The sequence below is a fragment of the Martes martes genome (assembly GCF_963455335.1).
Source record: "Martes martes genome assembly, chromosome: 3".
Lineage (NCBI taxonomy): Eukaryota > Metazoa > Chordata > Mammalia > Carnivora > Mustelidae > Martes > Martes martes.
Genome location: NC_137890.1, coordinates 12,050,023 through 12,626,738, shown reverse-complemented (window position 1 = coordinate 12,626,738; position 576,716 = coordinate 12,050,023). Strand labels below are relative to the sequence as shown.

The window sequence follows — 576,716 nt, the reverse complement described above, 5'->3', positions numbered from 1 at the left end:
TATTTCCTGGGTCCCTGATTTCAGTTCTCTTTTTCACATAACCACTTACACGTTATGTAGCTCTCCTTGGTCTTCCGTTGCTCTCAATTTCTTTCTAAGCCTTCTTAAGTTTGCTCACTTATATTACATTTTGTTTGCTTTTCTCAGTGTTACCCATATGCTACTTGGAGCTACTTTAATGATGCTTTTATTTCTATAATAGTAAAAATTTATTTTCCTCTTCTTCTCTGAAGTCTGTTAGTTTATGTTTCATCTCCTTCTGTTGCCCTGCTATATTTTTCCCGAATTTTGTATATTTCTTCTCTGAGCTCTTGTTTAATAGACACTATCGAATGAAGCATTGCTTCTCTGTGATTTTTAGTTGTATAATGGTGCCCATGTTTGGCCACAATTTTCATCTGCTCTGAGGTAATCCTTTCCCGATGGGTATTTTTTTTTGTCTGCCATTTATCTTCCCTCTTTCCTCATTCTTCTTTCAGGATCCTTGTATAATTACGATTATAATTTGTTACCGTTTGTTATAGATTGCCAACTACAAATTACTGATGCTTGGTATTAGTCACTGTTGGATAATCAGTTGTTTTTACACCATCGAATTGCAGAAATTTCATAAAAGAGGGATGAGTTCCTCTGACATAGGATTTTTGTGCCAGCGAGGTGTTTTGCTTGTTTGTTGTTTTGTTGTCATTCATTTTGCTTTGGATTTGGGTTTTTTGGTGCCTACTTATCCACAGGCAATCCAGACCGCCAACTCCTGTGCTACCCATGATAGAGTCGCTCTACACCTCCTTATGGGCAAACAGCTCCTGGCAAATGTGGCAGGTCTGTGTGTTTCCCTTTGTTAGCTGTCCTTTGCTTCATCTCTGTAGACTAGTAACTCTATTAGAGTGTGTACTGCCGATTGAGTCGTGGTTGGTTTTGCCCTGAGAACATTCTGGGAGCTTTGCCCTCCAGGTGCTCTATCTCTTGACACCTAAGCCCTTGTTTTATCTGCCCTGAATCCAGCCACCCTACCTTACCTACCTGTCTTCTGCTTCGGCATTACAGCTGTCTCCTCGTCTATGCAAATATGGAGTTTTCTTCTCTGTTTATTTTTGTTTTCAGATATTTTTAGAGAAGAGACTGGAGAAAAACTCTCCTCCTGTCCCATTTTAAACACATATCTCATTTTCTTTATAAAACACAGAATGCTTGTTGATTTTTTTTAATTATTGCATAAAAATAAAGTATAAAACCTTGCATATCCCCAGTGTTTCATAATCGGGCCCCAGCCTGCTTCTAGACCTCATCTTTGCTGTTTCCTCACAGTACTTCTGTACTGGCCACAAGACAATTTTATACATCCTCCATGGAAAATATGCTTTTTTCTCTTGAAATTTGTAACATATATAAATTTTATAAATAGAGGACATAGAACAATCAGAGGCCAGCCTGATTTTTTCCCCCTTATAGGTGGCTCAAGTTGTCCCTTCCCTCACCCTCCCCCAAAATGCCAAAGATTCTTGCTTCCTCTTTATAGACCAGTAACCATACAAGATGTGTACCGCTGTGGATTACTCTAGGCCAAATTTTATATAAAGGATGGTAGTCGGATTTGATATACAGTATCAAGATAAAAACAGGATTTAGATCTAGAGAGAAAACACTTATTTTTTTTTTAAGATTTTATTTACTTATTTGACAGACAGAGATCACAAGTAGGCAGAGAGGCAGGCAGAAAGGGGGTGGAAAGCAGGCTCCCCGCTGAGCAGAGAGCCCAACACGGGGCTGGATCCCAGGACCCTGAGACCATGACCTGAGACCATGACCTGAGCCGAAGGCAGAGGCTTAACCCACTGAGCCACACAGGAGCCCCAAGAGAAAACACTTATTAAAAGGTGACCAGAACTGTCACAGAGAGAATATTTGACAAAACAAAACCAGGTTCTCCCCCTGAAGACATTGGAATGCATGAATCAAGAAGTCCTAGATTTTGCATTAAAAAAAAAATGGTTTCTCCCTTTCTCCAATTCCTTTATCAATCTGAGATCCTTGGTTGTTTTTTTTTTTTTTAAGATTTTATTTATTTGACAGAGAGAAATCAGAAGTAGGCAGAGAGGCAGGCAGAGAGAGAGGGGGAGTAAGCAGGCTCCCTGCTGAGCAGAGAGCCCGACACGGGGCTCGATCCCAGGACCCTGAGATCATGACCCGAGCCGAAGGCAGAGGCTTAAACCACTGAGCCACCCAGGCGCCCCTGAGATCCTTGTTTTTATAAAAGAAGCTGTTTTTATTGAATTATACACACAGGTATGTGAGTAAATCATAAGTTTGCAGCTTGATGAGTTATCACAAAATGAATGCACATTTGTAACCCCCACCCATACCAAGAAACATAGCATGACTGGCCCCCCAGAACCCTTACATGGGCCCCTTTCCAGCCAGTGCTGTCTCTTCCACCATAGAGGTCTCCAATATCCTAAACCACTAATCATACAATGTGCTTTGGGTTGGGCTTTTTTTTTTACTTTTACTTAGCATTATGTTTGACATTTATCCATGTATTTGTTTAAAGAAGTGGTTTTTTCATTTTCTGTCTGTATAGCATTCTGTTTGTGACTATATCACGACTGACTGATCCGTTCTACCATTGGCATGAACTTGGATGTTACCAGTTCGGGAGTACAAAGATGCTGCCGATATACATTATTTTACGTGTCTTTGGGTGAACATATACGCACATTTCTGTTGTGCATACCTGAGAGCAGAGCTGCTGAGTAATGGGCTCTACATGCCCAGCGTTTAGTGGATACAACCCCAGTTTTCCAAGTCGTACCAAGTACAAGGCTCTTCTGGAAGGAATTTTATGTTCAGGGTGAATTTGCGTCAGGAGCTTATATATTAATTATTTTGGGGCCATGACAAGCCACACCAGAATGCAATGGCTTACAACAACTCTTTTGCTGTGATTCATGGTTCTGTAGGCTTGTCATTTCAAAGGCTAAGCCAATCAGGTTTTCTGCGAAGGTCATTCATGTGGTTACGGTTATACAGTGGTGTTATTTGGGTCAGATGGGATGAAATGTCCTCACTTATGTCTTGGCTGAGCCATAAATCTTTAGGAGGCAAACTTGGACTTTTCACATTGGGCAACATTCCAAAAACCCCCCGGCCCTAGGACTGGGAAACCATACGACATTACTTCCGTGGCATCCCATAGGACAAAGCCCAGGATAAGGCCAATCCACATTCAAGAGCAGAATAATAAACTCCACTTCTTGATGGGAAAGCCAGTAAAATATTATGCCCATTGTTTTCCCCTGAGTTCCTATCATCTTTCACCTGAATGCATTATTTACTTCCCTCTCTCACGCAAAACGTACTCACCCAACCCCAGGAACCACATGTCTCGTCCAACTGGGGCATCAGCCTCAAAGTGTAAGATCTCACCATCTGCTTCGGGTCCAAACGAGGCTCCCTGGGTACCTAACCTCAGGTGCAGCTTCTCTAAGTCTGGATAACTACATCAGTTAAAAAAGCAACTTTTCTGCCCCTCCCCCAAACCCGAAATATTAGCAAAGCAGGATAACCAGAGTAGATATTCCTAATCAAGAGGGGAGATTGGGAGAGGCATAGAAGTCACTGTTCCATGGCAATTTTGAGATGCAGGCACCAGAAGGAGGGAATGTTTCTTGACTGGGGTCCATTGCTGCTCCATGTGTATTGAAACATCCAGCCCATTTCTCTTGGAGACTCTTAGCTCTACATCCTGGGGTCTTGGCTTGGTCTTCTGGAACAACTTCTCTTTTCCATCAGAAATGGCCCATTTTGCAGCAGAGTAGCTTTCTCAGTCTGTCTCTGTCCCCTTTAGACTAAACTGGCAATGCCTCTGCTGGCAACATTCTCTTTAAAATTTTTTGGATTTCCTGTGACTCTGATACAAGTCTACTCAATGGGGGCAAAAGTCACATTTACAATTCTTTTTGAGAAAGTCTCTTTCTCTTTAGGGTCCTAAGTCAGGCAATGATGAGACAACCCTCTTTGGTGTATTGAGGGACTCTAGCTGGCTGGCACTTCAGCTGGCCTTCAATCTTCCAATGATCTTGAGTAGGACAGTCACACACTTAATTTGGACCTTGACCCCAGGCCTCATTGCATCTTGAGACTCTTTTGTTGTCTGTTTTCTTCTATTGTCTATTTTATTGTCTAAGTTTATTTTCCAGCCCAGCAACTCTTGGACCCTTTATATTGTCTCTGAATTTTGCTGGAAAATTACATCGTTTGCATTTTGACCTCATCTGTGTCTTCCTCTACCTTATTATACACATTTAGGTCCAACAAACTGATATTTTCAACATTATGCCTCATGAGTTCTTAAGCCAAACCCAGAAATTTATTAGCAGCAGGTCCCATCTTCCAAGATATTACAGACAACAGTTGGGCAAATTGTGACACACTGCATAATGCCCCCTGCCATTCACCCAGATTTCGCCAGAGGAGTTTCCTCCCAGCTTTTCCAGGCTCCATGATGCTTTGCACACATCCAGCCTTTACCGACAGTTTTTTCACCACTCTTAGATCTTCCTCTGGGACAGGGTTATCTATTCAGCTGGTAACCCTGACAGATGAGGTCATATCTCCCTGGACACAAGGAGCAGTCTTGGTTGCTGCTCGCTCTGAAAGTGGCAGGTTCATAAATAAAATATTCAAAAGGGGGAGGACGCCTGAGTGGCTCCTGCGGTTAAGCAACCAACTCTTGATTTTTGGCTCAGGTCATGATCTCAGGGTCGTAGGATCAAGCACTGGGTCCCGCTTGAGATTTTCTCCCTCCCTCTCACTATGCCCTCCCCACCCCCACTCGCACACCCTCTCTCACTCCCCTCTCAAATAAATAAATAAAATCTTTAAAAAAAAAAAAAAAAAGTGGTGGGTTCTCCAAGCTCTGTGTTTCTCAGCTGCATCTGAAACCCACTATGTGGAAAGCACTTATCTGGGCCATACCACACTGACCCCAGGACGTACAGGTGAGGAGAACCAAAGTGAATGTGCTGATGCTTGAGCGGCTTGCTTGGCCATGAGTAGAAAGGGTTCATCTCAGTCCCAGCAATCTGTGAGTATTGACATGAAACAGCGACAGGTCACTGCTTGGCTTGTCAATAGGGAAGGACCGAGTCCTAGACTGTACAGGCTCCGTCTCCAAAAGGCGTTCTCAGTTTAACTTTCAATATATCTTCTCTCAACACTACTGAAGTCTGGCCATGACCTGCAAAAGATTTCAATTTCCAAAGATAAAATTGGAGGCAGCATTTTTTTTTCCCCAAATTTAGGATTATGTCAGAATTCAGTGATTGAAGCAAAATCATACTGACGACTCTGTGCTCGCGTCACTGTGTGTCTCCAGAGCTGGCCTGGCCTCGATCAAGTGAAATATTGCAGCACTGTTGAAAACTGTGTATTCTTGGGGCGTCCGGGTGGCTCAGTTAGTGAAACCTCCAACTCTTGATCTCAGTTCACATCTCGATCTCACGGTTTTGAGTTCAAGCCCCGAGTTGGGTTCCAAGCTGGGTGTGCAGCCTATTTAAAAAAGAATTCTTCTTTTTTTTTTTTTAATTTAAAGACAATTTTAAAAAGAGGGGCACCTGGGTGGCTCAGTCAGTTAAGCATCTACCTTCAGCTCAGGTCATGATCTCAGAGTTCTGGGATTGAGTCCCACATCAGGCTCCCTGCTTAGCGGGGAGTCGGCTTCTCCCCCTCTCTCTGCCTCTGCCCCCGATTTGTGCTTGCTCTTGTGCTCTCTCTCTCTCAACAAATAAATAAAATCTTTTTAAAAATTTTTTAAGAAAATTGTGTATCTAGTCAAGAAAATTTTATCTTTTGGGCCACGTGTCAATCTAGCGACAGAAAAAATGCAAACAACTGGCCAACTTCACTAGTTTACACAATTTCTAGACAAACATTGTGATTTTTTAACTCTGTGGTTCCCAAATATGTTTGTCTCGCAGACTAATAAGTCAAAGGAAGAATAGGGATATTAGAAGGGGAAGAAAGGATAAATAACACTCATACAAGAAAGACAATACTGACAATACTGTACGATCTCACTTACATGTGGAATTATCAACAACCGAACTCACAGAAAGGTCACTGGTGGTGCCAGGGGCAGGGGGATGGAGGGAATGGGGAGACGTTGGTCAAAGGACATGAACTTCCAGTTACAAGATGAGTAAGTTCTAGCTGCATAACGTACAGCATGGTGACTACAGTCAACGATGCCATACGGCATACTTGAAGGTTGCCAAGAACAGACCTTAAATGTTTTTATCACAAGAAATCAAATGTGAACTATGTGAGCTGACAGATGTGTTAACTAACCTTCCTGAGGTAATCACCTCACAATATAGGTGTATATCAAATCGCACCGCACACCTTAAGCTTACACAACATTATATGCCAATTATACCTCAAGAACCCTGGAAAAAAGACTCCTACCATATGCCAAAGAACTGCAAAAAGTACTTTGCTGAACTTTCGGTGAAATCTTGTTGTAACTGTTGTGGTATTAATTTTCTAAGAAGTACTACAGCTGAGTGCCCAGGAACACAGGCTCTGAAAAAAAGACCGCCTGTGTCACAGCTTAGCTTGCAGGTAATTACCTCTGAAACGAGGACCAAGTCACTTTCTCTATGCCTTTGTCTCCTCATCTGTAAAATGGGAATATTGGCTCCTATTTCATTGGGTTTTGTGTTATTTGAATTCGAAGAGTTAGCACATGTAAAGTGCTTGTAACAGGGTGTTTCGTTTCAATAAATAGTATCTACATCAAAGCCAGTAGGCAGGTGAAGAAGTTGAGAGAAAGACGTTATAATGTGCACGAGCAAGAACGGCCATTTGCAGTACACTCTGCAAATGCCAAGAAACCAGGATGAAGAACTAACATACCTGAATGCCTGAATTTCCTGATCACTAAGAAACTAATTCCAGAAACTTTTCTTTTCTTTTCTTTTCTTTCGCTCCATCAGCTTTCCAACAAGTAGGAATTTTACTTTTTTGATCTTGGATTTCTAGCTTCTGGAACTATGAGACAATATGTTTCTGTCATCCGAGCTGCCCAGTCTGTATGGCCAGTGGTACTCTGTGATGGCAGCTCTAGAAAATAGGTACGAGATACTAGGGCAAAAGTTTTCTTTCTTTTCTGTCTTTTTCTTTTCTAATCAAAATAAGACATTGTACCAAAGCGCTTATAATGACAAGAAACACCTTCCTGCCCCATCCCTCCCCTCTGTTGCACCTGGAAGAGTTATTTATTTATTTGTTTGTTTGTTTGTTTTAAGATTTTATTTATTTATTTGAGATAGAGCTAGAGCACGAGTGGGGGGAGGGGCAGAGGGAGAGGGAGAATCAGACTCCCCGCTGAGCACGGAGCCCGATGCGGGGGGCTCAATCCCAAGACCCTGGGATCATGACCTGAGCCAAGGACAGACGCCCAACCGACTGAGCCACCCACGTGACCCTGGGAGAGCCTTTTAAAAGACTCTTAAATTGCCACTTCTTCAAAGCCCTTCCCAACTTCCTGGAAATGAGTCGCTGGGTTTCTCATTTTTACTCAAGTTATTCTGATATGAACACCCCCCTTTGCAGCGCATGAAACTCCTATGCCATGCCTCTGTGTCACAGATGTTTTTTTCCTGCGTTTGAACTACTCCAAGTCAGTCTCCTTTGGAAAGAGGTTTGTTTTTTTGGGACCCTGTTTCATGCAGAACGTGGTATAGCCAAGTGAAAATATCACGGGCTTCGCACGCACACACTCCCCACTCCCTACCCTGGGTGCTACTAGCCAGGCTGCTTCCATGCCTTATTCATGGTGGCGCTATTTTAAAAAATGGATGCAGGGGACTGAAAACTCAAAATATTAAACTCCGTGCTCTTCCTTTCTTCTTTTCTTAATCACTGCATTGTGAAATATGAAGCCATGACAGAGCTGTGTGTCCAGGATAGATGCCATTCTAAAGTAACCACGACCCAAGTCAGAAGAAAGAACATTGCCCTGCCCCGGTGATATTCAACATCACTAGCCACTAAGAGAATGCAAACTAGGACTGTGATCTATCACCACACGCCCTACCAAAACAGCTTGAATTCAAAATATCGGCAATACCAAATGCTGGCAAGGATGCAGAGAAACTGGATTCCCACACATTGCTGTGGGAATGCAAAATGGCACAGCCACTCTGGAAAACACTTTGGTAGTTCCTTATAAAACTAAACATACAATCACCACGATAAAACTAAACATACAATCACCACGCAAGCCAACAACTGCACCCCTGAGCATTATCTCAGAGAAGGGGGATACATGTCCCCACAAAAACCTGTACACAAATGTTTATAGCAGGTTTCTCTGTAATAGCGAAAAAATTGGAAACAACCAAAATGTCCTAGAACAGGTGACTGGCTGACCAAACAGGGATAGAGCCATAAAGTGAAATACTACTGATCAACAAAAAGGAGCAAACTACTAATAAATAAGAACACCAGTGGGGGTGCATCCCAAGAGCATTATGTTGATTGAAAAAAAAAATCTCAAAAAATCATATATGGTACAATTCCATCTATGTAACACTTTCAGAATGATGAAATTGTAGAGAAGGAAAATAGGCTCATGGTTGCTGGGGATGGATGGAGGGGACAGGATGTGGGTGGTGACTAGGGAGAGATAGAACAAGGGAGATCTTTGTGGGGACAGATCAGTTCTGGATGGTGTTGGCGGAGGTGGTAACTGGAAACTACACATGTGATAAAATGCTGCAGAACTATATACATAATTGTGCCAACATCAATTTGTGCTATAATTAAGTCGTAACTATTAGAAGAGACTTGGTAAAAAAAAAAAAAAGAAGAAGAAGAGACTTGTTAAAGGGTCTTCAGGACCTTCTCTACACTCTGCATCTTCCTGTAAATTTGTAATAATTTGGAAATGAACTACTACATATATATATATATATATATATATATATATATATATATATAGTGAAGTAGCCACCACTGAAGTCAAAAGATAGGATAGTCCCTTCACTCCAGAAGTCTCCTGCCCCACACACTCCTGCCCACCCAGAACCCTCCACATTGATCCTGTGGCAGTCAGTTCTTGCTTTGTGTGATATATTTACCATCTCTACATGCTTCCCTAAAAATATACTGTATTTTTTGCCTAATTTAAACTTGATACATTGGAAGCCATCCTATAAAATCTTTTGAACTTGGCTTTTTTCACTAAACATCGTGTTTGTGGGTTTCATCCCTAACATGGGTGGCTGTAGCCCAATATTCCATCTGACGAATATGCCACAATTTATCTGCCCTTTTCATTGCAGTTGGCTTTTGGGGGATGTTTCTAGTTTGGGGGTGTTATGAGCAATGCTGTCGTGAACACAGTTATACCCTGGTGCACGTGCAGAGGCGTTTTTCTAAAGAATATACCCAGGAAAGAAAATGCTGGGTCCTGGGGTATGTTTATTTTTGCCTTTACAAAGGAATGGTCAACTATTTTCCAAAGGGTTGTACCACTTTTCACCCCCATCTGCTGTGGGATGAGTTATTGTTGCTTTTTTTGCATATTAAAAGACAGACCTTAGCCATTCTGGTGGGTGCCATAATTGTGTCTCTTTGTAGCTGAAACTTGCATCAGAGACATTCTTCCCTCGAGCATCGGTTCATTTATTGGCCATTTGGATTTTCTCTGTTGTGAAGTATCTGCTCAAGCTTTTGCCTATTTTCTACGGTGCAACTTTTCCTTACAGATTTGTAGGAATTTTTATAAATTCTGAATACTAACATTTTGTCTGTGGCTTGTCTTTTCTCTTTTTCCTGCTTTCCTTCTCCAGACTCAGCGGGGATGACACTCCTATTTTCCAGTCAAAGCCATCCATCACCTCAGGTTAAAAGATGATCAGTAATAGAATTATAGAGGAAAATAAACAGTTTTGGTCTCCTAAATTGATTATGTAAAACCATAGTAGTGGGGCCACCTGGGTGGCTCAGTAGGTTAGGCGTCCACTCTTGATTTCTGTTCAGGTCATGATCTCATGGGTCATGAGATTGGAACCCACAGCAGGGAGTCTGCTTGAAACATTCTCTCCCTCTGTCCCTTCCCCCCTACACTCTCTCTGTAAAGTAAATAAATCTTTAAAAAATAAATAAATAAAACCATATTAGTTACACCTGTGTTCATAGCAGCCTTGTTCACAACAGCCAAAATGGTGGAAGAAACCCAAGGGTCTATTGATGGATGAGTGGATAAATAGAGCATGGTGTGAACATACAGCGGAATATAATTCAGCTATAAAAAGAAAGAGAATTCTGATACATGCTACAATAAGGAGAAACCTTGAAGACGTTGTGCCCAGTGAGATAAGCTAGTCACAAAAGGACAAATACTCTATGATTCCATTTATATGAGGTACCTAGAGACAGGAAAGAGAATTGTGGTTGTCGGGGGCTGGGGACAGGGGCTGAAAAGGAGTTAGTGTTTAATGGGTATGGAGTTTCAGTTTGGAAAGATGAAAAGAGTTCTGGAGATGAATGGTGGTGATGGTTATACAAGCATGTAAATGTGTTTCATGTCACAGAAGTATACACTTAAAAATGATGAAAACTGTAAATTTTATGTGTATTTTATCACAATAAAAATGACATTACTGGAATCATTTTTAATTTAGTGTTGTATTCATATAGAAAGAATATCTGTGCATTGAAAAAATAGACATGTAAAAATAACTAAAATTTTTACATTTCCACCAGAGACCCTCAGTATCGTCTTCTAGGTCTAAAAATGGCCGTAACAGTGTCTTATAATCCATTTAAATGGGTACATGATCTCTACCTTTCTACATCAAGCTTTTTCCAAATGACCTAAACACATACAATTGCTTGTTTGTTTTTAGAGAGGGGTGGGCAGAGGGGCAGGGGCAGAGGCAGAGAGATAGAGGGAATCTTAAGCTGGCTCCAAGCCCAGCACGGGGCCTAACTTGGGACTCAATCTCACAACCCTGAGATCATGATCTGAGCTGAAATCAAGAGTCCAACCCTTAACCAACTGAGCCACCCAGGTACCCCTGTACAATTCTTTTAAAACAATTTTTAAAACAGCCCAAACCTGTTTTTTTCCTTTTCCTTTTTTTTGTCACCCCCGCCACGTGTTAAGTCCAAAAGGAAAGCTCTGAAAAGCCACGCCCAAAGTTTATCCTTAAACAAGAGATCGGGAGGACCTGAGACCGCGTAGGAGAGCATGAGAAAACCAGCAATGGTCGAGAAGGCAAGGGAGTGGGTCCCCAGCTCTAAGAGGAGCAGAGCAGCCTCAGGACAGCCTGGCCCTATCCAGGCAAACGCGTTTAGTCCCGGTACTAAAACTGGGCTGGGGACATCAGCCGAAGCTGGCAACCACCGCCGCCATTCACGAGCATGGCTTGTTGCTCTGGTGAGAAGCTGCTGCAGTGGTGTTGCTGTGTCCCCAGAGGGCCTCCCAGGCAACACTGAGCCAAGTGCCAGGTGACCCCCAGCGGCTTCCAACTTTGCACAGCCTGTCCGGGCTCGTCCAGGACTGAGGACGTGTGCGTATATTCCTGAATGCACCCTGATTCTTGAGCAAAGTGCCACCTATCTCCATGGTTGTTTTAAGGATGCAGTAACACCCCTGAAAGCACCTAGAATGACATCAGTCTCAGTGCTGTGGTTGTCCATCTTCCTCCCTCTCAGTCAGACCCAATTATACACCAACTGGCAGAGTGCCAATGTCCCCTGGACAAAGCATCTTATTCTCTGATACCTCAGAAGCTTACAAGAAAGGAAAAAGACACACAATTAGCCACATTGTGTGAGTGTAGGTAATGAGGTGGATTCTCCTAAACATGGCAGTCTGATGGAACACAATTCCCAACATGGAAATTTCCATACTGTTTTGAGAAGGGTGCGATCACTGGAAAAAGCACAGTCTCCCTACTTTGAAGATCAGCCCTCATTTAGCTGTGTAAACCCTCACGTCTGTCATTCTGTTTTCTAAGTCTTGTTATTATGTAATTGGCCTCGTGAATATCCTATTTGCCATTGCCCAAGGTGTTTTAATTAGCCTTTAAGGTCCTCAGGAGTCATTAGGCCCACTCACACACACACACAAATCTATTTGGACTGCAAATTTTTCATTTTTATGTTTACATTCACCAGTTGAATCTCTTCCATTACCAGGCAACACCTAACAACAGGACTTACTGAGTAAATACCAGATACACGCATTGTTATAGGCACTGAGGTGTTACAAAGGAGACATCAGACACGGTCCCTTGACCTCTGGTGTCTGCGATCTGACCAAAAACATAAGACAGTTTAACAGTGAAATCAATAGAGCTGTGGAGGAAGGGCCAACTAGAGATGTCCTTGACAATTTTTACAATTCACATAGACTTTTACAAGGCCAAATTCAAAAGGAAAATATTTTATTAAATTTTTTAGGTTCTTAGCTTTATTCACATTTATCATTTCATTAAGCTTTCACTTTCGTGTTTGCTTTAAGTTTCACTATGCCATATTCATTAAGTTTAAGAGATGAGAAGACCAAAGTGAAATGGGTCCAGAAGAAAAATTAGATGATGTAAGTTTTTGTGAAGGAAAGAAGCCTGCCAATGACGGTGTTTTTTGGAACTGGGGATAAACCACTGTTAAAATCTTTGCATTGCAATATTTGCTCATTTAATCATTCAATGGGAACATGTCTTAGAGCAAGTAGCAGATGTTATGATGCCCACTTTACATAAAAGAAAGTATACCTAAAAGGCCATTTCTCCAAAATCTCCCCCATGAGTCATAAAAGCAGAAATCAAGTGTCCTACCTCTTAGACTTTTGCAGTTCACCCTATGTTCACTTATTACAAAATGTAGCTACTTCAATGCATTTCCAGGTTCTTTTCATAGCTGATTAGTTATGCCTACAATGGCTCAGGAAAATAACTTTATCTCAGGGCTGTGAGTTCAAGCCCTATGTTGGGCTCCATGCGGGGTGTGGAGCCTACTTAAAAGACGATAGGGGTGCCTGGGTGGCTCAGTGGGTTGGAGCCTCTGCCTTTGGCTCGGGTCATGGTCCCGGGGTCCTGGGATCAGGCCCTGCGTTGGGCTTTCTGCTTGGCAGGGAGCCTGCTTCCCTTCCTCTCTCTCTGCCTGCCTCTGTGCCTCCTTGTGATCTCTGTCTGTCAAATAAATAAATAAAAAATAAAATCTTAAAAAAAAAAGATGATAGATACATAGATAGAGAGATAAATAAACAATTCAATGGTTTTTAGTATGTTCATAGTTGTACAACAATAAACAGAACCCATTTTAGAACATTTTAATCAAGTCAAAAAAACCCATATGCTTTAGCTATCATTCCTTGCACCCCTATCTCCCCCAGCCCTAGGCAACTGCTAATCTACTTTGTCTTTATGGATTGGCCAATCCATAAAGACATATACTTTGAAAGAATTGAAATTGAAAGACAATTCTGAATATTAAGTATAAATACAATCATATAATCTGTAGTCTTCTGTGACTGTCTTCTTTCCTTAGCATAATGTTTTCAAAGTTGCTTCACACCTAATCCTCCATTATATAAACTATATGAGTCCTAATCAAATGAATTTGATTTATTCTAGTTCTTTCTAAATCTATGAATCTCTGGTCTAAAAGAATTTTCATATATCATGTCAGATTTTCATAGAATGGAAGCTGAAGATAAAATGTTTCAAAAGGTCTCCACATCCTGCAGAGATGAACTTTTACGTAGAGATACATTTTGGGAAGGCCCTTTGAGTGGTGAGTCCTGCAAAACACGCTGTTTATATTAGGCCAAAAACTGACACAGAAGGGGCCAGTGGGCAAATAATTGCCCTTCGTTTTCTATGACACTTTGAAATTACTGCCTGAGAAGACAAACCCAGTTTTTGTCTGAAGTACATTATAAGGTGATCCATCTTCAACCCCAGCTGAGAGTATAGTTGAGCTGCTTCCCTAAATGAATGATGTAACATGAAATCATGCATCTCAAGATATGCAATTCAGCAGGGGCTCAGGGCAAACATGTTTGTGAAAGTTACAGCCATGGATGGGCAAAGCCAGCCTTCTGCATCCAGGCCTTCCCCTTCATCTCTATAATAATTTATCATGTTGCTTCATTTAAATGTGAACATTTCAAAAATATTTTTAAGTTTGTTTTTTTTTTAAGTCTGTAGGCTCAACAGTCCCAAAAATAAGGCTCATGATGATAGGAAGGAAATAAGGATGTACCCACTTGTGAGTGGGTAGAGGTAAGATTTGAAAGTTAAGAGTAAAAAATTATGACCAGTTCTGGGGCAACTGAAGGCACCACAGTTGATCACTTGAAAACAATATGAGTTCATTGAAGATAGAATTGAAGATAGGATAGAATTGAAGACAGAATTGAGGATAGGAGTTTTTCTTTTCTTTTTTCTTTTTTTTTTAAGACAGAAGGCCATTTATATAATCCATCACTGACACAGTCCGCTCACCAGCATCCCAAATAGCAGGATTAAAGGAAATGTTATGAAGGCTACATGAACAGCTTGAAGGATCTGAACTATTATTAACTGAAGAACGGCAAAATATCTAAATGATCATTAGAAAGTTTACATTTTAAAAAGGAGAAGAAAAACAAGTCACAGAGCTTTTTGATTACCCAAGACTCTTCTGGCTCATCTGTGGCTAGATATTGAGTGGCCTAAATGGCAAATGGGGCCATAATGCAAAACACCCACCATAGTTCTCCCCATACCTGATTCTCTACCTACCTTTATCTACTGTGATACTTCCAACTCAACTGTTATTGCCCCTGTGCCTGCTGATGAACAAAACAATAGATATTCCCCTGAATCCAATCTTTGGTGTAGGTCTGTCATGCCCAAAGTTCAGCCACGGCAGCCAAGGTCAGCCAGCACCTTCCAAAAAATGAAACAATTGTCAATATCATAGGGGTTGGAGGAAGGGCTAGAATTTTTTCTTTTAATATGTTCTTCATACATCTTATAATCACCTTATAATTCAATCAGTGATTCTTTTTTTTTTTTAAGATTATTTATTTATTTATTTATTTGACAGACAGAGATCACAAGTAGGCAGAGAGGCAGGCAGAGAGAGAAGGGAAGGGAAGCAGGCTCCCCGCTGAGCAGAGAGCCCAATGCGGGGCTCGATCCCAGGATCCCGGGACCATTACCTGAGTTGAAAGCAGAGGCTTCAACCCACTGAGCCACCCAGGTGCCCCTCAATCAGTGATTCTTAAGCTGTGAAAGTTCTGGTTTTGGATTCTTGGTAGGATCTCTGAGCAAAAAGCCACAAGGACACCTCACTGCCATCACCCCTGCCTATGAGCCAAAACATCAGAACATGTGATGGAAATGAGGACAAAGAAGCAAGGAGTGGAGCCAAAGAGATTTCAGGATTTGCAGAGACCTTGAAAGTGCTTAGATGTCACATGTCGCCAATAAAAAGTATGACCCATCCAGAAGGGTTTGAACGTGTCCTATGAAACAATTTTAAAAACCAAAAAATTGAGTTTTAATTAAAGTTTAGCTTTAATTAATTGTCTATGAAAATTAATAAACAGAATGATGGAATGCTAGATGTAGCAAAACTAGGTCACAGAGGACCAGGACAATCTAGGCCAAACTTGGTAAGTGAATATATCATATAAGAATTTGAACTATAAACCAAACTGCCAAAAATGCATTTAATAGGGAATTTCTTTTGTTTCCATAGAAATTTATCTTTATCTATTTTAGAAATCAGTTGCTCTTTTAGGTGTTGATTACTAGAATAGAATTGAAATCCATAGATAAGGAAATCACTCCAGTAGTTTCAAAGTGAAGTTGATGACAATATGTGTACCAATCAACAGCATGAGTTTTATGTTCTTAAAGGTTAGAGCTCCCTTTGCCTTCTGTGGCTTTGGGAACAAATTGGTTAACCTATAATATGTGAATGCCTGGATAGATTCTAAAGCTTGGATGGTGGGCAAATTGAAACAGGCCAACAGCATGACACTGCTTGCCTGCAGCGGGTCATAATTGCAGTCAGATGTCTCCATGGTGACCTCTCTGAGCCATGAGGCCAGAACTGTGGGATTAATGACATCCCACGACTGGAGCAACCACAGTGCCGAGAACAGCTTTGACTACTGTAAGTAATTCTCAAACCTCAAATTTAGATGAAAAAATTTAAGAACTTAATCCATACCAAGGGACCGATTTGGGTGGTTCTGGGTGGGGAGGTCTCTCTGTGTGAGATCCAGGAGGCCCTTTTAGCTCTCTTACCTTCCGGAGTCCCCGTGGTAGTATCAACAAGGAAGGGAAAGGACAGAGAACTTAGTAGACAGAAACCAAGAATGAAAGAATGAGAACAACATGACTGCTCACTGTTCCCTGATACTGTGTCTTCTTAGATCAGCTGCCAACTGCTTTCGTTTACTTAAGAAAGCATCACTTGATTAGGGTTGCCCAAAAGAATGTAGACCGTAGTTTTAACTGTGTGTGTAACCACCCCAAAATAGTAAGAAATGAGGTTTTATTTCATTTAGGTGGTTCCGGGAGAAACCTTTCCAGGACCCATGCATGGGCACAGCTGTTCTCCCTGATCAGGACCCTTGCAGTACCCAGGTAAGACTATCACTGTCAGACCTTGTTCTGTCTCTGGCCATTGCTAATTGCGTTATTTCCTTTATGACAAAAAGGTCCTACTTTCTCCTACAATTGTTATTTTCATGATCATTTCACCACTTATTCACCAACTAACCAAAATCCAATCCACGAGGATTTTCTATCTTACTTTTCTATAGAAGGAAAACCCTTAAAAGTTTGACTTTTAAGGGCTGACTTAATTTCTCAAGTGCCTCAAATAAATTCTGTTTAAGATCTTTAGAGGTCCTGGGGTGCCTGGGTGGCTCAGTCGTTGAGCGTCTGCCTTCGGCTCAGGTCATGATCCCAGGGTCCTGGCATCGAGCCCCGCATCAGGCTCTCTGCTCAGCGGGAGGTCTGCTTCTCCCTCTCCCACTCCCCCTGCTTGTGTTCCCTCTCTCACTGTCTCTCTCTGTCGAATAAATAAAATCTTAAAAAAAAAAAAAAAAAAGATCTTTAGAGGTCCTACCTTAGGCCTCCAAAAATATTAAAAATATTTAAATACCTTATGGTTGTACAGGCTGAGTACATTTTATCTTAATTTTCAGAGATCACTAGTCAAGTAAATGAGGGAAAACATAATTCATTTCCATTGTGGGAAAATTAAATCAACGACTAAGTAGCAAAATGACAACTAACCTAATGGCTTATCTTACTTAACTGCTTCTCTTAGAGTTTAATCCCCTATCTAGGTATAAAAAAATTGGGGGCATCTGTGTGGCTCAGTCAGTTATGTGTCTGACTCTTGGTTTCAGTCCAGGTCATGACCTTGGGGTCATGATCTCAGGGTCATGAAATCAAGCCCTGCTTTGGGCTCTGGGATTCCCCTTCCTTCTCCCTCTGTCCCTGTCCCACTCACGCACACCTTCTCTCTAAAATAAAAAAATAAGTAAAATCTTTCTTTTAAAAAAAAAAGCCAAAATTGCAAAGAAAACTATTAGATGCAGGGGACTGGTTACGGCAATGCCTTTATTACACAGAAATTAATTTGGACCTTTCTAATCAGTTTTGCTCCATTGTTCTGTCACTTGTTTATATGCGTGAGAACATCTACAACTCTAGTAGTGGGACACAGCTTTGTGTTAGCGTCTTAGGACAGTTACACAACTGGAACATACTTATGAACTCTCAAATTAAAAATACCTGGGCGACCAAATAATAATCGTCATAAAGCTCATGTGGGCTACTCTATATGCTCTGCCCTGTCCTCTGCATCTGTTTCATAGCCTTTTCATGCACGGTTCCAAAGCATGCAGCAAACCAGATGATGAGAGCAGCTGACAAGTAGAGGCAACCGTCATTTTATGTTGGCAGTTACATTAAGTGGCAGATGACTGACAGGGAAAAACAAACAAACAAAAAAAAAAACTTCGAGAAAAGTAGTCAGTGATATGACACCAAATCTCAGAGACCCAGAGTAAATTCGTTTCAGGAGGAGCAACCCTAAGTGGCTTCTGTATTCATCACCCTATTTCGACACAGCATGATAATGGCCTTAATGACCCTCAAATGCTGGGGCTGGGAAGATACCCCTAGGAATCACGTCCAGTGCTCCCGTTTTACAGTGAACAAGTGGAGGCCTAGAGAAGACTTCAGGGCCAAGTTCAAGATCAAAGCTGGTTAGGGATGGAATTCCCACTGGAACCAGGATCCCCCGACCCCAGTACTTTTTTTTTTTTCATGGAAAAGTAGTCGAAGCTTCATTGGTTAAGCAGGACGATCGAATGAGATAATGTGCAGAAGGTTAGCACTCAGACACAGAAGAGAGCCAAGTCTCCTTGGCTCGGATATCATGAATAACAAATCTGATACGCAGAATGGTGGAGCATTTTTAATATTCATCTTGGAAATAACTTTGCTTTTTCAGAAAAACTAATTTCCGTGAAGCAGCCCCTTTTCGGATATTAAAATATCCCCTCTTCAAAAAGGTCTCCCCTGACTTCCCTGTTAAAAATAGGACCAATTTCACTTTCTATCTCCTTACCTTGACTTAATATGCTCTAGATGCCTTTCCTCTAAAGCTTCTTTGCAAGTTAACAGCTTAAGTCTTGTCATTTTCCTCTAGTTTTTAAATAGAATAGTTTTCTTCCCTTGGAAGGGACTTAGCCCTGATCTGAAGCTCAAAACCACTAAACAGTCGGTGTGTAATGGCTGAGTCCCCGGAAGAACAGAAGTCCTTGCAACTGATTCTGCCTGAATCCAACCGGAATAAGAAACGATGGAATCCCTTTATAACGATGGTGTTTAGACACAAGAACCAATCAATATTTCAGTTTTAAGCTGTGCTATATCAAGATTCTCTATATGCAGTTCTGTTTTAAAAAAAAATACTCGGGGCGCCTGGGTGGCTCAGTGTATTAAAGCCTCTGCCTTCGGCTCAGGTCATGATCCCAGGGTCCTGGGATCGAGCCCCACATCGGGCTCTCTGCTCAGCAGGGAGCCTGCTTCCCTTTCTCTCTCTCTCTCTCTGCCCACCTCTCTGCCTACTTGTGATCTCTGCCTGTCAAATAAATAAATAAAATCTTCTAAAAAAAAATAAAAATAAATAAATAAAAGAAAATACTGGACTTACATCTGAATTGAAGTAGCACAGGCCTTTTTACAACAGGGTTTCAGTATCATGCTTATTTTAGGTGGCACCCAGAACTTAAAACACATTCCTGCTTTTCCCCACTCCCTTTCCACATTTTTTAAAAGGGCGGAACTATTATCTCTCTGATAATCAAGCAAAAACAACAGCATAAAGAAAGCTAATTAGAGACACACTTCTATTGAGATGGGAGGAAGACAGCATCTGACATCTCAGTATTAGTTTGAAGTAATGTCTTTAAATAATTATTTTAATTCCATATTGTTACAGCATTGTTTCTAAGTGAGAGGTAGAGAGGTGGATTTGATGGTAAGAGAGCTGAGCAGCTAAAGAAAATTTAGAGAAAATAGTATTTCTTTAGCACCAAATAAATACCATTACTCCTGAAGTACAAAAGAAAAAAATACAAATTAAAAATAATCCTTTCAAATAAAATGTTACAGGATTGACTTTTTCTTTAACATCTGTGCCTACTTGTTCTTCCAACTACCTTGACATTCATTAGTGGACTCCTAGGTATTAATCCCTTGCCAACCAGAGATCAAAAGGGAATTAGAATTTAAGATGACTAATCATGCTCAATGTACTACCATCAGTTCCCTCTCAGGATTATATTTATATTATGTGTGAATTACAAACCTCCACTGCCTGGCCTCTGAAGTGTTGGGATGTCTCAGGGCTGAGTCCTTGACCCTCTTGTCTCCTCCCCAGGAGACGCCATCCACTTCCACAACCTTAAGTGCCATGAATGTGATGCCTCAGTGGGTATTTCCAGCGCCGCCCTCTTTCTGAGCTCCAGACATCCCCGTCCACCTGCTGCTGGACATTCCCCCACTTGGATGTCTCCTATGCATCTCAAACTTGCCATGAATGAAACTCGCCTATCGATTTCTTCTCACCAGAACTTACCCCAACACATCCTCACGGTTAGAGGCATTGCCGTTGTTCAGACCAAAATCCTAGGCAGCCTCGACTTCTCTATCTTACGTCCTCTAGAGGATTCACCATGGAGCTCGGAGAGCTTAAGCTTCCAGATCATTCGCTCACACGGAGCCCCTCCATGTTCAGTGTTTCGGTTTCCTTACAGAGGGCCCTCGAATTGTGTTAAGTGTCAGGTCCCCCAAAACTCGGACCTGCCTCGGCACCCTACACCCTGCTCTATTTTGGAGAGCGAACCAGCTCAACCCACCACTCTGGACATTGGCGATTGCTGTAGTCCGACATCTTATTCTCTGGCCTGGAGTGCCACAGTGATCCGAGGCTCCCCCAGCCTCCTCACTCCCTCCTACTGATTTCAATATTGCACCCAAATTACCTTTTATAACTGTTTACATGTGAAATGATCTGTTAAAACCAGTCCTATCCCTTACTTAAACCGTTCGACTTAGAGTAAGTCATACTACTGAAGGATCACAATGCCCCCTCGGTCTGGCCTCTGTTTGCCTCTCAGCCCTCCCCTCATGGCTTTCTCCTCTCTGGCTGCACCCTTCTTTCCTCCCTGGAACACACCAGATTCCGTTTTGTCTGGGGGCTTTTGCACTTGCTGTGTCCTCTGCTGGAAACGGGAATTTCTCCCATTTCTTCAACTTGTCTCATCTTTCAAGTCTCTGCTCAAAGAGCTCCCCCAACAGAGCACCCAACTCCACCCAGTCATTCCTGACCCATTATCTTCTTTCTACTCGTTATCTTAGGAGTTATATAATCTACTCAGTTGACTTTTTTCTTGTCTGGCTTCTTCTAAAAGATCAGCTCCATGAAGTCGGGAACCCAGTCCCGCTCACCACTGAATCCCCACCAGGAGTGCCCACTGCAGAGTAAGGGCCCAATAAATATTTGCTAAATAAGTGAATAAGTAAAATGTTAAAAAAAAAATGCAGACACAGTTAAGTGTGTCATAAAACAATACAACACAAAATGTGGACGGAATTAAAGAGTACAAACTATATTATGAGGCTCCTTTTGTTTCTACCTCATTAACTACAGACACCTAAATATCTCTCCTGCCAGTACAAGAAAATCTGAGCTGTACACTGATGTCACAATTGATATTCCACTGTGAATGCCATCATAATGCATGAGGTAAAATGTGCACATCATAGTATCCAAACTGTGAGATGCTTGCTATAAATAACAAATGCATGGAGAGGGAAATATATAGACATCAGTATCTCCCTAGTCCCTTTCCTCCAAAATAATGGCTTAGGAATGCTCAGGTTTGAAGGTTAAGAATGCTGTCCTCCATGTATTCTGAATTGAATTAAAAATTGTGAAAATAGAAAACAAAATAGTAATTGAGGTCTGGATCAATCTCCTTCAGATCACTCAGGAAAAACATTTTTTAAAATTACACCTTTACTGGGGGGCATCTGGGTGGCTCAGTGGGTTAGGCCTTTGCCTTTGGCTCAGGTCATGATCTCAGGGTTCTGGGATCGAGACCCGCATCTGGTTCTCGGCTCAGCAGGGAGCCTGCTTCCCCCTCCCTCTGCCTGCCTCTCTGCCTCCTTGTGATCTCTCTTTCTCTCTGTGTTGAATAAATAAATAAAATCTTAAAATTACACCTTTATTGAGATATAATTCACATCCCAGAAAGTTCACACTTTTTAAATGTACAATTGTTTAGTAGTTTCACAGAGTTTTGCATCTGTCGCCACTACCACATTCCAGAACAGTTTCATCACCCCAAAAAGAAACTCCATACCCACGAACAGTCACCCCACCTTCCCTCCTCTCCCCTCCAGGTCACTGGCAACCACAAATCAACTTTCTACGTCTATGGACTGGCTGCTTGTGCACATTTCACAGAAATGGAACCAGAAACTATGTGACTTCTTGTGTCTAGCTTCTTTCACTTAGCATAATATTTTTAAGTTTCATCCATATCACAATATGTAACCGTACTTTGTTTCTTTTTATTGCCAAATATACCACATTTTGTCTATCTATTCATCATTTTATGGATACTTTGGATTGTTTCCACATCTTGGCTATTATGAATAATGTTGCTATGAACATTCATGTACATGTTTTTGTGTAGACATGTGTTTCCATTTCTCTTGCACACGTATTTAGTAGACTTGCTGGGTCGTATGGTAACTTTATGTGTAACTTTTTTGGTTTTTTAAGATTTATTTATTTATTTGACAGACAGAGATCACAAGTAGGCAGAGAGGCAGGTAGAGAGAGAGGAGGAAGCAGGCTCCCTGGCTGAGCAGAGAGCCCGATGCGGAGCTCGATCCCAGGACCCCGGGATCATGACCTGAGCCGAAGGCAGAGGCTTTAACCCACTAAGCTAACCAGGCGCCCCATGTGTAACTTTTATGGAATTGCCGAACTGTTTGTCAACTTGACTGCACCAGTTTACAATCCCAACAGCAATGTACCAGGGTCCCAGTATGAGGGGTCCAATTTCTCCACATTCTCATCAATACTTGCTATTGTTCTATTATAGTTATCCTAGTGTTATACCCTTTTCTTGGTTCTGATTTGTATTTCCCTAATGACTAATGATGCTGGACATCTTTTAACATACTCACTAGCCATTTGCATTCATGTATCTTCAGTGCGGAAAGGTCTATTCAAATATCTATTTTGCCTACTTTTTAATCGGGTGTCTTTTTGTTATTGAGTGTAACAGTTCTTTATATATTCTGGATGCAAGTCAGATACAGGTTGAGCAAATATTGTCTCCCATTCTGTGGGTTTTCTTTTCACTCTCTTGACGGTTTCCTTTGATGCACAGAGGTTTTTAATTTTGATAAAGTCCAACTTATCTTTTCTCTTTTTTTTTGTCTTTTATAATTTTGGTGCCATATCTAAGAAACCATTGCCTAATCAAAGGCCTTATGCTTTCTTCTAAGAATTTTACAGTTTTATCTGCTATATTTAGGTCTATGCCCCATTTTGAGATTTGCATATGGTACAAGGTACCAGTTCAGCTTCATTCTTTTGCACGTGGATATCCAAATGCACCAGAAACATTTGTCGAAAAAACTGTTCCTTCACATGAATGGCCTTGGGACCTGCATTTGTCGGGGTTTTCCAGAGAAAAAGAACTGATGGGATATATATATAAAGAGATCTATTTTAAGGAACTAGCTCATGTGATTATGGGGGTTGGCATGTCTGAAATCCTTAGGGCAGGGCAGCAAGTAGAAATTTGGCAAGAGTTGATTTTGCAGTATGGAGTCTGAAATTTACAGAGCAAGCCAAAAGGTGTTTCTAGGTCCTGAGGCAAAATTGTTTCTTCCTCTGGAAACCTGCCTTTGCTATGAAGGCCTTCCACTGGTTAGATGAGACCCACCTATTGTGGAGGGCAATCTACTTTACTTAGAGTCAGCTGACTTGTAAATGTTAAAATCACCTACAAACACTTGCACAGAAACATCTATTGTTTGACCAAACAATTGGGCACCATAGCCTACCCAAGCTGAAACCTAAAGTCAACCATCATAGCACCCTTCTCAAAAATCAATTGACCACAAATATAAGGTTTATTTCTGAAGTTCTCATTCAAGTTCATTGATCTTTACATCTATCATTATGCCAGTATCACAGAGTAGCTTTATAATAAGCTTTAAAATCAAGGCATGAGTCTTTCAATTTTGTCTGGTTTGAGATTATTTTGGCTATGTGTAGTCTTTTGCAATTCATATGAATTTTAGGATCAACTTTTTCCGAAGAAAAAAAGCAGTTGAAATTTTGATAGGTATTGCTTAAATCTGTAGAATAATGTGGGAAGTATTGCCATCTTAATATTAAGTCTTCCAAATCATGCACATAGACTGTCTTTCCATTTATTCAGATCTTTCTAAATTTCTTTAGCCATGTTTTATAATTTTTGGTGTATAAGTCTTATTTTGTTAAACTTGAGTATTTTATTATTTTTGATGCTATCATAGAGATTTTTTATTTTTTATTATTCATTGCTAGTACATGATACATGATTTCTGTGTATTCATCTTGTGTCCTGCAACCTTGCTGAATTCATTTGTTTTAAAAACATTTTTGTGGATTCATCAGGATTTTCTCTATACAAGATCACACCATCTCTGTGACTCTCCAGTATAATGTTGAATTGAAACACTGAGAATGGACATTCTTGTCTTGTTCTTGGTCTCAGGAAGAAAGCATTCATTTTTTACCCCAGTAAGTATGGTATTAGCTGTGGGTTTTGCATAGATGGCAATTTGAGGAAGTTTCCTTCTATTCCTAGCTTGTTGAGTATCTTTATCATGAAAGGGTGTTGGACTTTGTCAAAGGCTTTTTCTGCATCAATTCCAATGATCATGTGGTCTTTTTTTCCCCCATTAATATGGTGTATTACATTGATTGATTTTCTTTTGCTATACCAACTTTGCATTCCTAGGATAAATCCCACCTAGTCATGATATATGGTTCTTTTTATATTTTGCTGAATTCAGTTTGCTAGGATTTTGTTGCAAATTTTTGCATCAATGTTTATGTTAGTATGCAGTTTCCTTGTGATGTCTTTGATTTTGGTATCAATTTAAAACTGGCCTCATAGAATAAATATTCACTCTGCTTCTAGTTTTTGGAAGAGCTTAGAAAGGATTGGTGTTAATACTTCTTTAAATATTTGGTAGAATTCCCCAATAAGGCCATCTAGCCCTGGAATTTTATGGGAAATTTTATTACTAATTCAATCTCTCTACTTGTTATGAGTCTATTCAGATTTTCCTTATTCTTTTTTAAGAAGCAAGCAGAGGGAGGAGAGGAAGGAGAGGGCCAATAGACTCCATGCTGAATGGAGAGCTTGATGGGAGACTCCATCTCAGGACCCTAAGATCATGACCTGAGCTGAAATCGAGGGCTGGACACTAGCCATCTGAGCCACCCAGGCACACCACTATACAGATCTTCTGTTTCTTCTCAAATTCATTTTGGTAGTTGTGACTTTTTAGGGATTTCTATTTCATCCATGTTGTCTAATTTGTTAGCATACAATTGTTCATAGCATTTCATTGTAATTTTTTTTTATTCCTGAAAGTTTGGTATTAATAGCCCCTTTTATTTTTAATTTTAGTAATTTGAGTCTTTTTTTCTTGGTCTAGTTAGAGGTTTGTCAATTTGGTTGATCTTTTCAAAGGAACAACTTTTTTCCTCTTGGTTTTTTAATTCTCATTTCACTTTTCTCCTTTCTTGGTTTTATTATCTCTTCTGCTTGCTTGGGTTTAGTTTGCCCTTCCTCCAGTTTCATAGAGACTAGGCGACATTATTGATTTGAGCTCTCTTTTCTTTTTTACTGAAGATGTTTGCAACTATGAGTTTTCTCAAAAACACTGCTTCCACTGCATCCCATAAGTTTTGGTCTCCTGGGGTTTTGTTTTCATTCATCTTAAAGTATTTCCTAATTTCTCTTGTTATTTCTTCTTCAGCCAATTTGTTATTTAGAAGGATGCTGGTTAATTCCCACTTATTTGTGAAGTCCTCAGATTTCCTTTTGTGCTTGGTTTCTAATTTCATTTTATTGAGAATTGAGAACATTTGTATGATTTGGGTTGTATTAAAGCTACCAAGACTTGTTTTATGGCCCAGTATGTGATCTCTTCTGGAGAATATTCCATATGCAATTGAGAAGAATACGTATCCCACTGCTTTTGGATAGAGTGTCCTACAGATGTCTGTTAGGTCTAGATGGTGTACAGTGTTCTTCATGTCTTCTGTTTGTTCATCTTCTGCCTAGAGGTCCTATCCATTATTAAGAGTGGATTGTAGTCTCCCAACTATTTTGTTGAACAACTTCCTTCAATTCTGTCAAGTTTTGCTTCATGTATTTTAGGGCTTTGTTGGTAGGTACATGTGTTTATAACTGTTGTGTCTTCCCTTCCTGACTGATTGACTCTTTGTTCATAATAATATACCCTACTTTGTCTTGGCTAATTTTATCTTAAAATCTATTTTGTCTGGTATAGGATAGCCACTTTGGCTCTCTTTTGAATTCTGTTTGCCTGGCATGTCTTTTTCCACCCTTTTACTTTCAACCTATGTGCATTCTACAGAAAACAGCTTACAACTAAACTCTTCTGCTATGTATATTTTTATTTCAGGTGTTAAAATACGGTGAAATGATGGTTTTTAAACCATTTGCCACATTTAAGTGAAAATAATCAACATAAAAAAAATAAATAAAAGGTGTTCTTCTCCCCCCTAGCTCTTAACTAGTTCTTGACTTGACTTATACAAGGGTTTATTCTAGAAGATCAAATCTGGAGTCTTACTTTCTAGAGGTTCACAAAGTTCTTTAATGTCCAAAAGCAGGGAAAGGAAATTCCTAAGCAAGGAACACTGCTCAGGAAGTACTGTGCCATGTCTCCAAGTCCCTGAGAATCAAGTCAGAAAACTGGAAGCAACAGAAAGCCCTATAAGGTAACTGATTTTCACTTTGTTGACAAGTCACTTCCTAAATCGATATTAACAAAGTATGTAGGACACTTGTGCAGAGCTAGTTGGTAATTTTACTCTCTAGCAAAGTACTGTTGAATAGAAATATCATGTGAACCACAAATGCAAATCACATATGTAATTTTAAAGTTTCTGAGAGTCCTATTTTAACAAGTAAAAACAGGAAAAATTGTTAATGTAGTTAATAATAATCACTTATTAATAAGTATAATTAACATGTTATTTAACCCAATATGTTATCATTTCTGCATGTGATCAACATAAAGTTGTTATTCTTTTTTTCAAGATTTATTTATTTAGGGCACCTGGGTAGCTCTGTCGATGAAGCATCTGCCTTTGGCTCAGGTCATGATCTCAGGGTCCTGGGATTGAGCCCCAATTTGGGTTCCCTGCTCAGAGGGGAGTCTGCTTCTCCCTCTCCCTTTCTGCCCCTCTGCCCATCCATGTGCAGGTGGGTTCTCTCTCTCTGAAAGCAGAAGCAGGAATGGCAGTGGGTGAGGGAGAGAGAGAATCTTAAACAGACTCCCCTCTGAGTATGGAGCCAGACTTCAGGCTCAACCTCACAACACTGAGATCATGACCTGAGCTGAAATCAAGAGTCAGATGCTAAACCGACTGACCCAGCCAGAAGCCCCAAAATTGTTACTCTTAATGTTCTACTAAGTCTCTTAAATTTAGTCTATACCTTACATTTAAAGCACACCTAAATTCAAACTAGCTACATCTCAAGTGATCAATAAACACAATGGCTATTGGCTATCACTTTGGACAAAGAACTATAGAATTTTAAACTGAAAATGGCCTTAAAATGCTCTATGATGATCACATCAAACTTAAAATTTTTTTCTTAACCACAGTTTATTATGCATTGCTATAACATGACTGCTTATATGAGTATAAAAACATAATAACCTAACAAGTAGATGTGCAATCAGAATTAAATTTACAAATCTTGGAGGTTTCAATCTGCATCAGTAATGACAGCTAACATTTATTAAGCATCTACTCTGTACAAGGCACTATGCCAAGTATTTTAACACATGGTGGAAGGTACTCCCGTTATCTCCATTTCATGGAAGAAGGAACTGGGGTTGAGAAACTTTAATTAACTTGGGCAAGATCACAGCATGCACGTTGTAAAGTCATTATTTGAAGTCTCATTTTGGCTGGCTCTTAGAACCTGTGATCCTAGCCCCCAAACTCTACACCTCCCAAAATGTATCCAAACACCTGCAGACATTCAGTGAATTTCATATATAAAGCTATGAGAGAGAGAAACAGAGAGAGAGCAAAAGAAACTAAAAGAATCCAAATTTCCCCTGCCTGTGTTCAATTCAACAATTTGCTGACTATTGTGTGCGGTGCCCTTCAGGAATATGAAGGTTTCACTTGCCCCTGATTGGCACGCTCTGACTGCAGTAGACTGGGGGCTTGAACGTCTTGATAAAAAGAAGCTGAAGAAATGTAAACAGTTCAGCATTTTATTTTCAGCAAACAACTTCTCTCAACAGTTCTCATCTCTTTTGCTGGTTCTTATCTAAGCAACAAAGGGCATTAATATTAGAAAGAGTTAGAAATCTTATTTATCAGCCCAATGCCTATTAACTATCCTTAATCCATCAATGTACAATTTTATTCTGCATAATTGGAAGGGAGACTAATAGAAAATATACAAATACACTTTCTATACACACAAGTGTGATGCATACATCTCTATCACATGCAGCTTTAACAGTAATTACTTGTCTAAGGTCTATTTTGTATTTAACCCTAAAATCCATCTAATTAAGAATAGCTGATAATTACTGAGTACTATGCAAACACCATGCCATGAGCATTTACAAATATTATCCTAACTTCTACAATACCCCTATGAAGAAGTGTTATTCCCCTTTTACAAATGAGAAAAAAAGCCAACTTTTTTTCATTGTATCATGTTAACTACTAATACAAACACCTGTAAAGAATACCATCACCTCACACCTGTATACAGTTATAGATTATAATATTCTCGATTATATGATTTAAAATGACTTTCATAATAAGTTGTGATAGGGAGAGCACACGTGCTTACAACTACCAGGATAAGTAGGTGAGGTTCTTTTGGGGTCCTGGGGCAACTTTTAAAAATTTACAGATTGCTCATTTGGGAGAATCTTATTTTATTTACACTCAGCATCCAATAAACCAGAAATGACAGACAAGACCAGATTCTACTCCAGCTAAGAGAAGCTTTCACAGGGTTTTTAAAAGCCTAACTTCTCCAGCCATTCCCATCAATACGAAAACCCATAAAACCAAGAACAGTACCTGACGAAGATACTGATGCTGTCTCGTTAAGGAGTCTTGCCTCCTGCATTATGATAACTAGGTCATGACCAGATTGTGCAGTACCTTCGGAGGAACATCAGAAATGCCTAATTACCAGAGCAGTGGGTGGCTCAATCAGTTAAGCACAGACTCTTGATTTTGGCTCAGGTCATGACCTCAGGGTTTCTGAGATTGAGCCCCAAGCCCCATGTGGGGCTCTGTGCTTAGCAGGGAGTCTGCTTGAAGATTCTCTCCCTCTGCCCTACTTCCCCTCCCCAATCTCTAAAATAAATAAACCTTAAAAAACACTAAACTAAATTACCTGGATTTCATGTCACAGTTGAGAGAAACTTCAAGTGTTCCATTTTCCCAACCTTACCCTTTTTCACAAGCGGTTATAAATGCGCTGAGCAAATATGCCTCCAGAATTTAATAGAGGTAGGTCAGGTCTAATAAGCCGAAGGGAAAGTCGTCAGGGGCTGGCTGTTCAGAACTAACTGGCCCAAAGCAATGACAGCTAATCAGAGTGAGGAAAACTTAAGGTTTTCCATCTCTCCATTTCATTTCCAAATATAATTTAATGTCAGAACTGTTGTGATTAATATCATATCTTAACAGCCGTTATTATTCCATTTTATAGATGAGAAATCGAGACCTAGAGACATTAAGTGCTCACTCAAGTTCCCATAAGTAGTAAGAGACCAAATATCCAAATTCACTCTACTCAAGTTCAAGGTTCTTTACCTTCCACCATCTAATCTCCTTGGGAAATAAACCTATATTCCTGCAGGCTGCGATTATACAGTATCTGAGCTACTCTCTTATGGGGAGATAATGCTCATAAAACAAACAGGACTCTCTCCATGGGAAATGGGTTTCTAAGTGCAATAAATTCCCAGAAAGCTGGGCATTAGGAACTCTCCAAACTGGCAGGCCTGATGTTGAAAATGCATTTCCTATTTTGGAGGCTTCCTGGACACCAGAACTAGTCTCAGTTATCAGGATGGCTGATTTCCACCTCAAGTTTACAGGAACTTCTCCCATTTGGGGATCTCTTTATTCACTACCCTTAAAAATCTCCTTCCCTTTTGATTGGATACTTACAATATTAAAATAAGGCTACGCTGACATTTCATATTGTAGCAGTTGTTAATTTGTTTTATTTGTAAACTGAAATAAGATTATGCTTTGCCTTACCAATAAACAAGCTTCCTATCTTGACATATCTGGAGACTTACGTTGGAATTTCTATTATTTAATAATTATTAAACAAATATATGTAATCTACAGGGTCATTGCCAATAAAAACACATACCACAGATGTTAAAAAGTAACGAGGTCAGGCCATACCCTAAGCAAGCCTCTAGATAATTCATCTTCCTTCACTGGTAACGTAGTCATAAAATGGTTTTGGCAAGTAATTTCCAAAATCTTAATAATCTTGGGGGAGGAAAAAACCTCCCCACAATCCAGATATGACCACCGCTGACCTAAATAAATAAATATCAAGCAAAAAACAACAACAAAACTACCCCCAAATTAATTTACATAATGGTCTATCTTTAAAGAAATAATGTGTCATAAGAACAAATGGTCACATCTAAGAAACATCAATTCTACAAAGATAGGTCTGCAGACCTTTTGTAGAGAACTCATCACTGACACAGCTAAAACTTTCTGAGGGAGTTTTCTCCACCAATGGGTTAGAATCCTTTAAGAGATCTTGGCTGGCAATCACAATTGAATAGTGATCCTGGGTCTCCGCCCAGAGATTCTGGACCCACTGGCCTGGATTCTAATATACAGCTAAGGCTTAAAATCATTCACCTAAAAGCAAATTTTTAAAGTAGACTTCCAGAGAGCAGAACTTCAGGACAGTCTATAGGAAATTAAATTCCCTACGGTCTGCCAGAAGTGTAGTACTCTCCATCTCACCCAGTGTGGAACCTCGCCCCTAACAGTGTCCTTTTGAGGCAAAGATAAATTATTATTTTCTCCACTACCACCCTTAGCTCAAAACATTGGACTCGGTAGGGGCTCAAGAGAAGTACCCTTTGATTTGAACACTGCTTTCTCCGATTTGGGCAGCTCCAGCTGTAAAGGAAGATAGGGTGTTTTGTCTATGCCATTGAAATCAGGTCTCGGGGCCCCTCGGCACCGGTAGGAACCAATAAACATTTAGATCAACCCTGCAAGCCAGTATTGCTTTAGGAAGGGGTTCTCTCTCTCCACTTCTCCCAATCATTGAAAGAACGGAACCCCGAAACAAGGAATTAGAGGGAACAGTCTCGGATCCTGGGTGGGGAGGGGGTGGAGGCACGTGTGCTACGTGGACAACTCAGGGCGACCCTGGGCTGGGGAGAGGAGGGGAGGCCCGGCGGGAGAGCCTAAGGGCTGAGTAACTCCTCTCCCGGACAAGCCGAAGGCGTGAGTCACTGGTGAGCGCGGCGGGAGAGAGGGGCGGCCTGAGTCACAGTCCTTGGGGGAGGTCGGAGGGTCTGACAGATGGAGGAGTCTGGGATCCCGAGGGTGGAATATAAGTGGGAAGTGGGTTTCTAAGGGGCCCACACCCTGGGGAGTGGGGGTTTCGGGCCCAAGGGACCTAGGGGGCTGGGGCTGGGAGACACTCCTCGGGCCGCCGGGAGGGGCTAGCGGGCAGCAAAGGAGGAGGCCGAGGAGGCCCAGCGGCCCGCGGCGCCGAAATCTCCCGCGCTCTGGAGCTAGCCCCACCTCCCCAACCGGACCTCACGCCCCTCGGCGCGGCGCTGCCAGCCAGCCAGCCAGCCCCTCCCGCCACCCTCCCGACGTCACCCTAGGCCCCAGCTGGCCGGCAAAGTCCCCGCCCCACCTCGTCCGCGACAAGCCCGGCTGCCCGCCGCGAGTCGCCAGTGACGGCACTGCAGGGTGCGTGGCCAATCGGCGCGGCCCCGGAGGGGGCGGCCTCGGCCCCGCCTCCCGCGCCCAGAGCCAATGAGAGGCCGGCGCTGGGGGCCGCGGCGGGGTGAGGGGTCGCGAGGCCCCGCCCCATCCTCCCCTTTCCCCTTTGCCCGGCCCTTTCCCGCCCGGCCCCCCCAGCCCCGCGCCGCCGCTGGTGCAGGTCCCCGCGCTGGGCCCGCCCCCACCCCTCCCGCCGGCCCGCCAGCGCGCCTCACGGCTCCTGTCTCCCCTCCCTCCTTCTCTCTCACACGCCTAGCGCAATGGCGGCGGCCGCGGCGGAGCAGCAACAGTTCTACCTGCTCTTGGGAAACCTGCTCAGCCCCGACAATGTGGTCCGGAAACAGGCAGAGGTAACCGAGCTCGCCGCCCCCGACTCCGCGCCCGGGCCGGCGCGCCGCCCTTTCCCCGCCGCCGCCCCGCCGGGCCTCGACCGCTCAGCCGTGGCGGCGCAGGCCGGGCCGGGCGGCGGCCGCGCAGCCCACGTGTGAGGCAGCCCGCGGCTCCCGGCCGTGCCCCCGGGCCCTTCCGGCCCTTGTCGCCGCGGCGCCGGGCCCCAGTTAGCGCCCCGCCACCCCTCGCACACACGTGCGGCTACTCCTGACACGCTGCCCCCGCCCAGATGGGGAAGCCGGGCGGCGGGGAGGGACGTGGGGTGTGGGGCGGGCCCCCCGGCTTCCCCTTGCCCCTTTCCCGCTTTCTCCCGGTGGGAGGCTCCGCCGCCCTTCGGTCCTCGGTCTCCGCCTAACCTAGCCCTCCCGGTGCCCCAAACCCCGGCTGCTCCCTGATCCATCACCCCTATTTCTCTCCCGTCCTCTTATTCTTCGGTACCGTCTTTCCCTCCCCCATCCCCTCCTTTTGAAATGTGTGTCTTCTCTTGCCTTTCCACTTACTTCCATGTAGTCCTCTTTCTCTTGTCTAGTTCTCAACATCGGAAGCTGGATTTCCCTCCTCCCCCCCCCCCAATTTTGTGAAGTTTCCTTTAGGGTTTCTTTCTAAGCACCTTCCACCTTTATTCTTCCTTTAGACAAATTTTCTTTGATCTCTAGAGATTTGTGGTCTCATAACATAACTGCGATGTCCTGGGACTTCCGTTGTTTAAGTGGGCCAGTGCCACCATATGTTTAAGTCTTTAATTTCATTAAATCTAACCTGAATCTCTCTCTCTCTCTCTCTCTCTCTCTCTCTTTTTCTTTAAAACTACCTCTGGCTCCTGGCCTCCAAATTGGGGAGCTGTGGATACAAGACACAGTATTTCAAGAGACAGTATTTTCAGATGTATCTGCAAGTTCCTTTACCAAGTAGCAGCAAGACACGCTTAGTTCAGTGTAAGACTGAACTGAGGCTGTCAATGTCCAGAACTTGATGTATACGTGAGACACTAAAAGGGAAGGGCAGAAACTTTCTAGATTCTTTAAAGTGCATCATAAGAACCTGTCTTCAAATTTGATTCTATGTAGAGTTCTCTACCTCCAGGAGATTAAAGATTTTTATAAGATTTAGTGAAGGATGTTCAGCTAGATATTTTTACAGAGCAGAAATTAATTTTACATGTAGCTAATGAAATTGGGGGACAAGTCCTCTTGTCCTCATGAATTTTATGGATGTCTTTAGAATCACAGTGTTGTTAATATTTACTTTGATTAGGATATGCTGGCTAAGCTTAGTGGTTTTATAATATGTGAAGTAAATACACAGGAAGGTCAGTTCTGTATGAAAAAGCACTTTAAACAGTTATTAACATTAGTCTAATTTTTGATTCATGTATTATACATGTGATATGTGTTCAGGGTAAAAATTTAAACAGCGCAAATCGTTTTTTATCCCATTCCCCAGAGATAACTACTTTCAAGTGTCTTGTGGGTAGTCCTTGAAAATATCCTTACTAGTGCAAATGTATGCATTCATTTTTACATGAATGGGCTTATCATACACATACTGTTGTGCAGCTTGGATTTTTCACTCAACATATTTCACATTGCCATGTATAAGATTCTGTTAAAGCAGCTATGTAGTTTTCCGTCATATGGGTGAATTATTCAGCCAACCCTCCTATGAATGGACATTAGATTTCCAGTGTCTTCTTAAAAATAGGAATACATGCATACCTATCTTCTCAGGCTTTGCTGGTTTACTTGTGGAATACTTAAAAGTAGCGTTTGTCCTTGGAAGTAATGTGCATTGATTAGTTGCATCAATTTGCACTCCTATCAGAGGGATGTGATGATCCTATAAAACCATTTTAATGCATTCTGCTAACTCTGGAGGTAATTTTTCACCAAAATAAGTTCTTAATCCTAACCCATAATGGAAATTGCCATGTGTTACAAAGCAGAACAGCATTGTAATTAGTAAGCGAGTTTAATTCTCCCTCTTCCCTCCAGTTGCTTAAGTCTCTATTGTCAAGCCTAGTGGGGAATCTCTCTTCTATTGAACTTAATACCAGTGTCTGGTTCAGCTTGAATTCCAGTTGGTGCCTGTTGTAAATCTTTTATCACTTCCATCACTTTGGGGATAGTTAGCAGCATTCAGCACATTTTCTCATAAAGAACAGTTGAAAAGTACAGTTGACCCTTGAACAACTCAGAGCTTAGGGACACTGGCTCACATACCCCCGACTCCCCAGAAACTTAACCAATAGCCTCCTGTTGACTAGAAGCCTTACCAGTAACATAAACAGCCAGTTAACACATATTTTGAATGTTATACATACTATGTACTAAATTTTTACAAGAAGCTAAGCTAGAGAAAAGACAATGTTCTGAAGAAAATCATAAGAGAAGATACATTTCAGTACTATACTGTATTCATTTCTAAAAAGTCCATGTATAAGTGGACCCTGCAGTTCAAACCCATGTTGTTCAGGGGTCAGCTATACTGTTAGTCTCTATTTTTACTTTCTTTAGATTATTTTACTTTGTGTATACTGGAAACATATCAATATGTAAATTAGGTATTATAAAATAAAATATTATTTATTTGACACCCAAAAAAGGGTAAATGTTAAAGGGGTAGTTTCCTGGTCTCACATAACCCAAAGCTGGACTGTAAGTAGAGCTTCTTAAGAAAGGAAAACATTTGAAAAATAAATTAGCTGCATATAATATTTTCATACCCATTTTTTTGCCTTATGAAGTGAGTTGTTTATAAGTAATCAAACTAAATTGAGTATTACAGTCTGATATAGCAAATACAGGAAATTTTTTTAACTAAAGAATTGGCAAACAGTAGATATCTTTGTAATTTACTCAGTCAAAATAAAAATACTTAGTTGACACAAATACCAAACTGTTGAGTAAAGTGACTTGTTTTATATTCAAATGTGAAATCAAGTACAGTAGAAGACTTTTTTGTAATATATTAAAAACATTAAAGGTCTTCAAAAAAAATTTTTTTTAATTTTATTTTTTTATTTATTTGACAGACAGAGATCACAAGTAGGCAGAGAGGCAGGCAGAGAGAGAGGAAGGGGGAGCAGGCTCTCTGCCGAGCGGAGAGCCCAATGCAGGGCTTGATCCCAGGACCCTGAGATCACGACCTGAGCCGAAGGCAGAGGCTTTAACCCACTGAGCCACCCAGGTGCCCCTCTCTTCAAAGCTTTTAAAAGTTTTTAAAACTTCCATTGTATAAACCATTTGGTGGGCTTTATATTTTCTGTTAAATCTTTAAGGATTTTTTTTTTCTTTAACTTTACAAAAAATGTTTCTGTTGCTTGAAGAAAATGATTTCAATGCCCCTAAGTCTCAAAACACAATAACATGAATTAGCAATTAAATAAGTAGTTGACAGATAATACAAAGTTGAATGTCCATGGCATTCATGACGAGACATTTTTATGTGACATAAGCTTAAGTATTTTTTATTAATCATATGCACGGATTTTACATTCTTATTTTTTCCATTGACTTTGTTTTTCATTGATTCTAATAATAGAACTTCATTATTGAGATTTTTTTTTTTTTTTAAAGATTTTATTTATTTATTTGTCAGAGAGAGAGAGGGAGAGTGAGCGAGCACAGGCAGAGGCAGAGGGAGAAGCAGGCTCCCTGACAAGCAAGGAGCCCGATGTGGGACTCGATCCCAGGACGCTGGGACCACGACCTGAGCCGAAGGCAGCTGCTTAACCAACTGAGCCACCCAGGCGTCCCCATTATTGAGATTTTAATTGAAGGAAGGCAACATATTGAAAAATGTACTTGATTTTTGAGGAACCAGGGTGTTTACTAGGTAAAAGTTGTCGTACTAGGTGAAACTTGTCCCCTCTTCATATGCAGGCTCACGTAAATATTTATGGAATGAGTGAGATAAGTACTTACTAACATTTCTTCTTTGTGGGCAGGAAAGGGGGAGGTGAAATTTGCTTTACGTTGTCTGCGCATGGTGAAGTCAGATGGAATTGAAATTTTGTTTGCCATGACACTGGCAACATTAACTGAACCTGCCTGGCCTGGGAATATTCTTAGAAAGAATAGTTGTATTTTTATATAGTCTTTATATATATGTTCTTTGTATTTGCTGCACTCCAATGTGATAGGTGCTGGGAATTCAAGGAGAAAGAGATACCATCCTTGTTTTGGTGGAACTCAGCCTGTTTTGGCTAATAACTTGATTTAAGGCTGTGTTCTTTTTGCCAAGCTATTATCCTTGACCATTGTTATGGTGTAAATGTAATACTATATCTGGATTGCCACAGTGGAACAGAACAAATGGGGAGAACCCTCTCTCGGGAGTCAGATGTCACTCATACTAAACTCTCCTTTGACTTCTTCTAATTCTTTATGGAATAGAGTTTAGTATTTGACTTATTGTTTATAAGTGTCTATTAGAATTAGCATAGTACAACTGTCAAATCAATAGTCCCAGCTGGGCAAGGTTTTCTGAGAGTGATATCCTAGTAAAGCATTTTTTTCCTGAAACTTGATTTAGACCACCGGAAATTAAAGTGTTAAACATTTATAGCATCTGTAGTGCATGGGGGCTAGGCTAGGTACAAAGACTAAAAAGGCATTTTTATTGTACTGTGAGAGACTGTGTTTAAATGGAAAGGCTATAACCAGTCTTTCAGTTGCATTCGTAAAGATTAGGTGAGAAACCTCAAGGTACATAGCCATTTTTGCAATCATCTTATGAATATCTCTACATAAATTACCTCATTTGTGTATACATAAATTCAGATCTTCTCCTTAGCTGTAAATGGTTGTCACAGTTCTTAGTGTTGTTGCGTTCCTATGTGCCTGTGTACTTGAAAAGAACTTGAGGTTATCAGAAGATACTGAAATCTTTCCCCTGCATGTATTCTTCGGATTGAGATATGTTTGAGAAGTTTGAAAACTGTGTAGCACACTGCATAAATAGAACTGGTTGGTTGATGGAGTCAGACGGACCCCCAAGAGCGAGCATTCAGTACAGCTGGCCTCAGAAAACCAGAGTTCTTTCTACTGATTATTGTATGTGACCTTTTGCAGGTCATTTCACTTCTGAGCCTTTATTTCCTTATCTTTATTTGAGATGCCAAAGAGTACTTAATAAAAGTTATAATAAAGTAGATGTGGATTCAGGGAGACCCTTTGTTCCCTCCCTTGTCCTTGTCTCTTCTGTCCAGAGAAACCAGGTGGGTTATGGGGTGGTGGTTCTCAGAGAGCAGGCAGGTAAGTGTCTTCTTGGGGAAAACGATTCCAAGGAGATCTCAGAGAATGATGTGTTTTCCACAGTAAAAGACTGCTATTGTTAGAATTCTTATACGTGCACGTAAATCTATACTTCTCTTCAACTTTTATAGAAAATGCATATTTAGATCTTATATTTTGATCCAGTCTGACAATCATCTTTTGATTGGTGTCAACTTTTTATTGTTAACCAATGTGCTCTCATTTTACATTATTCATGGAGAAGGAAAGAAGTGCCCTAATTCACAAAACCTAGAATGCTAGATAATTATTAAAATGATATTAAAGAAATTATAATAAAGTCTCCTGGCCATGTTCATTTATTTATGTATATAAGTTTTAGTTATAATCTTTGCTTGAAAGAAAAATTAGCATAAAGAATTTGAATGCTTTCTTTCCCTTTCTTGGACTTCCTTCACCTGAGATATGTCTCTGGTGGTTCTTAAGTAGTGGTAACTTGAACCATTCTATATCATCTGATCTAGAAAATGATGACAAGATAAGTAGTTTTCCATGATGTAAAGGGATATTAGGTGAGCCCTTAATTAACAGCATGGTAGCTCAGGTCACATTTAAGAATTTTTTGGCCCTCTTTTGTCTTAAGTTTTGTTCATCAGAGAAGCAAAAGTTTGGAAGATGTGTACATACGTTAGAAAAATTTAAGAGCTAACGGTGGAAGGGAGCTTGAAAGTCACTCTCTAGACATCCTTTCTTTCCGCTGAATTGTATTTTGTGTATCACGGGGGAATTTTACCACCAGACCTAGATTACATGGTTTCTTGTGCATGGCCCTTGCCCATTCTTCATTGCACTTCTTTTCACTCATGTGCTTATGACATTTTTTAACATATTCTAACCTTAAACTTTTTCTTTTTCCTGTAGGAAACCTATGAGAATATCCCAGGCCAGTCAAAGATCACATTCCTCTTACAAGCCATCAGAAATACAACAGCTGCTGAGGAGGTATACTTTAGTATTTGAGATTATGACATTCTAACAAAACTAGTTGGGTATTAGATGGTGGTCTGTCGGTAATGAGAACTGTTGTTGACTGCATAGATGTTACCAGAACTTTGAACTTAGTATTTGCTAGAAGCTATTTTCCAGTTAAGAGTTTTCTTTGAGTACCCTGTATTAAGAATGAAATTTCTTTTTTCTGTGTCAAATGATGTGTCCAGGATACTTTAAGTTAATAGTTTTCAAATAATTACATAAAAATATATTACATTTAAGTGATTTCTGTAGCTGTAGAAAAAAAAATTTCTTCTGAGAAAAAATTCATTCTAAAGGAGGAAATTAATTCATTTGGTGTTTTAATGTGTTGCCAGATGTTTCTAAGAAAATATGTATTGTCTGTCTTCAAAATTTTTATGCTTATAGTCATCTCTAGGTAGTAAAGAATATGTGCTAAAGATGTTTAGGAACAGAGACACTTTGTTGAATCCTTTATAAATCATAGTTTTTAGCAGATGACCTTGTTACTCTACCAAATTCAGATTTACTGTTTCTTACTGCTTTTCTGTGCATTTAGCAGCGGATTTTTTTTTCTTTCCAGAAGTAATACCCTTATATATATTAAATGTTAAATGAATATTTTATTTATTTTGGAAAAGGTATCAAAATACCCCAAGTCTAGAAAACCAATCCCACCTATGAAATATGGAATTGAGAATTTGTAAAGTGAGGAAAGTCTGGCCGGCTCAGTTCATAGAGCATACAACTCTTGATCTTAGGGATCATGAGTTAGAGCCCCACATTGGGCACAGAGATGATTTTTTTTTTAAAGTGAATTTGTAAAAAAAAAAAAAAAAAAAAAAAAGTGCATAGTGTGGCTTATTTACTAATATTAAAGCATGAGGGAAATGGAAGTCATACTAAACTTCCACATAGTATTAACCTGACTTCTTTTGGTCACTTAGTTTAAATTGGCAGTTTGATGTTCTTTGGTGATGCTTAGAAAACAGTATAAAGTGCTCTCGTTTCTAAAAATAGCTGACAGAAGGCACTTCTTCACCTTTATAATAGATTCTTTAATTCAAATATGAAGAACAAACATAAAGTAACATCTTTAAAAACAGTTGGCTATTTTAATTGTTAAAGATTGAATCAAGTTAGTTGTGAAACAGATTTCTTTTTAGGATTTTATTTGAGAGAGAGCGCGCTCATGAGAGAGAAGGCATGGATAGGGAAGAGGAGGAGGGGGAGAGGGTGAAGCAGACTCCCCACTGAGCCCAGTGTGGGGCTGGGTCCCAGGACCATGAGATCTGACCTGAGCTGAAGGCAGACACTTAACCAACTGAGCCACCCAGGCACCCACTATGAAACAAATTTTAAAGCCAAGAATAAATACTACTAAAAACTATCGAATTTTATTTTTAAAAACATATATTGAACCCTTTTTAAATCTTGATTTGATTTAGGAATTAGATGATTGTGAACTAGCCTCAGGATCTTGATTGTGGCTTCATAGTTGTCAATGTAAGTGTGAGAACTGCATAAACTTGAACTACTTTTACAAGGATTTTAACCACTTTGAATCCTTTCTAGAGCATTAAAGATTTCTTTAAAAGTTTGCTCTTTGCCAAAAGTAATAAGATAAAAAGATTCAGTGAAAAGGGACTTGAGAAAAAAGTTGGCACATTTTATTTGTGTAGCTTAACTCCTTTTTGTTGGTCACTGTCCCAAACTGATTATAGTGATAATGAGTAGCTGCCGTCCAGAAATGAAACAAAACATGAAAAATTGGGTTTTATAGTTTCAGTGGCTTGTTGATTTAATATGATAAAATTTTAGAACAGCGTTTATCTTCGAATAATGTAAAGGAATGTTATACAGAAATTGCCAAACTTAAATATATTTTACAGATTTTTAAATGGGATAAGAATATACACATTGAGATTGATTAACGCTTTTAGGCATTAGAAACTTGAAATGTTTGTTTGCTCGAATGAAGCATAAAGATAAGTGGATTTGATAGCATGTTATCTAAGAGGCTAATGAAAGGGCTGTGATACAGCGAGATAGGCCAGGCTAGGAGTCCGATTAGGTACACTAGAATGAGCAAGATGGAAAAGTAGGAAAGGAGCATCCTAAGGGTATATTAATTTCTTAAAAGAATGTATTAAAAGTAGAGATTAAAGACAGGTGTATCATTGCTAAGAATTTTCCTATTTGTAATCTGTGTTCAGGGATTTTTCCTTAGCTATGAACAAAAAATAGATTGTGGGTAGCATTTTCTATACAGTAGGCTAATGTGACTAGAGTTTTGTGTATTTTACCTGTTTTTTTCTTAAATCTAAGTGCTTTTGAAATGAATTGTAAAAATAGAATAGTAAAATACATCAATGGTAGAGTGAATGTAGTTTGTTGGAAATTTTTTTCTCTCCTAAGACACTCAAGTTATTAACCACATTATCCATTTATAGGCTAGACAAATGGCTGCTGTTCTCCTAAGACGTCTTTTGTCCTCTGCATTTGATGAAGTCTATCCAACTCTTCCTTCTGATGTTCAGACTGCCATCAAGAGTGAACTACTGATGATTATTCAAATGGAAACCCAGTCCAGCATGAGGAAAAAAATTTGTGATATTGCTGCAGAGCTGGCCAGGAATTTAATAGGTGTGTATGCAGATACATTCATTATTATGTTCTAGAAGAAAATGAGTATAGCCTTCTTTTTTTTTTTTTTTAAGTTGAATCTTCTTAAAGGAAGATTCCTAAGTACCCGAGTACCATTTATTCTCTTCAAAACGAGAGTGATTATGGATTCTGCATTTAGAGCCAAAAATTACAGATGTTTGTGAAGTATAGTCATAGTACCTACCTGTTGGTCTTCAGAACATCTGTGTGGAGAAATAATTTTGTAGTTTGCTTAAAAATTGTCAGTTTTATTTCCTCCTTAATCTGTAAAGTTTTGAAAGCACAGTGTAACTTACAACCTACTTTGTAGATTAAACTTGCCAACAGAAGCAAAAATGCGTTGACTCTGGGAGTTTTTGCTATTATATTTGTATATTAGTAAATTATGCACATGGGCTATTCCACTATACTGTGTACTTTATGAAATACCCCCAAAATGTTTTTAAACAGTGAAATAAGAGGAAAATCTCTAAAAATGCATTTTACCAATAATCAAAACCCTTTTTGGTCACACTAAAAATATTAATGTAATTGAATATGCTTTTTTTTTCTGACCGATTCAGAGAGAGAATTTTTTAAAAAGATTTATTTATTTTAGAGACAGTGGAGGGAGGAGGGGCAAAGGGAGAGGGGGGAGAGCATCTTCTGCAGACCCTGCGCTAAGCACCCGAGCCCCAAACAGGGCTTGATTTCATGACCTTGAGATCATGACCTGAGCTGAAACCAAGAGATGCTTAACCGACTGCACCAGCCAGGCACCCCATTCATAGATATGATGTTAAACTCAGTTCATTTAGGCAGTATTTTTAAAGGTTGAAAAGGATGCCTTACAAAGATAAGGGCTAAATGGGAGAATGTTGTTCGTTGTGCTTACTAGTAAATCATGACTAATTTTTTTTAAATTTAATACTTAGCTAACATATAGTGTAGTATTGATTTCAGGAGTAGAACTTAGTGATTCATCACTTAAATACAACACCCAGTGCTCGTCACAACAGGTGCCCTCCTTAATGCCTATCACCCATCTAGCCTATACCCAGCCCACCTCCCCTCCAGCAACCCTTGGTTTATTGTCTATGGTTAAGAGTCTCTATGATTTGCCTCCCTCTATGATTTTATTTTTCTTTTCTTTCTCCAGTGTTCATCTGTTTTGTTTCTTAAATTCGATGACATTTGGGCTCTTCCCATAATTTGGCGATTGTTGACAGTGCTTTTATAAACATTGGGGTGCACATGCCCCTTTGAATCCACTTTTTTGCATCCCTTGGATAAATACCTAGTAGTGCAGTTGCTGGGTATTAGGGTATGACACTAATTTTTTAATCTCCACTACCAATAATGACAAGTCAGTTGTTCAAGTCAGCTGACTGATATCAGCCAATTCTTAAAAATAGGAAATGTGTTAAATTATTTTAAGTAAGTTCAAAACCCCCTGAAACCTTTAAATTTGAATTTTTAAAGTAGCCTAGAAAATATTTTTTTCAAGTTTAAGTGTGCAGATAAGAATTGTGTTAGGTGTCGGGGCGCCTGGGTGGCTCAGTGGGTTAAAGCCTCTGCCTCCGGCTCAGGTCATGATCCCAGGGTCCTGGGATCGAGCCCCGCATCGGGCTCCCTGCTTAGCAGGGAGTCTGCTTCCCCCTCTCTCTCTGCCTGCCTGTCTGCCTACTTGTGATCTCTGTCTGTCAAATAAATAAAATCTTTAAGGAAAAAAAAAAGAATTGTGTTAGGTGTATATATCATTTCTAATTCAAAATCACTTAATAATGGAAAGGTTTCCAGAATGTTTCGAAGTATGCTCTCCATAGATTTTTTTTTTTTTAAATAGCGATTTCATTCCCCCAACCCCCAAGCACGATCTTTATGTTAAAGGGACTGATTAAGGGTATTTTTTTTTTTAATGTCAGCTGAGTAGCACATTAGTCATTTCAAAAAAATTTGGAAAATATGGAAGGGAAATTTTTTAAAAAGGAAAAGTGCATACATAACTCATCTGTAATTTCTACAACTTTTAAAATTCTTTGTGACAGTATAATTTGTGAGTCTTTTAACTAGTACAGATTTTTGTGGTCACTCATTTTTATTATAAAGTGCCACAAAAATTCTTTATTTTAAAATCTGGTTTAAAAATAAGCACCTTCTGAGTACTGCTCTGGGTCCTGAGATTTCCACTCTTGGATCTTCTCCAGTTTGAAGGTAATATTTACAGTGTCTTGGCTTCAAGACCTTGATACCAAATACTAACTTTGCCTTCTTTTTAAACTCTTTAATAACAATAGTATATATAAATAAATAAAAACTTTAAAAAAACCCACAAGGGTGCCTGGGTGACTTAGTTGGTTAAGCATCTGCCTTCGGCTCAGGTCACGATCCCAGGGTTCTGGGATGGAGTCCCGCATTGGGCTCCCTGCTCAGGGAATCTGCTTCTCCCTTCCACCTCTCCCAACCCTGACCCCCACTCACACACTCACCCTCTCTCACTTGTAAAAATAAATTCTTTTAAAAAATAAACTCTTTAATAGCAATAGTGTAAATAAGAGTTAACCAGTCAAATAGTTATGGTGCTGCCTTTTCTCCAAATGCTACTCCTTGGAAATAACCACTGTTGATATCTCTTCTTATGTAACCCAAGAACACGGTCGCTTTTTTTTACAAGATTAGAATGCCATGTTTATGGTTAAAGAACCTAATTGTATTAGGATTTTTTTTTTAAATGTAGAGCATGTGACATTTTCTACTGCTACATACTTTGAGGCTTATAAAATGAAAAGAATAACCCTTCATTTTTTGAAGTTTTGACTTACACACGTTGTGCCTGGATTTCTTTACTTTTAGATGAGGATGGCAACAATCAGTGGCCTGAAGGTTTGAAGTTCCTTTTTGATTCAGTGAGCTCTCAAAATATGGGACTACGGGAAGCTGCCCTTCACATTTTCTGGTACATACATTTATCTTAATGTCCTGAAAAATTGAATGTCATGAATGTGCAAAACACATTTTAATTGATTGTTTAGTCTGACTTTTTAGACTTAAATAATGCCTTTAGGTGAACTTTGTGTTTGTGTTGGAAGTAAAATTGATTTAAAAAAAAAACAACAAAGCCTTTAATTTCATTTTATAATCCTTTTTTGTACACAAGCGTTCTCTGCATTTTTTAAAAAAATCCTTTGTCTTTTATGATTCCATGAAAGATATTTTCTTCTTTATTTGGAGATTGACACAGTATCCTAGGATAAATATATCTTTTAAAAAGCCACTTGAATGATGAAATCTTGAAGAAGAAAGAAAAGGCTGGTGAATCCCCATTGTTTTCTGGATCTTCTATAACCAAACTTTATACAGTATTTTAATAAACTTCTGTATACTTATAAGCAAATGGTCGAAGTTGAGAATTATGATTATCTGCACTAAGAAAAAATATGTCCATGTTATACAGTTCTGTGGTAAAAATATAATTGGATTTATAACTTTCCAAGATTGTATATTTTTAAAAATGAGATCTGCCTTGAACATCAGAAAAGAATAAGGGTAGATACTTTACCATTTTCTACCTCAGTTTTCAGATGTATCTCACCTATATTGGTAATCCAGGGTAGAGAATTAATTGAAAGTATTCAGTGTAATTGCTAACCACAGTTGCAGTAGAACAGAACTTGGACTACCTGGATTACTGACCGAGTCTAGGAGCAGATTGTCAGGCAGCATGGTTACTGCAGCTACCATCTGAAACCTTGTACTTGCTTTTGTCCCATCCTGTACTCCAGGTCACCTTCCTACGGAGGCAGAGTGATAAGGATAAAGCATGGGGCTGGGATTGGCTGCCGAGTAGCATGTGAGCGCCTGGATTGCCCCTGCTGTCAGTCTAATCCTCTCCATTCTGTTTGTTGCCATTCGCCCAACCCCAAAAGAGGATTGCTTGGAGGATGGGCAGATGATGTTCAGCCTTCTAGGTTAATGCACCCTTGGGTCAGGCTGATGTTTAAGGTTAGATTAGAGCATTAGATGCTCTAGCTGATACTTCACTAAAATATAATGTCATTTGGATCTTTTTTAGGAATTTTCCTGGAATTTTTGGGAACCAACAGCAGCACTATTTAGATGTTATCAAACGGATGTTAGTTCAGTGTATGCAAGATCAGGAACATCCATCGGTAAATAATTTCAATTCCATTAATACTAACACCTAATTTAATAGAACATTTAACTTGGGGAGGAAATGTATAATTTGGTGATTATCTTTAGTTTTAATACTTCAAAATGTAAATACTAGTTTTACTGATGAAGAAAAATTTCATCCTGAGTAAGAAATCTTGAACCTGCATCCATCAAAAATTTCATACATTTGACATATTTTACTGTCTTCATTTTAGATCAGGACATTATCTGCTAGAGCGACAGCTGCATTTATACTCGCAAATGAGCATAACGTTGCCCTATTCAAACATTTTGCGGACTTGTTACCTGGATTCTTACAGGTAAGAAAACAGTATAAAACAAGTGATAGTTATATCCTACTGGTTTTCTGTAGTTTAAGGTCCCATCAGAATTCTCTGTTGTATTCATTCATTCAGTATATTTGTTGCCTACTGTGTGCTGGCACTGGACGCTAGGGATTCAGCAGTGAACAAAACATGCAAGCCTCTGTCCCCACTGAACTTTGATCTCTTGCCTTTCATAGACTCATGGTCTTTTAAAATACTTAGGATTTCAAATTTTTCTAGAATGTAAACGATAAAAGCAATTTATGGCTATTGAATATATAACCACATAAGTTATTACCATAGGATCAGCCAAATAACCCATGAAACATAATGCCCATTTGACATAAGGAGAAGCCAAAGAGGAGAGGTTAAGAAACTTGCCCAAAATCACAGTGTTGGTAAGTGATGGAAACGTGATCCAAACCCAAACTGGACAGTAGTCCTTATTCTTAAGCCCAGGACTTGAAATGGTTTGTACTATAAAGTGAACAGATTGTGGTTAATTGTCACTATTGTATCCCAAAGGTGTTATTCCTTTAGGGATACTTTTCTGCCTTAATCAGAAAGTAAAAGAAGATTGTATAAGTTAGAGCAACTTGTTAGACCCGTATTTTGTAATAACTGCATATTCTATTTTGAAATGCATAGATAACATGCTATGCATGTTAGGCAGCAGGCAGAGTGAGAGGGACAAGCAAGCTACCTGCCGAGCAAGGACCTGGATGTGGGATGCGATCCCAGGACTCTGGGATCATGACTTGAACCAAAGGGAGACGCTTAACCAACTGATCCACTCAGGTGTCCCTGGACACTTTAAATGTATCATACATAAGGTCTAGTATTTACTGCATGTCTGAAAAAGATGAGGATATGGATATTGGAGGGACAGAAGTAAAGGATTCCTTCTGGTCATGAAAAGAATTCCTTGACAGCCTTAAGTTTATTGTGCTAGTTACTATAATTCTGACTTAGAATTAAATATTTGTATGTTTCCAGTTAATTTTAGTCAAAAGGAAGGTATACATGTGACTCTGAATTTGCTTCTCTAGATTGCTAAGTTGTTACTTAGTGAAAATGCTCTTCAGTAATATTATTCTGTTGTCTGTGTCTTAATGTTTTGACAGTGAGGCATCACATCTATAAAGTGACTCTTGGACATAGACCTTTTTTCTTTCCATTTTTTCCAGGCGGTGAATGACTCGTGCTACCAGAATGACGATTCAGTCCTCAAATCCCTTGTTGAGATTGCAGATACCGTTCCAAAGTATTTGCGTCCTCATTTAGAAGCTACTTTACAGCTAAGTCTAAAGGTAAATACGGTATTTCTGTAAATGATCTGTTTCTTCTTAGTGAATAATCTAAACTATTAAACACATACAAATACATCTTCTCTGTAGTTGTGTGGAGACACCAGCCTCAATAATATGCAACGCCAGCTTGCCCTTGAGGTAATCGTGACCCTATCTGAGACTGCAGCTGCTATGTTAAGAAAACATACCAACATTGTTGCACAGACCAGTAAGTCAAAGGTCTTTAAATAATTTATGTTAAAAGTAGAAAAATTGTTGGACGAACTTGCTGAGAGTTGTGTAAACTCACAGATTTGCTGAGAATATAATGGATGTTCTTTTACTATCAGATGAATGTGGAGAAATGTCTTTTTGTACGTATTTATGTGGGTGGACCAAGCACAGTGGCTGTGCCGCAGATATTCTGAAATCCCACTGTTGTAGGCATGACTTGTGATACCTGGAAATAAATCAAAAGATATATCTTTTATTTCCCCCATCTTTTATGGGGGAAATTGGGTAACATGTTGAAAGACCAATAGGAGAACTAAATATCAGTTCTCCTCAAACTAATGTATAACCTATTACAGTTTCAGTCAAAATCCAAATAAAGTTGGTTTTAAGGTTGATCCTAAAATTCATGTAAAATGATATAAGTCCTGAAGTAACCAAGACAATTTAGAGGAGCAAAGTAGAGATCTTGCCTTCTCATCTGTGAATATTTAGAAATTGTTGGTGATAAAGGGAGACAAATGGATCATAGGGAGCAGATGGACTTATGAGTGGATCCATTCACCTGGAAATACAGTGGACTTTAAAAGATGGACAGTTGACCAAAGGTCATTCTGTGGCAAAAATCTGTCCCAACCTCAGATACCCTATGAAAACCAATTTGGGGTTGATTAAACACCTCAGTGATAAATACTTTTTAAAAGTAAAGCTTAAGAGTAGAGAAAGTTTTGTTTTTTAAGAGTGACTCACAAACCATAGATGGAAACATTGCTAAATTTGCGAATACTAAAACAGCTTTTAACCAAATACACCATAAGTGAAAATAAAGGATAAGTTGCAGTACACACAATCATCGAATTCAGGTCTGTAGCAAACAGGCAAAGCAACAGGTAGGAACCAGAAATTCGTAAGGGAGGAATTGGAACGAGCTAATGAGGGCTGCTAAGCATCAGTTAACACCAGTGCAGTTGTGGAGTCCCAAGTTGCCACAAAGTTCAATAGTTACCAAGTGTTGATGAAAGGTGTGGAGCAGAGGACTCTTACAGCTCCAGAGCATCTCACACATGGTAATGAAGTAAGACAGGTCTTCTTTCAGACTTCTGGAACAGTGCACGTTTATGCTACCACTATACTGAACAGTTAGTCTTTCTTATTCATATTGAAGATGCCTGTAACAGTTTCATGCCCTGAACTCAAACTTGTCAAGGATGTGTGAATAGTAATCTCATCAAAGCAAATTTTGTAATAGGGAGAAAATTAGAAACAACTAAAATGCCAATCAGTAGAATAGTGTGTTTATGTAATAGAACACTGTGAAGGAATTAAATTGAAATCCATGTGTGTTGAGAAGAAAGCAGATTGCCCAAGGATACATGTAATATGGTATTATTTATTGTGTAAAAATTAACTTGAGCTACTCCTATATTTTGTGTACAGAGAAATCTGTAGTTCAAGTGTAAAAACACTTGGGAATGAGAGGCATAGATTTTAGGCAGTGCTACCCTCTGGTGACTAAAGGAAAGAATATAATAGTATCTGGGAAGTTTGACTTTTATTTTTAATGTTACTTCTTAAACAGAACAAGATCTAAAGCAAATGTGGCAAAAAGGTTAAAATTTAACAAACCAGGTGTTGGGGGACAGGCAAATTTTTCTGTCTTAGAGACAAAGTAAATCCTTTGGTTTTTATTTAAAATTCTTGTTCGTAAGCAGTGATATTAATAAAATAAAAAAGCCACAGTATTTGGGTATGAAGTGATGATTTGCTTTAGTTCCTCAGATGTTAGCGATGATGGTTGACCTCGAAGAGGATGAGGACTGGGCAAATGCAGATGAGCTGGAAGATGATGACTTTGACAGGTAAATTGCGCATGCCAGACACTTTGTTGGAGGCACCCTTGGCGGAATGGAGTGAGTACAGGTTGCAGCAAGAGTTTGGGGTTCTAGGGCCCGTCTCTTTCTGCTGCATTCTGTAATCTAAAGTTAAACTTAAGTTTGGAAACTGGGACACTTGGGTTTGTTTGTTTTTGTTTTTGTTTTTTAATTGAGATTTTATTTGAGAGAAAGCATGAGATGGGGGAGGGTCAGAGGAAGAAGCAGACTCCCCACTGAATGGGGAGCCCAATGTAGGACTCTTCTGGGATTCCAGAGTCACGACCTGAGCCGAAGGATCATGACGCTTAACCGATTGAGCCACCCAGGCACCTGACACTTCGGCTTTGTGTCAGATTCTGTAAATATTTTTAATAAAGTAGATATCTTTTCCACCCCATTTTACTCTAAATTTTCAAGATTTTTTTTAGTGTAAGAGTATCTTAAAGTATGTGTAAAGAAGCTTTATTGTGAAAAATGCTTTTATATGCGTAGACCTCACTTAAAATAGTTGTTTCCACACAGTTCCTGGCAAAATGCCCTGATTTCCCAATTTCGCACAAGTTAACCTTAGGCTAGAGAGGAGACAGCGGTGGCAAGATTTGTACTCCAAGATACAGTGACACCAGAGCTACTTTTTAACTTACTCAGATTTAAGAGGCCGTCATGGATAGAGATTCCTATGGCAGAGACCGCCAGAATCTAAGTCACTGCCCAGTGGTGATGATGGTCTCTTAAATACGAATGAGACGGCAGCACTTCAGAGCTCTGTTACCTTCATGGATTCTTTCAGTGGCCCTAAAGGTACAGTCTCAGGTAGATTCAGAAATGGAGGGCGGGGTTGAGTGATCTGTCTGGGTTTTGTTTAGCCAGTCTGTAGACTGGGGTTTCATACCATTTCTCTTACTCTTTCCAGTACATCATACTACCTCCCTTTCTTAAAAAGAACCGAGGGGCGCCTGTGTGGCTCAGTGGGTTAAGCCTCTGCCTTCGGCTCAGGTCATGATCTCAGGGTCCTGGGATCGAGCCCCGCATTGGGCTCCCTGCTCAGCCAGGAGTCTGCTTCCCCTTCTCACTCTGCCTGCCTCTCTGCCTACTTGTGAGCTCTCTCTCAAATAAATAAATGAAAAATCTTTAAAAAAAAAACAAAAAGAATCGAAAGTATTCCCCTGAAAGGCTGGTAGTTGGTATAAGCTACTGTAACAGGTATTAGGTAAAATTAAAGACATTTGCCTTACAGAATATACAGTGTGTTTTGCAGCTAGTCCCATGATTAGAAGTGCCTACTCTGGTTTAAATGCCGTTTTGAAATATATGAAAGTAATCCTTCACTGAAAATTACTTCATGGGACTGAAGGGAAGACCAGGCTCAGACTGGGTTTCCTTTCTATGGTTCAGTTATTGTAATGTGCTGCTCCCTGGCCTTTCATTTTCCCTGTACAAGGCATTTAATTTATGTGACTTAACAAAGCGATTTTTTTCTGGTCTAGATGAATAAGATTTTCTTATCTGTGAGTAAACAGGTCTTAAATATATTTCCAAGATGAATTTGAGTAATCCTCAAGATATTTACAGCTCCCTCTTTATTGTCTGCTCCTCCTGGCATTTTGAGACGATGCGCATGACAGACTCACTCCTTCAAAGCAGTGTAGAAAGCTCTTACGGCCAGGTTTCTTCAGTTTTCAGTGAAAACACTGGAATTGAGTTTCCCCTGTGCATAATTTGTGGCAGTGCAGTTTGCACCCCTTTGAAAGCAAGTGAGCTCACAGCAAGGAAGACAGTCTCCAGAGTCTCAGCACGGCTTTCAGTTTCCCGGGTTCTGTCCGTTGAGGAGTTTGAAGGGAATATGTCCAGGAGAGGAGATAACAAGGCTCTTCTATACACTCTGCTCATACCTCTGAGTCTCGAAAGCATCAAAGCTTGAGGGTTAGCCTGTGAGGGGTGTGTGCAGAAGAGGAAGAGAGAGAGCAGAGTCTTGAAAGTTAAGATCGAGACACAGGACTTGTTACGCCACGGTGAATGAATCACGAAGATATTATGTGCCCTCCGCCTTTTCTTTAATTCTGGATTTCTAGCTCACAACTTCATACATTTGGAAGACGGCTTGCGTTGGGTCTTTCTCAGCCTTAGTTGACTATGATAACGTGTTCAGATGTACGTGTATACAGTGCACAGTTCTTGTGTCTGTTGAGCGAGGTGAATCCCTTCTCTGGTCTGTGTGCAGCAATGCGGTTGCTGGGGAGAGCGCCCTGGACCGAATGGCATGCGGACTCGGTGGGAAGCTGGTGCTGCCGATGATCAAGGAACACATCATGCAGATGCTCCAGAATCGTAAGCTGGGTCTCCCTCAAATGCTCAAGGGGTGCAGTGTGGCTTTCTAAATCCTAAACTCTGACAAGCACTGAGACTTACTTTCTTTGCCTTTTTTATCCTGCGCTTAGCCCAACTTTTATATGGTCCTGATAAAATCCTACTTTGTCCTCTTTGGAACCACTCAGACTTATGTGGAAGAATGCTTTTTCTCACTACTGCAAATGTTCATTCAGTTCTCTCCCTAGAATTGGCTTCAGTGCATAGGAAGAAATTGTAATTCCAAGGAAAAACTATAGATTTGCTCCCCAGGCAGAAATAATCTAGGTTTTAATTTTTAAATAAGACATCGTTATTTATTGTTTATGAAATATTAGCATACTTGATTCATATCATCTTCCTTTATCCACTCCTTTTTTTTTTTAAAAACGTATAATCGGAAGAGAAGCCACTTCTGTATTTCTGCTGTTGTTTTCATAGCAAATATTTGGTCATTTGTCAGCCTCTGTACCTGTAATTTATAGCAGTATCAAAAATTGTTGTATAGGTGTTCTACTTTTTTTTTTTTTAAGGTGTTATTTTTAGATAATCTCTGCATCCAGTGTGCTCCACCAAGCCAGCCAGGTGCCCCCCCCCCTTTTTTTGTCTTTTTAATTACGGAGTTAAGGTGCTTAACCTTTTAAAAAAATTCAAATACAGAAATGCGGCTTAGATTTAGAGATGGCCACTGTTAAATGGTCTCTGACACTTTGTCTGACCTCCTTTGTGCATACCTGCAGTTTTTAAAAAGTTTGAACATACCTTATGGATACCATACTCAGCTTAAGCTTTTACCCCAGGATATATTGTAGCACCACATAAACAGCTCCCCCTCATTTTTTTAACAGCCACATAGCCTTCTACAATACTCCACTAAATGTTAATAGTTTTTGTTGATTACAAATAACGCTAATGCATACACTCTTCTACAGAAATCCTGGCTTACTTGTATGTGTATTTATATCTATAGGGTACATTATATACAAGATACACACTTGAGGGTCTGACCATTGATTCAGCATCTTAAAGTAGTAAAACGGAGTTGTAACAAAAGACTAGCTTCAAATCAAAGTGAATCATTGAGAACTAGAGGCCTTATGCAGTTTACCTAATTCTTTCTTATCCTATATAAGACTCTTCTCCTGAAAAGGCATGGCCCAAAACCGTTATTCCTTTATAATGATGTGATTTTGTATCTGGGTCTTGGATAATTATCTTCCCCTTTTTTTCCCTCCTAAATTTATTGACAGTTTCTTTGCCCCTTCAAAGGGATGGAGACAGCATCAAAGATTGCTTAAGTTATAAGAGCTGTTAGGAAGTATCTAGCTTTTCCATTTTTAAAATGAAGAAAGTAGCCCAGATGCACAGGGTCACCCCAGCTGCCACTGTCTCACTGTTGGTTCACACTATTCTTCAAATCAGTGTGGATGTGACTGTGACTTGTAGTTCAAGAATTTGGCTTTTAAATTTCTGCTGCAGCTTACTAGCTGGATGCCAGAGGCTTTATATATATGGCAGTGAACTCTTAATAAGATTTGTTACTGTTAACTGTATGGCTTTGAGCAAATCTTCTGCCCCTGAATTTCCTCATCTGTAAACGAGGAAAAATGATGCAGAGATGTATTTCATGTGTGCAAAGAGTGCTTCAGCAACAGCAAACAGTATGTATGTCCTAGTAACTTAACATGCGCCCCACTTATTTTTAAAGATTGTTCTACTGGCTTTGCTTTAAATAATAAAAAGGAAATTTTAAAGGAGAAAAGCCATTTCCAAATCCCTATACCATAGCATCACATACTGCTGAACATAACTTTCAGGGACTCTGCCTGTTGGAGATGTGTAGGCATATCTCTCTCTTCTCTGAACCAAATATTCAGTAATTATTGCCTCTCTTCTTTAAATTAGTAAATTCATTATGCAAAGATTAGCATCCTATTTACCGGTTTCCTAGGATGATTACTCCTCAACTGAAAAATTTTGGCTTACTCATCTGTTGAGTAATTGAAACTCACTAAAAATAAATATTTAATAATGTTATAAATAATGGGTTTTAATGCATAACAGCAAAATTAGGAATTTCTCAGAAATTTTTTCTAGTAGAAAAGTTGACCAACTTTTTTCTTGACCAACTCAAACCATCTTCCAAATGTATAAAGTTGTGAGCTAAAAACCCAGAATTAAAGAAAAGAGGGAGGGTACATAACAGTCACAACAGAGTTCATCTTTATGTGAGTTTTGGGCTTCCCAAAGTGAACAGTTAAGTCTGATAAAATATCAGACTTTACTACATCTTTAGTTTAGGTTTACCCTTAGGCCAGCAGTTCTCAACCCTTCTGTCTTCAGGACCCCTTTACGCTCTTAAAAATTACTGAAGATCCCAGAGTGCTTTTGTTTATGTGGTATATCAATGTTTATATCATTAGAAATGAAAACAAACATTTAAAATGCGCACTTAAAGATAACAGTATTAAACCCATTGCACATTAACAAATAACGTTTTTCATGAAGAATGACTCTTCCAAAACAAAAACATGTTAGTGAGAAGAATGTTTTATGCATTTTTGTAAATATTTTCTAAATATCTTACGATATTTAGAAATATAGTTCCTACTTCTGCTTCTTCCTTCGGTCTCATGGGATCTTACATGTTTTGTAATTCTTGGAGTACTCCACTGGACCCTCAGAATCGAGAGTGAGAGAGTATTATCAGGAGAATAGTTTTGATTCAGAGAATCCCAGGGTTCTTGGGCCCCACTTTGAAAACCATTGCTTTACAGATACTAGCTTTCTGCATTTATGTATCTCTTGCTTTTTGCCACAAGTTGTGTGAAACACTTCAAAGGGAACAATAATATAAATACAAGCATTTAGAATTGAGAGTCAGGGAAATTATATATTACAATATAATAGGAAGGTTTAGTAAAATAAATATCGTCTAGCTAATTTCTATTAGTCTAAAATCACATAGCTATTAGCAATAGAATACAAATGAAGTTCATCTGTGTTCATGTATCATATTGTTAAATAAACATTCTTTAAAAGCAGCATCTTTCCTCCATGGCTTTTTTTCCTTTTTACAGAAATATGACTGAGGCACCTGGCTCGCTCCGTTCAGTAGAGCATGGGACTCTTGATCTTGGGGTCATAAGTTCAAGCCCCATGTTGGGTGTGGAGATTGCTTAAATAAATAAAATGATAAACTTTAAATTAAAAAAAAAAAAAAAGGAAATGTGACCAGGAATGGAGATAAAGTGACTCTTTATTCAGTAAATAGTATACGTGACACACAATCCAGGTACTTGTTGCTTACGGTAAATCTTAGGGGTAAAGCCTCATTTTCAGCAGTTGCTGAAAATACTAACAAGCTCTTTGCTTCCTTACTGCCTTTTAACTACTTCTGAAATAGAAGTGCTCGTGTGACGTAACTGTCACTCCAGTGAAAGAGTCCCAGTCAGGCACTTTTCTCTGTTCATTTTTCTAATTAATGTATAAAAATATTTTGATAGTCTTCTCCAAATAAGGAGAACTTGGTGTTAGACTTCTGACTACCAGAGTGACATGTTTGTACTGGTTAATTGCTCTTCTTTCATGTGTGATTATTTCTTGTAGCTGACTGGAAATACCGGCATGCAGGCTTAATGGCCTTATCTGCCATTGGTGAAGGATGCCACCAGCAAATGGAAGGAATTTTAAATGAGATAGTAAATTTTGTCTTGCTTTTTCTCCAGGATCCTGTAAGTACCAGTAAATATCTGACTCTTAATTATTACTGTAGTTTCTCATGGGAACCCATTGCCTTTACTTAACACAAAGTAACCCATTCCAGCATCCAAGAGTAAGGTATGCAGCCTGTAATGCTGTGGGACAGATGGCTACAGATTTTGCACCTGGTTTCCAGAAGAAGTTTCATGAGAAGGTGAGTAACAATGCCCCCAAACACTCAAATCAAGACTTTAAGAAGAGGGTTGGCATTTTCTGTGTATGCTTTGAAATGTGGCATTTCAAAATGTGTGCTCACCTGCTGGCATTTCACAGGTGATCGCAGCTCTGCTGCAGACCATGGAAGACCAAGGCAACCAGCGAGTACAGGCCCACGCCGCCGCCGCGCTTATTAACTTCACTGAGGACTGTCCCAAGTCACTACTTATCCCATATTTAGACAATCTAGTGAAACATCTGCATTCCATCATGGTACTTAAACTTCAAGAGGTAAGTTTCTAGGTCTTTCAGCTCCTCATCTAGAGATGAACATAGGTGAATTTGATGGGTAAGACCTGGAGAAAGAGAAACTTTTCAGCATGGCCATATAGAATAGAAAGTTAAGTTCAGCCATTTGAAGTAGCATAATTCAGTCTTGACAAGAGAATAGGCCAATATTGGAATTGGAGAAGAAGATAGAGCCTAAAGGTTAGGTAAAATCAGTATTTGAATTGCCTTGAAAACAAGGCAGTTATTTTGAATTCTGATTTATGTAAATTTGGAAGAACCATTTTGTTCTTAACTGCTGTAAGAAATCATGATAATGTGATTGTCGGAAATTAGCACGGTGGCATTGTGAGGCATAAACAAAAAGGGAGAAGATTTACCTCAAGACTGTCAGAAGATTATTGCTCAAAGAGCTTGGGAGGAAATTGGGGGAAGATGACTCTAAAAGTCATTTCTCAGGAAGCAGTAACAGTTTCTGCTGGTTTGAATTTAAAAAGATGAAGAAGTAGTGAAAAATGTTGACCATTCTTCTCACCTAGATGACAGAAGTAGAGAGATGAGAAAAAATTTCCTTTTTGCTTTAAATATGTTGGATTTCAAACAAGGCCCAGCTGTCCAAATAGAAGGTTTATAGTTAAGCTTAAATAAGCGGTGCAACCTAAAAACGATTGAACGATGTTTAATACAGCACTGTGTGAGAAAGAGGATGCCGGAGAGAAAGACAAAGATTTAGGCTCGGTTTGTTGTCAAATACCATGAAAATAAATGGCTGTAAAATTGACAGGACTAAAAGACAAATAAAAGCCTTTTGTTATGTATTATATTTAACAGTCATAAAGTTACTGTCAAGTTTCTGTAAAAGTAGCCTAACATTAGAAACTCGGTTCTTTGGGTTGTGTTTGTTTTTTTTTTTTTAAGATTTATTTATTTATTTGAGATTGGGGAGGGGCAGGAGAGAAAAATCTCAAGCAGACTCCCTGCTGAGCACAGAGCCCAACGCTGGGCTTGATCCCAGGACTCTGAGATCGAGATCTGAGCCGGAATCAGGAGTCAGTTGCTCAATCAACTGAGCCATCCAGATGCCCCTGGAATGTTAATTCTTGTACATTAATTCATTGTGAACCAGTGGCAATTTGCCTAACCCTATTCTCAAGGAGAACAAGGTGGAAGACAAGATACAGTGTCTCAGAAGGCGAAGAAAAGGGGTTCGAGACAGGACGGGTATTCAGAGTCAGAGGACAACAGACTGAGAACATGGTAAAGGAACATGAGTTAATCTGAAGACAAAGAAGCAGACCCAAATTGAAAGCAGATGAGTTGGTTAGTCAGGCGTAGATGGACCAAACGTGACTTTACAAGTAGGTTTGGGTAGAGGGTTGAAGAGTAAAGAGAGTTTCTATTGCATCCCCTTCCCCCAGATGGGCAACATGTCAGATTTTTAAAGACTGAAAGAAGGAATTGCTAAAATGGGATGGGAGGAGGACAAGGTATGTGGGCAAAAGTTGTACGAAGAGAAGGTAGCCAAGAAAGAACGGCATTTCTCTGAGATCAGGGGTAGGGTCAGGACCTGAAATGTGGAGCAGGTGCAGAAGAAGGGAGTAGGTTACCCTCTTATGGGGCAGTGTAAGTGGTACCCGGAGTTGAAGACCTCTGTGGAGAGTGGCTAAAGTTGCTAAGGGGAATGAAAGAATCTGGAGTACTCACTGGGTCAGGTCTTCATATGAATCCACAGGGATTATAAAATAGTATTACTGGTAACAGCATGAGCCCAGCTGCAAGTACCCACTGCTCATTACCGGCCAGGTCAGAGAACACCGCAGGTCTTCGGTGCGGAAGGAGGGTGCTCTCACCAGTCTCACCAGACTGGTGAGAAACTGTTTGTGAGGGAGCCCTGGCACCCGTGGTGCTGTTAAGGGGGACCTTCTAGGGAGAGTCAGATTAGAAGAAAAAGGGAATTCTCCACACCTGGAAGGACAGCACCAAGTACACAGTAAGTAGTGGGAGTAAATGAGGAAAAAGCACAGAGAAAGATAGGCATTAAGCTGGGGATACCAAAATTGGAAGAGGAATCAGATTTGTGGTCGAGCATGAGCTGCTCTGAGATAAAGCAGACCTGAGACGCGAGCGCTTTGTTAAATGTTGCTAGCTGCTACTCTCGGTAGTTCCACGGGGATCCTTCCATTTGCTCTGGAACCTGCAGTCTTCACTCTGGCTGCTGGAGGGTGGTCTCAGCTTGCTGGCAGAGAAGCGTTTGAGAGCTCGCAGCGGGTGTTGCCACGCCACCAGTTTCTCATTTCCATGACTTGTTTTGTGTGTTTTCCTTCTAGTTGATTCAGAAAGGCACCAAGTTAGTGTTGGAACAAGTTGTGACATCTATCGCATCAGTTGCAGATACCGCAGAGGAAAAATTTGTCCCCTACTATGATTTATTCATGCCATCACTAAAGCATATTGTCGAGAACGCAGTTCAGAAGGAACTCAGACTTCTCAGAGGAAAAACTATTGAGTGCATCAGCCTCATTGGTCTGGCCGTCGGGAAGGAAAAAGTAAGTGATTTTTCAAAGGTTGAATTTACTGTATGTAATTCGGCTGTGGAGGCATTGAGGGTTCTAGAGGGTTTTTCTTTCTGATAAACAGTTTTCTGATTGCTTGATTTTTTTCCATCGTCTTACTCTCCTATCACTGCTACTTTGTATATAAATTCATTTTATCAGTGTTAATATTAAGGTTTTTTCTTAATTCAGTTATGCTCTTGAAATCTCCTTTTCTTAGCCCATGTGCAGTCTGTCTCCTAGGAGGCATGTGGAGTTCAAGATCCATATGTGTAGTTTCAGCATGTACTTGGAAACATTCCACTTGCTTTCTTACTAATCCAAAGCATCAGGTATCCTAAGAGAGAAATCCTATATGCATATAGCTCTTCAGAAAATAATTACCAAGGACCATGCCCCAGTGTATTTCTCCACACCCCGCCCCCCCGCCGCCCCGGCATCTCAGAGTTGTCAGAGCTGATCCAAAGGAAGTCTGACTCCTCAGGTTCCAATTCTCAGAACTATCAACATTAGAACCTCTCTGGTGGGTTTTTCAAAACCAGCATCAGCTTTAACTTACCTTATAAACTGTTTTCTGTGGGATACTGAGAACCTAACCAACAATTTATGTTCCATACTCTGTCTGGTTTTCAAAACTGTCTTTGAAACACTGCCTGTTTACACAATGGAGATTGCCAGAACTACACAGAGTTAGATGAAAATCATATGGTTCTAGGGAGCAATCTAAAATTTTCTTTCTGGATTTAGATTATCTTTTTACTGCTGGAAATACATAAACTGTAGACCAAAACTTGATGTCGTTAGAGATACCTCTATACTGCAGTTCACGCTGACCTTCCCTGGAGAATATATTATTCTAGAAAGAGCACTAAGTCTGCAATATGTAGATGAGAATTTTTCTGTGTAACTTTAGTCTGAGGGGTTGTGACCCATGTGGGAAATGTAATAGATTTTCTTTTGGAAAGTTTTGTTGTTACACAAGAAACAAAACTGGGTAGCAATAAGCACCTCTCTGATCTGGGAACCACAAGTAACACTGGTGTTGATTTTCCTATTTTCTTCTAGTTCATGCAAGATGCATCAGATGTGATGCAGCTCTTACTGAAGACCCAGACAGACTTCAGTGACATGGAAGATGATGACCCTCAGGTAACGCAGCTTGCATACATTGGCTTTGATCCATTTAGGAGTTGTGGCTAGTGCAGGGTTAATGTACTCAAAAAATAATGAGTTAAAAAAAGGAGTAATGCGCTCCTTGAGATAACCCCTGGTTTCAGAGACATTCTTCACTGGCTTTCCTTTACTTCTCCTGCCACCTTTTGCTCAGTCTGCTCTAGCTTCCCCCCTCTCTTTTGACTCTCAGTTGATTTTTGGTGCTCTTTGGGTTCTGTCCCAGGCCCCTTGTCTCCTGAGTAGTCTTCTTCACCGTGGCTTCAGTTTTCCTCTATATGCTGTGACTTCCAGGTCTTTCTCTGAATTCAGGATTCATTTATCCAACAACTTACTAGATATCTCCATTTGGTTGTCTCCCAGTCCTCTCAGTGCCACCTGACTTCCTTCCCCAGTCAGAAAAGAAATACAAAAACCTAACAAACTTAGCACATGCTCTGCTTTTTTCTTTCTGCCTGTGAACAAACATTCGTTTCACTTAGGACTCACCCCCACCCCCACTCAGCCTAATCCCTGCTCATATTTCACGTCTGGTATAAGTCATGATAGTGGGTTCTTATGACAACGTGCTGTAAATCACAAGTGTGTGTTGTAATCCTTGTAGTATTCACAGTACCTAACAGGGACTACATAAATAATTGCTGAATTACATTTTGACTCTATACAGCCACACTATAATTGTTTCCCATAAACTTAAAATTTGTCTTAGAGTAGGAGTGGGGAGTATTTGTGTGAACACACATGGGGTAGATATATTGGGGAGTAAAAAAATCACTTCTGGGTTATCAGGATGATGAATTAAAAACTGGAATCTCTGTAGGTAATTTGCGGGTGATTAAGACTATGAAGTACAGTAGCAGAAGAGGTGTCTTCAACGTGCCCAGCCACTTAGAAAATTAAAACAGCTATGAGAAAGGCATGCTTTGTTTCTTGGGTGTAAATAAATGTTTAACAAATGGAATGCTAGGCAGTAGGGATACAGTTAGATAAAATAGGTTCTTGCCTTCAAAAATTCAGTGCCATAATCTGATATAGTTAAGTAGGTTTTATTTATGTAGTCCAGATGCTATTAGAGAAAAACTAAATATTGCTTCTTGAAAGTAACAAACAATAAGACACGGTCCTGGTCTTTCTTGCCTCACATGCTGTCTGTATCTGAGGGTAAAGGTTCACAATGATTTTGTTGTCTCTGAATGTTTTAAGTATATGACCTTAGAAAATGGACTTACCTCTTAAAGAGGTAAACATTGTTTCTATGAAATAGGGAAATGGCTTTCTTTGTGATGTCTTCTTACCCATTGTTTTAAAATCAGTTTTAATTTTTTCCCCCCAGATCTCTTACATGATCTCAGCATGGGCCAGAATGTGCAAAATTCTTGGAAAAGAATTTCAGCAGTACCTTCCAGTGGTTATGGGGCCTTTAATGAAGACCGCTTCAATTAAGCCTGAAGTAGCCCTTTTAGACAGTAGGTGTCTTCACGAAGACATAGGAGTTGTAAAATTCTTCTCTGTGATTATTTTTAACATATATTTGTTTTCTTCCTATTAATAGCACAAGACATGGAGAACATGAGTGATGATGATGGTTGGGAGTTTGTGAACCTTGGGGATCAGCAAAGTTTTGGTATTAAAACTGCAGGATTGGAAGAAAAGTCTACTGCTTGTCAGATGCTGGTGAGTGCATCCACTGTTTACCAAACTTCAGTTGACAATCTCCCATAACACCTGCGTACACATTTCAGAGTTCTTTTCATAGGTGCTAAAGAAATTATTTTAAAGAGCAGGAACATATTCTTTAAAATGTAGAAACCTTGTGACCCATTTACTTTTGGATAAAGAAATCCTGTAGGTGCGGTGCCTGGGGGGCTCAGTCAGCTAAGCCACCTACTCCTGCTTTGGGCTCAGGTCATGATCTCAAGGCGCTGGGGTCAAGCCCCACATAGGGCTCTGTGCTCAGCGGGCAGAGTATTCTCTCCCTCTGCCCCTCCTCTTGCTCATCCTGTCTCTCTTTCTAAAATAAATCTTTAAAAAAAGAAATCATGTAGGTAAACTTCATTATTGGTGTCGTTTCTAACAACAGCAGCAAAACACAAGCAGCTCGAATGCTTGTTACTAGGAAGATAATAATGTACCCTAGAACATTACACAGCTGATACAAAGCTACGTGGGGGCAAGGACTTTGGTCTGTTTTGTGCTTAGTGTATAGTAGATAAGATGGCCAAAGAACATTTTTTTGAATGAATGAACAGAAATGTGCTCGTGCTACTGAAAATTGTATGGTTTCAAAAAAAAAAAAATACATAAACATGCTAGGGACATCAAAAAGTTTGCAGTGATTATTTCTTATGGTATTATGGGGTCTTGTGTGTAAGTTCTCTTTGAGTTGTTTTTTTCCCCTTCATGAGCTTGTGTTATAGACAGGGACAATAAATTTTCTTTTTAAGATTTTATTTATTTATTTGACAGAGATCACAAGTAGGCAGAGAGGCAGGCAGAGAGAGGAGGAAGCAGGCTCCCCGCCGTGCAGAGAGCCCGACACTGGGCTCGATCCCAGGACTCTGGGATCATGACCCGAGTTGAAGGCAGAGGCTTCAACCCACTGAGCCACCCAGGTGCCCAACAATATATTTTTTAAAAGAATTTTAAAATTATGGTTTTGGATAATAAATTAAGCAATTAAATAAGCCTAAATAAAAGTTAATTGCTTACATTTTATCTTGTACTAATAAAGGACTGTTGTTGTGTTTTCTAATTCATTAAACTTGCATTTCCTAAACTTAGCTTATCAGTACTTACTATATTTTATAAACTTTTATGTCCATAATTTATGAACATCTTGGATTTTTGTGGTATCTCTCAAGCAGAGAGCAATTATAAATGTCACATCTCTAAACAAAATTATCAAATCTTTTAATGTAGTGGAAGAAAGTAAAGAAAAAATTATCTTTTTTTTTTTAAGATTTTTTATTTATTTGACAGAGAGAGATCACAAGTAGGCAGAGAGGCAGGCAGAGAGAGGAGGAGGAAGCAGGCTCCCCGCTGAGCAGAGAGCCCGATGCGGGGCTCGATCCCAGGACCCTGAGACTACGACCTGAGCCGAAGGCAGAGGCTCAACCCACTGAGCCACCCAGGCGCCCCAAGAAACAGTTATTTTTAAAACAGCACTGTTTGGGGCACCTGGGTGGCTTGGTCATTTGGGCATCCAGCTCTTGGTTTCAGCTCAGGACAGGGTCTGAGGGTGGTGAGAGGGAGCTGCATCAGACTCTGCACTGGGCGTGGAGCCTGCTTGTGATTCTCTCTCTCCGTCTCCCACCCACCCCACTCCTCTACCCCACAATCCCTGATAACGGGTGCTCTGTCTCTCAGTAAATAAGTAAGCAGACAGCACTGTTTTTCTGTTTCAGTACCGAGATTATTTCTTTTTTAAGATTGACTATTTGAGAGAGAGACTACTCAAGCAGACTCCCCACTGAGCACAGATCCCGAAGTGGGGGTGACCTGAGCTGAAACCAGGAGCTGGAAGCTCAACTGAATGAGCCACCCAGGTGCCCTGAAATAATTATTTTAAAAAATACAAAATAACATAAGCCAGTTGGCAGATTTACAAAGTAAATGATATGCCACAATTATATTTTAGCGTGGAGGAGGGCCAAAGGGAGAGGGAGAGAGAATCTTAAGCGAGCTCAGAACTTAGAGCGAAGTCCGACACGGCGTTCTGTCTCAGGACCCTGAGATCAAGAGTCATACTCAGCTGACTGAGCCACCCAGTCACCCCTATATCTTTTTTTCCCCCCCCAAGATTTTTTAAATTTATTTGAGAGAGAGAGCGCAGTTGCACCCGCACAGACAGGGGGAGGGGCAGCGGAAGAGGGAGAAGCAGACTCCCTACTGAGCAGGGAGCCCAATGTGGGGCTCAGTCCCAGGACCCTGAGATCATGACCGGAGCCGAAGGCAGAGGCTTAACCAGCTGAGTCTCAGGTGCCCCTTATCTTTTTAAATTATTTTTCTTTAATTGATACATTTTGTTTGAAGTTTCTCACAGTGCTGAAACTTCTGCAAAATTCTCCCATGCACAAGAATTAAAACGAGTGTTGTTTGAACCTTTGAAGGACAGTGTATACTGCAGTCACGCCACGGCCCCTTCCCATTTTACAGTTCTTTTTTACATTTATATTTGTGTTTTCCAAATAACCTTCACAGTCCTGCATGCCGCTTTTTTTTTTCTTAATATATTGTTCATTTATTTATTTGAGAGAGAGAGAGAGATAGTGAGCAGGGGAGGGGAAGAGGGCCTCTCGGTGGGACTCCACGCTGAACACAGAGCCTGACATGGGGCCTGATTTCAGGACCCTGAGGTCATGACCTGAGCCAAAATCGGGCGTGGGACACTCAACGAACTGAGCCACCCAGGCACCCGCTGCATGCAGCTTTGACTACATTTCTAGTCAGGATACAGCATTCTGTGGTCCTTATGATTCTGCTATTTAATAAGTATTAACACCTAAAAACTAACATGGATCTTGATTTCTTTTCCGATATTTTGTTTTCAGGTTTGCTATGCTAAAGAGTTGAAGGAAGGCTTTGTGGAATATACTGAACAGGTTGTCAAACTGATGGTCCCTCTACTGAAATTTTATTTCCACGATGATATCCTACAATTTTTGAAAGCAAAACATTTCTAGTATTAGTTCAGTTGTAGCTTGTTCAAGTATTAGATTTTGTGTTAACTGCAGCCTACATCACTGTTACTGTTTGCACTAACTGTAGGTAAATTTCATTTTTTGCATGTGCTTTAGTTTCATGGTTTTTGCTTGGGCCAAAAACATGAAAAAGAAAATGTTATAGATCTAACTTCTAGTTGACAGCTTTTTCTATGAAGCTCTGACAGGTTTTAAGGATTGATATTTTATAAGCAAATGTTTGTGGTTATATATATAATTGCTACTTTTCTCAAATATCTTCGGGTGATGTTAAACTTAAGACCTTTCTTAATAGTTTAGAGACTCACTGAGAATTTTGTGTGGTTGTACTTTGGGGAGAAACATTTGATAAATCTGCATGTTAAATCTTTTCTTTCCAATGTGATAATAATTATTCATACATACAGAAACATTTATATGGCCTTTACACACACACACACACACACACACACAAATTTCATAGATGGATTTTTAAAAAAAAGACAGCCCAACAGTGTTTGAGTCCAGACCAAACTGAGATTTGCCTGACTCTAGGTTCCCTTTGTTGTAGTTCTTCATGCAGCCCCCTGCAGTGGCATCCTTTACAAATGACAGCTTTTGCCCAACAGACACTTAACATGACGCCAGAGGACAAAGAAGTCTTTTTAAGAGGAAGTCTCTGAACCTTATTTTACAAATGATATTAGATAGGGAGGGGCAATTAATCTTCGATGAAAACTGAAAAGGCTCTGGCAGGAGGAGATCCTCATTAGTTTTCCTGGGAGAATCATAGCTTTGGTTGCATTTATTAGAAACCTATATTGCCTAAAGTTTTGGGATAGGAACATCTCGAGATAGGCTCTAAGGATCCCAGATCCTTCCACATTTGAGACTCATTGCTGCTCTATTGTAGATGACGGAAAAGATGGGAGATAAGTCATACCGGTAGGGAGATGTCTGGTTTGTACATATGTTCTGCTTACCACAAGCTCCTGGGTAGCAGTCTGGGATAAACAGGTTACCTGGTGCTCAGTGAGCTCTTTAGTGTTTACATAAGCAAAGTGATAGAACCATTTTTTGAGGATAGTGATTACACTAAGTGTATCTAAGAATAGTGATTATGTTTCCTTAACAATAAAACGTGTTCGAGTGGCAGCAGCAGAATCCATGCCTCTTCTCCTGGAATGTGCGAGAGTTCGTGGTCCTGAGTATCTCACACAGATGTGGCATTTTATGTGTGATGCTCTAATCAAGGCCATTGGCACAGAACCAGATTCAGATGTCCTCTCAGAAATAATGCATTCTTTTGCAAAGGTAAGTATTTTTCTTTTAAAAACACATATAAGGTGTGTGTTCGTTTATTAGTCTAGCTAAATAAATCAAATTGAGTCTTTTTGTGCTATAACAGATTATTTTATTTACTGGAAATGTTTAATCCTTTTTTTTAGCTTAACACTTTTTGTTTTGCATTCTTTTTGTTGTTTTTGGGTTTTTTTTTGTTTGTTTGTTTTTTTCTTTCAGAGTAGCCGCTCTTACAGTCTAGTCTTGGTTAGTTTCCACTCTCATTTACCTAATAATCCATCTGCAGAATCTTGGCTCATTTCCCACCCGCCCACACCTACTTGGTCCTATTCTCTGCTGTATCCATCCCTCTGCTGTTCACGCTGTCTGTGTCTTCTTTGTGCCGAGATAGCCTTACTTGGTCTGTTCCAGAAGTCTCTGTCCTTTCTCTCCCTCTCGGTTCATTCCGCTTTTCTCAAACATGAACTTGCTTGTTACTTGTCACTTCCCTTCCTGTATTTCTTGGTCAGCTCCATGGCCTGCTTCCCACTTCGTTTTGAAAGTTGTTCGTCATCTTTATTTGTCCCCATTTATACTCCTGCAGTTTGAATTTACTTCTGTTTTTCCAAAGAATGCATGTTACTGGGCCTTTGCACATATCCTCTCCCCCAGCTGTAGTGCCTGCCCTCCCAGCACACGCTTGCCCTTTTTCTCGAGCTGGTCTGTGCAGAGTCTGTGAGTGCTGATTGAGCTCCCTAGAGGCTGGGTGCTCTGCTCCGTCTTTGAGACCTCAGCACCTAGCAGTAATGCCTGGCATTTAAGACCTGCTCAGGATCTGCTTCATATAAAAACGTTGTTTAAGTTCTTTTCTTTGAAGTACTGTCATTGTAACACACACACACCCCCACACCCCAAGCATTATCTACTCAGTCAGTCATTAGTCTTCCAGGGTACTGGCTTAGTGAATTTTTCTCATGCTCCCATGTGATTCTTTTTCTTTATTTTTTTTTTTTTAAGATTTTATTTATTTGACAGACAGAGAGGGAACACAAGCAGGAGGAGTGGGAGAGGAAGAAGCAGGCTTCCCGCCGAGCAGGGGGCCAATGTGGGGTTCAGTCCCAGCACCCTGGGATCATGACCTGAGCCGAAGGCAGATGCCTAACAACTGAGCCATCCAGGAGCCCCTTTCCATGTGTGATTTTTAGTGGAATTTAACTAGTGACTCTCAAACCCTTGAATCCCATGGCTTGCTTTCTTTTTTTTTTTTTTTTTTTTTTTTTTTTTTTTTTTTTTTTTTTTTTTAATTTTATTTATTTATTTGAGAGAGAATGAGTGAGAGAGAGCATGAGAGAGAAGATCAGAGGGAGAAGCAGACTCCCCAAAGAGCTGGGAGCCCGATGCGGGACTCGATCCTGGAAGCCGGGATCATAACCTGAGCCAAAGGTAGTCGCTCAACCAACTGAGCCACCCAGGCGCCCCCCATGGCTTGCTTTCTTGACCCAATTCCATTGTAGTGCATTGAAGTCATGGGAGATGGATGCCTTAATAATGAACATTTTGAAGAATTGGGAGGAATATTGAAAGCTAAACTCGAAGAGCATTTTAAAAATCAAGAACTGCGGCAAGGTAAGTTTTCCACGCTTTTATTTCTGAATGTAATCCTTGACCATTTTGGCAACATTTACAAAGACATTTATTTGGGTGTGTTTTAGTTAAAAGACAAGATGAAGACTATGATGAGCAGGTGGAAGAGTCACTACAAGATGAGGTAAATCACTCCCTTCACAACCCAATTTATATGATCATTTGCATCTGGACGATTTTAAATGCTTAAGTTTCTGATTCATCTGACTTGTCATTCTGATAGTAATTATCAGTAATTTTTAGCAGAAGAATCCGACATGTGTTGCACTTATTAATTTAGAGAAGAAGTAATTGAAGCTAGCTGATGGTGGTTGGGACGCTGAGGGAGAGTTCTTGCAGCAGTACCTCACACATAGCAGCGCTCCGAAGTTCCCCGGGTATTTCTTTTACGTTCTCCTGAACAACTTTTTTTTTGGTGCTTTTAGCACTTTAAAGATTAGAGTGAGCTCAGATCAGGTGTTGAATGACTATCTAAAGCCACACCCTGTTGGCAGTCTAGGGCTGAAGGCTCGATCTTTTTGTAATATCAGTTGTTTTTCTCCCAGACCACAGAATAATACAGATTTTATCACAGATAACACACAGAGTGGTTGACGTAAGTTGTCTTTAGCTTGTTGCTCAGTTCTCTCCTCATCGAATCACTTGATGCTGTGAAATCTATTTGCGCTGTGTGTTCAGGGCCCAGAGTGTGGCCTGTAGCCATCCTGGTGGACCAGTCAGCCCCTTGCTGTGCAGGGTGCTCACATGCTGACAGACGCAGCTTGTGAGTAACTGAAGCCACATCTCCGCCAGTCTACTCCCAGGTTAGAAACATTCTTGCAGAAAACAAAAAAAGAGTACTGAAGTAAAAACACTCTGTCTCAGAGCTTCGAAACTTAAGTACATTTCAAGAAAACTCTTTGGAATAAGCACAGTACTTGCCTACACCTTCTCTTTCTGGGCCGGTAGGAGACGCCACCTCCAGTCATCAGTGTTAAGCGCAGGCTCCAGACTCTTGCTGTGCCCTTAAGAAAATGATGACAAATTGAGTTTTCTACACATCTTAAATTTTTAAAAATAAATGTAACTGTCATAGTGGAGATAACTTATTAATGCATATGGATGTTGTGTGTGTTTTTGGTTTTTGTTTTTGTTTTTAGGATGATAATGATGTTTATATTCTGACCAAAGTGTCAGACATTTTACACTCAATATTCAGTAGCTACAAGGAAAAGGTGTTACCGTGGTTTGAACAGCTGCTTCCGTTAATTGTCAACCTAATTGTAAGTGTTGCCTCTCTCTGATAGTTGTTTTAGATAGTTGCCTGTGATGTTTTCTGTGCAGCTTTTAAAAACACACTTTTAGGTTAAAATGGATCTTAGAAATCATAGAGAGCTTCCAGAGTACATCTTTAATTTTGTCAAGTTTATTGCATTGCCCTTGATATTTTCTTATTTAATACATGCCTAAGGTTTGCTAATTGGGTTTTCCATAGTTCAATTAAATTACAGTGCATTCCAGGGACCTACAAATGACTTTTCATTATTTGAGGTTATGTGTGCCCTGCTAAATTAACAAAATTACTACTTTCTTTGGTGGACCCTCGAGGATTCAGTTAAAATCCTTGTTACGTACAGTCAGCAATCATACATTGTGGATGATGGCCTTATGTATTCAGTTTTTAAAATATGCATGAAAAGCAATCAATAGAAGTTTGTCTTGCTTTGGGTTTTACTTTTGCTTTGTATTTAGTAGTGCAGCACATTTTTTAAAAAGTTTAGGCACATGTGACTTAGCCTGTTGAGTGGATACATGAAGTTAAAACCTGTTCACAGCTTTTCTTGTTGTTTTGTTCTTGTTTTAAAGATTTTATTTATTTATTTATTTGTCAAAGAGAGAGCAAGAGTGAGAGAGTGAGTGAGCACAAGCAGGGGGAGCAGCAGGGAGAGGGAGAAGCAGGCTCCCTGCTGAGCAAAGAGCCCAATGTGGGACTCGATCTCAGGACGCTGGGATCATGACTTGAGCCGAAGGCAGATGCTTAACCAACTGAGCCACCCAGGCATCCCTTTCTTGTTGTTTCTTAAAGACAGCATTATCATTATCTTTTTTATGAAGCAAATGTACATAAGTTGCTGCTGCTGCTGCTGGTTCTTCCTGGTATGTGCTAATGTCAGATTGTGAGATTCTATAGAAAAATCTCGCAGTCTTTTAAACTTGTAGTTCATTAAATCTCTTTGGTAAGTTGAGGATTGTTATTCACAAGAAGTGATTATTCCTGTGTTGTATTTCATTGCCTATATCAGGAATATCCATGTAAGCTGATAGTCAGTAGTGTTTTGTTTTGTTTTTGTTTTTGTTTTTGTTTTTTACATTCTTTATGTACTCCGGTATTCAAAGCTTAAAAGATTCTCTCTTTTATAGTGTCCACATAGACCATGGCCAGACAGACAATGGGGATTGTGCATCTTTGATGATGTCATAGAACACTGTAGTCCAGCCTCATTTAAATATGCAGAATATTTCTTAAGGCCGATGCTCCAGTATGTATGTGACAACAGCCCGGAAGTCAGGCAAGCAGCTGCATATGGCTTGGGAGTCATGGCACAGTATGGTGGAGATAACTACCGTCCTTTTTGTACAGGTACTTTCATTTGTTTGGTTTCAGGCACTCTCTTAATCACCTCCTCGTTCTCTTCCATGCCCCCAAACATTATATTGCTATTTTTGCTGTATTCTCCTTCCCTTTCTCAAACTTGTCACCTTTGGTGCATACGAATTGACCTCTTTGTTCTGGAAACGGAAATAAATGAGTGGAATCTGAGCCTCTCCACCATGTCCTCCAGAGCACAGTTATTTCGGGTTTGGGGTTTACACCCCAGCTGTAGGAGAGGACTTTTTTATTTTTAACTTTTTTTAAGATTCTATCCATTTGAAAGAGTGAGAGCACACATGAGCCGGGGTGGGGGCAGGGGGCAGAGGGCAGAGGGAGAAGGAGAAGCAGACTCTGCACTTAGCACAGAGCCCGATGAGGGGGCTTGATCCCAGGACCCTGAGATCATGATCTCCGCCAAAGTCAGACACTTAATTCACTGAGGCACCCAGGCGCCCCGAATATAGGACTTTCCAGACATACTGGGATCCCTGTAGGGGTAGCACAGGAATATAGCTGGAGGCTCTTAAAAGCTGAAGTAAGTGGCCGGGAGTATAAACCTGGAGGCTCCTGACCTCGACCTCGTAGGGTCTCCTTCAGTAGAGTGAGGGCTGGTGCTCCTGGTTGTGGCAGCCTGCCTTTCCTCACTGGGTCTGGTTCTGCGGCCACAATGACACAACATACCTTACACCTTACTAATTCTTCACTGTAATCGATAATGGGGCCGTAGATAAAAAAACATTGGCTTGAAATGTGAGGTTTTAACTGACCTTCTTGCAATTGCCTATTTTAGAAGCACTTCCGCTGCTGGTAAGAGTTATTCAGTCTGCCGATTCTAAGACCAAAGAAAATGTCAATGCTACAGAGAACTGCATCTCAGCAGTAGGGAAAATTATGAAGTTCAAGCCTGACTGTGTGAGTGTTGAAGAAGTCCTGCCACACTGGTTGTCCTGGCTTCCACTACATGAAGATAAAGAAGAAGCTGTTCAGACTTTTAATTATCTGTGTGATTTGATTGAAAGGTAAGAAAAAGGACAAATTAGACCTTATTTTCTTCCTCCCTTTACAAAACAGTGTTTCCTGTGCATAGCCCTCAGATGTATAGGTTTATAATAATGTTGTCTTTATAAATCATGTTAAGCCATATCACAGTTAATGCTGCCTTACAGTTAGATCTAATTTTGACTTACTCTTTATGAAATTAAATTCAGCAGTTGAGGCATTGTAGAATATAATGTTGTAAGAAAGTTCCCTTTTAATATTGTCACCCTCCCCATTTATCTGGGTTTTTTTATTTATTTGGCTTTAGATTTTTATTTTTTAAGATACTTATTTATTTGACAGCGCAAGCAGGGGGAGAAGTGGGCTCCCTGATGAGCAGGGAGCCCAATGCAGAACTCAGTCCCAGGACCCTGGGATTGTGACCTGAGCCGGAGGCAGATGCCACCTGGGCACCCTGCTTTAGATTTTTTTTTAAATTTCAGCTTTACTAAGGTGTAATTGACATATATCACATACTAGTAGAATGAGATTGAAGAATGTTGACAGTGCCATTATTTGGCCCTCTAAAATTCTGGTATTTGGGGAGGGGGGGATTCAAGAATCAGTGGTGTAAGGAAAGTATTCCGAACCAGTAATCAAGATCTGGCCCTAGGCTCTGGCATTATTGATGCTATTTTGTGTTCATGAGTATATCTAAGAATTGCAACAACCTGGAGGCCATGGAAGCTGTCAAATCCAGGGTGTGTTCTTTGGTGTCTGTCCTCCAAATTTTTTTTTTTTTTTAAGATTTTATTTATTTATTCAACAGAGAGAGAGATCACAAGTAGGCAGAGAGGCAGGCAGAGAGAGAGGGGGAAGCAGGCTCCCCGCTGAGCCGAGAACCCGATGTGGGGCTCAATCCCAGGACCCTGGGATCATGACTGAGCCGAAGGCAGAGGCTTTAACCCACTGAGCCACCCAGGCACCCCTGTCTTCCAAATATTAATCAGATATAGGCTCTGTCGCTGTTAATTACTGCTTTTATTCATGAATAACTCTAAGGACTACAACCACTCCTTTCCTAGAAGTTGTAGAAATAGGCCAGTGGGCATATTCCCTCATGCCTTTTTAAGTTCTTGTTCACACAAATGCTGTGTTTGAGTGTTCCCACGGAGAACTGTCATTAGGGGATGTGATAGCCATCCTGGAAACTGTACACTCCTTATCTGCTCCTGCCTCTGAAGCCACCAGTTCTCCATCATGCTCTTGGATCATCTCCCTTGGAAATGACTATTCTGAAAGTCTCTTAATGAAAGGCTAGAATTCTAGTTAAATTCACTATTTTGTTTCTTTCCATTAAATTCGTGTAAAGTTTATTTCCCAACATACTCTTGAAATGCCACTGAATCCTTTTAAACTTCAAATGTATTTGGAAACCATTTTGCCATATATAAATAACAATAGTGTTAAGAAACTGTTATTCTTAGTAATAGCTCTTTTTTTTTCTTTAACTAAGTCACAAATTATTTATAAAGCACTTCGAACATTCTATTCCTTGCCCCTTAAAACAAATCTAAGAAATGAGCCAAGTATTTTTCCTGATTTACATGGGAAGACACTGAAGAGCTAATAAATAAAATCAGCTGGTTTTCCTCCCACTGAATATGACTTTAGTGAATGCATAATCATCTTAGAAGAAAATTGTGTAACAAAATTCTATGTTGGAGGAAGGATGTAGGAAAGTATGAGTGCTTGAGTGATTTCTCCTTATAATTTTCATTTATAATGGCTTTCTTCTCTTTGGTCAGTAATCACCCCATCGTTCTTGGCCCAAACAATACCAATCTGCCCAAAATATTCAGTATAATTGCAGAAGGAGAAATGCATGAGGCAATTAAACATGAAGATCCTTGTGCCAAACGTCTGGCTAATGTAGTTCGTCAAGTACAGGTAAGCTGTTTTGCTGAAATTGTGGAAGGGGCAATAAAATAGTTTTTGAGAGGTGTTTTGGTTTTGTTTTGGGGGCTTATTTTTTTTCCTTTTTTCTATATTAGAAATAGGTACCCAATTTCTTTTTTTTTTCTTTTTTTAATTTTTTTTAAGATTTTATTTATTTATTTGACAGACAGAGATCACAAGTAGACAGAGAGGCAGGCAGAGAGAGGAGAAAGCAGGCTCCCCACTGAGCAGAGAGCCCGATGTGGGGCTCGATCCCAGGACCCCGAGACCATGACCTGAGCCGAAGGCAGAGGCTTTAACCCACCGAGCCACCCAGGCGCCCCCCCAATTTCATTTTTATATTCTCTCATCTCCAAGGCTCAAATTACTTAATATATGGTCTGTGTGCTCTCACTTTTTTTATTAGCACTAAAACATTTGTCCTAAACTTGAGACATTTTGAATCTTCCGGTTGGTGCTTATTAGCACATACTCATGTAGGGTTTTTTTTGCATTGTCTGAAGAAAAAAAAGATGAGATTTGAATAGTAAGTGAGCTGTCATCTACCAAAGTCTTTTAAATGATATGCTCCCCAAATTCTTACCTGTTGTTTACTTGACTGTGTCCTCTACCAAGTATAGGTTTATCAGATCACACTGAATGAAGAAAACTTAGGGTAAATGAACTTTAAAGATATGAACAGATTTCTTGCTTTTATAAGGATACTCATGAAACTACTCTACCTTGAAAGAAAGTATTTGGCATTATTATTACAGTCTACCTAATGATGGTTAGTACAATACTTCTAAATGACCGTTTCACTGAATCTAAATTTCTGAAACTGTTTTTTCCTAGACTTCTGGAGGATTGTGGACCGAGTGCATAGCACAGCTCAGTCCCGAGCAGCAGGCAGCCATACAGGAGCTCCTGAACTCTGCTTGAAGGGCCTTAATATCACCACCAGAAAACTAACTCCAAATAAACGTTTACCCTTTTGTTTAGGTTTCTTTGTTTTGTTTTTGAGCAAAGAGAGCGGTAGAGTTGTGTTGTGTAGGCCATTCTTCGGCAAGGCCACACCAGCGGAAAGAGAAGCACTGGGTTTCAGAGTGGTGTTTGAACGGGTTCTCGTACCACGGAAGAGGTTCCCCGTAAGCCCTACAGTAGCACCGAAGAGTATTTTTCTACTGGTGTAAGCCACCCGTGTGAACGTGGAAGGGAAATGAAATTAAGTTCTCTCATTAGACAAAGGAAATTTAAGACAAAACAGCTTTAAGATCAGTTACTGAGCGTAGATGTCTGTTAAAAACAATTTGCTATACACCTAGTGTTAATTTTATTAATTGGAGTGTGAGTCTCTTTGTAGGGTAGAAAGAAGCCTTCTACCCAACAAACTAGTAGATCTAAAAATTGAAAAAAGAAAAAAAAAGCTGAAGACAAAAACAAGCATGAAGATGTCATATTTGATGTCACTTTCAGTTTTTTCCCAAAAGGCTTATGCAGTGACTCAATTTGGAAAGCTTTTCAGCTTCCAGCCCTTGAATGTGAAGTGTCGTTGGCATGTCTGGCAGTAGTCTCTCATTCACTCCTCAATAAACAACATTGAAATACAAAAGAAGTTTGTGTAAAAATTCAGTACTGTCTGGCTTTGATTCATTTAATGTTTTTAATACAAGAATAAGCTAATTTTTTTTTAGAGTAGTAACTATGGCTTTGAATGTTTTCTTTTTTCCCCTAATATTTTCCTTCTGCAGTTGGAACATTAATTAAAGCATCTAGTTTTTACCGTCTTCTACTTTAATTTAAACTAAGTTATATGCCTATTCCTTCACAATCGGTATCCTTTTAAGGTTTGCAAATTTCAGCCAATAGTTTTTTAAAATTAGGATTGTCCTGATAGATAAAAAAAGATTTGGCTCAATATTTTCACTGCAAATTGTAATTGATAACAGAGCCACACACAACTTTCAAACTTTTAATTTTATGATAAATATTATGCCTAAAATTATTTACTGGTAAATTCAGTTAAATGTGTGAATTTTTTTTCTTTGTGTGTTAACCTCATACCAGTAAATGACTTGCTGTTGTTTCTTTACGTAATTTTTCTAAGGGATCTGAACAGATTTCTGTTGAAACTTCAGTGTTAACATTTTTATAGTTTGTACTAAATTTAACCGTGATAAAAAGAAATGAATTTTATGCATAGATCAGAATTTAAAATTAAAGATTTTTTCTTTAAGCGATTTGCATTACTTTATTAAAACTAAATCTGAAATGGACTAGAAAGAATGAATTATCTTAGATGGTTCACTTGGTAGCAGCTACCCTTCAAATACATTTTCAGTTTTCAGCACAACATCATTAGCCCAGCAGCGTCAGTCTCTGGCAGACAGCACTGAGTGACTTCACCAGCGCAGCCATTGCTTTCAGCGGGCACCTCCGCGACTGCTCAGTGGTGTGTCGGGGGCAGTGTTTGGAGCTCTTCTATACCCTGTGTTCCTGTGGGAGTAGAACGTGTCAAGACATCTCCTTTGTGCTTTCTTACGTAGAATAGTGTGAAAAGCCAGTTCGTGTACTGATGCCAATCGCAGATTCACTTTTGTTTTTAATTTAAATTATTACTACACTTGAAAGAAAACATGTTAAAAATGTGGCACACTTTTAAGTTCAGATGGACGCGTGGTCGCAGGATGGCTGCGCGTTTTCGGAGAATCTCGTGTCTGTGGAGCTCCGTTCTAAGCACATTCAGGTACGACTCTTCGTAGCTTCTGGTTAAGCGTTAATGGGAAAATCAGAAGATGGACGAGTGAAGTCGGTAAGATCCCTGGAGGAAGTAAAGGGGTGCAGATCCACCCTTCTGGAGAGACGTAGAGAAACATGTCATTGAAATTGAATCGAATCCATTGGGGAAGGTTGGTATTCAAGGCTGTTAATGTGATGTGATCTTGCAATCCAGGGCTCATAGCTCATTGTAATATGTTCATGAACTAACAGTGCTTTGGAATTTTCCGGGGAAACATTTTTAATACCTCATTTTGTCTACACAAGATGGAAGTTCATGTTTTTTCCTTTTGTACCAAATTTAGTTGCCTAGTGGCCTTGTATGTCCACCAGTAATGATATATTTATGAATCCAAGCTATTTCTGGGAGGAAATAATGTGTGTGGCTCTTACATTTTCTGGGTATTTTGTAACAAAGGATTAAGTTACGTGCACAAGTGTTAGAAATTTGTAGCAGAACTCATTTGGAGTATTTTTTTAATGCTGTAAATTTAAAGAAAAGTAAATTGTCTTAAAGCTAATTTGACACTTCTGTAATGGGAAGGCAACTTTATCATGACTCTGGAGTTGTAGTTTGACTAACAGAACCATCACTAAATACATAAGCAAATAAACATTCTTGATGCACCTGGTCTCATAATAAATAAGGGGGGTGCATATTCATAGTGGTGGGAGCATTACAGTTTTATGATCTAGTCTCGAATGAGTTCCTGTTAAGCAGTTTAAAAGACTTAAGGGGCTAGCTGAATGTTTAACTTAGTATGGCTTCATTCTCTGAAGTACCAAACAATTTTTTGGCTCTTGTCTTGTTCCATAGAAATCACTTCGCACCTTGTATCCCTCTTTGCCTCAAAGGAGCGATGGCCCAGACCTGCCATCTTCCATTTCCCTTACCTCCAAACGTTCTGAGTGCGGCTGTTGGAGAGTGGGTGACCTGCAAGGAATAGGCTTGGCTTTTTACTTCAACTCTTGAATTTCTGAAGCACAGGGGCAGGGGTAACTCTAAGACCATCCTGCAGTAGACTGCCCCCCCCCTTTTTTACACAGCCCTATAATCCTGACACTCATTTACTAGATGGTATTTGACCTTGTTTTACATACTACTTTTATTTGAATATGACACTTAAATTATAGCTCAATTTTTACTTTATGAAAAAAAGGAATCCAGAAGCAGTGCAATGTGTATGGTTTTTGTGCGAAACACCACAAAAAGTTTATTTTTAAAGATTGGTGCCACTGATAGGGGATAGCAGCAGGCAGAGGAGGAGACTCCCTGCCCTCCTCCTGACCCTCCCCCCTGCTCGTGCTCTCATGGGTGCTCTCTCGAATAAATTTTTTTTAAAAATCTTAATAAAAAATTTTTTCAAGTTTATTATTAAAAGATTTTAAGAAAAATGCAACATACCAATTTTTAGTGTTCTTGAATTGGGTCTCGAGAAAAGGTTACCATTTATAATAAATAAATGATAAATAAGCCATAAGACCAGAAGCTCACATTGTAGCTGGTGATTTCTTGGTTGGTTTGTTGGTGGTTTTTTTTTTAAAGATTTTATTTATTTGACAGAGGGAACACAAGCAGGGGGAGTGGGGAAGGGAGAAACAGGCTTCCTGCCCAGCAGGGAGCCTGATAGATGGGGGATCGAATCCTCCCTGCTCGGCGGGAAGCTTGCTTCTCCCTCGCCCTTTGTTGCTCCCCCTGTTTGTACTCTTATGTCAAATCTTTTAAAAAGTGAGTAGAGAGAATATAAAATAGCAACACTAACGTGGAGACATTACAATGGATTGAAATTACAACGGTCTCTTTGAAGAACCGTGACTCCTGAATGACAGTAGGAAGGATTCTGAGGTTCGATGAAGACTGCATTTGAAGATACTAAGGGGGACTTTCTGGTTTCACAATGGAGATCACCCTTTGCTCCCCTCCCGAGATGGAAGCCTCAGGGTGTGTCACCAGAGACAGTGTGAAGCCCTGCTCCGGCCTTCAGGGACCACGATCACCCCAAAGCTGCTTGCTTTCCTAGTGCAGAGGCCAGTTCCCAGGAGTCCTTCCCAGAGGCCTGCAAGGTCGGGGGCTGGCCACTGGGGCCTGGTTCCACCTTGCCATCTGACTCCAGTCCACGGCCGCCCAGAGCCCTGCCTCCCCACGCTCCCAGCAGCCCCAACTCCCTTCCCTCCTGGAAGGGAGCCCTGGCCCCACAGGCTTCCTGCTGTTTTGAAAACTGCTTAGATGTACCGGTCAGGGGCTGTTTCTCTTCAGCCCCATTCCACGTTGGTGTACTAGACCACTGGTTTCTTGCCTGGGCCTGTTTTCTTTGCAAACCTGGCCTTTACCTGAGCTAGCTAGAATAGATGGCATTATTCCCAAATAGTTTCTCTTGGATGCTCCAAAGGCTTCCTCTGATCTCTGTGTGGTGGGGAGTGCTGGTGGCAATTTGGTGGAATGATGTAACCCAAGTGCCAGGGGGTTCAGGGTAGCGGCCTTACTGGGACAGCCCCATTCAGGCCCTGGGGACCAGACCCCATTCAAACATTCCCAGACCAACCAAGATTGAAAACCTGATAATCTGAGCTTTCCGCTCTGGAACTCACCTGAACACTTTCACTGGAAATATTTTAATTATTTATGAAAAGATCCTTGACATATTTTCTGGAACAGATGGCAACAGATAAGTAAGGAATGCTCTCTTCTTCAGTTCGTACGTGGGTATTTTGAGAAGAGGCTCAAATTCTGCCAAGTTTTGTTTGTTTTCTTTTTTTTTTTATTATGTAACGTTTTACAGAGGGCCACCTGTACCTGGTTCAAAATTCAAGATTTATAAAACATTCAGGGAAAAGTCTCTCTTCACTCTCATGCCTCAGCTAGGCCCTCTCAGCTTTCCCTGTGAAAGAAAAGTTCATAGACTTGGCCCCAACAGAACATTTTTGCTCTGTGTAATTCATAACGTCCTTCTGGAAGGAAATTAGCATTCCTGATGAAAAGCCTCTGTGTCTTTCTGATGGACAGGAGTTGGGTTAAAAACTGTTCTAAGGAGTGACGGGCTGTCTCAGTAGAGTGTGCAACTTTTCATCTCAGGGTTGAGTTTAAGAGAGTTCCACGTTGGCTATACAGAGTACTAAAAAAATATTTTTTTAATGTATTTCTAAAAAAAACAACACTGTTCTGAGAAACTACCCACCTGCCTAGTTAACCTAGCCTGAACTCTAACCAGACATTCAGGTTTGTTTGTTTTTAATAAGCCAACAGTGATTAACCTAACCTAAATTTTTTGTTTCTAAATGCCTCTGCTGTGAAAGAAATCTTTGAAATTGGCCCGCTCAAGGTCTGTGTTCCTGCAATAAATTTTAAGTTCCAACCTACTAAATTGTCTGAAAAATATTTTTTAAACATCTTCCACAGAAGGAAAATGATCTGTTCGTATGTATCCTTCCAGGGTGATAAATATTCAAATGGCTTTTTGGAATAAAATTTACATCTTTTTGGCCAGGAATTATCAATAACCAGCTCTATTAAAGATGGAGGTTGAACATTTTTGCCTTTTAAATAGATACGCTCAGTACTGATTCTCATCAAATTGTTAAAACTAGATCATCATACTGATTTAGAACCTCATTTCATTTTAAACTAAGCGGCATCAGGCTAAATAGCCTTTTATTATTAAATTGGCATAGAAAGTCTCATTCTCATTAGGGAGCATATTTTCAAGTATGCGTTCTCATAAAATTATGATCTTTACTAGCATTTCATTTTATTTTTTAAAAATTTAATATCAGAGTTGTGTGTTTAATGTGTTTATTTTTGTGGTTGCCTGCTATTTATAGCAAATGATACCAATTTTTCGTTTGGGGTAACGATTTAAAATTTTAAAGTGCTTTAAAAAGTGAGTTGATTTTTTTTTAAAGATTTTATTTATTGAGTGCAATTTGAGAGCACAAGCTGGGGAAGAGGCAGAGGGAGAATGAAGCAGGCTCCCTGCTGACAAGGGGCTGGATCCCAGGACCCCGGGATCACGACCTGAGCCAAAAGCAGACGCTTAACTGGCAGATGCTTAACCAACTGAGCCACCCAGGCGCCCCGGTGAGTTGATTTTTAAAATTATAATGTCAATAGAGGTACAGTTGCTGTGAGGGTACAACAAAAATCATGCAGATGGTACTCATGATTGAAGTGTAGTCTATGAGATGCTTTTTCTTGACCAAGGCTCGCAGTGCAGTCCTACAGTTTCGACAGGTTTTGTTCTTAGTGATGAAAAGTGTGACGCACTGAGTACTCTGTCAGGTTAGACAAACAAAACTCCATAAGAGTATGGCTCGGCCAACAGACGCTCAGAGGCATGAACCAGAAACAAGAACTGTACAGGTTTGGGGTTTTTAAATTTTTTGTTTCAAAACAATTTCAAATTCACAGATAAGCGTAAGAAATAGCACAAGGAATCCCTATATACCCTTTGTCCAGACTCACCACCCCGAACAGTTACCTCCAGAATCCCTTGAGAGAGACCGAGATTGCCTCCTTGAGCGAGCTCTGATCAGCCTCCTCCGAGCTCTTCTCGTGGGCCTCGGCTTTTGGACTCCCGTGGTCCTCCCTGCCTTGTCCAACGTGGTGAGAATCGTGCTGTCGGGGGAGCCTCCTCCCCCTCCAGTCGGGTTCCCCGTGCCCCACCCCATCCCCCTGGCGAGGCAGCAAGGGTCCTGCCAGGTTTGTTCAGCCAGAACCCCAGCACCCCAATGTCACCCCTTCCCAGTTTCCCACGCACCGAGCCCCACCCTGCCCCTGAGCTAGAAATCCCCGCTTGTCCTTGTGGGGGTGACAGTTGAGCCTGTCTCTGACCCAGCAGAGCCCCATTGCTCTGGACAATGGACCACACCTGTCGCCGTGGTCTCCCTGAATACAGTCTGCCTTGCCCTCCTTGTGTCACAAACAATCTTTTCTTTAGCAAAAGTTACAGAATCCTAACCCCTCATTCCTTAATTTTGAGCATGCATTTCCTAAGAATAAGGACATGTCCGTAAATACCACAGTATTCTCACTGTCGGGAAGCTTCCCATTACTACCCTATTACCTAACAGAACATCCAGGCTGCAAATCCACCAGTTGTGCTGGTCCCTCAAGTCCAGTCTCTTGGCTCCAAGCTCCACTCGTCCACGCGCTCTGCTCTCCCACACTGGGGCTGGGACTTGGCCCCAGTGACTTTGCAGGACTCCCTGGCCAGCTGGCTTCTGTTTGGATCCTACGGATGGGAGGCCCCAGGAGGATACGGGGCAGGGAGAGAAGAAGGGACATCCTCCCGTTCCCAGCTCCCGGCAGCGCCCCTGAGTAGCAGGAGGCTTCTGAAGAACCTCGGGCTTCCCGTCCCAGCCTCGGGGGGTCGGGTCCCAGCACCCCCTGAGCTCTGGTTCTAGCCGGCCCTGGGCAGCCACCTGCTTCCCGGAGCAGTAACATCTCACCCCCACCCCAGGCACCGTGGCTCATTTCTGAAAGTACCGGCATTTCAGTATCCCCTTTCTTCCTCTTTCAGCCTTCCAACATCTCTACATAACCGATATTTTATTCTGTGTCTCGTTTTTTTCTAATTTTGTTTTTGTAGTTGCAGTAAAAATCACAGAACGTCAAAGTTACCATCTGAGCCATTTTGTAAAGGGTGCAGTCGGGTAGTATGACGTGCATTTACGCTGTCGTGCAGCCTTCCAGACCGGAGGGATTTCAGCTCTTCTCTTGGCAGCCCCCGAAGAGCAGGTGCTCGGTGAACTGCTCGAAAGGAGGCGAAGATGGAAAGTCAGAGCCTAAGTGAAAGAGGGAACGGATGCGTGTTTTCTCGCAGGACTAGCATGCCGTGCGGGAAAGAGTGGGGACTTTGGAGGTATTTGAATCGTGCACACTCACTATTTGTGAAGTGGGGGGATTTGGAAAGTGTACTTGGCTTGTGGATGCCAAGTCTGCTAAGTGGGAAGTGGGAAAATAAAGACCTACTTGACAGGGTCCTAAGTGAGGTCAGGCGCACACAGCGCTGGGAAGCCACAGGTGCACAGTGGGCCCGCCCACGCCCCCACCCGCCTCCCTGCCCAACCCCAGGCCCTTCATGCCTAGTACAATTCTGGAAAATCCTTTTATCTCAGAAAAAAACAGAGTTGATAGGTTGATGGTGGACACAGTGAAAAAATGATCAAGTTGGAATTTGTGACTCATTTGTACTGTGGGTGTCCTAAAAGTTAAGATATTAGATATCCAAAAAAAGGTTTTGCTCTTTAACCTTAAAATGTATGCAAAAATATCTTGTAATTATAGATCTTAAAGGTTCGTCATCCTGAAAGGTGCGAGTAAGAAGTAAATAGCCACCCCACGAAGTAAGTGTGTGAAAGATAATATCACTGGTTTTTAATAATTGAGACTATCAGTTTGCCTCATGAGCAGCTTACGGGTGATTTTTATATTCTATTTTGGGCGGTGGTTTTGGTTATTTAAAAATTTGTCTTTCTAGAGAAAAATCTGAGAACCTTGAGGGGGCAGCAGAGGAACATCATGACTTCAAAAGCTAAAACAGCAAGGACTTTGAGTTGCATCATCTTGGGGGAGAAATACTATCATATTTGAAGCTGTTGCTAAAGAAACTACCAATTCCAGGGGCTTCTGGATGGCTCAGTCGGTGAAATGTCTGCCTTTGCCTCAGGTCATGATCTCAGGGTCCTGGGATCAAGTACCTGGTTGGGATCCTTGCTCAGTGGGAAGCCTGCTTCTCCCTCTCTCTCTACCCCTCCCCCATCCTTGTACTCCCTCATGCTCCCTCCCTCTCTCTCTTTTTCTCTAAAATAAAATAAATGAATAAAATCTTTGAAAAAAGAAAAAAAGAATATACCAATTCTATTAGAAATACCTCAGCGTGAGGCCTTTTCTTCTCTTCAGACATCAGGTATACCAGATGGCTGCCATTTCCTGTTGCATGAGAATTCTACTTTCATCTTTCCATGGCCAACTTTCAGAGCATTAATAGGCAAGAAATACAGGCTAATGAGAATAATAAGAGCTGTAGGGGCCAAAAGGATAGCAGGTAATTCTCTAGTGGAATAGTCCTCTCCTGGGCTCATTATCAGTGCGTTTGGATTGTATCATCTTTTCTGGTCCTTCTTCACTGTTGGGACAAATAATCTGATTAACAACATGGCCTGAGTTTGAGGCCCAAGCTGCTACTTATGCAAAATTATTTTGAAAATTTTCCACATTGGAGGATTTCTTAAAAACCCTTTCCATATAGTCGGTGCATGATAAATGCCAAGTAATTATTTGACCTTCAATAAATATATGGCAAATAATTCATTGCTATTTGAATCACACATGCACTGATTATTAAGTGATAGGATTTGGAAGATGTACAGTATTATTCTTTAAAGGAATGTGGGGGTTTTTGGCTTTTTAAAAAAGATTTATTTATTTGAGAGAGAGAGAGGGAGATAGCATGAGCAGTGGGGGAGGAGCAGGAGAAGAGAAAGAAGCAGACCCCCTGCTGAGCAGGGAGCCCGATGTGGACTTGATCCCAGGACCCTGGGACCAGGACCTGAGCTGAAGGCAGACACTTAACTGACTGAGCCACCCACGTGCCCTTCAAAGTAATGTTTAGATCACGGGTTCTGCCCATTCCCATTAGAACTGTGGCCTGGTACAATATGGTTAAACAAATAAGTCAGAAGTTGGAGAAACCAGGAGAATTTTATGATCAAAATAACAGCATAGTAGGATTAAGGGGATCATTAAGGATAAATATTAGAAGATATGAAAACTAGCATCTGCTACCCTAAAAAACAGGTTAAACTAGCTCTTATGTACTTAACACATTTTTGAAAAGGAATATAAGTACCATATGGTGGATAGTTTTTACATTGTTATAAATTTGGCATATGCCTCTGGAGAAAACAATAGCCTTTCTATGTAGTTAAAAACACACCATTTTGACCTGACGCTGGATTTGTTCGATTCTATCCTTTGTCATCAGTGGCCAACATGAACGCATCTAATTCTCCTACACTAACCCGTCAGCATGAATGCTCAATTTATTAACCTTTGTGAACGATCCAAGCTTGTGTGACTAAGCTATGACACAGCTAATGACATCGAACATCTTTTTTGGTGTGCTTATTTGCCATTCACACTCCTGTTTGGCGAAACATCCATTTATATGTTTTGCCTAAGTTACAATTGGATTGTAATTTGTAATTTGTCTGGTTTCTTTTACTGACAAGTTTTGAGAGCTCCTTATATATCACAGGTGTAAGATCTTTGTGAGACATGGGATTTGCAAATACTTCTCCCTGCCAAGAACTTATCTTTCACCCTCCTAACAGGGTCCTTTGCAGCACAAAACAGGATAGGATCTGTATGCTGAAAATCACGACACGTGGTCGAAATAAGTAAAAGAAGATCTAAGTAAATGAAGAGGTATTAGGTACTAATGAATTAAAAGATTCGCTATAGGAAAGATATCAATTCGCCCCCAAATATCTATAGATTCAACATAGTTCCTATGAAAATCTCAGCAAGATTTTTTTTGCAGATATAGACAATCCAATTCTAAAATTTATATGGAATGACAAAAATTATACGGAATGACTAGAATTCTATGGAATGACTAGAATAGCTAACACCACTCTGAAAAAGAAGAATTAAGTGGGAGGAAATGCCTTCCTGATGTTAAGACTTAGTACATAGTCTTCGTAACCAAGACTGCACAATACTGAAAGAGGAAGAGGCACGTAGATCGATAGAAGAGAAAAGAGAACCCAAAAATAGATCAATGCAATGCGTCCAATTAATTTTTAGGAAAGGCACAAGTCAATTCAATGGAGGAAGAAGAGTGTTTTTAACAAACGATGTTGGAAAACTGGACATCCAGAGACAAAAAAATGAAGTTCACACTGAATACAAAAATTAATTCAAAACTGGATCATGAATTTAAATATGAAATGGAAAGCTCTAACACTTGCAGAAAAAAAAACTAGGAAAAAAATTTTTGGATCCTAGAGCTAGGAAAAGAGTTCTTAGACATGACACCAAAAGCTCAAACCATAAAAATTTTTAATAAATTAGATCTCATTAAAATTTGTGTGTCCATCTCCTTTTGAGGAGGCATTCTTTCCCCTTCCCCCCCCAGATATAGGGGCTTCCATTTTCTTAAATGATCCCATCTTTATGGTTACAAGGGATGGAACGGCTGACCCAAGCTGGGTTGATATACCCAGTGTCCTGGTCTTGGGAGTTGGTGGGAAACAGGAACACATGATGCAAACCACGCTAATCCAACTATCCCTGGGATTTTTCTACCTGTGTCCTGGTAGAATGGGCCTTCTTCCTTCTCCGTCCCTGGGATGGTGAGGATAGGAGCCCATGAGAGCCACTGGTCACATGAGATAGCATATTTGTAATGGGAAAGCAGAGTGACCAGTTTTACACGTTCTATGTCAAGGTACCAGCCCCAGCAGACCCCACCCCCTCCCCAGGGCCAAGGGGAGGAGTACCACTGCCCACCTATAACCCATGCACAACACCCTTTTTGGAAGCTCTGCCATAGTCAGCAAGTCTCCTCTCCTTTGCATGGGCTGTTTGAGTTGGGTTCTTGTCATTTGTGGTGGAAGGAATTCTGACTACTTCGAAGCAAAGCTAGTTTGAAGACCCAGGACTGTCTGGTTTCAAAGGCTGTGCTTTTTAACACCGTGTGGCACACTGCCTCCACCATGGGCGCCCTCTTCTTGTTGAAATCATACTTTCCAGAGATGCGTTGCCTTTGGAAACTCTCCCTTTCAGGGGGGATCATCATTCGTATGTCCATCATGGTTTCCACTACCTTTTCAACTACACTGAATGCTCCTGTTCATAAGGGATGTTGAGGTTCAGCCAACTCTTGTCTACCCTGTGCCAGCAAGTAGGCTTTCTCAGGTTTTCTTCACTTACTACTCAAGCGCTCTGTGATGTCGTGGTCTCTGTGTTTCACCAGTGAGGAAACCGAGGCTCTATGTAACTCAGGAATTGGCCCAAGGCCAAAGATAATTTTCATCCCACTGACATTGCTGTGCCTCCTGTGAACACTGCCCTTAATGAGCTCTGAGAATTTATGACCTTTCTAGTGCCTTTCCTTTTTTTTTATCTTTAGTTTTTTTAATTAAAAAAAAATCCTGTTGGGCCATCCTGTATTCCTGGTGGGAACGTGAAATGGTTCAACCACTGTGGAAAACAGTTGGATCGTTCCTTAAAAATTAAACATAGAATTGCCATATGATCGGAGGAGAGGAAAAAGTAAAACAAGATGAAATCAGAAAGGGAGACAAACCATAAGAGGCTCAACCTTAGGAAACAAACTGAGGGTTGCTGGAAGGCTGGGGGCTGGGGGGATGGGATACTGGGTGCTGGACATTAAGGAGGGCTCATGATATAATGAGCACTGGGTATTGTATGAGACTGATGAATCACTGACCTCTACCTCTGAAACCAATAATACATTATATGTTAATAATTGAATTTATTTTAAATAAAACAAAACTAAACTGAAATAAAACTAAAAAAAAAAAAATTACCATATGACCCAGCAATTCCACTCCTAAGTATATACCCCCCAAAATTGAAAGCAAGTTCTCAAACAAGTGCATGTACGTACCTGTTCAAAACAAAACTTTTCACGCCAAAACGTGGAAACATCCCAAACATCCATCAGTGAGTGAATGCATAAATCAATTGCGTGTATTCATACCCCAATAATTCATACCTCTAAATAACGGAATATTATTTAGCCCTGGAAAGGAAAGTATTGATACATGCTTCAGTGTGGATGAATTTCAAACACACGCCACCTGAACAAAGCCAGATGCAAAAGTCTGCATATTGTATGATTCCATCTCGATGCAACATCCAGAATGGGTAAGTCCTTAGAGACAGAATGCAGCATGGTGGCTACCAGTGGCTGGTGGGACAGAGGAATAGGAAGAAACTGCTTAACGGATACGGAGTTTTATTTTGGAGTGATGGAAATGTTTGGGAGCTAGGCAGAGGTGTGTCTGCACAAACTCGTAAATGTACTAAACACAGCTGAACTTTTCACTTGAGAATGTCTAATTTCATGTTATGTGAATTTCGCTTGAATCCAATTTTTAAAGTTCTCACACACAATACATATCATTACACCAAAGTGCATGAAATGCAGAAATGTCATCCTGCTATACCGGGATGGTTAGTTTTATGTGTCAGTTTGACTGGGCTAGGGACACCCAGACAGCAGGTAGAACATGATTTATGGGTGTGCGTGCCTGTGAGGGTGTCTCCGGGAGAGAGAAGCATTTGAATTGGTAGACTGAGTCAAAAAGATCCACCCACACCAATGCAGGTGGGCATCATTCATTCCCTTCGTTGAGGGCCTGAATAGAACAAAAAGGCAAAAGAAGGGCAAATTTGCTCTCTGCCTGAGCTAGGATGTCTGTCCTCTCCTGCAGCCCAACACTGGCACTCCTGGTTCTCAGACCTTTGGACTCAGACTGAATTACACCACTAGCTCTTCTTTTTCTTCTTCTCCTGCTCCTCCTTCTTCTTCCTCCTCCCCCTCCTCCTCTTCCTCCTCCTCCTCCTTCTTCTTCTGAAGATTTATTTATTTATTTGAGAGAGAGAGCATGCACAAAATGGGAAGGGGAAGAAAGAGAGGGAGAAAGTTTCTGCACCGAGCATGAAGCCTGACACAGGGCTCAATCTCATGACCCTGAGATCATGAGCTGAGCCAAAACCAAGAGTTAGATGCTTAACTGACTGCACCCCCTAGGCGCCCCCCCCCCCCACCGGCTCTTTGATTCCCCAGAGTGCAGATGACAAACTGTGGCCTTGGCCTCCATAATCCTGTGAGTCAATTCCCATAATCTCTCCCCCCACCTCTCTCTCTATATATATATACTCTATATATACTCTCTCTGTATATATATGTATATATGTATATATATACTTATTTTTAAAGTATGAATATACACATGTATACACGTGTATGTGTATTTACATCCTATTATACATGTACATATGTTTATATGTATATATACTGTTCCCCTAAAGAACCCAGACTAATACATTTACATATTCTTTTTCTTTTTCTGGTTGGTTGGTTGGTTGGTTGGATTTTTTGGTGTAGCCTATGTTTCTCTTTTGGCTTGGCTTCTGTTCTTCCCCTCCTCCCTACATCTTCTTGTCAGGGTCTTCCCCAAGGGGCGCCCAGGTTGCTCAGTCATTAAGCATCTCCCTTCAGCTCAGGTCATGCTCTCGGGGTCCTGGGATCAAGCCCAACATCAGGATCCCTGCTCAGCAGGAGGCCTGCTTCTCCCTCTCCCACTCCCCCTCTTTGTGTTCCCTCTGTCGCTGTGTCTCTCTGTGTCAAATAAATAGATAAAATCTTAAAAAAAAAAAAAGTGTCCTCCCCAGACTAAGGTGAACACCATGTTTCTCTACAAACGATGACATTCATGCATATATACATAGATGTATACAACGGTTTTTAGCTACCTTATAAAATGGGATCATGCCATACGATACGTTCCTTCTACATCTTGCTTTGTTGTCTCCAGAAATTCCTACCGAAATAGATCCAAGTACTGATACAACTCTAATTCCTGATTTTTAATGGACATACACTGTTTTTCTAACTAAAGCTGAAAGAAGACCTACATTCAACCTACAATACTTACTACGTGTTCTTTTTTTATTCTCCGTTCAGCTCCTTAAGAGTCCCCCAAGTCTCTTCCTCGTCCTTAAGAAGGCACAGAAACCCCAAGATCAATGAGTCGTGTGCCTTTAGGGTGTCCTTCCAATTGTGGGATGAGCCTGCTGTCTCGCTCAGGCCCTCTTGGATGAGCGACATGCATTTTAAGAGGGCTGAAATCAAGATGAATTTTGTAATTGCGTTAGGAGCAAAGTGAACTCGTGCACTTGGGGCCCGAACCCAAGACCTCAGCCTCATTACTGCCTGATTGGAGCCGCAGAGGCAGCCGGCGGCTGAAGATAATTAGCTGTGCAGTCAGACTCTCTCCTCTCCCGGGTCCTTAATGACCCAAACAATCTTTTGAAGCTAACAAGACCAGCTCAGATTGTTGTTCTGCGCTGAAACGCAATCATTTTTCCTCAGCTTCCTCCACAATAGGATTTAATGATAAGAGCTGTTGGTTTCAGAGGTTAGTCAGTCACACAGGTGCTAAGAAGGCAGAAATAATCCTTATTTTGTTTATTCGACGTGCTGGCAGCTGAGGCTGTTTTCAGTTGTTGTCTGCAGCAAGGGAGAAGGCAGGGAACACTCTGTTCTTAAATTTATGAGGCGCACGGCTCAGCAGGCCGCCCGCGCCATGTTCTGGGTCCCAGGAAGGGGGCGGCCATTTTGACTGCTCGGAAGAACGAATGAGTGGCGGTCCTGAACGAAGGCGGCACGAGTCTCTCCTCCTCAAGGGAAAGGTAAGATGAGCTCTGTCTCGGGGGCTGAGCAGTGGCGCCGAGTCACGGCGGCCTCGGACGCCTCCACGGGCCTTTCCTGGTGGATGGAAAACGAGTTCCCGCTACGTAGCAAGGGAAGGAAAGGACCACAGTGTTTTCCAGCAGGAGCCCTTCCAGAAGTTTGTGACCCTTGAAAAAAGAACACACAAGTAGATCACAGTTACCATTTTCACAAAAATTGATGACAGAGAGAACAAATCGCTAGGGGCCTTGAACGGAGCTCGTGCTATTGCAGAAACCTGACGTTTAAGCTCTATTTGTTGTAATATAACTCCACCCCGCCCCCCGCCTGGTTTTGTTTTTGTTTTTGAAGATGTATTTATTTATTTGAGGTTGAGAGAGAAAGAGACAGCGAGCAGGGGGAGGGGCAGTAGGAGAGGGGAAGAGAGAATCTCAAGCAAACTCCCCCCTGAGTGCAGAACCTGACAGGGGACTCGATCTCGCAACCCCAAACTCCTGACCTGAGCTGGAATTAGGAGTCGGAGTTACCCAGGCGTCCCTCCACCTTCGCTTTTGAGGTCCTACTATGTGGTAGGCATTTTCGCAGGTGGTGTCTCCTTGTGAGGTGGTTGGTCTTACCTTCATTTTTTCAGGATGCTAAGAAAAGTAACCACTTTTTTTCTTATTCTTCTTTGTATTTTTTGAATTTTCTTTGTAATATGTATTTTCTTTATTATCGTAAACAACAGCAAAGTCATTTTCGTTTCGAAAAGTCCAAGAAAGAAAGAAACGTGCCCACAACGTATGTGCATAGGGTGTAGTGTTATTTTACCAGCATGGGGCTGGAAACCCGGCACTCACTAGGTCCTCAGCAATATTCATTATTGATATACACAGGTGGGTCCTGCTTGGAAGACGGCCTTCTCCACACACCCAAGTTTTCCCTAAAGGGCTCCATGCCAAGCTAGGGAAACAGGGAGGCCACCTCATAGATAATGGGTCTGTATGAAAGACCACGATTCCAGAAAAATTAGGAAGGCTCTTTGTACCCAAATGGTCAACCTCCTCTCCTTCTCCATCATCATCCCTACAAAAATAAGCCATATTCTTGTGCCTGTTGAAGCTCGATATTTCCTTAATAAGAGGTAACATTTTGTCTCATAATTGGAATTAAGGCTTTGTATTTCCTCTGGGATTTTGACATGAATACACCCATCCACCCACCCACCCCTTACTGCAGCTGATTCTTAAGAGCCGTTTTGGGAGAAGGTGGTGTTCTAAGAACGTAGTCAGCTCTTAAAAAACCGAGTTCTGGGGAAAAGAGAGCCCCACTTCCACCAGAATCATAAAATCTGGTTGTGCCATACAGAGGAAAGCTTTGTGGTAAGTTCAAGATCCTGGGAGGGGATCCCCCTCGTCTACAATAGGGACTCAGTGTGTTCTGCCTGGTCCCTGATGGCAGGGCCTAGAGAAGTTGGTGAAAGCTCTGAGTCCATTTGGTGTCTAGAGAAGGAAAAAGTTACCAGTAAAGAGAAGGGATCCACAGAGGAAGGGGTACCTTGTGAAGAACTAAAATTGTCATCACTATTAATGTCCCAGCCAAGGCTGATGAAGTGCTAGGACAGAAAGAATTTCTCAGCCTTTAAGAGATTGAACTAAGCCATTCCCATCTTAAGGCTTTTAGTTCTCAAGAATACACTTCTATTGAACTAAGAATTTCAGGGGGCTGAAAGAGTATCCCACACACGACATGCTTCCTTCGGCAAAATATTTGCTTCTCCTTTCATAAACACCATACGTTTTTATCAACACAAAGGTCATCATTTTTCTCTTAGGAAACTTTACATCAGTCATGGGGAAGGGCTTTATTCAGTGCAGCCTGGAAAATAATAGACTTTTTAGAAAAATTTTGTGAATACAGGAGGGAATTAAGAGAAGCTACCTGTTTGAGCACATTGTATATATATAATCTTTTAGTTTTAAGGTTTTATTTATTTATCTGACAGAGAGAGAGCACAAGCAGGGGGAGCGGCAGGCAGAGGGAGAGGGAGAAGCAGGCTCCCATCTGAGCAGGGAGCCTGATGAGGGTTTCGATCCCAGGACCCTGAGATCATGACCTGAGCTGAAGGCAGACGCTTAGCTGACTGAAGCACCCAGACGTCCCTTGCTACACTTTTGTTTTTCCTTGCTACAACTTTTGCAAGAGAAAAAAGAACGCTGCGTTGCACATTCTTCTTTTTTTTTTTTTAGGTTTCTTTTTTCTTCTCAGCTTTATTGAGATACAATTGACACACGACATGGCGTAAGTTTCATATATATAATGTGATGGTTCGCTACAAGTATCCATTGCAAACTGATTACCACAGTAAGTTTACTTAACACCTCCATATCCAACACCTCGCGTCTTTGCAGTTTTTGTGTATGTGTGGTGAGAACATTTAAGATTTACTTTCTCGGCGACGTTCAAGTCTACTACAGAGAACTGCTCACTACAGTCACCATGTGTACATGAGATCCCCAGAACTTAACTGGAAGTTTGTCCTTCTTGACCAACATCTCCTCATTTTCCCACCCCCTGGTCCCTGGTAACCACCATTCCACTCTGTTTCTATGAGTTTGGATATTTTTAAATTCCACACATAAGTGAGATCATACAGTATATGTCTTTCTCTGCCTGCCTTGTTTTACTTAGCATAATGCCCTCAAGAGCCATTTGTCCATGTTCCCATAAATAGCAGGATTTCCTTCTTTTTTATGGCTGGGTAATATTCCGCTATGGGTATATATGCATACTACATTTGCTTCATTCATTTATCCATAGATGGACCCTTGGGTTGTTTCCATTTGTTGGCGATTGTGAATAATGTTGCCGTGAACAATGCGGGCCAGGGGCCGGGTGCAGATGTCTCTTCAAGGCCATTTCCTTTCCTTCAAACATATACCCAGAATTAAGATTGCTGGCTCACATGGAAGCTCTATCTTTAATTTTTGGAGGAACCTCCATACTGTTTTCCACGGCACCTGCACCCATTCGCGTTCCCCCCAACAGTGCATGAGGCTCCCTTTTCCCCACATGTTCGCCAACACCGTTGTCTCATCTTTTTGACACTCGCCATTCCGACTGGTGTGATGCATCGCCCATCCTTATCCATGGCTTCTCGTGGCCACTCTCATTTTGTCCTGAAATTGCTGAATCAACGGGTCAGTGTGTGTTTAACTTCAGTGGCTACTTGGGCCTGGTTTTAAGTTTTGAAGGACCAGTCACAGTCCTGTGAGGGGGTTGTCTTCATTTCTGCTGCCATATAACAAATGAGCACAAATTTAGAGGTTGAAAACCATACCCTATTTGTTATCCCACAGTTTCTTGAGGGCAGGAGTCTTGGCACTGCGTGGCTAGGTGCCCTGCTCAGGGTCTCACGAGGCTGCAGTCAGAGGGTCTCATCTGAGACTCAAGGGCCTCTTCCAGGCTCACGGGGTTGGTGGCAGAGAGCGACTCCTCGCCAGGTGGGTCATTTCTGCGTCCCGTGGTGACTCTGCACGCTGAGATTTCCATCTCTTTCCGCTGAAGCCTGGGGAAACGGCATCACAGCCCTTGACACCTCCGGTGTGTTTTGAAATGGGCTGGTGTCTTCCTCTCAAGTCAGAATGGCCTTGTAGTTGAGTCCACGTCCTGCCCCGGGTCTTTCTCACTGCAGGGAAGGTGAAGGGTGGAGAGGAACGCCGCTGGGGCACAGGACAGCCGGGATCAGAGAGACTGAATTTCCCCTTGGTCTCCGCGGGGGACAAGAGCCAATGGCTAAGTGCTCAGGTTTCCCGCACTCAGGTGGGAACTTCTGAAAGATATTCTGTCCCCTCCTCAGAGGGGTCCCGCAGACCTGACCCTTTGCAATTTCTCCATTGTGACTTCTGGGTTGTTGTGTTTTTTATAATGTTCTAAATGTTCCGAGAAACGTCTCTAGTGGCTGACTATAGAAAGGATCCCTGAACGTACAGGTTTCCATTCTTACTGTTCAAAACTCCAAATGGCTCATCTATCTCTGTCTAGTTCCTAAATATGTTTTTTAGCTTTTAATTTTGAACCAATTTTATTTCATATACTTTCTAGAACACTTATTTTAATAATGGATATTTGTAAAATATATGATCTCAGAAGGTTTAGCATCCCTTATTTGACGATGCTTCCGTGTGATTCAGCATGCCAAGTAAGTCTATTTACTATGTCTCTTCTATGATGGGAGCACATTTTTTTTAAGATTTTATTTATTTATTTGACAGAGAGAGATCACAAGTAGGCAGAGAGGCAGGCAGAGAGAGAGGAAGAGAAGCAGGCTCCCTGCTGAGCAGAGAGCCCGATGCAGGGTTCGATCCCAGAACCCTGAGATCATGACCTGAGCTGAAGGCAGAGGCTTAACCCACTGAGCCACCCAGCTGCCCCAACCTCAGTCACTTAACTAGTTAACTTTCTGTATTTGCCTGTGACGGCTTTAAATGCTGCTTTGGTTAAATGGATAATTAAGTATTGTTTCATAATGATCAGTGATGCCATTTAGTAAAAAGTCCAGACCGTCCCAAAATCAAATTTAAATTCCAATTAGTTAATATACAACATGGATTTCACGTGCAGAATTTAGAGACTTATCACTTACCTATGACGCAGCGCTGGTCACAGAAGTACCCTCCTGAATCCCCATCACCTGTTTAACCATCCTCCCCGAACGAATTTTAGACTTGCAGAAAAGTTGGAAAAATAGTTCAGAGTTCCCATAAACCCCTCCCCCAAGTTTCCCTCCCTAGAGCCTCACGTAATCTTTACATAACTGGAGTGCAATAATCAAACCCAGACAGTTTACACTGGAACAATACTGTTAACTAAACAAGAACAAATGTCACCAGCTTTTTCCATGACCAACCTTTTTCCATCCCAGCATCCGGTGCAGGACTCCACATGGCACATTGAGGGGTTGTTCCTTTATTTATTTATTTTTTACGATTTATTTGTTTATTTGAGAGAGAACGAGCGTGAGTGGAGGAAGGAGCAGAGGGAGAGAATCTGGACAGACTCCCCACTGAGCGCAAAGCCCGACGCGGGGCTCGATCTCACCACCCTGAGATCACAACCTGAGATGAATAGTGGTTATTTCTTCTTAGTCCCCTTTGGGCTGTGACACTTCCTCGTTCTTCCCTTGTCTTTCATGACCTTGACACATTTGAAGAGTTCTGACCAATTATTTTGTGGAATATCTCTCGGTTTTGGTTTGTCTAATGTTCTCTAATGACTAGAATGATGTTACCACTCTTGTGTCCTCAGTGTAGCAGACACAAAGATGTGTGATGTCAGAACACCTTCTTATGGGTGATGTTACCCTTGATCATTTGGTCCGTTCTGGTGGTGTCCACCAGCTTTCTCTACTGTAAAGTTACTATCCTTTTTATAAAAATTTTTTAAAAGATTTTATTTATTTATTTGACAGACAGAGATCACAAGTAGGCAGAGAGGCAGGCAGAGAGAGAGGGGGAAGCAGGCTCCCCGCTGAGCAGAGAGCCCGATGTGGGGCTCGATCCCAGGACCCTGGGATCGTGACTTGAGCCCAAGGCAGAGGCTTAACCAACTGAGCGACCCGGGCACCCCTAGTTACTATCTTTTTCCCAGGGAGAGACTTTCAGACTAAACCAATACCCTGTTCCCCCTCAAACTTTCTCCCACCAATTTCAACATTCATCTGTGTTCAGTGGATCTTGTCTGCAACAACCATGTGTTAGCCAAGTGGTGATTTTCTACTTCCTCCTTTTCTTCTGCATTTACCAGTTGGAATTCTTCTGTAAGGAAGTGCTGTCCCTTCTCTCCATGTATTTGTTTGATTATTTCTATCAATATGGAAGAGTGGATATTATTTTATTCTATGGGCTAAAATCTAATTTTTTCTTACTTTCTTTGTTTCTTTGCTTTTCTCCCCTCTTCCTCCTTCCTCCTTCCTTCCTGCCTTCCTTTCCTCCCACATTGAATCGGTGCAGCTTTGGCTGTTAGGTTCTCCTTCAGATTGGGTCCTGTGATCTTCCAACAAGCCCCCATTCTTCTGTGAGCGCTCCCTTACTCCTGGCACTGCAAGATGTTCCAAGATCATCTTGTGTTTTCCCTGCCCAGCCCTGGAACTAAACATTTCTCCAAGGATCCCTGGTTCCTTTTATTGGAGGATGGTATTTAGAAACCAAGATTGGGGTGCTAAGTGTTCTCATTATTATGGAGGTGCCATTGCTTCTCAGCCCTCCAAACAGAGCCAGGAAACATATGTTTGTGTATCTACTAACCCACACGTTCACACAGGCACACTCACTTGTGTATTTCTATATCTACCTATCTGTGTATATATTTAAAACCACGAATTTATGCTGATATCTCTGATTCGAATCCACTGCCCTGTGGTTCATTCTAGACTTTATGTGGAACTTTGTTCTCTGATGAGGAGACACCTGGCTTTCATTATCATTATCATTATCTAAATAAGTACCCTCACTTATTTAATTCTTATACACCCATAGTAATTTCAGAATTGCTAACCCATACACCTGTGGGACATATATTTAGTAATAAGACGATAGCATTGATGTACTGTTCTGTTAGTATCCAGTAAAGATATTGGTTACCAAAGTTACCCAGGTCAGTCCGTCTCTTGCCCACCCCCTTCAGTGCTGTTAGTGATTCATGTGTGATGCGGTTAAGGTTGATTTGTTGGTGTTCGTGTTTCATTTTAGGTATTCGAAGGGTACATAAAACACTACTGTCGTTCTGAGAGTCAGAGCTGTACAAAAGATATACTCAGAGAAATGTCACTCTCTCTGTGTCCCCAATACCCTGATCTCACTCACCCCTTTTTCTCGCTTCTTCCTGTCCCTCTCCCCCATTGGCATTTGGTGTCTCCATTTCCTGATTGACCACAGCTCTATTCCTTATTTTGGACAAATGAGCAAATACATGTTGATTTTTAAAAAAGATTTATTTATTTATTTGAGAGAGAGAGAAAGAGAACAGGGGAGGGGCAGAGGGAGAGAATCTCAACCAGATTTCCCGTTGAGCAGGAAGCCCAACACGGGGTTCAGTCTTATAACCCTGAGATCATGACCTGAGCCAAAAATCAAGAGTCAGACCCTTAACCAACTGAGCCGCCCAGGCACCCCCATGTGTAATTTTTTATAATCCCTTCTTCCTAGTTCACATACTACAGATAAGCTCTTGTTCTTTGCTTTTCTCACTTCCTAATATGCCCTGGCAGTCCCTCCCATTTCAGTTCATACAGATCTTCCTCAATCTTTCTTACATCTGTACAGGTCTCTAGGTATGGACTTAGCATAGTTAATTCAGCCAATCTCCTGAATAAAGGGGCTTAAGTTGTTTCTGGTGTTTCACAATTATGAACAATGCTGCAATGAATGACCCCATGTATGTATATTTTCATATTGTTGGAGGCATATCTAGAGCAGAGTCCTGACGTAGAATTGTGGGGTCAAAAAGTAAAAGCGTAGGGGCACCTGGGTGGCTCAGTCGGTTGGGCATCTGACTTTTGACCTCAGCTCAGGTCTGATCTCAGGGTTGTGAGTTCAAGCCTCACATTGGGCTCCACACTGGGCATGGAGCTTTTTTTTTTTTTAAGTAGAAGTGCGTATGCAGTATTGTTAGATACTGCCCAGTTTTTCCCCAGAAGGATTATGGCAGGATGTGTGCCCACCAGCAGTATATGAAAGAGTTTGATTCCCCAAAACCCCAACAACAGAATATACCATCATGTTTAAAAATTTGTATCAGTCAGGGACGCCTGGGTGGCTCAGTGGGTTAAGCCTCTGCCTTTGACTCAGGTCATGATCCCAGGGTCCTGGGATCGAGTCCCGCATCGGGCTCTCTGCTTGGCGGGTAGCCTGCTTCCCCCTCTCTCTCTGCCTGCCTCTCTGCCTACTTGTGATTCTATCTGTCAAATAGATAAATAAAATATTTTTTTTAAATGTAAAAAAAAAAATTTGTACCAGTCAGATAAGTGAGAAATGGTATCTTAGTGTGATTTATTTTGAGTGAGCTTGGACATTATTTCATTCATTTGATAGCCATTTTATGTCATTTTTTGTGAATTGTTTGTACATACCCTTTCCCCATTTTTCTATTATATTTTTGTCCTTTGTCCCTCAATTTTTAAGAGATTCTCTATGCATTAGGGATATTAGCCCCTTGTGGTATAATCTGTTGTGACTATTTTCTCCTTGTTCGTCAGTCTTCTTTTGACTTTTTCTTTTCATGCAGTCAAATTTATAAATCTTACTGCCACTGGACCTTGTCATAGTTGAGAAAGACCTTTCCTACCCCAAGTGTAAAGAGGAATTCACCACCATTTATTTGCTAGTACTTGGATAGTATTATAATTTTTTTCTTTTTTTTTTTTTTCTAACCTTCAGAGTCCTGATCCATTTGGAATTTGCTTTGTGTGTGTGGAGTGAAATAGAAATCTAATTTTATCTTTCCCCAAATGGCTATGCAGTGTTCCCAACACCATTTATTAAAAAGTCCATTCTGATCCACTGATCTGAGATGCCACATTTGTCATTTACCAAATTTCCCGTATGTTTGAGTCTAATCTGATCTTTTCATTCTATTCCCATGGTCCATTTCTCCATTCACCTGCTACCCCCACATTGTTAACTATAGAGGCTTTATCCTGCATTTTAATGTCTGCCGGGGTTAGTCTGCCCTCACAGTATTTACCCTCTGCTGTTTTCCGTAAGAACTCCAGAGTCACACTAACGATAAAATAGCTTGCTGGTATTCTTATTGGGTAAGGTTGTCCTGAATTTGTAAGTTAGCTTGGGAGAACAGACATCTTTAAGATCCAAGAATAGGGGACATTTTCCTTTTTGCTGATGCCTATTTTTTGTGTCTTTCGGGAGTATTCTAAAACTTTCCTCATACCATCTCTGCATGTCGTCTGTTCTGATCATGTCTTATTCACCCCATTAGTGAAGGAAGGATTCTACACCCTACATAGTGTCAGATCGTGGACTGCACAACATCGGCATGATGGGATGGACAGGGGTTCATTAGTCTCATGCATTCACAGCCCAGGGGAGGAGGACAACTGCGTCATGCAGGGTCACCCCGGGGCTGCATCTGGGAGCAGAGTGACCCAGCAGTGTGGGAGGCAGGCTTTGTAGTGACAGGAAGGTGACGATGGTTTCCGCAGGAGGAGGTGACTGGCTGGTCTGAATAAACACAGGGAACCTCTCCCACTGGGTGGCGGGGGGCTCTCCAGCAAAAGCAGAACTTACTAAGGCTTTGAGACCCCATGAGGCTCAAAGGTATCAAGGCAACACATAGAATTTCAGGCTTTACGATGCAGTATCTTCCTAAATTTATTCAGGAATCGTTTCTCTTATTTGTTGCTGTTGTAAGTGGGGCCATCTCTTCCATTACATTCTGTAACTAAACAATATTTTTTTTTAAATTGCAGCTAGCAGCAGAGTAAGGCAGCTGCTGTTCAGAGATACGAAGACAAGAAAAACCTCAATTTTGCAAGTGAAAAATCAGAGAAGACATTTACGGAGCAATTTAGCACCAAGCGTTACCATCCCAGGTCAGTTACCCTGTCAATTTGTTCTGCTTTGACAGTAGAAGAGTAACGTTTGTAAATCTGCAAGAACAGAAAGGGCTACCGTTAAAAAGCATTCGTTTCAAGGATCATTAAAAATGGACAATTTAATTTGCATTTCAAAGGTAGACTCAGAAAAGATTAATTTGTCATTCTGACTAATGGGGAAAGTTAGATGGCATAAATTTTCATCTTTTGTCTTAAGGAAAATACAGTATATAACAACAAGGTATTTAAAAAGGAACTAAAAAGATTTCAAGGCCACAACATTAAGGATTTAACAAAGGTAAGGAAGAAGCCAATGACACCAACTAGCCCTCAAAGAGAACTTCAAACCATTTTACGTCACGTTACGTTACGTTGTTATGTTATTTTGAAGTAATCTCTGCTCCAACATGGGGCTCCAACTCATGACCCAGAGATCAAGCGTTGCATGCTCTACCAACTGAGCCAGCCAGGTGCCCACGAACCATTTAAAAATCCATAAATAGCAAGATTAATGTCTCATTCATTTATTTATTCAACAACAGCTTATTGAGCGCCCACGGTGAGCCCGGGTGCATTCTGGGAGTTGGCCTTCAGAGGTCAGGTTTCCCGTCCTGGCCCTCAAGTCGCTCAGCGGGTTGCTGGGAAGATGTATCAGCAAACAAAGTTGTACCACGTGTCAGCAGGCTCCATGCAAACCATAAAGGGAGGCAGGGAAGGGGCATCTACCCCAGACTAAGAAAAGAGACGTCTTCTCGGGGGACATCTAGCCCTAAATTGCTTTCTTTCTTTTTTTAAAGATTTTACTTATTTATTTGACAGAGAGCGTGCAAGAGAGCACAAGCAGGGAGAGCAGCAGAGAGAGGGGGAGAAGCAGACTCCCCACGGAGCAGGGAGCCCGATGCAGGGCTCGATCCCAGGACCCTGGGGTCATGACTTGAGCCGAACTCAGTCACTTAACCAACTGAGCCACCCAGGCACCTTAGCCCTCAATTTTAAGGATAAAGAAGAGTTAGCCAGGCAAAGAAAGAGGGGAAAGGAATTCCAGGCAGAGGGAAGGGACTCTGCATTCTGGGTTGTAGAAAGGGAGGCCCCATGTGGCTGGAGCTTAGAGGGTGTGCGTGAGTGCAGGGGTGGGGGGCGGTGTGAGAGGCAAGGGGCGGTCGCTTCCAGGCAGTGCACAGCCAGACACAGAGCCAGCAACGAGGACGAAGTGGACAAAGAGCCAGCCGACGTCCGAGTTCCACAGAGACCATCTCAACAAAGCAGAACACACACCAGGAGGAAAGAGAGTGCCACGTGACATCGACAACGTGGACCAAATCTCTAAAAAGAAAGAGTCACTGAGTGAATTTAAAAACCAAACCCAACCCGGGGCGCCTGGGTGGTTCAGTGGGTTAAAGCCTCTGCCTGCGGCTCAGGTCATGATCCCAGGGTCCTGGGATCGAGCCCCGCATCGGGCTCTCTGCTCAGTGGGGAGCCTGCTTCCTCCTCTCTCTCTGCCTGCCTCTCTGCCTACTTGTGATCTCTGTCTGTCAAATAAATAAATACAATCTTTAAAAAACAAAACAAAACAAACCCAACCCGGGGCGCATGAATGGCTCAGTCAGTTAAGGGTTGGACTCTTGATTTCGGCTCAGGTGGTGATCTCGGGGTCCTGGGATGGAGCCCAGCATCAGGGTCCCCGCTCACCTGGGAATCTGCTTCAGGATTCTTTCTCTCCCTCTGCCCCTCCCCGGCCACTCTAACAAATAAATAAATAAATCTTAAGGGGGAAAAGAAACCCAACCCAAGGATTTGATGGGTTTGGATGATGTCCAAAGGTGCATTTAAAGAAAAGAGAAAAGGTAAACTAAAAGTAATGCCTGTGTAAATGGAAGAGAGTCAGCATTTTAATCATGATCCCTGACAAAACAGAATTTAAACAAAAGCCCAAGGGAATATCAACGTTGGCACGCTAGAACGGTAAAAGGCACAGTGAGTAATGAAAACACGGCAATATTCATCAGGCACCACACGGAACGACAAAATACACAAATGGAAAGGTGACAGTTATCCAAGAAGAATCAAATAACATTCGGGATTCCTTGGTACCCGGCTTTCCCCGGCTGTCAGAACTGGGCAGGTCTGATACATAAAACGATGGTAAAAAAAACATCACGGAGCTGAACAGCACCACCGGTCAGGCAGAATAAACAGATTTCAGAGAACTAGATGCAAAATTAGGGAACCTGTTTTTAAAAATGTATATATGGCGCTTGGGTGGCTCAGGCGTTTGAGTGTGTGCCATCGGCTCAGGTCATGATCTCAGGGTCCTGGGATAGAGCCCCGAATTGGGCTCCTTGCTCAGCGGGGAGTCAGCTTGTCTCTCTCTCCCTCTGCCCCTCCCCCTACCGTGCTCTCACTCTCTCTCTTTCTCCCGCTTCCCTTTCTCTTTCTTGCTCTCTCTCGCTCTCTCAAATAAATAAATAAAATCTTTTTTTTTTAAAGATTTTATTTATTTATTTATTTGACAGATGGAGATCACAAGTAGGCAGAGAGGCAGGCAGAGAGAGAGGAGGAAGCAGGCTCCCTGTTGAGCAGAGAGCCCGATGCGGGGCTCGATCCCAGGACCCTGAGATCATGAGCTGAGCCCAAGGCAGAGGCTTAAGGCTCTGAGCTACCCAGGCACCCCTAAATAAATAAAATCTTAAAAAAAAAATAAAAATGTAGATAAATCTCTCTCAGACTCCAAATAATCATATATTGAGTCAAAAAGTTTCAAGTAAATAAAACAGACCATACATTGATAAAATTAGAATTCCAATAGCAAACACGTAGACGGTGTTCGTTATGTGACAGGCACTGTTGTGTGTGTGTTTACAAATATTCACTTGCCTGATTTTCGCCATAACCTGATAAAGTCAGTATTCTTGGGATCCTCAGTTTACAAATGAGAAAGATGAACAGAGAGAAGTTACTGGCCAAATTCCTCACTAGGAAGTGAGAGCCACCCCACTGGGTCCACAGGGGTAGATGGCCAGGTCCCACTTCCCCATCCTGGGAGCCCCAGTGACACTCCCATGTGGCTCCTCTGGGGTCATGTCTGTCTTGTATCTTCCCACTGGACCCGGAGGTGGACACCTCACTCCAGCCAGGTCAGTAGATTTTCTCTCCCAAAAACCGAAACCCGTCACGGAGAGATCCAGAGGCTTGACTTGATTTCCTAGCTGGGTCTCTGTGACGCAAGGGGACTCTGGAAGACTCAGCCCCAGCTGCCCTGCCAGGAATCTGCATGCCAGAGCCGGCCGATGAGCAATTCCTTTACTAGTTGCTTCAAGTTTCTTTCTTTCTTTTTTTTTTTTTTTTTTTAAGATTTTTTTTTACTTATTTGACAGACAGAGATTACAAGTAGGCAGAGAGGCAGGCAGAGAGAGAGGGAGGGGGAAGCAGGCTCCCTGCTGAGCAGAGAGCCTGATGTGGGGCTCGATCCCAGGACCCTGGGATCATGACCTGAGCCGAAGGCAGAGGCTTTAACCCACTGAGCCACCCAGGCACCCCTCAAGTTTCTTTCTTTATTTAAATAATCTCTACACCCGACGTGGGGCTTGAACTCACAACCCTGAGGTCAAGAGACTCATGTTCCTGGGACTGAGCCAACCAGGTGCCCGTCCCTTCCTTTACTATTAAGAGCTGCCCCGGGATCCTTCCAATACTGTATACTTTTGCCTAAGTTACCCAGGACCCAGAAGAGCCTTGACTAATACCCCCACAGGGTTGAAAACACTCCCCATGGAAACAATCGAGTTACAGATGAAGTCCACAAAAATTACTGACATTCTGTTTTAAAAACACAAACTCCACCTGCCAAAAGTCATCAATGCAAAACGTTATTTAGAAGAAAATAGATTTCTCTAAATAAATATATTAAGAAGAAGGCAAAAGGAAGGCGCCTGGGTGACTCAGTCAGTTAAATGTCTGACCCTTGATTTTGGCTCAGGTCATGACCTCAGGGTCGTGAGATCGAGTCCCACCTGGGGCCCCGCACTGGGCACGGAGCCTACTTAAAATTCTCTCTCCTTATCCCTCTGCTCCTCATCCCCCCTCCCCTGCTCTCTCTCCCTCTCTCTCAATTTCTAGAATAAGAAAAAGATTTTTTTTAAAGAAAAAAAAAATAAGGAAGGCAAAAGGAAGATACGAAATAGACCTCAGCTGAAGGATTTAGGAAAGGAACAAAGCAAGCAAGCATTGTTCAAAGGAATAGCACTTAACAAACTGGAGACTTAAAAAAATAGAAAAGTGAAACCAATGATTAATTCTTCAAAGGGTTAACAAAATAAGAAACCATTGAATTACACTTAAAAAAAAAGAAAAAGAATTAAGAAAGTGAGAAAGCTATTAATTCCACACGAGGAGGGAATTGGCAGTAAAAATAGGACCACACCTGCGTAATATAAATTCATGGATTAGCTGTGATTATAGGCTTAAATCACACGTTTATTAAACCTGTGTATGGTTAAGCCACACTGTATCTTTGCCTCTTACCAGCTCATTCCTCTGGATTGGTGGGTTTTTGTGTTTTTTTTTTTTTTTTTTTTTTTTTTTTTTTTTTTTTAAGCCCTGTTAAAGAAACCTGCCAGGAGTTACAAGTCAGAGCACTCAAATCTCAGAGGCTGAACCCGCTCCACCAGGGGTCAGATCCGGGTGCCGGAGGGTCTTCGGAGGTGAGCTGATCCTTAGGTTAGTGGCCCTTACCACGACCCACGCTGCTGTCCCCAGCGCCGTCCCCAAGTACTCTCACTGCCGCTCCCGTGCAGGGTGGGCTCCGCGCCCATTCCCAGCTCACACGCCCCTACCCCTTGCAAGGTGCTGGTGCTGCTGGGGTTTCTGCCAAATGCACAGATCCCCAAACCATCACCCTGCTCGAAGCCCCTCTGTCTCCCTTCTGCCCCTCCCCAACCTTTCTCAGTCCAGCTCATCACCTCTTCAACCCTAGGGCACTCACCCCAAAAATGGGGTGACAGTGTCTGCTGGATGCCTGGCATTTCTGCTTTTGGCTCCGTATCCCCCAAACCATGAATGAACCCCTGAAGCCATGAAAGACTGACTCTGGCTTCCTCGGAACAGAGAGGAGAGAAAGTATTTACGGCAGCAAAAGACAGACACAAATTACAATCTATCCTGACGTGGTCCCCTGTGGGTTTCCAGGAGGATTCCTCAGCTCTGTGAGCGAGAACCGCCCGTGGCTTGAGCCCTTTGGCAGCCGTGCTCCTTCGGGCATCCACCGAGCTGGGGCATGTGGAGAGAAGGGGGTAGAGCAGGCCACAGAAAGTGCTAGACGCTTTGACAGCGCAGCTACCGACTTGTAAGTAGGAAAATGCAGTCCTTTTTTTTTTTTTTTAAGATTTTATTTATTTATTTGAGAGAAAGAGATTGAGCACAAGCAGGGGCAAGTGGTAGAGGGAGAAGCAGACTCCCCAGGGAACAGGGAGCCCTGGGCAGGACTCGAACCCAGAACCTGGGATCATGACCTGAGCCAAAGGCAGACACTTAACTGACTGAGCTACCCAGGCACCCGGAAAATACAATTCTAAGAGGCTAGGAAATATCTCACCAGTAGAAAAAGAAATCAATTTTTTTTTCTATTTTCTGGAAAAAATTAGTGTCTCCTAAAGAATAAGTCAATGTAATGGGTAAGTGTAACAGTAAGTAAAGATCTGTAGTCTTCCGGATTTTCCCTGAGGCACTGATGTTGTAAATTATCTGCAATAGCAGTGCCTGGGTGGTTCCATTGGTTAAGCATCTGACTCTTCATTTCCGCTGAGGTCATGGCTTAGGTCGTGAGATGGAGCCCCCCCCCCCCGGCCCCACCAAGCTGGATATCGATTCTGCTTGAGATTCTCGCTCTCCCTCTCCCTCCCCGCTCTCTCCCCCCACCCCTCAAATGCACACACACACTCTCTCTCTCTCTCTCTCAAAAAAAAATTGTTAGGAATAAATTATCGGAAATAGAAAGCAATTATGGAAGTACAGTCTTTCGTAAGCCTTGTCACTGAAGACCTGCCCAGTGTTTTAGGTATTTGTTATCAAACAACCGTGACTGTGATTCATCAGATTGTAAGATCGATTTCCTGTCTTTTGGAATTGGGAAATATAGATCTAAACCTAAAAATATATCCCAAAATGCACCATTACACAGCATCAGGGGAATTGTGTTACCTTAGTTAGATTAAGAAATTATCCTAAAGGAATAACATGCTGGCTTGCTAATACATTAATATTTAGCAAGTGATAATTACTATAATGATACAATTAGGATAGTAACAATTAATTATTTTCTAATAGCCAGTAGACTGCTAACTCATGGCCTGTCAGTTTCTAAGTACTGTGTGGGTTTTAACATATTTAATCCTTGTGAAAAGGCAATTACTTTTGGAGCACCTGGCTGGCTCAGTCTGTAGAGCATACAATTCTTGATCTCGGGGTTGTAAGTTGGAGCCCCATGTTCGGTGTAGAGATTACTTAGACATTAAAAAAAATCTTTTTGTTTTTTAAAGATTTTCTTTCTTTATTTGACAGACAGAGGTCACAAGTAGGCAGAGAGGCAGGCAGAGAGAGAGGAGGAAGCAGGCTCCCTGCTGAGCAGAGAACTCAATGCGGGGCTCGATCCAGGACCCCGGAATCATGACCTGAGCCGAAGGCAGAAGCTTTAACCCACTGAGCCACCCAGGTGCCCCTAAAAAAAAAAATCTTAAAAAAAAAGAGTTACTTCTACCGTCCCCTTTTTGAGATGAAAATTGAAACCCAGAGAAGTTAAGACACTTACCCGATGTCACACAGCTACTACATGGTGAAGTTGGGACTTGAGCACAGGAACTATCGCTCCCCTTATGTCCCTTTTCTGTTTATCAAAGTAATGCAAGCTTATTGGTTAAAGGAAATTAAAACAAGAAGCCCCACAATGAAAAATAGTAGTGTCCTGGCTCACTTTCCCACTCCCATCAACCCTGCTCATCATAGGCAACAATTTTCTTGATAATATTTAAATGATGACACAGTACCTTTGACGTTTTTAGTGTATAGTTCCATGTGTCTAACACAGGCACATATTGGGTAACTGCCACCATGATTAGAGCCCAGAACTCTTTCACCACTGTAGAAGTCCGTCAGGCTGCTCCTTCATAGTCACGCTACCCATGCAGAGCTAACCTTGGCAATCACTGGTATGTTCTCCATCATTACAGTTCTATCTTCTCAAGAGCGACGTACACGTGGAATCATGTGGTATACCACCTTTCGAGACTGGCTCCGTTCGTTCTTCTTAATGCCTTTGCAATTCATTCAAGGGATTGTTTTCATTAGTAGGTTATTCTTTTTCATTGCTTAGTAGTATTCTGTTTTATGGACGTACCACAGTTCATTTAACCATTTCATTGTGGATGGACCTTTGGACTGTTTCCTGTTTGGGGCCATGACAAACAAAGCCACAAAGAATTTGGGTAAAATTTTAATGTGAACACAATTTTCATTCCACTTGGGTAAATACTTGAGGAAGGGTGATGGCTGGGTCATAGGGTAAGACTATGTTTAACTTTAATGAAAGTGCCAAACTGTTTTTCTAAAGTGGCTATACTATTTTGGATTCCCATGGCAAATTATGAAAGTTTCATTGCTTCACATCCTTATCAGCCTTGGTTTTATATGTTTTGTTTTGCTTAATGTCACTGGTGTAGTGACATCTCATTGTGATTTTGATTTGCATTTCTCCATTGCTTAATGACGTTGAGCATTTTTTATCTGCATATTTTCACCCATATATCTTCTTTGGTAAAGTGTCTGCTCACATTTTTTGCCAATTTGTTATTGGGTTGCTCTTTTCTTTTTGAGTTTTGAGGGGTGTGTGGGGTTGTTTTTTTGTTTTTTTGTTTTTTTGTTTTTGAGGGCTCTTTATATATTCTGGATACAGTAACTGGGGAAGCTAGTTAGGTGACTTGCAAGTACTTTCTCTCGGTCTGTATCTTGTCTTTTTGTTAGCTTAACAGTGTCTTTCAAAAAGGAGACATTCTTAATTTTAATGAAGTCCAACTTATGAATTTTTAAAAATGAATTGTGTTTGAGTTATAGGAAAGAAATCATTGCCTAACCCAAGGTCACAAACACTTCTTCCTCTTTTCTTCTGGAAGTTTTACAATTTTAGGTTTTATATTTAGATCTATTCAGTTTTGGGTTAATTTTTGTATATTGGACAAAGTATGAGTTGAAGTTTATTTTTTATGTAGACATGTCCAATTTTTCCAGCACTATATTCTGCAAAGACTGTCCTTTCCCCATTGGATTGCCTTTCTACATTTGCTGAAAATTCATCTGCCATGTTTCTGTGAGTCTGTTTCTGAATTCTCTGTTCCATTGGTCTATGTATTTATGCTTTCCTTGGTAGCACATTTTAATAATGGTAGCTATATGGCAAGTCTTGGTATCAGGTAAGGGGAGTCTTCTAAATCTGTTCTTTTAAAAAATTGATTATTCTTGTTCCTTTGCTTTTCCATATAAAATTTAGAACCATCTTATCAATTTCAAAAACCAAAAAAATCCTGCTGGGATTTTTTTTTTCATTGCATTGAATCTGTAGATCAATTTGAAAACAAGTGCCATCTTAGCAATATTCATTGTTTTGCCATTTTGAGCATGCAATCCCACACATTTATTGTTATATTTATATCAAAGTATTTCATGATTCTTGGTGATTTTGAAAATAGAATTGTTTTTTAGTTCAGTTTGCAGTTGTTCCTCTAGTTGTTGGAGGCAGGATTCCAACCTACGATGTCCACCCTCTGTGTGACCTCGTGTTGAGGTCCAGCAGAACGTTTCTATCAGTAGGCAAAGGTGAAGACATTTTGTGGATCTAATTAAGATTCTAATCACTTGACTTGGAGTTACTCAAAAGGGCGATTATCCCAGGTGAGTTTGATCTAATCAGGTGGCCACTTTCAAAGAGAGTCTACAGACCAGGCATGGGAGAAGTCAGAGAGATGCTTTCTTACAAGCTCCAAATAGAAAACAAACCATGAGGTGATCCACCTTTGAAAGAGGTGGCCTCTTGGAGGAAGTGAATTCTACTGCCAATCTGAAAGAGCTTGAAAGAGGACCCCAAGCCTAAGATGAGATTCCGGTCCCAGCTAAAACTTCCATTTCAGTCCGGTCAGAGCTTGGAGCAGAGTGTGGAGCATTTAACCTGTATTTAGACTCCAAACCCATGGAAACTGTGAGATAATAAATTTCTGTCGTTTTAGCCCACTAAATTGGTGGCCATTTGTTATATAACAACAGGAAACCAATACACTAGTATGTAAACGTATGATTGATTTTCCTATATTGACTGTGTTCTTCAATCTGACGTACTCACTTATGGTTCTAGTAGACCTTCGACATTTGTTGAGATTTTCTACATAGACACATCACCAGTGAATAGAAAATGAATTATTTACTTCCGAACTGTTTTCTTTTTATTTGTTTTTCTTGCTTTATTGCACTGGCTAGTACCTCCAGCACAGTGTTCAATAGGAATAGTGAGAGCAGACATCCTTGCTGTCCCCAATCCTGAGAGGAAAGTATCTGTGTTCCTTGTTAAGTATGATGTTAGGGACAGGTATTTGCTGATATTTTTAGACAGACTGATAAAGAGTCCCTTTCTAGTTTTCTGTTTTTAAAACTGAGAATGGTGTCAAATTTTGTCAAAAGTTTTTTCTGCATCTATTGAGATGCTCTTATGGCCTTTTTAAAATTTGTCGATATGGCTAATTACATAGATTGATTTTTAAATGTTGAACAAGCATTCCATTCTCAGGATAAACCCCACATGGTCACATGTCTGTACTACTGGATTCTGACTGATAGCATTTGGTTAAGGATTTTTGCCTTCATATTCATGAAGATGTTAATCCCTTCTTTCCTTCCCTTGTAAAGTCTGCCTGGTTGTGGTATCAGGTTAATACTGGCCTCATAATTCAATTAAAATTTTCTTGGGAATGTTGGTTTTTTTTTTTCTTTTTCCTTTTTAGCAAGCAATCCACCCAGTTAGTCTTGGACAGAAGTTCTATCTTGCTTTCTGTGGGTAGTGGTTCCAATCTCCTTTCAATTTTCCAAGCTTTCGTTGTGCTCCTTTGGGTCTGTCTCATGCACACACAGGTCAGAAGTGAACCCCAGAATTACATGGGTTCACACAGGATTAGGGAACCACTTTTTTTTTTTTTTTTTAATAATCTCTATACCCAGCATGGGGCTCAAACTCACCACACTGAGATCCAGAGTCACATGCTCTACCGACGAAGCCAGTCAGGCATCCCACAGAAATCACATTTGGCCCCCTCTCCTCTCCAAGGCTTTTCCCACACTCTTGTCTCACAGGTACCCCCTTCCCCATTCCTCTGGGCAGAAACGTGGGTTTTCTCTCAGAGGCTCAGCTGCCTGTTCTGCCACAGCCCCACGGCTCTGCAGCTGACATCTGCCTTGGGGACAAAGCCATGAGAGAAACGAGGGAGGAAAAACAATCCGAGCAGCGCACTCCCTCATGGGCTACATCTCCAAGCTTTGCCACCCTGCCATCCCCACCCCAACCAATCTGCCTTGCATTTGTTCACTTGTCAGAATTCTCAGTAGCTGTTTTTTGCATTTTGTTCAGAGTCCTTCATTTTCATCCAGGCAGAGAGAAGCTCTGGTGGGGCTTGTGCTATCTTACCTGGAAGCAGAAGCCCGGCCAGGATTTCCTGCTCTCTGCTATAGCAACTTGATTTTATTTGGCTAACGAGCTTCTAATGCTGGGGACCTAGAGGTACCGAATCCCAGCAGTCATAAATACTCTTTCACTGGAGTCAAGGAAGACTGATATTTACTTTTATTTTATGTAATTAATTAATTTATTTAGATTTTATTTATCAGTTTGACAGAGAGAGAGACACAGTGAGAGAGGGAACACAAGCAGGAGGAGTAGGAAAGGGAGAAGCAGGCTTCCCACCAAGCGGGGAGCCTGACGCGGGGCTCCATCCCAGGACCCCGGGATCCTGACCTGAGCCAAAGCAAGACACCCAACGATAGCCACCCAGGCACCCCAGATTTTTATATCGAAACACGTCACAGGGATGCCCAGCTGGCACAGTTGGTAGCGCATGAGACCCTTGATATTGGGTTGTGAGTTCAAGTCCCACGTTGAGTATAGAAATCACTTGAAAATAAAATCTTAAAAAAGAGAAAGAAGGAAGAAGATGGGATCGGGAGGGAGACAAACCATAAGAGACTCTTAATCTCACAAAACAAACTGAGGATTGCCGGGGGGAGGGAGATAGGAAAAGGGTAGTGGGGTGATGGACATTGGGGAGGGTATGTGTTATGGTGAATGCTATAAAGTGTGTAAGCCTGACGATTCACAGACCTGTACCCATGGGGCAAATAATACATTATATGTTAATTTAAAAAATTAAAAAATAAAGGGATAAAAGAAAAAGAAAGAAGGAAAGAAAGAAAAGAAAGAAACATATCATAGGAAAATTTGACAAATGTCTAATCGTGAATATTCCAAGTAAAGTGAGAGATGGCTTCCCCTTGTTGTTGAACAGCTGCCCTTCCTACAAGCTCCCAGGCTTGAAAATCAAACCTTTTTTCTAATTGGCACAGGCCATCCACCTAATTGAGAAGGCTTGGTATCACTGTCACCACCAGCTGCCCACCCAACTCCTTTCTGCCAGAGCCTTCCCCCATGTGAAAGTGAAACACTGGGTGCTCATCTGGTTCTTCATAATAAATTCCACTCATCAAAGACATTGGAGCGAAGCTCTGTTTCTTCCAACAGAGGAAAGCAAATTAAGCAAGCGTGCTGAGCAGTATAATCTGAAAAGAAATAGAAATAAGATGGGATGCCAGGGTGGCTCAGTGGGTTCAGCCTCTGCCTTTGGCTAAAGTCATGATCCCAGGGTCCTGGGATCAAGCCCCAAGTCAGGCTCTCGGCTCAGCAGGGAGCCTGCTCCCCCCCCCACCCCACCGCCTGCCTCTCTGCCTACTTGTGATCTCTGTCAAATAAATAAATAAAATCTTTTAAAAAAAGAGAGAAATAAGAGACATGGCGGGGATGGGGGGTGCCTGGGTGGCTCAGTTGGTTAAGTGTCTGCCTTTGGCTCAGGTCATGATGCCGGGGTCCCGAGTTGGAGTTCCCTGTCGGGTTCTTTGCTCAGCCGGGAGTGTGCTTCTCCCTCTGTGTCTGCTGGTCCCCCACTCATGTTCTCTCTCACGCTCTCTCTCAAATTAATAAAATCTTTAAAAAGAGAGAGAGAGAAAAAAAAAAAAAGAGAGAGAGAGAGAGATGACATAGGAGTCCCTGGGTGACACAGTTGGTTAAGCATCTGACTCTTGGTTTCAGCTTAGGATCTCAGGGTCTTGAGTTCGAGCCCCACGTCAGGCTGCAAGTTCAGCAAGGAGTCTGCCGGAAGCGTTTCTCTCCTTCTCCAGCTGCCCCTCCCCCGCCAAAATAAATGAAGGAAGAAAGGGAGGGAGGAGGAAGAAAGGGAGAAAGAGAAAGAAAGAAGAGATGTAAACATTGAGAAGGAAAAACAGAGTTAGCACATTTGCAAAGAACACTAGCTCATGCTCGGAGCACTGACTGTATGCCAGGCCCCCCCCACAGACTTTACAGATGCCTTATCACGGAATCACCTCCGCGCCCTGGAAAGCTGGCACAATGGCTATCGCTGTTTGCAGCTGGGAGTAAACCCAAGTATGAAGTCAGTAGGTAACTGACCTGAGGACACACAGCCCCGGGGTGGAGGCGGGGATGGGAAGCCAGGCAGGGCAGCCCGCAGAGCCCCCGCCCAAATCACGGGGCTGCACTGTTAACTGTGTCCTCACTCTGCTTCCCAGGATTATGAGACTGATCCTACAGAGCCCACGGGTGCCTAGCATGTTCCCCTCAAAGACTGGAAATTCCTTTAAAGTTAAGCTATATTTGGAAATATTACATATGTGATCTATTTTACCTGGTTAAAAAAATGAAAACATTAGAAAAGGATATTAAGCAAAATACTAACATATCATTGAGAGCAGTTTCCTTTCTATCTATCCAGTAAGGTTTTAGGCATGCACTTACGTAAATGCAACAGCTTAAGCGTAAGGTTGACATTTTATTTTTACAGAAATGGCAATGCGCCATTCATACTATTCTAAAAGTTAAAAAAAAAAAAAAAGTCAGCATATTTGAGGCAACCCTCCAGACCAAAACATAGAGGTATAATTCTTTTCCTTTAAAGAGCCACATAGTGGGGCATCTGACTGACTCAGTCTGTAGAACGTGCGACTCTTGATCTCTCAGGGTTGTAAGTTCGAGCCCCACACTGAGTATAGCGCTAACTTAAAAATAAAATCTTAAAAAAAAATAAAATAAAAAAAGAGCCACATAGCATTCCATTGTCTGTGTGTGTCCTTACAGTTGACCCTTAAATGACGTGGGTTTGAATCGCTTGGGTCCACTTACACACGGATTTTTTTCGACAAATATATTGGAAAACTTTTGGAGATTTGTGACAATTTGAAAAACTTTCAGACAAACCATGCGGCCTCTTCAACTGTGCTGAGCAGCGTCTCATTCCTGGGGGACAGCAGGATCTTTAGGGTCCCACAGCGGGACAAAGGCTTCATTCTCTTACTGGAATGCCTTTCTCCTTGGGCTCATTCTTCACGATCCAACTTACACGTCTTAGTACTTATGCAACATTTCTTGGTGCTCAGGGCAAAGTCCGCCCCATCTTCCTCCATGTCCCTGGAGCTCATGGAGAGCTCTTACCTGCAGTGCGCTGTACCATTGGCCTCACATGTCTAGCTCTATCACTAAAATCTAAGCTCCCTGAGGCCGTGTGTTATCTATTTTTCAATCCACAGTGTCTAGCCTCTGCTGAGTATGGGGGAGAAGCTCAGTAAGTGTTTGCTGACCAAGTATGCAGACCAACAGAGGAGAGAGACTAGATCTTGTAAACAAAGTACATCTGTTACAATGTTGCAGAGATGACTTAGAGCAAATGCAAATGAGTAGCAAAAACTGCAGCTCGAACAACCTTGTCTCTGTACTGAATTGGGCTTAGGAGGTTTGGCTTGAATAAAAATGGCTAAGGATGGATTTATTTAGTGTACACCTTTTTTATTAATTTAACACCATACGCACACATAAGTCTCTTAGCACATGAGCCACAAATCAGCAAATCTGAAGTCCATAATTTGGTAAGATGTTGAATAAGTAATCATATTAACCTATTAGTACAAAAGTAGTTCAATAAAGCACCCATTAATGCAACAAAGAACATTTTTTGGACAAATATTTCCGATAATCGATTAAGGTACTTGTAAGTTTTACTAACTACCTAGTATGCTTGACTCACTGGCAGACCCTTTCGTGTCTACTGAATTATCACAGCGAACACACAGTTAAGTATCATCCCAGTTTCACTGGCAGGGAAACAGGCTCAAATATTCTACCTACCTAGTGCAAGGCCACATACAACATATAAGCCAAAAGCTTAGGATTCTGATGCAAAACTTCTGGCTCCAAACCTAGTGCGCTCCTCACCAGCCATCAACTGTCTGAACAGCACACTGCATTCACCTCCGAGCCATTTTCACCTGCTTTAGTGTGTGTGTGACCACGTGGAAATGACCGTTGCAAGAAGCACATTCTTGCTCAGACACGCCCACCAGCATGCAGGGTTGGTACTAAATGCCAGTGTTTCCAAGACATGAAATCGGCAGTTAGAGGAGTGGTAAAAAAACCAAAACAAACAGCAGCCAGAAAATATAATTTCTGTGTGAAATAATGCAGAGTAACAATTCTGTCTTCTGATCAATGGGGATTTGTAAGAAAAATTACTTCTCAGGGCACCTGGCTGGCTCGGTTGTTAGAGCCTACAACTCTTGATCTCGGGGGTGTAGTGTCGAGCCCCATGTTGGGTGTAGAGATAACTTAAAAATGAAATCTTTTTTTTAAAAAAGCAAGGAAGGAAGGGAGGGAGGAAGGAAAGTTACTTCTAGTTCCAATAATGAAAATGGATTCCAAAGTCTGCCAGTTTCAGCTTGTTTATTTCATGGTCACTGGGAAGAGAAATTACACTTAAGAACCAGTACTGAACAAGAGTAATGTCAAAGATTTGGGGGTTTTTTGTTTTTGTTTTTCACTAAATCTTTTATCTTTTTTTTTTAAGATTTTATTTATTTATTTGACAGAGATCACAAGTAGGCAGAGCAGCAGGCAGAGAGAGAGGGAGAAGCAGGCTCCCTGCTGAGCAGAGAGCCAGATGCGGGGCTTGATCCCAGGACCCTGGGACCATGACCTGAGCCGAAGGCAGAGGCTTAACCCACTGAGCCACTCAGGCGCCCCTCACTAAATCTTTTAAATACTTTACTGGAGGCAGAAAAATAAGGGTTTTAATTTTTTTTTTAATTTAAAGAATCATAAACTTTCAGAAAGTTGTTGGCAACAAAAATTGATTGGTGGAATTTTGTAGGAATAAAATCTGACTTCTTACAACAGCTTTTTATCTCACTGAGCATTTATAATGGAGGCCCCCAAATAGCTTTTTCTTCTGAAGTTCAAGAATTACAATTGACATTGTAATTATAATTATTTAAAAATCTATTTAAATTCTATTGCGTTTCTGACTCTTGATTTCAGCTCAGGTCATGATCTCAGGGTGGTGAGATCAAGCCCCGTGTCTGGCTCTGTGCTAAGCACGGAACCTGCTTGGGGTTCTCTCCCTCCCTTTCCATATACTCTCTCTCTCAAAAAAAAAAAAAAAAAGAAAGAAGGAAAAAAAGAAAGAAAGAAAACCTGTCAAACTGTTGTAAGTAAGGCATAGGTACCTTCTGCATTCATCCATAGCTGAAATCACAAGGCTCTTTGGAAAACCCATAAACAACTAAAATTGTCTTCCCTTGTAAGTATATCCAACTGCAATTTTTACTTTTATAAAACTTGTCCTCTCTTTTTTGAGTGACGTTTGATTTACAGATAATTGATCTCCCTTGTATACCAGTTAGTTCCAGCTGGGCTTTTAACTACACTCGCTTTTCTGAGTTATTTTTGACAGTAATCGGTCCGCACGAGTTCTGCCCATTGGACTGGCTCCTAGGAGCCTCCAGAAGCATGCAGCTTGCTCCATGCCTCGGCTGGGTCCCATGAGCCCTGGCTGGCCTCCTCGTGGTCACTCTGGCGTATGTCCTTATGGGCCAATTAAGTTCCTTCGCTCTTCAGTGATGGCTGACCTTTGCTGTGCTTTTTTTTTTTTTTTTTCTTATGGTAAGTTGTTTATTGTAAGATAATTTACAAACATCTTGCTGTCTTTATTGGTTAAACAATGGACCAACAATTTCTTCTGACAAGGACAGCAGTAAGCTAAAAATAAAATCAGCTGGCTGAATTTTTCTTCTTTACCTCTTGTCTGAGGATGAAACTTGGTTTTCATTAATCCAGAGCTGCTGCACCAGAGATGATTTCAATCAACTCTTTCGTGATGACAGCCTGGCGGGTGCGATTGAACGTCAAAGTCAGTTTGTCAATCATCTCAGAAGCGTTCTTGCTGGCGTTGTCCATAGCCGTCATCCTGGCACTTTGCTCACTCGTGGTGGATTCCTTTAGCGAATAGTAGATGATGTTGGCCAAATTGTATTCTTGGTAATTCTGCAGCACGTCAGCATCAACATCATCATAGATGCTCATGCTCTCAGCACTTGCTACGGTTTCAAGGGAAAAGATGGGCTTTTCTTCTGTCTTGTAGGAGATGACAGACCTGAATCGATTAAAGATGATAGACCCTTCATCAAATTCATATCCAGAATTTAGCAGTTCAAGGGCAATGACGGATGCATCTCCAAAAGTAGGAGGTTTTCTTCCCACTTCTTTGAAGGACACCAGAAACTGGTCCGAGTGAGTCCTATGAAGTATACCCCTGATTTTATCACCAATTCCAACAAGCATGACTTCCTTCCCAGCTGCTGTGAGCGTGGCCACCTCATTCTTCATCTGTTTAGCAACCGAGGAATGAATAGCACCACAGAGCCCTCGATCCGAGGACACACCGATAAGCAGATGCTTCTTCTTGTCTTCAGGCACCTTAATATCAGCTTTTTCATACAGAGCCACACAAAGCTATTGTGTGGGGGACGGAAGAACTGCCAGACAGATGACATGGTGGCAATTCTCTGGGAAGGTGGCGTGTTGGGGAGCTCCAGGGCCATTCTTCTCCTGCAGGTGGCTGATGGGCTGCGAGTTCCCACACTGACGGATCCCAAGACTGTTGGGTTTCAACGCTACCGCAGAGTTAAGAAAGGGGATGTGGAATAGGGCAAATTACAATGCCGTCGTTCTTACCAAGATTCAGCCAGTTTTCTTGAAAAACGGGCTCTAGATTGTTGCAAGCCTTTGGTTAATCTCCAGACTTCTGAAAAAGCTGATTTTGACCATTTTTGCTGGTGCTTTGGTTGCTGTCATGGAAGACTGGATTGTTGGAGATCCCTACTCCATCATTCTAGCAGTGCTTTGATAACAAGGTTTACATACATCATAAATTTGGGCCCTGAATTTGACCGACATTCTGAACAAGTACGACAAGAAACAGTGCAAAACAAAAGAGCGGGAATCAGCTACAAATGCCTCTGGAGTGGCCTTATCTTGCCGGAGGAGATTCTGCCCTTGTGTGAATGTGGAGAGATTTCTTTTTTTTTTTTTTTTTAAGATTTTATTTATTTATTTATTTGTCAGAGAGAGAGAGAGAGTGAGTGAGCACAGGCAGACAGAGTGGCAGAGGGAGAAGCAGGCTCCCTGCGGAGCAAGGAGCCCGATGTGGGACTCGATCCCAGGATGTTGGGATCATGACCTGAGCAGAAGGCAGCCACTTAACCAACTAAGCCACACAGGCGTCCCTGTGGAGAGATTTCTAAACAGACTTTTGTATCTTTGGCTAGTTTTGGGGGAAATTAATAAATTGAACTATAAAATCTCTTAAATTAAAAGACTGCCCATTCTGGTTGATTTGTAGAGCTGGATAAACACTTGTAATAAAATTTTTTTTCTGAATTGCAGTTTTTAAGTATTTAAACTTTTTCAAAGGACCAGCATTCTTAAAGCATAGGGGGTTAAAATTTATTTTTTTTCTAAGTATTCTTGACTTATGTTATCTTGATTTATACAGGCATTTATTAATCTCCATAAAGTAAATTATCAGCCTTGGTTGTTATTTAAATTGTAAGATAAAAAGCAAGAAAAATTTGAGTTGTTTCCAGGCAAAAAAGAGAGAGAGAGAGAGAGAAAATACTGAGAAAAGGACAGATATAGTCAACAAAATATAAAGGTTTTTAGAGTTTGGGTATATAAATATAGAAAAATTATATAAGGGTAAGTACCAGTAATATTACTAAGCATGATTAATCCTTGGACAAATTATATTGCTGTGATACTTCTTGTTTTATTTTTTTTAATTTATTTTTAAATATATTATTTTTTTATTAGAGGGAGAGAGAGAGACAGCATGAGCAGGAGGAAGGGCAGAAGGAGAAGCAGACTCCCTGCTGAGCATAGAGCCGGGCACAGGGCTCGATCCCCGCACCCTGAGATCGTGACCTGAGCTGAAGTCAGACGCTTAGCTGACTGGGTCACCCAGGCACCATTTCTTGTTTTAAAAGAACTGTGACTTCTCCCTGATTTTCTGACAGTATTAAAAAAAAAAAAAAAAAAAAAAAAAAAAAAAAAAAAAACTCGCCTAGTATTCTAGCTGATATAAGGCCTGGGTTTATTTTCACACAGAAAGCTTAGTTAATCCAGGGGTGCCTGGGTGACTCAGTGGGTTAAGCATCTGCCTTCAGCTCAGGTCATGATCTCAGGGTCCTGGTGTCGAGCCCTGAGTTGGGCTCCCTGCTCAGCAGGGAGCCTGCTTCTTCCTCTCCTGCTCCCCCTGCTTGTGCTTGCATTCTTTCTCTGTGTCAAATGAATAAATAAAATTTAAAAAAAAAAAGAAAGAAAGCTTAGTTAATAGGAACTTCTTAAATTTCCAAATCTGTTTTTAATGGTCAAGACTTTCACTAAATGCTTTACATTATAAATGATTCATTATAATAAGAGACATCTTCTAAAATAATTTACCCTTTAATAAAAAAAGATTTTATTTATTTATTTGAGAAAGAGAGAGTGAGTGAGGAGAGGGCAGAGAGGGAGGAGAGAAAGGGAGAGAATCCCAAGCACACTCCACACTGAGCCAGACACAGTCTGATCCCACGACTCAGATCAGCACCCGAGCCGAAACCAAGAGTTGGACACTTAACTGACTAAGCCACCCAGGCACCCCCCTAAATAATTTACTCTTATGAATTTCACATAGTGCTGCAGATAATACAAATGGTATTTTTCCATTTGCACTGTGTGTATCAAATCTTAGGTGCCATATTTCTCTTATGTACTTTTTCTTCTAAAGGTGTGTTCTCACCATCTGTACCATATTCCGTTACATGGTTTTATCATCCTTAGCCATTGTCCAATAAATGGACATCACTAGTCCCATTTTCCTATCTTCCTATCAAGGAATGCTAAAAACACCCTTGTACGTATATCTTTGACTACATCTCTAGCTATTTGCTAAAGGTGGGATTTTAGAAGTGATTCCTGGACAAAAGTCATGCACTCTTAAGCTCGTACGATGCATAGTCAATGCCTTCACGGAAGTGTTGCAACAATTCCCAGTCCCACCAGCACCATTTAAAAGGGCCTATTTTATCACATTGGGGTTCTATTTCTTCTTTTTTTTTTTAGAGGCAGAGTGGGGATGTAGGAGGGAGAATCTTTTTTTTTTTTTTTAAGATTCATTTATTCGTGAAAGAAAGAGAGAACACACCAGAGTGGGGAGAGGAATAGGGGAAACAGACTCCCTGCTGAGCAGGAGCCCAGTGTGGGGCTCCATCCCAGGACCCTGAAATCATGACCCTGGCCCAGACTGAGAGTCTGACGCCCAAATGACTGAGCCATCCAGATACCACGGGAGAACGAATCCCAAGCAGGCTCCACACCCAGCACAGAGCCTGTCACAGGGCTCATCCCATGGCCCTGAGATCATGACTTGAACCAAAAGCAAGAGTCAGATGCTTACCTGCCTGAGCCACCCAGGCGCCCCTCCCCATTGGTATTTTCAAACAGCTTTATTGAGGTGTAATTCACATATATAAGATTCGTCCTTTTAAAGTGTATGACTCAGGGACCATTAGAATAGTCACAAAATGTGTAACCCTCACCAGTATTGAATTTTAGAATATTTTCACCACCCACAAATGCCATCCCACACCTGTCAGTAATCACTGCTTGCTCTCCCCTGCTCAGCCCTAGAAAACCACTATTCTACTTTCGGTCTCTACAAATTTGCCTATTCTGCACATTCCATATAAACTGAGTCATACAGTATGTGACCTTTTGTGTCCAGCTTTTTCACTGGGCACAGTATTTTCAAGGTCCTTCCATGGTCTAGTTTGTGTCAGTACTTTTCCTCTCTACAGATGACTAATATTCCGTTCTGTGGTCATACCATGTTTTCATTCCTCACTTCATAGACACACTAATATTTTCCATTGATTTTATAGAATTTTTTTCAGTCAGTTTTACCAAGGAATAACTTACCTAGAATAAATTAGCCATGTTTAGTTTGATGAGTTTTGACCAATCGTCCACGTAAATTCCCCAGTGGTCCTCTGCAGTCAATACTGTCCCCATTCCTAGTCCCTAAAAACCACGGATCTGTTCTCTGTTCCTATAGTTTATTGTTTCTAGAATGTCATATTAATGAATTCGCACAGTCTGTAGCCTCTTGAGACTGGCTGTTTTCACTTAGATTAATGCATTTGAAACACTTGATCCTCGTTCCCATAGATATTCTCTGACCCCCTTCAGTAACGTTCTACAAACCCTGCCTCCCTCCTTCTTGTCGCTCTGCCTGAGAGTCTCTGGCGGGATCCCCTCCAATAACAGCACCTTCAACTCCTGACACGTGACTCACAAAGCTCACTGCAGTCTGCGCTTGAACAGCTGTGCAAACACCGACATGAGAAATGTTTACAAAGTGAAGTCCAAGTGACTTGTGGGAAATAAATCCTGAAGTGTGGGAATGGGGCACACCCGTTTCGTTGATCTTTCTATTTGTGAACTCCTCGATTTTTAAAAAAAATTTTAATAGTTTTATTTGTGCTTAGTTTTTTTTTATTTTAAAGATTTTATTTATTTATTTGACAGACAGAGAGATCACAAGTAGGCAGAGAGGCAGGCAGAGAGAGAGGGGGAAGCAGGCTCCCCGTTGAGCAGAGAGTCCGATGCAGGGCTTGATCCCAGGACCCTGGGATCATGACCTGAGCTGAAGGCAGAGGCTTTTACCCACTGAGCCACCGAGGCGCCCCTATACTTAGTTTTAATCTTAATTAAAATGATGCAGGAACAGAATTTTCACAGTTGAATAATATACAAAGCTTATTAAAAACAATAGTCAGGGTGAGCCCGGGTGGCTCAGTTGGTTGGTTAAGCATCCAACTCCTGACTTCAGCTTAAGTCATGATCTCAGGGTCGTGAGATCGAGCCCTGTGTCACGTTCCATGTTCAGCAGGGAATCTGCTTGAAATTCTCTCTCCCTGTACCTCTCCCCCGCAGGTATACAGTCTCTTTCTTCCATTCTCTCTCTCTCTCTCAAATAAATAAATAAATCTTTAAAAAAAAAATCAAAGCAATAGTCCCCCCAACCCCATTCTCTCTCCCCAGGGATCACGACTTTTATTTCTTTTAACTGATTTTTTTTCTCCATCTCTATTATTTTTTTCAAAGATTTTATTTAGAGAGAGAGAGTATGCACGAGCGGGGGTATGTGCAGGGGGAGAAGCAGAGAGAATCTCAAGCAGACTGTGCTTAGGGCAGAGCCCAACTTGGGGCTTGATCTCACCACCCTGAGATCATGACCTGAGCTGAGATTAAGAGTCAGACGCTTAACCAACTGAGCCACCCAGGCGCCCCTCCATCGCTTTACATAGCGCACGTACATTAATATTTCTTGCTTTTCAACATTAGGCAGTACCTATTGAGTTCCTGCTGAGGAATATGATGACTGAGCTCTTTCTCACACCGCTGTGCCCCCATCCACCTCATAGAGCAATATTATAATTTTGGCTAGAAAGGTATCCAGTGGTCCATGCCCAGCGCCGTGCAAATGCCATGGACAGGTGAGCTATGCAGTGTGGTCTGGTTATTTTTTTTCCCTATACAACTTTGTGTTTTCTCTGAAGAGGATGATGATTTTTTTTTTTTTTACTATCTTGTGTTTTCTATATTCTCACCAACAATTTATCCCCAAACTCTTCCCAGTTTGTGTAATTCATCTCTCAACACTTTCATACACATTACGTTTCTTCCTTTCTTTCTCTCTGTCTCTCTCTTCCTCCCTCCCTTCCTTCTTTAAAAAGTCTCACCAGGATCCTCCTCACATGCTCCCACCAAGACTGGCTGATCTCTGGGCCAGGGGCACAGCTGCCAACCTCAGACCTCTTGTCACCATCACCCTGAGAATTCCCTTATTTTTCTCTTGGTTGGAATCCTTGTGTTTTTAATGTTTTGGTTAACTGTTGCTTTGGTAGAATGCATCTTTTCATAGCTTCCTGAATAAGGTACATAAAGGTAAATTATTCTGAGGCCTAAAAATTCCTGATTCTGTCCTCTGACAAGCCTGGTAGTTGGGCTAGAATGAGTTTCGAAGTAGGACATCATCATCCCTTAGGATTCTGATGGCATTTCCTCATCGTCTTGAGCTTCCAATGTCACCGTTGAGAAGGTCTGCTCTTCTGATCCTTCATCCCTTAGGGTAAACTTTCTCTGCCCTCCAGGAAGTCTTTAGAATCTTCTCCTTATCCCCAGTGACCTAAAATTCAGGATAATGTGGTTTAGTGTGGATCTAGTTCTCTCTACTCTCCCCGGCCCTGGGGAGGACCTTCCAATCTGAAAACTTAGATTCTTCCATTCTGGGAAGTGTTCTTGGGTTATTTCTTCAGTGATTTTTCTACCTTTTCTTCCCCACTCTCTCTTTCCAGAACTTCCATGACTTGGCTGTTGAGGATCCTACACTAGGCTTCTCTTTCCATGTCTTTATTTTCTACATCTTTGTCTTCTTGCTTTGCTTTCTGGGAGATTCCCTCAAATTTGTCTTTCAGATTTTCTGTTGAGTTTTGTTTTGTTTTGTTTTGTTTTTCTGTTCTTCTGCTTCTAATTTTTAAGACCTCTTTTGTGTTCTATAATTTTAAAAAATAACATCCTATCTTTGTGTCATGGACTCAATATCTTCCTGTAAATGTCTAGGGATTGTAATGACAGCCTACCCCACCCCTGTCCCCGCCATGGTCTCCATTCTCCATCAAAGGATGCTTTGTTTTTTGTTTCTTCATTTTCTACTCTTCTATACTGAGGGCTTTCCTCCAGTAACTGTGGAGGTGGTTCTCTGGTCCTAGTGGACCCCATAAGACTAACTAAATTCTGAACCTCCACATCATCTCTGTGATCTGTAACCCCATCTGCCGCTCTGCCTGGCCCTCCCTAGCCCAGAGGCAAGTGGAGGGGGGCGGGGAAGTGAACTGGGGGCTGCCCTCTTCTTAAACAGCCTTCCATCACCCTGTGTTTAGCTCCTCACTCACCCTTCTGGACAAAACTCACCTTTTGCCCCAGGAGCCTCTGAGAATATCCTAGATTGCTTCTCTGCTTTCTCTACCCAGGCAAGTCCATTTGCTTTATCCATTTTTCCCCTTTCCTCTAAAATTTTGTTGTTTTGTGTTTTTCCTCTATCATTGTCTTGGTCCCAATGGTGTATGCTTTTGTTAAGAACAATTTTATTTTATTTTATTTTATTTTTGACTGAGGACTTAGAAGTTGAGGAGACGACCGGGCATATTTGACCCGCCATCTTGTTTGAAAGTCTGAAGTCATTTAGTTCCTTGCCCAAAACTATTAATAAAAACAGAAAAAAGCAACCATTTCATGACCCTTCCCCTCACCTAACATTTTGCTCTTGTTGCACTGAAGATGGGCAAAGATGTTTGGCACTGCAGACAAATAAACCAGAAATACTGCACTGCATTCAGGCAAGAGCAACGTGCTGCATCCCCACCTTCGAGGAGACGCCAAGCAGTCAGGAAAGTATGCACTGGGATGCCTACACCTGGTAACAAATGTCCAGTAAAAACAGAAGTGAACGTCATGAATTCTGTGTCTTCCCTGTGTGCGTAAGAGTCCTCACATCCCAGATCAGGAATTCTCCCAGAATGATAATATTTTTTACACAGTTTCAGGTCTTACAATTCAGACTTGCCTTGATTTTCACTAAGGCAACAACAAAATGCTCAAAGCCAAGAGGCTACAGGAATCAACTGATAAGCTAGAGAGGAGAGAAGCCCTTCAACAGTGGGCTTGGAAATGTCTTATTGGGAGGGAAATGTCCCTCCCAATACAGATGAACCAACAGTGGCTGAGTCTTGATCAGTTAAATGGTGACGTAGTGCGTAAGTTTATTGAGCAAGTTTTCTCTACATGGCTTACATTTTTTTTTACAGTAAAATATTCTTAAAGGGAGGGAGTAAGAAAGCCTCATCCGAGTGTCCCACCTCGCTGTCAGCTGCCTGGAATTATTCAGATATTCACTCCCCAGTATCTCCTCACATGGGCTAAAATATTACCTCGGTCCAAGGGAAGTTCTCTGTGTGGCAAGACTTACTTCCTTGCTGCTTCATACTTGTGTGTGTGTGTGTCCGCGCACGTCCAAACACATACATGCCTTGCCAGTTGCCATGGTTGACACAGGGGTATCCTCTCAGGCATGATGGCACGGCTGCGGCATGGCGGAGAGATGGCTAGGATAGCACTCGGGAAACACACGTTCTAAGACTTGGACAAATGTTTGCTGTTTGCCTGATTCCGAAGGTCTCTCCCCCGAGCAACCAGCCACAGTCCCTTCTCTGGCCGAACAGCCTGTGGGGATGTGACCCTGGTCTCATGAGCATCTTGTTCTTCACAACCGGCCCCCAGACTGGGCCGCATTGTTCCACATCAGCCTGATGGAAGGGATGAGAGAATGTGCCAGATGCACGGATTGGAGCCAAGAGGGCTTGCTTTACTGAGCGATGCCGCCCCCGCTGAGTTTGTGGCTACCTGGGGTGGCAGTGCTGGTCTTCTGAAATTGCCACCACCAGGGTTCTAGAAAGTTCCTAAAGTGTTCAAATTCCCCCCTCCGCCACAGATTCTCCTTGTCCCATCTATAGGCCATCTTTTCGCTGATTTTACTTTTGTGGGAAGAAAGTGATGATCACAAAGCTTGCAGTCATCTCCCCCCCAGTCCATAGAGTGGCTTGAAAAGCATATTTTGTACTTACTTACTTATAGTCTCATGTGGAATTCGATGCGGATTTGAGCAGTGAGTGCCATATAGCCAGTAATGCTTCCTTGGGGATTTACCCCCTAACCTGACATGTGTGGGGAAGGACCACGTGCAGGAAGGTTTTGTGCAACATTGTTCATAATTCCTCAGTTATGGAAGACGTAAGTGTCTATCCTAGGGGGCTGGTGAATACCATGGGTCCTGTCCATGTCATGGGCCACTGCGCCACCGAGAACGGAGGTCCGTGTGTTGCGCTCACGTATTAAGTGGAGCGAGTGAAGATGTGTTCCTGTTTCCATAGAACAAGGACTCTGGAATAATAATAAACATATCTAGAGCTTACAAGTGCTTGTAATATGCCAGTTTGAGATCCAAGCACTTCACATGCTTTAGCTCATTTAACTCTCCAATGATCCTGTGGGTGATTTTTTTTAAAGATTTTATTCATTTACGGAGATAGAGAGAGAGAGCATGTGTGCGTGCGTGCACATGAGCAGGGGGAGGGACAGAGGGAGAGAAACAATCCCAAATAGTTTCCCTGCTGAGCACAGAGCCCAACATGGGGCTCGATCTCACGACCCTAAGGTCATGACCTGAGCCGAAATCAAGAGTCAGATGCTGAACTGACGGAGACACCAAGGCGCCCCTCATTTTTTTTTTTAATAGCTGAGAAAACTGAACTTGGTCAGTGTTGCAGTTAGTGGCTGAGCTAGGATTCCAACCCAGGCATTCTTTTTTTTTTTTTTTTTTTTGACAGAGATCACAAGTAGGCAGAGAGGCAGGTAGAGAGAGAGGAGGAAGCAGGCTCCCTGCTGAGCAGAGAGCCCGATGCGGGGCTCGATCCCAGAACCCTGGGATCATGACCTGAGCCGAAGGCAGAGGCTTAATCCACTGAGCCACCCAGGCGCCCCAACCCAGGCATTCTAATACCAGAACCGTGCCCTTCACCATGAAGGGGCACACACACACACACACATCCACACACACACAGCACTCACTCATGAGTGAACTGAACATTTCCGGAAGGATGTAAGTATTGGTAGTATGTTACCAGTGGTTGCCTTCGGGGAGGGAAGTTCATAAAGGATAGATATCTTAGGTGAAAATAAAATAATTACTATTAAACACCTTTTGTGTCATTGGTGTTTATTACAAGGTTTTTTTTTTCAGATAACCAAAATATTAGCACATTTTATTTTATTTATTTATTTTTTAAAGATTTTATTTATTTATTTGACAGAGAGAGATCACAAGTAGGCAGAGAGGCAGGCAGAGTGAGAGGGGGGAAGCAGGCTCACCGCTGAGCAGAGAGCCCGATGTGGGGCTCAATCCCAGGGCCTAGGACCATGACCCGAGCTGAAGGCAGAGGCTTTAACCCACTGAGCCACCCAGGCGCCCCTATTAGCATGTTTTAAAAAGTCACATGGCAAATTTTAACTAGACTTATTGTGGTGATCATTTCACAATATATACAAATATCAAATCATTATGTTGTACACCTGAAACTAATATAATATTGTATGTCAGTTATACCGCAATAAGAATAATAATAAAACAAAAAGTCACATAGGATGAAAAATGATGAAGCAGGAGAAGTAGCATATTACACCCATGATTCTACTATGTGGAATATTTTTCTTTTCTTGTCCCTCACTTTTAATTTAATTTAATTTAATTTAATTTAATTTAATTTTTAAGTAAGCTCTACATCCAACATGGGACTTGGACTCATGACCCTGAGATCAAGAGTCACATGCTGTATGGACTGAGCCAGCCAGGCACCCCCATCCCTCACTTTTTTTTTTTAAGACTTTATTTATTTATTTGACCGAGAGATAGCGAGAGCAAGAACACAAGCATGGGGAGTGGGAGAGGCAGAAGCAGGCTTCCCGCTGAGCAGGGAGCCCAGTGTGGGGCTTGATCCCAGAACCCTGGGATCATGACCTGAGCCAAAGGCAGACGCTTAACCACTGAGCCACCCAGGTGTCCTGTCCCTCACTTTTTAACTCAAAGTTTAACTTAAAGTCCCAGTCAGCCCGCCATTGACCCTAAATCCCTAGCAAAATCAAGAATTCTATGAAAATGCCTTACTATATTAGCTACATTTAATGACACCTTTTTAAAACTACAGAATTGGAATACCTTGAACATTTATATGACAAGTAAAATTACTCCCCTCTAACAGCAATTATAATGAGTCCCATAAACCGGTTACTAACCCTAGCTCACCACTGTAAAGAAAGATTTTTAGTACTTACTCGTACATGGCATATCACAAAAGCAGGGTACAATTTGCTTTTTTTGTCTATGACATGACCCAGTGGAAAACCTAAAATGTGATGGACAGCCTTCTAATTCACAGGACCGCGGCTGGAACAGATCACAGATGAGTCAGTCCTGCCTCTGGTGTTTTATAGGAGAAATTCATTACGTGGCTTCTATACTCCCTAGAGAATGTTCAAAGTTATTCCTGAATGAGCTACCTGAACTATGGGATCATTTAGGCAGTTGAAAATTGTTTCAAATTGACCACTAAACCAAAAAGTTTGCTGAGGATTATGAAATCAGATTGTCGTAAGGGACCGCGCAAGACCTCTGCCAATGTAGTCGTTCCTGAGTATAACTGGTCACCAGAATCATCTGCGGGGCGTTTGTTGTTGTTAGTACAGATTTCTGGGTCCTCCCTAAAAATTTGTTAACTCTGGGAGGGGACCCAAACACTTACTACCCATCACCTCTGATTTCTGCTGCTTGGCCAAGTTTGTGTATCCCTAGTTTGGTTTATCCTACTCTATTTACCTACATAGTTCGATTCATCAAATTGTGTTTTTGTGAATTAGCTCGTTCGCCAATGATTAATGGAATGCCCTGTAATGCGTTTAAAGATACCTTGGGCTTCGTTCAGGGATTCCTGGATGGCCAACTCTTGGTTTCAGTTCAGGTCATGATCTTGGGGTCGTGGGATCCAACCCCATCTAGGGTTCCGTGCTCGGCGGGGATCCTGCTTGGGACTCTCCCTCTCCCTCTGCCCTCCCTCAGCTCATTCTCTCTCTCTCTCTAAAATAAATAAATAAAACCTAAAAAAAATAAAGATACATCAGTTTGCATTTATATGTATTTATAATACATAGAGCAATAATTTATATGTGTTCAGCTTTTTATAGTTATTAAAAGGCATTTGTAGATGTTCTGATGGAAGAAAGCATGTGTAGTGGTCAAAAATACAGATTCCAGTCTGAATCTAATAATACAGTGTATGTTAACTCATTGACTTAAATAAAATAAAAATTTTTATAAAAATACAGTTTCCCCGGGAAGCCTGGGTGGCTCAGACAGTTAAGTGTCTCACTCTTGATCTCAGCTTAGGTCTTGATCTCATGGTGGTGAGTTCAAGCCCCGCGTTGGGCTCCATGCTGGGCACGGCATTGACTTTAAAAAAAAAAAAAAATACAGATTCCAGAGTCAGACTTAGCTTAGCTTCTGAAGGAGATCAGAATCTGCATCCCAAATTACCCGACTCTGGTATAAGGATTTTTTTGAGCTGACGGCAACTGAGAATCAACAGATGTAGAATGTGTTTTAGTGTTTTCTGTCCTCCCTCATCTTCCTAAAAGCAGGACATAAATTTCCCCTTGTGAACGTGCTTCCCCCGGTACTGAAAAAATGAGAACACCGCTTTAATTATTGAGATATAATTAACAATGTTATATTAGTTTCAATTTTACGGCATATCAATTGGACGTTTGTCTGCATTTCTCAGTGCTCGCCGCGGTAAGTACAGTCACCATCTGTCACCATGCAATGTCATTACTATATTACTGACTCTATTCCCTATGCTGTACTTTTCATCTTGGTGACTTACTACTTTATAGCTGGAGGTTTGTACCTTTTAATCCCCTTTATCTATCTTGCCCGTCCTCCCACTCACCTCCCCTCTGGCAACCACCAGTTGGTTCTCTGTATTTAAGAGTCCACTTTTTGTCTGTTTTATTTTTTTATACTCCACGTATAAGTGAAATCATACAGTACTTATCTCTCTGTCTGCCTTAATTCACTTAGCATAACACCCTCTAGGGACATCCGTGTTTTTGCAAATGGCAAGACCTCATTCTTTTTTGTGGCTGAGTAGTATTCTATTGTGTGTTCTTTATCCATTCATCTATCCATGCACACTTGGGCTGCTTGCATACCTTGGCCATTGTAAATACTGTTGCCATAAACATAGAGGTGCGTGTATCTTTCTGAATTAGTGTTTTTATTTTCTTTAGGTGAATACTAGGTAAGGGGATTACTGGATCATTTGGCAGTCCTATTTTTAATTGCTAAAGGAATCTCCATACTGTTTTCTCCAGTGGCTGTACCAGTTTGCATTCCCACCAACAGTGCATGAGGGTTGGTTTTTCTCCACATCCTCGCCAACACTTGTTGTTTTTCGTGTTTTTCATTTCAGACATTCTGATATGTGTGAGGTGATATCTCATCGTGGTTTTGATTTGTCTTTCCCTGATGATAAGTGATGTTGAGCATCTTTTCATGTGTCTGTTGGCCATCTGGATGTCTTGTTTGGAGAACTGTCCGTTCATGTCTTCTGTCCATTTTAATTGGCTTATTTGCCTTTGTGTGTGTGTTGAGTTGTGTAAGTTCTTTATATATTTTGGATATTAACCCCTTATCAAATATATCATTTACAAATATCTTCTCCCATTCAGTAGGTTGCCTTTTTGTCTTGTTGATCATTTCCTTTGCTATTAAAAAGTTTTGATTGTGGTGTACTACCAAGAGCTTCGTTTTGCTTTTGTTTCCCTGGCCTGAGGAAACATATCCTTAAATAAATGTCACTAAGGGCGATGTCCAAGAGATTACTGACAGTGTTTTCTTTTAGGAGTTTATGGTTTCAGGTCTCCCATTTAGGTCTTTAATCCATAGTGAGTTTATTGTTGTGCATGGTGTAAAGTGATCTAGTTTCATTCTTTTGCATGTAGTTGTCCAGTTTTCCCAGAACCATTTTTGAAAAGACTGTTTTTCCCCCCCTGCTATACTCAAGAATGGAGACAGGGAACTGACACCAAGACAAATTTGCATAAACAGACCTTACTAAAAATAACACATCTTCCATCAGTTCTTTCAAATGTCTTCTAGTCACTTCGTCATGATTTATCATTCCTCAAAGTCCAAATCTCTTCTTTTGTTAAAATGGTATATTAGCCCTTCAAGCTCTATTACAAAGCTGTCATCATCAAGACAGTATGGTACTGGCACAAAAACAGACACATAGATCAATGGAACAGAGTAGAGAGCCCAGAAATAGACCCTCAACTCTATGGTCAACTAATCTTTGACAAAGCAGGAAAGAATGTCCAATGGAAAAAAGACAGCCTCTTCAACAAATGGTGTTGGGAAAATTGGACGGCCACATGCAGAAAAATGAAATTGGACCATTTCCTTACACCACACACGAAAGTAGACTCAAAATGGATGAAGGACCTCAATGCGAGAAAGGAATCCATCAAAATCCTTGAGGAGAACACAGGCAGCAACCTCTTTGACCTCAGCCGCAGCAACTTCTTCCTGGGAACATCGCCAAAGGCAAGGGAAGCAAGGGCAAAAATGAACTATTGGGACTTCATCAAGATCAAAAGCTTTTGCACAGCGAAGGAAACAGTTAACAAAACCAAAAGACAACTGACAGAATGGGAGAAGATATTTGCAAACAACATATCAGATAAAGGGCTAGTATCCAAAATCTATAAAGAGCTTAGCAAACTCAACACCCAAAGAACAAATAATCCAATCAAGAAATGGGAAGAGGACATGAACAGACATTTCTGCAAAGAAGACATCCAGATGGCCAACAGACACATGATAAAGTGCTCGACATCACTTGGTGTCAGGGAAATCCAAATCAAAACCACAGTGAGATACCACCTCACGCCAGTCAGAATGGCTAAAATTAACAAGTCAGGAAATGACAGGTGTTGGTGAGGATGCGGAAGAAGGGGAACCCTCCTACACTGTTGGTGGGAATGCCAACTGGTGCAGCCACTCTGGAAAACGGCATGGAGGTTCCTCAAAAAGTTGAAAATAGAGCTACCCAATGACCCAGCAATTGCACTACTGGGTATTTACCCTAAAGATACAAACGTAGTGATCCAAAGGGGCACGTGCACCCGAATGTTTATAGCAGCAATGTCCACAATAGCCAAACTGTGGAAAGAACCTAGATGTCCATCAACAAATGAATGGATAAAGAAGATGTGGTATATATATACAATGGAATACTATGCAGCCATCAAAAGAAAGGAACTCTTGCCATTTGCAACGACGTGGATGGAACTAGAGGGTATTATGCTTAGCAAAATAAGTCAATCGGAGAAAGACAACTATCATATGATCTCCCTGATATGAGAAAGTAGAGATGCAACGTGGGGGGCTTGGGGGTAGGAAAAGAATAAATGAAACAAGATGGGATCGGGAGGGGGACAAACCATAAGTGACTCTTAATCTCACAAAACAAACTGAGGGTTGCTTGGGGGAGGGGGGCCGGGAGAGGGGGCTGGGGTTATGGACATTGGGGAGGGTATGTGCTATGGTGAGTGCTGTGAAGTGTGTAAACCTGGCGATTCACAGACCTGTACCCCTGGGGATAAAAATACATTATATGTTTATAAAAAAATAAAAATAAATTTTTAATAAATAAATAAATAAATAGAACTATAAAACAATTGACTGGAAGGAAAACAAAATAAAAATGGTATATTAGCCCTTAAGTCTGCTGTTTTGAGTTTTGATTCTTCATTGTAAACTCTTATGTGTGTAACTGTTACTCAGAGTTGTATGTCTTGGACGCCTGGGTGGCTCAGTCGATTGAGTGTCCATCCAACTCTTGGTTTCAGCTCAGGTCATGATCTCATGGGTCCTGTGATCAAGCCCCATGTTGAGCTCCCTGCTCAGCAGGGAGTCTGCTTGAAGATTCCCTCCCTCTGCCCCTCCCAACTGGCACACTCTTTCTTTCTCAAATAGATAAATAAATCTCGAAAAAAAATTGTATGTCCTTTCTCTTGTTAATTTATCTGTTGTTAGCTTAATTCGCAGGCCCCCAGTACTTGAACATAAGACAGTAGAGGAAACGTTTTCCTCCCCACACTTCAAATCTCAGTCCTACAACTTCCTATCTGACTTTGGACTCATTTTCTTTTTTTAATCTTCTGTGTGGCTTATTTTCTTTATCTACAAAATGATGATAATAATAGCACTCTCATGGGGTTATAAAGCTTGAATGAGTTAGTACTTTAAAGCCTTTAGATCAAAGTGTGGTATTTAGTAATTGCCTGGCAGATATTAACTGTTATTTTATGTGATCTTCAAAAGGTATAATAACTGCCATTTTATGATTGTGGAAATTGAAGTTTGGAGAGGTTGAATTACTTGCCCCAGGCCAGATGAAAAATAGTGGAAACTCAAAACCAGATCTTCTGACTCCAGATTTTATGCTGTCTGGCTTTTAAGTATTTACTATTTAACATCATAGCATTGTTTATAATTTTGATTCTTGCCAAGAGGATTTGGGGTGGAGATTTAATGTTGATTGACCAGAGGACTCTAGAAATAGAAGAAAAAATGGAAAGATACAAAACAGCAGAGAGAACTCACTTCAGAAACAGCTACTGATACTGAGTAAGAGAAGGTTTAGACAACAAAAAGTGACTTATATAAGGTTAAGTATGGGTATGAAATTGAATTAGATAAGTGAGATGATAACAAAAATAAAAGATCACCTTGGCTTTTGCTGGATCTACTGTAAACAAGGGTAATAACAAAGAACAGACGAGAGGAAGTGAATACCCTTTCCCAGTGACTGCTTCCCAGATACCGTCCACTCAACTCAGAAATGGTAAAGATCCAGCCCACTCAAACAATGCGAAGGATTTCAACTCAACAGCGGGATGAAATTGAACAGAAACCCAGCTAGTGTTATTGGTCATGTGGAAATAGAAAATTATAAGCCCATATTCTTTCCTTCACACTTCACAAGAGATTATAATGGAAACCAGAAACTATAGGCCCTGTTGGCAGCTAAATTTTTTTTTTTTTTAAGATTTGATATTTAGGGGCACCTGGGTGGCTCAGTCAGTTATGCATCTGCCTTCGGCTCAGGTCACGATCTTGGGGTGCTGGGATTGAGCCCCACATTGGGCTCCCTGTTTAGCAGGGAGTCTGCTTCTCCCTCTCCCTCTGCTCCATCCCCCACACTCGTGCATGCTCTCTCTCTCAAATAAATAAATAAAATCTTTTAAAAAAAGATTTCATTTGTAAGTAATCTCTATACCCAACATGGGGCTCGAACTCACAACCCTGAGACTAGAAGTCATACATTCCACTGACTGAGCCAGCCAGGTGCCCCTAATTTTTTAAAAAAACTTTAAGAATAGGGCTGCTGTGCAGGTTCGTTGAAATGACAAGCTTTCAGCCAGCTGGTAGTCTCTTTAAATAAACAAGGAAAAGTTACCAAATATTTACAAACCCACTTGTTACCTTAATGTTCTGTTTCTAAATTCTTTGTTAAGAATGACAAAGGAAAAGGCACCTGGGTGGCTCAGTCAGTTAAGCATCTGCCTTCAGCTCAGGTCATGATCCCAGGGTCCCGAGATCGAGTCCCACATCGGGCTCCCTGCTCAGTGGGGAGCCTACTTCTTCTCCCTCTCCCTCTGCCACTCCCCCTGCTTGTGCTTGTCCTCCCCGCCGTCAAATAAATAAATAAAATATTTTTTAAAATAACAGTGACAAAGGGCTGGGGCGCCTTGGTGGCACAGTTAAGCGTCTGACTCTTGATTTTGGCTCGTGTCATGATTTCAGGGTCAGGTTCCAGGCTCAGCAGAGAATCTGCTTAACACTCTGCCCCTCTCCCTCTGCCCTTCTCTGCCTCTCCTCTCTCTCTCTCTCAAATAAATAAATCTTTACAGAAATGAAGAAGGGGGGCACCTGAGTGGCTCAGTCGTTAAGCCTCTGCCTTCGGCTCAGGTCATGATCCCAGAGTCCTAAGCTCTCTGTCAAATAAGTAAGTAAGTAAATAAATAAATAAATTCTTTTGTTAAAAATGAAGAAGGGTTTTCTTATAAATCAAGAGGTAAATTTTAGTAGTTTTAAGGAATATTCACTTGTAATTTAGAATTTGAATATTTGTTATATAAAACTTGGTTTCTTAGAATTTTTGCTTGAGAAACTGTTTCTTTTCTTTGAGCTTATAGTTGATATCAAGCTTATGATTGGAGCAGGACTTGATTTACCTACCACATTCATAATAACTTACTAAGTCCTCACTAATCTATCTATACTCAGGCGTGGCTCCCACCCCTCCCCCAATGCATTGCTGGTAGTGCGCGATGCCATCTTGTCTCCTGCTTCCTGAGAAAACCCAAAGGAAAGCCTAGGTCAATGCTTCTTCTTCTTCTTTTTTTTTTTTTTAGGTCAATGCTCCTTGATACTTAATCCCTCCATCAAAGGGCCAGGTTACAGCAGGACAGAGAGCAAAATTCTATTTTTTTAAAGAAGGATATTTAAATGTTGGTGGCCTCCTTCGAATGCTTTGATGGTGGATATAAAAACCATGGGTGTCCTCCTACTGTCTTTGTGAACCAGCAGTGGGATGAGAGCCTCTGGCGAGCCTCCCTCTCCCATCTCGTCACATACTATCTAGCTTTAAGGTTCTGTGGTTCCATGAATAACTGAGTGTTTTCACATAAAAGTGGAAGCCAGTTTCTTCCAGATTGTTCTAACAAGTGGAAATAAAAGTAATTCTAGGAGGAGGATTTCACTCCATACAGAGAAGAACCTTTCAACCACCCGTGAGTCCAGAACTAGGGTACATTGTTACTAGAAGGTGGCAGCTCCCGGGTTACTTTGCTGGGGCCACTCTAACAGAGTGCCACAGACTACCTGGCTTAAACAACACAAATTTATTTTCTCACGGTTCCGGAGGCTGATGTCCAAAATCATGGGGTCAACAGGGTTGGTTCTGAGGCCCCTCTCCTTGGCTTGTCAAGAGCCAACTTCCTGCTGTGTCCTCATGTGGTCTCTCCTCTGTGCCCACACATGTCTACGTATGTCCTGTTCTTCTCAGAACACCAGTCACGTCCTACTGGCTTAGAGCCCGCCCACCTAGTGCCCTAGTTTGAACTTCATTACCTCCTTACAGATGTTATCTCCAAACACAGTCACATTCTGAGGTACTGGCATTTAGGGCTCCAACATGTAAGTGTTGGGGTCCACAAGTCAGCCCATGACAGCCTCTCCGAGGTCATTTTCAATCGGAGTCCTGGTATCACTGTTAGAAAGTTGTAGACTGAGTGTGTCTACCACTGAGTATATCTAAGGCCCTTCCTTAGGCAAGGATTCAAGTGCAAGTGGTTTGTCTGGGAGGTGGTTATAAGAAAAACTGGGTGGGCAAGGAGTGTCAAAATGAGGCAGAAAAGAGAAGGAAACCAATCAAAAGTGCTTTTTTTTTTCCTTAAAGATGTTATTTATTTATTTGAGAGAGGGAGAGAGAAAGAGAGAGAGTCCCGGCAGGGGGTGGGCACAGGGACAAGCAGACTCTCTGCTGAGCGCAGAGCCCAACGTGAGGCTCCACCTGGGACCCTGAGATCCTGAGCCAAAATCAAGAGTTGGTCGCTTAACCCACTGAGCCAACCAGGTGCCCCAAAAGTGCTTTTTAAACCAATCATCACTATGGGTAAGTGGGGTGTAACCGTGCTGGGAACGGTACGGAGAGGCACCTCTGTTGTCCCACCCAGAGGCGGCAAAGCTGGAAAATTTGTCCACTGGCTTCACCGCTGAGGGCTGCTTCTGGGGACATTCACTTGGGACACGTCCAGCCTGCCCTGCACAGCCCCAGCCAGCTGCTGAAGCCAGACAGCCTCCTGGTAAAGAGCCGCAGGCGCCGAGAGCTGGATGTCACAAAGAGTTCCTGCTGAGGGGACAAGTTCAGGGCCCTGATGCTCCTCCCACAGCGTCACCTTGATTTCAGCCACAGCCGAGGTCGTTCACAGCCATACGGCCCGTCACCATTTGGCCTGGGATGGGTACAGCTCGCCACATGTAGGAGGTAGGAGAGCACAGCAGCATAAAAAGAACATTTGTTTCTTGGAACAAGCAAGAACTTTACTTCAAGAGCGTGAAGGGGAGTTCTGTCAGGGCTGTCCCACCCCAACTCCCCTACTGAGAAAACATCACCACATGATGGGGGTCGCAGGTGGTTCAGTCGGTTGGGCTTGGGCGTCCAGCTTTGGTTGCGGCTCGGGTCATGATCTCAGAGTCGTGGGACGGAGCCCTGCATCGGGCTCCACGCTCAGCAGGGAGTCTGCTTGTCCCTCTCCCCCTCTCTCCCTCTCTGCTGTCCCTCCCCCTGCTTGCACAAGCCTGGGCTCTCTCTCTAAAATAAAGAAACAAAATATTTTTTTTAAAAACCCCAAAACATTACCATATGAAGTACCAATCGAGTGAAGAGTAAAATCCCTGAGAATGTCCTTTACAATAAACATAACAGGAGCGCGTGGCTGACTCGGTCAGTTGAGCCTCCGACTCTTGGTTTCTGCTCAGGTGATGATCGTGATCTCAGCTGTAAGATGCACCGACATCAGGCTCGGTACGGGTTGTGGATCCTGCTTCAGATTCTCTCCCTCTCCCTCTGCCCCTCCCTTCACTCTCTCTCTCTCTCAAAAAAATATACGGATAGGGGCACCTGGGTGGCTCAGTGGGTTAAGCCTCTGCCTTTGGCTCAGGTCATGATCTCACGGTCCTGGGATCAAGCCCCGCATCGGGCTCTCTGCTCAGCGGGGAGCCTGCTTCCCTCTCTCTCTCTCTCTGCCTGCCTCTCTGCCTACTTGTGATCTCTCTTTCTCTGTCAAATAAGTAAATAAAATCTTTAAAAAATATATATGTATATACATAACAATTTATCATTGTAACCACTTGGTTCAGGGGCATTAAGCACATTCAACTGATGTGCAACTTTCACCACTGTCCATCTCCAGGGTTGTTCTCCTCTTTCCAAACTGAAACTCCATGCACAGGAAACATGAACTCGCCATCACCTCCCTCCTCCGCCGCCTCCCTGGTGACCACCATTCCCCTTTCTGTCTCTATGAATTTGACTATTCCAGGTACCTCATATAAATGGAATCAGACAATACTGGACCTTTTGATCCTGGCTTATTTATTCCGTTCTGCATAATGTCATCAAGGTTCATACTGAAGCATGTATTAGAACTTCATTCCTTTTTAAGGTTGAAGAACTCTTCTGTTGTATGTATATACCACATTCTGTTTGTTCATCCATCCATCACTGAACACTTAAGTTGCTTCTACCTTTTGGCCATCGTGAATACTGCTGCCATGAATGTGGGTGTACAAATAAATATCTGTTTAAGACCCAGTTTTTGGTCCTTTGGGCACATCCTCAGAAATGGAATTGCCAGATCGTATGGTAATTCTGTGTTCTACTTTTGAGGAAGTACTATACTATTTTCTCCTATTCCATATCTTTTTAAGTCTGCTGTAAATCCTAATTTTTAAAGATTATTAAAAATTATTAAGCATGCTTAAACACAAAAGGAATGAGAGCACACAGAAGACAAATAAAACAATGTAAGTTTTCTCCCTTCATGTGTCTTAGAGGTGCCACATAGTTGGGGATTTGCAGGGGTGTATGGCATGTCCGCTAACCCTGGATGTCAAAGCTCCTCTCTTGGTAACTCCATTGCCCCTCTCTCCCTTCGATGACATATTCTAATTATCCCTGCTTTTGTGTCTATCATGGATGCTTCCAATAGGGATATCGGCCTGTCTCCCCTTCTTGTCTCAAAGCTTTCCTTTGATCTGATCTTCTCAGAATTCTGGTTCCTTCCCCCCCCCCCCCCCAGCAATTTTCATCTTTTCACAAAAGGGCTGGTCTTGTGTACACACGAGCCATCAATGAGAGGACTCCTTTATGTCCTTGGAATAAAACGATCCATTACAGCCCATCAATGGAAGTTCTGGGTCTTCAGCATTTAGGGTTACGTTCATTTTAATGTCTTGTTGGAGTTGTCTGTTCCATCTGTGATTACTCAGGATAAATTCAGGAGAGTCAAATATAACTAACTATATATAGTTTTGCTTTTTTTAAAAAATAGTTTTGCTTTATATGATATAGCTCTAAAGTCTTGACTTCACAGAAGTATATTGAATCTCAAATAAATATGAGTCCATTCTGATCATGACGGTGGGCCATGATAACAGATGAAAAGGAATTTCAAAACCTACAAAATACATTGATTGATTTTCAAAACCTACATGGGTTCTGGAAGACCATAGCAATTTGATCAGGAGACATCTGCTCTGAGCCTCACCATAATGTGACTAGCATCACCCTCAAAGTCTCCACTGCTCTTGGCCCTAATTCTCTGCTTACCAAGCAACCTTCTGGTTACTCATTTGGGCTTTCCAAGAACCTACATGCCTGGAAACGAGTACCCAGGCTGGTATGACTTCACAGGGGCATGAGAAAAAGGGATGTAAATAAGTCACTCCAGTTGTCATCAGAAACTAGTAAATGGACATTCTGGCTTATATATTATTTGTCTCTTCTAAATTTGGTCAACACCAATGTGCCCAACTGTGGGGCATGACAGGATTGTGCTATAAAATACCTAAGATGGGGTGTCAGATTCAAGATCCTGGATACCGATCCTGTGATGGATACCCAAACTCCCATGCCACCGCCAGCCTCTGGGTCTCCCTGAGCTTATTTCAAACTATGGCAATGATCTCACCTTGTCTCTCCTTCAGAAATGTTCCAGTGCTGTCTCACAAAAGGGCTGTTCCTGTAAATGATATAAAAGTCAATGGGAAATGATCCCTTGGACTCCTTTCATCCTTCATATTATAACAAATGGTCAGAAGTGGCCCTGTCCAACCTTTCCAAGAAATTCTTCTCTAATAGGAAGGGTACTTGACAATCATCGGATTGCATTTATCTTTCTTCTCTGTAGTTTATAAAGCTGTCACTTCCCAGGACACATCCTTTGTCCTTGAGGGCAAAATGGGAAGAAAAAGTTACACTGTGCTAATTAAGTGATCCACTCTGCATGACATTAATTTTTTTTTTAAAGGACAGCTGTCCACCATTCAGTTACTATTATGTGTCATGGGTGGTCCTGAAAGATGGTTGTGTTCAACCAGGCCAGGCGTTATGCGAACTTATAAGCCAAATACTGTGTTCATTTAGGCAAAGTCCATATGGGTTCTCAAACCCATACAGCAAACATAATATTCAACTAACATCAGGGATGTGTTCCACATTTCTGGTGTTATCTCCCAGGGAGAAGTTTATTCTTTCACTATTCCGCATGTGAAAATCATTAGATTTTATGTAACATCTGTAGGTATTAACTCGAAGTAAAAGGAAATGCTGGCTTAGGTCTCTGCCCTCTACTTGTTTATATAAATATATGCTAAAGAGAAAGTGATTCTTTTTTTTTTTTTTTTTAGTATTTATTTTAGGGAAAGAGCAAGTGAGCGAGAGGGAGGAACGGGGGGAGGGAGAAATTTTAGAAGACACTGCGCTGAACCCAGAGCCCAACGCAGGGCTTGATCTCACGACCCGGAGATCATGACCTGAACCAAAACCAAGACTGGGACACTTAACCGACTGAGCCACCCAGGGGGCCCCCAGAAAACGATTCTAATATGAATCTTTGTTAAAGTCTTACCCAAACTCTGAAAGTCCTAAAAGGTCCCCTAACTACCCACTAGCCTACTCACATTTTCACTGAAATTGGGTAAATGAACTAGATTGTAGAAATAGGTAGTAATAAATGTTTGAATTTTACTAAAACTGTTATGAAATAAAAAACATTATGGGCGAAAGCTAGTTTCAGTGCATTACCATAATCTAATTATTTTGAAAGAAGGAATCTGACCTAACAATTAAACCATGTTAAAAAGGGCCTCAGGTCCCTTGCTAAATTGGCAACTAGAGATTTTTGCTGTACTTTACTTCAGGGAAAATTACATCCGGTTTATTTCTACAGAGGGAAAGCAACAAAGTAATGCCACCTTTGGTCCCTGGGATTCTTACTGTTGCTGATTATCCATTTTCATTTTGGGGTTATTTAGAAAGAAATTAACTCTTAACAAGCTGAGGTATTTTTAGTGAGTGGGTAATTCCTCCAAGCATCTGGAATATTCTGGAGAGTTCCAGAATTTTTTCATAGAATGCAGCCTTCAGATTATCATGAAGGAATATCTGTCAAGGTAGCAGGCTCCAATGTATTTAACTTGGCCCTTTGTTAGCTTGGCTCTACCTCGGAAGGATTTCAGTCCTGTGGACTGTGGACATGAATGTATCACCGGGATCTCTGCCTTCTTTGTATGGCTTTTTTTTTTTTTTTTTTAAAGTCTGCAAGGGCAGAGATAACTAAATACCACAGACTGGATGGCTTACACAACAGAAGTTCATTTTCTCACAGCTCCAGAGGCTCTAAGGCCAAGATCAAGGTGTTATTGGGGTTGGTTTCTGGCAAGATGGCCACCTTCTTCCCGTGTCCTCACGTGGCCTTTTATTTTATGCACCAAGAGAGAAAGGGAGCTCTCTCTGGGGTCTCCTCCTCCTCTTTTAAGGACCCCAGGCCTATTAGATTAGGGCCCTACTCTATGACTTCATTTTATCTTATTACCTCCGGAAAGATCCTGTCCCCAAAGCAGTGGCCCTGGAGGTTAGAACACCCTGGAGGTTAGAATGAATTTGAGGGGGGATACAGTTCAGCCCATAACCATTCTGTGTCTCTTTGCTCTTCTTAGAAAGTCACTGGTCATGCTGGATTTGGACCCAGGCCACTCCGGTATGACCCCATCTTAACTTAATTATGCCTTCACAGACCTGTTTCCAAACAAGGTCACATGCACAGGACCCTGGGGTTAGGCCTTCAGCACATCTTTTGGGGAACACAGTTTAACCAAGTTAACGTTCTGTCATATGACTCTGCCATCCTTCTGGCCATCCATGTGTCTGCTGGGTTGCGACTCAGGGCTATCTTCAGGACTCGGTCTACACTCGCGGTGGCTGTTGACGGGACCTCAGCGTTGTACCTTTAAGCAGATGGACCTGCGCAGTGAGCCTCAGTGGCTGTAGGGCTTGGTTTGTCTGTTCCGTGAGGAAGGACAGATCAGGATAGTCTACACTGCACAGACATTTGCTGGGTAATTGCTTCTTTGGTTCTACCTTCTGCTGGTGATTACATCGAATCCTGGGGAAAGTTTGCACTCCCAGCGTGACTCCCAGCCTCGAGTCCCAGTTCTGCTAATGACTAAATGTACGGCCTCAGGCAACATATCTCCCAGTGGCTTTCAAACTGCAGCGCGCAGAATCCCCGGGAGGACTTCAGGTGACAAGCCCGCTGGGCCCCCACCCTCTGAGCCGCTGATCCTGTGGGCCTGAAGTTGACTTGGGCTGCCAATTGTATTTTTTTTTAAAGATATTGTTTGTTTGTCACAGAGAGAGAGAGAGAAAGCACAAGCGGGGGGAGCCGCAGGCCAAGGGGGAAGCGGGCTCCCCGCTCAGCAAGAAGCCCCACGCGGGACTTGATGCCGGGACCCTGAGACCATGACCTGAGCCCCAGGCAGCCGCTTCACCAGCTGAGCCACCCAGGTCTCCCAGACGTTTGCATTTTCAACAAGTTTGCTGCTGATGCTGGTAACGCTGGCCTGGGGATTACACTTTGAGAATCATCATTATATGCCATTGTCTACAAATGAAAATCTCATCGATCAACAAACTTTAAAATCATTTTATTATTGAAAAAGTCTTAAAGATACCAATGTGGAGGAAACAGTAGCCTGGATCCCTGCGTATTCGCTCCGCAGCACAGCCGGCTTCGTGGGCATAGGACCTGCGTGCACAGGGCCCTGTGATCAGAAGGACCGTCGGGCTTTGGGTCAGTGTGAGTCGGCTTGACATGCTCTCTCCCGCCTCTCCCACTCCCTGCACACACACACTCTCTCTCTCTCTCTCTTTCCCAGATAATAAATAAATAAATCTTTTTTTAAATGAAAGGCTCATTTGAATCTGGAGAGAGGCAGTATATATGTTGGATAAAGGCCAGGACTCTGGAGCCAGACTCAGCTGGGTTGGAATCTCTCCTCCATCTGCAGCTTATCTGCCTGGTGCCCCTTGGTAAACCATGAACGACCACGATGGCGATTGCTCTGAACGTGCCATAGCGTCTCAAGATCCACTAGGCTCAGGGACGCCTCGGGGACTCAGTCATGAAGTGGCTGCCTTCGCTCAGGTCATGATCCCGGAGTCCAAGGATCGAGCCCCGCATTGGGCTCTCGCCCAGGGTGGAGTATGTGTCTCCTTCTCCCTGGCCCTGGTTGTACTCTCTTTCTCTTAAATGAATGAATGAATGAATGAATGGAATCTTTAAAAAAAAAGATCCTGTAGGACAGTTGATAATAAATGATAACAGATATGATAGATCAGGTTCAACAGTTACAACATCAGCCAACTTGACGTCATCACGCACAGTACGATCACTCAGACGTCTTTCTCGCAGTTGGGAATTGTGCATATTAACTGTAGTAAAACATCAAACATCAAACATACTATTGTGACTGTTTTTAAATATTTTAATAATTATTTGTTTGAGAGAGAGCGCCAGTGAGCAGGGGTGTGGGGTGGAGGGAGGGGCAGAGTAAGAAGGACAAGCAGATGCCCCACTGAGCAAGGAGCCCTGGGCCGTGGGGCTCCATCTCACAGCCCCAAGATCTTGACCTGAGCTGAAATCAAGAGTTGGACGCTCAACTGACCGAGCCACCCAGGTGCCCCAATTGTAACTATTTTGAAGTGTACAACTCAGTAGGAAGCACAATCACACTGTTGTGCAACCCACCTCTGAGATTTTTTTAGCCTCCCAAACTGAAACTCTTATACCCGTTAGACCATAACTCCCCATTCTTCCTCCCCCGCCAGCCCTTGGCAACCCCCATTCAACTTTCTGTCTCTCTGAGCTGGACCACTCTAGATACCTTGTGTGAGTAGAATCATCCAGTATTTGTCTTTTGTGTCTGGCTTATTTCACTGGGCATGATGTCCACAGGATGTCCTCCCTTTCCAAGAAAGGACAGTGTATGGATGTGTGTGGACAGGGCATGGATGGACCACCTTGTGTCTACCATTCATCTGTCAGTGGCTGGCTGGGCTCTATCTGCCTCTTTGCTACCGTGAATAACGCTGCTATGAACACAAGTACTGGTATCGCCAATAACCTTAGCCACGATCATCTAATTATTTGCATAGCTCAGCCTTGTACAATCAGAAACTATCAGAAAAACTCCTAAATCCTGGGACACCGCTGCCTGATGTCTGTGTTTCCTGAAATCCACCCAGCACCTGCATACAATAAATATTTTGTTGAGCAAATACGTCTGAAAAAAAGAGTTTACGCCTCCCTCAAGGAGATGGTTTTAGGCTCGAATGGGATAATGCGCTTTGGAAATGGTGAAGGTCTCTATAAGAATATGGACGTTGCTATCAGTTATTAGCGCGGCTGCTTCTGGCCATTTCTCTCCTTCGCCGGCTGTCCCGGGCTCCACCACCTGCGGGGAAGGGAAGAACAGCCCTGCAGCCCGCTCCCTCCTTCGCCGATTCTCTTCATGTTGGTATTTTGTGATTCTTTAATTTCCTGCCTGCTTTCCTTGTGAGATTAAGGCAGCCGGTCCCAGCGGACTGCACTGTGTGATTTCTGCCCTTTCCCACGGCCGACCTCAGGGCTGCCCAGCTTTCCCTAATAACCGCTCGACAGTGGGGTCCCCCCCCCAAAGCCACGGATACGGGAAGTCTGCGTCCCAGGAGGTGGGGGCGGGGGCGGGTGAGCGCCTGTCCATGAATTATTAATGCATTCCATTTACTATGAGGTTTCAGGGCCAATTAATTATCTCCTTAATAAGGGTCTGCCCGTTTTTTCTACAGCAGCCTTTGGGATGGCCTCTGGGTGCGCGGGTTTTGAGAGCTGCGCATGCGCTGTGGGGCTGGGCCAGGGTCCTCCCAACCCAGCTTCAACCCCCGGGCTGGGAAGCTGAGCGGTTCTGTGCCCGCAGCTGGAAACAGAGAGTCCTGATGAATTACTCTAGGTGGCTTTGTCGCACTTGTTGGGTTACCCAGTGATAGAAAAATCAGCCAGAAACGTGCATACTGTCTTACTCTTGGGGCTTATTCGTCGAATGTAGGATGTGGGTACACCCCCTTTCCTCGTCGGCACCCCCCGCCTTTGAACAGACAGATTTAGGAGCTGTGGTGCTTATTCTCTTATCACGCATGACCACTCGAATAAAGCAGGGGTGGGGGGTGTGACTTAGTGGGAGAAGACTCAGTCCAGCCCCAAACAGAGGGAGCCTGCAGCAGCTGGGGTCAAGGTTCACATTTTCTCCTGCTGACCGGCTTCCTGCCACCCCATAGACAACCCTTGGGAAATGGAACATTCGATTTTTCTCATTCTGAAGTCCCTTGCATTTCCCTAATGCATTTCCCAGGATACCACATTTTGAAACCCTTTCTTCCTGTCCCTTTTCTTGTCACCCCGTTATTTTTCACCGTTGTTTCTTTAATAAGAAAGCTGCTTTTACAGTTGGGTAGTCCTGGTTGTAGTGCCCTAAAGCTTTTGGAGAAAAGAGGTCAGTCTTCAGATATGTTAAAATTCCCAAGTCCAGGGGCGCCTGGGGGGCTCAGTGGTTTAAAGCCTCTGCCTTCGGCTCAGGTCATGATCCCAGGGTCCTGGGATCGAGCCCCGCATCGCATCGGGCTCTCTGCTCAGCGGGGAGCCTGCTTCTCCCTCTCTCTCTGCCTGCCTCTCTGCCTACTCATGATCTCTGTCTGTGAAATAAATAAATAAGATCTTAAAAAAAAAAAAATTCCCAAGTCCATATTGCAGCTGTTAAAGAAACCCAACTCCCTAGTCCCAAGGAGTCCTGTAGAACGCACTTACTGTTTCAGAACCTAGTACAAGGAAAGAAGGAATCCTGGGGTCTGACCTTCCAATATGAATGGCATTCTTCTAGACGTTTCTCATTCTAGAACATTTTAACTTCTATAAATAAGGAAGGAATAATAGAATCAGAATATCTATAAATATTTCAGTATGTATCTCTAAAAGATAAAAGCTCATTTCAACACATAACTGTGATTTAATTACCACATCTAAAAATATCCAGTCAGTGTCCAAGTGTTTGTAAATGAAATTAAGAATTTAAGCAAGGATCATCAATGGCCACAAACCAACCGCATGAGAAGAGACCACTGGATATTATCTGCTTCCTTTAAAAAAATCTGCAAAGAGAGTATTCCTTTTAAAAAATGGAATTCATCTGGATCAAGTCTTTAAATCTAACTACCAGTTACAGGACATTTTGGGGTCAGAGGACCATATTTATTCCACAAGGATGTCGTCAGCAAAATTCAGAATGTGGAAAGCTATATAAGGCAAATGACCTGATTCCTTCAACAACAAAAAATCGCAAGGAAAAAAAACAAACAAACCACCAAAGTCACAAAAGGAAGAAGAGCCTCTACATTAAAGGAGATTTAGGAGACATACTGACAAAAAAAATGCCACATGCAGACTTTGGACCCTGCTTCAAACAAACCAAGCATACAAGCATTAATGAGACAACTGGGGGAATTTGGGTGTGAATGTTGTTAGCAAACTTAGGGTATTATGATCAAATCTGAAAACAGTCATACACACACACATCCACAGGCATCAGACACTGAAGCATTTTCAGATGAAATTATATGACATCTAGAATTTGCTTCAAAGCAATGCTTGATGGTATGGACTGGGGGGTGTTAGGGGGAGGGGAGTGGATTATAAATGAAACCAGATTGGCTGATGGAAGCTCGTGGTAGTATTCTCGCTCTTTCTGAATTCGCTGAAGTTTCCCCTAATGAAAGGTAAAATGAAGGATGATTGAATGAATGCACAAGTAAGCAAAGCCTCTGCCACTCCTCCCTCCAGAAGGGTCAGCATCTAAGAATGATTGTCCTGCTTCCCTGGGCGAAGTCTCCTTCCCTGTGACCTCTGTCTCTCCACGGAGTGCTTGAGACAGCAAAGCCTCGACCTCCAATTTTCCGCTCTCCTAAGACCCTGAGAACAAGCACCTGGATTGAGTCGAATCCCAGCAGCCTTCAGAAGTGATTCATTATATATTTCATGAAGCGGAATCAAGGCACATCTAAGCATCAACCGGTTCTTAAATAGTTAATATTTTTCTCCGTGGGTCTTAAACACATCCATTGTTGCCAGCCTGGCTCACTTGAGTATAGAGACTGTGTGATATCCTGCGTGTTATTCAACATTTTTTTTTAAAGATTTTATTTATTTATTTGACAGATCACAAGTAGGCAGAGAGGCAGGCAGAGAGAGAGGGGGAAGCAAGCTCCCTGCTGAGCAGAGAGCCCGATGCGATGCGGGGCTCGATCCCAGGACCCTGGGATCATGACCTGAGCCGAAGGCAGAGGCTTTAACCCACTGAGCCACCCAGGCGCCCCTATTCAGCATCTGTACTATCAACCTACCTTGAAATGAGGTCACCATGTACATTTCAGGGGTGGAGTTTTTTCTTCTTTGTGCTCCTCCTGTCCATGCCGGCCGCCTAGTTAGTTAACTAGTTAACTAGGCCAGCCGCCTAGTTAGTCTAACGGCGCTGTCTCCTTTGGACTGGTTACCAGGCTCCTGTGAATTCTTGGTGCTGAAACGCTACCTTTGATTCCTCTGGCTGCCATCACGGGACCCAGCAGCTACTTCCGGAGTCTGCCGTCCCCTCATTTCACAATAACAGGGAGAAAAGCACATGTTTTGGGTCAGGAGAAAAGGTTGTTAATTTTTAAAAGCCACCCCAACTTGAGGATTTTTTTTTAATGGAAGGAATGCAGAAGTTCTTGCTTTGAGCTCCTTTTTGATGTTTCTTTGTTGCGCTGAGGAAAAAACAAAAAACAAAAAACTTAGCCCCCAATGCAATAAAACCACATTAAAGCATGGAATGGGCAGAGTATAATCATTTCTTTTTAAATCAAAGTAGCTAGTTCCTAGCCTTTAAATTAAAAAGAAAAATGAACTCCCGGGTCCTTTCAGAGACTAATTTTATTTTAAAAGCAGCATTCGTTGCTTTAATAAAAACATGCATTAGTTTAATACTTTCCATATTCTAATTTAAGAAACATTCATGGGAAATGTTAAAAATATTCCACTGTGTTTGAAGTGGGAGTAGAGGCTGAAAAAAAATAATAGAGATAAGTTTTAAAGACAGTTTTGCTTCTAATTATATATTCCTCGGTTTTAATTTTTCTTCCTTTCGTGTTCTCCTCACAATGGGCAGTTCATGGTTTTGCTGCTAATAAGTGCCCAGAATCCACTCATTTTAACATCTTGGGAATTGTGTGTCTTGACTCACTACTAATTACATCTTTGCTGTGAATGAGCATCAACCTCCACGCTAGGTCCTCTAATTCCCGCACATTCTATCAGCGACGTTTGAGCTTCTGCAGAGCAAAGAAGCAATGGCTCTCACTTTGGGCAAAGAGCTCCCTGTTTTGTTTTTAAAGGGATAAGACGAACCTACAGACAATGTCTGTATGTTTGGCAGAGATTTCTACTGAAGACCATGGGAACCCACTAAGCGTAAGTCATAGAAAATTTCATCCTGTCTCCCTTTTTTGTTTTTTGTCTTTTAAAGATTTCATTTATTCATTTGACAGAGAGAGAAAGAGAGAGAGAGAGAGAGTGCTCGCGAGCACAGGCAGGGAAGCCGCAGAGGGAGGGGGGGAAGCAGGCTCCCCACTGAGCGAGGAGCCCGACACAGAACTCGATCCCAGGACGCTGGGATCATAACCCGAGCAGAAGGCAAACACTTAACTAACCGAGCCGCCCAGGCACCCATGTCTCCTTTTTTGGAAGCTGCCTCTGCGTTGATAGGGTGAGGTGATGCTGTTCTTAACTTCAGCAGGCAATTAACATCAGCGACTGTGCTGTCGATGGGGAAATGTCAGGCTTGTGATAAGGAGATTTTAGAGAAGTTAAAACAAGGTGACTCGAAACCTTTATACAGTGGTGGCGCATGAACATGGGGCGGGGGGAGGGGGGGTCTCCGGGCAAATATCACACACAGGGCTTGGCCCTGACTCCCCTGATGATGTAATGTGAGATGAATGTGAACACACAGGAGGCATTTAGCAGGTCTCGACGGTGACACAAAGACCGGAGGGATGCGTGTAGTGATAGAAGACAACCCAAGAGTTTCAAAGGGTGGCGACAGCTCGGGTTACTGGTCCAAAGCTAACGGGAAGAAGTTTAATGAAGATCGATGTAAACGATTAAAACGATTAAAAAAATGTACCTGGGACTACTTGTAATTAGGTATGGTAAGACGTGTAGACAGAGTAATGACCGTTATAAAGGCAGAAGTTTTTAGTATTCCCCACCTTTCCTGGAAACAGGGGACACAGCCCACCAGGCCAGGCCCTCCGTGGGGAAGCTCCAGAGTCAGTCGGGAGACAGAGGGAACAAAGAAAATGTGGGCAAGAACCTGTGTTTCGGTTTCCTTGGGAAAGTCAAGGCAAGGCAGGATGGGCTGGTTTAGGGTTGGCTAGTGTGAACGACTCCAGTGGGCCCTAGGGAGGACGAACTCTGTCCCTGCTTGTCTGGTGTGTGGTCTGGGGTGATTAAGACACAGGAATAGGGGCTCAGGGGGGAGAGCCCAAGAGGGGAGGTGGCTGGGGTGTGGGCTCCGGATTGGTTGGCATTTGTAAGATGAGCTTGCAGGCAAACTGACTCTCCAGAAATTGGCTAGACCTGGGAGGTGTGGGCCCTCCAAGGTCAGCACAGCCCCAGGATATCAAAGCATCGGAGCCAGAGACAAGAAAATGTGATTGTTACATAAATAAGACGCATGATTCTCAGGCTGGGGAAAGAAGGGGAAGATCAGGCTTAATTCATGTGACAAAATCTAGGCTTTGGTTTGGTTTGGGTCATGGTTTAGGGAATCCATAGGGTGATGCTTTGCTCTTTGTGTCCTGATTTGTCACCACCCAGGTCCCTGCTCAAAATGCACCTCCTGGGGGCGCCAGGGTGGCTCAGTCAGTTAAGCATCTGAGTCTGGATTTTGGCTCAGGTCATGATCTCAGTGTCATGAGATCAAGCCCCACGTTGGGCTCCACACTCAGTGGGGAGTCTGCTTGAGATTCCCTCTGTCCCTCTGCCCCTTCCCCCCATAAATAAATAAATCTTCCCCCAAAAAAGTCACCTCCTCAGAGATGTCCTCCCTGACCACCCTGTCCAATACTGCTCCCCATTCCTAGCTACTCCCTATGACATTTGACTTTCATGTCCTCATGGCATTTTTTTATCTGAAATGATCTGAGGCATTTACCTGTCTACTTGTATGACATCTGTCTCCCTTGCTAGAATGTAAACTGTTGTTCACTTCTTCCTGCCTAGTATCTAGAGCAACCCTGGTACACAGTAGGGGCTCAATAAATGTTTGCCAGGTGAACAAATGCAGAGCTAAAATAAGGGTAAGTGTAAAGCCCTGTTCTTCTATGTCAGTGGCTGGGGTTTAGGTCCAGCTGAGGTTTGGTTCTCGGGGAGAGTCTTGCTTTCAGCAGCACCCCCTCCGTGTCTGGTAAGAAACATAAAGAGTGCATAGGACCGTGGTTTTCTCAACCCGAAAAATCTAAAGAAGTCTTGGGTAGAAGGCCAGGCCTGGACAGCACTCTTCGGCTTAACCCTTGACCAGCCCAATTTGGTCTGATTGTACCACCGTCCACTTATGGCTTGCTGGGTATACATGGGGGTCAGCCCCTCTGGCTTGCCTATAATGCTGGTCCCGTCCAAAATGATGACTTCCATGTGTCAACTTGACTAGGCCATAGTTACTCAACCTGGACTAGGTTAGTCAATTAACTAAACTAATGATCTAGGTGTTGCTGTGAAGGCGTTTTGTAGATGAGGTCAACATCTCTAATCAGCTGATTTAGAGTGAAGGAGATCACGCCTGATCATCTGGGTGGGCCTCACCCCACCAGTTGAAGGTCTCGACAAAAATCAGAATTTCCCTGAGGAAGAAGAAATTCTATCTCAGGACTGCAGTGTCAGCTGCAGCTAGAGAATTTCCAGCCTGCTTGCCTGCCCTACAAATTTCACACATGTCAGCCCTACAAATCACATAAGCTGGTTCCTTGAACAGAATGTCTTAACACATATACGTGTTCTGTTTCTTTGAAGAACCCTGACTGATAGGCTGCCCCTGGCTTTTGAGGGACATATGCTCCAGGAGGCTTTTTTTCTGGACCCCACCTTCGGAACACACTGTCCTTCCCATTCTTGCCTGATTAAATCCTGTGCATTCATGTGGGGGCTCAGCCTGACAACCTATTTGCAGGGTTGAACAACCTCATTTCCGTGCGAGGAGGAATTTAGTCTGTTTTACACCCCATCCCATTCCCCAAATATCTAGTTCCCTGCAGCACTAGCAAATGGTAGGTCCTCTTAAGTATTCATTGAACGCATACCGGGTTGCAAATTTACCCACACCCTTCAGATGTCCAAAGAAACCACTTTCTTTAATTTACTGCAGCCACGCTGATCTCCTTGTGAGCACTGCACTCCGCTGACTGGTAAAAGGGAAAACATTAAATTCTACTTCACGGTGTCATCCTCTTCTCGTTTGAATAGTCTTCTTCCCGTGGGGGGAATTAATATACAAGAAATAACAACAAATTTCTAGGGGCAAGAACATAATAAAAATACTCTCCCTTTTCCTAAAACTCAGCACTGTAGATAGGCTCCATAATTTCTAGTTACTTTGTTTGTCTTCACTGGACCTTAGAAACATTGTTTTTAAAGAAATGATCCCAACAAAATGATTTAGAAGCCACCTCTCACCTTGTACACTGACTTCAAAAGACACCCTTTAGTTTCTATGGTTTTCAGTTCCCATAAAATTCATATGGTTATGAATTTTCTAATTCTCAGTTATGTTTTCCTAGTATGTCAACTACCAAAACATGAAAATTCTGCTTAGGTGCTTTGAGGAACACTTTTGAAAATTCTGATTAAATTTCAAGATTTTCTAGGAAAAGTGCTATGAACCATTGCGAATTGACATTGAATATTCCATTTAAGTGCCTTTAAAATGGAATTTTAAAGGTTTTACGAAGTCTTTTGATACTTCGTAAAGACTTTTTGTAAAAAGAAAGGAGTCTTTTAAATTACTCGATTTCTTGGGGATAAATGCTTAGATTTTCAACTATGTCACTTCGATACTGGCCTCCTCCCTTTTCTTCCTGCCTTCATGGTGTCTGGCGTAGAAGTGGTGTCTTCGCTCGGGAGCCGTAACAGAATACGGGAGATGGGGGCGGGGCAGGGGATGACCTAAACAACACACATTCACCTTCTGGCAGTTCTGGAGGCTCCAAGTCCAAGTTCTCTAGTGAGAAACCTCTTCCTGGCTTCTAGACTGCCACCTTCTTGCTGTGTCCTCACATGGGGGGGCAATCGAGGTAGGGAGAGCTGGTAAACCACTAAAATGTGATTGGCCTCCTGTGGCCTTCTGGAATGACATGCTGGTGCCTAGCACTGGACCGGGGCAGGCAGCTGTCTCATTTGGTTCTTTCCTGGGCCTCTGCTGGTCCATGGATGGTCTCTGAAGCTCCCCATCCCCGTGGGCCCCAAGCACCTGGGACCTCTCGTAAGCATGCCTGGGCCATGGGGAGGTTGGAACCCCTCCCTTCCCAGTGCAGCCTCCTCACTCACACGCTTTGTTGAAAGTCATCTCCATCCGAGAGGGGTGCAGGGTCCCAGGCGATGCCTAGTTAAGTGTGCCACTGGGGTCTCTGTTCTCTCTTCGTGTTTCTGTAGCGTCAAAGGGGGAAGAAGGGCTCCATTTCCAGCCTCTCCTTCCCACGTTCCAAAATCCTCACCCCTGTTTACAAGTCCCTCGTGCAGAGACACGTAAGCAGATCAGGCCCAACCACTAGGCTGACGGGGGCCTTCTTACAAGGTTAGCCTTTGGCTGGCATCTGGGAACTTAGATTTCTAGAAGGTTCCCACCGTGAACTGGTAAGGGTGGTTCACTGGTCCCGAACTATTTCTATAAATGATACAGTGTATGCCGAACACCCCATTTCCTTCTGGAAGCCTGGGATTTAGATACACATCAGGCAGAGGGTACTATGGAATCAGCCCCCAATAAAGACCCTGGGCACTGAGTCTGTAATGAGTTGCCCCGGTAGACAACTCTTTCCACGTGTTACCACATGTGCTGGTAGGGAAGTAAACATGTTCTGTGTGACCCCAAGAGGTGGACGACTCTGGAAGCTTGTGCGTGTCTTCCCTGAATTGCCCCACGCACCTTTTGTCTTTGCTGAATTTCCCTTGGATGCTTTCGATGTAACAAATCGTAGTCGTGAGTATGATTACATGCTGAGCCTGTGGGTCCTCCTGTGAAATCCCTGAACCTGGGAGTGGACTTGGGGACTCCCCCCCTTACACGCAGCCATACCTCATCTGGTCCAGGCACCTTGCTGACCTCATCACCCACTGCCCTACCCGGCCCTCTCCCCAGGCTCACGAACACATGCCACTCCTTGTGTCTGGAATGCTGTCCCCAACGCCGGCCCCCTCACGTAGCTCAAGCCTCCACTCTGAGCCCATGCATCAGGAGAGCTTTCCTTGACCACCGCAATGCAAAATTACACCTGCCCCATCGTTCCCTGTGCCCTCCCCCAACTTGCTTCTCTTGTTACGTTTCTATCGATCTGTTTCTATTTACTAGTTTCTGGACTGACTGTCTTCTCCCAACTGCCTGCCCTAGAACAAAACGTCCATAAAGCAGTAATGTTTTATTTCCTTCCTATTTTGAGCAAACCATCGGGAAGGATGACTGCATGAGATAACATGATGTCTGGGATTTGCTTTAAACTTTATTAAATTAAAAATATATAGGGGGAAAAATATATAGGGGGTGCCTGGGTGGCTCAGTGGGTTAAAGCCTCTGCCTTCGGCTCAGGTCATGATCCCAGGGTCCTGGGATCGAGCCCCTCATCGGGCTCTCTGCTCATCAGGGAGCCTGCTCCCCCCTCTCTCTCTGCCTGCCTCTCTGCCTACTTGTGATCTCTGTCAAATAAATAAAATCTTTAAAAAATATATATATTCTATATATAATATATATAATTTATATATAAAATATATAAATTTATATATATAAATATTTATATATATATATATATATATATAAAATATATATGGTGCCATGCCCAAGAGTACCAGGAACTCCATGGAGAAACTATCGAATGCAAAATGTATGTTTGAGTTGCGATGATTACGTGTTAAAGACAGGTTACTGTGTGATAACTCTACAGGTATTTTATTTATATGTCTTTTCTAAATTTACCATGAAAATTTCCAAACAAAAGTATAAAAATAGTAGAATAAATTTCTGTAACACGGAATGTAAGTTATCACCAAGATTTTGTCACCTTTGGTCCCTCTTTTTCCACTTCACTGTAATATTTTCCAAGCACATTTCAGATTTCATGCCTTTTCACTCCTGCATACTTCATCATGTGTCTCTAAAATTGATGGACATTTTCTTAGATCACCACAGGTCATTTATCACACCTACCAAAATTAACAGTAATTCGTGGAATTATAATACCCAGACCATAATAAGAATTCCCTGGTTGTCTTAAAAAGCATCTCTACATTTGTTCTGTTAAAATCCAAATCCACATGAACTCGCATATGTCCTTTTGTTCTGTCTCTTGAGTCTCTGCTAATCTAAAACAGTCCCCTTTCATTTTCTGGTCATGCCATTTGTTGCATAATATGTTTTTTTAAATAAACATATAATGTATTATTAGCCCCAGGGGTACAGGTCTGTGAATCACCAGGTTTACACACTTCACAGCCCTCACCATAGCACATACCTTCCCCAATGTCCATAACCCCACCCCCCACTCCCTCCCCCGCTCCCCCCAGCAACCCTCAGTTTGTTTTGTGAGATTAAGAGTCACTTATGGTTTGTCTCCCTCCCAATCCCATTCTGTTTCATTTATTCTTAAACTAAAATGTTTTTTTTTCCGAAACACAGATTAGAACAAATGGGGAACAAACACGGAATTTTCATGCACGGTGGAAATATAGCCTGGTTAAAAACACGAGAAATGCAGAATGAGGGAGAAAGGATCTCAGTGGTTTCTTGCTCAGAGTTTGCTGTGTGGGACCTTGGCCAAATCTGCTTTCTGCTTCTTTAAAGATAATAATGATTTTAATTTACCTACTTTGTTAGATGCTGGTGGTGGTCTCTGTCGCTGGGATGTTTAGTCTAGTGCCCGGTACCTAGGAGGCTCTCTGTGGACAGTTGAGAAATCAGACAATTTCATCAAATGATGTTCTGGAACATGACAGTAGTGTTTGGTCTTCACGTTCAATGTGAATGTCAGAATTCAGTCATCAGCTCTGGCGTGTTTCCCTTCTCAGTTTGGCGCTTTGGCCATGGGTCGCTGGGCAAATTCTAATCTCTCAGGTCTTGGTTCCTTATCGGCAATGCTTGACAGTCATAGAATTTAAAGTACAACCATCTTTATTGTGAATATTTCCCTGAAGCCCCATTTTGTACAATATGGCTTGGAAAAGGCTATCCTTGGACCTCAGGTGACTTTACTCTCAAAAGAGGTGATTACGTCGGAAACCTGTATTTTGTTCATTGCATGGTTTTCCTGTTTGAACCCCTGCTACCCTTTCAGCGCTTAGCCAAAAAATTTAAAAGCTGCAGCATGTCTCAGGTGGGAAAAGAGGAAACAGTAACAGAGTTGGAACATGCCCAGCACATTAATTAGGACTCTCTGACAAGAAACAGCACAAATCAGCTCTGGCTGGCTCCCGTTACGATGGGCTTGGGGTACCACAAGGAACGTGAAGGCCGGGACCCAGCTGGTCTTAGACACGAACCCGGGGGTGGTGAGCAGCAGAGAAGCCAGGAACTCCTGTTTTGGATTGAGTTGTGTCCCCCAAAAGATTTGTTGAACACCTAACTCCTGGAGCCTGTGAACAGGACTTCACGGTCGCCAAACTGTGGAAAGAACCAAGATGCCCTTCAACAGACGAATGGATAAGGAAGATGTGGTCCATATACACTATGGAGTATGATGCCTCCATCAGAAGGGACGAATACCCAACTTTTGTAGCAACATGGACGGGACTGGAAGAGATTATGCTGAGTGAAATAAGTCAAGCAGAGAGAGTCAATTATCATATGGTTTCGCTTATTTGTGGAGAATAACAAATAACATAGAGGACATGGGGAGATGGAGAGGAGAAGGGAGTTGAGGGAAATCGGAAGGGGAGGTGAACCATGAAAGACTATGGACTCTGAAAAACCACCTGACGGTTTTGAAGGGGCGGGGGGGAGGTGAGAGGTTGGGGGAGCCAGGTGGTGGGTATTAGGGAGGGCACGGATTGCATGGTGCACTGGGTGTGGTGCAAAAACAATGAATACTGTTACGCTGAAAATAAAAAATAAATAAATAAATGAATGAATAAAATGGAAATAGGGTCTTTTGAGATAAACAGATGCAGAGGGAAGAACGCCGAGTGAGGAGGGAGGTAGAGACTGGACGGATGTCTTTACCAACCAAGGAGCAGCAAGGTTGCCGACAAACACTGGAAGTGAAGAGAAAGGCAAGGAGCGGATCTTCTGTAGATCTTCAGAGGGAGCTCGGCCCCACCAACGCTGGCTTTCCAGCTTCCAGCCTCCAGAATTGCGACCCAGTAAGCGTCTGTCGTCTTAAACCATCCCGGTCCAAGACGCTTCGTTATGGAGGCTCTGGGAAATGAATGCGTCTTTCTGCCTCTTGCCTCTGTTTCCCTCTGAATATCTACGTCTGTCTCCTTTCATCCTGCAAACTAAAGGTCTCTGCTTTCTAGTTCATGGGGTGGAAAACAGTTGTCAACAACAGTTTCCAAATTCACATGATACAGCAATAAAGAGAGACTACATCGTTCCTCTTCCCTGCTTCTCCAGATTCTCAGGGAAGGGACTCAGGGTCCCCCCGCTTGAGTGCCCCTCTCAGGCCCATGGAGTGCTACCTGGTGGGTTGGGTGAGGATCCCATCTGTGCAGGAGGTGGGGTCTGACGGTCAAATACTCCAACAGATGTCCGCCAGACGCCCGGGTTCAACTGAGGACGGGTGGGAGGCCACATGCCCCTAGGGTGTCCCCAGGAGACCAGTCTGTGAAGTGTGACAACCCCAAGGAGGCACAGACGACTGACCAGGTCAGACACCCCTTCCCAACAGAATCTTCTCTTTGGCCCCACCCCCACCTTTTTTTTTTTTTTTTAAGAAGGATGTTTTGTTTACATAAATGCTTTAGTTGTATGATTTTATTTAATCCTCCACAAAGCCATGTGAGAAAGCAGTTTTTGTCTCCACAACTGCAGAAACAAAGGCTATGAGAAAGGAAGTCAGATGTTCAGGGTTACGCTGCCAGTATGGAAACCGCGCCAAGATAACGCATAAATATACGAGAATTCTGACGAACGATGGGAAGTTGAACAGCATCAATTCCGGGGTCTATGAGAAAACTCTACAAATTCTGGGAGTATTGATTCATTATCCAGTAGCAATATTTACTTTTATGAGTATCTTTTTTATAAATACCTTGAAGTACTTATCGTATATTCTTTTTTTTTAAGATTTTTAAAAAATGTTTTAAATTTTTAAAAAATTTTTAAAGATTTTAAAGACTTTTTTTAAACAAGATTTTATTTATTTATCTGACAGGTAGAGATCACAAGTAGGCAGAGAGGCAGGCAGAGAGGAGGAAGGGAAGCAGGCTTCCCACTGAGCAGAGAGCCCGACACGGGGCTCGATCCCAGGACCCTGAGATCATGACCTGAGCTGAAGGCAGAGGCTTTAACCCACTGAGCCACCCAGGCGCCCCCTCATCAGACTTTTATATATTATCATAAGGTTTTCAATAGAATACAAAACATATTTTAAAAATGACAAAACAATGCTTATGTTCTAATCACCCAGAACTACTGGTTTTGATGGATATGTATTTCAAATATTTGTACAATTCTTTCTTTTAAAGATCAGAATTTCAAGTCACAGTCCATTAGAGCACACCTATTTGAGAGGGGATCCCGCGAATCTTACCACTTCTATCAAGGCATGGAGCTTTCTGCCTGTTTTTTCCCGGTAAGGGTTATTTGGTTGAGGTCAGGTTTTGGATTTCATTTTGTTTTGTTTTTCTACCACTTACTTTGTGGTTTGCATGTTGTTCCCATGTCCTCCTCCTTGGCTGTTTTCTCAGATTTCTTTAAGACATACGGTTTTGTGTGTGTGTCCCAAGTGTGGTTTTCAACACAGGTCCCATTTTATGGGCCCCTCTTCCATGCTTTGGTGCCTTGATCCCTCTCTGCTCCCCAAACTGGGTCCCAAATATTCTGCTTTAGGGGAAAAAAATCAGTTGAGGGACACAAAAGATAAAGACTATTGTCTTCCTTAACCAACAAAGAGGTGATGAGATCAAAGGGTCAAGCAACATGCCCATGTCGTTACTGAAACTCACCCACCTGTCGTAAGGGTCTTTGTCACTAGACTTCTGCTATGTCTTTGTTTACCCAGCATGACTCCCCTGCGAAGGTAGAACAAGGGAACACAATGACAACCACAGAAGTTCTATGGTGGGATTTTGCCACTGTGGCATCGAGGAAAGGCCAGGAAGTGACATCTGCATGTCACCCCCCCCCCCCCCGTCTGATACTTCTCAAGTCATCTCAGCCCACTCGGTGTTTACTAGGTTTTGAGCAATATGCCCAAGAAGCTATAAGCCAAGTCAGTGGTCATTCAGGTGGACCCTGCAGTGTCCCGAGAAGACAACCTCTCTTTACCAGGCAGGACTGGACACTGAGGAGGCTAGGGTGACCCAGTCTCCGTCACAGAATGGGGTGAGAACACAAAGGCTAAAGGAAAACTCATTTATTTCTTAAAGCAGTGTTATGAGCTGGGTTGTGTCCGCCTAAAATTCATATGTTGAAGTCCTACACCCTCGTACCTCAGAATGCAACTCCTTAGAGTTTTTAAAGAGGTGATTAAGTTCGAATGAGGTCATTCGGGTGGACCCTAATCCGATAACACCAGTGTCCTCCTAACAAGAGGAGATTTGGACACAGACATGTGTAGAGGTAAGATGCCGTGAAGGAAGGAAGAAAATGGCCATCTACCAAATAAGGAGAAAGACCCCACCAACAACTTGAGTCTGAGGACTTCTAGGCTCCAGACTATGAGAAAATTCATTTCTGTTGTTCAGGCCCCCCAGTCTGTGGCACTTTGTTACATCAGCCTGAGCAAGCTCCCACACAAAGCTGACTCTCCAGGGGCACCTGGGTGGCTCAGTGGGTTGGAGCCTCTGCTCAGGTCATGATCTCGGGGTCCTGGGATCGAGCCCCGCGTCGGGCTCTCTGCTCCACAGGGAGCCTGCTTCCTCCTCTCTCTCTGCCTGCCTCTCTGCCTAGTTGTGATTTCTCTCTGTCAAATAGATAAAATATTAAAAAAAAAAAAAAAAAGCTGACTCTCCCCACTGTAGGAGGCCAGAGTCTGGCAGAGCCAAGAGGATTCACCGACAGACCAGATGTGGGTGTGAGGGAGCTGGTTGGGGGTGGGGTTGGGACCAAGGACGACTCCAGGTGGTTTGGCGACTGGAAGAGTGGAGCTGCCATATATCAAGTTGGAGATGACTAGGGAAAGGAGGTTTGGGGACAGATGTGTTCCGTGTTGATCATGCTGAGTTTGGGTTGTCCATTCAGTATCCAAAAGGAGACTCCAAGAGGCAGCTAGACATACAGTCTCAGGGGAGAGACCCAGTCTAGAGTGAAAAATTTAGAAAATGCTGTGGACTGAATGTTTATGTCCTCCCCAAACTCATACGTTGAAACCCTAATCCCCAAAGTGACAGTATCTGGGGATGGGGTTCCAGATTAGGGAGCTGATTAGGTTGGATAAGGTCATGAGGGGGAGCCCCCAGGATAGGACTCATGCTTTCATAAGAGGGAGAGAGAGACACCTCCCTCTCTCCACTCCCAGGAACCAAGGAAAGGCCATGTGAGGACACAGCAGGAAGGTGGCCATCTACAGGTCAGGCAGAGAGCCCCCAGCAGGAAACAGATCAGCCAGCACCTTGGCCTTGGACTTCTAGCCTCTAGAACAGTGAGAAAAAAACAGCTGCTGTTGAAGCTCTTTGGTCTGTGGCACTTTGTCATGGCAGCCTGAGCTGACTTAGAAGTTAGAAGCATCTAGGTGACATCTGACACCAAGGATCAGAGGAGATCACCAAGACAGTGAGTGACGCCAGACGTCTGAGGACAGGCTGGGGTCTCCCAGGGCTTGCGGTCAGGAAAATGAGTTTTTCTGATTTTCCTGCTCCTGAGTCGTCCACAGTAAGCAGGATCTGTGCCATATGGAAGGAAGAATGGATGCTGTGACGGAGAGCCAATTTTGTAAGCCCCATATTGCAGTGTGTGTTTGTTTCTGATCGGATGCTAACTTAAATGCCCTCCGATGGTTAATGAAGACGATAGTCTTTATCTTTTGTGTCCCTCAACTGATTTTTTTCCCCTAAAGCAGAATATTTGGGACCCAGTTTGGGGAGCAGAGAGGGATCAAGGCACCAAAGCATAGAAGAGGGAAATTTGTTGGAGATATTCAGATTTTCAAATGCTGAAACCCCAATTATGTTTAATGTTCTGTAGAAGCAAGAGAGAGGGAGGGAGTGCTTCCAAAGGAAATGAGAGAAAAGAAAGGATTTCCTCAAAGCTACAAAGAGGAGCCTGTGGTCCCACAGGCAGTGGGAATCCTGTCTCACCTGTGGTCCCAGGCTTTGCCACAGTGCCTCTGCCCCTCAGCAGAACTGTAGCCCAAGCCAGAAACGTGGCCTGCAGAGGGTCTCCCTAACACCTTGATGCTCCCCGACCTGCTGGAACTCTATTATTCTGCAAGAAGTGTGGAGGAGGGAGTGAAGTAAGCACACCCCCAACCCCCCACCCCACACCCCCTGGGGGGTGAGTTTCTTCCTGCCTGGTGGGATGAAGTTTGGAATAGAAATTGATTTCAATGATATTTTTTTGCATGCCTGAATGTGGAAACAAATATAGGGTTGTTTCTACTGTGGAACAAAATCAAAGTCTGTTCATTCTACCATAGGAAAAAATCAAAGTCACAAGTTAATTACAGTGCAGATCTCTTTTGATGGCTGATTTGTGAGAACTGAGGAAAGATGTAGGAGTGTTCAGCATCAAATGACATTAAGTTGGTCAATGAGATCATTTTGAGGCACTAGATGGTGAAAAGTTATGAGATGACTAGATCACAAACACTGAAATGGGAGAATTTTTGAGAAAACGAGAGGCCTCTCCTTGGAAATGATTTAAAATAAGAAATTGATATCCTCTGTCCTTCAAGAAGCCTGGGGGGGATTGACTAGATGCCATTAGAAAATCCTTATTCGGTCTTCTAATTTACACCAAAGGAAACCAAACTAAATAAAGGGATAGACACACATAAAGTTCTCAGGTCAGAAAAGGCTTTAGGGAAACAATAAAGCATAAATCAGAAATTTTGTCCATTTAGGTTGCAGAAAAAATGCTGAGAGTGTCAAGGTTGAATAGGGGGGAAGCATAGTTTCAAATTTTGGATAGTTAGCTCAGTTTGGAGAAGTGTAATGCCAAGAAAATGTGAAAAGTATGAAAAGGTTGTTTAAGGAGGGATAATGATGGTGTAATTGCACATCAATACTCATAAAAAGGAAACGTAGCAATATTGGTAGAAAGATGTCTATAGTCCTAAAAGCATTTTGAGCCAGACATCCTAGTTCCTCCACTCTTTCGTCTTTCATCCTTAGGTTATGATTTGCATATCGTGGGCATCTAATGGATATTATAGGAATGAATGAATGATGGTGTATCAGGACCACTGGGGCCTGTAAGCAGTGTGAGTTCCTTTTGTCAAGGGCAGAGGGCTTCTACTTCTCTGTCTGTCCATTCGTCTACCCACCTCCTTGCTCCTCCCAGGGGAATCGCTGATTTAATGAGTTGTATGGACAGCAGGTGGGACCACACACTCTGAGAGGTTGTATTTCTTCCTTGTAGCTGGTGGACCACAAAGGATATGAGTAAACAATCATAGGGGAGGAATTACGAAAGGATGTTAAATGTAGGAAGAGACGCACAAGTTCACAAGTAAGGAGAAAGACAAGGAAACCAACATGCACTGACCTATCGTTTTTCAACCTATCAGACCTGCAACAGAGTTAAATGTGGGACACACACCTCCCCACCTCTGCCCTCTCTGGTGAGGAGGTGGGGAAGGAGGAACTCTCAGACATTGCTGGTCTCACTGTAAATTGCAACAACCCTCTGGAGAGCAATTTCACAATTTCATCAATATTATAAATGCACAACCTTCTGACACAACAGTTCTGTGCCTTGGGAAGTTCTCCTGTAAGGTTGTATTCATGCTTGTGCCAAATGGCACAGACAGGGTTATTCATAGGAGCACTGGCTCTAATACAGGATAGGAAACAAATGCCCGTCAATGAGTATTTTAAAAATCATTTCTGGTGCTGCACCTGCGTGGCTCAGTCAGTTAAGGTGTCTGCTTTTGGCTCAGGTCATGATCCCAGAGTTCCGAGATTGAGCCCTACATGGGGCTCTCTGCTAACCACTAGGAGTCTGCTTCTCCCTCTCCCTCTGTTGCTCTACCCCATCCCCCACCCTGCTCCTGCTCTCTCTCTCTGTCTCTCTCTCAAATAGATAAATAAAATCTTTTAAAAAAATAAAAATAATTTCTGGTGCATCCATATAATGGAATACCGGATGTAAAAAAATGAGAAAGCTCTTTAAGTATCAATATGATATTATTTCCAAGATTTTCCCCAGGAAAAAAAAATCAAGTTCTACATTTTCTATCTAAAAAAAAGAAGAAGAAGAAGGAGAAAAAAAAAGAATGTGATCTGGATTCGTTTGAATTCTCTGGAAAGATAAAGAAGAGACCATTGGCGGTGGTACCTCTCTGGGGGGGGGGGTAGGATGGGAATTGAACAATGGGGGGGTCAGGGTAAGAGGAAACTTGAACTATCTCTTCGGATAGAATTTGACTTGGAACCATATAATGTGTTCTTTTTTGAAAAATTACAACAGGACGATGACATCACACTCAGTCGCCCTTGCTGGGCCTTCTTATATCTTGGGGCAACCTGGAGGGGGTGAGATCCCACCATTTGGATTTAGGTTCTCAGTTAAGCCTCTGCTCCAACCTGATCTCCCTGAGCTCAGGATAGGTCTGAGGTCAGTTGTTCTTTGCAACCAGACTGCGCATTAGATTTTCCTAAGGAGATTTAAAAAAATTCGGCTCCCAGACCTGCACCCCAGACCGGTTACACCAGGATCTCTGGATGGGATAAGAATGTCAGTGTTGGGGCACCTGGGTGGCTCATTGGGTTAAAGCCTCTGCCTTCCGCTCGGGTCATGGTCTCAGGGTTCTGGGATCGAGCCCCGCATCGGGCTCTCTGCTCAGCGGGGAGCCTGCTTCCTCCTCTCTCTCTGCCTGCCTCTCTGCCTACTTGTGATCTGTCTGTCAAATAAATAAATAAAATCTTTAAAAAAAAAAAAAAAGGATGTCAGTGTTTTTTTCAGCTCCCCACCTCTAGGTGATTCCATTATATACACAAGTTTGGGCACCAGTAGCCTGTGTAAATTATAACTTCCTCGTTTCATACACTTACTTCCTGGGTCTCTCTGCCCCTCTGGGACTTTACAGGTACCTGGGGTGACCAGCAGGGAGTGTCCAGGCATGTCTAACTCCCTTGCCTGACACATCTGTCACTAGGAAATTGTGAAAAACAAACAAAAAGCAGACCCCCAAACCATCTGCTACAATACTGGAGTCCTCCAGTTAGAATCAGCTTGACAAATCAAAGATGAATACCAGGTTCATATGTTCCATGAATTTAGAAATTCCTTACTAAGCAATTTGTATTTAAAAATATGTATGAGAATATACAGCAAAGGGGGCGCCTGGGTGGCTCAGTGGGTTAAAGCCTCTGCCTTCGGCTCAGGTCATGATCTCAGGGTCCTGGGATCGAGCCCCGCATCAGGCTCTCTGCTCAGCGGGGAGCCTGCCCGCCCCCCCCCCGCCTGCCTCTCTGCCTACTTGTGATCTCTGTCAAATAAATAAATAAATAAATCTTAAAAAAAGAAGAATATATAGCAAGGATGTTTTCTGTTCATGCAAAGCAAGAGAGCTATAGTAAATTGGACAATTAATTGGGTGATAATAGGATTGATACTAATAACAACTTCCAGTATTTTTTCTTCTCTTTTTTAAAATTATTAACCTATAACGTATTACTCGTTTCAGGGGAACGGGTCTGTGATTCATCGGTCTTACACAATCCACAACACTCCCCATAGCACATACCTTCCCCAATGTCCATCACCCAGCCACCCCCTCCTTCCCACCCCCCTCCACTCTAGCAGTCCTCAGTTTGCTTCCTGAGATTAAGAGTCTCTTATGGTTTCTCTCCCTCTCTGGTTTCATCTTCTTTCACTTTTTCCTCCCTTCCCCCAATGATCCTCTGTCTTGTTTCCCAAATTCCTCATATCAGTGAGATCATATGATAATTGTCTTTCTCTGATTGACTTATTTCGCTAAGCATGATACCCTCTAGTTTCATCTACGTTGTTGCAAATGGCAAGATTTCATTTTTTTAATGGCTGCGTGATATTCCAATGTATACATATACCACATCTTCTTTATCCATTCATCTGCCTATGGACATCTGGGCTCTTTCCATAGTTTGGCTATTGTGGACATTGCTGCTATAAACATTGGGGTACAGATTACTTCAGATCACTACATTTGTATCTTTGGGTTAAATAACTAGTAGTGCAATTGCTGGGTTGTAGGACAGCTCTATTTTCAACTTTTTGAGGAACCTCCATGCCGTTTTCCAGAGTGGCTGCACCAGCTGGCATTCCCACCAACAGTGTAGGAGGGTTCCCCTTTCTCCGCATCCTTGCCAACACCCGTCATTTCCTGACTTGTTAATTTTAGCCATTCTGACTGGTGTGAGGTGGTATCTCACTGTGGTTTTGATTTGGATTTCCCTGACACCAAGTGATGTCGAGCACTTTATCATGTGTCTGTTGGCCATTTGGATGTCTTCTTTGCAGAAATGTCTGTTCATGTCTTCTGTCCATTTCTTGAATGGATTATTTGTTCTTTGGGTGTTGATAAGTTGATAAGTTCTTTATAGATTTTGGATACTAGTCCTTTATCTGATAGGTCGTTTGTAAATATCTTCTCCCATTCTGTTGGTTGTCTTTTTGTTTTGTTGACTGTTTCCTTTGCTGTATAAAAGCTTTTGATCTTAATGAAGTCCCAATAGTTCATTTTGTCCTTGCTTCCCTTGCCTTTGGCGATGTTTCTAGGAAGAAGTTGCTGCAGCTGAGGTCAAAGAGGTTGCTGCCTGGATTTTAATGGATTCCTGTCTCATATTGAGGTCTTTCAAACTTTTTGAATCTATTTTTGTATATGATATAAGAAAAGGGTCCAGTTTCATTCTTCTGCATGTGGCTGTCCAATTTTCCCAACACCATTTGTTGAAAAGACTATCTTTTTTCCATTGGATACTCTTTCCTGCTGTGTTGAAGATTGGTTCACCATAGAGTTGAGGGTCCACTTCTGAGTTCTCTATTCTGTTCCACTGATCTATGTGTCTGTTTTTATGCCAGTACCATACTATCCTGATGATTACAGCTTTGTAATGGAGTTTGAAGTCCAGAATTGTGATGCCGCCAACTTTGGTTTTCTTTTTCAACACTCCTCTGTCTATTTGGGGTCTTTTCTGGTTCCATAAAATTTTAGGATTATTTGTGCCATTTCTTTGAAAAACATTGATGGTATTTTGATAGGGATTGCATTAAATGTGTAGATTGTTCTAGGTAGCATAGACATTTTCACAATATTTGTTTTTCCAACCCACGAGCATGGAACATTTTCATTTCTTTGTGTCTTCCTCAATTTCTTTCATGAGTATTCTATAGTACACATAAGATCTGAGTACAGATCTTTTACCTCTTTGGTTAGGTTTATTCCTAGGTCATTCCAAATCCTGTGGTTTTTGGTGCAGTTGTAAATGGCATCGACTCCTTGATTTCTCTTTTTTCTGTCTTGTTGATGTATAGAAATGTAACTAATTTCTGTGCATTGATTTTATATCCTGACACTTCACTGAATTCCTGTATGAGTTCTGGCAGTTTTGGGATGAAGTCTTTTGGATTTTCCACACAAAGTATCATATCATCTGCAAAGAGTGGGAGTTTGACTTCTTTGCTGATTCGGATGCGTTTTCTTTCTTTTTGTTGCCCAATTGCTGAGGCTAGGACTTCTAGTACTATGTTGAACAGCAGTGGTGATAGTGGACATCCCTGCCATGTTCCTGACTTAGGGGGAAAGCTCTCAGTTTTTCCCCGTTGAGAATGATATTTGCTGTGGGCTTTTCATAGATGGCTTTTATGATATTGAGGTATGTACCCTCTATCCCTACACTGTAAAGAGTTTGATCAAGAAAGGTTGCTGTATCTTGCCAAATGCTTTTTCTGCATCTATTGAGAGTATCATATGGTTCTTGTTTTTTCTTTGATTAGTGTACTGTATCACATTGATTGATTTGCAGATGTTGAACAAACCTTGGAGTCCAGGAATAAATCCCACTTGGTTGTGGTGATTAATCCTTTTAATGCACTGTTGGATCCTATTCGCTAGTACTTTGGTGAGAATTTTTGCATCCAAGTTCATCAGGGATATTGGTCTATAATTCTCCTTTTTGGTGGGGTCTTTGTCTGGTTTTGGGTTCAAGGTAATGCTGGCCTCATTAAGTGAGGTTGGAAGTTTTCCTTCCATTTCTTTTCTTTTTTTAAACAGTTTCAGAAGAATAGGTATTAATTCTTTAAATGTTTGGTAGAATTCCCCCGGAAAGCCATCTGGCCCTGGGCTCTAGTTTGTTGGGAGATTTTTGGTTACTGCTTCAATTTCCTTGCTAGTTATGCATCTGTTCAGGTTTTCTATTTCTTCCTGGTTCAGTTTTGGCACTTTATACATCTCTAGGAACGCACCCATTTCTTCCAGATTGTCTTAATTTGTTGGCATATAGTTGCTAATAATATGCTCTTATAATTGTTTATATTTTTTCAACGTTGGTTATGATCTTCATTCATGATTTTATTTATTTGGGTCCTTTCTCTTCTTTTTGATAAGTATGGCCAGGGGTTTACCAATCTTATGAATTCTTTCAAAGAACCAGCTCCTACTTTTGTTGAACTGTTCTAATGTTCTTTTGTTTTCTATTTCATTGCTTTCTGCTCTGATTTTTATTATTTCTCTTCTCCTGAGGGATTTAGGCTTTATTTGCTGTTCTTTCTCCAGCTCCTTTAGGTGTAGGGTTAGGTTGCATATTTGAGACCTTTCTCCTTTCTTAAAAAAAGCTTTCAGTGTTATATACTTACCTCTTAGGACTGCCTTTACTCCATCCCAAAGATTTTGAACAGTTGTGTTTTCATTTTCATTTGTTTCCATGAATTTTTAAAATTCTTCTTTAAATTCCTGGTTGACCCATTCATTCTTTAGAGGATGCTCTTTAGCCTCCATGTATGTGAGTTCTTTCCAACTTTCCTCTTGTGATTGTGTTCGAGTTTCAAAGCATTGTGGTCTGAAAATATGCAGGGAATGATCCCAATCTTTTGGTACCAGTTGAGACCTGATTTGTGACACAGGATGTGATCTGTTCTGGAGAATGTTCCATGTGCACTAGAGAAGAATGTCTATTCTGTTGCTTTAGGATGGAATGTTCTGAATGTATCTATGAAGTCCATCTGATCCAGTGTGTCATTTAAAGCCTTTATTTTCTTGTTGATCTTTTGCTTGGATGATCTGTCCATTTCAGTGAGAGGGGTGTTAAAGTCCCCTACTATTATTGTATAATTGTCAATGTGTTTCTTGATTTGGTTATTAGTTGGCTTATATAATTGGCTCCTCCCATTAATATTTACAATTGTTAGATCTTCTTGTTGGATAGACACTTTAAGTATGATATAGTGTCCTTCTCCATCTCTTATTACAGTCTTTGGTTTAAAATCTAATTTGTTGGGGTGCCTGGGTGGCTCAGTGGGTTAAGCCTCTGCCTTCGGCTTGGGTCATGACCTCAGGGACCTGGGATCAAACCCCATGTCGGGCTCTCTGCATAGCGGGAAGCCTGCTTCCCCCTCTCTCTGCCTGCCTCTCTGCCTACTTGTGATCTCTGTCTGTCAAATAAATAAATAAAAATCTTTTGGGGCGCCTGGGTGGCTCAGTGGGTTAAAGCTGCTGCCTTCAGCTCAGGTCATGATCCCAGCATCCTGGGATCGAGCCCCGCATCGGGCTCTCTGCTCAGCAGCGAGCCTGCTTCCTCCCTTCTCTCTCTGCCTGCCTCTCTGCCTACTTGTGATCTGTCTGTCAAATAAATAAATAAAAAATCTTAAAAAAAAAAAGAGTTAAATAAATAAAAATCTTTTTAAAAATCCAATTTGTCTGATATAAAATATAATTTATCTGATATTTCTTTTGATGTCCATTAGCGTGGTAAATTGTTTTCCACCCCCTCACCTTAAATCTGGAGGTGTCTTTGGATCTAAAATGAGTCTCTTGCAGACAGCATATTGGTGGGTCTTGCTTTTTTTTTTTTAAGAATCTTTTTCTTTTTTTTTTTCCTTAAGGATTTATTTATTCATTTGACAGAGAAAGAGAGATCACAAGTAGACAGAGAGACAGGCAGAGAGAAGGGGGGAAAGCAGGCTCCCTACTGAGCAGAGAGCCTGATGTGGGCCTCAATCCCAGGACCCTGGGATCATGACTTGAGCCAAAGGCAGAGGCTTAACCCACTGAGCCACCCAGGCGCCTGGGTCTTGCTTTTTTATCCAATCTGATACACTGTATCTTTTGATTGGACCATTTAGTCCATTTACATTCAGAGTAACTATTGGAAGATACGAATTTAGTGGCATTGTATTGCCTGTAAGGTGACCTTTACTGTTTATTGTCTCTGTTCCTTTCTAGTCTGTTTTACTGATAGGCTCTTTCTTTGCTTAGAGGACCCCTTGCAATATTTTCTGTAGGGCTGGTTTGGTGATCGCAAATTCTTTCAGTTTCTATTTGTCCCGGGAGCTTTTTTCTCTCCTACTCTCAATGACAGCCTCATTGAATAAAGTATTCTTGGCTGCATATTTTTCTCATTAAGTACCCTGAATATATCATGCCAGTCCTTTCTGGCTTGTCACGTCTCTGTGGATAGGTCTGTTGCCAATCTAATGTTTCTACTGTTTCTACTGTTTCTACAGACCTCTTGTCCCAAGCTGCTTTCAGGATTTTCTCTTTCTCTTTGAGATTTTTAAGTTTTACTATTAGATGTTGGGGTGTTGATCTATTTTTATTGATTTTGAGGGGAGTTCTCTGTACCTCTATTCTTTCCTTTTTAAAGATTTTCTTTATCTGAGAGAGAGCACGAGCAGAGGGAGGGGCAGAGGGAGAGAGAGAAGCCAGCTCCCCACTGAGCAAGAAGCCTGACCTGACCCGGAGCTTGATCCTACAACGCATGAGATCATGACCTGAACCGAAATCAAGAGTCAGCTGGCCACTCAACAACTGAGCCAACCAGGGCCTCCTAATATTTTATTCTTTATAACAGCTTTGTTGAGTTAAAATTCATATACCATAAAATTCACCCATTTAAAAAAAATAGATTTATTTATTTATTCTAGAGAGACACGGGTTGGGGCAGAGAGAGAGAGAGGGAGAGAGAATCTCAAGTAGACTCTAAGCAGAGCTCCGAGCCCAACACGGGGTGAGATCTCATGACCCTGAGATCATGACCCTGAGACCATGATCAGAGCCAAAAGCAAGAGTTAGATGTGTAACTGACTGAGCCACCCAGGCGCCCCCAATTCACTCTTTTACAATGTACAATGCAATGGCTGTTAATATATTCACAGAGTTCCACAATCAACTTAAGAATATTTCATCACCCCAAAAAGGAACCCAGACCCCTTAATAGTCAGTTCCCATTTCCCTAATTCCTCTAATTCCTTTCTAATTCCGCAAGCCTGAAGCAACCTCTGACTTTCCTGTCTCTGTAGATTTGCCTATCCTCGAGCTTTCCCATAAATGCATTCATATAATCCGTGGTCTATTGTCACAGGCTTTTCACTGCAGTGTGTTTTCTAGGTTCATGGATGGTGTAGCATGTCAGCACTTCATTCCTTCTTATTGCCAAACACTATTCCATTTATAGGTAGATCACATCTGGTTCATCCAATTCATCATCTCATGGACATTCAGGTCATTTTCATGTTTTGGCTATTCTAGAATAGCTCATATGAACACTCATGTAAGTTTTTTTTTTTTTTTAAAGATTTTATTTATTTATTTGAGAGAGAGAATGAGAGGAGAGAGGTCAGCAGGAGAAGCAGACTCCCTGCTGAGCAGGGAGCCTGATGTGGAACTTAATCCAAGGACTCCCAGATCATGACCTGAGCCAAAGGCAGTTGCTTAACCAACTGAGCCACCCAGGCGCCCCTCATGTAAGTTTTTATGTGACATATAATTTGGGGCACCTGGGTAGCTCAGTCAGCTAAGCATCTGACTCTTGATTTCAGGGTCTTGAGTTCAAGCCCCACATTGGGCTCCACACTGGGCGTGGGGCCTACTTCAAAAAAAAAAAAAGACATATGTTTTCATTTCTCTTGGGTATATACCTAGAAGTGAAATTCATCATTTTATGATACACATTTCAAGCATACGAGATGAAAAAATTTTATAGTGAACATGTTTCTAACCACCAACATTCTATAATTAACATCTTATTCTCCTTCCTTTATCACGTCTTTCTCGCACCAGCCACCCACTGGCTGACCTTCTTTTTAAATCTGTTTCAGAGTAAATGGCATAACTATTCTTCTTCTTTAGTACTTAGCTTGAATAGCATTCGCTAGGGTTCAAAATTTACTGTTTCATTTCTTTTGGGGTAATGTTTACATATGATGAAATGCACAAATGTCAAAGTCTATATTCGCTAGGTTTTCACAGAGTCATCTCCGTAACCCAAACTTCTGGCAGGACAAATACCTTATATTCACTCCAGGATATTTTCTCTTGTGGTCCTCCCCAGTCAATCTCCACCCTCCGCCCTTCAAAGACAACCTCCATTCTGAGCTTTTCTCTATGGATTTGGTTTGTCTATCATAAAACATCATGTAAATAGAAAAGTACAATATGTACTTTGTGTGTGTGAAGTTCCTTTCTCAGCAAAATGTTTTTGAGATTCATCCCTATTGTTGATGGTTTATTCCTTTTTATTACTGAATTACAAATCCATGGTATATGAATGGTCCAAAGCCTACTTTTCCATTCTCCTGTTGATGGGCATCCGTTTGCCCCCTCCACCCCCCAATCTTTTTTTTTTTTTTTTTTAGTTTCATGAATAAAGCTGTTGTGAACATTTTTGTGCAAGTCTTGTTGTGGACATATGTTCTTGTTTTTCTTGAACAAATGCATAAGAGTGGAATTACTTGGTCTTACACTGAGTGTAGATTTAAATTTACAAGGAACAGCCAGACTTTTTCCGAAAGTGGTTGTGCCATTTTATGTTTTCATCAGCAATGTATGAGTTTCAGTTGCTCTAGTTCCTCATCAAATGTTGATGTTGGTAGTCTTTTTAATTTTAGCAATTCTAGTGGATGAACGGTGTGTCTCATTGGAGTGTTAATTTGTGTTTCTCAGACTGATAAGAAGCTCTTTCATCGCTGGCTCTTTGGATGCCCCCTTTTGTTAAGTGTTCACATCTTTTGCCAATTTGTTAAAGTTTTATTATCTTGAATTATAGAACAGTCCCGAAGAACCATTGATAATATACAAATCTGCTCTATTGTTAAGCAGTTCTAGGAAAATAAAATTTTCTCTGTCCTTTTTTTTTTTTTTTTGGTATGGCATAAATTCTAACTGTAAGAACTTAATTGACTTCAGATTACTGTCACTTAAGTCCATTTCTCTTGGTGACTCCTCATTCAGATTTAAAACAAATATTTAGAGATAATTTATGATTAGGCATTGCATGCTTAGGTAGGTTATGTTTGCATGTGTGATGAGGATTTTGATTTGTTAAAGGATAGAAATTATTTCATAAATAATTCCTCCTTATGCCTCCCTTCCCCTAGTGTTTTTAACCTCTATGAAAGGGTAGAGGAGTAATTCAACCAAGTACTAGTTTGTGGCTACACATGTCCACCTTCAACTCCATTACTAGTAAGCTGACCCACAGGGCTCGTGCTGGGAAAAGCAATGTCCCACTGCTTAGGAAAAATGTATGGTTGTATTTAGGATTTACTTTCTTTTTAAGGATTAAGAACTGTATTTAAGCAGTCCTGATCCCATGCAGGAGAATACAGACAACGCTAAAGCCCAATTAGTCAGAAAATTCCGCCCCGAGAGTTGGCGGTAATTTGCAGGTTAAGAGGACCTGTTGCCCTTAGCTTTGCAGAGGGAAGAGAAAAGCTTGAAGTTGTAAGTGTCCATGTGGACCAGTTGTCCCTCATCCTATCCAGGTAGGGGCCAGCAGGTGATTTCTTCTGTAACTTATGCTTTTTTTAAAAAAAGATTTTATGTATTTATTATATATATAGAGGGTAAGCGTGTGTGCAGGGAGTAGAGGGGAGGGGCAGAGGGGGAGACGCTCAAGCAGGCTCCCCACTGAGCCTGGAGCCCACCATGGGGCTAGATCTCATGACCCTGAGATTGTCACCTGCACTAAACTAAACAGACAGACACTTAACCCACTGAACCACCGAGGTACCCCTCTTTAACTTCAGCGCGTGTTAGGGTTAAGGAGCGTCAGCAGCAGTAGTTGGGGGGTGCAGAATAAACATTTTTCTTTATTTTTGCTTTAAAATGTGTGAAGAGCCAATTTCAAGACGGGGATAATTATGCAATACAAATGGAACTCCTACCGCAGATTACCAAGCATCAGAGTTATTTTGCATGGGGCTTCCTACGTGAGAACGATAAGACAGAGATTTGCTGTCTTGATTATGGGTATACACACGTGTATGTGCAGACAGGTAGACAGACAGGGACACATATGTATATACTCTCCCCATCCCCATTCCTACCTCGGATCTCAACGCATTTTGAAAAGTGAAAATGCTTCAAGTAACATCGACAATGATATACTTTCCCCTTATATATCATTTCATTTTTTAAAAAAGATTTTATTCATTTATTTATTTATTTGAGAGAGAGAGAGACAGAGAGAGCGAGCGAGAGAGAGAAAGCACACAAAGAGAGTAGAAAGAGCTTAGCAGGGAGCCCAACATGGGGCCAATCCCAGGAGCCCAGAATCATGACCTGAGCCTACCCCAGATGCTTAACTGACTGAGCCACCCACGCGTCCCAGTCTCATTTCATTTTTTGAGAATCAAAAGGCAAGATCAAAAGCCAGATTCGAAATCTTTGCACTCTGTGACTTTCCTATGGTTTTCTCCTGAATTTTTCCTTTTGAAAGTAAAGTGGAAAAAAATATGACAAAAAGTCCTGACTTTTTATTCTATTCTATTTTCTGTTCTAAAAGAAGTATGTTTTTAATACTTTCCTCCAGCTGTCCTAGATCTATGAATATAAAGACACAATGCAGCATAATGGTGCAGAGCATAGTCTCTAAAGCCTGGCAATCTGAGTTTGAATTCCCTTCTCTGCCATTTACTAGCTGTGTGAGCTTGGGTAGGTTACTTAACTTCTCTGTGCTTCTGTTAACTCATTTGTAAAATGGGGATAATATGCTTCCTACTTTATAAGGTTGATGTGTCAGTTAAATGAATTGACATTCACTGCTGTATTAAGAGCCATATGTTTTGGCTATTACTACTATTATAAGTAGAAAAAAAATCCTTTCTACAAAATTACCTTTAAAGGTAAAAATTTCAAAGTGATTCTAATCAGGGTGTCTGGGTGGTTCAGTGGCTTAAGCCTCTGCCTTGGGCTCAGGTCCTGGTCTCAGGGTCCTGAGATTGAGCCCCACATCAGGCTCTTTGCTCAGCGGGGAGCCTGCTTCCCTCTCTCTCTCTGCCTGCCTTTCTGCCTACTTGTGATCACTGTCTGTCAAATAAATAAATAAAATCTTTAACAAAACAAAACAAAGTGATTCTAATCAAGGTATAATACAATTATTTTTTAGAACTTCACAAAATGATACTAAAATTCATCTGGAAAAATAAATATGTAAAAGTAGCCAGGAAAACATTGAAATTATGGGTATATGTTCTATCAGTTTACTAAAATACATTATGAAGCTATCAACACAAACATTATATTACTGGGACAAGAACAGGCAATGAGTAGAAAAGAACAGGGACTCTACTATATGATAAAGTTGGCATTTCAAACAGGTGTAGGAGAGATAGATTATTATTAATACCTGGGTTACTGTTCTCCATGTTATTATTAATTATTATTATATTCAAATGGTGGTTAGCCCTTTGGAAAAAAGAAAAGCTGGTTCTATTTCCTATTTCTTATGCTAAAATAAAGAGTATATAGATCAATTCTATAAAAATAGACCATTTAAGTGTGAAAATATAGTGATTTTTTTTTTTTTCTTAAAGCCAGGGAAGACCTCTTCAAGCACGATGGAAAAATGTGAAATCATAAGAGCAAACAATGGTTAGGGCACCTGACTGGCTTGGTCGGTACAGCATGTGACTCATGATCTCAGGGTCGTGAGTTGGAGTCCACGTTAGGTGTAGAGTTTCCTTAAAACACACACACACACACACACACACACACACACACACACACAAGAAAAGAAAACAATGATAAATCTGACAATATAAAAATTAAGAACTTCTTATTACAGAAACAAGTACTATAAACAAATACAAAAACAGAAAAAAATATTCAGCATATGATCGCAAAGCGCTGATTTCCTTAGCATATCAAGATATTATGAGCCAACAAGAAAAGACAAATAACCCAACGGCAATATGAGCAAAGGATATGAAGTCAGTTCATGGATGAAGAAATGTCAGTGGATAATGAAAAAAATGAATGAGATTCCATTTTATTGATAAGATTGGCAAATAGTAAAGTTTGCCAATACCAAGAGTGGGCTAAAGCATGAGCAGGAGGCATTCTCTAGCATGGGTATTGCGTGTTCATGCTATCTGCTGCTGCATAGCAAGCCATGCAAAGTTTAATGGCATAAAATAACCATTTTATCCTAGATTTTGTGAATCTGGAATTTGGAAAGGGCACAATGGGGATGGATCTTCTCTGCTTCACAGTGTCCATAGTTGGTGTGACCCCAAGGCTGGGGTGGCTGGAGAGGTTGTGGATAGGCACAGTGGGGCTGGAGAACCCACTCTCTTCTTTACTCACTTCCTGACACTGGACTGAGATGGTATAAGGTGGGCTCATCTGGGACTGTCAGTTGGAGCACCTCTATGGGGCCTCTTGATTATGGTGGTCTTAGGGTAGCTGTGACTTCTTACATGGCAGCTCAGGGCTCCAAGGGCAAGTGTATGCAGAGAATAAGCTAGAAGCTGCATGGCTTTTTCTTTTTTCTTTTTTTCTTTAAGATTTCCTTTATTTGGTTGACAGAGACACAGTGAGGGAGGGAATACAAGCAGGGGGAGTGGGAGAGGGAGAAGCAGGCCTCCCAACATGCAGGGAGCTCGATGGAGAGGGGCTGGATCCCAGGACCCCAGAATCATGACCTGAGCCACCCAGGTGCCCCGTGCATGGCTTTTTCTGAGAAAGTCACATAGCATCACCTCTACTGCACTAAGTCACAAGCTTGTCCAGATTCAAAGGGAACAGACATAGACCCCCACTTCTCCATGACAGGAGTATCAAAGAGTTTGTACCATGTTCTAAAACCACCACAGTGGAAGAATAAGTTCTGGCAGAATCTTTGGAGGGTGATTTTGCAATATCTACCAAGATGGCTAGCAACCACCTCTTTAGCCAGAAGTGTCCTGCATGGACAGTCCCTTGGTTCCTGTTCTCTACCTTCCCCCTGCCTCCCTGCCCCCCCCCACCCCGGTCTCTTTTTAACCTTCTCTCTACCTGATTTCTTCCACCACCATTGCTATCCCTTCCCCTCCCAGATCTAGAACCTTCTCTGCAAAATAATTAGGCCCTCATCTCTAGAATCCTTCTTGGATTCTATAAATTTTACAATCTCATGGGCCTACTTCCTGCCACTTGCTTCCTATGCAAGTCCGGATCTGCTGGTTCCGTTGAAGGGCGGCAGCTGGGAGTGCTGGCCCCATGGTGGCCGGGCTCCAGAAGGAGTAGGGCTCCATTCTGCTGAAACGAAATACAGCTCAAAACCCCAAGATTTTATTTCCTACTTATTATTATTTCTTACTTACTTACTTACTAAGGGAGATCCATATTCTTCCTGTTGACTTAACTTGGGATGTTCGTCTTCTAATTCTACTACTCCTACTGTGTTATGCTGCGTTTGTTAGTTACCCATGGCTGCATAATGGATTACTCCAAAACTTAGTGGCTTAGAGCAATGCCATTTATCACCTCATACTTTCTGTGCGTCAGGGGTCTAGGCATGACTTAGCTGGGTCCTCTGGCTCTGGATGTCTCACAATGTTGACATCATTTCAAGGCTCCCCTAGGAAGGACCTCCCACCCCCTCTTGTGATTGTCGCAGGATTCAGTGCCTCAAGGGCTCTTAACTAAGGCCTCCTGTCCTAACTAGCTCTCTTTGTTCCTAACCACAGTGTTCCTTCATGGAGTACCTCCCAATATGGCGCCGGCAGGATGGAACTCAGACTTTTGTAAGCTAATCATGGAAGCGACATCACCTCACGCTTCCGTATTCTGTACCTTAGTAGTGAGGCCTTCACTAGGCCCCGCCCTCAGTCAGGGTGAGGGGATTACACAGAATATGAGTATTAGGAGTCATCCCCAGGGCTGCCCACAGGAGCTAGGGGCAAATGCCCTCTTCCCTGACTTGGGTTTTAGTTAAGCTTCTCATGTTACTGACAGGGCACATGCTCACATCCAGAGATTTGTGATGCCCGGACCCAGAAAGGGGGGTCTCGACCGTGTGGTGACTTTCCCAGAGAGGGGATGGTGATTATGGAATAAGAAGTTTCCCTCCACTGTGACGCATGACCACTTTAGCATACGAGATTTACTCACACTTTTGTATAAGCTTAGAAAATTTTCTTTTTCTTCTTTTTTTATTTTTTAAGATTTTATTTATTTATTTGACAGACAGAGATCACAAGCAGGCAGAGAGGCAGGCAGAGAGAGAGAGCAGGTTCCCCGCTGAGCAGAGAGCCCGATTCGGGGCTCGATCTCAGAACCCCGGGATCGTGACCTGAGCTGAAGGCAGAGGCTTTAACCCACTGAGCCACCCAGGTGCCCCTAAGCTTAGAACATTTTCTCAAAAGATCTTATTTATTTGAGAGAGAGAAAGAGAGAGAGAGAGCACAAGCAGGGGAAGGGGCAGAGAGAGAGACAGAAAAAAACCAGACTTCCCACTGAGCACAGAGCCCGATGAGGGGCTCAATGTGGGGCTCAGTCCCTGACATGATGACCTGAGCTGAAGTCAGACGCTTAACTGACTGAGCCACCCAGGCGTCCCTAAGCTTAGAACATTTCTGAGGACTGGGAACCCCTGGAAAATTGATCCCCAAGAAGCAGGACCAGCAATGCGGGGAAGGGGGCCTTATATGCTTTACCTGATACCTTTCTGACTACTTATTTAATTCTCCATGTACATACACTTACTATAATTTTTAAAAAGCAGTTAAAATTAACAAAGGGAGGGGCACCTGGGTGGCTCAGTGGGTTAAAGCCTCTGCCTTCGGCTCAGGTCATGATCTCAGGGTCCTGGGATCGAGCCCCCCATCGGGCTCTCTGCTCAGCGGGGAGCCTGCTTCCTCCCCCCCTCTCTGCCTGCCTCTCTGCCTACTTGTGATCTCTGTCCGTCAAATAAATAAATAAAATCTTTAAAAAAAATTAACAAAGGGAAAAGTTAAAACAGGGTAACCCCTTAACTCAGAACGATTTCTAAATAACATGGGATAAAAAGGGGATCTCATTAATTACACATTTTTATAGACTAAAAGCGAGGCACAATGGAAAAAAAATGACAAGTGAACACGTCAATTTTTCAGGAATTGATTGTCTGGGAAGCAGGTTTTGCAAACAAGGTATCCCTGGCTTTGCAGGCAAAGGAATTTAACAAGTGCTTTCAGTGAGATTAAGTAGGGAGCACAGAATGTTCTGGAGAGAGCAGGAAGCTGGGGGGAGGGGTGGGTTCTCTAGTCTCTCCCAGCTGGAACCCCCGGCCTGCCCTCTTCTCTCTCCTGTATTAACTCTCTCCCCAGGCCTGCAGACCCTCTGAGATGGCCTCCGGGAAAAGTCACCTTGCCTCAAACATGTTGGCAATATTGCGATAATGAAACAGCATCAGGGTCCCAACCTTACTAAACCAGAATCTGCATCTTAACAGGATCCCCAGGTGATTCTCGTATGCTTTCAAGATTGGAACAATTGTTCTCCAACCTGGCTTCCCATTGCAATCACCTCCAGGGCTTGAAGAAGACCGAGGCCTGGGTGCCGGCCCCATAGATTCTGATGTACTCGGCTGAGGTGAAGTCTGGCCAGTGAGTTTTGCTCTGCCTTTTTTTTTTTTTTTTTTTTTTTAATCTTTGGTGATTCTAGGACTCGGAACCATTATGCCCGTACAGCGGTTCCAGCGGTTCCAGCACACCTGCTAAAGGAGCACAAATTCTCAAGCCCCACCCCGGACCTACAGAATCCGAAACTCTGCGGATGGGGCCCGAGCAGCTAGTCCCGCCGGCCATTCTGATGCGGGCTGACCGTTCGAGAACCTGATAAGGTAGGTGTGGGTGACAGGCCAGTACCTCATACTAAAAATTTGCCTCTTTGCTCCTTTCTAGAAACTACTCGCACCTGCTGCCCGCAGGTAGCCCCTGTGCGTCTAAGCGCCCTGTTGTGTCCGCCCACACCGCCCCAAGGGGCCCCTTGCTCTGCTCCTGTCCCTTGAAACCCATCCACCTGGCGCGCAGTGACCAGGGTTCCGGAGCCAGCGGCCTCCAGAGGCGGGAAGCTCACGGCCTCGGGATCTAACACAGGGGTCCCCGGGGTTCTAAGCTGCTGCCACCCGCCCTTTCTCCTCCACCAGTGGGAAGTCTACAGCCTGGAGGGGAAGAGGCGACACCGAGGACTCGGGAAGGGGGGATGGAGACCGTAAAGCAGGAACTCCCAGTCGGAGGGTGGGGACGGTGACTGCGTTTCCCCCGCCGTAGGTCCCAGCCGCCTCGGTGCTCAATCTCGCTCCCTCCCCCGTTAAATTTCGCAAACCAGCTCCCAGCCCTTTCCCTGCCCCGCCGGGTTTTGCTCCTGGCGTGGCGGTGGGGCACCTAGGGGTGGGGACTGTCCTGGGAATCGCCAGGGAGCAGGACACCGGGTCGTGGCGGGGGGAGGTGGCAACCGCCCCTGCAGGATTAAGTCTCTCGCTGCCCAGGGTGGTGCCGGAAGCCGGTTCGTGCGGCTTGGGAGAGGAGGTGCTCGCGGATCTCTGCAAAACGCCGCTTGCCGCGCGACCACGTAAAGTCCTAGGTGGACACACGGGCACCCGCTTGCATGACCTCAGCCAGCGACTTGCGGAGTCCGCGCCGCCGCCCGCCTCCCCGCTGCTCCCGGTTTTAGCCGGTGCGCTCAGTCTCCCGCTCTCCTGAGATCGCTTTCACCCTCCGCAGCAGGATTGGCGAATCCCCGGTGGCGCAGCGCAGTCCCCAGCGCTTCCTGAGCTCGGTTCCTTGGCGCCGCGCTGAGACCCGGGTTCTGGCTTTAGGCCCAAGTAAGGCACAGACCCAGGGTGGGCTCGCAGGGTCCGGGAGGGCCGCTCCGGGCAGGCGCCCCCCCACCCCCCGCGCACCTGCCCCCAGGGCGGAGCGGGGCGGGGCGCGCTGGCGCGCAGGTTGCCGGCCCGGACGCTGGAGGGGGCTGTGGCTCTCTCGCTGTCCCCGCGGCTCGGGCGGCGCGGCGCCCCAGCTCCCCCCCGCCGAGGGGCCGGCCCAGGCCCGGGGAGGGGCGCGATCGCCTTCACTTCCCGCTCGCCGGCCTTGGAGGCGGCGGGTCCCGCGCGGGCGCAGGGGTGCGGGCGCTCGGCTGGGGCGCGGGGCGGGGACGCGGCCGCCGCCCGCTTTGCACCGCTCCTCCCAGCGCGAGTGGCTCTCGGCCCGGCGTCGAGGCGGCCATGGCGACCCTGAGCCCGCTCCCCACCCACCCTGCCTGCTCCGCCCTCCCCTCCGCCCCGCGCCACCTTTGATGGCTCGGACCTCGGCCGGCCACCCCCTGCCCCGCTTGCGCTCCCGCGCCGCCGCCGCCGCCGCCGCCCGCGGGTATTAATAGCCGAGCGCCCCCGCTGCACGCGCAGCCCGGAGCCGCCGCGCCCTCGGCAGTCGGGGGCTCGGAGCCGCTGAGCCCGGAGGCCGGGAGTGGGAGCCGGAGCCGCCGGCGCCGTGGAGGTAGGAGGCGCGGGGTGAACAATGACCGCAGCCGGGCGGGAGGGCGGCAACTTGTGCGAGTCGGGGCGCCCGGAGCCGACCCGCCGGGGGGGAGGGGCGCGGGTGGAGGTGGGTGCGTGCCCGCGGGGTCCTGCCCGGAGGAGGCGGGCGGCGGGTGGGATCGGGCTCCCGCCCGCCGGCCCCGGGCAGCCCGGGCAACAATAGCCGGAGCTCGGGGGGCCTCCGGGCTGCGGGCTACCGTTTGCACTCTTCTCCCTCGGGGCAGCGGGGCACCGCGCGCGGCCCCCTTCGCCTCCCCCACCCCGCGGCGCCCTTCCCCCCGCTTCCTCCCATCCCACCCGGCACAGTGACAGCGCCGGACGCCGCTTCCGGACCTCCGGCGGAATCTTGGCCCCAGAGGCGGATCGCCGGGCTGGGGAGGTGGCCACTGGCTTGGGTGCCACGGCCCTGCTGGGTGCCAGCCGCTCGCCCACACGCGGCGCGAGCACCCTGGTAGGTGACAAAGAGGAACACACCCTCTGCCTAAGTTAGATTTTTGTCTCTCTTTATCGCCTGTCTTTATGGAGAGCAAAGTTTTTTTTTTTTTTCTTTCAAGCAAGGGACACAGATTTTTGTGGTGAGCATTTCAAAACAACAACTTCTGATTGTGGTTTTACGATTTAAGTTCCGGAAACTTCAGCTGTGTGATCTGGCCGGACCCTTGAGTGAGTGAGTGTGTTGTGCGTGTGTGTGTGTGTGTGTGTGTGTGTGTTTTATTTGGGGGGGGGGCGTGAGTTCCCGTCATCACTCTGTCGTTTTCATTGGGCCGGGCAGCTTCTGGGATCGTTGCAGGACCCCAGACAGGAGGGAGGTGGGCTCACAAAGGAACGAGGACCCTGAGATCAGATCAGCTTCTGGAGAGCTGGAGAGCATGTGAGCGGTCTGAGCCTGTCCATGGGCCTTCTGGAGTACCATGGTGGCCTCTGGTTTCATTTTATTATTGCTGTTAACGCCTTTCTTGTCAGTTTCCCAGGTTCACTAGCTCTGCTAGCCCTCCCCGGTTCCCCGCTGCCCCCATGCCTTGACTTTTGTGGACCTCTGTCTCCCCACCCGGCAGTCCGGGCAGTCTTCGGAAAGCCAACCCCCTTAGGTTCTGTTTAATGTGTTTTGCACGTGGTGACTTGCCAAGCCCATTTCCGAAGCGCCTTCAGCATTGTCTTGATTTTCTTATTGAATCTAAAAGGGAGAGGAGGGAGACAGAGCCTTTTTGGTGCAGAGGTCTTTGAGGGAGTTGCCTTAAAAATTGCCCTCATTGTTCTGATGGGGTGGGCCCTCCTGCTATCTCCCGTCTTTGGCTTTCTTCCCTCATTGCACAGCCTGCCAGCTGGGGCTTTACCTTTAGCCTTTGCAAAGGGTTGGTCTTCTGGTATGACAGTTCCCGACGCCGCCTTTCCTATGTGGGCTCAACATCCACATGGCTCACTTTATATTCGGGTAGCATCGTTCTGCAGCAAGGCACCAATATTGGAGTTTCTCCAAGCGCAACAAAACGTTTGTGTTTTTAGAATGTCTGGCTAATAGATCTGCCTCTGGGTAAAATAAATGGGTACTGTTGGCCAGTGGCTGGCTCACTGGGCAGAGCGTTGGTGGACATACTGAGTTGATGCCTCCCTAGCCCAGGCCTTCCCAGAATCTCTTGTTTCTTGTATGTGGGCAGGAAACTTGAAATAGTTGAAGTTGACGTCGTGGTGCCGCATAGGGTCAGGGATTCTGCGGCGTGCCCCTTGTGAGCTGGTGTGTGGTCATTCATTTAGGGAGTCTGTCCCTATGGAAATCCTGGAGTTAGGTTTATAATGCCCCTTTTCACATGGACAGTATCTTCCTGGAATTTGTATGGTGATTGGAATCCTTGGGTCATAATAGAACACTAGTGCTACTGTAGTCGAATTTACCAAAGTGAGATTAAAAAAAAAATTCTATCCTAGACAGTTTTTTTTCTGGTGCATTGCATTTATTTTATAATTATTTTGAGCCTGAAAGGAACCTGGGTGGATGTTGGTGTTTTGTATTTGATTAAAGAAACTGTCCAAGGGAAGTTAAGAATTAACTAGTTTCGAAAGGGTTAGTTTTTTTTAAAAGTGGAATTCACCCTCTCCAACTCACTGAGCATAGTAGAGTTTAATTCATTTGGAAAATGATTCAAGTTTTAAAAGAGGGTGCTTTGCCATAACCATCACAAGCATTTTCCATCCTAGAAGAGGTTAGAGGCCAGTGAAGAAAAGGCAAGTGCCCAGGCTTTGCGTGCTGGACAGTCTGTAGGAAAGGTGACATTGTGGCTTTCCCAGAGGATGGGACAAGTTCTCTGGATGTGTAGGTCCGGGGCCAGTGATCTGGTAGCACAGAGAACCAGGCATGGGAAACCAGCCCTTTACAACTGGTCTTGCTTATCGCAGAGAACTGCCTCGTGTGTTCCAGACGTGTGCTTTCCCCAGTAATGAAAGATGCTCCAGAAAAGAGAGGGGCCCCCTAATCCCCAAATATAGTGGCTGGCTGGAGTCATTGCCACTAAGGGGTGGGTGCACGGGTATTTCAGGTGTTGGGTGCCATTGCCTGGGAGGGGAAGGGCCAGGCTTTTGGGGTTCCTGTGGCTGACCTTGTCCTGTTGTGGGGTGCCTTCGACTGAAAGGCAGGCTCTCGAAGCCTGGCCACTCAATGGAAAGCAGTAGGTCAACCTCTTTTTCTGGCTTTTTAATGGGTAGGGTTTCTGCTGCAGGGTCCGTCTCCAGGTTACCCCACTTGCACATGTCCAGAAAGATCAGAGCCTGACGGTTTCCATTCAAAGGACTCGAAATGCCGATTTCACCAGGCTTTTTATGCCAGATGCTGCCTTTGTTTTTAATCAAGAAGCCCCCCGAAAGGTGTTTATTTTTAAGTGGAGAAACTGGCTTTTTTAGGCTGCCCTTGCCCTAGTTTAAGGCAGTTAAAAAAAAAATGTGTTGCCGAGTGGGTACTCTAAGCAGAAGTGGCCACTTGATAGATAGGAAATATGGTGCTCTCGGCTTTTGATATTTGTGAAATAAGCCGGGGAGCATCCAGTACAATGTGACTGAAACAGGGTGGCTGAGGACCTGGCTCACGGTGGCAGTTTTCTTATTTTTAATGGGGGATGGAACGACTAGACACACGGTAAGATTGGCAAATAAATGAGGTGGGAATTCATCGTTTGCACTGAATTAATTTCATGCGTTGAAATTGTCATATTTGTGCATACATTTTCAAACAAAGGAGCCACGGGCCAAACTGGATTGCTTTTAACTCTATTATGACAGTATTTCTTAGCACAAGAGTAACGTTGTGCCGCACACAGACTTTGGCTTCCCGTCAAGGTACCTTGTAAAAAGAAAACTTACAAATCCAGGATCACGGTGAGTTTCATTTTTTTGTTTTCATCCTGTTAACTCAGGATCTAGTATATGCCTGGCCCGTGGCACTCCCTTGGGAAATACTTCCAGTGATTAAGTAAATCTCGTTTTCGACGTCCTTCCCAGTTAGTGTTTAAAGTCTTTTAAGGTTGCTGTTCTGGGAATTTGAAAATTTGACATTTGATTTTGTTTCTGTTGTGCTCTAATTTAACAATTTAAATTAACCTTTAGGGGTTCCCGGGTGGCTCAGTGGGTTAAGCGTCTGCGTTCGGCTTAGGTCATGATCCCAGAGTCCTGGGATCAAGCCCCACGTTGGGCTCCCTGTTTGGTGGGGAGTCTGCTTCTCCCTCTTTCTCTGCCCTTCCCCTGTGCTCGTGCTCTCTCTCACTCACTCTCAAATAAGTAAAATCTTTTAAAAAACTTAACCTTTAACACTGGGTGACACTGTAAAAAGATACAGTGTCATTAAAAAGCAAAAACTTAAACCTAAAAACATGAGGAAGAAAGCAGAACTTGTCTGAGAAGCCAACTTCTGGGAGAATTTTCCTTCTTTCTGGCATATATTTTCTAGGAGTTTTATTAGTGAGCATCCGTTGTTGGTAACCTCCGTGTTTGTATGCCTTTAAATATTCTTGTTCTGGAATGATAGATGCCCGGGGTGTGCAATTCTGGATTGCTTTTGTATTAATCAACTGTCTCCTGGTTCTATTGTTGTTGCCACAATGTCAGCTGTCAGGCTGATTATTTTTTGTGAGTAGTCTGTCTTTTCTCTCTGGCTTTTTTTTTTTTTTTTTTTTAAATAAGTAGTTTCCATGCCCAGCGTGGAGCCCAATGTGGGGCTTGAACTCAGGTCCCTGAGATCAAGACCTGAGCTGAGGTCAGGATTCAGATGCTTAACCGACTGAGCCACCTAGGCACCCCTCCCTGTGGCTTCTTTTAGGGTTCTTTGGAGTTCTGCGGTTTCACTCTGTGGAGGTAAGATTTCTTTTCTTCTTGACTTTGATTCTCCCATCCTCTCCTCCTCTTGCTCCTCCCCTCTCCCCCCTACTCTCCCCTCTCTACTCCTCCCTCCCATCCTCTTTCTCTCACCCAGCAACATTTCAGGGTCTGGGCATGGCACCATGTGTCTACTCCTTCCCCTTTGGCCACTCTGGTCCTTTGGTTTGGTCTGTCGTGCACGAAGCTGTGTGAATAGTTGTGAACAAGTCTTTGTGTGGAGATCTGTTTTTAATTTTGTCGCTGGGTCCTAAAATAAGTACATGCTTAACTTTGTCAGAAGCTACAGTCCCAAGTGTACTGTTTTACATTCCCCAGTGACATCTGAGCATTCCAGTGACTGTAATCCCCAGTAACACTGGAAATTGTCAGTCTTTGTCCTTTTACCGTTCTGGTGGATATGTCCTGGGGACTTACTGTGGTTTAATTGTCTATTTCCCTGATGGCTAATGGTCGCTTTTCATGTGCTTATGGACCATTTGTGTATTAAATCTTTTGTGTTTTCCATTATTTTTTGTCTGATCATTTTACATGGCTTTTGAGTATAAACTGCACATCTTCAATGTCATCTTATTTTATAGTCCTGGAGAGCCTTTATGCTGGATGCAAGTTCTTTGTTAGATCTGTGTTCTGTGAATATTCTCATCAGTCTGTCTTCTGACCTTTTTATTTTTTGATGGTATTTTTTGAAAAGCAAAAGTCATTAGGAAAACGTACATGATCTAATTATTGAATGTATTAAAGGTCAGGGAATTTATTCAACTTTGGAAAAATAACACGTTTTTATGTGTGACGCTTAGGCTGGTCTTGCTCGTTTCGTGAGGTGGCCTCCATTTACTTGAAGCAGTTTTGTTCTTAACTAAAACCGAGTTGAAGAGACTTAAACTTGAAAGAGAAAATACCGGCTCATTTCGAAAATCTGAGGGAACAAGTGTTTAAGATTATGATCAAATAAATAGATTTCTGAAATTGAGAGTTGTTGTATTTGTTTTTTAGCGCACAGAAGGATTATGGGAGAGAAACGTTTTTGAAATCCATCCAAAAATGGAACCTTGAGTAAAAGCAAGATGTAACGTTTTACCTTCTATTTCTTTTTATTTTTGTATTTATTTCTTAAGTTTTATATATTTGAGAGAGAGCACGAGTGCTCGCGTGCAAATAGGCGCACATTCACGTGCTGGGGAGGGACAGAGGGAAGGAAGAAGGAGAGAGAATCTTCAGTACGCTTACTGCTGAGAGCGGAGCCCACGTGGGACTCTGTCCCACCACCCTGAGATCATGACCTGAGCCAAAACCAAGAGTGGGACACCCACCAACTAAGCCACTTGGCCGCCCCACGATGCAACATTTTAAAAAGAGACCAGAGTGGCATATGTAGGTAGTTATGAAAGGGTTTTAGTTCCTCTCTTTTGTCAGGAATTATATCTTGTTTTCTCCTCATTTTCTGAACCAGATAACAAGCCTTGTTCGGTCAGAAAGTATATTTTCCCAACTTTTGTTTCTCCTGCCCAGAGAAGGTAAATAAATATTGGTTGATCTGAATTAAAATGGATGTATTGAACACCCCGTGACATGTGAGAATATGGGAGGTAGAGGTTGGTAGCAGAGGTGACAAGAGTTGGGAGCATAAGCACTGGGACCACACAGATCTGCCCATCCATGGTTGTGATGTTGGGCAAGTTATTGGTGCTCTTTCCCAAAAATCTGAAGGGCACCTTTAAGAGTACATTTATTTTGACATTGTAGAATGTCTGGCTAGTAATTTGAGCCATCACACATTCAGTTGCGTCAAGGAATAGGAAGGGGCTCCCAGTTTGGTGTCTCAGCTCACGGTATCATTAAGGACCCAGGTTGTTTCTGTCTTTTCACCCTGCCATCCCCAGCATGTTGCTTTTCGTACTTGGGCTTATTGCCTACTGGGTAATTAGGCTGCCGCTGCCTAATTAGCTATTATGACTAATGGTGGTTGCAGCTTCGTGCTCTCACACATCTGGTATTGTCAGGTCTGTAATGACACCGGCTTCTTTGGGCTCCTTTCATCATCAAGCCAGATCCTTCCCAGAAGTCTCCAACATCTATGAGGTCTGTGAAGGGGGTTCTAGGGAATGATTCTGTGCTCTTAAAAAGAGACCCAAGGACTAGACTGAATGTGATGCCCGGAGCCACAGCAGCCATGTTGTGATCAGCCATTGGAAGAAGGCAAAAGGATGATGGAGCTGGCAGATGACTTGTGGGTGTCACTGAGTCTGTGACCTTCCTGCACCTGGAGCTTAGTATTCTAAAGAAGAGTAAATTTTGTATATTAAATAATACAAACCTGGACTTTGTGTGCTAAATTATAATTTTACTTACTTTCTATTTCTGTTACTGCCCCCCAAAGCATCTTGGATGATGAATTAATTGGAAGACTTTATCCTTCTTCTGCCATTTACCATTGTCTCTGAGAAAACATGTTTCTCCCTGTTAATTATGTGGAAAGTGATTTCGTGGTCCTATCAGATCTCTGTGAGAGGTGAACTGTTTTTAAGGGCTTAGGTATTTGATATTGAGTGTAAATGTTGTAACTAAATCAACGTGAATTTTACCTTCTCATGGTGGTCTTTTAGGAGATGTCCTAATTCAGTTCTCTTTGGAATTGATCATTTGGCAGTTTGGATTACAGGAAATAACTTGAGCATGATATTTTGTTTCTTTAAGAAAAAATCATGGCGGTACCTGCCATTTTTGTCTTCCTAGAATGACATTTACCTGCACATTTAATATTGCTTAGGAGATTTTTGAGGACATTATTATTAACATCATCCTTCATAATCCTATTAGAATTTGTGATTCTCTGGCATCAAATCTTATTGGGAGCCAGTGTTATTAGCGGAGTGAGCTGCTTAAAAGTGTCAGATTTGGGTAAGCCAGAGGTTTACCAAATTAAGAAATTAGACACAAATATTTGTGAGGAAAAGTTAAATGATTCCATAATAAACTTAATATTAAGCAAATACATTGAATGTCAAATAGCCAGGTGAATGAAATGCAGATTATGGAGTATTAATATTTTTGTCTATTTTCATTTAATTGATATAACTTTTAAAAAGAAATCTGATCATCTCCTCCCCCCCCACCCCCCTTTACCATGGTGGTGGCCAACTGGCTAGAATAATTTGCAATGCACTTTTATTCTTACTCTAGTTTACAAGCCAACAGGTGTTTATGAACATCTGTTGAATGTACTAGTTACCGTTGGTGCCACAAAAATAAGGCTCAGTCCTTGCTCTCAGAGTATGGGATCCAGGGTGGATGGGAGAAGCATCTAGGTAATTATAATAAAAGGTGAAATATGACTGTAACTTTGCAAAAGCGATAGTAGTGGTGGACATGTTTAGGATAGTAAGACAGTGGATTCTGTTGGGAAGAAGCGGCATTTGAGCTGAGCTATAATTAAAGAAGTATGTTTTTATTTATTTTAAGGCTCACTTTGTAGTGTGTTACTTTTTTAAAAGATCTGTTTATTTTAGAGAGAGAAAGCATGCATGCAAATGGGGGGAGGGGCAGAGGGAGAAAGAGTCTCAAGCAGACTTCCCGCTGAGTGTAGAGCCTGATGTGGGGTTGTAGAGCCTGATCTCCCACGTGATCATGACAGAGCTGAAGTCAAGAGTCAGAGGCTTACCTGACTGAGCCACTGAGGCGCCCTTTGTAGTGTGTCACTCTAACAGGATTAGGAAAGTATTCATATATAAGACCGAAAGTCAAAATCCCTTGTAATCCTGCCATTCAGAGATTATGAAAATTAAAAATTGGTTTATTTCCATTTGACTTTTGGCCATATTTGGTATATTTGAAGTATGTTTTTGAAACCTTTTAAAAATTAATTTAAATGTATTTATTTGTCAGTGTGCAGAAGCACGAGCAGGGGAGCAGCAGGCAGAGAGAGAAGCAGGCTCCCCACTGAGCCGGGAGGACTCCAACCCAGGACTGTGGGATCACGACCCTAGCTGAAGGCAGACACTTAACTGACTGAGCCACCTAGGCGTCCCTGTTTGAAGTATTTTAACATCTATGCCAACATCTGTTTTTCAGAAATTGAGAGAATGATGCATGCACATTCAGAAGCCACTTTTTTCCCCTTTTACATTGTCTGAGGGTTCTCTGTATTGAGTTTTCTTACTTTCTGTGGTTCTACGTGCTGTATCTAACATGGTCCTTTCTGGGTCACGTTTTTGCTTGTGGTATTTTGCGGCAGTGACCCTGTGTGCATAAATCTATGGTAGAAGGGTCCCCAGGTCTCTTTTGTTGCAAGGGACAGGCGTCCGGCTTGAGCCAGGGGAATGCCGAATAGGGTTGTGTGTTTGTTTTCAGGACCAACGTCAGGAAGGGTGGAGGTGGATGGGTATCAGCATAGAGACCCAGATCCGGAGTCAACTCCGGGGACTTTCTTCCCTCCTCGTGTCTTGACTCTGGTGTTCGCCGGGCATCGCTTTCACTTTCTGGGTTACCCTGTCCCCTGGCATCTTGAGCAGGATGGTTTGGTGGTGGTGGTGGAGGAGGTGCAGGGCGGGGGAGGACGGGAAGTATAGCATCCATGGCTCTGCTTTCAAATCCAAGAGTCCTCTGATCATTCTGGCAACTCATCACACCTTTGAGCGTGTTCAGTTCCCGTGGGAGGAGTGCTCAGCGTGCTCCCCACTATGATGAAGTATGGGATCACCTAGTGGAATGTGAACCTCCACCCTCACCTCCCAGAGGAGGACTCTTGTGTAGGCTATGTGAGGGACCACTTTTATTTGGGGGGGGGGGGAGTTGTGTGTCTGCGGCAGAGGGACAGGGAGACATGAGATGGGGTCCAGACAGTATGAGCCTTTCCAGGTGGCTAGGATTCATAGGCAAAATTAGGGAGGGGAAAAAAAAAAAAAAAAAAACCCTTTCTGGGGGAGGGGCCAGCAGGAAAGGGGACAGCAGAAATACAAAACAAGACCTCTGCCCTACTTCCAATCCCAGGGCTGTGCAAAACTCCGCCAAGTTCACCGTCACCCAAATGTTGATGTCTGTGCTCCAAGAGCAGCGTCTCTAACCTAATGATTCCTTACGAGGGGTATTGTAAGTAGTTTGTCATTTGTTATGTATTATCCCCTCGAGGATGCTCCTGGTACTCAAATGCACCTTCCGGAGTGGGGAAGAAGGGCTGGGGCTCGTTCAGGGCATGTGTAGGGCGTAACTGGCCTGCCCCCGAGGTTGAGAAAGGCCCCGAGTAGAGCCAGGAGCCCTCCAGTAGGCTGGGATGGGAGGTGTGCGTGCTGCTTTATTTTCTTCTAACTTGGGAGAATTTTTCTTGTTGGTTGAAAGCCCTTCGCCAGCAAAGGTGCTGCTAGTTCTTTGCAGCCCTAATCAGCCCCCAGCAGAACATTTGTAACACATCCGAGTCTTGCCTATTTTTCAAAGTCCCAATTAAAGCAGTGCCTATTTCTGAATTCCATTGTCACACCTTTTGGAAGAGCGGATTCAAAAGTGTGTAGAACGCTCGCAGGGGGTCGGGGTGGGGGGAGATGTGTGGCAGGGGTGCCTGTGGGCACAACTGGGTCATACGGATGTATAAGGAGTTGTCCCCTAGTGTGCTGATCTCACCCTTTTCACCAGTTAGTTCCTGGAGGTCAGGGGCTAGCGTCCAACTCCCCTTTTTTTATTCCAGGTCCTTAAAAAAGAGCCTGTCTTTGATAGATGAGAGGAAGTCTTACCATAGGATCATAGGCGTCTGGGAAATCACAACTCTTTAAATTCTTAATGTCTTCACAAGCTACAAAGAATAAAACCAATCTTACTTTTAACAGAGATTTGTTGAACACCTTTCGTATGGAAGGTACTGTTCTTGACATTGACACCAGTGAGCAAAACAGACCCAAAAACATCCTTGTCTTCAAGGGGACTATATATATGTTTTTTACCCAAATGGAGACATTTTTGATACTGAAAGGAGGTGTGGACTGCTTGGGGTAGCAAGGCACAAGGGGTCTGTATGGATGGTCAGCTTATGCTTGAGAGCACCTCACAATGGGGGCTCATTTTCCCTGAGGCCATCAGATGCCTGTGGGACAGTCTGGGGACAGATCCAGCTAACCTGTGGCTTAAGGGATGAGCTCCACCATAAACCCACCCAGCGAACATGTACTGAGAGCCTGTGCAGTTTTATCTGTGTTCTTCTAAAAGGTCTTTTGCTCTCAGGCAAGAATGTTTATAGGGACGTAAAGCAGGGGCCAGGGGATTTGTCCTCAGCTGTAGAGGAAAAGAATGAATAGTAATCGTTTGAACGAAGGTAGACTCCTAAGGTACAAATCACGGATTCTGAATAACTTGGCTTGTACGAGTCCTTGCGATCAGCATTTTTTAAAGATTTGGGAATCAAGAGGGACCCGGGCCCTGAGGGTGACTTAAGAGAAGATGTATTTCTTCTTAAGGGGAAAAGGAATCTGAAATTGCTTCAAAAGGACAGTACATATGCATCTGTATTTTTTAAAAAAAATCGAGATTGAGTAAAAGTGACTTTTTTCCCTGCTGTGTGGTTCTGTGAATTTTTTAATATGTGCTGATGTGTGCAAACAATACCACGCTCAGGATGTGGAACCCTGTCAGACAGCTCAAAAAATTCCCACGTGTCTCCCTTTCGTAGTCACTGTCCTGCTTCTCCAGCCTCTGTTGACACTGGTCTTTGCTCTGTCACTGTTGTTGGGTCTTTTCCAGAACAATGTATGAATGGAGTCATAGAGCATGTTACCTTTTGAGACTTTTCACTCAACCCAATGTCTCTGAGGGTCTTCTGAGCTTTGGGGAGCATCCGTGAGTCCCCTCTGTTGCTGAGTCGTAGTCCGCTGCATGGGCGTACCAGAGTTCGTGAGGCCATTCACTTGAGAAGGACATTCGGGTTGTCCCCAGTTGGGAGCAGTTATGAATACAGTAGCTGTAAATGTACAACTGTTATCAATTTTCACGGATTTTTAAAAAAGATTTTTAAAGATTTATTTATTTAGAGAGTGAGAGCAAGTGCGAGCAGGAGGAGGGGTAGAGGGAAAGAGAAAGGAGAACCTGAAGCAGACTCTGTGTTGAGTGTGGAACCCGATGCAGGGCTCGAGCCCACGACCCTGAGATCATGATCTGAGTTGAAACCAAGAAGTTGGACACTCAACAGACTGAGCCACGCAGGGGCCCATCACACGTAGGTTTTGATGTGCACATAGTTTTGAATTCTCATGGGCAAATACCCTGAAGCGGAATCCTCATCAGAACTTGACATTGTGAATGTTTTTTTATCTTAGCCATTGTAATAGGTGTGTAGTGGTAGCTCAGCATAGTTATGTTTATTGGGGAAAAAAATGCTGAAAACACACTTTAAAAAGACATGACTAGGGGTACCTGGGTGGCTTAGTGGGTTAAAGCCTCTGTCTTCGGCTCGGGTCGTGATCCCAGGGTCCTGGGATCGAGCCCCACATTGGGCTCTCTGCTCGGTGGGGAGCCTGCTTCCTCCTCTCTCTCTTCCTGCCTCTCTGCCTACTTGTGATTTCTGTCTGTCAAATAAATAAATAGAATCTTAAAAAAAAAAAAAAAAAGTCATGACTAACCAGTTTCCTGGACTACACCACACAGACTTAAGGAACTCTGTCAGCTACCTGTTTTGTGAAGGGGTAGACCCAAAAGAACCATTGTGTTTATAAAATCAAGTCCCAGAGTGTGATAGTACTGGCAAGTCCATGTAAGGTGTCAGTCCCAGGGGTCCTCATCTCAGAGAACTGATAGGGTTATAGCTTTGATTTCAGTAACTATTTTGTTCATTCTCTATATGAATATACATAATAGTAATTAAAAAACAAAATTACGGAAGCTACTGAAAGGCAGTGGTAGATATGGAGAAAAGAATATAGCTGGAGAGCATGTATTAATTATCTGTTGCTGCATGACAAATTGTTCCCAAATTAAGTGACTTAAACCAACAGTAAATATTAATTGTTTTGCAGAGTTTCTGCAGGTCAGGACCTCGGGAATGGCTGAGTTTCTGTCTGCATTTTTGTGGTAAAGATGTCAGCTGGCGCTTCATGATGGGCTCTCCTTGGGCAGGATGCTTGAGTGTCCTCACAAGATGGCGGCTGGCTTCTCTCAGAGTGAGTGACCTAGGAGGAGGCCAAGGGAGACGCTGCCATGACTTTTATGAGCTAGGTTTGGAAGTCTTACACTGTCACTTCCATGGTAGTTTTGGTCACCCAGGCAAGAGCTTTCTACTCAGCTGTGAGTTGGAGGGAGGGGACCACACAAAGATTTGGACGCTCAGAGTCTGGCACGGGGCGCTAAACCCCTTGACCCTGAGATCATGACCTGAGTCGGGAACAAGAGTCGCACGCTCCACGAACTGAGTGAGCCGGGCACCCCGTTTCCTATGGATGTTTAAATTTTTTTTTCCTTTCCTTTTTTTCCAGTCATTCTGAAGTAGCGAACACCAAATTCACCATCTAGTCTTGTTGTCTTCTTTGTCTGTAGTAATACCCTCAGTGAGAAATCCGTGACTAGAGGTCGGCGCCTGTGCTGTAAGGATCTTTGTGATGAGTTTAGGGCTGTCTGGAGAGCAGGTGTGAAGGATCAGCTCATTACATCTCTGCCTCTATAGAGTTTTTAGAAAATGCTTCCTGGGGGCGCTTGGGTGGCTCAGTTGTTAAGCGTCTGCCTTCGGCTCAGGTCATGATCCCAGGATCCTGGGATCGAGCCCCGCATCGGGTTCTCCGCTCGGCGGGAAGCCTGCTTCTCCCTCTCCCACTCTCCCTGCTTGTGTTCCCTCTCTCGCTGTGTCTCTGTCAAATAAATAAATAAAATCTTAAAAAAAAATAATTAATTAAAAAAAAAAGAAAATGCTTCCTGGTAAACGTAATGTAAAAATACATAAATTAGCACCCTTCCACTTTACTGAAATAGTCCGGAAAGCTTTCCTGTTCAAAGTGATCATGACGTGGAATAACTCTACTTGTCACTGGAAAGAAGGCAGCTGAATGAAATCTGGTCTCTTGGCCTCCTTTTCTGTCCCCACCTCCTATTTCCATCCTTCCCCCCGAAGCTGCCCCTAGAGCCAGCCCCAGGAGCCCTCCTGTCTCCAGCCTCCCATCTCCACACCTGCTGATTCCTCAGCTTGGAAGGCAAGAGCTTTCTACTCAGCTCCTGCCTCAGATGTCCACCCCGTCCCTGCCCACCTCCTTGCAGAAGCCTTTCTGCGGTTCTGGTCTCCTCCTGGGGGCTTACTGGACCCTCTGTTTCTACCCTGTGTTTTCTTTCTTTGTCACTCATTTTACCTGTCGGAGCCCTCACTCTGATTAAGCCCTTCTGCGTCTCAGGCTGAGCTCTAGGTACATGGACTCAGTTAATCCTCCCAACTGATTTTTTTTTTAATTTTTTTTTTTAAGATTTTGTTTATTTATTTGATAGAGATCACAAGTAGGCAGAGAGGCAGGCAGAGAGAGAGAGAGAGGAGGAAGCAGACTCCCTGCTGAGCAGAGAGCCCGATGCGGGGCTTGATCCCAGGACCCTGAGATCATGACCTGAGCCAAAGGCAGAGGCTTAACCCACTGAGCCACCCAGGCGCCCAACTCCCAACTGATTTTTAATCCCCATTTTAGATAAGAGGAAACTGAGGCACGGAGAGCTTAAATGACTTGCTGAATTGGCAGAGGCCGGGAAGAAGGTCAGGACGAGTTTCCCCACCACTGAGCCCCTTCTACCCAACTCATTCACCCCTCGGCACTCCCAGGGCCTGGCCGTGCTCCGGCAGCTTAGGAGGGGATCAGTAAATATTTGCTGACGCTTAACTCTCTTAAAAAGTCAGCTTTGTCGCAGATCATGTCTTACATTTCTTTGTAAAATGTCGTCCCTCCTCTTGGCCTTCTGCAGGATGATGAGGTTCTGAGTTTATTTCTTAGGCTGTTCATTGACCTTCCTGCGACTGGTCACCTACCTCTTTTTTTGTTTTCGTTTTTTTCTTTAAAGATTTTATTTATTTATTAGAGAGAGTGTGCACGCACGTGAGTGTGCAAGCATGAGTGCGGAGTGGGGCAGAGGGAGAAGCAGACTCCTTACTGAGCAGGGAGCCCAACCGGGGCTTGATCCCAGGACCCCCGGATCATGACCCGACCTGAAGGCAGATGCTTAACTGACGGAGCCACCCAGGCGCCCGCCCCTTTTCTTTTGTGATTATACACTTAGTTTGCTACTTAGGAGATGAGCATGGATGTGTAAAGTTCTAGGTAAGCTCTATATATTTATGTGTATTGAGAAGAGGGTTTTACCCAGGCTTTTCTTTGGCTAGGACTAATATGAATGGTCGTTATTTTTTCTTTTGAACTTTTTTGTGTTTTCTTAATTTCCCATACTGGATTTTTATTGCTTTTATAATGACCCAGTCTTGTTATTTAAAACGTGAAAAGTAAAGTATGTTTCAGAGACGCAAGAAATGGAAAAGCTTCTGAGATAGTTTTCTGCACGTGAAGCAGAGCCCGCTCACGTATGTAAACAGTCATGCGAGACATGCTTTGGGCATCGCAAATCCTCCCCTGCGGTATGACTGAAACCACCCACTGGAAGATGGTTTTCTTCTTCCCAGTGTTTCCAAGGCATATAGCAAAGGAATACAGGTCCTCGTGACACTTGGGCGAGAGGCGGTCTTCTAGGGGAGGTGGTGATTGGAAGGTGAGTCTCTCTTTGTGGTGTGGAAGTTCAAGGTTGCCTGGGGTCTGTGGTCCAGCTTGTGGGACGCTTTTGTTTTGGAGGTGGAGTAATTCGTAAGGATGAACTCAGACCCCAAACTTGGAGAGTTTGAGAATAGTGATGATAATGATCCCAAGGTCACATCCATAAATCCCAGCGTCCGCTTGGGACAGTTGCTTCTTCCAGGCTCGCAGGTAAATTAGCAAGGACCGAAGGGGGTCAGAGACTGTCCTGGGGGTTGGATTCCTTTTATTTGAAGATGGCCATGCTTTGCTGGAGGAAGAAAAACTCTTGAGAAACCCAGAGACGGTTTTGTCCTCTAGCCATACCAGGCTGTTTGGGTATCACCTGCTGGTTGATCTTGAGGAGCCCACGGGGTGGGCACTGGGCCAGGTCTCCAGCCCTGCCCCTCCCCCACCCTCAACCCCCAGCTCACTGGGCGCTGGGGTGGGTCTCCAGTTCTGAAGATGGAAAGGATCAGAAAAATTTGTCTTGAGGGTGATCCTAGGGAAACCACGATAACCTGTCAAGCCCATTTTCTGAAAATTGCTTCCAAGTCTATCCTGACTACCTAGGAAACGTGTTCTGGCTTCTCCTTGGAATCCGGGTACTTGGTGCGAAGCTGTGGGATTGCCAGTTCCCTCCTGCGTCCTGTGCTGGGCCGTGTGCTTGGCACGTTGTATTTATTTTTACATGATCATTCATTCACTGAGGAAGGTAATAGCTCCTCATTACAGAGAGGCAACTAAGACATAGATTTCGGGCCAATGTGCCCAAGGTCGCACAGGTAGCTAATAGGTAAAATCACATTTTCCTAGAGCCCGTACTTTTCTTCGTGGCTCAGGTTGGGACTCATCCCACAGCAAGAACTGAGCCCCCCCCCCCGCCACCGTCCCCACCCAGAACTGAGGTCAGGGGAGATGGGTCCTCCAAGTTCAGGGTCAAGTCCTGCCTTGATTTTTAAAATTGCGTTTCGTGGTTCATTGTGAAATTTTTACAATTACTTTTGCGTTCTAAAAAGAGTCACTAAAAATGATTCTCTTCATGATGGAGCTATCTTGGCACCCCCTGAAATTTTGTGCCCAAGCCTAATGCCTCCCTTGCCTCTCCCTAGTCCCAAGGTGACACCTCATGACAGCTTCCTCATCCGGTAGAGGCTTTCCTCCTCCTTTCCAGCATTGTAATACGAGCTTTCTTTTTTCCTTCAAGGAATTTTGGGGGCTGAGTCACAGTCCTAAAGACCTCTCTTGGGTTCACCTTTGAAGCTGCTGCTCCTCTGGCAGACACAGTTGTGGGGACTGCGGGTTACTTAGAAACCTGGGTCTGACGCAAGCCTGTGGGACGCCCCATGGCCCCGTGTTCTGTAGCTGGGTGTGCATATTTGGGGGGGGGGGTGGGAAGCAGTTTGGATTTTAAACTGAAGCCATGTAATAAAGGAACTGAGAAATAAGGCTTTCCCTGAAGACTGATGCCAGCCCTCTAGCAGTGGGTGCTTTCGGTCTGGGCCGGGGTGCATCGCGTGGGGCTACGGGTGGGCCACGCAGAAAGGCCCAGGTGGCCCAGGTGTCCTCAACAGATCACAAGGCTAGCCTCCCGCGTTTCACGTGGGAATTGGCTGTGTTTCACGGAGTCTTTTTTTGTTTGTTTGTTTTAAATCATTTAAAAATAACCTTGTTTCTTGTGCCTGTGCCTTTTTTTAATTGCAGTAGCAATAGGGTCATGGTAGAAACTGAAAAGGAAAGAAAAGTAGTGTGGCAAAACGCACACTTAATTGCTTTCTTCTTGATTTTTGCTTTATGTTTATTTTTATCTTAATTTAAAAAAACAACAACAACTTTACTTTTTAGAGCAGTCTTGGGTTCACAGCAAAATGGAACGGAAGGGATGGGGGGTTCCTCTATATACATACACCTTGTCCCCCAGCCTCCCCCCACCCCCGTTATCAACATCTAGCATTTTCCTTAAAGTTTCATTTTCTTCAGATTTATCACGTATTATACATATGGTTTATGAATCTCTCTCCCCTTCCCCACTAGTCTTGCTTCAGTAATTCTTAAATTAATGTGATTAAGGTGAAGGGTCATATGAGGTCACTTCCTGTTGACCTTTGCTCTGAGGAATGCCGCTGAGCTTATAGTGGGGAGGGGGCAGGCCCCAGAGGACCTGCTCTTGGAATATTTATGTTGTGGAGATTTCCCAGAATGTGCTTAGAAGGATTTAGGGGCTCTGGAGACTCTGCCCTTCCTATCTCTTCTGTCAGTGGATTTTTTTTTTTTTTTCCCCTCATTGGTGTTTGGGGGAGGGGGATCCACTTTCTATTAGCAATGTTTAGCCTTCCTCAGGAGTTAGAAAATAAAACTGTAGCAGGAGTGTTTCCAGAACAGTCTCGAGTGTTCAAGGAAACACCTAACGGAAGGATGCTTCTGGCAGTTTGCACGCGTGTGGGGCACGCCTGTCTCCCGGCTTGGGGGCTGCACAGGGCTGTGTGGGGTTTCCAAGAGGGGCGTGTGTGAGAATTGGGGAAACGTTTGTCTTCTCAGCCATGTGTGCTGGGGAAAAAGCGCCTCTCCCTAGGGAGCCTGTAGACGCTGGCTTGCGTTCACATCTGTGTGGCTGCTCCCCAGGGCAGGCCGTGGCCCGTTGTCAGTGGTCATGAGACCGAATAAAGGAACTGAGAGACCCTTCTGTTAGCTTCTAGACTTCATTTCCGTCGCTGCCATGCTTGGGCCCAGTTGGTCTCTTGGGAGATTAGAAGATCCTTCACAATGTTCTGTTGAATGGCTGAGGCCACCTTTCAATTCCAGAGCTTTGAGAGCTGACAAATGCTCCTTTGGGGGGAAGAAACACCTTGGGGATCATGATATCCTCTTCCAGTGGCCTAGGAATTGAACCCTTGGGACCACCTCCCTTTAGGTGAATTCTGTGTAAGTTGCTAGGTTGCTTGGCCCTGACTCATGCTGTTGGCACCAACACCAGTCTTGACTTGGAGTGAACGTTGTACCTACGAGCGGTTAAGATTATAGGGGAGAGGAAGGGGGTAAAAGGATCAGGACACTGGCATGTGGGCATTTTGCCCAAAGTGAGATGATGGGATTTTTGCTTAATCCTCCCATTTATCTTCAAAATACTGTGATGTTCCATTGGATTTAAAATTCTTCTTTTGCTTGACTCTATTTTTGAGTTTGTGCGATCTTTAAAATATTGTAGAATTGTACTGTAATTTGGCAATTTTGAGGGTATTAAAGGAAAGGAAACATTTTCTGAGAAACAATGTGTGTGGGGTTGTTTGTTTGTTTGTTTTTTTTTTTTTAAGGATTTTACTTATTTGAGAGAGAGAGGGAGACAGAGCATGACCAGGATAAGGGGCAGAGGGAGAAGCAGGCTCCCTGCTGAGCAGGGGGCCTGATGTGGGGCTTGATCCCAGGACCCTGAGATCACCACTTGAGCCGAAAGCTCTGGGAGCTGAACTGATGAAGCCACCTTGGCGCTCCTGAGAAACAATGTTTTAAGATAAATTGTAACTATTAAATTATGAAGAGGTATCCGGAGCATGCCATTCTGCACATGCCTTGGTTTTAAATCCCAATAATTCAGAGTTCACAGTGGTCTGAACTCTGTCAGGCTGAAGTTTGTTTTAACAGAATGTTACGGGGAAAGGTTTGCTAAGCAAATAGGGAAAATAAAGGTACATGGGAAAAGTTGATTCCCTTTAAGAGAAGAGTTTTCCAGCACTTGGGAAAGAGTGATTCACGATTCTTACCATTAAAACAAAGCTGGTAGGACCTTCATGTGATAATCCCCCATCATTCAAGAGCATAATAAAGAAATATTTTTTACATCGACATTTAGCATGAATGGTAGCATATACCATATGCTGTCTTATATCTTGTTCTTTTCACTTAATACACTCTGAAGATTGTTCCAGATTAATACGTACAGATCGCTCTCATGTTTTTAATGGGCACATGATAGCCATTTTATAGGGGTACCCCTGGTTATTTGTAGTGTTCCCCTGTTGATAGACATTTAGGTTGTTGTCAGCGATTTTGGTCTTACAAACAGTGCTGGAGTGAGGACCCTTGATGTCTGTGAGTATATCTGAAATATAAATTTGCAGAAGTGGGGTGTGTATCAAAGAGATACGTGTTTTCAATATACATGGATATTCCCATGTTGCCCTCCCAAGAGTTTCTGCCCTTTTATTCATTTTACTAACTCTTGTGTACTGCTTACCATGTGCTAAGAACTATATTATTATCAATAATTCTAACAAATATTAACTTATTTAATCTTCAGAGCGGCCCTTAGAGGTACAATATCAATCACAGTTTTAAAGGTGGGGAAACCGAGGCCAGAGAGCGGATGTAACCTACACAAGGGCCACGCACGTGTAGTTAGTGGTGAGGGAGAATTTGAACCCGGGCAGTCTGGATCCAGAGTCCCCTCTCAATCGTGGTGCTTACCTGCCTGTTACAGTGAGGAACCACAGTGATGTCAAATGCTTACTTTTTTCCTGATCCTGACCAGTGAGATGTCAGGCTTTCCTGATTGTCATTTGGTATTTTTCTTATTAATAGTTGAGGTTGGACGTATTTTCACATGTAGACAAGCCATTTGGATTTTCTTGGCCATCTCTCCACTACTTGTTCCTGCCTTTGCACATTTTTCTCTTAGGTTGCAAGTATTTTTCTTGTGATTTGCTGGAGTTCCTTTACATATGGAGAAAATTAGCCCTTCGTCAAATGTCTTGTCCTACTTTGTAGTTTCCTTTTTGGCTCTGTACTTTATCAGTCATTTCCTCTCTAGTGTCTGGGATCTAGGTTATGTTTAGAGAGATCTTCCGCAATCTGAGAGCATGTTAAAAAGTCTTCTATTTCCTTCTAGAGCTTTATGGTTTTTTAAAAAAATTTATGTTGGTTTAAAGAATAACATGGGACCCAACTTTATTTTTTCCTAATAACAGTCAGTGGTAGTGACATGCAGCTATACAGGAATGAAAACCAAACTCCCGGTAGCTTAGCATTTGAGGGGTCATGCTATTGTAATAGATTCTGCTGTGACTGTTGACAACTGAGCCATGCTGGTAGCCATATGGCTCACATTTCTAACACGGCTTTTTCCCCCCTTTGTGCCCAATTTTGCTTTCCCTGGAGTTAATAATTACCTAGCGTTTCCTTTGCTTCATTTTCCATGTACTTAACCTAATTGATTTCAAAACTCCCACCTCTTACCCAAGTCCCTTTATGAGTATTCAGATTCATCAGATGCTCCGATGGTCCGTGTTTTATCCTTATGAGATTTGTCTGGAAGTCTTCTGAGCTGCTGTGGCCTCGGCTCTTCGGTTTTCTGGCTTGTTCCGCACCCTTTAGCGGCACCCTTCTGTCTCTAGCACATGATGGAGGATCTCTGGCTGAGTCAGCATCAGGGATCTCTCCTGGGAGTACCGCTTGCTTCTCTTCCTGAACTCTGTTTCTTGGCGCCTGTCTCGTTCTGTTTCCACATTTTTCTGTCATTTTGGTGGAGCCCCTCCATCACTGTGTGGGGAGACCTGTGGGCTGGGAGAAGCTCTGAAAACAGGATGATGAAATGGAAGGTTGTTTAAGAAGTCGTTGAAGCTTCCAGGTCCTCCTCTGTACAGTGACGTAGCTCTGAACCCTTACCTCACGCATGTTTCAGCTTTCCTCCCCTCCCAATGTGGCTGTAGTAACGGGTTTGGTTAACTCAATACTTGGTGTGCACAATATTACCACTGTGTGGGGTGTTCAGCCAGAGTCTTTCTTTCGACAGCCTTCTTCAAAAACTTTGTTTTCCTGGAGATAATTCATTTCTTAAAACCTTGCTTGATTTTCTGTGTACCTATTGCTAATTTCTTCCAAATAATTTCAACAGATCTGTCAGTTTTCTTTCAACTAATATGTACCAAATTCTGAACACATAACCATTGAGCTTCCCCATTTCCGCCCCCCCCCCCCAACATATACCACTGTCCGAAACACCCCCCATGGTCTGCCTTCTGTTGAATGGGTTGTACTTCAGACCTTGTACACAACCATCATTCAGAGGTTTTCCTTCTCTGTTTTCCTCTCCTGGACCCACTTTTTCCTGGATTCTATATCCTTTAGTTTCATAGTTTAAGGCATTGTTTTGATAGAATACATACTCCAGTAACTTTCTCAGAAAGGTACAAAGTTGCTAAATTTCTTTAGAATTTTTGCATGGAAAATTGCCTTTAGTGTAACTAAAAATTAAAAATATTCAATGTTTTATATAATTTTAATTTTAATTTATTTTAATATCATATTTTTATATGATCCTTCAAATTTTGAAGACACTGCTCCTTGTCATCTAGTATCCTTTGTATGTGATTTATTTTCTTTCTCTTTATCTCTGAAATATTTTAGAATCTTCACCTAATTTCTCATGTTTTGAAGTTTTGCAGTATTTGGCCTATATCTCAGTGGGTCCTTTTAAAATTACTTTTGCTGGGGGCGCCTGGGTGGCTCAGTGGGTTAAAGCCTCTGCCTTCGGCTCAGGTCATGATCTCAGGGTCCTGGGATCGAGCCCCACATCAGGCTCTCCGCTCAGCAGGGAGCCTGCTTCCCTTCCTCTCTCTCTCTCTCTCTCTCTCTGCCTGCCTCTCTGCCTACTTGTAATCTCTGTCAAATAAATAAAATCTTTAAAAAAAAATTACTTTTGCTGGGCATTTGCTTTTCTTTTTAATTTGGAGACATTTTTCTATCAGTCTGGAATATTTCTTGAATTAAAAAAATAGTTTCTTTTAATTCTCTCTTGCTGTAACTTATTTGAGAATTAGGCCTTATGGTTCCCCTCCCTATCTTTAAAAACTTGTCTGTATTTTTTTGCTCTACTTTCTATGAAATTTCTTTAGATTAACCTTTCAACTAACTATAGAAACAAAAATTTCAGTTATCCATATTATTAATTTTTAAGAGCTTTTGGCCTGTTTTTATAGCATCTCTCCCTGTATTTTGAGACATGGTGTTCTCTCTGGGGATCTTAATTATAGATTTAAAAACATTTCCCTCCTCTCCCTGTAATGTCGGCATCTTTCAGATGGCTTTTCTGTTCCTCTGCATTTTGGTCCAGACTTTCCTTTTGTAAACTTGCCTCAAACGGTGGCTGATCCTTGACTGTTCATTGCGAGCGAGTATTGAGACTAAGGTACAGAAAATCAGATCTGAACCTCTGTGCATGTGGACGGGGCTTGTCAGTTGCTGATTTTTCTTTAAAGCGATGAAGCGGCAACCGGTCTTTTTGAGGAAAAGGAAACCCTCAACTGTCAGTATGTGTGTTCGTTCAGATTCTCCAGAGAATGATTTCTCAAGCCTTGCCTGGAATAAGCCTGAGATAAGCTGAGAGTATTCTGGAAGCAGGATGGAGGAAGGGGACAGTGGGTCCCGTGGGGGTAGTAAGTAGACTTTTCCTCGGTTCCTACCATCTCTTGCTATGCTTTCAGCACAGAATCCCATCTCTCTTTTTCCCTGTGCCTGGTGCTATGTTGAGTTTCTAATCTCCCCCATTCCATTGGACAGTAAGCCTCTTAACTGGTAGTTGGGGCAGATAGGGGAGGGGACCTGGGGCCCCAAGGTCTATCCCTTTTGTATCAGACCTGCACCCGCTCTTCCACCCTGTCCCTTACCCCCTCCCCCTCCCCCAACAGGGCCTCCAGGGGGCTTTGGCAGGGAACTGGCCTATTTGTTGGAGCCCCTCAGAGCATCACGGAGGGCACCATCACCAGCTACTTCCCATTCATTGTCCAAGGCCCAGCTGAATGCCTTGTCTGCCCTTGTCTTGGCTGCGTATTGTTTGTCCTTTTGCAGAGGTCCGTTTGCTGTCATCGTTGGTGGATCTTTGGTGGAAGAAGTGATGCAGGCACGTGGTTTATCCGCCACGCTTATTTTGCCAGGCTGCAGAAATTTGCTGTAGAAGCAGTGATCATACCAGATCTAAAAAAGAAATAGGGGGACCTTTTCATTTTCTCGGGATGCAGACGTAGTCCAATGCACGTGGTCAGTGGACGAGAATTTACAGGGTTAGTAACACGATGGGTTTCTCGTGTCCATGCGGTGGGTGCCCCACCCTCACTCCCTTTTCCTCTCTCTTTCTCAGTTGCACACGGAAAATCAAGCTCTGTCTGTCCGAGAGGTCTGTTTCTGGTTTTTGCTTTTTGGAGTTTTGTTTTGTTTTGTTTTGTTTTTAGATCTCTTGACCACAGATGTTTTCACTGGCTCTGCCGGGGGGTTGGCTGGCCTCCATGGGGCCAGCACTTCTCTTCTGGATGGAGGGAACAAAGAGAAGACGGCCCTGACAACTCGGCGGGGGTGGGGGGGGTGGAAATCCTGCTGTGCTTTTCCGACTTTGTGCCTGTTCTGTTGGGTGCGGTGGGAAGAAGGATGAGAATTCCACTTCTGATGAGCCACGAATGAGACATTTCTGAGCAGGAATCCAGCAGATGCCAGGCTATTGATTTAATTTTGGCTGCTTAGGGAGGGCTGGGTGGCCATGGGGATGAAGCGATGGGAAGGAGGGAGACACTGGCTGATTAAACAAGACTCTGAAAATAGGGTGTCATGGGGGTTGGCACGGGGGATGGGACTCGGCTCTGCCGGGCTACTTTACCAGTGCTACCAAGCAGTTATGTGACCCCCTAGGAATTTCCCCATGACCTCACCTCTCCAGGGGTTGTAGCCAAAAGAATGAGAAGCACAGGGCTGCCTCTAGCACAGTTCCCCTGCGATATGATGTGCACCCACAAGTCTAACAGCTCCTCAAAGTTCAGCAGGAAGGAGCAGAGAGAAGTCACCTGGGAGCCCAAAACCTGACCATGTTCCGGGCTGTTTATAGGCCTTGGGCAAGTATGATAGTTTCCATGCCTTTTTTTTTTTTTTTTTTTTTTGAAACAGAGAAGCCGGAGTGAGAAGGAAATGAGCTCATAACCAGCTTTTCAGCACAGTGCTGACTTTTGCATTTCTTTGTACAGTATTTTGCCAGGCCTTTGACATTCGTTTAAAGAAAAAAAAATTCTTTCTCCTTGAACATCTGTGCAAAATCAGATAGGGCGGAGGGTTCGGAGCCCAGGGAAAGTATGGGATAATTTAGCACATTTCTGAAAGCCGGAGTGAGAGACAACAGATCCACTCTATTGTAGCTTCCTGGCACGAACCCAGTAGCCAAGGCAGGCCGACCGATTGTGCCAACAAGATGCATTCATAGTGCTACACAATCATATTTGGAAAAATGTGCCGTAGATAAGCAGGGAAATAGGCATTCTGGCTGCTTCATACATAAGAGTAGTTAAGGACGGCTGTCGCTCAGGTTTGTAGTTCTGGTGCTGGGTATGCACGTCAAAAAAAGCAAACCCAGTTCGCTAAAGCGGCTTGGCAACCGGCCCCTTCCCAATTCAGCCTCGTTTCATCGCATTTTAGCCTGTGCATCGCTGTGAGCCAGGAAATCGCGTTTAATTAGGTCATTTGTTCTTGAGAGTTGTGTCCTTGCAAAGAAGGAGAGGAATTTTTATGAGCAGTTGGCATAAGTAAAAAAGTCAGTGGTTCCATGGTTTGCTTAAATTTCAGGTGGTACTTAGGAAGATTCCTTCAGAAGGAATTTTGTAGATCTCAGGATCTCAGTCCACCTGGGTACCGTTTCTTCAGGCTTTGATTTTCATTGACTCTCGGTGTTTTGCCTCACGACCTGGATGGAGTCTTTGGAATCCTAAGGGCTTTACGTCCGTGGAATGCAGGCCTGTGAGGTTATTTTCAGGATCTCGGGAAGCCAACCGGCAGAATCCTGCAGTCATGCAGGCGCAGAGTGGGAGGCGGGCCGTCTCATTAAGTCCCTGCAAATTAACAGAAGCATCGGTGTTGTTTGGCTCGGCCATTCTTTCTCCCCGGGGTGGGGTAACATGCAGTTACCCCTGCAAGGACTTCCTGACGCTTCCTTACTCGCCTTTTATGCAGGACGAGGAAGCAGTTGCAGCCTGGCCCATGTGTTCTCTTTCTGGATCAAGGGATGGGGGTTGGGGAGTGGGGAGTGGTGAGGGGGGAGAGTAGGGACAGGGACCCTGATCCGCAGAGAAGTGACTATGGTCTGAGCTGAAGGTCAGCAGTCTGCACGCTGCTCTGTTCACTACCCCCATGTCTGCCCTGTTCACTACCCCCATGTCTGCCCGGTAAAGTGGTGCTGGGAAGGGGAGTGTTGTCATCCCAGTTTGCAGCTCTCTAAGGCAGAACCAGGGACCTGCCGCAGCTGTGGTTTCGAGAACGGTGACAGAAAGGTCTCCACTGCCAGGGTATGGGAGAGCATTCCGCCAGCGTCCTGGTGGCTTGCTTGCTTTCTTTCCAACTCCGGAATGTTTGTTTCAGGTATTGGAAATACACAGACCGGAAGGAAATTGACCAAAACCTTAAGGACTTTGGTTTGCCTGCTCTAGTGGCAGACCAGATTACCAAATTTAGTAACACTTTGCAGTGATTGCCTTTCTGCTTTGATTTGAAAAAGATCAGTAATGAGCTCTGTCCTGTCGTTTGAAAGTGGGAGGAACGATATATATTTTTGGTGTGTATTGGAATGTTCTCAAAGGTTGCTGACTCAGGGGACCTGATGAAGTTCACAGGGTGTGAGCCCAGCACACCTGAGAATTTCTCAAACACACGGGACGTGCTGTGGCCGAAACTCTGGGGAGAGCTACAAGGAAAACCCCTGAACAGAGGCTTTGACTTTCTGCTTATCGCTGCTCCAAAGTTTCATATTTCTTCTTTTGTGCAGGTTCCAAATGTTTTTGGAAGGCTTGAAAGTGAATAAAATAGCCCTTTGACAGAACTGACAGAAGCTGAGAGATTTGGGGGGAGTGGGCCCAGTGAGTCATTGTACGGAAGCATTGTGTTGTTAGTTTTGGCAAAGACAGTTCTTAGAGAAAGCTCTGTGACCTGACTCACTTTTGTGGGACACGTGACTTCTCTGCCTTGTCTCCTATTCGATTGCGTTCCCTCTCCTTGAGTAGTAATAACCAGCATTTTCAGAGCACATGCACAGAGCACATGTCAGGCAGGTTCTAAGCACTTTACATACGTCATATTCTCAACATAACACTGAGAGGTGGATGCTATTACATTCGAGGAAACTGAGGCACAGAGCGGTCAAGCAACGTGCCCCAAGTCACACAGCTGCAATCAGTAGAGGCATGATTTGACCCAGGCTGTGCCCTCAACCACACCCCTACCTCTGACTGGACCAGTTGGGGATGGGTGGGTGTGGTTCATGGTTAAATTCAGGTGGAGAGTTTTGCCGAATCACTCTCTGTAGCAGATGTTGGGCAGCTTGATTTAATCAATCTTTTGCTAACCAGCCACCTTTATTTGAGGCACCTGTCGGGCGTTCAAAAACAGGAGGTATAACGTGGTTCTGTTTTCAAGGAATTCAAAGCCAGAGTTGAGATGGGAGAGACATTGCTATGAAAATTTACATAAGACATAGTTTTTCTTTTTTTAAAGATCTATTTATTTGAAAGCAAGAGCAGAGTGAGCGAGCGAGAGAGCATGAGCGCATGGGTGGGGGTGGGAGGAGAGAACCTCGAGCAGACTCCCTGCTGAGCGGGGAGCCCCATGGAGGGCTGGATCTCACAATGCTGAGACCATGACCTGAGTCACAATGGAGAGTTGGCTGCTTAATTGACTAAGCCCCTTAAGGCACCCTTAAGACATAGTTCTTTATAAGAAACTCTATGTGGGCATGTTTGCGTCTGTCTTGGGAGAATTATAAGTTGCTGTTTTAAGTGAGAGATAGAAATATATACCCAGGAGTGGGGGTGCTGGAGCCCTAGTACCTCTTTAATCTTCAACTGGTTTCTCTTAGTCTGTGAACAAGATTGAAGTCTTTCCTATCTTAAAAAAACAAAAGTAAGCTAAAAAAAATTTCCTTCCCAAACCATTCCCCCTGTTGATGTGTTTCCACCTCTCAGTCGGATTCCTTGAAAGAACCATCTTTGAATGAGGCTTAACTTTCTCACCTAATGTTCATTTCCAGCACGTTCCTGTAAGGTTTCCAATGGAATCATTCCACTGCGGCAGTGCTTATTCTAAAACACATACACTTCTTAAAGATTTAAAAGTAATACCTGCTTATTGCAGAAATGAAAACATGTATGCAGAAGAACCTACTGTAAGAAATCATTGTGATTTGTAAGAAATTAGCACTGATCTTATGCCCCCTGTCTTCCCCTTAGCTGCGAATTTTTATCAATTAAGAATTTTAGAATGCAAAGGATTATAGCATTTATATTCTATATTCTAATAGAATTCTAATATAATTCTGCTCTAATATCACAGTTTCTGGTAACTCTTAGTCATTGCTTATCACCACTCTCCTTACTGTGGCTTTGCCATTCCTGAGGTTTTGTTTTTCTTTTTGATTCATTCTTGGTTGGCAGGACCTCACCGTCGGTTTGTTTTATTTAAAGCAGCCCTCGTGGGGACTGCATTCCCTGAGTTCTTCACGGCTTCAAGAGTGGCTGTTTCTTGCCTTTATATTTGAAGGGTAATTTGGCCGAGGATCAAGTTCTTGGGTCGCACTTTTTTGCCCTCAGAATTCCAGACATTGTTGTCCATTTTCAGCATTCGGTATTTCTGGAGGAGAACGCTAAAGACCAGGTTAATGTTTCTTCTTTCTTACCCGGGACTGGTTTTTCTCATAGGATGTGCCTGTAGGCGCCTCCATTCTTTCTTGAGTTTAGAGATTTTTTTAGTAGCCTCTCTGGGCATTGGTTGTTGTATGTAGGTCACTCTCCTGGGATTTTCTGTACCATAGTATCTAGGGATTCAGGTCTGTTTTTGCATCAGAAAGTTTTCTTCTATTAGATCTGTTAGTATTTTTGTACATATTTCGAATAGTCTTCACTGTTCAAGAACTATAGTTGTTATGTTCTATCCAAACCTAGCATCTAAATCTAGCATCTGTTCTTATACTCATTTATGTATCTTTGTTTCTTTCCATGTAATTCTGAGTAATTTCCTCAGGTGTGTTCCCTGTGTCTCTGTGTTTTCTGAAGCTTGCTCTGTTTTATTGTTGCTGTTCTGCTCTGTAATTTTTTGTTCCTAATCCACGTCTCCTACTCTTATCAGGCCATGAGAAAACCATTAGGTTAATGGTAGTCACTTCTTGAAAACTTCTGATCTAGTCTCTGAATGCCCTTTTTTTAGAGAGACCGTTTTGTCGTTAATATTTTTCAAATGACGGAGAGCTGTTTTTTCTGAATGCTGAATCTGTTGCCTTTGTTGATTTTCACGGCTGCACCATGGGTGAATGAACTGTGCGTTCAGAAGGGGCCTCACGCCTGGACTAGGGCTCTGCTGCCACTGTCTTACAATTCTTAATTTTTGAAAAAGAGGCCGTGCATTTTCATACCGAAGCCCCTCCTGCTGATTATTTTTACAGTGAATATTATTATCTGCCTTCTGCCTGGGTTCCTACTCCATGATTACTTATATGTGAGTGAGGCTGAGCTGTTCGCTAAAAACTCTAATGTGCAGGACATGTTGAAGGTCGGAAGGCTGGGGTGGGTAGTATTGCGAAACATTCACTCCTATTTGTTGCATCCACTGTTTGTTTGTTTGGTTTGTTTGTTTTGTGTTTTGTTTTTGTTTTTTTGGTACCATTTCTGTTACTTCTTCTACCTTGAGAGTCATCTTCCTTTAGTTTTAACAAGTATTTTAATGTGTCATTTAAAGTTACATGCTATAATAGGGGTGTGGAGAAAGTATGATAATTAGAACATTGTTTATACTATTAGAATCTAAAAGCAGTTTATAAAACACTATGTGTAGTGTGATCCTATTTTTTGCTCTTTAAAAACAGTGCATGAAAATATATTTGAAGGGGAAAATGCCAGCATGTTGTTCCCCAGATTTCTCAGATCCATTCTGTTCTTGCCTGTGGTGACTGTGGGGAGTGGGACAGACTCTGTGTCCTTTGGCGTATCTCAGTAATGATCTCAAGAGTTTGTGAGAAACCCTTTCCTAAAGGGTTCAGTTACCCTACTTTGTTTTTGCAGATTGAAGTAAAATGCGTTCTTATGTTTTTGGCTGATGCTAATAGTTGGTCATCTTTAAGGTGATGACTATTTTTTAAGGTCCGTAATTTTAGTGATGAGTGCTTTGAGTGGGGAGGAGCCAGTTTAATAAACACTGCTCTAGAAAGACAAAGACCGAAACAACCCTCTGGTTCATAGTGCTCACCGGTTCCCGTGGTGTAAATATTCCCACCATGGTCGATTTCAGGCTACCCACGTGGCATCATTGAACACAGGATTCGAAGGGGCTGTGCACGATGGCGATGTTCTTTAATATTGTCACTATACAGATACACTGGGCAAAAGTCACCTCAAGTAGAGATAACAGTAAAAATGTAGGAACATAATTAGGAAGTGATGATGTTGGAGTATGTATTACCCTGTTTTTAATATAATTTAAATGTAACTTTATTTTTTAATGATGCCTTTTAACAACCGGTGGTAAAAATACCCCCAAACTTAACAGTGGCTCTCAGGAGCTGATTCAGACTGGCTCCAGAGCCCTACTGGAAAGAACTTGACAGGACGAGGGAAGTAAAGTATGTAAGGGGGCGCCTGGCTGGCTCAGTCCATACAGCATGAGACTCTTGATCCACAGGCTGTGAGTTCGAGCCCCATGTTGGGTGTAGAGATTACTTAAAAATAAAATCTCAAAAAAAAAAAAAAGAAAAGTAAAGCATTCAGGCATTGGGGTTAATCTGGTTCTTTGGTGCTGTTTTGATCTAGAATTTTATTCTGGGGAGGCTTGCTTTTCTGCATAAGGTTGCATCCGATCAGGATACCAGTAGAAGATAGGAAATGATTGAGTAGTACTCACTATGCTCCTTATCATATAATTTCTTGACATTTGGAATCAGATGGTACCTTTCTTGGCAGACACCATTCTTGGTAATTTTGATTCTCTGACATTTATTCATTCATCTTTTTTTGTTGTGCTGGTAAGCTATACATGACGTGAAATTTACCATTTTAACCATTTTTGAATTTTCCTTTCAGTGGCATTAAGTACACTCGCATTATTGTACAAACATCTCCGCCATGCATTTCCAGAAATTTCTCGTCTTCTTCAAATGAATTAATGTATTCATCAGCAGTAACTTCCCCCAATCCCTGGCCAGCCTCTGGCAAATTCCATTCTGCTTGCTGCCTCTGTGAACTTACCTCTTCTAGATTCTTCATATGAGAAGAATCCATACAGTGTTTGCTCATTTGTATCTGGCTTATTTCACTTAACATCATATCTTCAAGGCTCACCCATATTGTATGCGTCAGAATTTCCTTTTGTTAAGGTTGATGAAATAAATAAATAAATAAATAAATAAATATTTATTTATTTATTTATTTATTTATTGTTTAGAGGGAGAGGAGCAAGGAAGGTGGGAGGGGGAGAGAGAGAATCATAAACGGGTTCCACGCCCCACGGAGCCCAAAGCAGCCCAACGCAGAGCTTAATCTCATGACCTTGAGTTCATGACCTGAGCCAAAACCACGAGTCAGATGCTCAACTGACCGAGCCACCCAGGTGCCCCAAGGCTGAATAATACCACATCACACGTATATGCCACATTTTGTTTGTCCCCTCATCTGCTGGTAGACATTTAGGCTGCCTCTACCTTTTGGCTCTCATGAATGATGCTGCTATGAGCCTTGGTGTATGACTATCTGGTCAAAGATCTGCTTTCACTTCTTTGGCACATACACCCAGAAGTGGAATTGTTGGTTTATATGGTAATTCTATGTTTAATTTTTTGAGGTATCGCCATACTGTTGTATACTGCTCATTCCTCATTTTTTGACCTGGAAGTCAATAGAACTTTCCCAACTGATTGCATTCTTGTGGATTGTGTTCCTTCCCGTGCAGATAATATGTCTTTCTATGAGTTTATCTTTTATGAGGGTGCTCTTTTAACACATCATATATTTGAATGTCCAAAGTGTGATGTGATCACCCAATTAATGTAAAGCTAGTATCATAACATAAAGCATAATCTGATAAGAGCCGGGAGAGAAATTCATATGTTCTGAGCACGCAAATGGAGAGGAACAGGAAGAATTTTGCGGAGGATGTGGCGTTTTAGATAATCTTGGGTAGAGGAATAAAATGTTGCCAGGTGGAGATTTGGAGAAGGATAATCCAGGCAGAGGTAAGGAAAGGGGGCTACGGGTCTTGAGCAGAGAGAGAGAGAGAGAAAGGTGTGGAGAAGTAAGTTTGGGTCGCCTTAAGCGACCTTCGATGTTAGGCTAAATAATTTATTCCGTTTTATATGTAATGGAGAGCTATGAAAGGCTTTTCAGTAGGGATTCAGTAACAGAATTGTAGTTGAGTTGGAAACATTTTAATCTGGGCAGTCAGATGGATTACCATTTGGAGCTGGTGATGGTACTTGCAAAAGCCATTTGGCTGTTGAGATAATCTAGCTGAGAGGTCTTACAGGGAAATGGAAAGTTAGTTCTCTTATTCCCATTTTCCTCTTGTTAATGTAATGTCCATGACCAGAGTTCCAATTTTGTCTGTCACCTTTTTACTTTTATTTACATCATTCTATTAAATATGACATGTAACATATACATTGACCATTCTTTAGGGAGTCGGTCAAATCATTAAGACAATGAACTGTGACCTGAGGAAGTCAGATAAAATCCTGAGGGGGAAGAGTGTTCAAATGTGGTGTTTCCAGCTGTGAAGACAAACATTCTCTAAAGTTCCTTCCAGTGGGTGCAGTGTTTTTTCTACCGAACACGAGTTGGCAGTGTTACCAACTTGAACTTGGCTCTTGGTCACCCTTCAGGGTGTGGACACTTGCGGGGAGGCTGACCTTTCTTGTTTTGGCAGCATCCAGGAAGGGTCCGATGCAGTTCCTGTAAGAACGAGGCATCATAAATGTTAGTTGAATGAAGGGTGCTTGGGTGGCTCAATCGGTTAATCATTTGCCTTTGGCTCTGGTCACAGTCCCAGGGTCATGGGATCGAACCCCGCATGGGGCTCCCTGCTCAGCAGGAAGCCTGCTTCTCCCTCTCCCTGTGCTGTTTCCCCCACTTGTGCTTTCTGGCTCTTTCTTTCTCTCTCTCTCTCTGTCAAATAAATAAATAAAATCTCCAAAAAATTTTTTAGTTGAATGAATGAAGGTGAGAGGAAGGTACTTAAAGGTTTTATGGTAGTGCCCTGGTGCCTTGACCACTTCCTGGATGGCTCATGGTTTACCTTGGGGCCCTATGTGGGCCTCTCTGTGCCATGAGGACGGTGAGGGCTGAGCCGGCCACAGTGAATGCCCTTTGAAGTCCCTTCTTTCCTAGAGATGAGTTCCTGGGTAGTCCTCCTTCAAAGTGGTTTGTGGTGCATAACAGGAGTGCTTGGAGAAAAGGATTGGCCTCTCGCACCAGGAGGTTTCTGAGGTCAAAATTCCAGTTTGGCTGTAAAGTGATAGGGCCACTGGGTGTTTGGCACCACTGTGAGTGCAGACCTCCACCGGCTTTCCAGTGGTCCTTCCCCGGCGCTGGAGAGAGCACATCTGCCTGTCGTGGGAAGCGTGGCCTCTTAACTGTTATGTTTCCAGGGAGCTACCAGGCTGGGCAGCCCGCCAGGTGCTGGCTGATGGAGGGGTGCTCTTCAGCTGGGAGTAAGATTCAGGTCACATGGTGGTCAGGTGCGTGAACTCAAGCCTTCTGAAGGGTTCGAAGTAGGAAGGCCGGCTTCTTAAGGTTCGAGTGTCAGAAGATAAGTTTTTTGTTTTTTTTTTTTTGATCATGCCAGAATAAAGGGCCCCATTAAGAAACCTGATATTATAAGGAGCAGTACAGGAAAGGATTTGAATACATGATAAATTCAGCCAATTATGAAAATCGTAGGAATAGAGATTTCCTAACCAACCAAATGTAATATTGAAATAAAATACATACTCAGTGCAGACGTATTTATTTATTTTTGCCATGCATCTGACAAAGATTTCTGAAGTGAGGCATAGTTGAATTTTTAATTTCAAAACTAGTTTGGAGGAGGGGGTGCTTGGGTGGCTCAGTTGGTTAAGTGTTGGACTCTTGGTTTTGGCTCAGGCCATGATCTCTCACGGGTTGTGAGACCGAGCCCCATGATAAAATAAATATATTTCAGATTTTTATTTTCATTTCGAATTTTATTCACAGCCAAGGTTGGTGATTTCTCTTAACAGAAACCTTTTGGGATGGTTGTTTAAAAGCTGATTTTTTTCTTTCTCATTGAAGTTCTCTGTCTCCATATTATATGATATTTTCTTTACTGGAAGTGTCTATATTTAGTGGTTGAGATTTGCCCCTGTCTTCTGTCTTTTGCCTGTTACCACTGTGTCAACCCCCTCTTGTACCTGTCTCTTTGGATTTCTTGACCCTGTCTGTAATAGCCTTTATATTAGCTTTTCTTTTTTTTAAGCTGACCTGTTGAAGAATTGTTGCTTTAGCAACGCCCGGATGTCTGCAGTTTGGCAACTGAAGCGATCTCCACTCTTTTGTTATTTTCTTTAAAAATGTATTTTATTATTTATTTATTTTATTTTATTTTAAGTAGGCTCCATGCCCACTGCGGGGCTCAGTCTCTTAACCCTGAGATCAAGAGTCTCACACTCTCCCAACTGAGTCAGCCAGCTGCCCCTCTTTTGTTATTTTCTTTTAAAACTATTTCACAATGGTCTCCTTCCTTACTGTGCACAACTTTTAAAATGGGTGCTCTTCCTTTGTCCTACCTCTGTATCATCTTAATGAATGGTAAAACTCTGGAAAATACCCTTTCTCTTAAGTTCTTTTGTTATAAAAGGGGATTCTTTTGTTATAAATCAAGTGCGAAAAAGATCCGACCTTGAAGTCTTTAACTCGAGTATATGTTTATTTCGTGCCTTTTCCTCCCTCCCAAACTTCTTACCAGCAAAATGAAGATTGACTGATAGGAGATTTGCAGGATCTGTTTCCTTCCCAGACAGGTAATTGATAGATGACATTTCCAGTAGCTTGGTAAACTGTCCTAGCTCGGGCCGTCGGAACAACATCCCATAGACTTGAGTGACCTAACAACACAAATGTATTTTTCGCAGTTTGGGAAGCTGAAAAGTCCAAGATCAAGGTGCTGGCCAGTATGATTCCTGGTGAGACCTCTCTTTCTGGCTTGCGGAGGCCATCCTTCTCACTGTCCTAACATGGTCTTTCCTTCGTAGACGTGTATGTGGAGAGGGGAGCTCTTTCTCTCTTCCTGTTCTTATAGAGGCCGCTAACCCTGTCAGATTAGAACCCCACCTTTGTGACCTCACTTAACGGTAATTATTTCCTAAAAGTCCTATCTCCAAATTCAGTCCCATTTGGGGTTGGGGCTTCAACATAAGCATTTTCAGGGGGCGCAGGGGTACACAGTTTCGTTCCTAGCATATGGTTTCTGTTTTTTCCCTATTAAAAACCTTTAACACGGGTAGTCCTTGACTCCAGAGTAGCGATTCCAGTGCTCTAAATGTACAAACACTGGTGTCTTGCCCCCTCCCCTAGACCAGCTCCTGGTTCCGTTGCCCTCCTGTGCCCCCTCCCTGAGACTGGAAAGTGGACACACACAGCGCGGCCTGGCCTTGTGCTCCTGCCCAGCACTGCTGGAGGCATTGTAGGACCTCCCAGTCCTGCCCCAGCTCTTCGCCTCTGATGCTGCTGCATGGTTGGGTTCCCAGAGCGGACTTGGTTTTCCTGCTCTCGAGAGCTTCAGTCTGAAGCCCCAACAAATCCCATTCTTTGCCTGTGACGTGGAGACCCTGTGCGTGGTGTCCAGAGTCATCGTGCAAGTGCAGTTTTGCGTTTATTTATTTATTCATTCATTCATGCAGGCATGCGTGCAAGCAAGCTCTACGCCCAACGTGGGCCTTGAACTCACGACCTTGAACTCATGATCAAGAGTCACATGCTTCATGGACTGAGCCAGCTGGGCGCCCCTGTTTTTGTGTTTCTTTGCCTTAAACATTATAACAACTTGATTCTCTTATGCGGCATAATCTTCATGTTTATAATTTTTTTTTTAATTTTTTTTAAGATTTATTTATTTATTTGACAGAGAGAGATCACAGTAGACAGAGGCAGGCAGAGAGAGAGAGAGAGAGGGAAGCAGGCTCCCTGCTGAGCAGAGAGCCCGATGCGGGACTCGATCCCAGGACCCTGAGATCATGACCTGAGCTGAAGGCAGCGGCTTAACCCACTGAGCCACCCAGGCGCCCAATGTGTATAATTTTTGAGTGTACATTTTTCCAGGCAACAAGTGGAAATTTGGTTAACTATTCTTTGGGTATTTTTGGGCTGGCATGAATGTAAATAAGTCTGTAAAGAACACCTTTGGGCCTGAAGCGTCTTTCTTCGTTGGGATGATTTCTCAAAGATAAATTCTCCAAAATGGCAGATTCTAGGGAGTGCACAGTATTTATGCTATCAATGCATATTGGCTTCTAGAAGTGTCGTATCCGGCCATATAACATGGAGTTTGACTTGTTATTCTACCTTCAAAAGAAAAAAAAAAAATCTCCAGAAAAATTCCTTTGGCATTTTAAGAAAAACCGTTGATTACAGGCGGTAAGGAAGCCAGAGAATTTTGTTCATGTTGGTTAATAACTCCGTCCCTCTATTCCATGAATAGTCTGTCAGGTAAAATAGATTTTAAGAGATGTGAATGTTTCTCCAGTCCCTTACCTAAGCAACAAGTTATGGATGGGCAGCTGGATGGATGGGTGGACCGATTGATGATCAGGGCTCAGAGGTCTTTTAGAGTAAGATGCCGTGCTGTGACTTCTGCTAATTATGGTTGTGGAGTCACCAGAAAACCAAGCTCTTCTTACATTTGTTTCTTTTCCCCCATAGAAAAATGTGTGCTCAAGTAGGAACAGCCGGCTGACTTCTTTAATTAGAGAGACCCGTCAGAGCAGTGGTATCCTACTACGAAGACACGTAATGTAGGGGTGCTTGGTGCATTCCTGTTTTTTTTTTTTTTTAAGATTTCAAGATTTTATTTATTTATTTGACAGACAGAGATCACAAGTAGGCGGGGGTGGGGGGGGAAGCAGGCTCCCTGCTGAGCAGAGAGCCGGATACGGGGCTCAATCCCAGGACCCTGAGATCATGACCTGAGCCGAAGACAGAGGTTTTAACCCACTGAGCCACCCAGGCATCCCCTATATATATTTTTTTTAATGGAAGTTCATTAACATACAGTGTTCTATTAGCTGGTACATTTCTATTACATATCCTGGCATTTCTCTGTGTTAGTGCTTCATTACCCATACCTATGATTTGCATACCATTAAAACCTTCATTGACACAATAATACAAGATATCTGGTAAGTTACAAGGATGGGGCCTTTTCCTGGGACTCAGAGTCTAGGGAGATGTTCTTTATTTAAAATTTTTTGGGAGCCTTGGTTCAGTAGGAACCAACGTTACTGTCACCCAGCCCTTATTCCCACCGAATGCACAACCGTGTCATGAACATTTCTTCGGAACGCCTCGCTGAAATCCAGCCGTTCCGCGGCTCTGGTGATTTCCTGATCTGCCAGCGTAACATCTGACAAGAACAGAAAGGAGGCGACTGCAGCCTGATCTGTTCTTAATAAAGCCATCTTAGCTTCCGGCTTCCTTCCTCAGGTCCTCGTCTTGGTAACGACCCATTTTGACAGTTGGCTCTTAGCAGTGCATTTTTAATTCTGGAACTACATACAATTAATATATTCTTCTGGTTTCACTGCCTGGCTATTTTCTGAATGGATTTTGTTGTTCTGTCGTGCTCTGTAAATATTCCCTGGGGGTTTCTGAATTGCAGAAAATGTATATATTCATTTAAAGAAGACGGTCGTAGCTGCCATATTGGTTCCTTCTCAACTCTAGTGGGATTTTCTCTCCATTTATCTTTGTCTTCTTTAAATTGCTAATTAGCCAGGGGAGCCTGGGTGGCTCAGTTGCTTTAATGTCTGACTCTTGGTTTTGGCTCAGGTCCTCGGGTCTTGAGATCCAGTCCCACGGCAGGCTCCATGCTCAGTGGAGAGTCTGCTTAAGACTCTCTCCCCCTCAGGGCACCTGGGTGGCTCAGTGGGTTGAGACTCTGCCTTCAGCTCGGGTCATGATCTCAGGGTCCTGGGATCGAGCCCCGCATCGGGCTCTCTGCTCAGCAGGGAGCCTGCTTTTCCCCTCTCTCTGCCTGCCTCTCTGCCTACTTGTGATCCCTCTCTCTGTGTCAAATAAGTAAATTAAAAACAAACAAACAAAAAGCTCCCTCCTGCTCCCTCTGCCCTTCCCCCTGTGCTCGCTCTAAAATAAATTAATAAATATTTTTAAAAATTGCTGATTGGCCATAATAGCTCATCAGGATTGATTGAGATAATTATGAATTGCAATTTAAAAATTGAATAGAAATAAAATCGCTCATGTCAGAATGGTAAAATTTTCTACAACGGTCACAATAAATATGGGAGTGTAAGGATCTTCAGCGTGGAAAATGTTACTTTTTGCAAATCCCTGTGGAAGTTCTGTCATCTGGGGCCCATATAGAGAAATTCCTGCTGATGGTCAGGGTGGAGGTACACTCTTGCCCCGTGTTGGACGGCCGCTCAGAGGCAACTTGATGACACATGAGGTGCGTGATATACGAAATATTTGTAGACTTCCTGTGTCATGTATGTCATTAAAGCAAAAGTGGACATCGGAAGCTGAGAACGTCTGAGAATCAAAGGTTTTAAATTTTTTTTTCCTTTTTTTGCCTTTAAATCTTCTATCCATTTGGAATTTATTTTGGTGAGAAGGGTGGGTCTAACTCAATCTTTCTCCCAAATAGCCACGCATTTGTTAACAAATCTTGCATTGAACAATATATCTTTTCTTTCACTTGTTTCAATGTCCTTTACTGTGAATGATCTGCTTTGCCACACATCACCCACATTTGGGTCTGAGAGTCAGAGCTTTGAGAGGAGGGACCGCTGTGCTCTCTTGCTCCTTGTTCAAGGGCACTGACACTGAGTTCTAAATGTCTGAATTCCAGATGTGGGGCCACTGAATGACATACAGATGTTTAAGCTCACTCTTCTGCTTCAAAATAGTGTCTACTTGAAGACCTCAAATTGATGTTAGAGTCCTTAGTACAGAGGAGTTGATTGAGGCTCATACGTTTGGTTTCGTGGCCCCAACCACAGGCTCCCGTGTTCGTGGTGGCCTCAGCCAGTGGCAGCCGGATGTCCCCTGACCTGAGGTAGATTGCACACCCGGAGTGGCCAGCGCTGGCGCCTGGCAGCAATGAGGGCCTTTCTGGGACTCTTGTCACCTGCTCTGAAGGATGCCTGGGCAGCTCTTCTGGGCAGCAGTCTTCACAGGCTCATATGTCTGCCTTTCCCTGCTGGCCAAGAAGAGTTCCCTGCGGTTGGTCCTGGAGAGGGCCTGCCTGTCCACACGGCTCTCCATTTCATGTTGACCTTTGAACCTTCTCAGAAGGAAATAAGTAAAAATCATTTATAATCTTTTTTTTTTTTCTTTAAGATTTCATTGGAGAGAGAAAGCGAGAACGTGAGCAGGGGGAGGGACAGAGGGAGAAGCATGCTCCCCGCGGAGCAGGGAGCCCGGGATCAGGGCCCTGGCTGGAAGCCCCACATTACCTACGGAGCCCTCTGGGCACCCTCTGCCCCCGGCCTCTGACTCATGTTCGCTCTCTCTCCCTCTCTTTCTCAAGTAAATAAATAAAATCTTTAGGAAAAAAAAATATATGTTCAGTTTTTGAATGCATTTTTTGATACTTAATGGTTATTATATGCTACTACCATTTCTGGTAGTAACGAATTAAGTGGTCTATTTCCATGGTCTTAATTTACTCCTAGGAGATAATTCTTCTTGTGTGTTTTTTGTCGCTTAGGTAGGATTTTCTTTTTCTTTTTCTTTTTTTTTGGGGGGGTTGGAGTTTATGAAGAATTTTTGAATATAACTTTTAAAATGTTCTTGTTTTTGCTTGGGCTTGCCTAAAATGAGTTTGAAACTTGTAAAACAACAGAAAAAGATTGTTTATCTGTGAAACATTGGGAAAATGTCCCAGGCTTATTTATATATATAGACTTGGAGGGGACTTAAATTCCAAAATTATTTTCTGAGTTTTCTTTCTTTTTTTTTTTAAGACTTTATTTTTTTATTTGACAGACAGAGATCACAAGTAGGCAGAGAGGCAGGCAGAGAGAGAGAGGGGGGAGCAGGCTCCCGCTGAGCAGAGAGCCCGACACGGGGCTCGATCCCAGGACCCTGAGATCATGACCTGAGCCGAAGGCAGAGGCTCAACCCACTGAACCACCCAGGTGCCCTATTTAAGTTTTTATTTATGTGATATCTACACCCAGCGCGGGGCTTGAACTCAAGACCCCGAGATCAAGAGTCGTTGTGCTCCTCTGGCTGAAGCAGCTAGTCACTCCTGAGTTTTCCAGTTTTCCTCTTTCTTTTTTTTTTTTCTGTCTTCTCATGTTTTCTACTTAGTTTATTTGTTTTTATATTCTCTTATCGGTTTCAGAATTCTTTAGATAAGGCTGTTCATTCTTCCTGCTTATATTGTTGTAGAAAACAATCCATTTTTCTTGCAATGACATTTACCCTTTACTTGTCTTTTCAAACTCTTCTCAGTGACTTTAAGACAAATCCCTTCTCACCGTTGCCTTCCTGTGTCTCGGGGTATTGGGGCTTGCAAATGACTGGTGAGGACTCACTTTGCTCTTTATTTCTGATTTTATGCTTTATGATCTGAGAATATGTAACATGTACGCAGAACTTCTGTTATAGGTGAATTTTGTGTTCCAGCAAAATCATTGGTATTAGATGAAAACCTGGGGTTATATATAATATAGGAAAACGTGTGTTCCTTACTTGCCATTTCTTATTGTCTAGATATTGTTTCTGCCCTGGTTTACTGTACTGGGGGAGGAGGGCTCTATGTCCTTAATGACTGCTTCCATTAGATTATAGAAAGTTGCTGCCTTTGGGATGTTGGCTTCACCCTAAGTGAGCCTGTCCCATACGGTGGTTGTGTAGGAATGAAGTAATGACGCGAGGTTGCTTTGTAATACATGGTACACATTATCAAGTGAGAGTTCTTGGTGACAAGAATGGAAAAAACGTGTATTTCTCAGCAGAAACCAAGGTATGGTGTTCCGACATCTTGTTTCCCACGGTGACTGGTTCTTTGAGCCCGGAGGGTAATCTGGACCCGGTTCCTCAGCCCCCCCTTCACCCCACCTCCCTTCCCTTTCGTGACACGTGGCTATGGAAAGTTCTGTGTCTGCTTTCGTGTCTGTTTCTTTTCATCCAGTGGTGTATCCCATGGGAGCCGAGTGTTTGCCCGGGGAGAGGGCGGCTTATCTTTCTTTGACTTGGCCCAGCAGTGTCTGCCCCGCGTGTCTCAGTATCCCTTGAAGCCGTGCGGTTTCGCAGACCTTTTCAGAACACTTGCCTTTGCCTGTGCTCCAAGGATCCCGGCTGCAAGAATTCAGGATTCACCAGGGTTGGGTGAACTCGCTATCTACCGCAGGAACAGACGTCTGCAAAAAAATTCTTGCTCAGAGAAGTGAGAGAGGTTTTAAGATGTTTAAAAAATTCATAACTTGAAACCATAAAAAGACCGTACACCAAACTCTTTATAGGCCCTAGTAAGAATGCAGTGAGCATTTTGATTACTGGATGTGTCTGTCCCTTTGGCATCCTCATAGCCTGCGTGGGTAATTAACTTGGTGGCTTGATTGGCACCTGTGCGCTCCAAAAGGGGAGAGGTTCAGGGGAGACTGATTGCATCTAGAATACCGAGTCCTGAGGTCGCTGAATATTCGAGAGGGTGGCAATTTTGGAGATTATCTTGTCCGGGAGAGCCAGGGATGATTGGTGGTGAAGGCCAGCCTGTCTGCCATCTGGTCCCGCATCTGCCACTCTCCTGGCTGGGTGACCATGGGAAAGTTGACTTAAGCCCTTGGTCTCAGTTTTCTTATCTGTAAAAGGGGTCAGTAATAGTGTCCACCTCATGGTGGTTTTGAGGATTAAGGAAGTTCATATTTATAAAGCTCAGAGAACAATGCTGTATTCTAGAAAGTGCTGTGTAAGGGTTGGCTATATGAAAATAATAGTTGTACATTTTTCCCCCCACACTCTCTGAATGAGAAGCCTAAAATCCAGGAAAGGTCAAGTTAATTTTATAATGCACTCAGAAATGTCAAAAATTTGAACTAGAACCTGGTGAACAATTTGACAGCATCTAAATCATTTTTCTTTCTGCTTTGCAGTCCAAGGCAAAAACTATTAGTCATAATTATTATTATTTTTTAATGGACAGTATTGTTTAGTTAAATACCTTATTTATTAACTGGGCTGACATTTAAACCTTCTCATTTTTTCACAAGGGGCTTCACTTTTTTATTACATACTTTTTTTCCCTTGACATTTCGCTGTTGGAACTAATGATTAATTCTAGGGGAAGTGTTCCAGGATGCGATACCCTTTGCAGTACTGTTGAGTTTTAGTGTGTCATTTGATCCGCGATAATACTTCCTCGTCTATGTCTTGAATAATATTGAAACTGTGAGAGTGGAAATCTAACAGTCTATTCTTTAATGGCTTTAATAGAAATCGCTTTCCTTTTCCCAGCCTGAAGGGAAGCCCTGTCATTTATGATTCATTGGATTTGGTAAGCTTTAGGAAATGCTTTCTTTTTTCTTAAAGTTGTATGAAACATGCCGTTACTCACTCTAGGATGGATGTCGGTGGAATGTTCCGCAAGATGCGGGATGCGTTTTAATTTTGGCATTTATTTCGTTTTTTTTTTTTAAGATTTTATTTATTTGAGAAAGAGTATGAGTGGGCCTAGGGGTGCGGGGGAGGGGCAGAAGGAAAAGCAGATTTCCCTCTGAGCAAGGAGCCTGATATGAGACTCGAACCCAGGACCCTGAGGTCATGATCTGAGTGGAAGGCAGACGCTTCACCGACTGAGCCACCCAGGCGCGCCCCTTGGCATTTATTTCTTAAGCATCATTTCTAGAGTATCTGAAACTTTAGCAGAGAACGATAGAGTGTCAGTTAAGTTTTTTACTAAAAATTTCCTTATTTAATAAAGAAGCTGTTGGGAATATCCTGATTAATTTGAAAACAAACTTAATGCCTTGTAGTTTATTAAAGAAAATGCCTAGTGCTCTTTTCCTTCCCTTCCCTTCCTTCTTTCCTCCTCCCTTTCTTTCTGTCTCTGTCTTTTTTTTTTTTTTTTTTTTGGTACATTCCAGAAACTTTTTTTGTGTGTATGTGTGTTATTTATTAAGTTCTGTCATTTTCTTATCAAGTAAAGGGAGTTATCGCGGAGGACCTCTGAGATGAGCGTCATTACCTGCCAAGGTGTGGGTTTGACCGAGCTGGAAATTGGCACCGTAGCGTCTGCTCACGAAACAGCCCGCCTTGCTTCCCGTTCTCCCCTCAAGCCAGAGTTGGCCCCCTTTGGAGGAGCGTCTACACCCTCCCATTTCTGTAGCTGAAAAGCATTGCAGAGTCGCCTTAAACTGGGAGCAGCCACGATGCGCTTCACGAAGTGAACAGAGAGAGAAGGCGTGGCGCCTGTGGGCAGTGGCACGTTATTCAGGGGTAAAGAGATGCCAGCCGTCAGGCCGTGAAAAAACATGGCGGAGACTCAGGTCCACGTTGCTCAGTGCAGGAAGCCGGTCTGCAAGGCTACATACTGTATGATTCCAACCGCGTGACTTTCTGGAAGCGACAAAAGGAGAGACAGAAAGATCAGTGGTTGTCAGGGGACGGGATGGAGAAAGGGGAGCCGGTGTGAAGAGAGGGAGAACAGGGGATTTTTTTTTAGGCAGAGAAATGATTTTGTGTGATAGTATCATGGTGGGTGCATGACGTTTTGCACTTGGCACACCCCACAAGAGGTACACGCGAGGTGGACTTGAGTTAATAATGTGTCTGTATTGGTCCATCCGTTCTGATAGATTTTTCACACTAACGCAGATGTTAATGATAGGAAACTGTGTGAGGAGAGTGAGGGCAATCAGGAGCCCTCTGTATTTTCTTGGAAACGTAAAACTCTAAAAAATTCTATTAAAAAAAAAAAATTAGGGGGCGCCTGGGTGGCTCAGTGGGTTAAAGCCTCTGCCTTTAGCTCGGGTCATGATCTCAGGGTCCTGGGATCGAGCCCCACATCGGGCTCTCTGCTCAGCGGGGAGCCTGCTTCCTCCTCTCTCTCTCTGCCTGCCTCTCTGCCCACTTGTGATCTCTGTCTGTCAAATCAATAAATTAAAAATCTGAAAAAAAAAAGATTAGTATAGACTACTATATTTGCTGTCTGAATTACTAATAATCAGTCTGCCTTCTTCCTCCATTTCTCAAATGGTACTTTTCATACCGGTGACTAACTGATCATACCAGATCTAACCAGTGAACTTTTCTTTTTAAAAATTTTTTTTAAAAACGTAACTCTCTGCCTGCCTCTCTGCCTACTTGTGATCTGTCTGTCAAATAAATAAATAAAATCTTAAAAAAAATTTTTTTTAATTAAAAAAAAAAACAACGTAACCTCTACACCCAACGTGGGGCTTCAGTCATGACCCCGAGGTGAAGAGCTTCGCAGACTCTCCTGACTCTCTCTCCCCCAGGCACCCCTGAGCGAACCTCTCTTACTCCTCATTTTCCTTGATGCCCCAACAACACCCAGCATTAATGGTTCAGCCTCTGGCTGCTGATGCTCTTGCCTCCTTGGCTTCCTGCTGTGATTTGAGAATGGATTTTCAGACTCCGCTATTTGTAAATACGGGATTCATCCGTCAGGGGGAAGGTCGTCATAAATGCTCCTCAGAAGCCCTTCCAACGCGGAGAACATGGGATTCCTTCACCACGTGTCCTTCCTCTTCCCGCCCGTGCCCGTTGGGCATGGACTCTGGGCTGCCATCTTGGTCATTTCTTTTTGTGCTGTTTCCCAGCCTCCTGCCTGAGATGCCACCCGTGGTCGCAGCGCCACCTCTGACTCCCTTTCCTGAACCTCTGACCCTTCTACTCCGCTTACGGGAGTGGAACTTTGGAGAAGGCATTCGAGAGGAGATAGCAGGGGGCTGAGGAAGGGGGAGTGTTGAGGAGATGGAGGCAGTGACCTTTAGAATGTCGCTGGACAGCCTGCCTCCAGGCCCTGCAGTCACCCTCAGTCGGCCCCAACAGGACCTCTCGGCCTTTTCTTGCTCTTTCTCGCACTTGTAGCCGAGTTCTAGATCTGTCCGTAATTCCATCTTCTTCCCCCACATCTAATTTGTCATCAGTTTGGAAAGATTCTTCATGTCAGAGTGTTCCCAGAATTTGCCTCCTGACTCTTCTTGTCACTTTCATGCTTTCTTGCCTGAGACATGACAGGTGCACAGGACACCTGACTGGTGTCCTGATCGAGCCACCACCTCACTGTCAAATATTTTCTTACAGCTGCGTGGTTTCCGCCTTGTCTTATAAACCACAGTGCCTCGTTCTGATCCACAGGTGACCCTCCTCCACATTGGCCTGTTTCCGGCTGACTGAAATCCGCCTGGCACCTACTCATCTCATTTTCTTTTCAGTACTTTCTTGCCTCCATTAGCCTGTATCCCCTATCGCCACAGCTCCTGGCATAGGGCAGAGACCTTTTTTTTAAGTAGGCACCACACCCAACGTGAAGCCCGGTGCAGGGCTCGAACTCACGACCCGGAGATCAAGACCTGAGCTGAGGGGCACCCTAGCGCCTCAGTGGGTTAAGCCTCTGCCTTTGGCGCAGGTCATGATCTCAGGGTCCTGGGATCGAGCTCCGCATCAGGCTCTCTGCTCAGCGGGGAGCCTGCTTCCCCCCTTTGTCTCTGCCTGTCTCTCTGCCTACTTGTGATCTCTGTCAAATAAATAAACAAAAAATCTAAAAAAAAAATTCTTTAAAAAAAAATTGACTAATACCTATTGTCAGAAGTGAACACGTTGCGTTGGGTGGTTCTGAGTACCTGCTGTCTGTTGCCTGATGGAGAACACATCCCAGAAAGATGAACCACAGGGTGCCATTTTGTGGCTTTGGGTCCCATAGCATGCTGGGTGCAGTTGCTGAAACCTCATAGGTCCCTATAAATGTCTGTTATTGGGGACAATCCCAGTGATTGTGACACCTGAATGAGAGGCTGAACAGTCTGTTATCTTCAGAGGCACAGAGTAAGCAACAAACCCACCTCACTGTGGGCTCGGCAGGGTTGGCTCTTTCCCACAGCTGTTCGGGGAGGCTGACCAGTGTCCACGGGACACCGAGAGGACTGTCTTCAGTGAGTGGATGAGATCGATGTGCTGTGAGTAGGGCGAGCTCGACGGCAGCTCACAAGGGCAGCCTCTGTTGACACGGAGCCACGTGGTGCGTGGGCATTGATGGGGGGTTCCCGTGTGGGGTTTTTGTCTTCAAGAAGACCAAGTCGCTCCTGACATTTTATTTACTCCGGCCTTTGTGTTGGAGGCAGAATGAAGGGGAGCTGATGTCTCGTTTTGTACCCTCAGAGTCATCAAGAAATTGACATCATTGACATGGGACAAATTGGATCTCTCTCCCCCGCGCCCCTCCCCCCCGCCCCGGCTTCTTGATCCCCTCCCCCACCCCCACACAACTGGGGTAAAAGAGCTTCTCTTCCCAACACCTCTGCTTCCACTTCCGTTCTCTGTGCTTTTATCCTTCCCTATCTAAGCAAGGCAGGAAATGCCTTCTACCAAACCAGTGAAAATGCAGACGGAAGGATTGCCTTGTCTTCAGTCATTTTCAGAGCGAAGTTGGAGTCTGCATGAACATGGGATCGGAGAAGTGCCACCTCTTTTTTGCCAGGAGCTATTGAAAAAACCAGGTGCTCGCTATGTCAGGTGCACGTGCGAAACGTGGTCACCAGATGTTTTCCTGGTGAAGTTACAGCCCAGTTTGTAGTCAGGTGGATTTACTTATCGTAGCCGATCCTCATGGGGACCCTGGGAAGTAGAGCCCTGGTTCTTAGGCCAGAGTTCACATCAGAATCTACTGGAAGGCACCCTGAGCCTTTCTGATACGTGAACCTGTGCTGGGACAGAATTTGCATTTCTTACAAGCTCCCACGTGATGCTGCTGATTTGCAACCATGGTTCAACACCCCCCCCCCGCACCCCCCTTGCACAGGGCACCTGGGTGGCTCAGTGGGTTAAGCCTCTGCCTTCGGCTCAGGTCATGATCTCAGGGTCGTGGGGTCAAGCTCTGTATCTGGCTCTCTGCTCAGCGGGCAACCTGCTTTCCCCTGTCTCTCTGCCTGCCTCTCTGCCTGCTTTTGATCTATCAAATGGATAAATAAAATCTTAAAAAAAATAAAACCCCCTGCACCAGACAAACCTCTGGCCGGCTTTGTCTGCGTTTTCCAGGTAAGGAAAGTGTCCTCTAGAAGGGATATACGCGCTGCCTAAAGTTCTCTCGGTCCCGGAGTCAGGGCCATCTCGTGTACTGAGACAGGAGGAGCCTGTCATGCTCCCAGGTAACAGCTCCTCTGGGCTTGTAATCTAGTTGGAGATGCAGGAAGAGAGGAGGAAGGTCTGGAAAGCAGGGAAATCCAAGCTAAGTACAAGCAAAACCCCAGAGACGATAAAGGGAGGCATTTTTTTTCCCCTGGAAGAGTAGATCAGGGAAGGCTTTCTGGAGGAGGTGACATTGGACCTGGGGAAAGAAGGCAGGATTTGAGAAGGAAGAATGCAGAATAGCACCAGCACTGCGTCAGGAAAATGCACCGTGCGAAACAGCAGAGGCCAGCAGGGTTAGAAAACCATCGATTCACAAGTAGAGACATCAGGGTAGGTCGATGAATGCCTGGCTAGGAATTTTCACATTTAATTCGGTGTCGGTCAGACTCAGGTTTTTGAGTAAAAAAGGGCTACAGTTAAAACCAGACTTTTGAAATAACATCTATGAACTTGAGAAAACTTCTGCTCAGAGTTTTTCTTGAAGTACTTTCCGGGGACGTGAGGGGTATGTAGGCTAGCCTGCGGAATTCACTTACTGCTTTTCACGAGGGTTGGAAAGAACAGACGGCGAAGCGTGTCTTTAGGAAGTCGATGGGGTCTCATCCTCTCCCTGCCTTGTGCTGGTGGATCGGGGCACCCCCCCCCCTCGCAGACGGTTAACCTCCTGGTCTCCTCCCAAATGATCAAACAGGCCAGACAGCCTCTCCCGCCTGTTTGAAGTCTCTGGTTGATGTGAAACAGCTGATCTGCTGTCCTTTCTTTGGCTCCCAGACTTTTTTTTTGAAGGAAGCCAATCTATGGCATAGATAGCTGTTTTTGAACTTTCTCAAAACCCCTTATCTAAGTCCCTGTGAGGAAGCTCCTGGCCGCCAGCCTTTGGTGGTGGTGGTTGGAGGTGGGGGGGCGGGTAGCTCCTCCCTCCCTCCTGGCCTGTGGCTCCGGAGACAGAACACAAGGTGGCTTTGTTACCAGGCAGGGCTGGGGTTACACACCCTTCGCCCTTTGCCCTCCTGAGCGGAGCTGCTCTTGGGCCCCACAAAATGGCCAGTGTGCGCTCCTTCCCTCTCGACGTGGGGCGCTCAGAACTACTTTGGGGGCTCTAGAACCCAGCCCCGTGGCTTCCTGAAATCTGGGTCCTGGGCTTCTGTGAGCGCCCGTTTTTTGTGAGTTTTTCTTCACTCGGAATTCCTCGGTGGCATTCATTTATGTGTGTCTGTGTGAGTGTGTTAATTTCAAATGCATGTATTTAAAGAAAAGTGATGGGTGTGTTTTTAAAGTTTGTATTTAAGTTCTAGTTAGTTGACATAGTGTCAACTATGTAAGGGGCTTATCTTTAAAACTGGAAGGAAAAGTCCTTTGCGAATTCTTGGTCAGCCTGTTCTGTTGGAGTATTGTCCCCTTCACTGTGATCTTGTCTCCTTTGGTTTCATGCTCTACATGAGCCAGGGTAGTGAGGAGATGGCCTCCCAGTAGAGGGACTTCTTACAGTTGTGTATTTCTGAATGGGTGTTAGCCTTCTCAGTCCTGTCCTTAACCCGGAGGCCGCTCTCCTACGGGTCACTTGTTTGTCTCCAGAGAGGTCCCGTGTGTTCACAAGAATAGTCGTGTGGGAGCACACACCTTTTTTCTTTCTTTCTTTTTTTTTTTTTTTTTTTTAAAGGGGCACCTGGGTGTGCAGTTGGTTAAGCACCAGACTTTGGTTTTGACTCAGGTCAACTCAGGTCATGTTCTCGGGGTCATGAGATCGAGCCCTGCGTCAGGCTCTGTGCTCAGCGTGGAGCCTGCTTGGGGTTCTCTCTCTCCCTCTGCCCTGCAGGGACCCCCTCCCACGATGCACATGTGCTCTCTCTCAGGTTATTTTAATTCCAGTTAACCTGTTACATTAGTTTCAGGTGTGTAATGGAGTGATTGAATTCTGTAAATCACCTGGGGCTCATCACGACGTGTACGCACACATTTTTAAAGCCTATTTATTGAGGTGTAATTTATAGAGCAGAACGTTAATGGGTGTCAGGCATACAAGTCAGAGGTTTTTAGTACATTTACAGAGTTGTGTGACTGTACCACAAATTGGTCCCAGAACATTTCCGGCACCCGCAAGAATCTCCATCATCCCTCCGACCCTTTGCTGTCTGACCAGCCCCTCTCTCGAGCCCCAGGAATCCGCTTTCCATCTCTGCAGATCTGCCGTTTCTGGATAATTCCTGCAAGTCAGGTCATTTGCTGTGTAATCTCTTGCATCTGGCTTTGACTTAGCAAAGGGATTCTGAGGTTCCTCCGTGTTGTAGCAGGTGTCCGCATTTCGTTTAGTTTTGTTGGTGACGAGGAGTCCCTTGCACGGCTGGAGCCCTGCCTGGTGGGCTTTGTCTCCTTCCCACCTGTTGGCCCCTCCTTTGTGTGGATATACGTCTTCATGTCCCTCGGGGAGACGTCTGGGCTTCGCCAGGGGAGCACAGTTGCTGGCTCATGTGCTCAAACTGTGATTAAATTTTAAAGAAACTACCAAAATGTTCTCCCAAGGGCCTGCACCTTTTTCTGGTCCCACGAGCAACGTGGGAGAATTCCAGCTGTTCCACACTGTAAATAACACTTGTTACCATCCGTCACAGTGGGTGTGAAAAAACTGTCTTTGTGGATGTCATTTGCATTTCCGCGTGACTAACGATGTTGGACGCCCCTCCCGCCCCTCCGTGTGCTTATTAACCGTGGGTATGTCTTTGGAGATTGAAATTTTCTTGTACCCGTTTTAAAACCCGGGCTAACAGTTAATGTAATGATTTGCCGTTCCTCTCAACATCTGGGCTTCTCCTCTGCCAGTTTAATTATTTCCGCGTTGTCCGGAGTTCACGATATTCTGCTATTATTGTCGTCTTCCTCTTATGGTGTAAATGGATTTAGAGTTTACCAGTAATCCTTTCCCAGTGTTTTACCCCATTCACCCCTTGTTTTGCTGAGGGTTAGCCGTCCTCCTTCCAGTAGTTTCTTCTGCAAGGGCTTGGACAACAGTATTCTGGGTTGTTGACTATTTTAAAATGTTTGACTCTTCTATTTGAATGAAAATTTGGTTTTAATGTTTTGATTCCTCTTTCTTTGAGGACCGTTCTGGTAGTTGAAGCATTATATGTCGCCTGGGGTGAGTCTGAATTTTCGTCCCTTTGTATTTTTTTTGGGCTTTGTGCCTAGGTGCCTGAATGATTCCTGCTTCATTTTTGAACGTCAGTGATCATACAGGAAATGCGTTGGTGTTGATCGTCTTGTGTTAGTGGTTTCTGGAATATATATGTTCATTCACGGTGGAGAATCACCTTCTGTTTCTGGAGTGTTTTCCTGAATTCTGCCTTAAACTTTTTTTTTCTTTCTTGTTCCATTATTATTTTTTAATCATTAGGGACTCTGGTTGTGGGCGAGTTGGAGCACCTGCCTGTCTTCCATTGCTATCACTTTTTACTCTATTTAAATCTTTTTTGCTTCCTTTTCTCCATCTTTCCCCTCAAGAACCTCCTGTTTTCACCTGGGCATATTTTCTTCTAGCCACTTCCATTTTGGTGACTGTCTTCGTCTGTTTGGGCACTCTAACTGTACCATAGACTTGGTGGCTTATGAGCAACAGCACTTTCTCCCAGTTCTCGAGGCTGGGAGTCCAAACAGGAGGGCATCTGCTTCCTAGGCCGCTGGCTTCCCGCTGGGTCCTCCCATGGCAGAGGGTCCCTTCATAAGGGTGCCAGTCCCCCTCGTGAGAGCCCCACCCTCACCATGTAGCCCCTCCCAAAGTACCCTCCCCCCCCAACTTGCCATCATTTTGGGGATTTCGTTTCAACACATGAATTTGGGAGCAACATGAACATATATTTTACAGCAGTGATGTTCTTACTCATCTTTCTGGTTTTCCCCTGAGGTCTGCCTTCATCCTTTATTTTCTTCTCCTGTTTTCCCATAGGATTTATAAGAGTTCAGGAAAGCTTTTTTTTTTTTTTTTAAGATTTTATTTGATTGTACTGTAAACAATGAATCTTGGAACACTGAATCAAAAACTAATGTATTGGGGCGCCTGGGTGGCTCAGTGGGTTAAGGCTCTGCCTTCGGCTCAGGTCATGATCTCAGGGTCCTGGGATCTCCCTCTCTGCTCAGCGGGGAGCCTGCTTCCTCCTCTCTCTGTGCCTGCTGCTCTGTCTACTTGTGATCTCTCTCTCTGTCAAATAAATAAAATCTTAAAAAAATGTATTTTATGGTGACTAATGTAGCACAATAAAAATTAAAAAAGAATTTGAGAAAGAGGGAGTAGGAGGAGGGTGAGAGGGAGAGGGAGAAGCAAAAGACTCCCCACTGAGCAGGACAGTGGGGGCTGGGGGGATGGACATGGGGGCTCTATCCCAGGACCCTGGTCTTGTGACCTGAGCTGAAGGCATACGCCTAACCAACCGAGCCACCCAGGTGCCCCTCTTGTAAATCCTCTCATGTTTTTGTCTGAGTCCATTATTTCATCGTTTAAGTTGGGACAGTATGTTTGGGACTAATTCTTTTGTTCTTCTCGGTTTCTTTTTTTTTTTTTTTTTCCTTCAATCTAGCATCTTTGTAAAGGTCCTTTGTTATCTGGGGAGTGCTTTATGAACTAGCTATTTGTAACAGCTTCTGGAGAGCCAGGAGACCGTCCCATGCTCATAGGAACTCTTGTGACCCGAGGGGGTGTGTATAATCCTTTTATCCTCTGTGTTTTCTCTGCTTGCTGGACTGGTAGCATTCCCAGGGCCCTCTCTTTTTCACCTGGCCTTGGCAATGGGCGGCGTCCTGCTGATGGGTCTTACCTGTGTTGTTTCTCCGTCAGCCCCATCTCTAGTGGGCTCTCCCATCATGATGCGTTCAGGGAAGCTCTCGTGCTAACCTCTACATCTCTTCCCCTGGTTCCCAGAAAGTTCTTGCCGGCTTTGTTGGCTCAGGATATCCTGAGTGTTCGGGGAGCCTGGCTTTGCAGGCATGGGCAGCCTCTCCATTCCTTCTCCTCTGTCTGACCTTGACGGCAGTTTGGCAACTCTTTCCCCTGGTTTGTGGTTTGGAGTCGCAGATGTGTTCGGGGTGGAGTTGGCGCGCACGCACGTGTGTGTGTGTGTGTGTGTGTGTGTGTGTGTGTCCTTAATGCTTTTGGGTACATTCCAAGAGGAATTCTTGAAGCCAGGATACGACGACAAGGGAACTCTAGCTTTTTCATCTTTTCTCTGCCAGTTAAAAATTTCATGTTTCGTTGTGGTTCCTGTTACATACAGCCAAAGAGTGAAGTCGCTTCATGCATAGCTTTTTGCTTTTAGGTCTGGAATGATCATGTTACTAATAATGTTTCACAAGGGAAGAAGTGTTCACTTGCTTTGCTTTGGCCGTTCCTGAAGGAATTCAGAAGGCAAAGGTGATTATGGAGGTCAAGTCCAAGTAGAGCCTGGATTGATCTATAGAGACAGGAGGCTTTTGGGGGCTGTTAGACCTATCGGCCTAGAAGGCTGTGTTGCGTTACTGGACCCACCAGTTCCGATAGCAAGCATCAACGTGGTCACCCGTTTATGACTTGCCAGTGTTCCTCGGATATTTCCGTGACATTCCTAGGATGCTCAGCTCAGACCTCTTGGCTGGATTTATATTTGAATTGAGCAGTACTTTCCATGTACAGCCATGGTCTGCATGCGACTGGGAAAACAAAGGAGGGACTGCATTGTTGAAATGTCAGTAACCAGAAGTAGAAATAATACAGGCGTGAGGTCATTTGGAGACGGAGGAAAAAGGAATTTAAGGTACTAAATACCTATTAGTATCTAGCTCACTTTTAATTTTTACGTGCCAAGAGGCTAAAAAAGGACAATGCATATTTATTTAGAGATCTTGGGCCCCAGGGGGAGAGAGGGTTTAGTTTAGGAGGTGAGGGGCCTTACCCTTTGCTCAGGCAGGACAAGGAGAAAGTGCTTTTGTAGGGAGGGTCCCTAGCACCTTTGAGGTGGGGGTGATGTGGGGGACTAGGCCCCTTCCTCTCCACTGTCCCCTCCCTCGCTGGGTATCTGAGCTGTATCTCCTTGATGCAGCTGGAGGAGGGCAGGGGGCGGGGCCCTGATGCAGTGCGAGGAGGGGGAGGGGAAAGGAGGAGGAGGAGGAAGGCAGCAAGGGATGCTCTGAGAGACAGGGAGGGATTAAGACCAAAGCAGGAAAAAGTACAGAGCGTTGGCTGGGGACAGGCATGGCAAACTGAGCAGATGTCCATTTTCTCTGGAAGTTGTGTTTACTTTTAACCATGAGACCCCAACCAGAAAACCTGCAGGGAAGTAATTTTTCCTAGTTTGGGGAGATTGTCTGACACACAGCTGATTTCCTAACTAATCAGAGGTGTACCCCCATGTCTGATTCACTGAGCAAGCAGGCGACCCGTTGCCCCTTGGCGTGAGGCCTTGCGCTTGGGGCATCGCAGATGAACTGGTCTGGTCACACCGCTCGAGACGATGGTGAATTTTAAGCAAAGCACAGATCACACGACAAACAGATTAGAAATAGGTTCTTAAAGTTTACTGGGGGCGGAAATTAGAGAGCTGCCTCCTTAACGGATCTGGGAAGTCCTAGGTGGGCATTCAAAAAAGGAGGAGCCATTCCCAGAAAGGCTGCATCGCCTGGCCACAGAGCCCAACATCGAATATATAGGAACGAATAATATAGAAGTATTAGGAACTAATATAGTAATATAGGAACGAGTAATACTCTCCGGCGGGCTTTGGTGGGGTTTGTGGGGAAATGCGTAGAAAGTGGGGTTTCTGAGGTAGTTGTCAGACCTTTTCTCGGTCCAGTCAAAGGATGTGTCTCTTCAGGCTAGGGGAGTATGAGTCAATGACCAAGTTGTTGAGGTGACTCCATGGTTTCCATCTGCCAACCTCAGGGCCAGCCTTTGGCATCACAGTGAGAGGCAGCGTGAAGGGGTCGCCATTTGGAATTTTGTCAGAAACTTCTGGGAGCCCAACTCTTAAGGAGAAGGTTGAGCCAGGAGTTGGGTGAGAAGAACCTACCACGTGAGATTTACGAGCCGGATGGTTTTTTCCGAACACAGGAGCTGAGGGGTGACGTGATTTCAGATGTGTCAGACACAGCGCTCAGCTCCGTACCTCACGCCACAGGTGACCCCCCTGGTGCCCTTTTTGTGGCTTTCTCAGTTACTTGGGGCCCCTCTGAGCCTCTTTTCCTGTCTTCCACAGGGGCCCTGGCATGAGTTTGCTAGGGCGGCCATAACATAGCACCACAGGTTGGGGGCGGGGATACAACAACAGAAGTTCTGGAGGCTGGAAGTCCAGACTACCGTGTCGGCAGCGTTGGTTTCTCCTGAGGGCCCATGTCCTGGCAAATGGCTGCCTTCCAGTGCCCTCACATGGCCACTCCTCTGCTCTGGCGTCCCTGGTGTCTGTGGGTCCACGTTTCCGCTCATAAGGACACCAGTCAGACTGGATTAGGGCTCACCTTAATGGCCTTATTGTAACTTAATCACCTCTTTTAAGGACCTTTCTCCAAATAGAGTCACGCTTTGAGATACTGAGGGTGAGAACTTCAGTATAAGAATTGTGGGGGGGAGTGGAGGGGCACCTGGGGTGGCTTAGTCAGTTAATCTGCCTTCTGCTCAGGTCATGGTTTTGGGGTCCTGGGATCACATCCCGCATCGGGAGTCCCTGTGTAGTGGGGAGTCTCCCGTCTCTGCCTCCCACCCTCCCTTCCCCCAACTCATGTTCTCTCTCTCTCTCTCTCTCTCTCTCTCAAATCTTTTAAAAATTTTGTGGGGGAACAATACTCAGCCCATGACCACCTGTTGACTGGGCACAGTGGTTCTTTTTGCTTTCTTGTCCCCCCACCATTTGCTTTCATTATGGCTTTTGCTTTTGCTCTGACCCCCTCAGCCCAAATCCATCTCCGGCTTCCCCGCAGGACCCTGGATGTTCCCAGTCAGACTCTCATCTTCCCTCCCACACACTCTTCTGCTCTGATATAAAACTTTCTGGTCTTCGCTCTACTGCTGTATCCTGATCCTGGGCAGCTTACTGTTAACGTTGGGTTAATTTTTCCATAACTTTGGGTTTTATGGCCTCATGTTTTCCTTTCTCTTTCCACTGGCCACGTTATCCCCTGAGGCACAGATTGTCACAATAGCTTTGTCCTTTGATGGACCTGCCATCTTTCTCCAGCCTGTAGGATTAGCTCCTCCTCCGATGGTTTTTCTAAGATTCTGCCTTGCACGTGTCCTGATCACGCAGGGGCTCCCGGCTGCCTCGAGGGACGCCTCAGCCAGGCCTTGAGCTCCTCCATCATTTGGTTCCAGCCTGTTTTCCAAACCCGCTTTCCGCATGAATCCGTATTCTTCCCGTATGCCGCCTAGTTTCTGTCCCATAGCTTTGTGGGGGCCCTTCCCCTTCCCTGCAGTGCCTTCTCCTGTGTGCTTGTCTCCTTGCCATTATTATCTGATATTAGAGACTCGATTGAGGACCGTTCCTACCTTCTCAGTGATGGAAGCGCCCCCCCCCCCCCAACCTTGTGCTCTGTGATCCTTCATATCCAGCCAGGGCCCATCATCAAGCAGCCGTTATTGGAATCTTTATGCCCCGTGCTGTGTCTAGCCAGGTGCTGAGATCCAAAGATACCAAGCTTTGATTCCTGCTTTAGGTCTTGAGGTCCTGGGGTCCTGGGGGGTGTAATCGGGCAGAGGCCTATGGGACTCACCACCATGGTGACGTTGGATGATGGTTGTGGGTGCAGAGGGGGCAGTGGTACCAGAGTCCTGCCCAGGGGTTGGGGATGTGATCCTGGCATGGAGTTCAAAAGCCAGGGTAGAAGTTTCCAGGGGGAGAAGTAGTGCAAAGTGTTCAGCCCATGAGAGCCACGCTCCAGAGAGACCTGGAGCAGGACAGAGGGGAGGGGGAGGTTGGGGTGAGGTGGGGTGTGGCTGGGGGTGGGGAGGGGGACGGGGCCAGGTATGTAGAGGAAAGAGGATTGGGTTTTTATTTTTAGGGAAGTAACGTTGTTGTTGATACCATTATATGTGAAATGGTTTCTTGGGAAATGGGGGACCGTGGGGGGGTGGCAGGAAAGAAATGAGTTAGAAGGTAATTGTGATAGAAACAAGCAGAAGAAACGGGGAGAAGAGCCCCTACCCTCTTCGCCTGTGTTTGTGGGAGCGCGTGTTTACCTTCCTCAACAAATTCTAAACTCGAGAGCCACGATGTCTGCTTTATTTTTTTATCTTTATCAAGCCCATGTTTCTTGGTATGTTATGTGTCCATGAAAGCTAACTAAGGGATACTGATGGTATGGCTTAGGCATTGCTTATCCTCTTCTGTCCAGACTCCAAAAGTTGTGCCCAGCTCACGGTGGGCACTGCATAATGTGTTGAACACCACAGAATTTGTACTATGAATGAGAGCGGACTGTAAAACTAGGAAAGAAAATATGTTAAAATACGCACCACTGTTGGCTTGTGTTGGTTGGTTGAGGGTGACCTGACTTTTCATGAAGGCACCAAAGCCGCCCGCTTGTGAGTCCCGTGTTGGGGGACCCAGAGCCCACTGAGCGCCCACCGAGCTGTGGCTCCTCGGATTCGAGGACGGCTCGGAGACCGCAGATGCCCCTGAGGTCTTGACGTGCGTTGCCTCTTCTGATGTGTTTTTCTTCCTCACTGCTTTCCGCAGATATTCTAGAGTCTGCTTTCACCATGGGAGAAATAGAGCAGAGGCCAAGTCCAGGATCGCGACTGGGGGCCCCGGAGAACTCGGGGATCAGCACCTTGGAACATGGTCAGAAGCCGCCCCCGACGCCTTCCGGGAAACTCATGTCCATCAAAATCCAGATGCTGGATGACACCCAGGAGGCGTTTGAAGTTCCGGTAAGTTGGGGTAGAGGTGTGAACTCAAATGAGTGGGCAGCCTTCAGGATGGGGAGGTTCCTTGAATCCCCTTTTTCGGTGACAGGAGGTGGTGGGAGTGGGGGGTGGGGGCGGGGCGGGGAGGTGTGGACCGCCCCCGCCCCAGCACGCTCCTCTCACCCGTTCTGGTTCTGCCGTCCAGTATTGTGACTCAATGCGTGCACGGCCTAGATCGTGGTCTCAGTGTGCCGATCACTTGAATTACAGACTTTCCTGTAAGAGTATGTGTGTGTGTGTACATGTGATCTGTATATATTTGAACTGGATGCAATTGTGGTCTTGTCTCATTTGCTCACTACAAGTCTTCCTCTCATGGTGCGTGTGTGTGCACGTGCGTGTGCTGCTAATCTAGGGTACAGGCAAGAAAAATCCTGAGGAAACCATCAAAGAGCCCCATGTGGGTTTTCATGTCAGGAGAGACGTGGACGTCTGTGTTTGAGGGTGGGAGGTTGGGGGGGAGCAGAAAAACCCTGATCTAGGTCCATAGTGTAGCAGCCCCACAATTAGAGAGGGGTGTCTCTAGACACCAGGAAATGGGGGTGTCTGGGAGCCAGGCAGAGAGGGAAGAATCAGTGGCCTTGGCCTCTTTCTTCCGTGGGAGCCCTTTACCCTGGCTCTCGCCCCCATACCCCTGTGGTTCTGCTCTTTTTCCTCGAGCCCCTGCCTCCTCCTCCTCTCCAGCCTCCTCCTGCTGGAGGGTAGGAAACCAGCACCAGTTACAAGTGGTGAGGATTTCTCGGGCCCAAGGCGGGGAGGGTGAGCTGGGTGCTCTTGGCTCTTTAGAGTTTGGACCGCACTTTCCTCCTGAATCCTTGTCCCTCACGTGGATTGGGGTCCGCAGACCTTGTTTGTAGCACGCTTTGGGTTTAGTTTTCTGCGTTCTGTCTCAGGTACTATACAGCGAATCTGGCATTGTTGGTGGGGAAGAAAATAACTCCTGAATTCTCAACAGCCAACTAAAACACAAAACTTCGGGAACGTAACCTGTTCTTAAAGTGGAGACGACCCGTCTGTTACTCCTGCTGGCTAGAGGGACTGTGGGATTTAAGAGTTGACACAGACGTCTGTAACCCGTCATTTAATCACTTATGCAGTACGATTCACTAAATCATACTCCTCTTAATATCGTTCCGAGAGTGCGAATTACCATTAAGCGTCTCAGGGAAAGGTAAACCTCAGAATAGCTGTGCTGAAAACTGCCAATTTATTGTACATTTATTTTCTTGTTGTGGAATGCTTGTCTTTCAAGGGCTGGGGAACATCTCTGTGTTCTGGTGAACAAAGCCCTTTGCCAGTCCACCGAAACAACATAAATGAGGGCACCTGCCAGCCTGTTAGAATTAGACCTTCTGGAACAGGTACCCCCCTCCCACTTTCCAGTGCCTTCTCTTCGTTGCCAGACTGGTTTGGTGAGGTATTTAGTTTCAGGGTTTCCTGCTGGGCCTGTACTAAGGGCCTCTGAACACAAGTCTCTAGCTACACATTCTGTTAAATGGTGTTCGTGTGTGGTTTGGACTGAGGACTGATCAAATATTAATGTTGGGTGTGTGAACCACAGGGAGTGTTGTACTGAATTCACCTGCATTTCGTCAGTGTCCCTAAACCAAAGAATGTCACTAACAGCTAGGAACTGTATAGGATGTCCCTAAGGAAAGGAATGGAAGTAGGTTTCCATCGTTCAAAATTATTTGACTCAACGATGGGACGCCTGGGTGGCTAAGTCGGTTTAAACATCTGCCTTCAGCTCAGGTCATGATCCCAGGGTACTGAGTTCGAGCCCCGCATCAGGCTCCCTGCTCAGCTGGGAGTCTGCTTCTCTCTCTGCCTGCTGCTCTCCCTGCTTGTGCATGCTCTCTGACAAATAAATCTTTAAAAATTTTATTTTACGGGGCGCCTGGGTGGCTCAGTGGGTTAAGCCGCTGCCTTCGGCTCAGGTCATGATCTCAGGGTCCTGGGATCGAGTCCCATATCGGGCTCTCTGCTCAGCAGGAAGCCTGCTTCCCTCCCTCTCTCTCTTTGCCTGCCTCTCTGCTTACTTGTGATCTCTCTCTGTCAAATAAATAAAATAAATCTTTAAAAAAAAAAAAAAAAATTTTATTTTACTAGGGGCGCCTGGGTGGCTCAGTGGGTTAAAGCCTCTGCCTTCGGCTCAGGTCATGGTCCCAGGGTCCTGGGATCAAGCCCCACATTGGGCTCTCTGCTCAGCAGGGAGCCTGCTTCCCTTCCTCTCTCTCTGCCTGCCTTTCTGCCTAATTGTGATCTCTGTCAAATAAATAAATAAAATCTTAAAAAATTTTTTTTTATTTTACTAGATAATTGCTGGTGTCTATGCTTTGCATTTATAACCCCTTTATCTGGAAGTAACTTTTCTCTTTTCCTCCCCATAAACTCCTATGCACCCTTAAGAACCCTATCATTTTATCCAGATGCTAACATTGGAGATAGTGTCTGGGCTTTTTCTTCCCTCCCTCAGACCTCTTCCCTTATACACCTCTAAGGCTTGGGTTCAAATTTCAGCCTTTTTATACTGACTTCTTGATCACTTTGGACAAGTACCTCTCTGTATCTCTGCTTTCTCCTTTGTAAAATGAGGCCAGTAATAAACCTAACCTCCTATGATAATGACGTTTTTCCAGGCACTTTATACCAGTTCAGCACCTACTAAGCCCTCCATACAAGTAGGATGAGTGGTGCCTTTGCCACCTCCCTGGACAGGGACCTTGCCTTAGTGTCTCATTCCCGGCCCCTAGCACAGTCCCTGGCGTGTAGTCATTGCTCATTAAAACGTTTGCTGCCTGCATGTGAGCGTGAGTTTATCTTACAAGTAGAATTTAATGTTCATTTTTCCACACGTCTCATCCATTCATATTTTATTTTGAGTTTTCTAGTTTGGCCAGAATGTTCTTTCCCAACCAGCGGGTAACAGATGTTTTCTGTCACTGCCTGCAGAGAGGCAGATATCAGCATTTTTATTGACAGAGCTGATTCTAAATTGCTACCTTGTGCTCTCTATTCAGAGACCCAGCCAGGCCTTCATGCAGCTGGAAACCCTCCGGCCAGCCACGGTGACTCAGTCCTAGCACTCGGGATGGGAGCACAGTGACTCAGGATCGCAAGGGCCCCAGCTGCCCGTAGCTGCTAGAACACCTCGCTCCCCGGCTTTTTGCTGCGAGTTCGTAAGGCCCGGTGTCTGATGCTGGCAGGGTCTCCCTTGCCCCCATGGGACTGCTCCTTGGATGGGGCGCCGCCAGAGAATGAACTCTCCTTCCTCACTCCCATTTGCCACACAGATGAGCAGGGCATGCAGCCAGAAGTCCTGGCAGTTTCCCCTCGCGAGCATTCTTCTCTGAACCCTGTACTTCCTTGGGGATTGGATTTCCTGAGCTTTTTCTCATTAGTTTTGTTTCAGCGTAGAAAGCAGGCAGAGTCCTCATTTAAACTACGAATTCCCTAAACCCTTCCTAGCTCAGATAGCCAAATTGTGGTCTGCGTGGTTGTCTTTCTCGTTATTTGGAGGCTTTCTGAAAAGGTTCTCTAAGTGTTGAACCTTTCAAAAAAGCCTCCCTGGTGAGCACCGGTTTCTTCTGCTTTGTGGTTCCATCAGCCCCCTTTGCTCTTGACCTTGGACGGTCAGTTTAGGTATTTCGTCTGCAGAGTGGGAAGTTCAAGCTCAGTACTGACTGTAAATTCTTAAATGGCGTTGTATCCTCTTTATGTGGAAAATGCTGTGCACATAAGCCTTACCCGGGGGCCTGGGAGCTGCAGCCTTCCCTTCCACCTGGAGGCTGTAAAACGGAGTGCCTCGTGCAGCTCCGAAAGGGTTAATGACACTTCTCCCTGCCCCTCACCCCAGCCAGGGCCATCCCCCACTCAAGATCTCTGAGAAGGTTTTGTATGTCCTGGCCTCCTGACCCTGCTGGTAAACAAACACTGTTCCTACTGACGTTGGTCGTTGGTCGGTTGCATTGAAACAGATGGTTTCTCCTCCAAGTGTTTATTCAGTTCGTGTTTTCATTAGCAAGATCACTCTAGGAAGAGTCGAGAAGTTCAGGGGATAGAAAAGGGAGCCATTTCCTTTGCTGCTTTGGAGCTGCCCTGGTTAAAAAAAAAAAAAAAACAACACGTGGGAAAGTCACTCATGGGACCAGAAGACACCTGGTCTGTGTTGAGTTGGCAGGTGTGGCTGGGTGGGGGGCCGGCCGGCCGGCAGCGGGGGGAGCCTTCTAGAAGCAGTGCCCCGCATGAGTTGTGGTAGAAGGAATTCTGATGGCTGGTGTCCGCCGTGGCCATCCCAGGGTCCCATCATTGCGCTTTCCGTGTATTTGTCGTGTCCTCACCTCCCTCGGAAGCCTGTATAGCTCCCAGGTGTCGGAGGATAAAGTAGATTCATGAGCGTGGGGAGGCTCTGGGAACAGCGAGCGTCCCCCAAGTTCCAGACCGCCAAGCTGCGGGGGCGACAGTGCCCGAATTCTCTCCCCCACTGTCCTTGTTGGTTCCCCTTCTGTGGTGGCATCACACGGAGACCTGCTTTCGTTGCCATGCAGGGTTGGGGCTCCGGTGTGTAGGGCGTGAGCGCTGGGGGGCGGGGCCTCTTGTGTTCCCGTTTATTATCCAGTCCTACACTTGGGGGTGCCTGGACCCACCCGGCTTCACTTCCAACATGTTTCTCTCCGACCTGCCAACCGTCCAGGGCCCCTGTGGCTCTCACTGGGGGCCCTGCTTGGTCTCCTTGCAGTGCTTATTGTCTGTACCTCTAATTAGACTTGGAACCCCGGGCTCTAATCTTCTTAATTAGTTCCTTTACATCCATGCGTGAGACTCAGTTTGCTTATCTGCAGCATGAGGCCTTTGGTCTAGGTGATAGTGAAGGGCTTTTCCCTCCCTTTTTTGGAAGCTGGGACTCGCATTGACATCCTTGTTGATGGATTAACTTTTCAGGACTAGTATTTAATTGTCCCAGCAGGTGGTAAACTCTTTGAGAAAAGGAATTGCTTTTAAAAACAAAAGCAAAACAACCCCCCCTCCAAAAACAAACAAACAGACCCCACACTGATTGGATACAGAAGTTACTGTTACCTAGTGAGCAGTAAAAAAGAAGAAAAAAGTGGGGAGGGTGAACAAGTGTGCTGTGATTTCTGTGATATTTATGGAGCGTCAGGAAATTGACAGTATTTAACTTGCAAGGGTGTGTGTTGGGGGGTTACTTACATAAATCACACTGATCTAAAATGGGCTAAACGATACTGAGTTGACAGTGGGAAATAGAAGATTGAAAGATACCAGTAATTTTCTAGGTAACACATTGTTAGTAGGAAATCCACTTGTTGAAAACAGCATGTCCTAGTAAGAGTCCCTAGAGGTTTTTTTTTTTTACTGGGGGCAAAATGACCTCTGTTAAGTCAAACCTTATTTGTCTCTTACGGTCCACCCCCCCCTTTTTTTAATTATTAAAGATTTTATTTGAGAGCACAAGCGAGCATGAGCACAGGGGAGGGGCAGAGAGAAAGGGAGAAGCAAATTCCCTGCTGAGCAGGGAGCCCAACGTGGGGATCCCAGGACCCTGGTATCATGACCTGAGCCGAAGGCAGACGCTTACCCGACTGAGCCACCCAGGTGCCCTCTTAATGGTCCATCCCTAAATGATGAAACGTTCATTTCATTTTCTTACCTTTCGAAATGAAACTTGTTTAATGTCTAATTTTCAAGAAACTGGGCTTGACCTCTGTTGGGAACTTGTTCTGCATGGGCTTGGGTTCTTCGGAAGGTCTTAAACGTTTCTAGAATTTTAAAGCTATCTTCATCAGCTGGAGCTCAGAAACAGGCACAGACAAGTTTGTCTTTCAAGGTCCCCCGCTCCTGGGTGGACCTCCCCTTGATGCCTCAGCTAGAACAACGGTGTCCTTAGGTCTTTTTTATTTTGAATGCATTTTGTGTCCCGTCCTCATTACCCCCCTTCTTTGTTTCTATTTTAGCCATCTTAGAGAAGGTGCCCTTTTGGATAAGATGCTGAAAGTCGCTTTTTTTTTTTTTTTTTTTTTTTTTTGGTCCCCGAAGAGATGGAATGTATGTTTAACTGAAGGTCTTGTGGCGGGGGGGGGGGGGGGGGGGTGGGGGTGGGGTGGGGGTGGGGGTGGGGGGGTGGGGAATAGATCTTCCTTTCTTAAAAGTGTTGTGCTTCTCACTGCTCTGGAATTCCAAGCGCCTGGCAGTGGGGTGAGCTGTTCCCTCCAGTGGATGGGATTAGAGTCATGCTGGGAGGCAGATAGGGGTCCCAGGACTACTTGATTTCTCTCTCAGTCTCTTGCCTTTTTTAAAATTTTTTTTCATGCAATGCACTTGGAAGGGGATGAGGGAGAGGGAGAAGGGGTGGGGAAGGAGATGATGGTATTGAGACCTGAATAAAATTTAATTGCCCTTTTAAAACCGAGCAGGGAGTGGCATCTGCCCAGAGATGCTTTTTTTTTTTTTTCTTTTTAAAGATTTTATTTATTTGAGGGAGCACGGGAAGAGGGAGAGTCAGAGGGAGAAGCAGACTCCTGCTGAGCAGGGAGCCCGATGCAGGGCTCGATCCTGGGTACTCCAGGATCATGACTGGAGCCGAAGGCAGTCGCTTAACTGACTGAGCCCCCCAGTGGCCCCGGAGCCGCTCCTGAAGCCGCTACAGTCTGAACCAGAACGAGGGGAAGAAATCTCCCGCGTCCACTCAGCTTTTTAAAAATTTGTGTTTCTTTCCTTATCTGGTGTTGCTTTTGGCTCTTTTTGTTAGAGTTTCTGAAATAGTATTTTATGTCCACTCTGCTCTGCATCGTCCTTTCTTGTGTTTTATTTAACTGGAATGATCAATGGTGCTGTCTGGGTCTGGTCTCGTGAGGTTCCATTTAAAGGCCATTTTAATAGATTAAAACTTTTTTCTTTTTTTTTTTTTTTTTCATAAATCATTTCGGCCTAATCGTGTTAGTCTTCCTTTCTGGCTCCTTGAAGCCAAGAGTCGAATTTAGATGTTGGCCTGAAATGTTCGTTGGGGCGCCCTTTTCAACTTCGGCTTAAATGCTCGTGATCAAAGTCTGCTCTGTAGCTCTCATCGTTATGGCTGGAATCCCGCCCAGCTGTTGACTCTCCTCTCCCTGAAAAGTCTCTCAGTAGAACCTCATAAATTAAAACAAAACAAAACAAAACAAAAAAAACTGTAATTGAGAATGTCTGTATCTGGCATTAAAATGGGCCAATATCCTGGGCAAACAAAGGAAATTTTAGAGCTGTTCCCCACCCCCCTCCTTTAATTGGAGATAATAAATTTTCTAGTTCCAAGAAACACAAGGGTTAGAGGGGAAAATCCAGGACACTGGATCCTGGCTTTTTCATTACTCAGCGGCTGCGTGGCCCCGGGTGGGTTGATGACCATTCTCTCCACTGATGTCCTCCCTGAGTATGGAGGACGCCTGCGTCACGGGGCCAAGGTGAAGTCCGAGGAGACCCTTCTTGCAGAGCCCTGGACTCGAATCAGCCTCTCAGGAAAGTCTCTCTTTTTTTTTTTTTTTTGGTCCTCCTTGGCTGCTAATAAGCTTTAGTTGCTGGATTGTTCTTGAGCAAAATTGAGACTGAGATTGGAAAATACTCCCTGTGTCACCCCCCCCCCCCCGCACCCCACCCCAGCCAAGCTTTCTGCAGAGTCTCACATTTGATGAGCTTGGAGGGTTTGTCCTAAAATAGAGATGTAGCCCAGGTGGCTTTCGAAGGTCTTTAAGAGTGAAGTGCCACTTGGAGAGCTGCGGTGAATTCTCTGTTTCCGACAAGCACATTTACCGCCCCCCTCCCTTTTCCTCCCCTCCAAAATCTATCTGTAGCTTCTCTGAGCCTCAGTTCGCAGAGCTTCGGAATAGAAGAGGGTGTTCTTTGAGCTTAAATTTCCTGTGCATTCTAGCGCAGGCTGGCTGAAGGATTTCAAGATGGATAGGGGCTGTTGCCAAGACTTGTAGGACGACCCTTCATGGTGCGGGCTCTGTGTGCCCTTGGAAGGCGAGATACTCCTGTGTTTGTTAGTATGAAATAAGTTAAAAATCAGTGTGACTTATTTTCATACCTATTTTTAGGATTCCCTCATTAGTTGTCTTCCATCTCTTGGAGCATTTGAGTTGGACCTTAGTTTTAATTGCTAAGAAAAGGCACGGAATGATTTGAATCCGTTTGGGGTCTTGTGTAAGTGAGCAGCTCTGAAAGCCTTTAATGCTTCGTAACCGTAATCGAGCACTTGCTGGTTCCTCTTTGCTCATTTATATAAACAGGAAGCTAGGCTAGATACCCGCAGTGGAATTCTGTGGCTCTGGTGTTACTTTATGGAATGTGATCTGGAAAACGTGATAGGAGTTGGACCAATGTTTATGAACACACAAGGCAAGGTGCTGCGAGTGATAAGAAAGCGGATAGAAATGACTGCCTTCAAAAAAATCCATTTGCTAGACATTGTGCTGATAAGTCTGTCCTTCTGGTCTCTCACTTGTGGCTGAGCCACGAACCTCTGACCTGGGCGTGAATGAGGGTCGGGGTGGGGGGTCACAGGAAGGACTGGACCTGGTGTAGGTCACAGAGCTGGAGAGAGAGGAGGGTCCTAGCCCTGCACATCCCTACACCTAAGCCCTGCTTTCCCCACACCATGAGGTTGTCCAGGACCATAAGCAGCCCTCCGGTGAAGCAGCAGGTGTGTCCTGCCGGCCTCCAGCACGTGCTGGTGGTGGGCACCCTTAGGTGCGGGGGTGGGGGGGTTGGATTGAACGGGGCTAAACCTGCAGGAGGAACGCCCAGTGACCAGAGGCCTTGCCGTGTTTGTCCGCATGGTGGGATGGAGAAGACCCAGGAGAAATCGGGGAGGTGGAATTTGTAGGACTCGGCAGCTCATGGGATGGGAGCACCCAGAGAGTGGGAGACCGTACAACCTTTGGGTTTACAACTTGGGTGGCTCCCTGCTGTCGCAGAAGACCGGGAAATCACCCGGCACGGGCCTTTCCAGGACAACTCTTGTACTCGAAATCGTGTCTTCTGGTGTGAAAGGAACGTTGCTGATGTGGCTCATAAAAGGCACTGCCTTCTTCTTAATCACAAAGAAGAATCTGTGTCTCTACATGAACCTCTGAGCTTCACAGTGATTATGTAAATCGTTCAGACTGGAAGCATCACATGGAGATTGATTGCTTGGTTTCCATTTATACTAGGAAAATTCTATTTACTCTTGGCATTTCCATTTCCTTGTCATCCAGGGGCGACTCTGTTCAGCTTGCCATGGCGAAGTGAAGTCCAGGCTGGGAAAGCCTTTAAGTCCAGGGGCTTGAAAGGACCCTGCTCTAGATCCTTAGAAAGGAAGGGCGTGATACGGGTCATGAGCTTGTTGTTTAATTTTGATGCACTTTACTTATTAGGTCTCCTCCAGGGGTCATTTGTTAGTGTCTGTTTCTGTCTGCAAACTGAACACAGATGCCCAGTTACCTTTGGTCTAGATAGAAGGCTGAATGTCTACAGCTCTGAAAAGCAAGACCAATGAGCATTTGTCGAGTTGTTAAGGGTATCGAAACAATACCTGTTTTATGGTTAAAATCTATATTTATTTCCTCTGTTGCTGGAACACTGGGTGTTTCCTCAACAGAAACGTATTCCCTTTCCGTGTTCTCCTGGGGCCCCATGGGAGTTGTCATTCTGGGATTTGAAGGGACAGAAAGAGGGACTGGTTCCTCGGCCACTCATGGTGTGGCCAGCAGGAGTGACAGCCACTGCCGGAGTAGGGCCAGGAAGGAGGGAAGGAGGGAGCCCGCTTCTGTTCCTGACCACGTCTCTATCAGTGTTTCCTTCTGCTGAGCCCACCCAGAAGCCCACAAACCAGGGAGCCATGGGGAGCAGGCTGTCCCAGCCAGTCAGCAGGAGGAGTGGGGGGAAGAGCCAGGACACCCCGTCTCTTAGGGGATGACCCAGCCTGCCACCTCCCGGACAGAATGAAGACCACCAGGTGTGGCTTCCTCGGGCTCCTGTCTCCAAACTTCTGCTTCTCTCTCTCTCTTCCTCTGCCTTGGCTTCCAGCCTGTACACCGTCCGACCCCCCACCCCATCCTTAATCCCGTATCCTGCTGGACTGACACTGACAGGGAGACCTTTGTAGAAATCCCACGACTCGTGGACACGCTTTTAATCTGCACGTGATTTTATCATTAGAATCCAAATGCTGAAGATAAAAAAGAGCCAGCCAGAGTCGTGTATGGTTCTAGTGCGTACCGAATGGGAGTGGGGAAAAAAACTTCTCCATCACTGCTGGCCATCTGATTCTCCCTCGGCTTTCTGTAAGGCCGGAGATGACATGTTTTATTGGAGCTGTTAAGTGGGACGTCTGGCTGTGTAGCCCCGGTGCTGGGAAGTACTCTGCTCCTTCGTTAGCTGGGGTTCAGCTCTGTTTACCAGCTCCCTGCGTCCGGGTAGATGGCACAGGGATGGCTCGGGTCCCTGTTTGCTGGCCACATGATGAAGAGTCTGGGCGCCCAGCACCGCCCCGCCCGAGCTCTCCTGGTTTAAGCTCTTGCCCATTATTCCCTTTTCAAGAGGAAACCCTCATTCCAAGCAAAGTCCTAGTATTTGCTCACGGTGAGCTTGCCGAAACCCTAAAAACAAAGATAGTCTGTCTCCTTCCCCCGACCCCCTTCCTTTCCATTCTCAGGGCAGTTTCTCTGAGGTGGGCTTTTCCGTCAGTGCCCACCACCACCTTCTCTTTTGAAGCTCTAAAGAGGGACATGGCAGTCTTAGCAAAGAAAACTCTAATTTTCTCCAGAAAACTGGTTCAGCAAGGCCCTGCCAGGAGCCACTCGGCGTCCTGCCAACCCCGGGGCTGTTCAAGAGAGGTTTTATGTGGGTACGAGCTGCTTAGCTTCCAAAATTATTTTTGCCCTCTGTCTGGCTCTAAAAATGCTTGACGAGGGGCCTGGGGAGTTGGTTTTGTTTTTGGTCATTGTTTGGTGGTACACAAGGTACTAAAACTCTTTCTCTCTCAGCCCTGGGCCCACAAGAAGCCTCCGGGCAGTGCATGGTCTTTGTAAGTCCTGCTGGCCTCGATTTCTGCTGCGGCCTTGAGGGGACATTTCAGATGTGGTTCATTTCCTGGGCTCCTTCACTTAATGCCTCAGTTTGACATTTGTTGAGATAGAACGTGTTAGTTTGCTAGGGCTGCTGTGACCTAGGACCACAGACGGGCAGATTCAGCAACAGAAATGGAGCCTCTCACAGTTTCAGAAATGGGCAGTCAGAGATCAAGATGGCGGCGCAGTCAGAGATCAAGATGGCGGCGCATTGGTTTCCTTCTATGGCCATGAGGGAGAATCTCTTCCAGGCCTCTCGCCTAGCTTCTTAGGGGTTTACTGATGGTCTTCCGTGTTCCTTGGCTTGTAGCTGTCTCTCTGCCAATCTCTGCCTTCATTTTCACTCAGTGTTCTCTGTGTGTCCATCTGTCTCCCAGTTTCTCCCTTTTCTGAGGCCACAGTCCTCCTACTGGTTTAGGGCCCACCCTGTCTTAACCTGATTGTCTGCAAAGATGCCATTTCCAAATAAGGTCGCTGGGTGCTGGGAATCAGACTTGAATGTGTGAATTTTGTTGAGACCTAATTCAGCCCCGATGGACAGCAACTGATTTTCCTTGTTCAGCTTCTTTATGAAACCTCATTTGAGAAATGGTTAGGCTGTTTGGTGCCGTGGCTTCTAGCTTTGCAACTTAGGTACCTAGTTTCTGCTCTGGTTCCTTTGGAGCACAGTGTAGGATAGGACATTTTCCCAGTTCGTGGAGGAGATTTTTATCCCCCAAAACTCTTCTTAAATCACACATATGCATAATTGAAATGAGATCCATAGTATGAGCAGCTCCACTAGGAGAGGAATCTTGGCTGTTTCAATCAAGCAAACCACAGGAGTAGGTTGGTTTTGTGTAATTTTCCTTCGTCCCCGAGCATTTTTCCATGAATCTGTAATGGGAGTGTGTTAGCTTGAAAGTCACCAAGGAGCACTTCCCCGCATCATCCTGTTGGGTTTCTAACATCATTCACTGGTTCTGATGAGTATCCCTTCCTTTGATGTCTTGGTCCAGGTTGAAAACACAAGACTTTATTGCTCTCCTAGTATTCTCTCTCCATCTTCCAAGGGTTATGCAAAACAGCATCACTAACCATTAAAGAAATGCAGACCCAAATCAATGAGATATCCTTTCCCACCCATTAGGATGGCTGCTGTCAAAAGAACAGAATCTGAACAGGTGTTAGGTGAGGAGGTGGAGAAATTGAAACCCTTGTGCCCTGTTGGTGGGAATGCAAAATGGCAGCCGTGATGGAAAATACAGCTATTCCTCAAAAATTAAAACCTGGAATTACTGTACAATCTAGCGATGTTACTTCTGGGTAGAATATCCAGAAGAAGTGAAAACAGAATCTTGGAGAGATGGGTACCCTGTGTTCATTGCTTATTCACAGTAGCCAGGAGGTAGAAGCAACCCATGTGGGTATTGATGGAGGAGTGGCTGACATGGAGTATATACATTCTATGGAATACATAGTCTTCAGAAGTGTATAATTCTAATCTCAGGCTGATTTCATGGGTGATCAGAGTTCTTTGGTAGGTAATCAGCTCACTTTATGGTACAGGTTGAAATGGCGCCTCCTCCTACTTCCCCGCCATCTTGTCTCCCCTCCGAATATGTAGTCTTCAAAGGAAGGAAATCCTATCACATGCTGCAACATGGATGAACCTTGAGGACATTAAGTGAACTGGGTCACAGAATGACAGAGGCTCTATGAATGCACTTATTTGAGATACCAGGAGTCGTCCAATTCCTAGAGACAGAAAGTAGAGCAGTGGTCACCAGGGACTCAGGAAGGGGAAGTGGAGAGCTGTTTTAGGGGAAGGCAGTTTCAATTTTGCAAGATGAAAAAGTTTTGGGGATCTACGTGAATATACTTAACACTAGTGAACTATACCCACTTAAGGAGCATTAAGATCCGAAGTACTGCTATACGGGTTTTCAAACCACAATTTTAAAAAAAAAATGGAAACTAGTTAAAAGAGCCACCGCCAGTTTCGGCTCTTAAGAAAAACAGGCTGGCCCTTCATTTCCGCCGTGCTTGAGGTGACTCGCCCCAATGTACCAGCTGGGGCTCGGGCTATGGAAACAGGGTCAACCGTGGTGAAGGGGTTTGGAGGTGAGAACAGATTTGTTAAAATAAGCTAAAATCCTGGCTCCTATGTATGTGACCTCTGCTCTGTAGATGACTGATGGAGATACTTTGAAAACATCCAAGGTGACTTTGAAGTTTCTCTAACCTTCCTGGCATTGTGTGGTGTCCGCGTTGATCGCTTGTTTCTGTGTCATTAGTTATCATTTTATGGCTCTTGCCTCCCACAGAGTTGTCACATTCCTTTAAGGCTGGGGCTGGGTTCTGGAGGACGTCTGTGGCAGCTGTGGGTTTCTTGCATATACCAGGAGTAAATAGCCAATATACCTTTTTTGTCCATTGATCTACTTGGGGGACCTTCAGCAAATCACTTTGTCCTAAGTGTCCCTTCACTTCCAGGTGCCTTGTTTGCTGGGGCGTGGGTCATCTCCTGACTGAGAACACTTTTGCAAAGACAGAATTTCAAAAACGATCCTGAAGTTACCGAAGCTGGTAACGTTCAAAGGTGCCAAATGTCCTTTATTTTCTAGCAATTTCTATGTGCGTTGATCAGTTGAATAAGTTTCTCACAAACAGTCTTTTAATATTGCATAAAACCTGTCTTCAAGTAAGCACGCCAAGTAGTATCTCTCCTTGCACTTGGCACGCAGATCTGCAACTAAATATTGTTTTTGAGTAACGTATGACATTCCAAGTGGAAAGCTGCCAAGACATACCATTTGGACCTTGTTCTAATTAATTCCCTGCAAATGATAAATTTTCTATTCTTTGCCCTTCTGCCCACATTTTCTCCTCCTTTGCAGAGATTCATCTGACAGTGAACATGAAACAAGTCAAGAAAAAAAAAATACATTTATTCTGCTTGTGTTGTAGCATTTGAAAACCTGTAGGCAAGAATTTTTTACAAGAACTTTTAAATTTATGTCCCCAAGTCTAGCATTTGGATAAATTTTCCCGGTATGAAATCCTTTTTACATATATATTATTCACAGCTTGAGGCCTCTGAGTAACCATGTATACTATTAACTTATGGCAGTGACAGGACACAATCGCATGATCTCAAAGAAGCATTTTTCTTAGAGGATGAGGTCACGGGGACATTAACAAAACCAGAAGGGAGCTGTCAGCACGCTGGTGGAAAGACGTGGGACTAGCAGTCTCCCCTGAGTTACAAGGCCCCCTTTATCTCTGCGTTGCCTGTTACAGGTTAGAGGAATGGAAAAAAGGTGACTGAATATATAATTTTAGTATATGAGTATTCTAAGAATTATTCGGAAAGAAAGCATTCTTTGAAAGCCAAGTTGTAACTGTCTTATATTTTCTTGCAGGTTCCATAATGGTCACTGGTCATGCCTGAGAGCCAAGGGGCTGTGGGGCAAATGAGTCATTGCCTCTTACTTGCTTTAGAGACCTGGGTACCACCCTCCTACCCTGCACCAAGAGATTTAGGCATCATTGAAAATATTGTCATTATCCACGAAGCTGCCGTAATAGCTCATTTGAGTAATTGCTTGTTAACATGATAATTCAGAGCACTTGAGGTTTTGACATCTTTGAACAGGGTCTCAGATTTAGTAAGCACCAGACAAACATTTGGTCTTTAAACACAGATGAACCCTAAAACCTTTTTGAAGCTCCTTAATACTTAGGTCTACAGTAAACTGTGTTCACTGTAGAAAATTTGGAAAATGCATAGAAGTGTCAAGAAAAAAAAAAATCAAGACAAAGGTCTTGGTATTGTATGGTATTTCCATACAGTTGTCTCTGGTTTGCAAGCCACAGAGAATGCCTCTGCCTGGAGTAGGCAAAGAAAGGGGGCTGTCGAAGGGTCTTTGTGGCAGCTCCGTGTGACCAAATAGCATGGACGTGAATAATGGTGAGCCAGGCAAATGCCCCGTCTGTCTTCCAGAATATCTTTTTATGTAACAAGACGTATTGTATAGATTGGGCGTTCCTCTGTCTCTTCACCTGGGGAAGCATAGTTGTGGATGGAGGGATTGGCAAAGGGGAGGAAGCTCAGGGTGTAGGAGGTGCCCCCAGAGAAATGACCTGTAGCTTGTCCGCAGCCCTGTGATCACCCGGGGGAGGTTAAGCGATTCACTGTGATGACCTTGGGAGCAGAGAACGCTGCAGGAGAGCCCCTGGGCCAGGCTGATACTTGGACAGAAGATAGAATGAATTCTTAAGGCCCTGGGCCATGGGAGGATAGAAAGGGGATGGCAGACAGATGGAACCCTGGACAGACTTGCGGCCAGGGGAGGAGAACAGAAGCAGTAAAGCAGTTAGTAGGACCACATGGAGATCTGCCCGTCGGGGAACAATTTTGTAACCGATTCCTCTTGCAGCCTTTGGATGCGTGAAGGAACTGGCGTTGTTTTTCTTCCTGTTGTAGAAAAGAAAATACCCTCTCTGAAATTTGCCTTTTTGCTTCACGAATGACTCTGTGAATCTTGAGGATCCCGTCATTGTCCTTCGGTCTCCTTTGTCCAGTTAAGCTGCCTTTGTTGCAGACCAGGGGGTTGAAGTGCGGGAGGTTCCGATTTTCTTTACTGTTCTTTTGGAGGAGAACAGCGAGGGTTTGTAGCGGGAAGAATGCTCATCGGAAGTCGTGTTCAGATTTCCATGCCGCAAGGATAGACTTCAGAAGTGGGCACTAACGTGCCTCCTTCAACAAGGCACGTAAAGATCATACACTCTACAAATCACGCGTCTGTGGAGAACGCAGTGCTTTGAAACTTTGGAGGGAATGATGTTTTTGGATTGTATTTCCTGAGTTCCCCAGAAAAATCCTGTAATAGCTTCTTTGTCTATAGATCAAGTGAGGACCCGTGAAGGCCTTTGTGGTGTGCGTTGTCGCGTAGGAGGCCCACATGTTCAAGGGCTCCTTTTGGTGGCTTGCATGTCCCCATGGGTCCCATGCCTGCAGGGTTTGTGTTTCTAAATGAGCTGTGCCGCCTTGGATTTAACTCTCCGGCCTAGCGGGTGGCCTTTTCTTAGAAAGTTATTGATGGTTGAGGACATTAGCAAAGTATCCCATTCTTACTTCTGTCTAATAAGCTATAACTTACGTAAGAATAAGTTTAATTTACAGGAACAATAAGAAACTGGGAAGGTTTGAAGGGGGGAAATTATTTTTCAAAGCTTGTCATACACTTAAAAACCCAAGATAATATTTTAAATATGTTTGAATTAAGTGAATTTGGATGAGTAAATAAAAGAAAGACATAGAAACTAATGGCCTTTTCTCATCCTTGGAGTAACCACTTAGAGATGGGGCAAAGCTCACAGCTGTGACCGGGAGTGATAACTGTTGAGACCTTTTACTAGGAGGGAACGTAAGAAAAAATGTAAAACTTTGTGGAAGGACTTTTAAAAACGAGCTCTAAGTAGTGGAAGAATGTATCGTATTCCTGGGTGGGGAGATTGTAGCCTCAACTACTAGTTCTCCCCGTGAGGATGGACACCTTTGATTATCTTCCCATCAGGGTGCTACAGTTTCCTGGGGGGTTGCGGAAGGAGGCAAAGTGAATTTAAGGTCCTGTGAGAGAATAAATGTGTGAGCATCACCGAGACGTTTTTGAAATACGTGAAATGAGCCTTGCCTTTTCAGACGTAAGAATTTTAGAGCCACTATAATTAAACTAGCAGGTTCTAGCACAGAAATGGAAACAAGAGTCTGAGTACTGACGGGAAATGATGTATGGGAAAAGCACATTGAACTTGGAGGGGAAAGAATGGTTTATTTCATACCTGGTGCTGGCCTGCTTAGCTATCCGTTTGGAGGAAAAATTAGATTTTTGATCTTCTACCAGATAAAGGAAAAATTTCAAGGTGGATTAAAGCTCTGGGTCTAAATGTAAAAATAAAACACTAGGAAAACATTTGGTAAGCTATTTAGGTAGCCTTTGGTTATGTAGGAGACTGAGACCATAACGGAGAAGAGTAGTACTACGTGCCCATTCATTCATTCATGCATTCAGTTTGCTGCCAGAAATGCACACCAAGTTCAGCATAATTTGACTGTCTTCACATCCCAGGCTGGTTATTAACTAGGACACATATGGCTTAATCAATCCATTTATACTTATAATAATTCACCATGTTATACATTTTTAATAAACACCACTTTTAGTGTCAGTAAAACAATTCACCCAGGGTGCTATAGACTCGGAGGAATTGAAGTTGCTACATTAATCCTTTTTTTTACTGAAATTCCATTAGTAATTGCAAGGTTACGGCTAAACTATGGAGCCAGTCAAGTAGATGGTGGATTTGAGAAAGTCCTTTTTGACTTAAGAGCTAATGTTGGCATTCCCCTCCCCCCACCACTGTGCCCCCACCCCAGGCGAGGTATCCTGGGCACCTTGCCACATTTTTCCTTCCTTCCGGATACATGAGGCCAGAGCTTCTGGTAGTCAGAGCGTAATCTACCTGCCTTGACCTTTACTTACACAATAGACCTTATTTTAAATTCTCTCTGTTCTTGCAACCTGTCTTGCTGAGAATCTGTGTTCTCCATCAGTAATCCACCTCCAGATCGGGGTTCTGATGAAAGGAGAGAGGGAGAATTAGTAGATGTGCATGTGTTTGCACTAAAGGGTCTTATTGGATGTTTACGATTGTGCCGGCTCTAGGGAGCACTTGTGGTGGGGGTGGGGAGAAGAATACGGGTTGGGGCTGTGTTAGGTGGGACAGAGGAATGCATCTGAGAATATTTTTTATTTCCGCCCAGTAATCCTCAGACTAATGAAAACACTCCTACAAAAGTGTGCATGTATCTACGCATAGGTGGACTCATTCGGTGCCATTTATAAAAATGTAAGCACTAATTACTTGGCATGGCTCCTTAAAAAGAACAAGCCGTCTTATTTCGAGTTACCCATGATTCGTGAAACTCTGACCCCGTGCAGGCATCCCAAAGAATGTTACTTGAGGGGAGGTGGAAGGAAAGAGAAGTTAGAACATGTTCTTGCTTCTCTCTCTCAGAGAGACCCAAGAGGGTCCCGATGCTGGGTGGATCTCTGGTTTTCTGTGTCCTCAGGGTCATTTCTGCAGAGGAGAATTGTTTCGAGTCCGTCTCCACAGCAGAACCACTGGTACCCACTGCAGAGGACGGGCCCCGGCCGCCCTCTACCCATCTGTCTGCTGGTCCTTCCTCCCACACCTTCCCCCCACTGCAGAGGCCGAGGGACCCACAAAACCAGTTTCTTCTGTATCTGCTAACTTCCGTTCCTGGCAGCATTGTCTGTGCTTAACCACGGCCCGGTCCTCCCTCATTGCCTCCGTCCTCCTCTATGAGCTGAACATCTTCTTTGTCAGCTGCCCGAGAAACGTCTTTCACTGCAGTTGACTCCAAATTAGCTGTTTTTCTTCAACCTTTCTTCTTCACTTTTCTGGGATGTGGGCGCGTTTCCCATTTTCTAGAACAAAGGAAGTCCTTGGAAGAGCAGGCTGTCTCTGAACGTGGAAGGACCCTGCCAACCTCGTCGTCTGCCTTCCTGCCAGAGCACAGCCCCGGACCCGGGGAGCAGGAGTGATCAACACCGCGTGCTCCCAGGCTGAGATTGGAGGGAACGAGTGTCGGGGTGCTGAGTCTGAAGGCATCGTGTTTGGGGGGCTGGTCTGCATCTCTAGATGATGATGGAGATGGACAGGCCCACTGCTGGGGGCAGATGGTGGCATCCTGCCTCTGGGGGCAGGGACGAGGGGTAGAGGAGGAGCCCTTTTGGTCAGAGTCAGGCGTGGAATTCAGAATAGCTTGAGCAGAAGTCCTCTGTAGTCACTCCTGCAAGGACACAGAATTTGAAATCTGAGGTCTTGCACATTTTATTTTTTTTTTAAATTTTTAATTATATTTTTAAATATTTATTTATTTAACAGAGAGATCACAAGTAGGCAGAGAGGCAGGCAGAGAGACGGGGAAGCAGGCTCCCTGCCGAGCAGAGAGCCCGACACGGGGCTCGATCCCAGGACCCTGAGATCATGATCCGAGCCGAAGGCAGAGGTTTAACCCACTGGGCCACCCAGCTTAAAGCCATTAGTTAATTAAGCTCTTTGGCTTTTAAGAATACCCCAGTGTGGTAAGTACCAAGGATTTAGAGATCGTATCTTCCACGTTGAAAGCAGCAGGGTCTGGGCACTCCAGGGAGTATCTGAGCCCGACCCCCCCCCCCCCCCCATAGGTGAGGAGAATGGCTGGCTTGGGACCCCGGTGCTCCTGGAGGCACCCTCCTCCCCATCTTCTCTGACCTCCCTCCCATGTGTGGACAAGGGCTGTCCCGCTTCTGACCCAGATCCGCTGGGGACTCCGGCTGCCCTTTGGGTCCCCCATTCTTTCTGTTTTGGGTCTCTGCTTTCTTGTTAGTTTAGCAAGGTGACTGAAAAGATCGCTTTAACATTGTATCTAGTATTGTTAGCCTCTCCAGTGGTATGGTTTGTTCCAGGAAGCTGGTGTGCAGCGTGCTAGAAAGTGAAATTCATCGTTTCTTTGGAAGAGCCGCAATAAGGAAGTAATATGAGGTTCTCTGCAGTAGACTCTGATACGGTGCACACCTGTTTTCCTCTAACAGGTGTGTATAGTAACTATTGGGCCTTGGGAGAAGGAAGCTCTCTTTATGGTCGAGGTACCTAAGTACCTGTTTCCTAACAGCATTAGAACTCATTTGTTTGTACTTTCACATCTGGTGTTTTGGGATATATTAAAATCTCTGTCAAAATGGTGTTTCAAGTTGTCATTTGTAGTGATGTCTCACACCTTGGGTTTTTAGGGCTGTTGATATCTATTTTTAGTGTTTGGGGCCTTTGTAATTCTTTCTCTTGGGTTGTCTCTTGTTTTATGCTAACAAATATATTTATACCCATTTGGGCTTTTTAAAAGATGGCATTTGCGTCCATGCGAGAGCGTCACTACCTGTACCTGCTTGTGTTCTGTGTAGGTGTGGGTTTGGTGGCAGTGAGCAGCTGCCCACCCCGCGCCTGCCCCTCCCTCCAGCCTCCCACCCTGGTTTCCCATCAACCAAGCCTGGAACTCTGTTAGCTTTCAGCCTGCTCTGTCTCTAATTTACGCAACTTTCCAGAAGGGCAGTGTTCTCCCCGTTGCAAGATAATGACACGGAGGAGCCTGCCGGGTCTGTCTGCATTGGTCAGGGTTCTCCAAAGAAATAAGATGTGTATAGATATGCATATAGAACGAAGTTTATTTACAAGGAATTGACTCACATGCTTATGGGGGCTGGCAAGTCCCAAGATCTGAGGGGTGAACTGGCAAGCTGGAGTGGACCTACGAGGGCTGATGACATAAGTTTTAGTCTGAGTCGGGAGGCCTGAGAGTCAGGAGGGCTGATGGTGTAAGTTCTAGTCTGAAGGCCAGTAGGCTTGATGCCCTGGGAATGTCAAAGCTTCACTTTGAGTCTGATGGCAGGAAGAAGGCTTGGTGTCCCAGTGGGCAGGCAGTCAGGCTCAGGGAATTTCCTCTTTCTTGGGGGAAAGAGGTTGGGGAGGAGGGGACCGTCAACTGATTGGGTGAGGCCCACCCACATGGGGGAGAGCAGTCTCCTTTATTCAGGCCACTGATGTAAATGTTCATCTTCTTCCAAAACACCCTCGCTTACACACTGAGAATAATGTTTGACTGGATGCCTGGGCCCCCCATGGCGTGGTCAAGTTGACATGTGAAATTCATCGCCATACTCTCCAAGTACAAAAGAACGGTTTCCAGTCTAGAGTGTTACTCTTTTCAGTAGAGCCTGGCCTTCAGTCTCCTGGGTGGATGGAGTACCTACAAAGCATTCTGGAGGCTGGCAGTCCGATATCAGGGTGTCCACAGGGCCGTACTGCCCTGAAGGTGCCGGGGAAAGAGCACACCTCCAACCAATCTCCCGCCTTCTGGTTGTTCTTGGCTTCTGGAAGCAGAAACACGGCAGAGCCCTGGGTGTGCACCTGTGTTCAAATTTCCCATCTTTGTAAGGACCCCAGTCCTACTGGATGAAGGGCCTGCCCTACTCCTGTGGGATCTCATTCTAACTACTTATGTCTACAGTGACCCTCTTTCCAAATAAGACCACATGCTGAGGTCTTCGGGGTTAGGGCTCCAACATAGGAATATTAGGGGGACACAAGTCAACCATAACAGGTCCCTCAACTCATACTGAACAAAGAAAACATGAATGAAATTATCCTGCTCTTACTTTCAAGTGGATGGGTCAGTCTTTGAAAAAATTTTCCCAAGACATGGCTAGTTATTCCTTCTCGTCACTCTTCTATGTTCTTGGACCTAGAAGCATTTATTTCTAAGCCTCTAGTTTGCTACTTCTAGTCCATTCTCTGGGACATCAGATAGCAAATGCTGTTAGAAATCTGTGTAAATAAATTCTGAATCAGGTCTTCATAAGTAAGGAAGCAGGGCGTAGAGGATTCCTGTACTTATATCTTTAAGGAGTGTGTTTGTATGTCCTTACCCAGGTGGTCAAAGTTGTCTCCTATGTATGGCCATAGACTGAACTATTTTTTGTGAGTCTTGCCTGGCACAAAACCCATAGCTGGTAGTTTACTCTTGATATATGCTATGGACTGGATTGGGTCTCTCTCCAAATTCCTGCACTAAAGCTCTATCGCCCCTCCCCCCAATGTTGATAAAAGGAAGTAAGTAAGGCTCAGTGAGGTCCTAAGAAGAATCGGACTGGATTAATGTCCTCCTAAAAGGAGAGCCCAGAGCGCCTCCTCAGCCTCCCTCCACCATCTGGGGACATCCCCAAGCCAGGAAAAGCACGTTCATCAGGAGCTGGATGTCCTTGATCAGACCTGCGAGATCAAGAGCACCTTGATCTTGATTTTTGGCCTCCAGACCTGGAGAAATAAAGATGGGTTGTTGAAGCCACCCAGTCTGTGATAGTTTGTCAGGCAGCCTGAGCAGACTAATTCAACATATGGCCAGAACGATATTTTTAAAAATAACCACACTGCTTAATAATGACAACAAGAATAATGGCAGCTTGGCCCACAGAGGTAAGTAGTGCTCTGAGCTCCCACAGAGGTGCTGGGACTGTTCCCATCTGCGTGAACCAGTGTGGTGCCGAAAGGCTGGGGAGCTTGCTGGGGTCCACGGTGGTGGCAAGGGGGTGGAGTCCCGCGGACTCAGCATTTGGCAGGGAGTCCCTGTCTTTGCTCAGCCGCATCGTGTAGCTGCTCAGAATTTCACATGCATCAATTCGGGCATTAATTTTCTGAGAATGTTCTGTGGGCCTCCCTATGCAGGACCCTCCTGCCTCTCCCTCCCCCCAGAGGCACTCACAACTGCCCCAGTCGCCAGCCCCACAGCATCCGGTATCACAGTCTCATGAAAAGAAGGCCTCAGAAGGCCACTGGGACTTGCTAGGGTACTCTCGGAGGAGAGATGACGCTCAAGTAATTTGCGTGTGACCTTTTGATTGCATCTGCTAGTTCCGATGTGCAGGAACTCCTGGGATGTGGTAAAGGGAGCCAGACCGGTGCTTGGGGGGGAGGAAGGAGGCTGCCCCTATCCACGTGGAGGCCGGGTCTGTGCCCAGGCGGGAGACAGAACGTGGGAGCGCAGCTTTGAATCAGATGGCCTTTTTCCAGGCACCCCCTTTCCCTTTCAAATCAATTTCTGAAATTTACCACTGTAGCAAAAGGAAAGTGGGGGGAAAAAAAAACAAAACAAAAAAACCCACTCAATGTAAATTTACCACCTTTGTCACTTTCAAGTGCACACCTGAGTGTTAAGTCTGTTCCCGTGGTTGTGCGATTGGACTGCAGAGCGGCTTCGTCCTGTGCCTGGAGACCTGATTCCTGATATAGTACCCCTTGCCCCTCCCCCACACCCTCAGCCAGGCCCTTGTCTAAAACTGCTTGATGTAACTCTTAAACCGTACGGTTCACTCAAAGGATGTAGCATTCCATGGGTTTTAGTGTATTTGCAGAGTTGTCGTGTGGCCATTGCCAGTCAATTTCTGAGAATATTCCTCGCCCTTTGAAACGAAACCCCATACCTATGAGCAGTCGCTCCCTATACCCTTCCTCCCAGCCTCTGACAGCCACTAACCTACTTGTGTCTTCTCCAGGTTTGCCTGTGATGGCACATTTCATGTAAATGGCATCCTACAATATGTGGCCTTTTGTAACTGGCTTTACAAAAGCCTTTTTTTTTTTTTTAAATTCGTTAATAAACTCAATGTATACTGGAAGAACAAAGCATGGTAAAATTTGGTTGAACCCTAACCCTCAATCCAATGGCATTTTTTCTTTCAAAAACCTTAATTCGTAGCCGGGAACAACTGACTTTGCTAAGTCAGGACTTCTTTCTAAGTGCCACCTGTCTGAAGACTTAAGGAAAAAATCTTCTAAACCGGATTTAATTAAAGCCACAGAAGGCCATAAATCTAGTCCTGTTCTGTCTGGTCGAAGACTAAATAAAACTGGAAGAGAAAATGCATAAACATTGCCAACATTTCCTACATGCATTTCTAAAATCCTACCTGTATTGTGAAGCAGGTAATCAAGAAAGCCTGCTTTTTTGCCTTTGTTATTTTCCGGGGGGGGAAAAGTCAGCTTCCTTGTCCGGGAATACTGGATTAGTGGTATGGACTAGATCTTACCTTTTAATTCTCCTAGAGAAATGTACTTTCTTATGGGCTGATATGCCGCCAGCAGTCCAAAGATCCATTTTTGAAGCCTTTCTGCAGCGATGGGAAAATAATTAACCCAGGATTCAGTACAGCGGGACGCTTGAAATCTTTACCATGTTACGAAAGGGCCCCATGGGGAACATGTGCCAAGTTAGGTGTAAGTGTCTGTTTGGCACCTGCTCAGGACAGGCCCTGGGGATGTTGCTCTCCCTTATCCCCATCATAAAAACCAGAAAGGCCCTGGTCCCCCAGGGTTAGCAAAGGTTCCCAGGCCAAGAGTTTCCCCTGGAGCCCACTTACTGCTTGCAGTTCAAGCTGTCTGGACCCAAGTGTCCTTACTTGATGGCAGCACTGCATTGACAAAGTTGTTGTTCGTCAGACCTAACATTTTTAGTTATTTTAAGTGACTTCTGGGCCATGGAATAACTTTAAGTCGTTTTGGAGAAGAGATCTAATCAGAGCTAAAGGCCTGGTCCTCCAGGGTGAAAAAAAGGCAGAGGTCAAGGTTAGGCACTGATGTTGAGAGATTCTTACTGGAGTCTGTGCTGGTGGGGGGCTCAGCAGGAGCTGAGCACAGGGCTAGGGTGGGCCCGGGGGTGCCAGGGAGACCAGGACTCTCATTCCTGGCTGGACCACTGAATGGCTGATGGCATTGGCTAGAGAGGGGCAGCTCAGGGAGTTGGTGTGGGAGGAGAGCAAGGTCATCTTGAGTTAAGACAAAGTGTCAAGGGAAAGGAGGGCGGTGGATTCCAGCTCCAAGCTAGATGTCCGTCTGGAGTCCTGGGGGCACGGTAGTGCTTGTCTGTGCAGGACTGGAGCTTTTCCAGAAGGGAAGAGAAAAGGGTGAGCAAGAGGCTGCTGGCTCCCTGCCAGGGGGTGACCCCAATGTCTCACCAGACAGAGGACACCTTATCAGGAGGAAGGAGATTCTTCTTCCTTTGGTGTGGGGGGCAGGTGGGTAAGTAGGGTGCTGCAGTGGTGGGATCATTCCATGGAGGGAAGTTGGCTGAGGCAGGGGCGTTAGTAGGAGAAGCGTCTCTGCTTCCTCGGGTAGAGAGAGCCCCCACGTCCCACGTTGTTTGTGGCTTCTTCCGAGATGGCTGGATTGTCATGGGCTCTTAGGGCAAGGAGGTCCTTTGGCCAGTCTGATGATTATAACAGGAATTTAATCATGGGGCCAATGGACGTTTTTGATGGGCCTTCCTTTTAAAAACAGTAACGTGAAATTATGATAAAAAGCTCAGGTCCGGGGCCTTGGAAGGGTCAGTGCCAGGTGAAGGTCAAGTATGAATCTGTCTCCACGGCGATCGCTTGAGTGGTATTCTGGGGCCGAGCGGGAGAAGGGGGTGGGTTTCTTGTTTGTGGAAACATGATGTGTCGCCCCTTCTTGGAGCTGTGTGAGAGGTGCAGGGCTGCTGGGTGATAAGCAAATAAAAAGGGACCCACCACGGATTTCTGTGATCGGCAAGTTAACAAAATTATGAGTAATTGTACGAAATCTTTTGGTAGTGGATATCCTGGGTCTTTTGGTGGAAAGCAAAAATGTCAGAGCTGGGTCAAAAGGAAAGAAATCCTTTGATGTGAAGGATTGGAGGAAAATATGAGTTGTCCAGTGGGGGTGAGCCTGTGGCGACGAAAACACTCCGTGAGTTCGGTAGCCAATGATAACCTTAATTAAACACAAAATCCCCATACTGGTGGATATGACCCCAGAGTGTGAGAGTTGCTTTTGTACAGTTTTCCAGCACCTCTTTGTTCATGGTGAAAATTTTAGGATGGGAGGAGGTAGGAGAAGGCCTTGGGGGAAGGGCGGGATGAAAAGTATATAGTGTATAATCGGGAAACCCGGTATTCTCTTTAAATTAGGCCTTGCGTTTTCTCCCTTGACGTACTGTGAGTCATGGGAGATGACTCTATGATCACCGACAGTATACAGGATTCTAGAGGATGAATCAGTAGGAAGACAGTAGAAGACAAGATAGTTCTGCCCTAGGGAGGATGGAAGGATTTTTTTTTTAATTCAATTAACATATAATGTATTATTAGTTTCAGAGGTAGAGATCAGTGATTCATCAGTCTTCTATAATACGCAGTGCTCATTACGTCACATGCCCTCCTTAATGTCCATCACCCAGTGACCCAATCCCCCCACCTCCCTCCCCTCCAGCAACCTTTAGTTTGTTTCCTATGGGGTGCCCGGATGGCTCAGTCGGTTAAGCATCTGCCTTTCGCTCAGGTCATGATCCCGGGGTCCTGGGATTGAGTCCACATAGGGCTCCCTCCTCAGCGGGGAGCCTGCTTCTCCCTCTGCCTCTGCCTGCTACTCCCCTTGCTTGTGCCTGCATGCTCTCTCTCTCTCTCTCTCTCTAATAAATGAAATCTAAAAAAAAAAAAAAATCTCTTATGGTTTGTCTCCCTTTGATTTCGTCTTGTTTTGGTTTTTTTCTTCCCTTTCCCTATGATCCTCTGTTTTGTTTCTAAAATTCCACGTGAGTGAAATCATATAATTGTCTTTCTCTGCTCGACTTATTTCACTTAGCATGATACCTTCTAGTTTCATCCACATCTTTGCAAATGGCATGATTTCATTTTTTGATGGCTGAGTAATATTCCATTATCTACATATACCCTCTCTTCTTTATCCATTTGTCTGCCGATGCACATCTGGGCTCTTTCCATAGTTTGGCTACGGTGGACATTGCTATTGCTAGTGAGGGTTCTAATCCCATATGTACACACACGATCAATGAACAGTGATAGTGTCAAATACGTGGACAGATATGAAGGACCAGAAGACGAGATAAAGGCCATTCATGAGCACCGTGGGAATGCAGAATCCGGCTGTGTGAAGAGTTTGGAGTGGAGTTTGGGGATGCGGGTGAGTTTCTGCCACGGATAAGCCCCAAGTGAAATCTTACAAAAAGCCATGGACAGAGCGGGCAGAGTTCCAGGCGCTCCAGCCTGTGTGGGCAGGAGGGAGCCCAGGGTGTTTCTAGAGAGATGCCTACCATGTGCTTGCTGGCCTGGGCCCGGAGGACCCTTGGGAGAATTGCCAGCGGAGGAGAACGTATTGAACAGTTTTGATGGGTGGTGCCCTGCATACTGGCACATTCGGTTTGATGGCTTGGACTCCACAGAAGCAGGGGGGGGGAACCTCTTTTTTTGGTGGGAGGGGGGTACATATTTCATACGTCTGGCCTAAAATACAAACCTCTGGTTTGTTCTTCGCCATACAGCTTGTTTATTTTTCTGTTTTATGGGAGCAATGCTGCCATGTGTCTTGCCGTGACAGGCTCTGCTTAGAGTCATTTTGGCTCACGCAGGACCTGTTTTTGCATGGACCACCCTGAACGTTTCGTGCAAGATCGATCAAAGACACATATTTCTTAAATATATAAATATCTTGAGTGTTCTTCCCTCCCCTAAGGCAACAGAGAAAATTCGTGTCTGCTATCCACTTCAAAACTGGCTTTCTAGATGCTTTTGTCTGGAATAGTAGTATACATGCACTAGCCGAATAGGAAACTTATTTCAGGGGGAGCCAGTTTTAATATGAAGATTCTTAAAAATCTGGACTTAGTGAATGTAAGTTCAGTGGGTGTCTATGCTATTAGATATAAGTATGTGTATATATATATATATATAATATGTATTAGAAAATAGGCTTTCTTCCTACTGGATATGTATGTGCCTATCTCCTTTGTTCCAAAGATATAAAAATCATAAAAACACAACTTAAGAATACTTCGTGTTGATGCGTGAAAGCTTGTGAGAGACTAATGTTCTCTTTACATAGATTTTAGAGATTCAAATTTTTAAATGTGTATCCTCATGAAATCCAAGCTGCTACATTTTAAAGGGTATTTTCCGTGGGCAGAACTTGAGGTTTATTTATTTATTTTTTAGAAGATTTTATTTATTTGACAGAGGGACAGAGATCACAAGTAGGCAGAGAGGCAGGCAGAGAGAGGGGGAAGCAGGCTCCCTGCTGAGCAGAGACTCCCATGCGGGGCTCGATCCCAGGACCCTGAGATCACAACTTGAGCCACCCAGAGACTGCGGTCATCTTGAGGGGGGTGTTGACAAGTTCTGTAGGATGAAGAATCCGCCACCCAGAGCTACTGTGTTGCTCTTGTATTTTGTGGAAAAAGAAAACCTGTATAACTTGCATTGACCTTTTAGGTAATTCTGTGTCCGTCCCCCCTGGCCAAGCTTGATAAAAGGCCTCTGTGTTGACCATCAATTATTTTTGTAACGAAAACCACCTAAAATTAATTTCACTGTTGGCTGCTGTAGAGGGTTTTACTTTTTTACTCCTGTTCACATATGTTGGATTTCTGGGTCATTTTAAACAGCCTCTTTAGGGTACATGAAACTTACAGTCCTCTTAGGAAATGATTACAAAAGAAATGAGTCCTCCCCTCCCCCCACCCAGCACCTTATTTCTAGAGGTCCCCCCCCCACCTTGAATATCAGTGATGATAATCCTTTGGGTCGATTTGAGGTTGGTTAGAATTTCAGAGAGACCTTTCATTAACGTATTCACGTAAGTACCAGAGAATTTTGCGCAATTTTAAAGTGAAATAGAATTGGGTACAAAATTGGATGATGGAAATACATTGACCTTGACTTTCTGCCGATGGCTGGCAGTTTGGCTTTCCCAGAGAAGGAACATTTGCTCTGTTCCTTCCACGGATACTGTGCTCTTTCCTGTCCTCTGAGCGCCTGATCCCCGTGGATCGTTTTGTGACCCAAGCACGTAACTACCATTTGCACGTAATTGAAGAGTTTGGAGAGGACCGCGTTTATCACTCCGGGACCAAAGGCTCGGTTTCTTACATAAATTGGATTTGAAGTGGGAGCTCAGGAAGTAGCATTCCTCAAAGAACTGCGGATACTCTACTGAGTTAAGACTCAAAGTCCTATTTCATTATTTCGTTTGAAGAAGATGACTGGTGGTGGCTGGAGTTCTATTAAGATGTGATGTGACCATGTTTTTCTGCTGGGTGGGCGTGGGTGGAGATAGGCTCTCAGGTTAGTGAAACCCACCCACTTGACCCACTTATAACTGGGGCTCCTGGGGGGGTGGCGGTTGGGCTCTCCCAGACTGGGGACCTCTTGGCGGGGAGCCAAGGAGACCTTTCTGCTGTGCGGTGTTTGATGCTAGGGGAAGATTCACTTTTATTCCCGACATAAATTAGACCGAAGAGAGGAATTTCGTTTATTGCTTCGTGCTGAAGTTAAAAACCATTTCTTTCCCCTATGGTCTCTTAATTAGATTCATTAGTTTTAAAATGTTAATTGGGATTACTGCAGTTCAGCTCCTGAAAGGTTTTAAATGTAAAAGGAACACCTCGTTTACCACAGTGCCCTGTTCTGAGAACTCTGCGGTAATTTTTGTGTCTCATTTTTAAATTCAAATAATGGATTATTAATTGTGAAGCTTTTTAGACTACTAAAGCCAAGTATCTACCTTTTAAAAAAATTTTATTCACTTATTTGAGAGAACGTGGGCCTGTGAGCGGCAGGGGGAGGAGCAGAAGGAGAGGGACAAGCAGACGCCCCCCTGAGTGCTGAGCCTGATGAGGGGGTCAGGACCCCTGAGATCATGACCCTGAGCTAAAATCAGGAGTCGAACACTCAACTAACTGAGCCCCCCGCCAAGTGCCCCCCAAGTATCTGCTTTAATTCCTGTTTGTCTTTCCAATTTCCTGATAAGCATTTTGTAGGACGCTTCTAAGTTAATTTGGATGCAAAAAAAATTTCAGCTCCGGTATTCAATGTTTTATTTATGAAAGAATCATAATACCTCAATAAAGGAAGAAACGCTGTAATTAAAACAGATGATTAGAGTAACATGTGGGATATTTTCTACTTGTGGAAACTCAACGCTTTTTTCTAAAAAGTCTCCTCTAGCTTTCCTTCCCAGAGTAAAGTGGATGGTTCGGCCTGAACTAGGGAGAGGAGCAGATGTTTATGCCGGTATTAATTCTCGAGAAATCTTTTGGGGTTAAGAGGACCAGTTCTTTAAAAGAAAAACTTGTTTTGTGATTACAAAGCTATGATACGATTACTTGACCATAGCAATTTCAAATAACACGGAAAACAGAGATGCATCCTGCTCTTGTAACTTTAGAAACAAATTCTTTATCAAGGACAGATCAGGAAAATAAGCTTATTAGCCTTCTTACTCTTTTAACTTGGAAAAGAGTCTTTAGTTTTTGTCCAGCAAAAGTGACTGTAATTTTGTTAGTGAATTCTCAAAAGTCAGGTGGGCTTAGTGTGTGCATGTGGGTGTTTACGTACTCTCTTCCCTCCCTTTTCTATGGGGATAATTTTTAAGAGCTCAAAGTCTTTAGTGACACACATGGAAACAATGCTATAAGGGGTATTTAGAGAAGTTTAATTTTAACCAGGTACTTTAACTGTAAACAAACAGAATGACATCATCTAAGGAACCCAGAACTGTAGTGAATAGAGGCTTTGTCATTGTTTTTCTAGACCAGAGCACTGAAATGGAACATTAATTGTTAATTAGGTTTAGGAATCCAGCTGCTCACTGATCTGTGTGTCCTGCCTGTGTCTACTCTGCCTAGAACTGAGAACCGGGGCTCCTTGTGTCCCGGGCACCTGCCTTCTCAAGGGGACAGCCTTTCCTTTGCACACCTGGAAGACGATGCCAGCCATCTGCTCCCGGTGTCACACTCAAGGTGTGTGGCTGATGGTGGCTGTGCAGCCTTCCACATACCTGGCCGACAATGTCTGGCCCACTTTGTTTCCCATGCGTGATTTCTTTAACTGATCTTTCAGAAAGTCACAGGGGGGTGGTCAGGCCTGGTCAGGCTGGGTCACTTATCTGGACGGCCCACTGCTCTGTGTGATGGGCACGGGCTCTCCCCAACCACAGCCCTGCGGGGTAGGGCATACGGGGAGGGGGATGGCCACCCAGAGCAGTTTGAACGCATGAGGGGTGACGGCAGGGAAAAGCATCCAACAGGAGAGAAGTGGGGTTCTGTGGGAATCAGAAGCAGCAGAGAGACCTTCCCTGGGGGAAGTTGGGGGGGTGGAGCAAAGGTCAGATGATTATTCCTGTTCCCCGAGCTTTACAAAGGATCGAAGGTAGTTACGTCATGACCCAAGCCCTCAACACCTTCCATGTCACAGAGGCCATTTCCTCGGACGGTCGTCTCTCTGTAGGTGGATGGGCATGCCCTACCCCAACCCGAAACCTAGTCGTTCTAATGGGGGAATGTGTCATTTACACATCTCTTTCTAGTGTGGGTCAAGTGTAGGTTATATACCTAGAACTATAACCAGTTCTGTGTGTTTGGAACCTTCTGTGAGTTTTGAGCTCTTTATACTGTATTTGGGTGGAAAGAGATTCCGTAGTGGACGCAAGAAGGACGGATGATATTGTCTGCAAAGCTGATGGCATGAGTGGCCTTTCTCAAGGCAGGTGGCTCATGCAAGGAAGAATTTCTTATGGGCATAGAAGCAGTAGGCTGTTCCATTATAGGCTGGAATGGTGTCAAGAAATACCTGGTATATTTTTAGAAATTATCAGAAAAACTTCAGAAACATTTTTAGGTTTAGGTGTTAATTTGTTAAAGTTGGTGATGGGCTGAGTCGGTAGGACTTGTTAAACTACAGCCTATCTTCTGGTATTTGCAAATTCACAAACTCCCTCAAATTTATCTATAACCAACCCCCCATCACTCCTTGTATTGCTTCTGAGATTGTTCACAGACGGGCACAGAGCAGCGGTGAGAACTTGGAGTCGCCCATTGTGCGTGTTCCGGGTGAGGTTGGACGAGATGCACTGCCTTCTGGTTTCAGTTGTCACTGTTAACAGCTATCCTTCTCATGGTCTGTGCAATGACACCTTTTCCACCTTTCTGTGCTTTTTACTGGTGATTTCGCGGGATCACATGGCCCCCAGTTGTAGAGATGGAATATTCCCTGGTGCTCCCAGCCTCGAGAATGCTGAGACGTGCCTTAGAAAATACGTGTGTCACATGAGCTTCGTTCGGGCATGAGTTACGGTGCTGTTGGTCATGAGGTCAGTGTTAATGAATGAACAATAGATGTGGAATAAGGTCTTTGAACAGAAACATATTGAACAAAGGTTACACATTGATGGGTTGATGAGAATGCCGTGACCAGAAGCTTCTAGGAACCCAACCCTGTTTCTTGCCCAGGAGCAGTTGTTAAGTATTTGCTACCTAAGCACCAAGTTTACAGAACGGACTCTAGCAAAGAACGAGCATCAGCTGTAATTCGGTCCAAGTCCAGCTGTTGTGTTTTTGGTGCTGTGTTTCATAGAACCTCTAATAAGCAGAGAAATAGGAATTTCCAGGTAGGTTTTACACAAATGACACAGATCAGGGGATGCGTGGATGGATTTTTACGGGACAACTTCGCCTTTGGAAGTAGGCAAGCATGTTTGTTCCTCTTTAATCTTTCAGGGACTTTTGGGGAAAATGGTACCTTTGATGGTGTGGCATTTCTTTTCCTTGGCATGGTAAGAACATAAACATGTGTAATACAAAGCCCTTCTTACAAGGGCCAGTCTCTGAGCCCTTTACTTAAGGAAGAGTTCTTCATTTTTGCTCAAGGAGTGTAGCGTTAAAAATAACTTTCCAAAAAAAAAAAAAAAAAACAAAACACCTTTCTATTGAGTCCTTATGGTGACAGTGATATTTTGGTAGAAGGAGTCTTATGGTCCGCTCCCCCCACCCCCACCAACACACACCCATTATCCATCCACATTATGGTCCTTTGACGACACATAAATTCTTTGGCTATGGAAATGATTGATGCCATATAGGGCTGCACCTTGTGGGGATGCAGAAAAGGAACCAGATGTATGTCTGTGAAAGAAAGATCACAAGAGCCTTGTGTTTGTACCTGTCTTTGAATGTTCCAGAAGAAAAAAGACCAAAGGAAAACCTGAAGCAGCACTGTTTCTTAATGACGGTTTCCAGTGGTGGTTTTTAAAAAAGAAAATTCCAGTGGGAAATGAACGCTCTGGTTACCCACCTCTAGCCTTGCAATTTACATATGCGATGTTTGACAGCTCCTTGCCCAGATGTCTTTTAGAAGTCTTCGGAAGGAAGCAGGGTTTACGCTGCTGACCTTTTTGAAAATTTTTGTTGTTTGTAAGTTTTCAAGCTCTTGAGCCGCTGGTCTGGAGATGCATTTCAGGAAAGAGTATGTGACTTGTATACGTTAAATAATACATTAGCGTAAATTTATTTATGAGATTTATCAATGACTCCCAAACACCCAGAATGGGGGCTCCCCATTGAGTTAATTCGAAAAACTTTGGTACTTTGAAAAGGAGGCTTAAAACAACTGAAATATGATTCTTTAAAATGTCCCCTCCAATCACGTCAAAGCTCTTACACTAAAATCTGAAACCATTTATGTTTTGAATGCTTTAGCTTCTAAAGCACTGTTTTATAATGCCCGTACATGATTTGTTTCTTACGTGATCTTTTAAAACTTTAGATTGCAAAATATGGCACATTTGCAAAAGAGGCTATAAAATGTGGTAAGCATAGTTTAATGAATAAGAACCCGAACATGCAAGTTCAGAAACAGAACATTCCCTGAGTGGGGCCCTTCCTCATTGCTCACCCTCCCTCCCCACAGAAGTAATCACGGCCTAAATGTTATGTTAATCATTCCCTTGTTTCTCTTTATAGTTTGGCACACAACTCTAAACAATAGTGTGTTTGGTCTCTTAATAATGTATGCGGTTCCTGTCTTTCCACTTAACTGGGAGGAGAGAATTTGTGTGGATTCTGGTCTTTGGTCTGTTCCTCGTCCCAAGGATTGTGCTTGGGACATAACAGGGATTTAATACATGTTTATGGATTAAATGAATAAATACAAAAATGTTCACATAGCACGAAGTTTCTAATTTATGACAAGTGCATAAATGTGTATTTGTATAATCATAAAAGAAAGGTAATATCAAAATGTACTTTTGGAAAATGAACTTGGATGACTTTTAAAACTTTATCCCCTTTTTCAAAATGAGAAAAGTGAGTCTCAAACAGATAATGGTTATGCCCAGGGCCGTTTAGCTAATGGTAGCCAGAGTGGGGCCAGGACCTCTCTTTCCTCCCTATCCAAGATTTTGCCAACGCCACAGGACACTTGGAAGGTGGTTTTAACCAAGACATGGCGATGGTTTTCTTCAGTTTAATGGAAAGCCCCTCCTGGGGAATAGGGCACAGACAATGACAAAAAGCCCTCAAGTTCACACATTAGATAATGTGACCTGATAAGGTCCCTCATCCACCAAGAGAAGACACTAGATTGTGATAGCCAGATCGTTAATTGTATGTATTTTTAAATAATTTAATAGGATGTATAGTAGAGTTTAGAGGGACTTTCTTGTCAGATGAATGTTTTCAGAAATCATTTCTGGAACATCATTTTGTCATTTGGGTCTGTCCCAACTTCTCGACCATTCAGTGTGAGAAACACAAGGGGAAAAGAAAATGAGTGCCTGTGGTTATCACTCCGAAACTACAGACTTGAAATGTGCCTTTCCAGTCAATATCCAGATCTCTTTAGTGGGCTTAATACAAGGTTTTATTACCTGAATTTTATTTATTTATCCAACAATGATGGCATTTTCCAAGGAGCAGGGTCTGGGTTTGGTATTAGAAGATTTTCCCCACCTCCACCCCCCTCTCCCCTGCCCCCCAGTGCACAGGTGGGCCCACAGCATACGTGTGTACAGACGCACGTGCGCGCGCGCACACACACACACACACACACACACACAGTGATGATTCTTTCCCATTACTTTGACATGAATCTAAAGACAATCCAACAGTACCTCTGCAAATGGGCAAGGGAGCTGTCTCGGCAGGCCTTACCCCTCAGTTACGACAGAATGTTCTCAACTTCTGCGTTCACAGGCTGCCCTCCAATAATATAAGCCACCTCTCGACTTAATGCTTTGCAACACATTTGAAAACTTTTATCTTTCATCCCAAGCCTCCCAAAGGCCTGAAACTGTAAGTCGCTGTTTTCAAGGAAGCGTCTGGCATTGGTCTTTGAAGAAAATTCTCTTTGAGCCTACCCAATAGCCAAGTCCATGACTCAGGGAGCCTTCGTGATAATTCATACTTAAGAGGAAAATACAAGCGGCCCCGATTCTCAGTATTAGTTTTAGAACGCTTCCAAATTGTTTGACACCACCATTTTTCAGCTGGATTTTGGCAAGCACAGACCCGAGAGTTCAGAGGAGCTTTTATCAAAATAAGACCAGCTCCTTGGTGGTGAGTCGGGAGAATTCCAGAGGTTGGCACGGGCGCTGTACGCGCAGGGCGTGATGAATTCTTAGCTATGTGTTGACTTAGGCTGCAACAAAAGTGATTTTCAGGCCAAGTTTGGCAAGGAAAAATGTGGAGTTTCTAATCTTTGATAGGGCGCTCAGGGAGATGAAAATAATTGGAAGCATTAAAGACTGTTGGGAAGTGTTTACTGGCCGTAGCCCTGAGTCGAGCCCTTTGGCCTTACTGCTGCTGCTGCTGCAGATTGCGATGATGATGATGATGATGATGATGATGATGTTTGGCCTTACTGCTGCTGCTGCTGCAGATTGCGATGATGATGATGATGATGATGATGAAGAAGAAGAAGAAAAAGAAGGGCGGTGAGGGCGGTCGGAGCTGTCGTCTGGGGGCTGCTGCAGAGAGCTTTCAGAATCGATCTCAGGAAATGACCGTGGCAACCCTCTGAGTCAGATATTCCCCATCTGGCTTAGCAATGATAAGGCTCCGCGGTGACGTCAGGATGTTGATGCGAGGCAAAAACCAGATTCAGATCCAGCGGCTGCCACTCTTTAAGCGGGACCTGAGGTCTGACATTCATGAAACGAGGCCGATAGTGTCTCGCTCGCATGCGGTCATGAGGCTCAACTGAGCTCATGTACGTGGTAACGACATGGGGCTCTTGACGCGCGCTGTCTGCGTCAGCTGCTGCTGGGGCCAAGGTCACAGACAAGGACACGTCGGGCTCCCTTCCCAAGGCACCTGTGCGTTGCTCTTACCCTCTCCCACCGGACCTTCCTATTCCGTTCAGAGCATGCTTTCGTGGAGACCGGGCCACGTGGTACCTTGGTTTGGGCTGACAGATTGAGTACTGGGCGGAGGCAGGATTTCTTGGTTTGAGCTCAGAATTCCTCGTGGTGTGTGGGTGAGCGTGTGCACGCACCTTTTGGAAGTGGGATTTGAACAAGCCGATTCATGGTTTTGTCTCCTTCTCCACAACCCCCCAAACAGGGCTTATCGAATGGTTATGAGCATCTCTGAAAATAACTTCCTCTCCCGTCCACGTGATTGTTCAGTTGTTTGCGATCTGAGACCATCTCGGCCTACCTCTTGTTCTGGGAGATCCCTCAGGGTCGGGGCAAAGTGTTGATTTGAGGGGGCGGTTGGTAATGCGTGGGCATCCCGGAAAAGCACTGGGCCCTCCTCCTTATCCCCAGACAGCCAGCTTGTCATGAACCCCGTTTGGGGTTTCGAGTGAGAGAAGCAGTCAGCCCTTAGTTCCACTCTTACAGCTTGATTCTGAACAAACCACTCACCCACGGTGAGTCTCTGGTGTCAACAGTAGGCCATTTGAGTTGGCCGTAGTGCCTGCAAAGTGACCTAGATCTTACCTCTGAAGTTAGGTGATTCCTGGCACACAGTAGGTGCTCAGTAAAAAGGAGGCATTCAGTCTCTGTGATGTAGACACGAAGCTCTTGTAGGAATTCTTTCTGTTGCCTCCGTATTGCATTTATTAACGAGAAAGGTGTTTTTCTGCCTGTGTTGCTCTAAATGCAGAAAGAGATTTAAGCCGGAGAAGCCTGATGCATAATGGTTTAGCCCTGGTCAGCTGTTCACACACTCAACTCCGGCCTCAGCATAAATAGCCTTACCGAGGATTCACAAGAAATTGCTGAGAATTCAGGATCTTAGCTCACTGCTGGGATTAATTTCTTTTCAACAGACTGACTGTCTAGAGAATATCCATAATGCTCTAAATGAAAACATATGTTCCTATAACCCATGGCAGTGGGGAGATGGGGAAAGTAACCACGCAATTTTCAGGAACCACCTTGTGGGGAAGAGTTGCTGCCTTGGCTTCAGCTGGGCCAGAGAAGGAGCTGGAGACAGTACAAAGGTTCTTTTATGGCATCTGTTTCCCTCCCTCCCCCCTCCTTCCCCCCCCTTTCCCCTTCTCCCCTCCCCTCGCAATCTTCCTCCCTCCCTCTCCCTTCCCCCTCTCCTCCCCTGCCCTCCCCATCTTCCTCCCTCCCTCTCCCTTCCCCCTCTCCTCCCCTGCCCTCCCCATCTTCCTCCCTCCCTCTCCCTTCCCCCTCTCTTCCCCTCCTCACTCCCCCCTAACCCCCCTTTATGTAAATAAAAAAATTTGACCTTGAAAAGCCAAGGGAGAAATTTTTGAAACGGTAACTCTCTAAAACCAGAGAAAATTTGGCTTTACTTGAGAAATGAGATTTTGGGTGTATGGGGGGAAACAAAGGGAGAGTGCTCTTTTTAGGCTCCTTTCGGCCACCCTCAACAAGCTCAATTAACGGTAAGACGTGAAACCGTAAGATGTTGGTTTTGCAGTGTTTTTTGTAAATGCGAAATGGCTGCTTGTGTAATTAAATGTGCTGATTTGCTGATAACGTAAAATATTATGAAACCATGCTCTTTTTAATTGCATTTGCTTCTTGGGTTGGTTTTGAAAAATATTAGTAATGAGACAGAAAGCTGTATTTTGTTGGTTGTGTGTTTTACAGGCCTTCTGCGTAGCAGATTTCTTTCAGAGTTGTATCTTCCGCTTTTTTAACGGGGGAAAGAAAACCCTTTAGAAAATCGGATTCCTCGCTCAGGAGCTTTCATGACCTTTGTAGATTTCTTATACCCCGCGTCAGGCAGAGATCACATGGAAAAGGTCTCTCATAACTTCAGGAAAAGGACGGGTTGGTAGTACAAGTGTTTCGTGGGAACCGTGTCTTTGTTTGAGTCTCTCCTAGCCTCCCTCCCAACCCCCAAATTCAGAGCAGTCTACTTGAATATGAGAAGCTTCACTAAAAGTTAAAGCAACAGCCCTTCTGGTGGGCATTCTGGCAACTGGTCAAAAATCTTAAAAATGTGCTCGCTTTGACCCAGCTGTTTCATTTCTAGGAAGTGCTTTTAGAGATCTAACAGAAATAAGTCTATCGAACGATTTCATGAAAGCGATGATAAAACCATAAGTTCACTTAAATGATTGTTTATTTGTATACAGAATTCTATGGAACTATTAAAATGTTGGTATTTTTATTGCAAATTGAATACATATGTTATACTGTCTTTTAATGAGTCAATATTTGGAATCTGAGGGAGGTTTATTTGGTATTGTGTTATTAATTCTGAGTTTGAAACCAGGGGAGCTCTGCAAATTGTGTGCATGCTAGAGACAGAGACAGAACAGAGAGTGGTGGTTGCCGGGAACTGGTTGGAGAGGGGATGGGGAGTTGGTGTTTCCTGGGTGCACAGGTGCTGTTTTGCAAGATGAAGAAAAGTTAGGGACATGGATGATGTTGGTTGCATAACACTGAGAATGTGCTTGATTCCCCCAAACTATACACTTACAAATGGTAAATTGTAGGTAATTTTGTCACACACCTTTCAAAAAAGGATCTGTGATCAGTGAAGAATTAAAAAAAAAAAAGTATGGGTGGGCCTCACTCACCAGGTTTTGAAAAGGTTCCTTCAGAAAGCAAAGCTTTCATTTTCAATTGTAAACTTTTTTTTTTTTTAAAGAAATTCATTTTTTAGAGCATGAAGTGAGTGTGTGCAAGCAGGGGTGAAGGGCAGAGGGAGAGAGAGCGGGAGAGTATCAAGCCAAGTTTGCACTGAGCATGGACACTGATGTGGGGCTTAATGTCACAAGCAGCGAGGTCGTGACCTGAGTGGAATCCGAGCTTAACAGACTGAGCCACCCAGGTGCCCTGCTGTAAACACTTCTACTGTGTATCACTTGAAAACCTATATATATTTTTTTCACACCATCACTCTCCCATTATCAACTGAAAATATGTATCAGAAATTTCCTAACATCACTGAATGCAAAGGAAAGCTTTTTTTTTCTTCTTTTAAGGATTTTATTTATTTATTTGACACAGAGAGATCACAAGTAGGCAGAGAGGCAGGCAGAGGGAGCAGGAGAAGCAGGCTCCCCGCTGAGGAGGGAGCCCGACTGGGGCCTCGATCCCAGGACCCTAGGCAGCCACTTAACCGACTGAGCCACCCAGATGCCCCAAAGGAAAGCCTTTTGATTAGAAAAGACAATATTTGTCACTAATTTGTCACTAATATTTGTCAGTAATCTATTACAATAGAACTGTTCTGGAAGCTTTTGGATATGGCAGGATTTTCCGAAGGGGGAGAGTGTGATGGGATTGTTAATTTTTCTTCTTGACATATCTAATCAATGTCACATTAAAAGTACACATTTTCCTTCTCATTTTGTATTTTCGTTATCTTCTGCATCTCCCCTGCTTTCTTGTTCTTTATGTATTTGTTCAAATCCTTCGTTAACAAGAACTCCAGGGGTGCCTTGGGTGAGCATCTGACTCTTGATTTCGGCCCGGCTCGTGATCTCAGGGTCGTGACATCAAGCCCCACGCTGGGCTCCACACCCAGCATGGAGCCTGCTTAAAATTCTCTGTCTCCCTCTGCCCCTCCCCCCAGAATTTAAAGAAACAAAACAAAACACCAAAAACCCAATGGATCTGTGGCTTGGAAGAGATCCAAGCTAAAATGTTCACTCTATCAGAATCTGATGTTTTATTCAGTATTCATCTAATTAGTAGGCCTTGATGATCTCAGGCTGTGAAACCCTCTGGTCTCGATATGCTTTTTCCTTTAAAAACTCCAGCAGTAATTTAGAAGATCATTGACTGGTATGGTATGGTTTTGTGTCGAGACGGGTCAGTACATCTTGATAAGGCGTTAGACCACGGGGCGTGGTGCTTACGAATCTGTGGCCCGAAACAGGCATCCTTCAGTGTGAGAAGGTAAAGCTCCCCAGAGTGCAGGTGTAAGGGGACGAACTTGGGCGTCGGCAAAGATGGTGAGCAAAGGAGAAAGCCGAAGTCCGTCACCAAGCAGTCTGGCAAGCTTCTCCCTCTCTGCCGGTGTCTCTCTCTCTCTCTCTCTTTTTTAAAATTTTATTTATTTATTTGACAGAGAGAGAGATCACAAGTAGGCAGAGAGGCAGGCAGAGAGAGAGGGGGAAGCAGGCTCCCCGCTGAGCAGAGAGCCCGATGCGGGGCTCAATCCCAGGACCCTGAGATCATGACCTGAGCCGAAGGCAGAGGCTTTAACCCACTGAGCCACCCAGGTGCCACTGCTGGCGTCTCCCAACTTGCTGTCACCATAAAGTGGCAAATTCTAGATAAGCAGCCCACGGATATTGCCTCCCGGTAGGATTATTCATGTATATTTATGTGATTTTATTTGGCAATTAATTCAAGAATTTAAAATTTTCTTTCCTTTTTTTTTTTTTGTAATCAGTACACATCTGCTCGTCTTTAATTAGTCTTAGAATTTGCTCGGTGAGGAGCATCCGTGCAGCCAAGCCTGTCTTGGTGCCCACCTGCCCCCCAGTGTTGGCGCCCCCCACCCCCCTCAGTTGAGCATGAAGAACTGGAGCTTTGCGCCCGCAGGGTTTACTGGCTTCTGGAAGCTCAGACGGACCTCCTCACCAATTTCACAGTGTTTGATTATGAACATGGCAGCGTGGAACATTCATATTCCAAGATGGTTTCTTGAAACCTTGATCTCTCTTACACGCTTTCAAGAAAGAGGAAGAAGTTCTTGGTTGTAGGTCTTGGCTTAAGCTTCAGACCAAAGATTTTGGTCGAATGGAGGGGAGGGGTCCGGGACATAGTCCAGGGGCCAAAGAAGTGGGACATTTAAAGATATTTGGAAAGGGTGTGTGTGTGTGTGTGTGTGTGTGTGTTGGGAGCTGTGTGACTTTGGGCCAATTACCTTTGAACTTCAGTTAGAATGTTCGTAAAACATTGGAATTGGAATAATCCATCAGGCTCTTTCCTGGTTTTAATCCTCGGGACTGTATTATAAACTCCTGCATGGGCAGTCCGTTCCAAGGGAGAGTTTGGAAAAACCAGTCTTACACGGGGGAATGCAATTAAAAAAACAATACTCAGCAAGCTTCATAATACAGTTTTTAACTTCACGATCCTCTCACCTTCTGAGTGCCTTATTGTCTGCTGTGGGGTGGAGGGCACTTTACTTTTTTTTTTTTTTTTTTAAATTAAAAAAAATTTTTTTTCAGTGTTCCAAAATTCACTGTTAATGCACCACACCCAGTCACTCTACTTTTAATAAAAATATTGGTCTCTTCTGCCCCCTGAGGATTTTTGCGCTTCTGATGTTTGTTGACGGAGTAAATTATTTGTGACTTTGGACGCCAGCTGACCCCACGGGTTCTGGACACCGTGGAAAAGACGGAATACGTTCTCGCTTTGTGTGTGTTTGGTCATTCATTGCTCTCTGCTGTCTAAAATGTATAAAGCTTTTTTTTTTTTTTTAAGATTTTATTTATTTGACAGCACGAGCAATAACAAGCAAGGGGGAGGGGGAGAGGGAGAAGCAGGCTCCTCACTGAGCAGGGGCCCGACGTGGAACTGGATCCTGGGGCCCTGAGGTCACGACCTGAGCCCAGGGCAGATGCTTAACCGACCCAGGCACCCCAAAGCTGGTCTTCTTTTTTAAGATGGTCTCAATCATGTTGGAAGTCACCCATTGCTGGTTGATTCATGAAACTGCTCCATTTAAAAATGGTTTGGGTTTTTTTGTGTTTTGTTTTTTTCCTTCTCTCCTTCAGCTTATTCCATTAAAAACTACCAGGCTTGGGGCGCCTGGGTGGTTCAGTGGGTTGAAGCCTCTGCCTTCGGCTCGGGTCATGATCCTGGGGTCCTGGGATCAAGCCCCTCGTTGGGCTCTCTGCTCAGCGGGGAGCCTGCTTCCCTTCCTCTCTCTCTGCCTGCCTCTCTGCCTACTTGTGATCTCTACCTGTCAAATAAATAAATAAAATCTTTAAAAAAAAATAATGCATTAGGGGTGCCTGGGTGGTCCAGTGGGTTAAAGCCTCTGCTTTCAGCTCAGGTCATGATCTCAGGGTCCTGGGATCAAGCCCTGCATCGGGCTCTCTGCTCAGTGGGGAGCCTGCTTCCTCCTCTCTCTCTGCCTGCCTCTCTGCCTACTTGTGATCTCTGTCAAATAAATAAATAAAATCTTAAACCAAAAACCAAAAAACAAAACTACCAGCTTAAGCCGTGTAGCCACCTGCATGCTTTCTGGGTTCAGCCACTCAAGTATTCACCACATGCCGGATAAACTCTGCAAACATCGGAAAGGTCAAGGATATGGTACCCTGAGGTCTGGGACTCAGCCCAGCTCAATTCTGGGCCCGGGAAAGCAAAACAATGCCAGTAGACGTGTACCTCACCTACAAGTGCTTGTTTGATTTTTTTTTAAACACTGGCTGGACTCCTTCCTTCTCCGCCAGCCTCTTTAGGCCCTTCTCCTCAGAATGCCGGCTGCTTTAGCGGGAGTTGCGTTTTCTTATTCCTCCAAGGCAGGGAGTTCTAACGCTGAAACCGTGTTCTGATTTCAGTTCCCCCCGTCCTGCCAAGAGGCTGACCAGTGTTTGAAATTGACTTCTCGGGCGCCTGGGTGGCTCAGTGGGTTAAAGCCTCTGCCTTCGGCTCGGGTCGTGATCCCGGGGTCCTGGGATCGAGTCCCGCATCGGGCTCTCTGCTCAGCAACGAGCCTGCTTCCCTTCCTCTTTCTCTGCCTGCGTCTCTGCCTACCTGTGATCTCTGTCTGTCAAATTAAATAAAATCTTTAAAAAAAAAAAAAAAAAAAGAAATTGACTTCTCATCCGCTGCTTGCCAGGTTTACCCGGCCAAGAGCAGTGTTAAATGAGGCCACAGACAGGATGCAAGGGGCCGCCCCCCGCCCCAGAGCCCTGCTGGCTGGAGAGGGTCAATGCCTGCAGTACCTCGGGTACCATAACCTTGATCTTTCCCATGTTTGCAGAGCCTTCTCCTGCCGCCTGCGTAGAGACCTGCACAGTCGATCAGTCGGAGGCTTATGTCTCCATGTAGTTCCTGCACTGTTGTCGGGGCCTTTTAGGAGGGCACCTGGGACACGAGGATGGACAGGTGTTGCAGTTTTCCAGAAGGATGGGATGGGTTTCTGAGATCCCCACCTGAAGAGGCTGGGGAGCATGTGTGGTCTCATACCTTTGTTTTATATAGGGCAGGCCCCGGAGGGGAGAGGAGGTGGTGGCTAGGGTCCCATGGGGAAGTGCTGGCCCTCACCTGGGGTACTTCCCGTGCTGGGGAGTTCCGGAGCTGGCCCATCCTGGGGTGGCGGGCGGCAGGGCAGAATTCCTGTCTTCCGTAAAGAAATCCTGCTGTCTGCCTGCCTTTACATCCCATGGATGCAGCCTTCATTCCACATCCTCTTACTCACCCCGTCCCTTCCTGGACCAGGCAACGTTCCTCCTTCCCAGAGTGAAATCAGCGTCCATAAATCTGCCGGACTGTGTATTTCCGTGCTGGGGAGCTGTTTTGTTTTGAATGGGTTGAGGATGGTGGAAAATTGTGTGTGGGAAGGAGTTTATGGTGTCCTAGGAAGAGCATATTTTGATGTTTGTTAAAAATATGTAGTTACATGAGAGTTTGTAATCGAGATGCTGTCTTTTTGGTACATAGCACGCTTGTGTGGGAGTGGGGGGGAAAGAAGGAAAAAGAAGCAACACGCGGTTTGAGTTTGTCGGGGTGGGTGATTTCAGCAACCCTCCCCGTGCTGATTCTGCTTCCTACAGGTTGATAGCGTGTTCTTCTCGCCAACTCTTCCTCTTCCTCCAGGCTCCAAACGTGCTTGTTTTAGGGACAGTTAGGCAGCTGGAGGGCAGTTTCCGATTTTTATTTCCCTCTCAGTGGGATTAGGTGATCAAGTGTTTTTCCATTTCAGATCAGGGAAAATGGAGCTCCTGGAGGGGATGAGCAAAGATCTCCAGGTAAAGGGAGGAGACAGAGATGTAATGGGAACTGGTCATTCCAGGCTTAGATTAATGGAATTTGTGCATTTTGTGTTCACTGGGGATAACCTGGTGGCATTACCAGCATTGAATTATTGTGCCAAAATGGTGTCGTGATAGTCATTCACGTTGCACGTGAATGTGAGTTGGAATCTTTATTGGGACAAAGGAAAATACAGCCAGTCCTCTGTCAGGCCCCCCAAATTTACCATAATCCTATAATTACTGTCCATTAGGCTGAAGAGGAGGTAGTGGGTATCTTTTGGAGAAGTCGGGTGTTACCATGGTATAGCATAGACTGTGACTTTCCTAATGACAGGTGTTAGCCAAGTGTCCCAGACTCTGGGACCATGTTACTTCCCTAATACAGTTTCACATAACTTTCAACATAACTTTGGTTGACAGTGTTTGGATCTCTGGCTGTCTCTCGGGAGGATAAATGCAAGGATAGTTATTAACTGAACTGATCTTCAGGAAAAGAATTGGAAACAAATATCCATAAAAAGGTAGGATAAATAGAAGGTGGTATATTTAAGCCAGTACTGTGCCAGAGTTAGAGGAGTGAACTGTGGTTCTATAAATCAAAGTAGATCTCAACAACCTAATTTTGAATGATACGAGTATGGTTTAATTTATGTTTAAAAACCAGACCTACCAAGAGCTCTCTGTATTTCTGAAGGGGTGTGTGCATGTGTGCGTAGAAAATAAATTGGAAAGACACACAAATAGGAACATAGAATGGGAGTAATTTTATTTATGAGGTTTTATTTCTACTAAAAAAAAAAAATACAAAACCCAAACCAGATGTGACAAAACATTGTCATTTCTGGCTGCTGGATAGATGGTTACTCTTTTATCTTTCTTTGTACTTGACTCTGTTTTAAAAGCTGTTCTCAGAAAGTTTTCAAAGCCTCTATGCTCGTTCAAAAGTCATAAAATATTGAACAATATAAAGAGAGAATCTTGTGATCTCCTATAAAAGTATATAACCTTGTATGTTTCTGACTAGCTTTTGCTCTTTGAAGGGATTTCTTCTAAGGAATGGCTTAGTCTGTGTGCAAAAGTCTAGCCTCCTGGATGTCAGGCCAAATGGGGTTGAGGGAAGCATGGCCCATCCGTCATGCAAAGTATCCTTAAGCGTCATGGGGTATTTATCTTCTTGGAATCGATCTCCTGTTTATGAATCTGAGCCTTTTATACTGTGACATTTCTCCAGTGGTGGTTCTATTCCCACTTCTTTTCAGGCTTTTCCCCTTTTTTATTTGTTATCTCTAAGTGGTTTGGAGGTAAAGTGACTTTTGTTGTAAGCATTGGTGCGTCCTTGATTCTAACTTTGACTTAGTCATGGATTCACTGGTGACCTTGGAGGATGCCCCTCCCTTGTTCCTTCAGTGAGGTGCCATTCGTGGAGCCCCGAACCCTGGGTGGGGAGGGCCCCTGGAGCACGGAGCAGGCCTTAGCCCAACTCCCGCCGAGCCCTCGGTCTGCCCGCCTCTGCTACGGTTTCCTCATCTACGAAATGAAACTTAGACTACCTGCCTCATTGCCCGCATCTGACCTAGGGAGCATCCATCTTCCCCTCAAGTTTTCCCTCCAGCGGCCCCCAAATACCTCACCCCGTGTGCTAGGACGGGACCTTTGTACCTCTTCTTTTCTCCTTCTGGAATGCCTCTCGCACGCTCTGCCCTCGTCCGTACCCCCATCTTGAAAGCTGTTCCCCCTCGAAACCTTGTTAAAACGTCATCTCATTCGGGAAGTCCCTGCATCTCCAGATGTAAGACGTGATTTGTAATTGAACTTCACAAAGAATGTTGTTAAGACAATTGACCCTTGAGCCCATGAGTAGAAAAAGTGTGGATTCACTTATATGTGGAGGTGGGTTTTTGTGGTTTTTTTTTTTTTAAGATAAATACAGTACATATTATAAATCTATTTTCCTTATGATTTTAACATTTTCTCTAGCCTGACTGTAAGAATATAGTACATAATACACATAACATAAAAAAAGGTGTTAACTGTTGATGTTCTTGGTAAGGCTTCTAGTCAACAGCAGACTGTTGGTAGTTAAGTGTTGGGGGAATCAAAAGTTACATAGAGATTTTCAGCTGTGGGGGTGTTGGTGCCCTTAACCCCCGAAGTGTTCATAGGGCAGCCGTACTTGCTTCTGTAGACCCATACCCGCCCGGCATAGCTCATTCAAGGCAAGATGCTGGTCTTTGTCAACATTATAATCCTACGTGCCAAACACAGGCCAAACGCTCAGCGTGTTTGTGGAAATGAACTGTAAAGCTGATTATTTCGACTGTATTTGCAACAACCTAGGTATATTGGCTTTCCGCTTGAGGCTCTGGATCCTGTGGGGGTGGGGATGTCACGTCAGAAGTCAGTCCGATGGTGGAGGTAGATGACGCCCGTAACGTCCTATGTGAAGCCCAACGTCTGACGGTGCGCTCTAGCTAGTTGATAGTCTCCGTCACGGCTTATAAAGTTCTGTGTCCTACCAGAAAAATCCCTTGATTCCGCAGAGTGATGGCGATCGTTCTGTGTGACAGGAAAAGTAAGTTAAAAACAGCCAAATGACTTTTAAGTGCTTTTTTCCTTTTTTTTTTTTCCCCTAGCATGACCGACTACTGAGGGGAGAATTTGTGTCGAGGGCGTGAAATTAATAGACGCCATTTGCGCCAACTCATTCCTATATAGATAAAGATACCTTGTGAGACCAAGTCACTGACAGGTTACTACTTAAAATGGTTTTCCAGCTCATATTAGTAGTGGTCTTCACAGGATGTGATGATTCTGTTTATCTGGAAGGTGGGGGTAGGGGGAAGCATTAATTCACCAGAATTAATGTCAAAGATCTGGGCTCACATCCCAGTTCAGCCACTTACTAGGTGTGTGGCCTTGGGAAGGTTTTCTCCCTTGGCGTCGTTGTCCTTCTCTGTAAAATGGGTATAACAATCCCAGCTCTGTCCTTTGAAGGAAATGGCGTTAATGCACCGGGGCCCAGCACGCTGTCCATATGAAATTCATCACGGTTCCTATCCATGAAGCTCGGTCATTAACACAGAGCTTACTCATTTGCTTGGTTGGTGGCGAAGGGAGGATTTTAGGTTAGTCGTGAGTCACTCTTTGGAACAGCCACCTTTTGGAAATTTTTCTGAAGTCCCAGATTGCAAACCAGTTTCCAGAATTTCCAGATGTCCCATGTAGATGAATGACTACAAGCCACCCCAGGTTGCTCTTTTTAATAAAACCCACCATTGAAAACTAAAAGGTTGGAGTTAGAGGCACAGAGAAAGGGCTTATTTTATGTAGACATTTGACACATGAATATCACAGGAAGAAAAAAACGTGTTTCTGTGTAAACAGCGAATTTTAGCCACCGGCCAGTTCTGCAGCAAGGGGCCGCTATGTTTTCTTAAAGAATCCCTCTCCCCCTGATCTGCGCCTTCTGGTTTTTGTGGCCTCACAGGCCAGGCCGAACCCAGTTGTCCTTGGGACTTGTCTCCCTGGGTCACAGTCGCTGCTTTGAGGAAACTTGGCCTCCCTGCCTCCATCTGGTTATTGGTGAGGACATAGCAAGTGTGGGATTTGGAAAGGCAGCCCATGTTTCCTGTGATGGTGACGAAAGTGCTTTCAGAGCCCAGCCTCGCAGCCCCCAGACTTTTCTGGGTCAGACCTGTACTTGGCTTTTCCCCGAGCCCTCTGCTTTTGGCCGCCGCCTTCCCAGGCCACAGTGTTTCCGTGTGTGTCCTCCTTAGGGACCTCTCGGATGGCTGCTGAGGGTGCGTGGAGGTCCCGTCCTCAAATCCAGTTTTCCTCTGCAGGGAGGTTCCAGTTCAGTCGACTCAAAACCCAGAGATGTGCCTCTCCTTTCACAAGCCCTCAGATTGTGTCCACGGAAATATGACAGGAATCCACGCAATGTCTGTGCCCTCACACAGGGGACGACGGGCCTCTCTGCTTAACTGTGGCGTCGATGGACACTGCTGTCTAGTGATTTCTGATGCAGGTGTCTAGTCCCGTGGGGGTAACAAGCAGGACAGCTCACACCCTAGTTCCGAATGAAGACAGAGAGGTTCTATCGGGCCACAAATGATAGCTCGTAGGCCAGCTTCAGCCAACCTGCCAGGAATAGTCTTACTTTTTTAAAACTTTTAAGTCAAAACAGTTTTTTAATTATAGCAAAATACCTATACCATGAAATGTACCACGTTAACCATTTTTAAGTGGATAGCTCAGCAGTGTTGATTAAATTCACATGGTGGGCACCAGTTGCCAGAACTTTTTCATCTTGGAAAGCTGAAATCCTATTTCATTCTCATTTTTAAATGGTTGAGAAAGCGAAAAGGAGACTATCTCATGACACTTGAAAATGACATGAAATTCCCATTCCAGTGTCCATCATCAGTAAAGTTTTATTGGAACACAGCCCAGTCCATTCATGCTGCAGCGGCCGAGCTGAGTGGTTACAATGAGACCATATGGAATGCGGACCATAAAGTAGGTATCGCCTGGTTCTTCGCAGGAAATGTTTGCCAACCCCAAAGCAAGTCTAGTTGATGACATGTTCTGTTTATCTGTCCTTAGAACTGATTTAAGGGGCCCTGTATATTTCATTATTGTGGATCTGTAGTATCTCATAAATTTTGCTGACGTATTGGCTTTAATATTAAAACTATGGTAACACATGCTGCCCTTAACTTTGAATCAACCCCATAGAAATGAATCTTCTTCAGTTGCAATTCTTTAAAAAAAAAAAAAAAAATTATTTATTTATTTGAGCATGGGTGGGGGCTGGCGGGGATGTGGGGAGCTAAAGTCAGGCCAACTCTGCTCTGAGCACGGAGATGTGGGGCTCCATCCCAGAACCCTGAGATCATGACCTGAGCTGAAATCAAGAGTCCAATGCTCAACCGACTGGGTCACCAGGCGTTCCTTCCCTTATAATTCTTAGTGATGATCTTTGCTGGTGAATGTAATGAGCTACTTTTTTTTTTTTTTTAAACTCTTTAATTATCTGGTGAGAAGGGATGCACCCATTTGAGTTGGGTGCCCAAATGGAAACAATAAAATCCTAGTAGAGTCTTTCAGTGTAAGAGGAAAATAAGCTTGAATTTAAAAGCCCCCAGCACTCAGTTCAGATATTGTGCTGGGCACCTGCCTCGAGAAGATTCCAGTCATTTCTTGGTCAAGCCGAGTGCTTGCCGCCCGAGTGGTCTTCAGTGTGGAGCAGATGCTGCAGTCAGCTGTTGGCAATTGAGGCTCCATAGGGATTTGTTTCGGAAATACAGGAAATGCAGGAGAGTCAGGATTAGGACTCAATGCAAGAGTCCAAAGGCTCAGATCCAGGTATCCCCCTCTAGAAGGAATTCTACTTTGGTAAAACTCAGATGAATGGAGACGTGCGTGTTTCATGTTTCTCTCGCCCTCTCCTTCCCTGGAGACTCTTACCATTGTCTTGATTTGGACAATATGTGTCTGTTCCTCTTGGTTGTCACGGCAACTTAAGTCACTCTTCTTTCTTTCTCTTACCCTTTTTCTCCTATTTGTTTCCAGCTTTTGTGTGATTCAAATAAATCCCAGGTCTGTCCTTGCACCCGGAGCGGTGGAGGTTGCTTGAAGCCCTTTTTGAGCTTAGAAAATTCATGGTCCTTTCAGGGCATTCGTGGCTCCTGTCATAAGAGGCTTACCTTTCCTCTTGTTAGAGACCCTGCTGTCTGCACGTGAGGGCCCTTCCTGTATTTGCTAAAGCTATTTGTGTGAATACGTAGGAAATCCAATTGGATTTTCTTATTGTAAGAATTTAAAGCCTGCAAAAAAGCAAAGCCCTGTATATCTACTCCTTGCATTCAGTAAAGCACATTTTCCTAGCTGCTCCATCTCTCCATTTGTCCATCTCATCTATTTGTCCAAGCTTTTTTATTTTTTAAAAGATTTTTACTGCATCATTTTAGAGAGAGGCAGAGTGAGGGGCGGGGCAGAGGGAGAGAAAGAATCTCAAGCAGACGCCACACTGAGCACAGAGCCCGACTCGGGGCTCGATCCCACGACCCTGAGATCATGACCTGAGCTGAAACCAAGAGTCGGATGCTCAACCGACTAGCTGCCCAGGTGCCCCTGTGGACCCTTTTAAAAAGAAATGACACCAGGATCGTTCGCTCTTCCTTTTTAAAATAAACTTTTAATTGAGGTATATACCATTTATGCAAAAAACTGTACAAAGGACAAGTGTACAGCTTGACGAGTCTTCACATGCCTTTCACTCTTAAGTAGTCTAGAATGCATCTCCGAAATGTAAAGATATTCATGTGACCACCTTACCAGGAAATCCAATTTCAATCTTAAATTCTTGGAACCAGAAGGTGATCAGGGGCAGGAACCTTGACCTTTTCATGGGCCAACAGGATGCTTTCCGTGACTGCTTGATTCTTTGCCTCATTACTACTTGTTAAGGGAGTGGTCAGGGAGGAGAGAATTTAGGCAACAAAAAAAAATTTTTTTTAAGATTCTATTTATTTATTTGACAGAGCGAGAGAGGGAACACAGAAGGGGGAGTCGGAGAGGGGGAAGCAGGTTCCCACTGAGCGGGGAGCCTGATGCGGGCCTGGATCCCAGGACCTTGGGATCATGACCTGAGCCTAAGGCAGCCGCTTAACGACTGAGCCACCCAGGCGCCCCTACAACAAAAATTTTTTAACTTGGTTACTTGGAACAGATCGACTGAGTGGAGGTGTATTAAGAGTCTGGTTTTAGGTAGAATAAAAATCAGTGGTTTTTTAAGAGTTAACCACCAAGCCCATCATACTGCATCCAGTGGAAAAGTTTTGGGGCCCGGTAGGATCCTAGGTTAACGTAGAGTCCATTTTTAATAGCAGATTTCACATTTGACCACTAGGAAGACGTGTAATAAGCCATCATAACCCTTTCCCATTTGGTCAGGGTCTATCACGGTTCTTTTTGGAGGCTGAGCTGTTAATGTATCTTCAATAACACATGACTAGGAAATCTGGTAAAATGTGTTCTGTTCTTAGTTTCAAAAGCTCTTGTGGGCTGTCCTAAATTCTTCATGTGGGCAATACGAGATCGCACATCTGGTTTTAAAGAAACATGTACATGGGCTTTGTTGGGTCTTGGTTTTAAACTATTAGTGATTTTAAAGCCTCAGTATGTTTTTCTTGGAAAAAGCCTTTCTGCTAAATGTTCACTCCTCTCCTAGATGTTGGGCAGTCCGTGGGATCTCGAGGGTTCCGTTGTGATTAACAGATGTAGAGACGTGAATGAGTTCAAATACCAGCTTCATGATGGCCTCACAAAGCGTGCCGGGGAAACTTGAAATTCAACCGAGTAAATTTGAAGAATGTAATTGACTTTATTTAATCGATTTCTGAACCGGGCAGCATCCCATCTAGCACGTAGAGGGAGTGCTCTAAGGAATCGTACAAAATAGAAGGTTTTTACAGCAAGGATGATGGGTCAAGGAAGTTATTAGCAAGAGAAAAGAATTGTTCTAGGCATGATCACCTTCCCTTAGTGGGAAGGGCAGGGGGAGTGTCTAATCACGTGGGGTAACTCCTCTTCCTTTAGGGGGACAGGGAGGACCCCTGTGACAGATTACCTCATTGGTGTTTCCAGAAAATTCCAAATTGACTGGCTTTAAATTTTACTTCTGAAGAGGCTGAAACTGCAATTAAGTCTGGGTTTGCTGTCCTGGGGGCAGATGACTCCACTTTGAGCCTATGGGTCTTTTCCACAAGAATGATAAGAAAATGTGAATATTGTCATGGTCTCTCTCTGTTCTGGAGCAACCTTTTTTATCTGATGAGAGCAGTTTTCTTAGCCTGAGAATTGAGGTGGCGAAGAAACTGAGTGTGTGTTAGCTTTTCTTTCTCCTCCTTCCTCCCCACTCCCCATTTTTTTTTTTTTTTTTTTAATAAATTGGTGAATCACTCCTTTGAGGTAGTGTGTGGTGACAGCGTGGGGACCTGGGGAAGCGGTGGCCCGAGACGGGAAGGCCAGTGCACGAATCTCGGAAGCTACTCTCTTCATATAATTATGTCCCATGATTTCCCGTGTGGTTTCACACTGTCGTCCTCTGAATCGGAAATCACGACGAAGGAAAAGGTGGATCGCGGTTGCTCGAGCTCTCTGCTTGTGAGTATCAGCATGGACACGTGCTGGTGTCACAGTGACACAAGTCAGCTCCGCAGGTAAGTTGGAACCAGGCTTCCTGTAGTTACTCAGGGACGTGGAAGAACTGCTGCTTTCCTTCCTCCGTATTTCAGAGTCAGCGGAGGGTTCGGCGCTGGGCCGGTTGTTGGGGACACAGCACTTCGCCACGCAGACCTGAAATCTCTGTTCCTGGAGCCCAGGGTTTGGAAGGATGAAGACGTTCTCCCCACAGTCACACAAGAGACGACGCTGTTGCCCATACAGGGGACAGCAATGAGGGGAGCGTTTGGTGGCGTTTGCTGAAGCCGCCTTCCCAGCTTGCTGCCTCTGCCGGGTTTAACGTGGGCAGGCCCGTGTCCTGGGACTCCCGGCACTTTGGTGAGACTAGCTCGTGGTACACTGATGATTATATATTATTTTAAAAGTACTGCAAATAGCACTCTCTGCACTCGAGTAAAAAGCCCAACAGTTGGAATAGTTTAAAAGAACATTTTCACTTGGGCACCAAGTCATGAAATGCATTCCCCTCGGTTTTCCCTCTCACTTCTGTCTTGACCTTCGTGTGTGTTTGGGAGCCTACGGGATCTTTGTGTCTCAGTCCTCAGGGGCCTGGTATTAAAGTGCGAATATGTGGGAAGAACATCACTTAATAGGTTGCCGTTTTGCCAGCTGTGTAACTGGTAGGGGCTGCTTGGATATCTTGTCCAGAGAGTTGGAGTTCAGGGTCATGGGCGCTGGGCTGGATTAGTGATGTCTGTCTGTGGGTTTGGAGTTAGAGTTCAGGGTCACAGGCGCTGGGCTGGATTAGTGATGTCTGTCTGTGGGGTTGGAGTTGGAGTTCAGGGTGGATGGGTTAGTGATGTCTGTGGGGTTAGAGTGGGAGTTCAGGGTCACAGGCACTGGGCTGGATTAGTGATGTCTGTCTGTGGGGTTGGAGTTGGAGTTCAGGGTGGATGGGTTAGTGATATCTGTCTGTGGGGTTAGAGTTGGAGTTCAGGGTCACAGGCGCTGGGCTGGATTAGTGATGTCTGTCTGTGGGGTTGGAGTTGGAGTTCAGGGTGGATGGGTTAGTGATGTCTGTCTGTGGGGTTAGAGTGGGAGTTCAGGGTCACTGGTGCTGGGTTGGACTAGTGATGTCTGTCTCTGGGGCTGTCAGAAGCCACAATTGCTACTCTTGCATTTGAGCTCTTATCAGCTCACATTTCAGAGATAATTAGTGATAATTACTGAGCTGGGACTGGAGCCTGGAGCTGTGGGGGCAGGAAGAAGCCGGTGGCTGGACTGTGAGAGGGTTCTGGAGGCGAGCATTTTCAGCTTTATGTAGAGCCCTTACTAGGGCAGTGGCTCCCGCTTTCTGCCCACAGTAGTGTCTGGCCCCTAGGCGTTCAAAAATTATCGGTCTTGTGCTGTTGAACAGAATGGTAAAGTGTGTTGCTTACATAGCTGCTGTGAGGTAGCTAATCTCTCCTGTGTGTAGGGAAGTAGAAGTTCAGAAACCACACAGACGAAGCTTTGTGAAGACTGACGGTTCTGACTTCAGGGGAGGAGTTCAAGGTTAAACTGTAGAAGGACCAGTTGGGCAGGGATTTGAACCTCGCTTGTCTCCTGGCAAAGCCTATCTTCTCTCAGCTACCAACGGAAATAATAGGAATGCTGTAGCTCTGGAAAGAATCAGCCTTTGTTTATAAAGTGGCAAAACCTAATGTTTTGCGTGGCCGGGGACAAAAAAAAAAAAAAAAAGTTTAACAGGTGTGGCTGCTAACCTTGACCTCTTCCAAGGAGACATTCCCTCAGTGTGAACACCGTCTCCACTAATGCATGCATGGGTTTGTTGTTTTGTTCATTTTTTTTTTACCCCTCCTCACACTTTTTCCAGATGGCATCCTCTATTAAACTTGGTCATTTTGCCAGGGTGACCCTGTAGAGAAAAAATTTAAAGGACTGAGAAATGGAAAACAAAAACACAAGGTATCCCCAAAATATTCAGGCAAGTTCCCTGGAGTGTTTGGTGTGCACACAGGCATGCTTAGTTTGGGAAATGCATTGCTGGCTGGTGAGTTTCTCTTTGTCTGAAATGGAAAGTTGCACGGGCTCCTAACTGACCCCACGTTTCCTGTCCCTGATCTGAAGAGACTGAGAGGACCAGGGGCTGGTCCTTATGCATTCACTACCTGGAGGAGAGGAGCTTGTCTGAAAATTTTTGCTTTGTTTTAGATTTCAAAGAAGCAAGTCTTTTTAAGATTGGTTCCTTCTCTCTCTCCCCTTCCCTTGTCCCTTTGCCATTTCTTACCTCATAAAATCAGAGGGGCCTGGATAATCCCAGGGAGAAGATTTCAGTTAAGCATTGAATACTAGCAAAATTGTGATTAATCTGCTCCCATGTTGATCTTGACCATCCAGAATCTTACATGGCAAAAGAAAGGTATCAGTACCATTCACATAACTAAAAACCTCCTTAAAAATGTTAGGCTTGGGGCACCTGGGTGGCTCAGTGGGTTAAGCCTCTGCCTTCAGCTCAGGTCGTGGTCTCAGGGTCCTGGGATCGAGCCCCGCATCGGGCTCTCTGCTCAGCGGGGAGCCTGCTTCCCCCCCCCACCCGCCTGCCTCTCTGCCTACTTGTGATCTCTCTCTCTCTCTCTCTCTCTGTGTCAAATAAATAAATAAAATCTTAAAAAAAAAAAAGTTAGGCTTTGGGGGCACCCGGCTGGCTCAGGCTGCAGGGCATGCGATTCCTGATCTCAGGCTCATGAGTTTAAGCCCCACGTGGGGCACGGAGCTTACTTTAAAAAAAAAAAAAGTTAGGATTTTATCTGCATATCGAGTAAATACGAGCAATCATTTCTCTTTTGAGGTTTTAACTCTGGTCAAATAGTAGATACTTGGCTGATCGGTTAGTTCCCAAGTAATATGATTTTATTAAAAAATGTGAACTTCATTTATACGAAACTGTATTCATCTTGCTGTCCTGGGGTGGACCGCTTGAATTCACTGTACTCATCTGGCAAATGTTTTTCCAAATGAACTCTATGGCTGTGAGTGGTCAGAGGGAGTGGTTCATTTTAATTTCCTACATGTGATTCAATAGCAAGTTAATGCCTTGACTTTGTCTCTAATGTCCCAGAATTTTATAAACGTTAACAAGTGAACTCAGGCTCTTGTCATTCTAAAGTAGACCTAACACACTGGGCTCCTCATTCATGGAATAAATGGTGTCTGGGTTTTGCTGCCGTGTAAAGTGGGTGTGTGTGAGTGTGGTTAGGGATATGAATCAAATAGGACGGGCCATGAGTGATCGTTGCCGAGGTTGGTGATAATTAGGTATGTTTTAAAAATAATCAGCAACAAAAATAATGATTTAATTGTTTCCCTCAAGGCAAAATGTGATGAGTTTCTAGGAAGGAAACTGCTTGGCCAAGGAAAGTAATTCCCAACATTTTTGGATTTTGAAAGGGAATCACTGCCCCCCCCCCCCATTTTGTATCTGTGAAAGACTGAGCCGTACTGTCGTGACAATTAGTTTGTATACAGTGTCCTGCTTTCCCAGCAAGTGATTGGCATTGGTGGCTGATTGCTTTGGCCTGAAAACAGAATAAAACTTTCCACTGATGAACGGCTAACATCTAACACCCCCCACCCCCACCCCACCCCGTCACTTTCTGGGTTGGAGGCAGTGTGATTGGCGTGATGTTTAAATATAGTGGAGAAACATGAAACACTCTTTCAGGCCTGCATTTATTAATGCATTGTATAAGTGTTTACACGGAGAAGCTCCAAAAGTCACCATCTGCAGGTGAAACTAACAGAGGCGGGGAACAGGGTAGATCTAAAGCTCAGAGTCTCTTCCTTCTTGCGAGGCGCCAGGCTGATGGACTGGAGCTCTGATGCCGACAGCAGCTCCCGCTAACATTCTGAGATGGCAGGTCTGGCCAGCGCGGATGGCTCCGTGCCTGTCACCGCTGTCTTTAAGCATAATTGGAGGCTGGACCTCTGTGTTCAGCCTTCCCTTGACGAATGTAGTTGATGAAATGAGGGCCCAAAATGCCAAGGACGAGATCCGTTTCTAGATTATCGAGTGTTTCAGAGACTGTCAAAAAGACATTCAGAAGCATCAGAGCCTGTGGATTCTGCCCGGGGGCGTCCAGGATTTATAACCAGCGTTGTCGAGCGAGCGTTCCTCCTTGGACACTGTGTGCCCCTCTGCCTGTTTCATAGAGCTGCTGATTCATCTATTACAGCATAATAGTAACTGAGGAAAAGCAGGATGCGGGATGAGACCTCAGCCCTGAGTATGAAAGCAACGTGAAGATGCTGTACCAGTAAATAGAATAGAACACCTAAACACATTTGTGAGTAATTGTGTTAGGGCCCCGGCAACATGGCTAACGTTTCATCTTATTTAAAAGGGCCTTTGGGACGCCTGGGTGGCTCAGTTGGTTAAGCGGCTGCCTTCGGCTCAGGTCATGATCCCGGCGTCCTGGGATCGAGTCCCGCATCGGGCTCCTTGCTCCGCAGGGAGCCTGCTTCTCCCTCTGCCACTGTGTCTGCCTGTGCTCGCTCACTCTCTCTCTCTCTCTCTCTGACAAATAAATAAAATCTTTAAAAAAAAATAAATAAAAGGGCCTTTAATGTTGTTAAGTGATTTTTACAGTTGGATTTGGGTGTCCGGAAGGACTGAAATAAATCAGATCCGGGCCTCAGAATGGCAGGGATGGAATTTTCCTATCAGAGGGCAGGGGTTTAAGGAGCGGTTCGGCTCCATAATGTAACTGGACAGATTGAGCAAACCCCCATGCCCCTCCCGAGACCTGAGCGAGGACACCCCTCCAGCCCCCAGTGAGGCGAGGGGCGTTCCCGCTACCGGCCCCACCCAGGCACGGGGGCGGTTCCAGCGTCGTGGGCGTGGCTGGGAGAAAGGGGCGGAGAAGAGGGGCCGATTGTACTTGCTGTTGATACGCACAGTTATTTGCTCTTGGGTTCTTAATTTTCTGATAATTTGTTTTGATGGCAAAGGCTCCTTGAGAGAAGAGCCTCAGCATTATAAATACAAGTATTTATTGTGTTTAAAGTGATTTGTCAAATCAAATCAGGGTATGGCCTCAGACCGTATCTGAGCTCTTGGATTTCCTCTGGGAAGAAGCATTTAATTTCCCTCATCAGGGGCGCCTGGGCGGTGCAGTCGGTTGAGCATGGAGCCTCCGACTCTTGGTTTTAGCTCAGGTCATGATCTCAGGTCATGGGATCGCGACCCACGTAGGGCTCATGCTCAGCACGGAGTGTGCTTCAGATCCCCTATCTCCCTCTGCCCTTCTCCCCAAGCTTTCTCTCTAAAATAAATTTTTAAAAAATCATCATTTATTACGATTACCCATAACCACATAAATTGGTCCCATTTTTTCCAGCAATTTTGGATTGCTGGTTCCTGGGCTTGTATTGTGGGGGTGGGGGATGGGTGGTACTGGGCCTTAAAAGGGAAGCGTGCTGTGAGCACCCCCAGGGTGCAGCCTTGGGGATAAACCTTCAGACAGAGACTCACTCCACCGTATTTGCATATTAAACATTGATCTGTTGGCACAACTACAGGTATGCATCGATAAACCTGGGTAGGAGGCCCCCAGGACTTGCCGGATCGAACACTTCCTAATGCCACTTTCAGCAACTTGTCGATTCTGGTTTCCTACCTCCTGGTTTCCTGGAATATGTCATCAATTTAAAAACCTGAATCGTGAAAACGTTTGAAGGCTTCCTGATGCCTACTCTGATGAGGCTGCAGTGTTTTTACTATTTTCATCGTATTTATCCATACTGACAGCATAATAAGTAAATACTAAGTTTACATACGTTCGAGAGAAAAATAGCCTGGCTAAGGGCCAACATTTGAAATGTATCGTTTCAGCTACAGTTCTTTGAGTATTTTATGTATTCAGGAGAATGTCGAACTAGTGTTTTTGTTTTCCACATGGATCCTCTACTGAGCATTTTGCCTTTATTTATTTATCTATTTATTTTGTAAATAAGCTCTAAGCTCACTGTGGGGCTTAAAATGAAAACCCCAAGATCAAGAATTGCATGCTCCACTGAGCCAGCCGGGTGCCCCCCCCCCTTCACTGAGCACGTTGAAGTACCCTGTGATGAAGTGAAATTTCTACCTTTTCATGAATCAAATCAAATTTCTTCACCCCTTGCATATGCTACTTGAAACACATTCCACCCAGTTCTGGCTGAACTTCTGTGATGCAGGAAACGATCTATGCCAGCCACTTTGGGTAGCCACTTAAAATGTGGCTCTTGGGTCGGAGAAACTGCATTTCTAGTTTTGTTTCATTTTAATTACATTGTGAAAGGCCAGTGGGGTGGGGGCTACCGGGTGGGCAGAGCCGGAGAAGAGATTCGGCTGAGCTGGGGCCCCTCTTCCCACGGGAGGCGTGTCTCCTGCCATCCCCTGTGTTGGCAGTAGCACTCCTAGGGGCTTGGGTAAGAATGGATGATCTTGAGAACGGACACAGTCCAAGGCTACGAGTCTGGGGACAGAGCCGGGGTCCTCCTTGGACATTCTCCATCCCACTTTGGCCTCTGCCCTCCCATCCTCAGACACCTGCTCTAATGGCAGGAATGTCTTTCTCAGGGATTCTGGGCCTCTCCCTTTGTCCTGGCTCCTTTCCTGCTGGATTCACCATTGTCACATTAGTGTCCCCATTCCCAAACTTTGTGCCCCTTTGACGCCCGCCCACGCCCTTCCTCCCTCAGACATCTTGCCTGCCCTTCCTCTCCTCTCGCCTGCCCTACCCGCACTTCTGTTACTTTATCTCAGACCGCGGCCAGTGGCTTCACCAGGAAGGCGCCTCACTCTGCTTCACGGGCTTTCAGGATCTGTTGTCTCTCCAGCTTCTCCTCTGCTGCCTCTCCCGCTCCGACCCCATATCCACTGCAGTGGGTTCCTTAAACTGATGGACCCGCCAGCTCCGGGGCCTTGGCACACGCGCAGCCTTGTGCCTTCCTGAATGCGCTCTGCCTGGGGCGCATCCAAGGCTCCCTCTTTGTGTTGGCTGAGATGCCTCTTCCTGCAGGAAGCCCTCCGGGCCTTCCTGGGTGGTCAGGTGCCCCTCCTGCGTGCCCCCAGTCCTGTTGGACCCCTGTGTCTGTGTTGTGCTTGCAAAGCGAAACGGTGCCCTTTGGGACACTCTGCACTTGGTGTCTGTGTTTGGTGAATGAGCAACACGAACCAGTTAATCATTAAGCCCAGACCTTGGGTGGTTTCTGTGTGCCCATGCTTCCTTAAATCCCAGGTTTGATAAATTAAGGAGATTTACAGAAAGTCTGTCTGGATTTTACCCCTCAAACTTGTTCATGCATTGCCCAATTTCATGGACTCTGTATTTTTTGTTTTTAGGAGAATACCCTATTCTTGCTACGGCCTGCTACAGACCCACTCGGTTAGGCCCATAGATGGCTGGGTTCCCACAAAGAAAAGTAAAAATAGAGATAATGAGTAGACTTGTAAAGGACTTTGTGTAATACCGTCTTAAATTTTTTTGATAATTAAGAAAAACAGAAGCAAGAGAACATTTACATTTATTGCTAATAGCTGATAAAAAAAAAATCATTTGTTTTAGAAAAGCAGGTTTCAGAGGAGTGGAGTGGCTTTGATGGTCTAGTCATTACTGTTCTCTTTGGTCTCGGGCACTTGTCTGCCCCCGACTTGCATTTCCTTGTTGCCCTACACACAATCCGCACTCACTCCCCGTCTCCACCTTCCTCTAAATAAGCACTAAAAGCATCCCCCAATGCTTTAAGCACTAGCTAATCTCAGTGGGAAATTTTTTTATTTTAAAGATTTTATTTATTTATTTGACAGAGGGAGAGAGATCAGAAGTAGGCAGAGAGGCAGGCAGAGAGAGAGAGGGGGAAGCAGGCTCCCTCCTAAGCAGAGAGCCTGACGTGGGACTCGATCCCAGGACCCTGAGATCCTGACCCAAGCCCAAGGCAGAGGCTTAACCCACTGAGCCACCCAGGCGCCCCTTAGTGGGAAAGATTAAATGGGGCTACCTGCAAAAAGAAAGTTTGCTGTGGGGTCACTAACATTAAAGATGACAACCCTTTGGTGTTGGAGAATTTATAGCGAAGGCATTGCCAAGTTATTGATGAACAATGCACTTCCGATTGTTGCTAGAATTTTCTAGTAAACTCAATCCTGGCAAATGGTAAATTAACTGGTTAATTTTATATTAATTGAAATTTGGACTTGAGGTGTCGTTTGGGGGTCATGCTTCTGGCCTCTCCGGCTTCTTTGGCCCTTGAAAAAAATTTTAACACGGATGGCGATGCCAGGGAGGGTGGGTGGGATGTGATTGTAATCCTTCCTTCCGAATGCTTCGCTTGGCAGAAATCCTCCCCTCGCAGCCCTGTACTTTGCTCTTTGGTTCCTCAATTCAGATCATGATTAACTCAGTTAACCTACACAGGCTTAATTACTGCTCCTAGTACATGGAGAACTGGAAGCTATAAACCAGGAGATTGGGCAAAGCAAGCTGTGAGAATTGATAGCTGATGTCCTGGCTTTGAGGGATGTTGAATAAAAAATTTAAAATTCAGTCCTCCTCTGTTTAAGAACCCAAGGAATTATAAATATACTTAGAAGTGATTTCTATCAAAGAGGATTAAAAGAGATTTGATCTTAAAAGGGGGGTTTGAGAAAATTGTTGGGTGCTTTATTTTTTGACATTGTTGTGAATACAGGATGTCATTGTACCTACTGTCTTCGGATGTGCATTTTACTGAAGTAACTATAGGCTAAGTACACCCAAGTTATTATGCATGTTTCTCTGTAATAAAGAGAATTTCTTTTTCTGTATTTAAAAAGGATGGTTTCTGGCTTGATTAAACAAGATAATTCTACATAAGTGCTGTAATCGGTGTATGTGCTTTAGTGGGGGGAAAAAGTGGCTTTCCTGTAATTTGACTTAGTTTGAAATTTTCATAAGGAAAATGAGGACATCTTGATCCATCCTGAGGAGAAAACCAGAGGGAAGTTTGAGACAAACCCATCTATGAAAAACGACTGTCAAGAAAGTCTAAAATTAGCTGGGGTTTTGTCCTTTGCTCTAGCCCCTCAGAGGAGTAGGACACAGTAGGCTTTCCTTCTGGAACGTGTCACACCTGGTGGCACCTAAGGAACCAGTTGTTTCCTGTGGTGTTAGTATAATCACCCAGAAGACCTTGTGTGTGAGGAGGCAAGTTCATAGGGAGTGAGGCCACTGAACTGGACAGAGTCCAAGTCATTCGGCATGATAGTAGCCAAATCTGAGATTCGTCGTGGGACTCAGAGAAATTTTATTTTGTTTCTTATCTTTGGAAAAAAAAAAATTTTTTTTTTTTTGAAGAACATTCTGGATTCATCAGCCGCTTCTCTATTTTTCTAGGTATTTGCTTTTTCTTTGGAAAAAATTAAAACTAAAGATTTATGTTTTAATACAATTGTTATACCTTTAACCGAAAACGTGCTCAGTGTGGTTGGTCTGAAGGTGCAGATTGTGGAGTTGGTGACAGACTGCGTCACTGGTGCCTTTTTGCCGATTACACCAAAGGATGTACACTTTTCTTAATCCTAAAAATAAATACTAAAATTTTCAAAGTTAGCATTTTGTATTTGGATCATCAGCTGACAAAAGTTAGGTTGTGTCTTCTTTTTTTAAAAGATTTTATTTATTCATTTGAGAGAGCAAGGGTGTATGCCTGTGTGAGAGCACAAGCAGTGGGGAGGGGCAGAGGGAGAGGGAGAAGCCGGCTGTCTGCTAAGCAGGGAGCCAGTTGCAGGATTCGATCCCAGGACCCTGGGATCATGATGTGAGCTGTCTGAGCCACCCAGGCGCCCCTAGCTGGAGTCTTCTAAGTCTACCTTGTGCAGTATGGTAGCTGCCAGCCCCATGTGGCTATTTAACTTTAAATGCAATTGAACTATTTCTGAGTTGCCATAGTGGCTGCCATGTTGGGCAGTAGAGATTACTCTAGAACATTCCTATCCTTGAAGAAAACTTAGCTCTTGGATAACCATTGCTACCACCTCCCCTCTGTGTACAAATGTCTTCAAAAGTCAGTAGATGAGGGGCGCCTGCGTGGCTCAGTGGGTTAAAGCCTTTGCTTTCGGCTCAGGTCATGATCTCGGGGTCCTGGGATTGAGCCCCGCATCCGGCTCTCTGCTCAGCAGGGAGCCTGCTTCCTCCTCTCTCTCTGCCTGCCTCTCTGCCTACTTGTGATCTCTGTCTCTGTCAAATAAATAAAATAAAATATTAAAAAAAAAGTCAGATGATAACCCAATGATAATTTTTCCTCCCTACGCCCGCCCCAGCCCTGCCAGACGCTAACTCCATGAAAAAATGTTCATTCACACCAACCTCAGAGCTAGAAATTGAGTGCTCTCCTCCCCACAAAACCAGGGGGTTTAGCTGGCTTCCATAGACACAAGGATACTGCGTAAAAATAGTGATAACTCTTGACAACCTTGATAATGGGTTGGCTGAACGGAGTGCCTTTATTACTCCCCTAAGTCTGTGAAGGATTCCTGGGCTTTTCAGAATTATGAATTCCAATTACTTAGCTGGATGGCTGACTCCCTTCCTCCCTCAAAGGCTCTTGCTGGTTATATTTGCAAGTGAAGTTTGGTCTCATAATGAGTTGAGAAAGTAAATTTTTAATATTCAGAGGCTCTCCTATGCCTTAGGGTAATTTGAATGAGCATGAGAGTAACACCAGGCACAGGGATCTGTCTTTCCTTCCCAGCTGCTGGCAACTGACCCCCGCCCCCCCTTGAGCTAAGGCCCCGCATACTCTTAATGCTGAGAAGTACTCATTCCCTGTTGGTTCAATGGAAACAATTCACTCCCAGAGCAGAGATGAGCTCCCCTGGACCTGAAAACGGCATGGGGTTCTGTATAACATTGTGTCTGGTCCTATGATCTGATGTCAGGGTGAAGGATTTGGAAAACTGCTTCCATGTCGCTACTTTCAAAAATACACTAGTATTTTAGTACCTAAAAAATTAGTGCTAATGTTCTCATTGACCTTACTCCATTCAATAAAGTAGGTGATCAGGTGGTAATGGTGTTCATTTCCCCTTATCAGACCTGATAAAGCCATTAAAGTCTCGAAGGGAAGAAAATGCAACATGTACATGTTTTAAAATTTTTCCTAAATTCTAAGATGGAAGAGAGTCTCCTCCGCCCTTCCCCATCCCCCGATGCCAAATCTGTAGATTCTCTAACTTGTCAGGAGTTAACAAAACCGAAATACAGAGGATCAATTTAGATTTCCTGGTCGTGAATCCCAGCTGCTTTCGATAGCGACATTTCTCTTTCTACCAGATTGGCTATTCATCGGATTTCATTGAGAATTTTCTGAGTGCTTTTTCTTCGTCTCAAAGAGGCTGTGGGAAGATGCAGCCCTGCTTAGTGACGTCACTCGCAGTCTGAGCAAGCCAGGTGCGTGCGAGACATTAAAACACGCTCATTATCTCTCCTATAATCTGCTCCCTTGTTCTCGCGGAAACTCAGGACCTGAGTGGATCCTGGCTGTAATGAAAAGAGTGATCATCGGTCTTTTTTGTGTCTGACATCGGGATAATTTTGTTAGGCATATTTGTGCTCAACTGCTTTTTAAACCAAGAGCTGGCATTCAAACCGCCGTCTTCCCTCATGGAGATAATCTAGTTCATGCTTCAGCTATTACCAGTCTTAAAAGCTGAAAATGAAATTCTTACAGCAAATGGCTCATTAAGATCGGTTGTTGCTTTGAGGCCACTGTTGGCGGTATTAACAGTCAACTCGAAGGGAGTCGTTCTGTGGTACAAGAGCAATCCAGGTTTCACAACATTTGGGTCGAAGCCCTTCCCCCGTGGCCTCGTGGCCCCATCCGTGGTCTTGCTGTGGCCACCTATATTTATTTCTGGCTACATCTTCCTCTACATGTCAGCAGACTCACGTTTGATTTGACAGCTCCCCTCTGCTGCTCCGTGGATGTCTGACCTCCCAAGCTCAGGATCTCTAAAACCAAATTCACTTTCCCTAACTTGTCCCTGTCACCTGGTCCTTAGACTTCTTAAAATCGCTGTCCTCACTCTCCCGTCCTCTTAGCCTCCCAGACCACACCTGAGGGGCAGCTGGGATTTCTCCCATAAGCAGGCTCAGAGGAATCCTATCACAAGCTGGTCTGTCCCCGTCCCCTAGTGTCCCCCCTTCAGTCCACGCGCTGGAGTCCACCCACAGATGGGTTCATTCATTCACTCGCTGTCTGTTCAACACCGGCGCCGTCTCCTGCACCGTACCAGATAACGGGAACACGGTGAACAAAACAGTCTCAAACCTGGCCTTCGTGGCACTTAAGGTTTGTAGGCGAGGACGGACTCTGAGCTCATGATGAGCGACATTGTAGGTACATTTATGCACCTCTGGGTGTGTCGTTCCTCAGTGGTTTTCCATCATTTCGGGGACAAAATCCCAACGCCTTGGCCTGTTTCCTGGGCCCTTCATGAACTGATCGGGGCCGCCCAATACGCGTCCAGATACCCTGTGCTCCTCGTGCTTCCTAGCCTTCGTGTCCAGGCTTCCTTGGAGTGTCTTGGTCCCTTGTTTCTTGGGCAAAACTTCAGTATGGAGCTCACGTGCTGTCACTTTTTGTGAGCCTTTCCTGATTCCTTGTGTGTGTGCTGTTCCTCTTCGGCATCCCCATAGCCTCTCTGTGCCCCCTCACTGGCCATTTCACCTGCACAAGTTTTTAAATTTTCCTCTCCAGTAGGTTCTGAGACTCTCGGGGACAGAAGTGATGTCTCCCTACCACGTTAGCCTCAGACTCTACCATGCCACAGGGCACGTCTGGAACAGGTGCGCGGCCCATGTCACGCTGAGCGGTGCCCGCACGTGGAAACATGTGTTGATGGAGGTGGTGATACCCGCTTTCCACGGTGTGTCCGAGATGGGATGAGGGAAGTTTCTGCATTCGGTGGCCTCTTGGCCTCCACGGCATTTGAATTCCTGATTCTAAATGGTCACGGCTTGCTTTCCATTACATAATTATTTATTTTTATCAAGCTCCCAAATGTCTTAATTGGGCCCGTCATATGTTATGAATTTCTATTTTGGGGTGTTCTAGAGGAGCCGCTGTCCTAGTGTTTTCTGCATCTGAGCAGTTTGACTCAGTGGGGTGCTTTATTTTCTAACTCGCTGATGTTGGCCATCCTGTGCACTCAGATAGTTTCAGCTGTCAGCTACCCCTGGAATCGATCCCGCCGACCATTAGCGGGCACTTCCCCCCCGCCCCGGGTAAGCCCCGTGCCAAGAACCGAGGGAGCGTGCTGGATCCAGCCGTAGACGGGAACCATGTGCCCAGCCTGGTTATCCGTACGCTGTGGGCAAGTCAACCTAGGCTCATCTTTCTCCAAAAAAAGAAGGGACTGGAGTGATACTTTGGCTCATGCAAAGTACTGAAAGGAAATTAAGCACAACAGAGGAAATCCAAAGGGGTTACCCGTAAAACGGAAAGCCATCTCGTTCCTACTGAGCGCCGGTCCGGCCGCCTTGTATGTTTCCCAGGCCCCGTACTTCACACCCGTGACTTTCTGCAGCTTTCACTGAGCTCTGACTGGACGTGGGTCTCGCGTGGGGCACCTGGGACAGCCAGACAGGAGATGAGGTCCCGGCTCTCAAGGAAGTGACCATCCAGATTTAAATCGATGCTCTGAGCACTGGGGTTTTTAATGGGGCTGTTGGCCCGGATGGTGGTGTATGCTTTTTTGTCCTGCAGACCTCCAGAGGAGGAACTGCCGTCCTGGAGGTTAAGTCGTTTAGTTTAATCCTGAGGGGAGAAGCAGATGCTCTCGCCAGGGCCTGGCATCTGGGACTGTCACCGGCTATTACCGAAGGGACCCGATGAGATGCAATTAAAATTAGCCGGTGCAGAAAGAGCACGGGAAGCGTCAACGAGATGCGGACTTCTGTCCTGGAAACGAGTGGGAAACAGTCCGCTGCCCAGTCCACTTTCTCTAAAAAGAGCAGCCGTGTCCCACATGCTGTCCAGCATGCCGTGGAGCCCCTGCCACCTGAGGGTGGTCGGTCACCAGCCCCCAGAAGCTCCGGTCGGCCCTGGTGTCTTCATCGCTCAGCGCACGTTGACTGGAGCCTCCGCCGTGTTTGAGGCTCTGGGTGCAACGTCCTGGGCGTGTGACAGGTGAACCTAAGGGACAAGTCTGTTGTCTCTGGGGGGCATACAGCCTCCTGGGGTGACGAAGTTGGGGAGGTGGCCTGGAGGAGCACCCGGCCCACTTGTTTGTGCCAGAGAAAGGAATTTAGTGTTATAAACTGAATAAACCATTTTTTTTTTTTTAAAGTAAGCTCTCTATCCAGTGTAGGGCTTGAACTCAGGACCCCAAGATCAAGAGTCACATGTTCTACTGTCTGAGCCAGCCAGGTGTCCCATGTGGAATAAACTTCTTGACCTAGAAATGAAGTGTTTGTCACACACATACACCCACACGCATTTATTTCCACATCTTAACATAAAGTCCTCTGAAGTAGATGTGTATCGTGGGCATTTCTGATTTTTAAAGGGGAGAGGACAGTCGAGGACCCCCAAAGCTTTGGGGGGATACCCTCATTGTATACCACTGAGGGAGAGCCAGAGTCCCATCTCTGACCAGAGCAGCCCAGTGGGGTGCCCCAGAGAAGGAGCTCATTGAGGAATTAGTGAACCTAATTTTCAGTCCAGAGGCAAATACGCAGAACTATATTGTCCTAAATTCATTTGCTTTTATATGAGTAAATTGTGATTTTTATGACTTATAACTTATATGAGTCTTCTGATGACCTTTATATCGCATGAACTTCATTTTGAGAGAATTCTGCTTTGTAAAGGACCAACCAAAATATTCAAAGAGAAACCCCACAGATAAATGTTTTGGATACCTGCTGTATGGTAGGTGGGCCCTGGGGATATAGCGATACGTTGAACCAGACAGACAAAATACTTGTGTCCCCATGGAACTTATATTGCAGTAGAAAAGACTAGAAATAGAACTAAATACATGCCAAGTGGTACTAAATGCAAAAGAGAAAAATGGAAGAGTGTGTGTATAGTGGTATATGTTTTTATGTCCATATTTTGTGTAAACCTGTTAAGCCTCTGGTAATATGACATTTAGAGGCCGAGGGAGTAAGTCCTACATTTGGGGGTGAAAGTCATTTCAGAGAGCGGTAGGGAGATATGCAAAGGTCCTGAGGTCAGAGTGTGTCTGATGTATTTGAGAAAAGCAAGGTAGCCACAGGAGCTGGAATAGGAGTGAGAGAGGAAATGGGTGAAGTGCCCAGAGAAATGACAAGGGGTCTGGTAGGCCAGGAGAAGGAGTTTAGGTATTATTCTGAGTGGCGTAATCTGACTGGACCCCACATGAGGACCGTATCCGCTGCGGAGTCGAGCAGACTTCAGTGGCTGGGCAAGGAGGCCGGTTAGAACACTGTGGTTACCTCCCTGGAGACGGGGGGGTGGCACTTCGCAGTGGAGTCCCAGAGTTTTGAAGGTAGAACTGAGTGGATTTGCTAAGGCATTGGATTTGGGGAGTGAGAGAAAGAGGAGTCAAGGATGACTCGGAGGTTGGGGGGTGGGCACTAAGCCGTGGGCAAAATGGAGTTGCCGGTTTGGAGAAGGGGAAGAGCACGCAGGGCACGTGAGAAGAATGTTAGCGTCTGTTTCTTCTCTGTTCTCTTTGCTCTGCAGCAGAGGAACTCAGAAGCTGGAAGGAGGTACATCTTTGAAAGTAGAACTAAATCTCACACTTGCGTGATTTTCGAGATGATCTGGGTCTGTGAATTTGGCCTTAGCTTTCCATCACAGGTGGGGTTCTGCGGTCCTCCTGTGCGTTGTGGTCCTACTGTGTGATGCGGGTGGCTCCTAGGCTCACAGAGCAACTGTCATGACAGGTGAGTGCCTCCAGTGGCACTTTCCGTGCCAGCCGGCGCACACGTCACACTCAGCAACATGCCGTGTCCCCATGCTGAGTGACGCTGTCGGACCTCCCGTGGGCTGTCACCCACGCCCCCACCTCAAGGCGAGTCCCCTTTTACCACCATCCACCTTCTCCCTCCATGGGGACGGCCAGCCCTGCTCTCAACTCCCCGGTGCTCGGTGACCCGGTCACCTCTCTCTGGGAATCTGTGTAAATGCCACCGACTAGACACAGTGTGGCCCGATTACGCGGCAGCATTTTCTCCTGGGCCAGCGATCGTCTCTGAAGGCCTGGAGACAAAGCCCTGTTTGAGGAGAGCCAGCGGCGGGGGTGGGGGGCGGGGCTGCACAATAGCTTCTGTGTCCTCTCCGAGAACCTCTGGACAGAGAGCAAACAAACTTGGGTGGGTGGACATTGAAAAGGCTTTTCCTAGAGTAGGAAGCAAAATGTCATTCTCCCCCCGTCCCGCCTTCTCTGTTGACCTTTCCTGCTCCTTAACAGAGTGCAGCGTGTGCCCTGACGTGTGATCGTCGAAGTGTCCCCACGGCCACTTCGGTATCCCTTACACGCGATGGATAATTTATTTATTTCTTTTTAAAGATTTTATTTGCGAGAGAGCATGAGCAAGGGAGGGGAGGCTCAGAGGGAGGGACAGAGACTCTCAGGCAGACCCTGCACTGAGCACAGAGCCCGAGGTGGGGCTCGATCTCAGCACCCTGGGATCATGACCTGAGCCAGTATCAAAAGTTGGTTCCCCCGTTGACTGAGCCATCCAGGCGCCCCCCCGCTGTGTATAATTTAAAAAGTACTTGTTTGTCGCTCAGGTGGGGTAAGACGGCTTACTGAACTCTGCGTCCAGTGTCAATACTTTTAACTAGAAATCTGGAGTTTTAATCTGTTTCCCATTTTTTCCATTGAATTGACTGTTAATGTTTTCTTCAGTTAGGGGCGTGGGAACTATAAGTGATGGAAGATGCTAGGAAGATGCTAGTAAGTCCTTGGCGTCAATAAAATGGGGTAGGGGAAGGTATTTGCTGAAACTAGTTGGCCAAGATAAAGTAATCCCACATGTGTGTCACAGTCTGACAGACACCGTCCAGTACCACAGTCACTGGCCACATGCATCTGTTTAATTGAATTAAATCTAATTAAATGAACAGTGGCACTGGCCACTTCCCAAGGGCTCAGCAGCCATATGGCTCATGGCTACCATTAGCTCAGATATGGAACATCCCCTGTTTGGAGAACGTCACGTCAGATAGTCCTGGTCTAGAATAGAACATGACCGTCTGTGATACATTGTGATGCATTTCACTCATGGCCATCAGGCCGAGACCTGATGAAGGTGGAAAAGTGCCAAGAGGCTCAAAGAAAAAATCTCTGTTCTTCCAAAATGGTGTTAAAATGGTGTGGTCTTGCCGGTGATGCCCGTGGGACTCCCTTGTACATCCTGTGGTTTGGACCCTCATCCGGCATGTAACTTTGGCTGGGGACAGTGATGAGTTACTCATGTGGGTAACATGCGCTCTTCTTTCAAAGACACTTAAATAGAAATGGAACCTGCTTTAGTAAGAAAGTAATGGAGTAGTTTAAATCTGAGGTCATAAGATACAGGAACGAAGTAGAAGCAGAGGTTGGGGGAAATTTTTTAAGTTTTAAAGTCCTACCTGTGCTGCGTTACTCTGACTCTACATGAAAGCTAACCAGATGCGGACGCCTGGGTGGCGCATTCGCTTAAGCATCTGACTCAGGTCATGATCTCAGGGTCTTGGGATTGAGCCCCAGACTTAGTGGGGAATCTGCTTGAGATTCTGTCCCTCTGTCCCTACCCTTGGTCATATATGGTCGGTCTGTCTGTCTGTCTGTCTCTCTCTCTCTCAAATAAATAAATCTTGAAAAAAAAAGTTAAAAGCCAACCAGATGGAAGGATCTTTCCTTAACTCGATTGTGGATTGCCGCCATATTGTTGTCTCATTCAATCACTCATGTTTAAATGGAGTCAAGGGTTTTGTTTTCTAGTGTCAAGAGCAGGCAGAAGGTGGTTATCATGCTTCTGCTTAGGCCGGGCGTGCTGGACAAATATTGACTAAGCTGACGAGGCCTGTGAGAGCAGGTCCGCGTTGGGGGAGCTCGAGAGAGGGTGACATTCCCCTCATAGCCGAGCTGCCTCACCTCCCTGCTGCCAGATAGCCCAGGGGGCCTGAGGTTAGACAGCAGAGGAGGTGACTGTGGGCTGCTTGGTGAAAGGTGTGGTGACTTCCAAATCAAGACCACTAAGGAAACCTCTGCAAGGGGCCAAGCCTCGGGTGGCCCCAGAGCCATGGCAGATCTTGCAGGTATAATGCAGTTCACCCACGGAGCGGTGGGCACAGGGGTGCCTTCCACACAACGGGAGCTGTCGTCAGTAGAAGTAACTGAAATGTCTGAGTTCACAGCTTGTCAAGCCCAAGGGGGCCTGCTGTAAGGACAAACAGTACAGGGAAAGGCCTGGAGGAAGGCAGAGGGAGGGTTTAGTCAGGGTAGCCTGGGCCGGTGGAGAAGGGAACCTGTGCAGCCTTCTGTCCCTGTGGCTGAGGGAGCCCGAACATGTCGCCTCACTAAGACGGCCATTTTGTGTGCCCAGATCTTTTTGCTCCTCTTCACAGCGGAGCCCGTGGATCTTTTGTTCACGGCCAGGTTTCCACAGGTTTTGTGCGCTGTGAGGTAAATGTGATCCCGCAAGACGGGTTGCTCTTTAGAAATAGATTGTGTAACGAATACAGGCAGAAACCCATCTTGGGAAATGTCTGTAGCCTTGGGCTGGGTGCCCCAGATTTGATCATTCTCAACAAGCTGATGAGCTCTCCTTTCCTGAAAGGACAGAATACATGCCCGTGTTCGATGACATCCTTTGGCCGCAGGGCTGTGTCCCTCAAGTCTCCTGTGACCGTCGGCCCCCCTCAGGGGAAGTTGTGGAAGACACGAGGGGACACGTTCGTGGTGTTAGTCACGAACCCCCCTGGGGAAGCTTCAGGCTTTCAGAGCCCCTGACTGAGAGGGGGCACATTATTGATGACCTCACAGTCCCCCATCACGACCTGGTATATCGGTGCTTAGGGTCCAATATTGGTAAATACATTTAGCATATTTTTTACACATTTTTATTTGTATCGTGCCGTGCAGTCGACCTTTCCTAGATGTCCTGTCACGTAATGGAAAAACAGAAACCGGGGCACCTGGGGAGCGTCGTCGATGAAGCATCTGACTCTTGATTTTTGGCTCAGGTCATGATCTCGGGGTCACGAGATCGAGCCCTGCTTCTGGCGTTGTGCTCAGTGGCGAGTCTGCTGGAGGGTCTCTCTCTGCCCTGCCCCCAAATGAATAAATAAATGTTGGGGAGGGGGGAATAGAAACAAAACAGCTAGAGGGGTGAAGGCCGCCCTCTCGCAACTCTTCTGTGAGTCCCAGGGGAAATCCTAATGAGATGGACAAACCCGGCCCTTGGCACGAAGGTGAATTCGTGGTGTTACGTTCAAAGGTTAGCACCAAAGCCTGTTTTAAAATGAGAGTCCCCCCCCACCCTAATTTTTTCTTTCTCTTCTGGCAGGAGTGAAAAAAGCATTTCATTCTTTCCCCGAAATTTATGTCCCCAGACCATTTTTTTGGTCAGTCAACTTCTACTTACCTAAAAGGCTATGTTGTTGGTTTCAATGAATGGAATCCGTGTTCTGGGCTTCTTGCTTGGTACAAATTGGTACTCTTTCCAAGGAGTCCTAGTGAGTGGTTCTTTTTAAAGTGGTGTTAAATTATGGGGCAGGAATCATAAATTGATTTTGGTTCTCTTGCCGAGTCTGGTTGATTCATGGCGGCCGACAGAGCACTGCGTTGAGAGAGAGAAGGCAGCTCGGTCAGTGGTGTCCTTGTGGGACATGGGAAGGACCAAGGGGCAGTAGATGTGAGCGAGGTCCGCTGACCTTGCGACCCGGGGAGCACCAGCCATTTAAATTTCTGGAAGTTTGCTGGGTCACTATTTCTGATGCACCTGTTCTTACGAACTCCGTGTCTGTCGGTAAAATGACCTTCGAAGCTTGAAATTCTTCAGATAAACAGGATCACGCAGGATGCCCCCGACTCCTCCTGCCGTGTGCTGGCTCCGTGAGGCCCTGTAGGAAGCTTATTTAACTTGTTGATCTTGTCCAGCAAAGCGTCATGGTCTCAAAGAATATGTAATAAAGAGACTTTCACAGTGTTGTTTTTTTTTCCTACCCAGTCTGTCCAGAAGTAAAGGTCACTTTGGATTTGTTAACATCTGCATTCATTAGGATACTTTGCATATCAATTTGCATACATAGCAAATAACCATCGCTAGAATTTTCTATGTTCTAGTGAAAAGCTGTATTTGAAAGATAGGGGTATGTGTGTATGTGTGGATCTGAGAGCCTTTTCTCCCCATCCCTTTTTCTTTTCTTTCTTTTTTTTTTTTCCATTTTTAAATTTGATATATAAAATGAAGGGGAAATAATTGCTATTATTCAAAGCCCAGGAAAGAGCCCTGACCATGGAGCTGGAAGCTGCTGGACCTCTAGCCCAGTGCTCGTCCACACCAGCTGCACAGTAATCTCGCCTGGGGAGTTTCTTTTTTTTTTTTTTTTTTTAAAGATTTTATCCATTTTTTTTTTTTTTTACAGAGAGAGAGATCACAAGTAGGCAGAGAGAGAGGGGGAAGCAGGCCACCCACCGAGCAGAGAGCCCGATGTGGGGCTCAATCCCAGGACCCCGAGACCATGACCCGAGCCGAAGGCAGAGGCCTAACCCACTGAGCCACCCAGGCGCCTCTGGGGAGTTTCTAAAAAAGAATGCTGCTGTCCAGGTCCCACACCAGGCTAGTTGAATCAGAATCTTTGTGGGTAGGACCTAAGCATTGATAAGCTTTTTTTAAAAATAGTAATTCTTAATCTTTTTTTTTTTCCTTCAAATTTTTATTTAAATTCGAGGTAACGTAGAGTTTAGTCTTGTTTTCAGGAGTAGAATTCAGTGATTCATCACTTACATGTAATATCCAGGGCTCATTCCATCAAGTGCCCTCCTTAAGCCAGTCAGCCTGTTACCCCCCCCCCCCACTTCCCAACCCCCTTCCCTCCAGCAGCCCTCGGTTTGTTCCTGATAGTTAAGGGTCTCTTCAGATTTGTTTCCCTCTCTCCCCTTTTTTTTGTTCCCTCTTCCCATATATTCATCTGTTTTCTTTCTTAAATTCCACACACACGTTGTGATCATTTGATTTTTCTTTCTCGGACATATTCCACTTTGCCCAGTACAGTCAGGTCCCACCCGCATCATTGCAAATCTCAAGAGTTCATTCTTTTGGCCGGCTGGCTACTATTCCGTTATATACATATGAAAACCTGTCACATCATCTTTATCCATTCATCGGTCGTTGGACCTGGGGTTCTTTCTGTAGTTCAGCTATGGTGGACATTGCTGCTATAAACATGGGTGCAGGTGCCCCTTGGGATCTGTATTTTTTTATCCTTTGGGTAAATACCTAGGGTGCAGGTGCCCCTTGGGATCTGTATTTTTTTATCCTTTGGGTAAATACCTAGGAGTGCACTGGTATCTCAAACTCTGCATCGTTTGAGAACAACTGCTCCAGCAGATCTGTGTTATCTCCCACTTCCTTCTCTGTAAACGCCCATTATCCACAGAAGATCAGGCCTTCATGGATCTGGCCCCTCTCCCTCTCCAGCCTCAGCCCCCATCACTCCCCAGACGCCAGGCACACCCAGCCGTGAGATCCTGCCCATTCTCTGCCCTTGGATTGGCCTACGCTCGTCTGACTTCCCTGCTCTTTCCCCAGCCTCCTCCCATTCCAGTTCTCTGCGCAGAATTACTCTCCCTCGGAGAATCTGGTTCAGTGCTCCTTTCCTGGAGAACACCCTTGTCCTTCCTGCGGCTGACTTGGCATTCTGCATTTTCACGGCTGCTGGAAGACCGAGACCATCACTCCTCCACGCCCCGCCCCGCCCCGTCTCTGCTCAAAAAGCATTTGCTAATCCACGCCTTGGCAGCGGTCATACCTGCCTTCTGAGGTTCTGAGCCATGTTCAAGTGCTTCAGAACCAGAAAGTGGATTGTGATTATTGTTGATTGGGATCTTTAAATGAGAACATTGACTATTTGTCATTTTCCTGTAGACTATACTCTTCAGATCAGCGTGTGGGACGCTGTGCTTTGTTTATTGTTTAAAATACAGTCTGGCTGCCCTGGGGGCGCACGACACAGCCCTCCCCCCCCCAGAAGGACGGGATGTGGGGTTTCCACTGCAAAGTGCAGCCCATCTAATCAACCAGACTAATGAGATGATGTGTTTGCCTCGGGCAGCATCTCTGTAATTCCAAAACCCTCTCCAAATGACCAAGCTGCCTGTGAACTTTTATTATGTGGACTCACCTCTCTCAAAGCCATCTGTGAGCATGGTTTTGTGAAGCAATTATATTGCAGGTGTGCAATCGAGGATGAAGTAATGGCTTAATTATTTGAGGAAGCAGCCGACATTTTGGACCAGAGACTGGCTTCACAAACTTCCCAGGCTCGCTTCATGCTATTTTGTTCTTTGGAATTTTAACACAACCTAGAGCGAGAGAATTGTTGGGACTGTAGCCAGCTGTGTGCACAATAATTTTTAAAAGTCAGCGTGTTCCATATTTTAATCATGGGAAGGTCTAGCCTGATTCTCTTTTATGGCTGCTGTGGGGGGGGGTCTGGGGTGGGAATGTGTGTTCTTGAACGGTTTGAAATGTAAGCAGAATGTTAGGATGTATGTGTATTGGGGAGAAGAAAGTCTTTTTCTTTCATCAAATTCTCAAAAGGGGTCTGTGGAACCCCTCCCCCCAGAAGAATGGAGAATATTAAGTGTTGGTTTATGTTTCTTTGAAGTTGTCAGTAGTATCTAGGAGTTAAAGATAGATCTTGAATGAATTCCTTGTCTTTTTCAATGGCTCAGAAGTAGGTCAGTAGCGGGTTCATTTCTAAATTACCCACTGTCCTGGATCTTGTTTGCCGTCATCCTATGCATTTGCATTTTGACCTTGACATTTCCGGTGAGAACAGGGAGGGAGGTGGAAGATGAAATAAACCAGGAAAACAGGAGGCTAAGAAAAAAGGTGATGCGGGATTTGTGGGTGTCAGGCCCTCCAGGACTGTGATGGAAATGCCGTGCCCCCCAACCCTAGAGCTGTGTTATTCAGTGGCCTTGGGTCTACCCTATATTTTCGAGCACCTGTCATATACTAGGCACTTTGTATAAACTTTCATTTTTTAGCCGTCCTACTGGCATTTCGAAAGAGGGCACGTTTGCCCATTTTACCGAGAAAAGGTAAAGAAACCGTGGCTCCTGTTGAGATATCTTGCCATATGGGGTGGCCCATACCGACACAGAGACGGGGCTCGGGAGATGTTTGTCAGATTTAACTGACGAGCACAGAAAAACACGATTCCTAAAGCAGTAAATAGAGCCTCTTACGGAATTGCCCCTTGTATTTCCTTTTGCATCGGCTTGTACAAAAGATCTTGTTAGGACGTAGCAATCAGCTTAATTCCTTGTGGCTTACCCGTGGATTTCAATTATTTGAGGTAATTCTGCCAGCTGTTCCCAGGAATATGGCACACTGCTTGTTTTGATCTGTGTCGGTGCTGTTGACCTTAGACGTGGAGTCTTTTCTTCGGCAGACGCTTAACTAATCCTCCGCTTACGGGAGCTGAGCGCAGTACAGAGGAGTGAAACACCACCCCTGCCTTCTGGGAGGTTGGAGCACAATAAGGGAGCACTGTGGCGTGGGAGATAGTGTAGGGCTACAGACGAGAGGGGGGGGTCCACCTGCTGCCGAAGGACTGTGTGGTTTCTTCCTGCGATGCTGAAATTTGAAGGCTCCGTGCAGTGAGCCGGCGCTGGGAACGGGATTTGGTTCACACGCTAAGCTGTGTGTGCTTCGACCGGAGTTTTCCGACTTTGGGCTCAATGAGACTAGCACGTTGTAAGTAGACTGGGTTGCCAAACGCAGAGGCGTCCTGCTTGGATGCCATCTGGCTGAAGGAATGGAATGGGAAAGCGTGGGTTCGGTTGGGGGTGCTGGGAGCAGGCCTGGGCGTTTCAGCCGCTACAGTCCACAGCTTCAGAAAATACTGGTTACATTTCATTTAAAAAAAAAATTAATTGATTTTAATTCGGAGTAAGAAAGTAAGACCTATTCCTGTTTTTCTTTTAATTGAACCCAAAGAAAGTTAAAAAAAAAAAAAGGTAAATTTCACTCTACCTAGATCACCATTGTTATAAAATGTTAGTGTCTCTCTTTCTCTGCTTACAATATCCTATTAAAATGGACCTTTGCTTTAAAGCAGCCTTTTTTCTTCACACCAGCCCTGCCTTGCGCTGAGAATAAGTTACTAGCCAGGAGACAGGAAAGCATGCTCTGGCCGGCTCCATTTAAAAGGTGGATCCCGGGGCCCCTGGGTGGCTCAGTGGGTTAAAGCCTCTGCCTTCAGCTCGGGTCATGATCTCAGGGTCCTGGGATCAAGTCCCACATGAGGTCCCTCAGCCCCCTCCCCACTCCTGTCTCTCATGAATAAATAAAGTCTTTTTTTTTTTTTTTTTAAGAATGCATGCATTTGATTCTAGTTCTTTACTACTTGTGAATGGTTCTTCTTTGTTGATAAATTTTTGCTTGTTCCTTGCTTCCCAGATTATCTGCTGTTTCGTCTACACTGCTAATCAGTTGGGACTAAAGTGCTCCAGGAACACTGAAAATTGCTCTTTTATTCTGATGTCACCTTTGAATAGTGTCTAATGTTACCCTTAGCCCAAAATGATCTTTTAAGAGTATTGATTAAACTCCTCCTAGGTCCCTGCAGTATACTAAAACCCCACCAAACTCCGATTTTGATCACCTTGCCCGGAGAGTGCTGTATCCATGTTAAGAGACGTAATCAAGACCAAGAGGAAACAAGGCTTCAGTTGGCAAGTGCCTGGGGTAGGAGAGCGTGGCCCATGCTCCTGTATTGCTCAAGTTTTCGCATAAGTCACTTATTGGCAGTCACTGGGAACATTTCCTGAGGGTCCTGGACCACTGTCAGGTGTGTGGACCCTGTATCTCCCCAGATTTGGTTATAATCATCCAGACCACGTTTTATTTTTATAGGCTTCTTTATGAATGGCTGTTCTTTGATGGGAGATGGGCAGATCCTAGGGGTCTCTCCTCTTAGAACACCCAGGATTTGTGCACGTTCTTTTTTGAATGGGCTGATTTCCAGGGGGCATTTTCTATTCAACCAAACAGCATTACTTATACTGTTTTATTTACCAAGAAATGGTTTTGAAATATGCCTGATAATAATATTTTTTGAAAAAAGTCTTCTCCAGAATTGTTGGCCTGCTCAGGTACCATTTCTTTTGGTTTCTGTGTTGCCAATAAGTAGGGGGTTCTGTGACCTTGGAGAGTTACTCTTTAAAGGACTCTGTTGAACTCCTCCCGAACGATGGGCCTTGGGCTAGATGATCTCCCGGGTCTTTCCAACCCAGAAATTGAGGATTCTGGAGTGGGTGCCGACCAGGGGTCCATTCCCGGGGACCACCTGGCAACGTGTGCAGATGGTGTCGGTTGTCTTCTAATGACGACGTCCAACCGGTATGGGCCCAAGATGCTGCCGACTGACCAACCGTACACAGGACAGCCCCCACCACAAGGAATCGTCCCCCCGCCACCCACCCCATGACACGTCAGTGGTACTGAAGTGTTGGGAAGCTCCCGTGTGAAGGAAGTGGGAGGAGGTATGGGCACCTGGCTCCTGGCCTTCTCCGTGCACTTTCTTTCTCTCTGGTTCGTGTGTCCCCTTCACTGCTCGTTTACCCCCTGAAAGTTCTCTTGCTGAAGAGATGTGGGAGCCGGCTCCTGGGGTAAGTCTCACGGGCCTGGTTCAAGGAGACAGAGCTGCTCTTGTGTGAGGCCAGTGGCCAGCGTGAGGGGCCTGAAACCACCGTGGACGTGGAGGTGTTGGTTTTCTGAGCCACATTAAAGATGTGTGGCCCACTGTGTTCTCTTACTTAGAATTTTCCTGGCAGTGACTTAGAAACTCGGCATTTGTGTGCTTTTCCAGGTTCCAGGACATTCCTGGGACTTGAATTCTATTGAAAGCTTAGAGTTTTCTAGGCTGTAGCCTATCATTTAATCTTCCTAGGGACTAATGACTAAAGAGCGGGCGTGACAACAAAATAAAGTAATGTGACTGTCTGAAAGTGGTGGGGTTTTGTGGGGCAGTGGGGGGGGGGTGGGCAGTGGGGACAAGAGGAGAAATGATGGCACATTGAAAACACACAGAGGAATACTTAACTGGCTTTAAGCAGCAAATGTTTTTCGTTGTTTGTTTATTTAGGTGCACAGGTACTTGGTAGCATATGGCTTGGACCTCTTTAAAAAGCAGAAACTGAACACTGTGCTCTGAGCCAAAGCCGGGGCCGGGGCGGGAAGGGTGCCCAGAGCAGCCTCGTTCATTCGGGGGACCAGATTTCACAAACAGCACACATCAGTCCGGCTGGAGCCATTGAGTTGAGGACAAACCGTGTTTTCCCTAAGGAAGCCAGTTCCTTTCGAGGACTACTTAATCAGAGACACACCTTAGTTTTGACCCCATATACAGACCCTCTGGGTACCCACCTGAGCTCCCCAGCTGAGAAGCAGGAGGGCAAGAAGGAGCTTCCCAGGCCTTGGGGACAGCTGCCCCATTCCGGCACAAAGTCAGCTATTACCCTGGTGTTGGATGGAGAGCCGTAATCACGCCCCCAGAGTAACAAAGCCAGCGCGCTTAGAGACAGCCATGCCTCCCACCTCTTTGCAGACTCCTGGGAGGGCCGAGCGCCAGTGTCCGCTTGTCATTTTGCCTCTATTAAGGGACTAATTTGTATCTCATGCTCATTCCTTCACTCCCAAGAATGCTCTTGCTGCATTCCCCCCACCGCACAGTTTTTTTTTTTTTCCCCTTAACCACTACAGTCATGAATGGCCAAAGATGGTCATTTTTGCCTTCCGTCAGCTCCCTGAACGCAGGCAGATCTAGTTTTGCCAGACCTCATTGTTTATGGACATGCTCAGGCAAACGCCACCCCCCCCCCCCCCCCCGTAATAGAGTTCTCTAGACAGAGAAAAGATAAGCTGAAAAGTAAAGAGGAACTTGAAGATCTCATGAGGGGGAAACCTAGCAGCTCTCGCGCTGAGAGAGAATAAGGGAGCTGGGTAACTGGTTCTTTTTGACCCCTCATGATGGGGTCCGTGGAGGAGGAACAGTGTCACCTACAGCTGAGGGTGACTTGACGTCAAGGTGAGTGGGATAGCCCTCTTGGGTAAATGAGAGAAGAGGTGTTGGGCCCCGGGGTGGCCGCGTACTCATCTGCCCCACGCCTGGAGGGGACCAGTTGGCCTTGGGTGGGATTTTTCATTTCCCCTGGATGTGTTCTCTGGGTAGCTGGCTCTCGATTGGAAAGCCGAGCTCTTCATTGAAAAAAATCAATGAAATTTACCCTGATGGGACATGTTCAACAGGCGGGAACCTCAAAAGCCATTATGCTAAGTGAGGAAATGACGAGGTGTTGCTTCCATTCACGTGAGTTTAGAGGGGTGGAGAGCAGGTGGTTGTCCGGGGCCAGGAGGGGGAGCAGGAATCAACCTCAGACTGGCCTGGGGGGCTGATTAGGGGAGCTGGGCGGGTTTTTACAGCTGGATCGTAGTGATGTTGCACAGTCCTACAAATTGACCAAAGGTCACCGAATTGAGTTCTAACAATGACTGAATTTTATAGAATGTAAGTTACACTTCAAGGAAACTGCTTAACTGTTACCGTGACTGGATTTTGTTTGGGGCTTGTTTGGGGGGAGTTGGGTACCTACAAAAAGATTTTTATGGTCTGGACTTGGTCCCCATGATGTTACGTGCGATTCGGGGAAACGTGTCTGAATGATGCTGTTAACATTCGGAGCTCCTAAGCAAAGTCCTAGTCTGAGCTTGGTCCCACCGCTTTAGTATATAGACCCTAGATAATCTTCATTACATCTTCTGAAGTGCTTATGTAAAAGAACTCCTGGTTTGTTTGTTTTTTTAATACAGGACATACTTTTATGTGGACAAGAAAATCTTTTGTCCAAGGTAGTAACCTCTCTACATGTAAAAGGAGTGAAATCCTATAGGCTCCTGGAGGTGGAAAGGATGTTAAAGGTTAAGACCTGGAGGACGGACTCAGGAAGAATGGCAGACGATTAGGGAATTTAAAGTCTCTGGGCTGTATTTGACTAGTGGATTAAAAGACCTCAAAGTTAATGGATGCTCCTTTAATTAGAAAGTTCCCTTCATCAGAGCGCACTCATTATTTCACTATGGTGGTGGTCTGAATTTAATGGTGAGTCTCCTTCCCCCGGTGTTTAGAAAACTCCATACCTCGCTCTAGTCCCATGTTTGTTTTGGGAGATGCTGTCCTTATTAGCAGGGCTGCCGAGAGTCGATTTAAGGCTGGTGAAAACAGAATGTACGCCCCCCAGCCCCCACCAGTGGCTTCGTCTTGGTGTGCCACCAGGGGGGCCCAACCCCACTTTCAGAAGTCTCTCTTACTGCCCTGGGCTTGATTATGGAAGCCAGCGACGTTACAGGTAATGGGTTAGGACTTTTAGCTGCCCAGTTGAAGCCTTTCATTTTTACCCCTGTTCACCAGAAGTTTTTCTTTTAACTGTGATTTTTTTCTAAGGACTAGGTAGGTCGTAGATGAGAAAAAGCTTCTGAAGCAACTTCTGTGGCTTGGTTCGGTTCATTCATTCCATCAACAAACAGGTGCATTGCTGGGTGACGGGTCCAGAAGGACGACACGGTTCTTGCCTCGAAACAGCTTTGGGCTGGTGGTGAGGACTATGGGGCGACAGAGGGCTGGGAGTCCCGAGACCTAGAAACCAGTAGGTCAGCCCTGTGAGGTGGGTTTGGGATAGTGCCAGCTGTTTTCAGGCCCGTGGGCGTTGTAATTTTAAATGGTGTCCCCTTTGCAAGCTAACGGGATCACCTGCGAGATGGTTTGTGATACTGACCTTCATCCTCCAGGTCAAAGCCTGCATTGACTTCTCCGAGTTCACGAACCCTTCCTGCCTCTCATCTAGGCACAAAAAAAGTCATGACCTCAGCTGGCCTGGCCGTAAGTTCACGGCGAGCAGGTCAACGGCTTTGTGTTTCTGTCTGCTAGTTGGCACGTAGGATTCATATCTTTCCACATGACCTTCAAAAATAAGACCTGTGCCACAAAGAATCGTTCTCTCATTTGGTCTCAACTTTAAACCTTGCCTCTTGGTGGCCAGCATGTTCTTCATGTTGTGTAGGGAACTTAGGCTTGACGGTGATCTTTTTAGTGGGAGAAGGAAGTACAATTTCACAGATATTTGTGATTAATAGGAGGCAGTTGCTGTGTAAGAATTTTTCAGTGTCTTTTTTATTCTCCCTCGGAAAAATCCTTTCTCCCTCCGTGAATATTGTTGGATTTCTTTGTCTTTATAGGGGGAAGGTGTAATCCTGTTCTTGGCCACCATTTGGGGGCCGACCACGTGCCCGGCAGAGTGCCGGGTGCTGTAGACACATAAACACGTCATGTCTGACCTTCTCCGTGGCCTGGACAGGGGTTGGTTATGGCCCCACTTCACAGAAGATCAAACTTGGGCTACAAGGGGTCGAATAAACTCCACCAAAGTTGCACAACGAGGCCGGGCCAGAATTTTAAAAGGGTGATTGTTCCCTGACCTTTGAAATTTTTTTGTCAAAATGTTAAAAATGCTGTCAGTGACAAATGCATGGGGAAACGGAGAAAATAGTAAAAGTAATGTTTATGTAGTACCCCATATTTTAAGATGCCAGAAACATTTGCGAATTTTAGAACTCATCACAGACTGGGGCGCCGGGGTGGCTCAGTCGGGTAAGCATCTACTTTTGGCTCAGGTCATGATCCCGGGGTCCTGGGATCGAGTCCCGCATGGAGCTCCCTGCTCAGCGGGGAGTCTCCTTCTCCCTCTGGTTGCCCCCCTCCCATGCATGCATGCTCTCCCTCTCTCTTTCTCAAATCTTACTTAAACATTGAAAATAAAAATAAAACTCATCAGGAACTGTTTGAGCAGCCCTTGTCATGTAATTTGTGACAGAGTGAGCATCTTTTCTCTACCTTGGTCTCTTGGCCTCCTCCTCAAAGGCTGGACCAGCTTCTAGCATTTTCTCCTTTGTGTTTGTAGCGTCAGGACCTGTCTCTGAGAATTTCTTTGTGGAGAGGCTTTTGCCAGCCTCCCCTCCTCTCAGACGTCTTCAACCTTTACTCACGACCACTTTCTGCATTTATGTGGATAAATGTGCCTCCACTGGCTTTCTTTGGCTGCACAGCCCGGGGGTCTCTCAAACGTGGGCAGTGGCGAGATTCCGTGCTGGGGCTCTTCTGTGACTCTGTTTACCTTCAATCTGCATTTCCCTTTGTCCCTTTTCTTGGCTGCATGGTCGTTCATTTTGTTGGTCATCTCGCTTCCATTTGTCCACATGGGTGAAATGTTATGTGGGTTTATCTCTGGGGCACAGCGTGGCCACGTGGCTGCAGGCGGCCTTCTGTGGGGACAGAGCAGCACACGGGCGGTGACCCACCGCCCGGACACTGGCAGAGCAGTGGTGTGACTGGTCCGTGATCACCGTGTGCGTCTGTTCTGCACGGAGAGCTTTCTGGCCTCAAGACCTAACGGCCAGTTACTCACCACGAAACGTTACCGTGATAGCGGAAAGGGTGAGTCGTGCTGTCGGGAGCCTGGTCGTGTTTAACCAACCTGGGCATAGCTGGTCCCCTCAGAAATGTGGGTGGAACAGGGTTTCTGCTCGGGTGACGTCCCCCATGCCAGATGGTTCTTCACCTGTTCCCCTTGATGGGGAAGGAAATGGAGCCGTTTTTGTCACTTGCTTGAATGTAGTCAGAAAGTGGAAGGCTGACAATCCAAGCTCAGATCTTTCGGGCTCCCAAAGTCCTGCCTTTTATACTCTACCACTCTTTGCGAATGAAACCAAATGCTGTGATGGGAAAGAGAAGGAAGCCAACATTTACTAAGTAGGGGGCTTGACCCCCGCACTGTGTCACTCCTGTTCCTCAGGACCCTTCTCTTGTCCCCACATTCCAGAAACAACCATACGAAGCTCAGAGAAGCTACCAGGAGGCTAACCTTTGGCAGGGCTGGTTGTTGTAGAGAGTTGGACTTTTACACGAAGGACAGAGACTAGTCATCCCTGAGACGACTCACCTGGATTTCATTGGTTTTATTCTACGGTTAATTTTTCATTTATAAAATGTGGTCCAGATCAGAAAGCTGGAAAAGGCAGAGGATTAGGGTTTAATTTACACACATTGATCTTTTCCCTCAAAGGTAGTTTTGGCTGGTAAATAATTGATTTTTGGATTAGCTTGGGAACGTGGCAAAAACATGTTAGAGATTGAATTTGAATATCTCATATGTCATGGATGGAAGGAATCTGCGGAGCCAATTCCTCCTGTAAAGTGTCCTTTCCCCTGAAACATGTCCCTTAGGGCCATCAGCGGCTCCCGGCCGTCCCTCCACCTCTGCCGTGTCCTTCTCTGCCTCCTTGACTGGCTCTTCCTGCCCTAGGTGCCCAACAGGGTGGGTGTCCCGGAGGTTATGTCCCAACTCTAGTTCTGACACCACAGGTCCCTTGTCTGAGATTTGCACCGGATGCACATCGCAAGATTTAATGTCAGTGTCCGCTCATCCGCACCCTCTTCTTCAAGGCCACACCAAATCCCAAGGCCTCGTGCTCACTTCAGTCGCCTCTTCTGAAGCTCTGTTGAGCTTAGAGCAGCTAACTGGAGATGCTGATGCCTGTCTTGTGTTTTGGTCACCCACCCTCCCCCCCAGTTACCCTACCCTCTGCCAGAGCTAATAGATCCCAAATTTGATAATACCAGGCTCTTGCAAAAACACTTCCTCGTGTGTAGTACGTATGGTAGTGGCTTTGTTCACGTGGCTTTTCCCAAAGGACGGTGTGAGGACCTTGACGACAATAATGGTCCTATCAGCGTTCATCATATAGTGGGTGTTCGGTAAATACTGAGTCATCAGATAAGAGATTTCAAGACCATTGCTCCTCTGGTGCTCGTTCTGGCCATGTTGTGACTACAGAACCAAGTTATAAGGACGTGCTTTGTTGATCCGGTAGTTGGGAACTGTGACTTGGAGGGACTGTGACAGGTCTGATCCCCGCTTAGATGGTATACTGGGTGATCCATGAGTGGAAGATAAAGAGAAAACAGGCATAAAGACTAGAAGAACCTCACTGCCCAATACAGTTGAACGGGCCACATGTGGCTACTGAGCACTTGAAATGTGGCCAGTTCTAAGTGGTTGAGTGGCTCAGTCAGTCAAGTGTCTACCTTTGGCTCAGGTCATGATCCCAGGGTCCTGAGATTGAGCCCCATGTTGGGCTCTCTGCTCAGTGGGGAGCCTGCTCTTCTTCCTCTCCCCTCAACTCATGCTCTCTCTCTCTCTTACTCTCACTCTTGAATAAATAAATCTTTAAAAAAAAATGCACCCTCAATTTCAAAGACTTAGTACCCAAAATCCCCCAAGTGTAAAATAACTCCATTTTAAAATATTGATGATATGTTAAAATAATAGTTGGGGTATTTCGGATTAAATGTTAAGATTAACTTCATCGATTTGTTTTCCCTTTTTAAAAAATACTGCTCTTAGGAAAATGTAAATTTTGTTTGTGGCTCACGCTGTTTCTCTTGGACAGCTGGGCTAGAGAAAAGTTCTGGGAAGCCGAGGGGTCAGGGATGACAAGGGAGGCAAAGAGCAAATGTTCCAAGAATCAAAGGGAAGGGGAGCTGCCATCTCTGGCGGGTACCTCGGAAAGTTAAAAAAAGGAAGACAGAAGACCCAGCGTGGGTGCCATCAAGAGAAGAAGCCAGGGCGGACGTAGCCTGTGTGAGCAGCCCCATATCTAGAACAGGCAAACTTGAATCCAAACAGTGGATGAAAACTTGTATTGTTTTTCTCTTCTAATGAAGTCATTCCTATTTACTGCACCCATAATTACAGAATAAAGTCAGCAAACAAGGAGAAAACCTACTCATCACCCATAATTCTAGTCTTGAGAAACAGTCTCCTTAAACCTTGGTATATTACCATCTTTCAGATCTCTTCCGGGATTTATATCCATTTACGTATGGTTTTTATGCACATGGAACCATTCTTTATATACACTCCATATAATCTGCCTTTTTTGTTGTTTCACTTAATAGATTAAATATTTTTCCACAGTAGCCTTTAATTTAAGATCATTATGCTGGAGGACAGAAATAGAGCGTGTTATCTCCTGAATGTAGCTTGCTAACCCTACCTCCCACCCCACCCCAGTTCCCAGGTTTCCTCTGTTGAGACCACAGCAGCCCTGATTTCCACATCAGCTAGATTGATGACGGAAATCTGGAATGTGGGTTTACTCCGAAAGGGGCAGGTCACCTCTGTGCCCCCCCCCACCCCCAGGGATGGCCCAGTGAATGGCGTTTCCTGAACGCCGCAGCTTAAAAAAAATACCCTTCTGCCTTCTAAGGGTTATAGCTGTAGACTAGAATAAATGTGAATATCGGTAATTTGGCATTCAAGATGAAGCGGCACTGTCCTCCCCATGTACAGCTGTGTGTATGTTAGAGCACATTACGTTGATGACTTTGAAGCTATTCTTGATGCCATTTAGAAACTTACTAATGCGTAGGGTTCTGTATCCTGGAAGTTCTAATCTGACCTGTGGAGGTGGGGTGGAGATCAGTTATCAGGAGGCGAACTTTGCAAATTTCAGATGCTGGGAAGGAACCTGACCCACAGGGAACGTGTGATGAGTGAGACCAAGCCGCTTAGCTAGAGTTGGTGAGACAGTCACAGTGTAGATTTGTTCCCAACAGAAACTTTTAAGGACGCTCTAACTGTTCATTGAGATTTTGTTTCAAATTTCCCTTTCGAGAAGAATCTCAGTTTATACTGCTTCTTGGTCTGCCCCCTTGGCAAAGGGACGTGGGTCCCCTTTTCCCCAGTGACCTGAGAGGGAGACACAAATGGGCCAGGGATGGTTCTCCCAGAAATCGTCAGGGTTCTCGGAGCGGGAAAGGGGTTTTCCATTTGTGATGGGAGGGCTCACTTCTGGGAGCATGGCGGCCGATGTGCCCGCCCCCTTCCCCACCTAATATCAATGACCATTAGGGGAAGAGCAGAAGTATTAACGCAGATCAGCACCACCACCACCCTTCATTGAGCTGCTGAGCACCTATCGTGTGTGCTAGTTTTAACCTTTACGACCAACCTGCAAGGGAGGCTGTGTCGTCCTCACTTTACAGACCGGAAACTGAAGCCCAAGGAGGTCGATGCTGAGTCAAGGTTACCGCTCGGGAGTAGCTGGTGGGTTTCATCCCGGTGTTTTCCGGAAGGAACGGGATGGCCAAAGGACCAGCAGATCCAAAACCCTGGCGCTTACCCTTTTTGCTTCCTGCTCAGGTAATGAATTTCAGCTTTTGAAACTGGTAGCCTCTGTTAAGTTACCCGACAGGCTCTCTTAACCTTTCCTGCCAACTGAGAGCGAGGAAACCTGACAGCGAATCAGGTGTTGTGTTGGTGAAGTGGCTTTTTAAGTGCACTCTCTGTGTTTTGGTGGGTGACCCTTGTTCTGCTTTTAAAATCTTCTCTTTCTAGAGAACTTTTAAAGAGCCTTTGAATGTACCTCTCAACCAGAGAAAACTTGTACTTTAAAAAATGAACTTTGTTGAACGGGACCGGCCTACCCTAATTATGGCTTTGCCTTGCTTGCAAATGAAGCACTGTTTTTTGTTCTTTTTCCTAAGATTTATTTATTTTTTTGAGAGAGAGAGAGAGAGAGAGCTTATGTGGGGATGGGGGGCAGAGGGAGAGGGAGAATCTAAAGCAGATCCCCCCCCTGAGTGCAGAGCCTGATGCAGGGCTCCGTCCCCTGACCCTGAGATCTTGACCTGAGCTGTAATTAAGAGGTGGGCACTTAACCCACTGAGCCACCCAGGTGCTCCTTAAGCCCTGTTTTTAAGATAATCTTTGCTATACTGGCAGGTCTCACATTTGCTCTCCAGATTATCAACATTGGAGATAGAGAAAAGAAGATTTCCTGTAGCATTTTCGTTCTAATTTTGATGATGCGTGAAGAAATTTTGGAATGCCGCTCTCCATTTGACAAGAGGTTAACATAATGCTGGAATAATTAGTATACCCAGCTGCAGCCGGGCTGTATGTGAGCGTGTGTGTTTCCAAGTAGGCTTTAGAAGATGGGGACATTATTTATAAGAAAAAAATTTAAAAAACAAAACAGGCATCTCTTGTGTAAGAGCAAGAGTAGGTTTTGACACAGAACAGAGCCGAGTGCTCTTGACCTTCATTCTCGTGTGAACTCCAGTTTGACCACACAGGGCTGCCTTCCTTCTCAGCCGGGGTCGCCAGCTCCCTTGACATATTTACACCGTTGTCCCTGACTTCATCATGAGCCATAATTTGGATAAAGGGCGCGGGGAGGAGGACTGGGCAGGATTTTCCATGGCTTCTCCGGAAGACAAGGTGTTAGGGGTTGAATTGTGCACCCAACCAGAAGGTGTGTTGTGGTCCTTGCCCTTTTGGTACCTGTGAATGTGACTCTTTTTGGAAGAGGGAACTTTGCAGATGAATTAAGATGATGGTTTGAATGAGAGCTGCGTAGGATGGTGGTGGGTCCTTGATATCCAGTATGACCAGTGTCCAGATAAAAGGAGAGACTCAGGGAGGAGACACAGAGCAGAGATCAGAGTGATGCATCTGCAGGCTGGGAAGCACTAGAAGTGGGGGGGCTGTGGGGCTGTGTTGGGGGGACAAGCATGGAACAGATTCCTGTGTCTTCTCTCTGCGCAGACTTTGCCGCCCCTGCCCCCGCCCCCGCCCCATCAAAGGTCCTGTTATATTTCACTTGTAGAGAAGAGCACACTTGGGAATAAGTATCGTGTAGGTAAACATAGTCTAGACAAAGACTGGGTGTAGGATTGCTCAGGATGGAAGAAGGTCACATCCTGGCTAATCCTTCATCTCTTGGCCCCGAGACCTTGGGCAAGTTACCAAGTCTCCCCAAGCCACCCTGCGCTGTGTGTACCATGGACTAACCTGGGTATAAGATCCTGTGTTGGTGAGAAGGACATGGTGCATGGGGCCAGGTCGGGCCAAGTAGGTGCGGGTGGACATGAGCTGAGCCCCAGCTCTCGCCTTCGGTGCGTGGTTTGGAGGCACTTGAGTAAGTCCTGTTCTCCTCGCCAAGGAAGAAGGATGGATGTTTTCCCAAGAGCCCGCTATCTACCTGGTGCTCTGCCGGGCACCAAATGTGTTACTTTATTTAATGTTTGAACACATTTCCAAGTAAATAACTTCTTCTAATGCTTCTGACATGACCTCCTATTAAAAATTTCCCAAATTAATTCCCACCTTTCAGGGTCCTGTTAGGATTAAACATGGAAATATCTATTATGTACCTACTGGAATTTGCAGCATTCAGTAGGTGCTCAATAAATGCCAGGATTTTTTTTTTTTTTCCTATTCACATTAACTTATGAATCAAATAGTGTAAGGGACAGTGCTGGCTGAATGATACTGTGCTCTCCAAACTATTGTTGTTTTATAATTTCCAGACAGCTCAAACAAAATGGGGTGGGGGGGAGTCTGTGCTTGGAATCCTGTGTGTTTGATGTGACAGCAGGGTTTACTAATGAAATCTCAAATAGAGGTTGGCATTTTCTGGGCCAGGCAGGTCACCTCTGGAAGGAACGTGATCAGATTAGGGACGAGAGAGCAGACCAGCTTTCATATTGTGCTGTGGGTTGTCAAGAGAAACTTTGTTTCCCTGGGGACTCTGATTGGAGGTAGCAGATGGTTTCCTGAGTCGGAGCGGGAACTCTGGAAGAAGACCAGGGTGACAGGAAGGGATGTGGAGAGCCGGCCCCGAGGACAGAGCCACAGACAGGGCTCGTCCACGCGCCCCCGTGGACTGCTTCGGACGGTTGCCAATAACAATAGACTGAAATTAACAATGAGATGTTTGCAGCAAATACATTCTGTTCTGTTAGTAGGATTGATGCAGAGTCAAGTGCTCGTGCTCTCTTTTCCTTCCTTCATCTCATGATGTGGCAGAGAAGCAAGGATAGAAACGTTATCCTTCATGTCTGTGTCACTACGATTAGCAGAATGAATGCACTGATGGTTTTCTGAATTCCTATTCAGCCGACGAGCTGTCAGGGAGGAAGAAACGTCAGGCTGACTTCGGTTTAAGTCTGAGTCATAGTGATTATCCTCAGATAAAACCACTCTTAGGACTTTAGATTTTGCAGCATCTAATTGTCATTAATAATCTTAAACCGTTTCAGATGCTCAGCAAATTCAGGCCTCTCCCTCCTACAGATCAGACGCACAGCCAGCCCTTTCCAATGATAAAAATAAATGCCGTCTTATGCAATGGGCCTGGGATGCGTGGGGGAGCTGTGACAGGAGACCATTTCCATGGGATGACACGGACTCTCCAGCTGTGATTGAATTCCCCTTTGGGTCAATGTGTGTGACCACAGTCTGTTCCCTCACTGTGTATTTGTGTCCATTCCTGCTTCGGGAAGGCGAGGCTGTCTGGCACCCCAGATGTGAGAATTAGAAGAAAGGTCCCGTGTGCATAGATAAATTGTGGCAAGAAGAAAGGTCCCGTCTGTGTAGATGAACTGTGGCAAAGGGACTCTGGGGCAGAGACCGCGGCCCCCACATCACCTGCTTGGGACCCAGAGCCCAGCTAGGCATGTGGACCACATGCAGCCCCCAACTGCCGTCTCGACTGCTCTTGGAGCAACTCAAGAGAATCAGAATCTTCTTTGCTCCATCCATGTGGTCTCAGCCAAGGGACTCTGCAGTGCTCTGTGGGCGAGCTTGGTATTTCTGTGTCTGGGGGCCTCGAAGCCACCCCTGGATCTTTTTGGGGGGACATTTAGTTTGCAGGACAAGGCTTTGCCGTGGTTTCATTCTGGAACTTTGGATTCCTGCCTAGGAGGAAGGCCTTCCCCCTTGGCTGGACCAGCTCTCCTACACTCCCACTCCCTCTTCTACCTGGCCTCTGGCTGTCCCGCTGCTCCTGAAGCAGTGGGACTTTCTAAAAGAACAGACAAAACACCGCCGTTATGAGCAATAACACCTAACCATAGCCCTTTGCTCTGAGCCCGTTTAATCTTCCCACAGGTCCTGCTCTATTGGGGTCTAATCATCCCCAGTTGTACTCTTGAGACCTAAAGGTACAGAGGGGTTGAAGAACTTGTCCAAGGTCACACAGCTCCCTCGTAGCAGAGCCTGCCCTCCAACAGCTGTACCCGGCCCCCCAAAACTTCTGGGGCTATGCGTCCCTCTTGACACAGGACTCTGGAGCACACGCGTGCACGCGTGCGCGCGCGCGCACACACACACACGCTGGCGTGCGAGGTCATCACCTTGGAGGATGCGGCCAGCTGGGAGCACCCCCACATTTGCCCAGTGGCCCTTCTCTTGCTTTTTGGGGGCCTCCCAAGCCAGATGTGCCTCCTGCTTGCTGCTTTCCCCATGCAAGCCCCTTTTAGGGACTCTTTCAGTGTCCAAGCCATCCGTCAACCCAGCTAAGATTTCAGTAATAAATCGGCTGATTCCCGAGGTCCACATTTGAAGCATGCTGGTGATTTTCCCCAACGATTGCATTATTGGGAGATGGAGGTGACGTGGGTCTTGTCCCCTCAGGTGGCATTTGGGTGGCCACAGATGTGACCGACATTGGAGCATGTAGGATCGGGAGGTTCATTGTCAAGGATCTGCTCCAGCCCCAAAGCAGCCAGGTGGGAAGCAAATAGAAGTGTTGTTGTTATCCTGTGTGTTGCATGTTTTTGCTGGATCAGTAAACCTGGGGAGGAAGACCTGTAAGGCTGCTTCCCAAAACGCCTGCGATGGGATGGCCCCTGCAGCCGGAGCTGTGTGGGGACGTGCAGAAACCGGCCAGCCGCTTGCTTCTCAGCAGGCGGGAGCCCCACAGCCTCTCCCAGTGCAGGGAAGCTTCTGTCTGCTTCTGCTTCCCACTCCCTCCTGCCGCCATCGCCTCCGGGAAGGTGGGCTCTTAATTGTGGCCAAAGCTGAGCTAAAGGAAATCTGCTACCAGAAAGCAAGAGAGACTTAAAGGCAAAGCCTCGTTGAATGGTCTGCGTCATTGCTTAGAACCAGAAGCATCCGCTCCAGGCTTGTACTTGGAAATGCAGATTTGTTCTTGAGACAGAATTCCCCTCCCTTAAATTCGAAGGCCCCTTTCAGCTGTAAAGGTGATTGTTGCGTTTCTGTTCACTGGATGGTTTAAAGATGTTGGAAGTCTGCCAGCTCCTTTAGAGCTCCCCGTCCTCTCCCACCCCAGGTGGCAAGTGACTGGGGACTTCGCTTGCCTTCCACCTTTGGCTTTTGTCTCTGGAATGTGTGTTTCATTTAAGCAGTTGTGCAAGACATAAAATATGCATATCACACCCCTTGGAGTTCAGTTTTTAACTGATTAGTAAAATATGTGGGAGACAGAAATACAGTCTGTTCTGGAAAATCAGAAGTGTTTATAGTCATCACTTCTCTACTTTTCCCCCATTAATTTATATATCAACCCACAGTAGAGCAATTAATTAAAAAAAAAAAAAGAAAAACCTCTTGAGGCGCCTGGGTGGCTCAGTGGGTTAAGCCTCTGCCTTCAGCTCAGGTCATGATCCCAGGGTCCTGGGATCGAGCCCTCTGTTGGGCTCCCAGCTCTGCAGGGAGCCTGCTTCTCTCTCTCCCACTCTCCCTGCTTGTGTTCCCTCTCTCGCTGTGTCTCTCTCTGTCAAATAAATAAAAAAACAAAATCTTTAAAAAGAAATTTTTTTTAAACCTCTTATATACAGTTTGGCAGGATCAAATTATTTATTTTTCTCAACTAACTTGTTATAATCCACAGTTTTAGGATATTTTTAAAATTCTAGCTTCATTGGGGTATAATTGGCATATAAGGTTGTAGGATTTTCAAAGTCTCCATCGTGGTGATTTGGTGTATGGGTACCTTATGAAACAGTCCTCTCCCCCCATGTAGTTAATACATTAATTGCCTCACATATTTATCTCTGTATATAAGAATATTTAATTTCTACTCCCTTAGCAAATTTCAGTTTTACACAGTGCAGTGTGAACTGTAGTCACTGTGATATACATGAGATCCTCGGACCTCATTCATCTTCTAACTGAAAACTTATTCCCTTTTACCGACCCCTCTGTGTCCACCACCACCCCCCACCCCCCAGCTCCTGAAAACCGCCTCCTCCTCTGTTTCTAGGAGTCTGACTTTTTATTTTAATTTAATTTAATTTGAAAGATTTTATTTATTGTCAGAGAGAGCACAAGCTGGCAGAGGGGCAGCCAGAGGCAGAGAGAGAAGCAGGCTCCCTGCTGAGCAAGGAGCCCGATGCGGGACTTGATCTTAGGATGCTGGGATCATGACCTGAGCCAAAGGCAGCCACTTAACCAGCTGAGCCACTCAGGCGTCCTGGAGTCTGACTTTTTAAAGAGGTTGCATGTGTAAGTGATATTATGTAGTATTTGTATTTTACTGCCTCATTTTACTTACCATCATGCACTCAAGGGCAAAAAGAGGCTAGAATATTTTTTTAATAATTATTTACTTGACAGAGAGAGATCAAGAGAGGGAACAGAAGGAGGGGCAGTGGGAGAGGGAGACGCAAGCTTCTCCCTGAGCAGGGAGCCCAATGTGGGACTTAGTCCCAGGACCCCGAGATCATGACCTGAGCCAAAAGCAGATACTTAACGACTGAGCCACGCAGGAGCCCCTAGGCTAGAATATTTTTAATATAAATCCAAGCCTGGTCTTTATTTTTGATATCTGGTTACCTGTATTTACTAAAAATTAAAAACAAAACCAAAAAACCCTCCTTTTCTTGAAACATTTTGGGAAAAACAGTTAAGTTTATTTCTGAGCTACTCTTGGATGGCTTAGGTTATACACAAAAGGACCCTATTAAGATGATGTAAACAGAAAACGGAACTGGATTCTCAGATACCAGGGTGCCAATGCAGCGGAGGACTGACTGTGACCTTGCCCGGACCTGCCCCAGGCAGGGAAGCAGGTGGTCACACTCCTTCCCGCCTGGGTCTGCCTGATTTCCCTCCACCTGCGCACCTACGTTCCCTCCTTCTCCAGACCTCGCCGAAGTCCCGTTCTCAGACGTGAGCCTGGGGTCCCCAGCCCTGTCACAAGGGGACTCCCCGTTGCGGTTCCAGATTCCTAAAGAGGCTCTCTGATAGGCGCAGGTGTGCTTAGGAGTCCCTCTGGGCCACCCCGCCCCGCCCCTCAACAATCTGGACGTGTGCTGCTCGCAGCCAGATGTTTGATGATATTTCTGCTCAGCTCGCCAGTCACCACTTGGGACAACACCTGTGCCTGTCCTAAGCCATGCGAGCCTGAGTATTTGGAATCTTATGTCGACGGTTAGAGTGACCTGTAAAGGAGAAGACAGATTCTCTTCTCCTTTCCCTCCTTGTCCGCCCGGCACCTCTGGGGATACTGAGGCAGTGTCTGGGGTGGGACACAGACAAGCAGATTCAGCACGCTCTCCTGGGGTCCCTGTGACACCTCGGGCTGTGTTGCAGTTGGAATGGCCGATGCATCAGACTTAAAGCAGACCCCGTGCTTCTGGCCCCTTCGCTGAAAAGCCAGCACCTCGGCGGGTTCCTCGGAGCTGTCAGAACCGAGTCCAAGTCCTTTATCGACAGCACTGATGCTCTTGGGAACGCTGACGGTTTGTCCTCTCTCTCCTCGGCGTCCCCTGTACAAGCCCTGGGAGCCTAAATGCAACGCGGGACCTGGCACTGACTCCCTGAGAGGCACCTCCAATGGGGGTGTTGCAAGGACCATCGCCGCCCCCCCCCCGCCCCCGGTCACAGGTGCCTCTCAGTGTCTGCAGCCTGAGGACTTGGATCCCTTTGAATTATGGGAGAGGAGGATGACCTCTCCCTGGCTCCTTTCACGTTGTTTAAAGCTGGGATGTGTGAACGAGCGTACGTGGCCGTGGGTCTGCTTCCCACAAACCCTCCTGTCACCACTGACCTCCAGAAATAGAAGATCCTCCCCCTCCTCCCCCTCATCCTTCCAGTTCCTCCTCCACCTCCCCCTCATTCTCCCCACTCCTTCCCCCCTTCCTCTTCCTCCTCCTTCCCCACCCCCTCGTCCTCCTCCTTTTTCATACCTATTGGCTTCCTTTCCGTGTCTTGAAGTTCAAGATCCTGTTTCTTCCTACAGGGTCCTCAAGGTGCAAACTCATGTCAGCCCTTGGCCCCAGGGCTTAACATCTTCAGACCCACGAGTGCAGATGATGAAAGCAAATCTGAGCTCCCATCAGAGCCTTAACCTAAGTTGTGTGTTAAACTTACACTAAGAAATGGTTGGGTCTGAAAAAACGTTCTGAGAACGGGAAGCAGCTTGAGGGCAACGATGAAGGTCATCACCTGAGTCACGCAAGGTTTTCATGGTCGTGCTCTTTAGATGATGGTCGGGCTCTCTTCGAGGTGTGTGGCTAAAGCAGCAATACTCGGAGGGAAATTCCAGGGGATGATATCATGATCCTTTGGTGGGAAAGAGGTATGTTCGTGCGGGAGGTGTAGATAGAAGACTAGAAAAATTGGCTGTGAGTAATCGTTGGCCCTCTGAAGAAATCAGTTAAGGAACTTTCTTTGCCTCAGATAACCTTCAGATTTTCACTTCTTGGTTATTAAAACCATGGCTTGTTTAAGTATTACTCTTTGGAAGTCTTATGGGCGAGAGGAATGCTTGATGTCATTCTTTCCCAGAGGGAATGAGACTTCTCCACCCACCCAGCCAACGCTCTGGAGTCGGACACACACAGACTTCCCTAGAGATCTACCCTTAGTAGCTGTGCGACCCGGGGTGACTTTCCCTGCCCTCAGTTTCCTCCGCAGTCCTTCCCGGTGGGGTTTCTGTAAGGGGGAGTGAGATAACGTGTGGGGAGTGCCTGGCCAAGGGTGTAGCAGATGGTCAACAACACCTGAGATAGGCTTGAGGAAAAATACTGCAGAATCTTGGGTGACACGTAGTGACTCCCAGAATGAATGCCAGTCTGCCTCTGACCCAGCCCTCATGCCCCTTGAACCCTGGGATTTGGATGGCTCTCCGCCCTGCTTGGCACCAGCCATGAGGCTGACTGTGCTACCTTCCCTCTTAGTTGTCTATGTTCCTTGTCCAAATGTGGTTCTCTCTGAAGGCTGTGTGACCAAGACCAGGGTGTCTCTGGGTTGCTCCTTGTTGGGAACAGAAGGAAGACTCTTGAGGAACGTGGAAGACGGCACCGATGGAGGGAATTACCCAAGCATCCTAGCCCAGCTGAGAAATTTCTAGTACTCTAGAATGGACAATTTTAAAATTTTATTTATCATGGTGGCCATCTTGCACAAGAGGCCGCCATCCCCAACCCACTGAAAACACGCGTGCACATCAGACGTAACACACGTGAATGTGAGCAACGCACAGAACTGCGTGCCAGAAATGGGTGGATTTATTTGATTTGTGGTGATCTGTGGTGAAAGAAAGCATGTGTTGCTTACAGTCAACAAGATGGTCAGTATATTCCTTTAGCACCTTGAGAAGGGGTTGATTTGGGGTTGGGATTTGGGAGCAATTGCCATCTACCTGTATCATAAAAGGTTTTAGGTTTTATTATTGCAATTCTCATCAGTAGGTCTAAGCCTGTAAGCCCAGGTAGTGGAATGAGAAAGGCTGCTAGATTTTATTTAATATGTGATCCAAAGAGTCTTCATAATGAGAAATATACTGGTTCATAATGAGTTTTTCTTTATCTTGCTGAGTCTGCTTCTGGCTTTGAAGATGTGGTTATTAAAGACAGACTTTTTCTTTCCCTCTTGAATTTGAGATTTCCATTATTATTATATCAACAATAAGTATATTGAATTTATACCTATTAAATATTTTCCAGCCTCTTCCTAAGCCATGAAAATATTATTTACTTGTTTTGATTTACATGTTTATCTGTTCTTTCTCGATTGCTCTACTTTGAAGGCCATTTTTGAAGGTTTTTCTGATTGGCACATCTTTGGCTATTCATTTTTTACTTCTCAAGGAAACTGGAAAACCAGGTCTTTAAATAAAAAAAAAAAATTAAGACTAGTTTATTTTGCTGTTTAGAACAAAAAACCCTAAATTCTTTCTATTTGCAGTTAAGTTTATTCAGTCTTCCAAGGGAACAAAAAAGCCCCCCTTTTTCTAGAATGTTTTAAAGAATATTTGCACAGCCCTGCAATTTTGGATTCTGATTGACTGTCAACAGTTTTGTTTTCTTTTTCTTTTTTCCCTGTCCTTTAAGGGAGTAAACTTTAGAGCAATTAAATACTCAACAGCCAGAATAGAATTTAGTCATCTTTGTTTCTATAACTAATACACATTCTGAGCTACATCACAACTCCGCTATGTCTAATGAGTCGTACATAAATCAGTTGTGTGACTTGATTAATAAAGTCAACATAGTAGAAAAATTTGCTTTTAAGGATATCCATAATTTCAGGGTTAAAAACCACCCTTCATCTTATTTTATTTATAAATTTGAATTTCTGTGTAGTGCCGGTTTTGAAGAGGGTTTCCCAACTCCAGGTGGCTCTTGTTTTTCTTTGTTTTAATTTGTGGCTTGGAAAGAAAAGAAAAAACCAAGTCGCTCCCATACTCTATCACCAGTCTTTCATGAAGGAAACCCCATGTTCATGAGGAAATCTTGCCACATCTAAACCAGCTTGTGTGTTTTGGCAATAGGGACAAGGAGACTACAGTCCTTGAGGCTCCTTATAAAGATTTATTTTGTAGTGGGTAACCTTGGTGTTCAGCGTTTTCACATTTCTTTATAACTGTCTACAGATGATTCCTAAGCTGAAATTCATGATTTGCTTATTAAGTCTGAGTAGCCTGATGGAATGGCTTGACATTTTCTGGAAAGAGTCTACTTTTTGATATGTTGCCTGTACAGAGAGCTCTTTTTTTAATGTCTTCAAAAGAAGAGGGGGAAAAAAAGGATTTTACCATCATCAGAAAAAAATGTGAAGCCCTCACAGGTCTGTTTTCTGTGGTCAACAATTTGTTGGCCAAACCTGGTGTGTGTTTCTGAGCACCTACCACAGCCTGTACCTTCATAACCCACCCTTCCCAAAGTCCTTTCCTTCTGCCCTTTGGGCGAGTGAAGACCCCCCCCCAAAAGCATCAGGCCCCGAGGAGCTCAAGTCCTATCCTGAGGGGCCTCAGGGCGCCATGTTTCTGCTTTTTGCCATCTGGTGAAGTGTTGCTGACCTTCGGGCCCCCCCCAGGACTCTCGGCGGCCTTCCTCACCCTCAGGGAGGACACGGTAGGGCTCTGTGTGTTGGCGATGCCTGACACTTCTTTTTTTTTTTTGAGACCTTACCAAGATAATTGAAGTTTCTTAGCCCAATTGGATAGAAAATATGAAGTTAGATACCGGTGAAAGCAATTCGGGACCCTTTGTTGTGAACCACTGGAAAATGATGAAGATTTCGCAGCGTGATGGCTCCATAACGTGCGGGGAAGTTGTGTGAAAATAAGAAATGAATGCCTGCTCGCTACACAGTTGGAAATTATTGCGGCATAATGAACTATCGCCTTGAAGCCTCCTCGTGTTCTGGGGTTTCTTTTTGTCCTGGAAATCCTTGAAGTGCATGAATTTTATTATTTTTGCTTGCCAAGAAGCTTATTCTTTTAGAAGGTCAGTCCTGGAGGCTGGTTCTTTCCAGAGCACCTCTTCCCAGGAGCTGGGTTTTCTGTCACATGGCACTGGTTGAGCAGCTCTCTCCCTGCCTCTTTCTCACCCCCTGGTCCCCTCCGGCCCCCGCCTAGGCATGATCCTGGCAGAGACCTACTTAACTGCTTAGGTTTTCTTCCTCGGCGTCAGACCCAGCACTGGAGGGAAGGAAGGGGGGGCAGCAGGGCAAAGCTGTCTCCGTCAGGGGATCGTGCAGGCAGAGACAGCAGGCCTGTGGGCTTCCAGAAAATGTGCCTCGCGCAGGCAGTTTGTGGGGGCAGAGTGCTGTCGAAACCATTCACATTCCTGTCGAAACCTGGCTGGAGGAGCACCCAGTCATCCCACACCTGGATGTTCGTCGGATTTCGGGAGCACAGAGTTAGGTCAGTCGGGAAAGTCAATGCCTTCTATCATGTTATGACACTAAGATTTAAAAAACATTTTTAGAGTATAAGTCTCCTACAGAAACATGCCCAAATCACAATGACTGTGAATGAATAAGTGAAGACACTCTTTTGTCCATCTACCACATCACGTAAGAGAAGATTCTCAGCCCCCAAAGGTGACCCCCCCCAATACCTCCCGCCAGCTCTTCCTTCTCTGCGAGGATAGCTACTGTCCTGATTGTTCATACCTTCAGGGACTGTAACAAATGAGTTCACGATCGGTGGAATCCAATCCATACCCTTCCTTGTGAGTTCTTTGACTCAGCATTAGGTTTGCGACCTTCATCTATGGTGTTACTGTGGCAACAGCGTCTGCGTTCCCTTGGCTGGAATTGATTCATTCTACTGATAACGGGCATTTGGATGGTTTCTAACTTGGGGTTGTCCCACGTCTTCGGGTGAGTTTCCGGAATTGCCGAACCCATACATATGTTCAGCTTAGCGGTTCCCAGTAGTTTTCCAGACCACTTATTAGGAAGCCGGTAGCATCGTATTGGATGCAGGGCCCGTGGCTTGGGTTCAGCGTAACATGCAACACAGGATGGCAGCCTATCCCGTTAGATGCGGTAATGGCCTTTGTGAGCCCCCGAAGCGCTCCACGTGGCGTGCGGTGCCTTGAGTTCATCAAACTAGAAACTGCGAGCGAGTTTTCGGTGTTGGTGAAAATGACTGTGATTAATCATGCGACATTATTCTGCACTTGGGAAAGAGAGAAGACATTTATTCTTTTCCTAAAAACAATTCATTTGATAGTTTGCTTTCCTTTCCCTCTGGGCCAGAATTGGATCCAGTTAATGGCGAATCCCAAACTGTGGACCTCCTCATCCTTTATTCCCTTTGTGACGAAGTCCACTCATCTTCAGGCTTTTTATGCAGAGGTCTCTTCTATGTGTTTTCAGTTCTATCCTTGGAGAATTTAAATGAACTTAACCTGTTGTAGAATTTTCTCTTTCTTTCTTTCTTTTTCTTTTTTTCATAAAGTGGTAAACTTCTCCAGGTATCATTTATATATATATCATTTATATATATACCGTTGCTTTATTTGGGGGACGGGAGATTGTGGAAGAAGGTGTGGAAAGATCCGGGTCCTAGAAGCTGGGTGAAGACTCAGCACCGTGTTCTCCCTGGATGGACAGCTCATCACCGTGGTGGTAGGAAACCAGATACACCTTTATGCAAGATAAATCTTTATGCAAGATACAGATCGGTGGGCTGCCTATAAATTGTGCATATCATTTGTAGGCGTGTACTTGGAAATCTACACATGCAGGCACGTCATCACCAATGTATAAGTCTGTTTTATTCCTTCTAAGTTACTTGTGCTGTGTTGTTTCAAGGGGTTTTCCATTTCCCCACTGGATCACAGTATCTTAGTGTTTGATGGCACCAGAAGGCATCTCTAGATACAGAACATCCTGCCTTGTGTTGTAGAACTGTTGATTTTTTTTTGAAAAGGATCTAACCGTGGGCCTACCCAAGAAGTAAGAAAAGAACTACCAGGTAAAGCATAAACTAGGCGGAGAAGCATTAACGCATGGGATGTGGGGAGAAGATAGCACCACGAGGCGGGAAGAGCCACCTTTTCCCCAAAGCCAGCATCCTCTCAATTACCCCATTTATAGTTATACCCTATTGAAGGTGGCAGCTCATTTCTTTCCAAGACAAACAGTTATGCTGTGGAATATCTTTGTTTTAGAATGTCCATTCCCTCTCAAAGCTAAAACTCTCCTTTCTTTTAGCTTTCTGCGGATCCTTAAGCCTTTTGGGCCTGAGCCCGGTCCTGTTTCCATGGACCAAAGCAAGACAGCAACTCTCCCTACTCTTTACGATCAGCCACAGCCCTGTTCATTCTTGACCTTGGAGCTCATTGCATGCGCAGTGAGCTTGTTGACTGAGTGGTCCCAGATTTGCTCTCCTTGTGCTAGCCACAGGAAGTGAAGGACTAGATGGAATTAACTTTTTCTCACGTTCAGTTTTCTTTGCTGCTTCCTCTTTCTCCTGTCTGCTGAATCTGGGCGTCCCTTCTCTTCCCGCACCCCTCCCGACAGCAGCCGTTAGCCTCTGCAGGAGGACATTGGCACATGTACTCTTCCGGGATGGTTGGTTTCCAGATAACGGGAACAAAGTTCCCCTCCCATTTTTCTTCTGTCTAATATAAAATTTGCTTTAGCATAGTCACCAGAAGTGTTAGTCAGTTGGAGCTGCTATAACAGAATACCGTATATGGGTGGCTTTTGAATGACAGAAACTTCTTTCTCACAGTTCTGGAGGCTGGTGAGTTCACAGAAAGTCTGGTGAGAGCCCAGTGCTGAATCAAAGATGGCCGTCTTCCTGCCATGTCGCCCAGAGCAGGAGGGACAAGACAGCTCCCGGGAATCTCTCTTACAAGGGCACTTATCCCATTTATGAGAGCTCCAACCATGACTTCATCGCCTCCCAAAGGCCCCACCTCCAAACACCATTGTCACCTTGAGGATTAGGTTGCAGCATGTGGCTTTTGGGAAGACACAAACGCTTAGTCTGTTGCACCAGCGGTACTGAGTTTATATGTGTGATGCCGAAATGGGAGAAACGATTTCTTTTCTCCTTTTCAACAACTGTCTTCCCATGAGTACTGAAAATCAGTGCTTCTGGGAATATATATCTAATCAGTTGACATCGTCAGTGGATCCATCTTTACGCTCAGCTTCCTATCAATCTGGTTAATAAAACTGTGGACCTTGGTTACTGGCGTTCTCTGAAGTGCTATTCCTGGTACTTGGGTCTCTGTGCCTTGTCCCTAAAACTAGAAGCTCGCTCCTGCCTCCTCGGCTTGCGATTGCATTTAGGCTGGGCTGGTCCTTGGGAAAGTAAGCAGTCTTACCAGCATCCTTCCAGCTTCTTCGTTGGCGATCTGCCGCTGCCTTTTGGGCGGAGGGTTACGGACTGACATGCAGGGAAAACGCTCGGTCCTGCCTATCTTGCTAATCCATTTTGCACCTGTGAACTCCCTATCAGGTCCTTAGTTCAGAGTTACACATGTGTGTCAAAAGGCAATGATAAACCCAAGAGGCCCCTTCTGGAACCACCTACTTAGAAGATTTCGCAAGGATGTTTATCTTAAGATTTGCAGCTTTTCCAGTGTGGTCTTGGTAGAACTGTCCTACAGAAAGAAATCTGGTGGAGTTGGCAAGATGCAGCTGTTGGGTTAGGGTTATGGCTCATGTTAAAAAACAAAAACAAAAACAAACCAACAACAAAGAAAACCCCTGAAACCACGAGCCTCTGAAAGCTGGGCTGTTTTCCTGATGCCCTGAAACAGCTCCGGGGCATTTCAGCAGAGAAAACAGAGCTTCATAGGTTCGCCTGCCTGGCTCGCAGGCACACAGAGTTAAAAAAGGAGCTGCTAAGGGTAAAATAAATGCTTTTGAAATTTTTCCACTGGGCCAGCCATCGGTAGGTGAGTGCTTGGAAAAATGAATGAAAATCAAACATAAAGTCACAAATGGCTCCCGCCGACTTTGTCATCAGTGACGCCCGTGCAAAAGAACAGCCGTGTGTGTGTGTGTGTGTGTGTGTGTGTGGCCAGTCTGTCCGGCTTTGTTCCGTGGGATGAATAAACCGGCTTGGCCTGTGGTGTCATCAGGGAAGGATTCTCATGCGCAGGCTCAGACCTAGAGTTTGAGTTCTCCTTGCTTGCTTTTGTGTTCAGTGGTGGTTAAAAACACATAAAACTTAGCATCTCCCCCATTTTTCAGTCCGCAATTCAGTGGTGGTAAGTGGATTCACATTGCTGTAAAACAGAGCTCTGGGACTTTTTTTTTTTGCAGATGTGAACCTCTGTTAAATAACTCTGTTAAATAACCCCACCGCCGTCTCCCCACCCTCACCGCCCCGTCCCCACTCCCACCCCACCCCACCCCAACCACCATTCTACTTCCCGTTGCTACGAATCTGTTCCCGCCTTTCTTTTAGGAGCCTGTTCATTTCCCAGTCTTCTCTCCTCGCTTCAGGGCAATTTGGGTTAATCGTGCCATTAGGAGGATAGAACGATTTGTAGTTTTGGCTTTGTAAAACAGTGCTGGCGTTATACCCTTAGCGTGTGGGGCTCTGATGAGCTTTTCTTTCGGCCTGATGGCAGCGCTGTTCAAAGCATCAAAGCGTCGTGCAGGGTGAAGAAATGAGACCGTGAAGGGCCGATCTAAACTTTATTAACCGTGTCTCTCCTCCAGAATTGAGTCTGACTCTCCAACTTCTAGGGAAACCCATAAACTCTCTTCTGTCAAGTTCTACTTCATTTTCAACAGGTGACAGACTCTGTTTCAAGCATGTACTTACTGCATTTGTTTTTAGCGCTGATGTAATTGTTTATAAACTGGGACAGAGTGTGCATGTCACGCCCCCACACTGGACAGATTAACCCAAACTCTGGATCAAGCGGGGCGCGCTGTTTTCGACGAACATTTTAAGTGCTGTGACGTCATAGAGGGTCGTCGTTAAAGGCGGTTTTATTGTGTGCTTCCGCTTTTTCAGAAACTTCTGCTTGTCTTCAGGTGTGGCCTGGCTCTCAGCGCTGGTATGGGAGTGCTGCGGGCTGCCCGTGTTCCCGGGCAGGATTTTATTTCAAAAATGTGTTCTACACCCATGCTTTTCAGTGTCCGTCTTAGATTTGCCTTCCGTTCTCCTGCCGCTCACTTTGAGCAGTGGTCACACTACACAAAAATGAAGTAACCGTAAACGGGCTGGTTGCTGGGCTGGTCTGCTTGAAAATAGGGTTTTGTATAGGGCTTGAAGGCAGCCCCAAACTGAAAATCCATATGAATGGACAGCAGAGTGGGCTATCCAAGGTATCGTCTTTACCTGATTTTGAAATACTCACGTAAGAGTAAACCAGGGAGGGGCGCCTGGGTGGCTCAGTGGGTTAAAGCCTCTGCCTTCGGCTCAGGTCATGATCTCAGGGTCTTGGGATCGAGCCCCGCATCGGGCTCTCTGCTCAGCAGGGAGCCTGCTTCCCTCTCTCTCTCTCTGCCTGCCTCTCTGCCTACTTGTGATCTCTGCCTGTCAAATAAATAAAAAAATAAAATCTTAAAAAAAAAAAAGAGTAAACCAGGGAGCCAGTTCAAAAGGGCACAGAAGGTCTGAATATTCTGGAGTGCTGCGTCAGTAATAATAGCCCAAGGACGGTATGGTCTCCAAACAAGATCTGAAAAAACAGAACCCCTCCTTTTATTTCTGGTACCTCGTTCCTCATCGAAGCCAGGTGAGGGATGAGACAGAAGGGCCACATGACCAGTTAGTATTGGTGAGTGATGGTTTCCATGCGGTCTCTCTGGTCTTCTTGTAGGTGTTTCTGGCCGTCTGTAATGGTCACGTGACTAGCGCTGTTGTGCACGGTGGCCCAGCCTGACATACTTCCTTGTTGAAAGAAAACCATCCTTCATTATTCCCCTTTTCGTGTTTTCCCTCCTAGTAGCCTTTCTGGAGTGGTTTTCCTTTACAGCGTTTGAAAGATGTTGGTTCTCTATACTTTCGCTGTATACTTTGAGCAGCAATGTCTTGAAATAAAAAATATATCTCAAAGGGGCTTTAGAGTCTAGACCCCAGCACACGGTTATTTTTGTTAAAAGATCGTGCCATTGTGGTCTCTCCGCGAGAAGTGATCTTAAGAGGATTTCATTCACGTATCTGCTCAGCATGGACACCTGCTACAGATCATGCTGATCTAATGAACAAAACAGACAGACATCCGTGTGCTCGTGGAGTCTGTGTGCTAATGGAGCAGGACAGCCATGTATAAGAAACGTTATAAAGAAATACTGTTTCAGATGCTAGAGAGTGATAAAGTGAAAAATGAGAAGCAGAAAAAGAAGTTAAGGAGGCATGGGGGCAAATTACAGTTAAGGAGGGTGGTTTGGGTGAGCCCTGTTGAGAAATGACATTGGTGCAGAGATTTGAAAGAGGCAAGGGAATTATTCATGTACATTTTTAAGGAGAAGGTTTTGGAGGCAGAGGGAACAACCAGTGCAAAGGCCCTGAGGTAGGTATATACTTGATAGGCTGACAACTGCAGACAGTCCTGTGTGGCTAGACTGGAGTGAGCAGGAGGAGAACACTTGGATGTGGCTTCCGACGGGGGACAGGGGAGGAGCAGGTCCCCTGGAGCCTTGTTTTCCATTGCAAAGACCCTGACTCCGAGTTTTGAGGAGGAATGACACAGATGATTTAGTGGAAGATGGCTCTTTCTGATAGAACCGACCTGAGAAACTATTTGGGAACTGTTTATGTAGTAACTCAAATGGTAATCAGAAGTACAGAGGCCAGATGCAGCAAAGAAATGCAAGGAAGCTGAAAAAAATTTCATCAAGGTATTGCAACAGGTGAATTTGAGAAGACTGTCATAGAACGTAAGCTATGTGGTTTCCAAGTCCTGAGTGTCATGGAGGACTGTGAGTGTGTGCATGAATCAGAATGGTTGGAGGATACTTTTCCAAACACTTCTGACATGCGAGATTCTAGATATGTACAGGTTAGAGGGTGTGGATGGTTTTAAGTTTCCAGGTGCACCTCAAAATCGTTGCTATCCTGGAATTAGCTGCTAGAAATAGCTCCTGACTTGATCATCATTTCTTTTTACTAGGTTTGTAAGAACTTAAAGAATCTGATGTAAACCATGCAGAATGAGCTTGTCTGCCAGCATTGGTTTATTAGCAAGGAGCTTGTTGCCTGATAACTTAAAGGAAAACTGTTTAATTCACACTCTTTCAGCCTTTCTAGTGGACCATTCATATTTTTGGATTTGCTGTCTATACTTTTTCTATATACTTAATTATGAGCTTTTTCCTAAGCCTAGAGTTTGTGTGCTTAGACTTTGTCTTACTCTAGCAAGTTGGTGGCAGTGAAGGGTGGGTCATCCACAGTGAACATACTAAGAAAACACACTTATAGTATGGTACCATATTTATTGAAAAAATCTGCATGTAAGTAGTCTCATGAAGTTCAAAACCAAGTTATTCAAGGGTCAGCTGTACTAACTCAGGTTAAGACTCTGACCTCCTTGCAGACATGCATACCTGGAGCTCAGGCCCACTTGGATCCCAGTTGCTTATGTGCTTAAAAGGATAGTAAACCTGAAAAGTACTTAAAGAATGAAAAGTAAATAGTATTTATTTGGGAGGTTTTCTGGGGATGCGGGAGCTGCGAATTCTTAAATTGACTTGAAAGCTGTGCTTTTCGCACCTCGGTTGACCTATTTTTAATGCATAAAAAGTAATTTAAGAGTCCTTTTTCAGGATGAGAAAATGTTCCTGTTCTCCTACTAACTGAAAAGCACTAAAAATGTTTTCTGTTGAAAGCGTCTGTAAACATTTAAAATAATTTTTTGTTCATTTAATGTTCCTGCAAGTTGTCCAAGAACCTTGGAGATTGGTTTGAGGGGAAAAGTTGTGTTTAAAAAACTTAGTAGAAGTAATCTGCCTGCAGGGGGAGAGAGATGAGAACTGGGAAACTCATGTTAGTTCAGGGTTTCGTTTTACAGACTTTTTACCCTTCTGTTAGAATATTAAGCTAAATTCAATAAAATATTTACTTTCCATCTTACTTTGGAATAATAATTTTGGAGGCTAAGTGCACGATATCAGGTATATTTTCAGAAAGTTCAGGCTCCGTGCACTGAATTAAGTTTTGAGGCTTAATTAGATCACTGAGCCCAAGGGGAGAGAAAGCATTTTTCTTTTGTTGGGAAGGATCTAATGCTTTTTCCTGGAGCTTTCGTGATCTAGGTTTTACTTGCCTGATTCATTATTTGTGTGATATGTTATTCCCTGACTAAGGGATATTTTTTTAAACGTCAAGATTGTCTTATTTCGATACATTTTAGAATTTTTTCTTCATCACCTTCCGAAAGTGATCAAAGGACAATGAATTGCTCAGGGTCCAGAGCAGAGAAACCCAGCTCTAGGAATGGCCGAATATCTCCATACATACTTTTCTTGTTTTGCTCATTGCCTTAAGCATTCGCTGGGAAGGCCGTGGACAGCCTCTGCCGCGCATGCGCACGTGAAGTCTCGGAGCCCCAGAAGGGGAGTGACTTCTGTACTAACGACGCTGTGGTTATAATGTAGCCAAATTACAGCCGAGGAGCTGAAAGCACCCATTCTCTTCTTGGCCTGGAGTCGGGGCTCTGATATCCAATCTGAAGTGTGTTTAATGAGTGTTCGGATCACTGGGGCTCAGTGCGGCGGGGAACAAGGAAGGCAGTGTCTTCGCAGACAGTGTGGCCACGCTTGGAGCCACGGCGGGAGGAAGAATCACCGCGTTTGTGGACGCCTAGATGGGCAGGCCTAAACGTTTAGCTACATTCTCCCAGAATGAAAGCCTTGTCCCCGCTCCCAGGCTTCCGTGTTTAAAGTTGTAGTTCCTGTCCTTGCTCTGGTTGGTATCTCACAGCGATGGTGATCCCAGTGTCTGCTGATGAGGCCGCCGCCACTTTCCTGTTGGGCTTTTGAGTCCTTTTCTCCCCCCCCCCAACCCCCCACATCATACTTATCACCCGGTAGAGTTTACTGAGTCCTGGTACCGTCCTAAGAGCTTGAGGTATGGTAATTCACATATTCCTCCCCACAAACCCTATGAAGTGGTTTGGAGATTACACCCATTCTACAGAAGACGTAAGGGAGGCCCACAGAGTAACTTGCCCAAGGTCACGCTGCCATGGAACGGAGATACGGGATTTGCAAGAAGGCAGGTGTCTTCAGAGTTTGTATTCTTAAAATTTTTTTTTTAATTTCTTTTTTTACCTTAGAGAGCAAGTGGGGTGGGGGTGGGCACAGAGGGAGAGGCAGAGCATCCCGCGAGGGGCTCTCTCTCACCACCCTGAGATCATGACCTGGGCTGAAACAAGAGCCAGAGGCTTAAGCAACTGAGCCACCTGGGGGCCCCCCGGGTTTGTATTCCTGATGATGACACTGTGCTGCCTCTCTCCGTCACCCAAGAGGTGGAGAAACAGCATGAGAATCCTCTCCCACATTTCATTTGTCTCATTTCTGTGTTGCCCAAGGAGCCCGGCCTCTGCAGTGGAAAATCACGGTTGGCTCACGTGCCACTCAGCCTAGCATGCTGGGGCTGTGTCTTACTATGGTCATCCTAGCTGTGTCCTATCATGTGGCCTACTAGCCCACTTTGGTGCCTCTAGTTAGAGCTCTGGGAAAGCATCAGCCTCTTTCCTTGGTTTTATCGGCAAGTTTTCTCCGGGACAATTGAGAGTCCTCAAAATTGCAACTATATAGGTCTTCTTTTTTTTTTTTTTTTTTTAAGATTTTATTTATTTGACAGAGAGAGAGAGATCACAAGTAGGCAGAGAGGCAGAGAGAGAGAGGGGGGGAAGCAGGCTCCCTGCCAAGCAGAGAGCCCGATGCGGGGCTCGATCCCAGGACCCTGAGATCATGACCTGAGCCGAAGGCAGAGGCTTAACCCACTGAGTCACCCAGGCGCCCCAACAAGTATATAAGTCTTGAAAGGGACAAGGGGGAAAATGGAGAGACTCTGGGGCACAACGATTAGGAGCAGAGTCTCCGAACTGGGTGTGAATCCCAGCTCCACAGCCCATGATGTGATCTTGGCCCGTCTGGAACCTCCAGCCTGGAGTCCCCCAGGGCAGGTAGCTTTGCTGAGATGCAGCTACGCAGCTGAGACTGAAGGGGTCTCTCCATCTCCAGGGTCATTGTATCTGGCCTCCAGTGTCTTTATTGATGCATAACAAGCCACCAGCCATTATTATTGCTGTCCTGGAGGGGAGAATGGTAGGGACTCTGTTCTGGCTTCTCGTGTGCTGTCAGGAAGTCCCAAGCGCTGATTATGATTCACCAGCCTTTGCTTCCCTCCAGTAAGAATCTTCTTTTTCTTCTTTGGTTCCAGAATGACCCAGATATTTGCCTTGAAATGGATTGTGTTCGTTCGTTCTGTGGGATACTCTCTGTTCCTTTGCAACCTGGAAGGTTGGACTCTTTCATTCTGGAGAATTTCCTTGCATTGTGCTTGTGCCATATCCTCTGCTCTTGGATCTGGATAGAAGTCTCATTGCTTAGACATTGGGACTCTTGAGCTGAAGCCATAAACTCAGTGCCATCTCTTGGTCAGGATGTTTTATTTCTAGGAGTTTTCACCTGCATCTTTAATCTCTTCCAGTGAAAGTATTTCTGTGCTGCTGTTTTTCTCATCTTATATTGTTAAGAGCTCTTAATTGCTATACAAATATTTCTTATTATAACCCTCTAGGTTTTTTTGTTTGTTTGTTTGTTTTAGGTATAAACTCCTGGCTATATGGGGATACAAATTACAGTGTTTTAACAAGTGTTTTCCTGTAGTCTGCGTTATCAGAAGTGGCTGGCATCTCCCATTTCTGACCTTTGGGAGGGGGGCTGGTTCTGTGTAATGTGGCTGTTTGCCGACTGCTGACTCTCTCTCCTCTGCTCTGTGATTAGGTTTCAGTGTTGTTGTCTATCCTTCTCTAGAATTTGGGGAACCTCTCTCACCTGCTGTCACTTCTCTCATTTTTTTTTCTTTTTTTAATGTATTTATTCCTCTTTTTCCTTTTTCCATTCTCTACTGTTCTTTTTTAAGTGGGGTTTCTGGGTGTAGTGGAGATGTGTGTATTGAGTTGGCCATATTTAGCCACAGACTGACATTTTTTTCATCTTTTATATTAAGCTCTGTCTGGCAGTGGCCTTGTGCTAAATTTTCTAAGAAAAACACGCATTTACGGACAGTTAGATGGGTTCCTGTGGAATTTCTCAAATTGTACTCCTTGAACTTCTGCTTCATCAGAAGCTCCTGACCGTGCACAGAGGGGTAGCCCCGGGTAGGCCACTGGGGTCTTAGGAATGTGTGTGAGTTGTGTGCACTTGAACCCGTTTCACGCCCCTCTGACCTCACAGGTGGAAGGCTCTCAAAAGAGATAATATTTCTTAAAAAGGATTTCCATTCTAGAACACCGTTCACATCTAAAGTAACAGCTGTAAAAAAGGGAATATATTTTAACAGCAGGAAAGATTAATTACCTTCTATAATTAGTCTACTACTTGCTGAGTGTATGTGATGATCGAGTTAGAGAAATTCCGCCAGAGTTTTTGTTATTCTAAATCTGCTTATTGGCGTATTATTTTCTTATAATCTCATTTCTCCGAAAGGGACTGTTCTGGGCATAACTGTGTTGTCTCTGCCCCCATGCAGCAGAGGGATGGGTATGAGTTTGCTAGAGCTGCTGTGACAAAGAATCCCAAAGTTGGGGGTGGGGTGCTGCACACAACAAATTTAATCTCTCTCAGTTCTGGAGCCCACAAGTTCCAAATCTAGGTGTCTTCAGAGCCATGCTCCCTCCAAGAATGGGTAGAATCCTTCTTTGCTGCTTCCGCCTTCCAGTTAGGGGGGATGTTCATCCTTGGCGTTCCCTGGCTAATACTCCCATCACTCCAGTCTCTGCCTCTATCCTCACGGGGCCTTCTCCCAGTATGTCTGTCTTCACACCATCTTCTTAGAAGGAACCAGTCATACTGGTTTAGGCCCAATGCGAATGAGCTCATCTTAACCTGACTCCATCTCAAATAAGGTCACATTCACAGGTACTGGGAGTTAGGACTTCAACATATCTTTTTGAGGGACATAGCTCAGCCCATAAACATAAGTTTGGCACCACTTTTTTCCCCCTACGGTTAAGCTTCTAGCTTGATGTTTGCCTTGAACAGAAGTCGGAGAGACCACAAAGCCAGCCAGCTAGTCCTGCCTGTGGAGGACCCACGTGTCATTCAGTAGCAACTGATTAGGGACACTGGGGGGCTCAGTCGGTGAAACATCTGCCCTCAGCTCAGGTCATGGTCCTGAGAGAGCACCCCCGTCGGGCCCCCTGCTCAGCGGGAAGCCTGCTTCTCCCTCTCCCTCTGTCAGTCCTCCTGCTCATGCATGCACACTCTCTCTCAAATAAATAAATTTTTTTTTTTTTTAATAAAAAAGTAGCAACTGACCCCTGTGACGAGCACCTTGCTACTCAAAGCACAATCTTTGTCCCAGCAGCCACCGCTCTGGGAGCCTATTGGAAAAATGGCGGCCTTGGGGCCTCGCCCCATTCCCCAAGAATCAGCACTTGCATCTAGTTAGGATGATTGGGGGGCATGAAACCCAGAAGTGCTGTGCTGAATCACCCCCAGTGGGGCCCCGGGGTGGCCTCTGCGTCAGGAGGTGTCCTCCCGTGGCACGCTGATGGGGTAGCCAGGTTTCCTGTGCCCTGACGTTGCAGAGGCATGCCTCCGCCTCGGTGTCCGCTCATTCCCGCACCGGCCATGCTCAAAATGAGCGTCTTCCCTTCACAGCAGGAGCAGCAGTGATGGAGAACTTCTTCCTCTGTACCAGAGCCTTTGCTCACCACTTTGCAATCATCGTTTTAATTTTTACACTGATCTTGGGATATAAATGATATCCTCTCCACTCCTCTCATTGACTCCTGCGTCCTACGGACTGAGTCGTGCTTCCCCGGCCCTCCATTCGTATATTGAAGCCGGAACTTTCTTTGTGGCCATCCTGAGAGTAAGGAAGCAATGAAGGTTAAATGAAGCTATAAGGGCGAAACCCTCAGTAGGATTAGTGTTCTTGGAGGAAGAGACACCGGAGAGTTCTCTTTCTCTCTAACATGGTGCATCGCGTAATATTTGGGTTTAGCTGGTTTCTTGTTGGAAATACTTGTATTGATTTCTGTTTCTGCAGCATCTAAGCCCAGTGCCTGTAGGCTCCCCAGGCCTGCAGCGTCAGTTGTATCCACCCACCTGATCAAAAAGTAGCAAAGGGCCATGAGGAAATCTATGGGATTCTAATGCCCTAAGATTAGCGTTGTTGAAGGTTAGTGGGTTACAGGACTTTGAATCATATTCTAAGAGGTGTTAAAGGTAAGAAAAAGGGACCAAGGCCTTTGAGAGAAGCCATTCTCTGCTGGATAAGAGCCAGCCCTGGTTGTCATGGTTACCTTAATCCTAAACGGGGAAGAGGGGGGAAGGAAACAAAACACTTCCAGAAACAGCTTTCCGAAACCTCAGCAGATGCAAAGTTTTTAAACCTGGGCGAATTTTATCTTTATAGGTTCGTGTCTAGGAGATTGCTTTTGAAAGCTTAGAACTGTAGCTTGTATCAAGTAGGGGAAATTGTTCGGACGCTTGGAGGAAACAGAGAGAGGGAGGAAAGTAGACCCCCACGCCAGAAAGAATTGTCTTTATTCTTTTGGAGGAGGAAAAAAAAAATGCTCCCACATAAAACTTTATGTAATAGAAAAAACCTGAAGGCATAGATAGATTTTTTTTTTAAAGGTACAATAAACGAAAGCAACTTTGATTCATAATTTTTAAAAAAAAATTTAGGTATTTGAGAGAGAGCAGGAGAACACAAGCAGGGGGAGCAGCAGAGGGAGAGGGAGAAGCACGTTCCCATGGAGCAGGGAGCCCCATGTGGGGCTCGATCCCAGGATCGAGACCAGAGCCGAAAGCAGACGCTTAATGACTGAGCCACCCAGGTGCCCCTGATTCACAATTTTTAATAACTTAAAAAACCAAATTTGTATGTTCATACTATTTGTTATTCAGCGTTTAGTGGCCATTCCCCAAGAATGCAGACCTCCTCCTACAAAGTAATTTTATAGGATTCCATGAACAGCCAGTTCAAAATGGAGAAAATCAGCAGGGACGCCCAATTTGAAATCAGCCAACTTGTTTGTGCGCGAGGCTAAAATTCCGATGCCTTTTGGAGCATAATTAAAAGTAGCCAGTAAGAAAAAATTGGTGAAAATGGGATTCTGTAGTTTCACTAATTGCTGATTTGTTCTCCAGAATAAAACACACAATTACTATTGGGTGTCTTTTCTGTAAGGCACACATGTCCATAATTACTTTTCATCAAGACTGGCTGAGTGTGGGGTTGGCCAGACTGACCCTTTGTTAGAGGCTGTAGGGGTCTTAGAGGTTTTTTTCCCCAGCCCAATATAACACTTGGGGATAATTAAAAAAGTCATTTGTCATAAGATCCTTTTCATATTAAACTTACTAGTGTGTAGGTTTTCAGATGATGTGTATACTGGTTTCCTTTCCTCGTGTACAGTTAGCTTGTGCAACATTAAATAGAAATGTGTGTGTATCTTAAAGTCAGCCCCTGCCCCCCTTTGAGAAGAGACCTCTTCAGGTCAGAATTCCTCTGGGTCTAAGCTTTGTGCTCTGCTAGCTTTATCCACACTGTTGGATATACCCTCTTCCCCCACTCACACTTCATCAATTTATGTCCAGATTTGTTTTAGCCAAAGGGCTGGTGGATTTATAGCTTTTTGAACCCGATTCCTGGCTCCTGGTGCAAAGCCTGCCCCAAATGCAAAATTTGCAGTTACTCCAACAATGTTCATTTCCTGCCAAACACATAAAAGACCTCTTTGCACTGAGAAATCTTAGCCGATGTCGCGTGCGCCCACGTGGGTGTTCGCTCCCTCTCCCCGTGCGGTTGGGCCTTCACAACCACTCTTCCTTGAACTAGTCCTACCCCTCAGTATTTTTCTAAGCTGTAATGTTCTAAGAAGAACTCACTTTCTGGCTCGTAAAAAAATTTGAAACAGACTCTATCATGCATCACCCCCTGTGGCTGTTTTCAGATGTGAATCCCACTGCCCCTTTTTCTTGTTTTTTTTCCTTCTGCATTTTGCATTGTGAGAAAACATCTGTCACGTGAAATTGACCAGTTTAGCCGTGACATGTGCAATTCAGTGCCACTAAGTACACTCACCAACACCACCATCCGTTTTACGTTCTGTGATTTGATTTTTTGTTTTGTGGGGTTTTTTAAAAATTTAAATCCTACTTAATTAACATATACCGTGATGTGAGTTTGAACAAAATTACTTTGAGTGTGAAGTTCCAAAAAAATCCATTGGAGACAGGCGTTGAAGAACGATGTTGCAAACTGTCGGAGTAGATCCAATGTGGGAAGTACAGGAGGGATGATTTCTCTTAGAGAATGGGAATGAAATCTTTTCTCTCTTTGTTAGACATCCCTGTTTTTCTCATTAGTCCTGCCATCGGCTCATGTGAGATAATTCTACCAATGGTTCTTGAACCAGGCACCGGAAGAGCCCGGTGAGGTTGGGATTCCCCATGGCAAATACTGTACGCCTTCAGATAGCTGTGAATATCTTCTGGACTTCGGTGATAAGAATTCTAGGGATATAAAGTGGCATCTGTTAAAAAAAAAAAAATGCTTATAGACTGGACACCGAAGCCTCTTTGATGACTCCTGCTAATGGACATGCCCATCATTGAACCTGTCAGCCTCTAGCTCTTTCTGTCCATTAGCCCCCCAGGTTACTATTTGGTTCCTATAATGCTCCACTCTTCTCAGGGGGAAAGTGCACATGTAAAAGCAGTAAAATGACCATGTTTTGAGACTTTTTTCTTCCGGTGCTTGATCTGTGTGGTGGACTTGGGTCCATTTTATTAGTGCGTCTTTAGGAATCCACCAGGCAGAGGCACCTGAGTGGCTCAGTGGGTTAATAAGCCCCTGCCTTTGGCTCAGGTCATTAATCTTGGAGTCCCAGGATCAAGTCCTGCATCGGGCTCCCCGCTCGGTGGGGAGTCTGCTTCTTCCTCTGACCCTCCCCCTGTCTCGCGCTCTCTCTCTCTCGTTCTCTCTCTTTCAAATAAATAAATAAAATCTTTAAGAATAAAATAAAATAAAAAAAGGAATCCACCAAGCAGCGAAGAGAAGCCAAGGCATATGGTTCTTAGGGTTGAGGGGAGGGATTGGGACCTTCTCTATCCTGTGTTCCCTTTCCCTGTAGGTTCAGTAACTAGAAAGTGCCTGTACAGTACTGGTTGCTGTGGGCATTTGGTTGAGTGCCAGCTGCTTTGCTGGACGGTAAGAATATGAAGGTGAGTAAGGAGCCCAGAATTTAAGTGGAGACACAGGCTCGTGTCTACTTCACTGTATAGAATACTGTGGAAGAGGAAGTTTTCTTCATTTGTTCATTCACTTCCAAATTGGTTGGTCTGTAGGCACCGTGGATACAGAGATTAATAAAATGCAACCTTTACCTTCAGTGTAGGTGAGGTGTGGGAGCGAGTTTGCGCAACGTGCTGGGAGAACCTAGGGAAGGAAGTCCTCAATTCTGCCGTACTTGCGGAGGGAGGGACGAGGAGTGGGACCAGGGTTCCACAGCCACAGAAAGGACAAAGAATCATGAGTCGATAACTTTATGTCCTCACAAAACCTGCACGCAAATATTTATAGCAATATTTATATGTTGCTATATATAGCTATATGTATCTATTTTATATATAAATATAGCAAATATTTATTTATTCTTCCTCATCAACACTTGGGTGGTCATCAAGATGACTTTCGGGGTGCCTGGGTGGCTCAGTCATTAGGCGTCTGCATTCAGCTCCGGTCATGATCCCAGGGTCCTGGGATCAAGCCCTGCATCGGGCTCCTTGCTCAGCAGGGAGCCCGCTTCTCCCTCTCCTGCTCCTCCTTTCTCGCTGTCTCTCTCTCTCTCTGTGTGTCAAATAAATAAATAAAATCTTAAAAAAAAAAAAGATGTAATGGATAAACTGTGTTACATTCATGCAAGGGAATATTATTCAGCAGTTTAAAAAAAAATGAACCAAGAAGCCACAAAAAGACATCCAGGGACCTAAGTGCATACACTTGAGCAAAAGAAGCCAACCTGGGAAGGCTACATGCCATGTGATTCCCACTATATGACATTCTGGAAGAGGCAGACAGTGGAGGCAGCAAAAGGACCAGTGATAGCCGAGAGTCGGGGGGTGGGGGGTGGGTGGGGGTTGACTGGTTGGCACACGGTGGATTCTTAGGATGGTGAAACTATCCTCTGTGACCCTGTGATGGTGAAGACGTGATCTGATACATTTGTCAAGACGTCTGGACCTGTAGAATGCAGAGTGAACCCTGGTGTAAAGTGTGGGCTCGGGGTGCCGATAATATATTGATAATGTGTCCGTGTTGGCTCAGCTATGGTTACAAATGGATTAATACAAGATTAACAATAAAGGATCCTGTGTGTGTGGTGAAAAGGGCTATGTGGGAATTCTCTGTGTCTTGTCTTCAATTTTCTGTAAATCTAAAACTGCTCTAAAATAAATATATATGTGGTTTTTTTTTTGTTTTTTGTTTTTTATTTTTTTTAAGAAATGGGGTGGTGCGTGGGATTGGGGTGGGGAGAGGAAAATGGCAGAGAATTAGCACCTAAGTAGGAATGCAGCCTGGAAAAGGCTCCAGGGGGTGCAGTCGGGGGGGTCCAGTGGTCAGCGTTCACGGAGATGGGCAAGCTGAGAAGGGCCGGAAGGTTCAGGAATGAAGAGGCTTCCCATGATGGGAGCCAGGGTTTGTTTTCATCTCTTCCTGTGTTGGAGGAGGGTAACTCCTGTTGTTTCTCTTCCCAGCAAAGAGCCCCGGGGAAAGTGTTGCTGGATGCGGTCTGCAACCACCTCAACCTTGTGGAAGGGGACTATTTTGGCCTCGAGTTTCCCGACCACAAGAAGATCACAGTAAGTGGCGGGAAACTGATGCTGGTATTTGACCACCTGCTCAGCGTTGGGAAAGGTGAGGAACCAGGTGTGGTTCCTTGGCCGTACAGACCTATCACAGAAGAAGAGCATCCACCAGAAAGCCCTTGTTAATCTTGTTGGAAAATACTACATACGTAGGGTTAGCAAGTGCCAAGAGCATGCTCCGTGAAGACTTGGCTCACTCTGACCCCTTCCCCCACCTCTCCCTCCAGAAACTACCATTACCAGTCGCCCCTGTATCCTCCTGATAAACGTCCGTGTCTGTGTATATACAAGCACATATTTCTGAAACACGCTGTTTGGGGGAAACAATATACAACTTCCTGTACCGTCCCCACCGCTTCTGTTAATGTATGCTGAAGCTCTTTCCTTTTCCGCGCATAGAATCCACTTCCTCCTTTTTCAGGTTCGTGCCATTCCGCTGAATGGACATGCCGTGATTTATAACGCCTCTTATAAATAATGCGATATGTAGGTTGTTCCCAGTCTTTTTTTTTTTTTTTTTTTTTTTTTTTTTTACAACAAATGAAGCTACGGGGAGCCCACTAGTATATGATGCTTGCACTCAAGTGTTTCACTGCTTGAGATCCATCCAAAGGCATGGGTTTCCATCATTGTAAAGTTTGAAAGATGTGTCATGTTCTTTACAAAGGTTTCACCCCTATGAACCCAGAGTGAGAACACAGCTTACTGTTTCTTTTGTCTTTAGGCTCAGGGCACTTTCCTAAGGTTGTATCTGAGTCTTTTATTAGACGTCACTTGGGACTACAAGTTCACTGACTGTATTTCTGTTTGTTCTCCGAATTAGTACAGAGTATCTAGCACTTTCGCGAGCCACTGCGCTGGGGATAACTGTAAGACACAGGGAATGTATGATCCAGGTGGGGTATCAAGCTTAGTCAGTGACTAGCCCAGGGCATGTGACAGGGGCCCCACTGGGGCCAGGGTCATTGGGCAGTGGGGGGCAACAAACAACATTGATGTTCAGGGTCTCCTTCCCAGGTACTATGAAACTGAGTCCCATGAGGCCAATAGGAGTTGACCTGATAGAATGTTCTAGTGAGAGGGGACCCCGGCTTTAAAGGGCAGAAAGCAACCTTCAGGAACCTGCAGGTGTGGCTGGAGTTGAGAGGTTAGGGGGAGGGGCTCAGGTGAAGGGGTGAGAAAGAGGAGCCTATAAGGTAGGCAGGGAGCCACATTTTGAAGGACTTTTTTTTTTTTTTTTAAGATTTTATTTATTTATTCGAGAGGGAACGAGCAGTGGGGTAGGGCAGAGGGAGAGAGAGAAGCAGACTCTGCCGAGCAGGAAGTCCGATCGATCCTCTCGATCCCAGGACCGTGGGATCATGACCTGAGCTGAAGGCAGATGCTTAACCCACTGGGCCACCCAGGCATCCCTGAGGGACTTTTTATACCATTGGCACCCAGTAGAAAGAAAATATGAGCCACATATGTAATTTCACATTTGCTAGCAGTTATGTTAAAAGAAAAGTGAAATTGACTTTTTTTTTTTTTTTTAAGATTTATTCATTTATTTGTCAGGAGAGAGAGAGGGCATGGAGGGGGAGGGGCAGAGGGAGAAGCAGGCTCCCCGCTGAGCAGGCTGGATCCCAGGACCCTGAGATCATGACCTGAGCCGAAGGCAGACGCTTAACCGACTGTGCCACCCGGGCATCCCAAAAGGAAATTAACTTAAAGTGTATTTAACTTAGTGTGTCCAAAACCATGATCATTTCAACATGTAATCAATATCAAAAACTATGAATAAGCTAGTTCACATTTTTTCGTGCTGAGTCTTTGGATCTGGGATGTACTTGACTCTCACAGCCCCTCTCAATTCACGCCATCCGTGTTCCCGCTGCTCAGCAGACACGTGTGGCCGCGGCTCTTGTGCTGGAGAGCACAGCTCTGTGCTAAGCCAACGTGTTTGGGAAGCCGTCAGTGTGTTTTAGAGGGAACATGATATGATCTCATCTATCAGTTAGAAAGAGGACTGGACTGGAGTAGGACAACACTGGAGTCAGGAAGGCCATGAGGAGCTCGCCGTTTTTCAGGCTGGAGACGGCGCTGGAAGGAGCTAAGGGAGAACCGTGGTGGAGAGCTGGAGGGAGGTGGGTGAGTTCAAGAGGTTTTGGGGGGAGGAGGTGGCTGGGGATGTGAATGAATGGATGAGCTCATGACGGAAAAGAGGCTCAGAGCAGCTGGGTTCCCAGCTTTGCCATCTGGGGGACAGTGGTGCCAGTCGCTGGAGACGAAAGTCTCAGAGTGGCCACGTCTGTGAGGAGGTGAAGACAGGGAGTTCCATCCAGACCCGAGGACTCAGGCATCCTTGGCCATCCCAGTGGAGATGTCCCGTGGGCAATACCAGTAGGTGTATCTCCCGGAACACAGGAAAGATATCTGAGTTGAAATGTGGGCTTAGAAATCCTAGGAGTATTTTATTTAAATTTTTTTAAAAAGACTTTATTTATTTATTTGTCAGAGAGTGAGCACAAGCAGAAGGAGTCACAGGCAGAGGGAGAAGCAGGCTCCCCGCTGAGCAAGGATGTGGGACTCTATCCCAGGATACCAGGATCACGACCTGAGCCAACAGCAGGTGCTCAGCCAACTGAGCCATCCAGGCATCCCCAATTTTTTTTTTTTTTTTTTTTTTAGATTTTATTTATTTACTTGACAGAGAGAGAGACAGCGAGAGAGGGAAAACAAGCAAGGAGAGTGGGAGAGGGAGAGGGAGAAGCAGGCTTCCCGCCCAGCAGGGAGCCTGGTTTGGGCCTCCATCCCAGGACCCTGGGATCACGACCTGAGCCAAAGGCAGACCTTAATGACTGAGCCACCCAGGGGCACCCTAAAATATTTTTTTGAAAAGATTTCGTTTATTTGAAGAAAGAGAGGGGGAGAGCGAGAGGAAGAGGGGGAAGGGAGAGGGACAGTGCAGAGTGTGCACTGAGCCCAGAGCCAGATGAGGATGAACCTCACCACACTTGAGATCATGACCTGAGACGAAATCAGGGGTTGGACATGGAACCATCTGAGCCCCCCAGAGCCCCCCGTCCCCGGGGTTATTTTAAATATCATTTGAAGCTCTGACACTGGGCTAGAGGGTAGACTGTGTAAAGGAGGCTAGCTTGGAGCCACCAGCATTTAAGGGATAGAGAAGGAAGAGCCGTCAGAGGAGGTACAGACGGGGAGGAGGAAAACCAGGGAAGGACACATCACAGAGCAGGAGAGAGTGTTACAAGGAAGGCACAGACAGGAGTTGAGTGGGTAGGTGGTGAATGAGCAAATCTGTCCCGTACCTAAAAACGGGTGTGAATAGTGTCTTCTCAGCTTGTTCCTGTCTCCAAATACTCTTTAGCGTTTCCGCGTGCCTGAATTAAATCTAAGCCTGCCCGACTCCCGTTCCTTTTTCTGATGTGGCAGATGACCACAGATGGGCCAAATCTAATTCTGCATTCTATTTATCCAACAATTATTTTGTGCCTACACTGTCTGTCATCATCCTTTGTACCATAGAAGACACGAGTGACAGCAAGAAGTGGTGACGGTTTCCATTCATTAGACGAGCACAGCTTGAAAAAAAAAAAGAAAAGTGCACAGCTTGGTAAGAGAGGCAAGGAAAACAAATAATTACAGTACAATGTGGCTAGTTCTACGGAACATTGTTTCACAAAAGTATTTTATGTTAAAATACTGATTCTCAAAACACTGGAGGGTAATGCTATCTTATTATTTCTAACAACTTTGCCCTCCCCGACTTGCCTTTTTAAACCATAAATTAGCTAATGGTGGAGTTGGGGTTCTGACCAGGTCCTTCTGACCCCGAGTTCAGTGCCCTTCTAGAACTTACAGACCTATTGATTTTCCCGTGCACCTCCAGGGCTGGCTTCTTTCAAGTTTTATCAGGCTTGATTTTTGTCATCTTGCTCCTTTCTTATAATACCATCTAGGAGTGTGTTCAGCTGCAAAATACAGAAAACCCGTTAATAATGACAAAGAAATAGGGGTTCATTTGTCCCATGCCACACAAATGAAAGCCACCACATGACTGCCTACCATGTGCCAGATTGTTCTAGTCCCTGTGGACACAGCAGCTCATGTGGCCCACATTCTAAAGCAGGGATCGGTACATTTCGTAAAGGGCCAAATAATAAATACTATATGAAGGCTTTGCAGGCCGGAGGGTCTCTGCTACAGTAACCCAAGGCTGCCCTTGTAGTGCAGGAGGAGCTGTGGACAGTATGTAAATGAAGAGGTGTGGCTTTGTTCCAATAAAACTTTATTTATAATACAGGAAGCCATAGTCAGCCAGCACCTGCTCTGAAGAGTGATAACTCTGTGCAAGGCATCCTGTTAGTTTGAACTACAGTATTTCATTCATTCCAGAAAAGCCCATTGTATACACTTTTTCTGATGAGGAAGCCAAGGCTTAGCGAGGTGAAGTCATTTTCACGAAGGCGCACAGTGAGGAAATGCGATGGCCGTGATTCAGGTGCAGGTCTGCGTAAACACGAGCTCGTGCTCTCTATCACCCTTCTGTTCTGACCATGTTTCCATGTTTTATTCTCTGTCATGATAAAATCCCAACCTGAGAGGTAATTTCATAAGGTTAAAGAAAATAAGTTGTTTCGACAGAACTGATCTGTGATGTTTGAGGAGGCGGGAGGGGTGCCCGGGGACGGGGCACAAGGAGGGCTTCTGGGGCCCTTGGCCGAGTTCTGTTTCTTGATCTGGGTGCAGGTTCTGTGTGTATAATCAGCAGGGAAAAATACAGTGACCTCTACGCTTACCCCATGTGTACCACATGTGTATAAAATATCAATAAAAGTTTATCCCCAGGAGCACCTGGGTAGCTTAGTCAGTTAAGCGTCTGCCTTCAGCTCAGGTCATGATCTCAGGGTCCTGGGATCAAGTCCCACATGGCACCGGGCTCCTTGCTCCGTGGGGAGCCTGCTTCTCCCTCTGTCGCACTCCCCTGCTGGTGCTCGCGTGCTCTCTCTCTCTGTCAAATAAATAAAATCTTCTAAAAAAAAAAAAAAAGTGTATCCCCAAATTCAATGAAATAAAAGCACATAGGAGCAGAAATAATGACCAGAAGGTGCCCGGAGGCTGGCCGACAGAATCCATTTTGGAAGAGCCAAGGACAAGTCTTGATTTTGCTGAACCGGGGAAGAGTCACTCACCTGTGAAAACCGGAAACTCTGGCTGGGTTTTCTCCTCTGCTCTTAGTAAAGGTGCTCGAAAGTACGAGATTTCTGTCCACTGGTTTCTGCTTCCTCCCCCGATTCTGTTGATTTTGAGCGGGGTGGTATGTTACTGCAGCCTGGGAAAGGGCTCTGCGATCAGACTCCCAGCCCTGAAGTCAGCGCAGCAGGATGACGGAGTGGGGCGCTGGCCCTCCTGAGCCTCGCTTTACTCGTGGGTGGAATGGACGCAGTGATGCCCAGCGAGTGGGGTTTTTGAAAGGATCGGATGTGATGACATCAGCCAGCATGTAACCCTGTGGGTGGGACCTACTCAGGTGTTCAAAAAGTATTTGTCGTGGAAACTCTTACCATGATCATTTTTTAAATGGATGAAAACCGAGGACATAAGAGTTAATCATCTTAACGGTCTCAAGGTGTACTGGGCAGTAGCATTAACTATATTCACCTCGTGCCACAGGTCTCTGGAATGTTCTTCTCCTCTTTATTTTTTGTTTTACTTTTTTAAAGATTTTATCTGTTCGTTAGACAGAGAGCACAAGCAGGGGAATGGCAGGGAGAGGGAGAAGCAGGCTCCCCGCTGAGCAGGGCGCTCCATGCGGGGCTCGATCCCAGGACCCCGGGATTGTGACCTGAGCCGAAGGCAGATGCTCCACCAACTGAACCACCCTGGTGCCCGTTTCCATCTTTTAAAAAATTGAAATTGCATGCCCTTCTACAACTCCCCATTTCCCCTTCCCCCGCCCCAAGCCCCAGGCAACCACCATTCTAATTCTGTTTCTAGGAGTTGGGCTACTCCAGATACCTCTCAGCGGCCTCGAACCCCCTCTGTCTTTCTGTGACTTATTTCGCTGAGCTTCCTGTCCTCAGGATACATCTGCAATGTAGCATATGACAGGATATCCATTCCTTTTAAGGCTCAGCTGAGACGCGTTTGAATGCACGCACCATTTTTTTGCGCGTGCGTGTCTGTGGGTGGACCTGGAGGTTGTGTATTTCACAACCATCAGTGGCTGTGAAGACTGCTGCAGTGAACACGGGTGTGTCCTCAGCCTAGTGTTTCGATGCTCCTGCTGTGATTTTCACCTTTACCGGCTTCATTTGGGAGGCTGCTTACTTGCCAAACCAAGAGGAAGTGTGACCGGTCCCACCAGATCTAAACGGGGGCTGTGGCAGCCGGCTTTGCCCATGTGCCTGCCTGTGTGTGTTACGTGGGAAGCTAGGGTCCCCAAGTTCCTGGCACGTGGAGTTGTGGACCTCCGTGCCTGAGTGGTCGGTCCAGGCAGCTGGGGTCCCAGCCCAGCCTTCCGTGCCTCGGCTCACTGTTTCCATCACGTGAAGCACGCACGTCAGAGCGGGCTGCCCCAGGCGGGTTTGCAAAAGCCTAAGGGGAGAAGGCATGCATTCCACAGTCTAAGACAGGAAATAAGCTAGTGATAATTGGTAATCAGTTATGCTCTACCCTTCGTTAGACTTGTCCTCTGACTGGCCAGTTAATAGAGTTGATGGCCGTGTGTCCATGCGAGTTTGGCCTGCCCTTGTCCTTGGGTCCAGGCAGCCGTGCCCATGAGACTGCCCCCACGGGAGCAGACGCGTGTTTTCATCAGCTGCTGTATTGATTGGCCTTTCTGTGGCAGAAATGCGAGTCAGATCCTGGGAATCGAGACTCTGTACTTCATATATGAGTTAATTGGTGGCCAGAGTTGGGGGGCTGGTAGAAGGCCAGGAAGTTGCCACTGGGGTGAACTCAGACCTGACTGTCCTGATCTTCTCCTGTGCGCCATGACTCTGCTCCACTCCGAAATGCATCTCATTTGTTCTGCGTTCGAGAGGTGGGCGAACGGGGCCAGACGGTAAACGCGCAAGGCTCTGCAGACCTTGCTGTCTCTATGGCAACGCCCCAGCACTGCCCAGGGAGCCAATTCAGAGAGGTAACTTGCCCAGTACTTAACGATGAACTGTATAACCAGGTTTCTAACCAGGGTTCACACACAGGCCTGCCTTCGGCTACACGTGGCTGCCTTTCCTCACATTGGCCCTGAGGTTGCCCAGAGCTGCATGAACCCCAGGGACGGCGATAGGTGTGGACCACTGATCTCAGAAGCCCGTCGAGAGGGTACTGGGAGGAGCTGGCATTGTGGCTTGTAAATCTCATTTTAGACATTTGCTTCGTCCTATCACAACTGGGTAGAATCTGAACCTCTTCAGTTTTGGACCTTATCTGGGAAATGAGTTTAATAAATGATGATTTTATGAGGTTGTCATGAGATACTTTACAACGATGGGCCCAGCAGGATCTCTGCACGTAGTAGGCACTCCAATATCTGTCGTATTTAGTGCTTGCATTCGAGCTCAGAAACCAACGAAGCTGGCCCACCAGTCTTGCGTTAAAGCTGTATGGCTTACTGATCTGATACAACAGTTCCCATTTCTAATAAATACCAGTAAAGCTCTGGGAGAAGATTGCCCTTTTTTGGTTAATTTTATATCTTTCTCTGTGCCAGAAGAAAAGTTTCACCCCTGGTCGTGTCTTAGCTCAGGCTGCCCAACAAGACACCACAGACTGGGTGACTTGAACAGCAGACAGTGTTGGAGGCTGGTGTCTGAGAGCAGGGTGCCAGCCCGCTCAGTTCTGGGTGACGACTCTCCTTCTGGCTGGCAGGTGGAGGTTCTCACTGTGTCCTCACATGGCAGAGAGAGACGAACATCTTTTTCTTCTTCTAAGGCCACGGCCCTATTGGATCAGGGCCCCACTTTTAGGACTTTATTAAACCTTCATTACCTTTTAAAGACCCCATCAATATAGTCACATTGGGGGGGTTAGAGCTTCGACACTGGGATTTGGGAGGGACATAGCCGATAGCTGTAGGCATGCTTTCTAGGGGCTTGAGGTCACAGAAACCACGGCTACACCCCTTGTGGGGGTTTCCTTGCCCCACCAGGGTCGGGCAGGCCTCCTCATGTTATGCCTCATAGCAGCCTACTGACCTTGCTTCTTCCTAGGGGTCTGAGAACGTCGTAAGCCATGAACAGCTCTTTGTGGAACATGCTGGGTGTAAGGGATGAAGAGTGTTGCAGAACCACAGACAAAAGTTTGGGAATCCATCAGCCGTGAGGTTGATACCTCTGTCACCATGCGGAGCAGCACTGTGGTTTGATGTGACAGTGGCTGTGTTAATGGGGCAGTTCTCAGAGGAGGTAAAGATTCCCATGAGCAGAGAGAGTCTGGGAAGAGGATGGACTGGTAGAAAAAGAAAGCGGTGGGTCATCTTCCATTCGTAAGCTCGAAAGATGCGTGGTTTTTTGTTTTTACTTTGGTTTCTAATTAATAGACTTCTTTAAAGATTTTATCCATTTATTTGACAGAGAGAGAAAGAGAGAGAACCCAAGTAGGGGGAGCAGTAGGCAGAGGGAGAGGGAGAAGCAGACTCCCCACTGAGTAGGGCATTCCAGGTGGGACTTAATCCCAGGACCCCAGGATCATGTCCTGAGCCGAAGGCAGATGCTTAACCGACTGAGCCCCCCAGGCGCCCTGCAGTGTGTTTCTTATAAGCAGCGTAGAGTTGGATCTTGCCTTTTTGTCCAGTCTGATGATCCTGCTTTTTAATGGGGGGTATTTAGACCATTTATGTGTAGTGTGATTGTTGATATGATTTAAATGGGTCATCTTGCTATTTTTGGTTTGTCTTCTCCATTCTTGTTTCTTTTTTCTTTTAAGATTTTATTTATTTGTCAGAGAGAGAGAACATGAGCAGGGGAGAGAGGCAGAGGGAGAGGGAGAAGCAGGCTCCCCACTAAATAGGGAACCCAATGTGGAGCCCAAAGAGAAAGATGTTTGTCTCTCTCTGCCATGTGAGGACACAGTGAGAATCTCCACCTGCCATGCTTAACCAACTGAGTCACACAAGTGCCCCTTTTTCACATTTCTTATGCTTGAGGTTTTCTGAGCTTTTCAGATCTGTCAGGTTTATCGTTTTCATCAAATTTGGAAAATTTTCATTATTTCTTTTAATCTTCTGTCTGGTTTTTTTTTGCCCCTTCCCTGCCATCTTTCGTCCTTTGTGACTTCAGTTCTCCATGCATGTTAGGCTGCCCAAAGTTGATCTACAGTTCTCTGGTGCTCTATTAATTTTTTTAAAAAAGATTTTATTTATTTATTTGACAGACAGAGATCACAAAGTAGGCAGAGAGAGAGGGGAAGCAGGTTCCCTGCCGAGCAGAGAGCCAGGTATGGGGCTTGATCCCAGGACCCTGAGGTCATGACCTGAGCCAAAGGCAGAAGCTTAACCCACTGAGCCACCCAGGTGCCCCTATTAATTTTTTTAAAAGATTTTTATTTATTTATTTGACAGAGATCATAAGCAGTCAGAGAGACAGGCAGAGAGAGAGGGGGAAGCAGGCTCCCCGCTGAGCAGAGAGCCAGATGCGTGGCTCAATCCCAGGACCCTGGGACCATGACCTGAGCCGAAGGCAGAGGCTTAACCCACTGAGCCACCCAGGCGCCCCATTAATTTCTTGATACTACTTCTCCATTTCATTTTGAATTGTTTCTCTTGCTACATCTTCAAGTTCATTAGTATTTTTTCTGCAGTGTCTAATCTGATTTCAATTTCCTCCAATATCTTTTGTTATTTTTTGAATCTCACACAATGTTGTTTTTGTCTCTAGAAGTTTCATCTGGGTCTTTTTTATATCTTCTGTATGTCACCATTGAACATAAGGAATGCGGTTGTAATTAACTGTCTTTATGTCTTTCACTATTCTAACACCTGTGTTCCATGTCAGATTTGATTTTTTTTTTTTTTTTTTGGTCTGATTATAGGCCCTCTTTTTCTGCTTCCTTGTATGTCTGGTGATTTTCTTTATTGGATGTCAGATATTATGAATTTTACCTTGTTGAGCCCTGGATACTTTTATCTTCCTATAAACTTTTATTGAGTGTCCTGGGAGGCAATTAAGTTATTTGGAAACCATTTAGTCCTTTCAGATCGGGATTTTAAGACATGTTAGATGGGACTGGTTTGATGTATAGTCTCAGGTTAATTATTCCTTACTGCTAAGGGACAACCATTTAGTTCCTTACCCAGTGTCCCAGAGTCATGAGGTGGTCTGGTCTGGCTGGTGAGAAACAGTAGTAGTCTTGACACTATGTGAGCCCCAGGCCTGATACCTTGAGTCATTTCATTGGTTCTTTCTCCCCAGTCTTGGGTACTTTTATTACAAGGTGACATTGATCAGTATTCGGTTGATGACTCTCAAAGGGAACCTTCCGTACTCTCTCAAATGCTCTTTCTGGGGGGAGCTTTCTCAGCCCCACGTTTTTAATTCATGGATTTGCCAGATACTTCCTCCCTGTACCATGGTCCAGAACTCGCTCAAGGCAGAAGGCTGGGGCAAGTGTAGTGATCATGATTCTATTTACTTGTCTCTCAGGGATCACTGTTTCTCACTGTCTGGTGTCCTGAGCCTTCAGATCTGTTGTGCTAAGTATATTTTTCTTTTGGTTTTGTTTTGTTTTGTTTTTCGTGTAGGGAGATAAATCCAGTCCCTGTTAATCTATTTTGAGCAGAGTGAAAAAACGTCTAACAGGTTGAAAAAGGAACCCCACACTTACCATTAATATGAAAAAGTTACATTTAAGCAGATTGTTACAAAAATTCAAAGTCAAGTTATTTCTTGTAGGAGTCAGCTTGTAGAAAGACTACTTTGTTGCCGTGAATGCTAGACACTGGATAATTTGCTGTAACAATTTAATCTCGTTCCTATATATGTTACAGTTGATGGAATTTTTTTTGTCACATGCAGTTTTGATTTTTAAGCCTGAAGAGGTGAGCCGAGCTTTTGTTGAGTCTGGTAGCTTTTAGACGAGCGGCATATTATTTGCAGAAAAAGCACAAGTTTGGGGTCAAATGGACTTGATATTACATCCTGGCTGTGTGTGACCTTGGGCAGCTTAAATAAGCTTTCTGAACTCGGCTTCCTTCCTGTGTAAAATGACCACATCGTCAGGAACATTAAGTGAGAATGTATAAAGCAATTGTCTAGTGCCTGGCCCGCAGGACATGCTCAAGAAATGATCTCTTCACAGTGCTCTGATACCAAGTAAGTGAGTCTCTCTCTTTTTTTTTTTTTTTTTAAGATTTTATTTATTTATTTGACAGAGATCACAAGCAGGCAGAGAGGCAGGCAGAGAGAGGGGGGGAAGCAGGCTCCCCGCTGAGCAGAGCCCCATGTGGGGCTCCATCCCAGGACCCTGAGATCATGACCCGAGCTAAAGGCAGAGGCTTTAACCCACTGAGCCACCCAGGCACCCCAGCTGAGTCTCTTTTAATAAGAACCTTTCCAAAATACCTCAGATATTTTAGTTGCCTGCAAAATCTACCTAAAATGTCACCCACCAAAATAACAGAGGCTAAAGATGTCGAGGGGAAAGAAGAGAAACCACTTTGGGAACAGTGGTTGAATTTGCCCTTCCTTACATACCTAAGCGTTAAAGTGTTTCTTCTAACACTAACATTAACCAAAGATCAGAGGAAAGTAGGGAGCCTGACTGAAATGTAGGCAGACGCGAGAAGACAGGACTGGAAAGCTGTGTTGAAACCAAACGGTGGAAGGTAGATGTTAGGGGCTGAGGTGTGTCTCCCCGAAATTTGTATGTTGAAGCTCTAATACCCAGTACCTCAGAAGAAGACTGTACTTGAGGATAGGGCCTTTAAGGAGACGGTGAAGTTAACGTGAGGCCAGGAGAGTAGGCCCTCATCCAGGCAACAGTTGTCACCTTACAAAGAGGGAAGTTGGATGTACCTGAGAGACACCAGGGGCGTACGTCCACAGAGACATGATCATGGGAGCCCAGGGCCAGAAGGCGGCCATTTGCAAGTCAAGGAGACCTTGGGAGAAGCCAAGCCCATGACACCGTGAGCCTCCAGAGCTGTGAGGAAATTAAAGTGTGTTGTCCAAGTCCCTTAGTATGTGACGGTTTGGCCTGGCAGCCCCAGCAACCACTTACTAGCCTGGAACTTTCCTGATTCAGTGAGTTGTACTGATGGGACTGACATTTTGAGAAATCCATTCATGTTAACCAAATCCCTTTCCAGTCCAGTAACGTGGCCGTGTAGGGGTGCTCTGGAGACCAGCAGCATGGTTTTGGAGAGAACAGGGATGTGTGGCTTGGTCATAGGGGTAGACAGTGGGATTAGAGATAGATCATTATAGTTGTGACCTCCTAGGGAGCTGGTTGGCGGGGAAAGAAAGATGATGGTGCTTTTGTCACCTTTTTAATTTGTCCGGAGCTTTCTTCCATTCTACTTGGGTTGAGTGGAGAAGTGATCTGTCTACGATGACCTCGTCCAGTTCAGATGCCTCCCAGTGCCCTTCCCTGTATATCAAAACTTCCGTGCTTGACCTCTGACAAGCAGCAACCCGATTTGTCTTCTTGGTCCTTCTAGCTCATCCATTTAGGGTAATTTAAGTCCTCTCTGTGCAAGACCTTTTCTGAGCCCTGCAGCTAACACTGTAACTGGTAAACGGAGAGGTTCTTGGAGACCCTGAGCTCTCCCCCCAACCCCCGGATGAGCCATGACGTGATCGATGGCCCCCAGCGTGACGGCTGCAGAGCCCTACCCAACAGCCTCCTGCCTGCCGGTCTGATGTTCCCAGTCCTGCTTGTTCTAAAACCACATGCTCCGTTGGCTCAAACTGGTGCTTGTGTTTGATGCTTGCCACAGAAATGCCAAAAACAGACGAGAGCTGTTTTAAAACAATTCATAAAATTGGCATTGATGTTGCCAGAGCACAGTCGTTTTGTCCCAAGTGGTTTGCGGAAGTCGAGGCAGATTCTGCAGCAGAACTGGCGATGAGGAATGTTCTCGGAGGGGGTTCCCTGAGGCAGCTATGGTGGCCAGGCGAGCGCAGGCCTGCAGGCCCGTGGGTGCGCACGCCGTGGCGGGGTTGGGGGGGTCCCCACTATGGTTCTCCGGTTAACGTGCTGTCCCGTGCAACACGACGACTTCACTTACTCTCTCCCCACCTCCGTCCTGCAGCCCTCTGATTTTACAGGGGAAGCAGAAGGCAGCAAGAAGGAACTTCCCTATCTTCCCGACACAGAAATGGAAACTCGCATTCTCTATTTTAGTTCTCATCTTATTTGACCTTTCAGTCGTTCTTGGTATAATTCCTTCTGGAAACGCTGTCTTCCCGTGGCTTCTGTGAGGTAACTTTTCCTTTTTTCCCTTCTGTCCTCGTTGCTTCCACCTGCCTGTTCCATGGCGGAGGCGCCATCTTGGGTCATGGCATTCCAGCCTCTGGACTCCATGAGGCTGTCTTCCCCTCCACAGGCTCAGGGTGGAGGCGACTTCTAATGTGAGACGTCCTGTCCAGGCTTCACCTCTGAGCTCCAGACAAGTGTGCCCCACCATTGCCATACTGTCTCTTGCTCTTGAAATCCAAGGACACCTCATCAAATCAAAGTCTAGAACCTCCATCCCGGCCCTCTTCCGGTATTCCTATCTTTGTGAATGGTGCCAACATCTATCCAGAGGCCCTCAGCAGAAATCCTAGTATTGACTTGGTCATTATCTCCTCCCTGAGCCACCATATCCAGTCCGCCAGTAAATCCCTTTTGATTTTACCTCTTAAATTTTTCTTCAGTCCACCCACTTTCCCCCATCCCTGCTTCTGCACCCCCGGTCCAGAATAGTGTTCTCTCTCGCCCAGATGATTGTTATGGGCCAGTCCACATCTCCTCCGGCCCTTCTGTCTGTCCTCACACTCCCAGCTTCATCTTTTTAAAGTGCCCATCTGATGCTGTCAGCTCTGTGCTTAAATCTAACGTCATATTGCTCTGAGGACAAGGATGAAGAATGGCAACATGGCGGTGGGGGGCGGAGGGGTGCAGTCTGACCCCTTCCTGACGCACCCGCTTTGCTCTGGGGCTGTGGCATTCCCCTCACACCTCCAGCATCTGGACAAACGTTTTACGTGTGTGTTGCTCTTCTCTTCCCCTTCACATCTCCACACGACGTCATCTTCAGGGACCTGTTCCCTCAACAATGTCGTGTTCATATCAGGTCTCAGGTTCTCCCCACCCCGGTGCCTGGTCAGACCTCTGTCCCAGCCCTTGGGAGTCCTCTGCCCTTCCATCAGTCAGTTTCTGTCACACAACTTCGCTTTTGTCAGGAAGGGTTTGGTTCCTGTGTCTTCCTCACTAGACCATCAATTCCGTAAAGCAGGGACCATGCTAAGTTTGTCTCGTCGCTGGATTCCCAGAGTCTAGCATGGGGACGCGGTAATTTTTTGTTAAATGGATAAAAAAGTTAAGAACAGGGTTTTAAGTTCCAACTCTGCGTACTGATCGTCTCAATCTCCGTTTCTTATCCCATGGAAATACATTTGGCACCTTATCCATCTGTTAGGAATCTTAAAAAATACATCTCGCAAATGATGATTGCGGTTTTAAATGTTTATGTTCTCACGTTTGAAGGTTGAGGTTTATAATTACCACAGTGGAGATAAACCTATGTCAAGTAATGCCATTATTTTTTTTTCAAGTTTATTTACGTAACTGATCCCTACATACAACGTGGGGCTTGATCTCACGATCCTGAGCTCAAGAATCACATCTCCTCCAGCTGAGCCAGCCAAATCCCCCTAATGTCATTGTTTTGTTATTGTTAATGTTGTTTGTCCCCCTTACAGGAGAGTGGTAGGGGATGGGAAATACTAAAATGAGAATTTCATTAAGAAACATTACTGCTTGTGGTTACCTGGGTGGCTCAGTTGATTAAGCAACTGCCTTCGGCTCAGGTCATGATCCCAAGGTCCTGGGATCGAGCCCCACATCGGGCTCTCTGCTCAGTGGGGAGCCTGCTTCTCCCTCTCCCTCTGCTTCACTGCCTGCTTGTGCTGTTCCGCTCTCTGTCAAATAAATAAATCTGAAAAAAAAAACAACTTTATTAAAAAAAAGAAATATTACTGCTTGGAGAAGGTGAATGGGGAAAGAGTAACCTGAATAAGTAGAGATTTAACATTTTTAGTGTTTCCATTGTGAGAATTCTTAGTGCTCACTTAAGGTGATTTGGATAATGGAGAAAGGCAGGAAATCACCCATCTTCCAACCTCCCAAACACATTTTCCCACATACTTAAATATTCAGCGAGAATGTCATTTTTAATCCCTGCGTGGTAACGTGTCCTATTATAGATTACTTACTTATTTGGTGTTATTGCAAAAATTTTTCACCATCAGAAATGCTAATCACAGCATTTTTATTTCACATAAATCTTGGTGTGCATCAATGTACAATTTCCCTAACTTCCATGACTGGATGAAGGAGTACGTGTAGGAGTGGTTTTTTTTTTAGGCTTCAGATAATTATTACCTAATTAGTTTCCAGAAACATACCAATTCATCTCTCCACCGGTAGCGTTAAGACACTGCAGGTTTCCCTGCCAAGCTGGGGTATTACGGTATGAATACACAGATACCTACAGTCCTATCCTGGTGCAAGTTTAGTGGGTGGAATTGGTATTTGATTTTTCCGCCTTGCATTTGTAGTGTGGATTACTCCTGAATTTGAACAATTTCCCTGTTAGCCATTGTTACTTTTTTTTTCTTCTGTCAGTTACCTGTTAATTCTTTGCATCGTTCGAAAGTGTTGTGTTTTTCATATTTACTTGTAAGAACCTCTTTACGTTAAGCACAGTAACCATGTCTTCGGTAGAACCCTTTCCAGATGACCACCAGTTCAGAAGGAGTTCAGAGAAAAGCAGCGTGTGAAATCAGATAGTATGGTTAAATGATGCTTTATCCTTAAGGGCAGTTGGCTGCTCTCTCTTAATTTTGCCTCCTATCCTGCCTGTGTGTGAGAAGAGTCTGGACTTTGAAGCTGGACAGGCCTGGTTTCAGTCCTTAACTCTGCCTGTCTGGACAAATGATGGGCTCCTACAAGTCTCCGTTCCTCTTCTAGGCAACCTGAATCCTTCTGGCCTTGTTTTGAGAGGTCGGAAGCTTCTGGATAGTGCCTGGTGCAGGCATATTCCCTTCCTATTCCTTCCCTTCCCGTATGCCTCAAAGATGTGCTGTTCTGTAAATGCGTACAACACGTGGGTATTTGTTTCATTAAGGAGCATGTGTTTTCACTCCCCCTGTAGCCAGACGTGCAGTGGGGCCTCGGGGTTTGCTGAAGAACTAGCTGTGGGAGAAGAGTACAAAAGAGAGGCAAAAAAGTCTTAGTTCACTCTTGGCGTCTGGGAGAGGTTTTTAACTTCGAAGCTCAGGGATGATATCAGCAAATTTGGATCTATACTGTGCAAGTGGAAGGTGATGGGAGATACACCATCCTGCAGAAAACAGGAACAGATGGCCTCAAATACTCGAAAATATGGTGATTTTAAACAGCTCCAAGTCAAGTCTCAAAATACTTGTGCTCTTCCATTGAGAATTTGTCTCAATCTGTTTTTTCTTTCGTAGGTGTGGCTGGATCTCTTAAAACCTATTGTCAAGCAGATTAGAAGTAAGTATCTCCCCTGTGTTTGACAGTGATGGTAAGTGTGAAGCCAGACTGTTTCCTTTTCCAGACACCACTGACCTTGTTGCCTTCAGCGCTGGTGGCACAGATTCTTGGTGGTGGTGGTTTTTTTTTTTAACCCCGTGATTTCCTGTCCTCATCCACTAAACCAACTGCAATCAAAATGTCACTTCTGCAATTTTAATATTTAACAATTTGGCCATCAAAACCTTGCTTGGAAAAGCCAATCTCGATTCATAGCTAAAGCATATTGTTCATCCCAGGCTAATTGAGCTTGCCTTGGTCAAGGCCCGTGTTTGTCACTGTCACTGTTACTGGAATACTGCCCCGTATTCCAAAGACTGGGGTTAGGTTTTCTGTCCTGCCTCTCCAAAGCCTGGGAAATCAGAGTGCGACTGTTGTGTGGAAAAAACGAGGTGCCCAAAAGTGTCTTGGGGCAGGGGGTGGGATGGGCGGGAGGGTTCTGAATAGGCAAGCAGAACTGAAGGGAGTCTGGCTTGCATTTACTTCATGTGCTGGAGAAGCTTAAGGAGGAGTAACGAAAGACGGCTTGCTTTCCCTCTCCCTTCTTGTTGAGACTCAGACCAGGACAGCCCCTCCACTCTCTGCCCCCCACTCTTGGTTTTGAGGTCAAGTTCAGAGTCTAAATGCTCCCTCCCTGCAGCCCCAGCCTGGGCAGAAGTCCCAGGGTAGAAACAGAATCGTAGTCCATTAGCGGAACAGGAAGCACCAGGACACCTCGCTGCAATCATTTCAGTGTCTGACTAAGAAACCCCACCGGGCCACTTCTAGCAATTTATGTGGGTGTAATAACCAGGCGCGCAGCGTCTGTAGGGCCCTTATGCGTTTGAAATTGATGTTGATCTTCTGTCATTTAAATGAAGCAATTATTGATGCTGAAAATGAAACCTCCATTGTTTGTTTAATGTTTATGGGTTTATGGGGTGGCTAGCCAGAGCCTGAGCATGGAGGGCAGGAGGTGGGGGGGGGGCATGTTGCCGAGAAGCCCCCAGACCTGGTGGGTGGAGGTAGCGAAGCATCCAGAATGATGGCTTATGTGCCTGCAGTAACTCCTGGGAAATGCTCAGTGTGGAATGGCGTCTTTTAGCATGTTGCCAAATGCAGACCGGAGATACCCTCTGTTGCCCTTGGGTCCACCCTGAGCGGGGCTTCTCCTCCGATCCCCATGGGCTGTGACTAGTTGTGTGTGAGACAAAGCTGTCCTTCTGCATTGAGGGACAGCATCTTCCTCGCTTCAGGCCGTGGAAGGATCTGGGTAGCCTCGTGGGATTTGCCACCGACAGGAGATAGGCTGGCCTTCCTGTCTTCCCCATTTTGCTACGTAACTTTATGATCCAGCCTCGACAGGCAAGGGTTTCTGTTCATTGTTAGCGTGGTTGGGGACGAGGGGCCCGGTGTCCCTGGGCTTCAGTATTTCTGTGCCTCGTTTTTCTCCTAATTTTGTGTCTTTTGTCCACATCTTCGTCTTCCGTTGCTTTGGGTTTTTTTTTTTTTTCTCAACTTAGATGGGTGATCACAGATGATGATACAACATTATTTTTTGTGACAGCGAAAGGTAGAGCAAGGAGACATTTTCTGCTTTTGCACAACAGCTGTTAAAATTTGGATTTCAGTATATTTCCTTATATTTCATAGACCGTAAACTCGTGGCTATCATTCCAAAGGGCAGAACCTGTAAGACTGCTCTGGTCTATAAGCTCATATAAGCTTACATATATCTGATAGATATGAAATTTGATACATATATCAGAACGAGCTCTGATTCAGGTTACAAATTATTATCATCTACTTGATGTTTTGTTTTAATTCTGAAGAGTTACCCATCTCCCTGATCCTCTCCCTGTCCACCGATCCCAGATCTGCTTCCCGATTTTGCCTGAACTCACCCGCACGATGGTAGAGAGAGCCTTTGGCTGATGGCTGGGGGCCGCACCTCGTCTGTCTTCTCTCCAGAGCTCAGGGGAGCACCTGGCCCGTAGGTGCTCATACATATTTGATGAGCACATCAGCAGCTCTACCTGGTGGAGAGCTTAAAATCCTAAATCCTATAACCGACTGACATTTTCATTTTTCCCTCAAGTTACCCGAAGCCCTCTATTTGGACTAAAAGAGCCAATTAGATAAATTTTTGAAGACAAATGCCTCTTTTTACAATCTGAGTGTAGTTTAAGTCTTCAGAGGAAAAGGTTAATACCTGAATCAAACAGTCTGGTCAAAGCATTATTTTAGAACAGGCAGCTGTGTCTCTGCGACATGGGAGTGGGAATTAGTCCCTCAGCTACCGCTTCAGTGACCCGGATGTCAGCAGATGTGCTCTAGGCAGCTTGGAATGAGACTCGTTATTTGGTGTCTGATATACCCTCTGAAGTCTTTTTCATTAATTGCACTTGAAACAAATCAATAAATGCTTTCCTGCTTTTTCTCCCCGCCTTTTAGGGCCAAAGCATGTTGTTGTCAAGTTTGTGGTGAAATTCTTTCCACCTGACCACACACAACTCCAAGAAGAACTCACAAGGTTAGTGGTTTGGAAACTGGGTATTTATTGCCACGGGGTGCCGAGGAGAAGAGAAGGTTCAAGTGCTCCGCCGTCTGATGACACATTTCCACAGTGCTTCCCTGACCGGCGTCTGCACCGTCCTTCATTGTGTAACCCTTTGCTCCCAGCTCCACCTACAAACACAGCAAGAGAGAAAGCACCACGTTTTCCTCGAAACCTAGTTTCTTGAAAGCTAAGCCGTGAAGGGAACCGGGCTTGTGACCTCTCCCAGTCCCAGTTTCCTTCTTCTATGTGTCACATCACAGGACAGTTTGGGAAAGTCAGACTCTGGGGGTGGGTGGGCATGAGCCAATGCTCAGCTTCTTTGAAAGTTGGCCAAGTGGGAGAAGCGTGAGCACGGAGTCAGACCTGCCCTTGGTCCCTGCGTGACTGGCCGGCTTTCGTGCTCCCTCTGTGCCTCTGCTCATTGCCCTGTTCAGTGCGACTCTGCTGGCACCTGGTCAGGGTTGTCTTGAGGAGAAGCAGGATGATGCATGAGGTGGCTGGAACCCGTAGGGAGGCCATGCATGATCACATCATCGCCATCATTGTTTAACTTGCAGAAGACACACGGTATATGCTAGGGGAGAGCAGAGCCTGGTGGGAACGCCTGAAGACAAAATGTCGCCCTTTCAAGAGTGCCCCGATGAGTGACCCACTAGTCTGACCAGCCAGATTCTTCCCACACATGGCTTTCAAGCTGTTGCTGATTAGGCTAAGCCTGTCCCTTCCTCGTCCTCCTCTTGGTACGGAGCACAATGTCTTGGGTGGTTGACCGTCATTTAGCAAAGGAGTGAAGGCATTCCGTCAACAAGTGCTTAGGAAATGGACGCTGTGTGCCTTGTTCTAGGCTCTGGGAATACGGTGGTGAAAAGGCAAGCCTGACTCTCATAGGAGCGGACAAAATGATTAAATGAATGAGAACAAATACCAGGTAACGCTAAGAGCTCTGTAGGTAACTGAGGAAGGATGATAGGATGGACAGTTACGACCAGGTGACAGCTTCAGATGGGTCAGTCTGAGGAAGTGGTACGTGTCTGAGCACGTGATGAGAACCCTTCAGTCCTTCTTGGAGCAAGAGCCTTCCAGGTAGAAGGAACGGTTGGCGGTGGTCAAGGCACCAGCAAGCTCCGGATGTGCAAATCCAGTGGACCCTTGAACAGGAGTTTGAGCTGCACACGTCCACTTACGTGCAGATGGCACACGTGTGCGCACGTGTGTGTGTGAGAGTGTGATAAATACAGCACGGGACTACATGCACTTTCTTTTCACAAATGGATTTTCTTCACATTTCTTGTCTTTAGCCTACTTTTTTTTTTTTTATAGGAATACAATGTGCAATACCTATAACTTACAAAATATGTGTTAGTCAGCTGTGTTTCTGACTGGTAAGCCTTCTGGTCAACAGTAGTTGAGTTTTGGGGAAGTCGAAAGTTAAATGCAGATTTGGGGCTGCGCCTGGGGTCAGCGCCCCTAATCGCCCTGTTGCTCAAGGGCCAGCTGTACCCAAGAGAAGGCTGGCGTGGCAGGCACAGACAGGGCGATGTGCAGTGAGGCAGGACAGAGGCTGATGGATGGTAGGGTTGAAAGTCTAGCTGCCGTGCGGGTGTCACAAGATGGTGACAGCTGGGAATCCCGTGAGGAAGCCGTTGCTATCCGTGCCACAGTGGTGGCCCCAGAGGAGGCGGCAGGAGTGGAAACGGGGAAGTGTGGTTGCATTTGGGCTCTGTGCTGGAGATGGGGCTCATCCATCCTGGTGAGGGGCCGGTGGCAGCAGAGACTGAGGGAGGGGAGAAAACTTAGACTTTTGACTTATGCTTAGACTTTGACTTAGACTTTGACTTGAGAAAGGAGCAGAGGGAAGCAGGGGGGATCGCGGAGGGGTGGAGAGTCAGGGATGGGGTTCTGCCGGCTTTTGTTTGAGAGGCCCCCCAGACGCCTTACTGCCATGTGAGGTGCAGGAACGTGGACTTCCAGGAACAGGTGAAGGCCACGGCTCTTCTCATGGCTCTGCATTTTCTGAGTGATGCTACTAAGTGTTTACCTCCACTGATAATCGTCAGATGGATGAAGCCATTAACTGGCCAGGAATTACGGGAGCCCTCAGCCTTCTGGGAGGTATGCGTGGTTTTCTAGAACAGCCCCCATGGAGGAGAGGCAGCCGGAGGCACAAGATGGGCCAAGGACAGTAGAGGCTTCCTTCCAGCCGTCGTTGCTGGGGCTGCTGGCTCTCTGCATCTGGGCTGGGTTTCCTCTGGTTGGAACGTGCATTGCTCAGAGCTCAGAATATTGACCTCAATGTGAAGGCGAGTCCAGCTGTCACAGGGCGGTGTGCCTTGGCCTCCTGTTTGTCACTGCACCTCTGTCCTCCTTGGGAAGTTGGTGGCATGAATCCTTGTTTTTCCCCCTCCCATTCTAATTGGCTTTGAGTTTTCTGCACCTTTTCAGTGTTTGCAAATCATTGTCTCTAAAGGTTTGTAGTTTCCTCCCATGGTGGTTTTTGCTAGAAAATTCCATGCAGCTTGGGGCCTCTTAGCCAAGTGTGCCTGGTATGTGGCCAACCGCTGTGTCTGATCTGATAAATTCCTCAGGTGACACAGGCCCAGCTGGACGGGGCAGCTTTTGGGTTTTGTTGTCTTTGCTTTCCAGCTCCGTGTTAACCACATTTAAAACATCTTTTCCACTGTGCAAGGGTGAAGAAAATCCATAGGAAATTTAGGAGCTCTCCCTCGCTTTGGACTTTGTTGGAAGGTGCAGCAGGAAGGGGACCTTTCTGATCCAATATGTTGCTTCCCTCATTCTCAAGTTCCTGTATAAGCAGAAATTTAATGATGGGACTCTTGAGGTCCCCGGCACTTTTCTGCAGCAGAGAGGGAGTGAGGGAGGGCTTAGGGGAAGCTCTGTGTGGACAGCACTTAGCCAAGGGACGTGAGGACAAAAGGGCAACAGAGGCAGGTCTGCAGTTGAGCAGACTCTAAGTGACTCTAGCTCTACAGTTAATTCTCGGGGCCCCCGGAATAGGTTTCAGCTTCCCATGTATGTAGATAGAAGATTAAATTGCACTTTGCTGTTAACCATGGGGCTGAATTCCTTTCTATTTATTGAACCACACTTTCCGTGGCGCTGTGTCCTGTTGCCACCAGGGTCGGGGCCTCTAGAAGGAGAAAAGCAGGTGTATGTTTGAAACAGCAAGGGGAGCGGTCTTTGGGATAGAGGTTACCAGGTTTCCTTACTGCAGAGCTCCAAGTCCGTCTCGATGAGCCCACATGCCTTTCAGCACGCTTTGCTCAGGGCGTCCTGTCTCCAGCTGGATCCGGTTTCCTCTTGGCTGTGCTCTTCTTCGAGGTGGTGAGATCCGTCCAAACTTGCTGCCCTTCAAGGCCTGCTCAGGTGTCTCCTGAGACTGGCGGAGAAATTGTAAATTACCTTCCGCTGAATAAGGAAAGAACAGTGAAGACCTCCCGAACGAAATAAGTTAAAATAGACGTGTTTAAAGTAGGGCCTCTGGTTGGTGTGATTTGCCACACTTACTGTCCCCAGAAGTCCTCCTGATGAGTCCCAGCCACCGTCATCCCCTTCTCCAGACGCCCATACTGCTGCCGAGGACCCGCTCTGCTCTGAGTGCTTTGCGTGTCCATCATTGACTGGTCTCGTTTTATTTTGTGCCTTTTGAGCTAACTCAGCCTTTAGCTCCCGTGAATTTGATGGTGGTTCCTTAATTTATAGTACGAAAGGCGTTGGTGAATCCCTGAAGATAGCCCTGACTTAGAGCGGTCACGAAGTCAACCGTCAGGGCCCAGGAAGGGTGTTCTCGTGTTACAAGGGCCTAAGAACAGGGAGACTGAACATGACTGCAGGAGGGAGTGACAGGTTCTTCCTACAGCCCCCAGAATGCCTGAACATGTGAGCTTCCAGAAGCCAGCGCTGCCTGGGATCCCGCAGGAGACTTCACCAAAGGTCCCCAACACCTGTTAGACTCTGACCATTACTCTGTCCCTGAACATTTCTCTGCAAATGCCAGACCTCATGTTTGAACTGGGAGATGGTCAACTACTCGGAATGGAATGCTCTTAGGCCCTCGACTTGTTTAAAAATTTAACCAGAGAGAGAATTAAAGCCTGCAGGTCTGAGAAGTGTTAGGTTCAAAATAGCACACCCCCTGCCTCATCCAGAAAGACAGATTGTGCTGCCTCTTGTCTTGTTTGGGGTCTTTTATAGTCTCTGCTTTTCTTCCCTATAACTTCCCAGAGACCGGGAACGTGAGAGCAAGAATAAATGTCGGGGGGGGGACTGCGTAAAGGTCAACGATTACCCACTGGCGGATCGGGAGGTGTTTTCGATTTGAGTTTAATGGGGGAGCTGGTTCCAAAAATGCCTCTGTAGTTGTTTTTAGTTCTTAGAAATGGAATTTCCTAAGCAACTTAAAGGGGATTCATTTTTCTTTTCTCTCTCTCTATTTTTTTTAAATTTTCCTAAGTAAGCTCTACCCCCAACATGGGACTTGAAGTCATGACCTTGACATCAAGAGTCACGAGCTCCACTGCCCGAGCCAGGCGGGCACCTCTAGTTTTTCATGTATAAAGGAAAAATTGCTAACATTTATTGAATGTGTTTGTTCTAGCCATGAGTTTTCCATGCGTTACTTCAATTATTTTTTTGTGGCAGCCTCTGTGGTTGATCTTATTAAAAGCTCCCCTTTTTTAAAATTAAAAATAACCTGTCATTAATACAAAAATCACAGGTATACAGTGTAGAAAGTTAGAACATACAGATAAGCAAGAATAAGAAGGTAAAATACCGTATTCCGGTGGCCAGGGATGAGCATTAGGTAATGCATTAATGTGATATCCTTTCTGATTTTTCCATATGTACTTTTCATTTCACCTACTGTCATGGCCATGCTGAGATTTCCCCATTTGTCCTGTAAATGTCGTTTTTGTCTGCTCATCTGAAAGGAGATCCACTGTCCGACCAGAGTTGCACTTGGTTATGTCCTTTGGACCTCATTTAATCCAGCAGAGTCTCTCCTTTTTTTTCTTCCCTTCATGATACCACCTTGTTAAAGAAACTGGACCCGGTACATGGTAAAATACCCTGCCTCCTGAATTTGTCAGATTTCATCCTCGTGGTGCCATTTAGCTTCTTCCTCTATCCTCTGCTTTTCCAGAAAACTGAAAGGTCGTTCGATAGGCTTGATGGATACTGGTTGAACATTTGGGGCCAGAATCCATCAGACATGATGCTGTGTGCTTCGCGTTTCATTAACAGTGCCAAGATTCATCATTGAATTAGGGTGGGGGTGTTCTGATCTCGCCATTGCGAAGTGAAGTCATGTTACTTTGTCTCCAGGCAAACATCTGATCTCCTGGATCGTTTAACACGGATTAACAGCCCTTGCCAGAGTCCGTAATTTCTTAGAGATTGTGGGAGGAGGATTCTTGCGGTAATCAGTCCGCATACTTCCGGAAGGAACTTTGCCTCCTCTACTTGGATTTTCCGAATATCCTGAAATGCTGCTCTTGTTGGAGAGGCAGAGTCCGTGCTCCACTTTTTGCCTCAGGTTACCAAGAATTGCTCTCATAGTCTCCTCCAGTGGTGATGCATTTAGGAAATTTAGGAGTTCTCCCTCACTTTGAACTTTGTCGCAAGGTGCAGCGGGAAGGGGACCTCCTGAACCCATACGTTGCCTCCCTCATTCTCAAATTCCTGTGTTTTTCCTGCTTTCTCTTTGAATACTGAAATGGACTCAGGAATTTTTATCAAATCCATGTGTTTTGATTCACTTTAATTATTCTTATTGATACTCAAGTTGCCACAGCATTGGCAGGTGGACACCCCTTCAAGATGTTTCTTTTGCCCCGCCCTTTATTAAAGATTTATTTAAGAGAGAGGGGGAAAAAAGAGGATCTCAAGCACCCCACTGAGTGCAGAGCCCAACCTGGGACTCGATCTCACAATGCTCTGATCATGACCTGAGCTGAAACCAAGAGTCGGACACTCAACCAACCGAGCCACCCAGGGGCCCCTCTTTTGCCTTTTTAATACAACCCATTTATATTTCCAAGCCGCCTTGCTTTCTGGCTTCACTAGATACTCCAGACTCATACCTACCCCATACCTGGAATCTGTCATTTCTCCATGGACCTTCCTCTGTGACCTCCCAGAAACTGTAGACTGCCAGAATCCAACTGCCAAGATTTGCTACTTAGGTAACACCTCTAGGGCAAAACTAACAAATATCTTCCTAAAAATGTAGGCGTTCGTGTTGATTTTTTTTTTCAAGTTAGTTCTTACACTGCACTATTTTTACGTAATATCTTTGATCTATAAATACCTCTTTTCTCTTTCACCAAAAATGTTTCCTTTGCTTTATCCTGCAATATAAAAATAACTGTAAAATGAATTTTTACAGATCTCATAACTGAGGCTTTTGGGAGAACCTAAGTGAATATTACACCACACACACACTCACACAAAAAAACACTCATGTCTTTCCAAGTCAGTTGGCAAAAGAGCTCTCCCTAACCTTGATAATGACCTACTGTTATTATCTGAGCCTTAAAGTTATTTTTTCATACATTTGATCTGTGGGGGAAAAAAGGTAAACTTCTGTTACACCCTGCAAAAACTATTTAGAGAATGGTGTAAGATAGTCTTAGGTTTTTAAATGGAGAGGTAGAGCCAAAGAATAAAATGTATTTGTCCTTGCGTGAGAAGGTTCTAGCATGTCTCCTGGTCCTTCTAGTGACAGATGAGTGTTGACACTGCCGTCATTGGCCCCGGGCTTTCATGCCGGACGACACAGGCTCTCTTTTCCTTGCTCTGTTTACCTCTCTCCAGCTCCTCACCGTGTGCACCTGAGCCTGACTTTGACACCAAGCCCCCCTCCCGCCACCTGTGCGTGCCGTCAGCCGAACAGTGTGTGACGCCGGGCGTGTGTGTTTGTGTCCGCAGGTACTTGTTCGCTCTGCAGGTGAAGCAGGACCTGGCTCAGGGCAGGCTGACCTGTAATGACACCAGCGCGGCTCTCCTCATCTCACACATCGTACAGTGTAAGTGGCATCCGTTTCCTCCAGAGGTCCTCTTGGAGCCCACCACAATCCGATGGATGAGGGGAAGTAATCACAGCCCCTGAACACAGTAACGATGCCTTTGTGTTATTTTGCTGCGAGCCTGAGTGCCAGTTGGTTGAGGACCATAGTCCTCAAGCTTTATGGGCGTACCCACTACGCCCAGCATTGGCCTGTGAATTCTGTGTTCGGTATCTGTCTACTCTTTTCTTCCCTTTTTCTTTTTTTTAAAATTTGCTTGACACAGAGAGAGGCAGCGAGAGAGGGAACACAGCAGGGGGAGTGGAAGAGGGAGAAGCAGGCTTCCTGCTGAGCAGGGAGCGCGATGGGGACTCGATCCCAGGACCCCCAGATCATGACCTGAGCCGAAGGCAGTCGCTTAACGACTGAGCCACCCAGGTGCCCCCCTTTCTTTTTTTTTTGTTTAAAGATTAAGTTTTTTATTAGAGCGAGCGAGACAATGGAGGGGGCAGGGGAAAGTGAGAGAGAGAATCTCAAGCAGACTCCGTTCTGAGCGCAGAGCTTGATCTCAGGACCCTGACATTGTGACCTGAGCCGAAACCAAGAGTTGCACGCTCAGCGGACTGTGCCCACAGGGCACCCCTTTTTATAAGGACTAGTACGCAGTTGTTTGATAATCTCAGTTGACTTGGAGAAGAAGCTTGGACAGATGGCATCCAAGTAAACTAAACTTGTTCTATCCTGTTCTTGGACTTAATATCCATAATCGAATATGGCCCATTAGCCTTAAGACCTAAACTGTCAACGATGGCGCGTCTTGTATTCCGTTCTCCGGAGTTCAGTAAACCCCAAGACACATGAAGCTGGGCTGAACCCTGGTGATGCTTGAAACTAGATATTTTTACCTTCTTAATCTAGGCAGAGGATAAATTAGACTGTGCTCACTCTAAGGCTTATTGGCAACCCAGCTGGACATTTTTTTCCCCTCTTGGCTAAGGCAGAAGTTACTTGAAATGGAATGTAGATGTTGTGCTTCAGGAAGATAGGGATGTCACATATCGAAGCATGAGGTTGAAGGAAATTGTGCTGTCATCTCATTTTATAATTTCCATAGTTTCCAGAGTAGTCCCGTAAAATCAACCCATTCGGATATCTGCCCAGGTAACAAGATTCCCAAAGGTTTGGAACAAGTGTCACTCCTAGTGGTTCATAAACACGCCTATAAGGAGGAGGTATTTCTAGAGCCCGTGCTTATCTTCTCATTCTTTCTATGTGGACCTTACTGAAGATCTCCCAGACTCAGGAAGGAATGCAGTAGATGTGTCCCCCCGCAGCAGGAAGGGCTTGAGAATGATCAATTCTTCCCCTGGCGTAGTTGGAGCCAGATAAGTTGGCCCTATTTTGTGCGGAGCAAATATTCTCCGTGGGTGCGATTTATAGGAACATATCAGCCGCATTCTGCCTGGTTACGGGAGGGGCGTTGGCCATAGTGGGACAAGCTGCTTCGCATGACAGAATGACCGGTAGATTTCACTAACTCAAACACCAGGGCTCTGGTCATTAGGCTACTTTTTTATTAAACTTATTACACAGACCATAGGATTCAAAGAAAAAACCAGGCTGTCCCAGAGGTGTCAGATTGGTATAAACTGAGCCGCACTAGTGATGTTCAGGTACGATCATTCTTTCAAAGGTCTGTCCTGTAGCTTTCCAGACCATGGCTATTTGGGGACGATGTAGAGTTAACGTGAGAAAAACGTGCCTCCTCTTCTTTGTAGATGAAAAATTCGTAAGAATCTGTAGTCTGACCAGTCATTTCTGATGCTAGGACTACAAGAAACTTAATATACTTTGTTTTCTTTTACCAAATGAGATCACGTGTTTATAGCTATTTACCATTGGCTTTTCTCTGCATGAGAAAGCATTTGGGGTTTGGACCAGTAATTATTATATATAAGAGTTTCAAAAGTTGCTTTTGTAAAGTCCTGAAATTTTGGGGTTCATTTAGAAGTCATGAGGTCATGAAATCCACATGTCCAGAATTTACTGCCTAGAACAGAAGTGGTCCCAGTTGGGTGGGGAGGAAAGAATGAATCAGGAACGTGGATGGAGGAAGATGGATGGATAATGAAGTCTTCTTTGCAGCTGGTAGAGATGAGAAAGAGGGGAAACCATCCCGGCATGTTGGCACAGTTGTTAAATACATGCTCACAGGAAGTCATGTGACGTCATGTGACGTCCGGCCCTGACCATACCCAGAGGCTGGGATCGCCTTCTCCACTGCCTTCTGCTTTGCTAGTTCCAGAATGTTCCATGGGGGAATGCAACAGGTTGTGAAGTATTAATCCTATATGGCTGGGTTTTCTTTCTCTGTTCCTTGGTAGCCGAGATTGGGGATTTTGATGAAGCCTCGGACAGAGAGCATTTAGCAAAAAACAAGTACATACCTCAGCAAGACGCACTAGAAGACAAAATCGTGGAGTTTCACCACAATCACATGTAAGTCCCACCAGGTGCCTCGTGTTCCCTTTGAGCTGCTTCTCTCTGTCCTTCCAGCGTAGATGGGTGTGCACACACACTATTGGGGCGAGATACACCAAATGTGAGGAAGAAGAGCACAGAGGTTCATGGAGGTGTTGTCACCCACCCTGGACTCTGAAATACGGGTCACCCACTCAGGACCAGAGCTCTAGGATCCTTCTTTGATTTCCTGTGCTACTGGAATAGGCCTGAAATTGAGGGCACCCAGGTTGTGGAATTAAAGGGAGAACTTACGACCCATTAATAGAAAATCAGGAAAGGGATATGATCCACAAGGGGCAAAAGGAGGAATGTTAGGAAAATCCAGAACGTTTGTATCCTTTCCATTTTGGTGGTTTTTTTTTTTTTTTTTTGGCCTTGATCAGTAAAATTCTTTTCAAGAGATGCTCCCTGGGCCCCTTGTTTTTGTTGCTCTTTTGAAGGAGGGTACATGTGCTTGATGAAAGTATGCAAGAGTGTTGCCCTGAACTTTGCTTCCAAGGGTAGGCCCATTGTAAGTGACTAAAAATGTGTTTTAACACCGTGGTGTTTTGCTTCTGTATGACCTTAAAGGAAACTCTTTGAGTCAAAAAAAAAAACCAAAACCAAACAACAGGGCAAATGTGAGGTAGACTTTTGAGGTTTTGTGTTACATGGGCAATAGAGCTTTTGTCCTAGCTGTTCGACTTTGGGTGATAATGAATGGGGGGGTTGGGTGTCTTCTGATCAGGTAGCTCCATTGTTTGTGATGAAATGCCTTTTCATTTCCCAGGAGAAGTTGCTTAATCTCAAATTAATAGACACAGGGAACTCAAATCTCCTGGCCTTTCTTTTTTCATTTTTTGTTCTGTCAGTGGACAGACACCAGCCGAATCAGATTTCCAGCTCCTGGAGATCGCCCGCAGGCTGGAGATGTACGGAATCCGGTTGCACCCGGCCAAGGACAGGGAAGGTACTAAGATCAACCTGGCTGTGGCCAACACGGGAATTCTCGTGTTTCAGGTAAGAGCGTTTAGACCACAGCTCAGTTCCCTTGGTGATGGAAGGATAAGAGTTGGCTCTTCGACTCTGATTCCGTGTTGGGTGGGCCGAGTTAAGACCTCCGATAGTTACTTTATGTGAACAGGAAAAAGCGAACCTCATCTCAGGGTTTCTATTTCTTTCCAGGTCCTCAGCTTCCAGATCCTATTCCATTCCATTCCGCTGGCCCCTGCTCTGGTTGGGGAATGCACAACCCGAGATTTGCTTGTGTCTGTTGACTTTGTAGGATCACAGAAAGCTCTCTCGGTGGACCTGGGCTCAAATCCCAGTGTCACGGAATCAGATTTCAGATCCCCCAAAAGAAACACCTTCTTCACACTGGCACGTGATACTCATGTCATCTCCCCCACCAACCCCCCCCCTTCTTTTAAACCTGTTAAGGTTTTTAGTTGCTTTTTTTTTTTTTTTAAACCAAATTTAGGGGTTTATATACCTAATTCAGATTTTACATCAGTTGCCTGATTTGTTATTTCAGGTGTACGTAACTTAAAAAGAAAAGCGTAAGGTGTATTTTTTAGGATTTAGCAGTTCTCTAAATTCCTGACAGCCAGGTGCTATATAGTAACTTTATAGCAAAACACTGCACTTGAATTCTTACCTGTGTTTTATTAAGGACATGGTTTTCTGTACTCTGAAGTGTGTACTCTCTTGATCACACTGCCGTTGTTCTGTTGATCAGTGCTGCTTTTTGTGTCTTAACAGCTTCATTGGGGTATTATGGACAGAGAATAAAATGCATATATTTAAAGTATGCAGTTTTGTAAGTATATATATATATACACACACATATATATACATATATATGTATGTGTGTATGTGTGTATATATATGTATATATCCTGAAGCCATCAATGAAATATATATATCCTGAAGCCATCAATGAAATCAAGACAATGAAGATATTCACCACCTCCAAAGGTTTCCTTAGTGCTTTTCTTTTAAACAAAAGTGCATCATCTCTGCTTTAATTTCAAAGAGGTATGAAGAAAGCAGCTGCCTTTTAAATCAGGTCCTTTTCACCCATTTTGAAGGGGTAAATACGTACACAATCTAAAATACTCCTTCAAGCTCTGCCAGGTTCGGTTCTGTTTCCCCTTTCCTGTTTTACCAAAATAGTCCCAGGGCCTCTCTGCTGCAGTATCAGATGTTTACGACGGACATGAATTATCACCGAATCCTGTCCCGAGAGGAGTCGAGGTTGGGTTTCATATGGGAAAGCAGGATGGTATTAGAGGAGGTGGCTGCTCTCAACAGTCTTCAGCCTGCAGGAGTAATCTTAGGAGTGCTCGATGAGCAAGATGACAAGAAACCAAATAGAGTTTTCAGTCCTACCGTGAAATTTTAAAATCAGAGGCCTTAAACAGTTCTAAAAATCACAGAGGGTAGGGAGGGAAGAAATGCCTCACAATTGAATTAATTCGCTCTTGATGATGTGCGGTAGAATCTAATACTGAGAATTGCTCAGTTATTTAATCATGTACAAAGGCTGTATCTTGGAATTAATCTTCTTGCCAGTCTTTAATTGCCTCATTCTCACCAATTTAAATAAACGGTTCTGGTGTTCGAACAGGCTCAGGAGGAATTCTAATTTTAGTTGAGATGACAGGACAGATGGGAGCTGGTTTCTGGCAGCGTCCCCTTGCTTCTCCGTCACCCTGTTTCTCCACACCTGACTTTCAGAGATGAGGATGTGCAAGTCCTTCCCTGAGACTGTGCTCTGGTCTAGAAGACAACACCGCAGGCCAGGCCTTCCCTCCCCTTCCCGCCTGTGCAGCGGGGCCGCCTTCTGGGCATGGGAGCCTGTCCCCTGTGCGATATGGGGGTTGATTGCTAACCTGCTGGGTTGCTTTTATGGAGATTAACGATTAGCCGCTGGTTAAGGCACAAGCTGGGGAATCTCACTCTGCCTCGTAAACTGTGGGATTTTGGACACATCAAGATCTGTCCATGCAGCACTTTCCACATCTGTAAGAGAAAGATAATAAACCCATCTCCCCGGGTTTTGTCTGAGGTTTGATAAGGTGAGGTCTGTCAAGTCCTTATGGGGTGCTGACACTCCAAAAGTGATGGTCACTAATTATTGTGGTTGTCGTGGTTTTTATTGTTTTTTTTTTTTTTTTTTGTCTTTTTATCCTTCCCTTGGCTGACTGCTCCTCTCCCCGGAGGCAAACTTGGTTTGAATGCCAAAGCCTATAATTAGTGGAAAATAATGCTCCAGGCACAGTAATGTCCACAGCAGCAAATCCTGAGAATCCTCTAGCAGAAGGCATGGTTGCGACAGCTCCCCGTCCTCGAGGCAAACCAGCCCCCTGCGTTGCTTGTTATGCGTTTCCTGGCTCACTGGCCGAGACCTTTCTTCTTCTCAGGGTTTCACGAAGATCAATGCCTTCAACTGGGCGAAGGTGCGGAAGCTGAGCTTCAAAAGAAAGCGCTTTCTCATCAAACTCCGTCCTGATGCCAACGTAAGTGGGTGGGGGTGGGGTGGGGGACCGTGACCTTGGAGCCCACCCCATGACCGTGGGGACAGAGGGGCTCTGCTGGGGCATAGGCTGGAACGGCGGCCAGCGCTGTGCAGGTGTCTGAGGGTCTGTACCGACAGGCGTGCCCGGACACTCCGTAACCACGCTGTCACCTGGGTAGACAGAACAAGAGTAAAGAATGGGCAGCCCCTCCCCCCAGCCCCAGACAGCCCGACCTGTACAGTTGCTGGGGCTCCAGCCCCCAGGCCACCTCCTCGAGACACCACTCAGCATCCACGAGATTCAGGGCAGACTCCTGCCCACACAAGCCTCCAGCTGTCCCTAGCTTTCGCATCCCCGCTCTTGTCCCCAAGCCTCTGACAGCGCATTCTCACAGGCTGATAAGCAGGTCCGCCGCACTTTCTCCAGAACCCCTAAAGATGTCTCTCACCCGGACGGGGTCAGGGAAGAAAGAGCATCTTCTTCCCCTTCCAGAAATGGGCGGTGGAGGTCACGGATGATAGATCCCTGATGTCCGCAGCCAGCACTTGGAGTGATTTTCTCCCCCGTGGAAAAAAAGATGATAAATGGCCACTGAGGCTTATCGTTCAGCTACAGAATGGATTAAATCAGCTTTTATGGCCTGATCTGGGAAGCAGTCACCCATTATAAGTTGTTTATAAGCATTTTCTCTGGGAAAATGCTTTCTGAGTTCCAAAAGGGCCACTTACAGATATAGAATTGTGGCACGCTTGTTTGTAAGGTGGGACTGCCCAGACTGTGAGATCCCTCAGAATAGTTGGGAGTTGCTGGGAACGTTCAGGACTGTGGTAAGTCCTGTTTATAAAATACGGCCTCTTACATGAAGAACATTCAGTCTGGGAATAGAAAATTACGCTCTCCGCTTTGCAGAATCAAAGGACGTGATTTTTTCAGCCTTGAGTGATACTTTTGTGCTCCAGAAAAAAAAACGTTCATTTCCTGTGTGGTCCCTAGGGCCACCTGGAGGCTTGAGCCATATGTGGCTCGACAGAAAAAAGACTTAAGACCAGTATGCAAAGTTGGCATGAACCTTCAGGGAGAAAATAAAAGTGTATTTCAGTTATTTTAAGGAGGCAAAAAGGGATTTCTGTACTTTGATTTTTTTTTCTTTTAAAGAAGAAAATGTAAGCAACGTACACAAAATTTGTTTATGAATTCTGTCAAAAGAAGTGTTACGACTTCTGCTAAGTATTCCTGTTTTCTGTAGTTCCTCTAAGGAATTCGGGGGTAGGGGGGTGGGGAATGGTTGAATGATGACTATATTTTGTCATTAGAAACAACTCTGTTTTACTAAATATGTGAATTTATGGCCCTGCTATATAATACAATACACAATTGAAATTTTATTGGACATATTTGTTTTCTATCCCTTTTCTCATTGTTCCAACCCAGTGTTCACGGGTAACGGGAAAAAGAAGAAACCCAGCGTGTTATTTTCTCTTTTTAGAGCTCATACCAGGATACCTTGGAATTTCTCATGGCCAGTCGGGATTTTTGCAAGTCCTTCTGGAAAATCTGTGTTGAACATCATGCCTTTTTTAGACTTTTTGAAGAGCCCAAACCAAAGCCAAAGCCCGTTCTCTTTAGTCGAGGGTCATCATTTCGGTTCAGGTAAGGATTTCCTTTCTCTGAAGAAGTAAGTGTGTCCTCGACATTTGGTCTAGGCCCCCGGGATGGCGCATTAGACTTACACATCCTCGGTTCACTTTCCCTCTCCTCCTTTCCACAAACATTGGAGTGTCTTCCCCGTGTCAGATCCTAGTCTAGGCCATGGGCATTCACGGTGAACAGAATTATCCCTTCCTCCTCGAAGCATACAGATTCTCAGGATGGTTACTTAACAAGCAAATGCAGAATTATTAAGGGGTTTCATCACTTGAACATTTTTCTGCTATTTAGAGGGGAACTACCAAGGGACGAAATGGGCACGGACGGTTGTCTCTCAGGGCTGCATTTATCCCTGGCTCGCTGGGAAAGCCCAGGTCTCTCCTGGTGATGGAAGGAGGGGAAGGAAATACTGGGTATGTCCCATGTTCAAATGAGAACGCCTTCCTGTCTTGTCTTCCCTCTCGTCCTCTTCTGTCCTCTTCCTTCTAGTGGTCGGACGCAGAAGCAGGTTCTTGACTATGTGAAAGAAGGAGGACATAAGAAAGTGCAGTTTGAAAGGTAAGAGAAACTTTGATGCCATTTCTGATTTGCCAATCCCGAGAGTCATTCTCTCCAGGTGACAGCATGTTCCTGCTAAATCTCTCTTGCCCCAGGGCTGGTGAGTTACCAAGTGGGTGCTTCCTAGTGTCCTCAGGCCAGGGTAGTGTAGACAGAAACATCCGAGGGCTGGGGTGCTTCCTCCACGGTGAGGGGAGATGTGAACGGACCTCGGAGGGCCAAGGGAGGAAGAAGAGGAAGCCAGCAGAGAGCAGGATGGGAGAGAAGCAGGAGACTGTGATAGGGAGGAAGCACTCTAGAACCTTCCTCCGGGAGTCCTTAAGTTTGGGGATTTGAATGGCAAGTAGGTCCATAAACATATAATGCATTACAGCTTGGGTGAGAAGCAGCAGGATTTCTTGCTGTCGTGAGCGAACGCTTATAGCCCTTGCTAGGCGAACGCTTATAGCCCTTGCTAGGTTCCGCACACTTTGCGTACATGAACTCACAGTCTTTGTGCCAGCTCTGTGAGGTCGGTGCACTCCTAGTCCCCCTTTTAATTTTTTTTTTTTGTAAGATTTTATTCATTTTAGACAGTGTGGGTGGGGGCGGATAGGGGGAGAAGCAGAGAAACAGACTCCCTGCTGAGGGCAGAGCCCGATCCTAGGACCCCAAGATCATGACATGGGCGGAAAACGAGGCAGCACCTTCACCCACAGCCCTCCAGGAGCCCCACTCCTGTTACCTTTTTAAAGATGGAGACACTGAAGCTCAAAGAGATCAAGTTGCCAGCCCGCTTCTCAGAGCTGGCACGTGGCCCCCTGCCCTGAGCATGGCTCCGCTGCCCCGAGAGGGAGAAGCAGAGAATCCAGGGACTTGAGATAAACGAGTAAACAGCTGATGTGATGTGCACAATGGGCTGCTCAGTGCATGTGGATTTCTTCTTTTTACCTTTTAATCCATCTTAAAATTACAGTAGAGGCTGGAGAATACAGCAAACATCCACGTTTCTTTCCGCGTCTGGATTTTTTCCCCCTTTTTGTGTGTAACTGCTGTTGGGACACGTAGCCACACCCACCTCGACCAACAGCCGTCTTCGCTGTTTCCCTTCTCCGCTTTCCAGAGGCGCAGCTGCCAGCTTCGTGTCCCTCCTGTTACATATATTTACACGCCTGAAATGGATGGGCAGGGTTCCTCTGGGGTGTGCTGTTTCATTTGTTTAACTAGTAACACACGGTCCCTCATTCTGCATCTTGCTTTTGAAGCCCTCCCCTGATCTGGGGATCTGTGTTGGTGTTTTAGGGTATTGTGAAAGTATCCCTCTTTATTTATCTGAATCTCTGTTGACAAACCTTCCGGGTGCTTGGTGCCTCGTTTTATTCTTGCCGAAACAAACCTGATGCTTTGACCGTCCTGGAGTATTTGGAGTATTTCGAAGAAAAGCCGAATGCATGTTAACTTTTGATCTGTCTGTATTGATACGGTTTCATCGTCTGAGTAGCTGGAAAGTTTCTAATGCTCGTTCACGGAGGAAGAGGAGGGCACCGGCAGACGAAGGAAGGGAAAAGATAAAGGAGACAGGCTAGTGGCATTAAATCCAGTTCCTTCTACTGCTGAGACTGTAAATTCATTAACGGGGGCAGGCCTTCCCTGACCTCAGCACTGTGAAAGAGTTAGCTGATTAGCAGTGATTGTCTTTATCATAGAACTGATCTAGAAAATCATGACCCGAAATACATGAATTGATAGCCTGTTGTCAGACCAGAACTCACATCTCAGGGCATCCTTGGACCCAGCCATCTCTCCCTCCCACAGACCTTCCCAGGTCTAGAAAGGTAGTGAGTAGTGACTGGGTCTCCTGACCGCTTGAACAGGAACAGGGGATTACTGAGAATTTTTTCAGAATTTAAGTAACCCCTGAATCCTACAAGTATTAGGAAAAGTATGACCCCCTTTCCATGGGGCACCCATACACACTAGTTTAGGTGCCTTCATGGTGAGGATGTGCATAAGGCTGTTGTTAGTTTTCATTAACAAAACACACACACACACACACACACACACACCAAAAAACAGTTTACCTAACTTTGGCTATCTTATGTGATTTCTCCCAGGAAACACAGCAAGATTCAGTCCATCAGAAGCCTGGCTGCACAGCCTACAGAGCCGAATTCAGAAGTGCCGAAACAAGTCAGTAGTGCTCAGCGACTGTTACAACTGTGGGGCTTTGTGTTTCATTTTGTTTCACCGCACTTTGTTAACTACTGCGTGTCACAGTATGTTTCTGAGTTACTTGCCCTGCACCTTTGGGGTTTCTTTTCGTAGAGGAGTATAGTTGTGTGTGTGCCCCGGCTCTGAGCAGACCCAGGCTCTGTGCAGCCCAGCCTGGGCTCAGCGTACCCTGGAGCGGGTCCTTTTTCAGCTCATTTCCTGTCTTCCATGCTGTGCTTTTTGCCATGGAGACGCTTGCTCTGTTGGCCTGAACTCAGCTTAAGAGTGGAACCACCCACGGGAGCCAGTAGAGCGGAGCCCACCATCCAGCGAAATGGGTGTGGTTGTGTGAAGACACGGGGACCTCCTTTGCACCTGCTGGGTGTAGCTCCCGGTCAGGGCCAAGGTCAGAACCCTTTGTTGGCACCAGACTGGGTGGAGAGTTCCCAGGACTCCTGTTACAGCGTGGTGACCGCAGTTGGCACTAAGGGACATTATCCCTCTTGCCCTGAGGATGGTGAAAGCTCATTTTGTCCGGAATTGGCCTCTGGGTGTGTTTTCGGGGTTTTCTCTACCAGAGAATGCCAACTTTGTAGGCACATCTAAAAAGAGTGCCTAACCTGTCTGTTCTTCCCTTGGAAGTATAAACAAAGAAGTTTTTTGTCATTTGTCTGAAATCCATGTCAACTTGCCTTTCCGGGGAGGGTGTTGCGGGGGGGGTGGTCCACCATGTGTTTTCTTCCTCTCCCCACCCACCCTTTCTTGGGAAGCCCCCTGTGGGTTGCAAGGACTCTCTCCGTCCACAGAAATTGGAAACCCAGTATGAGCCCGGGGGCCCTAGAGAGCAGACAGGCAGTGGCCCACCCGTGCTGCTGGAGGCCCTGCATCGTCAGCATCCACACGCAGAGAGAACCTTCCGGATGCCGACCTTATGCCCTCGCGAGGGCCTGCTCATGGGCGGTGTTTTGTTTGAGCAGCGAGGACCGGCAGCTTTACTTGGCTGTCCCGGGCAGTCCCTTGCGCTGCTGCTCGAAGCTTACCGGGTGTTACTAAGGTAGCCTCTGACCCCGCCCTCCCTCTCTCGCCCCGCCCCGCGCAGGCGCAGCAGAGTGCCAGCCCGCCGCCGCGAGAAGGCGCGGAGCCCGCCGGCGGCCCGCAGGGAGAGGAGCCCAGCGCCCCGGCCGAAGAGCCGCGCCGGAGCCCCGCGCTGCCCCAGAGCCCCGCGGGCGGCGGGAAGGCGGACGGAGCCGCGCGGGCGGCGGCCGACGAAGAGGAGGAGGTCGTTAAGGATAGGACCCAGCAGAGTAAAGCTCAGCCCCCGCAGCCGAGCACAGGTCCAGCATCCAGGGCTGCCCGCGGCAGCAGCACTTCCATTCCTTTCATTGACTGCAGTGACGTAGATAGCGAGTCCGACCTGCTCAGGGAGCAAGCGTCCCAGTCCCAAACAAATGACAATTATGAGGGTGATTTGACCAGTGGGGTGTACCTGCTCTCCAGGGATGAGAGGCGGACCGAGGCTAGGCTCAGGGCTTCCCCTCCCTCCGTGAAGTCCTCCCGGCCTCCTTCCAGAGAGTTCCTCGACGATGATTCCGCAGACCTAACCTTTGATATGAGCGGGAGCCCCCGACTCCCAAGACATAGCTCCCTGATAGATGAGCTGTTCAGGGGCTCGGACGGTCGTAGTAGCCCAGCCACCCCTCTGTCCCCCGGTAGCAGACAGTCTAGTCCGAATATGAGTTGGGACAGGACTGGGTCTCAGGGCTATGTCTCCGAAAATGGGCATGACCCGAGAGAGGAAAGGACGGGAGAAGAGGCTCTCCCGAGCCAGGGCCCTCTTTCCGAGAGCTCGTCCCCCGTCCTGCAGAGGCCATACTTACGGAATCTTCCCAGTAGGTACAATAGGTCAGAGACCGACCCGCTCATCCTTAGCCAGGTGGCGACAACCCCACAGGCACTGGATGGGCTTGACGGCCCCGAAAAGGGAGGACTGGCCAGCCTGGCCGCCTTGGGAGGTAGAATGCTGGCTAATGGTGCACCTTTCGTGGGTCCGACCTCCAAGACCCCCGCCGGGCGGTCCGCGTGTGCCGGCGGCCTGGCGAGCCCGCGGGCACCCCTGCACGTGACCGAGGGCTCCACCAGCAGCGGGACTGAATCCAGCGATTCAGACTCTGAGATGGGGACCCCTTTGAGGCAGCCACTCACATTTGGCAACCCAGCGGTGCTGGGCTCCCCTTCCATGCGGAGAAGTCCGAAGCAGGTGGGCGGCCTGCGTGTGAGTGAGGAGGAAGAGGAGGCGGAGTAGGAGGGCCAGGCTTCAAGAGTTGGGAACCTGGAGTCCTGACTCCAGGGTTCCAATGGAGATGATCTGTCCTAGGGACTCATTAATCTTTAATCAATGTTCGTTGGAGGAAGTTTTGGACAGCCGTGTTTGGATAGGGTATGCCTAACTCTAAAATCTTGAAGAAAAAGGAAACTTGGCATAGTGGGCTTGCTTTCCAAAAAAAAAAAAAAAAAAAAAAACTGGACAAGATAAACAATAAGACATGAGGACAAATTACCGGGAGCTTGTTTATCTTCCTGGTTGAAGGCGAGGAAGAAATTCATTCTTACGAATCTGATCATGTGTATAGGGTGTTTATTTATGTGGAAATCTTCTGTGTGTATTGAGTTTGTGTGCAGATCACGCTGCTATCAATTGAATGTTCGGACTGAACTATCATTGCGATCCCAGGGAAGGTGTTGGTTTTACTTTTTCCCCCCTCTCTAAGAGGAGGTGCTGCTTTTTGGAGCTTTTTGGAGCTTTTTGGAGCCTCAGAAAGTGAGGGATTGACATAATTCAAGCCTGTTTGTAAGTTGATTGCTGGCTAAGATTTAAGTGTGGGTGAAATCTCCGTCAAGAATAATGAACATTTGAATAGGGAGAATAGTCTGTCTTCTCTCCAGACCTCCTCTGAAGTGATGTAAAGGATGTCAGGTGGAACTGATTTCTAAGGGTTTGCTGGTTTGACTGGGATTTACATCAGTCGGTCAAATTGTTAGTTATGTTTTAAGAAGCTATAACTGGCTGTCAGAATTTCAAATTGAAACACAGAAATGCGGTTGAGGGGCGATGCAGGGGGCAGTCAGATCTTGCAGGAGGCACTAAAGGCCTGCCTTTTTGACTTATGTGCAGCAGAGAGAGGACCGTTTTCCAGTATTGCTGCCTCTTGGCTGGTTATTACGTACATTCTTAACGTTCACACTTGGGTGAACAGGGTCTTCTCTTGGAAACAGTGACTTCGAGAAGTTTCCATGTGTAGGAAAATAAGTGTATGTAGTAAGAGGTTTGATTTCTTCTTAAATCTTGCCCACTTCTGCCAGTGCCTTTCACTCAGCATTCCTGCATCTTAGATCAAAGAACCTGGTTTTATCATGCTTGTTTCTCGGCCTCAGCCGCACAAGGAAATCATTACATTTTAAAAATCAGTGATGCCTGGGCCCTGACCCCAGACATTTTTATCTAATTGGTCTGGGATGCCACTTGGGTTCCCCAGATGGTTCTGCTGGGCAGTTTGGGTCACTCCTCAGCCTGACACAGTTGCCTTCTAGAATCTGGTGGACTATGTTGAAGCTGACAGGTAAATTTCTGGCTTGCTTGCACAGTAAGGAAAGCATCATCAATGAAATACTTTCATTAATTAATGCCTGTTACTTGGTACTTTGCAGTCTTTAGTACTTTTTCAAAAAAAAAGATGAGTTGTAGAATCAAATTTTTAGATCCTAACTACCAGGTAACTGAAAAGAGTTTTAACAGTGATACATCCCTAGCATGCCACCATGCCAACTGCCTTACTAAATTCCTGCGTGTGGCGTGATGACAAGGGAAGGGCTCCACGTACTTAGGAAGAAGGGAAGAAATTGGCAGCCATTTGTGACAAATAGACATATCGACTGACCTTGTGGCTCCCAAATGATTATCTGTCCACACGAATGTTGACAAGTTGGTTTTGAAGATGCTGAAAATGTAATTCATTTTTATACGAACTTTTTTTTATTGTCTTATTTTCCTAATCATTTGATTCAATGCATGATTGATGAATCAAACTGATTATTGGATGGTTTGGAAGATGTTCATTGAAGTAGTCTATTGATATCTTGCTTTAGATCTCTATATTTAACAGAATCATGGAACTTGAGAACTAGAAGGGACCTTGGAGATCGTCTAGGGGAAACCTTCATTTTGTGGATGACAAACCTTGTCCTGTTGAAGTCGAGACACTTCGCATAGTCGTACAGCTACTGCTTGATGAAGCTGAACTTGAACCTTGGCCCCTGGCCCTTTAGCTCTGGTCTGTGTGACCTCTTAGTGCAATAGGACATTTTTTATTCAGTACTTTAATTTTGGAAAATCTTGTGCAGATTAATAATTAAAATCAGATGTGGAGACCAGGGATCGTGGAGACCTGACTTAAGACAGTTACAGTCCATAATGTATAGGAAGCACTGCTCTTTCTGTTGTGGGGTTTTTGCACTTCTAACGTGTTCTTGCGTATGCTGTTCTGGACTTAGAAAAAGATGTCTTCGATCTGCTGTATAAAAATGTAGTCCAATGTGAGTTAAGCAGAGTCCCATTTGGAATCCTGTGGTTTATTTGTGAAGGTGATTTGTTCAAATGACTTTTCTTTTTACCTCTAATTACACAGCAGCCTGCTGAAGAAGTATGAATGAGCATTGGGTATTAACCTACCCAGCATACAGTGTGAATCAGCAAATATAAACCTCCAAAGCAAAACACGCTCCAGTAATTATTTTGTTTTGCTTTTTGCTTAAAGGAGTGATTTTTGTCTGTTTGTTTTTATGTGAAGTGTTTTAAAAACACCTGATCAATGGTAGTGTACTTAGTTCTGTGTTGATGGACGTTCCCTTTTTAGGGTAGCTCATCAGGTTTTCCTCTGGTTGGTTTCGTACCAGCCAAGTGACTCAATTTCTGCTTCTGGGCCAGTATTTATGAAAGCAGCAATCCTGATGTGATTAATGGTGCTTAACAGAGAAGGAGTATGGTTTGTTCAAAAGCCATGTAGCCTAAAGTGCTGAAAATATCCACTAATTGCCTCTGGGGGAGCTTGCTCTGCACAAATAAAGATTTTAAGCATGGGTCGGGGAGCACTTCTAAGCATTCTTGGAGCCCGGCAGAGCCAGCTCGCACAGGAGATGTGGTCTCTCACCGTGCAGAAGTCAGGGAAAGCCCCCAGCCTCCCACCTTCTACCTTTTGGGTGCTTCTGGTTCCCCAGGTCTTAACATGGCCTCCAGAGCCACACGGTATGGCAGGGAAGGACACGTGCGTGACAGAGTTGAACCCAGGATGCAGGAAAGACCAGTGATGGGGTTGGGTGTGGACAGGTGACCTGTGGATTCATTCCAGTTTCCAGAGGGTTTCCCAAGACCCGTCTGTCTGTTTTTCTAAGACAACAGCTAGTGCAGAGGACTCCTGAATCAATAAGGAGCCCAGGTCTTTAGGTAATAGCTGCTCCATGAAATAGGAAACCTTAAGGCCTCGGATAGAAGACAAACCATCTATAGAAACACACCTTCCAGCCACCAGGCCTCCTCCAGGGCCCCCTTGCATTCGTATCTTTTGTGAGATGGTATTTCAAAGTATGCAAATTGTAGCCCCTCGCATGGTTGATTTTTCTGTTGCTGTTTTTCAGGGCAAAATAAAATGCAAGAAATTCTTTTAGCGTGAAGAAAGGCATTTAATGGGTGCCGGAACTTAAAGCGAACTGCGCCAGCTCCTTTGACAGGCATCTGTATGCCATTGACGGTATTTTATTAGACAGGCATTTAATTAAAGGAATTCTGTGGGCCAGATTCTTCCCCACATATGTGACTCATATTTGGGGATTTCTCACAGACTTAGCTCCAAATTGTGCCACGTGGCCAGCACTTGAAATGTGAATGATTTTGATTTTATTCTCAAGAGCTTCTTTGAAGATTTCAAACCCAGCAATGCTTTTAAAAAAAAAAAAAAAAAAAAAGCCAGGCCTGCAAAACTAAAATACAGCCTGAGCCTCTTGAAATTTGCACCACGTATGCAAAATCCAGCCTGTCCCCTGTTGAATCAGAAACTCAGCTTGCATCCTAGCCTTGGAAGCCCTTTGATTGTACTGTGAAGCAGTATCTAAAAGAAGGAAAAATTAATGAGATTAAACTATCCTTTTAAATTCTGCTAAAACTCGCGCATACGCGTACAGCTTCCTGTTCTGTATCTGTAATCGGTGTTCACCTCCGATCCGTCAACTTTTTCCACTTAAAATGTTACTCCGTATTCAGCACAGAATGAGTTTGGTGCGGTCGCTGTCATGAGTCCGTGATTGGCCCAACCTTAAATTAAGAAACTTGGGGGCCCTCTTCATCACTGGGCTTATTTTGAATTTATTCTGTTTTAATCACTCTTCGTCTCAGCAAGAATTTAAAGAGACCTCAGAATTGCATTCCTAAGAAAGGCTCTGTTTTCTGGATCTTCTCTCTCTCGGAGGCCATAAGCCTTCCTTCTCTGATAGGAGCGGAGTCACTCTAAAGCTGGTGGGCCTTCCTCTGGTTTCAAGGGATGAGTCTGTCGCCGCAGATTTGATAAATCAAGCCGCAGCAGAATCTTTCTCTGCCATTGCTGCCATAGGGAGTAAGTCTCTGTTGAACCTCAAAGGAGTGACTGTTTCAGAATAATCCACCACTGGTGGCTGTCGGATGAGTTTCACACTCAGCCATGTTCACCACATCCGTGAGAGCACACGGGAGGAGAAGTGCTCGTTAATAAACTCGGAGAGCAGTAAGTGATGAACAAACACAACTGGGGTGACCTGAGAGGATTTACTGGCTCTGCTTTTTCTTTGTTAGTTTCATTCCGTCTGTTTCAGTTGAGTGAAACAGTGCAGGAGAATGGGCTCCCTGGTGTACACTCGTGCGTACCTCTAACACCACTCGCTGGTTTTTGAAAGGAAGCCACTGACTTTTAGATCAAAATAAGTTTGCCACTTTAATAAGAAGCTGTTCTCTTCTTATTTAAAAAAGAAAGAAAGAAAGAAAAAGCCCCAACTCCATGATTTGGCATTATGTTGTCAGGACCTGGTTGCCCGTTGCTTAGAGCCATCGTTGAAAAGGGCTACTTACTGTTTCCTCAAATAACCTAGAGATTTCCAAGTAATTCCTCTACAAACAGGAGCTGCAGATGCTCGTTTGTATGCCATTTTATATGTTTGGGAGGTGGTGGGTAGTGTCTTGTTTTGACCAAAAAAAAAAAAAAAAAAAGGAAACAGGACATCATTCTAAGAAACATAAATGACACTTCTAGCACGAGGAACGTTTCTTCTCTTGCAGTGAAAGCCATTCAGCATCCCCTGGAGGGACCTGGGGAAGTAGTGAGAAAATCTTCTTTTCCTGAAAGCTTCCGGAACTGAATTGACTGATTTGTCCAGAATCGTGCCGGTGTAGACAGACCTTAGCTTCGCCCGGAGACACGGGCATCTCTTCGGCCTCGGGTGTCGTTCCCGGGGGAAGGCACCTCCTCTGGGTCTTTGCATGGGTTCTAGATCAGGTTACTCTGGAATGTCTCGGGGTGGCTTCAGATCCGAAAGCAGGGAGGATAAAAAGTCAGCTGTTGACAGGGGACGTCCGATCCACGTGTGTAGCCGAGAGCAAGTTTTAGGTGAACTGCAAGGCTGGTGCCACAGAGGCCGTCGCGGGGAGGGCACCGGAAGATCCGCGGGCTTGCGGGGCAGCAGTCGCAGAATATCGAAGGGTGATGGCAGATCGTTGCCAACCGCAGCCCAAGCGGGGGGCGCGAGTGAGGACTGTGTGCGCGTGCGTGCGCACTTAGTAAAAAGCATCAGGCAGGGATCGGCTCGTTCTATTTTCAAGTAAGGGATGGAGGTGGCAGTGGGACAGGGAGTCTACAGGCAGTTTCCTGCTCTCTTGCAAGAGCTGTTTACTGGCTCTCAAATAGGAAACAGAAGAAGGTTCCTTCTGGAGCCCACAGTGGTGTGACTGGTGTGTCGTTACCCACAGACGAACTTTCTGGCTCATGAAACTAGGCTAACAGCTCCTTTTCCCCCCGGGCCTCAAAGTTCCTTTGGGGGAAGTAAAGAATTTGTCACTCTGCCTGCAGCGATGTACAGAACGACCGAAGACAGGCCTTCTTTAGTGCAGACCACACACCTGCTCCTCTCCCCACACACACCTCAAGGCCCGATGGTCCAGTCCCTCACGCTCACCACCCCCTTCTGCGTGGAAAGTTGCCGTGAACACCCGACTAACCCCGTCTCACAAGCTTGGCCTATATGATTAATCCAGTTCCATTCTGTTCTTTCTGTGTGTATATTTAATACTAGAGATAAAATATTTTATTAAAAATGTCTAATACGCCAAATTTTACAATAGAAAAGGCTGGGGACTTCATTCTCATTTTTGTCATTTGTTTAATAAATTTGGGGAAACATTTTCTGTTGTTCCATTGTATGCACTGTCTGTCAGCATGTACCTACCTAGGAGGGAAAAAGCCCCCCACCCCGCCCCCAGTGTTCTGTCTTTATCCTCAGAGCATGGTGTACCCTCTGTTCCCTGCATTGTTGGAGCACTGTCTGATGTCTGGTTTTTTTTTTTTTTCTTTACACTGCTGAATACCAATTTGTACTTGGAATACCTGTTTCCTCTAGAATTACAGTGATCCTGTTCTCTAAACAGCAAGCTTTAACACGGAGGCATGCTGGGGTCCTACCCCCATTTCACTGAGGTTGGGGACTAGAAGGCAAATGAAGACTTCACTTGTCTGATTTTGTCTTCTAAGGAGCCTGCACTTTGTACTGTGTGTGCACTGGGCGGGGGGTCTTTGGAAGCGAGCAGGATCACTGTAGTTGGGGGAGAGGTCTCATGGAAACAGAGCGTATCTGTGGCCACAGCTTGCACAAGGGAGCTTGGACATCTAACCAAAGGGTTGGCTTCCTGTTTTGATAGGGACCAGCCATTCAGATGGGGGTAGAACACTTTCCACAGTTGGTGTCTATAAGAGAATTTAGCTGGGCATTTGTCTCGGTGGGTGCGGGGGCTGGTTGGGAACATAGAGGAGACCCTGCCCAGCTCAGCCCCACTTGGCTCCTCATGGATAATAAATAAACTATTAGTAGTTCTGATGCGTCCCCAGAATGTAGGCTGTCACAGATACTGTCTGGTTTCCTCCCCTCTCCACGGTCTAGGAGTGCGGCATCCCTGTAAAGCATGGATTTATATCACCGGGAAGGGTGCTGGCTTCTTCGGTAACAATGAGCTTGGGGATTGTCTGAGCACGGAAGGCCAAACTCCTGTAACCGTGTATGCACGATATTAATATCTCTTGTTAATCCAGACTCAAGAGGCTTTTACTTGTCCTAACAGGTACCTTGCTGTAAAAACTGTCCATTGTAACTGCTCTTTCCCACTGATGGCTAAAGCTTTGTCCTGAGTACAAGATGGTATTTTTCATTGGTACGAAACACCGTGTTCCCCAACCCAAACACTGCCCCCAACACCGCCACCGCCACCGCCACCACCACCACCATGCGTGAACAAAGAGAAATTCTCCTTTCTCTTTTCTCCGTGAGAGCACACTAGAACATTCTGTCATTGCTCCATCCATAGGCATGTCTCTGTTTCACTGCACGTTGCACTGTGGTTGCTTTTCTGAGTTGCTGGGTGATGAACACTGAAGCTGATGCTTAGCTGCTTGTGAAACTTTGTTTAAAGGACCTTGGTCTGAGAATAAGAGGCACATACACACATTACCCTCAACACCCTCCATTATCAAGAAAAGGACAGCAAGCACCACCAGGATTGCTAATTCTGTGAACTCGTTTTTCTCGTGACACCTTATAATTTTAACAAAGCATCGTCAGCTTTTTTCACATACTCCGTTGGGGTGGACACCCAGCTGAGTTATCACCCGACTGAATCCTGTCCATTTGGGATACTACCCTTTTTCAGCCCAATACTGACCTTTTTTGATAACTGGCTTTCAAATGCAGGCGATCTCCAGGGAGGGTTCATTGTATTCTTTTTTTAGAAGGAGATGATGGATTTTAAAAGAGCCTTTTTAAAGATCCATGAAAACCTACATCTGTAATGAATTTCCTACATGTGCCTTTGGAACATATTCTGGGTATGTAGAGATAAAATCTCTGTTTTAGAACCAAATGCCAGGAGACAAATCATGATAGTTGAGTGGAATCTAGAGGCTCGCCCAGGTAACTTTGGGGGAAAGGTGAATAATCAGCATCCTGTTCTAATTGTACTTATTAAAATTTTGAAAAGAAGAATTGAGAAAGCAATCAATATTCTTAGATATTCGAGTATCTATCAGACCTGCTCTGGGTTACTATTTTTAAAATGATTACCAGGTTTTCTAAACACTTAACAGGAAAAACAACTTAGCTAATTAAAACTAAGATTACCAACGTATTGAACAATTTAAAATAGAGCACAGGTACAACTAAGTTTTCCAAATGCCATTTTCTATGACTTGGAAAATGGAGTGGGAATTCTCTTTTTCCAGACATGTGTGAGTCTGTTTTTAAGCCTTAATACAATCAGAGGAGGTTACCATGCAGCTGTGCCCAATCCCAAAAAGCGGGGAGATGAGCATTGAGTTTGGCTCGATGGTCATAAACCATGTTCCCACTGTTGATGTACCTTTGAAAAGGGGCTGGTCCAGAGATACTGTAGTTGGGGTGATACTGCAGAGCTTCCCCAGAAAAGCCAGGAGCGAATAAGTATGAATGTATTTTACATTAAAAAGATAGAGAAGCTAAGTCAGTTTTTCAGCTAGGTGAAAAATTGAATCCGTAAATACAGCTATGCTAATTTGAAGTTCCATAATTGTTTGTGCCATGAGAATGTGTACATTTAAAAGGATTTTTAAAAGCAGTTGCCAGAAATGCCTCTCTTGAGAGCAGTATCGGTGATGGCATTTCCAGTCCGTGGGGGTAGCATAAACTCAGCCCTCTTGATATGGGTTAATGGCAGGGAAGGGGGGGGACCGTGTTGGGGTCATGAAATCATTTGGAAGAGGTGGAGGGTTGGAGAGTTGCGACTGGAAAAATGCAGGGCAATTTCTGGAAATAGGAAAAAATAATTTTTAGAAGAATCTGAAGCTTCCAGATTTTTGGAGTATAACTGGTCTTTTTCTAAGGTCTTGAAGCTTCTTTCCACCTGTTGCCTTAATCTCCAGGTGCTTTCTCAAAAAATCCTCCCAAATTATTTACCTAGAGCCCATCCCTGAAAGAAATTACTTTGTGTCAGTTTGTCACGGAGGGGGAAAAAAAAACAACAACAATAAAAGGACCCAGGCATTAATGAGTTCACTGAGTAGCCGAGAACATCAGTCACAGTTTCCTCTTCTCGTCACCTGGGGCTGTGCCTTCAAAGCAGGTAACCAGCTTCATGATTTGAACAGGCTTGATAAGCTAGGTAGGTAAGCGGGCTGGTTTTCTCATACAGAGCAGCCGTGTGTGTTTGTGGAATGGACTCCTTCAGTGAAAATTGGTTACATGGACATGTAGTTCAAGTAACCGTAGCGTAGACACTGACTTAAAGACCCAGCTCTTCCCACCTGCCCAGGGCTGGACCCTACGTGGACGCCACTTTGAATATAATCAGTCCAACGAGCGTTTTAATTTCTCATCAAGGTGCCAGATTCTACCGGTTACCCTCTGCAGCATATCTGACGGATTGCTGAATGGTCAGTGAGCTGCATAGTTGGGTTTGGACCACGTCACCTATAAATTTTCAAAGTCTCAAGTAATTTCACTTGCAAGGGGAGAAGACGGCTACTCTCCGTGGACGCAGCTCCAACGAGCAAACTTGAACTTCAGAGTTTGGACCTTCCCCTTCTGTAGAGTTGTGGACAGATTTCTAGACCGGGCTGCTTGGTATTTATTGATTTATTGGTCCTGCTGTTAAATACACCCATCAGCCTTCCTGTCTGGGGCCCTCGGAGTAGACACAAAGCTAGCGGAAGGAGCCGCTCCAGAAACGGAAGTGGGCGACCCTAATTTTGGTTGTTCCATGAGTCTGTGTGTTGCATGTGTAAAGGTGCCGGTCGCCCACATCTCTCGGCTACGTGAGTGAGCGCAGCAGGTTGTCCCCCAGCAAGCTGTGGCTGACCTGGGGCTGTCCTTTCCTCAACCTAGGAACACGGGTTGTCATGAAGTTCACTGCCATTATCCCGTTTTCTGAATCCTGTCTCTGACGTGGTCCAGTGTAGATGCTTCTAGATGGCTGTTTTCTTTGAAACGTGCCCTGCCCTCTCGGCAGGACAGACATCTCCTGGAACCCTGGTCTGTCTGCTCATCCTTTCAGTCTACTAAATTAGAAGCGTCCCCAGGGGGACTTCACCAGGGCAATAGCTTTTGACCTTTGGAGGGTAGAAGTGCCTGTGCTTGATGGGGGGGCCCCCCCGCATTTTCTCCCTCCCAGTGGGGCAGGTGGTTTTTGTCTGCTGCTGGATGCTGTCCAGGGCCTGATTGGTACTGTCCCCCCACCCCCACCCCCTCTCCTCCTCCAAACCAGCCTTCTCTAACTGCTTTTTATTCTTGGCTCCAACTCTCACTGATGACGTGAGTGCTTTTTCTGCTGCACATCCCTGCAAAACCGAGGCCCCGCATGCTCTCACTTAGAACTGCCTCACCTGACCTCACGCACAGTGTGAGAGCTGAAGGTAAGCCCCGCCCCCATTTTGCCGGATCATGGTGGACAGATAAAAAAGCTGCTCGGATACAATGACTCACAAATGCATGAAATGTTTGGATCGCCAGACTGCCAGAATTTCTCTTTCCTATTTCCTATTTGTAGTGATGACACTTTTCCTTTTTGTGACTTTTTTTTTTTTTTCTTAAAGAGAATAGCGTAGACCCTTGAAACATTTGCGGTTCTAATTGTTGTCACTATTTCTATTTGACAAGTTCCAGTTCTTTCAAAATCATTGTATTCGGTTGTGCACTAGTGTCAATAAAATTGACATTTGTGAAGCAATTTCTGGCCTTTTTCTCCGGGTTTCGCTGGGTCTGGTGGAGTGTGGGGTGCACGGGTCTTTGTCTTAACAGTGCTGCGTATTAAAAATGCCAGGATTTCCATGGAGGGATTTTTAAAACGCAAACTTCTTTAATCTTGCTCACATCTTCAAGTCTCGTTCTTTGGGGACTGTTGCACTGACCCATAGTCCTGTAGCGGGACATCTGCTTTTTTGCTGTTCTTCTGGGTGTGCTGGCTTTCCCCGCATGTGTTGGCGACACCACTAGCTGGTCCAGCTGGGACGGGGTGGGGGCTGGTGGTTTTTCATGGTTGGTTCATTCCTACTGTGATGCCAAGTTCACTACCCTCCATTCCAGGCCATCCCATCTTGTAATTTCAAAGTGGATATGGATGAATCCAGAGGGAGAGGATAGCTGTCAAGAAAACGGGGTATGCCCAGAAAACAGCACTTCACCTTCTCTCCGAGATCCTTGTCAGTGTGCGGAATAGCCTTGAGCTGAAACCGCATTTTGGAAAATGAGAAAGCGTTTTACATCGTCTTTCCTTAGAATGGTAACAGACGGCACTGCAGGCTCCTTGAACTTCGTCGACCCTCGCGCTAGCCCTAGCAAACCTGTGTTAGAATTAACAAATGTGTTAGGTGGAAGCACGCAGGTAGAGTGTTTTTCTGAAACGTCCCGGTTGGCTTCAATGGGTTGAGGTTTGGAGACTCACAAAATTCTGTTGGCGAAACGTTGCACGTGCACACCCTCTCCTTTGGCTGACGTATAATAGGTAATGATACATTTTCATATTATTTAATGTATCCTTTGCAGAGGAATCATTAATGACCTGTCACTTTTTGACTCATCAAGGGGAATTGTGATAATGTAATGACCTCCAGCTTTGCATGTGGTGCTAGTGTTTCTGTCCCAAACAGTGAGAGAGACCCGGAATGCCATCACCAGGTATAATAAGCTTGCTTCTGTTCTTGGTAGAATGGGGAGTTCTGTTCTTGGTAGAATGGGGAGTTAGCTGCTCGTCCTTTCCTTTGCTGCGGCCCGTTGTTTCCAAGGCGTAGTCTGTCCCGGTACATCAGCCATTTAGTTTCCTTTTAGAATAGCTCTATTTTTCTAGTCCTTTCTCATGTCTCCTGGTGGTAGAGACACTGTCTTTCTGGAATAATTTGTAGCAGCTCAGGCAGTAGTAAGGAGCTGAAGCTCCCGTTTGGGGATCCACTTTGCTTCTAAACATTCCCCAAGCAGAGTTCTCCGCCTTATTAATCACAGAACTCTGGCTCCCCTGACTCATTCATACTACGGTATTTTTAGTATGAAGGCAGCCGCAACTCACAGAAAAACTAGAAAATCGTGAAGCGCATCCGATGTGCAGAGTGGTAGTCAAGGTTCTAAAGATTTGATTTGGGCAAAAATGGAAAGTAGCGATCCGGTCCCAGAAGGAATTACTTTTTTTTTTTTTTTCTCTCTAATACTTCTCATCCCCAAATAGGCTCCCTGACTGGTAGCCCTCACCTTTCAGAGCTGTCCATCAACTCCCAGGGAGGAGCTGTGCCCGCCAGCGTGATCTTGTCTCCCAACCTGAGCCCCGACACCAAGCAGGCCTCCCCCTTGGTCAGCCCGCTGCTGAACGACCAGGCGTGCCCGCGCACCGACGACGAGGAAGAAGGCCGGAGAAAGGTGTGGGGACCCGCGTGCACACGCGTTGCTCTTTTTTTTTTTTTTAACTGCACTAGTATACGTAACACTTGCCATGTTAACTGCTGGTGACATGAAGTACCTTCACAGTGTTGTATAACTGTCTGTCTCCAGAACTTTGTCATCGTTCCAGACCGAGCCTGTCCCCATTAACCAGGAAATCATCCATCCCCTTCCCCCAGCCCCCGGCAGTCACCATCCTGCTTTTTGTCTTTGTGGATTCAACTGCTTATCTGTCCTTTTGTGTCTGACCTTTCTTCCACGTGGCACAACGTCCTCAAGGGTCATCCACGGTGTAGCATGGGACAGAGTTTCCCTTTTAAGGTTGAGTCCCATCCCATCGTGTGGGTAGAGAACAATGTGCTTATGCACCTGTCCGTCAGGACATTTGGGTCGCTTACTCCTTTTGGCTGTCTCCAGTGCTGCTGCTGGAAACACGGGCATCCAGGGGTCCCGAGTCTCCGATGCCAGTGCTCTCGTGTGTATCCCCAAAGGTGGAATCGGGCAAGATGGCTAGCAGCCAGGATTGCCCGTGGCCAACTCACTGTGGACAGGTGCTTGCTCACCTAAGTGAAGGACTCCAGGGGACTGAGTCACGGTGGTGTCGCCAGCTGCTTTCTCTTCGTCCCTTAGCTCAGCCACCGTGTATTTCCACGGACACTCAAGCTCCCATTTCCCATACACCGACACCACCAGACCCTGCTCCCCACAAAGGCCGCTGCGGCTTCTCTTTCTTTTCCTGGAAGACTGCATTGCTCTGATATTTTACTAGTTGGTTAGAGCCTCTGATGCCCCATCTTGAATGAATAGTCCTTCGCGGTGACGAACGTACTCATTGGAGGCCTTTGACTGCGGGTAAGATTTATGCGGAAGGGAACGTTCCCAGGCTTTTTCCCCATCATGGGAATCCATTCTCTTCTCCTAGCTCCTCACACAGAAAGGCGAACCAGTAAGAGTTTCTTGAGCCCTGAGCCCCGTGAACAAAAGATGGAAAATGAGCCATGTGTCGCTTTAATCAGGACATTCTTAGAGACTTGTGCTCAAAGATTATTATGACGTCTTGTCTCTCCTGTGGGTTTTGCAGAGATTCCCAACGGACAAGGCATACTTCATTGCTAAGGAGGTATCCACCACCGAAAGAACGTATCTGAAGGACCTTGAGGTCATCACCTCGGTATGTGTCGCATTTCCCTTAGAGAATTCAGTTAAGTAATTTATCTCAACACCCATGTAGCTTTCAGAGAGGAGCTGGATCTAATTAAATGTTGGGCTCTCTGAATCCAATTAAAAGGATTTGGTTCTGGGTTATAGAAATTAGACAGTAATAGTATATTTAATTTGGAACATGCTCTATTAAAAAATTTTACATTTGTGATTTTCAAGTGCAAAGGAAGGAATTTCCTAACGGGGAGAAAATTAAAACGAAACCTTTCTTTGCCTGCGTGGCACCTAGGGCAAAGCAGTGTTTTCCGGGGCATCAAATGTAGCTCCTTCTGCTTGAGGGAGACCTCAGAGGTGAAAAGAAGCCTCGTTTTAGCCTTGGTAAGAAATGGAGCCAAGTCAGCAAATCTTCGGGAAGCCTGCCTTTTGTTATTTTAATCAGCCCTATTGAGTCTCGGAAAGAAGTTCAAAGCATTGCAGGTATCTAGGATCCCCGGATTCTGGGAAAGAAGGAGCCAGCAGAGGCCCGTGGAGGCCGGTGGGAATCCTGGGGCTTCTGCGCCTCTAGGGTGTGAATGGCCAGGGGCGGGGGCGGGGGTGGCCCAAGCAGGTGCTCGCACAGGTGCTGGGCCTGGAGAAGGGGAGGGTGGGGACAGCCCCGCCTTCCGCAGCAGGAGGAGTACCTGTGTGAAGGCAGTGGCTTCTCTCGCTCGCCCTGCCTTCTTGGGCATTTTCACAAAGGAGCAGCGATCGATGTTCCTCCAGGATCGAAGCAGAGGGGGTGCCGTGGTCTGAATGAGTGGGGACCCAGTGAGTTGGCCAAAATGCCAGTCCTGACTGGAAGTAGCTGCCCACTTCGGGGATTTCTCTTGACCTCGGCAATCCACCGGTAACAAGTTGTGGGCGGCCCTGAGAATGAGCTCTGGGGGCTTCTCACGCCGTCTGATGGAAGAAGGGGAAAGCAGTCAGGCCCGGGAGCCCCTCATGCTCCCGGGTGCCCCCAGATGTAGCAAGAAAGCCTTGTGTCCTCCAGGCCGCCATTCACGTGCCCGTGTGCGTCCTCTTTTCGTTCCAGTGGTTTCAGAGCGCGGTGAGCAAAGAGGACGCCATGCCCGAAGCCTTGAAGAGTCTCATTTTCTCGAATTTTGAACCTTTGCACAAATTTCATACAAGTTTTCTCAAGGAAACCGAACAGCGACTAGCCCTGTGGTGAGCACAATTACGTTTAACCCTGACACGCGTCCCCACGCCCGCCTCTCTCCTCGCTCCCTCCTGTTTTCCTGTCGTTCCTGGGACGCAGCTGTCGTGCCCAGAGAGAAAAGCAAGGACCCGGCTTAAGGCGAGCCAACCTCAAGATGGTTTTCAGTTCAATTCTGTGCGCATTTAGATGTCATCCTGGATTTTTGTTCCCTTTGGCTTGAAATTCTTTGGAACACGGGTTTTCTCATGAGTAAGTGAAACTCACGAAATAAAGATGGTAGTTCCTTCTGGAAAGCCAATGTGGGCTTTAAGGAGTAGAGGCGCGTGGGGGGACTTTGCAGGTGTTGGTGGTGGTTCCCGCGCTGGCCTTACAGTCCTTTGTGAAGCATCTGTATGTCTCACACGGTTTTCAGTTCTATATGACACGGTGTTAAGTGCTGAGCAAAACATAGGGCCCCACGTACCACCCACTCGCACCTTAAATCCTACTGCCAGGAATTAATCTTAAGGATGCATTTATACTGGGAGATGACATGACAAGAGATAGCCATATTGGAATTAAAAGATTGCAAATGATCTAAATGTCGATGAGTAGATTGGTTCAGAGGAACGTTAAGTCTGTCCGTTTAATACCGAAGAAAACATTAACCTGGGAGGGAGAAGAGCGTGGTGCCGGAAGTCAGGAAACACTCCGTGTCCCGTAGGAGGCAAAGTCCAGTATACCCTTCCCTAAAATAGAACCTTTACAGAAAATTCTTCAGGTGTGCTTTTTGTTGGTCTTGTTTTTTAAGCCTGTTCTGTGTAGACACCGGGGAGTTGACTGTCTACCGAACATGCATTTACAAATTCCAGGAAAAAAACAGCAAGAGGCTTCTGTGTTTTGGGCAGAGGTGGCGCCGTTGTATACTGTATCCTCACTGTAGGGGAGAATTTGCTTTAAAGTGTTCTCAGGGCATTTAGTGACCAGGAGTGTGAGGGAGCAGTGGCTGCGGTGGTCTCGCCCCAGGTGATCCCAGACGGTGGGATTCAAGTGTCGGCTGACTAGGTCCGCAGGGCTGCTTTCCTGTGTCATGAAGGGAACGTGCTTGGGAGTCTGGCTGTGTGTGTACTTGAAGACAACTCACACGTAGATCTCGCCCTACAAAAGGAGGAGGCGGGAGGCTTGACCAAGATGGCCCCAGGGAGGGGAGCGCAGCCAGGACTGAGTGACAGCCTCACTGAAAATGGGGCAATATTGGGAACCCCACTGGAGAGGTTTACTCTGGGTTGGTGGTGTGAATGTAAGAGAAAGGTTCTACAGGCTCTAACTTCTGATTTTACCTCCCAAAGTTTACTTGGAAGCTTTTGGTTGCGTTCTGCCCTAGCACGTTGCCCCATCATTCCTACAGAGCTCGGTGATGCTTTCACAGGGGAGGTGAAGAACTTAGAGCTCTGGAGAAACCAAGCCCCAGTTCATTTTGTGGCCAATGAGATGTGTGTTGACCAGTCTTAAGTCGTCCCGGAGGCTCAGACCGTCTTGAGCGCCTAGCAGCTTCCGTCCACCTAAATGATGGCAGATGACCTCGGTAATGTTGGGGAGGTCACACACAGGAAATGCCACCAGTGGGACCCTGGCAGCCCAGCATCATGGCCTCAGCTAGCTCCTGCCACCACAGAGAAGTTAGAAATAAATGGCACGCTCTTGGATTTATCTGTGACCTTCAGTTTTTAGTATCCAGCCCTTAATTGTGAAAGAAGAGCCAATTCTTAAAAAGCGGCTGCTATCCCATGTTTCCCAGAGGATTTCCAGTGGAGTTTTTTTCAAAGATCTGTAACGTTATTCATGTTTTACGTGCAAAAGACTCAAAAGCTAGAGAGAGAACAGGTCGTCGATACGCCCGCTCAAGGACACACCATGTCCTTGCCACTGTGGACCCAAATCAGACTGGTTATATTTATCAGGAATCCGTGGAGAAGTCTGCTGTTGAGTTCAGCTAATCATTTCCTCAGGGGCGTGGTGAGGAAGACTTGCTTGGCAGAGGGGGGATTCCGAGCAGAAAGGCTGAGAGAATAACGCGGAGAGGACCCGGCGTCCGTCTCTAGCTCGCAACATTGGCTGCTCCTTCCAATCACCTGGAACTTTTAACAAAAATCTCCATCACCAGCCAGAACCCCAGACCGGTTATGTTGGAATCTCCGAGAGGTAGGACCTGAGCACCAGCAGTTCCTGAAGCTTCCCAGGTGATTCCAGTGTGTCACCAAGGGCAGGAACCCTTGTTCTTAGACACAGAGAAGGCCAGAGAATGAAAAGCGAAACCTTCAAGCCTTCAGGGCTCCTTCAGCACACTGGGCCCAATTCTGAGTTTCACGTTTGAAATTTGAGTTTTACATTTGATAATAAGAGAATGCATTTCATTTAAAAAGAAAAAGTGTTGGAACCATGGGCATTTGTCCTAGAAGAGAGAAGATTGTAGAATACACGTTGGCTCTCTTTCGGCTGGTCACATGGAAAAGGGAGTGAGCGTCGTCTTCACTGTACCAGAGCACGAAATTTAAACAGGACGTTTCCAAAGAGGCACGTTAGGTCTAAATATAGAGAAGGATTTCCTAACGCTGACGCTTAGCCGTGAGAGACTGCCTTATGAGGCAGTGAGCTCCTCTAGCCCAGGGTTTCTTGAGCAGAGCCCGACTGTTTTTAGAAGGCATTTATCTATTGGGAGAAACCCCAAACCTGGCCAGTGCCTTAAGGTCACCTTGGGGGATGGGGGGTGGGGGGTGAGTTTCGAAAAAATAGATCTCCCGCCCCGGTGCAGCGCTGCTGAATCAGAACATTGGAAGGAGTCCCAGAAACGTGTATTTCTAAAGCACTTCTTGAGGGGACTGAGAAATTCCTTTTCTGGAGCCACTGGTAGGGAGTTCCTCTGACAAAGTAGGATTCTCAGATTCTTTGCTTTGCGTTTTGGTTATGGCTCCTGGTGCACGCACAGGTGCACGAGTGGGCGAGCTAGCCTGGTGTCCGAGTGCGAGTCTCTGCCCATGGTGGGGCTCGAGGTCTTGGGGGCAGGAGGCAGGCTTGGAGGAGGAGGGCCAGGCCCCCTCGGGGGTGAGTGGGCCGTGTCCCTTGTGGGCGCCCGGGCATCGTTGGCAGGTTCTGTCTCGAATGACCTCTGGGCCCTTTGTGCCTACACAGCAGAGGCAGCCCGGGAGTGAATGTATTTAAGAAAAGTGGAACACGGGGAGGTTAATTAAGGAAGGAGCTCACACTGCGGTCCTGACCGACAGGCCACAGAGAAGCAGGCACAGAGGTATACACATGCACAGGAAACCCCGGGCTGGCTGGCGCAGACGGGCCTGACTTGGGTCCACACTCACGGGAACACCACCAGCTGTCTCCGTCCAGCTGCCTGGGGCCGTTGCAGAGCTCCAGGCCTCGGCTGTCGTGAGTGCAGTGTGGTCTCCAGCTCGCAGGGCTGTCCCGCGGACTAAAGGAGAGGGTACTTGGGAAGGGCTTCGAGTTCTGCCCCATCCACGGGGGCCGGGAGGGGGAGCTGATCATTTTTTACATTAACTTTATTTTGAAATAGCTTTAGATTTCGAGAAAAATTGCCACAAAGGAGTTTGCTGCGTTACCCTTCATGCCTCCCTTTCCCTCGATGTCAGCTGCTTCTGTCTGTCCGAACTCAGTAACTCCCGTGGCTGAGTTACCATCCGCCAAACTCCAGACTTTATTCAATGACGCTATTTTACGTTAAGATTTTATTTATTTGTTTAACAAAGAGAGCACAAGTAGAGGGAGGGGCAGAGAGAGAGGGAGATGTAGACGCCCCACTGAGCAGGGATCCCGATGTGGGGCTCGATCCCAGGACCCTGAGATCATGACCTGAGCCCAAGGCAGACACTTAACTGATGGAGCCACCCAGGCGCCCCCCAGTGATACTGTTTTAAATGACTGTTGTTAATGGGAAAAAAAGATCCTAAGTTTACTGCGCACCTAAAATTCCCCCAAATTTGGTACTGCAGTGACAGCCACCAGGCTTTTCCTGTGCAGTTCTGCGTTAGCTTGTCCCTGTGGTTCCATCAGCCATGGGAGGCCTTAGGGCAGAAGAATTACCAGGACACTTTCCTGCACAAGGAGGCTGAACCCCCTTACTCAGTAAACACACCTGTCGGTATCTAAATGCCGCATTCTCCTGACGAAACACCCCCGAGGGTGACTGTTCGATCCTGGCCAAAGCCCAGGCTACTCTGTGTCTCCAGAAACAAGGAAACCGGTTTGGTGACTTGTGAAAACATCCAGAATGCTTTTCTTTTTTGAAAGTCAGAATGTTCTACGCGGCTGTTCAAAGGCGTTCAGAGAAAGCCACTTACAACCTTTGGCTTTCAGAACAGAGTTTCCCGAATTCCAGCCCAGAAATGCCTGGCGGGAACCGAGCACACATTGGCCAACTCGCTCCCCAGAGACGGATGAAGACCCGGGGAGCCGGGGTCTGGGGGACGGTCCTGCAGGGGGGCACTCGGGATAGGCTGTGGGCACACGTGGTTCTCCAGAGGGATCAGCTGCATGTATTAGGAGAAACTGGGAGTAGATTCCCTTGGAAGGGGTGCGGGAGTCTAGCTAGGAGGGTGGAGAGACCGGAGGTCGAGATGTCACAGAGCAGACAGGTGGGCCTCGTGGGACTAAAGGTGAAAGGAAGGGAGAGGCCCCGAGAGCTTGGATCCTGGCTCCCTGGGAAGATGCTCATGAATTTAAGAAGTGGCAAGAAGAAAGGAAGATGAGTTAGCTTTGGGGCACACCAGTTCTGAGGGGTCCATAATGAAGTCCTGCCAGCAGTTGGAAACACAGGTCTCGGGCTTGGGAAGGAAATTAGGTGCAGGTCTGGATCGGGAGATTATTCACAAGAAAAATTCCATCCTGTAAGGAAGAATGGTGAGACAGGGGAGAGCCAGGGACAGAATTGTAATAAATAACAGCTCTTTGGCAGCCTTCCATAAATGCGTTGCTTATGGCTGAGCCAGAGCCAGGGAAGGAAAGTAAAGAAGCCACTAGAGATTTGGGAGGGGAAATGGGCAAGGGGGAGTGGAGGGTCCCTGAGGAGAGCGTGTCTGGAGAGTGGCTGGGCGCACAGAGCGGGTTGCGGTAAGGGGCAGGAGCAGGCTTGGACCCTAGGGAGTCGAGAGACGAGGAGGGTATCCATTCAGAGCAGAAAGGAAGCTTCTCTGTTGGGTGGGGACCCTCCTGCAGACAGTGATCGGGAATTTCACACGTGGAGCCATGTTGTCTCATGAGGACACTCCAGTCGCAGGAACGGAGTGGGGGTGACACGGGGAGGGTCAGAGAATGGTTTAGAGCAGTACCTTCCCCCAAAGTGGCACATCTTCACAGTGGCGTCACAGTGGACAGTCACCAAACAAAAAACGAATAAAAGCTCATCATCCCAGCTCTTTGAAGCTGGGCATCGTTAAAAGAAAAGCCTAGGAATTCCTCGAGAAATTAAATACAGAATTACCACGTGACCCTGCAGGTCCACTCCTAGATGGGTATTTGAAAGAATTGAGAGGACCCAGACACCTCCTTCTGCACCCACGTTCACAGCATCATTATCACAGTGGCCAAAAGCTCTCGAGCAGACCAGTGCCCGCCGACAGGTGTGTGGATAAACAGAATGTGGTACATCGTCCAGTGGGATATTGTCCTTAAAAAGGAAGGACATTCGGACACCTGCTGCGGCACCAGGGAAGCATAAAGACCAGCTAAGCGAAACACCAACCAGGCCGGACCCCGTATGATGCCACTTAGGAGAGGCCTGGAGGAATCAGATGTCTAGAGACAGAAAATAAGAAGGGGGTTACTGAGGTCTGGGGTGAAGGCAGCAGAGAGCCTGCGTTTCACCGTTTCACCGCAGAGCCGGAGTTCCCGCCAAGTGAGATGAAACGGGATGGACGGCACTTGCCCAGCGAGGGGAACGTCCTTAGCCACCAAACCGATAGTACACCTAGGAAATGGTGAAGACGGCAAACTGCATGCATGTACCTTGTACTGCCGGTTTTTTAAAAAGAGAAAAAGAAAATCCTAAGTCGTCCAGTGCACGCTAGGAGTAGAAGCTTCGAAACGGTGTCTTGCCCACAAGGGATGGTGCTGCTATTGTCACCCTGTGGGCTGCCCCGGCACATCTCTGAGTCACCCGGTTTGAACCTCAGGCAGTGGCAGGTGAGCACAGGAGGTGGGCGCGGGTGCCGCTTGGGTCGCCTTCGATCTGAGCCCGACCCCGAGCATCCGCAGCCGGCTACGGGGGGCTAAAGTGCCCCGAGGATGTCCGTTTAAAGCCGAGATCGTGGGGCGCCTGGGTGGCTCTGCCGGCTGGGCGTGTGCCTTCGGCTCAGGTCGTGATTCGGGGGTCCCGGGATCGAGTCCCACATCGGACTCCCTGCTCAGCGGGGAGTCTACTTCTCCCTCTCCCTCTGCCTGCTGCTTCCCCTGCTTATGCTCACCCTCTCTCTCTCTCTCTCTCTCCGACAAATAAACAACATTTTTATTAAAATAAAGCTGAAATCGGGGGCGCCTGGGTAGCTCAGTGGGTTCAGCTGCTGCCTTTGGCTCAGGTCATGATCCCAGGGTCCTGGGATCGAGCCCCGCATCGGGCTCTCTGCTCAGCGGGGAGCCTGCTTCTCCCCCTCTCTCTCTGCCTGCCTCTCTGCCTACTTGTGATCTCGGTCTGTCAAATAAATAAATAAAATCTTTTAAAAAAATAATAAAGCTGAAATCGTACTTGAGCCGAATGCCGAGTGCTTCCACGTTGAGAACGCAGCCGAGGGCGCGGAGCAGTCTCAACCTTTCCAGCTGCCTTTCCAGCACCTTCCTCATTCCTGGAGGCTCTTCCGTCTCCCATCATTGCTTCCCTGCATTGCCCCACTGCTCTGTGAGGTCTGCGGGGCTTGATCCTCAACCCCTGGGAAGCGACAGCGGACTTCTCAACTTTCGTAACTGTCCCAGAAGGGGTGAGGTGGGCGATCGTGCCGGCCAGTCAGACGCCATGCTCTTCCCCTGGGGTGGACACCTGCCGTGGTACAGCGCGTCGCTTCTCCAGCCTGTGTGTGAACTTGGGACTGTGTTGGGAGATGCTAGAAAGGATGTCCAGAGGTTGGACAGCCCGTGTTCCTGAGCTCACCGCACACCTGCGTTTCCTGTAAGCAGGCTGGGCAGGGACACCGTCTTGCCGGGGAGGTGGGGGGGCTCCCTGCCTTCCTCCCTCCGCTCCTCAGAAAGGTCGCTGTCCCTGGAGCCAGAGCAGCATCCCCCGGTGTCCCCTCCTCGGGTGGTGGATGCAGGTGTTCGAACCGGGCCTGAGTACACGCCACGTTCCGTACGTGTGTGTACATGGACATCCCCCTCCACATCCGCTCTCCTCTCCCCTGGGAGAGTCGGCCCCTCCACGCCTCATCCCTGCACTGCCAGAGGCTACTGGTCACTGCCCACAGAAAGGCCAGCCTCGCCCATGCGATTTTTTTGTTTAAGATTTTTTTTACTTTTTTGACAAGAGAGTGAGACAGCAAGAGAGGGAACACAAGCAGGGGGAGTGGGAGAGGGAGAAGCAGGTTTCCCACCAGGCAGGGAGCCCGACACGGCCTGACAGGGATCCCAGGACCCTGGGATCACGCCCCGAGCTGAAGGCAGACACTTAACCACTGAGTCACCCGGGGCGCCCCTCGCCCATGCAATTTATAGGACTCCCAAGCTTTGGTCGCCCCAGAGCAGACCTCTGTAGGGTCTACTGTCACATGGACATAAGGAAAGGATCTGATTTCTAGATTGTTTCCCAACATCAAAATACTTGTAAAGGTTGACTGCAGACGACGCCTATAATTATTTCATGGAATAATAATTACCACCCCCACAAACTTTGTTCACGATTGCCTAATCCTTTCCAGACACGGTCGGTCCCATGTGGAGGTCTGCGGGATGTTTACTAGGACAATGACAACTGTTTTCCTTCGTTTAGAGTTAAATTAGCTGCAGTGCCTTTTCGTGGAACATTCTCGTGTGATGTAGCCCACTGCCTCATGGGCTGTCAGTGCTCCCAGCAGGGGCGAATCAGGTTATGAGCATGAGTCTGGGTTACAACCCCGTGACTCAGGAATCCTGAGGCAGGCTTTGTTCCAGCAAAGTCAACTCATGGCATTGATTTTTCTACCTGTGAAACAGCCCATGCTAAAGCCTCTATCCTCCGTATTCCGTCTCCGAGGTTCCAAGACTGTAACTAGCCTCCTTACATCACTGACCAGTCCCCACCGGGCATCTCAGTTCCTTACACGCGTGCCTGGGCACACGGCCAGTCATTCCTGTGCCACTTTGTCTAGACTGGAACTCGGGAGTGATGACGGCCCGGTCAGATGAATGATTTCTTGTTTGCAAATGGCTTCACCCATTTTTGTTGTAGATTTTTTTTTTTTAAGATTTTATTTATTTGAGAGTGAGAGAGATTGAGAGAATGAGTAGAAGGGCAGAGGCAGAGGGAGAAGCAGACTCCCTGCTGAGCAGAGAGCCCGATGTGGGCCTTGATCCCTGGGATCCTGACCTCAGCCAAAGGTAGGCGCTTAACCGACTGAGCCACCCAGGAGCCCTTTATTTTCTTTTCAAATCCTTTTGTGCCTCATCTTCCTCAAAGATTTGAACGGTTTACAAATGGAGGACAATGTAAGAAAGGACAAAGGCAGGCTATAAAGCTGTATTGTCTATTGTCCAGTGTGACAGCGGCTCGCCACATACAACGATCTAAATTTAAAATCTACGGTAAATTAAAAATCCATTTTCTCAGTAACACTGGTCACATTTCAAGGGTTCATTAGCCACATGTGGCTACTGTGTTGCATAGAAGATAGAAAACATTTTAGGGGCACCTGGGTGGCTCAGTCAGTTGAGCATCTTATTCTTTTTGTTTTCTTTTTTAAAAGATTTTATTTATGTATTTGTCAGAGAGAGCGCACAAGCAGGGAGAGATGGAAGCTGAGGGAGAAGCAGGCTCCCCGCTGAGCAGGGAGCCCGATGTGGGGCTCGATCCCAGGACCCTGGGGTCATGACCTGAGCCAAAGGCAGACACTTAATGGCTGAGCCTCCCGAAAGGAATCCCAAGCATCTTATTCTTGATTTTGGCTCAAGTCATGACCTCAGAGCCATGGGATCAAATCCCGCAGCAGGTTTCATTCTCAGCATAAAGTCTGCTTGAGATCCACTCCCTCTCCCTCTGCCCCTCCCGCTGCTCTCGCGCTCTCTCTCTCTCTCAATAAAATCTTTAAAAAAATTTTTTTTGCATCATCACAAAAAATGACTGGACAATATTGGGCTGAAAAATGAGTAAGAAATGGTCCTTGTTACTACAACTACTACAACTTGTTACTACAACACAGGGCCTGGGACACAAGAATGTCTCAAAATACCTGCCGAAGGCATGAAAATGTCTTGGTTTTGTTCAGGGTAAGGACTGATCTTTCATAAAGTAGAGGGAGGCCTGGCAAGTGAGGAACGACGGAGCTTTTACAAAGTCTCGTTCACGTGCAAAGTTCGTGGCATCAAACTCCTCAGGTACCTTGTACCACTGAAAGTTGGCGTTAGTGATAAAAATTTAAATGCCCACCCAGCTTTGCCCCTTTGATCTTCAAAAACAGGTTGGCAAACTATGACCCATGGCCAGATCTCTTCTGCCACCTGGTCTTGTTAATAAAGTTTTATTGGAACTTAGCCACGCCCATTCTCTTACCCACTGTCTATGGACGCTTTTCCCAGTTAAATACTCGTAACGTAGACTGACTGTATGGGCCACAGAGTCTAAGATATTTACTGTCTGACCCTCTACCGAAGAAGTTTGTCACCCGTGTTGAAAAACACTTTCCCAAGTGTAGGTGTTATTCCCGTTGTATGATTGGGAAAAATGAGGCTCGGAGAGGTGAGAGCCCTTGTACGCAGCCTCGTAAGCGACAGACGTACAACTTGAACTTGGGTCTGATCCAGCCCTCGGCTTGTGCCTCTGCAGCTGTGTTGATGAAGCACAAGATTTTACACCTGGAAAGGGATTGGGGGTGAATCCGCCATGGATGCCTTGTGCTTCAGTGTGTGGGGTGCCCTGGGCCACACAGCAGGAACCCGCCGGAGCCCATCCAGCACCTGTGTCCCCAACTCTTGCATCCATCCTTCTGCTCCTGGCTTCGGGAGGTCAGCTCTGCTCCCTGAGAGCCTCTTCTGCTCTGCATACCCCCCTGTGATGTGTGTCCTCTGGAAAGTGGCAGGAAGTACGTGGCATCTGGTCGACCCAGGCCCCCTTGGTGTCTTTGTCTGCAGAAGGATCCCCGTTAGATCTCGAATCTGCAAAAATGGATTTGGATTTTTTTCTAATCTACCAAGAGACTTGCTAATGGTGACATGGCCACTGAGGGCATGGTGATATCAGAGGTGACCCTGTAGAAGTTAAGCCTTGCCACGTGTCCTCGGAGCCTCTCTGGCCACCCGCAAGGGGTCACAGTAGAAACGAGCAATGATAAAACCTACCAGGCGTGCTTCTGAGCCCTGACCCACCTTGTTTCAGCTGCGAGATGCGAAGAGGCAGGTAGGGACGAGAGGACTGAGCCTTGGTCAGCAGGAAGAATAGCCCGGCCGGCTTGCAGAGTTATTGCTGGACTTGAACCCAGGCAGCGTGGCTTCCAAGTCCTGCCCTCCCCATCTTGCTGAACTGCTTCTTGACCTTCCCACTTGACCTGCTGACCCCGCCTTCTGCCCTCTCTCTCTAGAATTTCTCCAGGGCCCTAGATTCAAACTGCATGTGTTGACCTTTTGCTGAGGGAACAAGAGGAAGAAGAAAAAGTAGCCCCCCCCCCCGCCCCCGCACTAGCTTTCCTCAAAGCCCGTGGGCTATTGGGCATTCTTCTCTTCCATGAGTGCAAACGGTTAACCTTCGGCTTTCCTCTTTGGGTTTTAGGGAGGCTTCTGGATTTGCTTGTTACTTTTTTTTTTTTTCAAGATTTTATTTTATTTATTTATTTGTCAGAGAGAGAGAGCGCGCACACACAAGCAGGCAGAGAGGCAGGCAGAGGCGGAGAGAGAAGCAGGCTCCCTGCCGAGCAAGGAGCCTGATGCTGGACTCGATCCCAGGATCCTAGGATCATGACCTGAGCTGAAGGCATCGGCTTAACCGACGGAGCCACCCAGGCATCCCTGCTTGTTACTTTTTAACCTGTATGTGATGTGCTTGGAACCTTCGAGGAACCATATTTCGTGTCTTTTCTGTGACTCCCCACAGCGTCCGGGAATTCCTGAGCAGTGGTGATTTTGCCTTTGGCTGAATCAGGCCCGTGGTGCGTGGAACTGAGAGGAGAGGACGTGGTCTCGCGGCCTCTGCTTGGCTCTGGTTTAGGTCCCCAGAGATGTCAAGGCCTTTACAGTCTGAAACAAGGCGCTTGCTGAGCGTTAGGAGCACTTTTATTTTATCCCTTTGATTAAAAAAGTGTAAGTTGCTTGCCGTTATCTTTGGTGAGTTTTGGCTAACGTGAATCGAATGTTCCCTGGGTTCCTGTTAAACACTGTTCGTGTACCGTGTCATTTAATCTTCACAAGAACATCACCAGGTTGCTACTGTTTTTTCCTTACCTCACAGGTGAGGAAACGAGGCCCAGAGAGGGTGAGCTACTTGGTAGATGTCACACAGCTAGCTAAGGGCACCGCTGGTTTTTGAAACCAGCCGGTCTGACTGTCACTATGCCTTCAGCATCAGCAGCTTTAGGCCTAACATTGAGGGAGAGAACGCCAAAAAAGCAAGTTGACTGTTGTAACATGAGAACAGCTTCTGGATCTCAAGAAACCCCAGCCCTACCTGCTGCCTGTTACCCTGTGCTACCCACGCTGCTCGGGCCGTTCCTGGCCACATGCGTACACGCTCGCACACAGATGTGTGGATGGGGCAAGGGTATGACGCATCTCTTTCCCTTCCCAGTGACACACGGGGGCTTTGGTGGCTGAGGCCATCTCCCCACCTCAGAGCCTCGAGCCAAGTGCACGTGAATCCCTCTGTCAGCAGACTTGGCCAGGATCAGCGTCCGTGGATTCAACAAACACGTACTGCATCCCTGCCGTAGCTCAGTCCCTCTTCTTGGTGTTCAGCAAACAAAACATGGTGCATTCCAGATTCTTCTTTCTGGTTTCATCCTTTGCTCTGCTCTGTGTCCAGGAGGCAGCCAGACCAGGAGGCAGCCTGATAAGATATGAAAAGGGGAAAGGGACATCTGGGGGGAGCGCAAGAGCTCCTGCTCTATTTTCTACTTGGGCCAAGCCAAGAGATGCATGGGTATCTGACCCTTTTCCCAGAACAGAAGTCACCGTCTGTATTCTGGAGGTGTTAAATATCATGACGGCTTTAAGATGGGCACCATGTGTACCATAAAGCACCTGCATTTCTTGCAACATCTTTCCAAACATCTTCCCTTAGATTGTCTCCTTGGACCATCAGAACAGTCCTGTGGAATTAGACCCGCCTTCCCCTCCCTATGGAAAATGAGGCTTTGAGAGTTGGTCGGGATGAAACTAGTTAGGACCGCACCTCACTTCTTGATTTCGCTGGAGCCCACGAACCTGGGGCAGGGGAGGTAGCTATAGGCCTCGTCCCTGTTCTCTCCAGAGCGATGTTCTCGGGTGGGACTTGCGGCAGTGATGGATTTGTGCTGTGTCTGCAATGCTCGGTAGCGGCCACTAGCCATGTGTGGCTACAGACCATGTCAAATAGGCTAGTGTGGCTGATTGCATGGTACGTAGAGGTGAGATTTAAACAGCCACGTGCAGATACTGTCCCGGGTAGCACAGTTCTTGAGGCTTTGAAGGGGAGGGAGCTCGGGAGTGGGAGACAGAAGAATACCGTCGTCCGTTCCCATTGTGACCGAACGTCCACTTGCCTGGAATTCGGGATCTCTGAGGTTAGCTGTCAGAAAGCAAGACTCTGGGTGCTTCTCTGAGCCCTGCGCTCACCACTTCACCCACCCTGGGGCTCCTTCTTGCATGTAAGAGCTTTTAGTCGAAGATTTTTCTTTGGTTGAAAGAATAAGACGATGCAAAAAGGGTTTAAAGTCATTGTTCTCAGAGTAAACGGCATTGAAGTTCATGGGGGACAAGGCGATGTGGTCTACCTAGAAAACTGCTTGGAAGCTTGAACAGTGGAAGAAAAATGGGAAAACTTAGCCTAAACAATGGGAAAAAATCTGGGGGTGGGGGGGTTTTACCCGTACACTGTGTGGGGAGGATCGCCTGTATGCTTATTTATATAAATTTAAATTTTGACGTTTGTTTCAAAGCCGAGAAGGACACGTCAAGGACCCTGGGATTTCATTATATTCTCTCCCAGCTGGCTTTCCAGTGTCCGCCTGGGCTTCCAGGGATGGTGGTCATTGTCCCCTTTTAGCACATGAGTAAAAAGACATGTTCCCCATCCTACGGGGGAGCTCGTTTTCCTTGGATTTCTGCCTTGTCCTGGCTGTAGAGCCTACTGTGCTCTGAGAGCAAGCTGCTTTCCTAGGAAAATGAAAACAGTTTTTCCAATTGCCTGAACCGCAGGTGGGTTTCTGCTGGACAGCACTTGAGAGAGAGCCCCCTCCAGGGGGCGGATGAGCCTAAGATCCCTTTTCCGCCCTGTTGCATTTTCACAGGTGCCTCATTGACAGGACTGCACCCCGGTAACCGCGTCAGGTCTCACCTGGGTGCTGTCAAGCCTGCCCGTGAGTGGGGTTGTAACTCTGGCTCCTCTTATATTAAAGGGAACTTGGTACTGAACCCCAGAAGGAAAGCCAGAGCCTTAAGCGTCCCGGGGTTATCATGGATGGGCATGACCCCTGTCAGAGCACGGGATGTCTGATGGCGCTGGCCCAGGGACTGAGTCCCTTACCTGTGGGCGCCCAAAGACAATCCCAAGGGCCCCAGGCCCATCGAGGACTCCTCTTGCACGAACATCTTCCCCACAGCTGGGGATGCGAACTAAAATGCAAAGTAATTGGATTTTCCTGTCCAGGGATCTCCAAGGATATTAAAATCCATCAAAGATCATTGAAATCTACATAGATTACATGTGGCTAATATATTTATAGATGTTCCGTGTATTATATATAAATACATATAAAGAAGTGTTGAGTCTAGAATATAAATCTAACCGATTACTCTGGCTAAATTGTTTGCTTTTGAACTCAGCCACCCTCCCTCACCCACACATTAATGGGAGATTTATCTTTATTCACTTACTTACTTATACACTGTCTTTCTACTTAGATATAGACAAATATGTGTCATTACAGACTTTTTTTATTTTAAAGTCCTGGAAACCCCAGGGACTAGCAAGAGCTAAGGATATGATGTTTGATTTGCAAATGTGGCCTTAAACTGGGGGCTCACAAGGTTCAGTCCATCTCCCAGGGGAGGGGGCGTCCAGACCCAGAGCCCGGTGGGCCGGCCGCGCCCCGGCTCCGAGGTGCTTGGAGCTTTGTGCTTCCGTCTGAGATGATGCCTCGTTTGTTGTGAGAAGTGCTTACTGAACACGCCCGGACTATATGAGACTACCTGGACAGCCCAGTGGGGTTGGTCACTACCTGCGTTCGCAGTAAAGAATCTTCTCTGACCCTTGACGGAAGCCAGACGTGACGTCCCGCTCTCAGGATAGCACAGCCTGTGGGGGGTCCTGTCACTGACGAGGTTGTGGACACGCTGTGCATGGTTTTAGGGCTCCATGTAGAGTTTAGGTTGACCCTGGGGTTGGGGTGTGCAGGGGGAGCACAGTGTGATTTCTCCCCTCGGTCTTGCCCACCTGCTCCTGCCACCAGTGTTGTGTTTCCTGAGGGGTCAGAGCCAAAGCCTTTGGGTGCAGGGGCTCCCTCCACGCCCTGTAGACGGCCTCGCTCTTGGCCCTCCCCCAGGGAACTGGTCCTTCTTTCCTTCCTCTTCTTGCTCTGCCTGCTGCTGAGTTAGTGAGCAGCTCACGTAGTGGGGAATGAAGCGTGTACAGAGTCAGGAAGACTTGGAGATTCGTGTGTGTGTGTGTGTGTGTGTGTGTGTGTGTGTTTGTGTGCGCGCACGCCAGCGTGCACCTTCAGCCCTGTGCTGAGCCCGTGTGTCCTTGCTCCAGGGCGTACGTGAATCACGCTGCACGGGTCAGAATCGAGCACCCAGGAGGCACCCAAGTACATGGGTTTCGGAAGTGAAATTGTCAAAGGAATTTTCAGCTTTGTTGCGGCGCGGTAATTACACAGGCAGCAAATATGTGGCCGTGTCTTCCAAACAAGGACCCTTTTCTTGGGAGGTTAACATCCGGAGGATGTTCTGGAAGAGTTATAATTACTTTTTTCATGTTCTTCATAATGAAATGACCTTTTAGTTCTTCGTAATAAAGCAGATGCTTTGAACGTGCAGATCGGGGGGCAGGAAATAAAAACAGGACAGTGTTCCTAGAGGCGGCAGCAGGAGTTTCAGGTTCTGTCCTGTTCCTGTGGAAGGACTTCCATGTTCTGGAACCACACCGGCCCTGTGTGCCACAGAGGGGAGGGTACCGAGGGCGGGCAGAGCTGCCCAAATGGTTGGGATGACTTCCGGGCCCGCAGCCTGCTTTACGCACACCCTCTAGAGCTGGCCCCTTTTGAATTCATCCACCTCACTGTCTACCCCTCTCCCCCCACCACCCCACCCCCACAGGGGTACAGGGCAGTGGTGATAGGAACCTGGAGCTGTTTCTAAAACAAGAGTAAAGATGCCACAGACAGAAAAGGGGCTCTGCCAGCGAGCCAATGCAGGAAAATGTCCCCTTGACTTTGAGGCTTTAACAGGAGTACATTTTCTTTTAAGAAATAGTTGGCAGAAGAAGAAAGAAAGCGAAGTCAGTGATGTTTGATTTCCACGCTGGGCTTTGCCCCTCCCCCAGCGTCCGCTTTCCAGCTCTCGATTCTCCCCTGGGCAAGGGTGTCATGTGTGAGAAAGAGGAAATTGCTTGTTAGGAATACTAAGGAAGCCACAAGATCCCCTCCCCCCATTTCTCCCCTTGCCCCCCTAATCCAGAGGACTCTCACTAAAATATCTAAATCCTGTCCTTCGAACTAAGTGAAGACCTTCCCGAGTTGCGTTGTCAAATGGCATGCCCATTTCAAAGGTTTGGGGTCACTTACATAAGTTCCAAGTAGTGTCTACGTACCCGCAAATCAAGTTTCAGTGCGTCGTGCCTCCTCTTATTAATGTGCGGCATTTTGTCAAAATCAGGACATCGTGGCACGGGAGCTGGGTCTTGCTTTTTGTTCAGGTGTTGGGGGGGCAGTGGGGGAAGGGAAGGAGAGCTTTCCAGCTCCTCCAGGAGCTTCATGGAATGGCAAAGGCGCAGGGGACGGGTGTTCCCAGGAGGCAGAAAGCCTCCGTTTCAGGCCAGAGCTCCTTTCTGCTCCCAAGCGCATGAGAAGAGCAGCGAGCAAACTCGCAGCTAAAAGCAGGCACACATCAGGACCGACAGAACGGCCAAGCGATCTGCTTCTCCGTAGACTGGATTAATCACCGTTTGCTGAAAATCCAGAGACGCCTCAACCCTGCAGTTGATGGAGACTACGAGGCAGTGATTAGCCTGGTCTGAGTCCGTTGCTTGAACTTCCCCCAGGGGCCCCATTTTGGGGGGAATCTCATCCAGTGGGTGAGGATACGAGAGACAGACAAGGGAGGATACCGGAGCTCCTGCCGTGGCGTTTGAGCATGGGGCAGAACGACTGTGTGTTGGGGAGAGAATCCATATTTAACTAGAAGAGAAGTGAGGAGTAAGTAAGGCACTCTGCCAGCCACGGTGGTTTCGGCAGCTAAGAGGAAGTGGAAGGATTGGGGATACTGTGTTGGGGTGGAGGAAGAAGGAATGGGTTGAAGAAAGTGTCCAGAAGCTGGACCCAGGCTGGGAGCATCATGGACACTCTCTCTACCTTTATCCCAGGGAAGCTTTACCTACCCGGGGTCTGTAGGCTCTGCCTCCCGTGTGATGTCATCAACCACCGGGGGAGGGGGGTCTGCGGGCTCCACCTCCCGCGTGACGTCATCCATACAGCATATGCTTAGTTAGAACCGAGGGAATGAATCGGGTCGTTCTCTGTCTGCTGCGGGAAGCCAGGGGCTGGGCGAGGAGCCAGCCCCTCCGACGTTCCCAGCCCCTGGCTTTGCTTCCTTATACGCGTGTGTTCTTCCCGCCTTCCTCTGCCCATCCTGACAACTGTTCCAGAAGCCTCCCAGGCTCAGAGCTGCTTTAGCTGGGAAGGGAGGTCACTCTCCTAGTGTTGGAGGCATAGAGCGATGGCATTCTTGGGGCTGAATCACAGCCCGTCCTGACTTGGGTTCAGGGTTTTATGCCACTTGGAGCACCTCTCACTTCCAACTCAAGGCGCCATGCCCGGATTTTTACCTTTTTTCTTTCTCACTCATCCCCTTCACTTAAGTTGGCTTCTAGCTTTCCTGAACAGTTGGTTTAAAGATAATAGCCAGATTCATTGTTGTAAATGGTGTTTTAATTGTCTCTGGAATATTCTTTTCTCATCAGTGCTTCAATTCACACATACCACTGGCGCCGGGCTTGGAGGGGCATAAGCTGGACCCCCTTGGCTCAAGTTCAGGCTCACGATCTCGTGATAGCTGACATTAGGCAAGCCACGTGGTTCTTTGTGCCTCGGTTTCTAAAGCTGTTTAAGGGTGGTCCAGAGGGCACCTGCCTCATGAGGCCACCACGAGGGGTCAGTGAGTTCGTGCTTGTACTGTGCTCAGCACGGCAGACTGTGCTCCGTACCTACCTGCATTTTCAATATTCCTCTCCTCTGGTGTGTAAGCCCCTGGCTTATCAACACTGGCTGAGGCCCAGAGCCGTAAGAAATGTAAAAAAAATACGCCCAAAACTCTGCTGAAGGTGCCCACATCTTTGTCAGCGATCACCCGGCAGGTTGGGATGGGGGGAGTCTGGACCTTCCCTATACCTGGGATTCCTCGTCCTGCCTGCTTCTGCACCCATTCCCACCTCCTCACACATGGGTCCCTTGTTCCCCCTCAGTCCTGCTTTTCCCCTCCTAAGGGCTTTCCACACAGCTCTCTGTCTGCTCTGGGCTAAGGGTTCTTAGGGGCAGAAACCTGGTCTGTTCGTGATCTCCATGCTGTTCTAATGATGCCAGAATCACCCAAGTGTGGATGGGGAGAAACTATAAAATGAGACCAAATTAAAATGATGACAAAATAGTTCTTCCCCATCTCTTACAAAGTACAAGTGGACTTCTTTTTGTCTGCAGAATGACTGGGGAAATTTCCAGGTCTCCTTCCGGTGCTAATACTCAGTGATACCCAGAGAAGGGGAGGTACTGGAAAGGGAGACGGGAAGGTGGCTATTTAGGTAGGATCCTGGGGCTGGGACTCGTTCAGGGAGCTTTTCCACTGCTAACGCTTTCGTTTCCCACCTCCTTTTGCTTTGTTCTCAGGGAAGGCCGCTCAAATGCCCACATCAGAGGAGATTACCAAAGAATCGGAGATGTCCTGCTGAAGAACATTCAGGGCATGAAGGTGAGTGGCTTTGGGATTTGGGTGGAACACGTTTCCTGGGGACAGTAATGGCGGGGCTGTCAGAGGCCTGGGCTGTCACCGCTGTCTGTAAGCGCACAGGACCCGATTTGACCTTCTAGGGATGACACAGCTCCGCACAAACCCCTCTGTCTTGCCAGATCATTTTATTCAGAAGCGTAAAGGAAAATGCAGTCACGGGCGGTGGGGGGGCACTTTTCGTCCTTTTTCTCTTCAAAAGCTCTGTGTGGGGATCAAAACAACAACAAGTATTTTCTGGGAATAAATCGTTCAGAACCCATTTTTAAAAATAAGGTAGACAAGACGTTTGGTTGACTGAACGTTTCACTTTTCGTCTGTTGTTTTTGGTGTCTTCTAAGTGTGGAAGAAATACCGGTTTCAGAACCACGGAGGAACGCTTTCCATCCCGTGACTTCTTAAGTCTTTGTTCCAGGCCGAGAGCTCTAACCTGCTCGCTGGTTACAAAGAATGGAAGTACAAAGAGTCAGTCCCCACCGAGCCAGTCTTCCACCTCATTTTTGAAATCTACCCCCTCTCTTATATCTGGAAGTTTCATTTTTACATTTTTACATTTTCACTTTAACCTATTCATCCCTTTAATATAGAATGTTTTGATTCACACAGTTTACCTTTTGAATACAGAGACATCTGTTTGCATTTTACTTTTTTAATTTTTAATTTTTATTTTTTTAAAGATTTTATTTATTTATTTGACAGACAGAGACCACAACAAGTAGGCAGAGAGGCAGGCAGGGGTGGGGGGAGCAGGCTCCCCACTGAGCAGAGAGCCTGATACGGGGCTCGATCCCAGGACCCTGAGATCATGAACTGAGCCGAAGGCAGAGGCTTTAACCCGCTGAGCCACCCAGGCGCCCCTCTGTTTGCATTTTAAAGCAATCTTCCTACATCTTGACTGCCCAAAGCCTGTCTAAGAGCCTTAACTAATAACCCAGGGCAGGCTGCTCATACTGACACCATTTCCCGCCAGCCATCTGTCCGTCTAGCACTAGCCAACATCTAAGACATGCGTACAATGAAAGTTACCACTAGAGTTTGAATTAATTCCCGAGAATCTTGCTAAGTTGTTGAGTGCTTCACTTTCCCCCCTTAGAATGATCTTTCTCATGAGGGAGGTTGGTGGGGCGGTGGGGGGCAGATGGGGGTACACAGAAAAGAAAGGCTACTCTCAAGATTTCCTATTTCTCTTAACAAAGATCAAGATCTTATTTCGTAGGCCCTGAACTGTGGCTCACTTTTTCTCCGTGTTCAAAAAGCAACACTCCCCTCTGGGCAAGATGAGAGAGGGAGACCCTGGAAGCTAGTGGGATGGCAGAATCCTATGCAATAGATGCAAAGACTTATCTAGGAGGTTCTAGGGCTGTGGTATTTGTAATGCCATAAGTCAGGCTTTTGCACAAAACTCCCATGTAACTAACAGACATCTTTGTACTTTCCATCATATTTTTTTATTAATGTGTTTTACTTTTTTTTAAAGATTTTATTTATTTACTTGACAGACAGAGATCACAAGGAGGCAGAGAGGCAGAGAGAGAGAGAGAGGAGGAAGCAGGCTCCCCGCTGAGCAGAGAGCCTGATGCGGGGCTCGATCCCAGGACCCTGAGATCATGACCTGAGCTGAAAGCAGAGGCTTTAACCCACTGAGCCACCCAGGCACCCCGTAATCTATTTTACTTTTTAAAGCAATTTTTGAAGTTTACAGAAAAACCGAGCAGAGAGCTCCCAGAGAGCTCCCCTATTCCTGCCCACTGATGCGCGCGCTCGCACACCATGACCCCTATGCTAATGTCTTGTGTGGTTCTGGTGTATTTGTTACACCTGATGGACATTTTTATTCACAAAATCCACAGTTTACATGAGGCTTCACTCTTGGGAGTGGTACATCCTGTGGGGTTTTGCCAAGTGCAGAACGTCGCGTACCTGCCGTGACAAGAGGACACAGGACAGCATCGCTGCCCGAAAAACGCTCCCTGCTCTGCCTGTTCGTCCCTTCCCTCCCCCAGCCCCTGGCAACCACTGACCTTCTCCTGTCTCCATAGTCCTGCCTCTTCCAGAAAGTCATAGAGTCAGAATCACACAGAGCGCAGCCTCTCCAAGCCTCTTCCCTTGTTAAAGATCTTTTTCTCTCTCTTTTACAATACGCGTTTGTCATTGTTGTACTTTCCCAGTTCTTTTCCTCACAGAAAGCTCCTTTTCCCACGTTTTGCCTGTCTTCTTGGCCCAGTTGGGTTTTCCCCCTTTGCTCTCCGTGCTCCCTTCACGCGGCGGCGGACCCTGCAACAACACCGGTTTGGAGGGCGCGGGTCCGCGTCTGGGCAGAATTTTTTCCGTCAACCCAGTAGGGTCCCATAAATGTGTGTCGTGCTCCCTGTGATGGTAAATATAACACTGTGGGATCATGAACTCTTTGTGTTGACCGGAAGGCTCCTAGACAGCAGGAGGCTACTATTAATAGTTGAGTTTTGGGGGGACTAAAAGTTAAATGCTCTGAACCCCGACATTCGAGGACCTGCTATATGATCATGCCCAGGGAGGACTCCCCCGGCACTTACTCCGTAGCTGGGCCTCTGCCGTGGCCTCTGGGGAGGCTGGGCCTCTGCCGTGGTCTCTGGGGACAGCAGCTGGACACCTGCCAGCCCACTCCCTGTCCCCTTGGGGACAGCCCCCAGAGTTGTCTGGTTTACCAGCTCTCCGTGGTCGCTCACCCCCGGAGAGCTGACATGCGCGGGCCTCCAGCCTCCTCTCTGCTCACCTCGCACCTGAGACCTCCTAAAACATCCCTGATTTGTGCTCAGAGCCTGGTGAGTTGGCATTTCTGTGCCCAGAGCCTGGTGAGTTGGCATTTCTGCGCTGAGGCGGCTTCATCAGCTGCTGGCGCGTGAGTTGGTATGTGGATGCCGTGAGCATTTATAGCATGGAGCTCTGTGCGAGCGAAATTAAAATAGGTGCAGAGGTTCACACAGCCCCTGGCAGCCTTTTTTAGACTTTGTTTGGGTTGCTTTTTCTTGTAGTGGTTATAGTTGGTTTTAAATTTTATGAAATATGAAGGGAGGGCAGCAGAAAGTTCTAGAGATGTAGAAGCCCAGCTTAGCACTTGTCCAAAATGCTTAGGGCAATCAGCAGCTTGCAGTGTCCTTCCTCCCCCCCAAACCCCAACACACAAAGCCACGTATTTACCTGCATTTTCAAGGGCGCAGCGGGGGTGCCAACCTTCCACTCGTGACCATGACCGAGGCAGGGGGGCCAGGGCCGCAGTCCCCGCCTGAAAGTCACACACCCAGACTGTGATCGCAGGCTCATGCTGTGAACTTCCAACCGGAAACATCCGCCCAGTTGCACAAAGGCTCTTCAAAATCACACAAATAAAAGATCCGCCTTTCATCCAGTCTAGGACCTTCACCTGAGCCGTCTGTCTCCTTGAGTGTCCAAGTCCTGGCCCCTCTCCTTCTTCAGCTCCTACCACATTACTCCTTCTGGCCCTCCGTTTGCTCTCCGCTGGATGTCTCGACCGGCTTCACGGTGCCTCCCCTCCCCACCGCGAGCCGAGCTCCCAGGCACCATTTCCGTTATAGGCGGACTGCTTAGGCTCAGGGCCCTGCTGTGTCTCTCTGGTTGGGAGAATGCAGTCCAAACCCAAAACGTGATGAAGGAAGCCTTCATCGTCCAGCCTTGGATGATCTTTCCAGGCCCTTTCCCCTGATCTTCGCATTCCACTCTGTGCTCCGGTGACATTGAACTTGCCTCTCTAGGCTCTCAGGTTCTTGCAAGACTCCTGCCTCAGCTGGGTGCATGCATGGGTTCATTTGCTCTTTTTCTTTCTTTCTTTCTTTCTTTTTTTTTTTTTTTAAGTAGCCTCTACTCTCAACATGGGGCTCTGGCTCACAGGCCTGAGAAAGCAATAGTTGCACGCTCTCGTGACTGAGCCAGCCAGGTGCCCTTCATCTGCTCATTAGTGCATGCAGGGAACAGGCATTTACTGAGCACCTACTGTGTGCATCAGGCCCCAAGGATATAGGAACATGACAGACATGCTCTCTTAATAGGGGACTATGCACATGGCAAACTGCATAGAGCTACACGCACACGAGAACACACACGCTCAAGGGTGTGCATAGCTGGTAGAACCCGGACAAACTCCGGACTGGCCCAATGTCAGTCTCTTGGCGTTGACATTGTGTGGTCGTCACAAGATGGTAACGCTGGGGGAGGCTGGACAAAGGACCTACCTGTACATTTCTTTGCAAGTTCCTATGAGTCTATATATTTTTTTAAAAAGTAGTCAACAAGCTGAGCAGGGGAGAGCATGTGATAAGGACTAAGAGGGACAAATACAGCCTAAGTACAGGAAGACAGAGGAGCCCCTAACTGGTGGAGGTGGGCGGGTGTCCAGGGAGTTGTTGAGGACAGCAGGAGTCCAAACAGAGGAGTGTCATGTGCAGAGGCTCTGAATGTGACAGCTGGGCACATTCAAGTTCAGCTTGGCCCTGGGATGAGAGGCAAGAAGCAAGATAGGAGGGGTAGGGAGATTATATCCTAAAGGTCCTCTGTGCCCTGCCGAGGACTCTGGAGGTTGTCCCAAGATGGGGGGAGCTCTTGTCATGTTCCATCCAAGAGGCCACAAGCTGAGCTCCGTCGCCGATTTGTATCAATGGTGGAGGGGCGAGGCATGGAGGCAGAGCCCCTCATGGAGACCCCACCGCAGTGGAGGGTGGCACAAGGCCAGAACCAGGGCAGTGACCATGCGGAGAAGAGTAGGAAAAGGTTTGATGTTTTAAGGAGGTAGAATGGGAAGAACTTGGTAAAGGATTCAAAAAATGGTGGGAGAATCTGGAATGTTCTCTTGGTTTTCCTGTCTCGAGTCACTGGCTGGTGGCAGCACTCATCCTGAGGCTGGAGAATCCAGGGCGGCCCTGGTTGAGGCAGGCAGCATGGGCTTCCCACCCGGACTTGCTATGTCTCAGGCTCCTTAGGAAGCCTTTGTGGGGCGTGGAAATGTAGATGTGGGGGTGAGCAGTGCACGGGTAGCAAGACCACCCCTGGGTAGTGAGTCTTGAGGACAACTGTTCTCTTGACCTCGATGCCCTTGTGCCCGTCTTATTACCTCTGTCTGGAAACCTCCTTCCCTTGCGATCTTCCCCACCTGCTGGGAAGACTAAATTCCCCATTAATGCTTTATTATCCTCTATTACCCTCGCTAGTCTCCACCATGAGCCGTAACAGGAAAGGAATCTTCAACGGCATGTGTTAAAGATGGTCAAACAGACTTTATTCAGGACCGTTGTGACTGGGGTAGAGTCCCCTGCGGTGGGGTTTTCAGTGGGGGGAGAGACTGGGCTCATCTCTGAAGACAACATGGGCATTTCTAGCCAAGGGGCAGGGTGGGGGGTCAGAGGGTGGGAATATATGCAGAGGAAACACGGGGTAAGTTGGGTTCTGGCTGAAACAACCTAACAGCCTTCTTTGCTGAAGACGGGGTGATCTGGTATCACCTGGGGATGATGAGAGATGAGGAACCCAATGTCAAAGGTGACCAGACATCCGGGCTGTAGGGTTAGGGTTAGGCTGACAAAAAAGGTTGTTGCTGAAACTGGCTTTCAGTAAGGAAGTTCCCAGACAGGTCGAGGAGAAGGCTCAGGAGCCTGAAGAAAGGGTCACGTGCAGCGTCTCTGTGGGACCCCCTGGAGCAGGGCGCATGTCTATTTCTCACCCAGCTCTGTAGCACTGAGCAGAGCTGGGGCGTGTGGCAGATACTCCCGGGTAAGCGAAAGGGGTGAGTTAAACAGAAAGGCACAGTCGTAACCGTGTGACATTTACTGAATGGGCCCTGGTCTATTTGTCATCTGGTGACATTTAGAAGAAAACCACGGGGCCCGTGAAAGAGCTCCTGTTTGTTCATTCTCCTCCGAGATTACCTCTCCATCTCCTCTTCCAAAATCCTTAAGCTTTGTCAGCGGCTTAATGCTTTCGTAGAGCTTTTTCTTTCATCCGGAGCCCCTAACTGCCGCTATCGAGCACATGGAAAAGTGGGGACGGTAGGAGGAACAAAAGGAAGCCGAGGGGAGGCTGGTCTCGGAGAGGCTCGTCTCGGAGAGGCTGGCCCGCGGGGACGCATGCGCACTTGTCTCCCCCGCCCACCCCAGCAACTGGCGGTTCACCTGTGGAAGCACAGCGAAGCTCTGGAGGCGCTGGAGACCGGCATCCGGGGCTCGCGGCGGCTGGAGAACCTGTGCCGGGACTTCGAGCTGCAGAAGGTGTGCTACCTGCCGCTCAACACCTTCCTGCTGCGCCCGCTGCACCGGCTCGTGCACTACAAGCGGCTGCTGGAGCGCCTGTGCAAGCACCACCCGCCGCACCACGCCGACTTCCGGGACTGCCGCGGTGAGCTGGGTCCGGGGGGCGCGGGACCAGAGAGGTTGAGGGGCGTGCCTGGAGTCACACAGCGGGAGAGCAGATGGCTCGGAGCCCCGGACCCAGACCGCATGTTCTTGACCGTCCTGTGCTAGTGTCGTGACGCTGTCATTCTCCATGTGGCTCGCTCGGCACCGGGCCAGATGCCGCAGCAGGTATCTTAGTGACACCGGTGCCTTCGCTCCTTTAACGACCAGCAGCAACAGGAGTACTGTTACCCCATTTTACAGATGAGATACCTGGGCCGCCGGTATCTCTCTCCTAAGATAAATTATGAACACCTCCCATCCGTGTCCTCTTTTTCTAAAGGCACCTCTCACTCTCGTGCTTAAAACCTGGGTGACCCCTGGTTCCCTCAGACTACGGTTAAAGCTTTGTGATCTGGCTCCTGGCCGGTTTCTCCTACAGCAGGTACTCATTGAGCACCTGCTGTGTACTAAGCATAGGAGAGAGAATAAAGAGGATGTGGCGCCCACGCACAGGACCAGCTAGTGGCCACAGAGGGCAGGACATCCGGGCAGTGACTGACCTATGCCCTGACCCAGCCACTGGGGCCCAGGGGGAGCTTTCTGAAGGAAAGATTTTTTTTTCTTAAGATTTTACTTATTTATTTGACAGAGAGACAGAGATCACAAGTAGGCAGAGAGGCAGGCAGAGGGAGAGGAAGGGAAGCAGGCTCCCTGCCGAGCAGAGAGCTTGATGTGGGGCTCGATCCCAGGACCTGGGATCATGACCTGAGCCAAAGGCAGAGGCTTTAAGCCACTGAGCCACCCAGGCGCCCTGAAGGAAAGGTTATTTTAAGTTTTTATCTGATGCATAAAGGAATTTTCTTGAATATAGACTTGGGAACAGCACATACAGAGGCCCACAGGGGACAGAGACTATGGAACATTCCAGAAAGTAGAAGTTCTGTGTAGAACACAGAGGGATAGCAGCAGACATGAGACTGGCAAAGTAAATGGAGACCACGTCCCCTGGGGTCTCATAAACCTCACAAGACTGCAAGGAAGAGCAGAGGGAAGACAGGGAGGGTTTTAAGGAGGGAAATGGGGATGAGGGGCTTGTTGCAGAAAAGTCAATCCTTTGGTATCCTGGGATATGTAGACAAATCTTATAGATGAGGCTTTTTAATATTTAAAAAAAAACTTTTTTGAGATTCATTTGTTTGCGAGAGTGTGCATGTGTCAGCAGGGGGAGGGGCGGAGGGGCACAGGGAGAGGGAGAAGCAGATTCCCCACTGAGCGTGGAGCCCAATGCAGGGCTTGATCCCACAAAAAACAAAAGGCAGACACTTAATCAGCTGTGCTGCCCAGGGCACCCCACCCCCCTGCCACTGACAAGTATTTCCTGACGAAAATTTCTAAATGCTCAGCTCCTGTGGATTTACGTAAACTAAATTCACACTAGTTGGGCATCAGCTCCTTTTCCGTATCAGATACGTCCCTGCGTATGTGCAGGGAGATGTGCCCATACTCCATAATCTGCCTTTTGCAGTCATCTTGGTAAATGGTATAATTGGTGCAGAAGGAAGAACCGGGGGGGGGGGGAGCTGGATGTCAGGTGCCCCAATGTGTCACAGTATCAATAAGGTCCCTCCTTTGCCCCAGATTTTCTGTGGCCTCCCTGTGCTCTGTTCTTTCCGGGTAACAGGAGGTGGATAGAAACCTCTGCCCCGGGGAAAAATTCCAGGTCTCCTCCTGCTTCTTCCCCTACCGTTTGCCCCTCTGTGCCAAGTGATTCCGACAGGAGGACAGCAGTCCACCACGTAGCTACGAAGGGACCTTTTACATTTCCAGAATGCATTTGGGAAACTCCAGTAAAGCGAATAAAAACATAATGCTAACTTTTTTTATTTGTGAGAAATTTGTATTAGGAATAGCAGTGTTTTCCCCCAGGAGGACAGCTTCTAACTTAGTTCAGCTACTGGGGGATGTGACCCGGAGGGCTGATACTGGGGTGTGGCCGGGGGCGGGGGGACCCCGGTCTGCCGCTCATGCCACCGTGTCTGTGTTCGCTTCGTTAGCTGCTCTGGCAGAGATCACTGAGCTGGTGGTCCAGCTTCACGGTACGATGATCAAGATGGAAAACTTCCAGAAGCTGCACGAACTCAAGAAGGACTTGATCGGCATCGACAATCTCGTGATTCCAGGAAGGGTAAGCCGCTGCTGGAGCCTAGCCAGCAAGGCAGTGTTTCAGTGACTTACATTTGAACCTTTTGGATCTGGTTTAAGACCCCCCTCCTCCCGAGTGAAGGGGCTTCCTTCCAGCTACGAGGCAACGGGGAAGGCGCCTTGACCGTGACAGCATCCCTTGAAAATTCTGTGTCAGAAGGAGATAAGCAAGCCTTTGACCATCTGGTCTACTATTTTTCCTTACCTGTTGATTGGCTAATTTTCTTTCCTCCTACCATATTTGGAGAGGAATTGAGATAGCTTATTTTAGTTTTTAAAAGGGAAATGGAAATGGAAACCAAGGGAAAATAAAAACAAACAAACAGTGGGGCAAAATGGTGATACAGTCGCTGCAGGAAAATTAGCACCCAAAAGCACGTAAATTCCTGTAAGGATGAAAAGGATTTTTTTTTTTTAATATTTTATCTATTTGACTGAGAGAAATCACAACTAGGCAGAGAGGCAGGCAGAGAGAGAGGAGGAAGCAGACTCCCTGGCTGAGCAGAGAGCCTGATGCGGGGCTCGATCCCAAGACCCTGGGATCATGACCTGAGCCGAAGGCAGAGGCTTTAACCCACTGAGCCACCCAGGCGCCCCTGAAAAGGATTTTTAAGAGATGCAGTTTTCTGTGCATAACATAATTTTAATATAGAATTAAAATAAGGTTTTAGCCAGAACATGGTTCTAGGAGAGATGCGCGTTCACTTGAGCTGTTAACCTTCACCCGGCCTCGTGGGGAAGCAGGGCCTCGCTGCACACGCACACACCCTTTCCAGGCCGGGGGGGGGGGGGGGACATGAAAACACAGGGAGCCTGCCTGCTTCTGATTCTTTTCCTAAGAAGCCATCATTGCCCAGGGATCAAAAAATATCAGGCGGTATATCCACTCTGTCTATGGGATCGTTATCCCTAGAGCTGCCCCGTTTCAAGGTATACATGACCTGGGGCTCCAGAGAGAATTTTGGTGCTTTTGGTCTGCTGCACATCTGCTTTTTTTTTTTTCTTAAGATTTATTTATTAGAGAGAGAGAGCGAGCACATGCACAGGTGAGCAGCGGGCAGGGGCAGAGGGGGAGTCTCCAGCAGATTGCCCACGGAGCACAGAGCCCCATGCAGGGCTCGATCTTACGACCCTGAGATCATGACCTGAGCCGCCCACCCCCATATCTGCTGCTGCTCAGACAGGTGCTCTGGCCAGTATGCCAGGGGCTTTCCGTCCTGGCTGCCAGGCAGCTGCCCCGGACGCTTGAAGTCTGTAATGTGGGGAAGACGAGGGAACCTGCCCGTGTGTTTGGGTCTCTGACAGGAGAGCCCAGTTGCAAAACTGATGGCAGCACTAGTGGTGAGAGATGGTCAGAAGAGGTGTATGTGGGGCGTGACGGGTGGAAACGAAAGCCGGGGCTTGCTTCAGCTCTGCCAGGAAGAACATTCTAGTGGGCTTCAGCACATAAGAAGCACGTTTACCCAGCCCCACGGAAGCCGTGCCATTACTGAGATTTTCTCTTAACTTTGGGTGTTCTAGAATACGTAGCCTGTGACGCTACCTGGCGAACGGACCCCACCTGTAAAGAATTTTTTGGCCCCACGTTGGACTCCCTGCTCCGTGGGGAGTCCGCTTCTCCTTCTCCCCTCCCCACACACACACCCTGCTTGTGCTCACTCGCTTGCTCTCAAATAAATAAAATCTTTCTTTTTTTTCTTTTTTTTCTTTTTTTTTTGAGGCAAGGCCCCCATCGGTGCTATGTGTAAAGAGGAGCGGATTAGAGCAAGAAGTCACAGGCTCAGGTCCTAGCTCCGCCAGACCTTGGTGTTTCAACCAACCAGAATGTTCCTTCCTTTCTGTAGCATGGGCGTCCTATGCCACAGGGTCAAATGAGATTTAATGTGTAAAAATAGCAAACGTGACTTTCTCCTTCCCCCACCTGTAGTTATTTGAAGAGATTAAGTGTAACAGCGTCGCGGAAGGCCTGTGGCTAAGCACAGGTTCTCTCACTGATCCTGGACAGGTTTCTAAGTCACTTTGCTCCTTGGTTTTTCTCTCTGAAAAATAGGGACAATATTGAACTTGAGGGTCCCCTACGGTGCTAGTATAAGGCCCCTACGTGTGCTCAGGATTATTTAAGAAGGGAAAGTTGGAGCTGGAGAGCTGGTGACCGACTGCCTTATATCCATATCCGAGGTTCATCAGCCAGCCCAGGTCAACCCTGGAAGAAACGGAGAGGAAGGAATCACAGGCCCTCTGGGGAACAAATAACCCCCCATGGGTTTTCCTCCCATGGGTGGGAGGAAAGCTCTGATTTGTCTCTAAGTAGGATTTTTAAAATTGAGATTTAAAGGGGAGACACCCCTCTTGGCTACTGCAGCATGGAGTCCTGGCAGGGCCGAATCCGCTCACCTTCCTGCTGGGGTCAGTCGGAGACGGTATCACGTCCTGGAGGGTGGGACTTCCCCTCCCCCTCCCCTATCCCCCCCAGGCGTACTTTGGCCCGAGTCAGCCCCCCTGACGCTGTTTATCCTAAGAACTGTGTGCCTGAGGGAGAGCCTGTCCCGGGCCAGCCTTCCTGTTAGAGGAGCGCAGTCAGAAAGGAAGCAGGTGCTGGCGGTGGGTGAGGTCTGTTTGGTTAAAACTCAGAGGTGTGGACTGGATTTCCCTCCGGTGGGGGGGAAGCAGCTTGCTCTCAAGGGTATTTGGGGCCATCCTCCCACCGCCTTCTGTGGTTTAAAAAGAAAAATTTTAGACACGGGACATTTTCCATCCCCTGCGTCGGACCTTGATATCTGAGTCCACAGCCCTTCTCCCTACCGTTGGAGCACCCCCCACCAGGAACACAGACGGGGCTCCCTTGTCTTCCCGCAGCAAGTGTCCCAGGGCACCTCGTCTCCCGCAGAGAAAACCGTCAAGCTCCCTCGCATCTGTTAGAAACCGCACTTGTTCCAGCAGGTTTGAGTCCCGATCCCATCCTCAGCTGCCTGACAGTGATGCCCCCCCCCAGACAGCATTTCCTGGGATCGCATTGTTGACGTCTGATAGCATCCATCCCAAGTTCCTGCAAGGATTTATGATGTGTTCCTTTGTTGGTCCCCAAAACACGTATATCGGTGAAACTGCCGGCAGACACGGTCTTTGATCCATATTTCATTAAAAAAGCAGAGTTGAGTCAGGCTGTGCCAAACTATAGAATCAAAATGAGTTGGCTGAGGCCCTGGCTCGGTAGCTGCTCTGAGCACAGAAAAATCTGGTGGCAGGTGTTCTAGAAGTCTTTTGATAACATAGCAAACTATTCTGACATGTCATGGCTAAAACAGCTTTTCCGTAGAGGTCCTGACTCACCATGAGTCAGGAACTGGGTGGGGTTCAGCCAGGTGATTCTTCCGCTCCCTGTGCACTGACAGGGGTCCCAGACGGGCTGGCCTGGCCTGGAGGGTCGGAGGCTGACGCCTGGCAGGGACATCTGGAGGCTCAGCTGGGACTGACTATGCACCGGGGAGCCCATGAGAAGCCCGACTGGCCCTCGGTTCAGGCTGGTCTTAATGCTGTGTGCCACTCAGGGCCCCACGAGCAGGTGTTCCCAGGGACAAAACAGAGGCTACGTGTGGTCTTATGACCTCATCCTGGAAGTCACATAGTGGCAGGTCCACACTCTGTCGGTCAGATCAGTCACCAGCCCACCCATATCCAAGGGAAGCAGAGCCCCCGCCTCCACAGGGGGAATGTGAAAAACGTTAATGAACTTGCAGCCATGGGTTAGAAGTAGCGCTGTGGAGAACGGTTTGGTGGCTCCTTAATAAGTTAACCATGGAATTTCCCTAGGACCCAGCAATTCCCCTCCTTATTATACAGCCAGAAGAATTGAAAACAGGTATTCCAACCAAAAAAAAAAAAAATTTTCTTAGAAATATATGGGGCAGAACTTCCTTTTTGTTTTTTAAAAAAATTTTATTTATATATGTTTGAGAGAGAAAGAGGGAGAGCGTGAGCAGAGGGGAGAGGCAGAGGGAGAAGCAGGCTTCCCGCTGAGCAGGGAGCCCGGTGTAGGGCTCGATCCCAGGACCCTGAGATCATGACCTGAGCTGAAGGCAGAGGCATACCCAGGCACCCCCTCAAACAAAACCTTGAATGTGAATGTCCATAACAACACTGTCGTAGCCAAAAACCCCAAGTGTCCATCCTCAGGTGAGTAGATGAACACAGTGTGATGTGTCCATACAAGAAAATAGCCCCGGGAAGGAGGGGAGCTCTGATATGTACCCGCATATGCATGAAACTTGCAAACACGCGGAGGGGAAGAAGGCACACAACAAAACTTCATATAGGACAAGATTGAATTTATAGGAAATATCCAGAATGGGCAAATCCATTAAAAAAAAAAAGATTGGTGGGAGCCAGGTGCTAGGGAAAGGCAGGCGTGGGGAGTGACTGACTGCCTGAGGGCCACCGGGTTTCCTTTTGGGTGATGAAAATGTCCAGACCTGGAGAGCAGCAATGTGTACACTTTCTGAATGCACTAAAGGTCAAAAAGCAGTCATTTTTATGTGTATTTTACAATAAAAAAAATAATTTTGTGGGGCTTGGGGTTTTAATTTTTTTTTTTTAATTTTTGAAGTGCCCCCATATGACCTGAGCCCTCAGTTGTTTATTAATCTGGGAGGAGGAATTCCTTGGACATGTTTGTTTCTGGCTCTTTTATCCTAGAGCAGTTACTGGTTTCCAGGAACCAGAGCTGTGAGTCACGGAGCGATCCTGGGTTTGGAGTAACTCCCCTCTGGCTTCTCTGGCTTCCCAGCGCCCCGACGCCACCACCCCCAACCATGCATGTGGCGGGAGCCCCTGCCACCCCCCACTCCTCCACTGCTCCCCCGCCCCCCCCCCCCAACCCCACAGCACTGGCCGTGGAGCCACACTGTCGTGGCCTCTGAGCACTGGTTTCTCTGCGCGGAGCCCATCGGAGCGCCCGCCTCGTGGGTTCCTGGGAGGGACAGCGGCACTCAGGGAACAGTAACTAGGATCGCTGTGCTTCTCGCCGGAACCGGAGCGTGGCACGAGGACGCGGGCTCGCGGGCTCCCCGCCAACCCCCGGGCTCTGCTTGCTCCGCAGGAGTTCATCCGCCTGGGCAGCCTCAGCAAGCTCTCCGGCAAGGGACTCCAGCAGCGCATGTTTTTCCTGGTAAGTGCCGAGAGCCGTCGGTCTTCAGGGTGATGGGGGACCCCACGGGGGTCACGGGGCCGGGCCACCGGCGAGGCAGGAGGGGCGGCTGCGGGCGGGGAGCTGCCCTGCGAGATTCTGAAGACGCAGTCTGTGCACCTGCGGGTTCGGGGGGCCCGTCCGTCTCAGCCGCACTTGTCCCTGCCCCTCTAGTTCAACGACGTCTTGCTGTACACGAGCAGGGGCCTGACGGCCTCGAATCAGTTTAAAGTCCACGGACAGCTCCCGCTGTACGGCATGACCGTGAGTATGCGCCGTGGGCATGCGATCCCGGCCCCTCCTGGAGCGCTGCCTGCAGGGGGCAGGCCGAGCTAGAGGAAGGGGGAGGCCGCGACCTGAAGAAGGGGAGGGAGGGGCGGAACTAGGCCCCTTGGCCCTGTTCCGGCTCCCCGAGAGGGGCTCGGGACACGGCTCCTCCTGCACGTGAGATGTCCGGGCAACCTCCTTCTAGAATCAAGTGAGGAAGCGAGCTGACGTGGCCATGAGGTAGGCCTGGCCCCAGGGCCCCTGAAGGAGCGTTCTCCCCAGCCCCTGGAGCGGTGGAGGCCGCCCCTCGAGCCGGAGCCCCCTGTCCGCCACCGGGTAGAGGGAAGTTTATGGGCACTGCCAAAAAGCAATTCCGCGCCTTTGTGGTTCCTTTGAGCCATAGCCAGTTCGGGGAACGTTTGAAAATGCGCCGCGTGTCCCACTTGCCTCTTGGCAGTAACACAGTGCACACTCGTCCCACAGATCGAGGAAAGCGAGGACGAGTGGGGTGTGCCCCACTGCCTAACCCTCCGGGGCCAGAGGCAGTCCGTCGTCGTGGCGGCCAGGTAAGGCGGACACCCGACCCCTCCCCCGTCGGCCCCTTTCCCCGCCGGACTCTGAAAACCTGCCCGTCTGCCTCTTCAGCTCCAGGTCCGAGATGGAAAAGTGGGTTGAGGATATCCAGATGGCCATTGATTTGGCAGAGAAAAGCAGCGGCCCCACCCCTGAGTTCCTGGCCAGCAGCCCCCCTGACAACAGTAAGTGTGGGGGGCTCTCCTGTGCTCCGCGGGCACACCACCTCCAGGAGCTGGCCGTGGAGGGGCACAGCCCCGGCTCACGGAGCGGGGACAACCTGTTCCATTGCCGGCGGCCCCATCTCTGACTGACATTTGTGTTTAGTCTTTTGTATTCCTAATTTTTATGACATATGTACAAAATCATGTAATGGGAAGTTTATGGGATAGAAAACAAAGAAGGCTCTCTAACCCAAGTACCTCCATAGAGCTGCTGTTATCAACTTGACACGTCTTATTTCTTCCCTGTATGTTTTTTTCCCCTAAGTTTTATATAAATTCCAGTTAGTGAACACACTGTGCAATATTGCCTTCAAAGAGTAGAATTTGGTGGTTCATTAGTTGCACAGAACACCCGGTGTGCATCACGAGTGTCCTCCTGAATCCCCATTCCCCATCCAGCCCATCCCGCCACCCACCTCCCTCCGGCCACCCTCAGTCTGTCGTCTGTAGTTAAGAGCCTCTTGTAGTTAAGAGCCTGCTTTCTCCCCCTCCCCTATGTTCGTGTTTTGTTTCTTGAGTGAAATCATATGGTGTTTGTCCTTCTCTGACTGACTTCCCTTCGCACAGTATCCCCTGGGTTCAGCCACGTCCTTGCAAATGGCGAGCTCTCACCTTTGTGACGGCTGCATAATATTCCGTTGGCTAGATCGCCACCTCTTCTTTGACCATTCATGGGTCAATAGACATCTGGGCTCTTTCCGTAGTTTGGCTGTCGTTGGTAGGCATTTGTGTTTCATAACCCTAAATATCAAGGAACTTCCACTCGCTAAAACACCCCTTAGAACAGTGCTACCGCCGGCAGTAGGGAGAGGAACCGAGGCCATCTGACTGGGCGAACACCCCAGGCCTCAGTGCCCAGGTGTGTTCGGGGCTCCCTGGCCGAGGGGCTGGCAGGGTGGGATCTGGACGAGGAGATGGCTGCTAGTGTGACCTCCTGCTCGGGGCGGGGTGCAGGGGGCTCCCCAGCTGAATGCCCTTGGCCGTCCTGTCCCATCCGGCACCCGGGAGGGGCTGGGACAGGGTCCTTCTCCTGGCCGGCAGAGATCCGAAGCACGGCCTTTTGTCACACCGTGCAGAGTCCCCGGACGAGGCCACGGTGGCGGACCAGGAGTCGGAGGACGACCTGAGCGCCTCACGCACGTCTCTGGAGCGCCAGGCCCCGCCCCGCGGCAACACGACGGTACACGTGTGCTGGCATCGCAACACCAGCGTCTCCATGGTGGACTTCAGCGTCGCCGTGGAGGTGTGGGCCGCATCCTGCTGTTCTCCGGGCCCCCGTAGCCGGGATCGTCCCCCTCCCGGAGCTGGCCATTGGTGCTCAGGGAGGCGGGGGAGGGGGACACGGCGGGGCCGGGTCGGACCACATAGCCGTGTTGGCTTCGGCTGCCCCCGCCCCCGGGCGGCCATGCGGCAGAGGCGCTGGGTTACCTTCTTCACACCTGAAAACCTCTGAGTTCTGAGATGGGCCTGGCCTAGGACATGTCATGGGAGACCCTGAGCCAGGGACAGCAGGGGGCCAGCCAGTGGTGTTGGGGACAGTCCCTAGGGACTGTCCGCGATCACTCTCTGGAGGTGACCGTCACGGTTCCACGCTGCTTTTCCGGAGTCTCCCTGCGAGAGGGGGGCCGAAAGCCCGCGCCTGTTTCTGAAAACGTCCTTGGGAGCACCCGTGTGAGGGGCAGGCCCTGGGTCCCAGGTGCACCACCCGGGGCTCCCCCAGCACCCCACCCCACCTGCAGCACCAGGCCTTCTGGGGCTGCCAGTGAACGGCCCCTCGGCTCCAACCCCAAGGGGACGGATGGACTGTCTTTCTGCCCAGCTCGCTGTACTCAGCATCCTGCCTCCCTTCACATTTTAGAACTAGAGCTTCTCCCAGGCACGGGGGTTGGGGGCAGGTGAGGACTGTCGGGGGGATTCGGGAACCTGGCAGGCTTGAAACCCCTTTTGCCGGCCTGGAAGCATGCAGGCCACTCCGGAACTCAGCGACCCCCAAGTCAGGTAGGTCCTGGGGGCTGGGCACTGTAAGGCCAGCTCCTCTGGGGCGACAGGCCCGCCCAGAGGCCTACGTGGTCAGGTGTGTGTACTGAGCTGGTCAGCAAAGCAGCCCGCAGGCCAGATCTAGGCCCACCCTGGTCGGTCCCAGCCCATGAACGAAGAGCGGGGCTTGACGTTATCTGGCGATGACAATCTGACTTGGCCTGATGAGCTCAGACTGCAGACCGTCCGGCCCGTCGGGGAAGTCCACCAGCCCCCCGAGAGGTGACCGCAAGCCCCGCGGTGTGTGGGTTTAAGGTAGCAATAATGTAGGTGAACCCGGTGTGGAATTGGCTCGTGCCCCCCCCCCCGCCTTGCCACATCCCCCTTCCCGGCCCCTTTGGTCTCACTGGCCAATGAGGAGGGGGTGGCCGCGCCTTCCATCCTGGCTCCGCTGCTGCTGAGGACCCCCCCACCCCCGCCGTAGACCCTCTTCCCCTCGCATCTCCTGCAGGACCCCCACGGGCAGAGGGGAGTACGGGGGATATCTGGGGAAGGCGTGAAGTTGTGCTGGGTGTGACCCAAAGGTTGTGGGGAAGCCAAGAGCATAGGGGCGTCCACGTTAGACGGAGGAGTCCGGTGCTGGGAGGGCCAGCTCGTGTTTTAGATTGGAGTTGGCAGGCGCTAGAGGCCTGGGGAGAGGCGGGCAACCTGGAGGGAAGGGACCAGGAGGGACGGGAAAGCACAGAGAGGGAGAATCGGGGCAGGGGAGGGTTCTGGCTCTCCTGGCTGCCGTAACACATTCCCCCCAACTGGTTCACACAAGGGCTGCTTACCCTGCTGGGAGCTGAGGAAGGGCCCCGCCAGGCCTCACCCCCAGCTTCCGGTATTTGCCACCATCCTTGGTGTGTCTTGGCTTATAGACACATCACCCTAATCTCGGTCTCCATCCCATGGGGAGGTGTCCCTGTGTCTGTGTTCAGGTGTCGTCTTGTAAGGACACTGGGAACTGCCTTAGGGCCACCCTACTCCAGTAGAACCGCATCTGAACTCTGACGCCCGTGGAGACCCTAGTTCCAAATAAGCCCCCATCCACAGGTATCTGGGCTTTGGAACGGAACATCTTTGGGGGGGACGCAACGCGATCCAGAATAAAGACTGAGCAGCAGTGTGTGCCAGGACGAGAGCAGAGCACAGAGACCTTCCCTCCGCTGGGGAGTCCAGGAGCAGAGGCTGCTGGGAAGGGGAGCGAGGTGACCGGGCGGCAGCTGATTGGGGGTCAAGGGTGTTGACCTGCTCAGTGAAGGCAGCAGAGAACTGGTCTGGTCGGACACAGACCTGAGTCATCTGCCCGCAGGCGTCAGCCTCGAGAACAGAGGCAGAAGGGCTTCAGGGCCACGTGACCTGAGAAGGGGACAGAAGTGTAGCTGAGTGAAGCCGGAGTGGGGGTCTGCATGCAGCTGGTGACGCCAGCGGCCACTGAGACAGTGGGGAGCAGGGAAAGAGAACTCTGTTCAGAGGGTTGGAACATGGCATGTTCCAGAAAGGACAGACGGTGGTGGCGGCGGTTAGAGCCTTCCCACGCACCTGCCTGGACTTGGGTCACGGTGGGCCGCAGCACGCTGTGGGACCGGCAGGACCTTCCGGGCTCCGGCCAGGGGATGTGGGTTCGGTAGGAGAGCGCTCCCCTCCTTGCCTTGGGTGTGACTCGGCACCGTGCGTGAGGCTCCCCCCAGTCCTACTTGCTGCCATCACCTGCTTGGCACTCCAAGCACCCCATTTTCTCGTCCTGTTCGCCCGTGGGTGAGAACCCACTGTCTGAGGGTCTGTCTACCTCCGGTGCTCTTTCGGCCTGAGGCACCATTTGCTTCTGGTAGCCTCTGTCCCCCCATCAGACGGTGAGCAACTCCAGGCAGAGACACTTAAAATTCTGTAAGGTCCCTGGGCCAGAAGGCAAGAGAAAGAAGTGTGAGTACCTTAAAAATGCGTGTTGGGAGAATAAAGTAGACTCAGGTGTATTTTTTTTTTTTTAAGTAATTTGCCCATTTGACCCCCCCGGGTTGGGGGTCTGTCCCCAGCATCCGTTTCCTGCCTCCTTCAGTCTCCAGAGTACTGAGGGACCAGCTGGTCAGGGCTGTGGACAGGCGGTCTCCCCGTCTCGTCCCCGCCCCTGGTGCAGGGTCAGGGAGTGCAGCCTGTGCTCCAGGTGTTCCCCCACCGGGCCTCCGAGCTGGGGAGCTCAAGCAGGACGCCTGGGGAAGGCCAGTGTGGACCGGGGATGACTCTTCCTTGAGGGGACAGTCACAGGTGCAGGGCCCAGGCTGGACACCTGCAGGCCGGCGTTCCAGCCACGGCCACTAGGTGGCGCGCAGCACCCGACAGCGTGTTGTCCTGGGGTGATGGGGCCTTTCTTTCCTGTGTTACCATTCGGGGGTCTGAAGTTGGAAATCGGGAAGCACCAAGCTCCCCCCACACCCTGTAGGAAGGGTCCCTGGGTGAGAGGCAGCACTTTAGGAACCCTCCGTCTCCTCTCTGAGGGACAGTGGAGGAAGCGTGATGTGCTCCTATCTTCCACCTGGGGTACAGAGGTCACCGTGGGGGGGCCAGGAGGGTGTAAATTACCTGTCATTTAGGTGGGTGACAGCAGCTCAATCAGGCTCAGACTCTGCACCCACAGGGAGCACAGGTCCTCTCCCTAATTAGGGCAGATGCAGGAAGCCTCACCCGGAAACCCCACCAGGAGGCCCCAGGGACTGTGTCGTGTGTGCCCCCCCCCGCCCCCCCGCATTGTGCTCCTGACAGGCGCGCTTGTCTTTCAGAATCAGCTGTCTGGGAATCTGCTGAGGAAATTCAAGAACAGCAACGGGTGGCAGAAGCTGTGGGTGGTGTTCACTAACTTCTGCCTGTTCTTCTACAAGTCTCACCAGGTAAGTAAGTACCACAGCCCGGCGCAGGTGGGGCAGGGTGGGGGCGGGGCGCGGGGCAGGCTCACTCTGGAAGGACGAAGAGCCCCGGCACTCCAGCCACACAGGCCCGTGAAGGCCACATCCCCGAGACCCTCGTTTCCAAGTGAAGGCTGATGTTGTCTGCGTGCAGGAGGGGGTGCCGTGGCCTGGGGAAGGGCCACCGGGCTGGTGGCTGAACGCGGGAGAGGGGAGGACTTCACTGAAGGCTGAGGGCCAGCCGGGGCCTCCCTGGCTGGCCTGTGGGGCAGGAGGCTGCAGCTAGGCCCCAGGGCTCGGGCCGCCTCTCCAAAGCGCCCCGCTGTTGCCTCCGCCCAGGACAATCACCCCCTCGCCAGCCTGCCTCTGCTCGGCTACTCACTCACCATCCCCTCAGAGTCGGAGGACATCCACAAAGACTATGTGTTCAAGCTGCATTTCAAGTCCCACGTGTACTACTTCAGGGCTGAAAGCGAATACACATTTGAGAGGTAATGATCCCCTCCGTTCTCCCAAGCGAACCCAGTGGACGAGGCTCTTCTGGGGGCAGCTACTCACTGCCCACTGTGGGCCCGGGCACTTGCTCACTTCCAAAATGTCCTTGACCTTTGGGGGAGCCGGGTGAGGATCATGGTCCCCTGGCCTGCCACCCGTATCCACATGTGTTCTCGAAGAATCAAGTGAAACTCTGACTTCCCTGGTTGAATGTCAGCCCCTACCCTGTACAGTGTCGAATTAATGCTCCCCAGGGTGCCCTTTTTTTAAATCTCTAACATGTGTTTTAGTGTCTAGAGTATTTAGTCGGAATGTGCCATATTGTGCTGGGCCTGGAAGGCCACCCGAGGAAGGGAGCAAATCTTCGTGCTTCTGAGGGTCACCTTTTTAGTAAGACTGCCTGTGGGCCAGAATGAGGCCCAGGAGCTGTCATTTTCAAAGTAAGATGGAAAGACCCAAACTATCACAGCTGACCAATTTCAGACCATTCCTGAAATTTCAAGTAGAAATTCTGGGCCCCCCGGGAATTGGATCCTGTATTAAAGCACCAGCTCTGGGTGGGTGGTGGAGGGAGGTCCGCAGGCCCCAAACCAGACAGGGCCAGGGGTCCCCAGCCCCGTTAGGGAGAAGTGGCCCTCCTGGCCGTGCTGAGAGGACCAGAGTGTGTTCCTCCACTACCCCCTGATCCCGTGAGCCTGCAGGGTAGGACCAGTCGTCGGGAAGGGTAGTTATGGGGCAACACACCGTAGGGGGAAACCAAGGTTCAGGCCTCCCCTCGGGCACTCCCTAGAATACTGCTTGGAAAGTGGGCCCAGGGGACAGTCTTCCCAAATCTGAGCCCAGACTGGGAACCCTGGACTGGGTGGGGATCTTGTCACTGTGGTAGCAAGGGCCGTTGAGCCTTGTAGTGATAAAATCCTAAAAAGACCAGTGATGAGAGAATTTCTACACAGCCTTACTACCCATTTCTCAGCCTTGGCACTGATGACACTGGAGACCGTTTGAATCCCTGGAGGGGTGGGAAGCCCCGGCCCATGCGTTAGAGGATGGGGAGCAGCACCCTGGTCCCGACCCCTAGAGGCCATTTGGCGCCCCTTCATTGTGACACCCAAAACGCCTCCAGACTTTGTCCAGCAGAGATGGGGAGGCAGCAGGAGGGCACGGAGCGGGCCAGACCCCTCCATCCGGCTGCTCTACAAAGGGAGCGCCCCAGCCGTGGTTCTCAAACTGTTCCTCTGGTACACCTCACGGAACCCTTAGCCTGGCTTTCGTGTACTTGGGTACCAAGAGTTCGTTCAAGAACCCTTTTGCTAAAATAGCACGTTACAAACCGGGCACCAGCCTGCCGTGCTGTGTTTTTGTAAGTCATGAGGTTACATAGAGTGTCGGGAAGCCGTTAAAAGGAAAAAAAACACCCTGCACAGGTTCAGAGAAAGTGGCCCTTGACCCTGCTTTCGTTCTCCGGTCTCAGGTGGATGGAGGTGATCCGCAGCGCGACCAGCTCCACCTCGCGCGCCCACGTCCTGAGCCACAGAGAGTCTCACGGGTACTGATGGCACATCTGTCGCTGGGCTCGGCGGGGGCGGCTTCCCCGGGAGACACTGCCTGTCCTCTGTATTAACGAAGCCTAGTAAAATTAACACCTGTCTGGGAAACCGAAACCTGGTTTTACAGCAGCCCTCCTCTGTCTCCACAAAACCATTTTTAACCTTGTCTTTCTGAGCTGTTCCATGGTCATCTGAACGGAACAGGGCTCCTGCCGCCGCGCCGGTCTTCCTCCTGGTGGCCTGTTCCCAGCTCGCACCAGTGTTAACCCCGTGTCCCTAACAGTGCCAAATGACCGTTCCAACGCAGCCGCACCTTCAAGGCAGAACGACCCCATCCGTTCAACCAAAAGACAGGGCAAGTGCTCTTTTTCTTAAAAAAAAAAAAAAAAAAAAAAAAAAAAAAAAAAATTTCCAGTGTTTGTGATACACATGGCACAGTCTTAAGCAAATGAGATTTTCAGATTTCGTTTTTTCAATCTTTCTACTTTTATAATAATAAGCTAGGATTTACTTCTTTGATTAATAGAAGCAGTTCGCCGCACGCTACATACTTTCCCCTTTGGGGTGTTATGCTCCAGCGAAATGCTGTTCTTGGCACAAGGGGACCAAATTGTTTCCGTGATTCCTCTTTACAAAGCGTAGCGGGGCGGCCCAAATCCGGCACGAGGTCTGCGCGCTCGCTGTCCTAGGAGTGGTGTGTGCGATGGGAGGTCCTCCGCTGTGGTGTTTGCTGTCTGTCTCCCGAGCATGAGAACCTGTATGTCTGTGATCAGGGCCATTTGTGATATGTGACGGTTCCAGAGGGTCTCCATGAGCTTCCAGGGGCCGAAGCCCCCCTCCCGTGACATGAGGGGCGCGGCCCCCCGTGCTCACCCCCATAGCCTGCACCTGTGGCTGGGGACCGCACAGTTGGTAGTAGTATATATTGTGCCTGTCTTCAAGAACATTCTTTCCTCTGTTTATACTCACCCCTCCCCCCCCCCCCAGGCATGGGGCATCCGCGGTATGACCTTGCGTATCCGCAACAGTCGGACTACACAGGGAACCGGGCTCCGGGACCTGCTGGGCCCGCTACTCAAAATCCGCTTGCCTGTTCTCTGCGGAGATCGGGTGGCTGCTATTCCCTAGTTTTCTTACACCCTTTCTGACCCAGTCCAGAGGGGGCAACCCATCTAGCCGGTGCCCCCCCACCCCCCACCGGTGCCTGCACAGCCCTGCTGGCCGGCGTGGCAGAGCCAGGGCTGGTGGGCGTGGAGGTGGCGGCGGCCCCCATGGACGAGGAGCTCGAGACACGGTCATCACTTGCCTTACGCTGTGTACCAGATGGTTTGAAGTACTAACAAAAGGGAATAAAAATACCTCACGCCACAATCCAGCATACTGACGTTTTAAGGCAAAACATCACCCACCTTGTCTGGTCTTTATTTTCGTCCGATGCGGGCGGTTTGCAGGGACGGAGTGGCCCAGGAGTGGAGGTGGCTGGTCCCAGGGGCGGGGGGCTGGGGGGGACCTTGTGTGTGAGACAGACCGCGTGAAACCGGAGAGGTGGAACCTTGGCAGGAGCCTGTCCGTGGTTAGAAACTGACTAAAACCCAAGGGACGAACACACAGCCAGGGAGGGGGGCTACTTTCCACATCCTTCGTGAAGAGGGGCTCCTGGCGACCAGCTACTCCTTCCCAGACGGCTTCTCTCACACCCCAGCAGCAGGACCAACTCCCCAGGAGGGGCAACGGAGGTGCAGCTGACGGGACAAAGGTGGTCTCAGGAAGATGCCCCCCCCCCCCCCGCACGAGGGCACCAGTCACTGACTTCTACGGGCTGGGGACGAGGGGGTCTCGTTCAGTGTCTCAGAGAGTCCGAATGGTTTCGGTGCTGGTGTTGCTCATACCTCTGTGGGCCCCTGTTTCTAAGTGCAAATCCTGTGGGCACCGGAGACCACCCCCAAGCTGCCAGGAACCCGGGGAGTTTGAAAGACACCCGGTGTCTCCGGTCACTCGGGCAACTCGAACAGAAACACCGAAACGCATCTCACAGCTCTGGAGACAGGAAGGTGCGAGACCAAGGCGCCGGCAGGTCTGGCATCTGGTGACAGCCTTCCCGGGTCACGGTCCACCGTCCTCTCGTTGTGTCCTCCCAGGGCCGAAGGGAGGGGGGCGTCTTGGGGGGCCCGTCTTAGAAAGTCACTACTCCCATCATGGCCCCTCGCTCTGACCTCATTACCTCCTGACACCATCCCACCGGGGGTTCGGATTTTAACATGCACAGTCCCCCTGCAGGACACAGTCCCCGTGTTCACGAGCACGCCACGCCGCACTCTCCCCATTTACCACCGTATTTGATAGCACGAATACAGAAGCCGTGGTTTTTTTTAAGGAAACAGAAACACTCATAAATGGACCACGTTTTGCCAAAAGAACGGTACAAAATGTTACACGAAGAACTGCACTGGACACAAGACTAAGCCGACCAGCAAACCGCTGGGTTCAGAAGGCGTGTGGCCTGTGGTTACACCACGACAGTCACGAGGCCAGCTCTGAGGTGCCAAGGCCCCCGAGCCCCCGTCGTGGCCACTCACTTGTACAGCCAGCTAGGACACGCGACAGAATTGCTAGAAGGCATGAAAACCCGACCAGACAGCCCGCTGCTACAGCCCGCTGCCTCCGGTCCCACGAGGCGGTAGCTGTGCTCGCCGGAAGCCTCTCCCAGGCCGGGGACAATCTGAGCAGTGAAGCTGGGGGCCGGGGTGGGCGGCGTCTGGGCATCAGGGGGCCTCCAGGTGCCAGCCTCATGGGTCTGGCTGCGCGGCGGCAGGGTTTCTGCCCCAGGTTCCGCTGGAGCCCCCATGGACGGGGCCGCGCCGCCACCAGCCTCCCCGGCTCGCAAAGCAGCCCATGGAAGGGCACACGGCCCCGCGGGCCCTGAGAAGCCAACCGTGGCCTGCGTGGCCACAGACCGGAGAGACTGGGGACGAGATCCCCTTGTCAAAGCTCCTCACAGCACTTCCTCCCCAGCAGGCTTCGTCTATGGAGGGGTTCAGGTAGGCTCGAGAACAATGACCCTCTCTGTCTGGGGGGCGGCGCTGTCAACCGTCTGGGGGCTGCGGGCCTTGTGCTGACCGTGGGCTGATCCGCTCACTTGGAACCGGGTCTCCCCACCAGCGTGACCGCTTCTCACACTGAAGACGGGCTCCAGCGTGTCGTCTCGAGGTCACCGTCCACGTACAAAGGTGCAGGACCGTAAGCCAGCGTCTACACTGGCTGGCTGAAGAACAGGGCGGGCCACCCTCCAGAGAAAGCGGTGTCACTGCTTCATGGGACTGTCCCGCAGCGGACGGAGCGGACCCTGGCTCACGCCTCGCATGGGGAGGCCGGGCGCTGCCTCGCACGAACCAGTCCTAGAGCACGGAACAGCCTCACGCCTTCTCGTCCAAGTTAACGTCCCTGCCGCCGCCGAACACGCAAGATAAGGATCCACGATGCAGTTCTATTTCCCCGAATCAAAACGTATCCCTTACAGAAATCATTCAGCTTCTGGTTAAAAAAAAAAAAAACTTCACTGTAGGCTTTTAAACACTACACTCCATGAACAAACCCTGACAGCACACACGCACTCTCCCCTCTCCGGTTCTAGGCTGCCTCCCCTCCCTGTGGCCCAGGCCACTGGGGCGCCAGACAGCAAACCCTCCATCCCAAAGGTGACCCAATAACTTCCTTGCTTCCAAAACTCCTTTGTCTGCCCCTGCAAGGACTGCTGCGCCCACAAGAGGACGATGATTTGCATCCATGAAAACCACATGAAGCCATGTGTAGTGAGGAATCGCTGCCGGAACTCCCTCTCTCACCCGAGAAAGGACTCCTTCTGCCTCCCACCAGGCCAGCAAGGCCAGGCCACAGGCCAGGAGAACGACAGGCCCACGGATGACAGAGAGCAGCCCCAGCTCCTTTAAGAAAGCAAAGCCGCCCTTAATCAAGCTCCCTGGGAAGAGAGTGCAATTTCACAAATCAGCAGTATCCAGCCCCGTTTTCTCAATGGCCAATTTTTTGAAAGTCACACAAGGAGCTGACCAGGACACTCAGCGTTTTGAATGTGGGCACTTCTTTCTGGAAGTGCCAAACGTCCCCGTGCGCGCGCTCACTCGCTGTCTCACGCACACACACACGCACACATCCCAGGTACACTGCCCTCTGCAGAGTCACGTTTCAAGGAAAAATGTGCAAAATAAGTGTGTTATAAAATTTATTCGTGTAAGCATTCAGACATTTTTAGGTGGGCAAGATGATATGCGGATTCCACTACGAGGCGCGACAGAAAATCCTACTGGGAAGGACAGGAGAGCTGGCGTGGGGCCGGCAGTGGGACAATTTCAAACAAATGTGAAGACGAGAGCACTTCATTGGGGAGAAACTTAAAATAATAATTTAAAGCTTCATGAGGCAAGATATGTTCCAATTTAAAACACTAAGAAATAGTACCATCAAATGGAAGGAAATCAACCTGTATGTGTACCAAAAGGGCCGTCGGGCAAACAAGAGGGGGATTTGCATTTGCGGAGGTACAAAGAGGAGTGTTCCATGAGGGGGCATGAAGTCGTATTAATGGCAAACCCTGCAAATACAAAATAAAACCCAAATCACTGATCACAGAATTCAAAATTTACATGTAATAAAGGCAAGGCAATAGACTCGAGTTATGGCCTGTCAAATATTTACTCCACTGACATTATCTACAGAAGCACTTGGCCAATTTGTACACAGTGATTCCTTATGCACGCCAAAAGGGTTTCCGTAAAAATGACACTATATACAAATCTGTACACTGACCCACCAGAGCGATACTCCGTCTCCCGCGCGGGGGGAGTCACCCACTTAAAGCAGGGTACCTGAGATTTCATGTCCTCAATTGCCTTGTCAGGATCCCAAATATACATTTCAGGGTTTGTTTTTGTTTTTAAAGACACTTTCCTTGATATGTGCACGATGGCTAAAATTAAAAAACACGAACGAGAAAATAAAATGATCACTTGCAGGAGCCGACCCTCCCCACCCCACAGGACGAGTCCGTTGGGTGGAGGCTGGCGAGGAGGGGGGGCCGCGTGCCCCGGGACGGTGGGCACCCGCGGCTAGGGTCAGGGGGTGGGGGGGCCCCTGGATGGCACACCGCTGCAGCGGGGTCAGCAAAGGCTCTCGTGGACGTTTTCGGAGGAGGAGGATGAAGAAGAAGAAAAGAAAAAACCCCAAATGCCAAAGGAATTTCAGTGGGTTGAAGTTCCTCCACCACTTAGAGAGTATCTAGGGAAAGAAAAACAAGAGAAACTTAAGTGAATGTGTGTCATTTCTGAAACCCCTGTGCAAAAAGTCAAACCAGCACCGAAATCCTATTTACTAGGCAATCTCAAGTCATAAAAAAAATTTAGTGGCACAAACATCAATGGGTTCATTATTATATAAAGAATTCATAAGAACTAAGAAAGTCATGATTTCAACCCCACTTTTCATCGGTTAGATTCAGTCAGTGGAAAAACTGGAAGAATGCAGCAAGCCGGAGTGCGCTCGGTCTCCTGGGAGGAAAAAAAAGATGGGACAGTTCTGCTTACAGTCCATTTCTAACACCGCCCCAGCCAGCAGCACCCGCTGACACGTGCGACCCCGGGGCGCACACACGGCTGGCTGGGACACGGCCACAGGAGGCCCCTCCGGGCCACAAGAATACCGCTGCTCGTGCACGTAAGCCGCTTCCCGGAGCTGTCCCCGGACCGGGGTCCAGAGAAGGAGCAGTGTATTTGCACAAGGAGGTCTCTTAGGGCTTTTTGTCATTGGAAAGATTAGGCAACAACTCCGATGTCCAAGAGCAAAGAAAGGGTTAAGTAAATTAAGCAAACTGAAAAAACAGGTTAAAAATTGTAATTATAGGGGGCCTGGCAGGCGCAGTCGGCTGAGCATCCGACTCCTGATTTTGACTCAGGTCGTGACCTTGGTGGGGGGACGTCTATAGTCTACACACAACAACCGACCCCGTGACCCAGAACCCCCGGGAGGCATGACCAGGCTAAGTGGGGTCATGGGCGCCTTCTTTGGCTTTCTGATAACTGCGCGGTACCATGTGGCTCTGGAATACAGAAAAGGGGGGGAGTCCCCAAGGCCCAAGCTCACCTCAACACTGACCCCCATTCACAGGAGAGGGCGGGACACACTTAATGGAAGCGGTCTCGACCATTCCGGCTGAGAGCCGCTCTTGCGGCATCTAAAATACTGGGTCTCTCTCCCGGGGAACAAAGGATCACGTAAGGCCCTGTGGGAAAGCGGGCTGTAGCCACGGATCTCAGAGCCACCTTCCAGAAGGAGAACTGCCTGCGCCACGGGAGGACTTGATGCCACACAGAAGGGTCCACACGATAATTCAAATTACGATACATGTCTTTGAAACGCTTTAGGCAAAAGTCGTTTTTTTTTTTCCCCAAGGTGACTGATCCACCAAAGTGATGCCCTTCAGAGCAAAACGGGCATGAAGCAGCGGCAGTGGCCACCGTGGTTTGGGGCATCTGGGTGGGGCACACACACAAGAGCTCCAGCAGCAGGCCGCAGGGACCTGCGGAGGACCCCCGACCCCGCAGAGCGCGTCACCCACTGGCTGCAGAGTCTGCACGGCGCAGAGCAGAGGGGGAGAGACAGATGGTGCGGGGACGAGAAGGACTACGGACTCCGTGTTTCCTAACACATCACCACGAAGTACGCGCTCCCACGTGACGCGGGCCGTGGTGGGTGGGACTGAGCCGTCCCACGAACGACTGTGGCGGGTTCACGCGGAGATGTGCCTCTGAGTGTGAAACACACGCCAGGCCGCAAAGACGCCAAACCGCGTGGGAAACGACCCCCCGCTGATGACACGTCGGAGAAAGACCTGGGATGCGGTGGGTTCAAGAGCGTATCACGACACTAACTCCACTGGCGCCGCCTTTACTATTTCTCAGGGGGTGACCAGAAAGACCCGGACCGTGCGGTGCGGCTCACACCGGCTGCCGGGCAGCGCGGGGCCGGACCAGCTGTGTCGGCAGCCCAAGGGCGGGAGCAGAGGGGAAATCAAGTCAGGTACGTGTGTCCCTCGGAGCAGTTCAGTCAACTCGGGACAGGGTGGAAACCATCAGTCCCTAGAGTGGCCCTACACAAGCAGAAAGCCAAACCCGAAAGGACCCTCCCAGCGGGGCAGGTTTCTTGTTGAGCGCTGGGACACTCGCAGGCTCCCCTACCAGCAAATACATGCACCAGCCCCTGAGCCACTTCGGGAAAGGAGAAAAATGGACCATTGAGTCATTCCTCGGTAGTGGGAACGCTTGTGTGGTAATAAGGATGCCGGCCCGGATGAAAGAGTCACGGACACTCTAACGTTAGGGACGTCCCCGCACACACACTCTGAGGGGTACAGACAAGCTCGTCCCGACTGTGTGTGTCCCGCCGACCTGACTTCTGTTTTCCTTTATGCTTGGAAGTTGTGAGTACCGACGGCGGGGAGGGGATGAACCGGAAGACTACAGCTGACTCCTTCACTCGCCTCAGAAATCAAGGCAGCCAGTAAACAGGCCCTACCGCGCTGCCGGCACTAAGGGCGGGTCGGCACACGGGGATGGCGTCTACACCGCTGTCGGAGCAGAGGAGCGTGAACCGCGGCGCTGCGACTAGGTTGTGCCCCCACATCTCACTCTATCAGGATGCTTCACGGGCCAGAGGGCAGCCCCTTGGATCATCACTGCCAAGGAGCAAAAGCAACCCAATACACCCTTAACTTCTTTACATGTTGTCAAGTCAGTGTCTCTGGAAAGATCTGAAACGCTCCACTCTCATCAAGGTTCGGCTGCCCTCTGGAAGAGACTGGACAACTCCCCCGGAAGGGGAATTTCAAAGCAATGACACGGCCGGCTTTCTGGGGAGTGGTGGTTTGGGGGTGTGGAGCAGAGCTCGAGTCACAGCTCACCTCCACTCCACAGCACCCCCAAAGGACTGCCCTTACGTGGGGGTGGCCGTGGGAGTGACCTCCACCAGGGGACTCCTAGAACAAGCCTGAGACTGGGTGGGGGGAGCCCGATCGCTGCCCCCCTCTGCCGCTACCCCCTCAGGCCAGAGCCCCCGGCAGGGCAGGGAGCGCACGGCTGTCCCAGCAAGGCTCCCAGGAGCAAGGCAGACGTGAGCATGGGCATAAACTCAGGAGAAGGTGCCCGGGTCCTAAGTCCCTGAACCCTGACTGTGAGAGGAGAAAAGCACCCGGAGAGCGGCAGACACGCGGTGGGGAGCACCCCCTCCAGCAGACAGTCCGGCGGCATCGCTAGGAGCGGACGGGGTCGCAAGGTCACCGGGTGTTCCCACGAAAGAGCTCCAAGCGCACAGCCTGCGGTCTTCCCCTGGGCTCCCCAGACCCCGCCATTCCTTCACAGTGACATCCAGAGCTCAGAACTGAAGTCTTCTCGGACTTGATTCTGCTTCAACAGTGTGGCCGGGAAGGAAATGGCCAGAGACCAGGAGCAAAGCGCCAAGGCGACCGAGGACTGCCAGGCAGTCCCCCGGACAAACCAGAAAAGGCAGGGGGCACACGTGGCATGGTCGACCCACAGGGCCTGGGGCAGTTACCTCTGCAGCCGCTGGACGAGCTGGGCCACCATGGTGTCCGAGATCCCGGGGCAGGCCTCCTCGGCCAGGTAGATGGCCCCGCGCAGTTCCTCTATGGACCCCATGTTACCTCCGCATGCCTGGCTCTTCTCCTTCAGCTGCAGACACACAAACGAGAAGAGCATGACCCGCACAGGCAAAGGAATCAAGGGGCACCTCCTCTAAGGAGGGACACAGTGTTGAGGCCCACTGCGCCCCGGGCACACGAGTCCTGGCGGAGCTCGGGCTGGGCTGTGGGCAGCCTGCACTCCCTCTGGCGAGTATCTTTCGGGGGGACAGTGTGTGCGGAAACAGCATTCATTAGACCTAAATCGCTACCTTCACCAGGAAAGAGCAGAGACGACTTTCTGGGCACATTTTCAAGACCCAATCAGGACACCCGCCCCTCTTCTTCCACTTGGACCTTCGTCTGCACCAGAAACACGTCCCATTGCTCAGCTCTGGTTCCCACAAGGGGCTGCGCCGTGGGCTGCAGCTTTGCTCCAACAGTAACGGGTCGGTCCTTTACCCCAGCAAACAGCCTTTTTGGTCCACAGTGCTGTCAAAATATTCTACTGCCTACAACCGAGCACCCCCACCCAGACTAAATTCTGGGAATCCAGTGTCCGTCTTGAGCCCCCCACCCCCCATAAGAAATCATAACAGCGTCCTCGGGCACCACCACCGGCTCTAAGACCCCCTCCGGGAGCAACGCAGGACAAGGAGGGCCGTCCAGTCACAGGCAGCAGGCGCGCGACGAGCCTCCCGGGGCAGGATCCCCTCCCCGATGGCACCTTTAACAAACCGATCAATCTGGCTTTGGCTTTGCAAGCTCCTGTGTACACGTCACTGCCAGCATCGGCCCATCCTGACCGTGGGGCTCCCTCCTCCCCGCAGAAGGGACACGTGGAGGACCCGGAGGGCCGGGTGTGGGAGGGGCCGTGGCCGGGCGCGCTCTCCCTGTGCTCCTCCCCGCCACAGACTGACGCAGCAGACCCAGAGGCGGCCGCCGCTGTCCGCCTGGACTCCTGACCACTGAACTAAGTACAACCGCAGTCACAAGTCGTGAGCGCCCAACCTCTCTGCCTTCCCCCATTTCCTACAACGGCCTCCCTCCCCGGCCCACCCTGCCCTGTGCCCCCACCGCAAGTCCCCCTGCCCACAGCTGCTGCCGGATGGGCTCTAGCAGCCCTCACGCACACTCCGACGTCAGGAAGAGCCTCACTTGTAGACGCGGGGATGATGATCCTTTGTTATTTTTATCGGAATTACATAAAATGCCTACTGATAAAAACACATTAGACAAGACACCCGTGAGTTTACCTTCAGCTTAGCTGAAAGAAATCGGAACAGTATTACACTGAGGAATAATTCACTAATTCTAAGTAATGACTTCAGCACTGTTTCTTCAGATGCCCAATAGAAAATACACGGCTTCCAACAAGTAAGAAATATCTTTATCATCTTCCCTAATGGCCAGACTGATCCTAGTGGAGCGCATGGATCCTGTTACCCCATGACAGGGTAACAGGAAAGCGGGCAACGTCTTGAAAACCCAGAGGACCGCTCTCCCAAACAACGTAATAAAAAGTGAGATGGCGTCTTATGGACAGGAGAGGAAGAGCGCAGGCACCCAGAAACGTCAGCCAAGGGCAGAGCCAGGGAGTGACACGGAGGGCCTCCAGCGGCCCTGTGTCACTTAGTTTGCCATCACAAACCCACGCGTCCAGCGGTTTCGACTCTACACCCCAGGCTCAGCACGGGCCTGGCTGCCGGCTGGGAAGGCAGGGCCCTCAGCCCAGCTCAGGAGGGCAGACGCTGGGCAGGGGAAGGACAGAGAGCTGGACGAAGCAGGCCAGGATCCCCCGGGGCCCTGCCAAGGGGAAGACACTATGGGAGCGAGCTCTGGGAGGGAAGGTGTGTGTCTGGTACCTCCCACCCAAGACCACCGTCCTCAAATAGCAGGAGAGCTCCACGTCACCACACAAACAGAAGGGACCAGTGTGGCTCATTCTGGACTACCTTAAAGGCAGCCTGTAGGACTCAAAAAGACAGACAGAAAGGGTATCTCCAACTTCTTTTCAAATCATCTACCAACCAGATGGAAGAATAATCTTCATTCTCATAAACTTTATTCTCGAAAACACTGCACAATGCAGGAGGCAAGGCGAGCTACCCCGAGAAGGAGCGGCAGACCAGCACGTGGGTGACATCAGACCCCGGAGGAGGACGTGACCTGGGCTGCTCACTGGGAAAACAAACCGGGGGCCCAACAACAGGTAAGGAGACTTGTCTGGGATTACAGTGAACTATGGGGGCATGGGGGGCACAGGAGGTCTCCGCAGAATCCAGTATCTCCTTTAAAATCAAGTTCTACTTTCACACTGCCATCAATTGGTCTGATGCAAAGCCATCAGGCTGCACCGAACAGATTTTGTGGAGAGCAGTGCGACAGAAGCTCAAATTCACCCTGGTGACACCCGGAGCCACGCGGGGCCAGCACACTCAAGGAGGCGACAGTGCCCTTTCCCAGGAGGGCCGGGCAGCAGACAGTGCCCAGGAAAGCAGGAGAGGCACCGGGAAGCCAGTGCCCAATCCCAGCGGCCTCGCGGGACCACGATGCCTACTGCCCACCTACTGGTGCCCACCAGCTCTAACCTCCCAAATTTGACTGGCGACATGTCACAGAAAGAGGACCCTGCTCCCCACTACGTCCCCGTCATGCCCCACCCCCCAAACGTCAACAGGGTATCTTACCTCTGCAAACAGAGGAGAAATAATTGTAGATAAACACTGAGAGAAAGGCCTCTTTGGGATGTCTTTCATCTAAGGGAAGAAAAAAAGGTGACCAGAAGTAAGTAGTTAACATTCACATTCAACTGTGCAGAAACTTCAGACAGGCACCATGCTAGCCAGCATAAAGTCTGAAATGCTCTCTATTTGCTGTGCTATCTTTTATTTTTAACATTTTATTTTTTTCAGTAGTCTCCACACCCAGCGTGGGGCTCGAACTCATAACCCTGAGATGAAGAGTCGAGGCATTTGCTGTGATAGCTAAATGGGACTGTCACGCTCTTTCACTAGACTTCAACGTTTCTTTGCAGTGATGTGCCAAACTCATGCAGCTGGGCGAACCAGCATCTGGACTCCAGGTGCAAAGGCCCGAGAGGTCCCGGGAGTGGCCCTCGTGCAGGGGCAGGCGACACTGAATTGCACCCCTGCGAGGTCTATGCAGCAGGACTTGACTACTGACACTCTGGAAATGGAAATGAGATCAAAGCTGGCTGGTGCAAGTGACTATCACAGGACAGGGGCCCATTTTCTACTTTTGCAATCTCTGTAATGACTCCCATCTGCCCAGCACAGCAAGACTTGTAGGATCACCAGGGGACAGCTGTGAACAGCCGCTGGTCCATGCTGCCTGACAGAAACTACACCACGGTGCTTTAAAGCGACTCCAAAAACACAGTTCTTCAAAAACTTAAATAGGCGTAAAACCAATGAAAATAAAGTCCCATGTAAGTACCAATAGCACTATGTTTGTTTTTAAGATCCTAAAAAACTTAATCCCAAAATTCTGATATCTTTTCTGAGTAACCCCAATACACAAAACAGAGTTCTGTGCAGAGTCTGAATGTCACTTCACAGGTGAGACGCCCCCCACCCCCTGCCATGTGCAAGCCTCAAGAAAGGCCGATACAGCAAGGGTTGGCGGGGTGGGGGTGGGGGGACGGGGACAGGGACACAGCAGGCTCTGCAGAGCAGGAAGCAGTCCGCGGTACAGACCGGAGGCCGGGTTCTCGGATCTGACTCTCTGGGTCCTTATGGGTCCCCAACAGCGAGACCCCCCAGCAGGCTGCCCCAGGGAGCCCCGCCCCGCCCCCCACAAAGCAGGCCCGCAGAGGTGAGTGGGGACGGACTGTGGTACAAGCCAACGTTACCTTATTTCTTTCTAAGTCCGAAGGCTGAAGAGCTCCATTTTCAAGACTCTTTGGATCTTTCTCTCGGATAGTGAAGATCCAGTCCCCTGAGTCGCTGCCTCCAGAGGCCTGGCTGTCCGTATCCGTCTCCCTTTGGAGAGAAATCCGGAACTCCATAAGCGAGTGCACAGCCCTGCACCCGAGACCGGCCCTCCGCAGCCCTGCCTGGCCACCCCACACTCCACACCTACCTCCCATCCCCGCTCACCACCCATCACCCCCTCCAGGCCCTGCCACCCGCCTCTGAGGAAAGAGACCGTCACCACGGGGCTCCCTGACTTCCCATGGCACCGGCCGCACCCACAGCCGCCATCCCGCCTCCTGAGAGAGGCCGCTCCCCGGGAGGGCCACCCTGCGCGCCGCTGACAGCCCCGCTCTCGGAGGTCAACTTTTCTCCCCTTCGGCTCCTTCCCATCAACGCCCCAACACGCATCCCTTTGGCTCCCGCAACGCAACGACCCCTCCAGCCACAGCCAGCCCCCAGTCTCGTTTCTTGGGTGTGTCAGCTACACTTCCTGCCTCTGTTTCTTACCTTCTCTCACCCCAAAACCAACCCTGTCCCTGCAACTGCTCTGACCAAGGCCGTCGGCCGCCCACACGACACTGTGCGAGGGGGCTCCTGCTCCGTCTGCCTGCTTGAGCCCCAGGTCCATGTTCCTGCTCATCCCCACTCCCCTCCGAAGTCTCTGCCCCGAGATGGCCCCGGACACGGTCACCCACAGTTCAGTCCTCTACACTGGCGTTTCCCAGCGGTCGGCCCACCACGCTCTGCAGACATGCTCTGGGTGACACCATTCACTCTCATGGCTCTGACGACCACTCACAGCATCATAACTCTAAATCCCAGGCCACAGCCTGCACGCCTCGCCTGCACCCCGAACCTCGATGCTCCTCTATACCATCCTGCCAGCACCTCAAACATGTTGCACCCCAAACTCAGCTTCCTGTGCCCCGGCCTCCTCCCTGCCCCGCCCGGCTGCTTCTCCAGTCACCATGACACCCACCACACCGCTGAGGTCTGGATGGTCTCCACTTCCTTCACTCAAGGCCATGGCCACATTCGGACTTCCTGTCCATCTTCTTGTCCCCACAGCTACCACCCTCATCTCTCTGCTTCCTGAGCCAGGGGTTCTCGCTCTTCGCTCCTGTGACCCTGAAACACTTGGGCTCACCCCCAGAAACTCTGATTCAACCAGCCTGGCGTGTGGACCTGGCCTGGTGGTCGACTTGGACTTGCAGCCGAGGCGTGAGGGAGAACGCAAGAGGTGCTACAGAGGGGCCCACTTCCATTTGTGACACCCTCATTCCTGCTGGAGTGGGCGGCCCAGCTCCCCCTCCCCCCCCACCAAAGTGACTCCCAGACCTCAACCATCTCCTTGGCTAACAGAATTCCAAGATGCTTAACCTGACACCAGTTTTCAGCAAGTAACTTCTGGTATGAAGCTTTACAACCGTAGCACCGACCACGACCACGCCACAACACAGAATCGCAAAGACATACATTTATATCTTCAAAAAAGAATACATTTAAAGCAGTCACATCTGACCAATATTTTACGGGCAGGAAAAAGAAAAGGAAAAGGAGACCAGGCCTAGTTCTTTACGCAGGCACTGTTCCTTCACACAAAGATTTTTCCTGGAGACTCCACTAGCAATAGAAAGAGGCTAAAAGGCCCCCAAATTGTCCCATACTGACACAAAGATCACCATCAACCTGGATTATCTAAAAACAAATTAACAAGGAAATCCACAAATAACAACAGAAAATCCCACCCCAGATAAGAGAGAAGAACAAACACAAACATGACCCGTGCACAGGGCTCCCCACCCCCCACCTCCCGCCCCCGGGGAGACTGGCGCAGCTCACACGCGCCCTGCACGCCCAGGCGGAGGGAACTCACGTGTCTGAGTCTTCGGAGCCCGAGTCCTCGTGGCTCTGCTCCGCCTTCCATCTCTTGTACCTGTCGATGAGCTCGGTCAGGTAGGAGGTTTTCTTTGCATTGCGTATTATAAATTTGTGCTTCAGTAACTCCTTAGCGGTGGGTCTCTGGAAAACAAGCCGCCAGACAGAACAGGAAGCACGAGATGAAGTTCCCTAGGTTCTGCCTCAAAGAGTCACACACCCACACTAAAATGTAAAGATCGAGTTCTGCTTCCAGGTCTGTTTCCCTGACAAAAGCCAGGATTCCAACAGCAGTGGTCCAGCACCCACGGGTGGGAATCCCCGTGCAGTGTGGACGTGGCAGTTAGTGTCTGACGTGGTCCATGATATGCCACAGGGAACCACCCAGCAAAAGCAAAAAGCCTTTCCCTAGGAAGATACACTGACACAGAAAATGTGTCAGAGAACTTCAGAGATCATTTAGGACAGCTAGAATATACCTCCCGGTTTTTATAAAATATTTTGTTTTACATACACACATACATATATACATACAAATGCTGACAAGAGAGAAAACATGTGCTCTGTGCTACCTTGTTAACTTCCTGTGTTAGTATTTGGCTCCACCTCCCCAAAATAGTAAGACAGATGTTAACTGGGATACATCTCAAGGAAACCAGAAAGGAACCAAGAAATACCCTTTTCTTTGATGCTGAAAGAGTACCGAGTGCTCTCACTCATCAGCTTCCCCCATGTACAAGTGCTAGCCTCCCCCGTCTCTCTCGCCCTGGGGTTGGGGTGAGGACCTCGTCCAGGTCCTGGGCTCCGAATGGCCAAAACCACACAGCACATTCTGAAGTCGGCAACTGCTTTCCCCTTGAGGATGGCAAACTGGATGACAGGGAGCACACCTTCCAAGCATAGCCCAAACGAGAGCAGACGGGGGGACACGGCCAGCGAGACTCAGTTCCCACTTACTAAAGCCTGATTCACGACAGCCAGTCGTGTTTCTCAAATTCAAGTCCACAGGAAACCTGGGTCACCTCAGGTGCTGTCTCACTCCCTGGGAAACTCCCAGCGTCTCCAAAGTGCTCATGTTCTCAGCTTCTCGTCCTCTTTCTCAGTGTGCTCTGGGCAAGTATGCAGACACTAGAAATCCATTTTTAATGGAAAGACGAGCACATGTGTGGGTGTATCTTCTTGGGTGCTTCCTAACCTCCTCACTGTGGCTCGGGACTCACATCATACCAGGCCATCCAGAGCGTCGTGGTCCGATGGAGCAGCGACCCTCCCCGCCTGAGGCCTGATGCATTAATGAAGCCCACTTGGTGATCTCAGGCTACGTTCCCCGGGGGTTTGAAGAAAATGCTGCATCCCCCATTTCATTCCTTTACCAAAACGAGCATATTAGAAAACCATGGTGTTCTTGTAAAATTAGTCACCCATTCTTAGATAAGAGTTAAGAAGGGGATTCAGGAGTGCCTAGGTGGCTCAGTGGGTTAAGCCTCTGCCTGCAGCTCAGGTCATGATCTCAGGATCCTGGGATAGAGCCCCACATCGGGCTCTCTGCTTGGTGGAGAGCCTGCTTTTCCCCCACCCCTGCCTGCCTCTCCGCCTACTTCTGAGCTCTCTCTGTCAAATAAATAGATAAAATCTTTAAAGGGGCGCCTGGGTGGCTCAGTTGGTTAAGCGTCTGCCTTTGGCTCAGGTCATGATTCCAGAGTCCTAGGATCGAGCCCCGCATCAGGCTCCCTACTTAGCAGAGAGCCTGCTTCTCCCTGCTGCTCTGCTTACTTGTGCTCTTTCTGTCAAATAAATAAATAAAATCTTAAAAAAAAATCCTTAAAAAAAGGGGGGGGATTGAGCTTGGCCTTCAACCAATGCTGCTAGAAGACTCAGAAACAAACCAAGGACACATGGTGCTATACGTAACACCAAAATATAAAGATAACTTTCAGAGATGCGTCCTAATTCAGGAGAAAATTCAGCTAAGGCTATACAGGAGAGAATTCATCTGGCCACACGGCTCTGCCAGTCAATTACACACACAAAAAAGTAAAAAGGAAGGGGTAGGAGGGCAAGGTGGGTGGTTCGTGTATACTTTTTCATCTTTTCTTTCCTAACACATGCCAAGAAGAAATCGAAAACATGTACTTTAAAGACACATTTAGCCATTATTTTTCTGGCCAGACTTTGCGATTACTAAAAACAGCTAAAAATAGCCTGACCTTTTACTATAAACATTAAAAATTTATGATTCCACATATAATATTAAGGAGAATAGCCTTTAGGCTCAATGAGGTACAAAATGCTAGAAAATCTGAAAGAAAATAAGTAGATTTCTGTTTATTAAAAGATAAATCATAAAAACATTTGTGGAGCATCTGGGTGGCTCAGTGGGTTAAAGCCTCTGCCTTCAGCTCAGGTCATGAGCTCAGGGTCCTGGGATCGAGCCCCAAGTCAGGGTCCTCGCTCAGTAGGGAATCTGCTTCTCCCTCTCCCTTTGCCCCCAGCCACACAGCCCCCACTTGTGCAAACGCTCTCTCTACCCTAAATAAATAAAATCTTTAAAAAAAAAAAAGAAATCTGCAACTCAAATCAATCGCATCTATTTAGAAAAGAAGAAGAAAAAAGAAAAAAAGAACACGATCATAAAGACAACGGTGACTACAGCAAGAGTGATTAAGGAAATTCCAGTAAGATGGCTCTAGACCAAGTCTGGCCACACAGAAAGAAGCGCCCACCCCAAGCTCGAGCAACTCACAAAGCTTGGCTCCTTATTCAAACAGGCTTCAACAAACTCCTTCAGGGGTTTACTGTAGTTCCCTTCCAGCGTGGGGGGGTTGTTCTTTGGAATGAGGAATAAAACCTTCATGGGGTGCAGCTCCGAGTGAGGGGGCTCCCCCTTCGCGAGCTCGATGGCTGTTATGCCCAGGGACCAGATGTCTGCCTGCAACAACAAAGCATTTTTAGAGATACCAAGAAGGAATAAGCTGGAGTAAACAGGCTTCTTAGAAAAAAAAGAAATACATCTCAACGTACTTCTAAGGTTTTGAAAAAGATAATTATTTTTAAGCGAAAACAAAAAAGATAAGCCTTTGGTATAATTTCAAAACAGGCGACACACAGGAGAAAATGGAATACACAGACCACCTTCTAGCTCTGCACTGAAGGCGGCTTTTACAATCATTCGTCTTCCGTTTACTGCTGGAGTATGAGGCACTCCACGGTGACTCAGATCCCTGGAGTGACGGGACAGTTCGCCAGAAGTGAGCAGAGCGGGCACGTCTGGAATAGAGGGCTGTTTGCGACTCACCCCATCAAACCTGCTTACAACCACGCACAGCTGTGAGGCTAAGAGCCTCAGAGACTTGGGTTTAAATGCCAGCTCCACAACCAAAGTCTTACGACAGGAGACGTATCTCACCGGACAGTCAATTGGGGTCTGACTCCTGGCTTCAGCCCAGGTAGTGCTCTCATGGTCGTGAGATCGAGCCCCGCGGCAGACCTGGCATGGAGACTGCCTCACAGTCCCTCTGCCCCTCCCGACTCATGCTCTCTCACGCGTGCTCTCTCTAAAATAAGTAAATAAAATCTCAAAAAAAAAAAAAAATCTAACCTGTGAGCCTAGTTTCCTCAACGGCAAAATGGAAATAATACCGGGGAGGCTGAGCAGGGTGCCTCAGAGAGGGCCCCGAACTCAGAATGGGTGTCTTCCGGAAACGTTCACGCACACACAGAAGTGGAGAATACCACCAGAATCTTAACAGGGGAGAATATTCACGGAACTAACATGAAGTTAATGATTATTAACAATCTGCCATATGGACTTTGTCTACTGTTTGCCACGGTGTATTTAAAAGTAAGTCAAAGACATGCTGACATTTTCCCCTGACTACCTCAGCTTGTCAGCAAGGGTTCTGTACTATCAAGACCTAAAATTAGAAACAATTTAAAAATTAATAATAACTTAATATGCTGTAATAGTTAAATTTCCTCAACTCTTCAAGAAAGTGTTGTCACGGTCGGTTTACTGGAATCGGGATCTACACGAAGCCCACCTCGCACCACCTTTCTGCCCTGGTCACTGGGCACGGGAAACCCGTGGAAAGTCAGAACCTACTCGATCCCTCACGCTCGCTCTACAGCAAAGACATGAAAGGCTGAGACGCGGTTCAGGTCACGGCAGGACCCCGACATTCCTGACCTTCGAAACCTGCTGTGTTCTCACAGCCCTAGGGAGCGGGACAGACCCTTGCTGCGATCTCCCTGCCCAGCAGCCCTCGGGGGCGGCGCCACCACTCGCTCTGCGGCTTCTCTTCTCGGTGAAAACAGGCCCGTCAGTGAGTCTTGTTCTAAATTCTTTGCACAAAAGGGTTCAGACTCAAGAACCAGCATCAGGAGTCCTATTCCCATTCTTCTCCCTCCCTGGGCAGCTTGGACTCTGTTTTAGCTCACATGTGAATGTATTACTTTTAAAATCAGTACAAACGTGACAGATCCCAGAGTCCCTGTGCCCAGGAGGAGGTGGGCTGCTCGGCAGGTGAGCGGCGCTGCCGGCGGCAGCGGGAGGATGGGAGCAGGTGCGCGGTGACAGGGAGTGAGGGATACACGAGTAGGGGAACGCGCAGCCTCGTGTGCCAATGGCTCTTCCCACAGCTTCCCCCCCCGCGTCTGGCTGCCCGCTCCGGCCCTCCTGGACTTCCTGAGAACGGCTGCTTCCTGAGAAAGCCTGCTGCTTGGCACCCACAGGGCCTCAGCCCCCCGGACCCCTGACGGACAACCTCTCGACCCCCAAGCACCCCACAGCCACTTACAAACTCCATAATCCAAACGCCAGATCGACGGTGGCCTTTGCCGACAGCCTCTCACCATGAGCCTATGCTCATGCCCCTCAGAGCTCCGGGAGCAGGCTCCCGGCTGGACAAGAGACAGACAGTCCCAAGATTTCAAGGACCTGCACCTGCTCCCACAAGCCAGCACGGGCCAGCAGCCCACAGGAGGCCACGTTCCCGCCTGCAAGCCATGCCACGGTCTTCAGAGGAGAGGCTCGGGAATTGCCCTCCTGCTTCCCCCTACCCCCCTGGGAGGGTTGGCCAGTATGGCCTCGTCCCGGCAAAACGTGTGCCATCCTGTCAGCCCGCCGAGCCAGGAGCCTGCGTGTCGCACCAGCTCGTGACTTCCTCTCTGGATCCTCCACCAGCCAGGGCCAGGGGTGTGGCTCCCGGCCTCTCGGCACTGGAGGCCCCCTGTCCCTCCTGCCCATGGCTGAGTTCAGAGCTATCCTCTCCCCCTGGGGCTTCTCTGGGGGGCTCCTAAGTGTCTTCCTGCCTGGAGACTCCCTCTCTAGACATCTCACATCCTGCCGACGAAATGTGGAAAACTTGATGGCAATCTGGCATTATGTATCAAAAGCCATAAAAACACCCAAGCTTGTTAAAACCAATAAATTCCACTTCTAGGACTGTATCCTAAATAAATAATTTTAGATTTAGAAGATGGCGTATGCTGCCAAAAATATTCCATCGCTTCCACTAAATCTTAGAAGGAGGATGAAGCTGCGCTAACACGTTTACTGCGACGCCGCACACTCAACAATGACGGGCAGAAAATGACAAATGTAAGGGGGTTTGTCCATTACTGTATTTAGGAAATATTTGGGAAATACGGCATCAGATGAGAACACGTGTCTAGGTTTTAAAATAAAAGTTATGTGGGGGAAGGGGAGTTATCTTCCAAAGCAATTAAGATTGAGGTAGAAGAGGAGACCTGTTTTACTGCCATCTGGAAAACCATGAAATTAGATGTTAAGTGCAAACAAACAGTGGTTTTCAATATGAGCCCAGAAGTTATAACAGAAGTTATAAGGGCAGGTGTTCTAAACTACACACAGAGCCCTACAAACAGACTGATTTCCCGCATGGACAGCTCCCATAGCATGCTCCTAAGAGATGACACAGAGTTCTCTAGTCCTGATGATCAGGGACTCCTCTCGGTAGGGGTTAGGTTGCTATGAATAGACAACATTCTCGAACTTTGCAATATCCTGTTAATTAAGTAAAAGTAAGCTGGCTACAGAACTGCAGATACAACACAATGTTGAGTGCTATAAAAAATTTATATGCAGAAAATATTCTAAAAGGAACCATAGGCAAGGTTCTAAAATCAAGAGAGGGAGGAGGGGAAAAAAAAGAAAACTAAGAATCCCGGTTTTTGGCTCCCTGGGCAGCACCATGGTGGTTGGGAAGAACCAGCGCCTTAAGCAGCAAAAAGGGAGCGAAGAAAGCAGCGGATTCATTTCCTAAGACAGACTGGTGTGATGTGAGAGCACCAGCTATGCTCAACATAAGAAACCCTGGAAAATCATTAGTCACAGGGACTCAGAGGAAACAAACTCACATCCGATTCCCTAAGGGCTGCGTTTCTGAAGGGAGCCTTGCTCATCTGCAGAATGATGAAGGTGCATTTAGAAAATTCAGGCTAATTACTGAGGACATTCAAGACAAAAACTGCCTGATTTCCATGGCATGCATCTTACCCGAGACAAAATGTGCTCCACGGTCAAAAAACATGGCAGACCATGATCGAAGCACATGCCGAACTCAAGACTACCAATGGTTATTTACTTTGTCTATTTTGTGTTGGTTTTGCTAAAAATTGCAACAATCAGATTCAGAAGACCTCTTATGCTCACCACCAACAGGTCTGCTAAATTTGGAAAATGATGATAGAAATCACAGCCCCAAGATCTGCAGACAAACGACTTGAAAGAAGTGGTCAATACATTGATTCCAGAGAGCATCAAAAAGACACAGAAAAGTCCTGTCAGTCCATTTATCCATTCCATAAATGTCTTGGTTAGAAAGAAAAATGCTGAAAAAGCCCCAACTTTGAATTAGGAAAACTCATGGCACTTCGTGGTGAAGGCAGTAATTCTGGAAAAGCTACAGGGGTTGAGACCAGTGCTCAAGTTGAACGAGCCAATGGATATGAGCCACCAATCCAAGAATCTGTTCAAAATTCAGACATGTAATGGTGACAAAAAAATCTTATTTGTGATCTTTAGCTTCTGATCCTGCTTTTCAAATAATCTAAGCTTGGGGAATCAAATGTTCTGAACTGATAGTGAGATGAACTTTTCTGAACTAGTGTATGGATTCTATCCACTGCTCTTAGTTACTACATCACTGGGAAAGGGTAGTGATCTATTTTAAGCTGTAGTGAGCTGGATGGAAGTGTTATAGCTGGTTAATAGAAGAAAATTTTCTCTTTTAAAAAAAAAAAAAGAAAGAAAGAAAGAAAAGAAACAAGAATCCCCAATCGTTGTAACTAGTCCAAACATAGCTCAAAATGGATTTAGTAGAAGAAACTCTTTACTTATAAGCAGCACACAGAGGTATAAAAATTATTTCAGCACTGAACAGCAACACGTGATTGACCGAAAGAGTCCCAATCATTACTACACGCTAAAATAAAGCCTACCACTAATCTAGCCGCATGTTTTCCCCACTCACATCCTGCGCCCACCCCAGGGCTCATCACTCACAGCCGGGTCTGTGGGTAATTCCTGATCCTGTGCACGGATGGGGCAGGGGGCCGTGGGCTCAGCCCAGGGGATAGGGAGGCCAGTCACAGGCCGCCATGGACAAGCTAACCAGACAGATTCTAAAAACTGGTGGGCTAATACTGCCAGTCTTCCCTTATCTTTAACAATCTTATTTTTTTCCATCAACATATCACCTAGTTCCATTTTTCACCATGGTTAGACGGCAAACAGTTATTTCAGAGATGACCGGATACCAAAATAACTTAGCCTGTGCTGGGGTGGTAGGTCTACAGATGTTTTTCTTTTTTTATCTCCTTTTTTCCAACATTTTCCAGATTAAAGAGTACATACTGCTTTTGAGACCAAAAAAGGGAAAAGTTATTTACAAGAGAATATGGACACTGGCTTCTCAGTGTCTGCAGGGTATTTCAGTGAGCAGGCCACGTCAACTTCTCCAGCCTCATCCCCTTCTACGGTCTTCACTACAATCTAAAATCCAAATGCAAATGTCACTCCATTCCCACACCAGACTTGGGTGTGAACATCCACCCCTCCCTCATCTCTGAGGGCTGCAAAGCCCTATGTCTATGAAGCCTTCCCGAGTTCGCTCTGACTTTCCGCACAACCCCTCTGCCCTCCCCACTCTCTGCCAGAGCCACCCAGGACTGCAATCACTCACTGAAGATTTAAATTACTCAGCACTGGGCACAACTACAGCAATAACCAAATGAATGAATACAGAGAAAGAGACATAGAACAGAGACAATGTTTTTATACAAGTCCAGTCCATTTGCTAACACACCATCATAATAACCTTATAAAGAAAGCGGAGGGCAGGGGGGAATTAACATTCTTCAGCCAAGACCCTGCTCAGACATGGAAAGCAAACCCTTCTTTGTGGGAGAGCAGTTATCGCCCTTGGCACCATCTTCAAAGTCTCAAGACTTCTTAAAATAAACCAAGCTATCCTACTTCACCTTAAAAATAACAGTAATAAAAAAAATAACAGTAATAACGAAGGCTCGAGACATACGGACAATCATAATCTAGTAATGCTATATTTAGATGAAGAACTGAGACCAACGTAAGATGTCCTGTATGTGCAAACACGCTCAGGACACCTAAGGAGTCTGGACAAATGACAAGGGGTCAGAGATACTGCTTCAACAGGTCTTCATGTCGAACAACGTACATAAAACTAAGGCTTCCATTCCCTTTGGTTCAGTTAAGATGATGATGCTAGTGAGGCAGGGACATTCTAGCCTTATCCCAACCTGACCTTCCTTTGAAAATCAGTGAGTGTCCAAAAATGAGTATGATGGGAGCAAGGGGTCTGAACAATGGTAACAGAATCCCGCCACCGTGGGGCTGTGAGCTCAACAGAAAGCAAAGACTAACGGGAAATACGTCTAGACAGACACCTAAGGCAAAGAATGGAAAGGGTAACTGGAAAGAAGCCAAATATGTTTGTGTACCAGGAGACCACCCATGGCCGTCCAAGAGCCTCCACCGCCTGCCAGGCAAGCCTCTGAGAAGGGAGGCAGTCCCTAGATGAATATCCACAAAGCAAACACAGAAAAAGACCCTTTGTGAAAATAGTGGCTAGCCCAGAGCCACACCTAATGGGAGGGAACGAATGTCACATTATCCCCAAAGCCCCAGACTCAGACATAGACATCAGCCTTATCTGCACTTTCCACACCTCCTGGGTCAACAAATCTGGGAAGCAAACTTCACATCAACATCATTTTTGCACGTGATTTCCAGGTCAGAGGTGCTGGGTATGACTCAGGCAAATGAAAAGATTTAGCCTTTGATACAGGCCAGACTAAGAGGTAAAGTTAAAGGGTATCAAGAAGAGTGGCGTAGCTTTTCATGCTCCCCCACCAAGTGTGTGCCCCCTGAGCTGGAGACAGCATCTTTAAATACACACAAGAACCCTGAAACACCCACAGATGAGATCTGAGTGTTCTGATCTTGGCAAGAACTCCAGGAAAAAGGTGGCCAAGCCTTATGATGCAGGAAAATCTCTACTGCTAGAGGCCCTGTCTTGGGCAAATGTCTAGAGTGGCCCTGAAGGAGGAAGACAGGCTGCAAGGGCAAGGTCAACTGAGCTGTCGCGTGAGCCGTGGAGGGTGTTTGATCATGGAAAGAGAAGGTCTGAATCCAGATTCACAAGCCCCATGGTCGAGCAGCTCACTTACCGGGAAGAGGAGAGAGTACTCAGCGCAGCATAATCAGAGGAGTTCAGAAATGCGGATTCTAGTGCCTACCAAATTCTAGATCTACGAACTTGGATAAATGGGCCTCAGCCTCAAATAAAGAGAAAGGACTAAACACAGAAGTTCCTGCCAAGTCCTAAAATGACAGCTCCCCAATGGCAGAACCGGCTGCAGAGATTCCTCTGGAGCGACCCCTCACACAGGGCCACGCGCCAACCAGCGACAAGCGCAGTTAACACGGCACAGCTGTCACATGGGGGGGCTGAAGACCCAACAATCACCTTCAGGCTGTGGCTGCCAAGGCCACGGGGGGGACGGACGGACTATGACAGTCACGGCCACCACCACGACTCAAAAGTGAGACAGCCAGGTCCGTCTCTGCCAGGCTAGCACCAGGCACACCTGCGACCCCGGTACCACCCGGTCCTTCCAACAGCCGATGGCTCACAATGGCGCCCACCCTGAGGGCTAGAGGAAAGGTTGCTCTATGCTCTGCGTGCCGTGTTCAACAAGCTGGGAAGTCGACTGTCTATTTAGAAGATTCCCATTTAAAAAGAGGAAACAACGCTGGCTTGTAAATGTATAGGAGTTAAACACGGGTTTGCCTAGAAACTGTCGGTTCAGAGGAGCCAGTTCTCTGTGGCCGTGTGAGGAGTATTCTGCGTACAGTGTGAGAGTGAGCAGCTGGGGGAGAAAGCAGTTAAATCAGGGATTCCTGAGGCAAGGGCCGTAGGTTGTTTAGTCTATACTAAGAAGTTTACAAAAGCTGAAGGGGGTGCCTGGGTGGCTCACTTGGTTGGGTATTTTCGGCTCAAGTCATGATCCCAGGGTTTCGAGATTGAGCCCCACAGAGGGCTCCTCACTCAGCGGGGAGTCTGCTTGGGATTCTCTCCCCTTCTCCCCACCTCTAGGCTCTCTCTTTTTAAATAAATATACCTTTAAAAAACAAACCAAAAAAAAAAAAAGGAAAGAAAGTTGAAGGTACCAGGAAAAACTGGGAGAGTACAATGTATGACAGGTAAAAAACATAGAAAAGGGGAATTACAGTTTGCCTCATGTTAGGATGGTGCCTCTGGGAATAATGATCCTAACAGGGAATTAAAAATAATGAGAGGAAGAATCTGTAGCTATCACTAAAGGCATATTCTTTCCAGATTCTGGGCTTCTATTTTCGTGGATTCTCCATTGCTTTTGTGGGGCCTCTTTCTCTGCCTGTCCCTAGAACACCGCTCTGAGGTCTGCCCGGGGCCCCCTCCCTCATGCGGCCCCATATGCCCCCGTGCCTCCACCTGGACATGTCACCAGGCCCGAACCCTCTCCGGCCACCCCAGTCTCCTGCTCCTTCTCGGGGCTGCCCACCGCCGTGTAGCACCGGTGCTGAAGCTAGAAACCTCGGCAACCGCGGGCCAGGTGAGTACAGGACACTGAACGATGGAGAGGGAGATGACACCTGCTCTCTAACCAAGGTCTGAACCACCTTTAGGTCCCGCCTCAAGGACCTTGCTTCGCTCCACCGGGAAAGGCTGCAAGGTCGGAGCGAAGGGGGACGACTGTCCGGAGCCGGCGACCGCGAAGAGCGGGCCTTACCTTTGAGTCGTAGGCGGACTGTTTGATGACCTCGGGCGCCATCCAGAACGGGGTGCCCACGAAGGTATTCCTTTTGATCTGCGTGTCCGTCAGCTGGCCCGCCACCCCGAAATCGGCCAGCTTCACCTCCCCGTGCTCCGAGAGCAGGACGTTGGCAGCTGCAGAGTGAAAGCCAAGACGCCCCAATGTTACCTGCCGGGCGGCTCCTCGGGCTCGCTGAGGCCTGGCACCACCGGTGCGCTACGGGGAGATGCCCCCCGAGCCACCCGGCCCAGGCACGTGGAAGGCAGTCTCCCCACATGCACAGGATCACCTCCCTTGGGCAGAGAAGCACGAGCTTAGCTCCACAGCACGTTCCCACCCACCCGGGGGCTTCAGAGGAGAACAAGCAAGATGCCTCCTTACCTTTAATATCTCTATGAATTTTCTTCTCGGAATGCAAATAATCAAGTCCTTTCAGGATTTCTCTTAAGATGGTAGCAATCTGAGTTTCATCTAAAGGGCCAGGTTCTAACTAATAAGAAAAGAACAATTAAAGTTACTTAAATGATCATCTTGGTTTTTTTTTTTTAAAAAAAGACTTTATTTGAGAGAGCAAGTGCGTGCAAGAGAGAGTGTGAGCTAGGGGGAGAGGGAGGAGCAGGCTCCCCACCGAGCAGGGGGCCCAATGTGGGGCTTGATCCCAAGACCCTGGGATCATGACCTGAGCCGAAGGCAGACGCTTCACTGACCGAGCCACCCAGGAGCCCCTCAAATGATCATCTTAGACATAGTCTGAGATGGCAGAACCAAGGCCCGTGTTACACGGACAAGATTAAAATCTAAAAACCTCTTCAGCACGAAACAGACATTTTGCCTAAACAATTAAAACATACTGAAAGGACCCACTGCCCCCACCCCCGCAACAAAAAAGTGAAAAAAACCATGGAGGAAAAGACCGCTGAACAGAAGTCAGGCCTGGGGGCCGACTGCCTTCTGAGGTTATCCCTGCCCCAGGACTTTTCAAATCTGAAGTCTGAGGACCTGGGGGAAGACAGCTGCCAGGGGCTCAATTCCTTGTGATGGGGGTATTTTTGGTGACATAAGGAAAATATTAGTTATTATATTACTCCAAATATTACATTACCTCAGGCTAGCCTCCAAAAACCTTTATTGTGAGAAACTCAAAAGAATTGATACTGATGCCTTAAGGTCATAATCATACAAAGATGTAAGGAAGAAATGTCACGCGCATACATCCCCCCTTTAAAAGGGGAAAATAAGGTCCAGAGCTCAGCTCAGACTGGGTTAATAGCCCAGCGCCACCTCACGGCAGGGAATTCAACCCCAACTAATAATTACACAAATCAGCAAAACCACCTGACACTCCCTAAAAGACTAATAAGGCGGCCATCAGAGAGCGGGCCAGAATTCTCATAATTCATCACATGATAATCCTTGGTGTTGTTCTATTTTTAGATCTCAGAGTGAACGCCATCATCACCCAAATTCTCACACCTCTGTCAAAGGAAGCCACCACCCTATGACATTCCGAGTAACTTCTTTTTAAAAGATATATTTATTTTAGAGAGAGAGAGCAAACGAGCACAAGCAGGAGGGGCAGAGGGAGAGAGAAGCGGAAGCAGACTCGGCCCGGAGCTTGATGCGGGGCTCCAACCCACGACCCTGTGATCACGACCTGAGCTAAAGCCGAGAGTCGGACACTCGAGTGACCATGCCACCGGGGCACCCTCCCTGTGTAACTTTCTAAGACGGATGAGATTTACAGCCTGACCTGTGAATACAGAGAACCCACAGCTGCTGGGGGAGGGAGGTGACAGGCAAAGGGGGTGGAGGGGAGTGGGAGGCACAGACCAGGACCCTGAGATCATGACCTGAGCTGAAGGCAGAGGCTTAACCCACTGAGCCACCCAGGCAGGGGCGGGGGGGGGGATGCTTTAAAGGGAATGAAACTAAGATGCTCTTCCCACATGAGCATTCGACTGACACACGGACGTTGTCCTGGACAGACAAGCTGACTTGTGCATTTCAGGGCCTTGCCGGGAGGATGGCGACAGAACGGCTGTTTCACAGGCCTGGGGCGGGGACCAGCGAGGCTCCCCTGGTCTCTTGGTGACAGCCGGACTCCTGCCTGGAGCCCCCTTCTGGTTCATCCGGGGCTCACAGGCCCAGCTCAGTCTTCCATAACAGGGTCCAGGCGTGCAAGAGGGAAGGTGGAGGTGGGCGGGGGCTCCTTCTCAAAGCTGGCCACTTCTCCTAACCTGCTGGCCCCAGAGTCTCTGGGACTCTGGCATCAGGCAGCAGTGCCCTGTGGCCGACGCCCTGGCAGTCTCCCGTGCAGGATACAGGGCCGGACAACGTGGGGGGCACACTGGTTCTACGAGACGTGATGGGCTCGGAGGAGATCACACACTTGGGCCCACTAGCCTACCAGGAAGGACCCAGTTTCTAATTCAGATAACTGTCCAGTGGTGCCTGGGTGGCTTGGTTGGTGAAGCGTCTGCCTTCGACTCAGGTCCTGATCTCAGATGGAGGCCCGTGTTGGGCTCCCTGCTCAGCGTGCAGTCTGCTTCTCCCTTGCCTCGGCCCCTCCCCCTGCTCATGCTCTCCCTTGCTCTCTCCCCCCTAAAACGAATAAATAAATCTTAGGGGCACCTGGGTGGCTCAGTGGGTTAAAGCCTCTGCCTTCAGCTCAGGTCATGATCTCAGGGTCCTGGAATCGAGCCCCCCATCGGGCTCTTTGCTGAGCAGGGAGCCTGCTTCCCCCACCCGCTCTCTGCCTACTTGTGATCTCTGTCAAATAAATAAATCTTTTTAAAAAAAAACTAAAAAAAAATAAAGGTACTATCCAAAGATTACCTCAGATGAAGGCAACATGTTGCACACTTTATTCCACAGAACCTAATTTTCCCCCAAATTATATGACCAAGAGTCTTATTTTCAAGAAACATACATTAAACTACTGTTCCAAAGAGCACAACCTGAAGACCCTGCCTTGTCCGTCTCCCCCACAGCTGTTTCTGAGTGTTCATAGGACGAAGACATTTCACTACTCAGAAAGGGAAACAGGCACTTTTCTCATAACCGGGGAGAGTGGGGGGAGGGCAAGGCTGCTCATGTGCATGCGTGTGCATGCGCATGTGCAGGTATGTGTGCATGTGTGTGCATATGCATACATGCATGTGCTTATGCACTGCAAGTGTGTGTGCGGTGCACATGTATACACATGCACGGGTGTGCAGGTGTGTGCGTGAGCACCCGTGCACGCGCACGCACTTATTCACGACACCGGGATGCAGAAGGACAATCCAGTCATCCCAAATCCTATCACAGAGCACAGGTTTCATTTCCTCACCACCCCCTCCCTTCTGCTATCAAGCCTCCGGAACGGAACAGCAACGCCGCCTGCGGCCACCACGGAGGGAAAAGAAGAGGAGCCGGGGAAACTAATTAAAACCCCTTCCCTGGATCATTAAGCGCTGGCTCTCCAATTAATATATGCATAGTTACACCCTTTTAAACGTGACCTAAACACCACCCACGGGTGATTTATATGCCATGGGGGGTGGGGAGGAAGGGGAGAGAGACTATTTACAGGGCGAGGAGAGCCTCCGTGCTGTCAAAGTCACTGCAAGTCTGCAGTTGTTCTGGACCCACACTTCTCCGCAGGTGGGGAAGTCCAGGGTGAGCTAAGTTCGCAGAGTGACCCGTTAACCTCTTCCACCACTAACATTTCTAAGCAATATCAACGTGGCGGTCTCTACCATGAAGAGGAATGTGGGCTTTTCAAATAATTTTCATAAAAGAAAGACTCCCAGGAAAAAAACCGAGATTGCATCTCACCTCTGGGTGACTCTGAACTCCCTCTCCCCTGAGTCTGCTCTTCCCTCCCGCCTCTGTGATGCGGACCCTCAGCCAGGCACCCAACTAGGGGCCACCCGGGCCAGGGTCCGAGGCAGCAGGCTTCGCTGTGTGACTAGTTCTCACTCATGGAATATGCACAGAAGTGACGGCCCCTTCCTGGTCTTGGCCTTGAAAACACTGGCAGCCAGAGAGGACACTGACTGCAGACCACGGGAAACCACAGGTTACAGATGGCAGAGCCACCATCCAGAGCAGGGCCCTGATGACCACATGGACTGGAGCCCAGTGACCCCCCTCCATGTGGGACAAACAGAGTGGACCCCTGAACAATGTCGGGGTTAGACAGTTGAAAATCTGCATACAACTTCTGACTCCCCAAAAGCTTAACTACTAACAGCCTACTGTTGACTAGAAGCCTTACAGATAACATAAATGGTCTCTTAACATTCGTTTTGTATGTTATGTGTATTACATAGTGTATTCTTACAGAAGAAAGTGGCACTAAGAAAATCATAAAGAAGAGAAAATACATTTACAACACTGTCCTGTACAGGGAAAATCCGCATGCAAGTGGACCCATGCAGTGGAAACCCGTGTTGTTCCAGGGTCGACCAGCCCTCTCTCCCGTTGGAGACGCTGTTTGGGGGCCACTGCAGTAACAGCTTGGCCTAACATTAACGAACAGGCCATCTCATTGCTTTAAATCGTGTTGCATGTTCATTTTTTTTTTTAAAGATTTTATTTATTTATTTGTCAGAGAGAGTGAGCACAGGCAGGCACAGAGGCAGGCAGAGGCAGAGGGAGAAGCAGGCTCCCCGATGAGCAAGGAGCCCGACGTGGGACTCGATCCCTGGACCCTGGGATCATGACCCGAGCCGAAGGCAGCCACTTAACCAACTGAGCCACCCAGGCGTCCCTGCATGTTCATTTTTAAGTCTGTCAACCATCTCTGCCTGATCCAGTGGCCACTTCACGGCGCAGGGGTTCTTCTAAACTAGACTCCAAGGCCAGCCCTGACACTCTCCTGCAGAGACTGAGCTGTCACCACCGACCTCCCGGACTCCGGCTGTCTGCTGCGGATGCTCACTGCCAGCCGCCCAATCCACCCCAGCTGGCTTTCTTCTCCCTGCAGCACTTTCCGACATACAATTTGACTCTCTTCTCTCAGCAGAATACGGCTCCGTGCCAGGGGGATTTCCTTCTGCCTTGTTCGCTGCCGAAACTTCCCGTGGCTGGAACAGCGCCCGACACGTAGCAGGCACACAACAAGTATTTTCTGAATGAAAAATGAATTCACCTGAAACCTACCACATTTCAAGTCATCAAGTCTTCAACGGCACAATACCTGTTACATTCATAAGTCAGGGCACCCCAGAAGCAGACAAAACTTGAGAAATTATTTACACAAGTGGTTTTCAAACCAGAACCCAGCGTTTCCTCACAGTGCCTTCTAGGGCTTCGATGGGGAGCCAAGGAACATTTTATTTCAATTTGTTCATTATCTTTCAAATTAAAAAAACAATCAACAGATCGAGCACACTCACATGTGTGCATTCAAAATAAAATATATGCCTATTTTACTCAAACATTCCTGGCTCCTAACAACTCAGCTATATATTGGGGGCACCGGTCTGGCTCCATCAGAAGAGCACGCAGCTCCTGATCTTGGCATCATGGGTTCAAGCCCATGTTGGGTGTAGACATTACTAACCAAAACAACAAAACGAAACAAAACAAAAAACCTAAACTGTGTCTAAAACTATTCTTCATGCCAGATCCCATCTTTTGCTGCTCAAACAACGGGTTAAAGGTCTCAGCTGCATTTTCTTAAAGTCAAGAAGGATGCAATTCCAGGACAGAGGAAGAGCAGCTCCCAGGGACACACCCTCCAACAACATCAGTGTATCTTCCGCCCCCCAGAGAGACACCCAGACAACAGGACTGGGAAGTTCTGAAGGGTGGGACAGGCCCTCAGTGACCCACAAAAAGCAGACCTGTGTGAATTCCACAGTGGAATTTATGAAGCCTTCTGGTTGTGTCCTTTGATTTGTCTTATCTGTGGGGCCCATGACTTACCTATAGGCCAAGCCGCAGACCAGGATCCTCAACCCATCTTCAGCCTGGGGTGAAGTCACTCTCCTCTCTCAGGCCACTTCCAAATGTCTAAAGCGGCAGGAGGGAAGCAGGTCTGCAGTTCTCCTGAGCTCCGACAGCTGACACCGCTGCTGTCTCAGAGGGCTCGGGGGCAGGGGACTGCGGAAGCATGTTCATACCCAGACAGCTCCCTACCTACGACCCAGACACCCCGCTTCCCACCGGGGAATATCCAGGCAATTCTGTCTCTGTCTCACATCCCAACCTGGAGCCGGCCTCCCTGTGGAACCTCAATTGCAGAGCGACAAGCAAGCCCCACTAAAAGTAACTACCAGACATGGTCAAAAGGCAATGTCGGCTGAAGGAGGGTGGCCATCTTCCCGTCCCAGGCTACAGTGTCATTAGGGTTTAAGGCAAGGAATTCAACTACCATCTAAGAGCGTAAGTAAAAAGACCCGAAAACTTTTGCAGAGCGAAAGCGAAAAACCAAATCCGCACACAGTACTTCAACACCCGTACGGCCAAGAATGGGGAGGGGTTGCAGAAACAGCCGTCCACCTCTGACCAGTCTGAAGCCTTAGACCAGGTTTCATTCTGTTAGGGACTAAATTGTTGTGCCCACCCTCACTACTGAAAATTCGAATGTTGAAAACCCACCACCCAATGTGATGGTTTTAGGAGGCGGAGCCCCCGGGGGTGATGAGATCACGTGTGTGGAGTCTTCAGGGACAGGGTTAGTGCCCTTCTCAAGGAGAGGTCAGGGAGCTGCTCTGGGGCTCTCTGCTCTGCCTCATGCAAAGATACAACCACCCCCCTCAAGCCAGGAAACAGTCCTCACAAGACACCAATCTGCCCATGTCTTGAGCCTGGACTTCCCAGCCTCCAGTGGGAACTGTGAGAAACCCATGTTTGTTGTCTGAGTCCCCAGTCCACGGTAATCTGTCATGGCCGCCCAAGCTGACTATGTCAGCTGCTGAGTGCATGAAGAGAAAAGACGAATCTAGAAAGTAAAAGATGAAGAAAGAGCCAGTGAGAGCTACATGCTCTGAGGGATGGCATGGCCCTCTCCTTGACCAAGGCACACCTGGTCACCTTTCCTCCACAGGCCCTGACATGTGAGGCTCCTCCAAAGTCACACATACACGTATTAGCAGTATGCCTCTTACCAGAGAGACATTTAATAAAAAAGGTTAATTTTTCAGGGAAATGCCCCAGAATCCACATATTCAGCTACATGGTATCCAATATTATATGCAATAATATTCTCATTCTTAAAATCTTTCATAAATAACAGACCCTCTCAAAATAATCCTAATAGTTTTCAAAATTCAAAAAGTAATTCTTGTCTCCTATTATTAATGCATCATCTTTGCAGGTTGGGGACCAGCCAACAGCAAGGGGATATGAGAAACATAAAACGAAGTCAGAGGGACGGGATGAACAATGTGCGGCCAGGGAAGGCCCCAGGCTTTGCAGCTGGGCACAACGAGGTCCAAAGTCCAGCTCTATTTGCTAGCTGGGACACCCAACCTCTCAGCGTCTCCACTGGCTCATCAATTAAAATGAGATGATTCAGGATGTCCAAAAAAGGATGCCTGGTTCTCGTCAACAGGGCCATCAATGTGGACGGTGGAGAGCAGTCTGCTGGGACTGATACCAAACAAGATTTTATTTTTCTTTAAAGTGGAGAGTTCTACACCTCCTTCCAATTGCAATGTCTAAAATTTCACAGACTTCAAAGCTCCAAAGGCAGTTGCCACTAAATAAATTACTGTGGCATTAAGAATGAATAAACCAGGGCAATGAGAGGCTAGAGCTGCTTCTGGACGCTCCGTGTGGAGGACAGAGTCCAGGCAAACAATCTCCCGTGTGCCACAAAGGCGGTGCCCTCAAGGTAACAGTAAATCTAATTACCCAAAATGAGATTATTTTCTACATTCCTGTAGCAGTTCCCACAGAGGTAAAAAATGAAAAGCTCTTTGTGTCATGTGTGTATTTATGGAAAAGATGCAAAGCAAGCCATGAAATTTATCCAGCTCTTCTGCTGCTTTTCTAATTGTTGATACGGTATTAAATCCTTTCTTGAAATTTCCCCTTGAACACTACTTAGACTGATTGCTTTTATGGTTTATAACGTGATAGGCTATTTTAAAATTGGGTACGTGATACTTTTAGAGATACATAAAGTTTTAGAGGTTTACCTTCCCCCCAAAAAACGACTAATTGCTACTCCCACTGTGAGAAAGAAATCTCTTAACCAAAGGGCTTTTCTTTCCTTAGTGGATACAGTCTGTGTGAGACTATAACCATTAAAACACACGGGCTCTCCAGCAACCACTCTGAGAGCAGGGAAAACTACAGGCCCATCGCCAGACAACGGTCACCTTCTAACACGAAAGTGACAGACAAGGCCGGTCCTAGAAACGACCATGTGGGCACCCCAAGCCAGCCCTTCCAGGACAGGTGCTGAGTGCCCTGATTCCACAGCATAACTATCACTGTGGGGACAAGATGTCAAGTGCTAAACGACTATGGAAGTTTTCTAAAACTTGTTCTGCCTCCATGTGTTTCTAGGACAACTTAAGCGAAGCTTACGATTCACTGGTTATCTGTAAGCATCTGGCCAGAAGCCAATAGGCTGCCATGTTTCACTGAGAGCAGCAAGGTGCAGATTGGGGCTCTGAGGTCAGCCCCTGGCGAGCTTCCACTGGCTCACACGCGGACTGGCAAGAAGGCCCGGGGCCAGCCAAGGGACAAAACCGCAGGGGTGGGGCCAGCTCCGCTGTCAACGCACCGCCAGCGCCAGCAAGGCCACCACACGTGCGACCGAGAAACAGGAGTGTGCACCCCCCACCCCGGCTTGCCCCCGGCTCCCATGGGTGACACTGCTCTGCCACGGTCACAGGCTGCCCGCCTGCCTGACTTCTGAAATCAGGTACATTTTTAAAACCCTGGTTCTAATTAGCTATAAATGAAAATGTTACAGGCGCATTTCGGAAGCTAAGCTACTACTATCTGAAATCCGAAACAATAACGGGGTCTCCGCTCCACAAAAGTTAAAAGCAGTTTTGGAAGACAAGCTAACAAACGGCTCCCAAGAAAGGCAATGATAGGCAGGATCCCTCACGGCTTCTACGAACAAATTCACTGGCTTCCCAGGAAACAGCAGAACTGGTTTCAAAAGTAGAACTGGGGGCTCCTTGGGGGCTCAGTGGGTTGAGCGCCCAACTCTTGGTTTTGGCTCAGGTCATGATCACAGGGTCGTGAGATCCAGCCTGGGTCAGGTCGGGCACCACGGTCAGCAGGGAGTCTGCTTGGAATTCTCTTCCTCTGCCCCTCCCCCCACTCATGCACGCTTTCTCTCTCAAATAAATCAATCTTTTAAAAAAGGCAAACTATAATTTCCAGTAATATTATTAGAAACAAAATTATAAGGAAAAGTCTGGTCCCCTTTCCATGTAACTGAAGAGGGAAACACAAGTGGATAAAAACAGAATTACCTTTACAACCAAGATTTACTGAGAAGAGCTCTGATGTGTATTTTAGGCACTGGGGGGAGGGGGATACTTACTAGATCTAGTGCGGAGCCTCCACCAAGGTATTCCATTATTATCCACAATTTAGTGTCCTAAAGAAACAAAAAGAGGGTAATTATTTTTAATAAACCAAACCAGAAAAAAATTTAAATAATGTCGGGGGGGGGGTCACTGTTCTTTTGGAACTGGAAATCTACAAACAGGTGACAGCAAGAAAAGCGTGTACAAGTGAGTCCCGTGCTGGAGCAGCCTCACGACACGGTGGGCAACCACGGCTTGTCCCGGCCTGCGTCAGGAGCTCGGAGGCAGCGTGTTCTGGACCTGCTGAACCAGAGATCTATGAAGAGGGGACGGACAAGCTCAGTCAGCGATCCTCGGCAACAGCGGGGTTTGGGAACCAATCCCCAAGGCCCATCACAGGGCCGGCAGCGGTCACACACATTCTCTCGCATGTCAACCGGGAGGTGCCCAGAGCACCCAGCCCCGGGGCCCAGCCGCTGCCCTTCGTTGCCTGCAGCTCTGGGCTGTGCAGGGGCGGCCCTCACGCCCTGTGAGCTGAGGGAAGGGGATGCTCCCGAGGAGGGACGGCAGCACAGCCTCTCATCCACCAGTTTCCGACAGCCCAAAAGCTACCAGAGTTTTCAGGGAGCGTTCCAGAACAGCAGGCCCCAGCCCAAGTCTTGAGTCTGTGTGCTCGCCAGTGTCCACTCGGTGTCTTTTCTCTCCGTGTTTCCTAAAACCACTCAGCCCCCATGACTTCCAGAGTTCTGTTTTTAAACACAAATCCCAAAGCGATGCTCCCCTGAAAGCCAAGAAGCAAGCCACAGTGCGCTCAGAGACGGAGCACCCCTGAGGCAGTCAGGAGCCTGCGGGCTCAGGGACCAGCCAGACCCGGGTTTGGATCCTGACCCTCCTAACAACCTGAGGGATTCGGGCAGTTGTTTCCTCTCTGAGCTTCTGACCTAATCTAGTGCCTGACCCACAGCAAGCAGGCAAGATCGACAACTAGTGACATGGACCCTCCTCGCAGCACTGGTGGCGAGTAACCCGTGAGTCGTGCTGGGGCTGGATGACCCGGCACAGCCCGGGGAGGGGGAGTGGGGTCTGGTCCCCCGCCTGGGCCGTAAGCGCATGGGGGGACTTAAGCAGCAGCTTCTTACGGTCCTGTGTGGAAGCTGTAGTGGACGTCCAGTGAGCTCTGGGTCCCCTCAGGGTGGAAGCGAAACCTCCCTCTTCAGAGTACCCCAGGGGGCCCTCCACACTCCTGGCTCCAACAGGGCGGACTCTGACCACCTGCTCTTCTGGAACCTGGAACAGTTTCTCTGGCCTTTTCGCCTCTGCGAAGGCGGGGAAAACCCTCCCCTGCCTCCCTCCCCCACACCCCGTGCGAACTTTCACTTCAGCAACTCTTGGCCGGATTTTAGATTCACGAGTCCGTGTTTCCCACCAACAGCAAACTACGCGCCTGGGGACAGTGGGGCCCGGTCAAGTTCAGGGCGTGTCAGTTACCGTGCGCTGTCTTCAAGAAAGGGCGAACCGTGCCGGCCATATGTTCGCTTCGGAGAGGCAACGATACACGTGCATTTGTAAAATACATTCCTTGTAAAATTTCAACTAAATTCTGACATCTGCAGTCGATTCTATGCTATTCTAGACAGTCCAAGTTTTACTGCATATAGAGCATTTTCTCAAGCCTTTAAGTGCCCTTGACGTCTAGTACAACAAAGACAATTTCAGCAGAGACTGGACGGGGGGCAGCACAGAAGCCTGAAATGATGTGTTTGGGATCTACCTTCCACATACAAACATTTTACCACCACCACCACCACCACCACCACCACCACCACCACCCACGCCGTAACCACCCAGTCAGGAGCACCTGCTGTGAACAGGGGGTTCTGATTCTGAGAGAACTTCCCACCAGAAAGACTATTCTCTGACCTTCCTTCCATTTTGTAACTGAGCCCAATGCCAGGCAGACACAGCCCCTGCTCCTGGAGAAATGTTTGTGTTACTCCTAGGCATTCCAAAAGCATCTCATCTGACAGAAATAAAATATCCCAAGGAACAACCAATACCATTTTGGATAACATGGGAACTCTACATTCTCCTTCCGTGAAAAACCTGGAACTCTACATTTCTATTCCCATGCGCGCTGTGAGGGTGCTGTCTGACCCAGCTCGCATCCCTCTGCTGGCTCCCATCCCTCTGCTGTCATGGCCGTGAAGGGAGACTCAGGGGGTCATCACCCTCCCTGTCATTCCCATCTGTGGCTGGCTGTGACCAGGACGCCCTGACGGGGTCACCGCACTCCTTCCCACACCTCACCCGCCCACCCGTTCCACAGCACCAGGCTCCTCTCTCCCAAATCCCTGCGGGGTTAGCCCAGCAGGGAACTACCCACCAAGGAAACAAAAAATAACTCTTTCAGCACGCTACTTTTCTCCCTTCAGGGAGCCGCACCAGGTGCTAAAGTGACCCCGTTCCCCATGCTGTCCTAATACCTCGGGGGCATGTAAGCCACAGCGGAACACGTAGCAAACCAAGTGCCCCCACGTCTCATTGCAAAGGCTTCACCTTCTGGAGGGGAAGGAAATGAAAGACCAACCCTGCCTCCGCTTGTATCCAGCTCTTTCCTGGTGACACATCTGCTGGCGTCTGAAGGCTGTCCCAACACAAGGGCCACCAGATCTGAGGACCCCTGGGAAACCGCGTTAGGTCATGCCGCTTAAATACCGTGGCCAGGGGCCTGTAACTAACGTGCTCTTCCCCCCAGGCCCACTGGCACCACTAATCAGGAAAAGGTTCTACTGGTTGACCCCCGTCGGCCAAACTGGCTTTTCCAGCTCACTGGGTGAGCTGAGCTGCTCACTTGCATGGAGAGGTGGCCCGGGAAGTGGGGTCAGTGACCCCATCGGCCCTGCGCTGTGTACGCTCAGTCCCCACTCCCTTGGGCCGAGGGGCCGCAGGGCAGCTTGCCAGGGGCCGGCACCAGGAGGCTGCGATAAGCAGGGGAGGCGCCTGCCTTTTCGCACGGAGCTCGCCTTCTGAAGCCCAAGACAGACCTCGACAACTGTTCCCTGAACTCTGTCAAGAGTAGGTGCCAAGAGAGGGTACAGCAGGGACCTGCCGGATCTCAGAGTTGGAACCCGTCTCTTTTCATATGAGCCCGAATGAGGAGCTGGCTCTGGGGTTGGGGGCGATGTGGAGGGAGGGGATCAGGGGGAGGAGGGACAGGTACAGGTCAGCCAACAGAAGCGAAGCTGTAAGGCAAGGCAGAGGGGACACCAAGGACCTAAGGGAGGGAAGGCACGGAGGGGAGGGCGCCCCGGTGCAGTGACCTCGAGTGTGCGACAGAGAGAGATCGATCTTGTAGCCTGTGCTAAACGTTTCAGATTCCCCCTAAAAGTCACTGGAGGGCACCAGAGCAGATGCCCACTTTGGAGTAAGCCCTGGACGTGGGTGGGGAAGGAAGCAGAGAGTAGTTACAGGCTCGGGTGGAGGCCGAGGCAGAAAGAGAGGTGGCACAGCTCTGCTGTCATCAGGAGCCGTTGGGGAGGCAGATGTGATGGGGCCTGGGGGTACACAGGGACGTCAAGGTCACTTCCAGACTTGGCCTCACTCAGATGAACACCCGGCATCACCATCTACTGACAGGGAGCCCCAGGGGGAGGAGGGGGCATGACAAGTTTGCAGACAAGTGGATGAAGGTGTCCACAGGCCATTCATGGAGCAAAAATGACTCTCCTTTCTTTCTGAAAACAAAATGAAAAAAATACACTCTGGTTTTAAGATAACTGACAGCTCCCACTAAACTGCAGTATGATTTCCCACCTCTGTCTTGGGGAAGCCGCCCCTCATTGCAGGTACCCACGCGTCCCCCGCTCTCATGCCACCTTCCCCACCCACGTCCCGGGACACACCGAGCTCCAAAGCCCGCCAGCTCCCGCACAGCCACTCCTGCCCCGTGCGAGTCAAGGCTCATAGGGCAGCACCCCCAAGGACACGTACCCAGGGTAGCCCCCCCAATCTTGGGCCACCAGGCACAAACGTCTATCCCCATCTTCCTCCTGCCTCAGAGAAAGAGGTCTGTCTCATCCTCTGTCCGAGAGCAGCCTGCCAACAGTGCTCCCTGCCCACCAACCCCCTTCCCCCAGTGACCCCCAGTCCCATCACTGATGCCATCACTCGATCTGCCACCCTCCCTTGGAGACTCCTCCACAGCCCCAACCCTCTATACTCAATCATTCTCTCCCTTTCTATAGGCTGACTCTTTCCCCCATGCTCCCTGAAAAGCTCTGGGTTCTGCTTTGCCCCTCCCTCTCCTGGCTCAAATTCCCGAACGGCAACGCTCAGCTGCTGGTTTCTCTTTTCCACCAAAAGGCAAGGGGGCTAGGAATAAACTCTGACTCCCTCCCAACCTGGATGAGAACACAGATGCTGTGGTTATCATGAAAACCAGGAAGAGCACGAAGGGACAGATCCTGGGATCTGGGGAAGCGTCTCGTGCAGACACATAACCTGTGCCCCATCAGGAGCTCACCTGCAGGCTCCATCCCACCTCCCAGGCAGGATGCACGTGCAACACAAGACAGACAAGGTCACTTATACCGGCCATGAGTCAGGGTTCCGAGTAAGCTCCACCACCACCGACCCTAAAGCACACGTCCACGAAGGAGTAAATGGACGAGCTGGGCTCTGGGGGTGGCAGGCAGGGCACTGCGTCTGTGCTCTGCATCAAGCCTTCTTGTCCTCGGCGCCCCTGACATTTGAGGCCGGGGGAGCCTCGGCTGTCTGTCGGGGAGCTGCCCTGTGCATCCGGCATAGTTGAGCAGCATTCCTGGCCCTCCCCCGACTAGATGTCAGTAACACACCCCCAGTGCTGATCACTGACATGTCTCCAGGCAGCACCGTGTCTTCTGGGGGTCAGAACCGCCCCCACTGAAAACCCCTGCACTACATGGCCAAGGTCGATAAGCCTCAGGTGGCACTGGACCACAAGTGCTGAGCGCTCACGCTCTCCTCCACAGCAGAGCCACTACCCGCCCTGAAACCTCCAGCAGGAAAGTCGTCACTTAGGCACTGCAAGATGCTAGGCTTCAACTTCCCCATCCATAAAAAGATGGTCATAACCTGCTTCTAAACCTCCAAGTTCAACTGACAGTATAATGAGACCGTGATGAACACGGACGCACTTTGCGAAGTTCGAGGTGCCACACACACACACAACGTGCTACTAGCTTTATCAACATCGTCACCCATAAATGCCTTAAAATAACCTGGTAAAACCAAAACAGCCCAATTAACAAGTTACTAAATAATATTTCCCTGCATGGGAGTGTCTGAGCAACATGAAATCTGGAACAATGATTCATACACATTCCACGCTGGAATGAAAAAAATAACTACTGCCCTACAAGCCTGAGGCAAGAATGTCTGACAAGGACAGTCTGGCTCAAGGGACACACGCAACCTGTCCTCAGTGACCGAGCGCCGCCTAGACGTGGACTCAGGACCCTCATAAAACCTTCCAAATCATGACTTGTGGGGCGCTCTGAGAAAAATAAATCAGAAGAGCTCTTAAAACATGAATGATTTTAATCAGAATAATTTCATTTTTAAAACATCACCTCAAAAATGTAAATTATAAGCGACCTTGCGATACAATTTTCTCATAAATGAAAGGAAATGGTTCCTATATTTAATAAGTTCACATTTCTAAATTTAAAAGGTACCAAAATGTATACAGTGAGAACCTTCCCTCTCCCCCCGGCCCCGGGCTACCCAGCCTTCGTCCCCAAACTACCAACACATGTGGTGCAACCTCAGAGAAAATGCTCTCCATAAAACCTACAAACTCCTTCTCCCCTTTATGCAGATGGTAACATTCTGTGCACTGCTCTGTATCTTGCTTCTCCTTAGAACATTCTCTATTTGTCTATAAAGAAATTCCTCTTCTTTTTTTAACCTAACCCATGCCACACGGACGACACTGAGTCGTTCCCAGTCTTCTGCTATCACGAGCCAAGTGTCAAGGAAAAACCTCCCATGTTTTCACTTTGAAGAGTTCCGGGAAATGGAGCTTCTCGTCAAAGTAACTCACGTGAATTTTAACAAATAATGACAAATTACTCTTCAAAGAACCCATCTCGATTCGTACCACCGCCAGCAACGTATGAGTGCCAATTTCCCCTTTCCTTCTCCAACAGCATAATGAAACTTTTTCTTGTCATTGTCATAAGCTGAATTTCGTCCCCCACCCCCAAATTCATATGCTGAAATCCTAACCCCCAGTTCAAGATTTGTACAGCTGACCCTTGAACACCAAGGGGTTAGAGATGCTAACACCCCCTTACCCGACCCCGGAGCCCCAGATCCGCAGAGAACTTGCAAGTCCTCGACGACTTTACTGATGGCCCACTGCTGACCACAACCTCACTGGTAATGTCCTTACAGTGTATGGAGAAAAGGTTATTCGGGAAAAAGCACTGACAGAGCTGTAAAAACTTTGCACCTATGAGTGGACCTGTGCAGTTCCAAGGGTCAACTCTATGCAGAGACTGGGACTTTAAAGAGGTAATTTAGTTAAGAATCAAGTCAACAGGGTGGGCCCTGATCCAACGTGGCTGGCATCCTTCTAGGAGATGAGGACACAGGCACATGCCCTGGGACCACGGGAGAAGCGGGGCGTCTACGACCCGGGGCCTCAGAGGGGACCGAGCCCACCGACGCCTTGCCCTCCGACTTCCAGCCTCCAGAACTGTGAGGAAATAAACATCTGCTGTTTATGGCACTGGGACTGTGGTACTTTGTTATGGGAGCCCTAGAAGAAGAAGACAGAATCCACGAGCAGGGGAAAATGTCTCTCAGGACGTTTCCTTCTCTGATCGTAGGCTGAACACCTTCACACACCAGAGAGCCACGACTGCTTTCCTCTCTGTGAACCGTCCTCTATCTGCATCCTTTGTCCATGTCTCTGCGGGCTTACAGGGCCTTTTTCAGAGGCAGTAACTTTTTAACACCTTAGGGAAAATAGCCTCCTCTCCCAGGAGCCACAGACAGAGCAGTTTCCTCATTCAGCCTTTGATTCTGCTTCCGTAACTTCTGATTAATCTGATGTCAACGTAACAACAGCATGGCTTCCAGGCAAACTCGCCCTGAATGGTCTGGAAACACTTCCTGAGAGCCTGGGATGGGTGAGCGAGCTGGCCCCCACATGAACAAGCCCCAGGGGCTTCACGGACATCCGGGAAAAGGTTACAACCAGGCAAATGAGACGGGGCAGCGTCCACACAGCTAACACAGAACGAGATTTTACAGCAGGAATTCCCAAGTTCTGCTCTGCGTCTGCACTGCAGTCAGAGGCCTCCAGATCCATGACCCACATTACAGGAGGCTTTATTAAAACAATGCCAGGTCCCAGCCTTAGAATATGGCGGTCTTCTTAGTGGGGGGAAGGTGCCTGGGCGGTTCAGTCGGCACCCAACTCTTGATTTCGGCCCAGGTCATGATCTCAGGATCCTGGGATGGAGCCCCATGTGGGGCTCCGCACTCAGTGGCGACTCTGCTTAAGCACGCTCCCTCCTTCTGCCCCTCCCCCCACCCATGAGTGTGCCCGTGCACCCTCTCTCTCAAGTAAATACATCTTTAAAAAAAAAAAAGAAAGAAAAGGATATGGCTTCTAAAGCAAAGGCCTCTATGGTAGAAGGGGAATCATTCTCACCTACAGAGGATGAAGGGGTCACCCAGATGAGAACAGGGGAAGAGGAAAGAGAATCCAGGCTTCCCTCTTCCAGGCCCTAAGAGGAGGACAAGAGTGCTCCAACGCAGGGAAATTCTTCTAGTGTTGGAAACACATTATGAAGTGGGAGAAAGGCCCTATATACAGAAATCAGCTAAAAATAGGTTGTACTGGAAAGCACACAAAGAAAAAAATAAGTCAACTAAAAATTATTTGACCAAATCCTTACACCAAAGGGAAAAAAATCAAAACCTTCACTACAGATCAGGCAAAAATGATGTTGGAAACACTACGCACAGGCATCCCTCATTTTTCTGCAGGCTCACCAATGGAAGGTCTGTGGCAAGCCCGTGCTGAGTGAGTCTACGGGCGCCATTTTACCAACAGCACTGGCTCCCTCCATGTCTCTGTGTCACATACTGGTAATCCTCACACTGCAAATTTTCTCATTAGTGTCGTATTTCTTATGGGGATCTGTGACCAGTGATGTTTGATGTTACCAATGTCATTGTTTGGGGGCATCACGAACCACGCCCATAAAAGAGGAGGAGCTTAACAAGTACATGTGGTATGTCCTGGAAGCTCCACCAACTTGCCATTCCCCTGTCTCTTCTGGCCTCCCTGTTCTCTGAGACACAACAATACTGACTTTAGGCCAATGAATAACCCTAAAACAGCCTCCAAATGTTCAAGTGAGTGAAAGAGCCATACGTCTCTCACTTTTAATCAAAAACAAAAAATAAGTAAGCTCACTAAAGAAGGCACGTCAAAAGCCAAGACAGCCTAGGTCTCTTGTGCCAATCAGCCAAGTTGTGAAGGCAAAAGGAACCTTCCTGAAGGAAATTAAATGTGTTACTCCAGTGAACACACAAATGACGAGAAAGGAAAGGAGCCTTATTGCTGATGAGCAGTATGAAGTCAATTCCACAAAAGCCGAGAGAGGTCAGGTAGCTGCAGAAGAAAAGTCTGAAGCTAGCAGAGAGGCAGGTTCCTGTGGTTTAAGGAAAGACGTCGTCTCCTTAAATAAAAGTACAAGATGAAGCGGCAAGTGATGATGCAGAAATGCATCACGTCATCCCAAAGTCTCCTGAGATCACGAATGACGGCGGCTGCACGCAACAGATTCTCAATTTGGATGGAACAGCCTTCTGCTGGAAGACGATGCCACACTGGACCTTCATAGCTACAGAGGAGAAATCAGTGCTGGCTACAGAGCTTCAAAGGCCAGGCTGAGTCTCTGGTCAGGGGCTAATGCAGCTGGTGACGAAGGTGAAGCCAGTGCTCAGTGACTATTCGGAAACTCCCAGGGCTCTGAAGAATGGGCCAAATCTACTCTGCCTGTCCTCTCTACATGAAACCACCAAGCCTGAATGACAGAGCACATCTGTTTACAATACCGTTTACTTTATTATTTTAAGCCCACTATTGAGACGTTACTACTCACAACAAAGGATTCCTTTTACAATGTTACTGCTCAGTGTTACTGGTCACCCAAGAGCTCTGGTGGAGAAGTGCCATGAGATTCACAGCATCTTTGTGTTGTGTGAACAACATCCACTCTGCAGTCCAGGGCTCAGAGTCATTCTGACTTTCCAGTCTTAGGATTTAACACATTTCCTCAGGCTACAGCTGCCATAGGTAGTGACTCCTGTGATGGATCTGGGCAAAGTCAACTGAAAACCTTCTGGAAAGGATCCATCATTCTAGATGCCACTAAGAACATTCATGATCCATGGGAAAAGGTCAAAATTATCAACACAAACAGGAGTTTGAAAAAAGTTGATTCCAACCCTCATGAATGATGTCGAGGGGTTCAAGACTTCAGGGGAGAAGGTCACTGCGGATGTGGTGGAAACAGCAAGAGACCAGAGCTAGAAGTGGAGCCTAAAGATGGGCTGAATCACTGCAATCTCAGGATTTAACGGACGAGGAGATGCTCTTCGCGGAGGAGCCAAGAAACTGATTTCTTGAGATGGGATCTGCTCCGGAGAAGATGCTGCGAAGACTGCTGAAATGACAGCAAGGGACTGAGGCGATGACACACACTTAGTTGATAAGGCAATGACAGGGTTTGAGGGCACTGATGCCAACTGGGTATAACAGTGTCCAACACCATGGTACGCTACCGAGAAGCTACTTGGGAAAGGAAGAGTCAATCAATGCAGCAAACTTCAATGTTGATTTAAGAAACTGCCACAGCCACCCCCAACCTGCAGCAACCACCACCCCGACCCTGAGAAATGGTCAGGATTTCTCAGCAATAAAGTATTTTATAACTAAAGTATGTACACTGCTTTTTTAGACACAGTGCTATGATTGCACACTTAGCAGACTACAGTATAAACATAACTTTTCTTAAAGCGTAACTTTCACGGGTACTTGAGAGCCAAAAAAATTCATTTGTCTTGTTTCAGTATACAATATTGGGCTTTACTGCCGTGGTCTGGAACCAAACCTGCAGGATCCATGAGGTCCGCCTGTACAGCAAAAGCTATACAGTACAGCCAAAGATGTACTCAGAGGAAAACTCACAGCATGATATATTTTCATTACCACACCAAAAAAATAAAACGAAAAATAAAGAAATGTTGAGTGTTCAACCCACAAGCTAGGAAGGTAGGAAAAAGGATACCAAGAAAAGCAAAGCAAAGACTAAAGATAAAGACATATGCATATTGGAAAATATTAAAATGAGAAATGTATCATTTTTTTAAATGACAACTTCCATTTACTGCAATCAAGAAAAAATGGGCAATACACTATATTTGCAAATATAGCAATAAAGAAAATTACAGACAATTTTCTAAATGCAAATAGAAAAAAATCACAATATTTCTTGAATAGTAAATCTGAAAATCCAGAATGAAACATAATTTCTTTGTAATGTACGAACTAAAATTAACTCAAGCAAGCCCAAGATCTATAGACAGAAAAGGAGTTGGGGGAAGAAACGGATCAATTACCTTCCTCTACAAGCAACTACATAAAGACGGACAGCAAGCAGGAAGATCAGATGGTTTTTGCCTTTGAGTAATTTCAAACCTTGGAAGAACAGAATGTATCCTAGCACCATCCGGAGGAACAGGCATTTCATGGCATCGCCACATACCAAAACTCCCGCAAGAGGCAGGGTTGGGAAAACGCCGTGGTTGCCACTGAAGGACGGAGCGCAGCAGGGAGAGGAGAGCACCGTGGGAACCCGGGCACCTCTCAGCACCAGGGATGCAGCGCAGCCTGGGAGAGGAGCCGTCAGCTAACAAGGGTCATTGGCCCCAAAAGTTATTTCTAAAGAAAAAAAGGTGCACTTGGAAATAAGTGAATGTTGCGTGTGAGTCTCTTTGCACAGAAAGCTTCCACCTTACACTAGCATCACCCGCCCCAGCCCGACCAGCTCCTGCCTGACCCCAGCGCCTGTCCCCACCTGCCCCCCCTCGTCTGCCCTCCCACCTGCCCCAACTACAGTGCTTTTGGGGGTCCGGGCTCCCCTCCACATCTGCAGTGGTCCCCCTGTGATCAGACGAGTACCTCCTTGTAGGGAGAACAAGGTTGCTGTCCCCCGGGCCACCTCTCACCCGTGACCACTAGGCGCTGAGCTGGCTGCGAGGTGGTGGTGGCCCAGGGCATAAAGGGAAGGAGGGGAGAGCTGTCCACAGCCTGGGGACAGACACGTTCTCCTTCACGGGGGCAGCCACAGGCTCCCTCGGGAAAGAACAGTCCCAAGAACTTCTCCTGTCTTCCTCCTGGTCAGGGAGGCGGGGTCACCACCATCGTTTCCCATGAGCACAGAGCCAGGCACTTCCTAAGGAGGGTCTCACTTCGTTCTCCCAATGACCCTGCCTGCTCGGGCAATCCGTCTTCTCTCATTGTCTAAACTGAGGTACCTGGCCGGTGGCAAGGAAGGACAGCAGCCGGGCACCTCTGGAGACATTCTGACAGAGTCAGACCCCCAACAGGAGCCACCATAACGAACACCACAGACTCTCAGCAATTTCTAAAGGAATCCTGTGAGGAAAATACTTCCTGATGTCACTGTCCATAACATTTAGCACTGTTTAACTGGCTTCCTTTTATAAAGCTGTGAATTCTAATCTGACTGCTGGGAGAAGGTAAAACGTTTGCCTGCAATTTAAAAGATTCCCAAGCCCCACGCTCCACCATGCCCAGTTTCAGATTTCTTGTTCTAATGTCCCTTAATGAACTGGAAAGAACACTGGACAGTCCCTGAAATGCTCATCTTTGGGCTTATATCACAGGACTCTTTCCAAAAGGGCTGTCTTATCACTGTGTGTGTGTGTGATAGGTCTCCCCAGAGGGGCTCTGAGATGGTCCTCTCTTTACCAGCGACAACAAGCTGACCTAACTCGATACCACACGCGTTCGTGGGAAGTTTCTGTGCTGACTGCTCACACGGAGGAAGACAACGGAAACTGCTCTGCTGACACGCAGACACAACCAGAGCAACCAGAGACCCATATTCACAAAGGCTCTAAGTCACAGGAAAGAGCAGCGATTGAGAGAAATGTGAAAAAAATACCCTAGGAGGTAAAAGAGAAGGACCTTTCCTCCCTTGCGCCTCCCCTAATAGAACAGCAAATGCCACGGTCAAGAAATGCCAACCGCTAAGCTGACCAAGTTCTCTGCCCTCACCTCGCCACGGATGGATCCTTCTGCCAAAGGAACATGCCTAGTGACTACATGACCCTTCAGCTCAGTGACAACCTTCGCGGTCGTGACGCAACATATGTCAGAAACACTCATCTCAAAAACCACAAAATCCAAAGAAGGGTCGACTCCTACTGAAGACGGCATTAATTCTTCGAGAACGACCCAGCCCGAAGAGACAAAGCCAAGTCCAAAGGTGAGTACAGCTGAGAAAGACTCAAGTGTAAACTGTGTATCCCGCACATCTTTAAAGAAGGGCCGTTAGCGTTCTGAGACAAGTTATGGAGTTGGTAGATTCACAAAACACAAATGCTGTATTTTAAATGCCTATGTGTGCATTCATATCAATATTTTGTTGCCATTTGTAGAGTTTACCCTGAAGGCGGGCGGCTTCTGAAGCCCCGGCCTGCAGGCCACACGCGGACTCAGTGCGCGGTCGCACCGGGGACCCGCGTCTGCCCCGCACACCTCCGCTCTCCTCCCTCTGCGCTGCCAGCTGCTCGCTGCCGGGTGTCCTCTGCATGGCACCAGTCCAGAGCGAAGGGCTCGGGGCACGCACGCATTCTCAACTTAGACTGCTTCTGCGACCGATGAGCTCCTGAAAACAGTCAAGCTGCCCTCGGATCAGATGCGCAAACCGCCGGCTCCATCAGGGGAGTGGCACTGGGGCTCACGGTCAGGCCCGAGAGGGCGCGGGACGTGTCTTGAGGGGCACAGGCTCGTGCTTCCCCCCACGGCCTGAAGCACCGCCAGCCCCAGCCCGGTCTCTGCCCCCATGAGGAGACCCCATTGCGTACGAAAAGCCACACAGCTCGATCGCAGACTCTTCAGTGACAGCAGGCCCGACACTCTGGCTGGCCCCTGGCAGGCACCTTCCTTCCAGGCTGGATTCGATCCAAGGGCTGGTTCTAGCGTCCGTTTTCCATTTTTTGAAGCAGGTGTCTTTATCGATAGTCACGCTGTGCCACATGAACTACCGAAGGCGGGAAGAGAAGAATGACCTCCCTGGGAACAAGTCTTCCCAGTAATTACAACCCAAGCAGCCCCTCTTTGCATAATCTAAATGAGATCTGGGATGGCATATATCATACCATTTTTTTAGGAATTTACTCAGAAATTTATGTTTTAGAGAAGAAAACATATGGCATAATTATCTTATCTAAATACCTCAGCTGTGTTTAGATACTCCAGACAAAAGTTTAAATATGCAGAACATGTATGTTGAAATGAAGAGAACGAGAAATACAATTAATACTCATTTTAATTTATAGGTAACATTAGCCCAAAAGACAAAAAAACAAAACCAAAAACCCAGAGTTGAGTTTCTTTTTGGTGAAGGAAAATATTTAGCCTAACTGGAATTTTAATTCATTTGACTTTCTGGAGAGAAAAACATAAAATGGAGTTGCCAAATGTCTTCAGGGACCTTCTTCAATTACACTAGGACAGTGTGTTCGGGAGAGAGAAAGGGATCCAGTCCCCATCCTCAGAAACATTTCAAAGCACATCTTTTATATTATCTTTGGCTCCGAGCCTACAACTTTCCCCCCGTGACTGGTTGCAAAATGAAGCATATTCCTTTGTGATTTGAAAGCAAGATTTACTTTCAGAGTTTTTCAATCTGCTCAAAAGCAAAGTTTTGTCTTTGCCCACGGTGACCCTGGAGTCTGATACCACGGACTCAGCACACCGTGTCTATTTTCCCCAGAAACGCAAGGACACATACTTGCAGACTAGAAATTACTCTCCGAGGAAACAGATGTGCTGCTCCCTGTCCCAGGGCCTGTGGCTGTTCTAGGCCACAGGGAACGCAGCGGATGCCTTCCAGACATTAAAGCAGGGATGGGTCCTGCTGTCCTCGGAGGGTCTTTCAGTCGGGCCCCCTTTGACCAAACCTTGGTGCAGAAGGCAGAGAACAACACCTCTGGTGGTGTGCAGACAGCGAGCGAGCTCCCAAGAGGAGCTCACATCCTCTCAACACTTAGGACCTCCAAGCCTCGGTCTGACTGCGCGGCCGGCTGGGGGAGAGCAGGAAGCTACCACGCAGGGAAAAGCTGCCCCCCCCCACCCCAGGCTGAGGACCCAACGGACTGCTGAGTCAGTTCTCTGTGCGACCAGAAACACCAGCTAAAACAAGTCTGGCTCCAGCGGACTCCAACCCTCCATGTCTCCAGGACGGGCTCTGCCTGGGCCAGTACCAGGGTCTCCTCGGGGTCCGGATCAACACTCGGGGCCTTCTTGAATAACACAGTGCCTCTGCCACAACATAAAAAATCCATTTTGCCAACATCTGGGAAATTATTGCTCCAATTGGGTTTTTAAAGAGTTGTGCATCTGACCATAGCATGAATTTCCTTTCTTTTTCAGAGTCCAATTATGTTCATGTACTTAAATTGAATCATAATCCTGAAAACCATCTTCTTTAGAGAGTAAAGGACATTCACTGAAGCCAACACATAGCAAAAGGAGAAATAAGAAGCATGGAAACAGGACAGATATTTGAAGTAACTCCGAAATCAGTTGTGTTTAAAATAATGAGCCAAAAATCTAAGAAAACAACACAGAGGAATCACAAAATGATAAAATGGACAGATCTGACCACTTCCTGGCACACATTCGACTCCCTTTTCCAAGTTTTAATTTACTTAGAGTGAGTGTAACAATGTTAGGTCAGACATTTCTAGAAGCAACCGGCATATTCCAGATTCCTCCCGATTCTGGCACAGGCCAGGGAAGCAAGCAAATTCTGCATAGACGCTTCCTTCCCTGCCAGGCCAGCTGCTCGTGGCTCCCCTGCCCACAGCACTCTTCCTCCAAACAGACCCCACAGGAGCAATGTCACAATGGAGGGCCTCAGGCAACCCCAGACAGCAACGGGGGAGATGTGTTCTACGAACTTTGTCTCCTAGAGACCACGGGCAATTTCATGAGGGCTTCAACACAGCTTCAGGGGTGCCAGGGTGGCTCAGTCAGTCAAGCATCCAACACTCGACATCAGCTCAGGTCGTGATCGCAGAGTCGTGAGACCGAGCACTGCGTCAGGCTCCACACTCAGCCTGGAGCCTGCATAAGATTCTCTCTCTCCCTCTGTCCCCAACCCCCCGTTCTGTCTCTCCCTCTCTCAAGAAAGAAAGAAAGAAAAGAAAACAGCTTCAGATGAAGGCCGAATGTTCTTGACATAGTCACCCTGATAAAGCACTGGCCACACTTCTACGGTATTTTCAATGTATGCCCTATGGGGACCATGCACTTCAGAAATGGTAAATCGATTCATTTATAAACAAGGCCAGGCCACCATCCCCAAACTCTAGCTGAGGGACAGGATGGGAATCGGCGGTTTTCAAAGGCCTTGGATGTTCTGCTGTAAGTTACTGTATCTGACTTAAACACGCTCCTTCTCATCGACGCCTTTCTAATGTCAACTCCGATTCCCTGAGACCTAGCTCACCCAACAGGAAAATCCGCGGCTCGGGCCTCTGCATGGTGAAGTTCTCATGCGACATTCTAGGGGAAATGACTGGTAAATGCTTCCGTAAGTAGATCGTAAGTAGATCTGAGGCCTGTGCAAGGTCCAAGCCAGCTGCTGAAACCTGGGCAGGAGTTAAAAGCCAGGACAAAGGAGCATGCGATGAACAAACAGGAAAAGCCAGCTAACAGTAGGCAAGTAAGGAACTGCAGACAGACAGAAGACATTCCCGTCAGACATGGAAACCGTCACACTCCCCAGACCAGAGGGCACGAGTCACCTCAGCTGTGCTCTGGCCCCAAAACAGGGACCCACCCCGGCATCATGTGAAGGTTCAAGCGTTATGCAATACCTCCCTCCCCTCCCTCCGCGCCCATCCCACGCCGCTGCCAACCTACGGAGCCCAGGTGTGCACCCGATCACAGACTCGGCATAAAGACCCAATCTAACGAGATACAGTGTAAGTGGTGTTAGCGGCTAATTTCTTTATTCAGGACACTCAGAACAGTGGGCTACTTGCATTTTTAATGGCACATCTAGACTTGGAAAGCTTCACACCACCCTGTCCTCAAGTGCCCGCACCTTTCCCCACTATACATGGTGAGTAAAACATGCCTATCACGGCAGGTTAGCCAGTAGATTGTCTTTCCAGAACCAACCCGGTCTTTGTTACTGCTGAAACTCTGAAACCAGAAGACAAGGGAAAAAAAAAAAAGAAAGAAAGAAAGGGAAACCACAACAGAGAGTTCCAACAATATTTACATACCGTTATTCACACCTCTTATGTGTGCTCTGAAACACTTGAGTTTCTAATTAATTAACCAAATGAGTAAAAACAGTTCAGACTTCAGGAACGGAACAGGGACTGGCCTGCACAGCCTCCCACGGAGTCCCTCAAGGGGTCTGCCAGGAGCTCTCCCTCTCCCCGTGCCCTCCTCTTCCTCAGCCAGCCGGGGGCGAGGAAGCACCGGCAACAGGCGAGAGAGGCAGGCAGAGACACAAGACAAATGCCTAAATTCACTTGTCAAGTGAAATTCTATTTTTTTTTTCAATTTAGGAACAGAAAACCATGCTATCTGAAAACTGGGTGCACGTATAGAACTGACCAGTGTGATCAAATCCAATTCACACTCCAGGTGCCTGACCCAGACCAGCAGCCATCTATAATCCCCAATGTGCATCAAGAGAAAGCAGCCACTGGATGACAGCTCCAGGTCGCTCTCCTCTCTCCTTCAGTTCAGTGTATTTATTAAGAAATTTCAGGGCACCTGCGTGGCCCAGTCAGTTAAGCGTCTGCTTTTGGCTCAGGTCATGATTCGAGGGTCCTTGGATCGAGCCCCGCATTGGGCTCCCTGCTCAGGAGAGCCTGCTTCTCCCTCTGCCTCTGCCTGCCATTCTGTCTACTTGTGCTTTCTCTCTCCCTCTCTGTCAAATAATAAAATATTAAAAAAAAAAAAAAGAAGAAGAAGAAGAAATTTCCCGGATATCACCCTCCTAAATCACCCCACCTTCTCACCCTCTGTCCAAAGGCTTCTCCTAGGCTCTCCCCATTGGCTCGGCTTGCCAATCCTAAATCCGTGACACATAAACTCCAAGAAACAGATCCTGAAGGCCACGCACCCCGTGTCCCCCTGCACTCCCCCTCCTATCCTGGAGGGGTGCCCTTCCTATGTGCTCCAAGTACAATCTCGTGCCCCCACCATCAGAGCACTTACTCGGGGGACACCTGCCTGGCTGTCTCTCTTTCCCTCACGACACCAAACAAGTTTCGGGTACAGAGACCAAGCCTTCATTCTGGGACCAAGACAGAGGAGCAGAGCTCAGGACGCAAGGAACCGGTGAGCCACGGATTATGACAGCAGGAGGAAGAAATGCACCTGACCCTGCGCCTGGGAGCCCTAGAAACTGGGCCTTGGGATTGAGGGAGAGTATGACCTTGAGGTGCAAACAGTTTTAAGATGCTCTTGGAGAAAGAGGCTGGCACTGTCATCCCAAGTTCTTTCCTCACATCGGTGAAATCCCATGGGCAAGGTTTAAAAAAACAAACACCTATGAGGACTATGGGGGTTGGGGGGCAGATCCTACTAATGAAGGGTTCACACATCTCATACAGAACATACTGGAAACACCTGCCATCAATCTTTCTCGGTGTGGTACAAGTGGACGCTTCTTAAATGTGCTCTAGGGGCTTCTCGTCCCAAACCCAACGGCCACATAAGAGATCCAGGGTACCAAGACGGTGTTTTTTTTTTTTTTTTTTTTAAGATTTTCTTTATTTATTTGTCAGAGAGAGAGAGGAACGAGAGTGAGCACAAGCAGACAGAGTGGCAGGCAGAGGCAGAGGGAGAAGCAGGCTCCCTGCCAAGCAAGGAGCCCGATGTGGGACTCGATCCAAGGACCCTGGAATCATGACCTGAGCTGAAGGCAGCCACTTAACCAACTGAGCGACCCAGGCATCCCAAGACGGTGCTTTTTAAAACAAGTGCAAGACAGACACAACTCTGCACACCTGTGGTGCACCCAGCAGAGGTGAAGGGACCCAATCATTCCTGCTCAAAGGAGAACACAGAAAGTCGGAGACCAAGAACGTGCTCCTTCTGCTGAGAGCTACGCTGGTGGACAAGTTCTCATTCCTCCAATGTACACTGGAGGCAGAAACTTGATGAACATCAGAAAGTGTAGTACCCAACTTGGTACATTATTAAACCAGGCAGTGAAGCTAGAATCAATTCATTCAACAGCCCTGAGCTCAGAGCGTGCTGCCGTCGCGGGCCGGCTCACTGCAGCGCGGCACGCAGTCTGGAAGGCAGCGAGCAAGGGACTGCAGGTGGCTTGATGAGCCCCTTAGATGGCAAACACAGCAGTGGGGACCCGAGCACTATAAGAACGTGTGAGAACCAGGAGATAAGCTTCCTAATACATTCCACACTAGCCAGAGCCTTACACGAGCACGGCTCCCAGACAGGCCCGGAGCTTACAAAGGAAATCCTTGTAACAGACCTAAGGAGGACCTTAAGAGGTTAGAATAAAAAAATCAAAAAGCCAGGGCGCCTGCATGGCTCAGTAGGTTTAAGCCTCTGCCTTTGGCTCAGGTCATGATCCCAGGGTCCTGGGATCAAGCCCCGAGTCTGGCTCTCTACTCAGCAGGGAACCTGCTTCCCTGCCTCTCTCTCTCTGCCTGCCTCTCTGCCTACTTGTGATCTGTCAAATAAATAAATAAAATCTTTAAAAAAATAAAGAAAAATTTAAAAAACCAAAAAGCTTATCACAGAAGTGTCTTCTTTTCTTAAAAATGTGTACAAGTTGACATAAAGGAAACAAACGCTCAGTGACCTCACGAGACCTGCGAGGACATCCAGGGAGCACAGCCACAGGCGGCAAACACACCCCGCTCTGCAGGGTGCCCCTTACGCTCTGCGGACCACAGCAAGGACCGGGGTGACATCCTCCGCCTGCAGTGCCGGCGCATCCTGCCACGCTCAAACACACTCCTCTCCTCGCTTCTGTCAAAAAGGGAAATGGGAGGTCTATTGAGAAGGTTGGAAGATGACACTCGGGTTAAAATCCATTGCAACAGCCACACGGAAGTTTCCAGAGCTTTACACTGAAACGGTAAAAGGGAAACTTTGCTCCCAGCAGCTTTTCACACGGACCTAAGACTTCTCCTCATTTCGACCCTGCAACTGAAGCTCTTAACTGAAGGCAGGAAATAATTAAAACAATGGAAAAATGCTAAGAAACACCCTAATTTATTCTGATACATGTAGCCCTTTAAGAATAAAGCAACACAGCACGAGGCAGCAGAATCTTTGCCAAGGACAACTGCGCCTTCCCAGGGTCTCAATCCACTTCCTGAGGAAAGGTAAATGTCTGCTGCGCCGTGCCCTCCTTGGGTCAAGATGTGGAGCAATACCTTCTAGAAAGTTCCAAGCTCAGTCTCTGAAATTGCACACGCCTGCACCAGAGTCATAACACGGTGTTGCCAGCAACTGCATCAACAGAATCTCCCCTAAAAGAAGGGACAGACCACGTGCAGCTTGTCCCCAAATAGCAACAGCTTCTCCTAGTGACCAGAATTAAGCTCAACGCGCAGTGAGAGACGAACACAAAACCGTAAAGGACTGACCGTGCGTTCAAGACCACCAACTCTGAAATTCCTGTCCTCACCAGGAGAAAGCTGCCACAGCTGGCTCTCGCTCCACTCATCTCTAATCCCTGTGCAGGAAGGGCTATCTGTCACCTGAGGAAGCGGAAAAGCCTCAGGTCCTCTGAGCACGTGTATGGACAGTGTAGACGGAGGCAGCGCTCAGGACTGACGAGGAAGGCGCCTGTCTGTCCGGGTGGCACTGACAGAGCAGCTTACCTCCGAGGAAGTCTGTTGATGCCAGGGTCATGTGCCCGCTGTCCATCGGGCTGCCATCCCTTTGAGGAGAGGGAGACACTGATGGGAACCAAGGGATCTTCTAAAGGCAAGTTCTTACTGCAAGCTGGCCCAAAGGTCCCTGCAATCAAAGAAATCATTGTGGTTTTGCATCTGGCATATTTATGCCCCCTTTCTTTTAGGAACGAGTCCGTCAGCCTCTGAACGCATCTCAACTCTCAGAAAAGTGTCCAGAAACACAGATCCATCAAAGGAAGGAGAGAAAGGCAAGAAGTCTTCATGCTATTGAACACAAGCCAACTCCACCTCGTCAGGCCTGTTTAAGATACGTGAGCAATAACGACTGCAAAATCCATACCACCCTATACCAGCCTCGGCCAGAAGCAAGAGAAGACTTGTATATGAACAAGAAACGCAGGCGATGAGCTCCCATGAGCCCTAGTCTATCATCAACCTCGCCATTGACCTCTCTCTACTGATCTCACTTATAATGACAGGGAAGAGTCCAATCAGAGCATAAACCAGAAAGGCAGCCTCAGACCAAGTCAACCAAAAAGCATGAAAATTCAGGAAACTACATACCTAATCCAGTATAGCAATGCTTGGTCTACTTCACAGGTTATATATGAATTGTTTTTAGCAATTCGGTCTGCAGTAAGCCAACAGCCCCCCAACGCCAGAACACACTTCCCAACTGCACAGCTAGGAAAGCTATCTGCCTACGTTCTACTGGATATCGTTTCAAAATTTCCTTTCTTAAAAAAGTCCTTTCCTTCAGGCAAAGAAATGCCTTAAGATACTTGACTCTGCCACCGCAATTAATGCAAACAAACAGAAGTCAGAATACTCTGTATACAGAGTAACTTGTATGCAGTTGTCTGTGCAAAAGCATACAAAAAAGGAAGAATGAAGAAAACAACCTACTCACGAAGAGTTTCATGAGGGAGAACATCTCCCTGTTTTAAAAACAGGAGTCAAGTATGTGTTTTTTCCTCCAAATATAAGTTATAGATATCCAGATAAAGCGGAGGGAGAAAAGTCACCTACAAATTAATTTACTTCCCTAAAGACCAATCATCAGAAAAGGGACAAAAGGACTCTTAAACATACCAATTAAACCTTTAGGTCTGGTAGGTTCTCAAAAGGCAAGCATCTAAGCCACTTCCCTGCCCCAAAGGATCAGGAACTAACTCCATATCTGTCAATCCTTCGGAGCCCAAAGAGTCTGTCAGACAAAAGAGCAACGTAGCCACAAAGGACCTGCTCTAGCATGTTCGGGCAAAGAGAAAACAAAGGCAAGTTATCAGGAAGAACTCAGCTCTGTAGAAAGTGAGTTTGCTACTACAGCAATTCCCCCCTTATCCATGGCTTTGCTCTTGGCAGTTTCAGTGACCGGCACTAAACCACAATCCAGAAGCAAATGATCCTCCTCCCAGTGAAAGGCCCAAAAGGTCAATGCCTGTATCACGCACCTCACTTCATCTCATCACGTAGGCATTTTATCAACTCACAGCAGCATAAGAAGGGTAAGTATAGTAAAGAGACCCCATTCACATAAATGCTATTACTATAACTGTTCTATTATTACTATAGTCATTGTTGTTAATCTCTTACTGTGCTTATTTTATAAATTCAGCTGCATCATGCATGTACATTTAAGAGAAAACATAGTATATACAGGGCTTGGTACGATCTGCAGTTTGCGGCAGCCACTGGGGGTCTTGGAACTAATTCCCCGTGGATAAGGGCAGGCTACTTTAAGTAACTGGCACGGCTGTATGGAGAAGAAATGTAAACTCTGCCAGACTGTTTTATGGGCAACCACAGAATCATCCACAGGTGAGGAACAAGGAAGGCGGTGCTAACGAAGAGCTACAGGACCACAAAACCAAAATGGGATTCTTGGCAGAGACTGGGTGTAAGCAAAGGAGGAGGAAGGACACGGCTGCCCTGCAGGGCTCATGTGACAGCCAGCTCCAGCAGCCAAAGCAGGTCCCCATTATCCCAACGGAGTCCAATTACGAGTCCCATAGGAAAGATTTTTTAGGTGTTGGCTAGGCTTCTGGATCTATGTCAAAGCGGGCCATAGCTACTGAAACAAATTCAAATTCATTCATTCAACACACGTGAGCTATAGAGGTGACGATCATCTACGCATGGAAGAGTAAATAAACCATTTAAAGGTGTGAAACTGAATAAAGGAAATCTCATTTAAAATGGAGCTGAGAGGCCAGAAGCGGGGAGCCCCACACACCCTACCACTCTACACAACGCTTTAGAGCCCCAAAAGAAAGAAGCCTATACCCTACCACTCCAGCAAGAGGGACTTCCTCCTCCCCCGGAAACACCCCAGCCAATGAGAGACCGCCACAACTCAGCCAATGAGAAGCCGCTATACTTCCAATTCCCCCCCTTTCAGTCCAATGGACTTTGTTTTTAACAGCCCTGCCCAGCGCCCCCTTTCCCCTATAAAAGAGTCTTCCTCTCCCATACCTTCTGGACTTAACTATGCCTTTTGCTTCAGCTTGACAGTCCCAAGTCGCAAGTCCTCTACTATCCCCAAATAAATTCATTTTGCTGGTAAAATAACTGACTATTTTACTTTTAAGGTCAACATCAGCTAGGCAAGAATTTCTCTTGTTAAACTAGCCAAGAAATAATGTGGTGCAAAGTAAAAATTCTGCACTAGGCCATCTGAAGATGATAACTTGGACTCAGATTAAAGGCAGGTGTGAAAAGATGACCTAGGGCCAGGCGCCTGCAAGTCCAGGGTCTGGCTAATTTGATCAAGTTTCCAGTAGAATCTCAATGGCCACCAGCAAAGGGAACGCTCCCAGGTAAGCAAATGCCAGACTCCCCATGGCAGGGGTGGCAGAGAGCTTCCCAATAGGCATGTCTAAGGCAGGACCTAAAAGAATTCCTTTTCAGAGGCTCTGTTGGTTGACTTATTCAACCAACACTTCCCCCTTCTCCCTCCCTTGACTTTTAACTCTGGGGGAAACCCACTCTTCTCCAGCTCAAGAAGTAAATACCTAGAGGCGCCTGGCAGGCTCAGTGCAGGAAGCATACAACTCTTGATCTCAGGGTCATGAGTTCCAGCCCCACAGTGGCTGCAGAGATTACTACTACTAATAATAACAGGTAAACTCCAGGGGGGGAAAAAAAAAAACGAAAGAAAAAGAGGTTAAGTCCTATTTGGTGGGGCCCAATGAGGTGGCCCCATCCCTCCAGCCAGGGGCTCACTGAGGCATCAGGCTGTCCCCCAGGTCTGATGAGTGATTATGTAAGGAGGGGGCTAGGGAGGCTTTCTGAGAAAGGTTTCCTGTACCTGAAGAACACTTCCCAAAAAAAGAATGGCCCTTCATCTGCCCACAGGCCAAGCTAAGACCCTGAGGACTGCGGTATGAAAAGAAGGAACCTGGATCCTTGAGGACACTGGGGACCACCAGCTGGAGGTGCCCTTCTTCTGGAATTTTTGCTGTGTGAGGAAACACACACCCTTCTTGCTGAAACCTTCTGAGCTGGTATTTTCTCCAACAATGAAAGCTTCCTTAGTGGTAATTACCTTCTGTGTGCTGCTCTCTGCTGACACTCCTTCTCCTCAAGGTGATCCTACCGATTAATGACTTTCACCGTGACCTCAAATTACAGTCACCTGGGGAGCTTTTTGCACTCCCACAGTCTAGGCCACAGTGGGGAACCAAGAAATGAGATCATCGGCAGGTGCTGCCAGGCCTCAGGAGCTGACACTCGCCAGGGGCTGCCTGCGATGCTCCATCATCCGCCCCAGGGGGAGGGGGGAAAGGGCGGGTGCTTCGTTAAGCAACAGTTAGGACCCCCATCCTCAGGACTGAATGGCTCAGCTCAGGCAAAATGGGCTAAGCTACAGATGAGACCTTGAGATCTCCTTCATGGAAGGAGGAACAAGCCACCAACGGAGGGAATCCAACAAGAAAAAGGGGAGGGGCGCCTGGGTGGCTCAGTGGGTTAAGCCTCTGCCTTTGGCTCAGGTCATGATCTCAGGGTCCTGGGATCAAGCCCCACATCGGGCTCTCTGCTCAGCAGGGAGCCTGCTTCCTCCTCTCTGTCTCTGCCTCCCTCTCTGCATACTTGTGGTCTGTATCTGTCAAATAAATAAATAAAATCTTAAAAAAAAAAAAAAAGGAAAGAAAAAGGGGAAAGAAGTAGGTGACAGGACAACAGTCAGGTGCAGGGAAGCCAACAGGGACAAGGGACAAGGAGCCCCACAGCCCTGAACCCAGCTCGACTCTGATACTGGGAGAAAAGGAAATCACTCAGCTCATCTGTGCCTTGGTTTTCTAATCCAGGGAATAAAGAGTGTGCCAGGAGCCTGCGAAGTCCCTTCCTGCTCTGATAATCTAGGATTCTAATTTCTCTGACTGTGCATAAGAATTGCTTATTAGGGGCGCCTGGGTGGCACAGTCAGTTAAGCGTCAGACTTTTGATTTCAGCTCAGGTCAAGATCTCAGGATCATGAGATCGAGCTCCGAGTTAGACCCAACAAGGGCAAGCTAGGGACTTCCTCCCCATACCCCAACCCCCACCCCACCTCCAGTGCACCTGTGTGCTCACACTCTAATTAAAACAAACAAATAAGGAAAAAAAAAACTTACTAAATGGCAAGCTAAGCCAAAACAGAGACTGAAAGGAACTTTATTTTGCAGACGAGGACACAGGTCCAAGAGTCAGAGCCAGGACTAACTCTTCAGAGGCAAGCCTCCAGATCTCCAGGGCTTGGGATCAGAGGGGCTAGAACAGAACAGAAAGTGGCAGGGAAAGGCGATCTTTCCCCTTCTAACTAGGTCTCTTCTCGAGCTCCTGTAGAATATTTCCCAAAACCAAATTCAAAGACCCTCCCCCCAATCCCCAAGCATCTCTGTTCCACGTTTTCTCACAAACCTACCTAGCCCGAAATGCAGAGGCAAAGTACCAAAGTGCAATCTAAAACCAGTGGATGAAAAATATTTAGTATTATAGTAAATTCAAAAATACAAAGAACCACCAAGGCAGTCCAAACTACCCCAGACCCATCCTTCCTCTCCTCTTACCGCCACCGAAAATACTTCCAAGTGTGTCTTGGATAGTCCCCAGCAAAGGGAGAAACAAATTCCAAGGTGCACACGTAGAAATGGTGACCCCCTAGACCTTCCAGATACCATCTGAACAATTCCCAAAGACACAACTTCATCGAGGTACTGCCCCACAAGTAATCCCTCCAGGACAGTTTCAAATACAAAAACTTTCTGCCTCCTGGAAACCCCTTGTCAAATTCAGCACAAGCCAGTGCGCAGTGATTTCGGTCCAGCTGCTTTGAGCCGGGTTATTCCTCCACACCAGGAACCCACACAAGGTTTGGGAGCCAAGACGCAGAGTAACTGCCCGCACAGATGTGAGTAAATCACTCAGCGAGCAATCGAACAGCTGCTAAAATTCTCTGCCTCAACATCGTTCCTAACCCGTGACCAGGAAGGAAAAGCGATGGTGGGAATCTTGGTGATGGGCCCCTGCAGCGGCTACTGTCTGAGGCAAGGTCAGGTTCTACCTCTCTCTACTCCATCTGAGTGGTATGCAAAACTGCAGGCCCCAGAAGAGGACTCTAGTTCTCAGCTAATGAAAGCAGCTCCCGGGTCTTCTTACCAACACAGCTAGAGGACCGTCCTCACTCTGTGACACCCGTTTTCTTTCTCAGAAGGTGGAAGGGGCACACCTCAGATCTAGCCAACGGCCGCCTATTTACACGGAGACTGAAAAAGTCACATAACTATCTTTAAAACTACAGGGAAAAGAGTATTGTGATTTGTTACCTTTTTTCCCCCAAGGTTTTTTTTTTTTTTTAATACATTTTTTTTAAGATTTTATTTATTTATTTGACAGACAGAGATCACAAGCAGGCAGAGAGGCAGGCAGAGAGAGGAGGAAGCAGGCTCCCCGCTGAGCAGAGAGCCCGATGCGGGGCTCGATCCCAGGACCCTGGGATCATGACCTGAGCCGAAGGCAGAGGCTTTAACCCACTGAGCCACCCAGGCGCCCCCCCCCAAGGTTTTTTTTTATTTATTTGACAGACAGAGATCACAAGTAGGCAGAGAGGTGGGCGGGGGTGGGGGGGGGCAGACTCCCCGCTGAGCAGAGAGTCCGCTGAGCAGAGAGTCCGCTGCGGGGGCTCGATCCCAGGACCCTGAGATCATGACCTGAGCCGAAGGCAGAGGCTTTAACCCACTGAGCCCTGTTACTCTGTTTTTTAAAGAGCCCTCTAACTAGGAATAGAGGCAGACTTCCTTATTTAAAAAAAAAAAAAAAAAGTCTGCACACCAGAACTCTGTATCAAATTCCAAACCTATTAAAGAAAAATTTAAGATGCATTTTCTTTAAGATCAGGAACAACACAGGTATACCCTTCCTATCACTACATAATCAACACAATCCTAGAGGTCACGGCCAAAACCTAAAATGGAAGATGCTGACGAAGGTGGAAGGGAAGAAAGAAAATGGCCATTATTTCCAGATGTGAACATATGCATAGAAAACTAACAAGAATTCAGCAAGATTACCAAAAACAATGTGAAAAAATCATCACAATGCCCTTAACTAAGCGATCCAAAAATATATCACGCAAAAAATAGCAATATAAGATACGTGTCTAGGAACTGACCTACAAATCCACAAGATCTTTTATGGGACAATATTTAACTTTATTAAGGTTCACAAAAAGACAACTTTCCTCAAAAATAAATTTTTAAATTTCAGTAGGATTATACAATAGAATAAAGATCCTCAAAGACCTCATGCAAAGCTTTTGTTTGTACATGGGAGGGATGAAGAGGGTTATCCTCTCCAGATATTAAGACTTAAAGACAAGCTAATAATCACACACATAAAACATGTATGATACTGGCTTTACAAGTGAACAGAAAATCCAGAAACAGGCCTAGAAATATGTAAGACTTTGGTGTCCTACAGCATCATACCTGAGCAGGGCAAGGACAGATCATTTATAAACTAGTAATGGAAAATCTATCCCACTATGTGAAGAAAAATAAAATCCCTACTTCCCACTATACACCAGATAAAGATCTAATAAAAAGCAAAACTCAAAGGCTAAATGAAGAAAAAAACTATAAACACTTTATAACCATAGGGAACTAATGGATTTCTCAAACAGGATCCCAAAGGCACAAGCCAGAAGGTGAAAAACTGACAGACTGATCTACATTAGAATCAAAGATTTCTTTCAACAAAGGATACCTCTCAGTTAACAGTACAACGGAGTCAGATACTTGTGATATCAAATATGGACTTAAAAAATCAATAACCTAGGGGCGTCTGCCTTTGGCAAAGGTCATCCCAGGATCGAGCCCCGTATCAGCCTCTCTGCTCAGGCGGAAGCCTGCTTCTCCCTCTCCCTCTGTGTGCACACTCTCCTCTCACTCTCTATCAAATAAGTAATTAAATAAATCTTTAAAAAAGATTCAATTATTTTTAAAAGATCAGTAACTTAAATATACATACCAAACACTAAAAACAGAAATGTGCATGTGGTATATACATACAATGGGCTACGATTCAGCCATGAAAAGGAATGAAGTATCAGCACATGCTAGAACATGGGTGAACTTTGAAAAGATTATGCTAAGTCAAAGAAGCCAGTTACAAAAGGCCACATATCCTAGGATTCCATGTATATGAAGTTGCCAGAATAGGCAAATCTATAGAGTCGGAAAGTAGGTCCTTGGGGGCCTATGGATGGGGAACCTGGGAGGAAATGTGGAGTGACTGGTCATGGGCACACGTTTCTTTCTGGGGTGATGATAATGTTCTAACATTCACTAGGGGAACAGCTGCACAACTCTGGAAATACACCAGAAACCACTGAAGATGTCATGTAAATGGATGAACTATGTGGCATGTGAATTCTACCTCCTTAAAGCTGTTTTTTAAAAAGAAAAAAAAACAAAAACAAAAACAAAAAACAGAGAAACCAAAAAAACTCGGCGTGTCAGGTGGTAAAGCAAAAGTACCCTACTCCAGAGGGCTGATGGAAATAAAAGTCGTATGAAAAGATACTCAAAAATCCTAAGTCGCTGGAGAAATGCATATGAAAACCACAATGAGATACCATGACACACCTTCAGAGATGGCTACCATAAAAAATGCTGACAAAGCCAATGCAAAATGACACAGCCACTGTGGGAACTCAGCATACACTTAACCACATGACTCAGCAATCCCACTTCCAGTATCTATCCTAGAGAAACGAAAGCTTACGTGCACACAAAACCTGTGGGGGAGTGTTTACAGCAACATTACACATAATGGCCGACACCTGGAAACTACCCCAATGCCCTTCGATGGGTCAATATGGTACATCGTGACAATGTGCATGACCCAACAATGAAAAGGCACATAGAACGGACACACACAAACGTGGATGAATCCCAAATATACGACTCTAGCTGAGAGAAGGACCAAGGATGTGTGATTCCCTTTATAGGATACTCTGGAACCTGCAAATTCCCAGGGAAAATAAAACACATGAACGGATGCCAGGGGATCAGGTGGGCGACGGGTCGGGAATTATCTGCGATGTTGGGATTGCTCTGTGTCCTATGTATGGCGGTGCTGATAAGAATCCATACGTGTGTTAAGACGCACAGAACTGTAAGAACTGTACACCCAAAAAAGCTTAATTTCACTGCGTGGAAATTTTGAAAAACAACCACGTGGTAGGGAAAAATAAACTCATGCACAGTACACCAAATACTGTATCTACTAAGGACACACTATCCTAAGACATATCAAAACCTATGATACAGAAGAAAAAGGTAGGGGGATAAAAAGGAATACAATCAAATGGATGAAAACAGACCAGGGTCTTATACAGATCAATACTGATGGTGCCACACACTGAAAAATGGGGGGGGGGGGACCTCCACTTCCTCATCTGATGTCCGTAAATGGAAAAGGTGGAAAGAAATACTGGAGGGAAAAAATGACCAATTCTTGATTTAACAGAAAGAACAGGTCATTTTATTAATTAGGCAGTTAGCCCAAAACTTGGAGAGGCTACAGTGGGACGATCTCTGCTTAAGACTAAGAATGACACGCCAATGTTAAGAACAAGTGACCAAAAAGAACTAAAAAATAAAAAACATGTTACACCAAAAGGGGGGGGGGGGACAAGGCATCAGCATCTCACTTGCTGCACTCATTAACTTTTGACCTTGGCTGTCATCAAGAACACAGACAATATACAATGGGAGGAGGTTATGCAGCACTCGACTGGGTATTAAATAATGTCTCGGGGGTATGAACTTTGTAGGAAGCCCACAAGTGCGAGTGTGCATGGGAGAATCCCGCTTCCCACTAAGACACTAGGCAGTGAGGGAAGGCTCCCTCTCCTTCCGGAGACCGGCATCCCTGGGTGGCCAGACCAGCAGCGCTCTCCAGGGCTTTGTTGAAAAGGGCAGAGTTTGTAATGGATGCTAACCAAGAGAGGGTCCTCGACAATATTCAGGTAAACGACATGCTTACTGCCCCATAATGTTCTGAGAAATCCTACAGCCTTTGTCCTATCTTACGTCAGAATAAAAGTCACGGAGGAAAGCATCTTTCGGATCCCACTGTCCCCAAAATACTGTGTGACATTTCAGAGGTTAGCCCAGCATACAGAGCATGAGGTCATGGTCCCGGATGTGGACGCACCCTGCTCACGCGGCTCCTGAAGCTCGCTTGTGGTCTGGCCACAGAATCACATGGACATCATCATGGTCTCGGAGAGTGTCCAAAATACCCCTGGGGATATTTCTCAGAGTCTCAACTGAAGCCCCAGAAATTCCATTCCTTCTACCTACATTCTGGGACAAAAGATCACGGCTCACTCCATAGGCTGCGCTGTCTCCGCAGTGGCACGGTGGACACTCAGGCTGAGTGGCTTTCTGTTGTGGGGGCTGTCCTGGGCTCTGCAGGGTATGTAGGAACAACCCTGGTCTCCACCCAAGACCACACGCCTGTAGCACCATCCCCCGGTGCTGACAACTGAAAATGTCTCCAGACGTGGCCACAGGTACCATCAGCATCGCAGGCTGCAGCCTGGGGAAGTCGGCAGGAGGTACAGAGAGGGACCACATCTACTTCGTTTAGGTGGCTGGGCTGGGCCCCAATTTCACAAGCCCTTCTCTGTTACAACCACAGAAAGTCCCATTCTGCATAGGGACTCCTAACAGCAGGCGAGTTCTGACTTTCCACTCTGGCCCTTTAACTCTGCCTTGTTGACTCAAGTTCAGTTAAGCTGCAAATCATCGCTCATGCACTATACCAACAAAATCCTAGATACCAATAGTATCGTATCTTCTCTGTCTCAGTGAGAATGTGCTGGGACTCTGCCTTCAGGGGCAGGGAAGGCATGAGCAAGAAGGAACCTGCGTGCTTTATATAAGAATTCCTGAGGCATAGGAGTGCTTACACGCATACTAGGCATATATGTGAACGGAAATGCCTCCCAAAAGTATTGCTAACTATGTCTGAAACTAGGTCAATACAACAGCAGGATCTACTGTGAGGCAAGCAGTTGGGAAAAAAGTGTGAGCGAAGATAAATTCAGACATGTCCCAACAGATATGTTTACTATCATGTTGCAACACTCTTATTTCATCTCTAAGATAAAAAGATCGTGAAATTATAATACAATATGGGGAAGCAAGAGACTGTAGTTTTGGTTTGTTTGTTTGTTTGTTTGTTTTCTTGAGATAAAGCAGAATAGGCTGAGTACATTGTCCAAACGTGGATGCTTCTGAGAGTCAAGGGAGAGGCTATTAGTCACGCTGGGACAAGAAGCACGAGCACAGTGGGTGGACAGTAACCCATACAGCAGCCTTGTTCACAAAGATGCCGGCCATTTATACACGTTTTCTTTTATTTCTTTTCCTAAGGGCAAAATGATTGTTTTTTCTATTTCATCAGGAACTATTTTCCCTTTGGAGAAGGAAGAAGAAAAAAACCAAAGACGTCAGAAGTCAAAATAATTCAACTCTAAAAAATCATTGTGAAGTGTACTTGTAATGTACACAACACAGCCAACCCTTTTACCAGCCTAATCTCTATTTTATGTAGAGCACTTTGTTTTCTAAAACTCATCAGGGGACTTTTCCATGCTAGTTTTCTAGTGAATCTGATGAGTAAAAGTACCCTAAATTTTTTCAGGAACTGAAGAAAACCTTAGTTTTAGGTTGGGGATCTGAATTCACTATTAGACACCTACTCACTCCATGGACATGTTTCCTTAGTATCAATACTATGACAAAAACAACTAAGACAAACACAGCTTTTTTTGTTTTCTGGATTTTTTGCCTTGCATTTGATTTGCTTTGGTTAAGCTGGCTTGATGTTTGAAAGTACTAAGTCATTTACTATAAAAGGAAAATGATCAACCTCGTTTTTAATATGCTAATGATCTGTTTTTAACATTCATGAATTTGGGGGGCACCTGGGTGACTCCTGTATGGATCTCAGCGTCCTGAGATCAAGCCCCTCCCCACCTTGGGCGCTGCGCTCAGCAGGGAGTCTGCTGAGATTCTCTCTCCCTCTGCCACCCACAAAATAAATCTTTAAAAAAAACAACTCATGAATTTGAGGCATTTGGCACATGTAACTTATCTCTTATTTAAAAAAAAATTATTTAAAATTAAAAAAAAAAAATTATCATTTGCTAAAGACCTCCTGCACTCCAAGCATGCTCTCAATGTTGATCAGTAACCCCGCAGGGGAAGTTTCTGCTTCTGCGTTTTCTCCTGAGAAAGTCAGCCACCTAAAGCACGCGGGGGGGGGGGGGGGGGGGGGGGGGGGGGGAGGGGGCGGTGTTCAGCACCTGTGCTAAGACCCAAGACTAAACTCCTGGCCCTGACTGTGACCCTCGGAGTGAAGATTCTAATAACCCGTCTAGCTCCGCAAAACGATGATGACAAAAAAACCCGGAAGAGCCGGGTGAGCAGCACTTGTGAACGCTGCTCAAGAAGGAAAACAGGCTAAGAATCCTATGGAACATCTTGTCCTATTATGATCTTCTAGGTCTTTCCTGCCCGACTAAAAACCACCGAATTCTCTCTCTCCTCCCGCACACCACCCGGAGCACCGCTGCGTGTACGTACGTACACACACACACACACACACACACACACACACACACACACGTGCGCACGCGCACAGAGTTTCATTCTGACCTTGCGGATGTTATTTTTCTAACAGGAAATTCCAGTGGTTTATAGTTAGGACTCAGAGGCTTCTGGTTAATTAAATATTCTCACTGGTTTCATTTCCCAAACATTAAACACCTGAACTACAACCAATGCAGTTCTTCTCTGGACCCTAGTAACCTTCAAGCCCCACCCAGGCTTCAGATTCGTCACCAGAACCTGAACTGTTCCCCTCCTTCAACCGACCTTGTTCAGAGAGAACACTTGCTCCTCGGCGGTTCTTGATCTGATCACAGCCACACAGCAGGCAAGCAACTCCGCGCCCCTCATCTTCAGTAACATTCAGTATATCAGAGCACTCCGGACATACTATGCTTAATCTCTTTTACTAGACTAGTAAAAAGAGATTGGAAACCAACGGACACACAGTTAGGAAGCCTCTAAGTGCTAGCCCAGTACTAAGAACCCAGTTTCTGCTCATTTCTTCTCTGCCCGGTCTTGGTATATGAAAGTCCTTACTCGACGCCAGGGGAAACGGAAGGCCCTCGCTGCCATCAGCCCTTAAAGAACTAAGAATATTACCTCTGAATGCTACCGGGAGTGTTTAGAAGGGCAACAAAAACCATAGAAAGCACAGTAATTTTCAACTTCGTGTCAAAGACCCACTGACCCATCTGTCTTTTCTATCAATTTAATTTGTATCTTCCCTGACAGGACTTTACAAACTTAAAACTGCATAAGCCTATAGAGATGATAAGGAGCCCCTGGCTTGTCACTGAGGCTCTTCCTCTGGGCAAGGAACTTCATGAAATTGATAAACAAGAACTAGCGGATAGACTCACAGTTCTGGATTCTTGTCCTGCCCAACTCATTACAGCCATTACTGTTTAACTAGAAAAGTTCCTTATGTTCTTAATCCAATTACACAGAATCTGCTTTTACGTGGTTTAAGAAACCAAGGGCAAGTTTCCACAATGATGATATTATTTTTGGCATTCTTGAGGCAGTTATATTCTCTAAAATTATACTCTCTAAAAGACAATCTGCCTAGTAAAATGTAAGACACTCTAGACAAAGTTATCAAAACTTTTCATCTTCCTGAAGACAGTCAGTGGAGAAAATCATTCTGGAAATTATTCCACTTTCTTTACAGAGTAAGAGGCTTTGGAAAGGGACGGTTCATTGAGCACCAAGCCCACAGCCTGCTCCATAAGACTCGTGATGAGATGCTCTTTCCCAGGCTCTCCAGTGTCTGGTGTGGTCGTACAACTGAGGCCAGGGGAACACAGGCAGAAATAACGTGTTCCATATCTAGGCCTAGGCACATGGACACTTCTCACAGGAGTCTCCATTTTGGTTCCCACAGTGACTTAAGGCCCACGAGCACAGCCACGCACAGAAGGTGGAAGGAAGAACAACGAAGGAACCAGGGTTCCTCAATCACTGTCTGGAGGAAAACCACCCATAAATCAGGCCTACCAGTGAGCAAGAAATAAGCTTGTATCCAATCTGAGTTATTATAAATGGGGCGGAGGGAGTGGGTTATTCTAGCAGCTGACATTATGTTAACCAAATAAATTTACTGGACGACTCTAGATCAAGGTTAGGCTAACTTGGAATATATGTTCTAGAATCAGTGACTCCGGCAAGAAGAGAACATTACCAGATGGAATCTCTAAGTATGTAGAGTCAACACCATGTTTGGCCACAATACAGCAATCTATTCCAGCAGGCAGTAAAAATTTTGCTGGAGAACTGGGCTGAAAAAGGTACCTCTGAACCACTGATCCTTTATTTCCACAGTCAACTACTAGTTGGCATAAATCACCAAAAATTTGCAAGAATCTTCCACCCGTCCTTTGCCAAAGGCACCATGAACATATTAAAATACAACATCAACACACCACATGAAACCAACTCTGGATTTACTATAAAGCTATTGTCAAAGTCATTTCACAAAGAATATTAAGTGGTACAGCAAACAGAGTTCAAGTTGAGTTTCTTTGGCTGTTTGTTTTTTCTCAATAGAAATTTAACATCACTAAGTCCTTTGCTTTTCCTGTCCGGTAGTCAGACGTGTTCTCTTAGACCATAAGAATCAAAACATATGGTGCTTCCTCTTCTGCCCTGTCAAGACCCAAAATGGATGCACCCCACCCCAACATCCACTGTTATCACTGGCACACTTCCTCCTTGCTCTGACCTCAGTGAATACGTCCTTCATTGCGAGGTAATTTCAGAGAAGGGGTATGGATAAATTCAATTAAGGAAAGAAATTAACACTCGTTTAAGTACCTAGCACATGCCAGGTATTTTTACATACTTGATAGCATTTAATCTTTCCAAAAATGAGGTATATATCATAATTTCCCATTTTATAAATGAGGAAGGCGGGAAGTTTTTTAAAAAACAAACAAATAAACTTGCTCAAAGCCACATGCCAAGACAAGCAAGATTCAAGGCCAAGATGTCAGACTCCAAAACTTATTCTCTCCATTTCAAAAGGCTGCATTTGACCCATGGCAGACTGCCATCCTCTGCCATTTGAACCTATGTCACACTGCCAAAAAAAAAAGACTGGATTACCACTCGATTTTTATTTCTTTAAACATTCATTTTAAGTGAATCGATGGTTTCTCAAAATGTCCATCCTTCCATTTATACCTTATTATTCCATTTCCACAAAGTCAAAGCCTGCACTGCCCGGAGGCTGACGTGGCGAGCAGCACCATGAAGAATTTAGAGCATAAACCCGGGCGGGAGGAAGCGCGGCCGTACATTCTCTGGGCTTTCCGCTGCCCATCTCTCAGGAAGGAGTTTTTTCTACCTATGAGGTTTTCATTTCCACAAGTTATTTTAGAATTTTTGTTCACCAATTCTTAATTGCCAAAACCCCACATTGGAAGATACTACACTGTTAAGGTCAGTAAAACAGACATACGTCAAGAGACTTGTAACCCAAGGACAGCCTTATGCTTTCTTAATGGTGTAAATGGAGTGACTGACAACATCTAACATAGCCCCAGGAGGGACCGGAATACGGTCCTCAATGCTTGACTTACCGACTCACAGAACCAGGTGAAGTCAAGGACAATGCGTAGTGTAGTGTTGTAACTCTTTTAAGTAATTATTTACTTACCTACAATTCTTCAAAGTCAAGTGGAGATAAACTAGCTCACTCAACAACAGTATCAGTTCCAGCAGTTTTTCTAAAACAGTATTAAACTACATTTGATAACTGAAAATATCAAAAGGCTAATATTAGGGCAGCACGAGTTTTTACGATAAACCATGCTAAAACCAGGGAAAGTCATCAATGCCATTATAATACCTTCAGAATAAAGGTGTCTTTGATGACCAAGTCCCCCTCAGAAATAACTTTCTTCTTTGAAAGGGAATGTCAACAAACACTTTAACCAAAATATATTTCTATAGGTGACATTTAGGATGAAAAAACTATCAAAGCCAGGTTCTTTTGATCGCAAAGGTCAGAATATTTCTCCTTCCTCTGAAAGCTGCCACACTGATGTCCTTCACGTACACTGCTCCAGCTCGGTCACGCACCGTGTCATGGAAAATTGCGTTCTCATTTTCAAGCCTTACCTTCAGGTAGGATCCATAATATTTGGTTACGTATGGACTGTCACACTGACTCAGCACTGTGATTTCTTGTTGAATGTCCTCTATCTCATCTTCAGCTTCTTCCAGATCAATGATTTTTATGGCAACCACTTTCTGAGTCCGAAGGTCAATGCCTTTGAACACCTCGCCAAAAGAGCCTTTTCCAATTTTCTCCAGTTTCGTAAAGAGCTCTTCTGGATCTGCTTTCAGGTTCTGTAGGAGAGAACAAAAAGAAGAGAACCTTCAGAAACTCACAAGATAGGGACAGATTTTCCTTTTTCCTTACAAACATAAAGAACACAGTCTTCCAGTCTTCTTCATTTAAGGGTCAGGCTGGTTGTGCTCACAGCTCTTCACACCCAGGAGAACACACAGATTTCTAAGCCTCATCTCTATGAAACACGGCGAGTGTGCAAACGAGAACCACCACCCAGACTGTCAAAACTGGGAAAGGCTCTAGCACTTGCATAATTAAAAACCAAAACCCTTATTTGAATGCATTATGATATATGGATTTATTGAAAAACACTCCTATTAGCAAATATTCCACTTTTTTCCCTCTGCTCCCCTTCTCTGCCTTATTTTCTAAGTTCAGGTTGGTTATGTACTACGATGTAGGTTAACCAGCACTTAATGATTTCCTAACAGGCCCAGTCTGAAGTCCAGCAAAGGCAGGCCTATGCATCTTCACCTACAGCTACTACCTCGGCCTCCATATTTTAACCAGAACACAGGAAACAGTAAGAACCTGTTTCCTTTTGTCTTGTAAGCATCATGCCCTTGAAATCCCTTCTGAAAGCTCTTAATCTCTAGTGCGATTAGGTGAAAACACACACACACACACACAGACACACACACACAAACACATACATACACACAGTGTCCATTTCCAAGGGAACTCCAACACCCACCCTAAGGACTCCTTGACCAGACAGATGTGTGAGCAGCTGAGTTCTCAGTGGGCAGCAGGGGCTGCCTGCTTCAAACTGAGGGATGAGACTAACATTCAGCAAGGAGACTTAGGGGTACAGCCTATCTCAGCATGAGGGACCGTCCACCCCAAAATACTGCTGGCACCACCTGAAACCGCACAGAGTAAGGCAGGAGGACCCTGGGATACACCGCCTCCCACACTTGCTGTCAAAAATGCTGCCCACAAGCGAGAGGATGCAGGCTCACCCTCAAAGTCTACCAGTCCCTATAAGAAATGGAAACATGGAGAAGGAAGGAAGATGGGGAAGGAGGAGGGCTGAAAAAGAGGGGGGAAAACAGGCACAGAAGGAGGAGGTGTGGGGAGTCACCAACAGAGAATTACAGCAATGTCGGCAGCACTGTGAGTTAGAGGAGCTCCGTGGGCCAGTCAGGCACTAACCACAAACTTGCTTTCAAGGTGAAACCCGCAGAGTCCCAAGCAGTGCCTCACGAGGGAGGGACTGCTGAACCCCAGCCCGCCCATTCCCGTGTGGAGGGGCTGCTGCGCCGCAGTGTGAACCCCGCAGAGATAACATACCCCACTAACACAGGCACACTAAGTCAGGGGGTGTCCCACAGATGCCAAAGAAGCCCCATTTTTGAGACTGTGCACTGAACAAGGTAAAAGCTCACAAAACCCACTAACCCCATCAGTAAAAATGAACAAAGTAAGCAAGAAAACGAACATATCCTGGGTTGCCAAGAAAAAGGAGTAAGAGCGACAACATCCAACTTCAGCAGCTAGAAATTCCCGTTTCCACACCCCTTCCCTTACCTCCTTCCCCCCAGGATGAGGGGAGGGGGCCCTCCTTTTCTTCAAGGCCAATCCCAAGCGCTGAGCTTTTGAGTCCATCCTTCCGTCCCCCCGGGCCGTGGTTTCAGCAGTGGCCGGCTTCACCGCTCCCTCTTCCGCTCAGCCCTCTCTACAGACCCGTCAGCCTTGGCAGCCTGCTCGGGTTTCTCCCATTTGAAAAAACACACACACTGGGCTTCCCTGGTCGCCGTCCTCCTTCACCTCTCCTTCCCTTAGAGTTCCCCGCGGGTCACCGAGTCCAGCCAGGTGCCCCGCCCCCCCGCCGGTCCGGCTGCAGCCCAGAGGCTGTGGTGGTGCCTGACCCCGTCCTCCTCCACGAAGCCCTCCCTCTGGTAACTTTCCAGGCCCCTGGCATCTAAACCCTGCTCTGCACCCGGCTCCTCCCCGTGCCCCTGGTCCCAGCAGAGTCTCCCCACACAGACTCTACCCACGTGGCACAGCATCCCTCCTCTACTCATCCCCACCACGCAATGTCACGGTTTGGGACTGTGTTCCCCCAGCCTGGCTGGTTGGAAGCCCCTGGGACACGTGGGCAATTCCAAAATGCTCTCATGGGGCAGGCACACATAATCCATATCGTTCGAAGACCCCGATTAATTCTGATGAATAGCCACCTCCTAGGAAAAACAGCTTTAAATTACGCATGGGGTAACTTTCAAAACTGCGAGCTCCTGCCCTGCCTTCTGAATTTTAACTCCTAGGATCGAGGACTTGCTAGATCCATAATTCTACGTGGACATCTCAAGCTCCAGCTACATGAACTGCATTTGTCACTTCCCTGAACCGCCAGCCCTCCCACACTATCTCCTTCACTAGACTAGGAGCTGAGGGAACTCAGGGACCATGTTTTAACTCCTGACCCATGTCCCTGGACACGATGACTGATGGACAACAAATGTCCCCTGAGCAGGAAGAAAGCCCAGCCTCACACCGACACATGCCCTCCAGGGTAGAGTCTACAAAGAATATCCTAATTCAGAGGGGCTGAGAGCCCGAGGAAGAGGGAGGGAGGAACGCGGCCCTCCAGCTTGCAAGGGTAAGGGAGCGGTAGGAAGAGCCACCTGAACTTGCAGGAACGGCCTCTGGGGCCTCGGAATCACCCGCAGGCTTGGGCAGGCTTGTTGGAACACAGACTGCCTGGCCCCAGCCCAGGAACTTCTGGTTCAGCAAATGTGGTGTGCAGCCCAAGCACCAGAGAGCGACCAGGTGATGCAGATGCCACAGGTCCAGGGACCACACTGTGAGAACCACTGCTCGGGAGACCCAGGGACAGAAGTGAAGCAGCCTTGACAGGCTGACATGCCGCTAAGATACAGCTGTTTTAGGTCAGCTAACCTGACACCCTCTGTTAACTGTCCCTGCCCCAGACTAAGAAAAGACAGTGGCATTTCTTTTTGAGAATTAATAGAAAAGCCAACAAAAATGTATCTACACTCCCACAATGTCAGAGAGGAGAGCAGGGAGCCTGGTACCAGGATAACCCCAATGAGCCACCTCGCTCTAGGACCATACCCCCACTTTGCAAAGTGACTGGCCCTCCTCCCAGCAAGAAAGAGCCTGCGTCCCCACCCCCTAAATCTGGGCAAGTCTTGACATAGGCTCTGGCCAAGAAAACGTGGGGACTTCTAAACCTAGGCCCCAAAAGGGCTAGGGAGGCTGGGACTGAACGCATGGGAGGGACCCACTCAGCCCCTGCGAGAACCACAGCTCAGGTGACCCTGGACCTCCCAGCCTCAGCTCCGCCATGAGCTCACCATAGCCACGTGACAGTCCCCAGCCAAGGCCAGCCCAGCCACCTGGGCAGCCACCGACGCAGGAGAGGGAGCAAATTTGCTGTTTGAAACCTCCAGGTTTCGGTGGGCTGGTTACTCACCACCACCGAAGCCACTGTGCCCCTTGCTCCCACCCAGAGGTGGCCTGAATCAGGCTGGCCTTTGGATTTCCTAGGGCGTTGTGCTCTTGCCAAGGTTAAGCCTTAAGAGGCCCTGCCTGCAGCGTCAGACGTCTTGGAATGCATCCATTGGCACAAAAGGGGGCCTGGGCTAGCCTGCTGGAGAGGTCACACAGAGAAGAACCAAGACAACAGCACACCCCGGGGCCCAGGGCAGACAGCCAGCACTCTCCCTGCTGACCACAGGCACGTGAACGAGCCCAGGAAGGACCCGCAGGGAAACCCTAGTCAACCCAGGAATCATGAGCCACATCCCATCATCAATGTTTCAGGCCACGATGCTCTGGGGAGAAGTTAGACAAGAACAGGCAACCAGTTTAACAAAAAATCACACATCACTGCCAGAGAAAAGTGTCCATCGTGGGGGTGGGGGGTACAGACGGACATTCTCTACTCTGGTGGAGTGTTTCCTTTTAATCAACAGCCCGATTTCCCTCTGGCCTGATGGACGACGCAGCTGCTCGCACGACTGCTTGGACCCTCTCCCCCAAAGCTCTCTCCTGCAGCCTGTACCATGCAGCTGGCGGCCACTACTTGCTATTGCGTCTGCTCGAGTGTGGCGTGTCAGTCCCCACTCTCTGCCACTGTGTCAGCAGCTGGAACCGGGCTGCAGACTGTCCCTGGCGTGGAGGGAGACATCTGCTAATACAGTGACAGCAGGGGACTAAACAAGCAGGGTCCCTTGCCCTTTGGCAAGTCATTATCAGGCCGTGCAGCCCCACGGCCATGAGAGACTCAGTGCCAACCATGACCTCATTCAGAAAGCAGCTTCAGCACTCGCCTGTCGGAATCCATGCCACGGGCAAAGCAGATCCCCTTGGTAGAACGGGGGCCGTTCTGACCGCCATCCTGAGGCTTTTCTCTCCAGAATGGTTTATGGCGGGAGCACCTGGGTAGCTCCTCAGATTAAGTGTCTGACTCCTGATTTGGGCTCAGGTCATGATCTCAGGGTCATAAAATCAAGCCCCACGCTTAAAATTCTCTCTCTCACCCTCTGCCCCACCCCCCCCACCCCCCCAGAAAGGAAGGTAGGTAGGTTGGTTAATGCTGAACTAAGCACTGGCCATCATCCCAGGTGAGAAAGGCCCGCCGGTGCCTCACCCCCGCATCCCACCTGCCAGATGGGCGGCAGGGCCCTGCTGCTGGAGCCCCAGCCAGATCCCAGGCAGGAGTCAGGACACGCAGCGGCTCAGCCTTCTTGGAAGCAGGGGAAGGTCAGGACCCTCCCACCAACATTCACCTCTCCTGGATCAACAAGGTGGGGCGGGGGCGAGGGGGGAGCCCGAGGTGGGGTGCCACCAGCACAAGAACATCCAGCTCCCACCCTACAGGTCCTGGACTCGACCCTCAGAAATACCACTCAGGCCCTCCAAGTCCAAATTCCCACCCTCATTGCTGGCCTGGAGAGCCTCGTTCTGAGCCAGAGGAGGAAGAGGTTTCTCATGATGGAAGAGTTTGGACTGTGTTTATGCGTTTACTACGCAACAGGGCCCCATATGCTACTCAACACCTGTAAACTTCCGTTTCCTCCTTTGGGAGAAGGGTCACGGGGACAGAAACAACAGTGTCTCCAGGAAAAGCACTAAGGAGTGGGCACCTGGCACCTTCTCATGGCGCCAGGTGACACACGGACCATGCAATGTCTGCCCCGAAGGCCCTCTAACACGGAGGGCTCGTCTCTAGTCACGGCTCTGCAGCTCTCGCAGAACCGCCTCCGGCTATGTCCAGAAAGAGTCCGGGAAAGGACATGTGGATTCCACTTCCGGGTGCTTTCTTCCCGCATTCATCACCCCTTCTCCCTAATACCACCAGGCTGCCTGTCTCATTAAACCTTGGCTACATTCTGGACCTTCCTACGCACTCACACATTATCCTGTTTTTTGTTAATTACAAGATCTAGGAAGACCGGAGCATTTGTTATACTTAATCATATTAAGGTCGGGATCCCTCAGAACTGACCAAAATAAATGGCAGATGCATTCCCTCAGGGGCAGGGCTCAGGCACAAGTCTGGGCTCTGGAAAAGCTCCTGAGCCCCAAACCCACGAGCCTGGAAAACCTCCAGGGCTCAAGGACTGTGGGAGAGCTATAAAGTCAGGGAAAGTGCCCCCCCACCCGGCCCCGTGAATCCAGAATCAACAGCTGCACACAAGCCTCTCGCTGATTAAGATACGGAAGTTTCGGGATGACCGGCTACCCTAGTGCCTGGGATCTCCTAGAAGCCCCGACCACAGGAAATGGACATGTGCACAGCAGAAGTAGTGTCCCATGCCAGGCGGCACAGCGAGGACAGGCCCACCTGCACCATCAGGATCTCTTTGGGAAGAAAATCCACGTGCACAGTGACCCGCTCCCCTCCAAAGCTCAGAAAAAGGGCTAAGCTGCGCGCTCCCGGAGCTCAGGCTTCTGCAACAATTCAGCGTATTTCATAATCCCTTGAGAGAATTCATTAAAATAGTTCTAGGATGACAAGTATTTTATATTTTTAAACTTGAATAGCTATTACTGTTTTCTTTGGATCGTTTCTGGCAATGAAAAATGCATTTGGCATTACTAATCAACTTTCAAAGCTCCTTGGCTTTAGCCGTCCCGCTCTGGCCACGCCATACTACCCCACTCTGGGTTAAAGCCAAGCTTTGCTCTTTGTTTCTCTCTGAGAAGAGAAAGGAGCCAAGTTTGATATGTTCGAACACTTGCTACTTATCGCAGTCCCGTCCCTGCAGCAACAGAGAGCACACGATGGGGAGGGGGGGTAGGTGGCAGGTGCGTCCCATCCCCACCTCGCAATCAGGCAAGCATCCACTCATCAATCCTAGATCTGTCCTCCCAGCGAGGCGTTCGACCTCAGAACCCCTCTCCCCAGCCAGCACCCCGGGCAGCCACCACCCATGCACCCAGCCGGGAGACCCATGTGCCAGCCGGGGCAGCCCCACCACCCGCACGCCTCCGCCCTGGCTGCCTGCCGTCCCTTACCCTCATACCTGCCCGGCTCTCCCAGCCCGTGCTGCAGCGCTACTAGCGTTCCTGTCTGCCATTTCCACAGTGGCAGATTCCAACATCCTAATTCCTCTCCTATCCCAACCTCCCGACTGTGGCCATCATTCTTCTGGAATGTCTCTCCATGCGATCTCCCGCCCCCCCCCCACCTGACCCCACAGCAGCTGTGCCTCCAACTGACCCACTGTCGGACCTTCCTAAACCCTGCCGGTGGGCCCCCAATTAACCTTAAAGCCCGTGGTTTTCCTTCACTGCTGAGAACACCTGCGGGCAACGCATCATCTCTACTGAAGTCCCAGATGCCCACTGCGAACCAAAACCCTGGGGCTCCTTCCTGATCCCACTTTCCGACACCCCTACTGACTCTCCCGTCACCCACCTTCTCAACACTGTCTACAAGCACCAGGGGTTGTAGAGAGTACGGTTCCATTTATAGAACATTCCTGAAGTGACAGAATTAAGAGTGATGGAGAACAGCTGCGGGGCTGCTGGAGGAAGGGATGCTGCGTAAGAGGTGACCAGCAGATTTTTTGTGACAGTGGAACAGTCCTGCATCCCAACTACACCCCCCAAAAAGTACGGGCAAAAACTGGCGAGTCTGGCCTGAATTAGGTCTGCAGCTAAGTTCACCAGCATCGTGCCAACATCGGTTTCCCGGTTTTTACAGCATGAGAGACTATCATTGGGGAATGCTGGGGGAAGGGCACATAGGAACTACACAGCGTTTTCTGCAACTTCTTGCAAGTCTTAAAGTACTTAAAGTTATTAAAAATTCTTAAAAAAAAAAAAAAAAGCCCAATCTCAACTTTGTGTCCCACACTCTCTTTCTTCTGCAACCAAAGAGATCACCATTATTTCAAGGCTCGGGGCGGGGGGGGGATTCCCATTTATTGCTTAATGACACTCAAACCTGACCACTCCCTTGAGCAAAGGCAGTGGCTCCAGTCTCTGGTCCCAGGAGCACACCCACACAGAGGGAGGAAAACTGTGTTAACATTTTTACAGGCTGTTTTCCCGCTTGAGATTGTGATCACGGAAGAACGAATCTTATAATCTCGCCAACCTAACCAGCAAAGAGGTGAGCAGCAAGACAGCATCCAGATTTCCCTCAAAAGGAAAGAACGGAGAGAATCTCAAGCAGACGCCCCTTTCCAAGAAGGAAAGCCAAAGACATATTCAAACAACCGAAAACAAAAACCCAGCCCACATCCAGAGCATTACAGGGAGGAGACCAGGAAAGTGGAGGCAAGGCCTAAGAACAGAACCAGTGTCAGCTGCTCCGCTCTCGCGCACAATCTCTCATTTGGGGCAGCAGCTACCTAAGATCTGGAGAGATGAGACCCAAAATAAACTATCGGACAGTTACTCAAAACTATCCCTCTTTATGCTTAAATTACCTGCCAAAAACTATGGTTTCTAGGGGGCCCGAGCACGTGGGAGTCCAAACACATGAGTTCCGATCTCTGCTCTGCCAAATTCATAGCAAGTTACTGAAACCCCCAAATCTGTTTCCACATCCGTAAAATGGGCAAACAGTACATTTTCAGGATGCTCAAGAGATAAAAGAACATAAGGAAAACTGCTTCTGTTGTAGCTCTTCATCGTTAACACTGAGCTGCCCTTTCTGACAGTGCTTGGTCATGACTCAGTAGTTTCTTAAAAGCCTTTCCCTTGAACTGGAGACAGAAGTAAAACCCAAAATCACCTAACTCACAAACCAATGCACACACCACTGCACTACCCTAAAATCAACTAAAACAATGAGGCCTTTCCTCCCTCAGGAAAGGGACGAGGGAGATTCTAGGAGGCTTGAGGGAGCATCACCAGAAAGCGGGAAGGAAACATCTGCAAAACTCCTGAGGTGCGGAGGCCGATTCTGTGGAGGTCACGTGTAGTGGAGGTCAACGAACCACCAACCAGGGAGGCCAGAGGGTCAGGCCGCCGAGCAGTGTTCCAGCATGCGGCTTCCAGAGAGAGCTCTGTGCCCCGGACAGCCCCTCCTCCAAGTAAAAAGCTCTGAGGTCTAAGAAATGATGCTAAGAATTATAAACAGCAAGAACTTTCTGAAGACCTTCCGCTCCCGGTAAGTGCGGACTACTCCATCCATAAAACGGACACAGAAGGCAGGCTCGGCCGTGCAGGCAGTCTCAGAGAGACTCAAGGTTAGATGAGCACAAGCAACTTTAAATGGAAAAGGCGAATTATGGCCAAGAAGGAAAGATGCAAAGGCACTGCCTGCTGGGTGGGGACTCAGCACACCCAAGCAGCTTATGAAGAGGCCCATGCGGTTCCCAAACACAAACACAATCTTAGAGATGCCTGGGTGGCTCAGTCAGTTGAGCGTCCAATCTCGGTTTCGGCTCAGGTCACGATCTCAGGGTAGTGGGATCGAGCCCCACAACAGGCTCTGCGCTTGGCAGGGAGTCTGCTTGAGATTCTCTCCCTCCTCCTCTGCCCCCACTTGTGCTCACTCTCTTTCTCTAAAATAACAAATCAAAAACAACAACAAAAACAATAACAAAAAAAAAAAAAGTTTTAGTTAGTCTGTGAAAGAGACATCCTACTAAAACTTCCTGAGCAGAAACTTGAACCTCAGTTTGTCTTGCAAAACAAGCTGAAGACTGGAACACACATGGTGGCTACATCCTGACACCCGAAGAGAAGCCAGAGACCCACAACTCCTGGCCTTCCCCATTTCACAAGGTAGGGGAAAGCTGCAGTTGGAGGCCGACAAACTCTTTGGTCTCAGATGTGCCCTAAGGCAGAAAGAAGCCCTAAGAAAAATAACAGATGCCCGCCCGGAAGGACAGATCCCCCTCCAGCTGGCAGCGGTCATGCTGATTTGTTGAAGGACACAGGGTATGCGACACATCCTGAACTCAAACCCATGGCCATCTACTTCCAAAGTCTGAGCATGTCACATTCGGGTAAGCGACCGAGTCTTGATCTCAGCAGGGCTGTGAGTTCAAGCCCCACATTGGGCTCCACACTAGGCTTGGAGCCTACTTAAAAAAAAAAAAAAAAAAAAGAGTAGGGCACCTGGGTGGCTCAGCCGGTTAAGCATCTGCCCTGGGCTCAGGTCATGATCCCAGAGTCCTGGATCCAGGATCCCAGGGGAGCCTGCTTCTCTCTCTGCCCACCACTCCCCCTGCTTGTGTGCACACATGCTCCCTTTATCTCAGTGTCAAATAAATAAATAAATCTTTAAAAAAAAAAGAGTAAAGTTTGAGCATGTCCCTCCTTGCCTCCCAAGCTCTGACAGCAAAATACAAGAACAGAAAAGCATCAAAAGACCCGGATTGTCCCCCCCCCCGCCCCCCCGTGGCAACACTGCCCCGTGACTTTGAGCAAGTCCTTAACTTCTTGGTGAAACAGAACAATGATGCTTCCAGTATTTATTTACCTTACAGCTGTGTCAGAGGATCCAATTAGCCTCAGAGAAAGAGAAAAAGTGAGGCATTGGCGCTGACTTGTTAACTTTGCTAGAGCGGGTGTGCACTCAGCAAGCACATCGGAGAACAGGTGAGGTCATCTTTAAAATAGCACTTAGTTTTGGAGACATTTTTAGAAATCACTGAAACACTGGCCAAAACAGTTACTGAAAACATACCATTTATAACAATGCAACGTGGTCCCAAAGAGGGATTTTTTTTTAAGATTTTATTTATTTATTTGACAGAGAGAGAGATCACAAATAAGCAGAGAGGCAGGCAGAGAAAGAGAGAGAGAGAGAAGGAAGCAGGCTCCCCACTGAGCAGGGAGCCCGATGTGGGGCTCGATCCCAGGACCCTGAGATCATGACCTGAGCCAAAGGCAGAGGCTTTAACCCACTGAGCTACCCAGGCGCCCCCAAAGACAGATTTGAAGACTACTATAATTTTAAAGTATGGCTTAATACTCTTGTTTTTTAAAAAAAGATTTACTTACTTATTTTAGAGAGAGAGGAAGGAGGGGCAGAGAGAGAGGGAGAGAGAGAATCCTGCGCAGCCTCCGGCTGAGCGTGGAGCCCAACACAAGGCTCCACCCCAGGACCCTGAGATCATGACCTGAGCTGAAATCAAAAGTCAGCTGCTTAAGCCTCTGAGCCACCCAGGCTCCCCACATTCCTGTTTTTTTAGTATAAATTATTCTTCTCATAAATAAAATATCTTAGAGCTAATCACTGGCAAATAAAATGCCCTGAACACCCATTTCATCAGATTAATGTAATCGTTACATTTCAAGAGGCGTTCTGCACTGAAAGTAAGATGGGATTTGTCTGATCAAGCCCATGAACCTGTAAAAGCTTTTTCCCATCCTAACAAGTTGAAAGTTCACTCTTTATTGCAATCTCTCCCATGCCTACCCATCTTAAAAGAAAAAAAAGCTGAACTTTTAATGAAATACATACAAGATTATATACATACAAAGCCACTCTAATATCTATAACCTCCCCCAAAAAAGACCCCAAAAAACTCACATGCCTTTCCATGAGTATTTTCCCAGAAATCCTTGCCATGTCTGGACCCCCTGCAGTTCTGGGAGTGGACACAGTGAAGAACCTTCGTAGTACACCCCTGGCCTCCACCCTTGCCTGGAAAGGCCCCCACACACTTCCGGGAAGAGGTGTCCTGCTTTCAGGGAACTGAATCGTCACAATTCACCTCGTCAGATCACTGGGGTTCCCCCCACCCCGCATCCAACCGTAGACACATTTGACCTAAACAGCAGGGGAACCCTGAGCTCCTCACTCTGACTCAGCCGGAAGTCTAAGGTCGGGGCTTTGGCCCTCACACCAAATGCTGATGCAGGACACTAGGGCTCCTCTTCAGGACGCGGGACAGATGTGCAGGACAGTGTCCTACTTAGTCGGCCTGCACCCTCAACAGCACAAACGGCACTCATGAGTTGTGGCTTGAAGAACTAACCACCCGGTGGTGTGTGCCATCCCCAAGATGGCGTTGGCCTCCTTCGGCACTGAGCGAGAGCCACAGCGACCCGAGCACGGGGCCAGGACAACCTGCAGGGGAGGGTGCAATGAAGACCAGCAGCTCTACCGGCTGCCGCCCCACCAGGTGTGCGGAGTGGTTCCCAACCGGGGCTGCACACCACAATCACCCTGGACCATGAAATCCAAAGCTCTGGGGAGGGGGACCCCCCAGCATCAGTGTTATTTCGAGTCTCCAGAAGGTTCCACCGGGCAACCAAGGTTGAGAACCACCAGTCAGGCACAGGAGACTGCTCCACAGTAACGCCTTGAGAACTTTTCTCCCGCTCACCTGCTTTTCTCTACTTGGGAAGGAATCCCATCAGCGAGGAGGGACGTCCTCTGGGCTGGGGTATCTCCCCGAGGCTCAGCCTTTCAATCTCCTCTACCTCCTTCCCCTGCGGCCTCCACTAACTTCAGCCTCCTAGTAACTCGCTGACCTTGCAAGCTCGCTCTCCGCCTCTAGCCCCAAAGGGTGTTTTGTGTATTAAGTTGGTTAATTCAAACTCTCCAAAATAAAAACTTTTATTTACCATACAAACACCTTGAAATAGCAAATGGCGTCTACTAGCTCAAAAAACGGACAGTTTCCCAATCCTCAAAAGAAAGAAACATCTCATTCCTCGCTAACCTAACCGATGGAAGATCAATTTGTAATGCGAGGCCGAAGTCCCGGGTCTGTAGAGAAACCTGCTCTCTTCTCCTTGCAATAAATCCACTGGCCAGCACAGGGGACGCCCCGGGCCTGGCTACCGAGCACAACACCTCCTGCTCTCAGCGGCAGCCCCGGCTTCCCCACCTGAGCTCTCTCAAAGCCCTTCCAACGTGCCCACCCCATAATCTGGGTTGGCCAACGCATTTTCCCCGTACTGTACACTTCGTTTCAACCCCACAACGGCCCCATAATCTAGAAGAAACTCAGCAAATACAGTATCTGGCAAGAAAAAAAATTTTTTTTGAGAAAAAGAGATGTGAAACCCTATGAATGTGGATGTCTAGACCTATAGACGCACACCAGCAGGAGTTTTAGGGTATCCTCATACCGGGATCTACTGATCTTTAGCTGGATGTGCACAGTAGAAACTGCTTATGTTTTAAACTCACAAATACAAGTTTTTTAGGAAAACATAATTAAGAGAAAAAAATGACTTCCCCACCTAGTTGAATTCACTGTTTTGGCCTCAGTCTCTAGTAACACACACGCGCGCACATACACACACCCGTCCACACTACCTTACAGGAAACCAGCGTCTGCAGCTCTGTGCCATCAGAGCTCAGGGAGAAGCTGCTCCAGGGAGAGAAGGAGAGAGAGCGGGGACCTGAGGGCCAGGGAGGGAGAGGGCCCAGGCTGGAAGGACTGTCCCTTGGCTGCAAGCTCTCTCAGCACACACTGAGCAAACGGTTCTAAGGCTGACTGCCTGCTGGGTGCCGAAGCCTCACCTGCCCTCACCACTCACTGAAAGCACAGGGAGGAGGACACCGGGGCCTAGCGCTCCGACTCGCCCAAGGTCACAAACAGTGCAAGTCACAGCAGGACTGAGCTTCTGGGCCCCAGAGGCCCCACGAAGTCAAGCCCTCTGAGCCCCTCCAGGGGTTGCTGGGCACCCTCTTCTTCTACGGAAGGCTCGCCGCTGACACGGGAAGGCCTGGGGTGTCTCCAGGATGATGAGCAGCCCCAGACACCCAGGCGAAGACCGAAACCAGGCCAGTTCTGTCGGGCAAGCAGGTGATGAAAAACACAGAATGCATCCCAAATAGATGACAGAGCTCACAGAGAAATGAACGCTGCCTCCTCCTTTATTAAACTTCCCCCCCACAGATACACGCAGGCCCTGGAAGAGCTTCGGACTGTACCCTACAATAAGCACTGACAAACAATAGGCACCCCCACTTCCAGAGCCCTCCCACTCGAAGGCTCTGTGCAAGACGGTCTTCCTAACTGGGCCTTTCCAGACCTCACAGCCACAGCAGGAGAAAGTGAACATGACCCTCGTGACGCAGCTGAGGGCACCTGGGTACTGTAGGTAAGTCACGGGCACGCGGGCCCCTGCAGCCAGTCAGGGGGCTTGGCCCCACTGTCTATGCATCAAGGGTCAGCCTCCGTGTGGGGAAGTGCTTGTAAGCTGCGTGCTCTGCAAGACGGCTGAGGAGGGGAACCCAGTGGGCAAGGTGTGCCCTCGGGTGATCACAACGGAACGCCACCATCAGCAGAAGGAGCACAATCGGATGCCCCCCTGCCCCCCGTTCCCCGCAGGCGAACTCGCCTTCCTGTATTTGACAAAAGCTTACAGTAGCAAGTATCAGGGAGCTCGGACTATTCTGAGAGGCAGACCAAACAGTTTGGGTGTATTTATATTTCAATCAATGATCACATTTCCTTTACCTGAAAATCCTCAGCTTTTAGAGGCATTAAGGAGAAAACAAGATGAAATAAAACTGCCAAGGCAATGAGCAAGGCTGATTTGGCCCAAGCAGGAAACCTGCCTCCCGCCCACCAGGGAACCAAGGGTACCACAGAGTGCTCCTCTCTTCCGGGGTGGGGGTGGCGAGAGCTGTGGTGGCCCATCTCACATTGCTCAGAGGTCCTGCCGCCCCGACCGGCCAGGAAGGTAAGCACCAGGTCGGCTGTCCTGGGTGATGCTCGGGAGGGCTGAGGCCTGCATGGCGTGTGCTCGAGCAGGGGCAGCAAATCTCTCCAGGAGCAGACAGCCAACACCTCAGCTGTGTCCGCCAGTCTCCGTGGCTCATTCCTCTTCTCCTTCTTTCAACAACTCTTTACGAATGGAAAAACCGTCTTAGCTCATGAGCTGACAAAGTGGGCCAAGGGCAGCTGGAGTCTGCCCATCCCCAGGCCAGGCCGCCAAGAGGGTAGACTCTGTCCCCCGCCTGCCGTGCTGGTAAGGCTGCCTGATCCCACCAAAGGGACCCAGTACCAGTGCCCAGGGCAGGACAGGAGCCGTCTGGGACCTCAGAAGTCACTGCCAAGCACCCCTCGGCAGAAGCAAGCAGCAGACCCCGCCATGCCCCTTTTCCAACCCAACCCTCATCTCCATCATCTCACCTGGCCCTCGGAAGAAGACACTCCCATAGGGGAGAAGACGGAGGCCCGCAAAGTCTGTTACTTCCCTGGGGACAGAGTGCCAGAAGGCACAGCGTTTAGCCCTAAAGCCGAAGTCCTATTACCCTTCACTGTGACCCCTAAAAAACCTGCCTCACATGGAACAGGCTACCTGTTAAGCACATTTATTTTTACAGCTGGTGCCGGTGATGGAAAGCTCTCTGGGCCCTGGCCCCGGGGCAGGGTTCCGGTCAGAACAATGCTCCCGGGTATGACTGTTTAGAAGGGAGAAGATCTACTCATCTTCCAGCGCTCTCTAATAGCAAACACAACCAGGTTCAAGCGGGCGTGAGATGTCTCCAGCCCAGGCCAGCTCTCCCTCTGGTCCAGGGCACACTCTGCCTTGAATGGTGCCATCAGTTCTTATCGCTCCCCCCACCCCCCACTGTACAGAAGGGACGCGAGTAAGGCGGCCCAGAAATACATCAATAAACGTCCACTGCAGGGCCCAGAGGTCTTGAGGCCAAAGCCACTGCCTCAGCAGAGGGCTGGCAGACAGACCCTCCTAGATCAGAGAACCAGGTGACACGTGCCCGGGTCCCCAGCCTCACGCACTACGAGCCAGTGGCTGGGATCCAGCTCGCCCGCTCTCGGCTGAGACCATCAGTGGCTTCCAGGCAGGAAGCTGCGCTCCCTGGTGGGGAAAGTTAAACAGGAAGCAAGAAGGAGCAAGACTATTTCTAGTCCTCATGAGGGTCCATTTCCACTGCCTCTCCACCGAACGGCGGTTAACACACCCTGCGGCCTGACTGCCTGGATCGGATTCTGGCTCCGACAAGGGACCCCGGATAAGATCCTGAGTGGCTGGGGACCCCTGTTCCCTCTTCCGCCAATGAGGATAACATAAAGCACCTGCGTTGAGGGTGGTGGGAGGTCAGATGAGTTCATCAGTGCCAAGGGCCCTGGCACGGGCTGTGTGAGTTACCGGCATTGTCCCTCCGCTCCGCAGTTCAAGGTTCAGCTCAAGTTCAGCGCCAGCAGACCCTCCCCTGCAGATATGAGTGGCATCACGGCAGATGCTGGCTTTCTGTCACCCTCATCAACGTCACTAATCCACCGGGCCTCCGCAAATTCTCATCACTTCCAGAACCTCCTTACTGAGGACCACACCAGACTTCAGGTTATAATTAAACTAAACAGCGTTAGGCTCGAAAGCCAAGTGTTCGGTCCAGGTGGTATTTCACATCCCTTGTCCCTTTATCCCCACCTTAAGTTGACCTTCAGCTCCAGAGGACACCTGTTAGCTTGCCTTACTTTCTGCCCCTCTCAGGACCCTTCCTCTCCTCCTCCTGCCCTGTGTCTTACACATGTACACACACACACACACTCTCACACAAGACAGACAAACTCCCTGTGCCGGGATCATGAGCGGCTCAAGGAGGGGCCCGCCTGCCACCCAAGCCCCCAAGCTCCTCTCAGTCCCTCCCCCAGAGCTGTGGGGGGGAACCTCAGGAAAACCTCAGGAAAGGTACCGAAGGCTGTCACGACTTCCAGACACTACCAGAAGGAAAATCAAATGAGAAGACGCAGAAGCCCAGGGCTGGTGAGGCCTGAGAGGAAGGCTTTAGTAACTGAAACTGACACACACGGTTATATTCCACAGACCCTGACAGCCACCAAACAGAACGGAAAGGACAAGTCGTTTACATGCACTCAGCCCGCAGACCGCTGGGCACGCTGTTCTCAACTTCCATCCTGTTCACTCCAATCATGGTGCCCGAAGCAGGCACCTCTTTGATGGTGGGTGACAATGGCTCCAAGCCTGAGACGGCTCCAGAAGGGTAAGGAACGAAACCCCTTCTTTTGTTGTTAGGTTGTTTTTCTCCGTTTTGCCATATTGATGGAACAGTATCCATGTTATACTGGAAGCAGTGGTAAATCTATTTAATCTATTAAAAATATGTAGCCCCTTCCTATGGTAAACTGCCAGTGGGATGTAAAACGGCACGGCCACTTCATGAAGCAGTTTGGCAGTTTCTGAAAAAATTAAACAGAAGACCACCGTATGAGCCAGCAGTTCCACTCCCACGAGAACTGGAACCCCAAGGGTTCGCACAAAGACACACACAGCGGTATTATTCACGGTAGCCGAACACTGGGGACAACTTAGATGTTCGTCAACTGGTGGACAGACAGACGAAATGAGGCACATCCCTACAATGGGACAGTATTCAGCAGCGAAAGGGACCAAGCTACTCACACAGGCCACATCACAAACTTCAAAAACATGCTACGTCAAAGGAGACGGTCACAAGACCCCACAGACTGGATGAATTCACTTATATGAAGTGTCCAGAAGAGACCAAGAGGGGCCTGGGGCTGGGGGAAACAGAGGCTGACTGTCCATGAGCATGAGGAGTCCCGCTGGGGGATGAACACGTTCTGAACCAACTGACAGTGAGGGCTGCGCCACTCGGTAAAGTCCCTGAAAATCACTGAATTATACACCGTGAGGAGTACATTTTACAGTATGTAAAATAAACCACAGAAGCATCTCAAAGAAAAAAAATCTCACACTGCACTCCTATATTCGTCTGTGTCCCCCCAAACGACCATGAGACCTACAAGGACAGACCCCACTCACTCCATCTTACCTCATCCCCTCGCGCAGCACCCGGCGTGTGGGGAGCGCTGTGGTGTCCACGGAGTGATTTTTTCGAAAACAAGAAAGTTTTGTGTTTTTTCACAGCTTCCTGATTCACCAAAACTTCACATCCCTGACTACTCCTCCAACCCACCTGCCCCCAAACACAAAGGCCAAGCCAGGCCACAGAGCAAGAGCATCCATGAAGCGTTAGGCCACTCACAAGTGACCCCAACACCTCTAGATGTATCCTGAGCCCCTACTCAGGAAGCACAGCGCTGGTCTCTGCTCAGGGTGTGAAAAGAAAAAGTGGTTTTCTTCCGTTTTCCTTGTGGCATTATTATGAAAACTCCTGGGATTGTGAGTAGAGAAGAGCATGCTTTTAGCATCAGATTCAGAAAAGGTGAAGGTTCAAGGAAATTACTTCTAATCTAAAATGAAGTCTCAACTTCTTTCAGGGAAGATTCATTTTTGACTTAGAAGTGACCAATTTAATAAATACAGCAGATACTGTCCCAGGAGGATTAAAGACAGCGAGCAAAGCGGTAAGATAAGCTTTGGACTCGCCTGTGCTCTGCGCCATTTTGTCCATCATGAACAGAACCCGAGAAGACGATGTTTCAACAGACCATAGTTATTAAGGAAGAACTCGTTAAGCTTGCTTTGAAATGTAAGGTTTTTCTTTTCTCAGCCAGTACTGTGGCAAAAATAATGTAGGAGTACAAACAAATTGCTTACCATATTCCACACTACCTAGAATTCAAGCATGTCCTGCCATCCCTCGTTTAAGTGACACCAGTATCTGCTGTTAAACAGAGAAATAAAATACACTTCCTCATGGTGTAAGTGCAAAGTGTAGTGGTTAAGGGTGTGGGCTTTTGAGACAAACTGGTTCAAATCTTGCCTCTACCACATATTTGCTTAATGATCTTGGGCAATTCACCTCACCTTTGTGTTGTGGTTGCCCTGGCTTTTGAAGAGGTAAAGATTAAATCGTTTAATTTCCTCCAATCCTCGCAGGCTACTTACCCCACCTTGAAAATGAAGGTGTTCATAAAACTGCATTATTTTTGGGATGCAGTCATCAACTCGCAGGATTTCATAATTTCTGGCCCCACATTCCATCAAGCCCAGTACAGACCTGTAGGTCAGCTGTTTTCAAATATTATAAATGGGGACTTAAGTGAGCAACCTTCTGGAAGGTGTGCAAACCGAAACAAATACCGCTGAGTAAGGCCCATTCCAGCCAACTCCCTCCTGTCTACCAGGTAAGGGCAACAGAGTCTGATGAAAAGAACACATCAGCCTTTTGCACAGTCAAAAAAACCAACCCCTACCAGTAAGCAGGATGGTTCCAACCTGCTCCCCGCCCTGCATTTTACTGATGGTAACTAAAACCGAGCCAACCTCACAGATCCTGGGCTCTACTCCACAACGGCACAGTCATCCCTCAAACCCACTTCTTAGACCCCAGAAACGGCATACAAGACAGTTCACCTACTTCAGATTAAGGAACGGACACTTTAAATCTCACACGGCTGAGACGAATACATACTCCGTTTCCAGGCTCGCTTCTCCAGCACCTCTGTGTAGCAAATCCTCTCAAAGGAGGGGAAACACTCGTATGTTAGGGAAAGCCATGTCACCAAAAATGCCAGCAAGGGTAAAAAGAGAAGGAAGATGGGCCCTGGGCCCTGCTCCCCGCTGAGTAAGAAGAAACAGCGAGGCATGCTACCTCTCCCAAAGATTACGGCTTCAGTGAAATCCTTCCCCACTCAAGGATACTACAGAGCTGTTGCATTCCCAAAAAAGAGAACTAAACACTTGAAGGGCAAATCAAATGCATAAGGCAGTAGAGTTGCCCGCCCCCTGCCCCGGCCCACAGGCTGGAGTGCTGTGTGAAGTGTGCCTGTATTTAAGGGAAGCTCGCACAACTGTTCCAGTACAGTAACCCAACTCCCATTCAGAGGTCAGATTTTTGAAACCTCAACCCTCCGGAAGCAGGAAGCCTTCCGCCTCCAAGCACAGAAAGAGAGGTCACGGTCATGAGCCCTGAGCCCTGAATTCGTGTCCCCTGCTCTGCACAGAAGGGGACCTCTGTCCCTCTCAGAATATTCTGGCCCATGACCACCCACACTCTAAGGGACGTTGCTAACCCACGGCAGATCAGAAGCAGCAGCCCAGCGAGGGTGGACAAGGCCCCGGAGCGGCTCGGGCACCAACAGAAAGGGGGACAGTGCAGAGAGCCGCCGGCCCTCCACTCCTAAGCTAGCGCCCAAGGACACCACTGACTGACTGACCGACGCACCTCCCCAGTGTGACAGGAAATGCCAGCCATCCCCCGTAGGGTGAAGTCTGAAAATACCAAATACCGTGCTGAGGTAATAAAGAGGATGCCCAAAAAAGGACCAGCTTCGGACACAAAAGGATTCCAGACCCTGCACCAATGGCAAGTTTCTCCCTAAAATTATCTCCTTTCCAGTACTCAGTTCTCCGAAGGGAGTCAGGGAGGTAACCTCTGGGAGATCCCCTCCTTAAGGAAGCTGTCCTGCTCCTGTCCCACACCAGGTGGCACGTGGGGCCGGGCTGGGTCAGGAGGAGCCGGTGAGCATGAGGGCCTGGGAGGACCGGGCTGTCCTCCCACCAGCGAGAGGGAATGTCATCCGGAGGGAATGTCATCCAGACCCCCGGCGGGAGGAAGCTTTAGGCGAACACTTAAAGGGCTGCACCCAGCAGGGAACCGTCCCCTACCAGGCACCGGGAGACTCACGCTCCAGCGTGGCTGACTGGTCCAGATAAGCGCCGCACAACACAAAAGCTTCCTTTTCCTCCGAGTCCTCCTTGGTCCTCTGCTCAAGGAGAACAGCACGTGAGGCAGACTGGCCAAGGGTGACTATTCGGGCACTAACTCCCCATCCATCACGCCGACGATCGTGCCGACAGAGACTGCAAGGAGACTCGCTGAGGAAGAAGGCAAATGAACAGCACGTTTACGCCTCTGTCCTCCGGTCCACACTGGAGGTAATGAAAGGAGAAGAAAAGTCCATCTACAAGGAAACTAGGGAACAGCCGTAGCCCTGAAGACTGCCTGCCCGATGCAGTGACTCCTGAGCCCAGCTGTGGGCAGAGGAGGGCCCCACCTCCGGCTTCCCCGAAAATGAGATGCTCTAGGAAGGGTAGGGGCTGAGGCTGTGGGCAGGACTCTGGGGTGGCAGGGCCCTCCCCACGTCCCCAACCAGGGAGAGAAGCCCACCGCGGGGGCAGCAAGTCACCCCAAGGAAGAGCAAGCGGAGGCAGGAGGCAGCTCACCTCTGGCCTGGGGGACCTGATGGACAAGTGGTCCAGGGGAGCACCCGCGTCCCTGCACCAGCCCTGGTCCCGGGCAGACAGCAGGGACCGACAGAACCCGCCCCTCCGAGTGCTCCTAAGCCAGGAGGACCCGTGCAGAAATGCCACTCAGCAGAGCAGGCGGAACAAGCAATACAACAAGCAAAGGGCTGAAGGAAAACGACATGTCATCCCTACAGAGGACTTCACAAGGGACAGGGGAAAGGTTTCAAATACTTCTCTTGACTCAGAGAAGCTAGAGGGGTGGCGTCTGGAAGGCTGCATCACTGCATCGCACACCTGGAACACAGCCTGACACTGCAGGGGAACTGACTGGAATTTTAAATGAAATTCAATTTAAAAAAAAAAAACTAAATAAAATCAGGACACTCTCGTGTTTTAGTACCCCCCCCCCCGCAAAAAAGTAGCCACCGCAGTTGAAGATAATAAAAGCCATGCAAATAAACATCATGTTAAAAGCAGAAAACTCAGAAAAACTGCTGCAAAAAGGACAGGGAGAACAAACACCATCTAAAAATGAAGGACTAAAAAGATGCAAGTGATCAGAAAGGACGAGCTCCGGAAGCAACAAGGACTCCGTGTGCATGTGCGTGCACCAACAGTGCCTAAAACTGAAAGTCAGGAAATAAAACTCCCACTTCTAGTGCATCCCGAGGAAATAACTAGATAAGGATATAGATTCATATAGTCATTGGCATTTTCCTTTTTTCCTTTTTTTAAGTTGCAAACTACCTAAGCAGATATCCATGTAGGATTAGTTTCAGGAACTGCTCTGCGGCCGTTCAATGAAATACCAAGCAGCCGCTCCGTATGATGATGAATCATCAACGCTGAGAAACAGTCCGGCGTTTCACAGGAAAAAGCACATTATGGGACGGTACATCCAGAGGGTTCCATTTTTGCTGTGTGTGAAGGGGGCAGGTGCATAACATACATTCACTGAAAACTGCTTCAGAAGGATTTTACACTAAAGTAATAACAAGTGGTTATTTATGGGTTTTTTAATCGTTTTTTTCTGCATTTTCCCAATTGTTACCAATGAGCTCATTTTACAAATTTATACTAAAAAAAAGCGGAGCTGTAACACTTCCATTTTTTTTTTTTTTAAGATTTTATTTATGTATTTGACAAAGAGAGATCACAAATAGGCAAAGGGGCAGGCGGGGGAAGCAGGCTCCCCACAGACCATATGCCCAATGTGGGACTCGATCCCAGGACCCTGAGATCATGACCTGAGCCAAAGGCAGAGGCTTTAACCCACTGAGCCACCCAGGCGCCCCAACGCTTCCATTTTTAATGAACACATACAAACACAACATACACTGAAAGACTCTTTTTTGAGGACATTTTTTTTTTTTTTAAGGCCAAACTGACTTCAGGAAGATCTTAAGTTTATGGTCCCAAATTCTTGGCTCAAACCATTCTGGCTGCAAAAGTCAGTTTTCAGACATCTCTAATCCATTACCCTAAATCAATCTGGACAATGATCAAGAAGCTAAAAGCGGCAAACGTGCTTCTGTAATAGATTAAACATCCTGAACTGTATTATACCAAACACTGTAACTACTGCATTTCTGTTAAACAATTCTCTCCAGAAGAAGAACCAATAAACAAAACCAAAATACTAAAAGAGATAAATCATCTGGAAAAAAACTTAATTTCTGCTGTATTTGCATTTATTTTTAAGCCTGTTTAAATTTTCTTCCGAAGCTAAAAAGGAAACATGGAAGTTTAAAGAAATTGGAAAAATCACAGGACTTTCTTAAGATACGGATGTGATTCAATACTCTTAAAATCTTTGTCATCCTAGGTTTCACTGAAGAATGAAAGAAATCGCTTCAATGTGCAAAATCATTCACTTTAAAGGACAGCGTGCTTCATTACATGTGGATCCGCACTTTCAGCCAGAGAACAAGGTCTGGCAAAAAAGCGCTGGTAGGGGGGCCGGGCGATGAGTACGATGCCCCATTCTAAAGGACACCTGATAGAGGGCAGGCCCGCACGGGGCCCTGATCACCCCATCCCACAATACCGGGTTCTCCTACCAGATACGCCCCAGATCCCAGAGGGCCATACACAAAAAGACCCTCTGCTGTCAAAGGCCTACTGACCTTCTTCCCACTACATGTTAAACACCGGAGTAACTCATTTTACAAAAGACTTGCTGTTATTTTTGGTTTTGCTTTCTTTCAATGACGAATATCATCAGATCTGTCAAAAAGCCTGAACATGGAGGAGTTTGCTGCAAGGTGACCAATTTGCCAAGAATCTGGCAGAGACCTTCTTCCACTCACTGGCCAACTCAAGCACTGACAGGGAGCGAAGGCCTCAGTAACTCGGCGTCCACCTGCCGTCCTTCTCCTTGGCCTCCTTTCACCGCCCCCGAAGACAGGCAGGCCGCTCCTCTTCCTCATTATCGCCCACACCAGGTCTTCCCACCTCCAATCCCAGCAATGCAGGTGGCACAGCCTCCATCACGCGACGTCAGACTCCTACCTCTCGCTTCCAAAAAGGGGTGGACAGAGAATCAAACAGCCGCTCAAAAAGAGCCAAGAAGATGGGTTCTCTCAACCGGAAAGGGACGGAACGCATAACTCTTCACGTTGCCACAGGAACGCTTTTAGAGTCATTCTCACCTTGATCTCGGAGGCCCTCTAACGCCTCTGCTCCCCTTCTTTCTAGACTTAGTTAAGGCATGATTTTTTAACATTTTTTTTTAAGATTTTATTTATTTATTTGACAGACAGAGATCACAAGTAGGCAGAGAGGCAGGCAGAGAGAGAGGAAGGGAAGCAGGCTCCCTGCTGAGCAGAGAGCCCCATGCGGGGCTCGATCCCAGGACCCTGAGATCATGACCTGAGCCGAACGCAGAGGCTTTAACCCACTGAGCCACTCAGGCGCCCCAAGGCATGATTTTTTTAATGTTGAAAATATTTAGGGGCAACTGGGTGGCTCAGTCAGTTAAACGTGTGCGCTCGGCTCAGGTCATGGTCCCAGGGTCCTGGGATCGAGCCCTGTGTTGGGCTCCCTGTTCATCAGGGAGTCTGCTTCTCCCTCTCCCTCTGCCCCTAACCCGGCTTGTGCTCTCTCTCACTCTCTCTCAAATAAACAAATGACAGCTTTAAAAAAAAAAAAGAAAGAAAGAAAGAAAGAAGAAAAGAGAGAAAGAAAGAAAGACAGACAGACAATATGGAAAAGATCATACAGGTTTTTTTTTTAAGTGAACAGAGAGGAGCACCTGGGTGTCTCCGTCATTAGGCGTCCGTCCACCTTTGGCTCGGGTCATGATCCCAGGGTCCTGGGATCGAGTCCCACATCGGGCTCACTGCTCAGTGGGGAGCCTGCTTCTCCCTCTCCCACCGCCCCTACTTGTGTTCCCTCTCTCGCTGTGTCTCTCCCTGTCAAATAAATAAAGAAAATCTTTTAAAATTAATAAATTAATTAAATTAAATAAAAGTGAACAGAGAGCGAGCTGTGTTGTTTTCCCAGTATTTGTACTGACTCTTCTTCACGGACTCCTGCACAGGTAGGCCTCGGTGGTGGCGGGGGAGGCAGGAGGGGAAGGGACAATCTTTCATTGCAAATCACTGCTTCCTCTGCAAGGCCCCCATACATATTCTGCTCTCAACCCAGAAACCTTGGCCTTATTACCAACCGTGCAAACTGAACAAATGCAGGACACGTACAAGTCGCCTTCTCTATACCTCAGTACCACAGCCTCAATCCTGTATCCAATCAAATACCCCAATAAACCCATCCCAGACGGTGTTTATTCTCCATACAGAACAGTGGGCTGCAAAGCGCTCAGAGGAGGTGAGGCCGTTTGTGGGGCTGGATCACCAATTTCTCCCTTGAGAACCGAACAGAAAACCCTCACTCTGCAGTCCAGGAGGCAAATGCACTGGAGAACCACAGCGTAAAGAAGATGCGCCCACGGCCAGACGCGGGTGGGTTCAAACCCACGTCCGTTACTTACTCATTCCTTGCCTTTGCTGGCCCAAGTGTTCATCAGTAAAAGAACAGATAAATGCGTACATACTACAGTTTCCCTGAGAATAGTATATTGGAAGTTTTCAAACCGGCATATAACAAATGTGCTCATGTTCCCATTTACAGTCTGACCGGAAGCCTCAGCTGCATTTTTCCTCTGAGTCACCAATGCTAAAACCACGCATAGTGGCTTGGAGCGCAGACGACAGGCACACGGTCAATTTCAACTGAAGGCCGGATGTGGGAAGACAAATCACGGGAGTGTCAAGGCGCTGACCCGGCCCCGGGGTTCGGCCTCAGATCACACACCAGCCCTGTCCGCGCGCCACGACTCCCCCTCAAGCCGCCGCTTTCTCTCTGAAAAATGAACGAACGACTTCATCTACTTAGTCAACTATTCCATCTACCGCAGGACCTTCCACAGGCATCCGGAGCTCTCAGGGAAGCCCCCCCCCCGGAGCCCGGGCGCGCCCCACAGGGGTCACGGGGCAGGGGCCTCTGCAACCGGACTGTTGACCCAAGTCCACCCGCGACCCCACCCTGAGACGATGCGACCACACGCGGGGACGCACCAAGCTTTCAGGTCAAGGGGATTTTTCACGCCAGCCGTCGGAAGTACCTGCAGCTCCTCACAAACCGCGCGCAGGGCCCAGCTTACCCCTCTCCCGCGGAACGACCCCGACGTCGCGGCCGGAAGCTCCCTCGCCGCGCCGCCCCGCGCACGTACCGCGGCTCTCGCTCCGAGGCGGCCGGCCTCACCCACCACGGAGGGGTCTTCGCCCTACGCGTGACCCCACGTCGCTGACACCGATGCTCGTCGCCGACTGAGGGGACTCTCTCAGAGAAGGCAAACCTTCCTCGTTTCTTCTGCCTCTGATTAAAGAGGAGCTGCCTCCTTCCCTCGTTGCGTCTCCTCCGCCACAGGTAACCGTCCCCGAAACCCATCCGCGCCCCCCCACACGCTGGCCTCCCCGGAAAGCTCCTGGCCACAGGGGAAGCCCGCCCAAAGCTCTTGGCTCAAAGGTAAAAACACTCACTTATATGGTTGTTTTTTTGTTTGTTTGTTTGTTTGTTTTTAAGATTTTATTTATTTGAAAGAGAGAGAGAGAGAAGGAGGGAGAGCACAGAGGCAGAGGGAGAAGCAGGGAACCCGATGACGGGCTCGATCCCAGGACGCTGGGATCAGAACCGGAGGCCAAGGCAGACCTTAACCCACTGAGCCCCTCCGCAGGCGCCCCCTGCAGGGTATTTTTGCTTAGTTCCGGGGGCCCTAAGCGCACAGAATAAAGCGAAACCATCTCTACAGCCCACCGTGCTTCAGTGTGCATTTAGCCCAACTTTTAAAAAATCAACGAACAAACCATTCTTCTGAATCAGGAATGAAGATTAAGTTCAACTTTTAAAAATGTAATATACTGGGGCCAGCCTACAGACATCAAGACCTACCTAGGTTTCCACTCTCTCCTTGCTATCCGTCCCTCAAGGAAGTCAGAGATAAATTAAGAAGCCACCAAAGTCACTTCAGGCCACTACTGCATAATCTGGATGATCCAATCCATGAAGGAGACACCACCAGACTTGAATCCCCCAGACTTCACCTTTCTTTTTTTAGCACTTTTATCCTATTCCAAACTGAAATCTAATACCTTTTCCTTCTCATTTTCTCAGGTAGGAAGGAAAAACGTTAACCTAACTGATCTACACCAGTTATCCCAAATTACAGCCAATTCCATGACAAGATCCTATCTGCCTAGAATGCTCTTTACCCACTAGCACCTTAAAGAACTACTTAGACGGATGTTCAAATGCCACCTCCTCCAGGAAGGCTTCCTTCTTTTCATCCACTTTGATTAGTATCACCCTGTACTCCCGGCGCTTGCTGGGCTGCCGGAATGTCTGCGGACAGCGGGCTGCGAGAGCATTAAGGATAGCAGGCAAACCTCATCTACTTCCCCAGCCTCTAGCAGGGTCCTTGAAACACGGCGGACATCCAGTCAATCTCTGTTGGTTGAAGAATGAGTATCATGTCTCATCAAGAGTATGGAAAGCACTTAAGTGCTGGCAGAAACTGGATGGCTTAAAGGGTCTTGGTTAGAGGTTGGTGACATTTCCAATAGAACTGCTGTGATAAGGAGGAAAAAATAAGTGAAATTCCCAGGCTTCTCCTTCAGTTCTCAATGTAGAAGAGCAAACAACCCTTTGCAATTAAGGCAAACACAGAATCCTTACCCTCAACATTAGTTACCCCGGGGGATAAAACCATACAATTCTGTACTGTTTGATTTTTTTTTTAACAGTTAGTTATGTTTACTTCTGTAATATCTTAGATTATAGTTTGTAATAGCTCGTTTTTTTAATGGAATCTTTACATTAGACTGGAGGGACTGGAGGGGGAAACCACGTGCAGTTAATTTTTCCCTCCTTACAATTCCCAACAGCCTTCCACAGGAGCTGGGTTATAGGAAAGGGTTCAGACCCAAAGGACCAAACTGGTGTCAGACACATGAGAGACACTAAGGCCAAGGTGTAGGGCAGCTCCGCGGGGCCTCAGCACAGGCAGAAGTCGGTGGAGTTGGGGGGCTCTGAAGCCTAAGAGCACCCATTCCAACCCTGGGGCGAGATCGCCTTCCCCTTCCCCTTGACCCAGCTGGGAAAGGATGGGAAGACGGAGATTTTAGGGAGTCAAACAAAAAGGGAGAGCTACTCAGAGGAGGTGCGAGGCTCCCCCGTGTTCAGGGCGGATACACGCTTTTCAACTCCACAGTCTCAGAACTGGAGGAGCAGGGAGCCAACGATGAGCTGTGGCGGGAGGCCCTACTAGAACCTTCCCTTGCGGGGCACCTGGGTGGCTCAGTCGTTGGGTGTCCAGCTCAGGTCGTGGTCCCAGGGTCCTGGGATGGAGCCCTGCCTCAGGCTCCCAATGCTCAGCGGGAAGCCTGCTTCTTCCGCTACCACTCTCCCTGCTTGTGCTTGTGTTCCCTCTGCTGCCTTTGCTGCTCCCTTTCCTGCCTCGCTATCAAATAAATAAAGTCTTAAAAAAAAAAACAACTGATCATTTAAAAAAAACCCTCCCTCATCTGGTTCCTGGATGGCTGCCAAGAGCCACTAACTTCTCAAGACATCATTTGGGATACGTGCACCCCGAGAAACCCAAGTGCACACAGCTTTCATAAGGACGGAGGCCAAGGGCAACCCAGGCTCCCCTGCACCAAGAGAAACTACTCTGGTCAAGTCAGAGAGTAAAAAAACGGGAGGAAAAACAGTGTACAAGTAAAAAATATTCCAGTAGAACCAAAAGGACATGTTTTTGAAATACCCTCACTGATTTTCTGGGCAGTGAGACTCTTCTGCACACTGTAAGGGTGGACACATGTCCTCACGTTATTTGTTAAAACCGACAGAGTGTGCGACGGGGGTGAATCCTGACACAAACCACGGACTTCAGATGATAATGAGGCATCGATGTAGGTTCATCGATTGGAACCGATATAATCAGGGGCGGGATACTGACAGGGGCGAGGGGCGAGGGGGGGGGAGAATATACAGAAGTCCACTTACCCTCTGCTCAATTCTGTTGTGAACAGGAGTATCCTCATTGCTCCAGGTACCGCCCCAAGAGAGCCCACATCGCCCCAAGACCCGGGACACCCACAGCTCTTTACCGAGCACAACAGGCCCTTCCACTCCAAGTACTGAAATTAGCTCTGGCAAAACCAGTGACGCAAACTTAGCAGCTCCCATCTACCCCAAGTTTTAGGAACTGTCCTCTCCAGGCCCCCAAGTTATTTAAAACATCCTGCTTCTTGGAGAGTAAGTGGAAGTAAACCAACACGATACAACTCCAAAATCCATTTCTTGTCAAAAACCAGTGCTTTGGCACGCTTCACATGTGCACAACTTAAGAAAATGATTGCAACAGCGCCATCGCCCAACACGACCCACCCCATCACCGCCTTCCTTCTTCCTGACTTCTCCCGGTTGGACCGGGTGCAGTCGGAAGCCCGGCAGGGACCTCCGCTTCAACCTTCTGGCCTAAACGAAAGTTCACTTGGTTGAGTTCATCTAGAGGCTTCCACACCGATCTCTGCAGGTGTAACCGACCAAAATGTCTGAACGTCCTCGTTAAGTTCTGCTCTCCAGCTCACTGGAAAGCTGCTTTCTGATCCACTTCAGGAGTCACATCCAGTAAACACCCATGAGAGAGATTCGGGGTCAAAAGTCAGCATATTTTGAGGACTAGTTACTTGGAGTTCTGGCATAGGATTTAACGTAATAAAACTTGTGTCAGAAGAAACGCCCTGCCGCCCAAGAGACTAGGAGCTGCTCTTGACTTCAGGACAATCAGCTTGTGAACCCTGCCCCCAGGGAACAGACTAACACCCACCCCTCCGCCCTGGGGCCTCGGACGGCAATGCCCTGCTGCGGGGCTGGCAGAGCTCCGAGCACGGCTCACAGAGAAGAGCAGGCGGGCGGAACGTCCAGGCGCCCAGATGCAAGATCCAACGCGGGCTCCTGGCCTTTCAACACCCTCTTCACCGTGCTCACGCCTGTACTGCTAACTACCACTGATGACCTACTTATTAGTAAGTCCCAGCTTCCGTCCCTCCTCATCCGGACCCTTCCCCCAAGCTCCAGACCCAGATAGGAAACCACATATTCCTTCCCTCCACCTACATTCCAGCATCTGAAATAGACACAGATCTCCTATCTCGCCTCCACAGGCCGATCATCTCGGTGGCCCCTCCATTCATTCGCCCACATGCCCAAGCCAGAACCCTAGAGGCTCCCCTCGGACCCCCTCTCCTTCCACTGCCACCCGTACCAAACCCAGCCCATTCCACCTACCCTCTGGAATCCCTCTCCTTCTCCCTACCCAGCCGCTGATGCCCCAGTCCAGTCCCCCTAGTGGCACACCCAGGGTGGCAAGGGTCTCCTAGCCCAGGCACCAGGCAAACTATTAAAATCCAAAATTGGTCTCCGCCTGCAGCTAAAAACTTTCCTGAGAATTCTGCTTCACCTAACAGGCTGCAGCCCAGACCACTCAGCGTGGTCCTTTATGATCTGGTCCCTGACGACCTCTTCAATTCCTGTCTCTTGTTCTCCCTCCTTTCCCTTTCATGTCGAACAAAACTGAATTCCTTGCACTTTTCCAAACTTCATGCTATTTTAGAGAAAAAAAACACCTCTTACGATTTTGACTACTCTAATCTGTCTAGATTTCTTTTTGCCTTTAAAAAATCTTCTAGAACAGAGCTCAGGCATCATTTCCTTGATCGATTTTCAAAGCGTCACCTCTGGTATTTCATTACTGTCTCCTCTATGCTACCTCTGTGCCTTAACACTCCTGCAGCTGCCTTCGTCCCAATGACCTGGGCTCACACACGTGCCCCTGCTATCAGGACATACGCCCCCTGAAGACAGGGCTTGGCATCTGTCTTCCAGATTCCAGCAACGGCAGGCATGGGGCGTGGCGCAGACGCTCTCTCCTACACAGGCCTTCAACCTTTCACTGCCTGATACTCTGCATTTTAGGTATTTATTTAGAGCAACACACTTTCTTCCTGGAATCAATGACTACTACTTATACATCAACTAGCAGAGAGGCTTTCCCAAATCTAGCTAAAATTGGCTTTAAAAGAAGGAGTCAGAATTTTAACTGGGAACGACTGAAACCTGCTGCCGCGGACACGGTCAAGAAGTCTCACACGAGAGCCACGGTACCAAGAAGGCCTCCACGGGTGGAGGAGACAGGGACTGGGGATGACAGTGAGGGCCAGCACCCTGCCAGAGAAACCCCTGAGCTTGGCAATGCTGCCCGGGGCCAGCCTAGACCAAGAAAAGGAAAGAAAATGCTTCCTTCTCCCCCAGCCCTCTTACAACAACTGGCTTCCTGCCTCCGGAACCAGGAACGTGACCCTTAAATTGTAGATCGGTGAGGCTTTTCTAGCCTAGCCTCACAACTTAACCACCATTTCTAAACTTGTTTCTAGAAGAAAACATGCCGGACTTCTAACTGACAAACTTATAAACCAAATTTGACACACACTGGGGCAATGTCCGTATTTTAAACTTTCTCTCTGACACATGAGAAATTTGGCTTCTGCTTGCAACAAACGGTAACAGTGGTAGGATCCTGGCACTAAATTATAATCAAAATATTAATATAGCCCTTATAAATGTTTCTGTTTTATGCAATACCACAAGCCAAGAGGCCAGTCGACACTTACCGTGTTTCAGCTTTAAATAGCAAAGACCTTGAGCCACAGGGTCTGACAACACTTCCTCCCCCTCAGTAGTTGCGCATCTATCCAGCAACACTCATTTCCGTGTCTGCACTCACAAGAGCTAAACAAGTAAGGACCATCAATCGTACAATAAAGAAAAGTTTTTAAATTTGAATGAAGAGAAAAGGCCAACAGGTTCCAGCGGAACTCGGTAATGCTAGATTCTCCCATCACTGCCTTCTAGTTCTCAAATTTCTGAAATTTCTGTATTCAGGAAAACATAGGTATGGTAGAAAGTCAGTAGTTACAGGTCCGTGTCCCTTATTCAAGGTTCCAAGACCCCCAAGTCTCTGAGAAAACAAGTTTTTCCTAACTGCTTTGGAGGAAAGATCTACGCTGATCTGAAACCAGCCGGCAGGACACCATGAAGGGATGGGGGTCGATTCCCAGTCTTGGTGCGGAAACTCAGCCCGCGGCCCCAGGCCTGGGGGGGGGGGGAGGGGGGCCTGCATGCAGCCAGCTAGGCAGCCCGCCCTCCACACCCACACCGTAGAGGCCAGCAGTCCCTTGCTCCCGTATGCACCTTGCACGGGAAGAGCCATGGATACACAGCCTCTGGGACATACTCTGAAACTGCTAAGAGCAGGCTGGTCCTGTTCAGGAGTGAAGGTTCGTTCGGAGCAGTAATCTCAACTCACAATATTTTCACCTCTCACAGTCCTACCAGTTTCCCAGCCATCTACAACTTTTCATTAAAGCATAAGACTGAAAAGAAATACACACAATAGAAAAGCTATCCTACAACTAGAATCCTGGGGCGCCTGGGTGGCTCAGTCGGTTAAGCATCTGCCTTCAGCTCAGGTCATGATCCCAGGGTCCTGGGATTCTGGAGGAGCAGAGAGCCCAATGTGGGGCTTGATCCCAGGACCCTGGGATCATGACCCCAGCTGAAGGCAGAGGCTTTAACCCACTGAGCCACCCACGCACCCCTCTTTAGAAATAATTTAATGGGGGATAGAGTGAGTATGTGTTCCCAGAAAGGGGTTTCCATTTCTGTACTATCCTCAACCCTCCATTTCACGTAACTTTTTAACAGACTACATGCAGGCGCTGTGGCTGGACTGGGAGGGGGTGCTCGCACACGGCAGCAGGTAAGCCCTCGATCCAGTCTTCCAAGAGCCTCCACAGCCACAGGTTCCCCAAAAGAAGTGAACGGAATTATCGTGACCCTGACACAAAAGGACACAGGGAAGAATCACTTTCACGGAATTTCAAAACGAGCCTTGATCGCTATGGCTAACCTACTAAGAAGGAACAGGTGCAACAAACCATGTAGAAAAATACGGAGAATTTTACCATTTTAAAAGGGCTTAGAATATTTCATTACTTTTTATATCTTTTTCTCCAAATTTTTATTTAAATTCAAGTGCATTAACACAGAGTGTAATCCTGGTTTCAGAAGCAGAATTTAGGGATTCATCAGTATTTTATCACTTTAAGGATGTTGAGGGATTTGTTCTTTTTGGAGATAAAAAGAAAACAGAAACTTTGTTCTTTTTGGAACTACAAAGAGGAAAAACTACTAACTAGGAGTGTTACAGCACAAGGTTTTTAAAGGCTACTTACTGACACATCACAATGAAGAGGAAAGAAATTAACATACTGTATATGCCCACACATATGTGAGCACAGACATTTACATTTACATTCAGGGGGTGGGCTGAGAAACCTTTGCTCCACATACACAGGAATCCATCCAAAGGGAGGGATCAAGCAGATCCTTGACAAAACCGCTTTTCAACTCAAAACTGTTCTAAACACTTGAAAACATGACCCCGCTTCAAGCCTAAGCAGAGAAGGAATTCTGTCCCACGATACCTCTGGTCATACCCCGGGCTGTGGCTCTCCATCTGGGAGCGTGACAGGAGAGCACCACCACCGTCACACATGCCCGAGTTGGGGACAAATTCAAGCAGCCCGTGTGAGGACACTGAGGTCAGGAAACGCACCCAGTTTCACTTCACAGCAGCACCTCACCATTTCTTGAAGGAGAAAACACGGAGGGAAGCCCTCTGAATGACATAACCTCTTGTTTTTAGAAAGACCCCAGAGTCGTCACTGACTAATGGAAGAGAGGAGCCCAAACCTCAAAACGGCCCTTCCTGACACAGTCCATCTCCTAAATACGTTTTAATACACCATTTACCCTTATATTGGACAAAAAAACATATTTAAAAAAGCTCTGTGGGGCGCCTGGGTGGCTCAGTGGGTTAAAGCCTCTGCCTTCGGCTCAGGTCAGGTCATGATCCCAGAGTCCTGGGATCAAGTCCCTCATCTGGCTCTCTGCTCGGCAGGGAGCCTGCTTCCTCTTCTCTCTCTCTGCCTGCCTCCCTGCCTACTTGTGATCTCAGTCTGTCAAATAAATAAATAAAATCTTAAAAAAAAAAAAAAAAGAAAAAGAAAAAAAGAAAAAAGGCTCTGAAAAATTACAATAGACTTTCAAAAAAGAAACCAAGACCTCTCCCTTCCCCCCAAAAACCACCCTCAAATAAGCAAGTCAGATAAGGCTGAAGTTTAGCTAATTGCAGTAAACACTAATAAAAGACTGCTAATATAGAAATACAGATTATTTTTCAAATTAAAATCAAATCAACTATTTATACATAAAAGCATAAAACCGCTGAGATCCCAAACATTACAAAGTCTACTGGCTTGGAATATACTAAGTATATCTTCAGTGTCAAACAGAACAACTGCAAGAAAAGAAAATCAATTTTGCCCAAAGAGAACCCATTCCTTTCCTAGCTGTCCCCTCTCCCCAGCAAGGGATATCCTGCCAGATGAGCAGGTTCCTGGAGGCAGGAGGAGCTATCTGGTCACAAGCGACCAAAGGGTCCCTAAGCAGGGAATGACTTGGTAAAAACGACAGTTAAGTTATCCTCACAACCCTATGGAAAATGATGACGTTCAGGACTTCTGTTCTGGTTCGGTGTTTTCCAAAAGAACCATGGAATGCTAATTCTGAGAGATGCAGTCCTTACAAAGTAAGGTTCTGACGTCAAAAAGGAACACACATCTTCCTTTATTTCCCAACAGGTTTATGACACCTGCTAAAATAGTTAAGGCTCTAACAAGTCTCATAGAAGCCGAGTCAATTCCCAAAGTTATACCCATGGTTCCAAAGTCAGTCTTCTGAAATAAAAGTCTTAAGTCTCAAGAACTGATTGTCTTTTTTTTTTTTTTTTAAGATTCTCTTTTTAAGCCTCCTCTACACCCAGTGCGGGGCTCGAACTCATGACCCCAAGATTAAGAGTTGCAAGCTCTCGCTATCAACAACAGACAAATTATGGAAAGAGCCCAAGCATCCATCAGCTGACGAATGGATAAAGATGTGGCATGTAAACACAATGGAATATTACTCAGGGATCAAAAAGAATGAACGCTTGCCATCTGCAACAACACAGAGGGAACTAGAGGGTATTATGTTAAGGGAAGTCAGTCAGAGAAAGACAAACACCATACAATTTCACTCACATGTGGAATTTAAGAAACAAAACACACGAACGTAGAGAAGGGAAGGAAAACTAAAATAAGATAAAAACAGAGGGAGGCAAACCATAAGAGACTCTTAAGTACAGGAAACAAGCTGAGGGTTGCTGGAGGGGAGCGGGGAGGGGAGACGAGCTAAATGGGCAGTAAGGAGGGCACATGGTGTAACGAGCACTCGGTGTTACACACGCTGATGAATCACTAAATTCTACTCCTGAAAACAACGCCGCACTGTATGTTAACCAACTTGAATTTATGTTATAAATAAATAAATAAATAAATAATAAGAAATGAAAATCCGAAGTGGTGAAACCCCAAAAAGAGCTGTATGCTTTACTGACTGAGCCAGCTGGGCGTCCCAAGCATTGATTTTCAATTGAGCTTTCAAATGGGGCATCGCTAGAGTGTCCCACAGTGGACAGCAACAGCGATTTAAGGATTTTTAATTCTCCAGTTTAATGGTTTTCAAATCCCTGAGGCAGACACACAGCTGGAGAACTTGTTAGTGTCCATCCCAGACTGACAGCCGGGCAGTCTACAGCTCATGACGCCCTCAGGTGATGAAGAGAAACGCTAAAACTTCGAAACCACTGGTCTGACTATGGGTACCTTCTTCAGCTAATCTGGCAACAACGGAAAGGCAATTAACAGAGGCCCCCAAAGGCCCCAATCCCGCTGGAGGGGGGGGTGGGCAAGGGCTCAGTAGAGGGACTGGGGACCAGAAATGGGGAAAACATCTTAATGTCCAAGTCACCACCCCCTACAGCCACAATCACACATTTTGGGAAGCCACTTAAAAATAATACCAGAGCAGGAACAAAATATTTAGAAGTAAAAAAAAAAAAAAAAAAAAAAAAAAAGTGGGAATACAAGTGCCCAAAATACCATCTCCTACTGGGCTGGTTTCACAGAGGCTGGAAGCACACTATGACCCTTAGGGACACAGGATCCCCTGCGGCAGGACAGGGCAAGGACAGGACCTGAAAGGCTCGGTGGGAGGCATTCTGTGTGAGGGAGAGCACCGCCAATGCTGGCATCAGATGTCAGAGCTCTCACCCCAACAGGGCTGTTTTCTAGCTGAGGGCCCTTGGTTAAACTTCCTAAGCCTCTGTTTTCCCACCTGCAAAATGGATTTAAGAGCCCCTCCACCTGGGCCGAAGCCTCGAGGACTGCCCAAGGGCAGAAGCAGCCCACCAGCGCCCTCCCCTTGGGAAGAAGGTAATAAAAGTTTGTCCGACTCCTTCAAGGCTTCCCTCCACTACAAACAACAAATATTTATTTTCTCAACTCAGCAAAGCGAAAGGCACCTTTACTTCTCCCACTTATCTATTCCTGTAACACAGAGGAGCACAAGGAAAAAGAAAACCCACCTACCATGAGGAACCGCTAAGGAAGTGAGTAACTCTTTGTACTTAACATAATTCTTCTCTTTTCAAGATACCTCTCCAGAAACATTGAGCACAATGAAAGTGCATCAAACACAAGGAAGCTCCCAGAATGTTCAAACAATGCCTTTCCTCAGCTGGCTCTCAGTTTACCCCGAGTTCAGATAGCAATTTAGCAACTGTAACCACACTGCACGGAACTTCAAAGTTATGCTACGAAACGGTACCTAAAATAACTGCCAACCACCGCCTCGTCCCCCAAACTCAGGATGATCTTTTACTTTCACTCAATGATTTATTACTGTACTACCCTCCCCCCCGCAAAAAGTACTTTGCTCCTAAGCAGGAAATCAGTTTAAGGTCCTATCCCACAAGAGCAACCTTACCTGCTTAGATACACACCTGAGCCGTGGGCTCATAAACGCTGAGGCTGCGCACACGGCATGGGACCTGCAGAGACCCCCATGCCATGGGCCTCCGTCCACAGCATGCAACCCCCTGACACACGGCCAACTGGCTCCGCCACGTGTCCGCCTGAACACCGTGGCGGGCTATCAGACAGCTGCTGTGCACCTGCGCCCAGGTCCTGCACTGACCACCATGGAGCCAGTGGCCAGGACTGACGCTGCTCCAGGCTCCCCACCCCCAGAAGCACACAGTCCATTCCAGGCCGGGGCTGAGCCCCCAAAACATACGTCAACTGAAGAAGACGTTTCTCCAAAGGGATACTATGAGGCTTCAAGAAATGGTTCTGTGCCCACACGATCTTGAGACTAGAAAATGAGACACAGAATGGAGAAAAACAGGTTCTCAGCTCAAGTTAGGAAAGTGGAGGTCACTGTTAGAGATATGAAAACATAGGCATGGATTTATATGGTCGTTGACTAACCGAGAGAAAGAGAAGGCACCATCTCCTGAAGGGAACGAGGGCCTGAGGAGCCCTTCACCGGGCTCGGGCACCTGGAGAAACCATGACCTTGGAATTCAAAGTGTACTCATTCTATTCTGTACCGGCTGAAGGAGGGGCATCCAGGCAGAAAGCTGAGCCTAACCTACTCTGGACAATCCTGAAATCCCAACAAACCAGAACAAAGGGAGTTCTCTAAGGTTAAACCTCTGCCTGCCAGGAGGGGAGAGAAGACCAAAAGCATTGAAATTCCAGGAGTGGGAAGAAACATGGGGGAGGGAGGGGGAGGACAGGCTAAACTGGAGATGGAGAGAGCGCCAGCCAAGCCCATTTGCAGCCTGAATCCGCACAACTCAGGAACCGGCAGCATCTAAAATAAGGATGTAAAGTCAATTAACCAAGTGGTTCGACACCCCAGTGGCCTTCCCCGCTCACAGCCTTCCCAATCAGGGCAACAACTGAAAGCACAGTTCCTAGAAAGGAAGCCGAGGGCTCCTGGAGAAGGACAGAGGCGGGAGTTAAATAACGGGAGCACAGCTCCACAAGACGGAGCACCCACACTCAGTCCTTTCCCTCCCTCCAGCGCTTGGTGCACATCAGGCTTCAGGGCACAGATGGGAGGAGGGAGCAGCAGGGGGAGCACCAGCTGTGGACAATAAGGGGTCCAGACCAGAGCAGGTCAGAAGCTTCTCCAGGAAGGGGAAATGTATAAAAGGCTGAAAGAAACAGACATCAGCCATTCGTCACCTCTCCCATCTGGTAGAAGCACCTGGCATCACTGAGGTTTACAAAGCTCCAGTCAAGGGCTCAGATTTCCAACCAGCATGGTTGTCCCCCACTCTTAAAGAGGAGCGGACATTCAAGGGTGGCCTCTAGCATTAGAAATAAAGACCATGACCAACAAGAGGGGACAAAGGGCCTTGGAGGAAGAGAATCTATCCTGGAGGAAGGGAACATAACTGCAATTAACATACCCAGGGAGATAAGAGCAAATATTTCAACTGAAATAATGAAAGAACATTCAGAGAACCAAAAAGACCTCTTAGAATTTAAAAAATTAGAGCAGAAACACTCATTGGAAGAGCTAGAAGAAAAAATTGAGACAGTCTTCCAGAAAGCCAAGTAAGCAAGACAAAGAGAGAGCAAACAGGTTTAAAAGGATAAAACTCTTTGAGGACCAGTGCTCAATAGAAGTTCCAACATCCAAATAATAATTAAGAGAGGGAGACCAAAGAAAAGACCTGAGCTGCCCGATTAAAAGGGCTTACTGAGTACCTATCACCAAAAAAAGACCCGCATCATGACAAGTTATTGTGAAAACCGAGCTCAGGGAAAAAAAATTCAGATCCTATTAGGTTCAGGAAGAACAAAACAGCTCACACACGCAGAATCCAGTACTGGCGTGGCACTGTAGACTTGACCGACGACAACGAAGGCTCAAACACAGAGAAATGCCTTCAAAATCCTGGAGGAAAATAGTTTCCGCCCTGTGACTATATCCCATGCCAAAACATTAATCGAGAGGAAAAGAAATGTTCAGATATCCATGACCTCAAAGAACCTATCTCCCATGTACCTTAGTCACAGGAAGGCACTGCAAGATACGCTTCGCCAACACAACGGTGTGAACCCAGACAGACAATGACAGGAGACACAGAAAAAGAGGTGGTCCAGGGCAGCACGAGGAGTCCCACGTTTGAGGGCAAAAGGCAACAGAGGCTGTGAGCAGAGTGCTAAGGGCAGACGATCACCAGTCCACTCGGGAGCGGCTCAGAAGGCTCACAGGAAGACGTCTCCAAAAAGGTGACACCTGTCTGCTCGACCTGCACTTCGGAAAACATTTCAATAACTTGCGCGAGCTTTGGCGGAGTAAGTTATAAACACTGCCACAGACTGAATGTCTTGTGTCCTCCCAAAATTCCCACGTTGAGACCCAGTCCCCTTGGGATTGGTACTGGGAGGTGGGGCCTGTGATTAGATCATGAAAGTGGAGTCCTTGGGATTGGGACCAGTGTCCTTAGAGAGTGTAGAGGGCTCCCACACCCCCTGCCATGGAACAGACCAGTCCATGACCCAGAAGAGCTACCCTCAGCAGACAGAGAATCTTCCAGATCTCTCCAGGCTCCAGAACTGTGAGGAATCAATGTTTGGTGTTTAAGCTATCCAGTCTCTGTATGGGACGTTGGCACAGCAGCCCAAACTAAGGCGATTACATTATTTGGAAAAAAAAAAAAAACTTTCAGACAAGATTTGAAAAGTTATCCCGGCTTGCTAAAGGGCTGAGCTAGCACGTCACCAAAGTCACAAGGAGACTATGCCGGGGAGAGGGAAGAGGGACCTGTGCCTGAAGCAGCCAAGAACTAAAGCCTCCTCTTCAGAGTCCAAAGTCCACACACAGATCCTGCCCTAAACTAGGAAAAAGCAGCAGCAATTTTTTAAAATGTTCTTTATAAATAAAGTGGAAATAACAACAATTAGCTCACAGAGATCAAAGGGGGCTGCCTTTGGGGAGGAGTACATGGGAGGCGAGGGGCAAGTCACGGCTGTCCTTCCAAACAAACCTGATAAGGCCATATGACTCTTTATGCTCAACCTTTTAAAAACTAAGCAAAAATCCTAAATAATTAAAACCAAGAATCTGGACCTACATGGTCATTTCAAATCTCAGGGCCTTTTAAAAAATCTTTTTAAAAATAGGAAGAGGCTTAAAATAATAGGAAGATAAACACCCGCCACATATTTCGTAAGCATTAATGTAAAACTCAGAATGTTCCCACGATTTATTCAGATACTAGCGGGCGCTGCTCAGATAAGGTTCCCTGTACTGACCGTGACCCTCAAGAAAACCTAACAACCCTCAAGAAAACATAATGGAAGGTCTCTGAAGTCAACAATGCTGTCCCCAGGGGTATGCACATACAGTGCCTTTGAAATCCACAATCTGGGGTGTTTGTACACCTTGTAGCAAGCAAAGGCACATTTTGTTTTTTGTTTTGTTTTTTTTTTTTAATCTGAACCTTGGAAATCAGGGAGCCATTTGGGTTTAGGAAACTCCGTACTCTAACCACTGAGCCACCCAGGTGCCATCGTTAAGCATCTGCCTTCGGGTCAGGTCATGATCCCAGGGTGCTGGGATGCAGTCCCACATGGGGCTCCCTGCTCGGCGGGAAGCCTGCTTCTCCCTCTCCCACTCCCCCTGCTTGCGTTCCCTCTCTTGCTGCGTCTCTGTCAAATAAATAAAATTTAAAAAAAAAAAAAAAAAGGAAACCTCCATACCCACTCCACAGCCAGGTGTTATGTTAGCCATGTTTTTTTTTCTTTTCTCCAAAGCACTGAGCCCTAGGAGTTTTTTTAAAACATACTGTACTGCAAAAATGTGAATTATGAGAAATGACTGGTCCAAGGACACCAGATGACCCTAAAAAGACACACAGGGATAACAGAGTGCAGCCTCTATTTCCTGCACTCCCTCCTGCTACAAGGTTCCAAGGTTCCCTGACCAATAACAATGCTGAGCTAAAGCATAAAAAAAAAAGCCACAGAAGGGCTGGCTTGGTGTGGCCCGTTTCCTGCAGGTACGGAATTCCCAAGCAGGCAACTCTGAATCACTGGGAGATGGCTCCCAACGCAGTGCCAAGTGGCATGTTTCTCCAAAGATCCTCTGACTCCTTGACCCTGGCCTCAGCGTGCCTTAAAAAAGACTCTAGGAAGAAGCAGCAGCTGCCAACAGGCTCATTTCTTCAGTGACTCCTCACACTACGTCTTGTACCAAGGTCCTAGAAATACCCTTCCATAGGCATGAAGTGGGCGAGCTCCGCTCTGCACATGAGAACAGCGGGAAGAGGAACGTGAAGTTACATCACACGCAGGAACGAGAAAGCAAGGATGGCTGCCACTTGCCCGTAACTACCCTGAGGGGACACGGTGCTATGTCGGCAGCCTAGAAAAATCCAACCTGACCAATTTCGACTTGAAGGTCATTTGGTTCTATGTGAAATCCTACCAGGACCGTTCCCATAGCTGGGATTACAACCAAAATGTCCTACACTCCTTCAAGTTATATTTAAATGGGTATTTAAGAAAACATACTTAGCCTGTCAGACAAAAAAAAACATACTTAGGCAACTAACAGTAACAGAAAACTGTGCCTTTACTTTCCTTATTACTCTTAGCATAGAACAGCAAAAAAGCGTCAAAAGCCGGGGTGATGGGAGATCGTATAAAAAAAAAAAGAAAGAAAGAGTGTTAAATGCTCACTGAGAGTTCAAAATTACCAAGGTTTGAAGTCAATCTGCTAAAAACTCCACCCTGAGGGGCAGGCCCCTGGCTTGGCTTAGTGGGTGGAGCATGAACTCTTGATCTTGGGGCTGGGAGTGGATCTCGGAGCTCCACGTTGGGTGGAGATCACTTGAAAATAAAAAGTCTTGAAAAAGAAAAAAGTCCACCTTGGTTATCCTGCTGACACTTGAACCTCCAACCACTCAGTTTTGTCTGTCCCAGCTCTCACCAGCCTGGGGTTCCTCTCACTGCCTTCCAAGCGGCAGCCAGGCAGCCCCAGGATCCAACTCCTTCCACCTACAGCAGCCAAGCAGGACTCCTAAAGTTCGTGACACTCAGCGCTTCCCTACCCCAGCCGGAGCGCAGGCCCCCTTCCCCAGCCCCGGCTGCCCCTCCAGCTCTGGGGTCCAGGCTAGTCCCGGTGAACCTGCTTTCCAACCCCTGTGTCGGGTGACCGCCCAGATCACAGCCCTTGCTAGGCTGCTGACTTCCTGAGCACGTGGCCCCTCGAGGTTCCCACCCACCCCTCACAGGTCCTGGCACCACACTCCGCAGAGGCTCCCCATCTCGTCCAACATTCTCAGACCCTAGACCCCCTTCCACACTAAAGTATTCGCTCAAACATGCCTTCAGAACCTCAATCTCACAAATGCCCTGAATGTCCACACCCCGTAACATGCCAACCTTTCCCCAGGGCGCAGATGGCAACAGGCTGAACATGGAGAGGCCTCTTCCATGGAAACAGGAAAAAAAACTATGGCAATGCGACACACAAGAAAAAAAAAATCCAAGAGCACTGAAGCCACAATTAAATGCAGCTGTCCTTCTGTTTTCCTTCATTTCCCAGATTTTTAAGGGCACACAGGTTTCCCCAGGGCAAGCAAGAGCACTTGAGGAAAGCTCCCAGCAAGTCCAAACCAGGCTGTTCAACTCTCGCAATCCCCATTTAAAGGGATATAAGGAGAACAATGGAGAGGGAGAGAGGGGGACAGGATGGCTTTTACCAAGTAGAAATAAGTTTCCCAGCTATTCCTCTAAACCCTCTTGTACTTTCAAATAGGGAAATATACTAAATTAACGACATCCTCAAAACATGCTAAGTAACTCAGCTGTCCGGCACATGGGACATACCAAATTCAGTATTTTTCAGACTTGGGTCAAACCAGTCAGCTGTGAAACCAATTTAATGCTGCAACCAGCTTTTCTTCCCTTTTTTTTTTTTTTTTTTTTTTTTTTAAATAAAAGACATCACACAACAGCAGGACATCACAAGTAGTGAGGGTCAGGGCTGTCTCTTAAAACTTCTGTTTCAGCTCTTGATGTAAAATGTACTTCTTACGCGGGTCACAAACCAAAAAAGCTTGGAAGCTGAGACGTGACCGATAAAAATCTGCAAGAGAAACTTATAAACCGAAACCTAATTCTTCTTAAATTACAACTTAAGCAAACTAAAAGCTGGCCAGTGTTCTCACCACCAACTGAAGCTTTTCTTCAAATCTGAATTAAACTGATTGAAACAACAAACGTTCAAGGACACGGAGTACATACATCCCCAAATCAACCTAATTTCTGTAAGTCTATTTGTAGTTACTACATTCAGTTCATGATTTTTTATTTTCTCCCCTATGTTAATAGGAAACTGGGATGTGGGAGGTAAAAAAAAAAAAAAAAAAGGAAAGGCCCCTGGCAACCTTCATTACACATTTATTACAAATATTAACTCATTCGGATGTACAGTCCTCTACCTCTAACCTAGGACCTGGCATATAAATGTTCAATAACAGTTCCTGGTCAAATAAAGTATCAATCTTGTATTCCTCATTTAGCATAGTTCTTCAGCAAACCCAAAGTGGAATTTAAAAAACCTTTAATGTTTGCAAAAGTTATAATAAAGCAACAGCACACCATCATGAGCAGAAGCACAGTGGGAGACAGGAAAAGTTCTGGTTTCAAATCACACACTTCCCAGCTCATATACTCCCTCTCCTTGGTCAGTTCAATTAGTCTCTGTTGGCTTTCACATCCAGAAGACAGCATAAATAACACCCATACCTCCAGAGGCACCAATAAAAACCTAGAGGCATAAAAAGGATTTGCGAGACAACGAAAATGTCCTTTCAGGCTTACTGAAGTATCTCTGATACTTAAATTCAGGCCACCTGAATTCACTCTGCTGTCTTTCTGAAATTTTTACCCCAACTCCTTATAAGCCCTGTTCAGAAGATGAGAGGGGAACAAAAAAAAAAGGGGGGGGGTGATGGGAAGTATCAGGACAGGGCACAGAAGGGTTAGCAGCGTCTCTTGTCTTATCCTAGAGAACAGTCAAAAGCAGGTGTGACTTTCATTTAATTTAACCCACAAGGACTTTGAGGAAAGCCTCCCGGGCTGGTAACAACTGCTAATTCAAAGGAGAAAAATAAATGTGCCTGTTGTTTTTCTTCTTGGGAGAAGGGAGAGGAAAGGAATGTTCTTCCCCAAATGGCACACTAAACACAATTACAGTTTGTAGATGGACTTAAAGACAGGAGTGCTCAAAACCACCTTTTACAGCTCCCTGCCCCCAACCTATGACAGCGAAAATCTGGAGGTTTCAACCAAACAAAAACAGTTCCCTTGAAATGGAAATTTACATCCTCTTCCCAAGATTTTGGCCCATCCACTTGAGGGGAAAAAAAAAGTGAGGACAGAAAACGTTGAGAACAGACACCACCACCTGGAGGCCACCTGATACCGTCTTCAGGGCACCAGCCAACCGGGCTTTAAGTACCTCCTCAAACTGATTCACTTTCCACAAAGGCCTTACACCTCCACGGTAAACTTTAAGTGAGGCATCCGTACTAGATTACAACCTGATTAACACGGTAGATGTCAGTCTAAAGGAAATAACTGATAAAAAAAAAAAAAAAAGAAAAAAAAAAGTTGTTCAACTCAAGAGCTTCTTCTTGCTCTAGGGCTCAGGAATCATTTTCATCCAGTTCACCATGTCTTCCTGCCTCTCCATTCAAACCAAAGTGAAGCAGGAACTTTAAGACCAAGAAACCACATCTGATTTTTACCTAACAGTCTGCAGAAACTTAGGTTTTAAATGAGTGTTGAGTTTAAAAGCTCTTTAAATGAGATTCAAGGGCAGTTTTCTTCAAGTACACTCAAGATACTAACTTTGACTGTTATTCCTTTATAAAAAAAAAAAAAAACCCTCAGGATAAAATTCTGGTAGCTTTTGTGTTCCTGTTTTTATAGGTTTCAAACCTGAACAATGAAATCCAGCTTTCTTTTTATGGTTTAAAAAAAAAAAGGTGGGGTGGGCCGTATGACCTGTCACGGGAAGACCGGTCAGATTCAAGTCTCAGCCCTTAAGATGCCAGGTCCAAACACTGCACTTCTCAGCCCTAAAGAGCAAGGGAAGACGAAAAATATGGGCCGGCGGATGTCTGTAAAATAACAAATAAATCCACTTGGATACCGTGGTTGTTTTTTTAAAGCTCTTTATGTACACTCGCTCAACTAAACCGGGAGAACAAAACTTTAAAGACATACTCCCACTGTATCATGAGATTTCAATCCCATTTCCTATTTTGCCACCATTTGTGCGCTTACAAATATGATAAATTAACCAGGGCCAAGTAGTTTTGTTTTCCAAAGGGCTAAAAACAGTCCCCAAAGGCGAAAAAACTCTAATGCTAGCAGGCACATTTGAAATTCAACCCCAACACCCCCCCACACCCCCCACCCCCGCCAAATCACTGGTTAAGCCAAGATGCCACAAAGTATCAACCGAGAGGTTTACGGGGAAGGAACTCGTCTGGATCCAATCAAGCGTCCAAGTGAAAACCCAGTGTCCCGAGATCGGGCGGGTCAGCGTCGGCTCGGGACACTGGAGTACATGCTGTCCGCCTGATTCCTCCTTCCAGAAGGTTTACACGCTCGCACTTTCCCCTCAGTTGGCACCAGAAGGAAAGGCGCGGAGCAAATGCGCTGGGAGTGGGGGCTGGCGGTTACACCTTCCCTCACCCCGCCCTGCCTCCTCCGCCCGGCCGGGCCCAGGACGAGTCGGGGCGCGCCCGGGGCTCCCCTCCGGCCTCTCAACTTTATCGCCTGCTCGCGGGGAACTGGGCCTCCGCCGCCCCCCGCCTGCACGCAGGGCCCAGAGACCCGGTCGGGGCCTCCAAGGGCATTTTCCCCCCATCACTTCTCCCGGCGACCCGGCGGGCGCCGGGCCTGCAGCTCGGAAGGCGTCGTGCGGAGAGGGCGGCGGGGAGGGCGAGGCGGCCCGCTCCCCCACATCCCTGCCAGACCCCCGCGGGCCCGGGCCCGCGAGGGCGCCTCCAGGCCGCGGCCCCCCACATCCCTGCGCCCACCCCCACCCCCACCCCCGGTCCCCGAGCCCCGAGCCCCGGGCCGCGGGGCAGGGGCGCCCTGGGGGCTGAAGCGCCGCGCTGGAGGCCGGCGCGACCCCGGAAGGGGCAGCGTGGGGGGGGGGGGGCCGTGTTTACACCGCCAAGTTCCCCGCTTCCGCCCCGGGCCGCGCATCCCCTCCCTCCGCTCGCGGCCCGGCTCCTGCTTACCTGCATGCCTGGCAGGCCCGACTGCACCGGGGAGTGAGCCATGGCGGCCAGGACGGCCACTTCCTGGGACGGGACGGCCGGGCCGCGGCGATCCGCGCGGGCGACGAGGCCCGCGGGCCGCGCGCAGCCCCGGGGCGGCGGGGGCGGCCGGCCAAGCCCGAGTCCGGCTTCGGCGGGGGCCGGCCGGAGTCTGAGGCCACCCCAGCCCCGGCGCGTCCCGGGCGGGGCGGCGGGCTCAGTGGCGGGCGGCGGGCCGCGTCTCCATGCACTGCGCCGGGGAGGGGCTGCGAGAGGGGCGCGGGGACTCTCCGCGAGCTGCCGCTGCCGCCGCCGCCGCCGCTGCTGGGCTGGAGCCGGGCGGCCTGGGCCCGCGCGCGCTGGCCGCCTGGAGCGGGGAGTGGGCGCGCACAGCCCGCCGAGCCCGCGAGCGCCGAGCCCAGCGCGCCCCGCCCCGGCCCGGCCCCCGCGCCCGCCCCCGCGGCCCGGCCGGGGACCCCGCCCCGCGCTTCCGGGAGGGGGAGGAGGCTCGCTGCCGCCCGGCGCCCTAGGCCGCAGCCGCCTGCGCCGCCGCCTGCCGGGCGCGCGGGGGTCCTGGCGGGGGTCCGAGCGCCTCCCGCGGGCCGCCTCCCGCTCCCAGCCGGCCGAGCGGAGCCGGGAGGCGGCCGGCGCACGAGTGCGGGGAGGGGGCCTCAGCCCCCGCGCCGGGCGAGGGGAGGAGGGGACTGAGTCGGACCTGGGGTTGGCAGCGTGCCCAACCCCCCTTAGTCTCGCCGCCCCCACTTCCCCCGCGCTCCCGGCCGGGGTCTGGCGCGCAGGGGGGCCGGGCGGCGAGGGAGCGGGGAGCGCCAAAGTCTGAACTCTGTCATCCTCTTCCTGGTCCAAGCAAGCCCACCCCGCTCCGTCTGCCCCCAGGGAAACGGGCTCCGGGCGACCTCCCAGAGGGCAGAGGCTAGGGCAGGGGGACCTCGGGAGGGAGAGCGCCCAGAGGGTCCCCGGTCCGTGGCCAGTTCCAAACTACCAGGGCGGAGCTTCTTCGGCGTCTGGGTGAAGTTTCCCACCCACCCTAGGAGGAAGCCGGGAGGGGAGAGGTCCAGAGCTGTTCACGCTCAGCTCAATGTTTCTGCTGCTTGAAAGCAGCCCCACTTGAAGACTGAAACTTAACGAAGTGGTGAGGGGGCTGCACCCCACCATCTCCGCGCCCCAGACCCAGGCGGCAGCGTCCTCCCAGAAGAAAGGGAAAAATGGGGCGGGGGGGGGTGCGGCAAGGAGGAAGGGAAGACAATGGAAGGAAACCGTGTCTAGACTTATCCCCGGCCCTCTCTCGGCCTCTCTTTTCGGCCGCCTGCAAAAGCTCCAAGTCCCTTCTGGGGACCAGTCCTGCCTCTACTTCTTAGTCACCACTTCTCCAACAACATAGGAAAGAAGCTCCGGGAAGTATTTTACTTGACGGGGACAGTGGCGGCCATGAGCTCCTGTCCCGCACCTCAGGTTGTGGGGACCAGGCAGTCACTCGTGCTGCCTGGGAGTCCCCCAGAGACCCTAAACAATTGAAGGAAACTCTTAAGTCCTCCAGCGAGCAACGAAAGGGGTGTTTATACTCCGAGGGGTCGCGGTATCCTGGGAATTGCTGCTCCCTGAGGTGCGCTGGATCCGATGAGGACTGGGTTGCTAAAAATAATCCCCACTTTCCCTTTGGAAACTTGCATGTTTTCCCTCAAAGTCCAGGATGGATACCTTCAGATTATCTTTATGGGATCACTGAGTCAGGAAGCCCTGCCTCCCCCAAGGGCTGGGAAGAGAATGTGGCAAATACCAAGTTAAGAAAAGCATGAACCCGGGTACCTGAGAGTTCACCATCCTGTGTAAATTTCATATACTCAGCAAATGACATAGAGAGGACCCGCGAAACAAGCAAGAGATGCATCTTTAAAAGGTTTGTAATCTTCCACCCAGAAAGTCTCCTTGCAGTAACATGGCCTAAGGTTAGAACCAACACATGCCCAGAAATGGATACAAAAAGATGCAGGGCAGGGATAGCTACAATTGTGGGAAAACTAGGAACAGATTAAAAATTTAAGAGATTGTTAAGTAAATGATAGTGTATTTATACAGTGGGTACTATGTAGTCATTAAAAATGATGATATATTACAATATCTAGTAACATGGAAAGGTATTTTCATTATAGGTTGTCAAGGAAGAAGACACTGTACAAAACAAATGTATAGGCTGATCTCAAACTACTTCCTATATATGAACTTGTATTTGAATATATCACTTACGTATCTATGTAATGTTATATGTCTATGTATGCATAACCAGAGAAAAACCCGGAAGTATACATACCAAGATTTAGCAGTGGCTATCCCTGGAATTAAAGCTGATTTTTTCCAGTCTGTACTCAACCAGTAGAGACCGTCGTGCGAAAACTCTCGAGGGTTAGCAGTCAGGGGCAATAACAGAGCAGCAAGATAAGGAGGAAGAAACAGGACAAGCGGACAGAAATGTTTGGACACCGGTCAGAGGCATTATCATTGGAAATTCATGGAGCCCACATTGCAGGAGCTTATTTCCAACAAATAAGCCATGGGAGGATGAGGGGTGTCGGGAGGGGAGGCCCTGGACCTTAATAATCTTGTGTAAAAAGTAACCAGAATCCCACTTCATATCTGGAAGCTAGGGAGGCTAAGAACATGTAGATTATAATAGGATACAACCTATCTGGAAACAGTGACTTGCATTCATTAGCCGGCCTCTTTCCCTACTGATTTCTCCCTGTTACTGTCCCTGTTTACCCCCTTGCGATGACTGAACTTTATTTCCTCCTTTGACCATATTTATACCACTGAGCACAATTCTCCTTGAGAGAGAAGATGCAAAATAGGAGTTCATGGTCACACTCGATCATATACAGACGTTACCCAGTATCCCCAGGGCAGTGGCCCTCTCCCTTTGTTTCAACCCAGCAGATGATTGACACAGCCTGAGCCCCTGATGAGATCCCGCCCAATGGCTTATTGCCTCCGTTCATCCATTAACACGTTTTTCGAATGCCAACTACAAGTCAGACATCTGGCTCAGTGTTCGGTCCATAAACACTGGCGCTCCTCGGGTACCTCTCCTCCCATCCTAGAGAAACGACCTCTCAGAATCCTAACTTCAGAATTTTACTGTAGAGCGGTTGATTAAATTTAGAGTTGCAACAGCTCTAATTTCCACTAGGTAAAGAAGAGGATTATCCTCTCATCCTCTTCCTCTTGTCACTTCCTCTCCACCCTCCACATATAATTACAAGAGATCATATACTATTATAATTTCACAAGGAGAGATTTTGAGGGTCTCCATAGAGATTATGCATTTGCTGGTCTCCATGGAGATACTAGCCCATGGAATTATTTTCATCCCCTGGCCCTCTTTGTCTTTTGTGTTGACTTAAGGATAACAATTGGGCAATGAATTGTGCTCTGACACATATTCAGGACCACAAAGGACATCTCCAGGCCTCTATATAGGGCCCTTCAGAATACAGAGCCCTTGGCTATCAACTCCCCCTAAGCCAGTGAGTAGTCCCAGCAGAGCTCCAAGACCGCAGCTGAAAACAAGAATTCAACAATCAGTCCCTTCACTTCTCCTTCTGGGTTGAAAAGATAAACACCCCCAAATGCCACTTTATAAAGAGCAGCTAGACAAGTAGCACATTAGCAATTTAAATTTACAGATTCAAGAAAGGGACTTAGATGGTGAACTTTAAAGAGAGAAATTCGAGTAGCTCGGAGAAGTAACTAACAGAAGGCTTGACAAATTCCTACACATGTTCAGCAGGTGAAGACACAAAAAGCGGAAGACAGATTACTAAGATTGGTATGACATGACCGTGAGGAAATATATGCTAGGGCCCCAGGAAGAGATCTGGCTACGTTGGTGCAAAGGAAATTTCATTCCGTGGACGTGGGGCTCGGAGATCAAGCTCTCGGAGCAACATGACTCTAATTCAGTTTGGGGTCGCACCCCGCATTTGTCTCCCTGGGCTGCCATGAAAGAGTACCGTGGGTGGGCAGCTAAACAGGAACGTTTTTCTTCACGGTGATGGAGGCTGGACGTCTAAGATCAGGGGGTCAGCGAGGTCCATTCTGCTGAGCCTTCTCTCCTTGGCTTGTAGGTGGCCGCCTTCTCCCTGTGTCTCCACATCCTGCGTGTACATATGCATGTGCCGGGATTTCTTTGTATCAGGAAACCTGCTAGATTTGATTAGGGCAGGCCCTCAGGACTTCTTTTTAACTTAATCACCTCTTTAAAGACCTTGTCCGCCACTGCAGTCACGTGCACAGATACTGATGGTTAAGACTTCAACATAGGACTTGGGGTGGGGCACCTTGTCAGCCCTGAACCCAGCCCTTTCCTTGCACACGCCGTTCTGGCCACCTGCTTTATCTGGTTCCTCCAGGCTCCGCTCCGTGAGCAGGAGCTTCCCTTCTCCTCTCTCAAGGCCCGTGCACCATTCTACACACGTCACATTTCACATTTATGCTAATAGGCATTGCTTCATATTTCCGTGGGCGTAGTCCCTGAACTTCTTCTCATGGAGAAATTAGAGCATTAATCTCCAGCCGCTGGACAACGCAGAGCAGAAGCAGGGAAGAGAAGCATGTATTTGCTTGGTAAAGCATTTCCAATTAGAAGAAATCATCTGAAATACGTGGCAGAATGTGCCAGAAAAGAGTTCAGAATATTTTCCAGGGAGTGTTTCGAAAGTCATAAATACTCATTTCAGCCAAAAGGTTACACTTTAATAAAGTCTTTCTTTCTCTCCAGTGTCTCGTCGCCGGAGTATCACTGTGCTTGGAGGTGAAATTTACCAGGCTGGTTGGAGGCTGAGCCCACAAGAGGAAGGGGCTTTTTGTTCTCTGTTTCTGGCATGGTCTCGGGGCTCACACCAGGGAAGTTAAGGCTGTTTAGCAGGGTACGTTAGAACAGGCTCACTACACACATTCTCATGTGCAATTCTGCCTGGCAAAAAGCCAATTAACAGAGCTTGTCACCCTCTGCACAGTGGACACTTGACCCTGCCAATCAGCTCATAAAGACTCAGTACACAAAGACTCATCAAGTGTGTAGATTTCCCTCCCTCCCGAGGCTGGGTTTGCTTTCAGACTTGTCCAGAAAGGGCATAAATGAAATCATCCCCAGAAGGGTGATGTCATCCATCCCACAGTCTCAGAACTGCAGCTCCCCTCTTAAAAGCCCTTGGCCCTATTTTCTGACAAGGAAGACAAATTGTAGAAAGCGATTTTAATTTTCACTTCAAGGAGATCTAGGGAATTATGTGCTTAAGGAACATTGTATAAACCACCCGAAGGTAAAATGTGCCTGGGAGTTGTAGGCATTGGTTCCAGAATGCACACAGCCAGCTGTGCTCAGAATCCTCATGAAAATACCGACCTGACACAACCCTATCATCAAGGATTCACCTGTAAAAAAGCATGTAGTTTCATACCTCGATTTTCCAGCCCAGTTTTATTTCACTTCCTATGAGGCTATTAGTCAGTGATACTATTAGTCAGTCCTCTTTAAACAAGTGACAGAAACCTAGCTCAACCCTTCATAACCGCAAAAGGGAAATTTTAGCTCCACGATGGAAATCCAAGCTTCCTGGTTGAGGCTTGGTTAAATCCAGGAGGGTGTGTTGAGTGATAAAATCGGAACACTGCTTTTCTCTTCCTGTCTTCCCTGCCGGCCTCTGGTTACCCTTATCCTCACGTGGGTTTCCTAGATGAGGTGCCAAGATGGAAAGATGGAAAGAAGACTCCTGGGCACCCCTTGACTTCCCAGCATGTGTCCATCCACACACATACATACATACACACACACACACAGAAACACACACATTTTCTTTTTCCATTTATGATTTCTTGTGTGTACCCCTCCCACCTTAACATACTACAGTCAGCCCCTGCCTAACCATCATTGTACTCATCACTTCTCCAAAGCAACTCAGGTTCAAGCAGCTTCTACTTAGGTCATCCATTCCTCCTCTGGAGGCTCTGGATAATATGTATTCCTCTTTGTCAAGTCTGGATATAGCTTTTCCTAGGTCAAAAATCTGCTGTATATCTACACGGTAAATGTTAGCACACTTAATGTGTTTGATACGGGGAAAAAATTTGATAACCACCTTAAAAACTCTCATCTGAAAAGAAGGGGAGTAAACTAAGCAGCGGTCATCATCAGTCCCTGATATACATGATACCTTTCCGGAAGGTGAGATAGTTGGGGCAGGACCGGGGTCAGCCACTGGGACTCTACTTGCCTCTGTTCTCTGGAAGATTCTCCAGATTCTGTGGCTTTCCGTGGCCACACTGGAGAGAAGCGCATGGAGGTTGGCCCTTCTGGAGGGTGTAGTGTTTTAGTGGCCCACCTCCTATTGGTGGGGATCTGAGGTCCTGGGGATGGTCTTAAGTGCAGAGATACCAAACTTCCTCCTTCCTTGTACCCTCAGCATCTCAGTAATTTTTCATAGCACCTCTGAGCCAAAAGAAATACCTAACAGTCCAATTAATCAAGAAGCTAGGTACAAGCCACTTAGTGGTTCTGTTTTAATAACTCAGTAGCCCTTTGAAAAATAATACTATAAATTAGAAAATAATCTGGGGCCATCTAGGTGGCTCAGTCAGCTCAGCATCCAACTCTTGATTTCAACTCAGGTCATTATCTCGGCGTCATGAGCTCAAGCCCAGAGTTGGGCCCCACACTGAGTTTGGAGCTTGCTTAAGATTCTCTCTCTCCCTCTCCCTCTACCTTTCCCTTCCCTGCTCGTGCTCTTTCTCTCTCTCTCAAAAAATTAAAAAATAAAAATAAAAAAAAGAGAAGAGTCTATTAATTTAATTCTTAAGTAATTGCAGTTATATGCTAAGGGGACATATGTTCCTGTTGGATACTGTACAACTTCTCAGACCTTAGAATGAGGTTGGACATATTTCTTCAATGCTTCAATTCTTGGTACACATTGATTTTTTTATCATAGCAGCTGTCAAAATATAACCAGATGCTTTGTGGATCTATGACATCACTGAAAAGAACGCAGCGTGATCTAATGTTGAAACTGTGGACCACCTGTCAGCATGGCGTCTGACAGATGCTTAATACTGCTGCATTTCTAGAAAATGTAAACTATCTTGGGCTACCTCTGTGAACACTCAGAGCACCTTGAGGCAGAGTTTGGGAAGCATGGTTTTAGGAACCAGAAACTCCCACTGCCTTCCATTCTGTCTTCTGCATGACAGTTTTTCTCTCTCGCACCTTCCATCCCTGGGTCCAGGTTTACACTTGCCTGGATTCTGCTGATTTCACACAACGGAAACCTCATTCAAATTAGCTTAAACAAAAAGAGTCATTTATCTCATTTACCTGGGAAAGCCAGTATTTATAAGCCCGTCACATCAAGTTTAAAGAGTAAAATTGTAAAAGGTGAAGCTAGCTGCTGACAACTCAATTTGGGGATTCGAAGAAGGTAATCAGGACTCTGTGTGTCTCGATATTTGGGCTCATTTGGCTACTGCTTGCCTTCGCTGCCAGACAGGCTCTTCCCATAGGAGAGCAGGATGATCGTGTCATCCTTAGCCTTCATCATCCCGAAGGCTTAAGACCCCAGATAAAAGGAGACATCCTTCGTGGTAGCTCTGCTTGAATTCATAGGGAGGATTCTGACTGGCTAGAGCAGTGGGAGGGCCAGAATCATCCCAGTTTTGGGGGGGTGCCTGTACCCTAAATAAAGTCACACTGAGCAATCCGCCCTTTGCCCACAGCAGTTGGGGAACTGGAGGTTTGTTCTGAGCAGCTGCTTAATCTGGCAGTGGGGAAATCTTTCTTATTAACTTCAGGATCTTAGAGAGTTGTAAAAATGAAGGACGGGCAAACTTCCTGTGAAGGGCAGGGGTATCGGTATTTTAGGTTTGTGGGACCAGGCATCTCTATCACAGCCACTCAGCTTCACTGTTGTATCAACAAAGTAGCCACAGACAATACCATTCAAGTAAGCAGAGCAGAAACTTTGTTTGCAAACACAGCTGGTAAGCCACGTTGGCACCCTGCCTGTGGTTTGTTGACCCCTGATCTAGATGAGTGACCTTGGTAAGCTGGGTGAGGAGTCAGATCACTGAGTTGAGTTCAAAAAGGATGAGTTTAGGGAAGTACACAAAGGAGGAAAAATAAAATACAGCCACACTACCTGGCTATGTAGAGTTGGCAGAAAGAGACCAAGGAGCTACCCTGGACTGTGGAGTGTAAATAAACCCTCAGCACATAATTGCAATTTAAAATAAGGCAGGGTCCAAAATGCATGTATAATTGGTGAGAGGACAAGACGGCAAGTTTCTATACAGAGGATTAAGCTCTTGGGGAACATTCCTAATGTTCATTTCACAATGAAAACTGAGTCATACCAAGAATACCTAAGAAGAGGGGCACCTGGCTGGCTCAGCTGGTGGAGCATGCGATTCTTAAACTGAAGGTTGTGAGTTCAAGCCCCACGTTGGGTAGAGAGATTACTTAAAAATAAAATCATAAAAAACAAAAACAAAAACAAAACAAAAGAGCCAAAAAAACAAAAACAAAAACAACCTATGAAGAATCGTGAACTTCTCAAGGTCAGGATTGAAGTTTAGTTTTTTCCCTTGTGATCCCAAGAGTATTTTTGGTGTGGAGATATGGAAGAATCATATAATATATATTTGTTTATGCATGTCAGAAGCAGGTAAGTTTAAAAATTAGAATTCTACTATTTAGAAAGTGCTTAAAAATGGGACACCTGGGTGGTTCAGTTGTTTAAGTGTCTGCCTGTGGCTCAGGTCATGATCCCCAAGTCCTGGGATTGAGCCCAGCATCGGGTTCCCTGCTCAGCCGGGAGTCTGCTTCTCCCTAGCCTCTGCCAGCCCCTCCCCCTGCTGTGCTCTCTCTCACTCTCTCTCTCTCTTTCTTTCTCTTTGTCAAATAAATTAAAAAATTAGAAAATGTTTAAAAACATAGGGAAACTGGGGCTTACACACTGCCGGTGAAAAAGTAAGTTGGTATAAATTCCCTAGAGGGACCTTTAGTAATGTAACAAAAACCTTAAAATAGTCCTACTTTTTTTCTATCACATTTTTGTTTCAAGATATTATACTTAAGAAATAAGTACAACTACTTAGAAAAGTAATATGAAGATAAGCATCATATTACTGTTCATAACAAAGAAAAAATAAAAGCAGTCGACGTGTCCAATTATAAGGTTTTGGCTAAAAGATTATGATTCACTCATAGAATGGTAGAAATTCTATGTACCATCTTAAAATTATTGTGTAAATTAATACTAACATACTTATTAAAGATTTTCACGGCTCACATAGGGATAAGTGAGAAAAGCAAGTTATAGAAATGCATGTACATTATAATAATATTTCTCCTTAGAGTATATGTAAAATTTTGCTCTGGCAATGGCTGAATTCCTGCCTAGGTTATTTCAGAACAATGTCATTAAGTATGACTAGAACAGGTAGATGAATTAATTAATAGACAGACTAATAAATTTTTAAAAAAGTGTTTGATGTTATCAGAGAGTTAGCAAGGCGATTTGTGGAACCAAGTTCCAGAAGAGAGGAAAGCCACAAGAGGTAGGCCTGGCATGTGGGGCTGCTCTCCTTCCTGAGGCAATTGCTAATTTGAAAGAGACAACTGAGTGGCAAAAGAGCAAAGCAGAAGTTTGGCACTTCCCTAGGGCCAGGTAAGCAAAGTTGTGATTTCAGTGCTACAGAAGAGAAGTTCTGGCAAACAACCCAAACTTTTGATTGGGACCACAAAGCACTACACCCTAAAAATGAAGAAGAATCAGAAATACACTAACTCTCAGGGCACCTGAGTGGCTCAGTCAGCTAAGCGTCTTTACTCCGATCTCAGCTCAGGTCTTGATCTCAAGGACATAAGTTCAAGCCCTACATTGGACTCTACCCTGGGTGTGGAGACTACTTTAAAAAAAAAAAAAAAGAAAGAAAGAAAAGAAATAGACTAACTCTCACAAAGGATAAGCCCAGCTTCAAATCAACCCAATAAATCAGACTAAGGTGATCTGTCCTAGCCTTGTGTTATGCCAGAAGTAAACTTTAATCCTATCTGGCGGAAGATTCCATCATCTGGAGTCTCAAACCATCAGTACATTTTTTCATAAGCAATGTATGGTACTCAATAAAAAATAACCAGGCACAGTGAAATGGAACTTACAAAATATAACCAGGCATACAAGAAGGCAAGACAGGACAGAAGACTGAGAGAAAAAGTATATAATAGAAGCATAATCATGGAGATATCTAAGTAATCAGAAGAAACATACTAAAATAAACATGACTGAATATGAATATAACAAGAAATTAAATGACAGATGGAGAATTTTCCAGAAAAATGGAAACTATAAAAATGAGTCATATTTTTCCAATTCTTAAAAAAAAAAAAAAAAAGAAAAGAATCAAACAGTTGGTTAAGCATCTGACTCTTGATTTCTGCTTAGGTCATGATCCCAGGGTCCTGAGATAGACCCCTGCATCAAGCCCTGTATTGGTCATGGAGAATGCTTAAGATTCTCTCTTTCCTTCTCCCTCTACCTCTCTCCATCTAGCTTGCATGCACATACTCTCTCTCTAATTCTCTTAAAAAAAAAAAAAGTTTAAAAAATTTAAAAGAATCGAATAAAAATCCTAGAAATAAAAATATAACTGAAATTCTTAAGAACTTGATGAGTTTAAGAGCTGATCAAACACAATCGAAGACAGATTTAATAATGAGAAATGGGGTGTGTGTGTGTGTGTGTGTGTGTGTATACACACTGAAACTCAAAACCTGAAGTTGAATAAGAGAAGGCAGATATGAAAGAATACTGCACATATGGAGTACTGTATGATTCCAGTTACCTGGAGTTTAAAAACAACTGAAACTAATCTGTAGTGTTAGACATCCAAAGTCGTTAAATTTGAGAATATAAAAGGAATAATGATTACCTGTGGGAAAGAGGGAGCTATTTCTTGACCTGAGTTGTGGTTACACTGGGGTTACACTTTGAATTATTTGTCAAGCTGTTTTTGACTTGTGTAGTTTTATAGGTATGTTACGTGTCAATAAAATATTTATTAATATATGTGTATACACACACATAAATACAAGAGGCTATTTATATAGGCTATCTTTGATTTTTTCTTTGTTTTTTTCCTGCAATGATTGTGGATTCCTTATGAAAAAGGAAATAAAAGAGAGAAAAAGAGGAAAAAAATACGGACCTTGTTTTGTTTAAAATTGAGGTATAATTGACATATAAGTGACTGATTTTATTTATGAAAATTCCTCTAATCCTAGAATAAAAGCAAATAGGATTTAGATTTGGCTTAAGAAAAAATCTCCAGGAACTAAAGTTGTTAAACAGAGAAAACAATGGATTCTTCTTCCCAGGTAGCCTCTCAAAATAGAGTAAGGATTAAGTGTTATTATTACTATCCATAAACTCTAATAAGTTATTATCCATAAACTCTCCATTATGAACACTTAATCCTTACTCTATTTTGAAAGGAATGGCTGTAGGCAAAAGTACCTTTTAAGATTTGTTTTGGGTCTATGATCCTACAGTTTCAACACGAGGGAGGTATATTTAAAGAACTTCATTTATAGTGAGTTTACCTTCCAAGTGGTGACGGGTGGCTGGAAATAATATGTAATCATATCATTAGGAACTCACAGTCTACAGAGGTCATATAATTATAGATGAAATGTGAATTCCATTCACTCATTAACAGTTACGAACTACACATGCTTCAGTCAGACTAATCACGGGACTGAGGTTTTGTGGTAAACATAACAAAATCTATGCTCTCATGGCGTTTATATTCCAATAAACAAATATATAACACATTGAGTGGTGATAAGTGTGTTGAAGACAAAGCACAGTACGAATAAAAAACAAAGCAGAGTAAGGATAAAGAATGATCATGGAGATGTAGTACATGGTGAGCAATTTTAAAGATTCTATTTTTAAGTCATCTCTACACCCACCGTGGGGCTCAAACTTACAACCCCAAGATCAAGAGTCATATGTCCTACCGACTGAGCCAAGTGCCCCCAGCGTGAGCCATTTTAGATCGGACAGACAAGGAAGACCTCTGTGTTTGGGGATATTTAGACAATCACGTGAAGGAAGTGAGGGAATGATCCATGTGGTTTTCCAACCTGAGCAATTCCAGGAAGGGACGAAGGAGCTTGGGGCAGATCACATAGGGGCTTGTGGCTCATCATGAGGACTTTCAACTTTATCTTTCCAAAATGGGAAGCTTGGAAGAGTTTGAACAGAGGCATGATGTGATCTGCCAAATTTTAAAAGGGTTACTCTGGCTGCTGAGTGGAGAATTCATAGTAGAAAGGCAACCATAGAGAAACAACATGAGAAATCTCTTGCTTTTCTCTAGGCACGAAGTAAAGGTGGTGAGGACTGTAAAGGTATCACGGGGCCTGGGGAAAGTGGACAGAATTCTGATTATATTTTGAAGGCAAAGGTGAACAGGATCTGAAGGAAGAGATGTGAAGTGTAAGAAAGGTAGAAGCAAGAATAACTCCAAAGATTTCGGTCTGAGAAACTAAGAGATTTGAGAAGCAACATTTATTGAAATGGTAGAAGTCTTTTTTTTTTTTTTTTAAGGATTTTATTTATTTGACAGGCAGAGATCACAAGTAGGCAGAGAGGCAGGCAGAGAGAGTGGGGGGAAGCAGGATCCCAGGACCCTGAGATCATGCCCTGAGCCGAAGGCAGAGGCTTAACCCACTGAGCCACCCAGGTACCCCTGAAATGGTAGAGGTCTTGAGAAGTACCCTTGGGGAGGGTTATAGGACCACATTAGCAGAATCAGCTCACAGTTCTTTTCATACAAAGGAGGAAGCAACTAAAAAGACTGAGTTAGGCAGGTAACCCTTCAGAATGGATAAAAAGAACTATTCTCACATTTTGACAGTGACTTTGCAAAGTCTGCATACCACAGGGTTTGTAATGCTAATTATTTCAAAAACTAATCATTATTTATTTTGCTCAAATTGCTCTTCCTTTCCATTGTGGCATTTAACAGGGTCATAATTAATAGCAAACCATAATATTCACACCTGGAAATCATTTTAACTCACATATGTCTTTTCCCCCCACCTTAAGTATCACCCTCTCTGGAAAGTCTTCCTTTGCCTCTTCATCTAGGGTTAGGTACTTTTCCCATGGATTTCCAGAAAACCCCGAAGATTGTTCTGTCATATTCCTTACCAAATACATTGTATTGTCATCCTCTGCTTTTCTCCCTGATCAAATGGACAGATTCAATTATTTTTGAATACCCAATAGCTGACTCAAGTCTTGGCACTTACTAAAAAATATGGGAAAGGAAGGAAGAACGGCAGGGAAGGAAGGAAGGTGAGAAGGATCTAGAATGTATTTTCTCTCCATTACCTGGAGATTATTTCATTGCACTAGCTCTACCTTGCTTTAGTTCACGTCCTCCCCACTGCCTAATCCATTGGGCCTGGTGAGATGTATGTATATTCTAGAAATGTTGTCTACTATGATTAAGTGGAAAATCACAACATGATGGATGACTTATGGAAGCATCTTAACATCTTCCCTCCTTCCAATTGTACTAAGACTGAAATTATGGACTGGAACTGTCCAATGGAACTTTCTGTGGTGATGGAAATGGTCTATATCCAAGCTGTCCAATAGAGTAGCCACTAACTGCATATGGCTATTGAACACTTGAAAAGTGCCAAGTGTGGCCAAGGAGATGAATTTTTATTTAATGAATTTAAATTTAAATTTAAGCAACCACATGTGGGTAGTGGCTACCCTGTGGATGGTACAGTCATAGACCCTAATGGGAGTCCTATTTTCTCATTTCCTTCCTTTACAGATGAAGAAACAAATTCTTAAAAGAAGCACAATGGTTTGCTCAACTTCCTAATTCCTTATCCTGAAACATGTTTTTTATTTTGTTCCTAACGTGACCTTTGTGTTAAAATCTACCTCTTGCGCAGAAGCTTTTAATTTTCAGCTAGCAGACTAAATGCTATCCTTACAGACTAGTAACAGTAATAAGCCACTTTAAAGGGGGGAAAAAAAAGACCTTAAGTGCCACTATATTTAGAAAAACATGATTTTCTCAATAAGGAATCTTAAAAAATTATTATGATTATAATAAATTATATACCGTGGCTCATC

The 576,716-nt window shown here is 46.4% G+C and overlaps 4 protein-coding genes and 1 pseudogene across 7 annotated transcripts; 3 read left to right on the top strand and 2 right to left on the bottom strand.

Moving 5' to 3' along the window:
* Positions 1-32,002: 32,002 nt before the first annotated feature.
* Positions 32,003-73,542, top strand: IPO5 (importin 5). Its single transcript, XM_080798050.1, has 26 exons — positions 32,003-32,291; positions 38,487-38,567; positions 41,030-41,222; positions 44,076-44,178; positions 45,295-45,391; positions 45,611-45,715; positions 46,909-47,031; positions 47,119-47,239; positions 49,013-49,100; positions 51,337-51,443; positions 55,071-55,195; positions 55,288-55,377; positions 55,497-55,670; positions 57,995-58,213; positions 59,285-59,368; positions 60,723-60,855; positions 60,942-61,063; positions 63,940-64,036; positions 65,210-65,382; positions 66,864-66,975; positions 67,062-67,117; positions 68,133-68,255; positions 69,394-69,613; positions 70,416-70,644; positions 72,412-72,553; positions 73,397-73,542. The coding sequence occupies exons 1-26, from the start codon at positions 32,202-32,204 to the stop codon at positions 73,481-73,483; spliced, it is 3,294 nt and encodes a 1,097-aa protein (XP_080654176.1). The 5' UTR covers positions 32,003-32,201; the 3' UTR covers positions 73,484-73,542.
* A 41,104-nt stretch (positions 73,543-114,646) lies between these two features.
* On the bottom strand, positions 114,647-174,276 carry LOC308340195 (ATP synthase subunit gamma, mitochondrial-like; the record flags this gene model as incomplete). Its single annotated transcript, XM_080799371.1, has 2 exons — positions 114,647-115,502; positions 174,199-174,276. The coding sequence occupies 2 exons, from the start codon at positions 174,274-174,276 to the stop codon at positions 114,819-114,821; spliced, it is 762 nt and encodes a 253-aa protein (XP_080655497.1). The 3' UTR covers positions 114,647-114,818.
* A 3,499-nt stretch (positions 174,277-177,775) lies between these two features.
* Positions 177,776-445,509, top strand: FARP1 (FERM, ARH/RhoGEF and pleckstrin domain protein 1). 3 transcript variants are annotated; one of them, XM_080799514.1, is made up of 27 exons: positions 177,776-177,863; positions 234,894-235,087; positions 351,088-351,192; positions 367,884-367,926; positions 370,399-370,477; positions 377,453-377,550; positions 379,914-380,028; positions 380,904-381,051; positions 383,457-383,552; positions 385,039-385,202; positions 385,689-385,757; positions 387,851-387,926; positions 389,047-389,281; positions 402,469-402,656; positions 403,759-403,848; positions 404,911-405,044; positions 423,495-423,576; positions 429,753-429,990; positions 432,044-432,174; positions 437,287-437,355; positions 437,548-437,637; positions 438,124-438,206; positions 438,286-438,398; positions 439,514-439,680; positions 443,231-443,338; positions 443,693-443,844; positions 445,320-445,509. In XM_080799514.1, exons 2-27 carry the CDS (start codon positions 234,917-234,919, stop codon positions 445,399-445,401), a joined length of 3,126 nt encoding a protein of 1,041 aa, XP_080655640.1. In that variant the 5' UTR covers positions 177,776-177,863; positions 234,894-234,916; the 3' UTR covers positions 445,402-445,509. The 3 variants fall into 3 exon arrangements, with proteins under 3 accessions (XP_080655640.1, XP_080655642.1, XP_080655641.1); XM_080799516.1 differs by lacking the exon at positions 177,776-177,863 and adding an exon at positions 178,350-178,533; XM_080799515.1 differs by lacking the exon at positions 177,776-177,863 and adding an exon at positions 178,406-178,533 and having other exon boundaries at positions 402,499-402,656.
* A 4,110-nt stretch (positions 445,510-449,619) lies between these two features.
* STK24 (serine/threonine kinase 24) lies at positions 449,620-562,843 on the bottom strand. Its single transcript, XM_080798924.1, has 11 exons — positions 562,465-562,843; positions 516,800-517,030; positions 480,776-480,832; positions 471,652-471,760; positions 471,247-471,404; positions 462,656-462,841; positions 459,911-460,056; positions 457,971-458,100; positions 456,787-456,855; positions 454,012-454,148; positions 449,620-450,684 (listed from the first exon to the last, which is right to left on the bottom strand). Exons 1-11 carry the CDS (start codon positions 562,504-562,506, stop codon positions 450,648-450,650), a joined length of 1,302 nt encoding a protein of 433 aa, XP_080655050.1. The 5' UTR covers positions 562,507-562,843; the 3' UTR covers positions 449,620-450,647.
* Positions 466,110-466,924, top strand: LOC308339802 (small ribosomal subunit protein eS1-like; annotated as a pseudogene). The gene has a single exon. The product of its transcript is annotated as a small ribosomal subunit protein eS1-like (transcript).
* Positions 562,844-576,716: the final 13,873 nt, after the last annotated feature.

Coding starts and splice junctions, on each gene's coding strand:
- STK24 (XM_080798924.1), bottom strand. CDS start 562,506: ATGGCTCACTCCCCGGTGCAGTCGGGCCTGCCAGGCATGCAG. Junction 471,761..480,775: donor GAGGCTCCGCACTAGATCTA/GTAAGTATCCCC, acceptor TTTTCTTATTAG/TTAGAACCTGGCCCTTTAGA. Junction 456,856..457,970: donor CGGACTTAGAAAGAAATAAG/GTAACGTTGGCT, acceptor TTCTTCCCTTAG/ATGAAAGACATCCCAAAGAG.
- IPO5 (XM_080798050.1), top strand. CDS start 32,202: ATGGCGGCGGCCGCGGCGGAGCAGCAACAGTTCTACCTGCTCTTGGGA. Junction 47,032..47,118: donor CTTTACAGCTAAGTCTAAAG/GTAAATACGGTA, acceptor TCTTCTCTGTAG/TTGTGTGGAGACACCAGCCT. Junction 68,256..69,393: donor CGTTAATTGTCAACCTAATT/GTAAGTGTTGCC, acceptor TCTCTTTTATAG/TGTCCACATAGACCATGGCC.
- FARP1 (XM_080799514.1), top strand. CDS start 234,917: ATGGGAGAAATAGAGCAGAGGCCAAGTCCAGGATCGCGACTGGGGGCC. Junction 380,029..380,903: donor GAGTTTCACCACAATCACAT/GTAAGTCCCACC, acceptor TTGTTCTGTCAG/TGGACAGACACCAGCCGAAT. Junction 438,399..439,513: donor CAGCAGCCCCCCTGACAACA/GTAAGTGTGGGG, acceptor CACACCGTGCAG/AGTCCCCGGACGAGGCCACG.